Source organism: Eurosta solidaginis, chromosome 5 (assembly GCF_040869045.1).
Source record: "Eurosta solidaginis isolate ZX-2024a chromosome 5, ASM4086904v1, whole genome shotgun sequence".
Lineage (NCBI taxonomy): Eukaryota > Metazoa > Arthropoda > Insecta > Diptera > Tephritidae > Eurosta > Eurosta solidaginis.
Window position 1 is genome coordinate 162,611,701 of NC_090323.1, and position 576,716 is coordinate 163,188,416.

Genomic DNA, 576,716 nt, shown 5'->3' on the forward strand with positions numbered 1-576,716 from the left:
CCACATCGTACAAACACATTACAGAGTCACCCATGGTCCACCTTTATGGCGATATCCCGCAACCTATAGAACTGTGGCCCACTCCCTTTTTAAATACTCTTTAATACCTTTCATTTGATACCCATGTCAAACAAACACATTCCAGGGTTACCCTAGGTTCATTTTCCTACATTTTCCCTTATTTTGTCTCCAAAGCTCTCAGCTGAGTATATAATGTTCGGTTACACCCGAACTTAGCCTTCCTTACTTATTTCTTAGTAATTTCGAAACTATTTCTTAACCAATTTGGAAATATTTCTGGATCATTTCGGTATTACTTTAAAATCATGTCAAAACTATTTTGAAAGAATTTAAGGATTGCTGTAGGATCACAGCGTGATTATTTTCGGCATCATTTCGCGAATCAATTTCAGGATCATTTCAGAATTATTTCAGATCTCATTGCAGGATAATTTAAGAATCATTTCTAGACTGTACCAACTCATTTCGGGACAGTTACAGGATCATTTCAGGATAACTCCTTTACTAATCTCTGAAATTTTTCGAGACAATTTCTGAACCAATTCGGAATAAATTTAGGAACACTCCCGGATCATTTAAGGTATCGTTTTTCGACAACTTCTGAATCATTTCGAGATTATTTCCAAAATATTTAGGACTATTACAGAATCAATTCGCAATTATTTTAGGTATCCTATCGGGGTAACTCATAAATCACATCAATACCACTTCTAAACAATTTAAGGACTATAACAGGATCACTTTAGGACTATTTAAGGTATCAATTTAATGAAATTTCCCAAAAATTGCATCGCTTGTATGAAGTAGTGATCCTATCAATTCAGACAAAATTTTATGAGGATATCTCAAAAGTTGACAGACTGGTTTGCATAACAGCAGACAGAAAATGTTTACGGCCATTTCTGAACGGACTGGGGTAAATGTTTTGAAAAGACTTAAATTTAAACTAAACTTTCTTAACATTTGGAGGTGATGGGTAATCATTATTGGGTCAGAATAGCACCAGCTGCGGTTGAGGTAATTTGTGATTAAAGGACAGGGAGCTAGGTTGTAAAACAACCGGAATCCCACGATTCCTGTAAGACACTGGATAGATAACTTTTATGAGTCGTTTTTATTCAATACCCAAATACCGAAGTATTCTCAATAGTTGAGTGCCGCGAATATCGCAATGACAAGACCCAGCAATCATATGAAGGAGTACGAGGTTAAGTCCATATCATAATTCAGGTACATATACCTTATAGTTATATTTGGTGAGCGAAAACATTATATAAATCGGATGAATATTAACTCGTCACGTCTCTACCCATGCCAAACAGTAAGGCTGAATTGGCGGAAGTATTCCCAATAGTTGATTGCCGCGAATATCGCAATGGCATGGCCCAGCAATCATACTGAAGGAGTACGAGGTTAAGTCCATATCAAATTCAGGTACATATACCTTAGAGTTATATTTGGTGAGCGAAAACATTATATAAATCGGATGAATATTAACTGGTCACGTCTTTACCCATGTCAGACAGTAAGGCTGAATTCGCATTTTATGGTAAAGATGCTCAAACACACTTACGGCCCCTAGATAAGTCAGGGCTTTCACAATCGCTAAGGAATCACACCAGATTCTGTTTAATATGCACATAAGCCTCAAAGCATAGAAAAAGGTTCTGGAGTAATAACCTTACCTCACAAAGGTAACTTCTGCAAGTCCACATCGGCATACCTACTTCTTCCCCGAAGTTTATATTATAAGTTTCCAGATCAACCCAGTACAGTATTGTTTTCAGGATAATCTCTGGACCATTTCGAAATAAATATAAACTGAAATCTTTTCATCATATTTTTTCAAATTCCGTAAGGAGACAAAGGTAACTCATCTCATTGTATCGAAAAAATTCTACAAGTATAGCCTAGCTTGTATATACCATTCTTTTATAAGGAAGGCCGTGAGATCGCCTTCTACGTGCAAATCAGCTGGAGGGTACAGGAAGAATCACCTATCCTATAGTTGGTATTGAATTAAGAAAGAGGTAAAAATTGATGCCATATATTTTTTTTCTATCAGTCAGGTAGTAAGTTTATTCAATTATGATAAATTAACAAAAATTATTATATATACGTTGATTACATAAGCCAACAAAATTCGGAAAACTTTCGGCCCCAGAAATCAGCTAGTACTTTTCAGAAGGTCTTCAGTTCCCCGAATTTGAATTCCGAATCAGATTTTTCATTTTGGATATTTTTTTGAGTTGTTAGCTATGTTTTTTTAAACGGTTTTATTTAGCTTGACTTGGCTGGCTGGCACGAGTTTGAAATTTAAGTAACTTCCCAATAAGCTCCAAGCTTGAAAATTGGAATATAGTTCAGAACCCATGACAATGCAAAAAACTCAGAGAGGTGGCGCAAGGATCGAGATATTCAGAAAAATTGTATTTGTGGTCCGATTTGATCCATATTTGGAACACATAATACATACATGAATAGAAAGCGACTTATGATGTCCGATTTGGCCCATATTTGGAACAAATATTACATATAGTCCGGTAGAAGTGGCATCAAAATATTTTGGAGTTAGAGGAGGGACAAGCGTACGGGGCGTGGTCGAGTAAAGTCTTTGGAAGGATTATGTATTGAGGCCTTATATTGTAACAAATTGTCAGGAAAGAGTTCGTGTAATAATGAGTCACTAAATGAACTAAATAGAATGAGAAATAATAGGCAATTAAATAAAGACTAAAGACTTCAAAAAAAAAAAAAAATTTTATTAAATAAGTTAAACGGTTTAATTGAAAACAATACTTACATGAAGTAATAATAATACTGAAAGCTAGAAAATAATTAGGTAGGTCCTAGGTACTAGTCATCATACTCCTCATCAACCTAGGGCGTATTATTATTATTACTTCAAGTAAGTATTGCTTTCAATAAAACCGTTTAACTTAAATTTCTTTTTTTTAATTATTTTTATTACGTGTATTAACATCTGCACCTAAACACTGTATGGACTGCTAAGTGCACAACTTTATCTACACTCATGCAATAGATGTTTTTAAAATCAGCAAACTTTAGTTTCATTATTTGGTTCTTATTAACTTTGTTAATGTTTCACCATCTCTAATTTAACAAGTAAGGAAGGCTAAGTTCGGGTGTAACCGAACATTACATACTCAGTTGAGAGCTGTGGAGACAAAGTAAGGGAAAATCACCATCTTGTAAAAAGAACCTAGGGTAACCCTGGAATATGTTTGTATGACATGCGTATCAAATGAAAGGCATTAAAGAGTATTTTATGAGGGAGTGGGCCATAGTTCTATAGGTGGACGCCATTTAGGGATATAGCCATAAAGGTGGATCAGGGTTGACTCTAGAATGCGTTTGTATGATATGGGTATCAAATGAAAGGTGTTAATGAGTATTTTAAAAGGGAGTAATCCCTAGTTCCATAGGTGGACGCCGTTTCGAGATATCGCCATAAAGGTGGACCAGAGGTGACCCTAGAATTTGTTTGTACAATATGGGTATCAAAAGAAAGGTGTTAATGAGTGTTTTAAAAGTGAGTAATCCTTAGTTCCATAGGTGGACGCCGTTTCGAGATATCGCCATAAAGATGGACCAGGGTGACCCTAGAATTTGTTTGTACAATATGGGCATCAAACGAAAGGTGTTAATGAGAATTTTAAAAGGGAGTGGGCCTTAGTTCTATAGGTGGACGGCGTTTTGAAATATCGCCACAAAGGTGGACCAGGGGTGACTCTAGAATGTGTTTGTGCGATATGGGTATCAAATTAAAGGTACTAATGAGGGTTTTAAAAGGGAGTGGTTGTTGTCGTATAGGTGGTCGCCTTTTCGAAATATCGCCATAAAGGTGGACCAGGGGTGACTCTAGAATGCGTTTGTACGATATGGGTATCAAATGAAAGGTGTTAATGAGTATTTTAAAAGGGAGTAATCCTTAGTTCCATAGGTGGACGCCGTTTCGAGATATCGCCATAAAGGTGGACCAGGGGTGACCTTAGAATTTGTTTGTACAATATGGGCATCAAAAGAATGGTGTTAATGAGTATTTTAAAAGGGAGTTGGCCTTAGTTCTATAGGTGGATGCCGTTTCAAAATATCGCCATAAAAGTGGACCAGGGGTGACTCTAGAATGTGTTTGTACGATATGGGTATCAAATTAAAGGTATTAATGAGGGTTTTAAAAGGGAGTGGTGGTTGTTGTATAGGTGGTCGCATTTTCGAGATATCGCCATAAAGGTGGACCAGGGGTGACCCTAGAATTTGTTTGTACAATATGGGTATCAAAAGAAAGGTGTTAATGAGTATTTTAAAAGGGAGTAATCCTTAGTTCCATAGGTGGACGCCGTTTCGAGATATCGCCATAAAGGTGGAGCAGGGGTGACCCTAGAATTTGTTTGTACAATATGGGTATCAAAAGAAAGGTGTTAATGAGTATTTTAAAAGGGCGTGGGGCTCTATAGGTGGACGCCTTTTCGAGATATCGCCATAAACGTGGACCAGGGGTGATTCTAGAATGAGTTTGTACGATATGGGTATCAAATTAAAGGTATTAATGAGAGTTTTAAAAGGGAGTGGTGGTAGTTGTATATGTGAAGGCGTTTTCCAGATATCGACCAAAATGTGGACCAGGGTGACCCAGAACATTATCTGTTGGATTCCGCTAATTTATTTATATATGTAATACCTGCCAAGATTTTAAGGGTTTTTTATTTCGCCCTGCAGAACTTTTTCATTTTCTTCTACTTAATATGGTAGGTGTAACAACCATTTTATAAAGTTTTTTCTAAAGTTATATTTCGCGTCAATAAAACAATCCAATTACCTTACCATGTTTCATCCATTTTTTCGTATTTGGTATAGAATTATGGTATATTTTTCATTTTTCGTAATTTTCGATATCGAAAAAGTGGGCGTGGTCATAGTCGGATTTCGTTCATTTTTTATACCAAGATAAAGTGAGTTCAAGTAAGCACGCGAACTAAGTTCTTTAAAGATATGTCGCTTTTTGCTCAAGTTATCGTGTTAACGGCCATGCGGAAGGACAGACGGACGACTGTGTATAAAAACTGGGCGTGGCATCAACCGATTCCACCAATTTTCACAGAAAACAATTAACGTCATAAAATCTATGCCCCTACCAAATTTCAAAAGGATTGGTTAATTTTTGTTCGACTTATGGCGTTAAAAGTATCCTAGACAAACTAAATGAAAAAGGGCGGAGCCACGCCCGTTTTGAAATTTTCTTTTATTTTTGTATTTTGTTGCACCACATCATTACTGGAGTTGAATGTTGACATAATTTACTTATATACTGTAAAGATATTAAATTTTTTGTTAAAATTTTACTTAAACATTTTTTTTTTTTTAAAAGTGGGCGTGGTCCTTCTCCGATTTTGCTAATTTTTATTAAGCGTACATATGGTAATACGAGTAATGTTCCTGCCAAATTCCATCATGATATCTTCAACGACTGCCAAATTAAAGCTGCAAATTTTTAAATTACCTTTTTTTAAAAGTGGGCGGTGCCACGCCCATTGTCCAAATTTTTACTAATTTTCTATTCTGCGTCATAAGTTCAACACATCTACCAAGTTTCGTCGCTTTATCTGTCTTTTGTAATGAATTATCGCACTTTTTCGGTTTTTCGAAATTTTCGATATCGAAAAAGTGGGTGTGGTTATAGTCCGATATCGTTCATTTTAAATAGCGATATGAGATGAGTGCTTAGGAACCTACATACAAAATTTCATCAAGATACCTCAAAATTTACTCAAGTAATCGTGTTAACGGACGGACGGACGGACGGACATGGCTCAATCAAATTTTTTTTCGAGCCTGATTATTTTGATATATGGAAGTCTATATCTATCTCGATTCCTTTATATATGTACAACCAACCGTTATCCAATCAAACTTAATATACTTTGTGAGCTCTGCTCAACTGAGTATAAAAACGAAATGTCAACAGAGGAAATGATAGTATGTAGTTCTATTGTTTTGACATTTGCGGGGCAGTGTTGCCAATGTTTTATTGGGCTATGCGCAATTGTCGATGAGTGTTTTTTTTTTGTCGCAAATGTAGATGTGTATACATGTAAAAAAGCATGGCTATTATAACATAAATGAACGAAGGTTAAGTTTTTCGGCTGGATTCGGTACGCAATTTTGTCACTAAAACTAATTTTGGTTAAAATCTACATATACCGTTTGAAAACACAATCATTCAACTTTTTTTAAATCTCCGTACTTGATCACTGAGAACTAAAGCAATATGGGTAGCACACTTTCCAGCTGTCTTTCTTATATTTGGTTTAGATCCGTGTAGCAGATGGTATAGTCGACATAACTCCTTTACACATAAAATTATTGTTTTATTTTTGCAATATTTTTATATTTAGAATATTCACGGCTTACTGTAGCCGCCTTCATGTAGTTACAAAACGAGTAACCTGCCTGAAACCAGACTTCAAATTTGGGAGGAAATTATTGTAAACCTAATACAGTTTGAAGAACAATATCTCAAGTTGCAAGTGAAGCCTTCCAAACACTAAAACTAATTATTCAAGAAAAACAGTTGCCCTCTCAAATTTAATATGTAGTTTTTTAACAAAAGGAAGTTTTTTGAAGAAAACCTGTAGTAAATATGGCATAAAACGTTTTTTCAGCACTTTCAGGTACAAATATATAGAAAACGAGGACCAATTTAAAAATTCTGATACCGTATTCATATTAAATATAATCGAAAGCCTTTACAAATTATAGGCTCATTTCTGGGTCTAAAATTTGTTGGCCCGTACTCTTTGCTAAATATTTACATTTCACATTTTATGCACAACACATGAAAAATTATTGTTTACTGTTAACCCAAGCATAACCGTTCCAATAAGTCGTGCCAATATTAGAGCTATACAGATTATAGGGATTGTAAGCGAAACCAGAGCTATAACCGCTATAACCGCTATATGTATTATATGGATTATAAATACTGCTGCTTTGAGGATTATTGTTGTAAGTTGTGCTCCATTGGGGATTGCTTCCATATTGTTGTGAGTTAGTTCCCCATTGTGAGTTCGAGGGGTAATTTTGATATCCAAATTGACCAATGATCCACGGCCAAATACGTACACCTTGTCCGCTGTTCGTAGAGCTTAGTTGCGAAAATTGTGGTAAAGTCGTAGCATAAGGATCCACATATTGAGGCGCCGTTAACTGCTGGGAGAAAGCAAAAATTTTAAAAATCGAACACATTGATTGAAAAGCGAGCGTAAATGAAATAAAGAACGAATTGTAATTTCAGCGCCTGTATAAATTTATAAAAAAACATGAAAGGTATAAAAGGTATATTAACCGTAAGCGTGATACCACTTAAGCACAATAAATACAAATTTAATAATCTCATTTTGTGTTTATTTATTTCGCTTTTTCGTAAAATTCTAAAAGCAATATATCAATTACTGTAGTTGATGACACTTCCTCTATGAAATAAAATCGGTTTTATGCCACACGATATTCATTGCTTATATATAAACGCAAAATTTTCCGCCGTACCAATTTGAAGTAAAAAAGGTGTTTTCATGTTTTTGTTCTCTTTTTGACAAATTTTGTACATACACACATAAATATGAATTTACAGTAAACAAATGTGAAATTTTTTCGAATTTAATTTAATGAGTTATAATTCGTCATTGAACTTGACTTGGCGCTTCACCGCTATGCATCCCCACAATAAATAAATGCTAGCGTGCCCGTGATTTTGCGGGTAGTTTTGTTATGTTGTTGATTTATAAATTTTAGGTTTTTGTGACAATTGACCTTACTACCTTTAACATATTTGTACGTCACCAGTCAATAACACTGTACAACTTTGGGCTGGGTATAGGACCAAACAAATTTTTTTGAAGATGTTGATCCCTAAAAATAATTTCCTTAGCCTTCGAATTTCGATATTTGTTTATCACATTATATTTATATGTATATTGTGTTTGAAAATTTGTTTTTATTTTCTTATTTAGGCCCGGTTTTTCATTAGTTGGTTAAGCTAACTACTGAGCAGTTTTTTAGTAAGGGTTTAAGGCTGCCTTTGGTGTAGGCTTTTTTGTACGGCAACATTGGTTTTTTATTATCTAGATAATTTGTAGATATGGCAACACCTGGATTTGGTTTACCCAACAAACTTGGAAAGCGGTAAAGATGGATTTGATGGTGAATGAGGACAAAATGAAGTACCTGCTGTCATCGAACAAAGAGTCAGCGCATATGCGCCTGGGCAACCACGCTACTGTTGGCAGCCATAACTTCGAAATAGTAAAAGACTTCGTTTATATGGGAACCAGCATCAAAACTAGCAACAACATCAGCACTGAAATCCAGCGAAGAATGAATCTTGCCAATAAATGCTACTTTGGACTAGGTAGGCAATTGAAAAGTAAAGTCCTCTCTCGGCGAACGAAAATCATACTCTTAAAGTCACTTATCGTACCCGTCCTGCTATATGGGGCAGAAGCATGGACCTTGACGAGTACCGAAGAAGATTTAATGATGAGCTGTACGAGCTATACGCAGACATCAACATAGTCCAGCGAATTAAAACGCAGCGGCTGCGCTGGCTAGGTCATGTTATGCGAATGAAAGATGATGCTCCGGCCAAGAAAGTGTTTCTATCGGAACCTGCCTATGGAAGCAGAGGTAGAGGGCGGCCCCCACTCCGTTGGAAGGACCAGGTTGAAAAAGATTTAAACTCCCTTGGTGTGACCAATTGGCGCCGGTTGGCGGAGCGAAGGAGCGACTGGCGTACCTTGTTGGACGGCCATAACCGTTTAGACGGTTAAGCGCCAATTAAGTAAGTAAGTAAGTAACAAACTTGGAAAAAATATTTATCCAAGGAAATATACATTAATTATTAATTTTTCTTAAACCAGATAATTCTCGAGTTAATATCCAACTTCGTTCAACAATCACTATCCAACCTTTTTGTAAAATTTAGAGTTCTCGAGTTGGTCTCCAACGTTATTATCGTTATCAAATTATTATCCAACCTTTGAGATATTTTGGAAAATGTACAGTTTTCAAATGGATATCCAACACCTTTATCTATCGGATATCGGGTTGAAAAAAATTTTTTTAGTACCACCAAAACCAGCAGCTGTTTGTTGTGAGAAATAAATACCTGGTTGAGAGCAGTAATGAACCTTAATAAATCAAAAATAAATTGCATATATTTTATTTATTTTCGGGAAAATAGAGTGGTATGGAATCTTACATTTGAGTCCAGTAAGAACACCACGAGTTGGGAATACAATTTTTTCAACTTAAGTAATAGAATTTTTGGATTTATAAAAAATTCCTCTTTTGCTGAGTGCGCTATGATTCTCGAGTTGAGCCACTGTTTCGAAAAAACTCTTGAGATTTTAGAAGTATGCCTAGTTATCAACGTGAGCTGCAGTAGTAATCAAGCCCAACTACTTGTTGGGTATATTCGACGCCATTTCGAACGAACGCAAATAACTGATAGGTCAACTAGAGTTTAACCCTGTCAGATCGGATACTTAAGCTCAGCTTAAACTTCAGTTAAAGTTGACTGAAAAACTGAGCTTAAGCGTAGTTTAACTGACAAACTGAGTTGAACTTATACTGAAAACCCGGGCCCCAAACATAAATCACCGGTTCTAGATGGGATGTTCCCTACTATGCTCCAAATGGCAGGTAGAACGGTTGTAAAATGGCGTACACAAATCTTTGAGGGGTGCATTAAACTAAACCAATGTCCCGTAATTCTGGATAAAGGCTCTAACAGTATCCATAACGAAAGGGGGGGAATCAGACATCTGCATCCGAAAGACTAATAGAGACCTATTTGTTTGACATCTTTTTCTCAAAACTATAGAGCGATCAAAAGATATATATAAATACTTAAAATCGAATATAAATAAGCATTATTCTCTTGAGCACAACATGCTTACACCAAAGGCAAGTCAGTTGATATTGCATTGGAATATGCTCTACGTGTTTTTCTGGACATTGCCGGAGCTTTCAAAAATATCTCGAGACAACCAATCACCGATGGCCTCACCTCAATTGAAATACATCCGGCCTTAAAAAATTGGATCAACTCTACGTTAAGCTGCAGAATGATCAGGTCGCAATGGCGTCCATGCGAGACACGAAATCTGTAAAAAAATCCACCAATGGTTTGGATGCTGGTTATCAAACAATTTCTAAGGCGGTTCGACACAAAGGACCGGTCAAACTCACGGCGTATGCCGATGACGCTTCAGTCATCATAAGCAGCAGATGTCTACCAATAATTAGCATGATGGAACAGATGCTTCGGGATGTATATGGAAAAAACCGATCTATGTAGTATTAGGAAATATAAGGGCCTTATTGAACTAAGCCCAATCTTGGAATTCTACAAAAGTACACCACAAAATATAGGGTGATTATACTAGATATTAAGTCCGTAGCACTGTATGTATGCAAAAGGCTGCTTGGTTTCACGTGCGGTCTATCGCCCAAAAGTACGTTTACCAAAAAACTTGTGGGGATAGTCAGTTTATCAATGTTTAGCATAGAAGGAGCCCCGAAAACCACTCCGAGAGGAGAATTGCATTCCATGCAGCACATCCCACTTGCAGGAAGAACAAATGACCAAAAATATAGCGCTTTCAAATGCAATAACGCTTACCTCCTCGGGGAAGCTAGAGTGCAGGCCGTACGGCCACAGCAGTATAGGACCATTATATACATAGCAGACGTACTTGAGCTTCGAAAGAGATATAGGGGACATAATGGTGATCAATGAGGTTGAGAAAGCTTTTGTTGCTAAGCTGTACGTTACTCCACCATATCTTCAGAAACATGAGCAAGGCAACTAATGAACAGTCTAATAAGCACACGATTATTCCTATGAGCAGATATCAGCTATTTTATAATAACAATAATAACATTCATAATTCAAAAGAAAATATAGTCTAGCTAGCTGTCTGTTTGAACGAAAACTTACTTACTTACTTAATTGGCGCTTAACCGTCTAAACGGTTATGGCCGTCCAACAAGGCGCGCCAGTCGCTCCTTCGCTCCGCCAACCGGCGCCAATTGGTCACACCAAGGGAGTTTAAATCGTTTTCCACCTGTTCCTTCCAACGGAGTGGGGGCCGCCCTCTACCTCTGCTTCCATAGGCGGGTTCCGATAGAAACACTTTCTTGGCCGGAGCATCATCTTTCATTCGCATAACATGGCCTAGCCAGCGCAGCCGCTGCATTTTAATTCGCTGGACTATGTTGATGTCTGCGTATAGCTTGTACAGCTCATCATTAAATCTTCTTCGGTACTCGCCATCGCCAACGCGTAGAGGTCCATAAATCTTTCGAAGAACTTTTCTCTCGAACACTCCCAAAGCCGCTTCATCTGCTGTTGTCATGGTCCATGCTTCTGCCCCATATAGCAGGACGGGTACGATAAGTGACTTGTAGAGTATGATTTTCGTTCGCCGAGAGAGGACTTTACTTTTCAATTGCCTACCTAGTCCAAAGTAGTGGATTTCAGTGCTGATGTTGTTGCTAATGTTGATGCAACGAAAACTAGTCCCTTAATTTTGTTGATTGAACGAAAACTAGTCCCTCAATTTTTGAGATATCTTGATAAAATTTGGTGAGAGGGTAAATTTAGGTATCCGAATAGACAATTGTCGGAACCAGCCAGTTCGGACCACTATATCATATATCTCTCTCTAATAGACATCCCCTACAACCGATTGATCAGATAAGCAGTTTTTTATATTTTCTACCCCATTTTAACAGCTAAGAGCTTCAAGTTTCTCCAAATGATGTCGTATATAGCATATGTCGTTGTATGAAAAAATCATGGAAATATTCGGTATATATCCTACGTAAATCGATTGTTCAGATAAATAGCATTTCGTCATTTCTAACCCATTTCTATTGCTAGAAGCTTCAAATTTCATAAAATACGTAAACGTCATATTAGTTCAAATAAGTGATTCATATAAATTCATATTCATGATTCATATAAATAAGTGATTCACAAAAAAAGGTGAAACTTAATGTGAGGATTACCGATCAAATTTTTAATTTATATTTATCGAAAATGTCGCTTGTGAACATCTGTTCTCTATGTATTACAGATCTTATATAGCCGAATATTCGGATATTACGAATGGGATATGATTATTTCCCAGCTTCATTCAATTCGCCACTTCTGGTTTACTGTAAAAAATCGTATATTAGGCTTTTTGGGAAGCCATGTAAGGCTGCCATACCAACCACTATAATCGTGGAATTGAAAAACATCAATTCGAAAAATATGCGCATGAATGTTTAGTCTCACATGCCCAGATCTGAGTTTTTTATATTTGGAATAAAATCCATCTGTAGTTGGCTTTTATTTGGATGTTATGTGTCGCCATCGGGATTATGCCTTTATTATAACAGTAACAAAATTGTCTACTGCAAATATTAATAGGTTTAATTACTGTGAAGCTCAAATTAGTTGGCTTTGGTTATTGGAAACTTGCTTATAGTTAGCTTAATCTCCTGTTGGGTATCTACAAGGTACCAAAAATTATTAAAACAAAATCTTTTTCGCCGACTAGTTATGGAGGGTGGGGCCGTGTGTAGAAGTCCCCGAAAGTGGGGAAAGCTTCTGACCGCCATTCACGTGGGAATGGCCAGAGCGATTCTTTTGCATGCGGCTCAAGCAGCTTACTACTGCAGGTCGCTTGCGGCCAAGTATCCTGTGGGTAGCCACTAAACATCTGTTTAGCGGTGAGCTAATGTGAGAAGGCGACAACCTGGCTATGCCACTCTGACATAATCGGTTTAAGGGCTAGCCGGGGGAGATCTCATCGGCAGCGTCTGTACACCTCTTGGTACGGCTGCAAGCGGGCGTCTGTCTTGGAGCAAGCGGCTCGCTATATAAACGTGCAAGTAATCATCCTTATCGCGAAGTTCACGCGGAAAAATGTTCGCCTTCACTTCTTTTGCTCGGGTGAACTTTTTCCGCCTATCGGCAATTTCGGGCGAACAAAAGTTCACTTCGAAACAGCTGATGCTCTATTGCGAATTGGCAGTGAACAAATAATTTAATTACAATTGTGTAAATTTTGTAACCAAGCATATATTTCCTTAAAATACAACAAAAATAGAAATAAAAAATGTATAAAATAATGTTTAGTATTGCACTTAGGTTGGTATTGATTGAGCGTGAGGAGAATATACATAAATGTGAAAGCGGTTCGGAGGCAATTAAGTGAAAGTTCTAACCCTTTGGAGCTAAATGATTCACTGTAAGCTAAAAATTACTATTTTCAGCACTTTTGAATAACAAGTTAATTTTCTTCAATTAGTTTTCGCCAATATTACAGGCTAAACAAGTCGGCATTCTAATATTTGTTTGTTATTCTTACCACTCCTTGCCACCATTGAAGCAAAAATTTGGAGTTCTACTAATTGTAAAATTGTGTACATGTCTTCGTTTTTTCGCATAGGGAAAAGGCGTCGGAAAGGTCCATGAAGTGGGTCTTAGCCAATCTTGTTTCAGTGAGGTGCTCAACAGTTTGGAACCGTTGCTTTGTCCACAATGGATAACTTGGCCAACTGATATGTTGTCATATAAAAATAGAATTTACAGCAATACAGGAATTTCACTTCTTCCACTCAGCTTCCGACTGTGCATTATTTATTGATTTATTTCTAATAATAAAAGAACATATAATTATAAGAGTATCAAATTTCAAACAAAAAATTACTTAAATTTTGTTTTCCTCTCGTTCGCCTGTAAAATATAAGTGATCAAATTTGGGTGTTCATTTCGCCCGAACAAAGAGTTGCCGATAAGGTGAAATCTTTTTCGAACACGAAAAATTTTTCGCCACCTCTGCGATAGGGTGAACAAAAACTGTGAATATTTTCGGGTGAAAATAAAACTCGCGATAAGGGTGAATATTTTCACCCCCTGCTGAGCGGGTTGTGCGCTGGGCTTGGAACCCACCACGTAAAACTATACTCCAATGAAATATAACAACAAGCCTCGGATAAATACACTCTCTATTGATGACGACCATGGCAAATGTTTGAAGGACAATGAATTGAGGGCATGCATCTGGAACGTCCGCTCCCTGATTGGTGAAGATGCCCGGCTGATTGATGTCCTCGTCATAGCAAACTCTGACATTAACCCCGCCAAGAAATGCGTTGGACGAAGCAAGGAAGAAAGAAGATCAAAGATTGTGACATCTATTGGAGTGGCCATATGAATAAGCGCAGTTTCGGCGTCGGATTCGTGGTGGGAGAGAGACTTTGTCGCCAAGTGCTGGCGTTCACGCCTGTGGACGAGTGTCTCGCCGCTATCCGAATAAAAGCAAAATTTTTTAATATATCATTCATCTGCACCCATGCGCCGACAGAGGAGAAAGACATTGAGGTGAAAGACACTTTTTATGAACAATTAGAACGCATATACGGGCGCTGCTCCCGTCAAGATATAAAAGTCGTGCTTGGCGACTTTAACGCCAGGGTGGGCAAAGAAGGTGTTTTTGGCCCTACGGTCGGAAAGTTCAGCCAACAATGAAACTTCTCCTAACGGACTAAGGCTGATTGACTTTGGCAGTGCTCGAAACATGGTCATACCAAGCACGAGGTTCATGCATAAAAAGATACATCAAGCTACATGGCTGTCTCCTGATCGAAATACTCGCAATCAGTTCGATCAGGTTGTGATAGACGGACGGCATGCCTCCAGTGTTTTAGATGTGCGCACGATCCGAGGACCTAACATCGACTCGGACCATTATCTCGTTGCAGCCAAAATACGCACCCGCCTCAACGCGGCTAAAACCAAGGAACAAAAAACACAAGGAAAGCTAGACGTCGAAAAGCTTCATTCACAACAGACTGCCAATGATTTCGCAACTCGACTCTCACACCTGCTCTCTGAGAGCACAACTCATCTTGAAGGAATACAGGAGCAGTGGAAGCATATCTCCAAAGCACTTCGTACTGCCGCCGAGGAAAAAATTGGTAACCGGCGTCCACGAAAAAACAACTGGTACGATGAAGAATACCGCGGTTCAACCGAAAGAAAAGACGCTGCCTACAGGGCTACGTTAAAAGCAACCGCGACAAGAGGAGTGTGTGAACGCTATCGTGAGTTGAAAAGGGAACCGAGACGCCTTTTCAGGAAGAAAAAAGCAGAAGCAGAAAGGCGTGAGTGCGAGGAGCTTGAGCTGCTAGCCACCAGGAATAACGCCCGAAAATTCTACCAAAAAATACGGCGACAGACGGAAGGTTTTAAGACCGGGGCAAACTCCTGTAGGAATGCAAACGGCGACCTTGTAACTGATGTCCAGAGAGTGCTTAGATTATGGAGGGAACATTTATCTGCTCTCCTTAATTGAGGCAGCAATTCACCGCGCAGAGATGAAGAACCCGTTCCCGCAATCGATGATGATGGAATATATGTCCCCAGCCCGATTATGACGAAGTTACAACAGCAATAACCAGATTGAAAAACAACAAGGCCGTGGGCGCTAATGGATTGCCTGCGGAGCTATTTAAGTACGGTGGCGAGGAGTTGGTAAGGCGCATGCAGCAGCTTGTTAGCAAAATATGGGCTGACGAGTGCATGCCCGACGGTTGGAATCTAAGTGTTCTTTGCCCAGTCTACAAGAAGGGCGATACTGCAAAATGCACCAACTATCGTGGAATCAGCCTTCTTAATATCGCATATAAGGTTCTTTCAAGTGTTTTGTACGAAAGATTGAAGCCCACCGTGAACCGGCTGATTGGACCTTGTCAGTGCGGCTTCAGACCTGGTAAATCTACCATCGACCAGATTTTTACAATGCGCCAAATCTTGGAAAAAACCCGTGAAAAGAGAATCGACACACATCACTTCTTCGTCCACTTTAAAGCCGCCTTCGACAGCACGAAAAGGAGCTGCCTATATGCCGCTATGTCTGAATTTGGTTTCCCCGCAAAACTTATACGGCTGTGCAAAATTATGTTGAGCAACACTATCAGCTCAGTCAGAATTGGGACCTTCCCAGCCGTTCCTCTCCGAGCCGTTCGAAACTAAACAAGGTTTCAGACAGGGTGACGCCTATCGTGCGATTTCTTTAATTTGATGCTGGAGAAAATTATACTAGCTGCAGAACTTAACCGCACTGGAACAATATACTATAAAAGCGTGCAATTACTGGCATATGTTGGTGACATTGATATCATTGGCCTAAACACCCACGCTGTTAGTTCTGCTTACTCCAAACTGGAAAAGGAAGCGGTAAAGATGGGTTTGATGGTGAGTGAGGACAAAACGAAGTACCTGCTGTCATCCAGCAAAGAGTCAGCGCATACGCGCCTTGGCAACCACGCTACTGTTGGCAGCCATAATTTCGAAATAGTAAAATACTTCGTTTATTTGGGAACCAGCATAAACACTAGCAACAACATCAGCACTGAAATCCAGCGGAGAATCAATCTTGCCAATAAATGCTACTTTGGACTAGGTAGGCAATTGAAAAATAAAGTCCTCTCTCGACGAACCAAAATCATACTCTACAAGTCACTTATCGTATCCGTCCTGCTATATGGGGCAGAAGCATGGACCATGACAACAGCAAATGAAGCGGCTTTGGGAGTGTTCGAGAGAAAAGTTCTTCGAAAGATTTATGGACCTCTACGCGTTGGCGATGGCGAGTACCGAAGAAGATTTAATGATGAGCTGTACGAGCTATACGCAGACATTAACATAGTCCAGCGAATTAAAACGCAGCGGCTGCGCTGGCTAGGCCATGTTATGCGAATGAAAGATGATGCTCCGGCCAAGAAAGTGATTCTATCGGAACCCGCCTATGGAAGCAGAGGTAGAGGGCGGCCCCCACTCCGTTGGAAGGACCAGGTGGAAAACGATTTAAACTCCCTTGGTGTGACCAATTAGCGCCGGTTGGCGGAGCGAAGGAGCGACTGGCGCGCCTTGTTGGACGGCCATAACCGTTTAGACGGTAAAGCGCTAATTAAGTAAGTAAGTAAGTTATGGAATTGCCCGTAGATCACATATTAGGCGCCCATGATTGGAACACATGTTGGCTTGATCGGCTGACAAAATTTTTGACAATTGCAGCCAACTTGCTCCCAAATCGAATTGACATCCATTACCTGTATTGTTTCTTCGCATATGTAAAAAAAATGTAAGTAGTAGAAATAGGAGGCAAACAATTTACAATTTCCCGATACGGGCTGAACATAATAATTCCTTTGTATTACTTTTTTCGATTCTATGGTAAATTAATTAAATAAGTATAACTGTATCTATTTGTGGAGATAAACAAAGAAAATTTGTACGAAAACTAAATCTACGAAAATATTAAACCTAAATCGGAATTCAAATTGATGGTCTAACGTCAAAAACTGGGCAAGAAAATGGATTCATTTGAAAATAGCTTTAGAAATATTAGAAATCCATATCCAAATGTTTTACTCATTGATTGTATTAACTTATTCATTCCGTATGCTCGGTGCATTCGACCTTATTTATTTATTTTTGAAATCGTTTTTATACTCAGCGTGCTTTGCACACAGAGTATATTAAATTTGATTGGATAACGGTTGGTTGTACAGGTATAAAGGAATCGAGATAGATATAGACTTCCATATATCAAAATTATCAGAATTGAAAAAAAAATTTGATTGAGCCATGTCCGTCCGTCCGTCTGTCCGTTAGAAGAAGGTAATTTAAAAGTTTTGCAAGCTGTAATTTGGCAGTCGTTGAAGATGTCATGATAAAATTTGGCAGGAACGTTACTACTATTAATATATGTACGCTTAATAAAAATTAGCAAAATCGGAGAAGGACCACGCCCACTTTTAAAAAAAAATTTTTTTTAAAGTAAAATTTTAGCAAATAAATTGAATATCTTTACAGTATATAAGTAAATTATGTCAACATTCAACTCTAGTAATGATATTGTAAAGAATTCACTGCAAATCCTCTTATTTGCCCTTTTGCTAAGTTCGTATCGCTAAACTGTTGAATAAATAACTCCAATAGTGAATAATGGAAAAATGACCTTTATTAAAGTACTTCACAATAACACTTATAATTTGCAACTAGCTGGCTAGATATCTGCATGTGCTTGTGCGTTGCTCTCAGCAAACATAATGATTGATTCGTTTATGTAGGTACATAATGATTGATCTATGGATGTGCATGCAAGGCGCTGCTTAGCTTCGGCTTATAGATGGCAGCACCCCTTAGTTTTGCTAATATTCTTAACAATATGGTGCAACAAAATACAAAATTAAAAGAAAATTTCAAAATGGGCGTGGCTCCGCCCTCGTTCACTTAATTTGTCTAGAATACTTTTAATGCCATAAGTCGAACAAAAATTTACCAATCCTTGCGAATTTTGTAGGGGCATAGACCCCATGACGATAATTGTTTTCTCTGAAAATTGGCGAGATCGGTTAAAGCCACGCCCAGATTTTATATAGTCGACCGTCTGTCCTTCCGCTCAGCCTTTTAACACGATAACTTGAGCAAAAATAGATATATCTTTAGTAAACTTAGTTCACGTACTTATCTGAACTCACATTATCTTGGTATAAAAAATGGACGAAATCCGAATATGACCACGCCCACTTTTTCGATATCGAAAATTACGAAAAATGAAAAAAAAAAAAATGCCATAATTCTATACCAAATACGAAAAAAGGGATGAAACATAGTAATTGGATTGGTTTATTGATGCAAAATATAACTTTACAAAAAAATTTGTAAAAACCATATTAAGTAGAAACAAGTAAGGGAGGTTATGTTCGGGTGTAACCGAACATTACATACTCAGTTGAGAGCTATGGTGACAACATAAGGGAAAATAACCATGTAGGAAAATGAACCGAGGGAAACCTTGTAATGTGTTAGTATGACATGTGTATCAAATTAAAGGCATTAAAGAGTATTTTAAGAGGGAGTGGGCCATAGTTCTATAGGTGGACGCCATTTAGGGATGTAGCCATAAAGGTGGATCAGGGTTGACTCTAGAATGCGTTTGTACGATATGGGTATCAAATGAAAGGTGTTAATGAGTATTTTAAAAGGGAGTGGGCCTTAGTTCCATAGGTGGACGCCGTTTCGAGATATCGCCATAAAGGTGGGCCAGGGGTGACTCTAGAATTCCTTTGTGCAATATGGGTATCAAACGAAAGGAGTTAATGAGTATTTTAAAAGGGAGTGGGCCTTAGTTCTATAGGTGGACGCCTTTTCGAGATATCGCCATAAAGGTGGACCAGGGGTGATTCTAGAATGCGTTTGTACAATATGGGTATCAAATGAAAGGTGTTAATGAGTATTTTAAAAGGGAGTGGGCCTTAGTTCCATAGGTGGACGCCGTTTCGAGATATCGCCATAAAGGTGGGCCAGGAGTGACTCTAGAATTCCTTTGTGCAATATGGGTATCAAACCAAAGGAGTTAATGAGTATTTTAAAAGGGAGTGGGCCTTAGTTTTTTGGTGGACGCCTTTTCGAGGTATCGCAATAAGGGTGGACCAGGGGTGACTCTAGACTTAGTTTGTACGATATGGGTTTCAAATGAAAGGTGTTAATGAGTATTTTAAAAAGGGAGTGGGCCTTAGTTCCATAGGTGGACGCCTTTTCGAGATATCGCCATAAAGGTGGACCAGGGGTGACTCTAGAATGAGTTTGTACGATATGGGTATCAAATTAAAGGTGTTAATGAGTATTTTAAAAGGGAGTGGGCCTTAGTTCCATAGGTGGACGCCTTTTCGAGATATCGCCATAAAGGTGGACCAGGGGTGACTCTAGAATGAGTTTGTACGATATGGGTATCAAATTAAAGGCATTAATGAGAGTTTTAAAAGGGAGTGGTGGTAGTTGTATATGTGAAGGCGTATTCCAGCTATCGACCAAAATGTGGACCAGGGTTACGCAGAACATTATCTGTTGGATACCGCTAATTTATTTATATATGTAATACCTGCCAAGATTTTAAGGGTTTTTTATTTCGCCCTGCAGAACTTTTTCATTTTTTCTACTTAATATGGTAGGTATCACAACCATTTTATAGAGTTTTTTCTAAAGTTATATTTCGCGTCAATAAAACAATCCAATTACCGTACCATGTTTCATCCCTTTTTCGTATTTGGTATAGAATTATGGCATTTTTTTCATTTTTCGTAATTTTCGATATCGAAAAATTGGGCGTGGTCATTGTCGGATTTCGTTCATTTTTCATACCAAGATAAAGTGAGTTCAAGTAAGGACGTGAACTAAGTTCATTAACGATATGTCGATTTTTGCTCAAGTTATCGTGTTAACGGCCATGCGGAAGGACAGACGGACGAATGTGTATAAAAACTGGGCGTGGCATCAACCGATTTCGCCCATTTTCACAGAAAACAGTTAACGTCATAAAATCTATGCCCCTACCAAACTTCAAAAGGATTGGTTAATTTTTGTTCGACTTATGGCGTTAAAAATATCCTAGACAAATTAAATGAAAAAGGGCGGAGCCACGCCCATTTTGAAATTTTCTTTTGTTTTGTATTTTGTTGCACCATATCATTACTGGAGTTGAATGTTGACATAATTTACTTATATACTGTAAAGATATTAAATTTTTTGTTAAAATTTTACTTTAAAAAAATTTTTTTTAAGAGTGGGCGTGGTCCATCTCCGATTTTGCTAATTTTTATTAGGCGTACATATAGTAATAGGAGTAACGTCCCTGCCAAATTTCATCATGATATCTTCAACGACTGCCAAATTACAGCTTGCAAAATTTTAAATTACCTTCTTTTAAAAGTGGGCGGTGCCACGCCCATTGTCCAAAATTTTACTAATTTTCTATTCTGCGTCATAAGTTCAACCCACCTACCAAGTTTCGTCGCTTTATATGTCTTTTGTAATGAATTATCGCACTTTTTCGGTTTTTCGAAATTTTCCATATCGAAAAAGTGGGCGTGGTTATAGTCCGATATAGTTCATTTTAAATAGCGATCTGAGATGAGTGCTCAGGAACCTACATACCAAATTTCATCAAGATAACTCAAAATTTACTCAAGTTATCGTGTTAACGGACGGACGGACGGACATGACTCAATCAAATTTTTTTTCGATCCTAATTATTTTGATATATGGAAGTCTATATCTATCTCGATTCCTTTATATATGTACAACCAACCGTTATCCAATCAAACTTAATATACTCTGTGAGCTCTGCTCAACTGAGTATAAAAAATGAAAAAGTTCTGCAGGTCGACATCAAAAGCCTTTGGAATCTTGGCAGGAATACTGTTCGTGGTATTATATATAAATAAATTAGCGTTACCCGACAGATGATGTTCTGGGACACCCTGGTCCACATTTTGGTCGATATCACGAAAACGCCTTTACATATATAACTAGGGGCCGTTCCATTTTAAAACCCTCATTAATTTGAAACTTTAATTTGAAACCCATATCTTACAAACACATTCTAGAGTCACTCCTGGTCCACATTTGTGGCGATATCTTGAAAAGGCGTCCACCCATAGAACTAAGGCCCACTCCCTTTTAAAATACTCACTAAGACATTTCATTTGATACCCATATCGTACGAACACAGTCAAGAGTCACCCCTGGTCCACCTTTATGGCGATATCTCGAAAAGGCGTTCACCTACAGATCTAAGGCCCACTCCCTTTTAAAATACTCACTAACACCTTTCATTTGAAATCCATATCGTACGAACACAGTCAAGAGTCACCCCTGGTCCACCTTTATGGCGATATCTCGAAAAGGCGTCCACCTACAGATCTAAGGCCCACTCCCTTTTAAAATACTCACTAACACCTTTCATTTGATATCCATATCGTACAAACACATTCTAGAGTCACTCCTGTTCCACATTTGTGGCGATATCTTGAAAAGGCGTCCACCCATAGAACTAAGGCCCACTCCCTTTTAAAATACTTACTAAGACATTTCATTTGATACCCATATCGTACGAACACAGTCAAGAGTCACCCCTGGTCCACCTTTATGGCGATATCTCGAAAAGGCGTCCACCTACAGATCTAAGGCCCACTCCCTTTTAAAATACTCACTAACACCTTTCATTTGAAATCCATATCGTACAAAAACATTTTAGAGTCACCCCTGGTCCACCTTTATGGCGGTATTTCGAAAAGGCGTCCACCCACTCCCTTTTAAAATGTTCATTACTACCTTTCGTTTGATATCCATATCGTACAAACACATTCTAGAGTCACCCCTGGTCCACCTTTATCGTGATATCTCGAAAAAGCGTCCACCTATAGAACTAAGGCCCACTCCCTTTTAAAATTCTCATTACCACCTTTTAATTGATATCCATATCATATAAACACATTCTAGAGTCACCTCTGGTCCACCTTTATCGTGATATATCGAAAAGGCGTCCACCTATAGAACTAAGGCCCACTCTCTTTTAAAATGTTCATTACCACCTTTCATTTGATATCCATATCGTACAAACACATTTTAGAGTCACCCCTGGTCCACCTTTATGGCGGTATCTCGAAAAGGCGTCCACCCACTCCCTTTTAAAATGCTCATTACCACCTTTCATTTGATATCCATATCGTACAAACACATTCTAGATACACCCCTGGTCCACCTTTATGGCGATTTCTCGAAAAATACTCTTTAATAGCTTCCATTTGATACCCATGTCATAGAAACACATTCCAGGGTTGCCCTAGGGTCATTTTCCTACATAGTGATTTTCCCTTATTTTGTCGCCAAAGTTCTCAGCTGAATATGTAATGTTCGGTTACACCCGAACTTAGCCTTCCTTTCTTGTTATATTTGAAATATTTTTTATATACTTATTTGGAACATTCGGACCTGGTGACGTAGTATCAAACGAACGTGTTCTAAATATTCCAAATTAACGGTTCATCATGAACGATCACAAGAATGGAAAAGAGCTTTTCGAAATTATAAATAGGTAAATAATTCCTGTGTAGCCAGACATCATTACGACTGCTGAGTGAATAAAGGCAACATATGAGGCTACCCATCTCAAATTATTATTCACCAATTTCCCATTTCAGGATATGTCTCAAAAGAAACAGAGTTAGATTGAAGAACGCCTTATCGCAGAACGTTCGTAAACGCCCTATCTTAGTCAAAATGTATTGAATTCGTGCTCAGATAGGAAGTTTTTGAAACAAATATTGGGAAAGTATATTTTTGAATAAAATTATGAAGTTCGGCGTAATTCAAACAAATTCTGAAAGAATGGTCGAAGCAATATTCTTTTAACATTTTTCAAAATATTTAATAAAATGATAATGAATAATTTTTCGAAAACCTGTTGGGATTTGAACTGCCACTACTAATATACTACTAGAAATAGTTTTGTACTACAATTTTCGCTGAAGGGGATTGAATTATTCGGCCTTTCTCGTATTTCGTAAAAGCAAAACGTCATGATTTTTAAATTTTGGAGTGCCAAAGCTCTGTCATTAGAAGAAACCTTTTGTAACTGAATCATGCTAGATACCTATCTATATGCGATAATGTCAAAATAATTTGGTTCCACAGCTATGCATATTTCACATTTTGACGTATACTCGGAAAGCTACTCATTCAAAACGGAAACTCTCTCACCGTACAAATTATTCAAATATGAATCTGTGTGCCATAGTTTGGCTTCATCTAATTAATGAGTACAAGAACCGGTAGCAGAGAGTGTGTTACATATTAGCCAAATAGCTCCAGCTTAAAAAGCATAACGCTTAAACTGGTATGCAATGTCGAGCGCTCCGCAGACGCGACAATCACACAATTCATTTTTTTAATGTTTACCTAGTAAAACTCCAAAAGAGGGAATCACTCTACTTACATTAAGTTAGTCACCAGTATCATTATGACAAATTTGCAAAATTTCGCTTTGTTCTCTTGTCATTAGTAAATAAGCCATTTTAAATTTTCATGCAAACTAATTGGATTTAATAGATATTAATTACCGCTATAGATAACACATTTAAATAGATGATGTACTTATAAATTTTTGTTTATATTTACAAATTTTGTGTACTAAATATTTAGCACATATATGTATATACACCTAAATCAACGTGCAATTAGTTTTAGATGGATAGTCTCGAATCATTTAAAAATGTTTATAGATAATGCTTTTATTATTGATATTAGAGAAAAATTATATTGTTTACAATCGGCGATGGTTACTAGGATATATTTCTTAATTTCACTTCTTCATCAACTAGCTCCTCGGGAGCTGAGTATTGAACTCGAAATCTCCAATATGCATACGTTATTCTAGTGTACCACTTAGATACATACTTATTCTATATGCTTTTTAATCCTAATGGTGTGGAATAATTATAGGCGCGCTCCAAGAGCTTAGCAATATTGAGTTTATGGCATTGCTTTTAGCGAGCAGCGGGGCATATGGCTGAGTGGATAAAGGCATCTGCCTTGACACTAGTATAAATTATGAATGTTGGAAGTTTCGAGTATAATACTCAGCTCCCGAGAAGCTAGCTGATGAAGAAGTGAAATTCAGAATGTCATAGTAACCATCGCCGTTGGTAAACATTCTAATTTTTGTGGAGATTAAGTTTCCTTTAACCTTCATCTGCTCTTAAAAAAAACTTACGTTTCTGACGTTCCTGTGTCGTTTTCGACGCATATGTAGTTATTCATATTTTTTAACATATAAAATGAATTTAAGTACGCAATAACTTTTGCAAAATTGTGATTTTTTTTATTTATTTTACAAAAAGTAGTCATTTTTATTTTAAAGAATTATTAGGCAAGCTTATTTTCGATACATTTAATGCATATGTTCCTATTATGAATGGTCTTGCATGCCCCTTTTTACAGAAGCAGCAAATGGTATTGTGCATATTATTTTTGGAAGCTTCATTTTTTTCCCAGCACATCAAGCACCTTTGTCTGCCTTTTATTTGTTGTGGAACACTTTTTGCTTCAGTAGCTTGTTTAGATGTAACATGTTTAGATGAGGAAGCAATTTCAACTAAATTTGCTGCTGAACTGGTTCTCGGCTTTACAGTTCTATTTTCCATATATGGTGTGGCTAGCGATAATCCTAGTTCCTTTAGAAAATTCCTTCGAATAGTTGTTTTCTGGGTACGCTGCCAATCAGGGAATTGGAGGGATCGATGTCTTATTTTTTCTTATAGTTCCCACCATTGTAATACCTCTTGCTAATAATTCCTGGCCTAGGCCATATGATGAAAAAATTATCCATTGTCACGTTGTGGCCTTTCAACCCAGAAACCATATCCAAAACAACTCGTTGACCCTGATTTTTTTCGCATGTGCTCACACTGGCTGGTTTACCCAAATATGGCTGTATTTTTCTTACGTAGCAACTTCGAGAGCAGACACACAACCAAAACTTGATTCCATATTTTTCTGGTTTGGAAGGCATATACTGCCGAAACTTGCATCGGCCTCTGAAACCTAGTAGCTGCTCATCAACAGTTACACATTCGGGTGGGTTGTAATAGTCTGCTAATAGATCTGACCATTTTTCAAATACCTCTCTGATGGGAGCAAACTTATCTGCAGACGTTTGCTGTCTGCGACTCATAGCATCATCAAAACGAAGTACTTGCGTTACATATTGAAATGTATTTTTTGACATTATAGCTCTAAAAATCGGCCGACCATACTGTGCATCGAATAAATCTACCAATGTTTCATTTTTAGATCTACAAATTGATTTGTAAATTTTGTTTATAACATTATTCAATAAAAAATTGTTAATACCTATACACGCCAGCTAAAATCAAAATGCCAATATACGCTTGAAGTAAAGAAGAATCAATTTCCATGCAGTTTTCCCCATGGTTAGCTCTAGCAAATGTATTCGTATGCTTTAGAATAATATTTTCCAGATGTGGTGGTAAAAAAAGGAGAAACGAATCTTTTATATTGCTAACACGAGCTTTAGCATATCGAGTAACTCCAGGTAACAGATTGATAATATTCTCACTTCTGAGTCTACCATTGTGCTGCTGAAAAGGTTCTGCCTGCCATATTGTTCCATCTTTCGAAAGGTACAATGGATCACCGTTTGAAGCAGTACCAATACCATCACTTCTGGTAGATCGAGTATTATTATCCTCTTCGCATTCACTACCATCCAAAAAAGTTTCATTTTCACTACCTCCTGACACATCAAGCATACAATCATCACTTATATCGGAGAGGCTGCAGCTATCTACATCACTTTGATTGATAAGAGCTCCTATTTCCTCACTCGACAAATATTTCGGTTGACACATATTATTTATTTCGTGAGTTTCTTTTATTTTATATAAAATTTCACAAAATAATCACAAACACCTTCTTCACTTGCAAAAATGACATTTGAAACTAACTTTCCCGCCAAAAAACATATGTTTTCCCATATGCGTCGAAAACGACGCATGAGGGTTACCAACGTAACTTTTTGAATAAATCCCAAGAAAAACTAATTTTTGTATCCAAAACCAATTTGAAATGTGTAAAGAACTGTTATTTACAAAGTCAAGAAAAATAAATAATTTTGAGCCAATTTTTTTCACAAAAATGCAAAAAATATATTGCTTTTGCGTCGATTTCGACGCAAAGAGCAGATGAAGGTTAAGCTATTCTGATCTTTTTCGTTGTAGTTCGAATAAAAACAATGTTTATTCCACCTTACGGGCCAACGTTTCGCCAAATATCCTTGGCATCATCAGGGGCGTAATATTCTATTTATTATTGTATAAAATAAAAACAACAAGAAATGCAAAAAGTTACAATACTAAAATTTTTAATTGCTTATGAATATACATATATCCACAGGCAAAACTCAACGAAACAGATGAACAAATACAACATACTTCTGAAAATCAACTTACTTTAGATGTGGCGGTAGGCAAAATTACAAAATAGAATAAATAATATTTACAAAAATTACACCATTAATTACATATAAAATCGGTACCATCGAGTTGTGGTACACTTTGTCACTTTAAACACTATAAACATAATAAATAAGCTGCGGCAATATTGACAGTATCTTCCTTCCTGTTGATTGTTTTTTCTCTATTTTGCAGTATTCGTAGGCTCTCTAAAGTGTATCGTTTTCTTTCTCTCATTTCTTTATCTAAAACTTTCGCTCCTGCAAAATCAGCTCTGTGATTATTTGTTATTGCATGCTGCGCTAATGCTGTGCTTTGTTTTTGTTTTCGTATATCGGCTTTATGTTCAGATAGTCGCGTACCTAAAGCTCGTTTGGTCGTCCCGATGTACACTTTGTTGCATTTTTCTTCGTCGTTTTCTTTGCATTGTATTTGATACACTACGTTGCTTTGTTGTTGGAGATCTACAGGGATTTTTGTTTTTGTAAAGCAAGTCGCCAAAAAGCAATTTGATTTAAAAGCCAATGTCTTGTTTGATGTTTTTATAAGATCTTGCGCGAAGTTTTCTGTGAGCCTAGGAATACATGTGACACTGAAGTATTGCTTTGTTTGGTTGTTGTTGCCTGTGTGTGTTGTTTGAAGTCTAGTATTTTTGATGTCCATTTGTTTTTGCATGATTAGGCTTGATATCAAGTAGTCGGGGTAATTATTCTTTCTAAGTGTCATTTTGGTTTTTCTTATATTAGCGTCGTGAAATGTTTGATGGCTGATTGTCAATATTTTGCTTATGAGGTTCTTGGCAGTATTTATTTTATATTTTAAAGGTTGCGATGAAAAATAATTTATTATTTATAGGCGCCCAGAAGCAGTTGGTTTGGAATACCAATCTAATATTAAAACGTTGTTATTTCTATATATTCGGGTGCCTAAGAAAGGGATACTGCCGTTTTCTTATTTTTCTATGGTAAATTTCAATTTGTTGTGGTATTTGTTCAATGTGTTTAAAATTATATTTTCGTCTTTTCTTTTGATTATGGGCGAATATGTCATCAACGTATTTTATAAGGAACTTTATTTGTATGTTGTGTTGGTTTTGGAGTTCTGTGAGAGTGTAGTTAAGTAAATCGTCCATGATTATATCTGCGATGGTTGGAGAGAGGGGGTTGCCCATCGGAATTCCATGTGTTTGTATGTATATTTTGTCGTTGTAGGTGAAATAGTTGTTGTCTTTGAGACAGAAGTCCATAGCATTCTTGAACTTGCTTCTGGCTATGCTCGTATTCTTTTCTACATCTTCCCATTTTTGCATTATTATTTTGGATGCTAAATTTGTAGGTATATTAGTAAACAAAGAGATGACATCAAAAGACACTAACATATCTTCGTCACATGCATTCACGCTGTTCAATCTTTCTTTAAAGTCCAGTGAATTTTTAACATTGTATTCAGCCGAAATTAGTGGTTGTAGAATTCTTCCGATGAGTGTGGGCAAATGGTAACATGGAACATTGGTGGACGAGACAATTGGACGTAATGGACATTCAGGTTTATGGATTTTTGGTAATCCATATAACCGGGGGGAAGTTGCTGCTGAGCTGGTCAATTGTTGTTTTTCCTTTATTCTTATGTGTTTGCCTTTCCAAAGCTTCTGTACTATGTTATTGTTTTTTCCCTGTAGGGTATTTGTCGGGTCACTTCTTATTGCTTTGTAAGTATTCTTGTCTCCTAATAATTTGTCCATTTTCATATTGTAGTCATTTTTGTAGAGAACGACTGTTTTGTTACCCTTGTCCGCGTCTGTTACGACTATGTCCTATTTGTGTGTTTTTAGAAAAACCTTTGTTTTGTTGTATGTTTCTAGTATACATTTTTCTATCCGATTATGTTTGATGTTTCGTTTAAATTCTGTGATTCTGTAGCTTAATTTATTTCTTGCTAATTCTTTTTCATTTTCGTTTTCTAGGGTTTCATATACTTGTTCCATTTCGGCTATTGTGTGCACGGGTGAAAAGTTATTTTTTCGGGAAAAACTATGTTTGTGTGGTTGACAAACCATTCGTTATTGAGATTTATTCCTAATTTTAGTATTTGCTCGTGCTTGAGCTTCTTTAGTTTGATGGATAGTGTCGTTTCTTTCTGCTTACCGATCTTGTTGCTTAGACAGTTTTGTTTTACGATTGCAGATTTAAATTCTTCTTCGTTGAGAGTACTGCGTATTTGTTGTTGCGCGTGATATATTGCATTTTTGGTACATTTGATGTTTATATTTGTTTGTGTTATTTCAATGTTAAGTATTTTTAAAAAGAAGTTGTGTTTTGTTTTTTCTATTTATTGTCTTATTTTACCCGATCTTATGTTTATTATAGAGCTTTTCAATGTGTTAGAAATATAGTTTGGAATGAGTCCATACCTTTTACATTCTGATAAGAATTTGAGTTGTTGCGTTTGTTTTTTACGTTTGATTTTCTGTTTGCTGAAGTGTTTAAGATACATGCGCGTATGTTCACCATGCTTGTACTTTATGTGGTTGTAGTAGTTCTTCATTTTAAGGGATTTTTCTTGATTTGTTGTTTTTGTTGTTGTACTGATTATATTTTGAGAAGTATGTTGTATTTGTTCATCTGTTTCGTTGAGTTTTGTCTGTGGATATATGTATATTCATAAGCATTTAAAAATTTTAGTATTGTAACTTTTTGCATTTCTTGTTGTTTTTATTTAATACAATAATAAATAGAATATTATGCCCCTGATGATGGCAAGGAAATTTGGCGAAACGTTGGGCCGTAAGGTGGAATAAACCTTGTTTTTATTCGCACTACAACGAAATAGATCAGAATAACTTAAAGGAAACTTAATCCCCACATATGTCATACTGATCGGAAGAAAATTATTCAACTCAAGATTTGATTAAGCTGGTCAACACTTTTTGAATATGTATGTAATAGAAATAGGCTGCAATGACCAAAATTTGCTTTAGTGCAAGTTAAAGGACTCCACTATTCAAGCCCTACGTTTCGCTAATCTTCTTAGCTTCTTCAGGGGCAGACTGCATTTATTAAATAATAGTATAATACACCACAACCAACAACGTTGAACATGAAACATGAAAATAGAAAATTATAGAACTTAAAATTGAAGAACTTTTTGTGTAAATATTACATTAAGATAAAAAACTTACAATTTATGTGTATAAATATGTAATTATAATTTACATAATGCACAGTTGTAATTAATAAATAAATTAAATTCAAGTCAAAATTTAAAATGTTTAGATACCCTTCTGTTTAGGTATACTTGTCAAATTGGACTTTGATCCATAAGTAGAAAAACCCAACAATTATAAACATAATAAATAAGCGGATGAAATGTCATAAGTGTCCTCTTTCCTGTTTACAGTTCGGCTTCTGTTTTGCATTATTCGCAAGTTTTCCAGTGTCAATCTGACTTTTCCTCTTTTTTCTTTGTCTAAGATTTTCGCATTGCTTATGTCAGCTATGTGGCCAATGGCTGTTGTATGTTGCGATAGTGCTGTGCTGTTTTTGTTGTTTTTAATGTCTGCAGCATGTTCTTTTAATCTTACGCCTAGTGTACGTTTTGTTGTTCCTATGTATGTTTTATTGCATGTTTGGTTTTCTGTTCCCTTACATTCGATTTCGTAAACTACATTGTTTTGTTGTGACGTTGGAATCGGGGTTTTTGTTTTGGTGTAGATACTTGACAGGGTTATGTTAGATTTATATGCCAAACATACGTTGTTGTTGCTTTTGATTAAGCTTTTGTTAAAATTGTCTGTTAGCCTAGGTATGTATGTTACACTGTAAAATTGTTTAGGTCTGCCATCGGTATTTTCTGTAGTGTTGTTGATTTTTGTGTGTTTAATCTGTTCCATTTCCTGTTTTATTAGATTTTGTATGAGTGTGTGAGGGTAATTATTTTGTATTAATATATTAGTGATTTTTTTTAAATTTTTATCCCAGAATTTTCGGTGGCAAATTTTCAGCACTTTATATATGAGGTTTTTTGCGGTATTCACTTTATATTTAGAGGGCTGGGCTGAAAGACAATTAATTAAACGCCCAGATGAAGTGGGTTTGGTATACCAATCTAGCACAAGTTTATTGTCCATTCTGAAGATACGTGTGTCTAGAAAGGGGATGCTGCCATTATTTTCAACTTCCACCGTGAAATTGAGTTTGTTGTGGTACTTGTTGAGGGTATGTAGGATTTGATCTAAGTCCCTTCTCTTCACGATAGCAAATATATCATCCACGTATTTGCATAAGAATTTTATATTTATATTTGACCTTTCTTTAAGTTCTGCCATAGCGTAATTTAATAGGTCATCCATCACCAAGTCGGCTATAGTAGGAGAATGTGGGTTTCCCATCGGCATTCCATAGGTTTGAGCGTAAAGCTTATCGCCCCACAGAAAATAATTATTATCTTTTAAACAAAAGTTCAGTAATCCCAGAAATTGTTTTTTTGTGATGGAGTTTCTTCTGGAGATCTCATCCCATTTTTTCATTATTATCTTGATCGCGAGCATCGTAGGTATATTAGTGAACAATGATACTACATCAAACGACACCAGTATGTCGTCGTCGGAAAGATTTATATTGTTGATTTTTTCTTTGAGTTCAAAGGCATTTTTTATATTAAGTTCATCAGATATTAAATCTTTGAGGATATCTCCAACATATCTAGATAATCTGTAACATGGTACATTTATGGACGATACTATTGGACGGAATGGATGACCAGGTTTGTATATTTTAGGCAAGCCATACATTCTGGGGGCATTAGCAGTTGAGCACATAAGCTGTTGTTTTTCTTTTAAGGTAATGGCTTTGTTTTTGTATAAGTCTTCTACTAATCTATTGTTTTTCCTTTGGAGTTCATTAGTAGGATCATTCCTAAGTGTTTTATATGTGTTTTTGTCGTCTATTATTTTACTAATTTTTTCGGTATATTCTTCTTTGTATAGTACCACGGTTTTGTTTCCTTTGTCGGCGTCAGTTATAATAATATTTTTGTGTGCATTCAAAAATAATTTGGTTTTTTTTAAATGTTTCCAAAATAAACTTTTCTTTGGAGTTATGCTTATTACCTCGTTTGAATTGTAGTATTCTATTACTTAGCTTGTTTCTAATTACGTCTTTCGTTTTATCATCGGCAAAGGTCTGTATTATTTGTTCCATTTCCGCTATGACATGTATTGGTGTAAAATTTCTTTTAGTCGTTGGGATAGTGAACTTCCTACCCAGAGAGAGTAGCCACTTGACTTCCTCTGGAAAAACAATGTCCGTTTTGTTTACGAACCAAACGTTGTTCATATGGATTCCCATGTTGGAAATTTGTTCATGATTAAGTTTTTTTAATTTTTTATTGTGTGTTTCTTTTATCTCCTTAGTTATTCTCCCGAAACATAGAAAATTGCTTAGTCATAAAAGGGTCGGTGTCACGCCCATTCTTTTAAATTTGAAGTTTTTCCTATTTATTGTTATAAATCCATTTGGGAAATGAAATACCATCGATATAAAGAACGTTTTTGCAAAGATAAGCTTATTTTATTAGTCCACGACCCTTTTAGAAATCTTGTATATAAAAGTGGGCGTTGTCCTTAACCGATTTCGTCAATTTTTCTTCAAAGCATTCCTTATAGTAAAGGCAACCTCTCTGCTGAATTTTGTTCCGGATAGGTTTACTGATTTTTGATTTATGGCTAATAATATTTGTAAAATTGATTTTATCTCAAGTGGGCGGTACCACGCCCATTTAAATTTTTTTTTTTTAATTTGTATCAAGAGTCCCAATATCAGTCCACACGTAAAATTTCAACATTCTAGGTTTATCATTTACTAAATAATCAGTTTTTTTATGTTTACCAAAATATAAAAAGTGGGCGTGGTTATAACCCGATTTTTCCATACCAATATATTCTGGCTCCAAATAAGCTCGTGTACCAAATTTGTAGAAGATATCTCAATACTTACTCAAGTTATCGTTTTAAGGAACAGACGGACGGACGGACGAACGAACATGGCTCTATCAAAATCTTTTTCGATATTGATGATTTTGATATATGGAAATCTATATCTATCTCGATTCCTTTCTACGTTTACAGCCAACCGTTATCCAATCAAAGTTATAATACCCTGAGTACAAGTACAGCTGGGTTTAAAAATTTTGAAAAATCTTTCGATTTTTATGCATGCCTTCAAACCTTAAATTTGCAACCTATCGAAACTGTATTAGTATTACACATTGATATTGGTGGTTTAATTTTCAGGGGAGAGGGGGGGGGGGGATTAATGTACTCTGGCGTACATTTTCAGTGAAGAGCACCAAAGATTGGTGATATTGTTTTTTCTCATCACGAACTACTATAATCAAAGATTTTCTTATGCAATTTTAAACTAATAATTGACTGCTACTTTTTTAAATGAAATATAACTTTTACCATCTAAAAGGGTGTCACAAGTTTAAATAAGTTAAATTTTTTTTGAAAGTTGACAATTGGTTGAATAGTACCACGTTGTATTCCATCTGCTAGGACGTGGTTTACAACTAGTTAATTTACCTACGGGGATTTTTCGCCACATGAGTTTTTGTATGGAAGTGAGCGACATAGAGAACGTACATAGCTTGTGTGTGTGTGAAAAGTAATTTAATAGCTTTTAACCAAAGCTTTTCTTAATCATTGAACGCCTGAAAATATACAACACAGGTAAGTGATAATCCTATTTCTATATTCCTCTTTCAAATAGATCTTCCATATGTGTGACGAAGAGGCATCCACATACCACATTTATGCGCCAGTGAAACTTTTTCAATCAGGAATATCTCATCTGTGATTGGGATTATAATTTTAATTGTACAGAATCACCGGTAAATTGAAATATCACCGCTACATATCTCATTAACACGTGTATTTATTTATATTTTATTTTTTATTTGACAGAAATGGTTTTATCTGAATGAGCTGACATATACCACAGAACCGCCTGGTGAAGATGAAGACTATTGAGCCACAGCCAAAATTCATCCTAATCGTGCGCATCACTCAGCTGTGCGGCTTTACAAAGTAGTAATTAGTTAAGCGAAATTGTATTTATGTTATTGTAAAGTTTGTATTTGTAGTTGTTTGTAATTTGTTATGCTTAAATAATCCTAAAACATTTGTTAATTGATGAGATTCTGAAACAACGAATTTTTTAGTGACTAAAATTTAGCAAATTATTCATGTAATTAAATGGAATATTTTCGCTGATCCACTTCCTTGTTTGTTTGTAGTTTTAATTGTAAAGAAAATTTGTGTAAGCTTGCATACTTTGTACATATATAATACATTTACTGTATATATTTAACTGTTTATTTAGTATATGTATATTCCGATAAGAAATAGTAGTAATTGTATTGTAATTTATGTAGATGATTTTGTAATAATTTTGTTATTAATACGTTCTTTTTTTTATAATTAATTTTTACAATGTCATTTGAATAAGTTTTTTACAACAAGGAAAATAGGGAAAACAAGTTTCAATGTCAAAAATTTTACAAAAAACTCACCATATATAAAAATAATAAAGTTTTATAAGTATTAGGATTTGTAACGGAATTAATACCTCATTATGCATATCAAATAAGTGTGTGCTAAATACGAAACGGATTGACGTACTTCTATCGAAACTTGAAGGTGATGGAATTGTATCGTATATTCTTGGATAATTTTGCAGTTTATTCACGATTGTTTCGTGAAAATTTCGATATGACTTCAGGAACACTACAGGATTTTTTCGGGATAATTTCAAAACAAATTTGAAGAAATTTGGGGCCAATTTAATGATCACTTTTGAGTTTTTTATACTCAGTTGAGCAAAGCTCATAGAATATATTAACTTTGATTGGATAACGGTTGGTTGTACAGGTATAAAGGAATCAAGATAGATATAGACTTCCATATATCAAAATCATCAGTATCGAAAAAAAATTTGATTGAGCCATATCCGTCCGTCCGTCCGTCCGTCTGTCCGCTAACACGATAACTTGAGTAAATTTTGAGGTATATTTATGAAATTTGGAATGTAGGTTCCTAGGCACTCATCTCAGATCGCTGTTTAAAATGAAAGATATCGGACTATAACCACGCCCACTTTTTCGATATCGAAAGTTACGAAAAATGAAAAAAAAACAACCATAATTCTATACCAAATACGAAAAAGGGATGAAACATGGTAATTGAATTGGTTTATTAACGCATAATATAACTTAGGAAAAAAACTTTGCAAAATGGGTGTGACACCTACCATATTAGGTAGAAGAAAATGAAAAAGTTCTGAAGGCGAAAACAAAAGCCCTTGGAATATTGGCAGGAATACTGTTCGTGGTATCACATATATAAATAAATTGGCGGTACCCGACAGATGATGTTCTGGGTCACCCTAGTCCACATTTTGGTCAATATCTCGAAAACGATTTCACATATACAACTAAGGGCCACTCCCTTTTCAAACCCTCATTAATACCTTTAATTTGATACCCACATCGTACAAACACATTACAGAGTCACCCCTGGTCCACCTTTATGGCGATATCCCGCAACCTATAGAACTGTGGCCCACTCCCTTTTTAAATACTCTTTAATACCTTTCATTTGATACCCATGTCAAACAAACACATTCCAGGGTTACCCTAGGTTCATTTTCCTACATTTTCCCTTATTTTGTCTCCAAAGCTCTCAGCTGAGTATATAATGTTCGGTTACACCCGAACTTAGCCTTCCTTACTTATTTCTTAGTAATTTCGAAACTATTTCTTAACCAATTTGGAAATATTTCTGGATCATTTCGGTATTACTTTAAAATCATGTCAAAACTATTTTGAAAGAATTTAAGGATTGCTGTAGGATCACAGCGTGATTATTTTCGGCATCATTTCGCGAATCAATTTCAGGATCATTTCATAATTATTTCAGATCTCATTGCAGGATAATTTAAGAATCATTTCTAGACTGTACCAACTCATTTCGGGACAGTTACAGGATCATTTCAGGATAACTCCTTTACTAATCTCTGAAATTTTTCGAGACAATTTCTGAATTAATTCGGAATAAATTTAGGAACACTCCCGGATCATTTAAGGTATCGTTTTTCGACAACTTCTGAATCATTTCGAGATTATTTCCAAAATATTTAGGACTATTACAGAATCAATTCGCAATTATTTTAGGTATCCTATCGGGGTAACTCATAAATCACATCAATACCACTTCTAAACAATTTAAGGACTATAACAGGATCACTTTAGGACTATTTAAGGTATCAATTTAATGAAATTTCCCAAAAATTGCATCGCTTGTATGAAGTAGTGATCCTATCAATTCAGACAAAATTTTATGAGGATATCTCAAAAGTTGACAGACTGGTTTGCATAACAGCAGACAGAAAATGTTTACGGCCATTTCTGAACGGACTGGGGTAAATGTTTTTAAAAGACTTAAATTTAAACTAAACTTTCTTAACATTTGGAGGTGATGGGTAATCATTATTGGGTCAGAATAGCACCAGCTGCGGTTGAGGTAATTTGTGATTAAAGGACAGGGAGCTAGGTTGTAAAACAACCGGAATCCCACGATTCCTGTAAGACACTGGATAGATAACTTTTATGAGTCGTTTTTATTCAATACCCAAATACCGAAGTATTCTCAATAGTTGAATGCCGCGAATATCGCAATGACAAGACCCAGCAATCATATGAAGGAGTACGAGGTTAAGTCCATATCATAATTCAGGTACATATACCTTATAGTTATATTTGGTGAGCGAAAACATTACATAAATCGGATGAATATTAACTGGTCACGTCTCTACCCATGCCAAACAGTAAGGCTGAATTGGCGGAAGTATTCTCAATAGTTGATTGCCGCGAATATCGCAATGGCATGGCCCAGCAATCATATTGAAGGAGTACGAGGTTAAGTCCATATCAAATTCAGGTACATATACCTTAGAGTTATATTTGGTGAGCGAAAACATTATATAAATCGGATGAATATTAACTGGTCACGTCTTTACCCATGTCAGACAGTAAGGCTGAATTCGCATTTTATGGTAAAGATGCTCAAACACACTTACGGCCCCTAGATAAGTCAGGGCTTTCACAATCGCTAAGGAATCACACCAGATTCTGTTTAATATGCACATAAGCCTCAAAGCATAGAAAAAGTTTCTGGAGTAATAACCTTACCTCACAAAGGTAACTTCTGCATGTCCACATCGGCATACCTACTTCTTCCCCGAAGTTTATATTATAAGTTTCCAGATCAACCCAGTACAGTATTGTTTTCAGGATAATCTCTGGACCATTTCGAAATAAATATAAACTGAAATCTTTTCATCATATTTTTTCAAATTCCGTAAGGAGACAAAGGTAACTCATCTCATTGTATCGAAAAAATTCTACAAGTATAGCCTGGCTTGTATATACCATTCTTTTATAAGGAAGGCCGTGAGATCGCCTTCTACGTGCAAATCAGCTGGAGGGTACAGGAAGAATCACCTATCCTATAGTTGGTATTGAATTAAGAAAGAGGTAAAAATTGATGCCATATATTTTTTTTCTATCAGTCAGGTAGTAAGTTTATTCAATTATGATAAATTAACAAAAATTATTATATATACGTTGATTACATAAGCCAACAAAATTCGGAAAACTTTCGGCCCCAGAAATCAGCTAGTACTTTTCAGAAGGTCTTCAGTTCCCCGAATTTGAATTCCGAATCAGATTTTTCATTTTGGATATTTTTTTGAGTTGTTAGCTATGTTTTTTTAAATGGTTTTATTTAGCTTGACTTGGCTGGCTGGCACGAGTTTGAAATTTAAGTAACTTCCCAATAAGCTCCAAGCTTGAAAATTGGAATATAGTTCAGAACCCATGACAATGCAAAAAACTCAGAGAGGTGGCGCAAGGATCGAGATATTCAGAAAAATTGTATTTGTGGTCCGATTTGATCCATATTTGGAACACATAATACATACATGAATAGAAAGCGACTTATGATGTCCGATTTGGCCCATATTTGGAACAAATATTACATATAGTCCGGTAGAAGTGGCATCAAAATATTTTGGAGTTAGAGGAGGGACAAGCGTACGGGGCGGGGTCGAGTAAAGTCTTTGGAAGGATTATGTATTGAGGCCTTATATTGTAACAAATTGTCAGGAAAGAGTTCGTGTAATAATGAGTCACTAAATGAACTAAATAGAATGAGAAATAATAGGCAATTAAATAAAGACTAAAGACTTCAAAAAAAAAAAAAAATTTTATTAAATAAGTTAAACGGTTTAATTGAAAACAATACTTACATGAAGTAATAATAATACTGAAAGCTAGAAAATAATTAGGTAGGTCCTAGGTACTAGTCATCATACTCCTCATCAACCTAGGGCGTATTATTATTATTACTTCAAGTAAGTATTGCTTTCAATAAAACCGTTTAACTTAAATTTCTTTTTTTTAATTATTTTTATTACGTGTATTAACATCTGCACCTAAACACTGTATGGACTGCTAAGTGCACAACTTTATCTACACTCATGCAATAGATGTTTTTAAAATCAGCAAACTTTAGTTTCATTATTTGGTTCTTATTAACTTTGTTAATGTTTCACCATCTTTAATTTAACAAGTAAGGAAGGCTAAGTTCGGGTGTAACCGAACATTACATACTCAGTTGAGAGCTGTGGAGACAAAGTAAGGGAAAATCACCATCTTGTAAAAAGAACCTAGGGTAACCCTGGAATATGTTTGTATGACATGCGTATCAAATGAAAGGCATTAAAGAGTATTTTATGACGGAGTGGGCCATAGTTCTATAGGTGGACGCCATTTAGGGATATAGCCATAAAGGTGGATCAGGGTTGACTCTAGAATGCGTTTGTATGATATGGGTATCAAATGAAAGGTGTTAATGAGTATTTTAAAAGGGAGTAATCCTTAGTTCCATAGGTGGACGCCGTTTCGAGATATCGCCATAAAGGTGGACCAGAGGTGACCCTAGAATTTGTTTGTACAATATGGGTATCAAAAGAAAGGTGTTAATGAGTATTTTAAAAGTGAGTAATCCTTAGTTCCATAGGTGGACGCCGTTTCGAGATATCGCCATAAAGGTGGACCAGGGTGACCCTAGAATTTGTTTGTACAATATGGGCATCAAACGAAAGGTGTTAATGAGTATTTTAAAAGGGAGTGGGCCTTAGTTCTATAGGTGGACGGCGTTTTGAAATATCGCCACAAAGGTGGACTAGGGGTGACTCTAGAATGTGTTTGTGCGATATGGGTATCAAATTAAAGGTACTAATGAGGGTTTTAAAAGGGAGTGGTTGTTGTTGTATAGGTGGTCGCCTTTTCGAAATATCGCCATAAAGGTGGACCAGGGGTGACTCTAGAATGCGTTTGTACGATATGGGTATCAAATGAAAGGTGTTAATGAGTATTTTAAAAGGGAGTAATCCTTAGTTCCATAGGTGGACGCCGTTCGAGATATCGCCATAAAGGTGGACCAGGGGTGACCTTAGAATTTGTTTGTACAATATGGGCATCAAACGAATGGTGTTAATGAGTATTTTAAAAGGGAGTTGGCCTTAGTTCTATAGGTGGATGCCGTTTCAAAATATCGCCATAAAAGTGGACCAGGGGTGACTCTAGAATGTGTTTGTACGATATGGGTATAAAATTAAAGTATTATTGATGGTTTTAAAAGGGAGTGGTGGTTGTTGTATAGGTGGTCGCATTTTCGAGATATCGCCATAAAGGTGGACCAGGGGTGACCCTAGAATTTGTTTGTACAATATGGGTATCAAAAGAAAGATGTTAATGAGTATTCTAAAAGGGAGTAATCCTTAGTTCCATAGGTGGACGCCGTTTCGAGATATCACCATAAAGGTGGAGCAGGGGTGACCCTAGAATTTGTTTGTACAATATGGGTATCAAAAGAAAGGTGTTAATGAGTATTTTAAAAGGGCGTGGGGCTCTGTAGGTGGACGCCTTTTCGAGATATCGCCATAAACGTGGACCAGGGGTGATTCTAGAATGAGTTTGTACGATATGGGTATCAAATTAAAGGTATTAATGAGAGTTTTAAAAGGGAGTGGTGGTAGTTGTATATGTGAAGGCGTTTTCCAGATATCGACCAAAATGTGGACCAGGGTGACCCAGAACATTATCTGTTGGATTCCGCTAATTTATTTATATATGTAATACCTGCCAAGATTTTAAGGGTTTTTTATTTCGCCCTGCAGAACTTTTTCATTTTCTTCTACTTAATATGGTAGGTGTAACAACCATTTTATAAAGTTTTTTCTAAAGTTATATTTCGCGTCAATAAAACAATCCAATTACCTTACCATGTTTCATCCCTTTTTTCGTATTTGGTATAGAATTATGGTATATTTTTCATTTTTCGTAATTTTCGATATCGAAAAAGTGGGCGTGGTCATAGTCGGATTTCGTTCATTTTTTATACCAAGATAAAGTGAGTTCAAGTAAGCACGTGAACTAAGTTCTTTAAAGATATGTCGCTTTTTGCTCAAGTTATCGTGTTAACGGCCATGCGGAAGGACAGACGGACGACTGTGTATAAAAACTGGGCGTGGCATCAACCGATTCCACCAATTTTCACAGAAAACAGTTAACGTCATAAAATCTATGCCCCTACCAAATTTCAAAAGGATTGGTTAATTTTTGTTCGACTTATGGCGTTAAAAGTATCCTAGACAAACTAAATGAAAAAGGGCGGAGCCACGCCCGTTTTGAAATTTTCTTTTATTTTTGTATTTTGTTGCACCACATCATTACTGGAGTTGAATGTTGACATAATTTACTTATATACTGTAAAGATATTAAATTTTTTGTTAAAATTTTACTTAAAAATTTTTTTTTTTTTAAAAGTGGGCGTGGTCCTTCTCCGATTTTGCTAATTTTTATTAAGCGTACATATGGTAATACGAGTAATGTTCCTGCCAAATTCCATCATGATATCTTCAACGACTGCCAAATTACAGCTTGCAAATTTTTAAATTACCTTTTTTTAAAAGTGGGCGGTGCCACGCCCATTGTCCAAATTTTTACTAATTTTCTATTCTGCGTCATAAGTTCAACACATCTACCAAGTTTCGTCGCTTTATCTGTCTTTTGTAATGAATTATCGCACTTTTTCGGTTTTTCGAAATTTTCGATATCGAAAAAGTGGGTGTGGTTATAGTCCGATATCGTTCATTTTAAATAGCGATCTGAGATGAGTGCTCAGGAACCTACATACAAAATTTCATCAAGATACCTCAAAATTTACTCAAGTAATCGTGTTAACGGACGGACGGACGGACGGACATGGCTCAATCAAATTTTTTTTCGAGCCTGATTATTTTGATATATGGAAGTCTATATCTATCTCGATTCCTTTATATATGTACAACCAACCGTTATCCAATCAAACTTAATATACTCTGTGAGCTCTGCTCAACTGAGTATAAAAACGAAATGTCAACAGAGGAAATGATAGTATGTAGTTCTATTGTTTTGACATTTGCGGGGCAGTGTTGCCAATGTTTTATTGGGCTATGCGCAATTGTCGATGAGTGTTTTTTTTTTGTCGCAAATGTAGATGTGTATACATGTAAAAAAGCATGGCTATTATAACATAAATGAACGAAGGTTAAGTTTTTCGGCTGGATTCGGTACGCAATTTTGTCACTAAAACTAATTTTGGTTAAAATCTACATATACCGTTTGAAAACACAATCATTCAACTTTTTTTAAATCTCCGTACTTGATCACTGAGAACTAAAGCAATATGGGTAGCACACTTTCCAGCTGTCTTTCTTATATTTGGTTTAGATCCGTGTAGCAGATGGTATAGTCGACATAACTCCTTTACACATAAAATTATTGTTTTATTTTTGCAATATTTTTATATTTAGAATATTCACGGCTTACTGTAGCCGCCTTCATGTAGTTACAAAACGACTAACCTGCCTGAAACCAGACTTCAAATTTGGGAGGAAATTATTGTAAACCTAATACAGTTTGAAGAACAATATCTCAAGTTGCAAATGAAGCCTTCCAAACACTAAAACTAATTATTCAAGAAAAACAGTTGCCCTCTCAAATTTAATATGTAGTTTTTTAACAAAAGGAAGTTTTTTGAAGAAAACCTGTAGTAAATATGGCATAAAACGTTTTTTCAGCACTTTCAGGTACAAATATATAGAAAACCAGGACCAATTTAAAAATTCTGATACCGTATTCATATTAAATATAATCGAAAGCCTTTACAAATTATAGGCTCATTTCTGGGTCTAAAATTTGTTGGCCCGTACTCTTTGCTAAATATTTACATTTCACATTTTATGCACAACACATGAAAAATTATTGTTTACTGTTAACCCAAGCATAACCGTTCCAATAAGTCGTGCCAATATTAGAGCTATACAGATTATAGGGATTGTAAGCGAAACCAGAGCTATAACCGCTATAACCGCTATATGTATTATATGGATTATAAATACTGCTGCTTTGAGGATTATTGTTGTAAGTTGTGCTCCATTGGGGATTGCTTCCATATTGTTGTGAGTTAGTTCCCCATTGTGAGTTCGAGGGGTAATTTTGATATCCAAATTGACCAATGATCCACGGCCAAATACGTACACCTTGTCCGCTGTTCGTAGAGCTTAGTTGCGAAAATTGTGGTAAAGTCGTAGCATAAGGATCCACATATTGAGGCGCCGTTAACTGCTGGGAGAAAGCAAAAATTCTAAAAATCGAACACATTGATTGAAAAGCGAGCGTAAATGAAATAAAGAACGAATTGTAATTTCAGCGCCTGTATAAATTTATAAAAAAACATGAAAGGTATAAAAGGTATATTAACCGTAAGCGTGATGCCACTTAAGCACAATAAATACAAATTTAATAATCTCATTTTGTGTTTATTTATTTCGCTTTTTCGTAAAATTCTAAAAGCAATATATCAATTACTGTAGTTGATGACACTTCCTCTATGAAATAAAATCTGTTTTATGCCACACGATTTTCATTGCTTATATATAAACGAAAAATTTTCCGCCGTACCAATTTGAAGTAAAAAAGGTGTTTTCATGTTTTTGTTCTCTTTTTGACAAATTTTGTACATACACACATAAATATGAATTTACAGTAAACAAATGTGAAATTTTTTCGAATTTAATTTAATGAGTTATAATTCGTCATTGAACTTGACTTGGCGCTTCACCGCTATGCATCCCCACAATAAATAAATGCTAGCGTGCCCGTGATTTTGCGGGTAGTTTTGTTATGTTGTTGATTTATAAATTTTAGGTTTTTGTGACAATTGACCTTACTACCTTTAACATATTTGTACGTCACCAGTCAATAACACTGTACAACTTTGGGCTGGGTATAGGACCAAACAAATTTTTTTGAAGATGTTGATCCCTAAAAATAATTTCCTTAGCCTTCGAATTTCGATATTTGTTTATCACATTATATTTATATGTATATTGTGTTTGAAAATTTGTTTTTATTTTCTTATTTAGGCCCGGTTTTTCATTAGTTGGTTAAGCTAACTACTGAGCAGTTTTTTAGTAAGGGTTTAAGGCTGCCTTTGGTGTAGGCTTTTTTGTACGGCAACATTGGTTTTTTATTATCTAGATAATTTGTAGATATGGCAACACCTGGATTTGGTTTACCCAACAAACTTGGAAAGCGGTAAAGATGGATTTGATGGTGAATGAGGACAAAATGAAGTACCTGCTGTCATCGAACAAAGAGTCAGCGCATATGCGCCTGGGCAACCACGCTACTGTTGGCAGCCATAACTTCGAAATAGTAAAAGACTTCGTTTATATGGGAACCAGCATCAAAACTAGCAACAACATCAGCACTGAAATCCAGCGAAGAATGAATCTTGCCAATAAATGCTACTTTGGACTAGGTAGGCAATTGAAAAGTAAAGTCCTCTCTCGGCGAACGAAAATCATACTCTTAAAGTCACTTATCGTACCCGTCCTGCTATATGGGGCAGAAGCATGGACCATGACGAGTACCGAAGAAGATTTAATGATGAGCTGTACGAGCTATACGCAGACATCAACATAGTCCAGCGAATTAAAACGCAGCGGCTGCGCTGGCTAGGTCATGTTATGCGAATGAAAGATGATGCTCCGGCCAAGAAAGTGTTTCTATCGGAACCTGCCTATGGAAGCAGAGGTAGAGGGCGGCCCCCACTCCGTTGGAAGGACCAGGTTGAAGAAGATTTAAACTCCCTTGGTGTGACCAATTGGCGCCGGTTGGCGGAGCGAAGGAGCGACTGGCGTACCTTGTTGGACGGCCATAACCGTTTAGACGGTTAAGCGCCAATTAAGTAAGTAAGTAAGTAACAAACTTGGAAAAAATATTTATCCAAGGAAATATACATTATTTATTAATTTTTCTTAAACCAGATAATTCTCGATTTAATATCCAACTTCGTTCAACAATCACTATCCAACCTTTTTGTAAAATTTAGAGTTCTCGAGTTGGTCTCCAACGTTATTATCGTTATCAAATTATTATCCAACCTTTGAGATATTTTGGAAAATGTACAGTTTTCAAATGGATATCCAACACCTTTATCTATCGCATATCGGGTTGAAAAAAATTTTTTTAGTACCACCAAAACCAGCAGCTGTTTGTTGTGAGAAATAAATACCTGGTTGAGAGCAGTAATGAACCGTAATAAATCAAAAATAAATTGTATATATTTTATTTATTTTCGGGAAAATAGAGTGGTATGGAATCTTACATTTGAGTCCAGTAAGAACACCACGAGTTGGGAATACAATTTTTTCAACTTAAGTAATAGAATTTTTGGATTTATAAAAAATTCCTCTTTTGCTGAGTGCGCTATGATTCTCGAGTTGAGCCACTGTTTCGAAAAAACTCTTGAGATTTTAGAAGTATGCCTAGTTATCAACGTGAGCTGCAGTGGTAATCAAGCCCAACTACTTGTTGGGTATATTCGACGCCATTTCGAACGAACGCAAATAACTGATAGGTCAACTAGAGTTTAACCCTGTCAGATCGGATACTTAAGCTCAGCTTAAACTTCAGTTAAAGTTGACTGAAAAACTGAGCTTAAGCGTAGTTTAACTGACAAACTGAGTTGAACTTATACTGAAAAACCGGGCCCCAAACATAAATCACCGGTTCTAGATGGGATGTTCCCTACTATGCTCCAAATGGCAGGTAGAACGGTTGTAAAATGGCGTACACAAATCTTTGAGGGGTGCATTAAACTAAACCAATGTCCCGTAATTCTGGATAAAGGCTCTAACAGTATCCATAACGAAAGGGGGGGAATCAGACATCTGCATCCGAAAGACTAATAGAGACCTATTTGTTTGACATCTTTTTCTCAAAACTATAGAGCGATCAAAAGATATATATAAATACTTAAAATCGAATATAAATAAGCTTTATTCTCTTGAGCACAACATGCTTACACCAAAGGCAAGTCAGTTGATATTGCATTGGAATATGCTCTACGTCTTTTTCTGGACATTGCCGGAGCTTTCAAAAATATCTCGAGACAACCAATCACCGATGGCCTCACCTCAATTGAAATACATCCGGCCTTAAAAAATTGGATCAACTCTACGTTAAGCTGCAGAATGATCAGGTCGCAATGGCGTCCATGCGAGACACGAAATCTGTAAAAAAATCCACCAATGGTTGGGATGCTGGTTATCAAACAATTTCTAAGGCGGTTCGACACAAAGGACCGGTCAAACTCACGGCGTATGCCGATGACGCTTCAGTCATCATAAGCAGCAGATGTCTACCAATAATTAGCATGATGGAACAGATGCTTCGGGATGTATATGGAAAAAACCGATCTATGTAGTATTAGGAAATATAAGGGCCTTATTGAACTAAGCCCAATCTTGGAATTCTACAAAAGTACACCACAAAATATAGGGTGATTATACTAGATATTAAGTCCGTAGCACTGTATGTATGCAAAAGGCTGCTTGGTTTCACGTGCGGTCTATCGCCCAAAAGTACGTTTACCAAAAAACTTGTGGGGATAGTCAGTTTATCAATGTTTAGCATAGAAGGAGCCCCGAAAACCACTCCGAGAGGAGAATTGCATTCCATGCAGCACATCCCACTTGCAGGAAGAACAAATGACCAAAAATATAGCGCTTTCAAATGCAATAACGCTTACCTCCTCGGGGAAGCTAGAGTGCAGGCCGTACGGCCACAGCAGTATAGGACCATTATATACATAGCAGACGTACTTGAGCTTCGAAAGAGATATAGGGGACATAATGGTGATCAATGAGGTTGAGAAAGCTTTTGTTGCTAAGCTGTACGTTACTCCACCATATCTTCAGAAACATGAGCAAGGCAACTAATGAACAGTCTAATAAGCACACGATTATTCCTATGAGCAGATATCAACTATTTTATAATAACAATAATAACATTCATAATTCAAAAGAAAATATAGTCTAGCTAGCTGTCTGTTTGAACGAAAACTTACTTACTTACTTAATTGGCGCTTAACCGTCTAAACGGTTATGGCCGTCCAACAGGGCGCGCCAGTCGCTCCTTCGCTCCGCCAACCGGCGCCAATTGGTCACACCAAGGGAGTTTAAATCGTTTTCCACCTGTTCCTTCCAACGGAGTGGGGGCCGCCCTCTACCTCTGCTTCCATAGGCGGGTTCCGATAGAAACACTTTCTTGGCCGGAGCATCATCTTTCATTCGCAGAACATGGCCTAGCCAGCGCAGCCGCTGCGTTTTAATTTGCTGGACTATGTTGATGTCTGCGTATAGCTCGTACAGCTCATCATTAAATCTTCTTCGGTACTCGCCATCGCCAACGCGTAGAGGTCCATAAATCTTTCGAAGAACTTTTCTCTCGAACACTCCCAAACCCGCTTCATCTGCTGTTGTCATGGTCCATGCTTCTGCCCCATATAGCAGGACGGGTACGATAAGTGACTTGTAGAGTATGATTTTCGTTCGCCGAGAGAGGACTTTACTTTTCAATTGCCTACCTAGTCCAAAGTAGCATTTATTGGCAAGATTGATTCTTCGCTGGATTTCAGTGCTGATGTTGTTGCTAATGTTGATGCAACGAAAACTAGTCCCTTAATTTTGTTGATTGAACGAAAACTAGTCCCTCAATTTTTGAGATATCTTGATAAAATTTGGTGAGAGGGTAAATTTAGGTATCCGAATAGACAATTGTCGGAACCAGCCAGTTCGGACCACTATATCATATATCTCTCTCTAATAGACATCCCCTACAACCGATTGATCAGATAAGCAGTTTTTTATATTTTCTACCCCATTTTAACAGCTAAGAGCTTCAAGTTTCTCCAAATGATGTCGTATATAGCATATGTCGTTGTATGAAAAAATCATGGAAATATTCGGTATATATCCTACGTAAATCGATTGTTCAGATAAATAGCATTTCGTCATTTCTAACCCATTTCTATTGCTAGAAGCTTCAAATTTCATAAAATACGTAAACGTCATATTAGTTCAAATAAGTGATTCATATAAATTCATATTCATGATTCATATAAATAAGTGATTCACAAAAAAAGGTGAAACTTAATGTGAGGATTACCGATCAAATTTTTAATTTATATTTATCGAAAATGTCGCTTGTGAACATCTGTTCTCTATGTATTACAGATCTTATATAGCCGAATATTCGGATATTACGAATGGGATATGATTATTTCCCAGCTTCATTCAATTCGCCACTTCTGGTTTACTGTAAAAAATCGTATATTAGGCTTTTTGGGAAGCCATGTAAGGCTGCCATACCAACCACTATAATCGTGGAATTGAAAAACATCAATTCGAAAAATATGCGCATGAATGTTTAGTCTCCCATGCCCAGATCTGAGTTTTTTATATTTGGAATAAAATCCATCTATAGTTGGCTTTTATTTGGATGTTATGTGTCGCCATCGGGATTATGCCTTTATTATAACAGTAACAAAATTGTCTACTGCAAATATTAATAGGTTTAATTACTGTGAAGCTCAAATTAGTTGGCTTTGGTTATTGGAAACTTGCTTATAGTTAGCCTAATCTCCTGTTGGGTATCTACAAGGTACCAAAAATTATTAAAACAAAATCTTTTTCGCCGACTAGTTATGGAGGGTGGGGCCGTGTGTAGAAGTCCCCGAAAGTGGGGAAAGCTTCTGACCGCCATTCACGTGGGAATGGCCAGAGCGATTCTTTTGCATGCGGCTCAAGCAGCTTACTACTGCAGGTCGCTTGCGGCCAAGTATCCTCTGGGTAGCCGCTAAACATCTGTTTAGCGGTGAGCTAATGTGAGAAGGCGACAACCTGGCTATGCCACTCTGACATAATCGGTTTAAGGGCTAGCCGGGGGAGATCTCATCGGCAGCGTCTGTACACCTCTTGGTACGGCTGCAAGCGGGCGTCTGTCTTGGAGCAAGCGGCTCGCTATATAAACGTGCAAGTAATCATCCTTATCGCGAAGTTCACGCGGAAAAATGTTCGCCTTCACTTCTTTTGCTCGGGTGAACTTTTTCCGCCTATCGGCAATTTCGGGCGAACAAAAGTTCACTTCGAAACAGCTGATGCTCTATTGCGAATTGGCAGTGAACAAATAATTTAATTACAATTGTGTAAATTTTGTAACCAAGCATATATTTCCTTAAAATACAACAAAAATAGAAATAAAAAATGTATAAAATAATGTTTAGTATTGCACTTAGGTTGGTATTGATTGAGCGTGAGGAGAATATACATAAATGTGAAAGCGGTTCGGAGGCAATTAAGTGAAAGTTCTAACCCTTTGGAGCTAAATGATTCACTGTAAGCTAAAAATTACTATTTTCAGCACTTTTGAATAACAAGTTAATTTTCTTCAATTAGTTTTCGCCAATATTACAGGCTAAACAAGTCGGCATTCTAATATTTGTTTGTTATTCTTACCACTCCTTGCCACCATTGAAGCAAAAATTTGGAGTTCTACTAATTGTAAAATTGTGTACATGTCTTCGTTTTTTCGCATAGGGAAAAGGCGTCGGAAAGGTCCATGAAGTGGGTCTTAGCCAATCTTGTTTCAGTGAGGTGCTCAACAGTTTGGAACCGTTGCTTTGTCCACAATGGATAACTTGGCCAACTGATATGTTGTCATATAAAAATAGAATTTACAGCAATACAGGAATTTCACTTCTTCCACTCAGCTTCCGACTGTGCATTATTTATTGATTTATTTCTAATAATAAAAGAACATATAATTATAAGAGTATCAAATTTCAAACAAAAAATTACTTAAATTTTGTTTTCCTCTCGTTCGCCTGTAAAATATAAGTGATCAAATTTGGGTGTTCATTTCGCCCGAACAAAGAGTTGCCGATAAGGTGAAATCTTTTTCGAACACGAAAAATTTTTCGCCACCTCTGCGATAGGGTGAACAAAAACTGTGAATATTTTCGGGTGAAAATAAAACTCGCGATAAGGGTGAATATTTTCACCCCCTGCTGAGCGGGTTGTGCGCTGGGCTTGGAACCCACCACGTAAAATTATACTCCAATGAAATATAACAACAAGCCTCGGATAAATACACTCTCTATTGATGACGACCATGGCAAATGTTTGAAGGACAATGAATTGAGGGCATGCATCTGGAACGTCCGCTCCCTGATTGGTGAAGATGCCCGGCTGATTGATGTCCTCGTCATAGCAAACTCTGACATTAACCCCGCCAAGAAATGCGTTGGACGAAGCAAGGAAGAAAGAAGATCAAAGATTGTGACATCTATTGGAGTGGCCATATGAATAAGCGCAGTTTCGGCGTCGGATTCGTGGTGGGAGAGAGACTTTGTCGCCAAGTGCTGGCGTTCACGCCTGTGGACGAGTGTCTCGCCGCTATCCGAATAAAAGCAAAATTTTTTAATATATCATTCATCTGCACCCATGCGCCGACAGAGGAGAAAGACATTGAGGTGAAAGACACTTTTTATGAACAATTAGAACGCATATACGGGCGCTGCTCCCGTCAAGATATAAAAGTCGTGCTTGGCGACTTTAACGCCAGGGTGGGCAAAGAAGGTGTTTTTGGCCCTACGGTCGGAAAGTTCAGCCAACAATGAAACTTCTCCTAACGGACTGAGGCTGATTGACTTTGGCAGTGCTCGAAACATGGTCATACCAAGCACGAGGTTCATGCATAAAAAGATACATCAAGCTACATGGCTGTCTCCTGATCGAAATACTCGCAATCAGTTCGATCAGGTTGTGATAGACGGACGGCATGCCTCCAGTGTTTTAGATATGCGCACGATCCGAGGACCTAACATCGACTCGGACCATTATCTCGTTGCAGCCAAAATACGCACCCGCCTCAACGCGGCTAAAACCAAGGAACAAAAAACACAAGGAAAGCTAGACGTCGAAAAGCTTCATTCACAACAGACTGCCAATGATTTCGCAACTCGACTCTCACACCTGCTCTCTGAGAGCACAACTCATCTTGAAGGAATACAGGAGCAGTGGAAGCATATCTCCAAAGCACTTCGTACTGCCGCCGAGGAAAAAATTGGTAACCGGCGTCCACGAAAAAACAACTGGTACGATGAAGAATACCGCGGTTCAAACGAAAGAAAAGACGCTGCCTACAGGGCTACGTTAAAAGCAACCGCGACAAGAGGAGTGTGTGAACGCTATCGTGAGTTGAAAAGGGAAGCGAGACGCCTTTTCAGGAAGAAAAAAGCAGAAGCAGAAAGGCGTGAGTGCGAGGAGCTTGAGCTGCTAGCCACCAGGAATAACGCCCGAAAATTCTACCAAAAAATACGGCGACAGACGGAAGGTTTTAAGACCGGGGCAAACTCCTGTAGGAATGCAAACGGCGACCTTGTAACTGATGTCCAGAGAGTGCTTAGATTATGGAGGGAACATTTATCTGCTCTCCTTAATTGAGGCAGCAATTCACCGCGCAGAGATGAAGAACCCGTTCCCGCAATCGATGATGATGGAATATATGTCCCCAGCACGATTATGACGAAGTTACAACAGCAATAACCAGATTGAAAAACAACAAGGCCGTGGGCGCTAATGGATTGCCTGCGGAGCTATTTAAGTACGGTGGCGAGGAGTTGGTAAGGCGCATGCAGCAGCTTGTTAGCAAAATATGGGCTGACGAGTGCATGCCCGACGGTTGGAATCTAAGTGTTCTTTGCCCAGTCTACAAGAAGGGCGATACTGCAAAATGCACCAACTATCGTGGAATCAGCCTTCTTAATATCGCATATAAGGTTCTTTCAAGTGTTTTGTACGAAAGATTGAAGCCCACCGTGAACCGGCTGATTGGACCTTGTCAGTGCGGCTTCAGACCTGGTAAATCTACCATCGACCAGATTTTTACAATGCGCCAAATCTTGGAAAAAACCCGTGAAAAGAGAATCGACACACATCACTTCTTCGTCCACTTTAAAGCCGCCTTCGACAGCACGAAAAGGAGCTGCCTATATGCCGCTATGTCTGAATTTGGTTTCCCCGCAAAACTTATACGGCTGTGCAAAATGATGTTGAGCAACACTATCAGCTCAGTCAGAATTGGGACCTTCCCAGCCGTTCCTCTCCGAGCCGTTCGAAACTAAACAAGGTTTCAGACAGGGTGACGCCTATCGTGCGATTTCTTTAATTTGATGCTGGAGAAAATTATACTAGCTGCAGAACTTAACCGCACTGGAACAATATACTATAAAAGCGTGCAATTACTGGCATATGTTGGTGACATTGATATCATTGGCCTAAACACCCACGCTGTTAGTTCTGCTTACTCCAAACTGGAAAAGGAAGCGGTAAAGATGGGTTTGATGGTGAGTGAGGACAAAACGAAGTACCTGCTGTCATCCAGCAAAGAGTCAGCGCATACGCGCCTTGGCAACCACGCTACTGTTGGCAGCCATAATTTCGAAATAGTAAAATACTTCGTTTATTTGGGAACCAGCATAAACACTAGCAACAACATCAGCACTGAAATCCAGCGGAGAATCAATCTTGCCAATAAATGCTACTTTGGACTAGGTAGGCAATTGAAAAATAAAGTCCTCTCTCGACGAACCAAAATCATACTCTACAAGTCACTTATCGTATCCGTCCTGCTATATGGGGCAGAAGCATGGACCATGACAACAGCAGATGAAGCGGCTTTGGGAGTGTTCGAGAGAAAAGTTCTTCGAAAGATTTATGGACCTCTACGCGTTGGCGATGGCGAGTACCGAAGAAGATTTAATGATGAGCTGTACGAGCTATACGCAGACATCAACATAGTCCAGCGAATTAAAACGCAGCGGCTGCGCTGGCTAGGCCATGTTATGCGAATGAAAGATGATGCTCCGGCCAAGAAAGTGTTTCTATCGGAACCCGCCTATGGAAGCAGAGGTAGAGGGCGGCCCCCACTCCGTTGGAAGGACCAGGTGGAAAACGATTTAAACTCCCTTGGTGTGACCAATTAGCGCCGGTTGTCGGAGCGAAGGAGCGACTGGCGCGCCTTGTTGGACGGCCATAACCGTTTAGACGGTTAAGCGCTAATTAAGTAAGTAAGTAAGTTATGGAATTGCCCGTAGATCACATATTAGGCGCCCATGATTGGAACACATGTTGGCTTGATCGGCTGACAAAATTTTTGACAATTGCAGCCAACTTGCTCCCAAATCGAATTGACATCCATTACCTGTATTGTTTCTTCGCATATGTAAAAAAAATGTAAGTAGTAGAAATAGGAGGCAAACAATTTACAATTTCCCGATACGGGCTGAACATAATAATTCCTTTGTATTACTTTTTTCGATTCTATGGTAAATTAATTAAATAAGTATAACTGTATCTATTTGTGGGGATAAACAAAGAAAATTTGTACGAAAACTAAATCTACGAAAATATTAAACCTAAATCGGAATTCAAATTGATGGTCTAACGTCAAAAACTGGGCAAGAAAATGGATTCATTTGAAAATAGCTTTAGAAATATTAGAAATCCATATCGAAATGTTTTACTCATTGATTGTATTAACTTATTCATTCCGTATGCTCGGTGCATTCGACCTTATTTATTTATTTTTGAAATCGTTTTTATACTCAGCGTGCTTTGCACACAGAGTATATTAAATTTGATTGGATAACGGTTGGTTGTACAGGTATAAAGGAATCGAGATAGATATAGACTTCCATATATCAAAATTATCAGAATTGAAAAAAAAATTTGATTGAGCCATGTCCGTCCGTCCGTCTGTCCGTTAGAAGAAGGTAATTTAAAAGTTTTGCAAGCTGTAATTTGGCAGTCGTTGAAGATGTCATGATAAAATTTGGCAGGAACGTTACTACTATTAATATATGTACGCTTAATAAAAATTAGCAAAATCGGAGAAGGACCACGCCCACTTTTAAAAAAAATTTTTTTTTAAAGTAAAATTTTAGCAAATAAATTGAATATCTTTACAGTATATAAGTAAATTATGTCAACATTCAACTCTAGTAATGATATTGTAAAGAATTCACTGCAAATCCTCTTATTTGCCCTTTTGCTAAGTTCGTATCGCTAAACTGTTGAATAAATAACTCCAATAGTGAATAATGGAAAAATGACCTTTATTAAAGTACTCCACAATAACACTTATAATTTGCAACTAGCTGGCTAGATATCTGCATGTGCTTGTGCGTTGCTCTCAGCAAACATAATGATTGATTCGTTTATGTAGGTACATAATGATTGATCTATGGATGTGCATGCAAGGCGCTGCTTAGCTTCGGCTTATAGATGGCAGCACCCCTTAGTTTTGCTAATATTCTTAACAATATGGTGCAACAAAATACAAAATTAAAAGAAAATTTCAAAATGGGCGTGGCTCCGCCCTCGTTCACTTAATTTGTCTAGAATACTTTTAATGCCATAAGTCGAACAAAAATTTACCAATCCTTGCGAATTTTGTAGGGGCATAGACCCCATGACGATAATTGTTTTCTCTGAAAATTGGCGAGATCGGTTGAAGCCACGCCCAGATTTTATATAGTCGACCGTCTGTCCTTCCGCTCAGCCTTTTAACACGATAACTTGAGCAAAAATAGATATATCTTTAGTAAACTTAGTTCACGTACTTATCTGAACTCACATTATCTTGGTATAAAAAATGGACGAAATCCGAATATGACCACGCCCACTTTTTCGATATCGAAAATTACGAAAAATGAAAAAAAAAAAATGCCATAATTCTATACAAAATACGAAAAAAGGGATGAAACATAGTAATTGGATTGGTTTATTGATGCAAAATATAACTTTACAAAAAAATTTGTAAAAACCATATTAAGTAGAAACAAGTAAGGGAGGTTATGTTCGGGTGTAACCGAACATTACATACTCAGTTGAGAGCTATGGTGACAACATAAGGGAAAATAACCATGTAGGAAAATGAACCGAGGGAAACCCTGTAATGTGTTAGTATGACATGTGTATCAAATTAAAGGCATTAAAGAGTATTTTAAGAGGGAGTGGGCCATAGTTCTATAGGTGGACGCCATTTAGGGATGTAGCCATAAAGGTGGATCAGGGTTGACTCTAGAATGCGTTTGTACGATATGGGTATCAAATGAAAGGTGTTAATGAGTATTTTAAAAGGGAGTGGGCCTTAGTTCCATAGGTGGACGCCGTTTCGAGATATCGCCATAAAGGTGGGCCAGGGGTGACTCTAGAATTCCTTTGTGCAATATGGGTATCAAACGAAAGGAGTTAATGAGTATTTTAAAAGGGAGTGGGCCTTAGTTCTATAGGTGGACGCCTTTTCGAGATATCGCCATAAAGGTGGACCAGGGGTGATTCTAGAATGCGTTTGTACAATATGGGTATCAAATGAAAGGTGTTAATGAGTATTTTAAAAGGGAGTGGGCCTTAGTTCCATAGGTGGACGCCGTTTCGAGATATCGCCATAAAGGTGGGCCAGGAGTGACTCTAGAATTCCTTTGTGCAATATGGGTATCAAACCAAAGGAGTTAATGAGTATTTTAAAAGGGAGTGGGCCTTAGTTTTTTGGTGGACGCCTTTTCGAGGTATCGCAATAAGGGTGGACCAGGGGTGACTCTAGACTTAGTTTGTACGATATGGGTTTCAAATGAAAGGTGTTAATGAGTATTTTAAAAAGGGAGTGGGCCTTAGTTCCATAGGTGGACGCCTTTTCGAGATATCGCCATAAAGGTGGACCAGGGGTGACTCTAGAATGAGTTTATACGATATGGGTATCAAATTAAAGGTGTTAATGAGTATTTTAAAAGGGAGTGGGCCTTAGTTCCATAGGTGGACGCCTTTTCGAGATATCGCCATAAAGGTGGACCAGGGGTGACTCTAGAATGAGTTTGTACGATATGGGTATCAAATTAAAGGTATTAATGAGAGTTTTAAAAAGTAGTGGTGGTAGTTGTTTATGTGAAGGCGTTTTCCAGATATCGACCAAAATATGGACCAGGGTGACCCAGAGCATCATCTGTTGGATACCGCTAATTTATTTATATATGTAATACCTGCCAAGATTTTAAGGGTTTTTTATTTCGCCCTGCAGAACTTTTTCATTTTTTCTACTTAATATGGTAGGTGTCACAACCATTTTATAAAGTTTTTTCTAAAGTTATATTTCGCGTCAATAAAACAATCCAATTACCGTACCATGTTTCATCCCTTTTTCGTATTTGGTATAGAATTATGGCATTTTTTTCATTTTTCGTAATTTTCGATATCGAAAAATTGGGCGTGGTCATAGTCGGATTTCGTTCATTTTTCATACCAAGATAAAGTGAGTTCAAGTAAGCACGTGAACTAAGTTCATTAAAGATATGTCGATTTTTGCTCAAGTTATCGTGTTAAAGGCCATGCGGAAGGACAGACGGACGACTGTGTATAAAAACTGGGCGTGGCGTCAACCGATTTCGCCCATTTTCACAGAAAACAGTTAACGTCATAAAATCTATGCCCCTACCAAACTTCAAAAGGATAGGTTAATTTTTGTTCGACTTATGGCGTTAAAAATATCCTAGACAAATTAAATGAAAAAGGGCGGAGCCACGCCCATTTTGAAATTTTCTTTTGTTTTGTATTTTGTTGCACCATATCATTACTGGAGTTGAATGTTGACATAATTTACTTATATACTGTAAAGATATTAAATTTTTTGTTAAAATTTTACTTTAAAAAAATTTTTTTTTAAAAGTGGGCGTGGTCCATCTCCGATTTTGCTAATTTTTATTAGGCGTACATATAGTAATAGGAGTAACGTCCCTGCCAAATTTCATCATGATATCTTCAACGACTGCCAAATTACAGCTTGCAAAATTTTAAATTACCTTCTTTTAAAAGTGGGCGGTGCCACGCCCATTGTCCAAAATTTTACTAATTTTCTATTCTGCGTCATAAGTTCAACCCACCTACCAAGTTTCGTCGCTTTATATGTCTTTTGTAATGAATTATCGCACTTTTTCGGTTTTTCGAAATTTTCCATATCGAAAAAGTGGGCGTGGTTATAGTCCGATATAGTTCATTTTAAATAGCGATCTGAGATGAGTGCTCAGGAACCTACATACCAAATTTCATCAAGATAACTCAAAATTTACTCAAGTTATCGTGTTAACGGACGGACCGACGGACATGACTCAATCAAATTTTTTTTCGATCCTAATTATTTTGATATATGGAAGTCTATATCTATCTCGATTCCTTTATATATGTACAACCAACCGTTATCCAATCAAACTTAATATACTCTGTGAGCTCTGCTCAACTGAGTATAAAAAATTAAAAAGTTCTGCAGGTCGACATCAAAAGCCTTTGGAATCTTGGCAGGAATACTGTTCGTGGTATTATATATAAATAAATTAGCGTTACCCGACAGATGATGTTCTGGGACACCCTGGTCCACAGTTTGGTCGATATCACGAAAACGCCTTTACATATATAACTAGGGGCCGTTCCATTTTAAAACCCTCATTAATTTGAAACTTTAATTTGAAACCCATATCTTACAAACACATTCTAGAGTCACTCTTGGTCCACATTTGTGGCGATATCTTGAAAAGGCGTCCACCCATAGAACTAAGGCCCACTCCCTTTTAAAATACTCACTAAGACATTTCATTTGATACCCATATCGTACGAACACAGTCAAGAGTCACCCCTGGTCCACCTTTATGGCGATATCTCGAAAAGGCGTCCACCTACAGATCTAAGGCCCACTCCCTTTTAAAATACTCACTAACACCTTTCATTTGAAATCCATATCGTACGAACACAGTCAAGAGTCACCCCTGGTCCACCTTTATGGCGATATCTCGAAAAGGCGTCCACCTACAGATCTAAGGCCCACTCCCTTTTAAAATACTCACTAACACCTTTCATTTGATATCCATATCGTACAAACACATTCTAGAGTCACTCCTGTTCCACATTTGTGGCGATATCTTGAAAAGGCGTCCACCCATAGAACTAAGGCCCACTCCCTTTTAAAATACTCACTAAGACATTTCATTTGATACCCATATCGTACGAACACAGTCAAGAGTCACCCCTGGTCCACCTTTATGGCGATATCTCGAAAAGGCGTCCACCTACAGATCTAAGGCCCACTCCCTTTTAAAATACTCACTAACACCTTTCATTTGATATCCATATCGTACAAACACATTCTAGAGTCACTCCTGTTCCACATTTGTGGCGATATCTTGAAAAGGCGTCCACCCATAGAACTAAGGCCCACTCCCTTTTAAAATACTCACTAAGACATTTCATTTGATACCCATATCGTACGAACACAGTCAAGAGTCACCCCTGGTCCACCTTTATGGCGATATCTCGAAAAGGCGTCCACCTACAGATCTAAGGCCCACTCCCTTTTAAAATACTCACTAACACCTTTCATTTGAAATCCATATCGTACAAACACATTTTAGAGTCACCCCTGGTCCACCTTTATGGCGGTATTTCGAAAAGGCGTCCACCCACTCCCTTTTAAAATGTTCATTACTACCTTTCGTTTGATATCCATATCGTACAAACACATTCTAGAGTCACCCCTGGTCCACCTTTATGGCGATATCTCGAAAGGCGCCCACCTATAGAACTAAGGCCCACTCCCTTTTAAAATTCGCATTACCACCTTTCATTTGATATCCATATCGTACAAACACATTCTAGAGTCACCCCTGGTCCACCTTTATCGTGATATCTCGAAAAAGCGTCCACCTATAGAACTAAGGCCCACTCCCTTTTAAAATTCTCATTACCACCTTTTAATTGATATCCATATCATATAAACACATTCTAGAGTCACCTCTGGTCCACCTTTATCGTGATATATCGAAAAGGCGTCCACCTATAGAACTAAGGCCCACTCTCTTTTAAAATGTTCATTACCACCTTTCATTTGATATCCATATCGTACAAACACATTTTAGAGTCACCCCTGGTCCACCTTTATGGCGGTATCTCGAAAAGGCGTCCACCCACTCCCTTTTAAAATGCTCATTACCACCTTTCATTTGATATCCATATCGTACAAACACATTCTAGATACACCCCTGGTCCACCTTTATGGCGATTTCTCGAAAAATACTCTTTAATAGCTTCCATTGGATACCCATGTCATAGAAACACATTCCAGGGTTGCCCTAGGTTCATTTTCCTACATAGTGATTTTCCCTTATTTTGTCGCCAAAGTTCTCAGCTGAATATGTAATGTTCGGTTACACCCGAACTTAGCCTTCCTTTCTTGTTATATTTGAAATATTATTTATATACTTATTTGGAACATTCGGACCTGGTGACGTAGTATCAAACGAACGTGTTCTAAATATTCCAAATTAACGGTTCATCATGAACGATCACAAGAATGGAAAAGAGCTTTTCGAAATTATAAATAGGTAAATAATTCCTGTGTAGCCAGACATCATTACGACTGCTGAGTGAATAAAGGCAACATATGAGGCTACCCATCTCAAATTATTATTCACCAATTTCCCATTTCAGGATATGTCTCAAAAGAAACAGAGTTAGATTGAAGAACGCCTTATCGCAGAACGTTCGTAAACGCCCTATCTTAGTCAAAATGTATTGAATTCATGCTCAGATAGGAAGTTTTTGAAACAAATATTGGGAAAGTATATTTTTGAATAAAATTATGAAGTTCGGCGTACTTCAAACAAATTCTGAAAGAATGGTCGAAGCAATATTCTTTTAACATTTTTCAAAATATTTAATAAAATGATAATGAATAATTTTTCGAAAACCTGTTGGGATTTGAACTGCCACTACTAATATACTACTAGAAATAGTTTTGTACTACAATTTTCGCGGAAGGGGATTGAGTTATTCGGCCTTTCTCGTATTTCGTAAAAGCAAAACGTCATGATTTTTAAATTTTGGAGTGCCAAAGCTCTGTCATTAGAAGAAACCTTTTGTAACTGAATCATGCTAGATACCTATCTATATGCGATAATGTCAAAATAATTTGGTTCCACAGCTATGCATATTTCACATTTTGACGTATACTCGGAAAGCTACTCATTCAAAACGGAAACTCTCTCACCGTACAAATTATTCAAATATGAATCTGTGTGCCATAGTTTGGCTTCATCTAATTAATGAGTACAAGAACCGGTAGCAGAGAGTGTGTTACATATTAGGCAAATAGCTCCAGCTTAAAAAGCATAACGCTTAAACTGGTATGCAATGTCGAGCGCTCCGCAGACGCGACAATCACACAATTCATTTTTTTAATGTTTACCTAGTAAAACTCCAAAAGAGGGAATCACTCTACTTACATTAAGTTAGTCACCAGTATCATTATGACAAATTTGCAAAATTTCGCTTTGTTCTCTTGTCATTAGTAAATAAGCCATTTTAAATTTTCATGCCAACTAATTGGATTTAATAGATATTAATTACCGCTATAGATAACACATTTAAATAGATGATGTACTTATAAATTTTTGTTTATATTTACAAATTTTGTGTACTAAATATTTAGCACATATATGTATATACACCTAAATCAACGTGCAATTAGTTTTAGATGGATAGTCTCGAATCATTTAAAAATGTTTATAGATAATGCTTTTATTATTGATATTAGAGAAAAATTATATAGTTTACAATCGGCGATGGTTACTAGGATATATTTCTTAATTTCACTTCTTCATCAACTAGCTCCTCGGGAGCTGAGTATTGAACTCGAAATCTCCAATATGCATACGTTATTCTAGTGTACCACTTAGATACATACTTATTCTATATGCTTTTTAATCCTAATGGTGTGGAATAATTATAGGCGCGCTCCAAGAGCTTAGCAATATTGAGTTTATGGCATTGCTTTTAGCGAGCAGCGGGGCATATGGCTGAGTGGATAAAGGCATCTGCCTTGACACTAGTATAAATTATGAATGTTGGAAGTTTCGAGTATAATACTCAGCTCCCGAGAAGCTAGCTGATGAAGAAGTGAAATTCAGAATGTCATAGTAACCATCGCCGTTGGTAAACATTCTAATTTTTGTGGAGATTAAGTTTCCTTTAAGCTATTCTGATCTTTTTCGTTGTAGTTCGAATAAAAACAATGTTTATTCCACCTTACGGCCCAACGTTTCGCCAAATATCCTTGGCATCATCAGGGGCGTAATATTCTATTTATTATTGTATAAAATAAAAACAACAAGAAATGCAAAAAGTTACAATACTAAAATTTTTAATTGCTTATGAATATACATATATCCACAGGCAAAACTCAACGAAACAGATGAACAAATACAACATACTTCTGAAAATCAACTTACTTTAGATGTGGCGGTAGACAAAATTACAAAATAGAATAAATAATATTTACAAAAATTACACCATTAATTACATATAAAATCGGTACCATCGAGTTGTGGTACACTTTGTCACTTTAAACACTATAAACATAATAAATAAGCTGCGGCAATATTGACAGTATCTTCCTTCCTGTTGATTGTTTTTTCTCTATTTTGCAGTATTCGTAGGCTCTCTAAAGTGTATCGTTTTCTTTCTCTCATTTCTTTATCTAAAACTTTCGCTCCTGCAAAATCAGCTCTGTGATTATTTGTTATTGCATGCTGCGCTAATGCTGTGCTTTGTTTTTGTTTTCGTATATCGGCTTTATGTTCAGATAGTCGCGTACCTAAAGCTCGTTTGGTCGTCCCGATGTACACTTTGTTGCATTTTTCTTCGTCGTTTTCTTTGCATTGTATTTGATACACTACGTTGCTTTGTTGTTGGAGATCTACAGGGATTTTTGTTTTTGTAAAGCAAGTCGCCAAAAAGCAATTTGATTTAAAAGCCAATGTCTTGTTTGATGTTTTTATAAGATCTTGCGCGAAGTTTTCTGTGAGCCTAGGAATACATGTGACACTGAAGTATTGCTTTGTTTGGTTGTTGTTGCCTGTGTGTGTTGTTTGAAGTCTAGTATTTTTGATGTCCATTTGTTTTTGCATGATTAGGCTTGATATCAAGTAGTCGGGGTAATTATTCTTTCTAAGTGTCATTTTGGTTTTTCTTATATTAGCGTCGTGAAATGTTTGATGGCTGATTGTCAATATTTTGCTTATGAGGTTCTTGGCAGTATTTATTTTATATTTTAAAGGTTGCGATGAAAAATAATTTATTATTTATAGGCGCCCAGAAGCAGTTGGTTTGGAATACCAATCTAATATTAAAACGTTGTTATTTCTATATATTCGGGTGCCTAAGAAAGGGATACTGCCGTTTTCTTATTTTTCTATGGTAAATTTCAATTTGTTGTGGTATTTGTTCAATGTATTTAAAATTATATTTGCGTCTTTTCTTTTGATTATGGGCGAATATGTCATCAACGTATTTTATAAGGAACTTTATTTGTATGTTGTGTTGGTTTTGGAGTTCTGTGAGAGTGTAGTTAAGTAAATCGTCCATGATTATATCTGCGATGGTTGGAGAGAGGGGGTTGCCCATCGGAATTCCATGTGTTTGTATGTATATTTTGTCGTTGTAGGTGAAATAGTTGTTGTCTTTGATACAGAAGTCCATAGCATTCTTGAACTTGCTTCTGGCTATGCTCGTATTCTTTTCTACATCTTCCCATTTTTGCATTATTATTTTGGATGCTAAATTTGTAGGTATATTAGTAAACAAAGAGATGACATCAAAAGACACTAACATATCTTCGTCACATGCATTCACGCTGTTCAATCTTTCTTTAAAGTCCAGTGAATTTTTAACATTGTATTCAGCCGAAATTAGTGGTTGTAGAATTCTTCCGATGAGTGTGGGCAAATGGTAACATGGAACATTGGTGGACGAGACAATTGGACGTAACGGACATTCAGGTTTATGGATTTTTGGTAATCCATATAACCGGGGGGAAGTTGCTGCTGAGCTGGTCAATTGTTGTTTTTCCTTTATTCTTATGTGTTTGCCTTTCCAAAGCTTCTGTACTATGTTATTGTTTTTTCCCTGTAGGGTATTTGTCGGGTCACTTCTTATTGCTTTGTAAGTATTCTTGTCTCCTAGTAATTTGTCCATTTTCATATTGTAGTCATTTTTGTAGAGAACGACTGTTTTGTTACCCTTGTCCGCGTCTGTTACGACTATGTCCTATTTGTGTGTTTTTAGAAAAACCTTTGTTTTGTTGTATGTTTCTAGTATACATTTTTCTATCCGATTATGTTTGATGTTTCGTTTAAATTCTGTGATTCTGTAGCTTAATTTATTTCTTGCTAATTCTTTTTCATTTTCGTTTTCTAGGGTTTCATATACTTGTTCCATTTCGGCTATTGTGTGCACGGGTGAAAAGTTATTTTTTCGAGAACAACTATGTTTGTGTGGTTGACAAACCATTCGTTATTGAGATTTATTCCTAATTTTAGTATTTGCTCGTGCTTGAGCTTCTTTAGTTTGATGGATAGTGTCGTTTCTTTCTGCTTACCGATCTTGTTGCTTAGACAGTTTTGTTTTACGATTGCAGATTTAAATTCTTCTTCGTTGAGAGTACTGCGTATTTGTTGTTGCGCGTGATATATTGCATTTTTGGTACATTTGATGTTTATATTTGTTTGTGTTATTTCAATGTTAAGTATTTTTAAAAAGAAGTTGTGTTTTGTTTTTTCTATTTATTGTCTTATTTTACCCGATCTTATGTTAATTATAGAGCTTTTCAATGTGTTAGAAATATAGTTTGGAATGAGTCCATACCTTTTACATTCTGAAAAGAATTTGAGTTGTTGCGTTTGTTTTTTACGTTTGATTTTCTGTTTGCTGAAGTGTTTAAGATACATGCGCGTATGTTCACCATGCTTGTACTTTATGTGGTTGTAGTAGTTCTTCATTTTAAGGGATTTTTCTTGATTTGTTGTTTTTGTTGTTGTACTGATTATATTTTGAGAAGTATGTTGTATTTGTTCATCTGTTTCGTTGAGTTTTGTCTGTGGATATATGTATATTCATAAGCATTTAAAAATTTTAGTATTGTAACTTTTTGCATTTCTTGTTGTTTTTATTTAATACAATAATAAATAGAATATTATGCCCCTGATGATGGCAAGGAAATTTGGCGAAACGTTGGGCCGTAAGGTGGAATAAACCTTGTTTTTATTCGCACTACAACGAAATAGATCAGAATAACTTAAAGGAAACTTAATCCCCACATATGTCATACTGATCGGAAGAAAATTATTCAACTCAAGATTTGATTAAGCTGGTCAACACTTTTTGAATATGTATGTAATAGAAATAGGCTGCAATGACCAAAATTTGCTTTAGTGCAAGTTAAAGGACTCCACTATTCAAGCCCTACGTTTCGCTAATCTTCTTAGCTTCTTCAGGGGCAGACTGCATTTATTAAATAATAGTATAATACACCACAACCAACAACGTTGAACATGAAACATGAAAATAGAAAATTATAGAACTTAAAATTGAAGAACTTTTTGTGTAAATATTACATTAAGATAAAAAACTTACAATTTATGTGTATAAATATGTAATTATAATTTACATAATGCACAGTTGTAATTAATAAATAAATTAAATTCAAGTCAAAATTTAAAATGTTTAGATACCCTTCTGTTTAGGTATACTTGTCAAATTGGACTTTGATCCATAAGTAGAAAAACCCAACAATTATAAACATAATAAATAAGCGGATGAAATGTCATAAGTGTCCTCTTTCCTGTTTACAGTTCGGCTTCTGTTTTGCATTATTCGCAAGTTTTCCAGTGTCAATCTGACTTTTCCTCTTTTTTCTTTGTCTAAGATTTTCGCATTGCTTATGTCAGCTATGTGGCCAATGGCTGTTGTATGTTGCGATAGTGCTGTGCTGTTTTTGTTGTTTTTAATGTCTGCAGCATGTTCTTTTAATCTTACGCCTAGTGTACGTTTTGTTGTTCCTATGTATGTTTTATTGCATGTTTGGTTTTCTGTTCCCTTACATTCGATTTCGTAAACTACATTGTTTTGTTGTGACGTTGGAATCGGGGTTTTTGTTTTGGTGTAGATACTTGACAGGGTTATGTTAGATTTATATGCCAAACATACGTTGTTGTTGCTTTTGATTAAGCTTTTGTTAAAATTGTCTGTTAGCCTAGGTATGTATGTTACACTGTAAAATTGTTTAGGTCTGCCATCGGTATTTTCTGTAGTGTTGTTGATTTTTGTGTGTTTAATCTGTTCCATTTCCTGTTTTATTAGATTTTGTATGAGTGTGTGAGGGTAATTATTTTGTATTAATATATTAGTGATTTTTTTTAAATTTTTATCCCAGAATTTTCGGTGGCAAATTTTCAGCACTTTATATATGAGGTTTTTTGCGGTATTCACTTTATATTTAGAGGGCTGGGCTGAAAGATAATTAATTAAACGCCCAGATGAAGTGGGTTTGGTATACCAATCTAGCACAAGTTTATTGTCCATTCTGAAGATACGTGTGTCTAGAAAGGGGATGCTGCCATTATTTTCAACTTCCACCGTGAAATTGAGTTTGTTGTGGTACTTGTTGAGGGTATGTTGGATTTGATCTAAGTCCCTTCTCTTCACGATAGCAAATATATCATCCACGTATTTGCATAAGAATTTTATATTTATATTTGACCTTTCTTTAAGTTCTGCCATAGCGTAATTTAATAGGTCATCCATCACCAAGTCGGCTATAGTAGGAGAGGGTGGGTTTCCCATCGGCATTCCATAGGTTTGGGCGTAAAGCTTATCGCCCCACAGAAAATAATTATTATCTTTTAAACAAAAGTTCAGTAATCCCAGAAATTGTTTTTTTGTGATGGAGTTTCTTCTGGAGATCTCATCCCATTTTTTCATTATTATCTTGATCGCGAGCATCGTAGGTATATTAGTGAACAATGATACTACATCAAACGACACCAGTATGTCGTCGTCGGAAAGATTTATATTGTTGATTTTTTCTTTGAGTTCAAAGGCATTTTTTATATTAAGTTCATCAGATATTAAATCTTTGAGGATATCTCCAACATATCTAGATAATCTGTAACCAGGTACATTTATGGACGATACTATTGGACGGAATGGATGACCAGGTTTGTATATTTTAGGCAAGCCATACATTCTGGGGGCATTAGCACTTGAGCACATAAGCTGTTGTTTTTCTTTTAAGGTAATGGCTTTGTTTTTGTATAAGTCTTCTACTAATCTATTGTTTTTCCTTTGGAGTTCATTAGTAGGATCATTCCTAAGTGTTTTATATGTGTTTTTGTCGTCTATTATTTTACTAATTTTTTCGGTATATTCTTCTTTGTATAGTACCACGGTTTTGTTTCCTTTGTCGGCGTCAGTTATAATAATATTTTTGTGTGCATTCAAAAATAATTTGGTTTTTTTTAAATGTTTCCAAAATAAACTTTTCTTTGGAGTTATGCTTATTACCTCGTTTGAATTGTAGTATTCTATTACTTAGCTTGTTTCTAATTACGTCTTTCGTTTTATCATCGGCAAAGGTCTGTATTATTTGTTCCATTTCCGCTATGACATGTATTGGTGTAAAATTTCTTTTAGTCGTTGGGATAGTGAACTTCCTACCCAGAGAGAGTAGCCACTTGACTTCCTCTGGAAAAACAATGTCCGTTTTGTTTACGAACCAAACGTTGTTCATATGGATTCCCATGTTGGAAATTTGTTCATGATTAAGTTTTTTTAATTTTTTATTGTGTGTTTCTTTTATCTCCTTAGTTATTCTCCCGAAACATAGAAAATTGCTTAGTCATAAAAGGGTCGGTGTCACGCCCATTCTTTTAAATTTGAAGGTTTTCCTATTTATTGTTATAAATCCATTTGGGAAATGAAATACCATCGATATAAAGAACGTTTTTGCAAAGATAAGCTTATTTTATTAGTCCACGACCCTTTTAGAAATCTTGTATATAAAAGTGGGCGTTGTCCTTAACCGATTTCGTCAATTTTTCTTCAAAGCATTCCTTATAGTAAAGGCAACCTCTCTGCTGAATTTTGTTCCGGATAGGTTTACTGATTTTTGATTTATGGCTAATAATATTTGTAAAATTGATTTTATCTCAAGTGGGCGGTACCACGCCCATTTAAATTTTTTTTTTTTTAATTTGTATCAAGAGTCCCAATATCAGTCCACACGTAAAATTTCAACATTCTAGGTTTATCATTTACTAAATAATCAGTTGTTTTATGTTTACCAAAATATAAAAAGTGGGCGTGGTTATAACCCGATTTTTCCATACCAATATATTCTGGCTCCAAATAAGCTCGTGTACCAAATTTGTAGAAGATATCTCAATACTTACTCAAGTTATCGTTTTAAGGAACAGACGGACGGACGGACGAACGAACATGGCTCTATCAAAATCTTTTTCGATATTGATGATTTTGATATATGGAAATCTATATCTATCTCGATTCCTTTCTACGTTTACAGCCAACCGTTATCCAATCAAAGTTATAATACCCTGAGTACAAGTACAGCTGGGTTTAAAAATTTTGAAAAATCTTTCGATTTTTATGCATGCCTTCAAACCTTAAATTTGCAACCTATCGAAACTGTATTAGTATTACACATTGATATTGGTGGTTTAATTTTCAGGGGAGAGGGGGGGGGGGGGGATTAATGTACTCTGGCGTACATTTTCAGTGAAGAGCACCAAAGATTGGTGATATTGTTTTTTCTCATCACGAACTACTATAATCAAAGATTTTCTTATGCAATTTTAAACTAATAATTGACTGCTACTTTTTTAAATGAAATATAACTTTTACCATCTAAAAGGGTGTCACAAGTTTAAATAAGTTAAATTTTTTTTGAAAGTTGACAATTGGTTGAATAGTACCACGTTGTATTCCATCTGCTAGGACGTGGTTTACAACTAGTTAATTTACCTACGGGGATTTTTCGCCACATGAGTTTTTGTATGGAAGTGAGCGACATAGAGAACGTACATAGCTTGTGTGTGTGTGAAAAGTAATTTAATAGCTTTTAACCAAAGCTTTTCTTAATCATTGAACGCCTGAAAATATACAACACAGGTAAGTGATAATCCTATTTCTACATTCCTCTTTCAAATAGATCTTCCATATGTGTGACGAAGAGGCATCCACATACCACATTTATGCGCCAGTGAAACTTTTTCAATCAGGAATATCGCATCTGTGATTGGGATTATAATTTTAATTGTACAGAATCACCGGTAAATTGAAATATCACCGCTACATATCTCATTAACACGTGTATTTATTTATATTTTATTTTTTATTTGACAGAAATGGTTTTATCTGAATGAGCTGACATATACCACAGAACCGCCTGGTGAAGATGAAGACTATTGAGCCACAGCCAAAATTCATCCTAATCGTGCGCATCACTCAGCTGTGCGGCTTTACAAAGTAGTAATTAGTTAAGCGAAATTGTATTTATGTTATTGTAAAGTTTGTATTTGTAGTTGTTTGTAATTTGTTATGCTTAAATAATCCTAAAGCATTTGTTAATTGATGAGATTCTGAAACAACGAATTTTTAAGTGACTAAAATTTAGGAAATTATTCATGTAATTAAATGGAATATTTTCGCTGATCCACTTCCTTGTTTGTTTGTAGTTTTAATTGTAAATAAAATTTGTGTAAGCTTGCATACTTTGTACATATATAATACATTTACTGTATATATTTAACTGTTTATTTAGTATATGTATATTCCGATAAGAAATAGTAGTAATTGTATTGTAATTTATGTAGATGATTTTGTAATAATTTTGTTATTAATACGTTCTTTCTTTTTATAATTAATTTTTACAATGTCATTTGAATAAGTTTTTTACAACAAGGAAAATAGGAAAACAAGTTTCAATGTCAAAAATTTTACAAAAAACTCACCATACATAAAAATAATAAAGTTTTATAAGTACTAGGATTTTTAACGGAATTAATAACTCATTAGCATATTTACATTAGGGCGATCCTGCTGCTGCTAGAACAACAACAACAGGGTGATCCTTATTAATTAAATTAACAGAGGGGAACACATTTTCGGGTGTTGCACACGGTTCAACGCTAAGATTTCTCGTTGGAGATTCAAAAAAAACTAAATACATTTTTTTATTTCTAATATCCAAAAATACCACATTAATATTGTCTCAACAAGAAAAGGTTAAGGTATGTCACACAGTGATTAAATTTCAGACTTTTCATAGGGTGATCTGGGCTTGGACGCGCCTTAGCTGTTTCCAACCGGATGACTGTCAGTCAACCAAAGATCTTAGGGGTAACGTTCGATAACCAACTTCGAGGCGCATGCATGCCTCCAGCATTGTATCTAAAGTGTGGGGGGGGGGGGGGGGGGAGATCTTACGGGTAACATTAGATAACTATCTTCAAGGCGATTGCCTGCCTCCAGAATTGTATCTGAAGTGTGGGGGGTTCGTGCATATCAAATAATTGTGTGCTAAGTACGAAACGGATTGATGTACTCCTATAGAAATTTGAGGGTGATGGAATTGTATCGTATACTCTTGAATCATTTTAGAGCTTATTCAGGACTCTTTCGTGAAAATTTCCGTATGACTTCAGGAACGCTACGATATTTTTTTCGGGATAATTTCAAAACAAATTTGATTAAATTTTGGGGCTATTTAAGGATCACTTATGGGTTTTTTCTTAGTAATTTCGAGACAATTTCCGGACCAATTTGGAACTATTTTAGGATCATTTCGGTATTACTATAAGATTATGACGAAACTATTTTGAAAGAATTTAAGGACTGTTATAGGATCACAACGAAATTATTTTTAGAATTATTTCTCGATTCAATTTCAGGATCACTTCAGAATTATTTCAGATCTCATTGCAGGATAGCTTTAGAATCATTTCGAGACTGCTTCGAACTCATTCCGGAACATTTACAGGATCATTTCAGGATAATTTCTTTATTAATCTCTGAATTATTTGGAGAAAATTTCGGAACCAATTTGGAACAAATTTAGGACCACTTGAAGGTATAATTTTGTGACGACTTTTGAATCATAAGGATTGTTACAAGATCATTTTGTGACAACTAAATGCATCCTGTTATAAGTCCATATCATGATTCATATATTTGGTGAGCGAAAACAATATAAATCGGAAATATTAACTGGTCGCGTCTTTCCCCATGTCAGACAGAAAGGCTGAACTGGGCTCTTATGATAAAGGATGCTCAAACACACTTATAATAGCAAGGATTAACACCAGATGCTGTTAAATAGACACTTAAGCCTCAAAGCATAGGAAAAGTTTCTGAAGTAACACAAAGGTAGCATCTGCAAGACCAAATCGGCATACTTCTTCCCCGAAGTTTATAGAGTTCCGAAGTGAATAGGTACATCAATCAAGAGGTATTGCAAAAGGGAAACTACATGTTTCTGTCCTTCATCTGTCAGTGATTAACCAAAAATCGTTTCCGGTGATTTTTCAATAGTGATTGGGAAATCATCATTCTTCACAGTGTTTAAAATTGAGGAGCAGTTCAAAGAGATGTAAGATTGTTTGGAAAATATAACAGAACCGTTTCAGGATTATTTTCCCCGTTTCGTTATACTAACCGTTTCGGGATATTAAGCGTTTTGGGACATACCTACGATATATCTGGGAGCGTAGTATTAATTTCTGCATTGGTTTTGGTATAATTTCTGAGACAGCTTCGGGTTTGTTTTCCGTATGAGTTTTAAATACTTTAGGTTTTACTTCGGGGTTTTTTTCTAGATGGATTCGAATGATTTCATTATAAGTATCCGGACCAACCTAGTACTGTATTGAGATAGTAGCAATATTGTCTTCAGGATCATCTCAGGACTATTTCGAAATAAATGAAAACTGAAAACTGGAGGGTAGAGAAAGAATCGCCTATCCTATAGTAGGTATTGAATTAAGAAAGAAGTGAAAATGTCATATATATTTTAAGTTTATTCGATTAAGTTAAATTAAGAAATATTATTTTATATACGTTGATTACATAGGCCAACAAAATTCGAAAAACTTTCGAACCCAAAAATGAGCTAATACTTTAAAAGATCTGTTCGCTGAATTTGACTTCCGAATCAGATTTTTCATTTTGGGTCTTTTTTTTTTGAGTTGTTAGCTGCGTTTTTTATTACGTTGTCTATACTTAGGAAATAGGTGTTTTTAAAATCAGCACTCCTTACTGTCATTATTTAGTTCGTACTAACTTTTTTTAATGTTTCACCATGTGTAGCACACTTTCAGGTTGACTTTCTTATGTTGGTTTTGGAGCGGTGCAGCAGATGGTATAGTCGACATGACTCCTTTGAACTTAAGGGTTTTGTTTTATTTTTGTATCATATATATATTTCGAATATTCAGGGCTTACTGAAGCCGCCTACATGCAGTTACAAAGCAAATAACCTGCCTGAAACTAGACTTCAAATTTATTAGAAAATTATTGTAAACCTAATACAGTTTGATATTATTTTTTTAAATTATGACATTTGCAATTGAAGCCTTCCAAACACTAAAACTAAGTTTTCAAGAAAAATAGTTGCACTCTCAAATCTAATACATATATGGTTTGTAACAAAAGGAAGTTTTCGTGAAGAAAATATGTAGTAAATATGGCATAAAAAGCGTGTTTTCAGCACTTTCAGGTAAAAATATCTCGAAAACCAGTACCAATTTAAAAATTCTGACACCGGATTCAGATTTAACGTAAAGAGAGCCTTATGAAAATAATAGGCTCATTTCTGGGTATAATATTTGTCGGCCCGTGCTACTTGCTAAATATTTATATTTCATATTTTATGCACAGCACAAGAATAATTATTTTTTACTGTTAACCCAAGCATTACCGTTCCAATATGTCGTGCCAATATTAGAGCTATAAAGATTATAGGGATTGTAAGCGAAACCGCTGCTTGTAGGATTATTGTTGTAAGTAGCACTCCATTGGGGAATGTTTCCATACTGTTGTGTGTTAGTTCCCCATTGTGAGTTCGAGGGGTAATTTTGATTTCCATATTGACCAATGATCCACGGCCAAATACGTACACCTTGTTCGCTGTTCGTAGAGCTTAGTTGCGAAAATTGTGGTAAAGTCGTAGCATAAGGATCCACATATTGAGGCGCCGTTAACTGCGGGGAGAAAGCAAAAATTTAAAAAATCGAACACATTGATTGAAAAGCGAACGTAAATGAAATAAAGAATTGTAATTTCAGCGCCTGTATAAATTTATAAAAAAGAAGTATATTAACCGTAAGCGTGATGCCACTTAAACACAATAAATAAAAATTTATTAATCTCATTGTGTGTTTATTTATTTCGCTTTTTCACAAAATTCTAAAAGCAATAAATTAATTACTGTACTTGCTGGCACTTCCTCTATGAAATAAAATCTGTTTAATGCCACACGATTTTCATTGCTTATATATAAACGCAAAATTTTCCGCCGTACCAATTTGAAATAAAAAAGTGTTTTCATGTTTTTGTTCTCTTTTTTACAAATTTTGTACATACCCACATAAATATGAATTTACAGTAAACAAATGTGAAATTTTTTCGAATTTAATTTAATGAGTTATAATTCGCCATTGAACTTGACTTGGCGCTTCACCGCTATGCATCCCTACAATAAATAAATGCTCGCTTGCCCGAGATTTTGCGTAGAGTTTTATTGTGTTGCTGATTTATTAAGTTTAAGTTTTTGTGATAATTGACCTTACTACATTTAACATAATTGTACGTCACCAATCAATTGTAACGTAACGTTACAATAACGTAACTCCCTGTATTTCCTTATTCACCTAAACCTGAACCTCCCTGTACTTATTTTGCTATAGCATAGCCAACAACCACTTCTTTTATAGCATATTCAACAACCAACTAAATTGCGAACCAATGAAAATCACAATAATGGTGCGTTGAATTCTCAACCAGTTTGCGTCACCACCCATATAAACACTGAATTTGCATTTTCGCAATTCTGTCCTCGCAGGTGAGCCAGCGGGAGTGGATGTCTTTTTAAAGACATATTTTTCCCTCCTGCTAGCTAGCTGAGTGGAAGGGGCGCCGTCATGGCGCGAGTCACCCTTCACTTAGGTAAGGACGACGGGGAGGATGCCTTGTGCTACTTTGCCCCCCGCGCCCTCCTAGGTGTTGAGTGGCCCGACGCCCTCATGGCCATTTAACCCCTCCCCCTCAGTTCTAGCTTAGGCTGGCTGAGTGGAAGGGGCGCTGTCATGGCGCGGGTCACCCTTCACTTAGGTAAGGACGACGGGGAGGATGCCTTGTGCTACTTTGCCCCCCGCGCCCTCCTAGGTGTTGAGCGGCCCGATGCCTTCATGACATTTCACCCCTTCCCCTCAGCTCTGGTTTCGGCCGTGAGCCGATGCGTGCGCACAGGGGCTACCGCTGTGCCGTTAAGGTGCACTTCCCCTCCGCCCACGGGTCGACCCACGGTGTATCGGCTGGTACAACCCCGCCCCCTTACGCACCTTCTACTAGTGTGCAAGTAGGGAGGCGGGGGTGTCCAGCGGTGAAACCAGCACTAACGAGTCCTCGCAGTCTCTTCCGCAGGTGACTGGCCCCGCGACTACCACAGCTGCCGAAGAAGAGCGACTAGAGATCCCGTTGCAGCCGACCGACCAATACCAGCCCGTTGGTATGCCTATCCGACCCCGCCCGGAACACGCAGCCGCTGTCCAGGTAAACCCCGTCGCCGGCCTATTTTCTCTCTCTCTCTCTGCCCTGGTACGCGCTCCGTAGCCCACCGCCGCTGCCGTCGCACCGTCCCCCCTCTGGTGCCACCGCTGCTACGACGACCGTTGGCTGTTCGCCATCCTACCGCCGTTGAGCCGCTGTATCCGCCCCGCCGCTGCTACGACGACCGTTGGCCGTTCGCCATCCTACCGCCGTTAAGCCGCTGCATCCGTCACGCCGCTGCTACGACGACCGTTGGCTGTTCGCCATCCTACCGCCGTTGAGCCGCTGTATCCGTCCCGCCGCTGCTACGACGACCGTTGGCCGTTCGCCATCCTACCGCCGTTGAGCCGCTGCACCCGTCACGCCGCTGCTACGACGACCGTTGGCCGCACGCCATCCTACCGCCGTTAAGCCGCTGCACCCGTCACGCCGCTGCTACAACGACCGTTGGCCGCTCGCCATCCTACCGCCGTTAAGCCGCTGCATCACCGTCCATCCAGTTCGCTGGTGCCGTCACTTCGTCTATACCGCTACACCCATCCGTCCGCTAATACTGTCCGCCGTCCAGCCACTGCGCTCATACTACTGTACCAATCCGTCCGCTAATACTGTCCGCGGTCCGGCCGCCGCGCTGATCCCGCCGCTGCTCCCGGACAACCGTACCATCCCGCCCGCTACTGCACCGCCGCTAAACCACCGTACCGACCCCTCCGCTACTACTACGCCTATTAGCCACCGCCTCCATCTTTGCACGGAAAGCTGCTGTCCGCCTAACATCCCCAGCCGTGTGTGCGTGCGTTCGTAACACGTAAATATCGTGTATTTATTCAGTAGGGGTTTGTGGTACCTTTACTCGACTCTGGATTGACTGAGTGTTACCCCAGCCTTAGACAAAACCCACCTCATAAATGGCGCCCGAGCAGGGACCCTCCTCCGCAGATGACCGTGGAAAAACAACTACAACCACCACCAACACTGCCGGGGCGGGTTCGACGAACGCACCGCTAGAAACAACACACACACACGCTCCGGAAAGCACGCTGCTGAACACCGACTCGCTCAATTGGATCTACCTACTTAGGTAGGAGAAGCTGATCGAGGAGTGTAAGGAACACCGAATCGACGTGGAAGGCCAAACCGTAGCCGAGCTGCGCCGCGCACTGAGTACTTACGTGCGAGCGAAACGCGCCAGGAAATCCAGTGAAGACCTGTTGAAAGAGCTGGAACGAGAAGTGAACGAGGAAGAGGGGAAGTTCGCTACGCTACCCCAGCCAACAACAAAGCCGATCCCTTCAATCCAGATCCACAGCCCACAGCCGCACGGAGGAAAGGGAGAGAACGCATTACCAAAACGAGACGAAATGAGCGACGGTGAACTTATGAATACCGTTCGCCGCTGGGACTTGCACTTTTCGGGGGAGGAGTCACTGCACGAATTTCTTGAGAAGATAGAGGAGCTTGCCGAATGCTACCGCATCCCCGTCGACCGACTCCTCCCAACACTGCCGGAGCTTCTACGTGGGAAAGCACTGCAATGGTACCGCGTCCGTAAGCAACACATACACCGCTGGAGCGATCTGCGGAGGGAGGTGCAAAATTTTTTTCTACCTAAGCGACACATACGACATTTGGAAGAGGCCATCCGACAACGCAAACAGCAAGGCCGAGAGAAGGCCAAGGACTACATCCTCGCACTGGAAACGCTGATCCGCCAACACACGACGATGTGCGAAGAGAATCACCTCGAACGGATCTATGATGGTCTACGCGTGGAATACCGCCTTTTTGTCAAACGCAGCGAGTTTAGGACGATCGAGGAGCTCCTGGAGCTAACGGAAGAGTATGAGCTGTTAAGAGGCGAGGAAGCGAAACAGGGAAAAATGGTGGCCCACAGCCTATACCACCTGCCCATGGAATACGACAGCAAAGAGTGCTGTTGGCGCTGCAAGGAACGCGGACACCACCGCTTCCAATGTAAGGGCCCCTGGAGGAAGTTCTGCTCCCGGTGTGGCCAAGACAACATCCTCTCCAGGGACTGCCCATGCCCTCCGACTAGCCCAACTACCGAGAACGCACCCCGAACGCCGTCCAACGCTATTAAAGGAAGCCGCCAAGCACCGTACGTCCGATCAGAGAAGCCGAAGGAACCACCCGCCAGCAAATCGACCGCAAAAACACAAGTAGATGGCCGATTCTATATACCAGTGCTCATCGAGGACATGAGCGTGCGCGCACTAGTGGACACCGGCGCCACCCTATCCTATGTAGATGACACCGTACGGAAACACCTAGAAAAGAACAACATCAAGGCGCGCCCCAACAAGCGAAGCATCCAGCTGGCAGACCAAACGTGTGTCTTTACCTCGAACTCCTACCCGGCAAGGATTGTGTATCAAGGACGAACCACAGACGCGATGCTATCCGTTATCCCAAACTTGGCCGAACAGGTAATCCTCGGAATAGACTTCCTAAGACAGAGGGGAATCATCCTCACGCTGGATGGTCAGCCGCTAGAGGCCACCGTGACCAAGAGAGCACCCGAACTGGATACGCTATGTGCATTGACGAGCCGAGAACACCTGAGCGACGAACAAAACACGGAACTGGGAAACTTCCTGGCGCATCACCAAAAGCGGTTTGGAGAAATCATCGGACCAAGCACTGCAGCCGAGCATACGATTCGTCTCAAACACAACCGACCGCTGAAGCAACGATACTACCCCCGCAACCCGGCCATGCAACAAGTCATCAACGAAGAGGTAGACGAGCTATTAGCAGGAGGAAGGATAGAACCATCGCGAAGCGCGTACAGCTCGCCAATCGTGCTAGTCCGCAAAAAACAGGGCACGTGGAGGATGTGCATCGATTACCGTCAACTCAACGCCGCCAGCGAACCAGACGCTTACCCGTTGCCGCAAATTGGAGCCATTCTCGACCAGCTGAAAGAGGCGAAATTCATCTCGACCATTGACTTGAAGAACGGCTACTGGCAAATCCCGCTCGCCAGAGCATCCCGACCATACACCGCATTTACAGTTCCTGGCAGAGGGTTGTTCCAGTGGAAAGTCATGCCATTTGGCCTACACTCTGCTCCGGCTACCTTTCAACGCGCTCTGGATTCGATACTTGGACCCGTACTCCAACCAAAGGTTTTCGCCTACCTGGACGATATCATCGTATTGGGAGATACCTTCGCAGAACACTTGGCGATCTTGAGGGAAGTGTTCTGCGAAGTGCCCAGCGGTGAAACCAGCACTAACGAGTCCTCGCAGTCTCTTCCGCAGGTGACTGACCCCGCGACTACCACAGCTGCCGAAGAAGAGCGACTAGAGATCCCGTTGCAGCCGACCGACCAATACCAGCCCGTTGGTACGCCTATCCGACCCCGCCCGGAACACGCAGCCGCTGTCCAGGTAAACCCCGTCGCCGGCCTATTTTCTCTCTCTCTCTCTGCCCTGGTACGCGTTCCGTAGCCCACCGCCGCTGCCGTCGCACCGTCCCCCCTCTGGTGCCACCGCTGCTACGACGACCGTTGGCTGTTCGCCATCCTACCGCCGTTGAGCCGCTGTATCCGCCCCGCCGCTGCTACGACGACCGTTGGCCGTTCGCCATCCTACCGCCGTTAAGCCGCTGCATCCGTCACGCCGCTGCTACGACGACCGTTGGCTGTTCGCCATCCTACCGCCGTTGAGCCGCTGTATCCGTCCCGCCGCTGCTACGACGACCGTTGGCCGTTCGCCATCCTACCGCCGTTGAGCCGCTGCACCCGTCACGCCGCTGCTACGACGACCGTTGGCCGCACGCCATCCTACCGCCGTTAAGCCGCTGCACCCGTCACGCCGCTGCTACAACGACCGTTGGCCGCTCGCCATCCTACCGCCGTTAAGCCGCTGCATCACCATCCATCCAGTTCGCTGGTGCCGTCACTTCGTCTATACCGCTACACCCATCCGTCCGCTAATACTGTCCGCCGTCCAGCCACTGCGCTCATACTACTGTACCAATCCGTCCGCTAATACTGTCCGCCGTCCGGCCGCCGCGCTGATCCCGCCGCTGCTCCCGGACAACCGTACCATCCCGCCCGCTACTGCACCGCCGCTAACCCACCGTACCGACCCCTCCGCTACTACTACGCCTATTAGCCACCGCCTCCATCTTTGCACGGAAAGCTGCTGTCCGCCTAACATCCCCAGCCGTGTGTGCGTGCGTTCGTAACACATAAATATCGTGTATTTATTCAGTAGGGGTTTGTGGGACCTTTACTCGACTCTGGATTGACTGAGTGTTACCCCAGCCTTAGACAAAACCCACCTCATACAATAATACTGCACAACATTGGGCTGGGTATAGGACCAAACCAATTTTTTGGAAGATGTTTATCCCTAAGAAGAAGAGAAGCTCGGCCTTAGACCTCTTGGGAGGTAATCGCACCTTACATTTATTAATTTTTTTATTTTTAGTAATAAACTCCCAACTCAAAAACATTGAAGCGAGCCACACTGTGTACATAAACACATCAATCATCATCCGGGGTGGGCGTGAGCTTAACACCTGCTAAGCGATCATAAATGTATACGATAAGCGAGAGCACAATGGCTACTTCGTCAAAATCAACGACAGCTCTTTTAGTTTGATCACATATGACATGATGTGAAACTTCTCGCTCTCTGAAAGCGCGTGAAAATGTGCATTTTTTATAATATTGGCCATAGATACCATCATGCTCAAAATCAAATTTGGGCATTTCAGAATAACTTTGGGGTACTTTACATGGTAAAGGTTTAATTTATAATTTTCACTGAAAACTTACTCAAGATTGTCAAATGGGATATCAAAAAACTCGAATTTTTGTCAGGATTACAAATCCGAAGAAAAAATAACTATTTTTCACCCGTGGAAAATTTATCAGTGACAACACCTTTCATCGAAGGGCTGCACACAAAACGGGTTTTGATAGCAGCTTTCGATTGGAGAAAAAGTCAGCTTCTTAGTCTTCGCATTGATGTAAATGGATGCATAAAGGCCAGGTTTTTGTGGAGCGTTGCAACATTCCACTTTTGACAGCTGAGATAAATTGTAGGTATACGTATAGGTTAACGCAACATGTATAGTTAACAGCCTTTTGCGGACCACAACGCAGATACTTCACCAAATGATCTAATTTCGTAATTTCTTATACATTTTTTGCGTTTTTTATTGTATGTGGATATACATATGTATGTAAATGAACATTTTGGTCGCATCAAAGTGAAAAAGGGGCTAGCCGTTCATTGTTATCATATGGCGGTGCCAGCGCAACAAAGCAAAGCAACGCAATCGAAATATATTATTTCATATTTTTTCACTTATCTACCACAAAATATTTCTACAAAACTTTGCCTTTTTTATAAATTTTAATAAGTTTTTATCACCTTACTTGCTGATTTTTTGAAAATAATGAAACCGAACGGATTTCTTGGATTTTTTTTTTGCGTAGTTTAGGCAACTCTATAGCCATATGATGTTCAAGACCCATTCTTGGAAACGAACGAACTTTTGTTTACAATCGAATGAACTTCAAGACCCATTCCTGGAAACGAATTGAGAGAGAATAAAAGTTTCGTATCATGTCATCAGTGGTTTGATTTCGATAGTCGTACAGTGAGGAAGTGTCGCACGCGCGCTTAATACAGAGTACCAAAGAGTGCGTGTAGCACGTGTTCGCCGTTCAAGTATTGAAATCAAACTAAATAAATAATTGATTTTACTTTTGTGCTTGCTACGCGTTCGTGTTTACTAACACATTCTCAATTTGGTAACCGTGTAAATGTAGTGGTGCCCACCGCTGATCATCATTTACACCGATACATTTGTAGCACATATTTGTAGCCGAAAGTTGCTACACATACACACGCATATGATTATGAGAAACGCATCAACTACAAACAGTGCACGGACTTTAGTACTTTATTGGTAGATCTACCAACTTTTTAGCCCATTTTCAGTTTCTACAAATTCTACCACCAAAGCCCAAATATCTACCAACATTTCAATATACATATTCGCATTGAAACCAAATACTGCGACCATTAGGTATATAATAATTTTGCCATTGCTATTTCAAGCGAAGATTACATTTATTTCGGTTTTTATTTTGTAAAGTTTGTGTACGAATTCCAACAAGAAATAAATTTGTTTATGAAATAAATGTGGTAAATGAGCACGCAAATATTTCCCAGCGCTATTTTCATCAGTTTTTTGTGAATAATTTTAAACGAAAATAAAAAAAAGGTTTAAGTAAATGCCAAAGTCGGTTACGTTGTGGCAGTATTCTTAGTACAATGGAAAAATGTTGTTGTAATTAGAGGTTTCGGTAAATTTTCGTTAGTATTTCAAGCTCGAAATACAGCAAGCAAGTATCATATAGGCATAAACTAATAAATTTATATGTATTTTTTTGCTTTGTTTACAACTTCTACAACTATTTTAATTTTTCGTCTATCAACATTCTCTTTTTAAAAGTCCGTACACTGACTACAAATATGCATGTATAAAGCTAAGTAGGAGATATGTTCAGCAGTTCTAGCAGGCAAAACGTCTAGACCAGGCAACGGCATTTAGTGGCACAATTGTGCACATTCAATTCACACGTATTCTTATTCTCTTTAGTTTAGTAGTCACTGAGCATTTGGTGCAGCAACATCGATTGTGTGTGTTTTGCACACAGAATATATTAACTTTAATTGGATAACGGTAGGTTGTATAGGTATAAAGAAATCGATATAGATATAGACTTCCATATATCAAAATCATCAGTATCGAAAAAAAATTTGATTGAGCCATGTCCGTCCGTCCGTCCGTCCATTAACACGATAACTTGAGTAAATATTGAGATATCTTCACCAAGTTTGCTATTCGAGCTTATCTGGACCCAGAATAGATTAAAATTGAAATGAGCGAAAAATGATTGAAAATGAGCGAAATCGGATGATAACCACGCACACTTTTTATATATATAACATTTTAGAAAACACTAAAACCTGTTTATTTAGTAAATAATACACCTAGAATGTTGAAATTTGACGTGTGGGCTGATACTGAGATTCTTGATAAAAATTTGAAAGCAATTTTTAAAATGGGCGTGGCACCGCCCACTTGTGATAAAATCAATTTTACAAATATTATAAGTTTTCAATCAAAAATCGTTAAACCAATCGCAACAAAATTGGTCAGAGATGTTGCCTTTACTATAAGGTATGCTTTGAAGAAAAATTAACGAAATCGGATAAGGACCCACTTTTATATAAAAAATTTTTAGAAGGGTCGAGGAGGAATAAAATAAGCTATATTTTAGCAAAAGAGGGCTTTGTATCAATAGAATTTTACTTTCTAAATTGAATTATATCAAATCAAATTTGAAAACACTAAAATTGTTAAAAATGGGTGTGGCACCGTCCCTTTTATGACTAAGGCAATTTTCTATATTTCGGGAGCCATAACTCGAAGAAAAATTAACGGATCGTAATAAAATTGGGTTCACAAATTTTTCCTATATTAGAAAATATTTCTATTAAATATGGACGGGTTCGGTTAAAGACCGCGGCAACTTAGATATAAAACAAGTTTAAAGATGTCGTAGACTAGAATAATAAGCTATAATTTAGCAAAAAATAGTTTTGAATCAATGATATTTCATTTATTAAGTCTTATTGTAAGAGGAAATGGCGAGACATTTTTTTAAACGGGCGGTGCCACGTGTTATGTACAAAAGTAATTTATCTGAAATGAAACGTACAATTGAAGCTCACGCTGAGTATATAATTTTCAATTAGACCTGAACTTAGACACCTTTACTTGTTATATTTGGACTATTATTTATATATTTATTTGGAACATTCGGACCTCGTGACATAGTATCAAACGAATGTGTTCTGGGTATTCCAAAAGGTTCATCTGGAACGATTACAAAAATACTGAAATTGAAAAGAGCTTTTCGAAGTTTCAGAATAATACCTAATTCCTGTGTAGCAATTAATTTTCTGTCAGGGCCGGAATATAAAGTTCTAAGAAAATCAGCCATTTTTATTATTTTTTTATACTCAGTTGAGCAGAGCTCACAGAGTATATTAACTTTGATTGGATAACGGTTGATTGTACAGGTATAAAGGAATCGAGATAGATATAGAATTCCATATATCAAAATCATCAGTATCGAAAAAAAATTTGATTAAGCCATGTCCGTCCGTCCGTCCGTCCGTCCGTCTGTCTGTCCGTTAACATGATAACTTGAGAAAATGTTGAGGTATCTTAATGACATTTGGTATGTAGGTTCTTGGGCACACATCTCATATCGCCATTTAAAATGAACGAAATTGGACTACAACCACGCCCACTCTTTCGATATCGAAAATTTCGAAAAACAGAAAAAGTGCGATACTTCAAAGACGAATAAAGCGATAAAACTCGGTTGGTGGGTTCACCTTTTGACGAAAAATAGAAAATTAGTAAAATTTTGAACAATGGGCGTGGCACCGCCACTTTTAAAAGAAGGTAATTTAAAAGTTTTGCAAGCTGAAATTTAGCAGTCGTTGAAGATGTCATGATGAAATTTGGTAGGAACGTTACTCATATTACTATAAGTGAGCAAAATAAAAAATCGGACGACGAATATGCCCACTTTTACGAAATAAAGTTTCATAACAAATAGTGTTTTACGCAATACTGGCAAAAAGAAAAAAAAAGCTCGGTATACTTTATCGCGATTTCGGCCATATATATATACAATGTATCTTAAACACCTAAGCAGGGCCGTAGAGAGAAAATCCGGGCTCGGGACTAAACAATTTACGGGCCCCTATAAAAAGTCCGTTAATACATTTGATTAATTTGAATTAATTCATGAATCATTATTGATGGATTATCTCTAAAAAAATTTTGGCACATTAACTAAATGATTTTTAGCTAAAGAGCTGAAAATTAAATTAGCACAGAATATTTATTATTTATACTTTTTTATTGTAACGTAGAAATAAAATTTTCTTTTAACAGCCACATATTGTTTCAAATAATCTTTTCTAGTTATTTGGTAACATTTTAGTACATTTCTGATAAATATAATGATGACCATATTTTAATTATTCAATATAGAAAGTGGAGTGTGCTTTCCGCAAGGTCATTAAATCCGCCTCGGCTAGTTTCATTCCCGCCGGTAGAATTCCCGAAATTCGGCCCCACTTCCCGGCAGAGGCCGCAAGTTTAGCGAGAGAACGTGACCTTATAAGACAGCTCGATCCCTGCGACCCCCAAATAAGGGATATAAACCAACGCATCAGATTGTTTGTGGATGAACACAAGCGGGCGAAATGGGAGGAGCACCTAAGCGGTTGTAACCTCTCTGCCGGTGTAGGTAAACTTTGGTCCACCGTAAAGTCCCTATCGAATCCGTCCAGGCACAATGACAAAGTTTCCATCGCCTTTGGCGATAAAGTGCTATCGGTTGCGAAAAAATGCGCGAGCGATTTCTGCCGACAATATATAATGCATTATACGGTCGACAAAGATAGACGGAGGGCCAACAGACACCCACATAAACAAAAGTTCAGCGCATCACCAATCACCATCACCGCCAAAGAGGTTGAGAATGCCATCGGTAATGCTAAACCATCCAAAGCAGTGGGCCCAGCCGGCTTAGCCATGCCGATGCTTAAAATCCTAGGGAGAGAGGGTTTCAAATATTTAGCATATGTCTTCAATCTGTCTCTTTCCACCTTTGTCATACACGACAAATGGAAAATGACCAAGGTGGCCCGCTACTAAAGCCTGGGAAACCAGCTAACATGGGAGAGTCATATCGCCCGATATCTCTCCTATCGCCAAAAGCCAAGACACTTGAAGCCATTTTGTTCCCCTACTTCAAAGCAAATTTGCAGCTATCCTGCCATCAGCATGGCTTTAGAGAACTCCATAGCACCACCACCGCGCTAAATGCCATCAGCACCCAGATAAATTGCGGTTTAAATCAAAACCCCCACCATAGAACAGTACTCGTAGCGCTAGACCTATCAAAAGCTTTTGATACGGCCAACCATGGCACGTTACTGCAAGACCTGGAAGGGTCTACCCTTCCCCCATGTCTTAAAAGGTGGACCGCAAATTATCTGGGTGGTCGGCAGGCATCGGCGCAATTTAGAAATGAAACATCAAAACCAAGAAGAATTAAATAGGGGGTGCCACAGGGTGGTGTCCTATCCCCACTTTTGTTTAATTTCTACATATCTAAGCTACCTTCGCCACCAGAAGGAGTCACTATCGTTTCCTACGCCGATAGCTGCACAATAATGGCTACAGGCTCGGGCCCACACATCGATGAGCTATGCAATAAAATCAACGGCTACCTCCCTGATCTCTCCAGTTTTTTCGCCACACGAAACCTGGCATTACCACCGAATAAATCTTCCGCGACCCTATTTACAACATGGACGTCCCAAATGTCGACCATTCTGAGCATCCACGTCGATGGCACTACGCTACCGACTCTTCTACACCCCAAAATCTTGGGTGTGACGTTTGATCAGGATCTACATTTTGGTGAGCACGCAGCCGCAATTGTTCCGAGAATTCAGAGCCGTAACAAAATCCTCAAATCCCTCGCTGGCAGTACCTGGGGAAAATATAAAGAAACGCTCAGGACTACATACAAAGCAATTAGCCAGCCGATTACGTGCTACGCGTCACCCATATGGTCGCCGAGCCTAAAAATTACCCACTAGAAGAAACTACAGGTCTGCTAAAATACTGCTTGCCACGGGCTGTCTTCTTATGTCCCCAGAACACCATCTGCATAATGAGGCGAGAATACTCCCCATCAGGGAGAGAAATGAGATGCTGACCAAACAGTTCCTGTTGAATACCCAGAAACCTGAGCATCCCAACAGACATCTGATTGATGAACCAGTACCGCCTAGGGGCTTAAGAAGTCATCTCCGTAAGCATTTTGAGGAAATACGGCACCTGAGAACCCAGCCGTATGAAGCGAAAAAACACAAGCAGGTCCTTGGTGAACTCCATAAACAGGCGTCGGACCTTTATGCCGGGAAGAGGAACGCATACTCCCCAGCGAAACGCGTGTTACCTTGCTCAACTTCGTTCTGTAACAGGTTAAACTCTTACCTATCCAGAATCAACCCCGACATACAAAATGTATGCCCCGCTTGCAACGTGTCCTCACATGACACCAAACATCTCTTTAATTGTAATGTGGAACCAACGCCTCTAACACCCCTTTCCTTATGGTCCAACCCTGTTGAAACAGCAAGTTTCCTTGGACTCCCATTAGAGGATATTGATGACAATTTTTGATCGGTCGCAGCTATTAGGTGGGGCGAAACGTTGCTACAACAACAACAACAACATCAAAATTTGCTTCGTAAATGTGTTTCAAGTGAATTATTTCGCATTATAAGCTTTGCGACTTGTATTTTTCGGCAAATTTTGCTGCGCTCGCCCGAACCGTAATTTCATCCATGTCTTCAAATTGCAGCAAAATAGAAAACGTCTCGTTCAAATTTCTCATAGCTGCAAATCGATCAGTTATGCCAGTGATTACCGAATCAACGATCAAAAAGAATGTATTGTTTTTAAAATCAGACTCTGGATCATCCGTAATCATCTCATTTCCATTATCTTCAAAACGTCTTTTTGGTTTTCTCTTTCGAATGTTCGGAAACCTTGGCGAGATGTTCAATTGAACAGCAACTGTTTATCATTCGTTTAAAACTCTTTCCCATTGGTTCCTGATCAACTTCAAATCAGCTAATAAGGCATCTAGATATCGAATCTCAACATCTATGGTGGCGTCTCTAGCTTGAAGTGCGACGTTTCTTTCATTAATGGTAGTCAGTATTTTCAACCAAATTGAGGCCAGCAAGATACATTCGAACTTGTTGAGGTATGTATTTGAGAATGTCGTTAACATCTCCGTATGCTTGTGCAGTCAAATTTAGCTTAAGTAATGCGTTTAGTGCTTGTGTTAATCCTGGAACATGGTTTGCGAATGGTCTGATTGCCTCCATTCTAGCCGACCACCTAGTGTCTGAAAGACTGTGAAGAGAGCTCGGTACATTTTTTTTTGGGGATGCCCCATCGTTGTGGACTGCTGCTGAAAATAGTAAAACATTTTTGTACAACTCCGAAGAAATTAATTGCAGCCGTACAACATTCTGCAGCATCAACACCACATAAATTGAGACTGTGGGTTGCACATGGCGAGTAATCAGCATTCGAGTTTTTGTCGAATGTGGCGTTGTGCTCCGTTGTAAGCTCCTTTCATATTGGCGCCGTTCTCGTACCCTTGTGCACAACAATCTTTTAATGGGATTTCATGTTTACCTAGAGTATGTCAAAATAAATCAGTGATTTCCTGACCAGTTGTTGGTTACAATTAGAGCTTATTATTTCTCGAACTTGTTTGAAAAGAGATTTTTCGCTAGTGTCGTCTTCTCGAGAGATTCTCGAATCTCCAACTACCCGTAAGGCTCGCGAGTTTCTCGACATTTGATTAAATCGATTTATTAGGGCTGATTACATTCACGATGCCGGTGTAGCCGCCACATCTGTCATATTATTTTTATACTCAGCTGAGCAGAGCTCACAGAGTATATTAACTTTGTTCGCATAACTGTAATCGGTAACGTCATAAATTAATCGAGATAGATATAGACTTCTATATATCAAAATGATCTGGGTGAAAAAAGGAATTCATTTATCCATGTCCGTCCGTTCCTCCGTCTGTCCGTCCGTCTGTAAACACGATAACTTGAGTAAGTTTTGAGGTATCTTGATGAAATTTGGTATGTAGGTTCCTGGGCGCTCATCTCAGACCGCTATTTAAAATGAACGAAATCGGACTACAACCACGCCCACTTTTTCGATATCGAAAATTTCGAAAAACCGAAAAAGTGCGATAATTCATTACCAAAGACGGATAAAGCGATGAAACTTGGTAGGTGCATTGACCTTATGACTTAAAATCGAAAATTAGAAAAATGTTGGAAAACGGGCGTTGCACCGCCCACTTTTAAAAGAAGATACTTTAAAAGTTTTTTAAGCTGTAATTTGACAGTCGTTGAAGATATCATGATGAAATTTGGTAGACACGTTACACCTATTACTATATGTGTGCTAAATAAAAATTAGCGAAATCGGATAACGAACATGCCCACTTTAAAATTTTTTTTTTTAAGTCAAATTTTAACAAAAAATTTAATATCTTTACAGTATAAAGGTAAGTTATGTCAACATTCGACTCCAGTAATGATATGGTGCAAAAAAATACAAAGATAACAGTAAATTTCAAAATGGGCGTAGCTCCGCCCTTTTTCATTTAATTCGTCTAGAATACTTTTAATGCCATAAGTCGAACAAAAATTTACCAATCCTTGTGAAATTATGTAGGAACATAGATTCTATGACGATAACTGTTTTCTGTGAAAATGGGCGAAATCGGTTGAAGCCACGCCCAATTTTTATACACACTCGACCGTCTGTCCTATCGCTCGGCCCTTAATACGATAACTTGCGCAAAAAACGATATATCTTAACTAAACTTAGTTCACGTACTTACCTGAAGTCACTTTATCTTGGTGTAAAATATGGCCGAAATCTGACTACGACCACACCCACTTTTCCGATATCGAAAATTACGAAAAATGACAAAAAAAAATGCCATAATTCTGTACCAAATACGAAAAAAGGGATGAAACATGGTAATTGGATTGGTTTATTGACGCAAAATATAACTTTGGAAAAAAACTTTGTAAAATGGGTGTAACACCTACCATATTAAGTAGAAGAAAATGAAAAAGTTCTGCAGGGCGAAATCAAAAGCCCTTGGAATCTTGGCAGGAATACTTTTCGTGGTATGACATATATAAATAAATTAGCGGTACCCGACAGAAGATGTTCTGGGTCACCCTGGTCCACATTGTGGTCGATATCTTGAAAACGCCTTCACATATACAACTAAGGGCTACTCCCTTTTAAAACCCTCATTAATACTTTTAATTTGATCCCCATATCATACAAACACATTCCAGGGTTACCCTAGGTTCATTTTGCTAAATGGTGATTTTCCCTTATTTTGTCTCCAAAGCTCTCAGCTGAGTATGTAATGTTCGGTTACACCCGAACTTAGCCTTTCTTACTTGTTCCACATGTTCTTGTGAGTGTCGTTATTTTCGGCGCGACAGAGCAGCACGACAATCAATCACGAAAGCCGTTGTAGCCAGATTAAACCTAATTCTATTTTTGGGGAAGCGACAGTGAGTGGCGTCCTTTTTATTTTGTCAATAAAAACTAAAATAGAAGTAAATAACATACAATAAAAGCTAAAATCATTCTTTTGGGCGTTTTTTAAACATGATTAATATTTTTTTTTTTTAATTTTTCGCTACTGTGTACTGTATTTTATATTGGTAGCTGCCGCTTTCAAAGTAATTAAGAAGCCGATGCTTGGCTACGATTGTCGTCAAGCTTTGCTTTATTGTGGTTGTGGTTTGTAGACGCCGCGCTGAATGTAATCAGCCCTATTGGCTGTTTTATATAGGAGCTTACGATTTCTTCTAGAGCACAAGCGAAAATGTCCACAAAACCTCAAGTAAAAAACACCGAAATGTATAGAACCTGCCAATGCAGCGACTGAATTGAAAGTTGAGAAGCTCGCGTGTATTTCGAGAATCTCGCGAAAAGCCGTGTTCCCGATGTCTCGTTAAAAAAATAAAATATTGTGAACAAAATTATATGTATAATAAATACATATGTTTTGAGTTAATTGTCATTGGAAAGCAATAAAAGCAAGTAAGAAGTAACAAGTAAACAAAACCAAGTGTATAAATACTGTCCATATAGCGATTGAGTATATGTCGAGAAACTCGCGAGATTTACGAGTACTTCGAGACAGAAGAATCTCGCGAGAAGTCGAGTTCCCGATTTCTCGGGTCTCGAAAATTTCGCTTGTATTCGAGAAGAAATCGTAAGCTCTAGTTACAATCCAAGAAAGCCAAAAACCTTCCTTGAATTGTAAAATTTGTTGCTTTCAAATTGAAATGGAGGCGCAAAATGAACGTAGTCTGTTCAAGTGACTAGCATCAGGCGTAGCATCAACGATAATAGCAAAATACTTGGTTTTCTTGCGTTGATCTAATATAGTTTCCGCTCATTCCGAAATATTTATTCTTAAATTTTAAGGAAAAGGACTTTTCAAAATGTTTTTCACACTTCACTATAATATTAAAACGAAATGCATATATTCGTTGCTTTTAAAATTCGGCTTAAAAATTTCACATGGAAGAACTAAAGACTCTCCTGAATTAAAAAAAAATGTCTTAGTACCTCTAAATCGCAGGCCCTCTCAGAAACCCCGGCCGGGGGGGATCCCCCCCATTCCCCCTCCCCTCTCGTCGGGCATGCACCTAAGCCTGCGTGCAATTAGTTTTAAATGTATAGTCTTGAATCATTTGACAACAAACATTAAGTGTGTGCTAAAAGGTTACAAAAATTGATATTAGAGAAAAATTAGAAAGTTTACAAACGGCGATGGTTACTAGGATATGTTTCTGAATTTCACTTCTTCATCAGCTAACTTCTCGGGAGCTGACTATTGAACCCGAAATATCCAATATTCATACTTTATACTAGTGTAAAGGCAGATGCCTTTACCCACTCAGTCTTATGAATACGTCGCTGCTCGCTTTGCAATTGGTAACTGCGTTTTTGTTGCTATTTCTTTATTCAATTTTAGGTACATACTTATTCTATATGCTTGTTAATCTAGTGTGGAATAATTAAAGGCGCGATCCAAGAACTTAGTAACATTGGGTTTACAGCATTGCTTTTAGCGAGCAACGTGGCGTTCATATGGCTGAGTGGATAAAGGTAGGCTCTTTGCACTAGTATAAGGTATGAGTGTTGGAGATTTCATGTTCAATACTCAGCTCCGAGAAACTAGCTGATGAAGAAATGACATCAATAACAAAAACAATTGTATAAAGCAATATGAGCATGTCCCGCTAATTAAGTACACATGATAATTCTTTTAATTAAGTTAAATATTTCAAAATTTTTTTTGTTATTGAATCTTAACCATTATAAATTTAAGTTTTTTGTTTGTACTGCATAATTGGTTAATTGAAATAATAATCTAGTTTTACATTTATAATGTTTTCAAGTGGTATTGCCACAGCTAGAATGGGTTTGAATATTCCGATGCCTACTGGCAGTACTGCAGAATTAACATCTAACGTGTTCGAAATTTTATATGATTGAAATTTTTCAACCACGCAAAAGTTTTAGAATTTTCGGTACAGAATGTGGGCAAAAGGTAAGTCTTAGCGAGATGGTAGTGTTTGAAAACGCTACAAAGAACGGAGGATACAGAATGTAAGCGAAAGTATAGTCTCTGCTCTGTAGCGTAGTGTGGTTGCAATGTATGTGGTAGATTTCATATGATCGTAATCAGACAGAAAATTGTTTCATGGAAATTAACCAAGACAGAAAAACAAATCAATATTATACTTAGGCACGGTTTTGCAGTAGTTGGTTAAGCAAAATTTTAACTAAGTTTACTCAAGGCTTCATTCTGTATTGCGAACGATAGCTTAGACGAACGATTCGCCTTCAAACGATTTCGTCTAGCAATGATATTCTCTATCATTTTCGTTCGGCCATTACGTTTATGTCAATCAGGAAGGCGAAAGCAATTGTCAAGTGATAGGTTGCCATCGTTTAACATTGTGCAAATACACTAGCTATTCGTCTCTGAGGCAAAACGGACGTTCGTTTCCTAATAGAGAATGAGGCGCTTAAAATCTAGTCAAATTTAAACTCCAGTTAAACAACAAAGCAATTTTTAGTAACAGTTTAAGGCCGCTTTTGTGGTAAGTTTTTTGTGGGGCAACATTGGTTTTTTATTGTCTAACAGATGGATTTTGCTTACCCAACATGGAAAAAATATTTCTGCAGCCCTTGATAAATATATTGTATCTAGTTGTGAGCTTGATATTTTGTAAAACTTATGGTTCTCAAGTTGATCTCTAACGTTACTCTTAAATTATTCTCCAACCTTTCAGAGAATTTGAGAAATGTTTCATTCTCTTATCAATATCCAGCACATTTCTGCAGTTGATATCCTACATTAGATATTGGGTTGAGGTGGAGTTGAAAAAAAAATTTCTTCGAACTAATACCACCAGAGCCAACAGGATTATACATTTTTCTATTAAGGGCCGAGTTATTTGTAACGCAGCAAGTCATTTTTACCCGTATGAACCAAAATTCTTATCAGGTAAGAGTAATCGTTCATTTCAGTGAGTGACAGTAAACCTGAATGCCTTTAATTAAACACAAAAAATTTGAAAGATTTTTTGTATAAAACACTACCTTCAATACAAATCTAAATCAGCCACAAAACACTTACTTAAAAAACACTTACAGAAAACCTCTTAAAGATGTACTAGCCTCTCCTTCATTAAATATATTAAAGTTATTTTATTTAAAGAAACATTACTGATGTTTGACCACTAAATTTTTTAAATCAACAAAAAATTACCATAACCTAAAAGTTATTGTGACAAAACAGCTGATTTTGAAAACTACACAAAAATGTAGGGTTGCCGTCTTTATTAAATAGCTCTGGTTTTCAGGGGCTTTAGTGTATGTGTTATTCGGAACCCGTTGCCTTGTAAAAAATTGTGATAATCAAAATTTTGTGTAGGCCACAAATTTTCTTAAATGTTGTGTTTAAACTAAGTTAACTAATTTGTTATAAATAAAAAAGCTTTCTAAAAAAGCCACTGCGCTTTAAAGCTCACTGAGCACATGTTCTGAATCCCATTAAACGCATTTTCCAGCAGGGCGTTTACAAATTTTTTTAAATATTACAACAGCTTTTATATTGTGAAGGTGTAACTGCCTAAGGTCGGTGAATGAACTAAAGCGTTGACACTCAGTCATTGCTACAACAACAACAACAACACGCTGTGTCATGGTCAATGTGAATGTGTGACAGTTTTTTGTCAAATCGGTTTGTTGCAGACTCTAACGGTTGATGTATGTAAATTACGTTTGTTGACTGAGGAGCTCACATTATACATATGAAAAAGCATTTGTTTTTTTGAAAATAATTTATACATAACTGTTTTCAGGTAAAATGCTCGTAAATAAATATATTCGAGAACAAAGGTGTTGTTAGATGATGCAGATATGTGGGTTTGTTAAGCACGCATTAAAGTTGACTATATTCTAATTATTACGAATAAAAATATATCGTGAACTCTTTTATTATGTTCCAAATAACGGCAAAGTTATTAGTCTTATTATAATTCATACTCAAACGCGCAGACTACTTTTAAGTTAAATACTTACATATATTCTTGTTATTGTTCTTTGATAGACACATTTTTTAATGTAGCCTCAAGGAAAATATTGTTTTAAGCTCTATTTCTGACTGAAATATTTAGTAAAATAATTTATGATTTTCGTTAGATTTTTTTATTTATTATTATGCTGTTCTTTTTCTTAATAGTACTTCATTATGGTTCATATACAATTTTTTCTAGACGAATTGCCACTTCTGTTCTTTTAAAAACAGCTTATGGAACTCAATATTAAATTTTGTGATCTCCTTTGGCCACCCAAGTACCCTTAATTTCAAATTCGTCGAAGGTTTTGGAGGGTTATTGATATTGGTGATACTTTGCCGAATATAGATCCGGTACTTTCCGGCAACAAGCACCATTAACGTAATAGCCCGAACATCTTGGGAACGATTAATATGATCACATTAATCCTATTGGGCTATCCCGCCCCACCCCCTATTTCCATGGGGAACTTGTGGCTTTCAGAGCCTCGCCTGCTAAATATGTGTATGTCATATTTCTAAGAGAATTCCTTTCGCGTAGGTGAGGTTGACAATTAGGTTGCGGAAGCTTTGAAGCTATAAAGCTTTGTATTGTATTTCTTTTTTATTACAAAATTTTGCAAAAACCGGCCATACTTCCGACGACATATTTTTAAAGTTTTTTTAATGTATGTGATAGAAAAAAGGTGCAAATGACGTCACATTAGAAATACAAACACATACTTACATAGATACGCTGATTTTTGTACAATTTCCATTCACACGTAATCAAAACAAAGTTAAACTGCGAGCGGGCATACATACATACATATCAAGTGCTTGGAAATACCCAATAGGAAAATGTTACCAGCTTTGCGGATTTGGCGAGTAATAAATTATTTTTTAATATTTGTTAAAATATACAAAGTTGCCACGTTTGCGACCATCGCCTATTTGGTTCCGCTACAGGGATGTGGAACACATGCAAAACTTTGGAATGTGGCTGAGGTATTGACTATGGGTTCAGCGAGCTAATTTTGTTGTTGAAACTATTTTTTTAAGATAATAAACCTGAGCTTTGTCTTTGGAAATTTGCGTAAGACGATTGCGAATAATAAGATAAGGAAAAGGAAGACAAATTCCCATCGATAGCGTAATTTAAAGAATTAAAAGCAAGTTATTTGTTTATACAATCTTAATTTAACAATAATTAAAACTAATAAAAGAGCCCTAGTTCCGGCGGAACCGAACAAAATTTACACATATATATATTTAAAAAAACCAAAATACTTAGCGGGATTTACTTCCGAAGATATTATGGTCGAGCTTATTTCCAACTTGCGTTGTGCTCCTGTTAATTCCTCTTACAAATTGGCTGGAGATGATTATGTCGACTCCGAACAACACCTGTTAGTCAAATAAGTTTTTACTGACAAGTTTTTCATAGCAGAAATACACTCGGAGTGTTTACCCAACCACTGCCGAGGCACGACCCTGCTTGTGGGAACTTTTTTCTTATTGTAAAAGCATTATCTAAAATGTCGATGTTGCTTTGCACGTGAATTGAACCCCAGATCTTCGATGTGGTAGGGAGGACACGCTATCACCACACTACAACGGCTGCCAGATGCATTTTAAAACAAATGTCGCAATTAATGATATGAACGCTGGCATGTACTACTTATATAGTATATGAAAATAGCGTCTTCCGTAAGAGCTATAAACCAATTAATGCACTAAAATTATGTTGTTACCAAGTTTCGTTAGAAGTGAACGATTTTCGATCGATATGGCAACTTAACCCTCCGATTAACGATGAATAAATTCAACACATCTTAGCGTTGTCGTCTGGCCAGACGAAGTGTGATACTTTGAACTTTATGCAAATATTTAAACTTTGAAGAAATCTCGTCGCACACTGTGATTACCCAGAAATAAGTTTGAATTTTTATTGATAAATTTTGAAATGAATACGAAATATGAGGTCTTATAGGCTTAAAAATATGTTCGTCTAGCCAGACGACAGCGCTCAAATATGACATAATCAACTTTGGTACAAAACAAAAAAAAAAAAACAAGATAAAATAAAACGAAAAAAATATCCATTTTCGAATTATTATAAAGGCCGCCTCTAAGCTTAAAATGTCACTAAAGCTTTTCATGATCAGGTGGGTAGGAGAAAAGTTATTAACGAAAATATAGCCTCCTCGTCTGGCCAGACGCCACAATCTATCGGAGGGTTAAAAAAAAGGGCATGTTCGTTCATTAGTTTAGCATAGATTTGGATGCAGTACCAAAAACATTACTTCCGTCAATTGCGAATTGATATCCACGGCTTTCGAAACTTTAAATTTTGTTTCTACTTAATGTGGGCTGCGCCATGCCCGTTCTCCAAAATTTTAATAAACATAATATTACATCATAAAGTTAATCCACTCACCAAGTTTCATCACTTTATCAGATAATGTTAAAGTATTGCCCCCTTTTTCCATATTATGAAATTTTGGATATCGAAAAAGTTGGCGTAGTTATAATCTGAATGCGGCCATTCTCGGCAGAAGTTATCAAAATTTTTTCTGTAGTAACGTGGTAATAGACGGCGAAAGGACATACAGAATGCGTGGTTTCCAAATTGGTTTTTACAATTAACAATTATTGTTGTTAAGTTACAAAATTTCGATAGGATTAGATTATTATTGACCGATTTATGCCAGTTATGGCATTATAACGAGCTTAACTAAAAAAGGTTTTGAGCCAGGCCCATGTTCAAATAATTTTTTATTCTCATACATTGCCCCACCATAACACATATGGGGTTAAAAATTGACATAATTTAGTTATATACCGTGAAAATGATGATTTTTTTGTTAATGTTAGACTTAGTAGCAACGACAACTTATGTACAAAGCTCCACATGATATCTTTAAGAGATTTCGATTTACGACTCACAAAATTAAAATTATACATTTTATTTTTCAAATCTGGGCGATTCCATGCTCAATTTCCAAAATATAACCAAATTTCTATTTCAACCCTTTCATCAAATTTTATAATCTATCTATAATTTTTATAATAACCTATAATAACCTACCGCACTTTTCCATTTTTCAAAACTTTCGATATCGATAAAACAGGCAAAAGGAGTTATCGGTCGAATTTGGCTGTTTCCAGTAAACCATACTTCGTTAAGAAATCTCAATATTTGGTTAAGTTATAGTTTAACGGATCGTCGGACATGTTTCAATCCAAACCTTTTTCGATGTTGATAATTTTTATACAAGGAAGTCTATATCTATCACGATTCTTTTATGTCACTACCCAGCACAAAATAAGATACTATCAGCTAAGTATAAGTTTTTTACAACAATGCCAGTTGAAATATTATCTTTTTATTTTTTTATAAAAAAACTAACAAGTTTTGCATTGCAATGGCCATAAAAAGTTAGAGATAGTTCTTTCTCATATAACTGTCAACTAATTTCTAATAAAAAAGTTTTTGTCGAAATATATGCATTTGTTATACTTAAAATTTTCCGATCTACAATGTATCACGTTCAACGAAAAGATGTCTATTGCCTGGATTTTATTCCGGATGCATGAAATCAGATTTGGAGGGTATTAAGAATCTTTTACTTTCATATTTTTGTTTCGTAATTTTTAAGAAGATTCGAAAGTCTAAAATATAGCATACAATTTGGCAAAATAATATAATTAACATTGTTTTTTTTTTTTTTGACTAAAAATTTTCCGGCTTAAAACTATTTTGGTTTGATCTTAAGTTTATCCGTTGCTGTGATTGACATGGCAAAGTTGCCTTACTATACAATGACTTAAGTATAATTGAGTTACTTTCCAAAATCCCGTAAAACAGTCAGCTATTAGTTCGATCTTTAGGAATTTACAATTTTTTGCAGAGTATGTACAATCGAAGTTATAAAAGAATTGTTTGCCAGCACACGCCAGGCGTAAAAAACCAATTCAGCTGTTTTTACAAGGAGAAAAAAGGACAAGGTTTTGTGTGAACGGTTCTTAATAAAAAAAATATTTAAACGCGCATTTTTAAAATGTGTTATATTAATGAAATACTCAAAATCATAGTACTTTATTTTAGGCAAAGCTTTCAGTCTTGTAATTTAGTAATGTGCTGAAATCCTACCACAAGCTAAATCTTTTGAATAATTTAATTTTGCCTATGTAGTTATAATAGTCAAATTTAACTATCTTATCTTATAACTTTAAACGAGCAAATCTTGTATATTAGTATGTTTGTATAGCCGAACGATCTCGGGAACGGCTCAACCGATTTAAATAACACTTGGCACAGAGAATGAATCACCTTCTAAGAGTTTCTAACTAGGTGTTGCCTCTCAGAATGTTTCACAAGGTTGCCACATATTCCAAATTAAAAAACAAATTGCATGAGATATGTGTATCAAACGAAGGGTATTTCACTCCGCATTACAATAGGGATATTTTTGAGTAGGGTTGCCATTTGTATATTTGTATATTTGTATGTTTGTATGGCCGAACGATCTCGTGAACGGCTCAACCGATTTAAATGAAATTTAGCACATAGATAATGTATCACCTTCTAAGAGTTTCTACCTAGGTGTTGCCACTCATAATGTTTCACAAGGTTGCCACCTATTCGAAATTAAAAAAATTGTATGAGATATGCCGATATGGGTATCAAACGAAAGGTAATTCACTCCGCATTACAATAGGGACAGTTTTGTGCAGGGTTGCCATTTATATATTTATATATTCGTATATTTGTATATTTGTGTGTTTATATATCAATGCGAAATGCAAAATAAAAGTAGTATTTGATTTATCTTGTTTCTTTTTTCTTAATTTCGGAGCGATTTTTTGTGACGGCTCAATTTTGGGGCGCTAAGCACACCTGCTCAAAACGATTTACCAATCCTGACCTGGGAGCTGTTATGTCCGTTCTTGGAATTTGGGTATCCAACCTACTCCTCATGGGTTAAAAGTTAACGTCTGAATCAATATTTTTTATTCATTCCGTAAAAGTTAACGTCTGAATCAATATTTTTTATTCATTCTTTAATATGTGGGCATCAATTCCATAAGCTACTATTTAAATCTGAAGTGAGTGTATAATTTGCGCCTTGTTAACCATGCCACTGTTGAAAAATAAAATCCTCTCTCGGCAAACTAAATTCATGCTCTACAAGTAACTTATTGTACCCGTCCTGCTATACGGTGCAGAAGTATAGACCATGACAACATCGGATGAAGCGGATCTTGCAGTGTTCAAGAGAATAGTTCTTCGAAAGACCTACGGCTTTGGCGACGGCGAGTATCGAAAAAGATTAAATGATGAACTGTGCGAGTTCTCAGCAGACGTCAACATATTCCAAAGAATTAAAACGCAACGGCTACATTGGCTAGGCCATGTTATGCGAATGAAAGATGATGTTGCGGCTAAGAAAGTATTTCTATCGGAACACGCCTGTGGAAGCAGAGGAAGAGGGTGCACCACCACTCCGCTGGAAGGACAAGGTGGAAAACGATTTATATTCCCTTGGAGTGACCAATTGGTACTAGTTAGCCCAAAAAGAAACTACTGGTGAATTCATAGCAGGCTAGTGTTGTTTAAGTCACCTTAAGTTTTGGTTAAAAAAATGTTGATTTAATGGGCTAAATTTTGCAGGATATAGCCTGAAACTGTTACCTTTCATATTATGGATATCAAACGAAAACTGCTGATGATTGATTTAACAAATTTTTTACATTTTTAGAAATCTCGACGCGTTTCCGATTTATAGGGCAAACTGTGGTTCAAGGTTACTATTATAAATAAAATTATAAATGAGGTCGCTATATTAGTACCTTGGAAGAAGTTTCGATATTACTTGGCTTTCGTATCCGCCAACAAAATCTTTATGTCCTTACGTTCTACATTTCAAGAACGAACTGGAATGTGTTTTGATCATAAAAACATAAGAGAATATATAAAAGATCACAGCCGTATGGCACTTTTGGATTATTTTAATATAGCTCAAGAAGATTCTCGAAGTTTTCAATACAATGACGTATCGAAATATATGTAGATACCATAAGCAGGGCACAATTTCTAGGCTTACAAAATATGTTAGAATTTTAAGAAGTTCTGCTTAAAATCCGCCAGTATTTAGACCCCAAGTATAACTGGGTGGTAGCTCTACCAGATAATCAATGTAAGATTATTCTTTCAATGCACCAACTAATTTCTTCCTTTTATGGTAAGCGCAACAGCATTTCTTGGTTGTGTCAGCGAGCTATACCTAGAGCCAAAAATTAACAAGCAGCTTGCCTAATTTATAGTACTTCGGAAAAAGTTTATATAGGAGAGGTAGTTTATGCAATGACAAACGTCTTAAATGAACTTAGCTTCGCAATTTTGTCATATAAGCAAAAGTTTGTATAAGTAGTGGAGCCTTTATGCCAGCCATTACCACACTCCTAAGCTTAGATCCTATTCAAAGCACATGTGAGGAGTTATTCTTTACCGTATGGCCGGACAACTGTTTGTTATTTGCCTATCGATTACTATTATCGAAAATATATAAATGCTCTTTATTTAAAAGTCCCACACTGACAAGGTAGCGAATGAGAGCTAGTACAAAATAAAGGGCTTTGTAGTGTTGAACAAAATATTGATCTTCACCTACACTTAAGCGGGAGTCATTGGTGCCGTATCTCGTATCGCTGTAGCCGTATCCCTAACGCAATCAGCTGTTTATCGTTACGATTTATTTACAAACTCGTTGCAACAAATTTTCCCTACAGGGTCACTTGATATATTCCGAATGTAAGAGACTGGTTAAGAAAAAAAAGTATCAGCGGGAAGAAAGTGGTAAACAAAAACCGCTGTTGACACTGGTTTTGTACTATAGAATTGTTGTTGGCTAATTAAACAAGCTTGCGTGCCGCTCTTGTTGTGCCACAAAGAAGTTCAAGTAAATCAAACAAATAAAAGCCGCACTAAACGTAATACCAGCTTTGAGACAGTTTAAGCTCAACTTTGGTGCTGTTTTGGGCAAATAAAAGATAAACGAATACAAGTAACTAAAACCGTTTATTCGTATTTATTCAATACACAAGCGCTTACACGCAAATGCACCTGTGTATGTAAGTAAAAAAATTGAAGGAAAAAGTGCGAAAGAAAATCAAAAAGAAATATATTCATATTGTGTCGGTTTTGGAGAGATTGAGCTGGAGATAGTCAAAAGCTATGAGGCACACAGCATAAACAACTTAGCTTGGTCGATCGATGCTGATGTGTGAACCAGTCTTTGAATGCGACTCGAATGAAACGGAACGTTATTTGATGTGATGTGCTGACGTTGGGGATGAAGAATAACTGTTGTAGTACGATCGTGATTTTCAAAAGAAGGAACTTATGAAGCGTGCGAGAAAGTTTAGTGGAAGTTTCCTGTAACTTCAATAAAAAAAATTTGAATAAACAAAAAAAATTTGTTTAATTCAGCAAAATTAAACCCATAACTGTGAGCCGTTCGTATAATCTTTTGTTTTTACTAAGCTTCAACTATTCAAACTGTGTGCCAATTACCTTAGGAAGAATTGTAAAAAATGGTAAGTTTGAAAAAAAGTTCGTTAAGTACTACACCGACTGTTTGGCGGCATCAACTACACTTAAAATAATAAATGTGCAACTATTATTTGTTAAATTAGCGTGCATTGCACGTTTGTGGCACATTTACCCAGTTTTAAATTTACTGCAAGCATGCAACATTTTTTGTTGAAGCGAGAGTAAGTGTAATAAATGCTCATTATACAAATATTGGTACAGTTATGTATGTGTAGATATTAAAAAAGGTTTTGAAACATATTTTATCTTGCAAGGTGTCTGGAAGGTTGGTGGACTTGGACAAAATAAAATATGCGAAAAATTTTGTACGTAAACTAAAGGAAAATCAAACAAGGTGGTAGGTAGGTAGGTGAAATGGCTGGCACCCTGGTCGCCCAAGTAGCTATTTAAAGCCGTTTTGATGCCATGTAACTCGTCTAAAAACCTACGGAATATTATGGTCAGTGTATTACAACCAGCCAACCAAATTAAGAATATTTGGGATTTCTATCACAGATAACCCTCTGAGGTCTTCTAGAAACGGGGTTCCAAGGAACCTTAGCCGTGCTTTAGCTAGAGCCGGACATTTACACATAAAGTATTCTACTGTCTCCCTGGCATTTGGATCTTTGCAGCTTCTGCAGTAGTCGTTATACGGAATGCCCATCTCTTCCGCATGCGTAACTGCTGCCCAATGACCGGTGCAGACTGCTATCAGTTTGCGTGTATTAGCCCTGGATTTGTTCAGAAGACTTCTCGTCCTCTTTCCATCATAGTTTGGCCAACGGATTTTGATATTGCACAGGTGGTGATGTTATTCCACTTTGTTTGTGCTTTCTTCAAGTAGAAGCTTTGGATATTCCCCTTGGGTATTGCTAAGGGTATGCCTCCTTTACACTGGTTATTTCCTCGTTCATCTCCGATGAGCCCCTGTGTGCTAGCTCGTCGGCCTTCTCATTACCGCCTATTCCCCTATGACCCGGGACCCAGATAACGCGTAGTTCTAGATTGGTGGATAATTGGGATATGAGTCGCTTACAAGCCCACACTAATTTTGAGTTAATGTGTGGCGAGGAAAGCGCTTTTATCGCTGCTTGGCTAACCAACAGGATACAAACTTTATCAGCTACATTAGAGCCCTCCAGTCATTGCAGGCTTGCCAAATCGCGAGGATTGCTGCTTGAAACACGCTGTAGTGCGATGGGAGTCTGAATGATGCAGACAAATCTAGGGACTCCGAGAAGACTTCGGCCCCACACCAGATTCCATCTTGGAGCCGTCAGTGTAGATTTGGATGTCGTCAACCCTTATGCCCGGGTTTCTCTTCCACCCGTTTCTCCTTGGAATGGCGGTATTGCGACCGTACTCCAACTTCAGTTTGCGAGTATAGTAATCTCTCTCGGTACTACATGTACCATTAAGAAGTTTTTTTAGGATACTACTATACCCTTGCTGAGTATCCTTCCAACACCCAGACTCTCTGAGTCTCAGTGCGGTTTGTGACGATGTACAAAGTATATGCAAGTCGATCGGAAGCAGGTGCAAAATGGTGTCTAAAGCAGATGAGCGGGAAGTGTGTCCGGCCCCTATGCCACCAACGCACGCAATGCGCTGGACTTTTTGCAGGCTGGTGAGATTGTAGCCCTTACATAGAGCTTCCACCAGACTATGGAACCATAGGTAAGCACCGGTCGCACCACCGCCTCATACATCCAAAGTGCCATGCTTGGCTTGAGTCCCCATTTCTTACCAAACATTGATTTGCAGACATAGAAGGCGATGCAGGCCTTCTGTACCCGCTCTTCGATGCATACTTTCCAATTCAACTTGCTGTCAATTGTTTGTCTCAGATACTTGGTACTCGGTGACATGGTTAGTTGCTGGCCGTTTAAGAATGGTAGTGAAGAGAAGCAAGTCCGCCTTGTCGGGATTTAACTTATGGCGACATCCCTGTGCCCACCTGTTGTGTTTAGCCAAGGCCATTTCCATGATTTCGCTCATTACGGAGGGGAAAGGACCAGAGACCAAGATCGCCACGTCGTCGGCATACGTCACGATCTTAACCCCCCCTGCGTTAAGTTTTCCTGGGATTTCATTTATGGTGATCAACCAAAGCAGAGGTGAAACCAACAGGTACTTCCTGATATGCCATCTCTTTATCGCGTACTCCCTCCCCCGTTCCATCCGGGAAGTGAGCATCTACAAGGATGTTTAGACTCTTAGCCGCCGATCCTGCCAATGTTCCATCAGCGCGCTTGACAAATGTCTTGTTTCAATGAATCTTGGCAAGAATCTTTCCCAGCCTGGCTGAGTCCTTCGTGCACTCAATCGACTCGCAGTGTTCTCGCCAGGAGCTTGATTTTCTGTCCATATGGCTTTCTTATACTCCCTTAGAACCGTCCTGTACTCCTGGAAATCGTTCCTGAAGTGACAGTCGTTGAAGACCCTCCTCAGCTTTGACCTCAGGTCGCTGAGATTTTTGTCCCACTACGGTGGGAAGGTCTTTTTGCTCCTCGAAATTGGACAGGCGACTTTAAAGGCCACCTGAAAACTTTTCTCCAGAGACCGGACTCGGTCGTCAAGACTGTCAGTAGATTGAACAGGCGTCCTACTTCTATGGAGCCTATCACTGACTATCTTGTCAAATAGGCTCCAGGACGTCCGTTTAGGGTTTCTGTGCGGCTGACTCATTTCTTCCAAGTTTCTAACCGTAAGCTCCCGGGAGTCAGATGTTAGTGTTATATCAACGACTTCCTCCCACCCCGGGTAGTTCGCCGTACTCGGAAAACTAAAGGTTGGAGAGCTGCCCTTGTTACATACGTAAAGGTTGTTAGCTAATATAAATTCAAACAGAGACTCACCCCGTTCGTTTATCTCGCTGCTCCCCCAAACCGCGTGCTTTGTGTTGGCGTCGCAACCCATTACGACCGTCTTCTTCTTGGCTGATTGTGTTACCATTTGCGCTACCTCCTCTGGAGGAGCGGACCTATCGTGGGCCATATAAGCCGAGGCGACCGCCATGCTTCGGCCCCTTCTTGACTCGACCTTGACCACAGCAACGTCGTAACTACTGAAATTAGGTAAAAAGAAAGCATTAATAGTATTCCTAACGAGGATACAAGCCCTCGGTTTACCTTCTCTATGTGTGTAAAAAAGGTTATAGTTTCGGGTCTTTAGGCCCATCACCTGTGACCGCAAGACCCATGGTTACTGCACTAGGCAGACATCAATGTGCTCCTCCCTGAGGAGGACCAGCAGGTTATCCGAGGCGACTTTTGAGAGCTGCAGGGTGATTTGAACCACCCTGATCATTGGGTTGAGACTCGCCTGTTCGCCTTGACGACTCATCCTCACCCAGCTCCGCCAGGTTGAGCTCCCCCAGGAGTTTGTTAGCGTCGCCAGAAGATCGTCTTCAGAGAGCGTTCCCAGAATGCTTCCTTTCTCCCCCTCCTTTTATTATTTTTATTTACTTTGGGCATACAGTTCCCACGAGTTTGCATGGAATGGTTAGTCAGCCCCCGGCAGAGCCAGCATACCGGGGGTAAGGCACTTATACAACCGACCTTTCCCGGGCATCGGAGGGGACCATTAGCGATCAGCCTTTCAGTATACACCCGCTGACCACACAGCCATCGGCACGGGTACCTCAACACCTGGGTTTGGGTGTTGTTGGTGCGGCAATCCTCACATCTCCTGCAGCGACAAGTGATGTGTTTTTCTGAACAAGCCATCGACGCTGTTGGACATATGGGGCTTTCCTCTTAGTTCGTCTCGTGTTGCGACCCCTCCGCAGAGGAGATGACAACATGATATTTAAGCCCCTTCTCCACGAAAAGGCGACCAGAATTGAAGGGGCAAACAAGGTGGAATTGACAATAAAAGATTTTATTTTTGTAGGAGCTCTTATTTCAACAAAAATTTAAACAAGTACATTTACACTTTGTGGGCTGACGAAATATTTTGGGTCATACAAAAACAATTTGTTGAAGTCGAAAAAGTTTTAATATAGTTTGCCTGGACTTCTCCTGGTTGAGAACAAGATTTATCGGCGAGAATAATTTCACCAAGAATTGTAGCGTAGAGCCACTCTTGACAACTGCTGTAACTTTGGACTTATTAGAAATTAAGTTAAATCCTTGTTCGAGGGAGATTTTTCGAAAAGTTCATGGAGAGAAAATTAATCAAAATTTAGGTTTAAAGGTTAAAAAATAAGATAGGCGGCTTGCTGGTCCCCAGAATGCTGGTCAAAAAAGGCGACTAAAATTCGCGCGTGGAAAGGTCTCGGAAGCCAAAAAAAGTTACTCCCGCTGCTATCGGGATAGTATTAGAGGGACCTTGTACCGGAGCGCACCTGATTCATTAACATCACAATACTGGTCATATCCATGAAACTCCGTTATATCCTCCAGGCGTGTATTTGCAGTTACAGCAGCTCGAAATTGTTTTCCCTAATTGTTAATCTTACCACCAGAACAGTGGACACCCGGAAATCAGCAGTGTGCAACATTAATAGAAGTATGATCCAGTCGCCGATACTAAAGACCTAAAAGGTGCAAGTCCGGCGACTTGCCAAAGGTTCTCTACCGTACTACTTTTGTGAGCCCGATGCATGCGCTAATTTATTCCGCATAACTAGAATGGACTTATATACGATATTTGTTTTTGTTGCATTTAAATTGATTGAGATTTTTAAAAAATGTTCAATTCAACGGGTTAAATTTTTTGTTCCATTTGATGCGAGAGTTCCTACAGTGTAAAAAGGACTTTCAAGTATATTATTAGTTTATTTGATATATTTTGGGTTAACCAATTATAAAGACACCTACAAGGTATAACCGTTTATGACATAATTCATGTTTTTCCGCAGTGAAAGAAATTTGAAATTTCTCACGCGCACACATATGTATATATTAATGTGTGACCGGTAACTGACGTACAGAGTGTGCTCAAGTTGTGGTGGGAAAAGGTAAGCCCGATGACGGAAAACACGTGTATAACACAATATCGAGCTCAAAAATCATAAATCGCCAGGTAATGACGGAATACCTGCCGAGCTGTTCAAACACGGAGGCGAAGAGTTGTTAAAGTGCATGCATCAGCTCCTAAGCAAAATATTTTCGGATGAGCGCTTGCCTCCAGATAGAAACTTAAGAGAGGACAGGTGCACGCAAATCCACAAGAGAAGCGATCCTCAAACTGCACCAGTTACGGCGGAAACAGCCTGCTTAAATTCGCGTTTAAGGTTCTATCTAGCATACTGTGCGAAAGACTGAAGTCAACGAACTGATTGGATCTTATCAGTTCGGTTTCAGACTGATAAACCTACTATCGACCAGATCTTTACGATGCGCTAGCTCCTGGTGAAGACTCATGATAAGAGAATGGATACTCACCATCTTTACGTCGATTTCACAGCAGCATTTGACAGCGAGAAAAGAAGCTACTTGTATGCTGCTATGTCTGATTTTAAGTTACCTGCAAAGTTAATAAGGCTTCGTTTAATGACGTTGAGCTACACCACCAGCTTCATAAGGATTGCAGAGAAAGTCTCCGAGCAATTCAAAACCAAACGAGGCTTTAGAAAACGCGACTCCCCTTTGTGCGATTTCTTTGACAAAAGGAGAAGATAATTGTGGCAGCAGAACTAAACCGTTATGGTAAAGTTTTCGGGATTGTATAAAGAAGCTCAGAAAGTGGGTTTTGCGGTAAATGAGAAAAACACGAAGTAGTTGCTGTCATCCAAGAAAGAATGGGCGTATTCCAGATTTGGAAACACAGTCACTGTTAACGCATATAAATACGAGACTGTTGAGGATTTCGTCTATTTGGGAACCAGCAATAAAAACAAAAATAATTTCGACTTAAGAATAAAACGTAGAATAACTCTTGCCAACAAGTGCTACTTTGGACTGACCAGGCAATTGAAAAATAAAATCCTCTCTAGATGGACGAAAATCTTAATACCTGTGTATGGCTCGGAATAATGGACGGTTTCGAGAGAAGCTGATGATGGCTTTTGGAGTGTGTGAGAGAAAAGTTCTCTGAAAGATTTATGCTACTTTCCGTGTTGACAAGGGCAAGTATCGAAGAAGTGATACAAATGAATTATACGGGTTTTACGCAGATATGGCGATAGTTCAGCAATTAAAACTCGAAAGCTTCGCTCGCTATGTCATGTTATGTGAATGCACGAAGACAATCCGGCCAAGAAAATATTATCGCACAATCCGGGCCAATATGGGTGATTTTATTTTCCAACCATCGCCGAATTCAAGTGTCGATAGGAACTGTTTTTATTCAAATTCTTTTTGGCTTGTTGGTTTTCCCACAGGGTGAATAGCTGGTGTATACTAGAACGATTTTTTGTCATCCCTTTTCAAATTTGGTTTAGAGATAACCCGGTTCTGGCTTTGTACAATCTTCACTGTCTTACTTCTGACTGGGGTAAAAAAAAAGTTGCAGGCGTCTGCCCCGCAACTTGAAGTTTATGTTGAAAGGGTCTGTTTAATTTTTTTTTTATTTTCTTTAATACTGTTGTAATTTAGTAATTTGGTATTCGATTTTTAAATCTTACGTGTAGGTATTTTAGCATTGAGGAGCCCCATTTTCGCAACACCAGCTTCAAATTTAGGAGCGGACTTTTGGGCGGGTTTCCAGGCATTCTTCGGACCACTGCGTGGCAACGCTAAAGCTAAGAATAAGGCACACATCGAGATTCGGATACATTTAGTCGGAAATATTTACATCTCGTACAGCAAATAATTCACAGCTAATCATTAAGTGACTGGCTGATTCCACCTCTTCGTCCTCTAGAATGTTAACATAGCTGAGGTTGTCCAGTGTATTTAGTCACTCTTAAAATTCTACCCACTATGGCCATTTGTAAACCCGAGTGCCAGAAAGAGCCCGATATACAGCAAGAGTAGCTGGATCGATGCTCACATGTCCAGAAGCAGAGGCCAAGTGGTCAGCGGAGTCCCAAAGTGTCCACTAACACGTTCAGCTCGTCAGAGCTTACTCAGCCTTTGGAAGTTACCACTGTATGTTTTTTTTTATCAAAAAGCAGTTAGATGCTACCGCAAGTGAGGTCAACCATTCCTTCACCGACCTATCGTCGGTAGAAATAAAGGGAACAGGAGTGTTAAAGTTTATGGGAGAGAGGGAGTTGAAAGGTATAGGTGAGGGGAGTACGAGGGCGTACGGGAATGAGACGGCTAGTTAGAGATAAAAGCCTTCTGAAAGTTGTTCGGCTAATCAACAGTTTTGGTAGGACAGCCTTTACTGGGACTGATAGCTTCAAAAAGTAGTAACAAAATTTGTATTAGTTATTAATTTCACGATGTTTTGTTTCTAATTTGGTCTAATTCACAGTTTCAATACAAATATAATTTTTGCTTTCTTCTTAAACGTATATCTTTAACCTATTAAGATTGATGCGTTTTTTCATAAGCAAAAGCTGCGAAATTAATTTATCTTATAACAAAAAAAAAAAAACAGTTTTTTGGTTTTAGTTCATACACAAATTATTATTGTTATGGATTAGTTATTAATTGCTCATTTTTTAGTCTTCACTATACGCACGTCTCGCCGGTTCAGTACCTACAACAACATTTTCGTCCAGTGGAGTTTATGCTACTTAGTTATGTGTATGCGACCATTAAGTAACTATTACTTTCTATGAGCGCACAATGACAGTGTAATTATTTATCTGTGCATATTACTTGGCTAAAGAAAATGTAAAACGTTTTTTTGGGCCTGCCTTTTGTCATATTCACCTCATATTTCACTGCGAAACATCACTTTTTTTTAAATTTATTTACGTCTACTTTGTTTGCATAATACAATTAATACGTATGTATGTGCATGTGTACATATACATAGGTCTCATTTTAACCTTTGACTGACATCAGTTATTGTTTCATTTCTTTAAACGTTTGATCATTTTGCACTCGTTTGTCTACGGTGACATGTAAGCGTAATTTCCAAATAATTATACTCAGCTGAGAAGAACTCACAGGGTATATTAATTTTGTTCGCATAACGGTAATCCGTAACGGCATAAACAAACCGAGATAGATATAGACTTCTATATAAAAATGATCAGGGCGAAAAAAGAAATTAATTTAGCCATGTCCGTCCGTCCGTCCGTCTGCCCGTTAACACGCTAACTTGAGTAAGTTTTGAGGTGTCTTGATGAAATTTGGTACGTAGGTCCCTGGGTACTCATCTCAGATCGCTATTTAAAATGAACGAAATCGGACTACAACCAGGCCAACTTTTTCGATTTCGACAATTTCGAAAAACCAAAAAAGTGCGATAATTCATTACCAAAGATGGATAAAGCGTTGAAACTTTGTAGGCGGATTGACCTTATGACGCGAAATAGAAAATTAGTAAAATTTTGGACAATGGGCGCGGCACCGCCCACTTTTAAAAGAAGGTAATTTAAAAGTTTTGCAAGCTTTAATTTGGCAGTCGTTGAAGATATCATGACGAAATTTGGCAGGAACGTTACTACTATTACTGTATATACGCTAAATAAAAATTAGCAAAATCGGAGGACGAACACGCCCTCTTAAAAAAAAAAGATTTTAAAGCCAAATTTTAACAAAAAATTGAATATCTTTCCAGTATATACGTAAATTTTATCAACATTCAACTCAAGTAATGATATGGTGCAACAAAATACAAAAATAAAAGGGCGTGGCTCCGCCCTTTTTCATTTAATTTGTCTACGATACTTTTAATGAAATAAGTCGAACAAAAATTTACTAATCTTTGTGAAATTTGGTAGGGCTTAGGTTCTAGGACGATAACTGTTTTCTGTGAAAAAGGGCGAAATCTGTTGAAGCCACGCCTACTTTTTATACACAGTCAACGGTCTGTCCTTCCGCTCGGCCGTTAACACGATAACTTGAGGAAAAATCTATATATCTTTACTAAACTCAGTTCACGCACTTATCTGAACTCACTTTATCTTGGTATAAAAAATGGCCGAAATCCGATTATGACCACGACCACTTTTTCGATATCGAAAAATGAAATAAATGCCACAATTCTATACCAAATACGAAAGAAGAGATGATTCATGGTGATTGGATTGGTTTTTTGACACAAAATATGACTTTAGAAAAAACTTTTTAAAATGGGTATGTCACCTAACATATTAAGTAGAATAAAATGAAAAAGTTTTGTAGAGCGAAATCGAAAGCCCTTGGAATCATGGCAGGAATGCTCTTCGTGGTATTCACATATAAATAAATTAGCGGTATCCGACAGATGATGTTGTGGGTCACCCAATTCCACATTTTCGTCGATATCTCGAAAACGCATTCACATATACAACTAAGCGCCACTCCCTTTTGAATAATCATTAACACCTTTCATTTGATACCCATATTGTACAAACACATTCTAGAGTCACCCCTGGTCAGCCTGTATGGCGATATCCCGAAATGGCGTCCACCTGAAGAACTATGGCCCACTCCCTTTTAAAATACTTTTTAATACCTTCCATTTGATACTCATGTCATACAAACACATTCCAGGGTTACCCTAGGTTCATTTTCCTACATGGTGATTTTCCCTTATTTTGTCTCCAAAGCTCTCAGCTGTTCCGTTACACCCGAATTTAACCTTCCTTACTTTTTTTTATTTACTTTGAGGTGACAGTTCCGTGACATTTAATATTAGTACATGTAAGCGTAATTTCCAAATAATTTTTATTTAATTTGTGATCACAGTTCCGTGGCATTTAATATTAAATTAAATTTAAAATTTTTAAAATTTTGTATAATTTTTTTTATTGGAATCATTTCGTACATTTACATTTACAAAATAACTGCTTCATTCTTAGAGAAAATGTACCCTGTAGAGAAAATATCGAATTCATAACTTATCTTTCTTTCGGAGCCCCAGCCAGTTTTCCCTCAATCTCTTTTACATGCTTTCATCTGGCGGATTTAACATGGCGATGTCCTAAGCGGCGGGAATCGTCCCCGCTGCATTTTCTTTTCGGTAGCTCTTAACTATATAAAAATGTCCACTTGTTTTTATACTCAGCTGAGCGGAGCTCACAGAGTATATTAATTTTGTTCGCATAACGGTTCCCCGTATCGGCATAAACTAATCGAGAAAGATATAGACTTCTATATATCAAAATGATCTTGGCGAAAAAATAAATTAATTTAGCCATGTCCGTCCGTCTGTCTGTCCGTAAACACGATAACTTGAGTTAAATTTGAGATATCTTGATGAAATTTTGTATGTACGTTCCTTGACATTCATCTCAGATCGCTATTTAATATGAAAGAAATCGGACTATAACCATGCCCACTTTTTCGATATCGGAAATTTCCGAAAAAACCGAAAAAGTGCGATAATTCATTACCAAAGACGGATAAAGTAATGAAAGTTCGTAGGGGCGTTGATCTTATGACGCAGAATAGAAAATTAGTAAAATGTTGGATAATGGGCGTGGCACCGCCCACTTTTATAAGAAGGTAAATTAAAAGTTTTGCAAGCTGCAATTTGGCAGCTGAGTATGTAATGTTCGGTTACACCCGAACTTAGCCTTCGTTACTTGTTTTCTATAGTTCCCAACTGTTATAAAAATTTACATATTAGATCTATACCTTTTGTTCTAACTTTTTGGTTTGATCGAAACCAGAGCGAAAGTCTACATTTTTTGTTAGTTCTAGGCCAGGCGAAAATTTGCAATATTTTAGCTGGCACATTTCTGCATAGGCAGCGTCAGCTGCTTTTTAAAATAATGTGCCTGGATAGTTCTAACAACAGCCATGCGAGAAAAAGTATTAAATAAATAATAATAAAACGCTAGGCAGATGAAGGAATTGCATACAAAGCAACAACACAAGGTAAGCAGTTGAGTTTGTTTGAGATGAAATCGCTTAATGAAAAGCCGACCAAAAAAAAAGGAAACTTTAGTGAACGAGCAAATAAAATGTACATATGAATGTGCAGATAAATAACAGCGTGGCGGCTGGGTGACATACATGCAAGCAAACACACGCATTCCATGCATTTCGTTTTTGTAATTCTCTGGATTAGTGTCAAAAACGTACTGCGCCAGAAGTAGAAATGTCAAAGCAGCTAAAAAAAATACCAATTAAGTGATTTCCTTCCACCATCTGTATATTTACCCGAAGATGAAACTGTTTAGCCAGTTGAAACGTTTTGTTCAAGCTCGCTTCCCAAAAAAATAACTAATATTAAGAATGTCTTAAATAAACATTGATCTCTGGATCATATTAGTTAAAGCATTAGGCTTAACAGAAACTGAATGCGAAATTGCTTTAATTGGGTTAGAATATCATCACTTTTACTACTGTTGGACTGTTGCATATTCATAATCAAATGCCTTACTTACATTCACCATTTAATAAATTACAAAAACAAAGGACTAAATACATAGCTAAACAATAAAAGAAGGAATCTAAATACCTATCGTAAATTTATACCACTCACTTTTTTCAGCACTTTCTCCTTTAAGAATGGTATTTATGAGCCATAAAGCACACAAATTTGACTGCTAATAACTAAGAACAATCAGTATTCTATGATAGCGCTATTCAAATCGCTCAGCGCCTCATAGTTTATGTGTCAAAGAAATTTGCAAAGCCGTTGTTGTGCAAAAGGTATTTCTTTTCATTATAAAACAAAAATTCTAGCGCTTTCGTATATGTAAATGGTAAACAGAGAAAATTGTAAATCAGAGTTAAGAGTGCTAAATTTCTACATACATTTTCATTTGCGGGTAAAAAAGAGCTTATAATAACATAGATAATGTTTACAAGACCCTTCTAGCGGCAATTATTGCAAAACGGGTTGTGCAATACTAATTTTCTGCGCAACAATTTCATAAGTGCAGATAAGTTTATGCACTTGGCAGTCCATATAAAGTTTAAGTGCATATGTGTATAAATGTATAAAATGCATTAAAAGAAAAAGTCGTGGGAGCCAAGTACACGTGAAGTTCCATGTATGAGTGGCCAGAAAACTAATACTTTTAAGTTAACTCTTTTTAAAAGAAACCAATAATTTGTCGGCTTCTTATTGACATTAATCGATACCACAAGCCTTATTATAGGCTTAATATAAATAGCGGATTATTGTCAACGAGTTATTATCTTCTTATTGATTTCTTACGATTTGTTATCTCCAGATTACAGACTTGTTATCGATTTTATATAAAAGTTTTATTGGTATCTGCTTCTAAGAAAGAGTTAAGTTATCGAAAACAAATCCTTAAATCGCCGACAAGAAATTGGTAACCCCACAGTAAGAGTTATGTAATTTTGCCATTAAAAATCGACAATTTTTCCATAAATTTTCTATAACTTTTTAATAACATATCCATAAATTTTCGATAGTATATCTATAAAATTGTGAAAATAAATAAATAATTTTTGATAACATACAGATAACTTTCGATTATTAAAATAAATAATTATTTCCCGAGGAGATTTTTGGTGAGCGTCTCTTCCAATTTTCTTCGTGCTGCTTTTAATTATCTTTACCAAATGGGCTTAGTCCCGTCTACATATTTTACACCGCCTCAAAAAGGCAGTTGCAATGCAGATACATTGTCACTGTGAAGCTTTTTATGGAAGAAATATATTTGGAGTGTTTGCAAATCACTATCGATGGGCGACTCGCTTGGAAAAACTTTTTACCCGAGATACATTTCCGATAACTAATTGCTTACCGATAAACGATAAAATCGTTCGATAACAAATCGAAGCCCACCGTTTGGTTGCACTGCGACATCCTTCATCGTACAGGATTTTTGTGATAATTATAAACCTTTTCCCTCCAGTGCTCCAGACCATACTCTAGTCGCTCCTGCATTCCATCGAATTGACTTGTACTCTCGGAGAGCAGATGCCAAATCATTTTCGGTCAGTGCGATTGTAGCCTTTTGATATCTAACATTTCTTGAATGTTTTCTTGCACCCCCTTCCAATTGTGGTCTTTTAAATATTTGCATAAGTGTGAAAGGATTTTTGTAATGAACTGTGATTTTATGCGGCGGGTCTCAGCGTACAACATTTTATGTCGAGAATGTTTCACGCCCGAATGTAGGTTAAAGGGTAATTTTCATTTGGTTGATAGATTCATATAAACATAATGCAACGATAAGCTAAATATAATTTTTGAAAGTTCTGTGGTGAAACGATCCGATGGACGCATAAATTTCAATTCACTATAACCTTATTCTTGTAAGTTCTAAATCATGATATTTCTGTGGGAGAAGAGGTGTTGACTTAAATATGGATATAAGAAAAGGAATGCGAATGAAAGCAAAGATACCGGAAAAGATAGAGAGAAAGAAAATGGGGATATAATTATTATTAAAGTAGGCTAGAAATTAGTCGACAAGAACTATGTTTTTTGGCTCAACAAGTAAGAGTTGGTCGGTCTTTGATATGGGTACTTTCTACTATTATCTTACTACTTATTATATGTAAAAGCTGAAAATCCAGTAGACTGAATGTAGTATTGTTATATTCATATGACCAACTTGGCAAATGGCCAAAACGGCATGTAAACGGTAAGCAATGAAAAAAGATTTTTCATGGATGGGAGAAACTAATTGGATTTGAAATTAATTTTTCTTTTGAATACAAAAACAGTAGAAAGCATAAACAAAATAAATGAACATGAGGAATGTCATTTGTTTATTTTATTGACCTATATAGCAAAAATATAATAGCCGGCTAGATTCAGAGCATGGAAAGTATTTCACTGCCAATAATTAACGCAAATATTAAATAAATTACAAAGTGGCCTCACTAAATTCTGTTAGATAGTGAGTTTGCAAAACAATTCATTAAGTGTATTTAGCTAAAGGCAACTTTAGTATAAACTTAAAAACATAAATCACTTATTTAAAAAAAGTGGAGAACTTAATTAAAATTAGCTCCCAATTTTGTTAACAAAATTTTGCAAAGCATATCTGTGTGTATAAACAACTTGTTATATTTAAATAAAGATAATACAAAATCATCATTGTCTTTGTTTTGTGTTGCCATTTCTGATGATGACTAAGTCATAACGAATTCACAACAACACCAACAGACAAATAGTTTGCATTATTACATAAATTGGTGCGTAGCACGAGTTCCAATTTTGTTTAGCGGCATTTCACTTTTTTAATAGATATAAATAACATACATAGATATCTTCATTATAGTGTTTCATTTAAAAATAAAAATATAAATGTAAAGCGCGATAACCTCCGAAGAGATTTTAGGCCGAGATTCTCTTCCAAGTGATGAGTTTTCACTGAGAGCTTTTCATGGAAGAAATGCAATCGGAGTGCTTGCCAAACAATGCCGAGGGGCGACCCCGCTTAGAAAAATTGTCTTCTAATTGAAAAACTTGTTTCTAAAGGTGTGTTATCAGCGATGTATACACGAGTTATCGATTTGTTATCCAAGTGTTATACGTCTGACGATTCATCGTTTGTTATCTAAAATTTATCTATTTACTGTCGAAAATTTATCAAAATGCTATGTTATAAATAAGTTATCGATTTTTTATTTAAAATTAATCTGCTTTTCATCAAAAAGTTATTGGCTTGTTGTAGAAAACTCACTAAAATGTAATCGAAAAAATTACGATTACTGTTCGAAAAATTGTCGTTTATTTGTCGCAATGTTATCAATGTTTTCAAAAAGAAATCGATTTTTATCGAAAATTAGTCGGATTTTATCAAAAAGTTATTGGTTTGTTTAACAAAGTTATCGAAATGCAATCGATAAAATATTTTATCGAAAACTCATCGTTTATTTCACAAATGTTTTTAGTTTTAATATCGAAAAGTTATCAATTTCTTAACAGATTTTTAGAAATTTGTTATCGATGACTACTCGGTTACCGACAGAACTTCAAAACCTGAAAACACATCTATAACCAGTGCGCTAAGAAACCGATAAGAAACCAATAAGAAGCTGAAGACTTGGCGAAAAGAAATCGATAAGCAACCTATAACTCCACGATAATAAACCGATTATAAGACGAAATTTTGTTGGTATTGATTGTTACCGTTAAGAAGCTGAAGACATTCTTCCCAAAAAATTCAAAAATATTTCGTTCTGATAAAGTCCTCTAAGCAAGCTCTATCAACCTTCTATATATATTCAGATTTTTAGGTATCCAAAAAATTTCACTTGAAATCGAGACACTCTTATATGCGTACTTACCTACAGACATATAAATACGTAAATTGTTACTTTCAGTTTCGTTTCTGCAAGTTTTATGGGAGGAGTAGTTTTGGTCAGATAACATATTTAATTTGGAACTGTCACAAATTTTGCGCACCCGGAGAAATTTCGTTAACATAATTTCATAATCACAGCTTATAAAAATTAGTAAGCACCTCCAAAATTGCGCAAAAATATATATCTGCTTATCCGCAAAATAGATAAATTTTATAAATTTGCCTTAATATTTGTTGTTTTTGAGCTGATTACTGTCATCTTTCATAGCTCTCATTTGTGGCCTATTGCTTATTATGGTATCAAAATATCATAATAGCCGCCTTTTGGTAAGCAAAAAATTCATCGCGATTTATTGGGTTAAGTTATTTAACTAAATACACTTTTTAAGCAAATATTTGTAAAAAGCAATTTTTGATTTCTTTTGCTCTACTTTCACTTGTGAGTTGCTAACAATATGAAGTATACTATAGGAGTGCGTTCTCTGAAATATTTCATAGTTGAATAAAATTATGCAATGAATATGGGTAAGCAAGTAGCGTTGATAAACAGTGGATTTAGGAGATATCTACATATATTCTGAATCTGCATTAAACGATGCTAGTATGGAAGTCTACGCTCTGGCGAAACCAAACTTATATACCCAGCTGTGTATATATATCACGGTTAGTAACGGTTACAGCTTTTAAAATTAAAGTGACATTTTCAAAGTTATTTTATCACAAAAGTCAACATTTAACAATTATTTTTGAGTTTTATTCAGTCAGAAATAAAAGTTAAATGTTAATTTTATTATAAAAGTAAAAAATAACTAAGTTTACTTTTATTATAAAAGGCAGAATTAACATTCAAGAAAACAGTCAAAATTAATGGTTAAGATTTTACTTTTACTACAAAAGTAAAAACTGGCTTTTGTATTTCGATGTTAAGTATTTGAAAGCCCTGTGAGGGGTCAGAGCTGGCGCTAGTACTGGCTTTAAATGCAATAGTTCTGCGCTAACTCGGAGCAAGTGCAATTCGCTGCACTGTTTCCTTAAAACAGACATTCCCCAGCTTGATGTGGATGAAGACTATTAAAGAAACCGAGTTAAAAAAGAAGAAGAAGAAAAATTGCTAACTGCAAGCCTGCAATTAGATTATATTGTTTTACATTTTTTCCATATCTTTCTAAGACGGGTTAAATAACTAAGCAGTTCTGGCTACGTATCTGTAGTATGGGGGAATTACAAACATACTTTTATATCATTGTAACGTCCCTGCTCACGCTTCGTAACTTGTGCACAAAAATTTAGCCAAAGTAAAGATAAGAATATCTCCAATATTCTGTTCTTTTCCAAAAGTTAAATATATTCGCTCTCAACTCGTTGAAGCCTTCCGGTTGTTGTTGTTGCTGGAGCGATAAGAAGCCTTGAGATCATTTTCGTAAGTCAACTTTAATGTTTATCAGTCCAACAAAAATACTTTTAGTGAATCAAATTTTATGAATCCTTAATGCTTTAATTGTATGAACACATTTATTTGAAGCAATTTTTAATTTATTTAATAATTTGGGGAAAACTTAGACAACGTGACATCAGGACGTACAAGGCGAAAGCTGTTTCAGTATATCTTGTAAATCTATTCAAATCCTTTTCTCCCGGGAGTGGGATTTGAACCCGCACTCCTACGATGGTTGAAGTGTTACAAACGCATTCAGCGATTTCTTGCCTAAGTTATTGTAAACCTTATCCCAATTGTTTTCTTTGCATATTTTCTTTATTCATAGTCCATAATTCGTAGGGCATAATATGGTAAAGCTATGCGTTGGTAAGGCGGTTTTAAAACAAACTTGGTGTTGTCCGTCCTGATGTCACGTTGTTTAAGTTTTTCCCAAATTATTAAATAAATCAAATTTTAGTTTTTTATATAAGAGCCATTTGGCCGGTGGTGTTTAAGTGAATAACTAAGTTTTCCTTTATCCTCGTACTCGTTTCGGTACATTTTTTACCTTCCTCAGGGAGAGATCTGTTTTTATTAATAACATAAAACAATTATTTGCAAAATAAATATTTTACACAACATTGAGGATTTCAATAAAGAAAAACTTAGTTTTTCACTTAAACACAACCGGCCGAATAGCTCTTATATAAAATAACCCAAACATAATAAACATTGGCCCATCAAACAATTGAATCAAATTTTAGTTGACAAGGCAGATTGTCTACTAAGTTCAAATGAGAAAACGGCCTTTAGATTCACCATTTTGTTTGTTATATCTCAAGATAACACAATACAACAAGACCACACGAATAGCCAATAACAGATCACATTGGCTAAAAATTCTTATATTGCAGCACCTCGATAAATTTTTCATTTGCACTCAAACTGGGTGACGATTTGTAAAAAATATGGAAGAGTTACAACTTCGATATCTTTAAATATGTTGCTCCCTGTAAAACGCCTCAGGCTTATTACTCACAATTCAGCTCTCCACGGTAGGTATTTCCATACATTTAGTACCCCACAACTGAAAATGCTGAATAAATGTTTAGCAACATTTCGCAGAAAAACGTAGCAGCTTCTTTGTGACTTCAGAAAAAATGTTAAAAAGTGATAGACGAAGAAAAGTTAGAATTTTAGCGCTTAGATATTAAGGGGCATATTGTGAATAACGCAACGACTCGTATTTTCTCATGTAAGTCAGAATTTGTATGACATAAAAGCATTCGTTTAATTCAGTGAGTGGCAGAAAACCTGACCGCCTTTTTAAAATTTTTGGTATTATATAGTGGTGAATGTGAATGCCAGTGACTGTAATGCAAATTGTCACGGCGTCATACATTATCAGGCCCTGAATGGTGCTTATTTAATATGCAGCCTTGGGAATAATACTATTTTTTCTATTTCCTTTTTATAGACAAATACACATTTTACGAGGAATATCACTGTAGCGTTACTGCTAATCACATTTGCAGGTTGTTTTCGTTCTGAAGTAGAGGGTGCAAAAATAATAAATCCGGCAATAAATGCTACTGTAATTTATACAAATGCGAGCATAGCAACTAATGATTCACCGGTAGCAGTAAAAGTTATTATAATACCCACAACAAAACCAAATACAACATCCATTGGTGCCATCGCTGAAACAAAAGAAAATATAAAAGATGATAGGATTGAAAATATAAACAAAAATGCAGCTGCTGTAAATGAAGATGACGGTGACGAGGATGATGATGATGACGATGACTATGATAATTATGAGAATAAAACGAAAAGTGAAACAGCCTTGGAAGCAGCTGATAAAGATGATGACACATCTTCAGCATTTAGCGTTTGGGGTGTAGTACGTAGTATGTGGAATTGGCTAAGAGATGATATAAGTGAAAGTATCTTTGGAGGTGATGATGACATCAGTGCAGCAGGTGGTGTGACAAGAGCACTCGCGCGGCAAATGCGTAGCATAGCGAATGTGGCAAAATCGGCTGTGGGTGCGTATGTGGATAATTTAACAATTAAAAGCCTCTCATCCCTATTTAATTACTTAAAGAGCTTAGAAACGGCATACAATTTTAATAAATTGCTTGTAATTTAAATTAATTCAGCACCACCTTAACTATAAATTAGCTGCACACTTACACGTATTTCTGTTTAACGTTAATATGTGTGATGATCAGCTACCATAAATGATGTGTGAAAATAGACCTATGGGTGATTACTCAACAACAAAAACCAACAGTAGCTAGTGTAACAGCAATTAGTTATCACTCATCTTTTACCCTTTTCCATGATTATTTGGTACAACATTCAGGCGGACAGAAAGAGGTGCCTTAGAAATATCTGTTGTCTATATGTTGGGTGTTACATACATACATAATTAAAGTTACATGCAGTATTGAATGAGCTCATCTGCTTGTTGAGTGCTTGTTATTGTTGCCATTCATCAAGTGTGTATTTCAAGGTGCATGGAAGCTTTTCAATTAATTCGTTTTGGTTATTGACTGCTCGAAGGGTTTTGTTGGAGTTCAAGCTTAAGAAAGTTAATTTGAAAAATTGTTTACCAATTGAGTTATTATTTATAGATGCGGATATTCACTTTTGTGCTACTTTTGAGACTTAGGTTTTTCTATTCATTTAAACTTAACTCTAATGAAGGCTTTGAAATGAAACGATACTTTTTTAACAAATGAGTGGTTTTTAACCACAGGATGACAAGGGACCTTTGTCAAATTTTGAAAAATCTTGAAGTGTTACAGTTTTGGTACCTTAAAAAATAAAAAAAAAATTGGGCTCTGTACAAACATTAAAATTTTTGGCCACAGAAGTGAAAACGGAGAATAAATGTTTAGAAACATATTGCATCTATATGGTGCATCATCCTGATGCCTTCGAAAAAATGTTAAAAAGTTTTAAAGGTTGAAACAATATACATAGTTTTATTGTGTGAAATGATACTCATTTTATATAAGGATTTAATTTTGTAGGAATCGAATTCCGGAGAACAAATTGTGACCGGCTTAACCCTTAAAAGTAAACTAGATAATCTGGACTATGTGCTTGCTTAGTGAATTTTATCTGTAAGATGTCATTTTTCAGAAAAATACTTAACCATAGCTGTCTCCTTAGGAAGGTCTGCCGCTGGTTGGCTATCATTAACACTAACTGCACTCAACAGGGCTACATACCGAAGTATTGGAAAAAGATCAAGTTTACGCTCACCGTTTTTCCTAAACACGTTGATATAGATATGTAATGGATCAAGATTCCTTTGGGAGAAAATAGCTCAGGACTCGATTATAACGCAAATAGAGGGGTGCTCAGATCGCAAAGAATTTGACCTTGGTGAACCGTTGTCAGAGGTAAATTCCGTGATAGCCTGCACTAAATTTTATTATTCTACTGGAAATCAGTTACTAGATGGGCTGAGTAATGTGGACTGGCAATCAACTCAGGAAATATGGAGCTGGTTCTTTTAAAGACGAGATACAAGCATGGGGGAATGGATTGGTTAACTGGTTCACGAATGGGTCGAAGTTAGGTGAGAAGGCTTTAATAGGGGTTTTCTGTCAAGAGCTCGATTTAAGCCACAAGTTGAAGTTGCCCGTTCACTGCGGAGGTTGTCAAAATCGATCACTTTTTTTGAGAAATGTTTACAGTTTTTGAATTCGTAAATTTTTGGAACTGGTAACTATTTGGGAACCGTTCACTTTTGGGAACCGTTCTTTTTTTTGACCCCAGTTACTTTTATGGAATCCGTTATTTTTCTAAAAGGGTTACTTTCTTCGGAACCTGTGGACAATTCGATGAACAAATTTGTGAAGCATAAGGGGAGTAATGCTATCAATTCCAATTTGTTTAGAAGGAAAGGAACTGTGACAGCCAGTGAAATGTGTATTAATGACGTTGTCAAGTGGTTGCATCCCTGCCGCCTCCGCTTTTCCGAATAAGTAGTAGGTTAGGGTTTAATATGTATGATGTGTCCCAGTCTTCAGAACTCACCTGTGGTTGAGTAACAGTTGGACGGAAATATTCTTTTATGGTTTCTTGAGAGAAAACTTGTATGGTTCTGAATCTATGGTTATGCAACTCTCAGTAATATTGATATTTTTAAATATATTCTTCAACTTCCTGGGCTACTCGGTCCATATAGGAATTTTTTATTTAAGAACACAAACCAGTGCCAATTTGTTATTGAACACAGTAAGAGTTTGATCCGTTTTGCGAATGCCGACGATGAAGTACTTTTTGTTTTTGGTAGATTGAATTGTAAGTAACAAGTAAGTAAGGTTCATGTGAAGAAAAGACCAGCAGTGATCTGGTAGAAAGGTTATATCAGAAACTTTGTAGTTTTCTAGTTTTAACTCGCTTCCCATTCACAAGCTGTAGTATCGAGCTCCGTAAAGCTCTTAAACTTCACAAACCTTTTTAATTTTAATCTTCCATCAAAGTATCTGTTAGTTTTACAAAATGTAAGCAAAACAGCAAGTCAAAAAGCTTTCGTTACTAAAGGGCGACCTAACGGCGGCAGGCGTGTTGTGATGGTAGCGTGCTCCGCCTACCCAACCGAAGATCGTGGGTTCACGCCCCGAGCAAAGCAACATCAAAATTTTAGAAACAAAGTTTTTAAATTAGAAGAAAATAATTCAAAGTGGGTTCGCCCCCCGGAAGTGTTTGGCAAGCACTCCGTGTGTATTTCTGCCATCAGAGCTCTCAGTGAAAAATCATCTGCCTTGCAGGTGCCGTTCGGAATCGGCATAAAACAGGTAGGTCCCGTCCCGCCAATTTGTATGAAAAATTAAAAGGAGCAACACGCAATTTGAAAGAGAAGCTCGGCCTAAAATCTCTTCGCAGGTTATCGCGCCTTTCATTTATTTTTTTTTTTATTTTTTTAATTCCAACTCTGCATATAACTAAAGAAATCAAAAGAAACAAGTAAGGAAGGCTAAGTTCGGGTGTAACCGAACATTACATACTCAGCTGAGAGCTTTGGAGACAAAGTAAGGGAAAATAACCATTTAGCAAAATGAACCTAGGGTAACCCTGGAATGTGTTTGTATGACATGTGTATCAAATGAAATGTGTTAATGATTATTTAAAACGTAGTGGGCCTTAGTTCTATAGGTGGACGCCTTTTCGAGATATCGCCATAAAGGTGGACCAGGGGTGACTCTAGAATATGTTTGTACGATATGGGTGTCAAACTAAAAGTATTAATGAGGGTTTTAAAAGGGAGTATCCCTTAGTTGTATATGTGAAGGCGTTTTCGAGATATCGACCAAAATGTGGACCAGAGTGACCCAGAACATCTTCTGTCGGGTACCGCTAATTTATTTATATATTATATACCACGAAAAGTATTCCCTCCAAGATTGCTAGGGCTTTTGATTTCGCCCTGCAGAACTTTTTCATTTTCTTCTGCTTAATATGGTAGGTGTCGCACCCATTTTCCAAAGTTTTTTCTAAAGTTATATTTTGCGTCAATAAATCAATCCAATTACCATGTTTCATCTCTTTTTCATATTTGGTACAGAATTATGGCATTTTTTCATTTTTCGAAATTTTCGATATCGGAAAAGTGGGCATGGTCATAGTTGGATTTCGTCCATATTTAATACCAAGATAAAGTGACTTAAAATAAGTACGTGAACCAAGTTGAGTAAAGATATGTCGATTTTTTTTCAAGTTTTCGTTTTAACGGCCGAGCGGAAGGACAGACGGTCGACTGTGTATAAAAACTGGGCGTGGCTTCAACCGATTTCGCCCATTTTCACAGTTATCGTCATAGAATCTATGTCTCTACCAAATTTCACTAGGATTGGTAAATTTTTGTTCGACTTATGGCATTAAAAGTATTCTAGACGAATTAAATGAGAAAGGGCGGAGTTACGTCCATTTTGAAATTTTCTTTTATCTTTGTATTTTGTTGCACCTTATCATTACAGGAGTCGAATGTTGACATAATTTACTTTTATTCTGTAAAGATATTAAATTTTTTGTTAAAATTTGACTTAAAAAAAAATTTTTTTTTAAAAGTGGGCGCGTTCGTCATCCGATTTCGCTAATTTTTATTTAGCACACATATAGTAATAGGAGTCATGTGCCTACCAAATTTCGTCATGATATCTTCAACGAATTACAGCTTGCAAAACTTTAAATTACCTTCTTTTAAAAGTGGGCGATGCCACGCCCATTGTATTTAATTTTTCTAATTTTCTATTTTGCGTCATAAGGTCAACACACCTACCAAGTTTCATCGCTTTATCCGTCTTTGGTAATGTATTATCGCACTTTTTAGGTTTTTCGAAATTTTCGATACCGAAAAAGTGGGCGTGGTTGTAGTCCGATTTCGTTCATTTTAAATAGCGATCTGTGATGAGCACCCAGGAACCTACATATCAAATTTTATCAAGATACCTCAAAATTTACTCAAGTTATCGTGTTTACAGACGCACGGACACACGGACGGACGGACATGGCTAAATGAATTTCTTTTTTCACCCAGATCATTTTGATATATAGAAGTCTATATCTATCTCGATTAGTTTATGCCGTTACGGATTACCGTTATGCGAACAAAGGTAATATACTCTGTGAGCTCTGCTCAGCTGAGTATAAAATATTGCATGTAAATTTGCGAGGTCGCACAGTTTGCGCGTCATTTCGAATTCGAATGAACTACCTGAAGGACTGCAAATTTTGATAAAAAAATTTTTATATATATATTTTAGAAGCATTCCACTCCGCTAACGTCATGTATTGGAAACCAGCATATGTGTGATTTTTTTTCTAAACACAATATTGCGTCCTAATTTTTCGTGTGATGTGAACGTGACTCTTTACAAATTCCTTTCATTTTCATCACGGGGCTTAAGCCTATGAAAAAGGCTACATTGCAAATAACAACCATTTTACTTAAATTGTAAGCCACTTTCAATAACTAAAACACATTTTTTGAAAGTTATTTATGCAAGGCAAACAGCGAATTCGCGCATGCGTGCGCAAAAAAAAATTTATCATTTTGAATGATATAGCGATTTCTTTCATTAAAAGGCGTTCATTTTTTTCAAAACATAGGGCAAGGTTTCGTTTTTTAACACATTAAATCTCTTGACTTTGAGACCAGTATTTATTGAAATTTACGTACTTTAAGTCTGTTTACTTTGTGCAAACCCAAACGCGTTTGTATGTAAGAAGACAAATTTGCAAAATCATTAAAGAGTACCCATGACGATAATTGCTGCGTCAGCGTCAGTTACTTATAATAAGAAGGGTGAGTTGAGCTTCCCTTTCATTATTTTGTTTAAACAAAAGTGTAACAGCGGTGAGCAGTGAAGCTTTTCAATGGGTGTTTTTGTTATATTGTAAAAATATACTGAGTTACGTACTTTCTTTCTATTTGGCTGTTTTAAACATAATCGGATGATACTTAACAAAGTAATGCCTTAGTGCCACGTGCTGACAATTTGCTAAAACTATTCATGTATGAATAGATATCTAAATTCAGTGAAATTTATAGTTATGGGAATCATGTTGATTACACTTGTGTTTTGGCGAAGTTACTGAAAATCAGGTTATCATCAATTATCACTTTCCGTTTCATTAACACAGCATCACTAATAATTATATCATTTTTTATAAGTATTATAAGAGTATGAGCAAGTATAAATGAGTATGCTTGAACGCATAAATGTTTCAGAAATCTTTCCTTTGCTAAAACCGAAACTTTTACACTGAAGCTTAAATCAATTTGGTACAGGTACGTATTTACATAAATATTTGTATCAAGTATTCAACACTACTTTTTCATTTTGTAAAATGTTTACCAATGGAAACTAAATTGTTTCCATGACTTTTTTTTTGCAACTATTTTCAGCACTGATTCAATTCATGTGTACATCATCAATATTCGCTCGCTGTTGCATGAGAAAATTTTCAATTAAATTTCATTTGTTGCTTCTGTTAAGGGGATATGAAAAATATTGTTAATACTAAAATAAAAGTCGTACAGCTAGGAAATTATTCGGTTAGATTTCACCACAAACTATAAACACTTTTCCAGCATAATTTATCAATAATTGGTTTGTTACCCAAACGCATCACGTCATGCAATTGTAATTGTATCATGTGATCTTGCAGAAATGATAGTAACATCACTTGATTTTACATCAATAATAATTGCATCACGTGATATTTCGATGTTGATATAATTTTAATTATTATCTACAAAAAAAGGAAGCTGTCAGAATATGAAATGCAAAAAAAAAAAAAACTTTGTTGTTGCAGGTGGTTACATCTTAATACGCACTCAAATTCTAAAGCATGCAATAATTTGTTATATCATATTATACCCATAGCGAAGAGAAGTTAAAGAATGTCTTTTAATATAACTGCATTTGAACAATTTGATTTAAAATAACTAAGGTTGTATGCTAGGTTTTTCAGCTACTACAAATCTTGATCAGTAACCGTTCTGTGTGTTACATATTAACTATTCTGTTAGCCGTGGCCTTATAGTTAGAGAACGAAACGCATTTACCTAGTCCATAGAAAATGGTTTGGATCAAAATTTCATTTGTATAATTGATTGTTTAATGATTTATCTAGACCTATTGCGTATCATTTAAAATACTTGCGAAAACAAATAATTGCATTTGTTCTAGCATACAGTGTTTCTTTCGTTCCCTAACAATAGTTATTAAAGAACGAGTCGTTATGTAACACGCAGAACATAGAACAATTAACTGAGATTTGTGATATTAAAAAATTGCTTTAAAATAAATTAATTTGTGTATGCCATTAGATCAAATAAGGTAGCATCATTTTACATTCTTTGGCTTCTTTTCTTCATTTATATTGTAACGAATTTACTGCAATTCCTCTTATTTGCAACCTTTTACTAACGTTCGAATCACTAAACTGTTGAATAAATAACTCCAATATTCTATAATGCAAAATGGTCTTTATTAGACTACTTTCAAAATAAACCTTATATTGCTCGACAGATAGCGTGCTTAAATCAAACTGATTGTCGTGCCAGTAGAGACTGGTGCTGATTTGTGTACTCTTCGATTTCTTCGTTCCATACTTCTAGGCGTTTCCAGAATTTACTTAGTTACTGCTATAAAATTATAACTACAGATGCACGTGTATAGCTTCTCATATGCGCGTGTATATGTGAGTAACACTTCCACAGATAATTGCCTACATTTGGGAGCATCTCAGATAAGATATATGAATGGGTTTGTGCGGCTCTTCTCCGCTACGTGTACGTACATATGTGTAGACATAATGATTGATTCGTTTATGCAGATACAAGTGACTGCCTGCTTTATTGTTGTTGTGGCTTCATTTACTTAGCATCAGACTAGTGATGTGAGTATCACTTATTGTCACTAAAATTCGTCACACTGCCCTCCACCTGAGTCTGATCGACCCGATCAGACAAATCTCTCGATATGACCGCTGCTAGGCTCTCCAAATGAACCACCCTTTTATTTCGTGGTTTCCCAATTGTTTGTATGCGGTAGATGACATCACTGATCCTCTTAACAACTCTGTACGGACCTTCCCAACTGCACCAAAATTTGGATGGAACACCATTCCCCCGGTGAGGGTTGTATAGCAGTACGAAATCTCCCTCAAAGAAACCTTCCGAATTATTGTCCTTTTTGTACCTGTGTTTCATCCTACTACTCACTACCCTGGGCCTTTCCTTCAAACTCTGTTCTTTGGCCAATGAACTACTTCGCAGTGCTTGCGCTTGACGGATTGGCATCGCATAATCAGTATCGTTCCCACGTTTCACAACAGTAGTGCGCATTCTTTCTGGGAAATTCGTCCCTTCGTTTTTGTGCGCCCATTTGGTTTTGTCAATGCTAGTGTTTCTCTCGCATGTACTTTTGATGTCGCTTTATTTGGCCCATTCGATCCATCAACCTTTGCCTTTAACTTTCGTGGTCTTTGTCGAGTCTTCTCCACCAGTACTCGATTACTACTGAACCCTTTCTCAAAACTGAAGTTAAGTGGTGTATCCTGGTTCTTATAACGCATAATCCTTCTCTGCATGTCGATCCTGATGTCATGATGAACTAAGAAATCCACTCCCAATATGACTGCATGAACGATTTCTGCCACAACGAACTTGTGTAGAACCATGACCCCCAATTAAGACTTCACATACCACTTCTCCCTGGACTTGGTTATACATGCCAGTAATCGTACGAAATCTTGCTGCAGGCAATGGCTCTACTCTCCTGTTGACCAAATCAGATCAGATCAAGGAATGAGATGCGCCCGTATCGACAGTTAGTACACGTTCTTTGCCATCCACATTTCCTCTGACGGTAAGACTACCCGATTTCCTTCCAATTTGCGATACAGATATCACAGGACATTAAACAGCTGAAGCTAGCTCTCGATTTATACATCTGGCACGCTCTTGCTCATCTCCTCCCGCTTTGCGTTTATGGCCACCCAAGTTGGTAATACCAGGACCCGTGCTGCAATGACGTGCAATGTGACCTGGGTTGCTGCACTTAAAACATTTCATAACTCCAGCATTTTTCTGTTGTGACCCCTTCAGTGCTTCCAAAATTGTGCCTCCCAAGTCTGGCCTTTCCACTTCCGCGCGATGAGTATGCCATTTATGAAGCCCTGAATTTTTACCCATTCAGTGTATTCCACGGATGCGTCCGCATTTGCAAGATGAGCCAACCTTTCAATATCTAAAGCAAACTCCTGCTAAGTCTCGTAAGATATTTGGTAGCGATTTTGCAATTCTATTTGGTAGATTTGTTTCCTGTGTTCGCTTACGTAACGTGTGTCGACAGCGGCCATTAGTGCTTCATAACTGTTCGGTTCGTACTCTGGTATAGTCTGTAAGATTTAAGCTGCAGGCTCTTTCAATGCCACGAACAATGCAGCAACATCATCTTCCGCATTCCAGTCGTTCACTGCTCACGTCTTCTCAAATTGTAGCTTAAAGACCTGGAAAGGAACAAAACCGTCAAAGGAAGGTTCCTTTACTCGCTGAAATTGCAGGGCGATTTATTTGCAACTCCTGTATACGACTTCTCAAAGCTTCTATCTATGCATCAAATTTGTCCTCGACCTGTAAAATTTTTGTATCCTGTGCTTCCAGCTTTGATGTTACCCTTGCTTCCTGTGCTTCTAACTGCGAAGACATTTGTACCACTTGCAATTATAAGCGCTCCTCTTGTGCTTCCATCTTGGATGTAATTTGTGCGACATTTCTGAAATTCGCGCTTCTTGTGATTCCATCTTGGATTTTATGCGTGTCTTTTGCGATTCCAGTTGGGATACCATATATGTTTTCTGTTCTTCCAGTTGAGTTTCCATCTTGGATGTTACTATCGAAGTATGTGCAGATATTGCAGCCAATATCACGATCAAGTCTGTGCTGGTAACAGCCTGCGATGTTTCGATTTTTCTTCAATTTTTGTCTCGTCCCCATCAGGATGAAAGACATCATCCTCCACATTAATTCCTTCCGACTCTATAGCGTATCGTAGCCGTGCTTGAAGTTCGATCTTATTGCCGGTTGTATTCAATCCACGGGCTTCCAGCTCCTTTTTCAGTCGCTGGATCCTTAATTCACTTAACTTACCCCGTCTGCTAGCTCTGGTACTAGTACTAAACAAGCGTTACCAGCTAGTTATGCTGATGCTGCCAAGACAAAGTCAAATAATGTGCAGATTGATTGTAATGATGGGAATGGCGCTAACCTAAGCAGAGTCCCCGGGTCTAAACCGAAAGTAAAGAGTTCTCGGATAAATCTACATAAGCCATTAGCTTTTGCTGTGAGTAATAATATAGAACTAGGTGTTGCCGCTAAGCTTAAATGGTTGCATGTCTCATCTTTCCAGCCGAGTGTAACTGAAGAAGATATTGTGAGCTACGTTTCGAAGTATGCTGGCATAAACAAGATTTATTTGAAATGCGATAAACTTGTAAGAAAAGGTACTGAGTTGTCTGACCTTAGGAAAATTACTTTCAAACTGGGCGTAACTGAATCATTTTATTATAAAGTAGTTGATGTGAGTATCTGGCCTATCAATGTAATTATACGACCATTCCAGTTTTTTCAAAGGAGTGGTTCAGCGCAACAGGTTCCGTAAAACCACAAGCCTATGACAGGCCTCTTAGTATTTATTATGAAAATTCATCGGGGCTTAGAACTAAATCTAAGAAACTTTATGAATTCACTTCAGATCTAAACTATGATGCTCTAGTTTTTGTGGAAACCGGGCTTAATAGTGAATTTTATGACTCCGAATTTTTTGATCCTAACCTCTACAATGTCTATCGCAAAGACCGAGACTCGATAAAAACTGGCGCTACTCGGGGTGGTGGTATTTTAATCGCCGTTCAAAGGAAATATGGTTCGTCACTTATATCGCTGCAGAATGAAGACTCACTGTTGGATCAACTATGTGTTTGCATATATGGCTCTTTGCCTCTCTTTGTATGTACCTCATACATTCCGCCAGGAAGTGAAGATCATGTGTTCATGGCGCATGTAGATAATATTGTAGATTTAGTATCTAAGAGACATGAGAATAATATTTGTATTTTAGGTGATTTCAACTTAGGGAATGTAGGCTGAGCAGCCGTGGATGATAGTTTAGTCTTGTATCCGAAAAACGATAATAGTTTTTCTGAAACATATGTCGTTGATAACTTATTGAACGCGAATCTTGCCCAGGTAAACATCTTTATTAATAACTTGTCTAGGACGTTGGATTTAATTTTTATTAGTGATAACATGACCTTTTCACTCTCCGAATGTCTTGATCCTCTCTCTTGCCCTGGCTTACATCATGTTCCACTAGTTTTGGAATTAGAATTTTATGAGTTTAAAAAAATTCGATTAGATATGAACTCAGGAAACTATAATTTTAGAAACTGTGATTTTGATGCTATCAACGCCAAATTAAGCATAATTGATTGGGATAATATATTCTCTGGTGTTGGTGTCAGTGAGTGCTTTGATATTTTCAAAGGTAAAATCAACCAAATTTATAGTAGTTTGATCCCTCGAATGCGGAAAAATTGCCATAAAATTCCTTGGTATACGAAGGAGTTAAAAAACTTAAGAATTTACGAAACAAATTCTTTAAAAAGTACAAATTGTCTAACTCGCCTGCTTTTAAGGAAAAATATGTATATTATTCAAAGCAATTTAAATCCCTAATAAATCGGCCTATTAAGAAATATGTTGAGAAATTTGAATGTGACATTAAGTCGAATCCGAAATCTTTCTGGCGCTACGTTAGAGCTAAAAAGTCATGCTCTAGCATCCCATCTCATGTTTTTTATAATGAAACCTCTGCATACTCTCTTACTGATGCCGTCAATGTTTTTGCAAATTTCTTTAGCTCAAATTTTGTTTCTGATACTGTTTTGCCTGATGTGGTTGAGCATACTGGTGGTAATACTCAAATAAAGTTTGGTGAACTTCCCATATCACTTGATGATGTTATTCGGGGAATTTCGGTGTTAAAGTCCTCAAAACAATCTGATGCGGATGGACTGTGTTCACTTTTGCTAAAAAAATACTGTTTCAATTGCTTATCCGATTTTATTAATTTTGAATAAATCTCTAAAGCGCGGAGATTTTATTAATGCCTGGAAAGTAACTTCCATTACTCCTATTTTCAAGAGTGGCAATAAGAACAATATTGTCAACTACCGCCCAATATCAAAACTTTCTACAATATCGAAACTTTTCGAGATTATAATTAATTATATATAGATATAATAGATATAATTTGCGGTAAAAAGTATTATTTCACCCAACCAGCATGGTTTTATATCCGGTAGGTCGACCGTGACTAATCTTGCTGTTTTTACTGAATATTGTCTCTCTGTTTTTAATAATAGAGCACAAGGAGATACCATCTACACTGATTTTTCTAAGGATTTCGATAAAGTTAGCCATAAGCTACTACTTTTAAAACATGCTGATCTGGGATTTCACTCTAATATTCTATTATGGGTGAAGTCTTACCTGGCGGATCGGAGTTGTACTGTTGTGGTCGATGGTGTCAGTTATCGTTCTTTTATCGCGACCTCTGGTGTTCCTCAAGGAATTGTCCTAGGACCTCTCCTATTCGTAATTTTTATTAATGACATACGTCATTGTTTCATTTACTCGAATTTTTTGTTGTACGCAGATGATTTGAAAATGTTTACATCAGATACAAATCAGGCAGATTCCCTACGGCTGCAGTCAGATTTTGACAGAGTAATAGATTGGTGTAATAGGAGGAATTGCTTACATTTAAATATTAATAAGTGCTTTCACATCTCATTTTCAAAATCCCGTAATGGTATTAACACCTCGTATCACATCGGTGTTTCTGTTTTGAAAACTGTTGATGAAATATCAGATCTTGGAGTTGTCTTTGATGTTAAATTTCTATTTCAGATTCAACTTAACTGTGTTATTGCTCAGTCATATTCAATGCTTGCGTTCATTCGCCGCATTAGCTCGGACTTCCATGATCCATATACGTTAAAGCTACTATATACATCGCTTGTACGGTCTAAGCTGGAATATGCTTTCTTCGTTTGGAGGCCATACCACGCTTGTCATATACAGCGACTTGAAATGATCCAGAAAAAATTTTAGCGTTTTGGGCTCCGATCATTACGTTTTCAGGAGCCTTTACCATCTTACTACTCTAGATGTCTACTTATAAGACTGAAGCCCCTGGATAGTAGAAGATCTATTCTAGCGCTGATATTTATTTATGATTTGATAGGGGGCACGATTGACTCACCGTTTCTTTTGGAGCGTATTCGCTTCAATATACCATTTAGAACACTTCGAAATCATGATATATTTTTACTGGATAGAGCCAGAACGACATATGTCGCTAATTCGCCTTTTGCTAGCACATTGAAGGAATTCAATCTTTTTACTAATGCCAGGGAAATTGATATTTCAGTAAATAAATCAAAGTTTAAATTTATACTAAATGATTTGATATGGTAGATAATATCTAAGCTAATAATTTGTAAATAGTCTGTAAGGATATTTCAATTTGTCCTAGATTTGCTTTGAAATAAATAAATAAATAAACTTCGCCATGTCCTTGTTGTGCTCTGCAATTCTGGAATTTATTCCAAAAATTCTTCTTCGGACACCAATTGTAACGAATTTACTGCAAATCCTTTTATTTGCAAACTTTTACTAACGTTCGAATCACCAAACTGTTGATAAATAACTCCAATATTCGATAATGCAAAATGGTCTTTATTAGACTACTTTCAAAATAACACTTCTATTGCTCGACAGACAGCGTGCTTAAATCAAACTGATTGTCGTGCCTCTACTGTTGCTGCTTTTTATACTCTTCGATATCCTCGTTCCATACTTCTAGGTGTTTTCAGAATTTACTTAGTTACTGCTATAAAATTATAACTACAGATGCACGTGGATAGCTTCTCATATGCGCGTGTATATGTGAGTGACCGATAATTGACTTTTGAGAGCATCTCAGATAAGATATATGAATGTGTTTGTGCGTATCTTCTCCGCTGCGTGTACGTACATATGCGTAGACATAATGATTGATTCGTTTATGTAGATACAAGTGACTGCCTGCTTTATTGTTGTTGTGGCTTCATTTACTTAGCATCAGACTAGTGATGTGAGTATCACTTAGTGTCACTAATATTCGTCACAATATTATGTGATATTATTGCGTGTTGAAATATTTGAATGCATACGACGCTCTCATCACCAGAAAAAGTGTAAAAAGATTAACCCTCGCTGGGAAAGCGAGTTGGATTCCCACTCTCAGGCAAAAATGCTTTGAAGGCATTTACAAGGTATAATTGAAAAATTTGTGGCCCCCTCCGTTTTGATGTTGCGTTGTTCCAATCTTCCCAAATTATTTAATAAAATTGAGATATAAATTTTGTTTGCAATAGAAATATATAGTCCAATTTTCTGGCTTTTGTATAAGCTATTTTCCCTTTCTTGTTGAGAATTTTGTGAAATCATATCGATATCGAAACACAGGTGATGCAACTATCATTACTGCAATATCACATGATGTAATTATCCTTACTGTGAGATCACAGGATTCAATTATCGCTGCATAGCGTGATGTGCTTCGACAACAAACTTTGACGCCCTAAATAGCTTTACAGTGTTTATATACTGTGAGTCTGAGTCAAGAGTTTGCTTCGATGAGTTGGTGAAAATATTTAAGTACCGACACCGACATGACTATGGCATGACTTTTGAAAATTAAAATTAGTTTGATATTGCGTGGAGTAAACAATTACATAGATGACTCACGCATCTTCTCTGTGGCGTCATATCAAATCTCTTAATTAGAAAAGTTACTAAACAAAAAGTGATGATAAGCTTCAAGATTTATGAGGTTACCATCACATCATATGATTCAGTCTCTTAGGATATGCATTGATATCATTTGGAGACATTAATGGAAAATATTTCAGTTATTCATTAATATTTCAAAACCATCGTGTTTTAAAGCGTTATTAATGCATGCCTTTATGCCTAACGATGCAGATTGCACCAGTACTCGGAAAAGGAAATGCCAATCTGCAGTTTTTTTTATACTCAACTGAGCAGAGCTCACAGAGTATATTAATTTTGTTCTCATAACGGTACCCCGTAACGGCATAAACTAATCGAGATAGATATATATAACCACACCCACTTTTTCGATATCGAAAATTTCCAAAAACCGAAAAAGTGCGATAATTCATTACCAAAGCCGGATCAAGCGATGAAACTCGGTAGGTGGGTTGACCTTATGACGAAGAATGGAAAATTAGTAAAGTTTTGGACAATGGGCGTGGCACCGCCCACTTTTAAAAGAAGGTAATTTAAAAGTTTTGCAAGCTGTAATTTGGCAGCTGAGTATGTAATGTTCGGTTACACCCGAACTTAGCCTTCCTTACTTGTTTTACTTTATCATAGTTTCTCCAATATTTCTCATTCACCTGCTTGGCAACGATAGTTTTTAGCTGCTTTATATGCCATATAATGAATTTGCGCCCTGTAAATTAGCATTGAGAATTTAAGTGGGTTTTCCGCTTTTATAAGAAATACGGCATATTTTTGTTGGCTGCTCTATATTGGCCTACGGAATGAGCTAGGTCCTCTTGGCGAGGCTCATTTACGGGCTATACGAGATCGTAGTCAATTCAATAATCCTTTTTTCATTATCTTCATATATGATATGCGCCCTCTAACTTCTGGAATTCAGCATTTTTATCAACTTCGATTTATCACACCCAAGAAAGACTATTGTTTGCCGACAATTAATCGTTGTGCAAGTTTAAACACCTTCATTCAGTCGATAAATGAGTGAAATGATAGACCCACTGGGGCAGTGATTCCTAAGATAATTTGATATTCAAGCCGAAATAAAAGTCTCTAGTGCGACTATGCGATCCAGTGTAGCCTGACATGGCTTGGCCTAGTTTGCGCTTGCACGAAATTATATCAATGTTATCTATACTCCAAGACGTAGCAATAGCTCAGCACTTTATCGTAAATACCTTGGCATGAACGGCTATAGTTGAAGCGAACGTAGTGAGTTATAGGGACTTCGGAGTTTTCATAGTCCCCTATTGTTTTGTTTTGAACACATGGGCGTCGATTCAGCAAACACGGGAAAGTCAAATCCCATTCTAGAGAAACGTAATATACTGAACGGTGTAGTAAAAGGCAATTTATATAACCATTCAATGCAACTTTAGTCATCCATTTAATGCTTGGAGTGGAGTGAAAGGATTTCGCCCTCGGTTTTCCGTAGGCCTTATATAAAGCTGGCATTAGTCGAATTCGAAAATGCGTCGTCGCAACCAAGTGATTCTATTAGTCAGTGGAGTATCAAAAGGAACCTTCATGTAGTTTAACTTATCCTAATGTACATTTTTCATATCTCAGTTAATATCCAGTAAAGTTTTAGAGACAATGAAATACGAAATGTATAAAAATTACCACTTCAAAAAAAAAAAAAAAAAACTGTAAATGAAATACATACACTTCTACAACTTTTGTCCTTTCATTTCAGAAAGTCGTACGTTTGGAAAAATTCGTCGCCTGCAAATGGCTTTAGTTCCGCTCATCTTTAAATTTGGTGTATTAACTGCTATGGTAGCTTTCCTCATAATGTTAGGCATGAAGACATTATTTCTCGTCAAATTACTTGTACTAATGAATGCTGCTGCCATATTAGCAAAATTTATTACATTAAAATCTGGTTTTATTGGACATGAGGAACATCATGCACCCGCTTGGAATTATCAATCGTGGGCACCACCTGCGGGAGGTGGCTGGGTCGCCACAGCACCGGCAGCACCAATACAGATACCATCCAAGGAAATACATTTACATATACATGGTGGAAAAGTGCAGGATTATGGTGCGGATGGACATGGAGTTGTAAGTACCGGTCACGGTTGGGTGAGTCGCAGTGATCCATATGCTGCTTATGCATCAGCACAAGAAAATGATGTAAATAATGAGCTAAATGATCTGGGTCCAATTGGTATGTTGCCAACGAGATATCCGCCTAATCATAGTTAAATACGAATTGTGAGCATACATTGAAATAGTCACTGCATCAGGGTTTTCCTTCGTATTTTTAAGTGTTAAAATAAAGTTTAGTTTAATTTGATGTACGTTTTTGAGTGCACTGATAATGGTTTTGTAAATATTTTTCATTATTATATATGGTATCATAATTAGCCTATGTTGTACATAATTCAGTTAGAAGAACATATTCAAATAAAGTACAAATTTGAGTCCTTTGTATTATTTTTTAAGTTTTTTTATTCTTATAGAGACAAATACAAGTATACTAAATATTTAAGACACGAACTTGGATATTGAATGTACCGGTTTTGTATAGACTCCTTCTTCGAATATGCCATATGGGTTCCGCTGGAAAATCACCAAAGGTGGGTGTGATTGCGCTGAAAGCAAAAAGTCAACGCACTTGCGTATTAACAACCAAATCTTCTTCGTAATCTGAACTTTGAAGTTGTAAAACACTTTATTTACCTCAGAACCAGTATTAACTACTTTGTGGTAAAAGGCAATCTAGCAGAACAGTCCTCTAGAGGTATGCAGAAAACAAGTTCCACAAGCCACGTATTTAAGTCGTCCTACTATATAACGCAGAGGAACGGGAATATCACATGAGGCGGTTTTGCGATTGTTGGAATAAAAAGTTGGTGTCGAAGATGACCGAATAATATTTACGATGAGCTGTGTGTAGATTGTAACATATGTATTTTAATAAATTAAGACCCAGCTCCGCGTTGGCTAAGGCATGTGGTGCGAATTAACGTAGTTACTTCTTATAAGAGAAAAGCTCCTCCTCCGTTTGAAGTGCCAATTGCAGAGCAGTAAATGTTGTGGACATATAGACGGAATGTTTCCATTGTGTTACCAAAAGTTGTATGAGGACGAAATGGGAAAACCTTAATTAAGTAGGAGGACAGTCCATTGTGTTACCAAAATTTGTATGAGGACCAAATGGGAAAACCTTAATTAAGTAGGAGGACTTACTTACTTTACTGACGCTTAACCGTTTAAGCAGTTACGGATGTCTAACAACGCATGCCAGTCGCTTCTTTTCTTCGCCAGCTGGCGCCAATTGGTCACAGTACGAGGACTTGTATTGTAAAATAACCCCGTCCCCTTGGTAAATGCCAGAAGTTGTCTAGGACCTAGCTTCAGTTATGCATCGAGGTCTGGTAAATCTATAGTCCTTTGTAGCTAGGGGCTTTCTTTCTTCAGCCCGAACTTCTATACTGATGTTACTAACAGGGCCAAATTTATAAGCATTCGACCACGGAAGGAAGTATTCAGTTCGTGCGCCTATCATAAGCGTTAAGTATTTTCTCTTTAGAGATATGTGAATCTTTAGATTTCTAATATCGCAAGAGGTGCACATGATATTAGAAATTTAGCAGCCACGTGTTTTTTCCGCGCCTTTACTGCTTGATTGATCACATGCACCGCTTATATCTTTTTGATTTCTTCCAAATGAATTAGTGTTTCTCGCTTGGATTAATCGGAAAGTGAGCTATATAAGATCTCTGGAAATCTTCCATTGATGGTACCGATTTGTGTGACCACCAAACTAGTTTAATTGGTTGATTGCCAAATAAATATTTAAATTTTTGTTATTGATATTAGAGAAAAATTTGAAGTTTACAAACGGCGATGGTTACTAGGACATGTTTCTGAATTTCACTTCTTCATCAGCTAGCTTTTCGGGAGCTGAGCGTTGAACTCGAATCTGCAACATTCATATCAGTGCAAAGGCAGATGCCTTTAGCTGTTAATCCATATGAATGTCCCGTTTTTCACTGTACAATTATTCTCTAAGAGTTGTCTTTTTGTTTCTATTCCTTTTGATCACCATGTGAGCTCGCTAATTAAATACATATGATCATACTGATAGTAACAGCGGAAGTATTAAAAACAAATACTGTAAAAATCCGAACAAATGTCACTAAGCTTTCAAAAGCGCGCCTAAAAATCATATCTACACTATGAGGTATAAACTACATACAGAGTGTATGTGCCTATATTGTGATCAAAAGGAATAGAAACAAAAAGGCAACTCTTAGAGACCAATTGTACAGCGAACAACGGGACATTCATATGGCTTAGCAGCTAAAGGAATCTGCCTATGCACTTATATGAATGTTGGAGATTCGAGTTCAACGCTCAGCTCCCGAAAAGCTAGCTGATGAAGAAGTGAAATTCAGAAACATGTCCTAGTAACCATCGCCGTTTGTAAACTTCAAATTTTTCACTAATATCAATAACAAAAATTAAACATTCTGTCGATGTGAAGCCTATATTGACTGGCGAGTTTGTGTCTTGTGCATGGGAATAAAACTTTCCATTGCCGAACCAATCTATTGTTTTTGTACGGAAGCAATATACCGATATATTACAAGGAGCAAAGCCCTTTGGTGGAATGCTCATTTAAAGGCTTCGTAATTACAGCAACCTGGATTTTTCCCTTTGATGCTTTCCAAAATGATGCGTAGGTCGAACCGCAATAACAAAATTAAGAAAATTTTCCGGCTTGTCAAGTGCATTGAGAAATTCACTGCTGATGGCCTTATTGATCCTCCCTTGGGATTAGTTCCGACAAGCAAGGTACACGAAGGTAATGAATGGCCAGACCACTCTTTCAAATACGGTTTCAAATCAACATTTTATGAAAGGAGCTACAAACCACCATTGTATACTTAAACGGATACAGTAGTTAAGACCACTAGTCAAACTGGACGATAAAAGTTCAAGCGAAATAGATTTTCCTTGTACTATACAACATTCAATGCTCAAGAGCTCAAATGTTTACTAAATTTTTTTAGCTTTTTCCCCAGCAGGTAGTTTGCAGACAGCGCCACTGGGAGTAGCATCTAATGAACGTTATAATCCTAGAGTTGTCAGTATTCTACCATTAACAGAGCTTAACATTTTGTTCAATAAGCAGCTTCGGCGCCTTTTATGTACATCAGTAGAGACAAGCAGGGGAAAATATGCAGTGAATATTAATAATAACTAACGATTTTATCCTCTAAAGATACTCTTTAAATAAAGCTTTTCATATCTGCACAACTTAACACGATCCCCATATTCGCTATATATATTCTGAAAGCAGGGTGTTTTTATAACCAAATGAGTCTAAAATAATTGTTTTTATTTGATAAACATCAGATAAAGTAAAGTCCAAATACAAACGCATATTGTTTAATATCCAGTTTCAGTTAGAATACATATACCCACATTAGTTATTAGAGCTTCAGATGTAGTGTATATACTGATTTATTCAATCACAATTTATCTATTTTAGTAGCTTGGAAGGACAGTTATGTTGCCAAAGCCTCTTCTAACTAACTATCTTGCATTGGATCTCTTATTCATAATCTTCAATTTTAAAATACTCATGTAAATATGAATACGATTTATATGCGGATAACTATTACATTTTAACGATTTTAAATGAGACACTAGTTTCAGCAGCGCCTAAATGCGCTCTTAGTTCTGTGTATTTCATAAAGCAAAACGCAAAACTTAAGTTTAAGGTACCGCCAAAAAGTAGGCAACTTGGTAATACAGTTTGATCTCATACGTACTTTTATGTATCCACATTTGTTATAACCAGTGTTGCCAGAATTTTTCAGAAAAAAGGCTAGATTGACAAAAATAAAAAGCTAAAAAAAGTCTAAATAAAAATGTTGAAGGCCAAGAAAAAAAAAACTAAAAATTCTATGCGTTTTATTAATTATCATAATAGACATAGCAGAATAAAAAATTTAATAAATTTTTACTCCAAATTCATACAAAATAAAAACAAGTAGGGAAGGCTAAGTTCGGGTGCAACCGAACATTACATACTCAGTTGAGAGCTATGGAGACAAAATAAGGAAAATCAGCATGTAGGAAAATGAACCTAGGGAACCCTGGAATGTGGTTGTATGACATGTGTATCAAATGGAAGGTATTAAAGAGTATTTTAAGAGAGAGTAGGCCATAGTTCTATGGATGGACGCCATTTAGGGATATCGCCATAAAGGTGGACCAGGGCTGATTCTAGAATTTGTTTGTACGATATGGGTATCAAATTAAAGGTGGTAATAAGTATTTTAAAAGGGAGTAATCCTTAGTTCCATAGGTGGACGCCTTTTCGAGATATCGCCATAAAGGTGGACCAAGGGTGACTCTAGAATGTTTGTACAATATGGGTATCAAACGAAAGGTGTTACTGAGCATTTTAAGAGGGAGTTGGCATTAGGTCTATAAGTGGACGCCTTTTCGAGATATCGTCATTAGGGTGGGCCAGGGGTGACTCTAGAATGTGTTGTACGATATGGGTATCAAACGAAAGGTGTTACTGAGCATTTTAAGAGGGAGTGGGCATTAGGTCTATTGGTGGACGTCTTTTCGAGATATCGCCATTAGTGTGGGCCAGGGGTGACTCTATAATGTTTGTACGATATGGGTATCAAACGAAAGGTGTTACTGAGCATTTTAAGAGTGAGTGGGCATTAGGTCTATAGGTGGACGCCTTTTCGAGATATCGCCATTAGGGTGGGCCAGGTGTGACTCTAGAATGTGTTTGTACGATATGGGTATCAAATGAAAGGTGGTCATGAGTATTTTAAAAGGGAGTAATCCTTAGTTCTATATCTGGACGCCTTTTCGAGATATCGCCATAAAGGTGGACCAAGGGCGACTCTAGAATGTTTGTACGATATGGGTATCAAACGAAAGGTGTTACTGAGCATTTTAAGAGGGAGTGGGCATTAGGTCTATAGGTGGACGCCTTTTAGAGATATCGCCATTAGGGTGGGCCAGGGTGACTCTAGAATGTGTTTGTACGATATGGGTATTAAATGAAAGGTGGTAATGAGTATTTTAAAAGGGAGTAATCCTTAGTTCTATAGGTGGACGCCTTTTCGAGATATCGCCATAAAGGTGAACCAAGGGTGACTCTAGAATGTTTGTACGATATGGGTATCAAACGAAAGGTGTTACTGAGCATTTTAAGAGGGAGTGGGCATTAGGTCTATAGGTGGACGCCTTTTCGAGATATCGCCATTAGGGTGGGCCAGGGGTGACTCTAGAATGTTTGTACGATATGGGTATCAAACGAAATGTGTTACTGAGCATTTTAAGAGGGAGTGGGCATTAGGTCTATAGGTGGAGGCCTTTTCGAGACATCGCCAATAGGGTGGGCCAGGGGTGACTCTAGAATGTTTGTACGATATGGGTATCAAACGAAAGGTGTTACTGAGCATTTTGAGAGGGAGTGGACATTAGGTCTATAGGTGGACGCCTTTTCGAGATATCGCCATTAGGGTGGGCCAGAGGTGACTCTAGAATGTTTGTACGATATGGGTATCAAACGAAAGGTGTTACTGAGCATTTAAGGAGGGAGTGGGCATTAGGTCTATAGGTGGACGCCTTTTCGAGATATCGCCATTAGGGTGGGCCAGGGGTGACTCTGGAATGTGTTTGTACGATATGGATATCAAATTAAAGGTATTAATGAGGGTTTTAAAAGCGAGTGGCCCTTAGATGTATATGTGAAGGTGTTCTCGCGATATCGACCAAAATGTGAACCAGGTGATCCAGTCAATAAACCAATCCAGTTACCATGTTTCATCCCTTTTTTCGTATTTGGTATAGAATTATGGCATTTTTTTCATTTTTCGTAATTTTCGATATCGATAAAGTGGGCGTGGTTATGGTCGGATTTCGGCCATTTTTTATACCAAGTTAAAGTGAGTTCAGATAAGTAGGTGGGCTAAGTTTAGTAAAGATATATAGTTGTTAGCTCAAGTTATTGTGTTAACGGCCGAGCGGAAGGACAGACGGTGGACTGTGTATAAAAACTTGGCGTGGCTTCCACCGATTTCGCCCATTTTCACAGAGAACAGTTACCATCATAGAGTCTATGTTCCTACCAAATTTGAGAAGGATTGGTAAATTTTTGTTCGACTTATGGCATTAAAAGTATTCTAGACAAACTAAATGAAACTGGGCGGAGCCACGCCCATTTTGAAATTTTCTTTTATTTTTGTATTTTGTTGCATCATATCATTACAGGAGTTGAATTTTGACTTAATTTACTTATATACAGTAAAGATATTAAATTTTTTGTTAAAATTTGAATTTAAAAAAAAATTTTTTTAAAAAGTGGGCGTGTTCTTCATCCAATTTTGCTAATTTTTATTTAGCACATATATAGTAATAGTAGTAGCGTTCCTGCCAAATTTCATCATGATATCTTCAACGACTGCCAAATTACAGCTTGCAAAACTTTTAAATTACCTTCTAGTAAAAGTGGGCGGTGCCACGCCCATTGTCCAAAATCTTACTAATTTTCTATTCTGTGTCATAACGTCAACTCATCTGCCAAGTTTCATCGCTTTAACCGCCTTTGGCAATGAATTATCGCATTTTTTCGGTTTTTCGAAATTTTCCATATCGAAAAAGTGGGCGTGGTTATAGTCCGATATCGTTCATTTTAAATAGCGATCTGAGATGAGTGCCCAGGAATCTACATACCAAATTTCATCAAGATACCTCAAAATTTACTCAAGTTTTCGTGTTAACGGACGGACGGACGGACGGACGGACATGGCTCAATCAAATTTTTTTTCGATCCTGATTATTTTGATATATGGAAGTCTATATCTATCTCGATTCCTTTATATATGTACAACCAACCGTTATCCAATCAAACTTAATATACTCTGTGAGCTCTGCTCAACTGAGTATAAAAAAGTAGTTAGCAGATGATATCTGTGTTTTTATTTAAAAGGGATACATGATTAATGAGTCTCCAATATAGTCTATAAGTTTTCGCAATATGATTGAGGTACATGGTTTTTTATTTGCAAAATACGAACGCCGATAAAAGTATTTCCAATAAGGAAATCAACTTTTTGTCCTTTTAAAGAACCCATGAAAAATGTAAACTCTATATTCCACACTGTCTCAGAACCTCTTTTTCAAGTTTTTGGTATGTGTTTTACACCGACTCCAAACGATATCTGACAAATGAATCTTTACAGGGAACATTTTCATAAAACTTCCTAGGCTGATAAAACCACTGCCGATGAGTGACCCCCGGTTAAATAAAGTTTTGAAATAGGTCGTTATGAATATGAATAAAGGAATTTGAAGTCAGATGGTGTCTTATTATAAGTCTAAGCAATTTTATATATGCAAAAAAACTTATATTAAAGTTATACTTTGGTACACCAACCCTTATCCAACCTCGTTATTATAACAGCTTATGGAAGTCTGATTTTGGGTGGCCCTATACATAAAGGTCCAAAAACAGCAAGTACTTCATTTTGATAAGGCCTTGTGTAAGTAAGCCTTATTTTTGTTGTTCCATAGGCTTATAATAAAGTTGTTATATTCTACCTTATGGCTTATAATAATTCCTTACGTAAGTTTTACTTTATATGAGCTATAAGCCTTACACTGGTATCTTTCAAATAAATGTTGATATAAGTACAGACAAACAAGGAGTTTTCCCAGTTAAGCGGATACGATTTGCAATGGGTCTCATCCGTCAGATCACGCAATATTTATGTATCATTGTATAGCTGTTTTATCTATACGTTCACTTAGAAACTCAGTTGAATGTTCCTGAAATCAAAAATTCAATATCGCTCGGAAGCGGTTCCCAAGCAGAAGAAATAGTAATAAAATCTAGTGGCAAATACAGGGAACGATTAGGTTGATGTTGACTTAATGAAGTTACTACGCCTCGATTTCTGCTTACAATAATGCCTTCATTTATCTGTTCCTTAGCCCCTTAAATTATTTAAATCTAGCCCAAATTCATTCGATGTTCGTAAAATTGAATTTACATAAAACTTTTTATCTAGATTTTCTAAAATTATGAAAAAAGCTAAAAAGAGCTAAAAATTTCTAAAAAAAAAAGCTGAAACAAATTTCAAAGCCAATTTGGAAGATTTCAAGCCAAACGGAGAAATAAAGAGCTAAATCTAGCTTGAACAAAGCTAAAATGGCAACACTGGTTAACGAGCACTCTTATGAACAAAAAAAAAAAAAAAAACAAATAGGTGCAAGTTTGTTAAAGGTTTTCATATAAATTGGAATATAAACATGAGGAGAGAGAAAGCAAATGAATAAATAGTTATTGTTTAAGCGGGAGGAGCCCTTTTACTTTATGTAAGAAAAAATCTGTCAAGCGATTTTTGATTTTTTGAGTATTTTGAGAAAAATTCATAGAACCCGATATCAGGACGGAATTGGCAACAACGGTTTCGATTATATCATGTAAGTCTATGAGTTACATCGATATCAAAATTAAAAATTTTCTTCCATTTCAAAAAGGGGAAGACTTGTTCCATGTTTGCGGGGCTATGGTTGCCTGTACTGAGATGGCATATTTATCAGTTTCAAGAAGGGCTTATGCTAACCCTTAGAAAGCATGTATTATTTAAACAGGGAGAGATTTTTTCAGAATTTTTGTTTGGTATTTGAACAAATTCTGGGACAAAATCTTAATAAAATAAAGGAACAAATCTTCACTTCCAATAAAATATACACTATCTATATAATTATAAACAAGTGCTATTCATGTTAAAACGGATCTTGTACTCCATGTATGTTGGTATTATACAAATATATTTTTTATGCTCCAAATATAACTTCTTACATAATACAAAATATTGACGAACCGTCTGTGCCTTTTACACGTCAAATATTTAAGTCAACTGTTATAACTTTCGTTTTCACTTTTTCGCAATTCCTTACTAATAACTGCGCTAATTGCCTACTATGCGATGAGCATAAATAACGTGCGCTCAAATATGCAGTGTCAAAAATGTTTTCTTTTAAATGAAATCAATATTTAACTTTATCTACACTTTTTTAGTTGCGCTTTTATAAAAGTACTATGCACTTCAATTTGCTATACAGCTTTAAGCATTATGCAATAACACAATTATTACACCTTCAAGTAGGCGCTAGCCCAAGCGAAGCAATGCATTTGCTAACTAAAGACTTAATAAGCGAACCCGACTTTAAATGAACATATAAAAGGTAACCAGTGATTGATGTATTCAATAAAGCAACTTTCTCTGGGATGGGACGATAGAATTTTTTCTATAATATATTTTTAAAGTAATAATGGTAAAGTGTTCTGGCGGTCCCAAGTTCCTAACGAAAGAAGGAGGCTGGATGATCTAAAAGTTTTAATTTGGTAATATCCAATCGATTCCCAAATGTCCGGGATAGTATCTTAACCATGTTATCTTCCGGAGCGTACCGGATAAATATCCAGCATAGATTCATCAACATCGGTAAAGCTCCACAGAACATAAGAGAAGTTATTTATCTATAAAAGAAGATGAATAAGATCAGCACGATGGTCGCTTCAGAGATCGCTGTGCTCGGCCACTCAGACAATTTTAATCGAAAAGGAGCTCGAGGCGCCCGTAGGTGAGTTCAGGTAATCACCGATCACTCTGTGTTGGAGTGTGGCTTTTAAATAGTAGCATTCTAGATTACTCTGGGATTCTGGTATAGATTAGTTCCCCGTAACCCTCCTATCTAGCATATATTCAACCGTAAACTGGTTCAAAAGACCCCTTCATATTACACACCCCACTCCTGCGTTTCAGATATATGTGTGCTCAAGATGACATCTGCGATAGTACTAGCAAGCAGAAGTTGAAGCCAAGCCAGTACAAGTGCTTTCGCGTCAATTGTTATTAAGTCTGTCTTCAGCGTCTCCGCCAGCTTGCTATAAATGTGTTGTACAGAACAGCCTGTTGATCCCCATAAGGCGTTGGACAGTTTATGGCTTTTCGATATTTGAAGCAGAGCCAGGACAGAATCATAGAGAAAAATTCATAGAGCTTGCCAAAAGCTCCACGAAAGCAATAGCATGCGCTCGAGGCTTCTCGGCTCTGAATTGTGTTATATAAAGCTTTCTGTTAAATTTAATGCCAAGATAGAGCAGTATCTGAAGGTACTAGCGACAACTCGTCAAAAGAGGGTGATCTGAATACAGGGTCCTTGTATCTTTTCATGAATAGAAACAGCTTAGTTGTATTGGAGCTTAAAAATAGTTATCTCAAAAACTAGGCCAGCCCTGAACTCGAGGTCTTGAAAAAGTTCATTTATGACCACACCCCAGATAAGGGGAGACATGTGATTTTATTTAAACACGGTTTATTAAGGAGAGCTTAGTATACTTATGATAGGAGGGGAAATTCCACAAAAGAATATTCCAATACGATATCGAAGAAAAAGGTCTACCGAGATAAGCGTGAGAAAAGGAAGTCATCTATTCGAGCTGACCCATACGATATGATGCGAATCATCGACGGCGCGGTGATTATTCCTACTCCTATCTTCTTCGATAAGCAAGTAACTACTTATAAGTCTCTGCTGAAGCTGGCTCTTAACTTAACAAAATCCTTCAAGGTATCTTAACTTATTCGCAAAGGCATATCTCATATTGTGCGGTGTGAATTGATCAATCAGGACAAATTTAGTCTTCTGTAAATGCGCTTCTGCAACTGAGGAAATTGTAGAAATTGTAGTTTAATTGGTTGACGTCACTGTCCTTGGGTCGTCTCCAACCCCCCTTAACTCACGAAAAAGTTCGATACATTGGCTTTTTGTAGACAAAACGGCTTGTATGCAATTTATCGCGCCCGTATAATGAAAAAGAAAAGGACAGACCGCTTTAAACTTTGACCAATTGCCACTGAATAAAAGTGATAGTTTTCCGCCGTATTATCGGTTTGCTTTCGATTTACAAACGAAAAGTTAAGCACGGTTGCCTAATCTGACGCATGATTTCATTTATATTTGCGAAGTGTCAACAGAACGGGTTCTTTCTCTGCCACGTTCATGAATCTGTGATAAAAGTAATTTGTTTGCATGCCCATATGAGCACCATGGCACTCATAAGACTGTCACATGTTAGAAGATCCCCTAATGGGCTAATAGAAATGCATTCTGGCAAGGTTTCTTCTGTTATGTTTTCACTTCAACCTTTGGGCCAGTTCTGGTTAGTTTAAAAACATTCGTTTTTGAGACTTATACTTGTATGCTTACACATCGAACTTCATAAGTACTTGGTACACACGCTATTTTTGCTATCTATGCCCGTTTCTGGAGACATTGCTTGCATCTTTATGAATATGTTTGCTCAGAGATGCTAAATGCTTTTAAATATTATTCAGCAACATTCAAGAACAGAACAACAATGAAAGATGAAAACTGGAGCATTCAGTAAAATAATGGCAAACTTTCCTTATGGAAAATTGAAATGGTGAATATTGAACGTCTATTAGGGCAACTCTTAGTTGCGTAGAGAATGGTACTTCACACCTTCTCCTTCACCAGAGGGAAGTCTAGTAGTCCGTATTCAGCATTTTAGCTTCCCTTTTGGGATACTTGCCACCATTTGCCTTAATAATAATATTTAAGAGAGGTGTGGCGTTCATCGAAAATTAAACCGATTAAAAAATACAATTAACAGTTACCACCTGTACACATTTTGTTTTAAAACGATCAAATTAAATTTTGAAAATTACTTTTATAGGCATTTTTCCAATAATTGGCACCATTTAAAATTGGCAAAACATTTAAATGAAGAACCGTGCAAATTTCTGACGAAAAGCTGGTCGAATAATATAAAAAACTTTTAAGTCACAAAGCGTATTTTCAGATTTATGATAACGAATGTAACAAAAAAGGTTTAATAACGCATAACGTCCGTCCGCTTGGTGCCATTTATCAAGCAGCAGGCCAATTAATTTGCAGCTAACAGGTGTTTAATAGTCTGTGAATGTGGTTGATGCGGTTTGTGAAATGTGAAAATAGTTTTCCCTTTTTAAAGCGCATTTGTAAACAAAAAAAAAAAAAACAAAACAAAACAAAGCAATAAATAAAAACTAAAAAACCAATAAACTACCAATAAATCTTACTAAAAATAAATCCCTTAGGTGTTTGCAAATATAATAGAACCAAGTTAGGGCGTCTAAGTTCGGGTGTAACTGGAAATTATATACTCAGCATGAGCTTAAATTGTACAGTTCATTTCGGGTATATTACTTTCCTACATAACACGTGGCAACGCTCCTTAAAAAATATTGTTTCCCAACTTCCTCTTACAATAAAATATGATAAGTTAAGTATCATTGATACAATACTATTTTTCACTAAGATATATGAAAGTGGCCGTGGACTTTAACAGATCCCGTCCATTGTTACTAGAAATATCTCCTGCTATAAAGAAAATAAGTGCATCCACTTTTATTACTACATTTAAATTTTTCTTCGAATTAAAGCTCCCGAAACACAGAAAATTGCTTAGCCATAAAGGGGCAGTGCCACGCTCATTTTCAAATTTTTTTATTTTTTCCTGTTTATTTCTATAAATCAAGTTGGGAAAAGAAATGTAATTGATATAAAGCTTTTTTGCAAAGATACAGCTCATTCTATTCGTCCACGACCCCTTTAAAAACCTTTAATATAGAAGTGGGTGTAGTCCATAACCGATTTTGTTAATTTTTCTTCGAAGTATTCCCTATAGTAAAGGCAAGCTCTCTGCTGAATTTTGTTATGATAGGTTTAACGGTTTTTGATTTATGATTAGTAATATTTGTTAAATTGATTTTATCACAAGTGGGCGGAGCAACACCCATATTCAAATTTTTTTAGAACTTATATTTGGTTATGGTCCGAATTCGTTCATTTTGAATACCGATTTATTCTGGTTTCAATTCTGCCCGCATACCGAATTTAGTGAAGATATCTCAATATTTGATCAAGTTATCTTGTTAGCGGACGTACGGATATGGTTTAATCAATTTTTTTTTCGATGCTGATGATATTGATATATGGAAGTCTATATCTATCTCGATTCCTATACATCTGTACAATCACCCATTATTTTACTAAAGTTAATATACTTTGTATACAAAGCACGCTGAGTATAAAAATAGCAAATACAAATAAAATTAATATAAAACATTGACTGGAGGCTAGCAAATAATTTCTCTTTTTGTTTGTTGACAAAGCAAGCAGAGTGGTCATGCTATAATAATCTGCCCACAATACTTGAATTTTGTTGGCGACGGCGCTGTCAAATGAATTCTGTCAACACTAAATATTTTTGCCAGTACTGAATACTTAGCTGGCCTTTTTGATTGTAACATTGTTGAAGCGCAGCATCTGCAAAAATACCGGTAGCAATGGCTTGCCCACCATATCGAAGCGACGCACAGTGTTCCATGTAGAACAAGCTAGCTGGACAAAAACAAAGTTTTTTTCCAATTATATTGTAATGGAAATGAAAGAAAACAACAAAATAATGGAATTTTTGCACACATTTGTTTTTTTCTCTTATTATGTCTTGAGTAATTGAAGTAAGTAAGCAGGAGTGGCCGTAATTTGCGATTATTAATTTACAAAAATAGTGTTGAATATTACTTTTCATAATGATTTTAATTAAACACTTTTACATAATTTTTGTGATGGATTCTAAGCTCGAAGGTAAGTTCAATTTTTTAACAACTAGAATATTTTTCATAGTAGTAGTATATATTTATTTTAACAAATCAGAATACAGCTTATGAATACAGCTACTATGAAAATCGAACAAACATGTAAATAAAATAAATAAAAAAAAGTACAAAATCGCGACAATAACAGAATTTCTTGCGTGTCTCATTGCATGTTAAATAAAGTGCTTACAAGCTATGAGAATTCGTTTAATATTAAGTTCCTGAATTTAATGCTGTCTGCAAGAAACTTGGCAAGACAGTCGAAATTATATCCATTTAAAATAGCAATGACCTTTGCCATATCTAAAGTTCTTTCCCCAAAATAGAGCAATCGGATATTGTTATATATAGGATATGAACCAATAAAGTGATAAGCGTCTTCTGCCATCAGCAAGTTACAACTGTGCAAAATGGAGACGATATGTTTTTGTAATCTCATGCGCTTAGGTTCAGCAAACCTCCCCTTGCACGTAGAATTAAGCTAACGGTATAAGCGGTGAAATCATCCGTGAAATATGAACTCTCTAATGGCACTAACATAGGGTACAGATTGTGGGTAGTAGACTTTTGAGCCATTTCTAGGAACATACTCGTATTACTCTCAGCAAAGCGATCTAAAAGCGAAGGCGTGAAAACCTGAATATTCGCTATTGAAAATTCCGTAATGAAAGGTAAATTAACTCTGTAAGCGAGTTCTTTCCAAACGTTTGCCCAACCGATCCCCAACTTTGCTGTCTCCACTGTCAGGATGCGAAGTAGTCTGTCATCAGTAAGTCTGAGACAACGAGCAATATAAAGCATGTGTAGACGGAGCGTGTGTAAATATAGGGGTTTACTAGATGCAGCATGTATTTGACGTGTTAGAGGGAAGGAAAATCAGCTTTTTTTATAAAAAATCTAAAGAGTTTCTCGACTTGGTCGAAATGGGCAATTCCCCATACTTGCGCGCCATAAAACATAATAGACCTGGAAGCAGCCTCAAAGATTTTTATTTTCTGGCTTAGCATCCACCAACTTTGAATCTAAGGGCTTAGCAAAAGATAACTGACAAGTGAGGAGAACACCTAAGTATTTGTATTCGTTAACTATTTCAATGTCTTCGCTGCCATAAGACCATTTAGAGGATCCAGGCATCCTACCACCTTTCCTAAATATAATGATTTTCGACTTGCTCAGTTTGACAGTTAGTGCCCATTGGCTACAGTAGTCGCAAAGGGAGTTTATCATTTCCTGAAGCTGTTTAGGAGATTCAGCAAGTAGAACCAAATCATCCGCATGCATAAGTACCTTTACCTTACTGTTACCAACCATGACGCCATGAATATTTTTAATATATTTAAGATTCCGTTATTAGGAAGAAAAGTTACTTTTTACCAATATTTTTAATTTTAGAAAGGGAAAAGTTACATGTACCCGCGTGTACCCGAGCCAAATGTTACATATGTTATAGTCCCAAGTATTTTCTAATAGCCGAAAGAAAAAACCATTGCGAATTCTTTGCACATCTATTTGTAAGTTTTTTTTGTTGTAGATTTAGTATTAACCATACCAAGGATAGAGTTTTTTGAAATTTGGTTGAAATATTCGAAAAAATCGAGAAATAAGGAGCTATTGAGTTGTATTTTACTTAAGGCTGATTTAAGAGAAGTAGCTGAGTATTCGTTAAGAAATTTAAATCAACAAATTTCGAAATATTCGTCCAACATCGGTGAGAAATGGAACAGCTCTGGAAGACATCGGGAGCGATTTTGTAATAAAAACTCGGAGTGACTTTTGGGAACAGATTTCAAGTTTACAATTACGATGGATTCAAGGTTGCCTTCAGAGCAATCAGCCTTGTCTTCAGGTAACCCAGGACTCGGAAGACCACAGAAGAACTTTTTGCTTTCCAGTCGAAAGACCAAAGGTCGTCGAGTGAACGACCTACTGCAATCCAGAAGTGATGATGAGTTAATTTATGCGGCAGAATTATCAACGCGGATGTCCGGCAACAGGAATATTGATAATACTAGCCTTTACCCGCGGCCCCGTCCGCAAGGAGAAAATGAAATATATGGGCTATTCGCGTTAGCCTGCTAATCAAGTTATCTGCTTAAAATTTTTTTTCTGTCTAATGCATTTTATTTTTGTAATTGAGTAAAAAAAAGAACTAAATGCGCTGATAACCTTATATGTTCTCCAAGTGATCCCGAAATTATTCAGAAAAAGCCACGAAATGATCCCGACGCTATCGCGGACAGATCCGCGAAGTTCCCTTAATAGTCCCAAAAAAACCCGAAATGACAACGACACGATTCCAGACTTATCCAGAGAACCACACAGAAATGATCCCTGAAGGGTACCAAAGTGATCCCGATATAGTATCGAAAAAGTTCCGAAATTACCCTGACGGGCTCCCGGACGGATCTCAAAAACCATCCACGAAAGGTTCCTAAATTATCCAGAAAAAGTTCCGAAATGAACCCGACGGATCCACCACGGATCGCGAAAGCCATTGAGAAATTATTCCGGAAGGGTCCCAAAATGATCCCGAAATAGTCCGAAAATGGCCCCGATGGGATCCCACACGGATCCAGCTGTAATCCCGGAAGGATTCCATAACTATCCCGAAAAAGTAACAAAAAAAATCTCAAAATGACTCCTACGGCATCCTGTACGGATCCAGAAATGACCTCGGAAGGGTCCCCAAATGATCCCAGCATGGTCCCGAAATGACCCTGATGGATCCGGCAAACGATCAAGAATTGATGCCAGAAGGGTCCCCAAATGATCCCGAAATAATTGAGAAAAAGTAATGGAATGATCCCTAAAGGGTCCCCAAATTGTCCCGAAATACTACCGAAAAAGTTCCGAAATTACCCTGATGGGTTCCCGTACAGATCCCAAAATCCATCCAGAAGTGATGCCGGAAGGGTCCCAAATGAATCCGTATTAGCCCGAAAAAGTCCCGAAATTACCCCGACGGTATTCCGGACGAATCCAGAAAACCATCTAGAAAGGATGCAGGAAACAATCCCGAATTAGGTCCAAAATAACCCCAACAGAATCTCGGACGGATCCCGAAAACCATCCATAAATGATTCCAAAAGGGACCCCATATGATCCCGAAAAAGTCCCGAAATGACCCCGACGGGATCCCGGACGGATAACGAAAACCATCCAGAAATGATAGCGGAAGGGACCCCAAATGATCCCGAAAAAGTCCCGAATTGACCCCGACGGGATCCCGGACGGATACCGAAAACCATCCAGAAATGATGCCGCTAGGTGCCCCAAATGATCCCGAAATGACCCGTCGCGATTTCGGACGGATTCCGAAAACTATCCAGAAATGGTGCCGGAAAGGTCCTCAAATGATCCCCTAATAGTCCCAACATGACCCTGACGGGATCCCGGACGGACCCCGAGAACCAACCAGAAATGATGCCAAAAGTGTCCCCAAATGATCCCGTGTTAGTCGAGAAAAAGTCCCGAAATAACCCCGAGGGGATCCCGGACGGATCCCGATAACCATCCAGAAATGATCCCGAAATAGTCCCTAAGAAGTCCCGAAATTTTCCTAACGGGATCTCAAACGGATCCCTAACTGACCCCGACGGGATCCCGGACAGATCCCGAAATCCATCCAGGAATGACCTTGGCCCAAAATGATCCCGAAATAGTTTCGGAAAAGTCCACAAATTACCCTGACGGGATCCCGGACGAATCCCGAAAACCATGCTTAAATGATCCCGAAATGACCCCGACGGGATCTCGGACGGATCCCCAAAACCATCTAGAAATGATGAAGGAAGGTACCCAAATTGATTCCGAAAAAGTTCTGAAATGACCATGACGGGATTCCGGACAGATTCCCAAAAACCATCCAGAAATTATGCCGAAAGGGTCCCAAAATGATTTCGTATCAGCTGAGAAAAAGTCCGGAAATGACCCCAACGGGATTCCGGACGGATCCCGGAAACCATCTAGAAATGATGCCGGAAGGTACACCAAATGATCCCGATATGAAATAGTCCCGAAATGACACCGACGGGATCCCTTACGGATCCCGAAAACAATGCAGAAATGATGCCGGAAAGGACCCAAATAATCCCGAATGAGTTCTGAAATGACCCTGATAGGATCCCTTACGGATCCCGAAAATCATCGAGAAATGATGCCAGAAGAGACCCCAAATGATCCCGAAAAAGTTCGGAAATGACCCCGGACTGATCCGGAAAACTATACAGAAATGATGCCGGAAGGGTCCTCAAATTATCCCTTAATAGTAAAATAAATAAATAAATAAATAGTGCCGAAATGATCCTGACGGGATCCAGGACGGATCTCGAAAACTATCCAGAAATGATGGCGAAACAGTCCCCAAAAATCCCGTATTAGTGGCAAAAAAGTCTCGAAATGACCACGACGGGATCCCGGACGGAACCAAAAACCATCTAGAAATGATGCCGGAAGGTACCCCAAATGATCCCGAAAAAGTCCTGAAATGACCCCGACGGGATCCCAGACGAATCCCAAAAACCATCCAGAAACGATGCCGGAAGAGAACCCAAATGATCCCGAAAAAGTCCCGAAATGACCCCGACGGGATCCCTAACGGATACCGAAAACCATCCAGAAATGATGCCGGAAAGGTCCTCAAATGATCACCTAATAGTCCCGAAATAACCCTGACGGGATCCCGGACGGACCCCGAGAACCATCCAGAAATGATGCCGAAAGGGTCCCCCATTGATCCCGTATTAGTCGAGAAAAAGTCCCGAAATGACCCCGACGGGATCCCGGACGAATCCCGAAAACCATCCAGAAACGATGCCGGAAGGTACCCCAAATGATCCCGAAAATGTCCCTAAATGACCCCGACGGGATCCCTAACGGATACCGAAAACCATCCAGAAGTGATGCTGAATGGGTCCCCAAACGATCCCGTATTAGTCGAGAAAAAGTCCCGAAATAACCCCGACGGGATTCCGGACGGATCCCGAAAACCATCTACAAATGATGCAGGAAGGTACCCCAAATGATCCCGAATTAGTTCCGAAATGACCACGATGGGATCCCGGACGGATCCCGACAACCATTCAGAAATGATGCCAAAAGGGACCCCATATGATCCCGAAAAAGTCCCGAAATGACTCGGACGGATCACGAAAACCATCCAGAAATGATGGCGGAAGGGACCCCATATGATCCCGAAAATGTCCCTAAATGACCCCAACGGGATCCCTAACGGATCCCGAAAACCATCTACAAATGATGCAAGAAGGTACCCCAAATGATCCCGAAAATGTCCCAAAATAACCCCGACGGGATCCCGGACGGATCCCGAAAACTATACAGAAATGATCCCGGAAGGGTCCCAAAATGATCCCGAAATAGTCCTGAAAAAGTTCCGAAATTACCCCGGCGTAATCCCGGACCGATCCCGAAAACCATCCAGAAATGATCCCGGAAGGGTCTCGATATGACCCTTACGGGATTACAAATAAGATGAAGCTAATTATAAAACCATGTTAATAAGGCAGCAGGCGCATTGGAGCGAATAAAAAGTTACATAGAAACATACAGGTAAAGCTAATAAAAGCGTGCTAATAAAAACAATTGATGGAGGGCGGATGGCGGGAGTAGAGGAGAGGACCACTGATCGTTCCTCCAAAATTGTCTAGATCTCGTTCTGTATGTACCAGATACCAAAAACTATTGATTTAGGAGAAAATTTATATTGAGTTATAACAATTTATAGATTTTACACCAGAGGGGGAGATAAAGGGGGGCGGTCGGAGGGTGTCACTGCTTACTTTGTAAGCCCTCGACTTATTTGACCCCTTGAGTCTGTTATATTGGTGAAGGCCAGTATACGTAAAGTTATAATGTGTAAAAATTATGAAAAATAATTTCTCGAAGGGTCGTGGGACCCCCACCCCTCTTTCAATGTTCGAAAAAAATTTCGCTAGTAGACTACTGTCTGTGTCCCAAATTTCATCAAAATCCGTGTAGCCATTCTGGCGTGATTCAGTCGCAAAGACGAAAAAATATAATAATTAAATTATAACTGTTCCTAGGGGGCGGAGACCACGCCCCTTTTGAAAAATATATAGCTAGTAGATCCTTCTAGAATATTGGCTATATGTGTGCAAAATTTCATCCAAATCGGTCCAGCCGTTCTTGCGGTATTGAGTCACAAAGACAAACGTCTGGACAAACATCCAAACATCCAAACATCCAAACATCTAAACATCCAAACATCCAAACATCTTAACATCCAAACTTTCCCATTTATAATATATATTAGATACTAGCCTTTACCCGCGGCCCCGTCCGCAAGGAGAAAATTAAATATATGGGATATTCACGTTAGCCTGCTTATCAAGTTATCTGTTTAAAAAGATGTTTCCTTCTAATACATTTTATTTTTCTAATTGAGTAAAAAAAGGACTAAATGAGCTGATAACCTGACAGGATCCCCAAATGATCCCGAAATTATCCAGAAAAATCCACGAAATGACCCCGACCCTATCGCGGACAGATCCCGAAAACCATTTAGAAATGCCACGGAAGGGTCTCCAAAAGTTCCCGGAATAGTCCCAAAAAACCCGAAATGACAACGACACGATTCTAGACTTATCCAGAGAACCACAAAGAAATGATGCCTGAACCATCCAGAAAATATCCAGGAAGGGTCCTTAGGGGATCCACGACGGATCGCGAAAACCATACAGAAATGATTCCGGAAGGGTCCCAAAATGATCCCGTATTAGTCCCGAAAAAGTCCTATAAATGACCCCGACGGGATCCCAGACGGATTCCGAAAACTATCCAGAAATGATGCCGGAAAGGTCCTCAAATGATCCCCTAATAGTCCCGAAATGACCCTGACGGGATCTCGAACGGACTCCTAAATGACCCTGACGGGATCACGGACAGATCTCGAAATCCATCCAGAAATGATCTTGGAAACCCAAAATAATCCCGAAACAATATCTGAAAAGTCCAGAAATTACCCCGACGGGATCCCTCACGGATCCCAAAAACTATCCAGAAATGATGCCGGAATATCCTCAAATGATCCCCTAATAGTTCCGAAATGACCGAAAACCATCCAGAAATTATGCCGGAAGGGAACCCAAATGATCCCGAATACCATACAGAAATGATGCCGGAAAATACCCCAAACGATCCCCAAATAGTCCCAAAAAAGTTCCGAAATGACTCGGAAGGGATCCCGGACGGATCCCGAAAACCATCCAGAAATTATGCCGAAAGGGTCCCCTAATGATCCCATACCAGTCGATAAAAAGTCCCGAAATAACCCCGACGGGATCCCGGACGGATCCTCAAAATCATATAGAAATGATGCCGGAAGGTACCCCAAAGGATCCCGAAATAGTTCCGTAATGAACCTGACGGGATCCCGGACGGATCCCGAAAACCATCTAGAAATGATGCCGGAAGGTACCCCAAATGATCCCGAAATAGTCCCGAAATGACCCCGACGGGATCCCGGACGGATCCCGAAAACCATCCAGAAATGATGCCGAAAGCGTCCCCAAATGATCCCGTATTAGTCGAGAAAAAGTCCCGAAATGACCCTGGCAGGATCCCGTACGGATCCCGAAAACCATCCAGAAATGATGCCGAAAGGCTCCCCTAATTAGCCCGTAATTAGTCCCGAAAAAGTCCCGAAATGACCCCGACGGGATTCCTGACGGATCCCGAAAAGCATCCAGAAATAATGCCGAAAGGGTCCGCAAATCATCCCGTATTAGTCAAGAAAAAGTTCTGAATTGACCCCGTCGGGATCCCGGATGGATCCCGAATACCATCCAGAAATGATGCCGAAAGGCTCCCCTAATTAGCCCGTATTAGTCCTGAAAAAGTCCCGAAATGACCCCGACGGGATTCCTGACGGATCCCGAAAAGCATCCAGAAATAATGCCGAAAGGGTCCGCAAATCATCCCGTATTAGTCAAGAAAAAGTTCTGAATTGACCCCGTCGGGATCCCGGATGGATCCCGAAAACCATCCAGAAATGATGCCGAAAGGCTCCCCTAATTAGCCCGTATTAGTCCCGAAAAAGTCCCGAAATGACCCCGACGGGATTCCTGACGGATCCCGAAAAGCATCCAGAAATAATGCCGAAAGGGTCCGCAAATCATCCCGTATTAGTCAAGAAAAAGTTCTGAATTGACCCCGTCGGGATTCCGGATGGATCCCGAAAACCATCCAGAAATGATGCCGAAAGCGTCCCCAAATGATCCCGTATTAGTCGAGAAAAAGTCCCGAAATGACCCCGACTGGTTCCCGGACAGATCCCGAAAAGCATCCAGATATGATGCCGAAAGGGTCGCCAAATGATCCCGTATTAGTCGGGAAAAGTCCCGAAATAACCCCGACGGGATCCCGAACGGATCCTCAAAATCATATAGAAATGATGCCGGAAGGTACCCCAAATGATCCCAAAATAGTCCCGAAATGACCCTGATTGGATCCTGGACGGATCCCGAAAACCATCTAGCAATGATGCCGGAAGGTACCTCAAATGAACCCGTATTAGTCGAGAAAAAGTCCCAAAATTACCCTGAAGGGATCCCGAACGGATCCCGAAAACCATACAGAAATGATGCCGAAAAGGTCCCCAAATGATCCCGTATAAGTCGAGAAAAAGTCCCGAAATGACCAAGACGGGATCCCGGACGGATCCCGAAAACCATCCAGAAATGATGCCGAAAGCGTCCCCAAATGATCCCGTATTAGTCGAGAAAAAGTCCCGAAATGACCCCGACGGGATCCCGGACGGATCCCGAAAACCATCTAGAAATGATGCCGGAAGGTACCCCAAATGATCCCGAAATAGTCCCGATATGACCCCGACGGGATCCCGGATGGATCCCGAAAACCATCCAGAAATGATGCCGAAAGCGTCCCCAAATGATCCCGTATTAGTCGAGAAAAAGTCCCGAAATTACCCCGACGGGTTCCGGACGGATCCCGAAAACCATCGAGAAATGATGCCGAAAGGGTCCCCAAATGATCCCGTATAAGTCGAGAAAAAGTCCCGAAATGACCAAGACGGGATCCCGGACGGATCCCTAAAACCATCTAGCAATGATGCCGGAAGCTACCCAAAATGATCCCGTATTAGTCGAGAAAAAGTTCAGAAATGACCCCGACGGGATCCCTGATGGATCCCGAAAACCATCTAGAAATGATGCCGGAAGGTACCTCAAAGGAACCCGTATTAGTCGAGAAAAAGTCCCAAAATGACCCTGAAGGGATCCCGAACGGATCCCGAAAACCACACAGAAATGATGCCGAAAAGGTCCCCAAATGATCCCGTATTAGTCGAGAAAAAGTCCCGAAATGACCCCGACGGGATCCCGGACGGATCCCGAAAAACATCGAGAAATGATGCCGAAAGGGTCCCCAAATGATCCCGTATTAGTCGAGAAAGGACCCCGAAATGACCCTGACGGGATCCGGACGGAACCCGAAAACCATCCAGAAATGATGCCGAAAGGGTCCTCAAATGATCCCGTATCAGTCGAGAAAAAGTCCAGAAATGACCCCGACGGGACCCGGACGGATCCCGAAAACCATCCAGAAATGATGCCGAAAGGCTCCCAAAATGATCCCGTCTTAGTCGAGAAAAAGTTCCGAAATGACCCCGACGGGATCCCGAAAACCGTCCAGAAATGATGCCGGAAGGGTCACCAAATGATCGCGAAATAGTCCCGAAATAGTCCCGAAAATGTCCCAATATAATCCCGACGGAATCCCGGACGGATCCCGAAAACTATACACAAATGATCCCGGAAGGGTCCCAAAATAATCCCGGAATAGTCCCGAAAAAGTCCAGAAATGACCCCGGCGGGATCGCGGACGGATCCCGAAAACCATGCAGAAATGATCCCTGAAGGGTCTCGATATGACCCAAACGGGATTACAAATAGGGTGAAGATAATTATAAAACCATGTTAATAAGGCAACAGGCGCGTTGGAGCGAATGAAGAGTTACAAAGAAACATACAGGTAAAGCTAAGAAAAGCGTGCTAATAAAAACAATTGAAGGAGGGCGGATGGCGGAAGGAGGAGAGTACCACTGATCGTTTTTCCAAAATTGTTTAGATCTCGATCTGTATGAGCCAGATACCAAAAATTATTGATTTTAGGACAAAATTTACATTGAGTTATAACAATTTATAGATTTTGCACGAGAGAGGAAAGGAGGGGGGGGGGGGGTGTGTATCACTGCTCACTTTGTAAGCCCTCGAATTATTTCTCCCATTGAGTTTGTAATATTGGTGAAGGTCAGTATACGTAAAGTTATAATGTGTAAAAATTGTTAAAAAGTAATTATTCGAAGGGGTCGTGGGACCCCCCTTCCATGTTCGAAAAAAATTTCGCCAGTAGCCTATTATCTCTGTCCCAAATTTCATCAAAATCCGTGAAGCCGTTCTGGCGTGATTCAGTCGCAAAGACAAAAAAATATAATAATTAAATTATAACTGTTCCTAGGTGGCGGAGACCACGCCCCTTTTGAAAAATATATAGCTAGTAGATCCTTCTAGACTATTGGCTATATGCATGCCAAATTTCATATAAATCCGTCCAGCCGTTCTTGCGTGATTGAGTCACAAAGACAAACGTCTGGACAAACATCCAAACATCCAAACATCCAAACAGCCAAACATCTAAACATCCAAACATCCAAACTTTGCCATTTATAATATATACTAGCCTTTACCCGCGGCCCCGTCCGCAAGGAGAAAATAAAATATATGTGCTATTCACGTTAGCCTGCTTATCAAGTTGTCTGTTTAAAAATTTTTTCTGTCAATGTATTTTATTTTTTAATACAGTAAAAAAAAGAACTAACTGAGCTGATGGGCACGCTTACATGAATAGTACAATACACTTTTTTCGAATTAAAAAAAATACATTTTGTTTCTAAGTTAAATTAATTGATATGACAGGGGTGAAAGAATTACTACTCATAGAACAAAGGAATGAAACTACAATTAGCTAAAACCAAAAAGAAGTTTTTAAATGAAAGCAGTGTTGCTTTTTCGGGTATTTAGTTGGTTAAAATATTACAAAAATTTTAATTATAGTTGTAATAGTTCGTTACAGGATTCATTTAAAAATAGAACGAAAAAGCTGTGATATATTAAAGATAAAACATACCGAATTTTAATTACGAATAATTTGCCGTAAATCCACGGCCATGTGTGCTGAATTACCGGTTTCGAAGAGACCTAAAATGATCCCGGAAGTGTCCCTAAATGACACCAAATAGTCACGAAATGATGCCGACGGGATCCTGGACAAATCTCGAAAACTATCCAGAAATGATGCCGGAAGGGTCCCAAAATAATCCCGAAGTAGTCACGAAAAGTCCCGAAATGACCCTGACGGGATCCCGGACGGATCCCGAAAACCATCCAGATTTGATTCCTGAACGGTCCGCAAATGATCCCGATATAGTCCGAAAAAACTCTGACGGGATCCCGGACAAATCCAGAAAATCGCCCAGAAATTATCCCGGAGGAGTCCCAAAATGATTCCGAAATAGTAGTCACGAAAAAGGCCCGAAATGACCCTGACGGGATCCCGAAAACCATCCAGAAATGACTCTGGAGGGATCCCCAAATGATCCCGGAAAAGTCCACAAACCAACCAGAATTGATCTCTGAAGGTTCCGCAAATGATCCCGAAATAGTCCCGAAAGTCACGAAAAACTCAGACCCATCCCGAAAATCATGAAGAAATTATCCTGGAAGGGTCCCAAAATTACCCCGAAATAACTCCGACGGGATCCCGGACAGTTCCCGAAAATCATCCAGAACTGAGCTCTGAAACGTCCGCAAATAATCCAGAAATAGTCCGGAAAAAGTCCCGAAAAAACTCCGTCGGGATCCCGGACAGATCCCGAAAACCACCCAGAAATGATCTTTAAGGGCAACTGACCCCGAAATAGTCGTGAAAAAATCCCGAAATTACCCCGACGGGATCCCGAAAACCATCCAGAAATTATCCCTGAAGGATCCCCAAATGATCCAAGAACAGTCTCGAAATTCCCTGACGTTTTCCCGAAAAAGTAAAAAAATAAACCCGACGGGATCTCGGACGGATCCCGAAAACGATCCAGAAATAATGCCGGACGGAACCCCAAATGATCCCGAAAAATTCCGAAATTCCCCCGATGGGATCCCGGACGGATCCCGGACCATACAGAAATGATGCCGGTTGGTACCCCAAAATGATCCCGAAATAGGCCAGAAATGACCTCGTCGGGATCCCGGACGGATCCCCAAAAGTATACAGAAATGATGCTGGAAGGTGAAATGATCCCCTTAAAGAAAGATGAAAAATGAAATGATCCCCTTATAGTTCCGAAATGATCCTGACGGGATTCCCGACGGATCCCGGAAACTATCCAGAAATGATGCCGGAAAGGTTCCCAAGTTATCCCCAAATAGTCCCGAAATTACCCTGACGGTATCCCGGACGGATCACGAAAACCATTCGGAAATGATGGCGAAAGGGTCCCCAAATGATACCGCATTAGTCGCGGGTTCCGAAATGACCCTGACGGGATCCCCGAAGGATTCCGGAAATTATCCAGAAATGATGCCGGAAAGGTTCCCAAGTTATCCCCAAATAGTCCCGAAATTACCCTGACGGTGTCCCGGACGGATACCGAAAACCATCTAGAAAAGTGGCTGGAAGATACACCAAATGACCCCGAAAAAGTCCTGAAATGATCCAGACGGGATCCCGGAAGAATCCCGAAAACTATCCATCTAGGTACCCCAAATGATCCCGAAATAGTCCCGAAATGACCCCGCCGGGATCACGGGCGGATCCCGAAAAAGTCCTGAAATGACCCCGACGGGATACCGTACGGATCCCGAAAATCATCCAGAAATGATGAAGGTAGGTACCCAAATGATCCCGAATTAGTCCCGAAATGATCCCGACGGGATCCCGGACGGATCCCGAAAACCAACCAGAAATGATGCCGGTAGGTATCCCAAATGGTCCCGATATGACCCCGTCGGGATCCCGCACGGATCCCTAAAACTATCCAGAAATGATGCCAGAAAGGTCCCCAAATAACCCCCTAATAGTCCCGAAATTACGCCGACGGAATCCCGGACGGATCCGGAAACCATCCAGAAATGATGCCGGAGGAGACCCAAAATGATCCCGCTAAAGTCCCAAAATGACCCCGACAGGGTCCCGGACGGATCCCGTAAACCATCCAGAAATGATGCCGGTAGGTACCCCAAATGGTCCCGATATGACCCCGTCGGGATCCCGAACGGATCCCTAAAACTATCCAGAAATGATGCCGAAAGGGTCACCAAATGATCCTGTATTAGTCGAGAAAAAGTTCCGAAATGACTCCGACGGGATCCCGGATGGATCCCGAAAACCATCTAGAAATGATGCCGGAAGAGACCCCAAATGATCCCGCAGAGGTCCCAAAATGACCCCGACAGGATCCCGGACGGATCCCGAAAACCATCCAGAAATGATGCCGGAGGAGACCCCAAATGATCCCGCTAAAGTCCCAAAATGACCCCGACAGGGTCCCGGACGGATCCCGTAAACCATCCAGAAATGATGCCGGAAGAGACCCCAAATGATCTCGCAAAAGTCCCAAAATGACCTCGACAGGATCCCGGACGGATCTCGTAAACCATCCAGAAATGATGCCGGAAGAGACCCCAAATGATCCCGTAAAAGTCCCAAAATGACCCCGACAGGATCCCGGACGGATCCCGAAAACCATCCAGAAATGATGCCGGGAGAGACCCCAAATGATCTCGCAAAAGTCCCAAAATTACCCCGACAGGATCCCGGATGGATCCCGTAAACCATCCAGAAATGATGCCGGAAGAGAACCCAAATGATCCCGCAATAGGCCCAAAATGACCCGACAGGATCCCGGACTGATCCCGTAAACCATCCAGAAATGATGCCGGAAGAGACCCCAAATGATCCCGCAAAAGTCCCAAAATGACCCCGACAGGATCCCGGACGGATCCCGAAAACCATACAGAAATGATGCCGGAAGAGACCCCAAATGATCCCGCAAAAGTCTCACAATGACCCCGACAGGATCCCGGACGGATCCTGTAAACCATCCAGAAATGATGCCGGAAGAGACCCCAAATTATCCCGCAAAAGTCCCAAAATGAAAAAAAAAAAAAAAAAATGACCCCGACAGGATCCCGGACGGATCCCGAAAACCATCCAGAAATGATGCCGGAGGAGACCCCAAATGATCCCGCTAAAGTACCAAAATGACCCCGACAGGGTCCCGGACGGATCCCGTAAACCATCCAGAAATGATGCCGGAAGAGACCCCAAATGATCTCGCAAAAGTCCCAAAATGACCCCGACAGGATCCCGGACGGATCTCGTAAACCATCCAGAAATGATGCCGGAAGAGACCCCAAATGATCCCGCAAAAGTCCCAAAATGACCCCGACAGGATCCCGGACGGATCCCGAAAACCATCCAGAAATGATGCCGGAATGGACCCCAAATGGTCCCGAAATGACACCGACGGGATCCCGGACGGATACCGAAAACCATCCAGAAATGATGCCGGCAGGTACCCCAAATTATCCCGAAATAGTCCCGAAATGACCCTGACGGGATCGCGGACGGATTCCGAAAACCATCCAGAAATGATGCCGATAAGGTCCCCAAATGGTCCTGTATTAGTCGAGAAAAAATTCAAAAATGACTCCGACGGGATCCCGGACGGAACCCGAAAACCATCCAGAAATGATGCCGGAGGAGACCCCAAATGATCCCGCTAAAGACCCAAAATGACCCCGACAGGGTCCCGGACGGATCCCGTAAACCATCCAGAAATGATGCGGGAAGAGACCCCAAATGATCCCGCAAAAGTCCCAAAATGACCCCGACAGGATCCCGGACGGATCCCGTAAACCATCCAGAAATGATGCCGGAAGAGACCCCAAATGATCCCGCTAAAGTCCCAAAATGACCCCGATAGGGTCCCGGACGGATCCCGTAAACCATCCAGAAATGATGCCGGAAGAGACCCCAAATGATCCCGCAAAAGTCCCAAAATGACCCCGACAGGATCCCGGACGGATCCCGTAAACGATCCAGAAATGATGCCGGAGGAGACCCCAAATGATCCCGCTAAAGTCCCAAAATGACCCCGACAGGGTCCCGGACGGATCCCGTAAACCATCCAGAAATGATGCCGGAAGAGACCCCAAATGATCCCGCAAAAGTCCCAAAATGACCCCGACAGGATCCCGGACGGATCCCGTAAACCATCCAGAAATGATGCCGGAAGAGACCCCAAATAATCCCGCAAAAGTCCCAAAATGACCCCGACAGGATCCCGGACGGATCCCGTAAACCATCCAGAAATGATGCCGGAAGAGACCCCAAATGATCCCGCAAAAGTCCCAAAATGACGCCGACGGGATCCCGGAGGGATCCCGTAAACCATCCAGAAATGATGCCGGAAGAGACCCCAAATGATCCCGCAAAAGTCCCAAAATGACGCCGACGGGATCCCGGATGGATCCCTAAAACCATCCAGCAATGATTACGGAAAGGACCCAAACTGACCCCGAAAAAGTCCAGTAATGATCCCGGAAACCATCAAGAATTTATCTCTCGAAGGTACGCAAATGATCCCGAAAGTACCCCGACGCGATCCCGGACGGATCCCGAAAACCATCCAGAAATGATGCCGGAAGGGTCCCCAAATGATCGCGAAATAGTCCCGAAATGATTCCGGAATTGTCCCGAAAATGTCCCAAAATAACCCCGACGGGATCCCGGACGGATCCCGAAAACTATACAGAAATGATCCCCGAAGGGTCCCAAAATGATCCCGAAATAGTCCCGAAAAAGTCCCGAAATTACCCCGGCGTAATCCCGGACCGATCCCGAAAGCCATCCAGAAATGATCCCGGAGGGTCTCGATATGACCCTTACGGGATTACAAATAAGGTGAAGCTAATTATAAAACCATGTTAATAAGGCAGCAGGCGCATTGGAGCGAATAAAAAGTTACATAGAAACATACAGGTAAAGCTAATAAAAGCGTGCTAATAAAAACAATTGATGGAGGGCGGATGGCGGGAGTAGAGGAGAGGACCACTGATCGTTCCTCCAAAATTGTCTAGATCTCGTTCTGTATGTACCAGATACCAAAAACTATTGATTTAGGAGAAAATTTATATTGAGTTATAACAATTTATAGATTTTACACCAGAGGGGGAGATAAAGGGGGGTGGGCGGGCGGAGGGTGTCACTGCTTACTTTGTAAGCCCTCGACTTATTTGACCCCTTGAGTCTGTGATATTGGTGAAGGCCAGTATACGTAAAGTTATAATGTGTAAAAATTATTGAAAAATAACTTCTCGAAGGGGTTGTGGGACCCCCACCCCTCTTTCCATGTTCGAAAAAAATTTCGCTAGTAGACTACTGTCTGTGTCCCAAATTTCATCAAAATCCGTGTAGCCATTCTGGCGTGATTCAGTCGCAAAGACGGAAAAATATAATAATTAAAATATAACTGCTCCTAGGGGGCGGGGACCACGCCCCTTTTCAAAAATATATAGTTAGTAGATCCTTCTAGACTATTGGCTATATGTGTACAAAATTTCATCCAAATCGGTCCAGCCGTTCTTACGTGATTGAGTCACAAAGACAAACGTCTGGACAAACATCCAAACATCCAAACATCCAAACATCCAAACATCTTCACATCCAAACTTTGCCATTTATAATATAATATTAGATTAGATTAGATTAGATATTAGATTATACAAATTCACAAAAATCCATACAAAAAACGACGAACAAGGTAACATGTGAGCAAGGTGCAAGATGCTTGAGCAGTGTAGAAGCATTGAAATACTATGTAGACAGCAAGTCGACGACTCATGGGTACAAAACGATTCGGAAGTGGAGTATCAAGGCAGGCCATACGGTTTATCCATCATTTTATAGTTTAAGAAAAGCTAAGGCAGATTGCTACCCAAATGAGATTGGTGTGGGTGAAACAAGTGCTGAAATTAAAGTTCAAGCCGTATTGGATAAAACTGTTGAACGTTTAATTTTAGCAAATCAAGAAATTCTTGTTGGTTTGTTACCTACATCTGTGTTATTTACTTTAATCAGCAAGTGGGGTTGCTATGGAAGTTCTGGTCATAGTACATATAAGCAAAAATTCACATGCAGTGCTGACACTGATGAGTTTTTGTTTATATTTTCTTTCGTCCCTCTTCAGTTACAGTACGAAAAGGGTAACATTGTTTGGCAGAATCCTCGACCTTCTTCTACGATGTATTGTCGTCCAATTAAATTTATTTTCTCTAAGGAAACAAAAGATTTTATTGCTTCAGAAACGAACAAAGTTTTAGAGGAGGTACATGCTTTGTTGCCAACAAAGTACTTTCTCGAAGAATGCGAGGTTTCTGTAAATCACAACATGCTCCTAACAATGATTGACGGAAAAGTTTGCAATGCTTTGACTGAAACTTCTTCTGCACAAAAGTGTTATATTTGTGGTGCCACATGAATGATGAGAAACAGGATTTTATGCCTAACCGAGATAATCTTGGTTTTGGCTTATCTACTCTCCATGCCTGTATAAGATTTTTTGAATGCTTGCTTCACATAAGTTATCGCCTCGACGTAAAAAACTGGCAACTTAGGAATGAGGCAGATAAAGAGAGTGTTAAGCAACCTTTCGACGAAATCCAGAATAAATTTATAAGTGAACTTGGATTAATAGTAGATCAACCAAAACAAGGATTCGGCAATACCAATGATGGTAATACTGCTCGAAGGTTTTTCGAAAATTTTGAGGCTAGTGCTGAGATTCGAAAAGATTCGACACTCTCCTTCGCGCATTAGCATCTGGGTATAATATCAATATCCAAAGATTTGAGATATTTGCGAGTGAGACTAGAAAACTATACATAGATCTCTATCCGTGGTTTTATATGCCTGCTACAGTTCACAAAATCTTAGTGCATAGTACTGGTATTATAAAATCAGCAATTTTGCCTATTGGTCAACTTTCTGAAGAAGGACAAGAAGCCCGTAACATATATTTGAGGCAATTCAGGGATGATAACACACATAAGCAGTCGCGTGTAGCCACGAATAGAGATCTTATGGATATGTTACTTATAACATCGGATCCCTTAGTTAACAGCGTAAGGGAGATACCCAAGAAAAAATTTAAAAGCCTGACTTTAGAAGTCTTACATTTACTGCCCTCCGATAATGTTGGGGAGTCAATAAATACCCCAGTTGTTTCAAGCTTTCACAATAATGATGCTCATGACTATTCCACAAGTGGCTCATCGAATGACAGTGACGATAATGAATGGTAACATAATTATAAAAGACAAGTAAGGAAGGCTAAGTTCGGGTGTAACCGAACATTACATACTCAGTTGAGAGCTGTGGAGACAAAGTAAGGGAAAATCACCATGTTGTAAAAAGTACCTAGGGTAACCTTGGAATGTGTTTGTATGACATGTGTATCAAATGAAAGGCATTAAAGAGTATTTTAAGAGGGAGTGGACCATAGTTCTATAGATGGACGCCATTTAGGGATATCGCCATAAAGGTGGACCAGGCCTGACTCTAGAATTTGTTTGTACTATGTGGGTATCAAATGAAAGGGAGTGGGCCTTAGTTCTATAGGTGGACGCCTTTTCGGAATATCGTTATAAAAGTGGACCAGGGGTGACTCTAGAATGCGTTTATACAATATGGGTGTCAAATGAAAGGTGTTAATGTGTATTTTAAAAGGGCGTGAGCCTTAGTTCTATAGGTGGACGCCTTTTCGAGATATCGCCATAAAGGTGGACCAGGGGTGACTCTAGAATTTGTTTGTACGATATGGGTATCAAATGAAAGGTGTTAGTGAGTATTTTAAAAGGGCGTGCACCTTAGTTCTATAGGTGGACGCCTTTTCGAAATATCACCATAAAGGTGGACCAGGGGTGACTCTAGAATTTGTTTGTACGATATGGGTATCAAATGAAAGGTGTTAGTGAGTATTTTAAAAGGGCGTGCACCTTAGTTCTATAGGTGGACGCCTTTTCGAAATATCACCATAAAGGTGGACCAGGGGAGACTCTAGAATTTGTTTGTACGATATGGGTATCAAATGAAAGGTGTTAATGAGTATTTTAAAAGGGCGTGGGCCTTAGTTCTATAGGGGGACGCCTTTTCGAAATATCGCCATAAAGGTGGACCAGGGGTGACTCTAGAATTTGTTTGTACGATATGGGTATCAAATGAAAGGTGTTAATGAGTATTTTAAAAGGGCGTGGTCCTTAGTTCTATAGGTGGACGCCTTTTCGAAATATCGCCATAAAGGTGGACCAGGGGTGACTCTAGAATGCGTTTGTATAATATGGGTATCAAATGAAAGGTGTTAATGAGTATTTTAAAAGGGCGTGCGCCTTAGTTCTATAGGTGGGCGCCTTTTCGAGATATCGCCATAAACGTGGACCAGGGGTGACTCTAGAATTTGTTTGTACGATATGGGTATCAAATGAAAGGTGCTAATGAGTATTTTAAAAAGGAGTGGGCCTTAGTTCTATATGTGGACGCCTTTTCGGGAAATCGCCATAAACGTGGACCAGGGGTGACTCTAGAATTTGTTTGTACTATATGGGTATCAAATGAAAGGTGTTAATGAGTATTTTAAAAGGGCGTGGGCCTTAGTTCTATAGGGGGACGCCTTTTCGAAATATCGCCATAAAGGTGGACCAGGGGTGACTCTAGAATTTGTTTGTACGATATGGGTATCAAATGAAAGGTGTTAATGAGTATTTTAAAAGGGCGTGGTCCTTAGTTCTATAGGTGGACGCCTTTTCGAAATATCGCCATAAAGGTGGACCAGGGGTGACTCTAGAATGCGTTTGTATAATATGGGTATCAAATGAAAGGTGTTAATGAGTATTTTAAAAGGGCGTGCGCCTTAGTTCTATAGGTGGACGCCTTTTCGAAATATCGCCATAAAGGTGGAACAGGGGTGACTCTAGAATTTGTTTGTACGATATGGGTATCAAATGAAAGGCGTTAATGAGTATTTTAAAAAGGAGTGGGCCTTAGTTCTATATGTGGACGCCTTTTCGAGATATCGCCATAAACGTGGACCAGGGGTGACTCTAGAATGCGTTTGTATAATATGGGTATCAAATGAAAGGTGTTAATGAGTATTTTAAAAGGGCGTGCGCCTTAGTTCTATAGGTGGACGCCTTTTCGAAATATCGCCATAAAGGTGGACCAGGGGTGACTCTAGAATTTGTTTGTACGATATGGGTATCAAATGAAAGGCGTTAATGAGTATTTTAAAAAGGAGTGGGCCTTAGTTCTATATGTGGACGCCTTTTCGAGATATCGCCATAAACGTGGACCAGGGGTGACTCTAGAATTTGTTTGTACTATATGGGTATCAAATGAAAGGTGTTAATGAGTATTTTAAAAAGGAGTGGGCCTTAGTTCTATATGTGGACGCCTTTTCGAAATATCGCCATAAAGGTGGACCAGGGGTGACTCTAGAATGCGTTTGTATAATATGGGTATCAAATGAAAGGTGTTAATGAGTATTTTAAAAGGGCGTGCGCCTTAGTTCTATAGGTGGGCGCCTTTTCGAGATATCGCCATAAACGTGGACCAGGGGTGACTCTAGAATTTGTTTGTACGATATGGGTATCAAATGAAAGGTGTTAATGAGTATTTTAAAAAGGAGTGGGCCTTAGTTCTATATATGGACGCCTTTTCGGGAAATCGCCATAAACGTGGACCAGGGGTGACTCTAGAATTTGTTTGTACGATATGGGTATCAAATGAAAGGTGTTAATGAGTATTTTAAAATGGCGTGCGCTTTAGTTCTATATCTGGACGCCTTTTCGAGATATCGCCATAAACGTGGACCAGGGGTGACTCTAGAATTTGTTTGTACGATATGGGTATCAAATGAAAGTTGTTAATGAGTATTTTAAAAGGGCGTGGGCCTTAGTTTTTAAGGTGGACGCCTTTTCGAAATATCGCCATAAAGGTGGACCAGGGGCGACTCTAGAATTTGTTTGTACGATATGGGTATCAAATGAAAGGTGTTAATGAGTATTTTAAAAAGGAGTGGGACTTAGTTCTATATGTGGACGCCTTTTCGAGATATCACTATAAACGTGGACCAGGGGTGACTCTAGAATGTGTTTGTACGATATTGGTATCAAATTAAAGGTATTAATGAGGGTTTTAAAAGGGAGTGGCCCTTAGTTGTATATGTGAAGGCGTTTTCGAGATATCGACCAAAATGTGGACCAGGGTGATCCAGAACATCATCTGTCGGGTACCGCTAATTTATTTATATATGTAATACCACGAACAGTATTCCTTCCAAGATTCCAAGGGCTTTTGATTTCGCCCTGCAAAACTTTTTCATTTTCTTCTACTTAATATGGTAGGTGTCACACCCATTTTACCAAGTTTTTTTTCTAAAGTTATATTTTGCGTCAATAGACCAATACAATTATCATGTTTCATCCCTTTTTTCGTATTTGGTATTATGGCATTTGATATTATGGTATTTTTTTCATTTTTCGTAATTTTAGATATCGAAAAAGTGGGCGTGGTCATAGTCAGATTTCGGCCATTTTTTACACCAATACAAAGTGAGTTCAGATAAATACGTCAACTGAGTTTAGTAAAGATATATCGATTTTTGCTCAAGTTATCGTGTTAAAGGCCGAGCGGAAGGACAGATGGTCGACTATGTATAAAAACTGGGCGTGGCTTCAACCGATTTCGCCCTTTTTCACAGAAAACCGTTATCGTCCTGGAGTCTAAGCCTCTACCAATTTCACAAGGATTGGTAAATTTTTGTTCGACTTATGGCATTAAAAGTATCCTAGACAAATTAAATGAAAAAGGTCGGAGCCACGCCCATTTTGAAATTTTCTTTTATTTTTGTATTTGGTTGCACCATATCATTACTGGAGTTGAATGTTGACATAATTTACTTATATACTGTAAAGATATTAACTTTTCTTTTAAAATTTGAATTTAAAAAAAAAAAAATTTTTAAAAGTGGGCGTGGTCGTTCTCCGATTTTGCTAATTTTTATTAAACAGGCATATAGTAATAAGTGTAACGTTCCTGTCAAATTTCATCATGATATCTTCAACGACTGCCAAATTACAGCTTGTAAAATTTTAAATTACCTTCTTTTAAAAGTGGGCGGTGCCACGCCCATTGTCCAAAATTTTACTAGTTTTTCTATTCTGCGTCATAAGTTCAACTCACCTACCAAGTTTAATCGCTTTATCCGTATTTGGTAAGGAATTATCGCACTTTTTCGATTTTTCGAAATTTTCGATATGGAAAAAGTGGGCGTGGTTATTGTCCGATATCGTTCATTTTAAATGGCGATCTGAGATGATCGCCCAGGAACCTACATACCAAATTTCATCAAGATACCTCAAAATTTACTCAAGTTATCGTGTTAAGGGCAGACGGACGGACGGACGGACGGACATGGCTCAATCGAATTTTTTTTCGATACTGATGATATATGGAAGCCTATATCTATCTCGATTCCTTTATACCTGTACAACCAACCGTTATCCAATCAAAGTTAATATACTCTGTGAGCTCTGCTCAACTGAGTATAAAAATTGCCTTTCTATAGAAGCCCAATAAGCAAAATAAACGTAATGTACGTTTTTAATAAGTTTTCTCGAAAAACATAAAGCTTAGAAAACGGTTGGGGCCCCACATTCTCTGTTAAAAACATCAAAAAGTCTACAGTAAGGGCTTGCTTTTCTCGGAAAGCCGTGCCGCGTTATTACAACGGCTAAAGAACGCCCGGTATACTCACCGTTTTCGGCGGCACCGCTTTGTTGGAAACTATGAACACTTACAGCAGACGATCCACAAAATTTTATTTTACTTTTTTCCTTTTTTTTAGTTTTTCCTCTTACTTTTTTGGCTGCACCTGCAAAAATAAAACATGTTCAAAAAATTAAAATTCAAAAATATTGTTTATTTTATAAATATTTGGCAAAATGTTCACCGCTTTGACAATAGCGGTGGCAAAAAACGGTGACGAACGAGTTTCTACCGTCATGACGGCCGTTATATTTTACGCCCTGCCGCTATATTACGTTATGGTGAACTTTGCCGTCTTCTTAGTTTACATATAATTTCTTTCACACTGCAACATTTTAGACAACATACTCTACCGCTATGTAACGGCCGCTAAATAGCGGAACCACTTTCGAGGAAACGAAGCCTTAACAAGGTTGTCTTATTTGAAGCGACGTAAACTCGTTTTCAAAATTCCTACAGAAGCCGTCTAAAACACATTAATTGTACAAACATAACAGATATGCTTAAATCCATTACAAATTAAGGTCTCATTAACACTTTGAACAAGATTTTGGATATTCCATACCGCTTAAGTTCGAGCAGTGTTGTTTCACAAAATTTATTGCACTACTCCCAACTCTGGTCATGTGACAGTATACGATGGAATATATTAGCAGTTTGCAAACAAACGAAACTAATTAAGTGTACGCTTTGTTCTTTTCATAAAACTATAAAGCTAATATAAGAAGAAATTTCTATAGAAATCTCATTTCAAACAGCTGTATAAATATTTTGTATGTTTCATCATTAACGGCATTAAAATTTTAATTAGGCACTTTTAACCAAAACTTTACTCAAGGTTAAATGGGTTGAGTTAAACAAAAAAAAGTAAAAAATTCTCTTTCTATCAATAGCTTTAATTAAAATGAGGAAGTGTTTTTATTGTTCAAATTCCTGGAATCTAGATGGACACGTTTTTGCTTATTTTTTATTCACACGCCCCATTAAGTATAAATACCGTCCACAAAATTGATCTTGGTGTATTTATACTTAAAAAGCGGGGGAAATTGTCTAAAATGTGTATACGCAATCATTTAACGCTCGTGTTTGTTACGAGTATGGTTGGCTGCATTTCGACTTGCATGAATTCGCAATATGTGAGATATGTACGTGACAAAGATGGAAATATAGAGGGAACTCCATATGTGGTATTAATACGTTATAGCGACGTAAATCATTGCGTTGGCTCATTAGTCACTTTGCTGAAGGTGGTTACAGCAGCAGACTGTGTTATAAATTTACATAAGAACTTATTCAGTGTTGCAGCTGGTGTAACGAATTTACATGATAAATGGGAAAATGGAGAGATTCGCAAAGTGGAGAGTATAGTTTATCCACCTGGGTATAATTTCGATATGAAACATTTGAATATTGCTGTAATGAAATTGGATAGATTGATTGACGAGAGTCCAACAGTACAAACAATAGACTTATGGACAGATGCCTGGCGCTCAAGAATACAAGTTAGACCGTTCGGTTGGGAAGATGCAGAAGATGGGGAGATTTCGATACCAATCCAATTTACTGACTGGATTTTATTGGGACGTACTGATTGTGAGGAGCGTTATAACTGCCCAAGAATTCCTTTAACACTAGCAATGGTTTGTGCTTGTCCTACTAGAGCTGGTGGGCCCCTTTTAGATCGAGGAACACCGGGCCTTATAAAAGGAAAACTTTATGCAGTGGCATCACATTATCTTTATCGTGCGGACCCTCCGAATTCACCGAATGTTTTTACAGATGTAACTAATGTTGAAGTTGTAAAGTTTTTAAATAAAGCACTGTGCTCTTAATTGCAGGATGTTGTTATAAATCGACTACTGAGTGGAAAATCATCCTAACTCAGCTGAACGCCCCATTTTATAACTTTTTTTCATACACTTTGCAGCTCACGCGAAAGCATATAGAACTTATTCTAAGATAGAGTTTTTTCGAAACGGCATCTGAGATATGGTGATATTCCAATCAGCAGTCGAAATGGCAATATTTTTTGTGTTATCTTCAAATAAATATTTATAATTGAGTTTAAAAAAAATATTTTTGATTGCATTCAATGAAGGTGTGAGAAATGTAAATACCTTACGTTGTGTTATGAAGCTTTATTCTTAGCTTTAAAGTCCCCTTTTTAATGAATAGAACATGAGATAAAAAGAAAATTGGGGTATAAGTACTTTATGGCCCTGGCAGACTCCGTATGAAACGTTGATCCAATCAACCTTATAGAAATCAATGTATTATTCAAAAAATGCTTTTCGATTGGATGCAGAACAGGATAGGGATCCTGTTGTAATTCAAAGAATCCATACAAGTTTTCGAAAAAGATATCGGTCTTGGTTAGAAGGAATAAATTTACTACTATTTACGAAACTTCACTACCTCACTATAGCAGGCATCTTGTCGATGGTGTGAGGGCTTAGCCGAACTCCATAGCACCTAGCGGAATGTCGGTGACCAAGAACTGCCCACCTTCTAATCCAGGGTGTTTCGCGGATCGTGCCTATTGGATGATTTGAAGCCAGAGGGTATTTCCGGCTGAGTTTAAACGGGAATTGTTCGGGAAGTAATGACGACGATCCCACAGCAAGGGCGCTGTTGAGGCGGACGATTTTTATCTCCATTTTTAACATTCGGACGCTGGGCCTGTTATGTAAAAAAGACACAATATCTTTATATATATGCAAATTAAAATAAGTTTTATAGTTGTCACGGATAGGATAAAAAATAGGCGCAATCCATTAGTGAAGCTATATATTAGAAAATCTCTGCGAATATATGAAAGTAGCTTTTTTTGTTTAAATAGCTTTAGATAAACGAGCATTTGAGAAACAAAATTTTGTAAAAGCAATTAGTTTTTCTTAATACGATTCTTTGCTAAAACCCAAATTATAAGTGTCACGGGGAGTGCATTTGTCACGGGTGGGACATGTTCAAATTAAAAGCATTAAAAGAACATGTTAATAGAAAATAATCTATTCCAAAGGTTTAAAATATGGTTCAAGTTATAGAATAAGTTCATGGACTAAATAAATTTGAGTTACTAAAAATTCGAAAAATTTTTTCTTCACTAATGTTTTGACTCAGATTCAAGGGTGTAACGACAGCCTGTCTCCATACAACATTATGCGCATGGGCGTTTGTTTTCAAAATATCTGTTTGGAAACACGTAAATGAAAATTCGCTCCTCTGATGTTGCTACTCTGCTTGTTCAGCAAATACTAAACGAAAGTGTGAGAAGTGAGCAAAAATAATTATTTCGCTAGCTGACTACCTCTGGTATAGATGAAAAATACCGAAAAGCCGAAAAGAAAGTTTTGCATGTATGGGTAAAAACTTTTCGTTTCTGGGTAACGTTCTTTACCATGGCGGTGTGTTAGGTTAGGTTGAACTGGCCATGAGGACCTCACATAGACTAAATGAGTCCGTAGTGTTACCAGAAGTTTGTTTTAACGCCGAAACTGAAAAAACCTGGAATATTATAAAGGAACTCTCTCCGAGGTAGATACCGGCGCCACCCTCTCATACGTCGACGAGTCAATACGAGACCATCTGGAGAGGAACAACATCAAACCACATCTTCACAGGCGGAGCGTCCACCAGACGTGTGTCTATAGCTCGAATTCGTACCCAGCAAAAATTACGTACCAAAGACGAACGACTAAAACATTGATGTCCGTCATCCCGAACCTGGCAGAACGGATGATCTTAGGAATGGACTTTCTACGGGAAAGGGGAATCACCCTCACGCTAGATGGCAAGCCGTTAGAAGTCACCTTGACCAGGAGATCAGCCGAGCTAGACACACTATGTGCAATGACCAGCCGGGATCACGTGAACAATGGTCAAAAATCGGAACACCAACAGAAGCGATTGAGTAAAACCGTTAGCTCAATTACCGCAGCCGAACATTCGACCATCCGTATACATAACCGACCGCTGAAGCAACGCTTCTACCCCCGTTACCCGGATATATAAACATACAACGTCAATGAAGATTACCGAAAAAGAGCGCCGAACGCAATATGCAATGCGCTCTCCCGCCGCCCGTTACAAAACACCGAACCAGACATATTTTTCACAATAAAAGGAGATAGAGGAGAGCCCGGTGAGATTATTGGCAACCATACAATATCCGCAGCCATGGGAAATAGTAACCGCCGACTTCGTGCCACCACTACCACGTTCCAAACAAAGAAGCACTTACCTGCTCGCCACGATCTACAAATTCTACAAGTGGGTTGAGCTAATCCCGGCGCGCCAAGCAAAAACGGAAAGCGTGCTCAAAGCGCTACCAGAAAAGGTCTTATACCGACTTGGTTGTCCGAAAACCTTCCCCACCGACAATTGGAAGCAGTTCGGCGGAAAAGCGTTATCAACGTTCCTGAGCGACCACCGTACATGGGATTAGGAGACTCCATAAATGGCATTTGCAGTAAATGTAGTCAGAAAAAAGGGTACAAAAGCATCTTCAGCAGACATAAACTTCGGCGAAATAAAGCGACGTTAGAGCGGGTGCACACGGTGCCAGTCGACCTCGTCCAAATTCAAAGGGTACCAGAGTTTTTTCGGCCCATATATTACCGAATACCTAATGGTCATAATGCAATCACAACACGAAGTAGATGAGAACAACGCCAATGTGGCAAGAATGGAAGAAGAAGAAGAAGGATGGCAACTTATTTATAATATTCATGAATTTTGCATTATTTTAAAATTAAATATTCTGTTAGTTTTAAGAACAGTGAAATTGTAATTAAACCTGATATGTAAACATTTCTTTGGAATTGACTTTGTTAGATATAAGTTGAATGGCTCTGTATATTTTATGGAAAAAAATGTTAATAAAACGATGCACGCATGCACACCGGCAAAGCCGGCATAACGGCACACATACAACCGCTAGGCCAGACCCGGCGTGATACTCCTTTTCCCCACAGCAGCTTTCCGTAAACCGAAGTGGGAGGGGGACTGTAACGTAGCGTTTCAATAGTACGACCCCATTTCTCACTCGCATCATAGCAGAAGCAGTATAAAAGAGAATGAATTTGCTGTTGGCATTTCATTCCTCGCAGGTTAGTCAGAGGAAGTGGTTGCTTTATTAAGCAACTCAGTCACTCCTCCTGACTAGCTGAGTTGAAGGGGTGCTGCCTTGGCACTTGTCACCCTTTGCTTTCGGGGACAACGGGTTGTCGCCTTTATGGTTTTCTCGCCCGTGTCCCAACTAAGCAAGGGGGGGCTCGCCGCCTCTTCCTCTCAGGTAAGGCTCCAGCCGACCCGGTTCTACCGCTGCGTAGCGTGGTGCCTTCGGGCCCAGTTTCTCCTCGCAGCCTACGAACCGACAAGGACAGAGCTGGTGCACCGCTCCTCGGCACCTTACTCTAGTGTGCGATAACGGGATGGGCGATGTCCAGGAAACGAGCCAATCCCACTCCCAGAGGGAAAGGGGGTGCCGCCACGGCACTGGTCACCCTTTGCTTGCGGGGACAACGGGTTGTCGCCTTCATGGTTTTCTCGCCCGTTTCCCAGCTAAGTAAGAGGGTGGGGGGGGGGGGGACTCGCCGCCGTTCGGCCAACAGACCCCTTCCCCTCAGTCCTGGCTCATGCAGTAGAGCGACTCGTCGGCTAAAGGGGCTACCTCTGTGCCGTCAAGGCGCACTTCCCCTCAGCCCACGGATCGACCAACAAAGTTCCGGCTGGTACAAATCCGCGTCCATCCCTGCCATCGTGCAAGCATGGTGGCGGTGGTGTCCAGATAGCGAGCCAGCACTAAAAGCAAGTGAGCCAACCACACCACGGAGTAGAAAGGGGCACTGTCAGGGAACGTGTCACCCTTTGCTTGCGGGGACAACGGGTTGTCGCCTTTATGGTTTTCTCGCACGTGTCCCAGCTAAGTGGGGGGGGGGGGGGGGCGGCTCGCCGCCTTATGGCCTTCCGGCCCTTTTCCCCTCCGCTCCGGCTCCGGCCGGCTCAGCCCACGGATCGACCTACGGAATCCCGGCTGGTACAACTCCGCGTCCAGCCCTGCATTTGCGCGGGCATGGAGGCGGTGGTGTTCAGCTAGCGGGACGGCACTAACCATAACTCATTTCATTCCTCGCAGGTCCCTCCGCCGCCGCAACTGGGACAGTGTCATTGTAGGAAGCCGCCACCCGCAACAGCCGCTACTGGTAACCCCCCGAAAAGGTAATCAAGTAGAACGTTCGTACCGACACCTCGCCTTGGCCACGCCACTGGTACGCGTTCCGTCGCCCTGTTGTTGCCGTCGCTATCCTACCGCCGTTTCGCCGCTGCTCCGACGACCGTTGGCCGCCCGCTATCCTAACGCCGTTGCGCCGCTGCTACAACGACCGTTAGCCGCTGCTACCTAACAACCGTCCAACCAGCTCGCTGGTACCGTCACTGCGTCCATACCACTACATCCATCCGTCCGCTAATACTGTCCGCCGTCCAGCCGCCGTGCTAATCCCGCCACTGCCTACCGCTGCACCAAGCCATCCGCTAATACTGTCCGCCGTCCAGCCGCCGTGCAAATGACGCCACTACATACCGCTGTACCAATCTGTCCGCTAATACTGTCCGCCGTCCTGCAGCCGTGCTGATCCCGCGGTTCAACCGCCGTACCGACCCCTCTGCTATTACAACGACCGTTAGCCGAAAGCTGCTGCCCTCACTACCCGTCAAGCCGTGTGTTTGTGTGTGTATTCGTCATCAACACATAACAACTGTGTTCTTATTAAATGGGGGTTTGTGGGACCTCTACTTGTACCCTGGATTGACTGAGTGCTTCCTCAGCCTTGGACAAAACCCACCTCATAATATGATAGCTTTATCACTCCTAATAGCTATAGTCTTAGACTGGCAAACACAGTGCAAGAGCACAAGACGTGCTCGATCGTTTTCTCCTCCAAGCCGCACTTCCTACATCTGCTATCACTGACCACACTAATTTAAAAGCATGTGATGTCAGAAGGCAGTATCCAGCCAGAATTTCTGTCATGAGTCTAAGGTTGTAAGACCTACCTCTCGCCTTCTCTTAATCTCACCCCATCTATTTTGGACGTCTGCGGAGCGAGCTTCAAGGGATCAGCCCGTTTTAGCTAGTTATTCTGCTTTTTCAATCTCATTTATTCCCATATACCCTGGGACTCAATATATATTTATGCTTCTCCCTGTCCCGATTCTTTTCAGAGCCCGCTTACACTCTAACACAATTTTAGATGCTGTGTTATGTGAGATTATTTCTTTAATTGCTGCCTGGCTGTCAATATAAAACTTAACACGGTTGCAGTTTAAGGTATTTTCTTCCCACTGCTATGGCTAATACTTCCGTTTGCAAAACACTACAGTGATCTGGCAGATTGTGGAATCTGTTTATTTCCGAATCAGCACAGTTACCGCAGACCCTACTCCTTCTACTACTTTGAAACCATATATGTACACATGTATAGCCTCTTCCGTCATTTGAGCACCGTTGCGCCAACCATCCATCTCTTTTGTGGCTTTAAGATCTCCCTCGAAGCGCAGATAGGGAATCAGGTAGCCTGCTCGTCTTGTGATTGATGACGCTATACTACTATGGCCGTATGGTCGGCGCTCAAGCTGCACCGAAGCACTGAGCCTGTTTGCAGTTGTTTAACGCTTTGTTCTTTGCTACCAGGTAATTTCTAAGGTAAGTTGTTTTTTGTGTAAAATCCCAATGAGAAAGAGAGGGTGATAACCCCACGTACACCAGCATTCTTTTATATGCATAAAGTTCCGTTCAGGCCTTTTTCACCCTCTTCTCTACGTTGAGCTTCCATGACTGCTCACTGTCTACGATGATTCCTAAATATTTTGTGCAAGGTTTCTCCTGTATGGGGGTCCTAACTTAGGCCTGGTCCAATTTTGGACCTTGTACCTCTTTGTAAACAAGACCAAATCCGTCTTTTCCGCGTTGGCTGTCAACGCGACATTAGACGACCAGGTATGAATATTGCGAAGCTTCGGATCCATCAAAGAGCCAATCGTTTCCACTTATGACAATTGCAACTTCATCTGCGTAAGCCGTAAGTTTTAGGGGTCCCTCATCGAATCACCTGAGCAGTTGGTTCATTACTAACGTCCACAGCAGAATTGATATAACCCCTCCCTGCGGCGCGCCCCTGTCCATAGATTTCGTGACTGTAGCATGGCCGGAAATATACCATCTAGCATCGGTAATTTAAACTTAGAAAACGTCTTCACCGCCCATTCGATCTTGGTATCGGTTAGAGCTTCTGGATCAGCGTCACGGCAAACGAAACATCCTCCAGGGTTAGTAGGAGTTCGCTCGACGCCACTTTACTGTGTTGGAGGTTTATCTGTAAGGCAGCACCATTGGGCTGTTTGTCCCCCTCGTGATCGCATCCTCTAAAGCAATTAGCTAGTAAGCTCCTTTCTATACATCTCCACCTTGCAGTAGCCATCTGATCAACATTCAGTGACTATTTTACCATATCACTCAACTTCTCGGGAAAAGCCGGATTCTTAGTGTTATCTCCCTTTAGCACCTCCGAGAAAGACGGAGTCTTACCGTTATCTCCCTTTGGCTGATCTCCTACTTCCGCAGTTCCTTTAACTTGCAGCTTTCGAGGTAGTGGCTACCTCGCTATTGGGGCCCATCTGTCCTACAGATTTAAGCCTATTTGTCCAGCCTCGCGGCTCTGGGACTGGGTCCTTTCTGCCTCCTGATAACAGGCTTGTCGTCTTCAGCGAATTTTGGCTCTTCATTCTGCCATTCGACGCTTCTTCCTCCTCGTTCCGGTATCGGTACCGAGGCTTTCTCGCAGCAAACATTTTGAACTGCCTTTGACCTACTTCTACCGCCTCAGGAGCCCATTGCAAGCACTCGATCACCACTTCTGTTGGGCCGACCTCTGCTCCAGGCGTTGGACAATCCTTATTGCTGAACGGTACTGCGACAGAGCTCTCTTATTTACTCTGCTCCGTACCCTTCTCCGTTTTCGTTTGTATGCTTTTCCAGCACGAAGTTCATAGACTGAACGCTATTCGCCCCGAGTCCCGCATCGCTTAATGCATTTTTGTCGTCCTTGGCCTCAGTCCTCCCCTTGTCATCGTCCTTATTACAATTAGATAATGAGTTGTTGGCATTTCTTGGTCACCGACATCCCGCCGTTCTGCGCGTCGAAAGTGTTCGCGATACGTTTAGTGCAAGCGGTTTTTAGCAAAAGATACTTTACCTGAAGTAAGATTATATCTGTTTTTGTTTTTCTCTATCTTTCTCCGGGCATGCTTGACGGCAGCTGGGTCTCCAACTGTGCCTATCTCCCAAGCACGCCAAAAGAAAGCCTGCATCAACATATACACCCTACATACAAATATATGTATGTAGATGAATATCTGACCATGCAGAAATGGAATCTATCGGCAACTTTTGTATAAATAATAAGACACACTTTTACTTTTGAATTTTTTACAGCACACTTCACGCTTTATTTTTCCTTGGGAACAGCAACAACAACGATTGCAATACAAGAATTTGGCAATCTCAACCGTAGCATTTTTCACCGGCGGCGCTGGGACGCAACAACAACAACTACAACATCAGTCTTGGATGACCGGTGAAAAACGCCAATAACAACAACAACCACGAAGATCATTTATTCGGCGGCAAAACCGCCCCAACAACAACACCTGCGATACACAGTGGCAGCAGAAATAACAGCTAAACCATTTTTTTTCATTGGCGGGGTATAACGCCCCACCAACAACAACTACATTCGTCTTCATTACTGGCAAACCGACACAACATAAACTACTACAACACAAAAGCCTCGGCGGCGCAATACCAACAACAACTGCGATGCATGATTTTGGCAATACTCAGTTCCAACAGTAACAACAACTACAACAAGCACGCCCATGACCACTGATCATATCATTCTTTATGCTATCAAACGCCACATCAATAAATCCAACAGCAATTTTTTTTTGCGACAGCATCAACATCAACTTCTTGAATTTTCTTCTGCTAGTAATTGTACATATTGTGGCGAATATTAACATCGCTATGCTGTTAGTAAATAATCACTACCAGTGTTGCCAATTTACCTTTTTTCAATCTAGATTTATCTTTTTTCTCCGTTTAAATTGAAAAATTGCGATTTAGCTGTAAGCTTCTTTTTAGCTTTTTCCAGAATTTTTTTTAGCTCGTTTTAGCTTTTTTTCAAAGTTTTATAAAAATTTACGTAAGCAGTTTGGTATACCTAATCTCCACATAATAGAAAAATGCCGAGCTTCCATATATGTACGATGTTAAGTGCCCATAAACAATCGATTATTGCGATAGTTTCAATAGTAAATCACTTGTTAACACATTTTTTTAAACTATCAGCTATCGATGATTTAATGGCAAGGGGGTTGACTGATTCAATTTTAAGAACATTGAATGAATTTGGGTTGGGTGTTAAACATTTGAGGGGCTTAGGAACAGATAAGGCTACCGTTATTATAGACAGAAATCGAGGCGTAGTAACTTTATTAAAGCAACATTAATCCAATATCATTTTAGTGTGTCTGCTATTCGATTCAATTGGCTGTCTCATCTGCTTCGAAGCTACTTACGAGTGAAATTTAATTTTTGATTACAGGAGCATGTAACTGGTTTCTAAGTCCACAAATAGACATAGGAGCTAAGCAATGTTATAAGTATTTAAAAAAAAGTTTGCTTTAAAACTGCAGATAATTTATATCTTGAGGATATCGTTGATCGTAGATTTGCAGCTTTACCATTCTGTAAAAAAAATTTAGTTAAAGTTCGTATAGGTCTGGCCAGATCTATGCATACGCATAAGGGTTAAGGAAAAGTTATTAAAGTGTTTTCTCCTCTTTGTAGGAAGAACAACCAAAGTGGAACTCGTTTACATAAATTTTTAAAAATTGTTATTTGCTCCACATACTATAATAATAATTTTCATTTTGAATGTCAGATAGCAAGTTAAAGTACAAATTATTCACTTACATTGGAAGTGAACATTTTCGATTCATTTCCAATATCTATTTTCTAGTACCCTGCAAAAATCGTTGGATCATGTGGTCCACTTGTGCCATACTGGAGTACTCCATGGATTACTCCGATGTAACTGGAGTATATGGTCCAATCCTAGGATATCGCAATATTAATTCGGCCACATTTTTTGTATGAATTGTGGTTAATTTTGAAGCACTCGCTTGGTCCATTGCGAATACTCCACACATGCATACATACAGTACTCGCGAATTTTGCAGGGTAAGGCTTGGACCAACAAAATCATCTCCTGAAAATCTCCTAATAGTAACTATGATTTTTATAGCTCATTGCTAATGAAATAGCTACAGTATAACAAGTAAGGAAGGCTAAGTTCGGGTGTAACCGAACATTACATACTCAGTTTTGAGCTGTGGAGACAAAGTAAGGGAAAATCACCATGTTGTAAAAAGAACCTAGGGTAACCCTGGAATGTGTTTGTATGGCATGTGTATCAAATGAAAGGTGTTAATGAGTATTTTAAAAGAGCGTAGGCCTTAGTTCTATAGGTGGATGCCTTTTCGAGATATCGCCATAAACGTGTACCAGGGGCGACTCTAGAATTTGTTTGTACGATATGGGTATCAAATGAAAGGTGTTAATGAGTATCTTAAAAGGACGTCGGCCTTAGTTCTATAGGTGGACGCCTTATCGAAATATCGCCATAAAGGTGGACCAGGGGCGGCTCTAGAATTTGTTTGTACGATATGGGTATCAAATGAAAGGTGTTAATGAGTATTTTAAAAAGGAGTGGGCCTTAGTTCTATAGGTGGAGGCCTTTTCGAGATATCGCCATAAAGGTGGACCAAGGGTGATTCCAGAATTTATTTTGTACGATATGGGTATCAAATGAAAGGTGGTAATGACTATTTTAAAAGGGAATGGGCCTTAGTTCTATAGATGGACGCCGTTTCGAGATATCGCCATAAAGATGGACCAGGGGTGACTCTAGAATTTGTTTGTACGATATGGGTATCAAACGAAAGGTGTTAATAAGTGTTTTAAAAGGGAGTGGGCCTTAGTTCTATAGGTGGACGCCTTTTCGGAATATCGTTATAAAAGTGGACCAGGGGTGACTCTAGAATGCGTTTGTACGATATGGGTATCAAATGAAAGGTGTTAATGAGTATTTTAAAAGAGCGTGGGTGTTAGTTCTATAGGTGGATGCCTTTTCGAGATATCGCCATAAACGTGGACCAGGGGCGACTCCAGAATTTGTTTGTACGATATGGGTATCAAATGAAATGTGTTAATGAGTATCTTAAAAGGACGTGGGCCTTAGTTCTATAGGTGGATGCATTTTCGAGATATCGCCATAAACGTGGACCAGAATTTGTTTGTACGATATGGGTATCAAATGAAAGGTGTTAATGAGTATTTTAAAAGAGCGTAGGCCTTAGTTCTATAGTTTTCGAGATATCGCCATAAACGTGGACCAGGGGCGACTCTAGAATTTGTTTATACTATATGGGTATCAAATGAAAGGTGTTAATGAGTATCTTAAAAGGACGTGGGCCTTAGTTCTATAGGTGGATGCATTTTCGAGATATCGCCATAAACGTGGACCAGAATTTGTTTGTACGATATGGGTATCAAATGAAAGGTGTTAATGAGTATTTTAAAAGAGCGTAGGCCTTAGTTCTATAGTTTTCGAGATATCGCCATAAACGTGGACCAGGGGCGACTCTGGAATTTGTTTGTACTATATGGGTATCAAATGAAAGGTGTTAATGAGTATCTTAAAAGGACGTGGGCCTTAGTTCTATAGGTGGATGCCTTTTCGAGATATCGCCATAAACGTGGACCAGGGGCGACTCTAGAATTTGTTTGTACGATATGGATTTCTCTGTTTGTTTAGTGTGACTTGCACAAGTGTGGTAAAAATTTATTTTACGTAGCTCTTCCTTCTTACTTATTTCCCTCGTTGTTGAAGGCTTGACGTCAGAAACTTATATATTTTTAAAAGTTTTATGAAACACCAATTCAGAAATAATACCAATACCAAAAAACTTATAGGGAGTTCGAGATTAACAGAACTTCCTGTACCAGCCCTAAGTTGATATCAAGAATTTCAGTATCCCACATAGTACCCAGTGGGAGTTTGTTGGTCCTCTCTGCTTAGATTAATGAGTTTGACCAATGCTCTCCTTGCTAGGAGTATAAACAGTTTGGACTGTCTTTGCCCTGGGCATCAAACTAGTGCTGTTTAAACTCCTTTGTTTTCCAGCTAGTTATGGTTCCTCTAGTGTGTACCTTTGTGAGTCCACTGAAGAGCCGAGGACTATAGAATGCTGTTATAGCGCCCTGATGCCCGCGAACCCATTCTAAAAAAACCTTGTTTTTGGCTCCCATATCATTTGCGACTCCAATTCATTCATCTACTAGCTTAGAAAACTAGTTGTGTAAGGCTGAAGGACTGCCCTGCTGTCCCACATAATGGGTCTACTACGGGATGATATACTTCTTCGTACACATTTTCTCGAATCTATTTCATATATTTCTGTGTGAAAAATCGTTGGGTAGGATCCCATTGATATTGAAGTTCGGCCCATAAATATCAGCTCCGATTTTCCCGTCACTTAGTTTTGACCCATCTGTTACACAGACCTCTAAGTCAGAGTCATTAGATGGATCCCCTGCGTAGAACCTATTACGCCAAAGTAGTAGTTTTCTTAGTTTTGTTATTTCTTTTCTTTGCGTGGCCTGCAGCCACCAAACTAAGGAAGCATAGGTGACTATTGGTCTCATAGCAGTACTAAATGTCCAGTATAACATCTTTGGAGATATCCCATATATTTTTCCATGTATTTGATGCTGTTCCCTTTAAAAAAGGGATTTTGGTGCCACCCTAGTGATTGTTCGGGAATGGATAGTTTTTTTTCTGTGGGTAAAAGGTACTAGGACAGTTTTGTTAGAACAGTCCCTTATTATCGGACTACCCTTCTCCGATGCGCAAGGCTTGTTGAATGCCATTTCATATTGTTTCCTCTTGCATTCCTGTGATGTAAACTACCAAGTCATCTACATACCTTTGTGTGTCAAATCCGTTGGATTTCCGCATCTGCAGGAGGTTATCTATAACCAGGATTCACAAGTGAGGAGAGAGTATACTGTAGTGTTTTTCAGGCGGAAGTTCAGCCGAAATCACAGTAGTTGAAACACAGGAAGAAAATAGCTTAAACTGCAGCCGCATAAACTTTTAAATTGACAGCCAAGCAGCAATTCAGGCGATAATCTTGCATGGCACAACATCTGAAAGTATGTTAAAGTAGAAGTATTCCCTGAAAAGAATCGGGATATGGGAAGCCAATATCTATATTGGCTTCCAGGGCATATAAGAATATTTGGGATGGAAAACCGGATGACCTAGTTAAAAATGGCGCACACCTCAAAGCTTGCTCCCTAGACATCCCAATAACTTTGGGCGAGATTATAGGAGGGCAAAATTTCACACATTTGACCAAGCTGGAAAGGCATGGACCCAAACGCGGGCGGTAAAATGTCAAATATCATGCGTAGGATTACATCCTTATATCGGCAAAGTTTCTCTTCTCATTAAAAAAGAAAGCACTGGATGATCATGACCGGTTTTCTGACTGAAAACTGCCTTATAGTGTTACATGCCAGAACTATTGCCAAGCTTTCAGTTTGTTCTAAGCTTTTCGAAATAATTATTAAGGAAAAACTTTTCTTTGTTGTTAAGAGCATTATAGATCCGCGCCAACGTGGGTTTGTTTCTGGTCGCTCTACAGCCACTAATTTGGCTTCTTTTTCGAACTTTTGTATATCAGCCTTTAAAGTCGGTTCGTAGGTGGATACCATATATACAGACTTTTCCAAGGCATTTGACAAGGTGTTTCAACAGCTTCTACTGACGAAATTGGAGTTCATTGGTTTTCACTCGGTATTCTTGAGTTGGTTGAAGTCTTATCTGTCTAATAGATCCCTTTGTGTTAATATTGAGAATTGTAAGTCGCACACTTTTGTGGCAACCTCGGGAGTTCCTCAGGGTAGTATCCTTAGGCCGCTCTTGTTCGTTATCTTTATCAATGACATTGGTGCTTGCTTTCAGTTTTCCAATTTTCTACTTTATGCTGATGGCCTGAAGATCTTTCGTAGGATTGATAGTCCTTCAAATGTTTTCCTTTTGCAGCGTGACCTGAATAATCTAGTTGATTGGTGTAATACTAACATGCTCTACCTAAACGTTAAAAAATGTTTTCACATGTTTTTCTCGAAGTCCAGTAATAATATGGTTTCACATTTCTATTTAGAAAGTAGTCTCTTAAATTCAGTCAATGAATTTGTTGATCTTGGTGTTGTATTTGATACTAATTTTTCTTTTATTAATCATATTTGTTATGTTCTTCCGAAAGCTTATAGAAACCTTGTTTCCTGCGTCGTTATGCTAAGGACTTTAAGGATCCCTATACCAGGAAGACTTTATATATTTCCTTGATTCGCTCAAAGCTCGAGTATGCTTCTATTATTTGGAACCCTATTTACAGCTGTCATGCGGCTAGAATTGAAAGGGTTCAAAGGAAATTTGTTCGGTTTGGGCTTGGATCTCTTCATTTCGAAGATCCCCTGCCTTCTTATGTATCTCGGTGTACGTTGATTAACCTACAATCCCTGTAGTCTAGAAGAACCCTGCACGGGATTATGTTCGTGTTTGATCTCGTGGCAGGTTTGGTAAACTACCCTGGCCTGCTCAGGAAAATTACGTTCAATGTGCCCAGTAGATTACTTCGTTTTCCCCTACCTTTTTATGTGGCCTCTTTCAGAATGAACTATGTCCTTTTCGATCCTATTCTTCCATCTATAGCAGAATTCAGTAAACTTCCGAGATGGCTAAATATTGATTTCTCTCCGTCGAGGGAGGTTTTCAAGTCCCAAATACTTTTGCATTTACATTTAGATATTTAGATACATTTTTTTTTATAATTATGCATATACTTTCTTTAGCTATTTTCAATGCATATTTTAATTTTTTACTTTTTTTTATAATTTCTATATCTAGTCTGTAAGATGTAAATCATAGACTGAATAAACTGAATATGAATAACACTATGGACTCACTCGGTATATGTGAAGTCCTCTTGGACCGGGCAGTTTTTCTTAACGTAACACCCGCTTCAGGACATCCCTTAGTGGCCGCAATTTACTTATTTCTCCTTGCAGTTCAATACTGATTTATCATCTTTTTAACATTGGTAGGACTTTGCGAGTTATCATTGAGCTTATATCCTTGCTCGTCAAAGCTTGCTCGATAGATTGATGTGTTATTTAATACAGAGCAACTCAGATGTCAGTAAAAGCATATAAGGCTATACTATACAAAATAATTAAAAAAAAGATGTTATGTTAAACGGTTTTATTGAAAACAATATTTACGTGAAGTAATAATAATACTAAAAGCTGGAAAATAATTAGGTAGGTCCTAGTTACTAGTCATTACACTTCTCATAAATCTAGGGCGTTGATCAGACAATTAAATAAAAGCGTTCAACGCGTGAAATTTCTAAAAATGATTGATGAGGAATGTAATGACTAGTACCTAGGACCTACCTAATTATTTTCTAGCTTTTAGTATTATTATTATTTCATGTAAGTATTGTTTTCAATAAAACCGTTTAACATAACATTTTTTATTTAACTCATTTAATTTAATTATTCAATTCTGCAAATTACAAAGCCAACAAACAGAATTGAGAATCAGCAAAATGCGAGACTCGAAATGTGAGCGCTCTGCACAAGAGCATATTTCAACAATACAAATATTAGCTACGATAATAATTTCATGCTCTCGGTTATGCTCAACTATTCTACACCAATCGCACTTTGTTTAGTGGGTTTGTGATAACCCAACATTTTCACTCCCAACTATGCAATTTAAACAATTCTCTCTCTCTCTTTTACTTCTTTAAGTAAAGCTATAAATTTCATGTTCATTGTACACAATGACTTTGGTATAAAACTTCTTAGGTATGCTTGTCAAGGCTCAATCTTACCTTGAACTTGGTCGCGTTTACAACGAATCATTTTTAAAGCCGGGCGAACAGGAGGCAATCACATCACAGCAACATCTCATGATGCGCTGGAGTTTAGTTTGATATCACAAAAAAAAAAAAAATTAAGATGAAAATTTAAAAGCTCGACACAGACAAAACAAATAAAGAAATCATAGTGTACGCCGGTGAAATTGAAGTTGTTATACGATTTTTATTTTTCATTACATTCATTGAAGCAAAGCAATAGTTTTGTGCATAATTCATAGATGGATAGAAGACTTACACGCACGTAGGTAAATATATACGCGCCAACGCTTCTTGGCTAATGTTTATTAATAAACAAGCATATATATGAGTATTTGTGTGTTCGTATGTGTTTTTGATGTGCGCATGCGCGACCGCAGTAAGCCACAAAAACGTGCTGGTCAAGACAAAACTAGGCTGTCCAGTTTTACCGCTAAAGTAACCTAAATATTATTTTATTTTGAAAAGAATTTGCATAAAAAACTAAGCCAGTGATAATTGAATGCTTTAATATCCAGATTTTCTATTGAATCTCTGCATAAATTATGAAAAAACATATAGAGACATTTTTCCAAACAATAAAAACTAGAAATTTTACTTTTACAAAAAAAAAGGAAAAAAATAAAAAAATAACGGTATTAGAACAACAAAAAACTAAATTTTTTTGTACTAAATAATTGTCTTGTCGATTATACGCCAACCTTAACAATTTTATATAGCCGTAGAAAATTATAAGCTTGACAATGGATTGGCCACGAAGGAGTCATCATGCATTTTTGTTGCTAACATTATTACCTCTCACACATTGTTGGAGTACAACAAATTTCGTTGGTGCTAATGGAAACGCAGGTGTTGTTGTTGCTGATGTTGCAGGTGCCGGCGCAATTGACAGTGAAAATGTTGGTGTCATGCCGACAGCTAGAGCGCAAAGTATTAATGGTAAGTTTGTGTAAAAGTGTAAAATTGAAATAAATAGCGTCATAAATAAGTTCGAACTAAATATAGGTAGAGCAAAAAGTGAAAATTATATAGACATTTGTCACTTTGTTGGTAAATTTTTATATCCCTATGCATACACGAGTTTATACCCTTGTAGGAGTGAACTGTGTATTTATTAGCTGTCAAACGTAAATAATTATAGTTTAAGAAAATTTCATGTTTTCACTAAATTTTTTTTGCAACATAGCTGTGTATGACACTTAAAAAGGCAACCTAAGACGAATCTCATGATTTAATTTTTAGCAGAGATGTACATATGAGTTTAAAGGAGCTACACGGCCTTTAGGTGTGGAGCATATGGGAGGCGCCGAGAACCTGATGTCAAATATTTTGTGAGGAGCTCAATTAAAAGAAGCGGACCAAGTCAAAGAAAAGAAGGGAATCCGATCTAAATATAATACCAAGGACCACAATTCTGCAAAATTGCAAAGTTACACCAACGGCTTCCGATTTATGGTTTACCAGAGCATATTTCCGAAATTTTGTGAAACTATCTTTGAAAAAATCCTTACAACAAAAAATCTTTGGTAGATTTTAATTCGATAAGATGGCGTTAATAATATTATATAGTAATGAACTTAAAGGGGCGGCTCCATGCCAATTTTCAACATGTTTTTAATTTCACACTTTGCTATACGATATCCATGGTTCAACTATATGGTTGGCTCATCTCTACAATAACAAAATATGTCTGTTCAAATTTTCAAAATCTGTGCATTGGTGTTGGTGCAAACGGTATGGAATGGAAACATAAAACTTAGCAGTTTTTGTATGTGTAAGAAAATGTTTCCAATGTGTTGGTTTCATTTTGAGTTTGCCATCTTCTTTTGACAATCCCAAAGACCATGCAATGAAATAAATAAAATCAGCTGATGAAATGAGCCAACCATATAATTGAACCATGACGATATTATTATTAATGTGAAATATCAGTATAATTAAGTTAGATTTAATTTATTTATTAAGTTTTACATTTTTTGTTACCATTAGAAAACATTTTTTAAAGCGGGCGTCGTCGAAAACCGATTTTTTTAATTCTCGTTAAACTTATTTATACTACCAAGGACAACCTTCAGCCAAATTTCAACGCGATATCTAAATTGGCTTTAGATTTGCAGCCTGCCAGCTTTTTATATTTCCTTTTTTATATACGGACGATGGCATGCCCATTTTCCAAAATTTTAACAAATTTCTACATTAAGTCACGAAGTCAACTAACGTAGCAAGTTTCATGGTTTTATTGGTATTTCGTTACAAAAAAAAAATGTGTATTTGGCATTGAAACTTTTAAACGGCGCGCCAGTTGCTTCTGCGCGGGTATGTTCTTGCGCGGGTATATTCTAAGCCATCCCCAGCGGGCTACCAGTTGCTTCTTCGCTCTGCTATCTGATGCCGGTTACTCACACAGAGAGAAATTAAATCGTTTTCCGCCAGGTCCTGCAAGCGGAGTGAGGGTCGCCCTCTCCCTCTGCTTCCAAAGGTGGGCTCCGATAAAAATACTTTCTCAGTTGGAGCGTCATCTTTCATTTGCATAACATGACTTAGCCAGCGTAGACGCTGTGTTTCATTCGCTGGACAATGTGATGTCTGCGTAAACTGGTAAAGCTCATCATTAAATCTTTTTCCATAGGTGCATAAATCTTTCGAAGAATTTTCTTTGGACACTCACAAGGCCGCTTCATCTGATCTTGTCATAGTCCATGTTTAGCAGGAAAGGTATGATAAGTGACTTTTAGAGCACGAGTTTCGCTTGCCCAGAGAATACTTTACTTTTCAATTGCCTACCTAGTCCGAAGAGGCATTTTTTGGCCATAATTATTCTTAGCTGGACTACAGAGCTGATGTTGTTGTTTGTGTTAATGCTGGTTCCTAAAAAAAAGAAGTCTTTTACTATTTCGAAATTATGGCTGCCAATAGTAGCGTGGTTGCTAAGGTGTAAATGCGCGGACTCTTGTTCGATTACAGCAGGTACCTCGTTTTGTTCTCGTTCATCAATAAACCCACCTTTTCCGCTTCTTTTTTCAGTTTGCAGTAAGCAGAACTTACGGTATGTGAACTCATACCCAATTCAGACATAGCGGCACATAGTAGCTTCTTTTTGTGCTGTAGAAGGCGGTTTTGAAATCGAAGAAGGGGTGATATATCTCAATTCTTTTTTCGTCGTATTTTTTCTAAGATTTGAAAACATACATTTGTCAAAAAATATGTGAAAAATTCGACTTTATTACAGAAAGTATCGTACTCATGTAAAATGTTAAGATTTGAAGTGTTTGCATAGTTTCCAAAATGAAATTTGATTAAAGCATAACACATACCGTGAACAAAAGACCTGATGAATTGCCCACAAGTTTTTTAGTAGAAGTTTTTTAGTAAAGATGTCTTGAATATTAAACAAAAGCTATTTAGAAAAAGCAAATTTATAAAAATTAAAAAATAACAATAATTATCATTAGAAAAAAATTATTGTTATGGCCTTGAGCTCGAATCGAACTTTGAAAGTTATTTTTATTAACTCTTTTTAAATTTTTGAAACAGGCATCATGCCTTAAAAGATATTTTTCATTAAAAAAAATGTTTAAATCAACCAATTGATGTGGAATAGCCCCATGATTTTTATTTTCACCCTAAAGTTCGCTGTTGGTGCTTATATACCTTTTTTCATTTTTTGTTTTAACAAATGTATGTATTCTGCACTTAAACCGAGAATAAGCTCGTCCTATCCAAGTTTTCTCAAATGTATATCACTAAAAATTGTTATCATTGTTAGTCGTTATAACTTTTTTTTTTTGTTAAAAGATACAGTTTTCATAAAAACCCCAACATTTGTTTTACATATTCCACAAACTTAATAAATATGTACATTCCACATACGTCACAATTTTCTTATGAGACAAACCTTGTCATTTCCCTTTTGAACGAATAATTAATCAGTGCTTGAATTGTCAATAACTTAACACTGGCACGATAATTTCTTTTGTATTTATATACGAAATTTCACATATAAACAAAAATAAAAGTATTGCATTTAATATGTTGCACGGATGTACTAAAAACTAAATATGGAATAACGAAAAGTCACCTTAATGTTTAATTACAATTAAGAATGTCAAAGACAATGTAGGCTAAGAAAACTGTTGTTGTCAATTGCCAAGTGCTTTCAACAAATGCAACCAACTTTCAGCAAATACTAAACAGTAGCTACTTATTAAATAGAGTCAGTGAAGCGGACAAACAAAATCACAATCTAGCACAGAAGCGCAATGGTTTAACGGTCATAAAAAGTTGCATGCACATCTTGGTTTCATTGAAAAAAAAAACCTGCATAAAATGCGATTAGTCTAGGATGAGTACGGGATGATTCGCAAAGAAGTATGTGACTAATGCCAGTTTTGATGTCTTTGTGTGCGTTGAACTGTTCTCTTTTGTTTGAAGAGACTTATTGAACCCATTTATACCCGAACGGGAACGATAGGACCAATCCCCTTTGTACCCAAAAGTGTTAGCTTTCCTTTGGGACGAACTTATGTAAAATGTACATTGTACAATTTAAACGCAATATTTAAACTTTCAAAATATTGAAAGAAATATCTATGTAAAGAAATAATTAAGTCGCCAACTCATTCCAAGAGATATGGGTTGACGATAATGGAACATATGGTCCAAGTCGTTTAGTTTCGGTACAGGAATCCGCATTTTTCTTAAATAATTCGAATCAATCACCTATAATCTTTTTTATTTAACTCACGTCGTTGCCGTTTTTTTTACGTCTCTTAAAATGGGCTACATATATTTCAATTTGACTAATCCCAACTGTACCCAAAAGCGACTAGTGGGGATCAATTATGCCCAAATGTAGGCAAAAGAGATCAATCGGAGACCGCTCTTTTTAGGGAATAGTCGCACTATTTTTTGCATTTCTGTCTTATTATTTGTCGTGTTGGAAATACATGTGCGCTTTAATTTTTGTTAACGGTAATTAATTACAGTGTCAAGTTGTTATATGTGATCGGCTATAAAAACAAACAACATTTTTAGGGTCACGTTTTTGCCTGCCTTTTGTTTTAGTGATTTTTGCCACTTGCACTTAAGTTTTAAATGCTACTGAATATTTGTTTTGCTTGTGTTATTCGGTACATGTGTAGAAAAAGAACAAAAGAAAATGTAACATTATGTAGTCTGATGCTTTATTAGCATATTTTGGATACAAAGTCAGTGGCTATCGTTTAATAATGTCAGGCCCAGTAAGCTAATCTGTATATTTAAAATACAGTTGGGGTATCGTTTAAAATACGTACTGCTCGTATGCGATCTTATCAATGGCAGAGTTAGGGGGGGGGGCATCTTGCTACTCACAGGGGTGCGCCAAATGGTCCGAAAAGCAGAACTTCCTGGATAACTTGTATTTTTATTATAACTGATTTCTGGAAAAAATATTGTGTACTAAAAATGCTTGGATATATCCGGAACACTTGCGACAGGTTGTGGAATAATTGAAATCACATATCAATGTCAAACGTTAATCTGACACACGATGGAGTGCCAGAATACAAGCGGTTAGCGTTTTCGTCGATGGGCTAGTGAATGTAGTAGAACACTTAGAAAAATTAGCAGAGGACACGAACACCACAAGTAACACCAGAAGTGAAGGAAGCAAAATATACTATGTTTTAGCTTCATAAAATTAGTTCTTTCTGGTATGAAATCTTAAGGAGGATTGATCGTGTGCAGTTCGGATTACAAAATCCGGGGATGAATTTTAGAGAAGCGTATCATGATCTTATATCAATAGGGACTGAACTATCCGAAATTCGAGACACTCTCTTTGAAGAAGCAATAGAAAAAGTGAAGTCTCTTTGTGAAAAATGGGATATTGATATAGTAAAACATGTAAGAAGGCGCCGCAAATTGCCCGGAGAATCGGTTGGAGATGTTGGTCCTTCCGCAGAATGTGAAATTTCTCGCGTGTGTTGCGAAAAATGTCTCCAACAAGAAATACGTACAAGATTTACACGACCAAATGACAGTAATTTTAGATTTGGATTTCTCTTAGACGTTGGAAATTTGTCAAATAAGGATAATAATGACTTAAAAAGAAATTGCAAGAACTTGGGTGAATTTTATAATACAGATCTCGAAGGAACAGAACTCTTTATAATATGTGACTGCAAAATATTACTTCACACTAAAAAAGAAATTGAACCTAAAACTCAGCTAAAATTATTTACTTTTATAATCTCGTATGGGGAAGATGTTTTTCCAAACCTGCGAGTTACACTTCAAATATTCTTGACTATCTCAGTATAAATTTCTAGCTGCGAACGTTCATTCAGCAAATTAAAACTGATTTTGACATATTTACCTTCAACGAAGAGGCAAGGTCGTCTATGTGACCTAACATTATTAAGTATCGAAAAAGAAAAATTTGAAATGATAAATTTTGATGATTTCATTGATATTTACCAAATTCTACTGCGATAGCGTGCTCCGCATACCACAACGAAGAACCTGGGTTCACGAACCCATGCAAAGCAACACCAAAATTTGAAAAACAAGTGCTGAGTGATTGGCTAGCACTCCGGGTGTATTTCTGCGATGAAAAGCTTCTCAGTGAAAAATCATCTGCCTTGCAGATGCCGATCTGAGTCGGCATAAAACACGTAGGTCCTGTTTCGCAAATTTGTAAGAAAAATGAAAAATTAAGGGAGCACGACACAAATTGGAAGAGAAGCTTGGTCTAATACCTCTTCGGAGGTGATCGTGCTATGCATTTATTTATTTATCTTAACTTGCAAGTTCTTTGCTTTTTTACCAAACTAGCCGAACCCGTGCGATTCTTGCGCAACAAATATAAAAGTCTCAAATCAAATATTAACATAAATCAGCTGTTCTATCGATCAATCATCTATCAAAAAAAAAAAACTTACCTGCGCTTGCGCTGCCACTGCCGGTAATGCAGTGTTAGTTCTAATCAAATATTCACAATAGTGTCATAGTACAAATTGATTTGTTTGTGTGCTCATAATCGTTTATTTTTAACAAATTATTTTAATAAAATATAGCTAAACAAAAGCACTACGATCAATAATGCCCAAAGCTTGCAAATAGCGCGAATCTCCATCTTTACAACCAAAACTTTATTTATAGATTTGGATTCCAAATAAGAGCGAAAAAGGGACCGGCACATAAAAAAAGAAGTAGAAATAATATGTAAAATTATTTCTTATGAAATCTTCGCGCGTAAAGCAACATCTATTGATTTCGCTCACATCAACTTTACCACGTACTACGTTCCCACATTACGCTACAGTGTAGAGGCTACACTTACGCTTACATTAATTCCCTGCTACTCCATACAGCATACCAACAGTTCACACTACGCTTGCACTTACATTCTACCTAAGTTACATTTTACACTTCAACTTTACAAGTATTCCACCATATCCTGAGAAAAGATGTTTACCCACCAAAGGTAAATTAATTAAAGCAAATTTATATACCATTGTGGTTTATTGGGTTATATGGACTTGCTTTTTACGTGAACTAATGAGAAAAAGACCGTCACTGAAACTTGCTTAAGTTAGCCCTAACAATATTTAGGTTATTAACACGATTAAAATGGCACCAACAATATAAAAGCAAGTGCATATATTAGTACCAGAAATAGTTAGAGTTAGTACACAAGAGAACTAAGTAAACAAAGTTAAAGTTCTTACTTACAATGAACAAAAATGTAAGCAAAATTCATGGACAAGTAAGTACAATCATAATGTGTATGTGTGTGTCTACGCACATAAGTAGACGAATGTGATGAAATTTTATATATTTCAATAAACACTTTAATAGAGAAAGGTAAGAAAACTTACAATAAAGTAGTGAAATTTTTCGGCGTAAGCGAAGAAGTAAAAAAAAAACAAATAAGAGAGTCTAAGTTCGGCTGAAACCGAACATTACATACCCAGCTATACACCTGAAACGCTGTTGTTGTTTGCTTTATGTGGTTACTCGTGTTATAAGGCTGCGCAGTAATACATAAACGGCTCTATGCTGAACTCATTTTCGTTCAAAAAAAAAAAAAAAAAACAAAAAGGATACAGAGGCTACCACTAATGAGCTTGAGCGCGTAGAAATTCAGTTTAACAGTTGTAGCTATGAAAACATGTTTATGCCAAATTTCGTTCGGTTTGGGAGAAAAGTATTTTGGAATGAGTAACAAAAAAGGGCGGGTCACGCCCATTTTCAAAATTTGTTTTAGTTTTGTTCTTAGCTCAACCATACCACTACTGAGGTGGAATATCAGTCAAGTGTAGTTAAATACCAAAGAGTTATTGCAAACTTTGTTAAGGTTGGACTTTTCTGAAAATTAGGCGTGGTCTATACTCGACTTTTACTATCTTCACTCAGTCTTTATAATTTGGCAAGGATAGTGTCTCTGCCAAATTTCAATGTAATATCTTCAAAGACTTTGGATTTACAGCTTGTTAAACTTCCAAATTTTCTTCTTCTAAATGTGGGTGGTGCCACGCCCATCTAGCACAATTTCTTGAAATTTGTACTTTGCGTCATAAAACCAACCCACTAACCAAATTTCGTTTTCTTAGCGGTATTAGATTTTGAATTATCTAATTTTTTCCATTTTTATAAATTTTCGATATCGAAAAAGTGGCCGTGGTTGTCTTCTGATTTCGCTCATTTTTACTATCAATCTATTCTGGGTCCAGATAAGCTCGTGTGCCGAATTTGGTGAAGATATCGCAATATTTGCTTAAGTTATCGTGTTAACGGACGGACGGACAGGCTGTATCAAATTTTTTTCGATACTGATTACTTTTATATGTGGAAGTCTATATCTATCTCAATTCCTTTATACTTGTACAACCAACCGTTATCCAATCAATGTTATAATACCCTGTTAACAAGTACAGCTGGGTATAAAAAAAAAACCAAAAAAAAAAATCTGAACAAAATAAAACTATAAAACAGCTGAGGAGAAATGCATTCGAGTATGGTAAGACGAGTATGTAAAGATGCGCGGAAAAGTTGTTTAAACCCATAAAGACATTATACTAAAATCACTTTTGCTTATTTTCAGCGAGTGTAAAATCAATCTCATAGAAAATGGTACAATTTGGCCACTTTGGTCGCAATCTATCGAGTTTGGTGGCATACCAAAAACTGTAACAACTATTTGTTGTTGACGCATAATATTGAAATCGGCGTAGCTATAGCAAGTGTGTGCGTAATCAGATTTCCTATTGATTTCCAACTGCATTTTGCTACTTACAATAATAACAACTTTTATTTAGTTTGTTAGCCTTTTTTGGATTTTCGATGTGAATTTCTTTTCTTTGTTTGAAAAAATCACTTAACTTTTAAACAAACAAATGCATGATGGGTTGTAATATATTTTGACCACTTAACATATCTTTGTGAAGGCTTATTTTTACAGAAAATTATGTGTTGATATGTTTTTTTATTTTTTTTTATTTTTTATATATATAATCGTTTATTTTTTTTTAACTGCATGCGCATCAGCACCCCTTGGTTTAATAATTGTATACCTATTCGACTTAAGTGAAAGTTAATGTGTACATGTTTTTGTCTTTTGTCGCGAATTTAATGCGATCTATATCATTGGAATTGCTGACTTTTTGAACCTCACCACGTCAATTGACTTGGAATTGGTTTACAATTACAAGCGATCGCTGCTGCTGTTATAACTTAACTTAGCGATAAAAAGACATAAGCTTTCAAAAACATACGAGTAATTGTCATCTGCTTGAAGTTTTCTCACGCTTTGGTATTTGGTTGTTTATGTTCGCATGCGCACACACGTCTTGTTTCGAATCATGTTTACATTCAAAAAGCTTTTAGGTAATTATATTGAAGAAGCCAACATGCTATGTATGCGTATATATAATTTTTGGGTAGATGAACGTTAGATAGAGCTGACTGGCTGCATTAATAGCCAAATATAGAAGAATTGAACCAACTTGCTATCAGAAAGGCTAAGTTCGGGTGTAACCGAACATTACATACTCAGCTGAGAGCTTTGAAGACAAAATAAGGGAAAATCACCATTTAGCAAAATGAACCTAGGGTAACCCTGGAATGTGTTGTATGACATGGGTTTCAAATGGAAGGTATTAAAGAGTATTTTAAAAGGGAGTGGGCCATAGTTCTATAGGTGGACGCCACTTCGGGATATCGCCATAAAGGTGGACCAGAGGTCACTCTAGAATGTGTTTGTACGATATGGGAATCAAATGAAAGATGTTAGTGAGGGTTTTAAAAGGGAGTGTCCCTTAGTTGTATATGTGAAGGCGTTTTCGAGATATAGATGAAAATGTGGACCAGGGTAACCCAGAACATCATCTGTCGGGTACCGCTAATTTATTTATATACGTAATACCACGAACAGTATTCCGGCCAAGATTCCAAGGGCTTTTGATTTCGCCCTGCAGAACGCTTTCATTTTCTTCTACTTAATATGGTAGGTGTCACAACCATTTTAAAAGGTTTTTCTAAAGTTATATCTTGCGTCAATAAAACAATCCAATTACCATGTTTCATCTCTTTTTTTCATATTTGGTATAGAATTATGGAATTTTTTCATTTTTCGTAATTTTCGATATCGGAAAGGTGGGCAATTGTCAGGAAAGAGTCTTTGTAATAATGAGTCACTAAATGAACTAAATAGAATGAGAAATAATAGGCAGTTAAATAAAGGTTAAAAACTTGTAAATAAAATTATTAAAAAAAAATTTTGAAGTTAAACGGTTTTATTGAAAACAATACTTACATGAAGTAATAATAATACTAAAAGCTATAAAATAATTAGGTAGGTCCTAGGTACTAGTCATCACACTGCTCATCAATCTAGGGCGTTGATCAAACAATTAAATGGAAGCGTTGGACGCGTCAAATTTCTATTGATAGTCATATATAAGACCAACTGAACCTTAATCAGGTTATGCTACGCCTTACATTTTTAGAAATTTCACGCGCCCAACGCTTTTATAGTATTGTTTTCAATAAAACCGTTTAATTAAAATAATTATTTATACTCAGTTGAGTAGAGCTCACAGATTGGATAACGGTTGGTTGGACAGGTATAAAGGAATCGAGATAGATATAGACTTCCATGTATCAAAATCATCAGCATCGAAAAAAATTTTGATTGAGCCATGTCCGTCCGTCCGTCCGTCCGTCCGTCCGTCTGTCCGTTAATACGGTAACTTGAGTAAATTTTGAGGTACCTTGATGAAATTTGGTATATAGGTTCATTGGTTCTGATCTCTGATCGCTATTTTAAATGAACGATATCGGACTATAACCACGCCCAATTTTTCGATATCGAAAATTTCGAAAAACCGAAAAAGTGCGATAATTCATTACTGAGGGCGGAAAAAGCGATGAAGCTTGGTAGGTGAGTTGTACTTATGACGCAAAATAGAAAATTACTCAAATTTTGAACAATGGGCGTGGCACCGCCCACTTTTAAAAGAAGGTAATTTAAAAGTTTTGCAAGCTGTAATTTGGCAGTCGTTGAAGTTATCATTATGAAATTTGGCAGGAAAGTTACTCCTAATACTATATGTATGCTTAATAAAAATTAGCAAAATCGGAGAACGACCACGTCCAATTTTAAAAAATATTTTTTTTAAGTCAAATTTTAACAAAAAATTCAATATCTTTAAAAAATTAAAAATTTAATATCAGTTTTTATACACAGTCAACCGCTGTCCTTCCGCTCGGCCCTTAACACGATAACTTGAGCAAAATCGATATATCTTTACTAAACTTAGTTCACGTACTTATCTCAACTTACTTTGTATTGGTATAAAAAATGGCCGAAATCCGACTATGACCACGTCTACTTTTTCGATATCGAATATTACGAAAAATTCAAAAATGGCATAATTCTATGCCAAATACGAAAAAAGGGATGAAACATGGTAATTGTATTGGTTTATTGACGCAAAATATAACTTTAGAAAAAAACTTTGTAAAATGTGTGTGACAACTACCATATTAAGTAGAAGAAAATGAAAATAAGGCCCACTCCTTTTAAAATACTCATTAACACCTTTCATTTGATAGCCATATCGTACAAACACATTCTGGAGTCACCCCTGGTCCACATTTAAGGCGAAAGGGCGTCCACCTATAGAAGTATGGCCCACTACCTTCTAAAATACTCTTTAATACCTTCCATTTGATACCCATGTCATAAAAACACATTCCAGGGTTAACCTAGTTTCATTTTCCTACATGGTTATTTTCCCTTAGTTTGTCTCCAAAGCTCTCAGCTGAGTATGTAATGTTCGGTTACACCCGAACTTAGCCTTGCTTACTTGTTTTATTTTACTTTTATTACAAAAATGCCATATTCAATCTCTAGGGTTTAGTGCTGTTAATTTTGTAAACCCACCCATTCCGTTCCTTCTCTTTCGAACAGTATTTTTAAACTGCTGTAACTCTTCCTGTGTTTGTCATATACCAAAAATATTTGGTATCTGAACTGTAAAGATAAATTTCTAAGCAACCTTCCACACCGCTCCTCTTTTAATCATTCTTCTAAACTAGGAAAACCCAACCCTAGGCCAAGAATATTTTGTATATGGGGTATAAGATGGATTTCGAAGCGGTTTTTGAAAAGTAGGCAGTAGCTCTCCCCCAATACTTCCCCACAAAACACTCTTGCACCTGTATATAAATTGCTGTAACTATGCATGTATTTACCTCAGACAAATAATGTTTGGTATTTGGGTCACATTCACTGTTGTCTATCATTTCTTGGCACGTAGGTTACTTCCTTGGGCCTAGGCATTTGTAGAAAGTGAGCAGTGTCACATCCGGCATGACTTAAGGATAATTTAAGGTTTATTTCGGGATCATTACGCGACTGTTTCGAGATAATTTTCGAATAATTTCTGAATCATCTTAGAGATAAACTTGAAACCATGTTATTTCTGAAATATTTTTGGTATCTATAATTTCGGGTCTGTTTTTGGGGCCCTTTCGGGATCAACTCCAAATTGTTGCCAAATTTTTTGGGGATTTTTGCAGGACTTCTTGAGTAAAAACTCTTGTGATCATTTGTGATTGTCTTCTGGATTTGTTCAGCACAATTTCAATATGATTTTGTTTCATATCCAGTTAAATGTGGCATTGTTTTTGGGATAGTTCAAGCAGGGGCGGATACAGGTCTCCAGATGAGGGGGGGCGATCATGGCCGAAAACTCAAAATCCATTTTTGCCATGGAAGTCAGTAATATAAATTAATGATTAACTTCAGAACACCATTTTGACATAATTACAAATAAACGTGTCGAATTTATCTTTAAGCACTCAAATTAGCTCAACTAATTGAAAGAATTCGAACAAAAAACAATCAAGAAATGATTTTATACAGCTCAAAGGTAGAAGCTAGTTCTTTCTGATAAGAGAGTTTCACTTGTGGCTTTAACTAAGTGGAGTTATTTTGAATCTATATCTATTGCAGCAATCAAAAAAGGAAAAAAAGAGATGAATAATTTGATTTCAGACCCTATTCTTGGAAACGAATGAACTTTTGTTTACAATTGAATGAAGAGACAGCTGATTTCGAGCCCCATTCCTGGAAACGAATTGAGAGGGAATAAAAGTTTCGTATCAGGTCATCAGTGGCTCTGATATTGCATAAATGAAACGACATATTAGGTGTGTTCCGGAACTTTTATAAAAAAAAAAATGAAGTTGGTTGGTGATATGAAGAATTTTTTATGTTTTGCAAGGTCACCATGTTTCAACTATTTTATTCACAAACCATGGCATATCTGCGGCAATAAGCGGAAAAAGCAAAACTCACTTATTTATTATTTACCTTTTTTCGCTAGACAAGCAGACAAAAGAAGATAAGAAATATTTCATTCAATCTCAATTTTACGGAAATCTAAAAAATTCATTTCAATTTCTGGCAAATTAAGCACGCCCAATATTTATTCAGGTAGGTCGGGGGGAGGGGGGGGGCGATCGCCCCATGCCCCCCCCCCCCTGTATCCGCCATTGAGTTCAAGGCTATTTTGAGATAGATCCAAATTTCATTCATATTTGTGAACAATAATCTTACTTAATTCCTTAATTGGCGCTAAATTGTTGAAATGGTTATGGCCGTCCAAAAAGGTGCGCCAATTGAACACACCAAGGGAATTTAAATTTCCACCTGATCATTTCAGCATAGTAGGGGCCACCCTCTTCCTCTGCTTCTATAGACGGGTTTAAAAAAAAAAAAAAAAAAATACTTTCTTATTTAAAGGTAGTCAGTTTCAGGGTCATTTAAGGGATAATTGGCAATAATTCCATGATCATTTCTGTATTATTTTAAAGCTGTTTGGAGATGATTTCACTGCTTTCTCGGGGTCGTGTTGGGAATTTCTAGATTACTTAGAACTATTTAGAGAACATTTGGGGATTATCATAGGGAACTTAAAGATATTTAGGACCATTTCGAGATTATTTGGGGATTGTGATCCACATATCTTTGGGCTTGTTTCGTATAAGTTTGTTGATTGCCTTCGTAGTAACAGGCTAGACCATTTCAAGTCTACTTCGTGACAATCTCTGTAAAGCTTTGAGATTTTTTCAAAATTATTTCAGAACAATATGATATCGTTTCGGGAAAATTTTTAGAGCCATTTAGAAGAGTCTTGAGAATTATACCGAATGGTAAATTTTTTAACTATCGCCGGATCATTTCTAATTTATTTTCGGAACTAATTTAGTACCATTTAGAGATAATATCGCCAGAGAGTGTTTGAAGAAAGTATTGGCACTACCTTTTTTAAAAAAATATCCAGTATATGCTTCTTTCTATGGTTCATTACGCGTTTATCTCTGGATTATTCCGCGATTGTGTGCGCTGAAAGGCAGGCACGTTGTGGTGGTAGATTTATCCGCCTACCAAAATGAAAACCTGTCATGTCATAGGGGCATCCCTGGCAGCTGTCACGTGAATTTTTCAGCCCTCTTACTTGCAGTTCCCTAGCCAGTGGTGGATGCCAATATACATCATACCGCTGCTAGCGACTTGTGGTCTGCTTCTGATGGGGTGAGCCTCAGTTAAGTTAAACAAGCGTTGAGCTGACACGCGTATCGATACCCTTTGGCCAGGTGTTGATGGCGACAATCAATACCCTATTAAAAGAGAAGTAATATCAATGGCATTAAATTCGAATGCGAAAGAGGAATAATATCAGCATCATGTTAAAATCAACATCATTGACTTAAGTTCTCTCTGTGAAATCGAATTATTGTCAGAAAAACTTTTTTTCGCCATTGACATTAATTCTCTTTGCTGACATTGGAGAAATTCTTATGGACACCACCATCGAACTTCGGAACAAAATTCGCAAAAATTTTGATTCCAAATATTAGTAGTCTATTACAATGAGATTTAAAACGTTTTAATAAGATTAATCATTAAGATAAAAAAGCGCCGCATAATATGAAACGAAAATTTTGTTCTCTTAAGGATTTGGAATTTATGTCAATTGGCGTTAGTTCCGTTGAGGCTATAACACGTCACCTGTTGATAAAAAGCGCTCATTGGGGCAACTAGACTCTTTTAAGGCCTATCTCTAAGGCTTCAAGTGAGCTATTTCCCCTATTTGAGCCATCCAATACAATCTAACTATGAGCAAATGTGTATGTACATACCTATGTACAAGTATCAAAAACAATTCCAAACTGCACAAACGAACTTCTGTTTGACATTTTTCTGAATTTTTGAACTTTTTGCTGGTCCTTTTTTGTCTTTTGCATGTTTCCGTACAATTCAGTTACCTCTGCAAAACAAAGTCCATTCCCGCCCCTCGCTGTAAGGCAAAATGTAAGATATTTAAGTTTTAAATTTTTTGGCCAAATTAATTATTGTCCGGTTCTGATTTTAGACCAAAAAGCAAGTGCAACAACCTGCACAAAAATATTTCTATTCCTCTCTTTCTGGTGGGTGGCCTATCTTAGTGCGCCGGCATGTAAATACATTTTTATTACGCATTCAATCATGAACATTTGCATAATTGCACTTAGTTAAATTAGCACAATTTTGATTAAACTTTCACAATAGAAATACAGCGAAAGTCGACGCAAATTGCATACAAAAATCATTCCCCTCTATCAAATGCTGAGCATGGTTCACTGTCGCTGTCTTTCGCTGTTCCTTGCTGCCCACTAATCGACATATTTCCTTTTTTACTGTTAGTCACTTCTTTTCATTTGTATGCTACATGCGCAATTTTTTTATTAAGTGGCATTAAATTTTTCCGATTATTTATTGAATAGCGTAACAATAAATATAAATGAGTAATGCGGTCAAGTAGTAGGAAAGTTGTAGGTTGAATGCCTATTTACCTTTCCTTTGTGCTATGTTATTCTGTTTTCCGCCTTACTTTCTGGCTAGTACGCGCTGCACTCTTACTTGACTTGAGGCGCTGGAACCAAAGCAGGTGCATTGGCGCTTCAAGTAAAGTTCATTTGTTGTTGTTGCATGAAAAATGTCTTAGCGTTTTAGGTGAGTGGGTGGTGGCGCTCTGTCCACAACTGGGCTATCAAATGACACGTAAAACAATTTTGAGCCAATACTAAAAAAAAAAATAAAATAAATAGCTGAATCACACTCACTTTTCGGACCAATGCAACGTGGCGTGTGCTGACAGATGGGAGTAATTTTCTGTAATAAATATTAACTATCTATAATCTATGTATATTGGGAAATAATTATATGGTTGATATTAGGGTAACTTTGTACATATCCGGAAGAAACCTAAACTCTCGTCCGAGAAATTAGATTTTGAGAGCAAAAAAAAATATTACGGCTTCATGACTAAACATCTTTGCTCACGGTTTGGAAAAAAGAAAAAAAAGGGAATTAAAAACTTTTGCTAAGTTTAAATCGTTAGGTCCACATGGGATATTTCCTGCTATGCTGCAGATGGTAGGTGGAATGATTGTAGAATGACTTAGACTATCTTCGAGGGTTGCATAAAATGGAAACACATTCAGCAATTTTGGCTACAGGCCCATTAGTTTGAAATCTTTTCTGCTCAAAACGCTAGAGAGATTAAAAGATGTGTTTACAAAACAAAAAAATTATGGGGAATTAAAGGCAAGCTCTATGATGAATCAGGCATTTCAGGATGTACATGCCTGGGCATATGGAGTTGAGTTAGCCGCCAAAGCGGGAAAAATTGATCAGGTATTATTTACTAGGAAATGTAAGGTCCCTATTAGGATCTTATCTAAGGTTAGGGGGTCACCCTACAAAAAAATATAGCACAAAATATCTAGGAGTCATACAAGATAGCAAGTTGTCGTGGAAGAGATAACGAAGGATGCCTCCGTGGATGCGCGTGGGCCTTATCACCCAAACTCTCTCATTGGGTATTTTCAAATCCATACTTTACTATGGGTCCCTGTTTAGTAAACAGCCACACAAAAAAGTACGTATACCAAAAAACTAGAGGAGGTATGCAGATTATCAACGATTACATAAAGGGAGTTTTAAGAAATCCGGACAGCAGCAGTGCATGTCATTATTCACATCTCGCCTGCTGACGTTATGGCCAAAATATCTCGTTAGCTACTGCCACAAGATTTAAGGTCACGGGGCAAACTGAGGTCAGGCCGAGGCAGACATTTTTGAGAAAGCGTACTTAAGCTGTAGTCACGTCAATATATATATTGACAGTGAGGCGGCGTTTAAAGTCATAATTTCATACAGAGCTTCATCAATAATTGTCTTCGAATGCAAAGAAGCATTGCGAAAACTTCGCTTAGGGCAGACCATCCATCCGGACATAAAGGGATGAGTTGGCAAAGGAGGATACAGCACTCGCTTAATCGACGGTAAACGTCCCAATCCGTTTGGGAGAAATCAAAAGGAAACAGGAGTTGCATATGATCCATCAAGCAGGTAAGGCGTGGACAAAGGCGCGGGGCTGCAAAATTTATAAGATCATGTGCAACGCCTGCGATGTTACACTCACAAATTGGCGTGACATGTTTATAAGTTTGGCCTCGTCAGTAGCAGTAAGTTTAGAAAGTGTGAGCTGCATGATGAAATGGTTGAGCACATTCTGTGCTCGCCAGGTCAAGGATCCAGCTATTGGGGTCGACAGAGTAGCCAGATCTCGAGGCAGCAATTAAGCTAGGTCCAAGAAAACTTCTTGTGTTTTCCAAGAAGATGGAGATATTTTATAACATAAGTCCTGGCACTTGACTGGGGTTTTTACGTTATGTCGTCAAACAAATTCTGGTAGAGCTCTATGTGAATTCTGAATTGACCATCCAGTTATACCTAACCTTATATCTCGCACAAGTTAAGAGCTGCTTTTCCATAGTCGCAAAAGGCCACATCAGGCCCAAATAATTAAGTTACATTATGCTGCTTTAATAAATTTCAAAAAATCTTTTGCAAGCAATCCTTGATTTGGATTTCAGTGTTTACTGTGCCTGTAATTACAAAAGTTTTACTCTTCTTGCCGGAACTGTATGTTACATGCCAAACCATACATTTTTGGGGAACTAACGTACTGATTTGAGTTAGTTGTGGATTTTTTTTGAGTGACCTTTATACCATTTTGTAACGAGTTGTGGACCGTTTCGTAATGACGTTCAAGTATATACGTGATGATCTTGGGGCTACCACTGGACATTTTCGTGACTATTTCGGAAGAATATCAAAAGTATTTCGGAGATACTTTCACTGTGTTAATATCGGTCTTCTGCGGCCTTTATTTCGATACCATCTGGATTATTATACTCAGCCGAGCAAAGCGAATGGAGTATCTTGACTTTGTTGGCATAACGGTATATTATAACGTCCCTCTGTGAACACGACAACTTGATTAAGTTTAAAAATATCTCGATAAAATTTGATATGTGCGTTCCTTCTAACTTAACTCACATTGGTATTTAATATAAGCTAAATCGGACGACAACCCACTTTTTATATATATGCATACAATTTTGTTAAACAGTATATCATTTTTGACAGTGTACGCGTTCTACCAAGACTTACACTAATAAAATATTGTTAAAAAGTTTGGTAACATAACTTTTTGGGTACAATATTATTGAGTGGTTATGCATTTTGTAAGATTTGGAGGTACAAGTAGCTAAGCGCCGATGTCAGCTCGGGTCACTTTAGCTTTTCAAATTTGGGCGAAATTCCCGAAGATTAAGCTAGGTTAGGTTGAACTGACCGATCCATGAGGACCTCACATAGACTGAATGTGTCTGTAGTGTTACCAGAAATTTTATTTAACGACCAAACTTAAAAGCCCTATCAAAAACCAGGACCTATGTTATAAAATAACTACATTCTCTTGGCAAATACTGGAAGCATTTTAGGACTTGTGCCACTTGCTGCTTCTCGATCTGACAGCTGTAAAACTCCTAATAGCTGGAGTTTTATCCTGGCAAGCGCGGGGCACGAGAATAAAACGTGCTCGATCGTTTTCTCCTCCAGAACGTACATCCTTCATCTGCTATCACGGGCCAAGTCGAATTTAAAGGCATGTGACGCCAGAAGGCAGTGCCCAGTCAGAATACCCGTCCTGAGTCTACAGTCCTCTCTTTTTAATGAGAGAACGAAATTTTTTAGTATAAGGTTGTTCGACACTTTACAGCCCCGCTTTTGGACCCACGCCTTTCTCGCTTGGTCGATCATGTGCACCTGTTCCCTTCTCTTAATCTCGCCCAATAAATTGGGGACGTTTACAGTTTACGGAGCAAGCTTCAAGAGATGCACGCTTTTATCTAGCTCATCTCCTTTTTCACTCCCCTATATTCCCATATGCCATGGGACCCACTATAGATGTATGGTTCTCCCTGTCCCGTTTCTTTTTACACTCTAACAATACCCGACGAGTTATTTAAATTTGAAAACTATTCATCTATATGACACAGATCAACTAGAAGGTTCAGATTTTAATGAAACAATCTAAATACCAAAACAAAATGCGACGCAACCTTTGCCCAAACCTTGTTAAAATTAATTTCACACAAAACCTTTATTTAACTTTGTACCATAAAAACGAGCCATAAAAATTTTAACTAATCACAAGTGGTGCAGACTTCATAAATTTATAAAGTATTCATCTTCATCGCATTGTCGTCAATAAAAACAAGTAAGGAAGGCTAAGTTCGGGTGTAACCGAACATTACATACTCAGTTGAGAGCTGTGGAGACAAAATAAGGGAAAATCACCATGTAGTAAAAAGAACCTAGGGTAATCCTGGAAGCGTTTGTATGACATGTGTATCAAATGGAAGGTATTAAAGAGTATTTTAAGAGGGAGTGGGCCATAGTTCTATAGATGGACGCCATTTAGGGATATCGCCATAAAGATGGACCACGCCTGACTCTAGAATTTGTTTGTACGATATGGGTATCAAATGAAAGGTGTTAATGAGTATTTTAAAAGGGCGTGGGCCTTAGTTCTATAGGTGGACCAGGGGTGACTCTATAATTTGTTTGTACAATATGGGTATCAAATGAAAGGTGTTAGTGAGTATTTTAAAAGGGCGTGGGCCTTAGTTCTATAGGTGGATGCCTTTTCGGAATATCGTTATAAACGTGGACCAGGGGTACTCTAGAATGCGTTTGTACAATATGGGTATCCAACGAAAGGTGTTAATAAGTATTTTAAAAGGGCGTGGGCATTAGTTCTATAGGTGGACGCCTTTTCGAGATATCGCCATAAAGGTGGACCAGGGGTGACTCTAGAATGCGTTTGTACGGTACGGGTATCAAATGAAAGATATTAATGAGTAATTTAAAAGGGCGTGGGCCTTAGTTCTATAGGTGGACGCCTTTTCGAGATATCGCCATAAAAGTGGACCAGGGGTGACTCTAGAATGCGTTTGTACGGTACGGGTATCAAATGAAAGATATTAATGAGTAATTTAAAAGGGCGTGGGCCTTAGTTCTATAGGTGGACGCCATTTAGGGATATCGTCATAAAGGTGGACCACGCCTGACTCTAGAATTTGTTTGTACGATATGGGTATCAAATGAAAGGTGTTAATGAGTATTTTAAAAGGGCGTGGGCCTTAGTTCTATAGGTGGACCAGGGGTGACTCTATAATTTGTTTGTACAATATGGGTATCAAATGAAAGGTGTTAGTGAGTATTTTAAAAGGGCGTGGGCCTTAGTTCTATAGGTGGATGCCTTTTCGGAATATCGTTATAAACGTGGACCAGGGGTACTCTAGAATGCGTTTGTACAATATGGGTATCCAACGAAAGGTGTTAATAAGTATTTTAAAAGGGCGTGGGCATTAGTTCTATAGGTGGACGCCTTTTTGAGATATCGCCATAAAGGTGGACCAGGGTGACTATAGAATTTGTTTGTACGATATGAGTATCAAATGAAAGGTGTTAATGAGTATTTTAAAAGGGCGTGGGCCTTAGTTCTATGGGTGGACGCTTTTTCGAGATATCGCCATAAAGGTGGACCAGGGGTGACTCTAGAATTTTTTTGTACGATATGGGTATCAAATGAAAGGTGTTAATGAGTATTTTAAAAGGGAGTGGGCCTTAGTTCTATATGTGGACGCCTTTGCGCGATATCGCCATAAAGGTGGACCAGGGGTGACTCTAGAATTTGTTTGTACGACATGGGTATCAAATGAAAGGTGTTGATGAGTATTTTAAGAGGGAGTGGGCCTTAGTTCTATATGTGGACGCCGTTTCGAGATATCGCCATAAAGGTGGACCAGGGGTGATTCTAGAATTTTTTTGTACGATATGGGTATCAAATGAAAGGTGTTAATGAGTATTTTAAAAGAAAGTGGGCCTTAGTTCTATAGGTGGACGCCCTTTCGAGATATCGCCATAAAGGTGGGCCAGGGGTGACTCTAGAATTTGTTTGAACGATATGGGTATCAAATGAAAGGTGTTAATGAGTATTTTAAAAGGGCGTAGGCCTTAGTTCTATGGTTGGACGCCTTTTCGGGATATCGCCATAAACGTGGACCAGGGGTACTTTAGAATGCGTTTGTACAATATGGGTATCAAACGAAAGGTGTTAATGAGTATTTTAAAAGGGCGTGGGCCTTAGTTCTATGGGTGGACGCCTTTTCGAGATATCGCCATAAAGGTGGACCAGGGGAGACGCTAGAATTTTTTTGTACGATATGGGTATCAAATGAATGGAGTTAATGAGTATTTTAAAAGGGAGTGGGCCTTAGTTCTATAGGTGGACGCCTTTTCGAGATATCGCCATAAAGGTGGACCAGGGTGACTATAGAATTTGTTTGTACGATATGAGTATCCAACGAAAGGTGTTAATAAGTATTTTAAAAGGGCGTGTGCCTTAGCTCTATAGGTGGACGCCTTTTCGGAATATCGTTATAAAGGTGGACCATGGTTGACTCTAGAATGCGTTTGTACAACATGGGTATCAAACGAAAGGTGCTAATAAGTATTTTAAAAGGGAGTGGGCCTTAATTCTATGGGTGGGCGCCTTTTCGGGATATCGCCATAAACGTGGACCAGGGGTACTCTAGAATGCGTTTGTACAATATGGGTATCCAACGAAAGGTGTTAATAAGTATTTTAAAAGGGCGTGGGCATTAGTTCTATGGGTGGACGCCTTTTCGAGATATCGCCATAAAGGTGGACCAGGGGTGACTCTAGAATTTGTTTGTACGATATGAGTATCAAATGAAAGGTGTTAATGAGTATTTTAAAAGGGCGTAGGCCTTAGTTCTATGGTTGGACGCCTTTTCGGGATATCGCCATAAACGTGGACCAGGGGTACTTTAGAATGCGTTTGTACAATATGGGTATCAAACGAAAGGTGTTAATGAGTATTTTAAAAGGGCGTGGGCCTTAGTTCTATGGGTGGACGCCTTTTCGAGATATCGCCATAAAGGTGGACCAGGGGAGACGCTAGAATTTTTTTGTACGATATGGGTATCAAATGAATGGAGTTAATGAGTATTTTAAAAGGGAGTGGGCCTTAGTTCTATAGGTGGACGCCTTTTCGAGATATCGCCATAAAGGTGGACCAGGGTGACTATAGAATTTGTTTGTACGATATGAGTATCCAACGAAAGGTGTTAATAAGTATTTTAAAAGGGCGTGTGCCTTAGCTCTATAGGTGGACGCCTTTTCGGAATATCGTTATAAAGGTGGACCATGGTTGACTCTAGAATGCGTTTGTACAACATGGGTATCAAACGAAAGGTGCTAATAAGTATTTTAAAAGGGAGTGGGCCTTAATTCTATGGGTGGGCGCCTTTTCGGGATATCGCCATAAACGTGGACCAGGGGTACTCTAGAATGCGTTTGTACAATATGGGTATCCAACGAAAGGTGTTAATAAGTATTTTAAAAGGGCGTGGGCATTAGTTCTATGGGTGGACGCCTTTTCGAGATATCGCCATAAAGGTGGACCAGGGTGACTATAGAATTTGTTTGTACGATATGAGTATCAAATGAAAGGTGTTAATCAGTATTTTAAAAGGGCGTGGGCCTTAGTTCTATGGTTGGACGCCTTTTCGGGATATCGCCATAAACGTGGACCAGGGGTACTTTAGAATGCGTTTGTACAATATGGGTATCAACCGAAAGGTGTTAATGAGTATTTTAAAAGGGCGTGGGCCTTAGTTCTATGGTTGGACGCCTTTTCGAGATATCGCCATAAAGGTGGACCAGGGGTGACGCTAGAATTTTTTTGTACGATATGGGTATCAACTGAAAGGTGTTAATGAGTATTTTAAAAGGGAGTGGGCCTTAGTTCTATATGTGGACGCCTTTGCGCGATATCGCCATAAAGGTGGACCAGGGGTGACTCTAGAATTTGTTTGTACGACATGGGTATCAAATGAAAGGTGTTGATGAGTATTTTAAAAGGGAGTGGGCCTTAGTTCTATATGTGGACGCCGTTTCGAGATATCGCCATAAAGGTGGACCAGGGGTGACTCTAGAATTTGTTTGTACGACATGGGTATCAAATGAAAGGTGTTAATGAGTATTTTAAAAGGGAGTGGGCCTTAGTTCTATATGTGCACGCCGTTTCGAGATATCGCCATAAAGGTGGACCAGGGGTGACTCTAGAATTTGTTTGTACGATATGGGTATCAAATGAAAGGTGTTAATGAGTATTTTAAAAGAGAGTGGGCCTTAGTTCTATAGGTGGACGCCTTTTCGAGATATCGCCATAAAGGTGGACCAGGGGTGACTCTAGAATTTGTTTGTACGATATGGGTATCAAATGAAAGGTGTTAATGAGTATTTTAAAAGAGAGTGGGCTTTATAGTTCTATATGTGGACGCCTTTTCGAGATATCGCCATAAAGGTGGACCAGGAGTGACTCTAGAATTTGTTTGTACGATATGGGCATCCAATGAAAGGTGCTAATGAGTATTTTAAAAGGGGGTGGGCCTTAGTTCTATATGTGGACGCCTTTTCGAGATATCGCCATAAAAGTGGACCAGGGGTGACTCTAGAATTTGTTTGTACGATATGGGTATCAAATGAAAGGTGTTAATGAGTATTTTAAAAGGGAGTGGGCTTTAGTTCTATATGTGGACGCCTTTTCGAGATATCGCCATAAAGGTGGGCCAGGGGTGACTCTAGAATTTGTTTGTATGATATGGGTATCAAATGAAAGGTGTTAATGAGTATTTTAAAAGTGAGTGGACCTTAGTATATGTGGACGCCTTTTCGAGATATCGCCATAAAGGTGGACCAGGGGTGACTCTAGAATTTGTTTGTACGATATGGGTATCAAATGAAAGGTGTTAATGAGTATTTTAAAAGAGAGTGGGCCTTAGTTCTATATGTGGACGCCGTTTCGAGATATCGCCATAAAGGTGGACCAGGGGTGACTCTAGAATTTGTTTGTACGACATGGGTATCAAATGAAAGGTGTTAATGAGTATTTTAAAAGGGAGTGGGCCTTAGTTCTATATGTGCACGCCGTTTCGAGATATCGCCATAAAGGTGGACCAGGGGTGACTCTAGAATTTGTTTGTACGATATGGGTATCAAATGAAAGGTGTTAATGAGTATTTTAAAAGGGAGTGGGCTTTAGTTCTATATGTGGACGCCTTTTCGAGATATCGCCATAAAGGTGGACCAGGAGTGACTCTAGAATTTGTTTGTACGATATGGGTATCCAATGAAAGGTGTTGATGAGTATTTTAAAAGGGAGTAGGCCTTAGTTCTATATGTGGACGCCTTTTCGAGATATCGCCAAAAAGTGGACCAGGGGTGACTCTAGAATTTGTTTGTACGATATGGGTATCAAATGAAAGGTGTTAATGAGTATTTTAAAAGGGAGTGGGCTTTAGTTCTATATGTGGACGCCTTTTCGAGATATCGCCATAAAGGTGGGCCAGGGGTGACTCTAGAATTTGTTTGTACGATATGGGTATCAAATGAAAGGTGTTAATGAGTATTTTAAAAGGGAGTGGGCCTTAGTTCTATAGGTGGACGCCTTTTCGAGATATCGTCATAAAGGTGGGCTAGGGGTGACTCTAGAATTTTTTGTACGATATGGGTACCAAATGAAAGGTGTTAATGAGTATTTTAAAAGGGAGTGGGCCTTACTTCTATATGTGGACACCTTTTCGAGATATCACCATAAACGTGGACAAGGGGTGACACTAGAATATGTTTGTACGATATGGGTATTAAATTAAAGGTATTGAGGAGGGTTTTAAAAGGCAGTGGTGGTAGTTGTATATGTGAAGGCGCTTTCCAGATATCGACCAAAATGTGGACCAGGGTGACCCAGAACATCATCTGTCGGGTACCGCTAATTTATTTATATATGTAATACCCCGAGCAGTATTCCTTCCAAATTTCCAAGGGCTTTTCATTTCGCCCTGCAAAACTTTTTCATTTTCTTCTACTTAATATGGTAGGTGTCTCACCCATTTTACCAAGTTTTTTTCTAAAGTTATATCCCTTTTTCGTATTTGGTATATAATAATGGCATTTTTTTCATTTTTCGTAATATTCGATATCGGAAAAGTGGGCGTGGTCATAGTCGGATTGCGGCCGTTTTTTACACCAATTCAAAGTGAGTTCAGATAAGTACGTGAACTGAGTTTAATAAAGATATATCGATTTTTGCTCAAGTTATCGTGTTAACGGCCGAGCGGAAGGACAGACGGTCGACTGTGTATAAAAACTGGGCGTGGCTTCATTTCACAAGGATTGGTAAATTTTTGTTCGACTTGTGGAATTAAAATTATCCTAAACAAGTTAAATTAAAAAGGGCAGAGCCACGCCCATTTTGAAATTTTCTTTTATTTTTATATTTTGTTGCACCATGTCATTACTGGAGTTGAATGTTGATATAATTTACTTATATACTGTAAAGATATTAACTTTTCTTTTAAAATTTGACTTTAAACAAATTTTTTTTTAAAAAGTGGGCGTGGTCGTTCTCCGATTTCGCTAATTTTTATTAAGCATACATATAGTAATAAGAGTAACATTCTTGCCAAATTTCATCATGATATCTTCAACGACTGCCAAATTACAGCTTGCAAAACTTCTAAATTACCTTCTTTTAAAAGTGGGCGGTGCCACGCCCGTTGTCCAAAATTTTACTAGTTTTGTATTCTGTGTCATAAGTTCAACTTACCTACCAAGTTTCATCGCTTCATCCGTATTTGCTAATGAATTATCGCACTTTTTCGGTTTTTCGAAATTTTCGATATCGAAAAATTGGGCGTCGTTATAGTCCGATACCGTTCATTTTAAATAGCGATCTGAGATGAGTACCCAGGAACCTACATACCAAATTTCATCAAATACCTCAAAATTTACTCAAGTTATCGTGTTAACGGACAGACAGACGGACGGACGGACATGGCTCAATCGAATTTTTTTTCGATACTGATTATTTTGATATATGGAAATCTATATCTATCTCGATTCCTTTATACCTGTACAACCAACCGTTATCCAATCAAAGTTAATATACTCTGTGAGCTCTGCTCAACTGAGTATAAAAAAAAAATGCAAGTGAATTGTGAAGTATCGATACCTTAAAGTGAAGGGCAATTATTACATTGTACATTATTGTACAATTATTGCAGAACACTACCAATTTAGTGCTGGACAGGCGGACTTCCATAGCATCGATAGAAGTGCAGCGAAACTATACTCTATATTGCTATGTAGCGCCAAGACTTCCAAGCTCTTGTACGCATACAAAAAAGGTTGCCGAAGCACATGCTGAAGCGCATCACTCGATTAACTCAGTACATCGCCGTGCAGATGTTGCCTTCGCGCTTTACTAACATGCGTAAAATGCCTACATACTACACAAGCACAACGCTTTGTTCGCATGATCTGGAAGTCTCCCATCCATAGTACTCCAAGGTAGGACATAGATGTAACTATTCTAGATTGCATAGTCCAGAAGACAATTATAAACATGTAAAATAGATTTAAGTTAGGCTTAGGAAAGCCGTAATAAATAAATACATTACATTACATTAAATTTTTTAGATCATCTCAACTTTTAGCGGCAATAAATTCATTAATTTTCCGTGAAAGCCCAAAAACTTGATTCGTGTATATGACTGTCACTAAGCCATCATTCTATTTGATTTATATTTTACTCTTAAATTTTATTATACTCTACAGCTGCGTAGTCGCTATTTGCCAAAGTAGCATTGATAGAGACATTGATTGTGTGAGTGATTGCATGACAAAAAGTAATCAATTTGTGAAAAGTGGTACCCTAAGGGGATAATATTTATTTATTACATTAGCTAAGCACTATATTTTACGTTGTGAATTCTTCAAGTTAATGTCCGAATAAGAAAATTTTTGGTTGCTATATGGAAAATAAGAGGCTAAAGAATATTCATAAATAAATTGGGGTATTTATTTTAGGCAATATAAGCACGCGTTTATATTTTTTCAATCAATGATTGGGCCTTTGCGGCCCTTACAGATATGATTGAGTTAAGCGGTGGGCGTCATAAGATCAACGGAAAAAAAGTTATTTGACGTTATGACCATTCCAAATGTACATAAAATCAGATGGCCTTTTGGTCACCTCTAATGGTCATAGAGTCAATTGACTTTATGACGTTTCTACATTTGACTTTATGGCAATTTAAAAAATTTCCGGTTAAACTCGTGACCATTTCGAAAAAAAGACAATAACCGTATATAGCTACTTAAGACCAGCACAACAACAACAACAAAAACCAGCACAAATCCCGCAGCTTTTATTCGAAATTTTCACTTATATATAAATAAGCTCAATAAGTTTCTCCTATCTCAGAGAGAACTTCATTGGGCCAGTTTTTACCCGACTTTTTCACTAGAATTCAATTTCAATTTCTTTCGACTGAACAAAAACATAGCGGAAACAATAAAACGTAGCTGTAATTCAACAGTTGTTAACATACGTGAAGGTCCCGAACGAAATAATTGACCTTATGGCTGATTGGGAAAAAGAGTTATCCATATCACCCTTTAGGAAATCAGGATGCTCATACTGTCAATATCGTTGACTTTGAGGTCATTTTAAGTAGTCTTTCGGTCAATTGACGTTATGGCCGTTGACCTTATGTCCCCGTCCGAGTTGGGTACAACGTAGAAGTTGAGATTTTTAAGCGATAGAAGAAGAAGGTGTGTCAATTATATTATCGTGGATATTTGCTAGGATTCACCGTATCGTGGAAATCTGGTCAATATGTGCACTGATAACATCCAATCATTTCATAATCCCAGGTCACTTATGTATATTCCTATACGCCATCATGCGCTCATCCAACCATATTTTGCATAACAGTTAATGCATGCCCAGATCGATAAATTAGTGATCTGTACTTGTGTTTTTGAACAGCGCAGCATGTAGTTTGTCATCTATCAGCGCTGTATTATTTTTGTCATCGTTTAAAGTATCAGGTTCATCTTGGTTACCAGGTCGTTATTTTCATTCCCGCAGGAGTTTGTATCAGTCTTGAATTCTTCCCTAACTCGACCGACTTTTTGGTATATTTGGCATAGTTTCCATCAGCCAGATTTTGAGGATCTTCAAAGTCACACCATTCTGCCTATCTTTGTGGCTTTGTTAGCAACATCACATATTAGGTTGAAAGTATGCTCTTAATTTCCGGTTACGTGAGGAAATTGACGGTTGCTTGCAGTGATAAAGTGTCTGTGCTAATGGATAATAGCTGCCTCATCTATGAGCAGCTTCACAACAGTAAACTTCAATTGAATCCCTCTCTCACTTTCTTCACTGCAAATATGCTTGAATTTTGGCTGCACACATACACTATACAGGTGTGATACTAGTTTTCGTATATTTTTCTGCTGAAACCTGGTGCTACAGACGACTATATTGCGAGACGCGGTGCAGTCACTCAAAGTAAGGAAATACCTCTTCCTTGTTAAATTTTATTGTTGATGAAAGGCTCCAGACATGCAGGCGTCTGCCCTCAAGTCATAAAAGTTCAAAACCATCTCTCATTGGTAGGTTACTTCTTTAGGGAGTCGCGTCCCTTTTGACTGCAATTTGCGCTTAAGTGCCGTTTTGATATACTAACTTTTGAATTATTCAAAGTTATTAAATAAAACTGAAGTATGTATGTTCAAAAGCCCGGCCTACCATATCCATCGCTGTGAACTTGCATATTTGTGAAACTCGCCGAGGTAAACAAAATAATTAGGTTCGAAGAGGCTCCCGAAAATAGTTTTTGTTGATTCTACAGAGCACTGGGGAGTTGCGTACATGTTGCTCCACCGTTTCCTCTACGCATGAAGAATTACATCTTCGACATGAGGTATTGTGTTCAAATCCCGTGGCGTCCACAAAAGTCCAATTCTCCATTGCTCTCCGAGCTTTTAAGTTAATGTGAATATTTTCATTATATTCTACTTAAGAATGACTGCAGATCATGCATGATATCAGCATGCTCTTACTTAGAAACTCTAAAGAACTGTAAATGCACTAATTCGTTCTCACCCACAGCAGCGACTATTGTTTAGACTCAAGGGTGTAAAGTTTTTCTTGGCTGCGGCGAATTCAAGAGCCGAATTATGCCATGATAACTATTTCGCCATCTCGCATGCCAGTATATTCCGAAGGAAAGATATATTGACTTGCAGATCTATGGCAAATTTCCAAATTGTTGTTAACGTTGCTACAATCGCACCCTATGGGGAACAGATGCGGCTTACCTTGACAAGGCCTAGATTCTTGAGTCCACGAATGGGAAGGAGTCCACGAATGAGCATAGCTGCCCAACTGCGACCGCTTGCCTAGCTGTTAAACCACAACCTATAAGTGAATTCGCCGTAAGTTCAGATAAAGGTCTTTAAAATAAAACTGGTTACTATGCCTTAGCTAAACGCCGCCTTTTTTAGTCAGGCAGTGATAGTTTTTCCGCAAATATAAGCCTCTATATATCCCCCGTATCTTCAATCGTCTAGTTATCACGAACTCAACTGTACGAGTATAACACTAGTTGTTGCCATTGCTGTTGCCACTTTTGCTTTCAATACCATTGTTGTTGTAGCTGCAGCAGTTACTCTATAAAATGATTTCTTTAAACTATTTGAGAAACTGTCATTTTCGTGGGAAATATTTATTTTCGACACATTTTATATTCCATCAACTTTCTTTTGCCATGCAGAGAATAAGACCACAATTTACTAAGCAGCAAAGGCATTTAACGTTTTTTGTTGAAAGTGGTTAAAACACCTTTGCACAATCATTGACAAGAAGGATTAAAAATCAATTTTATTAAATTTCGCTTTCTATGCAAACAGGAAAGGAGAAGATGCCTAATAAAAAGCATAGAAAAAATAAGAAATAAATATAATATGTATGTGCAAGTAAAAGTTTTATTTTGCGTACAATGTCTCCAGCCGTCTGCCTCTATAAGTCGTGTTAGCATGTCAATATACTGCCAGGTAATATCAGTGAGCAATGCCATTGGCATGATGGGTTACACCAGCGTCGCCATGGGGGCAAAGCATTTACGACTTTTAACCCATTTGAGAAGATGCAATAATAATATGATACCCACTCTCTACGTAGTTCGCATATTGCCTTGTCCATACTGTACATTCGTAATTCATACGAAATTTATATTGCTACTTCTTCAAATATTTTCCTTTGCTAACATTAATATCATCAAATTGTTACTTTCTTACACAAATTCAATTGCGGCTAAAAATTTTAATTTTTCTTTCATTGTAGTATTCATTTCCCTGTGCGCTTGTTTGTCTTCGACTTGTTATCATTTTTCGATAAAAATAAAGAAATAATCGATTTTATCTTGGTTTGTTTGGAATAGTTAAGAATGAATTAGCTCCTAATGAAATGGTTCACTGTTGTTGTTGTTTTTGCAGCGAAAAGGACGAAGGTTTCGTGGAGTGTAATCAAAGTAGATAGTCATTTGCCGAATATAGATCCGGTACGTTGCGTTAAGAAGGACCATTAAGGTTCTAGCCCGATCATCTCGGGAACGATTTATTATGACCACATTGAACATTCTAGACTATGCGGTAGGTTAGTTAGTACGTACTTGGGCTAGGAAGAGAGGTATCGTGTGGACATTGCAAAAACTATTTCGCACAATGTAAGTGTGCAGTATTCGTTGAGCTGTACACTTACGGAAGTGCAAATATCATCATGCTAGTTACACTGGCATGGACATTTATTTTACACATTAAATAAATTTGTTACTACTGAGTTAACAATGCTTTTCTAGTTGACAGTTTTGGCGGAAAGACTTGAGCATGCAAAAACGAAATTAAAATATATAAAGAGGAGATGATCATTTTTCTGCTGAAATGTCCTGATACTCATCTTGTGCTATTCCTAATTTCTTTCTTTAAAATGGAGGATTTCCTTCCCTGTGTATTCTAGCGGCATAAGAAAACAATCCGCTTTAGTGGTGAGGTCGCGCGGGTCTGTTTCTGGGCGTTTATGAAGTCAGTTGATCATATTTGTCGCCAGGAATTAGAGATCAATTTCCTCGTATGTTGCTACCAACATTCCATTTTCCTTTCCTTAAGTACCTTCAGCAAAATGCTTGAGGATATTGCTACGAATTTGCACTTAGAAGGCAAGTGCACTGAAGAAGAGCGTACTTAAATGTCATTTCGAGAATTTTGTGGCGGCGCAGATTTGGCAAGTTGCATCAACGTGGATGACCAGTCTACTTGTTGTTGTTGTTGTAGCGATAAGAACACTCCCCGAAGGCCTTGTGGAGTGGTATCGATGTATTTGATGCAGATCCGGTACGTTCCGGTACCAAGCCCGACCATCTTGGGAAAGATTTTTTCCCCCTAGATCCATGTGGATTTCGAGGTCACCAGAGCCTCGGCTAGTAATGAAGCAGGATTCGCTATGGATAGGTGAGGTTGGCAATTGGTTTGGAGAAGCTATATATTGCTCTGGCAACCCCTTTAAAGGGTTGAGCTACGTAATCCCTTGAATCTATTTGGTATTTTAGTCGCCTCTTACGACAGGCATACCTACCGCTGGTATATTCTAACCCCCTCACCCGCTGGGGGCTACATATTCTTCTTTTAGCGTTGCTTCGCACCATCCAATAAGTGCGATTACTCACTAACTGCAATAGATATCCTCTCAGGAATTCAAGAAAACTTGCAGTTTCACTGGCTAGGACCAAAGAGTTATGGGTGTTAGAGGCATTGGTTCCAAATTACAATTAAAAAGATGTTTGGTTTCGTATGAAGACACGTTTCATGCAGGATGTACGTTGCGTATATCGAGATTGATTCTGGACAAGGAAAAGTTTAAACTATTGAGATATGCATATCGAAAATCGTGCCAGAGTGACGCACGTTTTCTGGAGATTCTCCTCTCTTCAACTTCGAGTTTCGCGCATTGGCCGCTGATAATTGTGTCCGCCGGAATTTATGCTCCAAGTGCTCGCAGAGATGATTCCTTAAGCCCTGGAAGGCAGGATTCTGAATATTTAACGTAAACTTTTCAGCATTTGATTTCTCTCCCTTATTTGGAATATTCCTCATCGCCTCATCTTGTGAATGATATTCTGAATAAACAATCGATGGTTTAACGGGCCTGCAGCTTCATCCAGTATGTTTCTTTTAAGCTGCTTTTAAACTAACTCTGAGCATTTCTTTTCCTTTTCACCAAGTGCTGCCAGCGAAGGACTTTAGAATTTTGTTACGACTTTGAACTTTAGTTACAAATACGGCTGCATGCACGCCATAATGTAGGTCCTTTACGAACGTCACACCCCATAATTTTTGGGTGTCGGATTATCCCATGGACTTGGGTGTTCAATATTTTAGAATTTTGCCGTAAACATTGTGAATAGGGTCACCGAGGATTTGGTCGGTAATGGTGACAAATTAGGCGAGTGGAAAATACTGGAAAGGCCCGTGCAGGCATCGGAGTAGATAACAGTGGTACCTCTTTCACTTGGGGAACAGACATTTAAAATTTAAACAAAAGAACACCACCCTACGATACGCCTTGTGTAATTCTTTATGGTTTTGATGTTATGCTTCTGAACTGGATGCCTGCTGACCTTATATATAATTTTTGATCCAACATTTGAGTCAAGGTGGAAGGTAGACCTTTACAAGTCTGACAGTAACGTGCTCTGAATGACCTTGCATGAATGTTCTCCCTGACGGACACCAGTCGGGATGGGAGTTCTGAAAAAGATTGTCAGTGTATGCTGTATAGCAGACCCACTTAAATTTTCTGAAGTTAACGAAGATGCGTTGCTCAAATGGGCGCCTTCCCGAAGCAAGTTAGTATGTAGCAGTCCTTCTGCAAGGATATACTCCTTGGACGAAATTTTGTGCGAGGGAAGCAAAAAACTCAAAGGGGGTTACATTTAAATGCCATTCCCTAGAGCCGGCTGCCGTCAGAAGCGCATGAACATTCGCTGGTTTTACTTCTTTATTATCTGGAATCAGAGCAGTGAAGTTATATAAAGTAAATATTGATATACTTCACCGGTATTGTTTTAACACAGCCTAAGGCCAGTAGATACCAATGGCTTTCACTAATTGCACTTTTCATTTATTTATTTATTGTTGATATAAACAAAAACTTACGTATATATGTATTCATTTGCTTTCTATGTAAAAACTCCGTTTCGTGAAAGCAAAATGCAGTGGTTTGGTACTCCGTTTTCTGCATTTTTATTTGTTGTTTACATTACCTACCGCAAGTCTTGTGTAGGCAATGTTGAGCATGTGCAGGCTATAAACGTTAGTGAATCAAGCGCATGCGCAGCATATCGCGAGTGATTGATTAATTTATACTACTAATTTTAGTACATATAGGGGAAAATATAAGTACATCACTATAAGCGTTTATAATAAATCGAATAAAAGTACCAAATTTGGTTAAATACAAGCTAAACGGCAGATCAGCTAATTCAGAAAATAGTCTTGTTTAAGGCCGTCAGTAAATATGTTGGCTGAAAGTGGCTAGGAAAGTAAAAGTTATTTTATTGAAATGACAAACAAAATTTTTTGTAATTTAAAATTTTCTCGTGCAGTTGATTAAAATTAATTTGCTTTATTATATCATTTCAGAAGTGTCGCCATATATAGATTTAGTGCTATGTCCAATGAGAGAAGAACCATGGGGTTGTGCGCGACAGCAATCTGGACGTATTCTAGACTTGTGGGATGGCGAATTACATATGCAGTGGCAGAAACTAAAAGGTATTGTGTTATGAGCAAAAAAGAGTATTATTTATTTTGATTTTTATTTAATCAGCTATAGTATCTATGAAATACATGAAATCTTACAGACTGCGTAACGAATTAAATACAATAATTTTATTATTATTGTTGCTTTAGCTAAAGTTAAAGCTTAACTAAATTGTAATTTGAATTAAGACTTGTTAAATACAAAATCTATATGCAAAGCATTCGATAAATTAAACTTACGTAACGTTCTGATAAGAGCGGGGTGATGTGCATAGTTAACCCCCACACGCGCGAAAAAAGTATGCCATTACTTCTAAGGTTCCTGTGAGGAACCACGAATTTAATCCATTCTAATAAAGTGGTAACATCTACTAAGCACGGACTGATGTCAAACACAAATCCAAGATTATTCTCCTGTGAACCGTCTTTAAGTTAATAAGAAGCCATCTTGAACTATATGTTTTACAATTTTAAAAAAGTGTTTTGCACCCGTTCTAGTCTCTTAATAATCGTTAACTGGCCTTCATATGAAAACTGCGTATTCCAGCTTGGAACGCCTTAAAAAATATAAATAAGTTTTATGGGTCAGTAGAACCTGCACTGCAATAGCGAATGAAAGCAAGTATTGAATTCGTTTTGGCAATTGTATGATTTACATGATTTCGAAACATAATCTCAGTACTTAAGTCCAATTTTCATTAAACTGCTCAACAAATGTCAGTTGACCTAATTCCATTTACATTATATCTTATCTCCGAGTTTGTATTTAGTTCACATTTAGTTAGGTTAGGTTAGGTTGAACTGGCCGTACCATGAGGACCTCACATAGACTGAATGAGTCCGTGGTGTTACCAGAAATTTGTTTTTAGTAACTTATATAAATATACATTCAGAGCTCTGGTCATCACTCATAATGTTCTTCTCCAGGTGACCTGTGCGCAATACGTTTTCGGAATTCATTCGCCATTCATTTGGCAGCAGCAAATTAAAAAATGCTTTTTAAAGGCCGGGCCGTTCTCACCAACGCTAGCTAATTTGAAATAAGCTGGAGCGGCCTAGGAACTGCAATATTATGGCTTACCATACGACGCCTACTTCTAAAATTTCGTTTGTTTCCAAAACTTTATTTTACTTTATTTTGTCTTGCTTTATAAATTTGTAAATCCAAACGTTAAAGGTCGTTTTCACCATCTTCAATTAGACACTTAACTAAAAGTTATCGAAATTTTCGTTTTCTCCATCGACTGTTTATTAAATATCTACAAAACACAACGGTTTTTCTGGTTTTGTTGCATTCACAATAGATATTTGCGATTTGTTTTATAAAATATTTACAAATATGAGATAAACTTGGGTTACTCATCCTATGTTCGTAGGTAGGTAGGTAGCAATTAATTTGGATTTAATCAACATAGATACCAAAGACATTCCCAAACTTCTCTCCAAATTAAAATGCACCATGGATGACATAATTTCGAGTTCTAAAAAAGTTTTGTTAATATACGAAAACACCGAAATTGGGATTCAGCTAGCCTCAAGGCCGGTTTATGTCATATGGGTATTAAAGGAAAGGCGTTTATGGGCTATGTAGCGGTGTATTTTAGTTAAATATCTTATTTGATTCTCGAGATATTGCCCAAAATGTGGATCCAATGAGGCCATTAATATATTTGTACATTTTGAGAATTGAAAAAACGACTCTTATATCGATCAAAGTAGGCAAAACATGCAAGACCATTTGCATCATATTTATAATATAATGTCCACACTGCACTTCTCATTTTGAGAGCTATGAGGTGGGTTTGGTCAAAGGCTGAGGTATGCTCAAGTCAATCCAGAGTCGGATGGAGGTCCCACTTCCCCCACCTAAATAAATACACAGTGAATTAGTGTTTTGATTTCGAACACACACACACGCGGCTCTCGGGATAAAATATCCACAACCTTGAATCCAGAAGAGAGAGAGAGAGAGAGAGAGAGATGTTCACTACGTAGTATCGCTGATATTATAATCCAAGGACGACGGCTCTCCGCAGGGAGAGATATATTGCTAGCTAGCGGTGGCCGAGATGGTGGAGACGACGGTGGCTCTCGCTAAGGGGTGCTAACGGCGGTAGTAGTGACGGCGGTAGTTAGGATCACGCCCGAAGAGAGAGTACTGGATGACGGTGGCTCTCTCCAAATAGCTATGACAACGGGTGGCTAGGCTTCGGGATGGGATGTCCGTGGATCTGGATCGTGATGATGATGGTACCTACGGCGAAGTGTGTATTAGTATGAGGCTAACTAACTACAATATATTGGCTCGGTTATTCGGCTAGGGTAGCAGGGGTGTTTGTCCCGCCGCAGGCGTTGGGAAGTGTTCCCCTCTTACCTGAGCCGTGTATCCGTGCATTACCCTTCCTCTGAGTAATAGGGGGGGGGGGGGTGAGTCCCGTCTTACTCAGAGGATATGATGATAACAAAATATTAGGCCGCGGGGGGAAGTACCATCGGCAGAACCGACCTTGTAACTTTACCCCCCCTCGACACAAAGGGAGTCCCTGGAATATGGGTAAGGCTGCCCAATAGGTCTGGGGGGAAGTACCATCGGCATAACCGACCTTGTAACTTTACCCCCCGTCGACCGAAAGGGAGCCCCTACAATGTATTTATATTGGCTCGGGCAGTGTGCCAGGGTAGTGGGGAAATCCGCCCCGCCACTGGCGTTGGGACGGGTTTCCTTCCTACCCGAGAAGGCTGCTCGTGCATTACCTTTCCGATGAGTAATAAGGGGTGTAAATCCCGTCTTACTCACCGGAAATGTGGGTAAACCTGCTGGGTGTCCGATAAGCAGGGGGGGCGTACCATCGGTGGAACCGACCTTGTAACGCACCCTCCTAACCCAAAGGGCACCCCTTGTCGACCGCCAGTGGCGGCCGACACGCACTTCACTTACCTACGGCGAAGTGTGCTTGGTGTATTCCGGCCAATCATTTTATTCATAGGTAACTATGAACACGTTGGGAATTATGCTCGCATTGTCGCGCACAGCGCGCCACGAATGAAAATTCCCAAGCATTGTGCGTTCACCATCGCTGGCTTGCTTTGTGCTTGCGCAATGGTTGTTGGGCCGGTATGTATGCATATATGTATGTCGGTACATATACTACTAGGGGTGGGCAGTAAATGGAAAATATGATGTTAGGGGTGGGCGCTAAATAGGAAATAGATATTGTGGCGTAGCATTTGCTACGTTACAGTCCCCCTCCTACTTCGGCGGACGAAAAGTTGTGGTATTCTAGGGTTTATGCGTGGAGGCCTGAACTACCATGGGCAGAGCCCAGGTATGTTTTATCATCGGTTGAATCCGATGGCTCGACCGACATGTGTGTATATGTGTTCGTTGATGTTTTTATACTCAGTTGAGCAGAGCTCACAGAGTATATTAAGTTTGATTGGATAACGGTTGGTTGTACATATATAAAGGAATCGAGATAGATATAGACTTCCATATATAAAAATAATCAGGATCGAAAAAAAATTTGACTGAGCCATGTCCGTCCGTCCGTCCGTCCGTCCGTCCGTCCGTCCGCCCGTTAACACGATAACTTGAGTAAATTTTGAGGTATCTTGATGAAATTTGGTACTTAGGTTCCTGAGCACTCATCTCAGATCGCTATTTAAAATGAACGATATCGGACTATAACCACGCCCACTTTTTCGATATCGAAAATTTCGAAAAACCGAAAAAGTGCGATAATTCATTACAAAAGGCCGATAAAGCGACGAAACTTGGTAGATGAGTTGAACTTATGACGCAAAATAGAAAATTAGTAAAATTTTGGACAATGGGCGTGGCACCGCCCACTTTTAAAAGAAGGTAATTTAAAATTTTGCAAGCTGTAATTTGGCAGTCGTTGAAGATATCATGAAGAAATTTGGCAGGAACGTTACTCTTATTACTATATGTACGCTTAATAAAAATTAGCAAAATCGGAGAAGGACCACGCCCACTTTAAAAAAAAAATTTTTTTTAAAGTAAAATTTTAACAAAAAAATTTAATATCTTTACAGTATATAAGTAAATTATGTCAAGATTCAACTCCAGTAATGATATGGTGCAACAAAATACAAAAATAAAAGAAAATTTAAAAATGGGCGTGGCTCCGCCCTTTTTCATTTAATTTGTCTAGGATACTTTTAACGCCATAAGTCGAACAAAAATTAACCAATCCTTTTGAAATTTGGTAGGGGCATAGATTTTCTGTGAAAATGGGCGAAATCGGTTGATGTCACGCCCAGTTTTTATACACAGTCGTCCGTCTGTCCTTCCGCATGGCCGTTAACACGATAACTTGAGCAAAAATCGATATATCTTTACTAATTTAAGTTCACGTATTTATCTGAGCTCACTTTATCTTGGTTTGAAAAATGAACGAAATCCGATTATGACCACGCCCACTTTTTCGATATCGAAAATTACGAAAAATGAAAAAAATGCCATAATTCTATACCAAATACGAAAAAAGGGATGAAATATGGTAAGATAATTGGATTGTTTTATTGACGCGAAATATAACTTTAGAAAAAACTTTATAAAATGGTTGTGACACCTACCATATTAAGTAGAAGAAAATGAAAAAGTTCTGCAGGGCGACATAAAAAACCCTTAAAATCTTGGCAGGTATTACATATATAAATAAATTAGCGGTATCCAACAGATGATGTTCTGGGTCACCCTGGTCCACATTTTGGCCGATATCTGGAAAACGCCTTCACATATACAACTACCACCACTCCCTTTTAAAACTCTCATTAATACCTTTAATTTGATACCCGTATCGTTCAAACTCATTCTAGAGTCACCCCTGGTCCACCTTTATGGCGATATTTCGAAAAGGCGAACACCTATAGAACGAAGACCCACTCCCTTTTAAAAATACTCATTAACACCTTTCATTTGATACCCATATCGTACAAACAAAGTCTAGAGTCACCCCTGGTCCAGAAAAGCCCACTCCCTCTTAAAATACCCATATCGTACAAACACATTCTAGAGTCACCCCTGGTCCACCTTTATGGCGATATTTCGAAAAGGCGAACACCTATAGAACGAAGACCCACTCCCTTTTAAAAGTACTCATTAACTCCTTTCGTTTGATACCTATATTGCACAAACGAATTCTAGAGTCACCCCTGGCCCACCTTTATGGCGATATCTCGAAACGGCGTCCACCTATGGAACTAAGGATTACTTCCTTTTAAAATAATCATTAACACCTTTCATTTGATACCCATATCGTACAAACGCATTCTAGAGTCACACCTGGTCCATCTTTATGGCGATATCTCGAAAAGGCGTCCACCTATAGAACTAAGGCCCACTCCCTCTTAAAATACTCTTTAACTCCTTTCGTTTGATACCCATATTGCACAAATGAATTCTATAGTCACCCCTGGTCCACCTTTATGGCGATATCTCGAAAAGGGGTCCACATATAGAACTAAGCCCCACGCCCTTTTAAAATAATCATTGACGCCTTTCATTTGATACCCATATCATACAAACAAATTCTAAAGTCACCCCTGGTCCACCTTTATGGCGATATCTCGAAAAGGCAAACACCTATAAAACGAAGGCCCACTCCCTTTTAAAAATACTCATTAACACCTTTCATTTGATACCCATATCGTACAAACAAAGTCTAGAGTCACCCCTGGTTCACCTTTATTGCGATACCTCGAAAATGCGTCCACCTATAGAACTAAGGCCCACTCCCTCTTAAAATACTCATTAACTCCTTTGTTTTGATACCCATATTGCACAAACGAATTCTAGAGTCACCCCTGGCCCACCTTTATGGCGATATCTCGAAACGGCGTCCACCTATAGAACTAAGGCCAACTCCCTTTTAAAATACTCATTAACACCTTTCGTTCGATGCCCATATTGTGCAAACAAATTCTAGGGTCACCCCTGGTCCACCTTTATGGCGATATCTCGGAACGGCGTCCACCTATGGAACAAAGGATTACTCCCTTTTAAAATGCTCATTAACACCTTTCATTTGACCCATATCGTACAAACGCATTCTAGAGTTAACCCTGATCCACCTTTATGGCTATATCCCTAAATGGCGTCCACCTATAGAACTATGGCCCACTCCCTCATAAAATACTCTTTAATACCTTCCATTTGATACACATGTCATACAACCACATTCCAGGGTTTCTCTCGGTTCATTTTCCTACATGGTTATTTTCCCTTATGTTGTCACCATAGCTCTCAACTGAGTATGTAATGTTCGGTTACACCCGAACTTAACCTTCCTTACTTGTTATTATTATGATTGATTGATTTTTTTTTTCTTCTTTTTTTTTCAACAATAATGTGTACATTTCATTTGTGTTTAAATTTACATTGCAAGTAGAAATTCATTTTAAATTTACATTTCAAGATTAAGGTATATACATATGTACATTTTTATATTACATTTTAAATTTACATTTCAAAATTAAGGTATTTACATTTCATGTATAGAAAACTTATCAAACTAAGTCGGATCTTGCTTCTCCTCAGCCAGCGAATCGTACCATCTTGTAGTGTTCTTTCAGCTTGATTATGGCGTGATCTTCGTCCACCCTACGCGCCGTGTTACACCCTTTTGCGATTTAGCCATAGTCCGGGCAAAGAACTCTGGGCGTGGTTTCCATTAATAGTATCGTGTGGCTCTCGGTTTGGTGCATAGGGTATAGTGTCACCAGCGGTTGGTTTGTCGCATACGATGGCGTTTAGATGGCAGGCTATTAATGGCGGGTTCCAGAATATCTTAGCGTCCAGTATTCGTGGCTTATTTGCGGGCCACGGTACTGCGTCGAATGGAGGCGGTTCTTCGGGCATGGCATATTTTGTTCGTGCTTCTCTCGGCCCAACGAAGTTGCGGTTAAAATTTATTTCGGCGGTTGATTTGTGTTGGGTCGTATTTATGGCGAACGCTTTTTCTGGTAATTCCCGTTGCCAGTTCCGATGGTCTTGTTTCGTATGTTGTGCCACCCTTGTTTTGATAACGCGATTAACGCGTTCGGTAGGATTTTTGTGGGGGGCACACGGTTTGGTAAATCGGTGGGTGATGTTATGATCCTTCAGGATCGTTGCCGGAGCGTTAGTGACGAGTTGCTCACCATTGTTGCTGAGGAGGATGGCCGGGTAATAACTTTGTTTTAGTGTTGTATTGTGTCTGTGTTCTGCGGCAGTGTTAGGCCCTTTTAGGTGTGTGGGTGCTTTTTGATGTGTTTCTATGAGCTCTAGGTGTTCTATCTTTCGCTCTTCGTTGAGGTGTTCCGCTTCTCTTAGGTAATGCAGGGTTACGGGTGCGTTTGCTTTGGTTGCACCGGCTGTGGTAAGGGGCTATCCATCCAGTGAGACGGTAACGTTGCGCTTTGCCAAAAAGTCCATACCCAGGATAACACTCTCGGCCAAATTAGGGATAACAGATACCAACGTACTGCCTGTATTTGACCTTGACCGGGTAGGAGTGGGTGCTCGCAATGTACCATTGGTCGGCGAATTGCACGTTGCGACGATTGGATAACGGTGGAATCTTTCGTCGTTCCAGATGCATTCTTACGGCTTCATTGATGTATGTCACGGTGGCCCCCGTGTCGATCAGGGCGCGGCACATCAATCCTTCGATGGACACCCGTATGTAAAAACGTCCGTCGTTCCCCATCCCTTTGGCTACGGATGATAATAGTGCGGGTGTTATCGGATTATTTCGGTTCATTCCGTAGCATGCACAATCCCTGGAGAGCGTTCCGTCTCTGCCGCATCTAGAACAAAAAAGTCGTCTTTTGTTGTTGCAAAGGGAGCGGCGGGGGCCGCGTTTCTTGCATCGCCAGCAGGTGTTTCTTGCATCGGAACGGTCAGTGAGTGTGGACAGGGAGTTTGTTATTTGATCACTCTGCTCCTCCAGCTCCTCGATTATTACTGTGCTTAAGCTATGTGCTAACAGTCGGCTCTGTTTGGCTTCTTCGCCCCGCAGTAATTCGTACTCGTCGGTGAGCTCCATAAGCTGCTCTGTCGTTTGGAACTCGCCCCGCTTCACAAAAAGTCGATACTCCACCCGTAGTCCGTCGTATATGCGTTCTAGATGATCTTCTTTGCACAAAGTCGGGTGGCGGCGAATAATCGTCTGGAGGGCGAGGATATAGTCCTTGGCCTTTTCTCTGCTCGTCTGTTTTCTTTGGCGGATAGCGTCCTCTAGCTGGCTAATGTGTCGCTTCGGCAAAAAGAATTTTCCGGCTTCGGAGCGGAAGTCAGCCCATGTGTGTAGTTGTTGTTTTCGCAGGCGGAACCATTGAAGGGCTTTGCCACGCAGTATCTCTGGAAGGGTTGGGAGGAGTTGATCTGGCTTAACCAGATAGCATTCTGCCAGTTCCTCAATGCTTTCCAGGAAGTCGTATAATGTGTCGCCTCCAGCGTAATGTATATCCCAGCGGCGGACTGTATTCATAACCTCCATGTTACTTATGCCGCTCTGCTCACGCTGGGGGGATATTGCTTTAATTGTAACGGCCGGTGTGTTGTTTTGCGTAGATGTGACTGGCCGGGCCTCTTCGGCGGCGATCTCCATCTCTAACTCTCTCAAGAGATTTTCTGTTGACTTACGCTTTCGTTGGTCTCGGACGTATGCGCTGAGTGTGCGGCGTAATTCGGCGACGGTATGTCCTTCGGTGTAGATTCTGTAGCGTTTGCATTCTTCGATTAGCCTCTCCTTCTTCAGCAGGTAAATCCAGCCTAGAGAGTCGACGTTGAGCGTGGTGGTGGTGGTTTCGCTTATTTTTGTGTCAATTGTTGGTTGTGTGTTCGGTGAACCCGTTCCTACAGTGTTGGTGCTCTCGTTGGTTTTGGCACAGTCGCCTGAGGAGATGGGTCCCTGCTCGGACGCCATTTATGAGGTGGGTTTGGTCAAAGGCTGTGGTATGCTCAAGTCAATCCAGAGTCGGATGGAGGTCTCACTTCCCCCACCTAAATAAATACACAGTGAATTAGTATTTGATTTCGAACACACACACACGCGGCTATCGGACTAAAATATCCACAACCTTGAATCCAGAAGAGAGAGAGAGAGAGAGATGTTCACTACGTAGTATCGCTGATATTATAATCCAAGGACGACGGCTCTCCGCAGGGAGAGATAGAGTGCTAGCTAGCGGTGGCCGAGATGGTGGAGACGACGGTGAATCTCGCTAAGGGGTGCTAACGGTGGTAGTAGTGACGGCGGTAGTTAGGATCACGCCCGAAGAGAGAGTACTGGATGACGGTGGCTCTCACCAAATAGCTATGACAACGGGTGGCTGTGCTTCGGGATGGGATGTCCGTGGATCGGGATCGTGATGATGATGGTACCTACGGCGAAGTGTTTATTAGTATGAGGCTAACTAACTACAATCTATTGGCTCGGGTATTCGGCTAGGGTAGTAGGGGAGTTTGTCCCGCCGCAGGCATTGGGAAGTGTTCCCCTCTTACCTGAGCCGTGTATCCGTGCATTACCCTTCCTCTGAGTAAAAGGGGGGGGGGGGTGGTGAGTCCCGTCTTACTCAGAGGAGATGATAACAAAATATTAGGGTTGCCCAATAGGCCGCGGGGGGGAAGTACCATCGGCAGAACCGACCTTGTAACTTTACCCCCCCTCGACACAAAGGGAGTCCCTGGAATATGGGTAAGGCTGCCCAATAGGCCTGGGGGGAAGTACCATCGGTAGAACCGACCTTGTAACTTTACCCCCCGTCGACCCAAAGGGAGCCCCTACAATGTATTTATATTGGCTCGGGCAGTCTGCCAGGGTAGTGGGGAAATCCGCCCCGCCACTGGCGTTGGGACGGGTTCCCTTCCTACCCGAGAAGGCTGCTCGTGCATTACCTTTACGATGAGTAATAAGGGGTATAAATCCCGTCTTACGCACCGGAAATGTGGGTAAACCTGCGGGGTATCCGATAAGCAGGGGGGGGGCGTACCATCGGTGGAACCGACCTTGTAACGCATCCTCCTAACCCAAAGGGCACCCCTTGTCGGCGCCATTGGCCTACGGCGAAGTGTGCCTGGTGTATTCCGGCCAATCATTTTATTCATAGGTAACTATGAACACGTTGGGAATTATGCTCGCATTGTCGCGCACAGCGCGCCACGAATGAAAATTCCCAAGCATTGTGCGTTCACCATCGCTGGCTTGCTTTGTGCTTGCGCGATGGTTGTTGGGCCGGTATGTATGTATATATGTATGTCGGTATATACACTACTAGGGGTGGGCAGTAAATGGAAAATATGATGTTAGGGGTGGGCGCTAAATAGGAAATATATATTGTGGCGTAGCATTTGCTACGTTACAGAGCGAATCATCTCATTCGGTGGTAACTCAATCTGAACGATGTTTGAAACTACGCCAAACTTTGATTCCTTTTCTACTTTTTAACAGAATTGTAACAAATATTAGAAAAGTGTAATCAAATGAGGTAATTGACTGTTTTAACAAATTGCAATAAAATCAGCAATATTTATTTAACTCAAAAGCAAGCGTTAACTGATTTTCTGCTGCCTGCATGGACAGGGCAATTCGTGTACAACATATCGAGCATCAATCCGGTACAGTGTGGACAGCTAGACCAGTTCTTCACCTGTATTTAATTTTTAGGTGATGTTTTTGCCATTTTTTTGTTCAAGTGAAATGTCTGATTTCTTAGAGCAACTGCTTTTTTAAAACCCGGTAGTTTTTGGATTCGGGTACTTTTTCAGAACCTGGTACTTGTTTAGAACCGGATAATTTTTCAGACCCGGATTCTTTTTCAGAATCACGTACTCTGCGTATTTAAAAAAACAGGTACTTCTTCGAAACCGGGTCCTTTTCAAATACCGGGTCTATTTCGGATTCTGGTACTTTTTTGAAGCAAGGAATTTTCGAATCTAGGTACTTCTTCAAAACCGGTTTCAAATTCAGATCCGGGTACTTTTTCAGAACCAGATTTTTTTCATAAGTGTAGGTATTTAAAAAAATAATTTTTTCGGATCCGGGTACTTTTTAAGAACCGGGTACTTTTTCGGATCAGGGTCCTTGTTTAAAATCCTGCAATTTTTTGTGCTGTTAGCCATTCTAAGCTACTAAAAGCGCTTTAAAGAATTCTCGAGCTAAAGACAGATGCAAAAGACAACGTCTACCGGGCTGCTTGTATATGTATCAACTATATAATATACATATATACTATATATATATACATATATTTGATTCAAAGGCAAGATGAAGGGATGCATCTATTAATAAGTTTACTGAAATAATAAAACACTCATTAAAACTAAATTAGCCTCTACATTGATTTGAAACTTGTTTTAACTTTTGGCAGAAGACGTTAAGTATATATATATATATTTTTTTAAATTTATGATTGCAGTGGAAGCCGATCGGCAACTCAATGCTACAATTGAGAAGCGTGGATACAGCGCATCTGAAATACTCACCAAAGAGAAGCCATCCACTATACTTAAGAAAATAGAAATAGGTACCGAATATATGAAGAAATATCTTGGTGAAGCTATGGATGGGTGAGTTGCGTGCAATTACATTTTTCTTCACAACTAAATCAATCATATAAATAATTTTATCAAACTAGTTTTCTTGGTCGCCAATATGATTACGTGCGAACAGATGCAAAGCAAAGCATCAACGCAAACATAGTAGCTGATGAAGATGAAGATGATGATGAGGAAGAAGAACAAGAAAGTAATACCAATAATGAAAATGAGGATGATGATGAAGACACCGAAGATAACGAAGAAGAGACCGACAATTATACAGAAACAACTAATGATATAGAAGATTACACAGACGGCGACGAGATAGCTAACCAACATTCAGTTCTCTCTCATAGGCACCCGCTTAATGTGCACAATCAACTAAAACACGATTCAATTGCTCCACTAATTGGAACAGCACCCATTGCAGGTAGTCATGATACATCCCCAGAGTTCATTGAAATCGACGACAATCGCAATGAGCCGACGAATCAGTTAAAAAAAGGTGGTGGTGGTAAAAAGAAACGAAAAAATAAGAAAAAGAAGCAACCAGAAGCATTGTTAGTAGTGCAGCCAGCACAGTTGGAGTTACAGGGTCATGGGCATGGTGGACATGGTGGTCATCATAATGATCACGAAGTTGAATGGGTACCTGTATCGCATAGTAAACCGTCGAGAAAACAAAAACGCAAAAAGAGGAGGAAACATCAACATGGCGGAGGTGATGAGGAAATAGTTGTTGTCGAAGAAGAGCCTTCGCATCATTTGGGACTATTGGAAGAGCTGGTCGATGCAGTTGATGTGGTGGATTTGGATGAGGGACATAAGCGCAAACATAAGCGACCGCATAAATATGGTAGAAGCGTTGGAGGTGTGTGTTTGCGTGTGATTTAATAACGCACCCTTTTTCCACCACCAATCATTACTTTTGTCTTTCCCTTTCCTGGAATCTGGAGTTTTTATAATTTTGTATATTGGTAGCATTTTATAGGCTTAATGTGACAAGGGAAGTGGTGAGGGTTATTAATGCGCTCTTTGTTTATAAAGTGCTATAGCTTTTTCATATTTCCTTTCATCTGTCCTCTCTTATTCTGGTAATGGTAATTTTAATCAAACATAGTCCATTAATTCCTTCCCCATACACCAGTTACCCAAAATATAATCAAGAATTTCAGGCCTTAGGTGGTTTAAAATAGTGGTCTACTGTTCAACGGATATTTTCAACATCACTTTTTTTATTATAGACATTACAGGCAGACGTTTTTCTTAATCAATTCAAAGGAAAAGAAAGGGGGTACGTCGCAAACGGGGGGTGTTCCATTTGCTTTCCTCTGGGTCGTGGTCATCTTGTAATGTATTGCTGCCAATAAGTCGCCCTTACTGGTGATCCTCATCAGGGAGAAATTTCCAAAAACCTTACTGTATCTTTTACTGGGATATATAGGTACGGAAAAGTGATCTGTATACTGCAACATAGGTCGGAAATTCTAAAAAAGCTGGGCTTGTTCTATTTACAAGGAGGTAAAAATCCTCTTCCTGTAAACGAAATAAATAAATGTAAGGCGCGATAGCCTCCAAAGAGATTTTAGGCCGATATTCTCTTTCAATTTGCGCCGTGCTCCTTTTAATTTTTCGTACAAATTGGAGGGACGAAATCTATTTATTTTTCTTTTTAAGCCGACCCCAAACGGCATTTGCAAGGCAGATGGCTTTCACAGAGAAGCTTTTCATGGCAGAAATGCACTCGGAGTGCTTGCCAAATACTGCCACGCTTAACTAAATTATCTGCTTATTGAAAAAACTTGTTTCCAAAAATTGTCCGGAGCGGGAAACCTGGATTTTCGGTGTAGTAAGGGGAGCATGCTGCCAACATACCATGGCGGCCGTGGAGGTTAGATTAGGTTAGGTTGAACTGGCCAGTCCTTAGACTCACATAGACTGAATGACCCCCTAGTATTACCAGAAGTTTTTTTAACGACTTAACTGAAAACCCTGGGATCTCCTTTCTTTGACGATCTTTGTGATCTGGTTAACTTGAAACCTAAGAAATTCCTGACGTTTGCTAAATTGACCTGTTGGTTTGAGTAGTGGAGAGATCCACGTGGTATCACAAAGGGACACTTATGAGCCTAAGTGCACTGGTGCTCGCACCGGTGGCCACTCTAACCTAAACTAACCTAAACTCAAAACCCTAATGAAAAACGCGCACCTACATATGTTACAAAAAAATGTTGTCCTATTGGCAAATACTTAAAGCTTTCTAGGACCTATGCCACTTGCTGCTTCTAGATATGACAGCTTTATCACTCCTAATAGCTGGAGTCTTAGCTTGGCAAGCGCAGGACACGAGCGCAAAACGTGTTCGATCATTTTCTCCTCCAACCCGCACTTCCTATGATCTTCGAAACTTTGCAGCGCCGCGCTTTGGTCCACGCTTTTCCCACTTGGTGGACTATGTATACGACTTGCCTTTTCTTAGTCTCGCTCAATATAATTGGAACGTATACGGTGCAAGCTTCGAAGTATGCGCCATATTTAGCTAGTTCATCCACTTTTTCATTTTCTTCTATTCCCATATGCACTGGGACCCAATATAGATGTTTGCTTCTCCTTATATCGGTTCTTTCCAGGGATTGCTTACACCACAACACATTTTAGATGCTGTGTTATCCGATATTATTGCCTAAGTTACTGCCTGGCTCTCAATATAGAAGTTTGCGCGACGCTATTTTCTTCCAGTATTTCAACTGCTTTGGTAACGGCTACTAATTCCGCCTGAAGAACCCTAAAGTGATCTGACAATTTGTAAAATCTATTTATTTCCGGATCAGCACAGTATACTGGATACCCTTGTCCTTCCACCACTTTGGACATGTATCGTCTCGTACGCTGTTTGGGCACTCTTGTGCCAACCACTCAACTATATTGTAGCTCTAAGAGGCCCCCAAGCGCATATACGGAATCCGGTAGACTGGTTACGCTGTGTCTGCTGACGCTATACTACTATGGCCATATAGTCTGCGCTCAAGCTTCCCCGGGATACTGAGCCTCGTTCGTTCTTTTCCCTATCAATGCGTCACTTTCTCCTTTCATCGTCCCCCTAATTCACTGAATCTCTGTCTTGCTTTCTTCATACGTCTTCTCATATTTTCCCCCTGCATCTGCCTTTGCCTTTCTTATCTATAATTCTCTACCTGAACCCCTTCTTCTCCCTATGCCCATCCCGTTCCTTTTCCCTTAACCACCCCTTATCGCTGCGTTCATTCTGATCTGCCGTATATATATACACGATTTTTTTGGAATTAATGGGTCAAACAAAAAAAAAAAATTAGTCTAAACATTAACCTAGACAAAAGCTGCTAAAAACCAAATTTTAAGCAAGCTACATCTCACAAAGAGTTTCGCGAGTAAATCTGTTCCTGTTTAACTTTCCGCAAATAAATTTATCCCCAACATTAAGCTAGTCGGAAAAGTACATATGCACAAAATATCAACCGAAACACACCTTAAATAATGGCGTTTTTTCTAAAAATAATGCTGCCCTTCTGAATCTTCTCCTCTCTCTAGGATATTTATGCGTTTCTTTCACAAAATATTTTTCACTGGAATAAGAAAAAGAGGCTCATTTCCTACAAATGTGACCTAGTTTAAAAGTTAGAATTAAAGAGTGTTATATGAAGGTAACATTTTTTCCAGAAAAAAATGCCATAAGATAACTAAGAATAGGTTGGTCCCTAGTCCGGTTCCCGGTTATTACATGAAGAAATCAAGGGTTTGTCAACTTTCAAGGTTATTTTCGGATTGGTAAAGAAACGCTCCGAAACTAAACAAGTGGATTGTATGGGAAGTGCAGAGATTTTGATGGTATGGGAGGTGCCATGCCTCGTATTTTAAAATAATATTCATTCCCATCACCACGATGTAAAGCAAAAAATAAATTAGAGTAGTTTTATTGCAGTCCTGCTAATCGTTTGGCAGATTTTTATATATGTACCAACAGACATTCCATTTTATACTCAATTGCACCTGCACACAGGGTGTAATAACTTTAATTCTTCCAAACTGAGTTAACTGAAAGGAAGATACAGATGAAAACTTTTTCGAACGTAGTTCTTACCTAATTTAAATTAGGCTAAGAATACTTAATTAAAAATTGCAAAGTTTACAAACGGCGCACGGTGGGGTATTTGAACAACCTAGCTGGCCAAAATTAAAACAGCAGTTATTTCTGTTAAAAAAGTGGTTGTCTCACTTCACTGTTATGAAACGAAATATTTGACAGTAAATTCACGGTGTTCCACGCAGAATTACTATGGATATGCGCGGGTATGCGCAGCCCTTTTTGTTATTAAACTTTGAAACAAACACAAGCTTATGTATTGCCAAAAAATTACTAACATGATATGCCATGAAAAAAAGATATATCTTTTAGTTAAAACATGCGGTATAAAAAATCCGTTGACGTTGCGTTTTGGGGTATATATACTATTCAGTGGACATATAGGAACGCCAGGAAGTATATTTAAAAAAAAATTGGAATATTTTGAAAAATTGACTTTGGGCCAGCTAGATTGATCAAATACCACACCGTACGGCGATGGTTACTAAGACATGTTTTTGAATTTCACATTTTCATCAGCTAGCTTCTCGGGAGCTGAGTATTGGTCTCGAAATCTCCAATATTCATACTTTATACTAGTGTGAAGCCAGAGCCATTTTCCACTCAGTTATACGAACGCCCCACTGCCCGTTTTGCAATTGGTCTCTAAGTGTTGCCTTTTTGTTGCTATTCCTTTATTCACCATTTAGGTACATACTAATTCTATATGTTTTTTATCGTAATTGTGTGGAATAATTATAAGCGCGCTATCACGAGCTTAGTAACATTGGATTTATGGCAAAGCTTTCATAAGCAGTACTTCCGCTGTTCACTATTATATCAATATTATTATCTGTATTTAATTAACGAGACATGCTTTATAACATTTTTTTATTATTGATATTAGAGAAATGAATGTTTGAGACTCCCAGTTCATTACTCAGCTCCCGAGAAGCTAGCTGATGAAGAAGTGAAATTCAGAAACATGTCCTAGTAACCATCGGCATTTGTAAACCTTGTTGTTTTTCTATAATATCGCTAACAAAAACAATTTTATAGAGCAGTATTAGCATCTCTCGCTAATTAAATACAGGTACAATTTCATATGCTATACAAGTATAATTATTTTACGTTTTTGCGTTGTGTATGCATAAGTTAAATATTTTAACAGAATGAGAATCTGCGGATGGGTATATAATATTCAGTTGCATCCGAACTTAGACTTCATTATTTGAGGTATATGGGTGTAGGGTATTTCTAAAGTTTCTAACTGCTCAGTTTTATTTGGTGTAAAAAGCTGCGACCACAATATCGCAAAAGCTTTGGTTGTCGCATACACAAACCAAAGCTCAGCGAACGCGAACGAAAAATGTAACTCAAGATGTGGTAGGTAATGCAGGCCATTTGAGCATGAAGTGGTTTACTAACCCATGTGTACAAATGTTTGTAGTATAAAATGTTAAAACGTTAGACTTAAGAAAAGAACTTGCTTAATAACAGGTAGGGGTAGGTTTTGTTTTGAATAATGGTTTACTTTAAAACATATATTGTGGTGAGTTAAAAAAAAAGCTTTTAACTATTGCTAATATAAAAATAATATAAAGATAATATAATATAATAATATATATAAATAATATAAATAAAATATTATTTAAAATAAAATTATTGTTTGCTTAAAAATAACTTGAAATTGATGTGAATATATTCACTTGCTTATGCTTCTCTAACTATTTAATGCACCAAACGCACTTCATACTAACAAACACTCACCCTCCCAACCGTTTTTTTGAATTTATTTGCGTATTTCTAAATGTTTTTTTAGCTTTAAGTCCACCATGTCTTTATTATTCAAATCTTACTAATTTGTGACTTTATGTGTCGCCTATGCGTTTCCTTTTTCAACTTTCTAAATTATAGTGATGCGCGGTAAAAAGAAGAAGAAGAAGAAGGCAATTGCTAAACTGGTGCTGCTTGGATCATTCCTTAAGGCAAAAATCGAATTATTGTTGAAAATTTTAGGTGCACATTTACAAATTAAATTTTTCGCCATTGCCCTTATTGGTTTGCTAATAAATATTGCAAGATTTTGGATTGACGTTAAACGTGGTGCGCCACCACAAAAGGTTGGTATTTTTAGTATGTATTTTTTTTTTATAGAGAAAAAAGCGTAGATTTTGATGACGAAATGTTTAAGTATTTCTGATCGACAACACGTTTTTTTCATGCGCGCATGTTTTGTTTTATTTGTTAGTATGTGTGAGTGTATATATTTGCATGTATTTTACACTGCACAAATGTGATATATTTCGATAAGGTTTTTAAATAATTTTATTTTTTATATTTTGATTTTATTATAGAAGTTCATCCGAAAATAGTAAAATATTCTCTCAAAGTGTATATTTTGCATGATATTTTGTCCAACTAATTTTTGTAAATACTTATTTTCTCTATTCTTTAATATTAGGCCCCTGAAAAGCATGCATTTCTTTTACTTTTTTGTATTTTAGGCATGCTAATCTCATCTTTAACCCTCTGTTCTTAACATTTTCAATTGCAGGAGTCTAACCCGTACATGCTAATGCTTTATAGGCCGATGTGAAAAAATGTTTGTTTTTATGTTTTGTTCTTTTAAATTTTTAATATCCACGTTTGAACTCAAATTATGCCGTGAATGCCATGCAAATCAAGAATCGTCACACGAACTTTATAACAAACACCTTTTCCCTTTTATTTTTACAATTTTGAAGCATGCCTTTACCCAGGCTCTCTTTATCTTTTTTTTCATCCTCATAACGAATACCCCAATTATCAAGAATATATTTTTATTAAAAAATTCACAACCTTCAGTGACATGCATTATTTTCAAAGTGAATATTTTGGTTTTACAATTGCCCAAATATTTTCGTATTCTCATTAGAAATAATACTTTCTAGTTAAATTTTAAGTTGATCCCTGGGTAAGATATAAATGGAACAGCGGTACATTTCTTCATCCCCACCTACTCTTGGTCCATATGTTAAAATTGGCAATCATAAATCAAATTTTATTTTCTCGAACGAATTTTTATCAAGGCAATCAAACTTACATAGGTAGCGGGTACCCGGTTAATTGGGTCGTAAAATTGCTACGCCCATTTTTTAATTTTACTCGGTAGATCTAATCAACTCTAAACAAGTAACCAATATGCCGTATTTGAAGGAAACAAATTTATTTACTATTGAAATGTCAAAGAATTAAATTTGTAAGAAATAGATACACAAAAAGGGGTGTGGTCAAATGCTAAATATGCCGGTTTCAGCGGGAACATTACTCGTACTTAGAATAAGTAGTATGCCAAATTGGATTATGATACTTTTGTTTGTTTTGTAAAAGTTATTGCAAAGAATGCGTGTCAGAATTACACTTAGAAAAATTAGGCTGATTGATAGCAGATGGGAAAAAAAATGCTCCCCTATTTTTTTCCGATTGAGTCTGCCGATTTATTTCCTCGCTGGGATATATCGGAACCGGGCATATATTTGTATAAGACTTTGCCGCCTCTTCGTGGGTTGGGCTAATAGCATGTTAATGCATTCTTGGAGTGCCGTCTTTTTTCATAGTGCTTACAGCGACGACCATTTCTATCCCTGCGAGGCGGTGCCTCAACAATCCATTGTGCGTTTGGATGTCCAAATTTGTGAGTATTTAACAGAAAATTAGTGTTCAACATTTCGTTGCTATCCTTTATTGGGAAGCATTCCAAGCCCCCTGCGTAGATAATATTCAGTTGGTATAAGAAGATATACCGTTGTTTTTGTTGTGCTTTGCTCCAGTAACCGTTTTTTGTCGTTGTCCCAAGTGCTGCCGGGGAGAAACTTGCGGATTTTTTAACAGCTATGAAATTAAGGCATAGTTGTAGTTACATGGTTACGAAAATGCAAGTCACTATTGAATTATAACTTCTATATGTTTGGGTGCAGAACAGTGCAATTTAAGTGAATTGGCTTTGCAAAAGCTTTTAATAACGTCGCTGAGGACGCACACGGTGAATAATGAGTGAGTCGTGGTTCTTCGGCTGCATTTCACTCTTGACAAAACATGGCGGTTATCTTACAAAATACTATATCGTACATTTATTACTGTTGTGAAAGCAATTCACAGAAGGAAGAGCAACAACAAAATTAATTAAACTACATTGATTAGTATGTTTTGGCATCACGGATGCGGTTAGGTTGTCCCCTGCTGATGCACTTAATGCTTTGTAGGAGTTCCTCCCTTCCCTATTCTAATAGAGAAGTGCTGCCACTCGCTGCACTAAATAAATAAAATATTCCGGAGCTAAAGATCGAAAGCATGACAGGGCTAATAAAATTTGTAAGAAAATTCATGGTACAATGGCCCCTACGCTCAGAATCTTACGGAATTTCGAAGTGCCTATTTTGGAAAGAGCTCCTTGGGAAACAGGAAATTCCAGTAATCTATACCGACATGATGCTACTACACTATTTCTCAGGCAGAAATCAAACCAATAGAACCTTTCGGTAGAACATGTGTACGCAGGGGGGGGGGGGGGGGATTGTCCTAGAGGTCTGTCATCATTTGCCATTAAGCAAAAAACAAAGTTTTGTAAATATGAATATCCGGGAATGAGGGACATGAAGGCAATAATCAGGCAGAGTACACAGCAGCGCGCTATAGCAGCATTTTGTGGTTCAGCGCCCTACTGTGGCCTCAAAAAGTCTGACACTAGAGAAATCGTAAATAACTGCGCACCAAAGCTGTTGCGACAACATTGCGTTGACTATACAGCGCAGAGACAGGCAAAATTGCTTATACAAAGAGCAACGAGAGTACTAGCCACCCCCCGCGGGTTAGGGGGATAGAATATACCCGTGGTAGGTATGTTTGTCATAAGAGGCGGCTAAAATGTCAAATAGGTTCCAGGGTTGTGTAGCGCAATCCTTTCAAGGGGTTGCCAGCGTAATATCTAGCTTCTCCAACCCAATTATCAACCTCACGTATCCGTGGCGAATCTTCTTTCATTAACAGCCGAGGCTCTGGCGACCCTGAACTCCTTATGCATCTAAGAGGTTGGAGGGCGGTATGTCCTATAAAGTCAAATGTGGTCATAAGAAATTGTTCCCGAGATGGTCGGGCTTGGTACCGGAACTTAACGGATTTATATCCGGCAAAGAACCGTCAACATCTATAACACTCCCCAAGGCTTCGAGTAAGTTAGGTGTACCCGACTTATAAGTTTGTCGATTTTGTGAGCTGTCAGATAAGGTTCCAGTTAATATTCTCTGCGAATGTGTCGCTCTGGTAAGGCAAAGACTCTCCCATGTAGACGGAGTGGGTCTTAATCCCCTAATCATATACAGTAAAAAGTATTAAAGGGTATTTAAGTACATTGAATGACTTCACGTATGGTAATAAGCAGTGTAGTAAGTAGCAGTTCACCGGAGCTTGGTAATAATATAAATCGTTGTTATTGCAAAATATGCCCTGAATATAAATACATATGTCACTATACCACTTATAATAACTATTTTTTTTTGTGGCGGTTCCGAACTAGCGCAGAACTGTATCATTAAGAAAATTATTATTTCCAATTCTGTCTCCACGTAGAGCTTTTAACTGACACTTTAAATATGTATTTTGATGTCTACGAAATAGCAATTTTCCCTCTTTGCAGTCCTTTTGAACGCGTTCTTGAATGGTTAAGTCGTAGGTAGCGATGAAATAATCGCCGCCTTTGAGTAAATAATTAAAATTCACATCGCTCTGCCACCAATTAAAACCATTCCGGAGGTAGTCATGAAAGATCTAGTTTGAAACTGGTGCCTGGCGTGACTGTCTCCCATTTTCGTTGCAGGATTATTACGGTAATCGTTTTCATAATAAAATTTTGTTTTGATATTACTTATTTTAACCGCATTTTATTTCTCTTTAACTAATTATATATTTGTTAAATAACTTCCTCAATTCCACGCTGAATACAGAACTGAGGTTTTTATTGAAAATTTATATTTGTTATCAACAATATTAACAATCGAGAGTAAATAAGAAAGTTAAATATAATAATGTAAGGATATGAAAAAACGTATCAACAGAAGAAAAGCGATGGTAGGTGACTAGTTCGGAGTGTGTTAGAAGGATTAAGGATATCCAAAATCTCCTGCATACACAAACACCACAAAAAGATATCAAATAAAACCAAATTTATAAGCACACAATCACATGCGCACTTATACACACACACATAAAAAAACGCGTGCACACACACAAAACCACAGACAATCCTTTGGGTATCTATGGTATTTCCTATGGTTTATCTCACTTCAAAGCAAAACAAATTTCTCTAACACCAGGTTGTCTATGTTGAACATGCACATCATCAGCATCATTATGACGAACATGGCGATGATTGGGCTGGTGGCAGCGAAACGGGCGGCGGTTACTGGAAGCGTTCATTACAAACAGATCCGTCATTGGAAGACTCTTCAACAAGTAGTTATAAACGTGTGCTACATAATCGAGATCCACAATTTATGGCCTATCATGGACAATGGCAGTAAATGCGGGCGCGCAAAAGGAGCATTACAATTTAAATACATTTTTACTCACTTTTTATAGCGTATAATTAATTTTATTTGTAATGTTGTTTTTTAACATTTTGTAAAATAATTATGTATTTTCGTATAGTAATTTATTGATAAATAATGTTTGATACTGAAACATTTTAAGATGCCAATTAGCTTTAAAACAAAGAGTCAAAATTTAAATAATTCGTATATATACTTGTAGGTGCAAAATTATATTTAGTGCAAAAATTATGACATTCTAAATTATTGGTTATCTGTGCTTAAGTTTATAGCTATATGTTCACCATAGTATTAAAGTTCATATTTTTTTTATTTCAAGGGTTCTTACATACATACAAAGAGGACATCTAACACAAGTAAATTTTAATGTTTATCTGGCCGTTAAAAACATTTTTTTGTAAACCAAATTTGTGTTTATAGGGGAGTTTTGTACAAAATTTTATAATTTAAGGAAAGCTATTAAACAAACTGGACAAAAGAGCACTTTTTAATGTTGCATAGAGTTTTCATTTTGTTTCTCACTAATTTGGTGTGGCTGATTTCAAATCTGCCCTCAAATTTCTCATAGCAGATCGAGTTTTTGAAATACGGGTATCATACAAAAAAATTGTTCTCTTTTGGCATACTACCATAGCAGGTGTAGTAACTGCTGTAATCCACTGCGTTATTTGATATGAGTTCATGGACTAGAATGTCTGTAAGCAATCCAAACAGTGTTTTATTTGTGGTGCGTATATGTTCAAGAAATATCCTTTGAATCCATCAGACCTAGCGAAATTTGCTTAAATGGACTAAATCGGTTCCCGAAATGAAACTAATAACAAACCCTTAATTCCAAGTTTCGTATGTAAAAGTTGCGCTGAGACATTACGCTTATGGGCAAATAAAAAAATACCTCATTTCAAGTGCAAAACTTCTGTGATGTGTGAGCCGTCGGACCATTAGAGCGACAGTTTTTTCTGTGGGGTTAACATAGAAGAAATGAACCGGAGAAATCACTCTAAATGGATATATGCCAACCGACTGACTGATACCATATAATATTACCTACTCTGCATATCAAATTGGATCTAATGAAACAAAGTGTAAAGGCCATAGACAAAAGTAATGAATGTTTCAAACACCTTTCTAAATCTTTTCTAAAACTGAGTTCTACAAAAGAGCAAGTTGAGATTTTCGATGGCCTAAAGGTTAGAAAACTAATTTGTGATCCAGGGCTCACTAGCCACATGAAAATATCTGAAAAATCTAATTGGACGAATTCGCTTTGGGTTGTAAAACACTTTTTAGAAGACACACATTAGCTACACTTTCAATTTCTGGGTGTAAATATAAGTATCAAGATGTACTTTATCTATAGCATCTGGAGCGTTTTTCAGAAAATTTAGGCGTCCTCAGTGAAGAGCAGGACCTCCGCACTATAGGAGAGCGGTATGAAGGACACTGGTCCGGGTATATTAACTAACGCTGTTTACTGCTGGAGCATTCAGAGTAGTGCTCCTGAATCAAATTATAAAAGAAAATTTAACTCATCATAATTGGTAGTAATCAAGTTTATTTATTAAAAAAAGAGAATATTTTTACAAAAACATGCTTATTAAATATTCTGGAAACTAGAGCTTCTAGGAAAAAACGGAGTCTACATTTGAAATGAGGGTAAAAATTGCTTTAACAATCCAGCATAAATCTCATCAAAGAGAACCTGCGTCGACCAGTGTAATCCCAGTGACGTGAATAGCAGAAAGAACTGACCCTTTCAGTTATAATTTATTTACTAACTTATTATAAAATATATTTATGTATATATTTATTAATTAAATTAATTCTTTCTAAGTAAACAATTTTTTTTTTTATTTTTTTTTCTATACGACAACAAATATTGGATATATAGAAAATGGCTAGGATGTTCGAAGGTTTGTGGCTAAAATAAGTTTGTATTTTTCTCCTTAATAATTAAATGATGATCTTTAAAAAACCAGGGTGATTTTTCGATTTCTTAGTGACAGTAAAATGGGTAAGTTAATTTTCTATTTTTTTTTTATTTTTTATATCTTTATATATATTTTTTATTTACTAAATTGGCGCTTAATTGTTTAAGCGATTGTTATCGACAAATACGTCGCGCCAGTCGCTTCTTCGTTGGCCTATCATACTATTAAAATATGGCCCAGAAAGCAAAGCCGCTGTGTTTTATTTCGCTTAGCTGGGAGAATATCTGCTTAAAGCTAATACAACCGTCATACATACCGTCAACCACGTGCTACTTATTCAAAAGCTTGATTTAGTGGGCTTTCCGTTTCACCTATTAATGTGACTGAAAAGCCATCTCTCTAACCGCACCTAAAAAGTCGTGTTCAAGTGCAATTGTTCGGAGTTTCCTCCGGTGTATCTCATGAAAGTCATCTAGGCCATTTGTTTTTTACCCTATTTATAAATGCTCTAAATGTAAGCATATGACATTTCACCAAGTGAAGCCAGTGTTGAAACTTTATGTAATAGATGGAACCCCTTTGGAGAGTATATCTTTTACAAATGATCTAGGTGTCTGTTTGATCCAAAACTGAGTTTTAACATGCATCATATTTCAGCGGTTTGCCAACCAATCGTTGGGTTTACTTGGATTTGTCCAAAGATGGGCTAAAGGTTCGATGATCCCTACCTCACTAAGATTCTTTACTCGAGTATTGTTCATGCATTTGGTGCCCTGTTTCTCAAAACCATATAAAGCGTCTTGAGTCAGTTCAAAAGCAATTTTTGATATTCACATTACGTGGCCTTAATTGGGACTCAAGTCTCCACCTTCTATTATACAGAAGTAGACTTCTTCTTATTAGGTTACACACTGTGGAAAACCGGAGAGTATTACTGTGGGATTGTTCATCCATAAGCTCATTATTGGAGAATTTGATTCTGCTGACCTTCTCACCTGATTGTATTTTGGGGTTCCTCTTAGAGTATCCATACACAACGTTCCTTTATATTTACCCCTTTGCAATACTCGCCTATCTAACCTAAGTGAAACAAGCTGAATTATTTTTTAATATGACGGCATCATTTCTTCCATAAAAAAAAACAGGCACGATATCGTATAAGGATGGATTGAATACAGTGGGTTCTGCAACCTGAATCACTAATAAAGTAATTAAAAGGAAATGTTTAAGTTGAACGGTTTTATTGAAGATAATACTTGCATTAAGTAATAATACTAAAAGCTAGAAAGTAATTAGGTAGGTCCTGGGTAGGTAGGCATGTGATGACTAGACTCCTCATTAATCTAGGGCGGTGATCAAACAATTAAATAAAAGCGTTGGGCGCGTTAAATTTCTAAAAATGTGAGGCGTAGCATAACCTGCTTAAGGTTCAGTTGGTCTTACTTATGACTATCAATAGAAAATTGATGCGTCCAACGCTTTTATTTAATTGTCTGACATACGCCCTAGATTAATGAGGAATGTGATGACTAGTATATAGGACCTACCTAAATATTTTCTAGCTTTTAGTATTATTATTACTTAATGTAAGTATTGTTTTCAATAAAACCGTTTAACTTAAATTTTTTTTTTAATTATTTTATTTCAAGTTTTTAGTCCTTATTTAATACCCTATTATTTCTCATTCTATTTAGTTCATTTAGTGACTCATTATTACAAGGAATCTTTCCTGACAATTTTTTACAATCTAGGTCCTGCATACATAATCCTTCCAAAGACTTTACTCGACTCAGCGCCACGTATGCTTGTCCCTCCTCGAACTCCAAAGTATTTTGATGTCACATCTACCGGACTGTATGTAATATTTGTTCCGAATATGAGCCGAATCGGACCACAAATAAAATTTTTTTGAATATCTCGATCCTTGCACCACCTAACGGCGATTTTTTTCTTAGGTTGCTTTCTATTCATCTATGTATTATGTGTTCCAAATGTGAGCCAAATCGGACCACAAATACGATTTTTTTTGAATATCTCGTCCTTGCGCCACCTAGCGGCGATTTTTTTCATAGGTTGCTTTCTATTCATTTATGTATTATGTGTTCCAAATGTGAGCCAAATCGGACCACAAATACGATTTTTTTTTAATATCTCGATCCTTGCGCCACCTAGCGGCGATTTTTTTCATAGGTTGCTTTCTATTCATGTATGTATTATGTGTTCCAAATGTGAGCCAAATCGGACCACAAATAAGATTTTTTTTGAATATCTCGATCCTTGCGCCACCTAGCGGCGATTTTTTTCATAGGTCGCTTTCTATTCATGTATGTATTACGTGTTTCAAATGTGAGCCAAATCGGACCACAAATACGACTTTTTTGAATATCTCGATCCTTGCGCCACCTAGCGGCGATTTTTCATAGGTTGCTTTCTATTCATGTATGTATTATGTGTTCCAAATGTGAGCCAAATCGGACCACAAATACGATTTTTTTTAATATCTCGATCCATGCGCCACCTATCGGAGTTTTTTTCTTATAATTGCATTGTCTTCGGGTTCTTAATTATTTTCCAAGTTTAAAGCTTGTAGCTTATCGAGAAGTTGCTTAAATTTTAATTACAAAATTCGTAAACAACGGCCTGCCGGCCGATCGGCTGGCCGCTCGCTACACAGAGTCAAGCTAAATAAAACCGTTTAAAAAGAAACAAGACAGAACTATGTTAATTGGAATCTCGTGCATTGCAACTACGTTGAAAAAATGCTTTCTCACGAGATACTGACCGGAATCGCTTGGATTCCGGCAGTATAAATTTCTGAGTCAGGCATCGAGTTGATTGGAATCCGGTGCATTCCAACAACGCAATTCATGTTAATTTTTTGTGCATTGCGAAGGCATACCACATTACTCTACTCGGAGTTCTACGGTATTTCCGGCATGCGCTGATTGGAATCTTGTTGCATTCCAACAGCAAGTAGATTGGAATCCAGTGCACTCGGATATCATGCTGAGTGGAATCTGATGAATTCTGCCAGTGTACGATCCTATTGTCGCTCTTAATTCTATGTTATATAATATATTTCTATGTTTCTAATATAACACTGTTGAAATCTCGATATATTTAAATTTTTACTTTTGAGTTATATATATATATTTTTATATCATGTAGTCGACCATATTACGTTTGTTGTCGCCTTTAAATAAATAAATAAAAACTCATCATTCAATCATCTTCGGTATTCGCCACCATCAACACGTAGAAGCCCATAAATCTTTTGGAGCAGTTTTCTATCGAACACTTCTAGAGCCGTGTGTTAAGACGGGTGCGATAGGTATCTTGAACAGCATGATTTTTGTAGTGCAAGGTAGCATTTATTGACAAGAATGATTGTTCGCTGCAGTTTAAGGCTGAGGTTGTTGTTTGTGTTAATGCTACTTCCAAATTAACGAAATCTTTTACTAAAGTAATTGCAAAGATGCATGTGCACCGACGCTTTACTGGATGAAAAGGAGTGCTTCGTTTTGCCCACATTAACCATCCAACCCATTCTTTCCGCTTCTTTTTACCGGTTGGAGTAAGTAGAACTTACGACGCAGGTATTCAGATCAATTATGTCAACGTTGTCAGCGTACGCCTCTTATTGCACGCTCTTATAAGATATTGTCCCAGAGCGGTTAAGTTCTGCAGCTAGTATAATTTTCTATATCACGGGGTGCATGAACTATATTTTAATTCGCAATCAGACCACCTTAGATTATTTTGTCGAATTCCTGTTTTGTGAGCTAAAATAAGCTCAGCAGTAAAATTATACGAAAATATCCCCAACGCTTTTTGGAAAAAATATCAGTTGCATTGTTTGATAGAGAAAATATATGCACTCTTGCCGATATATACCACAATTTGTAGGTCTAGCTGAGCACATAGTCCCCACGTACTTAGAATTTCCAATATATTCTCAAACTCTGGAGTAAGTGGCCAAACACCCCCTCTTCATAGGTTGATTCATATATTGGCTTATCACTTTATTTCTGTTGGGGCTACGAACAAAACTTTCGGGCCTCAATCTTTCGCACATTTAGGTGAACTTTATATGCGATATTAAGAAGGCTGATTCCGCGATAGTTGGCGCGGATTGCAGGAGACCCTTTCTTGTGGACTAGGCAAAGAACACTTAGATTCCAATCTTCAGGCATGCGCTCGTTCGACCACGTTTTGTAAAAAAGTTGATGCATGCGCTTAACCAACGCCTCGCCGCCGTACTTGATTAGCCCCGCATGTTTTCTTACCTCGGCAAAATCGGGTGGTTAATATTAATTCCATCATCATCTTTGCGGTATCGGGTTTGGTTGATCGCTGTATTAATTTAGGAGAGCAAAGAAATGCTGCCTACAATATCTTAGTACTCACTCGACATCGATACAAGGTCGCCGTTTTCGTTTTTACAGGAGTTTGCCCCGGACTTAAAACGTTCAGTCTATCGCCGAATAGTTTAAGAATTCATGAGCTTAACACTTATAGTAATTGAATATTCAATTATTATGTTTTCTAAGAGAAACTGAAAGGAAGAAGAAGCATTTACTAGCATATTGCGATGGTACCATTTCGAAAACCACCACGTAATAATCATCAGACAAACTCGTAATGTTATCAAAGATTTCACCGAGATTCACACCGACAATTACACGGCGAAACTCCAGTTGCCTTAACCACTAGGCTATCCTGCATGTATTTTTTTCCTTGCCTTAATTCAGTTTATCTCATTTCTACATTAACAACATTCTTTCTCTATATTAATTTGAGTGTTTTGTAGATTTGTTTTTGCAAATTTCCTTTTCGTTACGAATGAGGAGCTTTGTAAACTCGGGCTCAATTTTACATATTTATGTTTGTTTGTTTAATGCTGTGTTCAATTTATACTTATTATTTAAGAATTCATGAGCTTAACACCGGCTTATAATAATTGAATATTCAATTAGTATGTTTTTCTAAGAGAAACGGAAAAGAAAGAAAGAAACATTTACTGCCATATTGTTTTGGTAAAAATTGCAGGCGTTATACCTGGTGGCTAGCATCTCAAGCTATTCGCACTCACGTCTTTCTGGCTCTGCCTTTTTCTTCCTGAAAAGGCACATCGCTTCCCTTTTCAAATCGAGGAGGTGTTCACACACTCTTATTTTTGCGCTGGCTTTTAGCGGGTCTGTGCAATTTTTGTTTTTCCGTCGTCTCCAGAAATGAGTTATTTCCTCGGCGGCAGCGTAAATTATTTTAGACATATGCTCACACTGCTTCTGCTAGAGAGAAGAAGTAGGAGGAAACGATAAAGAGGCTGAGATACAGATAGAGTTAGACGAAGATAGAGAAATATGGATATATGGGCGGGGGAGGGAGAAGGATAGGGAGCAAGAGAGAAAAGAAGGGATGGGAAACATGAAGAGGGAGAAAGAGACGTAGACAGAGGAGTGAATAAAAATATAAAGAAAAGTGAATGAGAGGTAAAAAATGTTTAAAAGTTATGGAGCTGAAAAGTTAGTCTGCTAGTATTTATTATAATAATTACTTAAGTCTCTGCTCAGCTATGATAAACTATACAAATTTCCGACGAATATGATGTGTACAGAGTCTGTTTTCTGAAAACTATCTTAACATCTACCTCAGTTTTCATAACGTTATATAATTACTTTATAGGAGAAATGTACCGTTAAAGTTTTTTCAGTTTACATATTGATTGATTTATTATTATTTTGATTTATTTGATTTAAAAAATGTAGGTCAATATGACTTTCCTTCTTGCATTGCTCTTTTAAAATTGCAAACTAGTGCAGAATATTTGTATGACTCTCGCATATTGGTACACATAGAATAAATGAAGTGACTATAAAAATTGAAATAAGGTTAGAAGCTAATACATACACACATACAGAAATATATTTGCATGACAACATAGACACCAACTGACGTTTTGACCGTGTTTCTAAAATTAATGGCTTTTATGATAGCTTTCCCTAAAATCCTTAACAATTAAATTCATACATATGTACATATGCAGACTTGAGAATCTAATCTAATATCTAATATATATTATAAATGGGAAAGTTTGGATGTTAAGATGTTTGGATGTTTGGATGTTTAGATGTTTGGATGTTTGGATGTTTGGATGTTTGGATGTTTGGATGTTTGGATGTTTGGATGTTTGGATGTTTGTCCAGACGTTTGTCTTTGTGACTCAATAACGCAAGAACGGCTGGACCGATTTGGATGAAATTTTGCACACATATAGCCAATAGTCTAGAAGGATCTACTAGCTATATATTTTTCAAAAGGGGCGTGGTCCCCGCCCCCTAGGAACAGTTATAATTTAATTATTATATTTTTTCGTCTTTGCGACTGAATCACGCCAGAATGGCTACACGGATTTTGATGAAATTTGGGACACAGACAGTAGTCTACTAGCGAAATTTTTTTCGAACATGGAAAGAGGGGTAGCGGTCCCACGACCCTTCGAGAAATTATTTTTCATAATTTTTACACATTATAACTTTACGTATATTGGCCTTCACCAATATCACAGACTCAAGGGGTCAAATAAGTCGAGGGCTTACAAAGTAAGCAGTGACACCCTCCGCCCGCCCCCCTTTATCTCCCCCTCTGGTGTAAAATCCATAAATTGTTATAACTCAATCTAAATTTTCTCCTAAATCAATAGTTTTTGGTATCTGGTACATACAGAACGAGATCTAGACAATTTTGGAGGAACGATCAGTGGTCCTCTCCTCTACTCCCGCCATCCGCCCTCCATCAATTGTTTTTATTAGCACGCTTCTATTAGCTTTACCTGTATGTTTCTATCAAACTTTTTATTCGCTCCAATGCGCCTGCTGCCTTATTAACATGGTTTTATAATTAGCTTCACCTTATTTGTGATCCCGTAAGGGTCATATCGAGACCATTCCGGGATCATTTCTGGATGGTTTTCGGGATCGGTCCGGGATTACGCCGGGGTAATTTCGGGAATTTTTCGGGACTATTTCGGGATCATTTTGGGACCCTTCCGGGATCATTTCTGTATAGTTTACGGGATCCGTCCGGGATCCCGTCGGGGTTATTTTGGAACATTTTCGGGACTATTCCGGAATCATTTCGGGACTATTTCGCGATCATTTGGGGACCCTTCCGGCATCATTTCTGGATGGTTTTCGGGATCCGTGCGGGATCTCGTCGGGGTCATATGGGGACTTTTTCGGGATCATTTGTGGGCTCTTCCGGCATCATTTCTGGATGGTTTTCGGGATCCGTCCGGGATATCGTCGGGGTCATTTGGGGACTTTTTCGGGATCATTTGGGGGTTCTTCCGGCATCATTTCTGGATGGTTTTCGGGATCCGTCCGGGATCTCGTCGGGGTCATTTGGGGACTTTTTCCGGATCATTTTGGGGCTCATCCGGCATCATTTCTGGATGGTTTTCGGGATCCGTCCGGGATCCCGTCGGGGTCATTTCGGGACTTTTTCGCGACTAATACGGGATCATTTGGGAACCCTTTCGGCATCATTTCTGGATGGTTTTCGGGATCCGTCCGGGATCCCGTCGGGGTCATTTCGGGACTTTTTCGCGACTAATACGGGATCATTTGGGAACCCTTTCGGCATCATTTCTGGATAGTTGTCGGGATCCCGTCACGGTCATTTCGGGACTATTAGGGGATCATTTGAGGACCTTTCCGGCATCATTTCTGTATTGTTTTCGGAATCCTTTCGGGATCCCGTCAGTGTCATTTTGGGACTTTTTTGGGGCTAATACGGGATCATTTGGGGATCCTCTAGGGGTCGTTTCGTGACTTTTTCTGTTTTATTTCGGGATCATTTGGGGACCCTTCCGGCATAATTTCTTGATGGTTTGCCGGATCCATCAGGGCCATTTCGGGACCATTTTGGGATCATTTGGGGACCCTTCCGAGATCATTTCTGGATCCGTCCGGGATGCCGTAGGAGCCATTTCGGGATTTTTTGTTACTTTTCCGGGATAGTTTTTGGACCCTTCCGGGATCATTTCTGGATCTGTGCGAGATCCCATCTGGGTCATTTCCGGACTATTTCGGGATCATTTTGGGATCCTTTCGGAACCTTTTCTGGAGTATGTCGGGGTCATTTGGGGACTTTTTCGGGATCATTTGGGGCTCTTCCGGCATCATTTCTGGATGGTTTTCGGGATCCGTGCGGGATCTCGTCGGGGTCATTTGGGGACTTTTTCGGGATAATTTGGGGGCTCTTCCGGCATCATTTCTGGATGGTTTTCGGGATCCGTCCGGGATATCGTCGGGGTCATTTGGGGACTTTTTCGGGATCATTTGGGGGCTCTTCCGGCATCATTTCTGGATGGTTTTCGGGATCCGTCCGGGATCCCATCAGGGTAATTTCGGGACTATTAGGGGATCATTTGTGGACCTTTCCGGCATCATTTCTGGATAATTTTCGGTATCCGTTCGGGATGCCGACGAGGTCATTTCGGGATTATTTCGGGATCATTTGGGATACCTACCGGCATCATTTCTGGATGGTTTTTGGGATTCGTCCGGGATCCCGTCGGGGTAATTTCGGGACTTTTTCTCGACTAATACGGGATCATTTGCGGACCCTTTCGGCATAATTTCTGGATAGTTGTCGGGATCCGTTCGGGACCCCGTCACGGTCATTTCGGAACTATTAGGGGATCATTTGAGGACCTTTCCGGCATCATTTCTGGATAGTTTTTGGAATGCTTTCGGGATCCCGTCAGGGTCATTTCGGGGCTTTTTCTCGACTTATAAGGGATCATTTGGGGACCTTTTCGGCATCATTTCTGTATGGTTTTCGGGATCCGTTCGGGATCCCTTCAGGGTAATTTTGGGACTTTTTCTCGACTAATACGGGTTCATTTGAGGTACCTTCCGGCATCATTGCTAGATGGTTTTCGGGATCCGTCCAGGATCCAATCAGGGTCATTTCGGGACTATTTTGGGATCATTTGGGTTACCTTCCGGCACCATTTCTATATGATTTTGAGGATCCGTCCGGGATCCCGTCGGGGTTATTTCGGGACTTTTTCTCGACTAATACGGGATCATTTGGCGACCCTTTCGGCATCATATCTGGATGCTTTTCGGGATCCGTCCGGGAACCCGTTGGGGTCATTTCGGGACTTTTTCTCGACTAATACGGGATCATTTGGGGACGCTTTCGGCATCATTTCTGGATGGTTTTCGGGATCCGTCCGGGATCCCGTCTTGGTCATTTCGGGACTTTTTCTCGACTTATACGGGATCATTTGGGGACCCTTTCGGCATCATATCTGGATGCTTTTCGGGATCCGTCCGGGAACCAGTCGGGTTCATTTCGGGACTTTTTCTCGACTAATACGGGATCATTTGGGGACGCTTTCGGCATCATTTCTGTATGGTGTTCGGGATCCGTCCGGGATCCCGTCGGGGTCATTTCGAGACTACTTCGGGATCATTTGGGGTACCTTCCGGCATCATTTCTAGATGGTTTTCGGGATCCGTCCGGGATCCCGTCAGGTTCATTACGGAACTATTTCGGGATCCTTTGGGGTACCTTCCGGCATCATTTCTATATGGTTTTGAGGTTCCGTCCGGGATTCCGTCGGGGTCATTTCGGGAATTTTTCTCGACGAATACGGGATCATTTGGGACGCTTTCGGCATCATTTCTGGATGGTTTTCGGTATCCGTCCGGTATCCCGTCGGGGTCATTTCGGGACTATTTCGGGATCATTTGGGGTACCTTCCGGCATCATTTCTAGATGGTTTTCGGGATCCGTCCGGGATCCCGTCGGGTTTATTTCGGTACTATTTCGGGATCATTTGAGGTACCTTCCGGCACCATTTCTAGATGGTTTTAGGGATCCGTCCGGGATCCCGTCAGGGTCATTTCGGGACTATTTCGGGATACCTTCCGGCATCATTTCTGGATAGTTTTCGGGATCCATCCGGGATCCCGACGGGGTCAATTCAGGACTTTTTCTTGACTAATACGGGATGATTTGGGGACCTTTTCGGCATTATTTCTGGATGCTTTTCGGGATCCGTCAGGAATCCCGTCGGGGTCATTTCGGGACTTTTTCGGGACTAATACGGGATAATTAGGGGAGCCTTTCGGCATCATTTCTGGATGGTTTTCGGGATCCGTACGGGATCCTGCCAGGGTCATTTCGGGACTATTGCGGGATCATTTGGGGTACCTTCCGGCATCATTTCTATATGATTTTGAGGATCCGTCCGGCATCCCGTCGGGGTTATTTCGGGACTTTTTATCGACTGGTATCGGATCATTAGGGGACCCTTTCGGCATAATTTCTGGATGGTTTTCGGGATCCGTCCGGGATCCCTTCCGGGTTATTTCGGAACTTTTTTGGGACTATTTGGGGATCATTTGAGGTATTTTCCGGCATCATTTCTGTATGGTATTCGGGATCATTTGGGGTCCCTTCCGGCATAATTTCTGGATGGTTTTCGGTCATTTCGGTACTATTAGGGGATCTTTTGAGGACATTCCGGCATCATTTCTGGATAGTTTTTGGGATCCGTGAGGGATCCCGTCGGGGTAATTTCTGGACTTTTCAGATATTGTTTCGGGATTATTTTGGGTTTCCAAGATCATTTCTGGATGAATTTCGAGATCTGTCCGGGATCCCGTCAGGGTCATTTAGGAGTCCGTTCGAGATCCCGTCAGGGTCATTTCGGGACTATTAGGGGATCATTTGAGGACCTTTCCGGCATCATTTCTGGATAGTTTTCGGAATCCGTCTGGGATCCCGTCGGTGTCATTTCAGGACTTTTTCGGGACTAATACGGGATCATTTTGGGACCCTTCCGGAATCATTTCTGTATGGTTTTCGCGATCCGTCGTGGATCCCCTAAGGACCCTTCCTGGATATTTTCTGGATGGTTTTTGAGAACCGTCCGGGAGCCCGTCAGGGTCATTTCGGAACTTTTTCGGGACTATTTCGGGATCATTTTGGTACCCTTCAGGCATCATTTCTTTGTGGTTCTCTGGATAAGTCTAGAATCGTGTCGTTGTCATTTCGGGTTTTTTGGGACTATTCCGGGAACTTTTGGAGACCCTTCCGTGGCATTTCTAAATGGTTTTCGGGATCTGTCCGCGATAGCGTCGGGGTCATTTCGTGGATTTTTCTGGATAATTTCGGGATCATTTGGGGATCCTGTCAGGTTATCAGCTCATTTAGTTCTTTTTTTACTCAATTAGAAAAATAAAATGTATTGGACAGAAACATCTTTTTAAACAGATAACTTGATAAGCAGGCTAACGTGAATATCCCATATATTTAATTTTCTCCTTGCGGACGGGGCCGCGGGTAAAGGCTAGTCTAATATATATTATAAATGGGAAAGTTTGGATGTTAAGATGTTTGGATGTTTGGATGTTTGGATGTTTGTCCAGACGTTTGTCTTTGTGACTCAATAACGCAAGAACGGCTGAACCGATTTGGATGAAATTTTGCACACATATAGCAAATAGTCTAGAAGGATCTACTAGCTATATATTTTTCAAAAGGGGCGTGGTCCCCGCCCCCTAGGAACAGTTATAATTTAATTATTATATTTTTTCGTTTTTGCGACTGAATCACGCCAGAATGGCTACACGGATTTTGATGAAATTTGGGACACAGACAGTAGTCTACTAGCGAAATTTTTTTCGAACATGGAAAGAGGGGTGGGGGTCCCACGACCCCTTCGAGAAATTATTTTTCATAATTTTTACACATTATAACTTTACGTATACTGGCCTTCACCAATATCACAGACTCAAGGGGTCAAATAAGTCGAGGGCTTACAAAGTAAGCAGTGACACCCTCCGCCCGCCCCCCTTTATCTCCCCCTCTGGTGTAAAATCCATAAATTGTTATAACTCAATCTAAATTTTCTCCTAAATCAATAGTTTTTGGTATCTGGTACATACAGAACGAAATCTAGACAATTTTGGAGGAACGATCAGTGGTCCTCTCCTCTACTCCCGCCATCCGCCCTCCATCAATTGTTTTTATTAGCACGCTTTTATTAGCTTTACCTGTATGTTTCTATCTAACTTTTTATTCGCTCCAATGCGCCTGCTGCGTTATTAACATGGTTTTATAATTAGCTTCACCTTATTTGTAATCCCGTAAGGGTCATATCGAGACCCTTCCGGGATCATTTCTGGATGGTTTTCGGGATCGGTCCGGGATTACGCCGGGGTAATTTCGGGACTTTTTCGGGACTATTTTGGGATCATTTTGGGACCTTTCCGGGATCATTTCTGTATAGTTTACGGGATCCGTCCGGGATCCCGTCGGGGTTATTTTGGAACATTTTCGGGACTATTCCGGAATCATTTCGGGACTATTTCACGACCCTTCCGGCATCATTTCTGGATGGTTTTCGGGATCCGTGCGGGATGTCGTCGGGGTCATATGGGGACTTTTTCGGGATCATTTGGGGGCTCTTCCGGCATCATTTCTAGATGGTTTTCGGGATCCGTCCGGGATATCGTCGGGTCATTTGGGGACTTTTTCGGGATCATTTGGGGGCTCTTCCGGCATCATTTCTGGATGGTTTTCGGGATCCGTCCGGGATCTCGTCGGGGTCATTTCGGGACTATTTCGGGATAATTTGGGATACCTACCGGCATCATTTCTGGATGGTTTTTGGGATTCGTCCGGGATCCCGTCGTGGTCCTTTCGGGACTTTTTTTCGACTAATACGGGATCATTTGCGGACCCTTTCGGCATCATTTCTGGATAGTTGTCGGGATCTCGTCACGGTCATTTCGGGACTATTAAGGGATCATTTGAGGACCTTTCCGGCATCATTTCTGTATTGTTTTCGGAATCCTTTCGGGATCCCGTCAGGGTCATTGTGGGACTTTTTCGGGGCTAATACGGGATCATTTGGGGATCCTCTAGGGGTCGTTTCGAGACTTTTTCTGTTTTATTTCGGGATCATTTGGGGACCCTTCCGGCATAATCTCTTGATGGTTTGCCGGATCCATCAGGGTCATTTCGGGACCATTTTGGGATCATTTGGGGACCCTTCCGAGATCATTTCTGGATCCGTCCGGGATGCCGTAGGAGCCATTTCGGGATTTTTTGTTACTTTTCTGGGATAGTTTTTGGACCCTTCCGGGATCATTTCTGGATCTGTGCGGGATCCCATCTGGGTAATTTCCGGACTATTTCGGGATCATTTTGGGATCCTTCCGGAATCATTTCTGTATGGTTTTCGCGATCCGTCGTTGATTCCCTCGTAGCCATTTCGGAACCTTTTCTGGAGTATGTCGGGGTCATTTGGGGACTTTTTCGTGATCATTTGGGGCTCTTCCGGCATCATTTCTGGATGGTTTTCGGGATCCGTGCGGGATCTCGTCGGGGTCATTTGGGGACTTTTTCGGGATCATTTGGGGGCTCTTCCGGCATCATTTCTGGATGGTTTTCGGGATCCGTCCGGGATATCGTCGGGGTCATTTGGGGACTTTTTCGGGATCATTTGGGGGCTCTTCCGGCATCATTTCTGGATGGTTTTCGGGATCCGTCCAGGATCCCATCAGGGTAATTTCGGGACTATTAGGGGATCATTTGTGGACCTTTCCGGCATCATTTCTGGATAATTTTCGGTATCCGTCCGGGATGCCGACGAAGTCATTTCGGGATTATTTCGGGATCATTTGGGGGCTCTTCCGGCATCATTTCTGGATGGTTTTTGGGATTCGTCGGGGTCATTTCGGGACTTTTTCTCGACTAATACGGGATCATTTGCGGACCCTTTCGGCATAATTTCTGGATAGTTGTCGGGATCCGTTCGGGATCCCGTCACGGTCATTTCGGAACTATTAGGGGATCATTTGAGGACCTTTCCGGCATCATTTCTGGATAGTTTTTGGAATCCTTTCGGGATCCCTTCAGGGTCATTTCGGGGCTTTTTCGGGATCATTTAAGGATGGCTTTCAGGATTCGTCCGGGAACCCGTCAGGGTAATTTCTGGACTTTTCCGAGACTATTTCGGGATCATTTTGGGACCTTCCCAAGATCATTTATGGATGGATTTCGGGATTTGTCCGGGATGCCCTCAGGGTCATTTTGGGACTATTAGGTGAGCATTTGAGGACCGTTCCGGCATCACTTCTGGATGGTTTTCGGTATCCGTTCAGATTCCCGTCGGAATAATTGCGGGACTTTTTCGGGATCATTGGGGTCCCTTCCGACATCATTTCTGGATGGTTTTTGGGATTCGTCCGGCATCCCGTCGGGGTCATTTCGGGACTTTTTCTCGACTAATACGGGATCATTTGAGGGCCCTTTCGGTATCATTTCTGGATAGTTGTCGGGATCCGTTCGGGATCCCGTCAGGGTCTTTTCGGAACTATTGCGAGATCATTTGAGGACCTTTCCGGCATCATTTTTGGTTAGTTTTCGGGATCCTTTCCGGGTCCCATCAGGGTCATTTCGGGACTTTTTCGGCATCATTTAAGATTGGTTTTCAGGATTCGTCCGGGATCCGTCAGGGTAATTTCTGGACTTTTCCCAGACTATTTCGGGATAATTTTGGGACCCTCCCAAGATCATTTCTGGATGGATTTCGGGATCTGTCCGGGATGCCGTCAGGGTCATTTTGGGACTATTAGGTGATCATTTGAGGACCTTTTCGGCATCACTTCTGGATGGTTTTCGGTATCCGCTCAGGATCCCGTCGTAATTATTGCGGGACTTTTTCGGGATCATTTGGTGTCCCTTCCGGCATCATTTCTGGATGGTTTTTGGGATTCGTCCGGCATCCCGTCGGGTTCATTTCGGGACTTTTTCTCGACTAATACGGGATCATTTGCGGGCCCTTTCGGCATCATTTCTAGATAGTTGTCGGGATCCGTTCGGGATCCCGTCAGGGTCTTTTCGGAACTATTAGGTGATCATTTGAGGACATTTCCGGCATCATTTCTGGATAGTTTTCGGGATCCTTTCGGGGTCCAGTCAGGGTCATTTCGGGACTTTTTCGGGATCATTTAGAGATGGCTTTCAGGATTCGTCCGGGAACCCGTCAGGGTAATTTCTGAACTTTTCCGAGACTATTTCGGGATAATTTTGGGACCTTCCCAAGATCATTTCTGGATGGATTTTGGGATCAGTCCGGGATGCCGTCAGGGTCATTTTGGTATTAGGTGATCATTTGAGACTCCTTTCCGGCATCGCTTCTGGATGGTTTTCGGTATCCGATCAGGATCCCCTCAGAATCATTGCGGGACTTTTTCGGGATCATTTGGGGTCCCTCCCAAGATCATTTCTGGATGGATTTCGGGATCTGTCCGGGATCCCGTCAGGGTCATTTAGGGGTGCGTTCGAGATCCCGTCAGGGTCATTTCGGGACTATATCGGGATCATTTCTGGATGGTTTATGGGATCCGTCCATGACACCTTAAGGGTCATTTCGGGACTATTAGGTGATCATTTGAGGACCTTTCCGGCATCACTTCTGGATGATTTTCGTTATCCGTTCGGGATCCCGTCGGAATCAATGCGGGACTTTTACGGAATCATTTGGGATTCCTTCCGGCATCATTTCTGGATGGTTTTCGGGATTTGTCCGGGATCCTGTCGGGGTTATTTCGGGACCTTTTCGGGGCTAATACGGGATCATTTGGGGATCCTCTAGGGGTCGTTTCGTGACTTTTTCTGTATTATTTCGGGATCATTTTGGGGCCCTTTCGGCATAATTTCTTGATGGTTTGCCGGATCCATCAGGGTAATTTCGGGACCATTTTGGGATCATTTGGGGACCCTTCCGAGATCATATCTGGATCCGTCCGGGATGCCGTAGGAGCCATTTCGGGATTTTTTGTTACTTTTCCGGGATAGTTTTTGCACCTTTCAGGGATCATTTCTGGATCTGTGCGGGATCCCATCTGGGTCAATTCCGGACTATTTCGGGATCATTTTGGAATCCTTCCGGAATCATTTCTGTATGGTTTTCGCGATCCATCGTGGATCCCCTCGGAGCCATTTCGGAACTTTTTCTGGAGTTAGTCGGGATAATTTTGGGACCCTTCCTGGATATTTTCTGGATGGTTTTTGAGATCCGCCCGGGAGCCCGTCAGGGTCATTTCGGAACCTTTTCGGGATCATTTTGGAACACCTTCAGGGATCATTTCTGTGTGGTTCTCTGGATACGTCTAGAATCGTGTCGCTCTCATTTCGGGTTTTTTTGGGACTATTCGGGGAACTTTTGGAGACCCTTTCGGGGCATTTCTGGATGGTTTTCGGGATCCGTCCGCGATAGCGTTGGGGTCATTTCGTAGCTTTTTATGGATAATTTCGGGATCATTTGGGATCCTATCAGGTTATCAGCTCATTTAGTTCTTTTTTTTACTCAATTACAAAAATAAAATGCATTAGACAGAAAACAAAATTTTAAACAGATAATAAGCAGGCTAACGCGAATAGCCCATATATTTAAAATTTTCCTTGCGGACGGGGCCGCGGGTAAAGGCTAGTATATACATAAATCTCACACCTTAACAAAAAAATACGTATGTACTTATATAAACACATACATGGTTAGTGTTAACAACAAAATTGATTGCAAATACACGCGAATAACGTGCAAATTTCCTCACATTCTTAGAATACAAATTTTTTAAAGCAACAAAATCAGTAACAAGAAGAATTGCGGGAGACAGTTGAAGGTGCGCCGAAAATATTTGTATATGCATATGTATGTATTTGCATAAGTACAAAAAATTTTCAAATTATATGTAAGTACTGATAGAAGTACTCAAACAGAGTCCATATGTGCTTATTTATATCATTAAGTATTTTACAAGTCAGCTTCCGCTCGGGTTGGTTATAAAAAAAAAAAATAGTTTTTTTTTATATGTCAGTGGGATTTTTATACTCAGCTGAGCAGAGCTCACAGAGTATATTAACTTTGTTCGCATAACGGTAATCCGTAACGGCATAAACTAATCGAGATAGATATAGACTTCTATATATCAAAATGATCTGGGCGAAAAAAGAAATTCATTTAGCCATGTACGTCCGTCCGTCCGTCCGTCCCGACGGCCGTCTGTAAACACGATAACTTGAGTAAATTTTGAGGTATCTTGATGAAGTTTGGTACGTAGGTTCCTTGGCGCTCATCTCAGATCGATATTTAAAATGAACGAAATCGGACTACAATAAAGTGCGATAATTCATTACAAAAATAGAAAATTAGTAAAATTTTGGACAATTGGCGTGGCACCGCCCACTTTTAAAATAAGTTAATTTAAAAATTTTGCAAGCTGTAATTTGGCAGTCCTCAGAGATATCATGAGGAAATTTGGCAGGCATGTTCCTCCTATTACTATATACTATGTGCTGAATAAAAATTTGGATGACGAACACGCCCACATTTAAAAAAAAAATTTTTTTAAAGTCAAATTTTAACAAAAAATTTAATATCTTTACAGTATATAAGTAAATTATATCAGCATTCAACTCCAGTAATGATATGGTGCAATAAAATATAAAAATAAGAGAAAATTTCAAAATGGGCGTGGCTCCGCCCTTTTTCATTTAATTCATCTAGAATACATTTAAGGCCAAAAGTCGAACAAAAATTTATCTATCCTTGTGAAATTCGATAGGTGCATAGATTCTATGACGATAAATGTTTTCTGTGAAAATCGGCGAAATCGGTTGTAGCCACGCCCAGGTTTTATACACAGTCGACCGTCTGTCCTTCCGCTCGGCCGTTAATACGATAACTTGCGCAAAAAACGATATATCTTAACTAAACTTAGTTCACGTACTTATCTGAACTAACTTTATCTTGGTATAAAAAATGGCCGAAATCCGACTTTGACCACGCCCACTTTTTCGATATCGAAAATCACGAAAAATTAAAAAAATGCCATAATTCTGTACCAAATATGAAAAAAGACATGAAACATGGTAATTGGATTGTTTTATTGACGCAAAATATAACTTTAGAAAAAACTTTGTAAAATGGGTGTGACACCTACATTATTAAGTAGAAGAAAATGAAAAATTTCTGTAGGGCGAAATCAAAAACCCTTGCAATCTTGGCAGGAATACTGTTCGTGGTATGACACAAATAAATAAATTAGCGGTACCCGACAAATGATGTTCTGGGTCACCCTGTTTCACATTTTGGTCAATATCTCGAAAACGCCTTCACATATACAACTAAAGGCCACTCCCTTTTAAACCCCTCATTAATACCTTTAATTTGATACCCGTATCGTAAAAACACATTCTAGAGTCACCCCTGGTCCACCTTTATGGCGGTGTCTCGAAAAGGCGTCCACCTATAGAACTAAGGCCCACTCCCTTTTAAAAATACTCATTAACACCTTTCATTTGATACCCATATCGTACAAACACATTCTAGAGTCACCCCTGGTCCATCTTTATGGCGATATCCTGAAATAGCGTCCACTTATAGAACTATATCGTACTTCCTTTTAAAATACTATTTAATACCTTCCTTTTGATACACATGTCACACAAACACATTCCAGGTTTACCCTAGGTGCATTTTCCTACATTGTGATTTTCCCTTACTTTCTCTCCAAAGCTCTCAGCTGAGTATGTAATGTTCGGTTACACCCGAACTTAGCCTTCCTTACTTGTTATAACTGAGCTCTGTTGGAAATTAGGTTAGATAAATATCGAAAAGTATCGAATAATGAGATAAAGTAGCATAGATACAAAAATCACCCCAACTTCCGATAGTAACCAAAAAACAAATGTTCGAGGATTCATCTCATAATTATCATTAAATTTCCTTAGCAGTCTAGACGTTTTTGGCAGCTGCTTTAAAAGTCACATCATTACCACAGTCCTACAAAATTTGAAAAGACACGAAAATTTCTTTGGCTCGCTTAATCTGAATACAGAATATCAGATCTTTCATTATGGTTCTTGTTTTCAGATATTTAAAAAAAAAAATGTACGAAAATCATGTTCCTCGGCTGCACTGATTAGGTGATTTTGTCACGAAAGCTTGTTTTCATTATAAATCTACATATAAAGAACAAAAAGTAACCAACCGCCGCACGGTGGGGTATTTGATCAATCTAGTTGGCCAAAATTAAAACAGCAGTTACTTCTGCTAAAAAAGTGGTTGTCTCACTTCAATATTATGAAAGTAAATATTTGACAGTGAATTCACGGTGTTCCGCGCAAAATTACTATGGATCGAGCCTCGGTTTCCGAGGGACCCGGGGTCATTTTTTGGCTTTACATGAGATATGTATGTCAATATGGGTATCAAACGAAAGATATTTTACTCCAAATTTCTACTGACATTTTTAAGTAGGGTTGCCACTTAGGGTTGCCACCTCACCTTCTGTTTTATATTTCTTTGTATATCCACTATCATCCCGGAAACGGCTTAAACGATTTGAATGAAATTTGGTACATCGATAAATTATTAAAGCTTCGGGATGTTTTCACAAGGTTGCCACCTTTTTTAAGTTAAAAAAAATTACATGAGATATGCCAATAAGGGTATCAGTCTCTTGCAAAATTGATCACCACTCAAAAAATCGCGGGTATACGCAGCCGTTTTTGTTATTAAACTTTGAAACAACAGAAGCTTATGTATCGCCAAAAAATTACTGACATGATATGCCATGAAAAAAATATATATCTTTTTGTTTGCAAGGTTCTTAAAAAAATTAATATTGACAAGTGGTAGTATTACAAATAGAATAACTCCGTTAAAACATGCGGTATAAATAATATAACTAATGAATTAATTTAGGTGTGCTAAAAGAGAATGTAATTAGATTTAATTAACGCTACACAATTGTACAAGTATTTAGGTTAGAAGGCTATATTGATTTTTAATCGAAAGTACAATGAACTGCACACAATTTTTATAGACATTTAGACGTGCGTGGTTAACTCCGTTGACTTTGCAGACGGCTTTTAGGGTATGAATACTACTCAGTGGACATATAGGAATGCCAGGGAGTATATTTAAAACAAATTGGAATATTTTGAAAAATCGACTTTTGGCCAGCTAGATTGGTAAAATAGCACACCGTGCGCCGCTTGCTGGACAATCGATCAACTGAATTGCATCATTGCGCATCGCAAAATCACCAATCCTACCCACCGACATCCAGCAATCCAATGATTCATAATCTACGATTCTCCATTCACACCTGTCCCAGAATTGCAACCCCTCTACTGATCGATAAGACACTAGTCTGCTAAACACCCCGTCACAATTCACCGAAACCCAACCATCGTTCATCGATAATACCAGCAACCATGAGATGTCCTTCAACGGATACACCGTTCTCCGATTCCGCCGGCAGCCGGACACTGTCCATTAATCCTACGCCTGTAACTTCCTTTAATATTACAACCAGATACATTCTCCGACACAGTGCATGTATTTGTAGTCTGAACCCAAAACCATCAACAAAGCAACGTCTACTCACTTAAAAAGGAAATAGGTGCCTTCTCGACTCTGGGTTGACTAAGTGCCCAGCTTTTTTCCTAACGATTTGTTTGTAGCCTTTCTCGGACCATGCTTTACCCGGCATCTTCGGCGGTGATATGGTAACTTCGTATGTTCCAGGCAACGGGTCTTACGGCTGAATTATGGTTCATCTGTGTCCCGTTACCGTCATCCAGTTTTCATTGCTTTGGAGGTATTGTAGTAAGTTTAACTGGTTACCATACACATTAATATGCAACTGGTTGACGTAGATTAAAAATTTTGGTATTCGACCGTTTCATTGGCTGAGGCTATGCTCCGTGAGTATCTCGAAAATTCGCGTCTCACCACAGATGTGGAATAAATTGTTTGTCGGCTATATGAATTATCAACATACTTTGCACTGTATTAAATTTTCTTTCTAAGCACTCTAATGTGAATGCGAAAATATGCTCACATATGTGCAATTAAAAATTCATTATTTTATTTATATTTTCGTACACAGTATTTGTATAAAACAATGGGCAGGAAGCTTTATTACAATCTCGCCCAACAATTTAATAAGCTCTTTAGCAGCAATTAAGTATTTGTACATCCATGCAGTCCATCACTCCTTGGCAACAGTCGTCGTCACCTCTAGAACAAGTGAAAAACGCAATTCGACGGACAAATCTGCAGTGTTATCATGAAGTCTATGCAAAACAGGTAAGAGATAGATAAACGTATGGGAAAGAATTTCTTCTGTTTTATAAAGAATTTATGTTGGAACGTGCTGATGAGTTTTTGTGTTACTCTGGCTTTGCTACATGACTTGAATATGCTTAACTCTGGTTAACCGGTAAATGTTGGAGTGAGTGAAATAAATGGGTACACAATGAGGACTTCATTTTGTGTGCTAAAGTAAACTCGTTATTATATACATATGTTTGACAATACAAAGCAATACAAAAGGCAAACCGATTTAATGTGGCTGACAAAAGCTAGCGTTTGTTACTTTTTACTATTTTGGAATAGGGATAGAAAGCCATTTGATCCATTAAGGACAACCTCGAAGAAAAAGGTAGCTTTTCGTTCTGCAAGTGAGCCTATGGAAAGAAATTTTCTTCATTAAGTGATTTTGCTTAACCCTGTAATCATGGGGTACATATTAACGTTTCCGAGTATTTCTCAAATTTAGTTGGTGAGGTTTATATTCACAAGTTGCTTATCAAAAATATGAGTACAGTGGTAAACAAATTAATAAAACCATGTTATACATTTTAAGCTATTGCATAGATTTTATCGCGGGCTTGGCGACTAAATCAAAAAAAACCGTAGCGGATATTTGTCAAAAAAGGTTCGAAAAAGGTTCGGTTTTGGCAACAGGCCAAATACATAAAATTGGATCTCTATCATAAAGTTAAAGTTAAAGTTAAATTTAAAGTTAAAGTTTTTTTTTTTTTTTTTTGTTTTTTTTTTTTGTGTTTCGTGGAAGGAGGAAATGCTTTATGCACTGACCGGGATATTTAAGCCTCACTGCGAGACTCTCCGAGTGTAGGACTCCCTTCTTCCATGAAGGCCTACCCACTAAAACCTAACCTCCCACGGCCCGCGCAAATCCCCGTACCTGGGACCGCGTTTAGCATTACTTCGGGTACGGGTGCGCGCTACGTGAACTCTATGGCTACTCTCACGCTAATGGGCTAGGCATCCGTCTTCTCGTTTACTGGTAAGTATATGCCTCACATATGTGCTGACCGTATCCCATCTGTCTCTTCGACAGGTCATGTTATTAATGACACTGCCCGGGGATAGGTCGCCAAGTACCTCTTCTACCCTCCTTCGCTGATGGGAGAAGTGCCTGCATTCGAAGAAGGTGTGGCGTACATCGTCTATTTCCCCACAGTACAGGCAGCTCGGGCTATCAACTTTACCCATTCTGTGTAGGTATTTGCGGAAGTAACCATGTCCCGTTAGAAACTGGGTCAGGTAAAAGTCTACCTCTCCGTGCGGTCGCTTCAACCATGGATTCAGTTCAGGGATTAGTTCCCTAGTCCACTTTCCTACGATGCTGTTGCTCCACTGATCTTGCCAACATCGGATCGATTCTTCACGCGCCTGCATGGCAACAGCAGCTCTACTTGCTTGCGATCCGTTGTCATATATTGTTTTTCTTTCCTCAACGAGAAGATATATCGGTATGGTTCCCGCAACGACCAGGACAGCTTCAGCTGATACCGTGCGGTAAGCCGAAGATATTCGCAGCGCCCCTCTGCGTTGGACCGAGGTGAGGGCGACTCGGTTCTTCCGGTATTTCATTGCGTACGCCCAGATTTCTGCACCATATAAGAGTATAGAATCCGAGGCTGATGCAAGCAACTTCCTTGTGCATGGCTTTGGGCCACCTGTGTTTGCCATTAATCTACTCAACTGCGCTATTATGCGCGCAGCTCTTTCGCAGGCCCCTCGTATGTGATCCGAGAAGTTGAGTTTGCTGTCTAACCTCACTCCCAGATATTTCGTTGAAGCGAGTGTTTCTATTGGCTGGTCCCCAACCATCATGTTCCTGGTAGTGGGAATACGTCTCTTTGTGAGGATGACGATCTCCGTTTTGGCTGTTGCTAACTGGAGACCGTGCTCAGCCATCCACCTATTTACATTACGCATGACCTGGTTTAATTTTAGCTGTGCCAGCTCGCAGCTTGGTGCTGTTATCACAGCTGCCACGTCGTCTGCAAATGCAACGAGGAAGGTGCTTTCTGGCATGTCTAATCGAAGAAGACTGTCGTAAGTTATATTCCAGAGATCGGGACCTAGTACCGAACCCTGGGCTGCTCCACCTGTTATTTTTACCTTTTTTTGACCGTGAGTACTTTCATATATTAAATACCTCTCTCTTAGGTAGTCCCTTAAAATTTCTAACAAATATTGCGGTACTTTGAAAGTGCTTTCTAGTGCCTCAAGCATGTCCTCCCACCTAGCTGAGTTAAAAGCGTTTTTGACGTCCAGAGTGACCAGCAACACTATAGGTCTTGCTCTGTGGCACGCTGTCTCGGCTTTCTTGACTGCGTCTATAACTTCTGCTATGGCATCGATTGTGGAGTGCCCCCTCCGAAAACCATGCTGTCTGGGCGACAGTCCTCCGGCGTCCTGTAACGCTCTGGTGAGGCGTTGCTTCAGGAGACTCTCCATCAATTTCCCTGCTGTGTCCAACATACATAGGGGACGGTAGGATGATGGAGAGTTGGGATCTCCTTTCCCTTTTGGAATGAGAACCAGTCGTGCTGTCTTCCATATGGTGGGGAAAATTCTTTCTTCGAGACATTTGTTGTACATGTGCAACATAAGTTCTGGGCAGTCGTTTGCAGCTAGTCTAATTGCCTCCGCGGGTATTCCGTCGGGCACAGATGCTTTCCTAGGTTTCATAGTTCGCACGGCAGTTTTAAGCTCTTCTTCTTGGAATGGTTCCACGTTGCGATCTTCATGGGTAACGTACCCACCCTCCCTAGGCAGTTGGGTGGGAAACAGGCCATCCACAATGTTCCTTATTTGGTTCTCGTCCATCAGCTGGTTTGGCGGACGGAACTTCTTCATTACTATCTTATATCCCTGCCCCCATGGGTCTCGATCCACTTCCTCGCAAAGCGCTTTCCAGCACTTAAGCTTGCTTTGCTTAATGGCAGCACTAAGAGCTTTCTTCGCTCCTTTGTACGCTTCCGACTTTTCTAGAGCCTCAGGCCTGCCGCGCGCGCGAGTTGCTAGCCTTCGCATCCTGTGGCATATTTTCCGCAGCTCCGCGATTTCGCTATTCCACCAGTATACCTGCTTTTTACCCCTCCACACTCCCCTCCGTGGCATAGAGAGGTTGCAAGCGTGGCGAAGACAGCTCATTGTCTTTTCAACCGTCTCTTCCGTCGGACTGGAGTTGTTGATTATCCGTCGGGCATCCCCCAGTACTGATGCGGAGAACGTGGCAGAGTCGACCTTGGATGCGTCCCATGCTTTTGTTCTGCGTGGCCCGTTCGGAATCTGCCTGTGACCGGGATCGTTTAGGTGGAAAGTGATGTAGTTGTGATCGCTGCCAGTCAGATCCTCTATGACTCTCCATCCATCAGCGGTCAGCAGCAGGCTTTCTGACACTAGTGTTACATCGGGGATCGAGTATCCAAAGCCTGGCCGTCGGTATGTAGGGGTCGTACCAGTGTTAAGCACGTAAAGTTAAAGTTAAAGTTAAAGTTAAAGTTTTTTTTTTTTTTTTTTTTTTTTTTTTGTGTTTCGTGGAAGGAGGAAATGCTTTATGCACTGACCGGGATATTTAAGCCTCACTGCGAGACTCTCCGAGTGTAGGACTCCCTTCTTCCATGAAGGCCTACCCACTAAAACCTAACCTCCCACGGCCCGCGCAAATCCCCGTACCTGGGACCGCGTTTAGCATTACTTCGGGTACGGGTGCGCGCTACGTGAGCTCTATGGCTACCCTCACGCTAATGGGCTAGGCATCCGTCTTCTCGTTTACTGGTAAGTATATGCCTCACATATGTGCTGACCGTATCCCATCTGTCTCTTCGACAGGTCATGTTATTAATGACACTGCCCGGGTATAGGTCGCCAAGTACCTCTTCTACCCTCCTTCGCTGATGGGAGAAGTGCCTGCATTCGAAGAAGGTGTGGCGTACATCGTCTATTTCCCCAAAGTACAGACAGCTCGGGCTATCAACCTTACCCATTCTGTGTAGGTATTTGCGGAAGTAACCATGTCCCGTTAGAAACTGGGTCAGGTAAAAGTCTACCTCTCCGTGCGGTCGCTTCAACCATGGATCAAGTTCAGGGATTAGTTCCCTAGTCCACTTTCCTACGATGCTGTTGCTCCACTGGTCTTGCCAACGTCGGATCGATTCTTCTCGCGCCTGCATGGCAACAGCAGCTCTACTTGCTTACGATCCGTTGTCATATATTGTTTTTCTTTCCTCAACGAGAAGATATATCGGTATGGTTCCCGCAACGACCAGGATAGCTTCAGCTGATACCGTGCGGTAAGCCGAAGATATTCGCAGCGCCCCTCTGCGTTGGACCGAGGTGAGGGCGACTCGGTTCTTCCGGTATTTCATTGCGTCCGCCCAGATTTCTGCACCATATAAGAGTATAGAATCCGAGGCTGATGCAAGCAACTTCCTTGTGCATGGCTTTGGGCCACCTGTGTTTGCCATTAATCTACTCAACTGCGCTATTATGCGCGCAGCTCTCTCGCAGGTCCCTCGTATGTGATCCGAGAAGTTGAGTTTGCTGTCTAACCTCACTCCCAGATATTTCGTTGAAGCGAGTGTTTCTATTGGCTGGTCCCCAACCATCATGTTCCTGGTAGTGGGAATACGTCTCTTTGTGAGGATGACGATCTCCGTTTTGGCTGTTGCTAACTGGAGACCGTGCTCAGCCATCCACCTATTTACATTACGCATGACCTGGTTTAATTTTAGCTGTGCCAGCTCGCAGCTTGGTGCTGTTATCACAGCTGCCACGTCGTCTGCAAATGCAACGAGGAAGGTGCTTTCTGGCATGTCTAATCGAAGAAGACTGTCGTAAGTTATATTCCAGAGATCGGGACCTAGTACCGAACCCTGGGCTGCTCCACCTGTTATTTTTACCCTTTTTTGACCGTGAGTACTTTCATATATTAGATACCTCTCTCTTAGGTAGTCCCTTAAAATTTCTAACAAATATTGCGGTACTTTGAAAGTGCTTTTTGTGCCTCAAGCATGTCCTCCCACCTAGCTGAGTTAAAAGCGTTTTTGACGTCCAGCGTGACCAGCAACACTGTAGGTCTTGCTCTGTGGCACGCTGTCTCGGCTTTCTTGACTGCGTCTATAACTTCTGCTATGGCATCTATTGTAGAGTGCCCCCTCCGAAAACCATGCTGTCTGGGCGACAGTCCTCCGGCGTCCTGTAACGCTCTGGTGAGGCGTTGCTTCAGGAGACTCTCCATCAATTTCCCTGCTGTGTCCAACATACATAGGGGACGGTAGGATGATGGAGAGTTGGGATCTCCTTTCCCTTTTGGAATGAGAACCAGTCGTGCTGTCTTCCATATGGTGGGGAAAATTCTTTCTTCGAGACATTTGTTGTACATGTGCAACATAAGTTCTGGGCAGTCGTTTGCAGCTAGTCTAATTGCCTCCGCGGGTATTCCGTCGGGCCCAGATGCTTTCCTAGGTTTCATAGTTCGCACGGCAGTTTTAAGCTCTTCTTCTTGGAATGGTTCCACGTTGCGATCTTCATGGGTAACGTACCCGCCCTCCCTAGGCAGTTGGGTGGGAAACAGGCCATCCACAATGTTCCTTATTTGGTTCTCGTCCATCAGCTGGTTTGGCGGACGGAACTTCTTCATTACTATCTTATATCCCTGCCCCCATGGGTCTCGATCCACTTCCTCGCAAAGCGCTTTCCAGCACTTAAGCTTGCTTTGCTTAATGGCAGCACTAAGAGCTTTCTTCGCTCCTTTGTACGCTTCCGACTTTTCTAGAGCCTCAGGCCTGCCGCGCGCGCGAGTTGCTAGCCTTCGCATCCTGTGGCATATTTTCCGCAGCTCCGCGATTTCGCTATTCCACCAGTATACCTGCTTTTTACCCCTCCACACTCCCCTCCGTGGCATAGAGAGGTTGCAAGCGTGGCAAAGACAGCTCATTGTCTTTTCAACCGTCTCTTCCGTCGGACTGGAGTTGTTGATTATCCGTCGGGCATCCCCCAGTACTAATGCGGAGAACGTGGCAGAGTCGACCTTGGATGCGTCCCATGCTTTTGTTCTGCGTGGCCCGTTCGGAATCTGCCTCTGACCGGGATCGTTTAGGTGGAAAGTGATGTAGTTGTGATCGCTGCCAGTCAGATCCTCTATGACTCTCCATCCAGCAGCGGTCAGGAGCAGGCTTTCTGACACTAGTGTTACATCGGGGATCGAGTATCCAAAGCCTGGCCGTCGGTATGTAGGGGTCGTACCAGTGTTAAACACGTTCAAACCGAGCCTGGCTGCCATCTCAAGGACTAACCTTCCACGGATGTTAGTCTGCGGCATTCCCCATTCGACGGCTCTTGCGTTAAAGTCTCCCGCCACAACCAGGTTACTAGTTAAGTCCCTCAGGTCGTCTTCAATAAGTTCAAGCTTCTCCCTGAACGTTTGAATGGGATCATTCGGGGACAAGTAGCAGCTTACTATTGTGGTATTATTCGTAGTTAGGCGGACGTAGCCTTGTCCGGCAACACGGTTCACAATATTGGCGTTTGCATCTGTCATCCAGATTGCGGCGGTGCCGGTGTTGTCTATATGCCAATCATTTCGGGCTCTATAGGGTTCGCTGATGATAACGCTGTTAGCTTTATGGTCTAAGACCAACTGTTGTAGTAGCTGTGTATTACACAGGTAACATTTTGGAGCTGCGGTACAGGCCGAAGCTTTGTGGCCGCTTTGCCCACACTTCCAGCAGGCGTTACTCCTGTCTGGACCCTTGCATTCTGCCTTCCGGTGTCCGTAGCCGAGACACCTAAAGCAGCGTTGTACTTCTGCTCGCTGTCTGATTCGGCACTGTATCCATCCGATAGGAATTTTACCTTTCTTGAGTAGGGCGTTGCCAATATTCTCGTCCACTTCGACGACCGCCATTTTCTGTTCTCTTTGGTTTGCTGCGAACACAGAGACACGGAGAGGTCTAGTGATTTCTTCTTTTCCGACCTCCCTCCTTATTGCGTCTTGGATTTCTGTTTCAGTTGTGAGACAGTCCATGCCAAGTACTTCCAACTTCATCCGCTTGGAGAGCTGTTGTGCTTCACCGACCTCTCCTACTGCACTACCTATAGCTGCTATGAAGGCCGTCCGGTCACTGCAGCGCGCCGTTTCAATCAGTACGTTACCAGATTTGGTTTTTCGTACTGACCGTACCACCGTACCTGTGTCATTAGGGCGGAGCTGGCCGCGTATGGCCCCTAGTACCTGGGCATAGCTTTTGCCTTCCACAGGTTTTACCACAAAAGTTGCTGCTTGTCTCCTCTTTCTCGCCCGTTTTTGAGCTTTAGGAGCTTGGACGGGGGTTGCCTGCTTGGCTGGCTGGGCCCGCTGTTTCAGCCTCCGGCGCGCTACATTGGACCAAGACTCACCTTGTGAAAGCGTATTTGTTCTTTCATCTCGTTTCTTTTTGGCTTCCAAGTCCTCCGAGTGGGAATCTGAGCTCGTTCGTGCCCTCTTGCTTTTTCGGCCCGATTCTCTGCTCTCATCTACCTTTTGGGCCCTTAACGATCCCATGCAGCTTAACGCTTCCTCGAGAAGAGCCATACCGGTTTTTATGTAAAGTTAAAGTTAAAGTTAAAGTTAAGGTTAAAGTTAAAGTTAAAGTTAAAGTTAAAGTTAAATTTAAAGTTAAAGTTAAAGTTAAAGTTAAAGTTGAAGTTAAAGTTAAAGTTAAAGTTAAAGTTAAAGTTAAAGTTAAAGTTAAATTTAAAGTTAAAGTTAAAGTTAAAGTTAAGGTTAAAGTTAAAGTTAAAGTTAAAGTTAAAGTTAAAGTTAAAGTTAAAGTTAAAGTTAAAGTTAAAGTTAAAGTTAAAGTTAAAGTTAAAGTTAAAGTTAAAGTTAAAGTTAAAGTTAAAGTTAAAGTTAAAGTTAAAGTTAAAGTTAAAGTTAAAGTTAAGGTTAAAGTTAAAGTTAAAGTTAAAGTTAAAGTTAAAGTTAAAGTTAAAGTTAAAGTTAAAGTTAAAGTTAAAGTTAAAGTTAAAGTTGAAGTTAAAGTTAAAGGTAAAGTTAAAGTTAAAGTTAAAGTTAAAGTTAAAGTTAAAGTTAAAGTTAAAGTTAAAGTTAAAGTTAAAGTTAAAGTTAAAGTTAAAGTTAAATCTAAAGTTAAAGTTATAGTTAAAGTTAAATTTAAGGTTAAAGTTAAGGTTAAAGTTAAAGTTAAAGTTAAGGTTAACGTTAAAGTTAAGGTTAAAGTCAAAGTTAAAGTTAAAGTTAAAATTAAAGTTAAATTAAAGTTAAAGTTAAAGTTAAATTTAACGTTAAAGTTAAAGTCAAAGTGAAAGTTAAAGTTAAAGTTAAAGTCAATATTAACTTCTCATTTATTCAATAAAATTAAAAAATTGGTTTTCTTATCGGTCACCACGCTTAAAAAGTGTAACTTGAATTAATATCAAAGAAAACAAAATGTTGCATAAATATTATAATTGCATAAGTTGATAATATGCAATAGCTTTATCGCGGCAGTCCCCGAGTGCTACATGTCCTTTTTTTAATTCCATTTTTCAAGTTACCGCGTGTAAGGTTCTATCTAACATACCGTGCGAAAGACTGAAGTCTAAAATCAACGAACTTATTAGAACTCACCAGTACGGCTACATAACTGGTAAGTATAACATCGGTAAGATCTTACGATGTGGCAGTTGCTGGAGAAGACTGACGATAAACACTTACTTCCTATTTCACGGCTTCATCAGCCATTGAGAGTGCGAGAAGAAGTAGTTTGTTTGCTGTTATATCTGAATTTAAGTTCCCCGCAAAGTTAATAAGGCTCTGCCAAATGACATTGAAGAAAAAGCTGGTGTGCTTCATAAGGTTTGCGAAGGACACTTCCGAGCCGTTCAAAACTAAATGAGATCTAGACAAAGGGATTACCTTTCATGCGATTTATTTAACCTTATGCTGGAAAAGATGATTCGAGCAGCAGAACTAAATCGCAATGGCACAATATATTATAAGAGTTAAAGTTAAAGTTAAAATTAAAGTTAAAGTTATAGTTAAAGTTAAATTTAAGGTTAAAGTTAAGGCTAAAGTTAAAGTTAAAGTTAAGGTTAACGTTAAAGTTAAAGTTAAAGTTAAAATTAAAGTTAAAGTTAAAGTTAAATTTAAAGTTAAATTTAAAGTTAAAGATAAAGTTAAAGTTGAAGTTAAAGATAAAGTTAAAGTTAAAGTTAAGGTTAAAGTCAAAGTTAAAGTTAAAATTAAAGTTAAATTAAAGTTAAAGTTAAAGTTAACGTTAAAGTTAAAGTCAAAGTGAAAGTTAAAGTTAAAGTTAAAGTCAATATTAACTTCTCATTTATTCAATAAAGGTTCGGTGTTGGCAACAGGCCAAATACATAAAATTGGATCTCTATCATAAAGTTAAAGTTAAAGTTAAATTTAAAGTTAAAGTTAAAGTTAAAGTTAAAGTTAAAGTTAAAGTTAAAGTTAAAGTTAAAGTTAAGGTTAAAGTTAAAGTTAAAGTTAAAGTTAAAGTTAAAGTTAAAGTTGAAGTTAAAGTTAAAGGTAAAGTTAAAGTTAAAGTTAAAGTTAAAGTTAAAGTTAAAGTTAAAGTTAAAGTTAAAGTTAAAGTTAAAGTTAAAGTTAAAATTAAAGTTAAAGTTAAAGTTATAGTTAAAGTTAAATTTAAGGTTAAAGTTAAGGTTAAAGTTAAAGTTAAGGTTAACGTTAAAGTTAAAGTTAAAGTTAAGGTTAAAGTCAAAGTTAAAGTTAAAATTAAAGTTAAATTAAAGTTAAAGTTAAAGTTAAAGTTAAAGTTAACGTTAAAGTTAAAGTCAAAGTGAAAGTTAAAGTTAAAGTTAAAGTCAATATTAACTTCTCATTTATTCAATAAAATTAAAAAATTGGTTTTCTTATCGGTCACCACGCTTAAAAAGTGTAACTTGAATTAATATCAAAGAAAACAAAATGTTGCATAAATATTATAATTGCATAAGTTGATAATATGCAATAGCTTTATCGCGGCAGTCCCCGAGTGCTACATGTCCTTTTTTTAATTCCATTTTTTAAGTTCTTTGCTACTAATTTACAAAATAAAAAAAAAAAACCTTACGGCGAAGAGCATACAGCAACTCCTATGCTAAATCTTGTCGGTCTTGCGCATGCACCTAAATAAGAATTTATGTATGATCTGCCCAATCCACAAGAAAGGGAATCACGCTTATTACCGCGTGTAAGGTTCTATCTAACGTACTGTGCGAAAGACTGAAGTCTAAAATCAACGAACTTATTAGAACTCACCAGTACGGCTACATAACTGGTAAGTATAACATCGGTAAGATCTTACGATGTGGCAGTTGCTGGAGAAGACTGACGATAAACACTTACTTCCTCTTTCACGGCTTCAAATCAGCCATTGAGAGTGCGAGAAGAAGTAGTTTGTTTGCTGTTATATCTGAATTTAAGTTCCCCGCAAAGTTAATAAGGCTCTGCCAAATGACATTGAAGAAAAAGCTGGTGTGCTTCATAAGGTTTGCGAAGGACACTTCCGAGCCGTTCAAAACTAAATGAGATCTAGACAAAGGGATTACCTTTCATGCGATTTATTTAACCTTATGCTGGAAAAGATGATTCGAGCAGCAGAACTAAATCGCAATGGCACAATATATTATAAGAGCAGACAATTACTGGCGTATGCTGGTGATATTGATGTTGGTGGCCTTAACAAAGTCGCGGGATTAAATTAGGACAATACGAAGTGCTTGCTATCATTTAAGAAAGAAGCAGCGTATTCGCACCCTGGCAGCCACGTCTCTGTTGATGGATATATATTCGAGACTGTGATTGACTTCGTATATCTGGAAATCAGCATTAACAGCGAACACAATGTTAAAATGCCAACAAGGGCTACTTTGGATAAAGTAGGCATGTAGAAAGTAAAGTCCCCTTTCGACGAACAAAAATCATGCTCTAAAAGTCCTGTATCATAACTGTCCTGATGCAGACTCGGAATCATGAACGGTATCGGTAGAAGATGAAATGGCTCTAGGAGTGTTCGAGAGAAAAGCTTTACGCGGATATGAATATTAGGGAATGAAAGCTAAAAGGCTTGGGTGGCTAGGTCATGTTATGCGAATTGACGAAGACGCTCTGGCCAAGAAAGTGTTTCAACTCCACTGAGTTGGGAGATGCATGGCGGTTAAGCGCCAATTAGTAATGTTGATGATGAGATTAGCAGTGTATAGTATATATAGCTTTCGCCTTGTCCGTCCTGATGTCGCGTTGTTACAATTTGTCTCACAATATTTAAAGATTTAATTTGTTTGTAAGAGAAATGCATACATATCAAATTCTGACTCTTTTGTATAGCCAGTTTCATTTTCTTGTTGAGAGCTGCTTAAAATCATATCGATATCAAAACATCAAGTGATGTAATTATCATTGATGTTAGATCACATGCTGCAATTATCACTGTATAGCGCGATGTGCTTGGAAAACCTTTTAACATCAATAACATCGAATTTTTCTCCAAATATTTAAAAATAAAACTTGTGTGTAATAGAAATACGTATGTTCATATGATATTCTGACTCTTTTGTATAGCCAGTTTTTTTTTTTTTTTCTTTTTGAGAACTGCTTAAAATCTTATCGACATCGAAGCATCACGTGGTGCTATTATTATAATAATAATTATTGATGTAAGATCACATTGTGCAAGATCACATGCTGCAATTATCATTGTTTGGCACGATATGATTGGAAAACATTTTAATATCCAAAATCTCGAAACATCACGTGATGTAATTATCATTGATGTAAGATCACATGCTACAGTTATCATTGTATGGCGCGATGTGCTTGGAGAACATTTTCACACCCACAACAGCTTTACAGGGTTCATAATCATATTGGCTATGCTGGTAAAAAATTTTAAGTACTTACGGGATTAGTTACACCGACATGACTACATAGATGACTCACGAGCCAGACGCATCGTGTATATGTCTTCAAGTGTCTATATAGGAAAGATTACTGAGGATAAGACTGTAATAACTAAATGTACTAATTTTCAGATCGTATGATTTAACCTCGTACGAGATATCACATGATGATATTTCGTTTATATTGATAGAAAATGTTGAAGGTATTCACATATTATGTTATTTTCGCTGCGCTTCTGTATCGTTTTTCATTTTCTCAGGTTTCCTGGCCGAGTTTTAAGGCTTCGTCTCTGCTTTCTTCACTAAGGAGCACATAGGAACCCTTGATCGCTCAAGTGCTTAAGCGCAAGCCAACGATGATGATCTGTAGCTTTAGCAAAATACATACAGAAGTAATTTGCCCCAACAGTGGTATTATTTATTTTTCCTCAACCGTAAATACATATGTTTGAAAAACTGTCAAAAATGTTGGTCATTTTGCATATTCATAACAGAACAGGCGAAAGAAATTTTAAGGGAGCCAAACAATCAGTTTTGTATTTGGAAGTGGTGGTAGGGACAGAATGTATCTTCGAAATGCAATTTAGAGGCACCAACAGCTTAAACATACGATTCGGGACACTTTTGTGTGTATTATAAACTTTTTCTAAAAGTCACCAATTTTCTTTAATTGAATATTAAAATTTAGGAAAATGTTAATAAATTACTTAATTTCCGACCGGTGTACAAATATGTAAAGAAAAATACTTATACAATATAAAAACACCACCTCCTTCTAATGCAATCCAAATTGTTTACAATTAAAATGCAATTGAATGCCACTAACGAGCAGTTGTTAAAACTTTCTACATAAAAATAACACTTAAAATTATATCGAGCAGAAAAATCACGCGCCGCACATGCGCACGACAACAGCCAGTAAACCTTCACTTTTGTTGGCTTAATTTGTATTTGAACACTTTTGACAATTTAATAAACTGTAATAAAAACCTTTCGTATTTAACAAATTTATTTCGTTTGATGGAAATATTTGTTTTCGAAACATCAATTGACTTGAAATATTTAGTGAGCAGCTATGGTGGTGGACGGAGTCCATAAATTTTATTCTCCTTTTGAACGAATTACGTGCTTGAAATACATTCCATATAATTTGTAATAATAAAAATGTTTCTAATCAGCACGAACTACTGGCAAATGACCATTTTGGGATCATTTGGGGACCCTTCCGAGATCATTTCTGGATCCGTCCGGGATGCCGTAGGAGCCATTTCGGGATTTTTTGTTACTTTTCTGGGATAGTTTTTGGACCCTTCCGGGATCATTTCTGGATCTGTGCGGGATCCCATCTGGGTCATTTCCGGACTATTTCGGGATCATTTTGGGATCCTTCCGGAATCATTTCTGTATGGTTTTCGCGATCCGTCGTTGATTTCCTCGTAGCCATTTCGGAACCTTTTCTGGAGTTTGTCGGGGTCATTTGGGGACTTTTTCGGGATCATTTGGGGCTCTTCCGGCATCATTTCTGGATGGTTTTCGGGATCCGTGCGGGATCTCGTCGGGGTCATTTGGGGACTTTTTCGGGATCATTTGGGGGCTCTTCCGCCATCATTTCTGGATGGTTTTCGGGATCCGTCCGGGATATCGTCGGGGTCATTTGGGGACTTTTTCGGGATCATTTGGGGGCTCTTCCGGCATCATTTCTGGATGGTTTTCGGGATCCGTCCAGGATCCCATCAGGGTAATTTCGGGACTATTAGGGGATCATTTGTGGACCTTTCCGGCATCATTTCTGGATAATTTTCGGTATCCGTCCGGGATGCCGACGAAGTCATTTCGGGATTATTTCGGGATCATTTGGGGGCTCTTCCGGCATCATTTCTGGATGGTTTTTGGGATTCGTCGGGGTCATTTCGGGACTTTTTCTCGACTAATACGGGATCATTTGCGGACCCTTTCGGCATAATTTCTGGATAGTTGTCGGGATCCGTTCGGGATCCCGTCACGGTCATTTCGGAACTATTAGGGGATCATTTGAGGACCTTTCCGGCATCATTTCTGGATAGTTTTTGGAATCCTTTCGGGATCCCTTCAGGGTCATTTCGGGGCTTTTTCGGGATCATTTAAGGATGGCTTTCAGGATTCGTCCGGGAACCCGTCAGGGTAATTTCTGGACTTTTCCGAGACTATTTCGGGATCATTTTGGGACCTTCCCAAGATCATTTATGGATGGATTTCGGGATTTGTCCGGGATGCCCTCAGGGTCATTTTGGGACTATTAGGTGAGCATTTGAGGACCGTTCCGGCATCACTTCTGGATGGTTTTCGGTATCCGTTCAGATTCCCGTCGGAATAATTGCGGGACTTTTTCGGGATCATTGGGGTCCCTTCCGACATCATTTCTGGATGGTTTTTGGGATTCGTCCGGCATCCCGTCGGGGTCATTTCGGGACTTTTTCTCGACTAATACGGGATCATTTGAGGGCCCTTTCGGTATCATTTCTGGATAGTTGTCGGGATCCGTTCGGGATCCCGTCAGGGTCTTTTCGGAACTATTGCGAGATCATTTGAGGACCTTTCCGGCATCATTTTTGGTTAGTTTTCGGGATCCTTTCCGGGTCCCATCAGGGTCATTTCGGGACTTTTTCGGCATCATTTAAGATTGGTTTTCAGGATTCGTCCGGGATCCGTCAGGGTAATTTCTGGACTTTTCCCAGACTATTTCGGGATAATTTTGGGACCCTCCCAAGATCATTTCTGGATGGATTTCGGGATCTGTCCGGGATGCCGTCAGGGTCATTTTGGGACTATTAGGTGATCATTTGAGGACCTTTTCGGCATCACTTCTGGATGGTTTTCGGTATCCGCTCAGGATCCCGTCGTAATTATTGCGGGACTTTTTCGGGATCATTTGGTGTCCCTTCCGGCATCATTTCTGGATGGTTTTTGGGATTCGTCCGGCATCCCGTCGGGTTCATTTCGGGACTTTTTCTCGACTAATACGGGATCATTTGCGGGCCCTTTCGGCATCATTTCTAGATAGTTGTCGGGATCCGTTCGGGATCCCGTCAGGATCTTTTCGGAACTATTAGGTGATCATTTGAGGACATTTCCGGCATCATTTCTGGATAGTTTTCGGGATCCTTTCGGGGTCCAGTCAGGGTCATTTCGGGACTTTTTCGGGATCATTTAGAGATGGCTTTCAGGATTCGTCCGGGAACCCGTCAGGGTAATTTCTGAACTTTTCCGAGACTATTTCGGGATAATTTTGGGACCTTCCCAAGATCATTTCTGGATGGATTTTGGGATCAGTCCGGGATGCCGTCAGGGTCATTTTGGTATTAGGTGATCATTTGAGACTCCTTTCCGGCATCGCTTCTGGATGGTTTTCGGTATCCGATCAGGATCCCCTCAGAATCATTGCGGGACTTTTTCGGGATCATTTGGGGTCCCTCCCAAGATCATTTCTGGATGGATTTCGGGATCTGTCCGGGATCCCGTCAGGGTCATTTAGGGGTGCGTTCGAGATCCCGTCAGGGTCATTTCGGGACTATATCGGGATCATTTCTGGATGGTTTATGGGATCCGTCCATGACACCTTAAGGGTCATTTCGGGACTATTAGGTGATCATTTGAGGACCTTTCCGGCATCACTTCTGTATGATTTTCGTTATCCGTTCGGGATCCCGTCGGAATCAATGCGGGACTTTTACGGAATCATTTGGGATTCCTTCCGGCATCATTTCTGGATGGTTTTCGGGATTTGTCCGGGATCCTGTCGGGGTTATTTCGGGACCTTTTCGGGGCTAATACGGGATCATTTGGGGATCCTCTAGGGGTCGTTTCGTGACTTTTTCCGTATTATTTCGGGATCATTTTGGGACCCTTTCGGCATAATTTCTTGATGGTTTGCCGGATCCATCAGGGTAATTTCGGGACCATTTTGGGATCATTTGGGGACCCTTCCGAGATCATATCTGGATCCGTCCGGGATGCCGTAGGAGCCATTTCGGGATTTTTTGTTACTTTTCCGGGATAGTTTTTGCACCTTTCAGGGATCATTTCTGAATCTGTGCGGGATCCCATCTGGGTCAATTCCGGACTATTTCGGGATCATTTTGGAATCCTTCCGGAATCATTTCTGTATGGTTTTCGCGATCCATCGTGGATCCCCTCGGAGCCATTTCGGAACTTTTTCTGGAGTTAGTCGGGATAATTTTGGGACCCTTCCTGGATATTTTCTGGATGGTTTTTGAGATCCGCCCGGGAGCCCGTCAGGGTCATTTCGGAACCTTTTCGGGATCATTTTGGAACACCTTCAGGGATCATTTCTGTGTGGTTCTCTGGATACGTCTAGAATCGTGTCGCTCTCATTTCGGGTTTTTTTGGGACTATTCGGGGAACTTTTGGAGACCCTTTCGGGGCATTTCTGGATGGTTTTCGGGATCCGTCCGCGATAGCATTGGGGTCATTTCGTAGCTTTTTATGGATAATTTCGGGATCATTTGGGATCCTATCAGGTTATCAGCTCATTTAGTTCTTTTTTTTACTCAATTACAAAAATAAAATGCATTAGACAGAAAACAAAATTTTAAACAGATAATAAGCAGGCTAACGCGAATAGCCCATATATTTAAAATTTTCCTTGCGGACGGGGCCGCGGGTAAAGGCTAGTATATACATAAATCTCACACCTTAACAAAAAAATACGTATGTACTTATATAAACACATACATGGTTAGTGTTAACAACAAAATTGATTGCAAATACACGCGAATAACGTGCAAATTTCCTCACATTCTTAGAATACAAATTTTTTAAAGCAACAAAATCAGTAACAAGAAGAATTGCGGGAGACAGTTGAAGGTGCGCCGAAAATATTTGTATATGCATATGTATGTATTTGCATAAGTACAAAAAATTTTCAAATTATATGTAAGTACTGATAGAAGTACTCAAACAGAGTCCATATGTGCTTATTTATATCATTAAGTATTTTACAAGTCAGCTTCCGCTCGGGTTGGTTATAAAAAAAAAAATAGTTTTTTTTTATATGTCAGTGGGATTTTTATACTCAGCTGAGCAGAGCTCACAGAGTATATTAACTTTGTTCGCATAACGGTAATCCGTAACGGCATAAACTAATCGAGATAGATATAGACTTCTATATATCAAAATGATCTGGGCGAAAAAAGAAATTCATTTAGCCATGTACGTCCGTCCGTCCGTCCGTCCCGACGGCCGTCTGTAAACACGATAACTTGAGTAAATTTTGAGGTATCTTGATGAAGTTTGGTACGTAGGTTCCTTGGCGCTCATCTCAGATCGATATTTAAAATGAACGAAATCGGACTACAATAAAGTGCGATAATTCATTACAAAAATAGAAAATTAGTAAAATTTTGGACAATGGGCGTGGCACCGCCCACTTTTAAAATAAGTTAATTTAAAAATTTTGCAAGCTGTAATTTGGCAGTCCTCAGAGATATCATGAGGAAATTTGGCAGGCATGTTCCTCCTATTACTATATACTATGTGCTGAATAAAAATTTGGATGACGAACACGCCCACATTTAAAAAAAAAATTTTTTTAAAGTCAAATTTTAACAAAAAATTTAATATCTTTACAGTATATAAGTAAATTATATCAGCATTCAACTCCAGTAATGATATGGTGCAATAAAATATAAAAATAAGAGAAAATTTCAAAATGGGCGTGGCTCCGCCCTTTTTCATTTAATTCATCTAGAATACATTTAAGGCCAAAAGTCGAACAAAAATTTATCTATCCTTGTGAAATTCGATAGGTGCATAGATTCTATGACGATAAATGTTTTCTGTGAAAATCGGCGAAATCGGTTGTAGCCACGCCCAGGTTTTATACACAGTCGACCGTCTGTCCTTCCGCTCGGCCGTTAATACGATAACTTGCGCAAAAAACGATATATCTTAACTAAACTTAGTTCACGTACTTATCTGAACTAACTTTATCTTGGTATAAAAAATGGCCGAAATCCGACTTTGACCACGCCCACTTTTTCGATATCGAAAATCACGAAAAATTAAAAAAATGCCATAATTCTGTACCAAATATGAAAAAAGACATGAAACATGGTAATTGGATTGTTTTATTGACGCAAAATATAACTTTAGAAAAAACTTTGTAAAATGGGTGTGACACCTACATTATTAAGTAGAAGAAAATGAAAAATTTCTGTAGGGCGAAATCAAAAACCCTTGCAATCTTGGCAGGAATACTGTTCGTGGTATGACACAAATAAATAAATTAGCGGTACCCGACAAACGATGTTCTGGGTCACCCTGTTTCACATTTTGGTCAATATCTCGAAAACGCCTTCACATATACAACTAAAGGCCACTCCCTTTTAAACCCCTCATTAATACCTTTAATTTGATACCCGTATCGTAAAAACACATTCTAGAGTCACCCCTGGTCCACCTTTATGGCGGTATCTCGAAAAGGCGTCCACCTATAGAACTAAGGCCCACTCCCTTTTAAAAATACTCATTAACACTTTTCATTTGATACCCATATCGTACAAACACATTCTAGAGTCACCCCTGGTCCATCTTTATGGCGATATCCTGAAATAGCGTCCACTTATAGAACTATATCGTACTTCCTTTTAAAATACTATTTAATACCTTCCTTTTGATACACATGTCACACAAACACATTCTAGGTTTACCCTAGGTTCATTTTCCTACATTGTGATTTTCCCTTACTTTCTCTCCAAAGCTCTCAGCTGAGTATGTAATGTTCGGTTACACCCGAACTTAGCCTTCCTTACTTGTTATAACTGAGCTCTGTTGGAAATTAGGTTAGATAAATATCGAAAAGTATCGAATAATGAGATAAAGTAGCATAGATACAAAAATCACCCCAACTTCCGATAGTAACCAAAAAACAAATGTTCGAGGATTCATCTCATAATTATCATTAAATTTCCTTAGCAGTCTAGACGTTTTTGGCAGCTGCTTTAAAAGTCACATCATTACCACAGTCCTACAAAATTTGAAAAGACACGAAAATTTCTTTGGCTCGCTTAATCTGAATACAGAATATCAGATCTTTCATTATGGTTCTTGTTTTCAGATATTTAAAAAAAAAATGTACGAAAATCATGTTCCTCGGCTGCACTGATTAGGTGATTTTGTCACGAAAGCTTGTTTTCATTATAAATCTACATATAAAGAACAAAAAGTAACCAACCGCCGCACGGTGGGGTATTTGATCAATCTAGTTGGCCAAAATTAAAACAGCAGTTACTTCTGCTAAAAAAGTGGTTGTCTCACTTCAATATTATGAAAGTAAATATTTGACAGTGAATTCACGGTGTTCCGCGCAAAATTACTATGGATCGAGCCTCGGTTTCCGAGGGACCCGGGGTCATTTTTTGGCTTTACATGAGATATGTATGTCAATATGGGTATCAAACGAAAGATATTTTACTCCAAATTTCTACTGACATTTTTAAGTAGGGTTGCCACTTAGGGTTGCCACCTCACCTTCTGTTTTATATTTCTTTGTATATCCACTATCATCCCGGAAACGGCTTAAACGATTTGAATGAAATTTGGTACATCGGTAAATTATTAAAGCTTCGGGATGTTTTCACAAGGTTGCCACCTTTTTTAAGTTAAAAAAAATTACATGAGATATGCCAATAAGGGTATCAGTCTCTTGCAAAATTGATCACCACTCAAAAAATCGCGGGTATACGCAGCCGTTTTTGTTATTAAACTTTGAAACAACAGAAGCTTATGTATCGCCAAAAAATTACTGACATGATATGCCATGAAAAAAATATATATCTTTTTGTTTGCAAGGTTCTTAAAAAAATTAATATTGACAAGTGGTAGTATTACAAATAGAATAACTCCGTTAAAACATGCGGTATAAATAATATAACTAATGAATTAATTTAGGTGTGCTAAAAGAGAATGTAATTAGATTTAATTAACGCTACACAATTGTACAAGTATTTAGGTTAGAAGGCTATATTGATTTTTAATCGAAAGTACAATGAACTGCACACAATTTTTATAGACATTTAGACGTGCGTGGTTAACTCCGTTGACTTTGCAGACGGCTTTTAGGGTATGAATACTATTCAGTGGACATATAGGAATGCCAGGGAGTATATTTAAAACAAATTGGAATATTTTGAAAAATCGACTTTTGGCCAGCTAGATTGGTAAAATAGCACACCGTGCGCCGCTTGCTGGACAATCGATCAACTGAATTGCATCATTGCGCATCGCAAAATCACCAATCCTACCCACCGACATCCAGCAATCCAATGATTCATAATCTACGATTCTCCATTCACACCTGTCCCAGAATTGCAACCCCTCTACTGATCGATAAGACACTAGTCTGCTAAACACCCCGTCACAATTCACCGAAACCCAACCATCGTTCATCGATAATACCAGCAACCATGAGATGTCCTTCAACGGATACACCGTTCTCCGATTCCGCCGGCAGCCGGACACTGTCCATTAATCCTACGCCTGTAACTCCCTTTAATATTACAACCAGATACATTCTCCGACACAGTGCATGTATTTGTAGTCTGAACCCAAAACCATCAACAAAGCAACGTCTACTCACTTAAAAAGGAAATAGGTGCCTTCTCGACTCTGGGTTGACTAAGTGCCCAGCTTTTTTCCTAACGATTTGTTTGTAGCCTTTCTCGGACCATGCTTTACCCGGCATCTTCGGCGGTGATATGGTAACTTCTTATGTTCCAGGCAACGGGTCTTACGGCTGAATTATGGTTCATCTGTGTCCCGTTACCGTCATCCAGTTTTCATTGCTTTGGAGGTATTGTAGTAAGTTTAACTGGTTACCATACACATTAATATGCAACTGGTTGACGTAGATTAAAAATTTTGGTATTCGACCGTTTCATTGGCTGAGGCTATGCTCCGTGAGTATCTCGAAAATTCGCGTCTCACCACAGATGTGGAATAAATTGTTTGTCGGCTATATGAATTATCAACATACTTTGCACTGTATTAAATTTTCTTTCTAAGCACTCTAATGTGAATGCGAAAATATGCTCACATATGTGCAATTAAAAATTCATTATTTTATTTATATTTTCGTACACAGTATTTGTATAAAACAATGGGCAGGAAGCTTTATTACAAACTCGCCCAACAATTTAATAAGCTCTTTAGCAGCAATTAAGTATTTGTACATCCATGCAGTCCATCACTCCTTGGCAACAGTCGTCGTCACCTCTAGAACAAGTGAAAAACGCAATTCGACGGACAAATCTGCAGTGTTAACATGAAGTCTATGCAAAACAGGTAAGAGATAGATAAACGTATGGGAAAGAATTTCTTCTGTTTTATAAAGAATTTATGTTGGAACGTGCTGATGAGTTTTTGTGTTACTCTGGCTTTGCTACATGACTTGAATATGCTTAACTCTGGTTAACCGGTAAATGTTGGAGTGAGTGAAATAAATGGGTACACAATGAGGACTTCATTTTGTGTGCTAAAGTAAACTCGTTATTATATACATATGTTTGACAATACAAAGCAATACAAAAGGCAAACCGATTTAATGTGGCTGACAAAAGCTAGCGTTTGTTACTTTTTACTATTTTGGAATAGGGATAGAAAGCCATTTGATCCATTAAGGACAACCTCGAAGAAAAAGGTAGCTTTTCGTTCTGCAAGTGAGCCTATGGAAAGAAATTTTCTTCATTAAGTGATTTTGCTTAACCCTGTAATCATGGGGTACATATTAACGTTTCCGAGTATTTCTCAAATTTAGTTGGTGAGGTTTATATTCACAAGTTGCTTATCAAAAATATGAGTACAGTGGTAAACAAATTAATAAAACCATGTTATACATTTTAAGCTATTGCATAGATTTTATCGCGGGCTTGGCGACTAAATCAAAAAAAAACGTAGCGGATATTTGTCAAAAAAGGTTCGAAAAAGGTTCGGTGTTGGCAACAGGCCAAATACATAAAATTGGATCTCTATCATAAAGTTAAAGTTAAAGTTAAATTTAAAGTTAAAGTTTTTTTTTTTTTTTTTTTGTTTTTTTTTTTTGTGTTTCGTGGAAGGAGGAAATGCTTTATGCACTGACCGGGATATTTAAGCCTCACTGCGAGACTCTCCGAGTGTAGGACTCCCTTCTTCCATGAAGGCCTACCCACTAAAACCTAACCTCCCACGGCCCGCGCAAATCCCCGTACCTGGGACCGCGTTTAGCATTACTTCGGGTACGGGTGCGCGCTACGTGAACTCTATGGCTACTCTCACGCTAATGAGCTAGGCATCCGTCTTCTCGTTTACTGGTAAGTATACGCCTCACATATGTGCTGACCGTATCCCATCTGTCTCTTCGACAGGTCATGTTATTAATGACACTGCCCGGGGATAGGTCGCCAAGTACCTCTTCTACCCTCCTTCGCTGATGGGAGAAGTGCCTGCATTCGAAGAAGGTGTGGCGTACATCGTCTATTTCCCCACAGTACAGGCAGCTCGGGCTATCAACTTTACCCATTCTGTGTAGGTATTTGCGGAAGTAACCATGTCCCGTTAGAAACTGGGTCAGGTAAAAGTCTACCTCTCCGTGCGGTCGCTTCAACCATGGATTCAGTTCAGGGATTAGTTCCCTAGTCCACTTTCCTACGATGCTGTTGCTCCACTGATCTTGCCAACATCGGATCGATTCTTCACGCGCCTGCATGGCAACAGCAGCTCTACTTGCTTGCGATCCGTTGTCATATATTGTTTTTCTTTCCTCAACGAGAAGATATATCGGTATGGTTCCCGCAACGACCAGGACAGCTTCAGCTGATACCGTGCGGTAAGCCGAATATATTCGCAGCGCCCCTCTGCGTTGGACCGAGGTGAGGGCGACTCGGTTCTTCCGGTATTTCATTGCGTACGCCCAGATTTCTGCACCATATAAGAGTATAGAATCCGAGGCTGATGCAAGCAACTTCCTTGTGCATGGCTTTGGGCCACCTGTGTTTGCCATTAATCTACTCAACTGCGCTATTATGCGCGCAGCTCTTTCGCAGGCCCCTCGTATGTGATCCGAGAAGTTGAGTTTGCTGTCTAACCTCACTCCCAGATATTTCGTTGAAGCGAGTGTTTCTATTGGCTGGTCCCCAACCATCATGTTCCTGGTAGTGGGAATACGTCTCTTTGGGAGGATGACGATCTCCGTTTTGGCTGTTGCTAACTGGAGACCGTGCTCAGCCATCCACCTATTTACATTACGCATGACCTGGTTTAATTTTAGCTGTGCCAGCTCGCAGCTTGGTGCTGTTATCACAGCTGCCACGTCGTCTGCAAATGCAACGAGGAAGGTGCTTTCTGGCATGTCTAATCGAAGAAGACTGTCGTAAGTTATATTCCAGAGATCGGGACCTAGTACCGAACCCTGGGCTGCTCCACCTGTTATTTTTACCTTTTTTTGACCGTGAGTACTTTCATATATTAAATACCTCTCTCTTAGGTAGTCCCTTAAAATTTCTAACAAATATTGCGGTACTTTGAAAGTGCTTTCTAGTGCCTCAAGCATGTCCTCCCACCTAGCTGAGTTAAAAGCGTTTTTGACGTCCAGAGTGACCAGCAACACTATAGGTCTTGCTCTGTGGCACGCTGTCTCGGCTTTCTTGACTGCGTCTATAACTTCTGCTATGGCATCGATTGTGGAGTGCCCCCTCCGAAAACCATGCTGTCTGGGCGACAGTCCTCCGGCGTCCTGTAACGCTCTGGTGAGGCGTTGCTTCAGGAGACTCTCCATCAATTTCCCTGCTGTGTCCAACATACATAGGGGACGGTAGGATGATGGAGAGTTGGGATCTCCTTTCCCTTTTGGAATGAGAACCAGTCGTGCTGTCTTCCATATGGTGGGGAAAATTCTTTCTTTGAGACATTTGTTGTACATGTGCAACATAAGTTCTGGGCAGTCGTTTGCAGCTAGTCTAATTGCCTCCGCGGGTATTCCGTCGGGCACAGATGCTTTCCTAGGTTTCATAGTTCGCACGGCAGTTTTAAGCTCTTCTTCTTGGAATGGTTCCACGTTGCGATCTTCATGGGTAACGTACCCACCCTCCCTAGGCAGTTGGGTGGGAAACAGGCCATCCACAATGTTCCTTATTTGGTTCTCGTCCATCAGCTGGTTTGGCGGACGGAACTTCTTCATTACTATCTTATATCTCTGCCCCCATGGGTCTCGATCCACTTCCTCGCAAAGCGCTTTCCAGCACTTAAGCTTGCTTTGCTTAATGGCAGCACTAAGAGCTTTCTTCGCTCCTTTGTACGCTTCCGACTTTTCTAGAGCCTCAGGCCTGCCGCGCGCGCGAGTTGCTAGCCTTCGCATCCTGTGGCATATTTTCCGCAGCTCCGCGATTTCGCTATTCCACCAGTATACCTGCTTTTTACCCCTCCACACTCCCCTCCGTGGCATAGAGAGGTTGCAAGCGTGGCGAAGACAGCTCATTGTCTTTTCAACCGTCTCTTCCGTCGGACTGGAGTTGTTGATTATCCGTCGGGCATCCCCCAGTACTGATGCGGAGAACGTGGCAGAGTCGACCTTGGATGCGTCCCATGCTTTTGTTCTGCGTGGCCCGTTCGGAATCTGCCTGTGACCGGGATCGTTTAGGTGGAAAGTGATATAGTTGTGATCGCTGCCAGTCAGATCCTCTATGACTCTCCATCCATCAGCGGTCAGCAGCAGGCTTTCTGACACTAGTGTTACATCGGGGATCGAGTATCCAAAGCCTGGCCGTCGGTATGTAGGGGTCGTACCAGTGTTAAGCACGTAAAGTTAAAGTTAAAGTTAAAGTTAAAGTTAAGGTTAAAGTTAAAGTTAAAGTTAAAGTTAAATTTAAAGTTAAAGTTAAAGTTAAAGTTAAAGTTGAAGTTAAAGTTAAAGTTAAAGTTAAAGTTAAAGTTAAAGTTAAAGTTAAAGTTAAAGTTAAATTTAAAGTTAAAGTTAAAGTTAAAGTTAAGGTTAAAGTTAAAGTTAAAGTTAAAGTTAAAGTTAAAGTTAAAGTTAAAGTTAAAGTTAAAGTTAAAGTTAAAGTTAAAGTTAAAGTTAAAGTTAAAGTTAAAGTTAAAGTTAAAGTTAAAGTTAAGGTTAAAGTTAAAGTTAAAGTTAAAGTTAAAGTTAAAGTTAAAGTTAAATTTAAAGTTAAAGTTAAAGTTGAAGTTAAAGTTAAAGGTAAAGTTAAAGTTAAAGTTAAAGTTAAAGTTAAAGTTAAAGTTAAAGTTAAAGTTAAAATTAAAGTTAAAGTTATAGTTAAAGTTAAATTTAAGGTTAAAGTTAAGGTTAAAGTTAAAGTTAAAGTTAAGGTTAACGTTAAAGTTAAAGTTAAGGTTAAAGTCAAAGTTAAAGTTAAAATTAAAGTTAAATTAAAGTTAAAGTTAAAGTTAAATTTAACGTTAAAGTTAAAGTCAAAGTGAAAGTTAAAGTTAAAGTTAAAGTCAATATTAACTTCTCATTTATTCAATAAAATTAAAAAATTGGTTTTCTTATCGGTCACCACGCTTAAAAAGTGTAACTTGAATTAATATCAAAGAAAACAAAATGTTGCATAAATATTATAATTGCATAAGTTGATAATATGCAATAGCTTTATCGCGGCAGTCCCCGAGTGCTACATGTCCTTTTTTTAATTCCATTTTTCAAGTTACCGCGTGTAAGGTTATATCTAACATACCGTGCGAAAGACTGAAGTCTAAAATCAACGAACTTATTAGAACTCACCAGTACGGCTACATAACTGGTAAGTATAACATCGGTAAGATCTTACGATGTGGCAGTTGCTGGAGAAGACTGACGATAAACACTTACTTCCTCTTTCACGGCTTCAAATCAGCCATTGAGAGTGCGAGAAGAAGTAGTTTGTTTGCTGTTATATCTGAATTTAAGTTCCCCGCAAAGTTAATAAGGCTCTGCCAAATGACATTGAAGAAAAAGCTGGTGTGCTTCATAAGGTTTGCGAAGGACACTTCCGAGCCGTTCAAAACTAAATGAGATCTAGACAAAGGGATTACCTTTCATGCGATTTATTTAACCTTATGCTGGAAAAGATGATTCGAGCAGCAGAACTAAATCGCAATGGCACAATATATTATAAGAGTTAAAGTTAAAGTTAAAATTAAAGTTAAAGTTATAGTTAAAGTTAAATTTAAGGTTAAAGTTAAGGTTAAAGTTAAAGTTAAAGTTAAGGTTAACGTTAAAGTTAAAGTTAAAGTTAAAATTAAAGTTAAAGTTAAAGTTAAATTTAAAGTTAAATTTAAAGTTAAAGATAAAGTTAAAGTTGAAGTTAAAGTTAAAGGTAAAGTTAAAGTTAAGGTTAAAGTCAAAGTTAAAGTTAAAATTAAAGTTAAATTAAAGTTAAAGTTAAAGTTAACGTTAAAGTTAAAGTCAAAGTGAAAGTTAAAGTTAAAGTTAAAGTCAATATTAACTTCTCATTTATTCAATAAAGGTTCGGTGTTGGCAACAGGCCAAATACATAAAATTGGATCTCTATCATAAAGTTAAAGTTAAAGTTAAATTTAAAGTTAAAGTTAAAGTTAAAGTTAAAGTTAAAGTTAAAGTTAAAGTTAAGGTTAAAGTTAAAGTTAAAGTTAAAGTTAAAGTTAAAGTTAAAGTTAAAGTTGAAGTTAAAGTTAAAGGTAAAGTTAAAGTTAAAGTTAAAGTTAAAGTTAAAGTTAAAGTTAAAGTTAAAGTTAAAGTTAAAGTTAAAGTTAAAGTTAAAGTTAAAGTTAAAATTAAAGTTAAAGTTAAAGCTATAGTTAAAGTTAAATTTAAGGTTAAAGTTAAGGTTAAAGTTAAAGTTAAGGTTAACGTTAAAGTTAAAGTTAAAGTTAAGGTTAAAGTCAAAGTTAAAGTTAAAATTAAAGTTAAATTAAAGTTAAAGTTAAAGTTAAAGTTAACGTTAAAGTTAAAGTCAAAGTGAAAGTTAAAGTTAAAGTTAAAGTCAATATTAACTTCTCATTTATTCAATAAAATTAAAAAATTGGTTTTCTTATCGGTCACCACGCTTAAAAAGTGTAGCTTGAATTAATATCAAAGAAAAAACTTGAATTAATATCAAAGAAAACAAAATGTTGCATAAATATTATAATTGCATAAGTTGATAATATGCAATAGCTTTATCGCGGCAGTCCCCGAGTGCTACATGTCCTTTTTTTAATTCCATTTTTAAGTTCTTTGCTACTAATTTACAAAATAAAAAAAAAAAACCTTACGGCGAAGAGCATACAGCAACTCCTATGCTAAATCTTGTCGGTCTTGCGCATGCACCTAAATAAGAATTTATGTATGATCTGCCCAATCCACAAGAAAGGGAATCACGCTTATTACCGCGTGTAAGGTTCTATCTAACGTACTGTGCGAAAGACTGAAGTCTAAAATCAACGAACTTATTAGAACTCACCAGTACGGCTACATAACTGGTAAGTATAACATCGGTAAGATCTTACGATGTGGCAGTTGCTGGAGAAGACTGACGATAAACACTTACTTCCTCTTTCACGGCTTCAAATCAGCCATTGAGAGTGCGAGAAGAAGTAGTTTGTTTGCTGTTATATCTGAATTTAAGTTCCCCGCAAAGTTAATAAGGCTCTGCCAAATGACATTGAAGAAAAAGCTGGTGTGCTTCATAAGGTTTGCGAAGGACACTTCCGAGCCGTTCAAAACTAAATGAGATCTAGACAAAGGGATTACCTTTCATGCGATTTATTTAACCTTATGCTGGAAAAGATGATTCGAGCAGCAGAACTAAATCGCAATGGCACAATATATTATAAGAGCAGACAATTACTGGCGTATGCTGGTGATATTGATGTTGGTGGCCTTAACAAAGTCGCGGGATTAAATTAGGACAATACGAAGTGCTTGCTATCATTTAAGAAAGAAGCAGCGTATTCGCACCCTGGCAGCCACGTCTCTGTTGATGGATATATATTCGAGACTGTGATTGACTTCGTATATCTGGAAATCAGCATTAACAGCGAACACAATGTTAAAATGCCAACAAGGGCTACTTTGGATAAAGTAGGCATGTAGAAAGTAAAGTCCCCTTTCGACGAACAAAAATCATGCTCTAAAAGTCCTGTATCATAACTGTCCTGATGCAGACTCGGAATCATGAACGGTATCGGTAGAAGATGAAATGGCTCTAGGAGTGTTCGAGAGAAAAGCTTTACGCGGATATGAATATTAGGGAATGAAAGCTAAAAGGCTTGGGTGGCTAGGTCATGTTATGCGAATTGACGAAGACGCTCTGGCCAAGAAAGTGTTTCAACTCCACTGAGTTGGGAGATGCATGGCGGTTAAGCGCCAATTAGTAATGTTGATGATGAGATTAGCAGTGTATAGTATATATAGCTTTCGCCTTGTCCGTCCTGATGTCGCGTTGTTACAATTTGTCTCACAATATTTAAAGATTTAATTTGTTTGTAAGAGAAATGCATACATATCAAATTCTGACTCTTTTGTATAGCCAGTTTCATTTTCTTGTTGAGAGCTGCTTAAAATCATATCGATATCAAAACATCAAGTGATGTAATTATCATTGATGTTAGATCACATGCTGCAATTATCACTGTATAGCGCGATGTGCTTGGAAAACCTTTTAACATCAATAACATCGAATTTTTCTCCAAATATTTAAAAATAAAACTTGTGTGTAATAGAAATACGTATGTTCATATGATATTCTGACTCTTTTGTATAGCCAGTTTTTTTTTTTTTTTCTTTTTGAGAACTGCTTAAAATCTTATCGACATCGAAGCATCACGTGGTGCTATTATTATAATAATAATTATTGATGTAAGATCACATTGTGCAAGATCACATGCTGCAATTATCATTGTTTGGCACGATATGATTGGAAAACATTTTAATATCCAAAATCTCGAAACATCACGTGATGTAATTATCATTGATGTAAGATCACATGCTACAGTTATCATTGTATGGCGCGATGTGCTTGGAGAACATTTTCACACCCACAACAGCTTTACAGGGTTCATAATCATATTGGCTATGCTGGTAAAAAATTTTAAGTACTTACGGGATTAGTTACACCGACATGACTACATAGATGACTCACGAGCCAGACGCATCGTGTATATGTCTTCAAGTGTCTATATAGGAAAGATTACTGAGGATAAGACTGTAATAACTAAATGTACTAATTTTCAGATCGTATGATTTAACCTCGTACGAGATATCACATGATGATATTTCGTTTATATTGATAGAAAATGTTGAAGGTATTCACATATTATGTTATTTTCGCTGCGCTTCTGTATCGTTTTTCATTTTCTCAGGTTTCCTGGCCGAGTTTTAAGGCTTCGTCTCTGCTTTCTTCACTAAGGAGCACATAGGAACCCTTGATCGCTCAAGTGCTTAAGCGCAAGCCAACGATGATGATCTGTAGCTTTAGCAAAATACATACAGAAGTAATTTGCCCCAACAGTGGTATTATTTATTTTTCCTCAACCGTAAATACATATGTTTGAAAAACTGTCAAAAATGTTGGTCATTTTGCATATTCATAACAGAACAGGCGAAAGAAATTTTAAGGGAGCCAAACAATCAGTTTTGTATTTGGAAGTGGTGGTAGGGACAGAATGTATCTTCGAAATGCAATTTAGAGGCACCAACAGCTTAAACATACGATTCGGGACACTTTTGTGTGTATTATAAACTTTTTCTAAAAGTCACCAATTTTCCTTAATTGAATATTAAAATTTAGGAAAATGTTAATAAATTACTTAATTTCCGACCGGTGTACAAATATGTAAAGAAAAATACTTATACAATATAAAAACACCACCTCCTTCTAATGCAATCCAAATTGTTTACAATTAAAATGCAATTGAATGCCACTAACGAGCAGTTGTTAAAACTTTCTACATAAAAATAACACTTAAAATTATATCGAGCAGAAAAATCACGCGCCGCACATGCGCACGACAACAGCCAGTAAACCTTCACTTTTGTTGGCTTAATTTGTATTTGAACACTTTTGGCAATTTAATAAACTGTAATAAAAACCTTTCGTATTTAACAAATTTATTTCGTTTGATGGAAATATTTGTTTTCGAAACATCAATTGACTTGAAATATTTAGTGAGCAGCTATGGTGGTGGACGGAGTCCATAAATTTTATTCTCCTTTTGAACGAATTACGTGCTTGAAATATATTCCATATAATTTGTAATAATAAAAATGTTTCTAATCAGCACGAACTACTGGCAAATGAGCAAAATTGTTCGATTGCTATGCCATTGTTTCAAGTGATGCAAAGATAAAGGCAAAATAGTAAGAAAAGTAGGAAAGTAGCTAGTGTGAAGAATAAAAAGTGCTTTGAATACAATCTAACGTTTTTTTTAATATAATTTATTTGTATGCTAACTTTTTGCCAATTGTGTCAATTTATTTCGTTTAGATATCTCACCAAAAATAGCACAATTGTTGTTGTTTATCGGGAGTGAATTTTTTTGCTTAATGTATGAACAAATGTTTAAACATATTTTAATCACTTAAATATTATGGGATATCTTAACAAATACGACATCAGAATGGGAAGACTAAAAATGTTTTACCATACCTTGTAAATATTTTCAAAGCATTTTTTTTTTGTTATTTAAGCCGCACCCTCAGATGATCTGATGACAAACAGACTCGACAAAATTGGGTCTTGTTTTTGTACAACTTTTTCCAAATTGCATTTGGCTGTAGTTATTTGTGTTTTCGTACAGAACACAAATTGCATAATTGCATATATCAAAAGTATGCACTTTTGTTGGCAAAATTCCTTACAAACAGGTTTTTGCCTTATGCTGTTTTTCAGAAGCACAATAATTAACCATGAATGTAAGTTGTTGTTGCTAAACGGATAGTGACCTCTACTGATTAATGTATGAAAACATTTATAATTAAAATTTATGAAATATTTTGGGAAAGATTTTTACAGTAGGAACAGGGCGTCAGCTGTTTAATTGGATTTTATCATATCTACGAAAAAATGGGAGCCGTCACGGAACGCCTGGCAGATTGTGATTGTGATTGAATTATGACATAGTGATAAAAGAAAATGTTACGATATTTTTTCGAAGTTATCCCCAAATGACTCCCGGGTGGATTCCGAGGGAGTCCCCAAAATCATCCCAAAATGAGCCCCGATGTGACCTCTCAACCGCTTGGAAAGTGATCTAGAAATAACCCCGTGAATATCCAGAGAGAGTCCCCAAATTTATCTTAGAATGACCCCCAAATGATCCTGAAGCAAACTCGAAATGGCCCAAAGTCATGAGACCCAAATGACACTGGGAGAACCCATTGGGGTATATTATATATATAAGTGTGAGTTTCAGAATTACACTCTTTTATTTTTATTTATTTCATTTATTTTATTAAAAATGTACATTTCAAAACTCACACTTACTGAATACAGTCCCTTGGAAGTTCCGAAAATCATCACCAAATTACTCCAAATGACCCTGTAGTGATGCCCAAATGTCACTGAAATGACCCCGGCAGAATCGAGTGGGAAGGGAATCGCACAGTCGATTGCGCATAGCGACCCGTCATCACACATACACACTACTGCATATAGACTATATATACATACATATTTTTGCTCTGGCTGCACGCTCTATTGATATTTTGTCAGTCGGCTTGGCGTCGTTCACTTACTTACATTCAGAAAAAAATTTATACTTTAAGCATGGACAATATCTTCTATGCAAATTTTCTTAAAATTTAACTCCGTTAAAAAAGCCGATTACATTTTGACAGCAAATGGATAACTTTTCGATAAAAACTGAACTGATAGCTCATCTATACCTCGTCGATAACACACCTATAAATAATTCTTCCTTTATTTGCCTTTTAGGTTTTCGATTCAGTTGCAGTTCCCTTTCACTGTTGGACCCGCCTTCAATTTTCGTTTTGGCCTCGTTGTGGGTCTCGTCCCGCCAATTTGTAGAAAAAATTAAAAGCAGCACCACGCAAATTGGTAGAGGAGCTCTATAAATTTGCAATTTATCTATTCATGGTTCGAGTTTAAATTCCGTTATGAATTTGGTTCTTGTTCCGGATTCGGTTTGGTTTCGGTACCGGCTTTGGTTTCGATACTTAAATGTCGTTTATGTCAACCATGCCAATCACATTTTTTTCTTTTGCACTGAAAAGAAGCTTTTTTTTTCGAACGACATTACACGATTGCAATTTCCAATCACTTGAAAACTTTCCATATTCAATTGTTCCCTCACCAGGTACAACCCAACATAGCCACCTTCATTTAGCATTGCAACAAAATCGATGAGCCCTAATTGATAAACTAATACACAAAGGCGTGAATGAAAATTTAATTAGACTCTGTGTTGGAACATAGCTTAGTATTAAAATGATCCCACAGTTATGCTGATTGCGTGCGATGACTGTGGATATTTCATCGAAGTCTGGTGGCTCTTTTGCACTCTTTAAGCTACGAATTGATTGTGATTTATTTTAACTCGCTTTTCATTTCTTTTGTTTTTAATGCCCAGATCATGTTCGAGACCAAGACGAGGCTAGAAAGACTTGACCATATGCAAAATATATTTAATTTTCTCAATTTATTTTATTACTTCTCATTTAAACAAGGTCAATATCAGCGCGTTGAACGTGTAACAATTTGTATTTAATTTTATTGTACAACAACAACTTCATTAGTTATGATAGTTTTTGTTTTAGAATGCAAATATATAAATTATGCACTTACTTATTTTAAACATGAAATAAAGAAAGTCTTTCTAGTTAACAATGCAAAACTTGCAAATACTTTTGGACTAATGAAATAAAGTCTTTGCTTTTCACAGCGCCAATTGAACTGATGGTAGGGCGTGTCGAATGCTTTTGGCAAAAATGTCATTTTTTTGACATACGAGTGAGTGACACGTGTCGTCACGATGCCAAACTCATTGTCGCTTTTGCAATGATCATGGTGCATCAAGCTTGCCTGCCACAGCTGGCCAATGTTGTGTTTTCATTTAAAATATATATATGTAGAAAAATAATGCAGTCTAAGAATAAACTAAAGCTGACGTTCCAGGGATATAAAAATTCATGAGATTTATTTTTCGATTGGTAGATTAATTCCTGAAAAATCCAGTCGAAATACCTCTTTTATCCCGAAATGAACAAAATAAAAATCCTATAAAGTTCTTCAACTATCTGATAGATAGGTCCTATAGTATCCTGAAGTAAATTTGAAATTATTGCGAAAATGCTTCCAAGATAATTTTTTAACTATTCCGAAACTGCAACGCAACGATCTCGAAAATAGTTCTGAACTTACTTCAAGCAAGCTTGAAAATAATCCAGAGATCATGCACTGTTAGTTCAGAATCAGGTCAGGAATGAGTCCGAGCCGAGGGCAAGCAATCCCGAAATACATAGTTAGAAAAGCAAAGCTTCAAAATAGTCCTGAAATATCCCGAAATTATTTAGAAATAGTTCAAAAGTGATCAGTAAGTTATCCAAAACCATAACTGAAATATAAATATTTATTTATCGAATTGATAACCAAAGCAAGGGTATGACTTCGTAATGGCCATAAAATGATCCCGCATGAAGTTCGGAACATACCGAATGAGTTCCGAAAATATCCGCGGAAATATTAACGCCAACAATAGCAACCAACCTGCAAATAATAATTCCCGGAATGATATATAGGTGGTCGGGATTTGGAATTTCCCAAACTAACACTACATAGTCCCGAATCAATCACGAACACAATTCCAAAATCTTCCCTGAATTTTTGCAAAATGGTCCTAAAGATATCCAATAGTAGCATAATTACGATACCGTAAACAACTCGGAGTTATCGAAAACTCGAAAGAATCCGGAAAGTATTGCATTACACCCGAAAATTTCTAAAAATATCCTGAAGTAATCCCAAAAGAGTTCCGTAATAAACTCGAAACAGTCACGAAAGGTCGCGGAAAAAGTTTCTGTGCTACCGTGTTGTGGTGGTAGCATGCCCGCCTGAAGCTTGAAAACAAGATAGGACATTTGAAATTAATAAAAAAATGAATAGGAAATCTCACATTACAACTGCGTTACGTAATTTCCCCTAAGCTCAGAATCTCACGGAACTTTGAAATGTCCATTATCGATATAACCCACTGGAAGATAGGGAATCCTCACACTGACCCTGACTCAAAAGTTTGGTTCACGGATGTATCGAAATTCGAAAACGGGACCTTGTATCTATGGGCCGAACTTCAAGAAATCGATACCAATGGGATGCTACCCCACCATATTTCAGGCAGAAATCCATGCAAGAGAAGTTTGCGCTAGAGAATGTCTACAGATAGGCTCATTATCGAAAAGCATCTACATTATGTGGGGCAGCCAGGTGCCCCTGCGTGTCTTGCAATCCTACACAGGTACATCTAAGCTAGTGGATGACTGTATTGAAACCCTTAATAACCTGGGGACCAAAAACAAGGTTTTATTAGAATGGGTGCCTGGACATCAGCGATATTAAGGTTATGAACCTGCAGATTACCTAGCAAAACAGGGTGCTACAGCAGCATTCTATGGTCTAGAGCCCTTTTGTGGACTCACAAAAGCAAACACCAGGGAAACCATAAGTAACTGGGAAACAAAACAATTCAGACGTCACTGGATTGACTACCCAGGGCAAAGAGAGGTCAAACCGGCAACGAAAGTATCAGCCAAACTCAATTATCTAAGCAGGGAGGACCTATGAACTCTCACTGGGTAATATACGGGACACTGTGGTCTAAGATATTACCTAAATAAATAATTTAAATCTATCAGATAATCAATGTCGTTTCTGTGAGCTGGAGGATGAACGCCGGTTCACGTTCTCTGCGAATGCGTCGCTCTGGCAATGCAGAAACTCTCCCATCTTGGTGGTGTGACTCTTAATCCCTATGTGATATGGATTAAAAAGCCTGAAGACGTACTTAGATACATTAAAAGCCCCCACTTACAAAATTAGCCTGAAAGGTCATGCACAATATATCTACACAAAGTGCTTACAGGGCTAATAATAATAATAATAATAATAATAATAATAATAATAATGCTCGCCTACCACACCGAAGGCTGGGAAAAGCAACATCAAAATAACTAATAATAAACATATTTTCTAACCGTGGTCGTCACTCGGTCGTGGTTTGGCAAATAGCCCGAACCAAACCATACACACTTCAACTATTTTGCTGGCTGACGCCGCAAAATGGGAACAAATTAAACAGTTTGTTTGCAAAATTCGAAGAAATGGGAACATTTTTAGCAAATCGATTCTTCTGCTCAAACAAAAATTTAAGAATCGGGCTTAACAGTTTCCTTCTAAATTTTTAAATATTGCGACCTACAAAAATTTATTAAACACATATTTAAATTCTCACCAGTGTGCCGCTGTCTGTGTGCTACAGTTAAGCTCCAAATATATTAACTTTCTTCTACCCCGCAAAGTGATTTTCGCCAAACTGTAAATCACCCACATTCTTTATATAAATAAATCTTTGCTATAGACGAGAACAGTCAAGCAATTTGCTTGCAAAATATTTACGTGCTATCCACCTTCTTGTCAACCGTTTGTTATGCGCGGTTTGCACTTCAATTAATTTTGATATTTTTTGCATTACTAAAATGAATATGAGGCCCACTTAAGGGGAGCAAAATATGATCTTTTTTATATAAATAAAAACTGTTATAATTATTTTTATAATTTATTCTCGCAAATATTTTTTCTTTGGTACTTATATGTTAAAAACTATAAATCATTATACAATTAAAAATATTTTCTTCTTTTCTGGCAAAGTCACTTCTCAAATCATCAAAATCAAACCATCGATCAACTTCAATTCTTAATATCATCAATGCAGACAACCGTTCATCTAACATAGTTGATCGATACATATTTTTTATTCTTTTTATTGCAATTTTGGTTCACATATTCTGTATACTAAACTAAATTAATATATAACATCCAATGTACTCCGGTAAACAAACTTAAACATTCCTTTTTTATATCCAAGAATACAAATTGCACATTCGCTTGTTAAAAATCGCTATAGCTATCGCTATAGCTATAAAAATTAGCTGCGATTCAAAAATCGCCATATCTATTATCACCGATATTTCAAAATCGCTATATCGTCCATCACTAGTACGAACTACGTCATTTCGTCTTTCGTTGTTTTTCCGCGAAAATAAACATTAAACAAGTATCGAGTCATGGCGGAACGATACAAGGTGGCCGCATGGTGACATACCTACAAACATAAATATAAATTCCATGTACTTTGTTTTTGTTAATTCGATGGACAAATGTCAAAATCGTACTGCGTCGGAAATTGATGTATCAAATCAAATAAAAAAATCGTATAATCAATTGTCCCATACTGCCACATTGTATCGTTCCGCCATGTATCGAGTGGTGCCCGCTCGCCGAACGGCGGCGCCTTCTGAAGCGTCGCAACTATGACGTTTTTCGCGAACTAAACGGTAAACCTCTAAGCAAGTGGGTTCAGATTACAATCAGTATATGTCATGATATACTTACTATAGTCCAAACTCTGAACATCCTTTCTTATATTATCTTATTCTTAACGACTGCATGTATTATTTTCCATATTACTATTGTATATAAATTTTGAGGTGCAAAATTAAATTATGTGTACGCAAATATGTAATATGATATTATTTATTCGAGCTCGCGGGGCCCTCCCGGTGCTGGGGCCCGGGGCTATAGCCCCTGCTACCCCCTCCTTTAATCCGCCCCATGTAGTAGTCCATGGTTTCTATGCATCAAATCGTACGAGTTTTATTGTCTTAAGTCAAGACCAAGCGTGCGCTTGTAAGGGAAAGCACTAATAAAGCCTGATTATTATCTAGTTTTTTGAATTAGATGAAAAAAAACTTCATGATAATAATAATAATAAAACCCAACGAATTAGTATCTCCAAAGCGCACCCAACCGACGCGACGAGCGCATCCGTTTCTGTAGAGTTGTTGATAAGCGGAGGTTTTTTAAGTGGCGAGATCTAAAACTGCTCAGATACAAAAGAAAACTCATCAGCTGAGCATCATATGTACATTCCAGTTAGAATTATATATACCTATACTACATTGTTAAATAACTTTTAATAAGTGATCATTTCTAGTACATAGAAATTTTTATACTCAGTTGAGCAGAGCTCACAGAGTATATTAAGTTTGATTGGATAACGGTTGGTTGTACATATATAAAGGAATCGAGATAGATATAGACTTCCATATATCAAAATCATCAGTATCGAAAAAAAATTTGATTGAGCCATGTCCGTCCGCCCGTTAACACGATAACTTGAGTAAGTTTTGAGGTATCTTGGTGAAATTTGGTATGTGGTTCCTGAGCACTCATCTCAGATCGCTATTTAAAATGAACAATATCGGACTATAACCACGCCCACTTTTTCGATATCGAAGATTTCGAAAAACCGAAAAAGTGCGATAATTCATTACCAAATACAGATAAAGCGACCAAACTTGGTAAATGAGTTGAATTTATGACGCAAAATAGAAAATTAGTAAAATTTTTGACAATGGGCGTGGCACCGCCCACTTTTAAAAGAAGGTAATTTAAAAATTTTGCAAGCTGTAATTTGTCAGTCGTTGTAGATATCATGATGAAATTTGGCAGGGACGTTACTCCTATTACTATATGTACGCCTAATAAAAATTAGCAAAATCGGAGATGGACCACGCCCACTTTAAAAAAAAATTTTTTTTAAGTAAAATTTTAACACAAAATTTAATATCTTTACAGTATATAAGTAAATTATGTCAACATTCAACTCCAGTAATGATATGGTGCAACAAAATACAAAAATAAAAGAAAATTTCAAAATGGGCGTGGCTCCGCCCTTTTTCATTTAATTTGTCTAGAATACTTTTAACGCCATAAGTCGAACAAAAATTAACCAATCCTTTTGAAATTTGATAGGGGCATAGATTTTATGATGTTAACTGTTTTCTGTGAAAACGGGCGAAATCGGTTGATGCCACGCCCAGTTTTTATACACAGTCGTTCGTCTGTCCTTCCGCATGGCCGTTAACACGATAACTTGAGCAAAAATCGACATATCTTTAATGAACTTAGTTCACGTACTTACTTGAACTCACTTTATCTTGGTATGAAAAATGAACGAAATCCGACCATGACCACGCCCACTTTTTCGATATCGAAAATTACGAAAAATGAATAAAATGCCATAATTCTATACCAAATACGAAAAAATGAATGAAACATGGTGAGGTAATTGGATTGGTTTATTGACGCGAAATATAACCTTAGAAAAAACCTTATAAAATGGTTGTGACACCTACCATATTAAGTAGAAGAAAATGAAAAAGTTCTGCAGGGCGAAATAAAAAACCCTTAAAATATTGACAGGTATTACATATATAAATAAATTAGCGGTATCCAACAGATGATGTTCTGGGTCACCCTGGTCCACATTTTGGTCAATATCTGGAAAACGCCTTCACATATACAACTACCACCACTCCCTTTTAAAACTCTCATTAATACCTTTAATTTGATACCCATATCGTACAAATAAATTCTAGTGTCACCCCAGGTCCACTTTTATGGCGATATCTCGAAAAGGCGTCCCCCTATAGAACTAAGCCCCACACCCTTTTAAAATACTCATTAACACCTTTCATTTGATACCCATATTGCACAAACGAATTCTAGAGTCACCCCTGGTCCACCTTTATGGCGGTATCTCGAAACGGCGTCCACCTATGGAACTAAGGATTACTCCCTTTTAAAATACTTATTAACACCTTTCTTTTGATACCCATAATGTACGAACAAATTCTAGGGTCACCCCTGGTCCACTTTTATGGCGATATCTCGAAAATGCGACCACCTATACAATAACCACCACTCCCTTTTAAAACCCTAATTAATACCTTTAATTTGATACCCATATCATACAAACACATTCTACAGTCACCCCTGTTCCACCTTTATGCCGATATTTCGAAACGGCGTCCACCTATAGAACTAAGGCCCACTCCCTTTTAAAATACTCATTAACACCATTCGTTTGATGCCCATAGTGTACAGACAAATTCTAGGGTCACCCCTGGTCCACCTTTATGGCGATATCTCGAAACGGCGTCCACCTATGGAACTAAAGATTACTCCATTTTAAAATACTCATTAACACCTTTCATTTGATACCCATATCGTACAAACGCATTCTAGAGTCAACCCTGATCCACCTTTATGGCTATATCCCTAAATGGCGTCCACCTATAGAACTATGGCCCACTCCCTCATAAAATACTCTTTAATGACTTTCATTTGATACACATGTCATACAAACACATTTCAGGGTTTCCCTCGGTTCATTTTCCTACATGGTTATTTTCCCTTATGTTGTCACCATAGCTCTCAACTGAGTATGTAATGTTCGGTTACACCCGAACTTAACCTTCCTTACTTGTTTTTTTTTTTATTTGTTACGAGCTAAAATATGATAGGAAAGTTTTTTTTTAGGTTAAAAAAGAATTCGTCCTATCAAATTAATTCGAAGAAAAGTTAAATCATGACGTATTCATTTACTTGGAAATTAGGTCTGCAGTGCCTCAATACAAGAGGTCTATAATGTCTTGACGCATTGAAGTTTAGTTCGTCGGGACATTGAAGTTTACTTCGTTCAACGGAAAAGAGCTAGAAATCAGTCCGTTCAGCAGTTAAGCCATGAATATTAGGCCTAGCTTTTTTCTACGAATTGCAAGGGTTGGAAAATTGACAAGCTTCAACCGACCAGTATAAAGTGGAAGATAATGCAATGAAAATTCCTTATAGAGAAAAGCAAAAATTGCTTTTCTTTGGATCTACTCTATCTGCATGAACTTGATACCGCGAACTCCAGACTATTTATCCGTATTCTAGTAACGGTTTAACTAATGTGGTTAAAAGGGCTTTAGTTATACAAGGGTCATTAAATTATCTCCGAGAGGGGCATATTAGTTTACATTTACGCATAAGACATAAACGGTTTTACATAATAACCATACATTAAGATTTTTGAATGGAACAACATTGGACCGAGATGACTGCCGCTGACGCGAACATCAATGACATTTGAAAGGCTATTTTTCCAATTTAGTTTTTGCGTTCGACCGCAGAGATACGACGAGATCCATTTGGTGAGATGAGGTTGGAAGCAGGGTTGCGTGATCCTAAATTCTTGCTGATTTAAAATCTTACTTCAAATCAAAGGTACTTTTTATTTTTTATTTGATTCCGCATCCAAATAAAAATTATTTTTTACTTGTTATTTGATTCCTCAGCCAAATCAAAGATAATTTTTACTTTTTATTTGACTCTTCCGCCAAATAAAAGATAATTTTTATTTGTGATTTGGTTTCTCAGCCAAACCAAAGATGCTTTTTATACCATTCGTACAAATGGACTGATACATTAAGTTTGGTCCGAATTTCAACACGCCCAAAATTCCCTAAAGGGGAAGAGATAGACCCACCGATAAAGATTCGGAAATGATCATGATGATGATCTGAATTGATTTAGCCATGAACGGGTATATGTATATTGGTTTCTGTTTAGAACTATGTTGGAACCGACCGGATAGGACCCCTATGGCATATATTCCCTGGTGAACCCTATGGCCTCTAATCCCCCTATCCAAAAGAAGCTTTAGACGCTTAAGAGCCGATTATGGTCCCCAGCATGGCTAGGCTGATAAGGCCTAGGTAAAAATTCTATTGGGCCTGAGATTTTGCGAGATTATCGATTTTCAAAATAAAAGAATACGCCATTTTAGTACTACGCAAAAAATCTCCTGTTTTTATATGGAACTGCGAAAACGGGCTACACCCCATTAAATGTGTCCTGACACCCTAACTTATATTGTTTTTCAATCAGACAAATATCTCAGGAGATATTCGTTCGATGATTTGGGAAATAGAGCTTAATTAAGATTAGGTCTCAAATTGAGTATGACATATTTAAAAGAAATCAAGTCTGAAGTTGCTCACTTTTCAAAAATTTACAGATTTTATATCTGCTATAGCTTGAGGTTGAGTTTTAAACTCTTGGTTCTATACCTCAATTTTATTTTTGGACGCTAGTCAAATGACAGCGCCAAGTAAAAGAAGAGAAAAAACATGTAACCCTTTCAACTGGTTTGTCAACGTCGCTCCTCATAGGCTTGGTCTGTGATAAAGTCAAATTAAGCGATGCCAAAACCTGGAAAGACGGTTGTATGGAAAATAACCGAGATGAAGTAATCAGCTGTTAGGACAACAACACCTAGTACTGAATTCGTAGTAGCATATTTCCTAAAATTTGAAAAGAAATATACGTTTTATTCTTCTACATGGCGAATCCCAGCCAGCATTTTTTGAAAATTTTGATCAAAAAATATTCAAATATCATACCCCCAGATGATTAAAAATGTTCAAATTTAAAAGCATTTTCTGTTCGAAAATTAACGTATCGTCGGGAGAAAAATGTACCATAAATGTGATTATTCTTGAATAATCATTTATGATTCATATTTCGAAACGCTTTTTGTTCATATCTGATATCATTGTAAAATTGGGCTTTAATTGTTTTAAAGTAATATTTGAATGCTTTTCACGGTCATTTTCTGATCATATTCGTGAACATATTTCAATCATTTTGGTTGAGATTTTTGAATCATTTTTGAATGCGATTATCATGCATTTATTCTTCATATCTCATACAAAATAAGATACTACATGCTAATCTTATTTCATCAGGGGGAAGAAAGCATGCGGAAGTGAGCTATTTGAACCAAAGGTAATGTGCAAACAAACTAGAACAATATACACCTGCGACTACAACATCCAGCATCAGCTATGATTGTCAACATCTTAAAATACGATATGGTACGGGATGTTGAAGCCATATCCAGGTACATATGTCAAGAGAGTTTCACTTACCTGGGGTTCAAATAGTTCACAACAATTTTTTATTGTCCAACTATTTATGTATATTCTGGGAAGCCGAAGGTAGAGAAATGGTTGGGGAAATCTTCGGGCAAGAGCAGCATTTGCATTACGTTGTCTTGATAATAAAAATTTTATATACATCTTTTTTCTGAGCTTCATGAATCATGATTGAAAACATGTGTGTATGTGAAAAAAATAAGATTTTCAATGAGAAGTAAAATTTTAACAAGTGTAAAATTCATTATTCAGTCAACAAATATGTATATTCATAAAAGATTCAGAAAGCTGAATGAAAAATGATTACAAATTTTGATCACCTAAAGTAAACACATTTGATTCAAATATGATTCCAAAATGTGATTGAAAAACTATATTCAGTTTTTGATCATCAAAAGTATTCATAATTGATTATTCCTTTTGTTCAGTTGTATGATAACTCATTATTTAGTCAGAAAGAGTAATCAAATTGTATTGAAATGTAGGGAAATTCAAAATTTAATCACCTGAATGCTGAGTGGGATTGGTTGAATTTGCTTTGCCATCACTTTGTACAAATTCGCCTTGCGATTTATTTGAAAATTTTGTCTATAAGTAAATTAACTTACACAATTAACCAAGGTTGACTTTTGTTCTTCGTAAATTTACTACATGATAAAAACACCTACAAAGTTTAACCGTGTCTCACATTATTGACGTTTTCCAGCAATGGAAAAAATTTCAAATTTCTTTTTACTCAAATAAAAATAAATTTGATTATATTCCTTGTTTATTTTTTCCTTTTGTCCTGAGATTGATTTATAAATTTTGTAATGCGCAAAAACTTCAAAGAAAATCTTCGCCGACCAGAAGAGAGAACGGTTATAACTGGTGTTTTCGCACGAAATTCTGTTTTTAAATTTTGATTCCTACATCGCATATGTAGAAAAGTTTATGTTGTGGAGTCCCTTAATTTTTTTTTTTTAATTATACTCAGTTGAGCAGAGCTCACAGAGTATATTAAGTTTGATTGGATAACGGTTGGTTGTACAGGTATAAAGGAATCGAGATAGATATAGACTTCCATATATCAAAATCATCAGGATCGAAAAAAAATTTGATTGAGCCATGTCCGCCCGTCCGTCCGTCCGTCCGTCCGTCCGTTAACACGATAACTTGAGTAAACTTTGAGGTATCTTGATGAAATTTAGTATGTAGATTCCTGAGCACTCCTCTCAGATCGCTATTTAAAATGAACGATATCGGACAATAACCACGCCCACTTTTTCGATATCGAAAATTTCGAAAAACCGAATAAGTGCGATAATTCATTACCAAAGACGGATAAAGCGATGAAACTTGGTAGGTGAGTTGAACTGATGACGCTGAATAGAAAATTAGCAAAATTTTGGACAATGGGCGTGGCACCGCCCACTTTTAAAAGAAGGTAATTTAAAATTTTTGCAAGCTGTAATTTGTCAGCCGTTGAAGATATCAAGATAAAATTTAGCAGCAACGTTACTCCTATTACTATATGTATGCTTAATAAACATTAGCAAAAGCGGAGAACGACCACGTCCACTTTTAAAACAAAATTTTTTTTTAAGTCAAATTTTAACAAAAAATGTAATATCTTTACAGTATATAAGTAAATTATGTCAACATTCAACTCCATTAATGATATAGTGCAACAAAATGCAAAAATAAAAGAAAATTTCAAAATGGGCGTGGCTCCGCCCTTTTTCATTTAATTTGTCTAGGATACTTTTAATGCCATAAGTCGAACAAAAATTTACCAATCCTTGTGAAATTTGGTAAGGGCTTATATTCTGGGACAATAACTTATTTCTGTGAAAAAGGGCGAAATTGGCTGAAGCCACGCCAAGTTTTTATACACAGTCGACCGTCTGTCCTTCCCCTCGGTCGTTAACACGATAACTGGAGCAAAAATCGATATATCTTTACTAAACTCAGTTCACGTACTTATCTGAACTCACTTTATGTTGGTATAAAAAATTCCCGAAATCCAACTATGACCACGCCCAATTTTGTGATATCGAAAATTACCAAAAATGAAAAAAATGCCATAATTCTATACCAAATACGAAAAAAGGGATTTAGAATTTGGATTGGTTTATTGACGCAAAATATAACTTTAGAAAAAAACTTTGTAAAATGGGTGTGACACCTACCATATTAAGTAGAATGAAATGAAAAAGTTCCAAAGGGCGAAATAAAAAACCCTTGAAATCTTGGCAGGAATAATGTTCGTGGTATTATATATATAAATAAATTAGCGGTATCCAATAGATGATGTTCTGGGTCACCCTGGTCCACATTTTGGTCGATATCTGGAAAACGCCTTCACATGTACAACTACCACCACTCCCTTTTAAAAGTCTCATTAATACTGTAACGAATTTGCTTGCAAATCTTCTTATTTGCCTTTTCTTCTAACGTTTGAATCACTAAACTGTTGAATAAATAACTCCAATATTGAATAATTGAAAAATAGCCTTTATTAAAGTACTTCACAATAACACTTATACTTTGCAACTAGCTGGCTTAATAACCAAACTGACTTAAATGAAACTGACTTTCAAAATAATACTGCTATTGCTCGCTAGATATCGTCTTAATCGAAACTCCTTTTAGCGCCTCTACCGCTGGTGGTTTTGTACTCTGTGATTTTCTCGTGCCATCTTCTAGGTTCTTCCAGAATTTACTTAGTTGCCGTCATATAATTATAACTGCAGATGCCCGTATATAGATTCTCATATGCGTGTATTTGTGAGCGACACTTCAACAATTACAATTGCATACTTCTGTGAGCATCTCTTCTCTGCTGCGTGTACGTACATATGTGTAGACATAATGTTTTATTCGTTTATGTAGATACATAATGATTGATCTACGGATGTGCATGCAAGGCGCTCCTTAGTATCGGCTTAGGGATGGCAGCACCCCTTAGTTTTGCTAATATACGTAACATTGCCCTCCACCTAAGTCTGATCGTCCCGATTAGACAAATCCGCCGATCTAAACGTTGCCAGCCCTTCCAAATGGACCACCTTCATTTTGGTTCGTGGATTACCGATGGTTTGTATGCGGTACACTACATCGTTGATCCGTTTTACAACTTGGTATGGGCCTTCCCAATTACACTGCAATTTCGGGGACAAACCTTTTTTGCGTTGGGGGTTGTATAACAGCACCAAATCTCCTTCCTGAAAACCTTCCGAATTAATTGCTTTATCGTATCTGGCTTTCATCTTGTCACTCATAATCTTTGTTCGTTTCCTTATGAGATCATGTATTTCTCTTAGCTCTTCTTCCAAATCACTAGTGGATTTCTTGACATTTCTCTCTGCATTGGCATCTATCCCAAACTTCAAATCAGCTGGCAGCCTAAGGCCATTGCCAAAAATTACTTTTGCTGGGGTTTGGCCCGTTATCTCATGCACTGCTGATCGGTAAGCCATCAAGAATAATGGTATGCGGGTATCCCACTCTTTATGGTACTTGTCTACTACTTTCCTTAAGTGCTCCTCCAATGTTCTATTGAATCGTTCTACGATACCATCGGATTGAGGATGCAATGTAGTTGTCCGTGGTTTTCGAATGCCCAATGATTTATACATTTCCTGGAACACAGCTGATTCGAAATTCCTGCCTTGGTCATAACGTAACTCCATTGGTACACCATATCTTGCAACCAAATTGTTTATAAACACTTCTGCTACCGTTTCCGCTTCTTGATTTGGGATTGGGTATACCTCTGGCCATTTGCTGAAATAATCCATAACTACCAGTACATATTTTTTTCCGCAGCTTCTAATAGGAAATGGACCGGCGACATCCATAGCGATCCTTTCAAATGGCGCACCTGAGTTATATTGCTTCATCTGGCCATGACTTCGGGTTCTGGGCCCTTTCGCTCTGCTGCAAACCTTGCAGTTCGCAATCCGCTCAGTGACCGACTGACGGCAACCAACCCAATAGAATCTCTGTTTAATCTTCTCGAGCGTCTTCGTGATTCCAAGATGACCTCCGCTTGGACCATTATGCAGCTCGCTGAGCACATCAGGAATCCTCTTTCTGGGAACAACTATCAACAATTCTAAACTGTTCCACTGTGCCCAATATGACTTTGCATTGGGACTCTCTGCTGACATCTCTTCTCTGTTTGGTCTTTCGTTTCGTTCGAGCCCTTGCATAACACGTGACAAATCTGTATCTTCTAGCTGACATTTTCTTGGCTGTTCCGTGTCCCATTCATCTGTACATGTTATAGTCATTAGCCGGACATCTATAATGTCTTCTTTAGTCTCGGCTTTTGAACAGTGCTTGCATTCCAAACTACATGGTTTTCGTGACATTGCATCGGTATATCCATGGGTGCTACCTTTTCGATGCTCAATGGAAAAGTCATAACTTTGTAGTCGCTCGATCCACCGTACCAATTGTCCTTCCAGATTACGGAACTGCAGAAGCCATTTTAAAGCTGCGTGATCTGTCCTGATACGGAATCGCTGGCCGTAGAGGTATTTGTGAAAATGTTTAATGCACTCTACCAATGCCAACAGCTCTCTCCGCGTAACGCAGTAGTTCCTCTATGGTTTTCCAATCGAACGGCTGTAATATGCAACTACCTTCTCCTGTCCATCGACCAGTTGTGATAAAACGCCTCCTATAGCATATCCGCTCGCATCTGTATCTACAATAAATGTTTCTCCTGGAATCGGATATGCCAACATTGGGGCAGTGCACAAACGCTCTTTCAATGTTTGGAAAGCTACTTCTTGCTCCTTCTTCTATTCAAAAGCTTTATTTTTCCTTGTTAGCTCGTGGAGACTATGGGCTACGCTGGCAAAATTTGGTACAAATTGGCGGTAATATATGCACAGCCCAAGGACACTTCTCAATTCATGCAGATTCTGTGGTCTTAGTCAATCCTTTACTGCCTCTATATTTTCATTCGCTGTACGAATACCTTCTGTCGTTACCTTGTGACCCAAATAATTTACTTCCTTTTTAAACAGCGCACACTTTTTGGGACTTAACTTCAGACCAGTGCCAACTATTCTCTGGAAAACTTCATCTAAGTTTTTAAGATGTTCATCAAAGTTCTTGCCCAATACGATGATGTCGTCCAGGTACACCAAGCATATTTTCCAATGTAGTCCTTTCAATACCTGATCCATGAGTCTCTCGAAAGTAGCTGGTGCATTACATAGTCCAAAGCGCTTTACTGTAAATTGCCAAAGACCATCTCCCACGCTGAAGGCTGTTTTCTCTTTGCCTTCCCCCTTCACCTCCACTTGCGAGTAGCCGCTTTTCATGTCCAGTGTGGAAAACCATTTCGTACTAGAGAGCGAGTCCAGAGTATCGTCAATTCTTGGCAATGAGTAGCTATCTTTTTTCGTAATGTCATTCAACTTCCGGTAGTCCACGCAAAACTTAATTTTTCCATCCTTCTTCTTTACAAGTACTACCGGTGAGCTCCATGGACTAGCTGATGGTTCGATGACGCCGCTGTCGCTCATTTCTTGTATGATTTGACTCACAACTTCCAGCTTCGCCAGTGGAACACTACGTGGTGCTTGACGGATCGGCCTCGCATCTCCAGTGTCAATTTGATGTTTCACAACATTGGTGCGGCCCGGTTTGGAACCATCCTGGTCAAATATGTTAGCGTACTTTAGGAGCAGTTGTTTTGCCTTACTCTGATAGGCTTCCTCTAGCCCCTGCGTCCATGCCGTGATGTCATTTGAAAGATCAGTATTACTAGATGAAACATGTTCCTGGAGCTGTTCACAGTTAATAACTACTTCGGCCTCTTGGCATCTTCCCAAAATAGCTCCTTTGGTCAAATTGAATGGTGACTTGAACTCATTGAGTACTCTTACCGGAATACGTCCATCTTGTTTTGTCATAGCCACGGTTTTTCCTAGAAGTATGTTCAGTGCTGATTTATTTGCTGCTTCGACAACCCACAATTTGTTTGTCCCACAATCTCCATCAACCTTTGCCCAGATGACTGCTTCTGATTTTGGTGGTAATTGCTAACTCTCTTCCACCAGTACTTGTTTACTGCTGTAGCCCCTCTTGTAGCCGAAATTAAGTGGTACATCCACGTTCTTATATCGCATCGTCTTGCTTTGCATGTCGATCTTGATGCCTTGGTTGATTAAGAAGTCCACTCCAATTATGATTTCATCAACAATACCTGCCACTATAAAATTGTGTAATACCGTGACGTTACCAATTGCTACTTCACATTCTACTTCTCCAATTATCTGGGTGTCCTCTCCCGTGGCTGTACGCAATCTTGCTCCAAGCAATGGTCTTATCTTTTTGTTGACTAAATCTGATCGAATGATGGAATGGGATGCAGCCGTATCTACAGTCAGTAACCGTTCTTTTCCATCCACATGTCCTCCGACAGTAAGATTGCTTGACCTTCTTCCACTTGCGAGATAGATATGCGGCATTCAATTGAGGGAGCCAGCTGTCGCCCCTTGCGGCTGACTCGCTTTAGTTTAACGATTGAGTGGTCTTGGATATTTGTTCATCTCCTTCTTCTCTCCATTTACGACCACCCACATTGTTGGAACTGTTAGGATTGGTACTGCAATAACGTGCAATGTTCCCTGGCTTCCCACATTTAAAGCATTTGACGGCACCATCGTTTTTCTGCTGCGTTCCTTTTAATGCTTCCAAAATTGTGTCTACCCAGTCTGGCCTTTCCACTTCCACGCGATGAGCTTTGTATGTGACCTTACTCAAAAGTGACGCTGTTTCTTGAGTCAGTGCGTATGATACCGTTTCAGCAAATGTTAGTTTTGGATTCGCATATGTAGCCTGCTTCCTTTCCATATCTCGTATGCCATTTATGAAGCTCTGCATTTTTACCCTTTCAGTGTATTCCACGGGTGCGTCCGCATTTGCAAGATGAGCCAATCTTTCAATATCTGAAGCAAACTCCTGCAATGTCTTATTTGCTTTTTGGTAGCGGTTTTGCAATTCAATTTGGAATATCTGTTTCCTATGCTCGCTTCCATAACGTCGTTCTACAGCAGCCATCAATGCTTCATAACTGTTCCGTTCGTACTCTGGAATCGTCTGTAAGATTTCCGCTGCAGGCCCTTTCAATGACACAAACAGTGCAGCAACTTTATCTTCCGCATTCCAGTTAATCACTGCTGCGGTCTTCGCAAACTGTAGCTTGAAGACCTGGAAAGGAACAGAACCGTCAAATGATGGTGTTTTTACCTTTGGGTTGCTTGCTGAAACAGCTGGGCGGTTTAGTTGTAACTGCTCGATACGGTCCTTCAAATCATCAACTTCTGCCTGAAATTGAGCGATTTATGCATCCTGCGCTTCTAGCTTTGATGTTACCCTTGCTTCCTGTGCTTCTAACTGTGAAGACATTTGTGCCACCTGCAGCGATAAGCGCTCCTCCTGTGCTTCCATCTTGGATGTTAGCTGTGTCGACATTTCTGACATACGCGTTTCTTGTGCTTCAATCTTCGATGTTATTTCTGACGACATTTCTTTTACTGTCGATGTTTGTGCAGATATTGCAGCCAAAATCATGTTCAAGTCAGTGCTCGTAACTGTCTGTGATGTTTCGTTTTTCTCTTCAATTTTTGTTGTTGTCTCGTCCCCATCAGGATAAAAGACATACTCCTCTACATCAATTCCTTGTGCTTCCATTGCCTCTCGTAGCCATGCATGAAGTTCGAGTTTAACGCCGCTTGTATTCAATCCACGGCTCTCCAACTCCTTCTTCAGTTACTGGATCTTCAATTCACTGAACTTTGCCATGTCCTTGTTGTCCTCTGTAATTTATTCAACAATTCCTCTTCTGATACCAATTGTAACGAATTTGCTTGCATATCCTCTTATTTGCCTTTTCTTCTAACGTTCGAATCACTAAACTGTTGAATAAATAACTCCAATATTGAATAATTGAAAAATAGCCTTTATTAAAGTACTTCACAATAACACTTATACTTTGCAACTAGCTGGCTTAATAACCAAACTGACTTAGATGAAACTGACTTTCAAAATAATACTGCTATTGCTCGCTAGATATCGTCTTAATCGAAACTCCTTTTAGCGCCTCTACCGCTGGTGGTTTTGTACTCTGTGATTTTCTCGTGCCATCTTCTAGGCGCTTCCAGAATTTACTTAGTTGCCGTCATATAATTATAACTACAGATGCACGTATATAGCTTCTCATATGCGTGTATTTGTGAGCGACACTTCAACAATTACAATTGATCTATGGATGTGCATGCAAGGCGCTCCTTAGCATCGGCTTAGAGATGGCAGCACCCCTTAGTTTTGCTAATATTAATAACAATACCTTTAATTTGATACCCATATCGTACAAACCCATTTTAGAGTCACCCCTGGTCCACCTTTATGGCGATATCTCGAAACGGCGTCCACCTATGGAACTAAGGATCGCTCCCTTTTAAAATACTCATTAACACCTTTCATTTGATACCCAAATCGTACAAACAAATTCTAGAGTGAACCCTGATCCACCTTTATGGCGATATCCCTAAATGGCGTCCACCTATAGAACTATGGCCCACTCCCTCATAAAATACTCTTTAATGCCTTTCGTTTGATACACATGTCAAAAAACACATTCCAGGGTTTCCCTCGGTTCATTTTTCTACACGGTTATTTTCCCTTATGTTGTCACCATAGCTCTCAACTGAGTATGTAATGTTCGGTTACACCCGAACTTAACCTTCCTTACTTGTTTTTGTACATGGTTCTAGGTGAAAAAACGTATCTCAATTTTTTTACCAGTTAGCGATATTCGATTGTTGTAAAGTTGGAAAATTTCGTCTTTCTTATCATGACGTACAAAAAGTTGTATGTTATTAATGACATTTATACCCAAAGTTATTGTCAATGCATAATAGGGGGGTTCTCATGGCCAGTGCTATTTAAATTTAATTATTGACCAAAGTAGAAAAGAGTTATGTATCAAATTTAGTGCACATTTAGAACATAGGTTTTTTATAACATGAGCTAATTTTTTTCTGGAACAATCTGTTACTTTTTTGTCACTGCCATAGAGTGTTAAAAAGGAAAAGTTTTTTATACTAAATTGCAAGTAGATGTACTGAATTACTAAATTTAATATTTTATCTGCTTTAAAGGAGCAATCTTTTCAGTAACCAATGAAGTAATCACCTTTTTCACAATAATATAAATATATATATATGGTGGCTAGAGCAATGCATGTTTCACGCAAACGCTAAACTTTACGAAACTTTTATACTCGTAATGAACGCAACATTTGAAATATTATAAATACAGCATGGGACCACAAAAAAGATTGACAATTGGAAGTCACACTCATTCGACATTTTGAAATAATTATGGATAGGAATAAGACTGGTATTCGTACTTGGAATCAGAGAATTTTATCAAGCCTGGCTGTTCATCCGTCCGACTGTGCATCGTAGAGTTCATATGATCGAAATCAGACAGCAAAATAAGACAAATCAAGGTGTATTATCAATTCGGTTTCAAAGTGTTAACGGTTTGTTATCGATAAGTTCTCAGTTTGTTATCGACGGGTTATGGGCCTATCTATTATCCATTTCTTTACGACGAGCTGTAGGGTTGCTCATCTGCTTGATTCGTTGATTTTATAGAAGTGTTATAAATTTGCTTTCGATAGCAAATGTTCAAATTATGTACTGATTTCTTAACTCCGAGTTATTGATTTTTTATCAAAACGTTATGAATTTGTTATCGAAACTTTATCGACTAGCTTTTGAAAATCTATCGATATACTTTCAATGAGTTATCGATTATCTGTCAAATAGCTATCGATATGTCATCGAAAAGTTGTCGGTTTAATATCGAAAAGTTATCGATTATTAATAGAAGAATTATTGGTATGTTATAACACAGTTGTCGAAACGTTTTTGATTTGCTATCCAACAGTTATTGAAAAGTTATCGACTTATATTCATTAAGTCATCGATTTGAGTGCTACCAATTTATGATCGCCGTGTTATAAATTTGTTATCGAAGACTCATCGGCTTGCTATGAATCAGATACCGCTAAACACTCAATATAAAATAGATGACATATCTGTAACCCGTCGGTAACTAACAAGCCGATAAGAAACCAATAAGAATTCGATGACTGGTTGGTAAAAAGCCGATTGTAAGCTGACACCTGGACAATAATAGTTAGATATCGAAAATAAGCTGATAATATAACAAAAACTTGTTTGAATCGATTGTTATCAATAAGAAGCCGATAACGGTCTTCTCAAAAACTCAAAATAAATAATTTGTTTCTAATAAAGCTTATCTATTGTGGTTTAACTTCAACTCCAGACGTATTGAATTTCACGAGCTCTTGGCAGCTTCGCCTTTTCTTTTTGAAAACATCCATGCATTATTTTAAGGGCTTTCACGTCTTCTGAGTAATAGTTCTTGAATTTGATTTGAAAATTATATTAACAGCTTTGATTATGTGCGTTACCAATAAGAATGTTTATATGTACTACATACATATAATTTTTACTATACCCATCTTGCACCAACTCACTCCAATGGGAATAACGAAAGCTGAGATCCATTGCATAAGAGATATTGTACAATATTCATGATTAATATTCAAAAGCAATTATCACGAAAATAAAAATTCTTTGATTTTCCGAAAAAGATATTCACAACGGCGCTGACTACTTTGATTTACCGCATATAACCCTATAATAAAACAAAACATCAAAAAAGAATCACAACAAGGAACGAAAAAGTGACAAGTAAAGAAAATAGGTAGGACCATACCAGCACGTACGGAGTCAGTGAATACATCAAAGATCATCATAAAAGCAAGCCTTTCTGTTAACTGAGATTTATTTTTACAAATGAAAATATGTAAATTGTTTAGCAACACGTACAAACTTATATAGTTGAACATTCATATGAAGGGAAAAAGTAATAAGTTATATAAAGCTGCATAATTATTTCGAAACTTATTACAACATTTTAAGCAAAAGTGAGTAATAACGTTTACCCAAAAATCAAATTCAATACAAATGCATTGCTTAGCTGTGTAGTGGGTAGTGGAATTCAATTGGCGCCATAAGTAAATTTAATTGAGACCTTTTTAAAATTATTTTGCCTAAATTTATATAAATGGCTGTGTAGTAATATTTATCCATACAAAATTTCCGATGCCAATGACATTTAAACTTTCGTTTTTGTGTACTAGGTGATCGTTATTTTTATAGTAGAAATTTGTAGAAAAAACTGTTAAATAGAAATGCACAATCGTTTTAAATAATTTTCTGACAAAGTGGGAGCAATTAACGATATGACGAACTTTAAACAATAGCAAATATCATACGCCTAAGTGCGCATAAAATCACAGTTGCCCATTGTAAATATATGCTTACGAATGTACAATACTTAAATTTGTTTACACACGAAAACGATTGTTTAGGTTGATGAGAATCAAAATTTTGAATTGGGTGAATGAAAGTCTTGGTCTATCTGTACTCACAGCAAAGTACATATTTCAATGGCAATAGCAAAGATTGAACCAATGCACTTCTTTAAAAATTCTATATTTGCCGATGATGCCTATTATTTTGTACGCAGTCGTCAAGTGCCTAATTTAAGGAAAATACAAGCAGTGGCGGTAGTAGTCTGAACACTTTCTTCTACTTACATAGCCGGGATGCGGTTGTCTGATTAGAATACCAGTAGCAAATTCTGCGCATGCGCAACAACGAATTATTACAATCTACAGAAAAATACGCGACGCAAGCAAAACAATTTCATGAATGAAGTCTTCATTGCAAGTGTAGTTGTTATCACACTTGACTGTGGTGACAATTGTAATAGTGTTAACTACACCCTGCCCTCACTGTCAATGCCATTGCCAAAGAGTTGGTATGTTGGAAACTTTACCTGTACCTATAACAGCTGGGCGGCCAGCTCATAAACTCAAGTTGTGAACGTTGGCTGATGGTGTCTGGGCAAAAATGTATGAATTTCTTTGGCTGTTACGCTTGTGTTAGTGGTGACTCTCTATTGAATTCTTAATAAATCAAAGTGAAGAATATAAATGGCGAGTAGCGCACCCAAAACGGTTGCATTTAGTAATTTTCAGCCAACGGAGCCTCACAGTGGAAGCGAGTGCGAGCTTTGGTTCGAAGTGTCATCAAAAAAGAAATAAAATAATTCATTTGCAGATAAATGACAAACTAAATTAAGATTCATAGCCTAGTCAACAACAACAAAAAATTATAGCGTAAATTGTGATAAAAAAACGAATTACCATATAAGGATTAAGTTGTATTTACAGATAAATTCACAAAGCTTTTTGGACTATATAAACTAAACCTGAAAAAAAAAACAATAAAAAAATACAAAACTTAAGGTGTAAAAAATATTGCTTTTAAATTTTTTGATTCACTTAAAATTCTGTGCTACATATTTCGAGAAAAGAACTTTGTGCGCATGCGCGTGAAAATAATGTGGAAACGCGCGTTATTACTGATGTGTTTTAGTGGCTGCTGCTTAGCGGGACCTCTGCATGGGATCAAGGTGCGTTTGAGATTTTTTGGCGTACCCACATATACTTTAAATTGGCAACATAATTAAGATTTATTTAACTTATTAAAATGTTATGCTAATTGCAATTAAATTTGTATTTAAACCAGCAAGAAAAAATGGATACGTGGTTAACTGTTCCCTATGTCTTAACTTCCGTGCTGTGCTGTGCCATTTCTTCGACGGTAAACGGAAGTAACACCACAAAAATACAAGGACTTAAATAAGAAGAGCTAGCCAAAGACCGTAGAGAACCGGTTAATGGGAAAGCAAGTGCAACCTTTTTTTCAACCAACTAAAAAAGAATGATATAGGTTTGAAATAGTTGAGCTCATTGAAATTCCAGACGCTTCTTCATTCCGTATGAAAGAGTCAGTGCCAATAGCACTAGCAGACATGCCATTGATTCTGATTTTACTTTAAGTCATTGGGATACTTGACTAAGCACTAACGGAAAACGTTTAATACATTCATAAGCAGCAACCAATGCATATCTTACGGAAATATAGAAATTGTCTGCTGCCTTGCAAATTAGCTGTGCAATCATCAACTTTTGGGTTGTGTTTATGTAGTCTTATACTAATATTTTTTTTTTTGCATACAGTTATGGTTTAAATATGGGTGCTTACCCTAAATTAGACTGGGAAGTATAGTTTGCAACAAAATAAGAAAAATTATTAGCTGACGAAAATGTGTCATTACGTTTATATTGAAGAATTGTTGGATAAATACGTCTCACAGATTAAGTTGCTTGTAGTTACACAACAAGGTGACTATGAGTTGGATAAAATTAACGGAAAAAAAAACAAAAAGAAATGCAGGGGTAGAGGAAAAGACTGAGAGAGAGAAGATAAACATCTACATAAGATTGTCAACCTCATCTAGCCGTGGCAAATCCTGTATATTCAGCAGGCGTGGCTCTAACATGAAGAGGTTGCATGATCGAGAAAGTTGAACATGGTAATATCAAAACGATCTATGATGGTCAGGCTAGTACCTTAATGACTCGCAAGAGACTATCAACATCGATTAAACTCCATGAAACCTTCGGAGTATGCTTATTGCTACAATAAGAAGAAAGATGAAGAGAAACAGTGAGAAAAAGGGGAATAAAGTATGCGAAGAGAAACAGGAACGGGTGAAGATTAAAAAGACAACCAAGGGAGGAGCACGACGCTGGGTAAAGAAGGAAAGACATCGAGAAGTGGAAGGGGGACAAGGAAATAGATTGCAGTGGCGTTAGGCAGTCGGAAACAAGGAGAAGAGGTAGGAATATGCCTAAGAAAAAACGAAAAAGGAAACGGAGGGGCATCGGAGGCGTTAAAATAGAGGGAGAGAGGGGAGAGCATAAAGAAGTGGAAGGGAAGAAAAAATGGAAGGGAGTGGCGACAGGCAGCCGGAAAGTAGGAGGAAAAGAAAGGGCAATGTCTAAGTAAAAACAGGAACGGAGAATGAGGACAGTAAAAGCGAAGGACAAGTAAGAGGAACAGAAAATAGAGGGAAATTAAGGTGCAAATTAAAGAAATTCAAAAAAGTAGAAGAAAAGAAAAGTACGAAAAGAAAAATGTATAACACAGGCCTGCAAAAATAGGTTTTTTTTTTTGTTTTGGATCAGGAAGTCATTTCCGACGTATTTCTGCATGCTGAGTCCCAACCCGTCCTCAGATTTTGCCCAGCACTTCAGGATTTTGAGATATCCTAACCTAAAAGTGCGAAAAACGCTGTTTTTAGCTTTTTTGAGTTTATATTTTAATAATAGGAAATTTTTTTGTGCAAATCTGCTTACAGTATCTTTGAGAACAACTCTTTCTCCACAAAATCCATTTTCGAACGCATCGATCCGATATGATTTTTTTTAGTAGCACTTATATCAATTATAAATACGTGACCCAAAGTGTTAGCAGCCACCTCATTATATGTGACTTCGACAACAGACCCCAACTTGAATTGACCATATCTCGGGGAAAAAAAACGAGGCGTTCTAAAATGGATTTTGTGGAGAAAGATTTGTTCTCAAAGATACTGTAAGCACATTTGCACAAAAAAATTTTCATCATTAAAATATAAACTCAAAAAATGCTAAAAACAGCGTTTTTCGCACTTTTAGGTTAGGCCATCTCAAAATCCTGACATGCTGGGCCAAATCCGAGTTCGGACTCAGCATGCAGAAATACGTCAGAAATGACTTCCTGATCCAAAACAAAAAAAAAAACCTTGCAGGCCTGTGTAATTTAAGTTGACAATCAGAGAAGGAATAGGGGCAGTGGGCTAGAACAGGGGATGCTCAGATGAAAATTTGACATTAATGTCTATATCTTAAACATTTCAGATCTTTTTATTTTTTTAATAAGCTTTAACTGTACTGAACCCAAATTTCGATACTTGTTTGCCAAAAAAAAAAAAATAAATTAACAAAATGTTGCTAATATTTCGGATTAGTCAGAAATGCGAAACGCTATTTGGATGCTTATTACTTTTAATAATTTGAGAGGCTCAATTAGATGTGGAGTTTCTATTGTAAAATTTACACCTAAATCAACTTTCAAAACGTTGCTAAAAAGATTTCAAAAGATTACTAAATTTATAAAACAAAGAGTGGAAATCAAAGCCAGAACGTTAAGCGGTATTTGAGATTTCTACCTCGTTAAAAACAGAATTGATACAGAATTCTTTTTTTTTTTTTTTTTACATTAGTTAACAATATAATGTCTGCTCACAATTAGTTCTTTGATAGATAGGGCGCTCTAGGATATACGTACCTGAGTATTAAATATCGGGTTGCCCGCCAACGAGGAGAAGACGGATATGGTCTTGTTTACCATGAGGTACAGGTGCCCAGATTGGACCAGGACTAAGCTCGAAGGGTGACCCTGCAGGAGAAATCTTGCAAAAAATATTTTTTAACAGTTCTATATAGTAAGTTGTCGTAGAAACTCAACGTGCAGGAGAGAGTGAAGAAGGCCTCGACGGCACTTTATGCATGTAAAAGAATGTTGGCTTATCGCCCTCTCTTTCCCAATGGGTATTTACAGCGATTGTGAGGCCAGTCTTATACTATTGTGTCCTTGTTTCATGCACAGCCGCAGAAAAAAACCTTCTTCAAAAAATTATAGGAGGTATGCAGGCTATCAATAAAAGGAGCCCTGAAAACGACCCCAACGGCTGCACTGTATGTCATTCTGCACATCTGCAACGGGGCTCAGGGCTCCGGGCAGCGTGAGCCCAGACCACGCGGTCATAGCAGAGGCGGAGGAGACGATATATGCGTAACCCGGTTGTTTCGGAGTAGTGGATGGAGAAGGGTCTGTGGTATACCGTGCTGATACGAAAATAAAAAAATCCTACATGTTGCCAGAGTGTAGCGTTTTTCAGGCTGAAGTAATAGCCATAACCAAAGCAGAAGAAACTATGAAAGAAATTAACTTAAACTGAAGTCGCGTCAGCTTTTATATTTACATCAAAGCTGCAAATAAGGCAGTAATCTTGCATTGGTTATCATCTAAAAGTGTGTTGGAGTGCAAGCAATACCTGGAAAGAATCAGTATAGGGGGAAGCAAACATATATTGGGTCTCAGTGCCTATAGGAATAGACGAAAATGAAACGTGGATCAAATAGCTAAATGTTGCAGAGAAGGCACATGATCAACCAAGCGGGGAAGGCGTGGACCCTAGCGAATGGCCATAAAGTGTGACCATGTGTGATCTTGCAACCTTAGATGAACAAAATTATTTCTATCATTAAAAAGAGAGGACTGGAGACTCATTAAGGGTATTATCTTTCTGGCGTCTGTGATGGAGAAGGAAACGACCACGCACGTTTTGTGATCGTGCCCTGCGCTTACTGGGCTTTGACTCGAGCTACTAGGAGTGATATAACTGTCAGATCTAGAAGCAGCAAGTGACAACTCCTAGAAAGCTTCTTGTATTTGCCAAGAGAACGGAGTTATTTTATAACACAGGTACTGGTTTTTGACAGGATTTTATAGGCTGCACTCAGAGAAAAAATCGTTCTAAAACGAACGAAACAAGTTCAAAATTAAGTGCATTCGTTGACAAAAGTCTGTTAAGTACGTTTTTTCTTAACTCGTGACCGATGGGCTTGTTTTAAGTACGGGTTTTCCAAGCACACCGTTCGTATCTTATGACCAGTTTGGTATTGATGTGTGAACCTTCTGTACTCATTTGAAGCACTACTTGGGCTTGATTTAAGATTTTTCGTTCTCACGCTTCGATAACGTTTTGTGGTCGATTTAACAGTTTTCGGTCTCAATTCAAGAACGGTTTGTGCTTGATCATTAGTGGGAGGAAGGTGATTTTTAAATTATTTCCCATTTATTTATTTCTTTATTATTAAAAAATAATTTTTTTGTTATTGATAAAAACTATTAATAACAAAAAAAAGTTTTATTAAAACCAAACGGTTTGAAAAAACGCATAATATGCTTTTTTTTTTATATATTTCTCTTAACGAGAAATTTTTCTTATTTGATGCTGCAATCTGAATATATATTTAAAACATTTCATAACAAGTTTGAGAATTACCTGTGCATATGCGAATAGAACTGAACGAAAAATAAGAGCTAAAAAAATAGAATATAAAAAAATGTTTTCAAACACTTTAGAGTTTGACGGTGATCGAACTCGCGCCACACGATCGCAACCGCTACATCATAGCCGCTGGGCCACTACAACTGCTTGATAGCTTGTGTTAAATGTTGTATTTAACATTGTAGTGTAAACTAATTATACCGTTTCTTTTTTATTGAACTTAATTTAAGAACATTGTTTTTAATTTAACAACATTTTTCTCATTAATAGAACATTCGTTCATATTTTATGACCAGCGGTTCTCTTTTCAAGAACATGGTTGTCCGTTCAAGAACAAAGTTATTGTTTTGAGAACAGGTCGTTCATTTTTTAAGAGCAAAAAAGTAAGAACATGAAAAGCTTGAATTGAGTCCGGTGGTGCTCGATTTTAGAACGGCGTTTTTCTCTGAGTGTGGTCTTTTAACAAACTTCCGGTAACACTACTGATATATTCAGTATATGTTAGGTCCTCACGGACTCGCCAGTTCACCTTAACCTAAGCTAATAAAATAATCGAGCAAAAGCTCTCTTTCGATATGTTTTTATTGTTTCAACAAAATTTCCAAACGTGATTTTATTTTTCGTTCACCTAGATGTCTTTTTGCAATAACGTCCAATTATAGAATAGACAAAAATTAAGTTCTTGTGTACTCAACTTGTCCTAAAACAAAATTTTTTCGGTAAGCTTTTTTTCGTTTTTGACTTTCACACAGTGTAATTTAAGGTTACTTTGTTCACACTCCCAAAACTTCCGTTGAGTGGAAATTACATATAACGAGAGGAGAAGCAGCGTCATAGCTTGCATCAAGCGACTATCCTCTATATTGCATTTTTAATAATCCAGAGTTTATTAGTCATAAGCGATGCGATTAAACCTTGCAAATACATCGATTAACTTGAAATATTGCATAATATTGCCAGAAGTTTACATAGCTATTGACATGCAACTAAATAAATAATGCGACGATAGTCCGTCTTAGTAGATTATTAAAAAGAAAAACAATAATTATTAAAAATTCTTGCTAAATCTATCAAAGCATTACTGAAGAGTCTTCCTTTGTGAATGTAATATCAAAGTATTTACACCTGACAATAAATCATTCATAAATCGTCATACCCATACTAAAGCGCATTTCAATCATTATAAGAAAGCTATAAAAAAATTGATTAAAATGCAACAAATCACCAAGACTTTTATGCAAATCAGAAAGAAATTAAAAGCCACATAAAAAAAATATTAATAAAACAGGCAACGATAAAGTTAAAACGTACTTAATGTAATAAAAAATAAAAAAAAAAAACAACAATGTCGCAAGAAATTGCACGGCAATGACAAACGAAAGCTGAAACGCGAAGCACAGGTGCAATTGTCACTTGGATATGGAGAAAACTTACCCTGCGTGTTTACGCATGCGCAATCTCTACCCAAAAATGTGCACCCTAATGGGCTATGAAAAAGAAACAAAATATCAAATCATACAGCTATCGCACGGTAATGCATTCGAAACGCACAAAATACGTAGAAAAGGGTGTATTTGTGCTTACACATATATAATTTCACTTTGCACACGGCGCATAAAAAATAGAACAGCAGGTGAAATTTCGCTAAGCAAGTGATTTAGTTTTGCTCATTTCTTTGTTTTTTTTTTTTGCCTATTGAACTAAAGCGTTTAAGCTGCTATTGCGCCATTTTACAACCAAAAATTGAGGATTTTTGTGTGAAGCGTTGATTGATTTCCAAAAGACTATACACCCATTTGAGTCAACAACGCGAGCGCGACTGGCGCCCAAAGTCACGTGCGCTTATGTGACTCTGTGACTCGATCAAATCATTTGCTTGCTATGAAGTAGGTAGTAGATAGATAGAAACCTTAGCTACTTGTAATGCATAGCAGGAATTACATAAAATTCGCATATGCATAATAGCACTGTAATGAGGAGAAACTGATACATAAATCTGGTCTAAACTTTACAAGTGCTTTTGTGTGCATATATGCAGTTAGCACTGTACTTACTGGGTCTGCTAAGGTCCACGTCAACTCTTTTACTTCTTAATTACAATACAAAGAAAATATTTAATATTTATTTTATTTTGCAGCGAAATGTCCCTGCAGTGATGCGTGAACAAGAAACCGCTGAGACAGAGGAAAGTCCCGCGCCTGAACCATTAGCGCCCGAATTTCCAGCGATGCCCTCAAAACTGACCTTGCCCAGCAATGCAACTTCCATACGTACAGAAATTACAGATAACTTTTCGTGTGACGATAAAGTCTATGGTTATTATGCGGACATAGAGAATGAATGCCAAATATTCCATGTTTGTTTGCCGGTTACATATGCAGATGGTAAAGAGAATACCTTCCGTTGGAGTTTCATTTGTCCCGAAGAAACGATATTCAGTCAGGTGAGTTTATAACACAGTTATAATTAAAAGAACAGTGCATATTCAAAATGTTTAGAAATTATTCATTGATTTTTTTTTTTTTTCAAATATTTCATAATGTATTAACCCACGTGCCATGCTGCCTATCTTAGTCAAAGCTATTTCCTTTTTCGCAAAAAGACTGACAAACTTTGTACAGAATGTTTTTTCTTTAATAAAATGTTTAGTAAACGCACTTAGTTCTTTGGCCCACGCGACGTGAGTTCTGCCTTCTCTCGATTAGATGAAGAAGAAAAAAAAAAACCAGTGTGTCTTGATGTAAATGAAGACAAGATGAAGTACTTGCTGTCATACAAGAAGGAATAAGCGCATTCGCGTCATGGCAGCCACTTCACTGTTGACGGAACCATCATTTACAACAAAGACAATTTCAGCTTAAAAATCAAACGGATAATATCTCTTGCCAACAAGTGCTACTTTGGACTTAGTTGGCAATTTAATAGGAAAGTCCTCTCTCTCAACTAACAAAAATCATGCTCTACAACTTGCTCATAATACCTATCCTGATATATGGCTTGGAATCATTAACGGTGTCGAGAGAAGATGAGATGGCTCTTGGAGTGTTCGAAAGAAAAGCTCTCCGAAAGACGGTCGTGTTCGTCATGCTGACGGCCAGTATCGAAGGAGGTGTAACGATGAACTGTATGAGCTTTTCGCAGATATGACGATAGTACTTGCGAATAAAAACCGAAAGGCTCTGCTGGCTAGGCCATGTTAAGCGAATGGACGAAGACGCTCCGGCCAGGAAAGTATTTTAGTCAATGCCACAATTTTTAAGCAGTGGAAGATGGAGACTTCTACCTAGTTGTGATAGGTAGGTGGAGGCACAATTTACCCCCTTGGTGCTCCCAGCTGGTGTCAGTTATCGCGAAACAGGGATAGCTGTCCTGACTTGTTAAGAAACGGCCAAAATCGCGTAGGCGGTAAGCGGTAAGGCTCTAACAGGATTGGAAGTCAAATCATCTATCATATTATTTATGAACAGTCTTTTGGGCTGCAGGATTGACACAGCATAGTAGGGAGATTAAATTTCCTAGAGATAAGTGAGAAAAACTAAAATGGTGCGACCCCGATTGGAAGAAATCTCAGCCCAAAGTCCCTTCGGAGGTTATCGCGCCTTACATGTTTTTATATAGTAAGAGCTGTTGCTGTGGAAAGATGGGTAAATGCGAGGGTATCTCTCCAATCGATATTAAAAGTGGCTCTATGATAGCGTGATGAAGCCGATCCCCTTCTTTGGAGTGTCGTTCCGGTGTAATGCTGAATGGTAAGGTTGAAGGAGACGTATTTTGTCAACAGTTCGCACGTTTTAGCGTCTTCCAAGCGACTATCGCTGCTATAAAGTATCCAATGGATGTGATGTTTTCCTGTGCGTCATTTGGTAGGGAGCTTCTGTCTCGTTATAGTGAAAATTGCATAATTTAGCAAGAGAGAATGTGGCATTGACTACCCTATGATCTATTAAATCTCCAATTCTATTAGAAAACTTGACCACCTTTTGTGAATTAGTGCTGTAGAGGTACGAGAATACCAAAGACTTTTAGGAAAGGAGTTGATACTGCAAGAAGTGCTGTCTCGTCATTAACTCAATATGCAGCTCAATTATTTACACTAGATATCAAAGATGGTGTCGAGGTATTGTACTGCATCTCTCCTATTTATTTAACTAACGACACCATATTTGTCTGCCTATCGACCTTTTATAAATTCAAGATTCGAATGCGAGTTTTAACAACCGCCCTAAAACCAGTATAACTAAAGCTTCATTGAACGCTTCTAAGTGTCACAAAACAAAGCCCGTCCCAAGCTCTTTGTACTCAATGAACTTCTCTATTATCATTCCAATCATGACGGAATCATACCGGTGACGGTGATTGTTACTTTTTTAATATGTCTTGACACTTCAACTTCCAGAATGTGTGACTTATTTATGTCTCTCCTCTAATCTCTCAATATTATAAACGCACCAATCACTGATGCAGCTCACACCAACTGTGAGCAATATTTCAAATGTGTGTATTGGTTAGAACGAGAGCTTAAGCACCTCTGTAGGAAATTTAAAATAAAATAAAATTCAACCAGAAATGGTAAAACCCGCAGTGGCAAGCATGTTAAGGGGTGAGTAATTATGGAGAAGCCCTTTTACCAGATACAACCTTTCCGGGTCATAATATTTCACACAGGACATCTTAAATCTATGCAACAGCTGCACGTGATGTTTATTCGTTTCCGTCTCGGAAACAACTATACGATGTGCACGAAAATGCACTTGAGGGAAGTTTCACACATATTTTTGTTCAATTGCTCAATTGGGATATTGCGAGCCCATGTGTGACTTAAACTCTTGGTCTGATCCTGGACTAATTTTCTTTTCTCGTCGTAGCTCATAAAGATCATAAACGTAACGTGGCACGTTATTAAACGAAGTAGCGATGTAGTGATGCAATGTTATCCAATTTGCTATAAATTAATTCTTCATAGGTTTTGTGAATTCGTTTAGTAAAGCTTTAGTGAAGCCATATTTTTATTAGCTTTTCCTATGTAGTAATTTCTGAATTAAACTAAAAATGTAAAAAAACATTCAGTTCCTATCATTTAATATACTGTCTTCAGTATTCTCTCAATAATTCAACCCAAACCCATTTTAATTTTTTAAATACTTTCTAACACTTCTAATTTTTCTTCTTGCAAGGATTCCTTCACATGCATGCGTCGCGAAGATATGTCCATCGAATGCGCAGATTCGGTTCTCTACTATGAACTTAATCGTAATTTTGGCATGGCAGAGGAACAGACGATAAACTCAAATGGCGCTCAGTCAATGGCAGAATCAGCAGAGGAGCAACCAACTCCAGAGGAGTCATTGCAACCAGATATGCAGCAACCAGTTATGTCCGAACAACAGTCAGAGATCACTGCTCCGCCTAAGCCTGCGATAGCGCAGCCTAAGCCAATGAAATACAAGCCAGTAAAATTACCAAAACCCAATCGCAGAAAGCCACAACAAAAACCAAAACCACAACAAGATCTGTTAATGAGTCCTGCAAATAAGCAACCAGCAATAATGCCTTTACGTAAGACAAATCTTGGTTCTAAAGACACGATCTCCAAACCCGTTGAAGAACAAACAAAGCCGGTTATTGCATCAGAATCGAAACCAGTGCCACCACGATATAAGAAACGACCCGCTGTGATAAAAAATAGTGCAAAAGAGAAAGCAGAGCTGCCACCTTTCAAAGTAGAAATGATCTCCAAAGCCAGTCTGCCTGACTCCTTTAAACGTAAGCGTCCCACATTTTCGCACAAAACTAGTTTGGCAGACAATAATTTGATCGAGAAAATTCCAGTTGTGAAGACTGTGCCTGAATCAGTGGCGGTAGAGCCTGTAGAGTCCGCACCCTCCAAAGAAGAAACTGTGTGGACAAGCGAACCAGAAGTGGTTGCTGTTGAGCAAGCACCAACCGAGCCAATTCAACTAATCGAAGATGCAGAGCCACAGGCATCCGAAACAAGTGTAATTTTTGTGGAACCAGAAAATGCTTTAACCACTGCGTTCGAAACAATAGCAACACAATTGAAAGATGCGGAGCCAGTTTCTGTAGTAGTTAACAAGAGCGCAGAAAACCTAGCGGCGGAAGAAAGCACAAAAAATGAGGAACTACTCGCGCAAGAAACAACCAAAACCGAGGAAGCTGCGCCTGTAGAGACTATTCAAGCTGCTGATGAAGGTGTCACTCCAATAGAGGTCAACGAAAAGATGCCAGCTGTAAATTCAGAGACTTCTGCCAATGCACCTGATTCAGAACCTCTTCAAAACTCATCAAATCTTGAAGGCAATGCAGAAAAGTTCGAGGTGCTATCACTGCCCGCTGTTTTAGATGATCAACTATCTGGTGCTTCAGAGCATGCGGCGCTTGGTTTCGCTCCAAATGAAATCACGGCAGAAGCATTGCCAGATTTACCCACCCTTGAAGAATTAGAAGAACTGAAACCGAGCGATGCTGTCGAATCGGTGCCAGCTACACCAGAAATGGAAGAGCAGAATCCAATTGTACAGCAAGCGTTCGCCGAAACAGATAATCACATGCAAAGTGTAGGAGGTTTCAAGCCCGTGGATCCTGAGTTAGCAGCAGAAGCTGAAGCACTTTTATCGGACTTTGTAAGCGCGCTGAAAAGTGAGAATCCGAATACGAAACCTAAGCTCACGTTGCCGATTGGAGAAGAATCGTCTGCGGCGTCCGTAGAAAAGGAAGATGCTAAAGTGGGAGTGGAAGACAAAACCTTGGGGCTGATCAAAGCTGACTCGAACTTGCTTGGGCCTACCACGGGAGCGCAGCCAGTGCCGTCTAAACAAGACGAAAATAAAAATGCGTCTGAAAAAGAAACAGCTGTGGCGGAGGAATCAAAATTAGAAGACTCACCAATGCTTAAGTTTCCAATTTCAAACAGTTTCCCAGTTGGTATGTATCAGATACCAGTAACAGTTATTCAAACACCATATGAAGAGGAATCGGTAATGCAGGTAGCTCAAAAGATTGCGGAAGAAAAACAAAAACCCGAGGAATCTCAAACTGTAGTAGATACCCAATCGGAAAAAGAGGAACAAAAAGATACAAAAACCATACAACAAAAGCTCGCATCACTTCTAGCAGAGGTGACAGGAAAAGATAAGGTAGAAGATGTCCCTGCTGCAGAAGAACTACACGAAACTGCTGATTTGGTTGCAAGTGAACCCAATGCGCAATCCGACCCACATATTTTGCAATCTGAAACACCCGCTTCTAATGAAATTCAACGCGAAATTGAGCAACCCGCGGCTCCTGTAGCCTACAGACCCATCAGTATTGATGACATAGTTGAGCTGGTCAAAGAACGCTTAGATCAAACGCCAGCCGACGAGAAAGGTACACCAATGGAGTTGGTAATGGAACCAGGTAATACTGATAAGCCAGTCGAGCTGAAATTTAGTACTACACAAAAAGGGACAGCGGCGCAAGAAGAATCAGCAGAACAGACACCTGCCGAAAATATCATTTTTCCCATTTATCATCGATTGTCAGCGCCAGAAGTCAACGCCGTGGACGACCCCAGTGCTGCAGTGAAGCGCATAGCCGCAAAAACTGATGATGAAGCAGTAGAATTAAGTGTAGATAAGACGCCGACAACAGCAACAAATACAAAGTCTGAAGCAATGTCGCTGCCGGCGAAAGAAGCGATAAGTTCCGCTACTGCTGAATTAGCTGATGCTCCGAAGGAGAAGAACACCGCCGAGCTTGATGTTATTGTCAAAGCGAATCGTGCATTTAGATCGCGGAGTTTGGCGAACGCTAAATTAGATCCACGTAAACGTCGTTTCCTATTTAAAGCAGATGCCAGTTAGAGCTGACAAAAGCATTCACATTTGCATCCTCAGCATGGCCGTTATGCGATAGGTTGCGCATGCGCCTTCGTGGGCTGTTCGCCCTGAAAAATTCCTGCAGTCTAGGTTTTTGAATTTTTTCTGTTTTTTTTCTCTAGAAGTTTGTAGCTTTGGACTGAACTATGTACGTGAGTTTGATGTTATCGTTTTTGGACCGAAAAAAATCAACTCAAATTTTCGTTTCTTATTTAAGTTGTTTAAATTAATTAAGAAATTTAGATCTAATTTTTATATGAAAATTTATATAAAAAAATTTTATTTGCAAAATTTTTGAAAAGTGCGTGAAATTCACACAGTTTCGTTTGCCGAAACCAGATATATAAAAATAATATTAAAAAATATAACTGTAATATTATTTATTGTTGTACTCTATAGTTTCAAAATAAATGGCGAAGTATGATTTTTATGTGTTTTCAATGTTTATTATTTCTAGATATGTTGAAAATGTTTGAAGTTAGCGTGCTTGAACCACGCAAATACTTATATAAACTAAAAAAAAAAAAAAATTGGAAATAAAGGGAATTTTCTTTAGGGCAGTGATTCCAAGAAATTTTTAAGGGTGCGCAATAAGATGGGTATAATTTTTATACTCAGTTGAGCAGAGCTCACAGAGTATATTAAGTTTGATTGGATAACGGTTGGTTGTACATATATAAAGGAATCGAGATAGATATAGACTTCCATATATCAAAATAATCAGGATCGAAAAAAAATTTGATTGAGCCATGTCCGTCCGTCCGTCCGTCCGTTAACACGATAACTTGAGTAAATTTTGAGGTATCTTGATGAAATTTGGTATGTAGGTTCCAGAGCACTCATCTCAGATCGCTATTTAAAATGAACGATATCGGACTATAACCACGCCCACTTTTTCGATATCGAAAATTTCGAAAAACCGAAAAAATGCGATAATTCATTGCCAAAGGTGGCTAAAGCGATGAAACTTGGTAGATGGGTTGACGTTATGACGCAGAATAGAAAATTAGTAAGATATTGGACAATGGGCGTGGCACCGCCCACTTTTACAAGAAGGTAATTTAAAAGTTTTGCAAGCTGTAATTTGGCAGTCGTTGAAGATATCATGATGAAATTTGGCAGGAACGTTACTACTATTACTATATATGTGCTAAATAAAAATTAGGAAAATTGGATGAAGAACACGCCCACTTTTTAAAAAAAAATTTTTTTTAATTCAAATTTTAACAAAAAATTTAATATCTTTACTGTATATAAGTAAATTAAGTCAAAATTCAACTCCAGTATTGATATGATGCAACAAAATACAAAAATAAAAGAAAATTTCAAAATGGGCGTGGCTCCGCCCATTTTCATTTAGTTTGTCTAGAATACTTTTAATGCTATAAGTCGAACAAAAATTTACCAATCCTTCTCAAATTTGACAGAATCATAGATTCTGTGACGGTAACTGTTCTCTGTGAAAATGGGCGAAATCGGTGGAAGCCACGCCCAGTTTTTATACACAGTCCACCGTCTGTCCTTCCGCTCGGCCGTTAACACAATAACTTGAGCAAAAACCGATATATCTTTACTAAACTTAGCCCACATTCTTATCTGAACTCACTTTATCTTGGCATAAAAAATGGCCGAAATCCGACCATAACCACGCCCACTTTATCGATATCGAAAATTACGAAAAATGAAAAAAATGCCATAATTCTATACCAACTACGAAAAAAGGGATGAAACATGGCAACTGGATTGGTTTATTGACGCAAAATATAACTTTGGAAAAAACTTTGTAAAATGGGTGTGACACCTACCATATTAAGTAGAACAAAATGAAAAAGTTCTACAAGGCGAAATCAACAGCCCTTGGAATCTTGGCAGGAATACTGTTAGTGGTATTGCATATATAAATAAATTAGCAGTACCCGACAGATGATTTTCTGGATCACCTGGTCCACATTTTGGTCGATATCGCGAGACCGCCTTCACATATACATCTAAGAGCCAGTCGCTTTTAAAACCTTCACTAATACTTTTTTTTTTTTTTTTTTTTTTTTAATACTTTTAATTTGATATCCATATCGTACAAATGCATTCTAGAGTCACCCTGGCCCACCCTAATGGCGATATCTCGAAAAGGCGTCCACCTATAGACCTAATGCCCACTCCCTCTTAAAATGCTCAGTAACATCTTTTGTTTGATACCCATATCGTACAAACATTCTAGAGTCACCCCTGGCCCACCCTAATGGCGATATCTCGAAAAGGTGTCCAACTATAGACCTAATGTCCACTCCCTCTTAAAATGCTCAGTAACACCTTTCGTTTGATACCCATATCGTACAAACATTCTAGAGTCACCCCTGGCCCACCCTAATGGCGATATCTCGAAAAGGCGTCCACCTATAGACCTAATGCCCACTCCCTCTTAAAATGCTCAGTAACACCTTTCGTTTGATACCCATATCGTACAAACATTCTAGAGTCACCCCTGGCCCACCCTAATGGCGATATCTCGAAAAGGCGTCCACCTATAGACCTAATGCCCACTCCCTCTTAAAATGCTCAGTAACACCTTTCGTTTGATACCCATATCGTACAACCATTCTAGAGTCACCCTTGGTCCACCTTTATGGCGATATCTCGAAAAGTCGTCCACCTATAGAACTAAGGATTACTCCCTTTTAAAATACTCATTACCACCTTTCATTTGATACCCATATCGTACAAACACATTCTAGAGTCACCCTGGCCCACCCTAATGGCGATATCTCGAAAAGGCGTCCACCTATAGACCTAATGCCCACTCCCTCTTAAAATGCTCAGTAACACCTTTCGTTTGATACCCATATCGTACAAACATTCTATAGTCACCCCTGGCCCACCCTAATTACGATATCTCGAAAAGGCGTCCACCTGTAGACCTAATGTCCACTCCCTCTTAAAATGCTCAGTAACACCTTTCGTTTGATACCCATATCGTACAAACATTCTAGAGTCACCCCTGGCCCACCCTAATGGCGATATCTCGAAAAGGCGTTCACCTATAGACCTAATGCCCACTCCCTCTTAAAATGCTCAGTAACACCTTTCGTTTGATACCCATATCGTACAATCATTCTAGAGTCACCCCTGGCCCACCCTAAAGGCGATATCTCGAAAAGGCGTTCACCTATAGACCTAATGCAGACTCCCTCTTAAAATGCTCAGTAACACCTTTCGTTTGATACCCATATCGTACAAACATTCTAGAGTCACCCCTGGCCCACCCTAATGGCGATATCTCGAAAAGGCGTCCACCTATAGACCTAATGCCCACTCCCTCTTAAAATGCTCAGTAACACCTTTCGTTTGATACCCATATCGTACAAACATTCTAGAGTCACCCTTGGTCCACCTTTATGGCGATATCTCGAAAAGGCGTCCACCTATAGAACTAAGGATTACTCCCTTTTAAAATACTCATTACCATCTTTCATTTGATACCCATATCGTACAAAAACATTCTAGAGTCACCCCTGGTCCACCCTAATGGCGATATCTCGAAAAGGCGTCCACCTATAGACCTAATGCCCACTCCCTCTTAAAATGCTCAGTAACACCTTTCGTTTGATACCCATATCGTACAAACATTCTAGAGTCACCCTTGGTCCACCTTTATGGCGATATCTCGAAAAGGCGTCCACCTATAGAACTAAGGATTACTCCCTTTTAAAATACTCATTACCATCTTTCATTTGATACCCATATCATACAAACACATTCTAGAGTCACCCCTGGCCCACCCTAATGGCGACATTTCGAAAAGGCGTCCACCTATAGACCTAATGCCCACTCCCTTTTAAAATGCTCAGTAACACCTTTCATTTGATTCCCATATCGTACAACTAGAGACACCCCTGTTCCACCTTTATGGCGATATCTCGAAACGGCGTCCACCTATGGAACTAAGTTTCACTCCTTTTCAAAATACTCATTAACAGCTTTCATTTGATACCCATATCGTACAAACATATTCTAGAGTCACCCCTGGTCCACCTTTATGGCGATTTCTCGAAAAGGCGTGCACCTATAGAACTAAGGATTACTCCCTTTTAAAATACCCATTACCATCTTTCATTTGATACCCATATCATACAAACACATTCTAGAGTCACCCCTGGCCCACCCTAATGGCGACATTTCGAAAAGGCGTCCACCTATAGACCTAATGCCCACTCCCTCTTAAAATGCTCAGTAACACCTTTCGTTTGATACCCATATCGTACAAACATTCTAGAGTCACCCTTGGTCCACCTTTATGGCGATATCTCGAAAAGGCGTCCACCTATAGAACTAAGGATTACTCCCTTTTAAAATACTCATTACCATCTTTCATTTGATACCCATATCATACAAACACATTCTAGAGTCACCCCTGGCCCACCCTAATGGCGACATTTCGAAAAGGCGTCCACCTATAGACCTAATGCCCACTCCCTCTTAAAATGCTCAGTAACACCTTTCGTTTGATACCCATATCGTACAAACATTCTAGAGTCACCCTTGGTCCACCTTTATGGCGATATCTCGAAAAGGCGTCCACCTATAGAAATAAGGATTACTCCCTTTTAAAATACTCATTACCATCTTTGATTTGATACCCATATCGTACAAAAACATTCTAGAGTCACCCCTGGCCCACCCTAATGACGATATCTCGAAAAGGCGTCCACCTATAGACCTCATGCCGACTCCCTCTTAAAATGCTCAGTAACACCTTTCGTTTGATACCCATATCGTACAAACATTCTAGAGTCACCCTTGGTCCACCTTTATGGCGATATCTCGAAAAGGCGTCCACCTATAGAACTAAGGATTACTCCCTTTTAAAATACTCATTACCATCTTTCATTTGATACCCATATCATACAAACACATTCTAGAGTCACCCCTGGCCCACCCTAATGGCGACATTTCGAAAAAGCGTCCACCTATAGACCTAATGCCCACTCCCTCTTAAAATGCTCAGTAACACCTTTCATTTGATTCCCATATCGTACAACTAGAGACACCCCTGTTCCACCTTTATGGCGATATCTCGAAACGGCGTCCACCTATGGAACTAAGGATCACTCCTTTTCAAAATACTCATTAACAGCTTTCATTTGATACCCATATCGTACAAACATATTCTAGAGTCATCCCTGGTCCACCTTTATAACGATTTCTCGAAAAGGCGTGCACCTATAAAACTAAAGCCCATTCCCTTTTAAAATACTCATTATCACCTTTCATTTGATACCCATATCGTAACACATTCTAGAGTCAGCCCTGGTCCACCTTTATGGCGATATCCCTAAATGGCGTCCATCCATAGAACTATGGCCTACTCTCTCTTAAAATACTCTTTAATACCTTCCATTTGATACACATGTCATACAACCACATTCCAGGGTTACCCTAGGTTCATTTTCCTACATGGTGATTTTCCTTATTTTGTCTCCATAGCTCTCAACTGAGTATGTAATGTTCGGTTACACCCGAACTTAGCCTTCCTTACTTGTTTGTCTTATACTGTGGTATATTTGCCATTGTTTTTATATAACACATTAAGGATTTTCAGGATTTTGTGCAAATCGGTTGTCATCATTGCATTGCAAATTTGTGCAGCATATTTTTTACAATACACTAACAAAATACACGGCTATGCATTTGCTACGTCATGGCAAATAAGCAACATCAATAACCGTAGTTTATTTTTATACCTTTGATGAACATGAAATAGTATATTAACTTTGGTCCGATGTTTGTAAAGTTGCGAAATATAGGAGATAGACTCACCATTAAGTATACCGGATTGATCAGGGCGACGAACTGAGTTGATATAGCCATGTCCGTCTGTCCGTCCCTCCGTCCGTCTGTCTGTTTGAACGCAAACTTGTCCCCCAAATTTTGAGATATCTCAATGAAATTTGGCACAAGGATGTATTTTTGTATTATATTAGACATTTGTCGGATCCGGTAGGATCGGACCACTCTAACATATATCTCCCATACAACCGATCGTTCAGATAAGACGATTTTGGTCATTCCTACCGCAAATTCTAAAGTATAAGCGCAAAACTCGGTTATATATATTCTAATATATCATAGAAGATGTCCTGAAAAAATCACTTTGATCGGAGCTATATGTATATAGCATATACCTATCCCATACAAACGATCGGTCAGATAGAAAGATTTTTGGCCATTTCTCCATTAGTTTTCAATATAAAAACGTGAAACTTGGTGATATATATTCTAATATATCTTAGAAGATTTTCTGTAAAAATCATTTCGATCGGAGCTATATATAATATATATCCCATACAACCGATGTTTCAGATAAGGGGGTTTTTTGCCATTTTTTATTTTATATTTATCTTAAAAATCGTTTAGGTATGTACATCTGTGCACTATATATTTCTTATCTTATACATCCGATTATTTGGAGATTACGAACGGGATAATATTAATGTTCAGCCCCATTCATGAAAGGTATGAAGTCTTCGGCACAGCCGAAGACAGTCCCGTCCTTACTTGTTTCAATTTTAAATAGCAAATCAACAACTGCCAAAACAAAATTGTCAAAGAAAAAATTTAAAATTAAAAAATTGTTGCTTTCATTTGCTTAAGCAACTTTTCCAACATCAAATGCACAAAATTCTGAACTCTCTTTTGTGTAAGCTAAGGAGAACAATTACTATGCCTAGGTCATTGCTGCGGAGCTTTTAAAAATTAAAAAAACTTAATTACTATGAACCTTTAACATCACAGATCTAATACACCTAATATAATCTGCTTGTTGACAACAGTCGTGCATAGGAATGGTTGCTTTCAATATCGTAATATGCATTCATCCTAGGAACGATCGCTGTTGATAAATAGAATCTGCTTTGTTTACCTTTTTTGAACCGGTGAAAGGACTGTTTAGTAAGATGATGTCCAATTATCTAGCGCATGTCTTCAACCTGTCCCTGACCACCTTCGTCATCCCCGAAAAATTTAAATTGGCCAGGCTGGTTCAGCTATTACAGCCTGGGAAACCAGCTAACATAAGAGATTCTTATCTTCCGATATCTCTCCTACCGCCAGTAGCCAAGACACTTGAAGAAATTCTGCTTTCCTATTTCACAGCAAATTTGCGTCCTGCCAGTGATCAGCATGGTTTTCGAAAATTACATAGCACTACCCCTGCGCTAAACGCCATTAAAATACAGATAAATTGTGGATTAAATCAAAAACGCCACAATAGGACAGTACTCGTGGCGTTAGACCTATAAAATCTTTTGACACGGTCATGCACAGCACATTACTACAAGACCTGCAAGAGTTCTCCTTTCCCCCAAGTTGCGATCTGTCTGGTCGTCAAGCATCGGTGAGATTTAGGAACATAACATCCAAACCAAGAAGAATTAAACAAGGGGTACCACAGGGTGGTGTCCTATCCCTACTTCTGTTTAACTTCTACATATCGAAGCTACCTTCACCACAAGAAGGAGTCACTATCGTTTCCTACGCCGATAGATGCACAATAATGGCTACAGGCTCAGGCCCACACCTCGATGAGTTTTGTAATAAAATGGGTTAGATTGACAGTATTGATCGTATGCGGGTACTTTTGAAAGATACTGTGCTATTTCGGACCCGGGTACTGCTCCAAAACAGGGCACTTCTTCGGGTGCGGGTATTTAAAAAAAAACCGGGTGCTTTTTCAGACCCGCTTACTTTTCTAAAACCGGGTCCTTGTAGCTTTTTAAACAGGATGCTTTTAACGACACAGATATTTTTTACCGGTTCCTCTTTAAAGGTCGAGTGTTTTTCAGAATATGCTACTTTTTTATCCGGGAAATTTTTTGAACTGGGTACTTTTTAAGAACCAGCTACTGTTTTTATAACTAGGTACTTTTTTGAACTGTATCCTTTTTAAGAGCCGGGTAAGATTCTCGGCCAACGAACGCACTTAAAGTGTTGGGATATCTCAACAGAAACAAGCTTGAGTTTCAAAATAATTTAGTAAATGTTTCCCAAAATGGTTAAGCAAGCCATAGGATTCTACTTATATCATGAAAACCTTCGCAGTAAAACTGATCTGCCTTAGCAGTTTAAAAGAAAGAGTAGTCGTCAGTTAAGGGTTGTCTTCTCACCGCTCTGACCATTCCCTAATGAATGGCGCTGAGAAGCTTTCCCCACTTACATGTACAAAAAATTCATCTAGTAAAATCTTCCATCTAATAATACGAGAAGTTGGATCCTTTAATGAAAATAGCCAAATCAAAGATTGATGATCCGTTTGTACCAGAAATTTCCTACAATTAAGATAACAACGATAATATTTTATTGCCCAAACTATAGCTAACAGTTCTTTTTCTAAAGTCGAGTAATTCTACTCATGTCCATTTAATATTCTACTTGCGTAACTAACTGGTTTGCCTTCTTGGCTTAAAACAGCCCCGATTGCCAAATTACTCGCATCGGTAGTCAAAACAAATTTTTTATTAAAATTGGGGTAACACAGTAAGGGCGGATTATTTAATATTTTCTTTAATTTTTCAAAAGCGCCACACACGGCTCCACCCTCCGGCATCGAATACAAACGTCCTTAAATTCTTTACTCTCCCTCTTAAAATGGGGTTGGGCCTTCAAGACAGGTACCCACGTAACTTTTACACTCTCCCTTTTAAAAATCTGAAATTCGCTTACTTTCGTCGCAAAATTGTAATTCAGGCTTAGAGCCTAAATCGGGTCGAGGCTGTAAAAATTGATTAATATATATAGTTGACCGTATGTGGAAAAAGCGGCAGTGAGCAAATTTTCAAAACTTAAAGTTCCAATAAATTATAGACCTTCATTTTCTTAGGAAACTAAATTAATTTATTAAAATCGTTCTTCTATTGAATTAAAAATTTATATACAAAGCATATTTTAAGATTTGGTTTAGGTTTCAAATGCGTAAATTTAAACAATTTTATTACATCGCACGTTCAAATGTAAACAGATGTTATCCAAAATTTTAGTTTTTTCAGATTTTATGATACCCAATACAACCGACTAGTGAGATTATGTTCATATACATAGAATACTCTTAGGGGCGAAAATTGCAGCTTCTGTGGTCTTTGAGTTTAATTTGATCTTAATCTCAGATTAATCTCTTAATCTGTATGAAAAAATAAAACCTTGTTTACGTTTTTCCAACAAAATGAAACCTTGAATCACAACTGTTTACAATAAAACGGGCGATACTTTTTGAACATTTGTACATTGCATATCGAGGACTGAGTGGAATATTACTCTGTCTCGGCTGACAGCTCAAAAATGCTCTTTCCTGGATTAGTTTACAATAAGGCCCTGTTTTGAAAAAGCCCTATCCTGTTATTTGGTTGCAGAATGTCTTATCTGAGAATTTTGTTCACAAACGCGCTAACGAAAAAAATGTTTTTCATGGTCAGAAAGGTCGTTTTTGAAAAACCAAGAAAAGGCGTTTTGAATAAAATTCCAATTTAGGGCTTTCCACAAACAAAGTCTGAAAAAGGGAGCTTTACAAAAGTTTTCTGGAATGAGGTGCTTTTGAAAGGACAGCGGATATGGTGTGGTATTCCACTCAGCAGTCGATATGTGGTTTAAATTTAATTTAAAAAATTAGGCTTTGGATAACTAGCTGTATAAAGAGCACAAGAATTGAAACACGTTTACAAACTTTCTCTAATTTTAAAGTTAACAAAAAAATAATTTACATAAACTTATACTATGACATAATTAACTCTAGCTACTTTACAAATTTAATTTTTCTAAGTTAACGACTTTCACAATCGATATTTAAAGGAAAATTTTATATATTTAACCGGTTTTTGTATGTTATTTGTCAGTTGAACAAAAGCCGTTCTTCATGCCAACTTTCAATTGTCTTATGCTTCGTTTTCACTATATCAAATTTTACCACAAATTTTATCATACCAGTGAAAACAACCTGTCATACAACGTCATATGCGCTTGTATAAATCAGTGGCGTAGTGAGTTTTTCTTGCGCCCGGGGAACAATATACGTCTAAGAGAAATCCAAATCTAAAACAAAGGTTATTTAGTCGTGTAAATCTTGAACGTAATTCTTGTTGGAGACGATCGAGAACACTTTTCATAACTCGAAATTTCACATTCTGGGGAAAGACCAACACGTTTTACTATATCAATATCTATATTTTCACCAAGAGACTTTGTTTTTTCTATTGTTTCTTCACAGAGAGTGTATCGAATTTCGGATAATTCAGTCGCTAACGATTTAAGATCATGATACGCTTCTCTAAAATTCATCCCCGGATCTTGAATGTGACAAGAAAAGATATACGCTTCCAATTATTCCACAACCTGTCGCAAGTGTTTTTAGTATAGAAAATTTTGTCCAGAAATCAATATTTGCTAAAAGTCAGTTATAATAAAAATTCAAATTATACTGGAAGTTCTGCTTTGCGGACCATTATGCGCCCACTGTGATTAGCGTCAGGGGAAAATGCACCCTATTGGCGCCCCCTCACTACGCCACTAGCATAAATACAAAGTGACAATTAATTTGATTAATAAGTGAAAACGGCAATTGTCAACGATATGGCAAATTTGACCAGCCAAATTTCCTTTGTTGACATGTTGACTATTTTTATTTGCCAACTGGTGTCCCATAGAAAAATAATGCCACAGTGTGTGTAACAACGGTAAACAAATGAATAAAAAATCTAAGCGTGGGTTTTAACCACTCATTGCTCTATCGTCTTGGAGTCAGTAATGTGACACAATGGAAACTTATTTGACCCAACTGAGCAGTGGATAAGCTTGGGCAGTTTATCGTCGGCTTATGTTCAATGCCCTCTATCAGCAATTTAAACGAAAATGAGTTTTATATGGCGAAATGATCTCTAATAGGGTCTAAACACAATGAATCACAGTCATGAGTCTCTTTTGATGTGCTAGTGAAATAATTTAAGAAAAAGACACACAGACATGACTCTGGCTGACTCTTGAAAATCAAAATGACTTCGACTTTGACAGCGAGTTAATACCTTACTCACGAGTCAGACGCAACGTGTGTATACGCTATGACTAGCCCTTCATATATGCTTTTAAGCTTAGTTTAAGTGGTAATAATTGTCATTTTGAAAATTTCTCTATCCGAAAAAGTTTTTGTTAAAAGCAAAATCCTCTTTTAGCATATATTTTCATACCCAGCTATACTTAAGCTGACAGCAGAGTGCTCGATATAAGCTATGCTAGGCGAGAGCCAATTTTTATTTTCATATATTTTACAAGCCGAAACGTTTCAAAATTATAGCTTTAATCGAATAACGTTGAAGTGAAATGGTATAATAGAGCCGATATAGACCTAAACTTCATTCTATCAATGTTACCAGTGTCGACAAATATTTTAGTTGCTCCAAGTCCGTCGGTTCGTTCGTCCAGGGTGTAACGTTTTTGGCCATACCTGTCTTGAGAACCAACATCAGGGCCTTCGATATGAAATTATAGAATGTTACCTAATAGTTCAAGGCATCATTCTCAAAACATGGCTCAAATTTTTTTATAAGAAATAGAACCAATTCGATAAGAAAAACCTCTACCTGGCTTTAAAACTAAATTAAGCTGGGTTTAGAATAAAAAAAAAAGATTTGAATACACAACGCGATCTTTTATCATCATTTGGTGTACTTAAAACGTACCCGCTATCTTGTATAGATACCAAAGGGGTGAGGGGGAGAAAAGAGTCACAAGAGAGAGAAAAAGAAGTGCTTAAAGCAATACGTCGGACTAGGAGAACAAAGTTATAAAAATTCAACGAGCTCCGCGATGTATTGATAAGTGAATATAGTTAGAGAAAAAGATTGGAGAATGGTACGGATTAGAGGTAGTGATAATGAAGGTTAACAGTCTATCTATTGGAGTTTTCTAAAATAGTGGGTGGGATATGACTCGTATTTGATCCAAATTTTAACTAAATGCTTTTAAACAAGTAGTTTTAATTTAATTTATTTAATTTTTGCCAACTCTTTTATGCAAAATATATGTCTACTGAAATTAAATTTTTTATTTATTGATTCTGAATTTAAAACGTGTCCTTCTCCACCCTTATTAATATTCTTTTACATGTTTTAGCAGTCGGATGTAATAGGCAAACATAGAATTCGGGTTTGGTGGAAACGTAGTACTAAATATATATAGTACATAGAAGATTACAATTTTCTGGAAGTGATATGTGGGACTTCAGAATCACCCGCCTAAGTAAGTGGATGACTACACTTCTCAATTTCAGACAGTCTATGATCTCAGGTTACATTTGTATATACATTAACTTAACTTGTATACTTTACAAAGAAAAAGTTCAAACCTATTTTAGGTTGTGACGGGTGGGATGAATTATTTTGGTAGCACCTAATATGTGAATAAATTTTAGCTGGCTGCTTCCATGTTAATATTTATTATGATCATGATGCAATAAACCAGACAGGTGAAGTCAATATAACGAAATTTGGAATCGCATTTGACAATACTCGCCTTCATAAGCTTAAGTGTTACTTCTTGACTTATCTCTGACTAAACGTTTAGACACAATTGAAACACTCCAACCGTATGACCAAATGCGGCAGACATTGTTCTGACTTTATCTATCTGCCTCTACTCTGTCTAACCCACTTCCTCTCTTATTTCCTTTGCCCACTACATTTCCTAACTTTAACCTTAATAGGCTAATTAAAAATTGTTATGCCTTTCATTCTACCGCAAACCTTACCACTTTTCCTCTTACTCCTCCCGCTCTTGCTCTTACGCAAGTCTAACTCTGACAATTACTACTGACTTACATTTTCTTAATTTTCCTCTTAACCTTTTCACTACTTTGTCTCAAACAATTACCCTTTTCTTACTTTTACTCTCACTCTCCACCTTCCTCTTCTTCTTATTTTTCCGACTTCCCTCCAACTTCGTCAACTTTTTCTTCACATTTCCTCTGGTTTCTCTTTTCTTTCATGTCCCCGTTATCAACGTCGAGATATATCGAGTTTGGCTTTCTTTTCCGCACACTGCTTTACTGAGGTAGTAAAAAAGTAGCAAAATAGTGGCAACAATTTTCCCTACCTAGTATTCTAAAATTGATTTGTTGTGTCGTGTTGATTTTCTGATTTTATGTTTATCAGGACGAATTTCCGTCAACACTTGTCAAATTTGGGTTGCAAATAAATAAAATTTTTGTTGTTGTACTGCTGACTTCACCTGTCTGGTTTCATGCGTCATGGTCTCTGATTGATAAAAGAAAAATAAAATGGGATTCCTAGCGGCTTAGTATATCTGTCTCACTTTTTCCAAAATCAAAGTTTCTTATCCTAGGTTTATTTTTCGCTTGATTAGCACTCGAGTTATAAATGCGAGATTTTTTATATCCAGCGGATCAAACAATTACATTCGGATCATTCCTGAATATAAGAACATCTTGACAAATACAGCAAGATTTAATTAAATGCGTTTAATACAAACTAGTTACAAACTAGTTATCCTAGAATCTCCTATTATTTATGAAATAAATATACTTAAATAAATATAAATAAGCTAAAATAGATAAAACTTATGCGCTTCTTAACTTATTAAGTTTTAAATACGTATATTAAAATAAGATAATTATGTGACTTTCATAGGTTCCATCCATGAATCATATTAAGTTGCGCTTAGAAATCCAATCATTGACTAAATTAGAAAAAACATAGTTTAGCCAAATATAAGTAAAATCAAAAATAGCCAAATCACAATTTACTCACCAGAAATAATTTTTTGAGTAATCTAAGCTTCCGTCTCCTCATTGGCTCCCTCCTGCAGTTCTTCGGGTGTGCGCAAATCTATAGCGAACTTTTGTCGTTGCGGTGTAATATTATCTGTCTTCGATTGTTCACCACTTTCCTTGATGCGCCTTGAATAATCCTGAAAAGCTGCTGCTAGAGCAAATGTAAGTTTTCTTGTCACCGCACGACTATCACACACGAAGGCGTGCACTTCGAAAGGATGCGGATGTTGTTCATCTTTTACAACAATCATGGCAAATACTCGTGTATAGACTAAATCTTGCACGCCATATGAAATTGTATCGATGGGATGTTTCCAACTTCTTGCCTTCGATTCCGGTGTTAGAATATCAATGCTAACACCTTCTGTAGATACTTTGAGGTTACATTGCGGTAAGGCTTCATCGACTGGTAGGCTTTTGGCTACTTTAACCAAAATTTCCACCGGTCGGCGTGTGTATTTGATGCCCCATAGACCAGTAGCCACTTCAGAGCCAATGTATTTGACCTAAAATTATGAAAATAAATTAGCGATTTATTTGTGAAGAAATCTTTAGGATGAAATTATGTTGTTTATTTCAATGTGTGGCATAAGCCAAAGATTCAAAAAATTAACAAAAAATTTCATTACACCCGTAATTCATATTGCATTTGATCCCAAAATTGAATCAATCGAGAATGCGATACAACAAAACGTTTTGAAGGGTTCAGCACTTCAATCTGAAACTTTTAATCGACTACTATCTTACTTAATTATTTCATTTAACAAAATTGCGATTCGATTAAGTTTATGTGTGAAATTGGTATTACTGATAAATTATTTCAAAATTTTTGATTACCCTAGCGCTATGACGTCTCTGCCGAAAAAGGCTGGCAAAACCACAAATTTCATGAAAGCGTTCGATAAACCTTATGCATATATCTAATAGATAAATTCAAATTTAATGATTTTAAATAAATAACTCTTGTTAAAGAGAAAACTATAGTTCTGGAGGTAGAGCCACTTAAAGCAGACACATTTTCAACACTGGCAAAATTGTGTAGGTTTTGTTCTTTTTCGGTCTATTTAAAATAGCTTTGTCTGTGAATAAAGGGTCCGTTTTATGCTTTCTTGTATTGTGATGTAAGATAATTTATTTTTATTTTATCGGCCTGCTGATAAGGGATTCCAGGTTCGATTTGAGTTCAAGGCCCGAACAATAATAATGATAATTATTGTTTTTTTTCAATATTTCTATAAGCTCTGCCTTAGATCTCTTCGGAGGTTATCGTGCCTTACATTTTTTTCTTTTTTTTATAATTGAAAATTATTTTTTATTTTTGAATAGAAAAATTTTCAAACACCTGCCATATCTGCGCAGATAGATCCATTTCGAAGGTTGCTAAGCTTTCATCATCAGTAAGCTTCAGGCGCGCTGCGCTAAGCATTGAGCTCGAATCGAACCTGGAAAGATAATTAAATTTTAGGTGTAAAAAGAAATAAAGATCTATTTTGCTTTGTTGATTTTCTGACAGGGTGGATAAATGATTTATATTGGAACGATTTTCAGCCATCCCTTGTCAAAATTGGTTTCGAGACAAACCGGTTTCGGCATTGGAAAATCGTTACAATGTACATGAAATAAAGATCCTTTATAAAACTTGGATGAAAAATATAAAAAAGTCCAAAAAACACCTCCGTGAAATTTACTCTGGTTACACTGGATCACAAATTCCAATTTTTTGTCTGCACCAGAGACGCCAATATGAAATTCCTATGTAAAATATCCCCCAGATTTCGAACATCAAGGTTATTTTTAATTCTATCGTAACGTTTTTGAGATATTTACGAATAACGTTTAAAAAAAAAAAATTGGGTCCACTTAATCATATATATCTCACGAATATATTGAGCAATTCTAAAATGGTTTGAAGCGTTTAAAAGGTAATTTGCTATAAACTCTGCATATAACACTTTTTGCTAGGCCCTGCAGATTCAAAGATAACGAACTATCATTACGGATTTTTTCCATTTTTTTGTAAAAATTTAAAAAAATTTGTAATTTGCGAGGAATGATCTCGAAAACTACTGTTACATATGTGTTAATATTCGCTAACTAATTGATATAAGAATACTAACGCATATGTACCAGTAGGGTACTTAAGTATTAAATGGATATATTTACTTGAATGCTTATAACTTTTGTATTAGTCTATCGATTTTGATGAATGAAAGCTTATTTTTTTTGTAATAAAACAGAGCTTAGAGAGAAAGAAACAAATCTGCAAAAAAAAAAAAAAAATCTTAAGATATATATGATTTGGTAGACCCAATTTTTTTTTTTTTTTTTTTTGGAAAAAACCGTTATTCGTAAATATCTCAAAAACGTTGCAATAGAATTAAAAATAACGTTGATTTTTGAAATCAGGGGGTGATTTTACATAGGAATTTCATAATGGCATCTCTGGTGCATTTTGGTTGTAAACCAGTGTTATTCGGTAAATATATAGTTATTTAAATTCATGAAGTCTATCCAGCTGCGATTTCAGTTTTCACATAAAATGAAGTGAAGCAACCTTGGGTGTAAATGCGTGCTTGAGGAGGTATGGATAAGAAGAAAGCAAATTTTGCAGGGTTATAAGGTCGCCTGTTATTATACAGAAATTTTTTGTTTACGAGTTGTATAATATACCTTAAATTCGTTTCCATAATTTGAGCATATAAATTGACGTATAAAGCAATGCATAAAATCAGTCCGTTTTTTTAGTTTTATGAATAGTCTATTTTTTATTTAAATAAAGTGAACAGTATTCTTAAATATAGCTCAAAAAATTTTGTTTACTTATACTCGACGGCAAATTGTAATATGCCTCTAGAAAATTCGAACCTTATACATATGGTTTACATAAAAGATCCCACGAAATGACTGACGATTTGCGCAAATTTCATCCACGTTGGCCAAGCGATACACATCACTGCCCATCGAAATTTCGTTGATTGCGATAAAAAGTCAATGTTGCCTCCATTATTTATACCACACATCGATTATAAATTTTTATTATACATTACAAACATTGCAATGAACTATGCGTAATTATAGTCGTTGGTATAAATATTTCGATAAGATGATTGACTCAGACACTGATCGAAATATGAGCCCTTCAATGCGCAAAACGATTAACTCCATAAAACAGAAAGTAGAGAAATGCGATGAAATAATGTGCATTGTTTTTTAAAATTCACTTTGTAATATAAATTCAAATAAATTTTGTATAATGCATAAATAAAGATGTGTCTTTCATATAAAATTATTTAAAATTAATAAGAAAAACTAGCCAAAAAACTGTGGTCAGAAATCTTTAAATTTGTGACTGGTGGAGTTAATCGAAATTGACAAGTAAAAAAGTTATAAATTTAAATTCAGTGTTTAAATTTTTAAGTTTTTTCTCACAGAAAAGGTTAAATATTATATATTTTTATTACAAATTTTCCCTGAAAATTCATATTAACAGTTCTGTTATAATATATTAAGTATTATTTGTGATTAATTCGTCAGCAGTATAAATGATGTCTTCTTCATCAGGTGTATGTAGGGACTCCTCATTTCGATTTGTTCGCAAGTTTTTAAAGTAATCATGTTTAACAGGAGGAATGAATTTCAGCAGATCCATCATGTCTCTCCTTTTTTCCCTTGTTACAGGTCTAACTTTAGGATCTACATTTGGGCGGGTCGATTTAAAAATCGCTCATTGCTCTATGAAAATCGTATTCTAGGGATCAAAATAAGAAACTTTGCCGAAGGAACCATACCTCTAAAACGAATTCTGATGTCCCCCAATTTGGGTCGAACTTTTGGGTAGGGGCACTTTGACCCATTTACAGTGCTCCAATCGATTCCAAATATATGACCGACCCCCACCAACTTTGGAGGCCCGACACACTGATGCCAGTGGCACACCCCCTGGAACCCCCCTGGGGGTTCACCATACAAACATTTCAAAAAATCGCCGGTTTTGCACTTTACATGAAAAAAATCAGCGAAATGCTTATGTTTTTTCTTTTTGGAGTTTATTTTTCTCTTTAGAAATTTATTTAGTCAGAACATATGTAAATAAAAAAATGAATTTAACTTAGTAATAGAAGAGAAATTAAAAAAAATTATTAGAAATTAGCGTTTTTACAACCCTTTTAAAACCAAGGCATCACTGTGATGCATTTGCATGTCGTAAACATAGTTGTGTGGGTTTTTTATTCAACCGTTTTAAAAAATGAATGACACAATTGCAGATCGTAAGATTGCTTGTGTTGTTTTCTTTAAACCACCACAAGACACAGCTGGTAGAATTGAAATTACCATTTCATTCTTATTACCTCGTCTCGTAGACCATATATAACGCAACCGTTTTTGTGAATGCATTAAGTCGTTGTGAAGAACTCAAAGTGTGAAGTGCTAATTTCAGATAAAAAAATATTTCAAAAAAAATAATAAGTGAAGTGACCATTCCAAATCAAAAAGTTTACAATGAATCCACCATCCTCTACGCCGAAAGATGAAGCAACTACATCAACAACTATCGAAAAACCAATGAGTCATATACCCAAGCATGATGTTACTGTTTTTGGTGTGTCTACTGATTTAACTGATCTTATTTTACCAACCCATCTGGATAACTTGAGAAATTATTTTTACTTAAGCGAACGTGCTAAAACAGAACAAAAAAAGTTTTCCCATAAATCATTCACTATTCAAGTACAAGATAAGTTGATTGGAATTTGGGAAAAACTTGGTATGGAAATAATGCTGAAAAAAAGTGTATTTAATAAATTGAATAAATTGGTTGACAAGTATCAAGAGCAAATCAAGAGAAGAAACAACACCCAACAAGCATGCGGCTGGGTTCCCGAACGCCTCAAAGAGTTCATGCACGATCAACATAATCAGAGAAGACTAACAATGGATGCATTTATGATGGAAACTTAAGAGCAAGGAGCAACGTCTATGTCATCAATTCCAACATACCAAGATCCCGATGATTCAACATACGCACCGCCACCGGTTCAAGAAGATATGGATAAAAGCAGAAGTTCACAATACTTAGAGAGATACGATTGTTTTAACTTTGCCTTGGTATGTGACAGATTTGGTGTGCCTGACAGAGTAGCATCAGCATTGGGAACCGCTCTTTTGCAAGATTTTAAAATTAAAGATAAGCATGGGAAACCTCTCATCATGGATAAATCGAAACTTCGCAGAGAAAAAGAGAAATACAGACAAGAAGTGCTTCGCAAACGATTAGATGATACCAATTTGTTAGCGTTTTCATTCGATGGCAGAAAAGATGATACTTTAACGATGGATAAAATTGATGAGAAGTATCATACTAGGATGGTAAAAGAACCTCATCTTGCTATTTTGAGAGAACCCAATTCTGAATTGATTGGTTACGTAAGACTGGAACATGAAACCGCTGAATACAAAACAACCAAATTAAACGGATTTTTCAACGATAAAAATATATCACTGGATGCATTAATTGGAATATGCACTGACGGTGAGCCAACAAACACTGGCCCACACGGTGGAATTATACGACGATTCGAATTGCTGTTAAAAAGACCATTGCATTGGTTCGTTTGCCTTCTACACTTCAACGAACTTACGTTTCGGCATTTGTTTGAAGCTTTGGATAAATCAGCCAGCACTGGACCAAGATCGGCAACCGGAAAGCTGAGCCGTCAAATCGAAACTTGTGAAACTCTTCCGGTAAGTTATTGCTATCACTCATTTATTATAATTGTCAACCATTTTTAATTATTTTATTATACTCAGTTGAGCAGAGCTCACAGAGTATATTAAGTTTGATTGGATAACGGTTGGTTGTACATATATAAAGGAATCGAGATAGATATAGACTTCCATATATCAAAATAATCAGGATCGAAAAAAAATTTGATTGAGCCATGTCCGTCCGTCCGTCCGTCCGTCCGTCCGTTAACACGATAACTTGAGTAAATTTTGAGGTATCTTGATGAAATTTGGTATGTAGGTTCCTGAATACTCATCTCAGATCGCTATTTAAAATGAACGATATCGGACTATAACCACGCCCACTTTTTCGATATCGAAAATTTCGAAAAACCGAAAAAGCGCGATAATTCACTACCAAATACAGATAAAGCGACAAAACTTGGTAAATGAGTTGAATTTATGACGCAGAATAGAAAATTAGTAAAATTTTGGACAATGGGAGTGGCACCGCCCACTTTTAAAAGAAGGTAATTTAAAATTTTGCAAGCTGTAATTTGTCAGACGTTGAAGATATCATGATGAAATTTGGCAGGGACGTTACTCCTATTACTATATGTACGCCTCATAAAAATTAGCAAAATCGGAGAAGGACCACGCCCACTTAAAAAAAAAAAATTTTTAAGTAAAAAAATTTAATATCTTTACAGTATATAAGTAAATTATGTCAACATTCAACTCCAGTAATGATATGGTGCAACAAAATACAAAAATAAAAGAAAATTTCAAAATGGGGGTGGTTCCGCCCTTTTTCATTTAATTTGTCTAGGATACTTTTAACGCCATAAGTCGAACAAAAATTAACCAATCCTTTTGAAATTTGGTAGGGGCATAGATTTTATGATGTTAACTGTTTTCTGTGAAAACGGGCGAAATTGGTTGATGCCACGCCCAGTTTTTATACACAGTCGTTCATCTGTCCTTCCGCATGGCCGTTAACATGATAACTTGAGCAACAATCGACATATCTTTAATGAACTTAGTTCACGTACTTACTTGAACTCACTTTATCTTGGTATGAAAAATGAACGAAATCCGACAATGACCACGCCACTTTTTCGATATCGAAAATTACGAAAAATGAAAAAATGCCATAATTCTATACCAAATACGAAAAAAGGGATGAAACATGGTGAGGTAATTGGATTGGTTTATTGACGCGAAATATAACTTTAGAAAAAACTTTATAAAATGGTTGTGACACCTACCATATTAAGTAGAAGAAAATGAAAAAGTTCTGCAAGGCGAAATAAAAAATCCCTAAAATCTTGACAGGTATTACATATATAAATAAATTAGCGGTATCCAACAGATGATGTTCTGGGTCACCCTGGTCCACATTTTAGTCGATATCTCGAAAACGCCTTCACATATACAACTACCACCACTCCCTTTTAAAGCTCTCATTAATACCTTTAATTTGATACGCATATCGTACAAACATATTCTAAAGTCACCCCTGGTCCACCTTTATGGCGATATTTCGAAACGGGGTCCACCTATAGAACTAAGGCCCACTCCCTTTTAAAATACTCATTAACACCTTTCGTTTGATGCCCATATTGTACAAACAAATTCTAGGGTCACCCCTGGTCCAACTTTATGGCGATGTCTCGAAACGGCGTCCACCTATGGAACTAAGGATTACTCCCTTTTAAAATACTCATTAACACCTTTCTTTTGATACCCATATTGTACAAACAAATTCTAGGATCACCCCTGGTCCACCTTTATGCCGAAATCTCGAAACGGCGTCCACCTATGGAACTAAGGATTACTCGCTTTTAAAATACTCATTAACACCTTTCATTTGATACCCATATCGTACAAACTCATTCTAGAGTCACCCCTGGTCCACCTTTATGGCGATATCTCGAAAAGGCGACCACCTATGGAACTAAGGATTACTCCTTTTTAAAATACTCATTAACACCTTTCTTTTGATACCCATATTGTACAAACAAATTCTAGGATCACCATTGGTCCACCTTTATGCCGAAATCTCGAAACGGCGTCCACCTATGGAACTAAGGATTACTCCCTTTTAAAATGCTCATTAACACCTCTCATTTGATACCCATATCGTACAAACGCATTCTAGAGTCACCCCTGGTCCATCTTTACGGCTATATCTCGAAAAGGCGTCCATCTATAGAACTTAGGCCCACGCCCTTTTAAAATACTCATTAATACCTTTCATTTGATACCCATATCGTACAAACGCAATCTAGAGTCAACCCTGATCCACCTTTATGGCTATATCCCTAAATGGCGTCCACCTATAGAACTATGGCCCACTCCCTCATAAAATACTCTTTAATGACTTTCATTTGATACACATGTCATACAAACACATTCCAGGGTTTCCCTCGGTTCATTTTCCTACATGGTTATTTTCCCTTATGTTGTCACCATAGCTCTCAACTGAGAATGTAATGTTCGGTTACACCCAAACTTAACCTTCCTTACTTGTTATTTTATATTTTCAGGTGGTGGACGGCTTCCAGAAAATTGAGTTGCAAAATATGCCCCCTGCTCCAGAAAAAATTGAATTTTCCACCGATTCGAAGTACTTATACGACATGGCCCATGCAATTTCTAGCGGCGTGGTTCCGGTGGATCTGGCTAACATCAAACCAGGGAAAGTTGTACATTCTCGGTGGCTCACCAAGGCCGCTAGATTATTGCGATTATATGTGACAACGCAAAATCCAGATGCAAATTTAAGAATTCTGGTTGAATTTATAATTAAATGTTATATGCCAGTGTACTTCTCTATCAAGTATTACAGCTGTGTCGTGTACGGCAGTGCATTATTTTTCAAGTTCATTGGTTGGTCACGATTTCTAGAACCTCGTTTACGCAAAATTGTCTATCAAGTAATTAAGGATAATTCATATTATGCGCATTCGGAAAATATCTTGTTATCAATGTTGTTTGATGATAGCAAAGAAAAGCGCGATTGTGCCATCAAGAAAATTCTACGCTATCGAACCGATGTTGACGAGCCAATGGAACTTAGAGTTTATAAAAAACCAGACATAAACTTTAATTGCACAAGTTATACGGAAATGATCAATTTGAATGATAAAAATATCGTATTTGAACCACCATTCACGCGAAGCATTCCATACGATACATTGAAAGAATATTTAAATCAAGATGATCCACCGTTTAATGATCCAAAAATTCCATCACACATACAAGGAACGAAACGACATGTTCAATTACTAGCTAGCGTTTCCAAACGGGTTATACCGGAAAATGTAGAGGCTGTTATTGCGACGACATTAGAGAGCCGTGCGAAATTGCCCAGACTTGAAAGTAAAAAAGACTTCAACAATAATTTGTTTAGTTTCTTTTCTATAACTCACTTAAATTAATTTGTATACTCAGTTGAGCAGAGCTCACAGAGTATATTAAGTTTGATTGGATAACGGTTGGTTGTACAGGTATAAAGGAATCGAGATAGATATATAGTTCCATATATCAAAATCATCAGGATCGAAACAAAATTTGATTGAGCCATGTCCGTCCGTCCGTCTGTCCGTTAACACGATAACTTGAGTAAATTTTGAGGTATATTGATGAAATTTAGTATGTATGTTCCTGGGTACTCATCTCAGATCGCTGTTTAAAATGAACGATATCGGACAATAACCACGCCTACTTTTTCGATATCGAAAATTTCGAAAAATCGAAAAAGTGCGATAATTCATTACCAAATACGGATTAAGCGATGAAACTTGGTGAGTTGAACTTATGACGCAGAACTGAAAACTAGGAAAATTTTGGACAATGGGCGTGGGACCGCCCACTTTTAAAAGAAGGTAATTTAGAAGTTATGCAAGCTGTAATTTGGCAGTCGTTGAAGATATCATGATGAAATTTGGCAGGAACGTTACTTGTATTACTATATGTCAGCTTAATAAAAATTTGCAAAATCGGAGAACGACCACGCCCACTTAAAAAAAAATTATTTTTAATTCAAATTTTAAAAGAAAAGTTAATAACTTTACAGTATATAAGTAAATTATGTCAACATTCAACTCCACTAATGATATGGTGCAACAAAATACAAAAATAAAAGGCAATTTAAAAATGGGCGTGGCTCCGCCCTTTTTCATTTAATTTGTCTAGGCAACTATTAATGCGATAAGTAGAACAAAAATTTACCAATCCTTGTGAAATTTGGCAGAGGCTTAGATTCTAGGACGATAACTGTTTCTGTGAAAAAGGGCAAAATCGGTTGAAGCCACGCCCAGTTTTTATACACAGTCGACCGTCTGTCCTTCCGCTCGGCCGTTAACACGATAACTTGAGCAAAAATCGATATATCTTTACTTAGCTCAGTTCACGTACTTATCTGAACTCACTTTGTATTGGTGTAAAAAATGGCCGGAATCCGACTAAGACCACGCCCACTTTTTCGATATCGAAAATTACGAAAAATAAAAAAAAAATCCCATAATTATATACCAAATACGAAAAAAGGGATGAAACATGGTAATTGTATTGGTCTATTGACGCAAAATAAAACTTTAGAAAAAAAACTTGGTAAAATGGGTGTGACACCTACCATATTAAGTAGAAGAAAATGAAAAAGTTTTGCAGGACGAAATCAAAAGCCCTTGGAATCTTGGAAGGAATACTGTTCGTGATATTACATATATAAATAAATTAGCGGTACCCGACAGATTATGTTCTGGATCACCCTGGTCCCCATTTTGGTCGATATCTCGAAAACGCCTTCACATATACAACTATGGGCCACTCCCTTTTAAAACCCTCATTAATTCCTTTAATTTGATACCCATATCGTAAAAACACATTCTAGAGTTACCCCCGGTCCACGTTTATGGCGATATCTCGAAAAGGCGTCCACATATAGAACTAAGGCCCACTCCTTTTTAAAATACTCACTAACACCTTTCATTTGATACCCATATCGTAGAAAAATTCTAGAGTCACCCCTGGCCCACCTTTATGGCGATATATCTCGAAAAGGCATCCACCTATATAACTAAGGCCAACTCCCTTTTAAAATACCCATTAGCACCTTTCATTTGATACCCATATTGTACAAACGCATTCTAGAGTCTCCCCTGGTCCACCTTTATGGCGATATCTCGAAAAGGCGTCCACCTATAGAAGTAAGGCCAACGCCCTTTTAAAATACTCATTAGCACCTTTCATTTGATACCCATATTGTACAAACGCATTCTAGAGTCACCCCTGGTCCACGTGTATGGCGATATCCCGAGAAGGCGTCCACCTATAGAACTAAGGCCCACTCCCTTTTAAAACACTTATTAACACCTTTCGTTTGATACCCATATTGTACAAACGCATTCTAGAGTCACCCCTGGTCCTTTCTTTTGATACCCATATCGTACAAACAAATTCTAGAGTCACCCCTGGTCCATCTTTATGGCGATATCTCGAAAAGGCGTCCACCTATAGAACTAAGGCCCACACCCTTTTAAAATACTCATTAACACCTTTCATTGGATACCCATATTGTACAAACGCATTCTAGAGTCACCCCTGGTCCAAGTTTATGGCGATATCTCGAAAAGGCATCCACCTATAGAACTAAGGCCCACTCCCTTTTAAAATACTCATTAACACCTTTCATTTGATACCCATATAGTACAAACAAATTCTAGAGTCACCCCTGGTCCACCTTTATGGCGATATCTCGAAAAGGCGTCCACCTATAGAAGTAAGGCCAACGCCCTTTTAAAATACTCATTAGCACCTTTCATTTGATACCCATATTGTACAAACGCATTCTAGAGTCACCCCTGGTCCACGTGTATGGCGATATCCCGAGAAGGCGTCCACCCATAGAACTAAGGCCCACTCCCTTTTAAAACACATATTAACACCTTTCGTATGATACCAATATCGTACAAACACATTCCAGATTCACCGCTGGTCCACGTTTATGGCGATATCTCGAAAAGGCGTCCACATATAGAACTAAGGCCCACTCCTTTTTAAAAGACTCATTAACACCTTTCATTTGATACCCATATCGTACAAACACATTCTAGATTCACCCCTGGTCCACGTTTATGGCGATATCTCGAAAAGGCGTCCACATATAGAACTTAGGCCCACTCCTTTTTAAAATACCCATTAGCACCTTTCATTTGATACCCATACCATACAAACAAATTCTAGAGTCACCCCTGGTCCACCTTTATGGCGATATCTCGAAAAGGCGTCCATCCATAGAACTAAGGCCCACTCCCTTTTAAAACACTCATTAACACCTTTCATTTGATACCCATATCGTACAAACAAATTCTAGAGTCACCCCTGGTCCACCTTTATGGCGATATCTCGAAAAGGCTTCCACCTATAGAACTAAGGCCCACGCCCTTTTAAAATACTCATTGACACCTTTCATTTGATACCCATATTGTACAAACGCATTCTAGAGTCACCCCTGGTCCACGTTTATGGTGATATCCCGAAAAGGCGTCCATCCATAGAACTAAGGCCCACTCCCTTTTAAAACACTCATTAACACCTTTCATTTGATACCCATATCGTACAAACAAATTCTAGAGTCACCCCTGGTCCACCTTTATGGCGATATCTCGAAAAGGCGTCCACCTATAGAACTAAGGCCCACGCCCTTTTAAAATACTCATTAGCACCTTTCATTTGATACCGATATCGTACAAACAAATTCTAGAGTCACCCCTGGTCCATCTTTATGGCGACATCTCGAAAAGGCGTCCACATATAGAACTAAGGCCAACGCCCTCTTAAAATACTCATTAACACCTTTCATTTTATACTCATATCGTACAAAATAAATTCTAGAGTCACCCCTGGTCCACCTTTATGACGATATCTCGAAAAGGCGTCCACCTATAGAACTTAGGCCCACTCCCTTTTAAAATTATCATTAACACATTTCATTTGATACCCATATCGTACAAACAAATTCTAGAGTCAGGCCTGGTCCACCTTTATAGCGATATCCCTAAATGGCGTCCATCTATAGAACTATGGCCCACTTCCTCTTAAAATACTCTTTAATACCTTCCCTTTGATACACATGTCATACAAACACATTCCAGGGTTACCCTAGGTTCTTTTTACAACATGCTGATTTTCCCTTACTTTGCCTCCACAGCTCTCAACTGAGTATGTAATGTTCGGTTACACCCGAACTTAGCCTTCCTTCCTTGTTTCATTTACATATGTTCTGACTAAATAAATTTCTTAAGAGAAAAAATAGATATTATTATAAATAAATAATAAATATTATTATTATTATAAATAAATAAAAATAAAGAAAAAACATAGCCGTTTAGCTGATTTTTTCATGTAAAGTGCAAAACCGGCGATTTTTTGAAATGTTTGTATGGTGAACCCCCAGGGGTTCCAGGGGGTGTGCCACTGGCATCGGTGGGTCGGGCCTCCAAAGTTAGTGGGGGTCGGTCATACATTTGGGCTCGATTGGAGCACTCTAAATGGGCCAAAGTGGGATTTTTCAAAATTTGACCCTACCCAAAATTTCGACCCAAATTGTGGGACATCAGAATTCGTTTTAGAGGTATGGTTCTTTCGGCAAAGTTTCTTATTATGATCCCTAGAGTATGATTTTCACAGAGCAATGGGCGATTTTTTGCCTCTCCAAAAATCGACCCGGCCTAATCTGCATATTTCAAACTTTGTGGTCTCCTGTCACATATTTACTTATTTTGATGGCATAAAATCTGAATTTTCATTATAGTCATATTTGAATTGTATAAGGTGTGGTTTGGATCTTTCTTACTTTATCCAGTGAATTTTAAGCCAATTTATTGGGAACCCATTAACGGTTGCTCTTCTGTTAATGACTGAATTTTCTAATGGTTTTGTTAAAAACAAAGAAATCTTGGTGAGTCATTTCGGTTAAATTAAATGGCGCTTGCGTTTTACATGTTTTGATTATATTGTTGCAATCATATGTTGAACAAATATTTTGAATATTTTTCGCAGGTGAGTTAATAATAGCAAAATCTGAATCATTAGGCAAATAGCTATGTCCACTTACCAAAAATTTCATTTCAATTGATTGAGCTCTTATCTCCGTCTCAATAAACTTAAGACAGTTTTGATATTTCTGTTTTGTCCGGTACACCAATCTGAATATGCTATTATTTTTTCATACGATTTCTATTACAGTACGGAGTTAATCAAAATGGCCCCTGAGATAAATTATTTATTATTCATGGGCCAAAAAATGTTTGGCGTTTTCTGGAGCTAATCTTTATTGAATGGGAAAGTTTTTATAAATATGTAAATAATAATAATAATATATAAATGTACATTTGTTTATTTTTCATACTTTCGCTTTTTGTACCTTCAACACAGATTTTTGGCCATTGCTAATTTAGTCGATCGAACATATTTATATGAGTAAGTCGCTTATTATATGTATATACGTAAACATTATGTAGAATACGTTCTAATGGTTTGTTTTTTTATACCCCTAGTCCCGAAGATGGCTTTAGAATAAAGCCGAAATATCGACAAGAATAAATTATACAACTATAATACAAAAAGTTGTGTTTTTATTTAAATTGGCCTTCAGCTCAAAAATTTAAAAATATAAAAATATATTATGAAAAGTTATGTTTATACCAAGTGCTTTTACACTTAAATTTAAGATTTTTAAAAAGGTGAAGTTAGTCGATTTGTGCAGTGAAAGGCTGATCATCGGTAGTACCAAGTTAAAAGACAAAAATATATACCAAGATAACTGGTCGCATTCTGATCGAGAACACGGATCCAAATCGATAACGTCATGAATAAAAATTGTTCAGCTACCTTTAAGCGAGCCGCCCAGTTGAAAGGAAGCATGAGCCAAAATGGCGGGAGTGCTGGCCGATAGGAATAGAAATGTCCGAAAATTCAATTAAAAACTCCGGCGGATGACGGAAGGTTTCAAGATCGGAGCAGATTCCTGCAGAAATGATAATTGACGTACAGAGTATAGAATGTGCTTAAGTTATGGTGAGAATAATACTTCTCATTGCTACATACGGAACGAATCTGAATAAGAGGCAAAAAGTTGGTAGTGCTTTATACTCTTTTCACACACACGGCTTATTGAATAATTAAGGCAGTTTTCTACATTAAGACGCTTATTGAGATCAATCTTCCATACAAGATTCGAATCTAAAATTATTTCATTAGTGACTAATCGAATGCTTAATGAAATCAAAAGCCCAATGCAACTCTGTTGGGAGCGTTCGGTTTCTTAGTGTTTGATGTGTTCAGTGCTTAAAAATGTCATTTGTCAAAGTAAATGTCATTGTCTGTCATATAGCATTGTCATTTTATTCGCTTGACATTTCATCCTTCATACTAATCGAGCAGCTACTTCTGTGTGAAGGGAAAAAATTTACGATTTCCTTAGAAGGTGAAATGAGATCATTAAGTTTATCGTCATTTTATTCGCTTGACATTTCATCCTTCATACTAATCGAGCAGCTACTTCTGTGTGAAGGGAAAAAATTTACGATTTCCTTAGAAGGTGAAATGAGATCATTAAGTTTATCGTCATTTTATTCGCTTGACATTTCATCCTTCATACTAATCGAGCAGCTACTTCTGTGTGAAGGGAAAAAATTTACGATTTCCTTAGAAGGTGAAATGAGATCATTAAGTTTATCGTCATTTTATTCGCTTGACATTTCATCCTTCATACTAATCGAGCAGCTACGTATGTGTGAAAGCAAAAATTTTGCGATTTTATTAGAAGGTGAAATGAGATCATTAAGTGTCTGTGTGAAAACAGTATTAAACAAGAACAAACCAAAGTATTTCCTGTAATCAGCAAAAATTTGCGATTTCATGACTTGTCACGTCACTGTTTACAGATATAAACTCGTAACTGTGAAAGACTTCATCCGCGTATGTTGTTTATTTTTTTAAATTTCCACAGACTGGAGTTTCGCCCGATGTCGGCTCGCAGTACACCCCATCTCAGAGAGCTTTTGATAAATGCCATATTTCAGAATTTGTTTCAAAAACGCCCCCCCCCCCCCCCCTTCTGAGCTTAGATTCAATAATTTTGTAAAAACAGGGGCATTTATGAAAGACAATTCTGAAATAGGGCGTTCTTCAGGCGAATTATGATAGAACGTGATATTAAACTCAACCGTCGATATGTTAAAATAAATATTACATTTATTACTTCTGTTTCGTCCTATATAGTCCAAGTTCGAATACGACCTCATGGCCTATAAAAATAATTTTTATGATACTTTTTGCTTGTTCTATTTTCAATTCCCAATTCAAAAATTATTTTTCAATTATAGAAAAATTAAAAAAAAAAAAACATAGTTACATAAAAATTATTGTTATAGGCCTTCAGTTCGAATTCGAACCAGGAATTACTTTTATTGGTTTAAATGCCACTCCCGAAGTTAAATAACGCTAGCGTATGTTGGCTTTTTTCACCATTCGATCAACCTCAACGTGTACATATGTGACGCAGAATTTGATGTGCTGGAAGCCCCACTTAAATCAAGTATGCTCGTACAGTTCACAGGGAAAAACCCCACGAGCTGCAATTTCAACTTTTTAATTTATCCTAAAATTTCACTCTCATAATTTTTTCATAACGCCCCTAAGGAAGTATAACTACAAAAAATGTAGGCAGTAAATGATCGTGACTTTTCGATCGAAATTCGGCAGTGATTTCGTTGAAAGAATTTCGCGAGGAAAAGAAGGCATTTTTAAATCCATAAAACTCATATTTGGGGTATTGTCCTGATGAGAATACAAAATCTAGGTCATACTTATTAAACTGTTGAAAATGTGGGACAAATTATACATGTAGCTTAGGGTGGTTTATATAGATCAAACCACCGAAATTGTCCAGTGTCACTCCTTCAAACGATAATACCAAGTGCAAATATATTTTAACTATATTTTGGTCCCGATTGGAAACGAGAGGGTCAAAGTTAAGAATTGTCTATGGAAACTCAAAACATAAAAAATTGCATTCAATAAGCTATTCGAAAATCACCAATATTATAGTAGGCGATATCGCGTTTATATTTTGGAACTGACCAGAAACGGTGAAGGGATGTTGAACAGTGGTTGAAGTTCATATTTGAATGTAGCGTTATCTGAGTTGTAGCCCCTAAGCAACATACCTTAACTTTTTTCAGTCGGGACCAAAGCTTTTATGTGATATCGGCAACTATAGTATTATCAATTTGGATATTAGAAAACAAAAACTTTTATTTAAATTTTTTCGAAGTCCCTCTTTGACCATTGTGCTATACCCCTTAGCCGTTTGCAATCCGGATCAAAATTTGTATGTGATTATTTTGACCTTGGTTTAACCGTCTAAAAAAATAGTATTTTCGGTAAAAATTAAGACCACGCCAATGTACTTATTTAAATACGAGAGAGTATACAAACAGCAGAAGTCAATTATGGAAACTGTATTATTTCATAATGGATAATTGAGCAGTTGGAACGTTGGACATTGTCATTACCGTATTTCCGGTATAATTCTGTAGATGAATAGAAAGCTATACAAATTTTTACACTATATGAGTTAAGTTAATATTAGAAAAATACTTTTGTTTTAAACGTTCACGCATACGTCAGATATATATATTGTGACGAATATGAGTGACACGTAAATAAAGTCACAACAACAATAAAGCAGACAGTCAATCAAATGTCTACACATATGTACGTATACGCAGCTGAGAAGCAACGCACAAACCCATGCAAATATCTTATCCGAGATGCTCCTAAAGGTATGCAATTATAATTGTGGAAGTTTCACTCACTCATACAAGCGCATGGGGTATGAGAGAAGCTATAAAAATTATACACCTGTAGTTGTAGCTGAGAAATTTATAACTAATTAGTAAGTTCTGGAATTAGAAAAGCCTAGAAATATGCAACGAGGAAATCAGACAGCATAAAAAGGTGACAACAGTAGAGGCGAGAAATCAGTTTCATTTAAGCTACCAGTCAGTTTGGTTATTAAGCAAGCTAGTTGCAAATTATAAGTGTTATTGTGAAATACTTTAACAAAGTCCATTTTTTCATTATTCAATATTGGAGTTATTTATTCAACAGTTTAGTGATCCGAACTTAGCAGAAGGTTACAAAAAAGAGGATTTGCAAGTAAATTCGTTACAATAGGTGTCAGAAGAGGAGTTGTTGAATAAATTTCGAAGACTTCGAATACAACTTGGACATGCCAAAGTTAAGTGAATTGAAGATCCAGCAACTGAAGAAGGAGTTGGAGAGCCGTAGATTCAATACAACCGGAAATAAACTAGAACTTCAGGAACGACTTCGACAGACAATGGAATTAGAAGGAATTGACGTGGAAGATTATGACTTTCATCTTGATGGCGAGGAAACAACAAAAATGAAAGAAACTCCGCAGACAGTTACGAGCACAGACTTGAACATGATATTGGCTGCAATATCTGCACAAACATCGACAGTAACATCAATGTCGTCGCAAATGTCATCTCAACTGGAAGAACAGAAGACATATATGGCATCTTAACTGGATGAACAGAAGACATATATGGCATCCCAACTGGAATCGCAAGAGACACGCATAACATCTAAGATTGAAGCACAGGAGACGCGTATTTCCGAAATGTCGGCACAAATTTCAGCACTGATATCATCTCAGATCTCCACACAACTAGAAGAGCAGGCAGTTCGTATATCATCTAAACTGGAAACGCATATGGAAGAAAAACTAACCCAGATTCATGAAGGCTTTAGTGGTCGACAAGATAAAATAGAGGCAGAAATGGATGCTTTGAAAGATCGTATACAGGAGTTGGAACTAAATGGCCCAACAGTTCCAACGAGTAATCCAAAGGTAAAAACACCATCGTTTGGCGGTTCTGTTCCTTTCCAGGTCTTTAAGCTACAATTTGAGAAGACCGCAACAGGGAACAACTGGAATGCTGAAGATAAAGTTGCTGCACTCTTCGTGGCATTGAAAAGGCCTGCAGCGGAAATCTTACAGACGATTCCAAAGTACGAACGGAACAGTTATGACGCATTGATGGCTGCTGTAGAACGACGTTACGGAAGCGAGCATAGAAAACAGATATTCCAAATTGAGTTGCAAAACCGTCACCAAAGAGCGAATGAGACTTTGCAGGAGTTTGCGTCGGATGTTGAAAGGCTGGCACATTTAGCGAATGCGGACCCATCCGTGCAATACACTGAAAGGGTAAAGATTCAGAGCTTTATAAATGGCATACGGGACGTCGAAACGAAGCGAGCCACATCCGCAAACCCAAAGCCAACATTCGCAGAAACGGTGTCTCATGCTCTGATACAGGAAACAGCGTTGCTTCTGTGTAAGCCAGTTTTCAAAGCACGCCGTGTGGAAGTAGAAAGGCCAGAGTGGGTAGACGCAATATTGGAGAAACTGAAAGGATCGCAAAAGCGGTGTGAAAAAGTTATCAAATGCTTCAAATGCCGGAAGCACGGCCACATTGCCCGTCATTGCGATCATGATCCTAGTTTCAACATCATGCGTGGTCTTAATAACAAAGCTGGAGGGTATGAAGAGCGAGTAAGATGTATATATCGAGAGCTAGCTCCAGCTATTGAATGTCCTGTGATATCTGTGTCGCAAATTGGTAGAAAATCGAGCAGTCTTACCGTCAGATGGAATGTGGATGGCAAAGAACGTGTACTGACTGTAGATACGGGTGCATCTCATTCCTTAATTCGATCTGACTTGGTCAACAGGAGAATAAAAACGTTACCTGGAGCAAGGTTGCGTACGGTCACTGGCGATTATAACCAAGTCCAGGGAGAAGTGGTATGTGAAGTCTTGATTGGAAAGGTCACAGTTCTACACAAATTCGTTGTGGCGGAGATCGTTGATGAAGTCATATTGGGAGTGGACTTCTTGGTTGACCATGACATCAAGATCGATATGCAGAGAAGGATGTTGCATTATAAGAACCAGGATTTACCACTTAACTTCAGGTTGCAAAAAGGGTTCAGCAGTAATCGAGTACTGGTGGAAAAGACTCGACAAAGACCACGAAATTCACAGGCAAAGGTTGATAGATCGAATGCGCCAAATAAAGCTAAATCAAAATTACCTGCGAGCGAAACACTGGCATTGACAAAACCTAATGGACGCACAAAACCGAAGCAACGAATTTCCCAGAAATAATGCGAGGGTAGTTTCAAGCCAGAGCGCACTACTCTTGTGAAACGTGGGAACGATACTGATTATGCGAAGCCAATTCGTCAAGCGCAAGCTCTACGAAGTAGTTCATTGGCCCAGCAACAGAGTGCGAGGGAACGAGCTACGATAATGAGTAGTAATGTGAGTACCCCCAAATCCGAAGGCTTTGAAGTTCCCCACAATACCGTAAACATATATATTGAATTAAAAATTAAAATGTAAATACTTTGTACATACAATGAAATTACTGAATTATTTACCTATGTACACACAAATTTACATATACATATTTATATATTCTTATAAATTATTTTAATGCGAAATTTATATTATTTTACATAAACATTTGAAATATCTGATTTTTCTGCCAAAGGCATATTTACATACAAGTAAAACTTAAATCGAACAATAGATGTTAGGCGCGAAGCTTAGAATTTACAAATGTACAAACACAAAAGAAAGCACAACAGGCATGCCCAGTTAATCTAATATAAGCATACAGGCGTGTGTACATATATATGTTAAGTGAAGTTATTTGAAGATTTAAGACAAAAGAAGAATGTATCACAATAGAAGTGTTAAATTGATATAATTTTAGTGGTTAAGCATTATTATTTTAATATCACCGGTTGCCTGTGCGCAAATTAGTATAAAAGGGCGACAAATCCTTAAATAAATTGAGTAGTTAGCTAGCACTAGCTAGGTATAGTAGTTGGCTGGTTAAACTGGTCAGCGAATAGTACACCTGGGGGTTTTCACCTCACGAGTACTTAGTAAGTATACTTGTTGGGCGATTCTCACCCCCATCAACCGGAAGGATAAGTGGGTGGTTTTCACCTCCGCTACCCTTTAATAAGCCAGGCTTAGAAATAAGAGAAGATAATAATTTGGGAAAAAATAAATATATACATTTTATACATAATTACAGGGTTTATTTTACTAGGTACCTAACTCTACTCTAGGGAACCCTGGACGGACCGAGCTCTACCCGGCATAAGGAAAGGTCCGTCACAAATGGCGCCCGAGCAGGGACTCTAATCAAAACCGAGAGAATCTCCAGCACAAGAACCACACAGAGGATTTCGAGACACAAACCACAGAGGGTTGCAAGATAAAAAATCTCCAGAGGAAAAGGCACAGCGATAAAGCAAAATAACCAGCAGGCATGGTGAAGGTAACTTGGTTGTATTACCTCAATCATGAGGAACTTCTCAAATACGCATCCGAGTTCGGGCTGGAAGACAACGGAACGGTGGAAGAGCTACGTCAGCGCCTAGCAGGCTTCATCCAGACGAAAGGTACCAACACAAGACTCCAGGAACGATTCACAGAATTAGCCCTACAGCACGCCCGACCAACAATCACGGTAAGCCCACCAACTCCGAAAGAAAACACCGAGCAAACATCGCTAGGCAGCAACGCACAGGAAAACGGCAACGAAACAACCAGGCATGAAGAGGGGTTACCAACACCGCCATAAGCCATGTACCAACCAACGTCACATGCTAATATTATGGATCGCGTACGGAAATGGGGCTTGCGATACGATGGAGTTAAGGACCCGCTGGGGTTTATTAAACGGGTCGAGGAGCTGGCAGACAGCTACGAAATTAGCCGCAACTCTATTCCACGAGCGTTACCAGAGTTAGTCAGGGATAAGACACTGGTATGGTTCCGCAACAACAACCGACACTGGCAGGAATGGGAATCCTTCAAAAGAGATTTTCTGAAATTTTTCTTGAGTTCACGATATTTCGATTGTTTAGACGATGAAATCAGGCAGCGTGTCCAAAGACCAGGTGAGTTTTAAAGATTATATGTTATCATTACAGGGCCTGATGCCACACTCCGACTACACCAGTACCCAGAAGCTAACAAGGATATATAGAAATGCCCGCAGAGAGTACCAGTTCTATGTCAAACGAAAGGAGTTCGACAGTCTAGAGGAGTTGGTGAGTCTGGTCGAGGACTATGACAACATTACCCCAGACAAGGAACCATTGAGGCCAGCAGCAAGACCTTTCATCCCACGACGACAGGAGAAAGGTGCCAATATTTGCACGCCGAGGATGCTCACCAAAGGCAAGAAAATCCACAAAAAACATACGAGGCAAACCATTCGCACACACAGCAACAAGGACACATCGATCCACGGACCGCATGCAGGCGATGCGGCGAGAGCGGACACTTCGCTTATGGGTGCCGCAAAGCTGGTCGCGAATTCTGTTGGCTATGCGGCCGACAAGGCGTACCTACGCGCGACTGCTGTCGTGGGTAGCAGGGAAACGACGAGAGGCCGCATTGGCATCGAGGGGTGGGGTCTCCAGCAGTACAACCTCGTATGCAGTAAATCCATTTAGGCAGACCCAGGGGCGAATCCTAGCTGCAGTAACGCTAGGTGGAGAAGAGGTAATAGCACCGATCGACACTGGAGCTACAAGGAGTTTTGTGAACGAAGCAATGGCGGCGAAACTAAATGCGTAGACACACGGGTGGTGATGGGCGATGGCAGAGCAAAGAGGATAGTGGAAGCAGTAGATACAGAGGTGAAATTGGGTGACCAAGTGCATCGGAGCCAATTACTGGTGTTGCCAGGATTGGTAGACAGTGTCGTGATCGGTACCGATTACCTAGCAAAGGCTAACCTGGAGCTAAAATGTGGCAAGCAAGCATTGCAACTACAAGCAGATGACGAGCTGAGGGAAATAGTAACATGTACAACTATGATAGAAAGCACACAGAGATGTCGAAGAGAATATTAAACAGGAACCATGCACCCTACTGGCGGAAAGTGCGGAGGCAGCGGTGAGTAAATTTTTAAAACGTGAATTGCAGATGTTTGAAGGGATGTCGGGAGTATCGAACGTTGCCGAGCACAAGATTGTTATGCGAGATGACCGTCCGATTAAACAGAGATATTTCCCAAAAAATCCAAGGATGGAAGAAATTATAAACAAAGAGATCGACGAGCTCATCGAGAAGGGTTGCATTGAGCCATCGCACAGCCCACATAGAGCCCCTATAGTATTGGCAAAGAAAAAAGAATGGTAAGTGGAGGCTCTGCGTTGACTACCGGCAGCTCAATGCTCGCTCAGTGTCGGATGCCTACCCATTGCCACGAATACAGCATATCCTGGACAGACTAAGAAATGCACACTTTATTAGCAGCTTGGACCTAAAGAATGGTTATTGGCAAATCCCCATGGAGAAGAATAGTAAGGAGTACACCGCATTTACAGCGCCTGGGCGCGGGTTATACCAGTGGAAAGAAATGCCCTTTGGCTTACATTCTGCCCCGGCCACCTTTCAGAGAGCACTCGATCGTGTCATTAGCACAGAGTTGGATACCACACGCGTTCGCTTACCTGGACGATATTATCATCACTAGTACTACATTGGAGGAGCATGTAGGGCATATCAAAGAAGTTTTAGAGCGGCTGAGACGAGCGAACCTTAAGATCAATCCGGAGAAGTGCGAGTTCTTTAAGAGAAGTTTGAAGTATTTAGGCCATGTGGTAAGCGAAGAGGGGATCCACACAGATCCGGACAAAATTGCGGCCATAAAAGAACTTACAACACCGCGTAATATACGAGAGTTACGAGGTTTTCTGGGAGTGGTTTCATGGTACCGAGGGTTTGTTCCCGATTTTTCGCGAGTCTCGCACCCACTGACGGCGATGTTAAAGAAGGACTGCAGATGGAAGTGGTCCGATGAACAACAGTTAGCATTTGAAGAACGCAATTATACAAGCGCCGGTATTACCTTGTCCTGGCTGTACTAAGCGATTTAGATTACAGACAGATGCTAGTGATTTTGGTCTCGGTGCAGTCCTCACACAGGGATTAGACGACGAGGAGCGGGTAATAGCGTATGCAAGCCGACTTGAATAAGGCCGAGACAAACTACTCGCCCACGGAGAAGGAATGCCTAGCAATAGTTTGGGCGATCAGAAGGATGAGACCATACCTAGAAAGATACAATTTTACGGTGATCACAGACCATCTGGCGTTGAAATGGCTGAACGCAATCGAGAGTCCATCGGGACGAATTGCTAGGTGGGCACTCGAACTACAACAATATTCATTCGATGTACAATACAGGAAGGGAAAAATGAACATTGTAGCAGATGCGCTTTCGCGACAACCGTTGGAGGAACAGTTGGGCACCATGACGATAGAACAAGATGATATTCACTGTAAATGGCTCACGGCAAAGATGATCGAAGTGACGAAAACCCCAGAGAAGTTTCCGGATTACGTGATCGAAGCAGGAAGACTGTATAGGCGAATGTCAAATCAAGCAGACGGCGAAGACGCAGTTCCTTGGAAGTTATGTGTACCGACATCGCAGCGGCGGAGAGTACTCCACGAAATTCATGACACTCCAAGTGCAGGACATATGGGTATACGGAAATCGACAGCGCGTACAATGACTCGTTACTACTGGCGCGGGATGTTTAGAGACGTGAGGAAGTATGTGCAGCAGTGTCACGAGTGTCAGGTGTACAAACCCAGCCAACAACGAGCGGCAGGTAAGATGCTCACACAAATATCTGAAGAACCCTTTGCGACAGTTTGCGCGGACTGTGTGGGACCGCTTCCGTGCTCAAAACACGGAAACACGATGGCGTTAGTATTTGTAGATCGATTTTCAAAATGGGTTGAAGTCATAGCGATACGGAAAGCAACAACTGATAATCTAATTCGAGGACTGAGAGAACGTGTTTTGGCTAGATTTGGCGCACCAAAAGTTTTTATCACAGATAATGGAGCACAATTTGTAAGTAGAAACTTTAAGAAGTTTTTGCAGGAGATCGGAGTAAAACATCAACTTACGGCACCATAGGTATACACCGCAAGAGAACCCTACGGAGAGAGCTAATCGGAATATCAAGAGGATGATAACCCAATTATCGGGTAAGGAGCAGCGCAATTGGGATGAGTTGCTACCAGAAATAACAATAGCACTAAACACAAGTGTATGCGAGTCAACAGGCTACAGTCCAGCATGCGTGGTACAAGGACGGGAACTGAGAATCCCGAACGCCCTATACGATCAGCACACTTTCGGCACAGGCCAAGAAGGAATGATCCTGAGCGAGAAATCTGCGAAAATGAGGAAAGTGTATAACATGGTACGTCAGAAACAACAACGAGCATCTACGGAGCAGGCCCGATACTACAACAATCTGCGCAGAAGGCAATTGCAACCGGCTGTAGGCGACCTAGTATTGGTGAAAGAGCACCAGTTGTCCAAAGCAGCGGACAATTTCGCGGCCAAGTTAGCTCCCAGATATAGCGGTCCGCATCGAGTAATGAACTTCGTATCCCCGGTTATCGTAGAATTGGACAAGGTACACAAAGGCAAAAGAAGAACGGCACACGTGAGTGAACTAAAGGCATACCATTATGGCGAAGTGGAGAACAATGGTCGACGGGAGCCAAGTACAACGCAGGAAAGACAAAAGGAGACAGAGCTACCCGAATTTCGCCGCCGAAACGAGGTGAAGGCGCAGCGTGATAAATCGCAGAGTATACACATTTCAGAGATCCCAGACGCAGACTAGTCCCAACCATCGAATCCATCGAGAGAAACACCAAGTACGTCAACAGCACAGTTTGTAACCCAGGTCCCGAGTACGCAACAACAGGCAGATCGTAACGCTGTAAATATATGGGGTTCACTGTCACTAGCTAACTCAGCAGAAAACCGGCCAAAGATCGAACATACATCCGAGAATAGAGAAATGGTCGCCAGAAACCAGAACGGAGTGAGGTTAGCAGTAGGACACGGCCACCCGTCAACTATGGAAAACGAGATGCGGATAGCAATGGAACACGTCAATAACGTGGCCAGCCAACATAATTATGATTATTTCGTAACGTTTCATTTCAGGCCAAGAACGCAGTACCCTACAACAGAAATCGGTAACACGATGCGCGAAGCAATATCGTCCCAGCCAAATAGATTCGCCATCCAACAGGGGAATATAAGGCTCGCGCAATGACGGAAGAACCATACCACGGCAGGTGAGGGGAAAGTGGGATGACCCCAAATCCACAGGCTTTACAGCCCCCCACTATAACTTACTAGTTTATACCACACAAATACTTCACATATCGTGAGTTACATACATCATATAATATCTCGCATACACCGATTTACATATACACGTGCATATATCATACCATATCCATTGCCTAACATACGGCCATTTACTTAATACATTTTTTTCGCAAACAAATATTTTTCCATGTCATATAAATTTTTCGGTAGATACGAAAACATACCACTGTGCAGCCCCATGCAATGCAAGCCTCTGCTAGCGCCACTGACCGCCTAACAAAACATTTACCACTAAGCAATACAGCAAAGGAGGAATGAGGAAGAATGCAAAAAAATTATAACAAAAACACTCGTAACAAGTGCAACTTTCCTACAAAGCACTACCAACAATGCAAAATATGTTTCAGGATAAAACGACGCCTGGAAAATTACAGTTTAATACGCAAGAAGGATTTGTATAAATACGGGCCGCAACCTGAAGGACAACCAACAAGTGAGTCAACATGGAGAAATCAAGTTCGTACATAAATAATTACGCGGTAGTAAGAGCCACAGACGACTCCCTTAAGATCACAATAAGGCGAGTGTTACATACGACGGGCCCAGTGCCAACAGATACGACGGGCCCAGTGCCAACAGATACGACGGACCCAGTGCCAACCCATACTACGGGCCCAATGCCAACAGAGGAGGAATATACCGGTGAAGAAGTCAGCGAAACCAGCTCGGTTCTTAGGCCGGTCTACAATATTGAGGAAGAGGTCAGCGAAATAGACAGCGTATGTACGGAACAGTTCGGGCAGATCATAACCGAAGACGAAGGCCCGATATACAGCCCGGCTTACGAAACGGTATCTGAGCATAGTTTGGGATACGAAGAAGGCGACGAAGCAATGGTAAGGGCGCCGACACCTATCTCAATTTCATCGGAAAGCGAGGCCAGCAACGAAGAGGCCCCACGAAGACAAGGAGAGCTCTCCATACGCCAAGAGGACACGGCAGAGCATGGCCGAGGGTTCGTTGACTATAATAGGCGCATAAATTGGAGGATGCGAGTCTACTATGGCGACCTTACTGGGGAAGAGTCGGCCCAACCACCGGCAAAGCTACAAATTTGCGACGGTGCCGAAGAAGACTGCGCCCCTGTCGACCGAAATGACGTGCTGAGTCTCACAGCTAGCGACGACGTGGCGCTCGTAGAATCGGCCAGCGGTAACAACATTGGAGAAGTCAGCAACTCGCAAGACTTGATCAGCGAGATCGAACGGTGGCTCCAGGAATCCACAATACCCGACACGTGGGAGAATAACGGGCGTTGACCCTCTCCCAGAAGCTCTCGTCAGAGAAATTGAGGCACACCTTCAGCAGACCCAGCAGAAGAGAGGGAAACGAACGTTCCGGCAAGACATCGACGGCAACAGCTACAGAGTGCGGATCACGAGGACCGACCTCGTAAGGATAGGCCTGATTCTAGCAGGTGAGGGGAGGGTGTGAGGACCCCCAAATCCGAAGGCTTTGAAGTTCCCCACAACACCGTAAACATATATATTGAATTAAAAATTAAAATGTAAATACTTTGTACATACAATGAAATTACTGAATTATTTACCTATGTACACACAAATTTACATATACATATTTATATATTCTTATAAATTATTTTAATGCCAAATTTATATTATTTTACATAAACATTTGAAATATCTGATTTTTCTGCCAAAGGCATATTTACATACAAGTAAAACTTAAATCGAACAATAGATGTTAGGCGCGAAGCTTAGAATTTACAAATGTACAAACACAAAATAAAGCACAACAGGCATGCCCAGTTAATCTAATATAAGCATACAGGCGTGTGTACATATGTATGTTAAGTGAAGTTATTTGAAGATTTAAGACAAAAGAAGAATGTATCACAATAGAAGTGTTAAATAGATATAATTTTAGTGGTTAAGCATTATTATTGTAATATCACCGTTTGCCTGTGAGCAAATTAGTATAAAAGGACGACAAATCCTTAAATAAATTGAGTAGTTAGCTAGCACTAGCTAGATATAGTAGTTGGCTGGTTAAACTGGTCAGCGAGTAGTACGCCTGGGGGCTTTCACCTCACGAGTACTTAGTCAGTATACTTGTTGGGCGGTTCTCACCCCCATCAACCGGAAGGATTAGTGGGTGGTTTTCACATCCGGTAATCTTTAATAAGCCAGGCTTAGAAATAAGAGAAGATAATAATTTGGGAAAAAATAAATATATACATTTTATACACAATTACAGGGTTTCTTTTACTAGGTACCTAACTCTACTCTAGGGAACCCTGGACGGACCGAGCTCTACCCCGGCATACGGAAAGGTCCGTCACAGTAAGATGAAATACAGGTACGACAAGGAAAATAAATCGGAAGGTTTCCGAGAGGGAGATTTGGTACTGCTATACAACCTTCACCGGCGGAAAGGTGTTCCATCCAAGATTCGGTGCAGTTGGGAAGGCCCGTACAAAGTTGTGAAGAAGATCAGTGATACCATCTACCGCATACAAACCACTGGAAAACCACGGAGTAGAAGAGTGGTGCATTTGGAGATGCAAGCGGCGTTTAGATCGGGAGATTTGTCTGATCGGGACGATCAGACTTAGGTGGAGGGCAGTGTGACGAATGTGAGTGACACTAAGTGATACTCACATCCCTAGTCTGATGCTAAGTAAATAAAGTCACAACAACAATAAAGCAGACAGTCACTTGTATCTACATAAACGAATCAATCATTATGTCTACACATATGTACGTATACGCAGCTGAGAAGCAACGCACAAACCCATGCAGATATCTTATCTGAGATGCTTCTAAAGGTATGACATTATAATTGTGGAAGTGTCGCTCACTCATACAAACGCATGGGGTATGAGAGAAGGTATACAAATTACACATCTGTAGTTGTAGCTGAGAAATTTATAACTAACTAGTAAGTTCTGGAATTAGAAAAGCCTAGAAATATGCAACGAGGAAATCAGACAGTATAAAAAGGCGATAACAGTAGAGGCGAGAAATAAGTTTCATTTAAGCTATCAGTCAGTTTGGTTATTAAGCAAGCTAGTTGCAAAGTATAAATGTTATTGTGAAGTACTTTAATAAAGGCCATTTTTCCATTATTCAATATTGGAGTTATTTATTCAACAGTTTAGTGATTCGAACTTAGCAGAAGGTTACAAATAAGAGGATTTGCCAGTAAATTCGTTACAATATATTTGTTGCTGTGCATGTGTTGGGCAATATTTTGACTGAACATTGACAGTATTGTTAATCATCTAAAATCAAAACGTATGTCAAAGTTGTTTGAAACATAAACTTTTCAGCTCGATAATGACTTGAGAAATAATTAAGAAGGACTTTTTGGTACGAACTTCCCTCATCCCTTATCAAATTTGGTTGGCGATGAAATTGTTTCGGCCTTGCGCCATCATCAGTGTTGTTTTTCGTTCTGATCTCTTTTTGTCGTTTGTCTTATATTTATAGTTCGTAGGTGCGTGAGCAGGTATTGTCAAATTGAATGTTTGTGTATGTATATATGTGTGTAAATTGTGTTTATTCACAAATCAGGGTAGTTTTCGCTGATCAAATTGTGTGGTTAACTGATGAATATAGAAGTCAGTTATTTTAGTCGTTTGACAGAAAAACTGTGTGTTTGTTTATTGGGTTGGTTTTATTTGTTGGTGCGGCTTTGTCCTTTATCTTTTGTTAACAAGTTTTAGAGGTGCAAATATTGTGTCAGAAATAGTGTTTGTCCGTTTATTATTCTACCATCGAATGTTTTTTGTTTGTATTTATTTCCAACCATGTGATTAGCAAAGTTGGACTCTGGTATGATGGTTGGATTCCGTGTTTTCTTGTTGTAATCTCTAAAGTGTCTCTGCATCTCCTTTTGAACTTGTCTTCCTGTTTGTCGTGTGTAACTGCGTCGACATTCGCAGGTAAGCTTGTATACGCCGTGGTTGCTAAATGGATCTTCTGAGTTAGTATTATTCTCAGTTTTTGTCCTAAAATTTTCGATGTCTTGAACGATGCGCTAATGTTGTATTTAAGTTTGCCAATTTATAAATTTCTCTTCCACTAAACCTCAGCTTCGTCCAAGCGCGTGTAATTTCGTTTTCATTATTTATTATTTGTTCTCTGTGATTCCTTCTGAGATTATCTACGGTTTATAATATCCGTTTATTGCTGCAATGTTATATATTACTCCATCTCTCTCTTACATGTTCTTTCAAGATTATGCACCAAGTGTCTTAATGCTGTTGTGAGTTGTTGTTGTCGTCGTTGTATCGTAAAGATGGGTGATTCGGTGTGCTGTGTATTATTGCGTCGGTGTACGTTGGTTTTCTATATTCCCTATATTCCCATGCAAGACAAACTAGCACGATTCGTGTTCGCGGGGAAAACTAGCACAATTCGTAGCTCGCGTGGCAGTTTAGCACAGTTTGTTGTTCGCGAGGAAGACTAGCACGTTTCACTTCTTCGCGTGGAGTACTCAATTTTCAGTTGTTTGCATGGAAGACTAGTACGTTTCACCTCTTCGCGTAGCAGACTAACACTTTGAAGTTGTTCGTGTGGAAGACTAACATATACACAGTTAATCTTCCATGTGACCAGGTTTATCAGTACTGATCCTGAGGTCTAAATAATTGATTCCTTCGTCTTTTTCGGTTTCCATTGTAAATATCACTTCAGTATTATCTCATTATTATTAATAGTTAAAATGATACCTCTAATTTGGATTTCAATGGCTGTATGTAACACTACGGACTCATTCTGTGTATGTGAGGTCCTCATGGACCGGCCAGTTCAACCTGTATGTACTTTTTTTCATATTTGCATGAAGGCTTTCATGAGAATGGCTGATGACGGGCTTCCTATTTCAAGATCATGTTTGACGTGAAGTGCTTCTTAGCGTATTCGTGATTTGCATACTTTTACCTTTGTCTTTTGTGTTGTGGAGTATTGTTGAGTTAATTATGTCTCCGATAATGGTATTGATGGGTAAATATATTTTGTCAAACGATACCAATTTCCTCTTCTTTGTTAGCTTAACGGTCGTAAGTTTCTCATTAGTTTTGTTGTGTTAGTTATTGCATGAAAAATTATGTAATTAAATTTTCGAGTTCTAAAACTATTAAGTCTCATATTAAAAATGCATTTCTTTATTTTGGGATATTTAATAAGTATAACAAGTGATTCCATATTATTTTAGAAATTGTATTCTGCTGTAGCTCTCTATCAAAGCTCAATGTATAAATAATGTAAAACAATGCTACCCACCATTGTAATTTTACCCTTACGTCAAATCAATCAGTCTGTATATTAAAACGTGACAATGCAGCTAAAACTTACCTTAAATGTTAAAGGCAAATCGCCCACCTTGATTTGTGAATCGAGATCTGTTGTCGGTTTGGATGCCATTTTGCCTTTTAATTGATAGAACATCCAGAATTGCAATATAAGTTCAATATTGTGTATGAGGGTGGTGCAGCAGCACCTGTTGTTGACTAAACACAATGTTATAAACTAACTGAAAGTAGAAAGATAACGTGAAACAAAACTTTACAAGATTTCATGTCTAAATAAGATACAGAATATGATCAAGCAGCTCACTCAAACTCGCAAATACCTCGATACCATGGAAGCTTTGAAAATTAAACTATTTTTCACAAAAGTTTGCGTGGTTGACACGGTTTATTAGATTTGCGACGGACTTGCGAGCTTTTATGATTTGCAGATTGTACCTAATACTGCCAATTTTTCCCATATACTTTTCCCCATATAATGTATATAATATAGCTTGGGGATGACATAAAAAATACAAAGAGAACTGACCTAATTTGTTATAGCTTCTTTTTGCTTGCTCAAAAGTTACGATTGCATCTATCCTTCTTAATCTAAAGCTCAACTGGTTTCGATTTTTTTTTATTCGGATTAATTTAGCTCCACCATGGAACATGTGCTAACAGAAGACCTCATCGCAGCGCGGAACATAGATATAGTAAAAGCCCTAAAGCGAAAATGGGAGACAGTCGTGCAACGCACCAGTTTCAGACTACATGTTTAATGCATACCTTTAAACTGGGGTTAGTCGGATGCAGGGTCGAAAAGTTGTTAGCCAGTTTTGCACCAACAGCGCTTAAGTTTGAGCTATATGACTACTTTTGGCTTAGAAGATTAAATGTGGTCACATAAAATCGTTCCCTAGATGATCGGATGTGTAGTTTAATGGTGCTTGTTACCGAAACGTACTGGATATATATCCAGCAAAGGACCATCAACATTGATGACACTTCTCAGATCTTTGGGGAGTATCTTTACCGCTACAACAACAACAAAAACGTCCATGCAAGATAGACAGCTCGCGCAACAGACAACTGGATTTTTAAGCTAGCGGAAAGAGCATAAGTCTTAATTATACTGTGACGCCCCTAAAGGATATAGTTAAGTTCCGAGGAAGAAAAATATTGCGCAGCTTCGAAAAGGAAGCGCCTTTTCCACAGGAACAAATAATCCCAACTGAAAATATGAGAAACTAATCCGGCCATCTGCTTTCAGCCAAAAGGATCATCGACTTCCAGCAAGAGATCGTGCACGTTCAGCTTTTTTAAGCCGGATATATTACCATCTCTTCGTGGGAAAATCAAAGATGGCCAGCGGAGCTAAGGATTCCTCACAGTCTTATACGTCAGGATTAGTGACACTAATGTTAAACTCAGGTTTAAATCTTACCTACCCAGAAAAAACCCTGGCATCCATATGTCTTGTTAGCTAAGTGCTCAATTGCAATGTGGGACAAACGCCTCTAACACCCTTTTTGTTTCTGGTCCACCCCTGTTGAAACTGCAAGTTGGCTCTGACTCCCATTAGAGGATATGGATGACAATTTGTGAGTAGTCGCTCCTGTTGGATGGGGCGAAGCATTTTTTCGGAACGCTTTAGTAGTTTAAAAATTTGAAGTCCCTTCAAGTTATGCCGAAAAAAGTGAATTTTTTTTTTTTTTTTTAATTCAGGAAAATCTGAGAATTGATAAAAAAACTATTTTTTAAAAAATTTGACGTGATTCAGTTATTTCCACGAAAATTCAGCTCGATTCGATCACGGAAAAAGGGCTAAAAATCGATCCAAAGTCTTTCACACAGGCGGACAGACGGACACTACACAGCTTTATACTTTCTACATAACAAAAAAAAAAATTGTACATGAAAATCGCCGATACATGTGTATTTTTATTTTTTCTCCCCTTTTCGAAAAAGTATATTTGTTTCATAGGACAGAATGTGTGTAACGCGGTGTAATAGTTCGAAGTAAACACAAGCTAGATCAAGCACCCCTATATCAACCTCGATCAGTTGAACTAGAGTCTTCAATAGCCGTTTATCCTGAGCTGTTAGATTCTCTAATTGGATGGTTGCTGAGTTTGCGGTTGGCGTACTCCTTCTTTCAGTTATCGCAGACTTTCGAGCACATAACTGGTGAATCAAAGGCAATAAGCGCGGTTTGGCTGTCTGAGTATATGCCACTCCTCCTTTGATTGGATGATACTGGCTGAAGTCGCGAATGCGTCGATTCTTTCTTTGATGACAGTAACTGCCTCGTCTTATCCTCATTCACCACAAAACCCACTTTTTATCTAATGCAAAAACTCACTGTGCGCCACATCATCATTCTGTGTCTATTTCACAAACAATCTTTGAGTCATGGGTTTTCTTACGATTTCGTGTTCTATGTATTTTCGAAGTCTTAAATGAATCACCCTTTAAAAAAATTAATGAATGTAAGTCACGATAGCCTCCGAAGAGATTTAAGGCCGAGCTTCTCTTTCAATTTGCATCGTGCCCTTTTTTGAATTTTCCTGCAAATCGGCCTACATGTTTTTTGCGGACTCCGAGCGGCATCTGCAAGTCAGATGTGTTTTCACTGAGAAGCTTTTCATATCAGAAACACTCGGAGTGCTTGCCAAATCACTTCCGAGGTGCGACCGCGCTCAGAAAAACTTTCCTCTAATTGAAAAAAGTTATTTCTAAACTTTTGATGTAGCCTTGACCGGACTTGAACCCAGGATCTTCGGTGTGGTAGGCAGAGCACGCAACCACCACATCACGGTGACTGCCTTTACTTGCAGTTTAATTGACATTGTCATATTGCGCATTTTCTTGAATATTATCATTTGTTTGCACAATGATCTAATGAAACGCATTTAGCCCACTTATTAAAAAGTTAAGTAAATAAACATACAAATATATTGCAATACATATTGGTAAGAATATGCGCATTAGGGTGGTCCTAGTAAATAAAACTACCTATTTTTTCCAATGTCACCGCTTCAAAGAGTAATACAAAGGACAAAAATGTCACACATAAATGTTGGCCCGGATTGGAGACAATTAAGGGGTGTCTCACTGTGGTTGAGATTCCTCTATGACTCGAAATTTAAAATAAAATTGTTTGTTTTCTTATACCAAAACTTAATATTTTTTATGTATTGATTTTTAATATTGTAATTTGAATCGTAACCCCTGTGCAAAACGCCTTTACCATTTCCAATTGGGTTCAAAATATATATGTAATATTTTTAACCTTTGTATTGTCATTTGAAGAAATGCGATTGCAAAAAATCGGAAATTTGATTTATAAGCGCCACCATAATGCTCATATTTTTCCTATATCTAGCAAATTTTTTTTAACTAAGAAGTTAATAGAAAAAACATCTTCAAATGAAAACACTTGTTATTTGATATGTAGTTAAGTGTTAGTTGAGTTATTGCATGTACATTAGACTGGACATATTTTGTATGAAAAAAATAAAAGTTTATAAAACGCTGTACCGCCCCTCAAATTACTCCTTTGTGTGTAGGTATTTAAATTCCAAAGTCTTGGGCAGATAACTTCAGGCTAAGGTGTGGATCATTGCTCGAGTCATGCCCGACAAAACCTTATAAAAAGTTGTTAATATGCTATTTCTCCTCTAAAGCGTATTTATAACAATTAAATGAATCTCAAAATATCTATAAAACTCCTTCGTTATTTCCATACTCCTTTCTTCCATTTATTCAAATAATAAACTTTAAATCACTCCATGGCGCGTTTTGCGTCATTCATGGCCGAGCCACAATCAAATTTTTGATAAGATGCTTTCAACGCAATCTTTAGCATGTCAGTAAAATCGCCACAATAACGCAAGATGTTGCGTTTGTAAATATAAAGGCACTTCAGTCTTAGCAATTGAAGTTTATTTCGCCTTGCCCATTCACATACAAAATTTCACAAAGCATTGTTATAAACATTCTCACAATATAAGAAAAATACATATTTGCTAACATATTTCGTGCCTTGCATTTATATATTTTATAACTGTGAAAATTTTTAAAACCAACGAGTGGGAAAAATAATTTCACTTGCTGAGTATGAAAGCACACTTATCCAAAGCAAATGTCGAATTCTTCTTCTTATGCTTTGCTTGTAATAAAAGTTGGAACTTGGCTAATTGTTCATGTCAGATGCGCCAGTGTCGCTTGATCTGCCGTTCTCCATAAAAATACGTGCAATCTACTCATAATGCATAATACTAGGTTCAAACACACACCAAATTGCCAATTTATACTGTTTGGGCAATTTATTACGCAATTTGTCATATAATAAATTGTAATAATAAATTGCCAATTTAAAAAAAATTGTGTAATAAATTGTTTCAAACTGCAAATGCAACATTGTAAAGTGTGTTTATTGAGTATATATAAACGTCAGTTACGCATGGCTGAACTATATGGTTCGCTCATTTCATCAGGTGATTTTATGTCTTTCATTTCACTGGAGTAGGGATTGTCAAAAGAAGATGGCAAAATCAAAATGAAACCAAAACATTGAACACATTTTCTTACAAAACACAAAAATTTCAAAGTTTTATGTTTTCATTCCATTAAATTCACCCAATACCAACACGCATATTTTGACAGTCTCAACAAATATATGTTGTTACTGTAGAGATGAGCCAACCAGCTATCAAATTACTATTAAATAAATAAATGTAAGGCGCGATAACCTCCGAAGAGATCTAAGGCCGAGCTTCTCTTCCAATTTGCGTCGTGCTCCTCTTGATTTTTCCCTACAAATTGGCCGGACGGGACCTACATGTTTTATGCCGACTCCGAACGGCATCTGCAAAGCAGATGAGTTTTCACTGAGAGCTTTTCATGGCAGAAATACACCCTGAGTGCTTGCCAAACACTGCCGAGGGGCGACCCCGCTTAGAAAAATTTTCTTCTAATTGAAAAATCTTATTTCTAAAATTTTGATGTTGCTTTGCCCGGGAGTTGAACCCAGGGCATACGGTGTGATAGGCGGAGCACGCTACCCATCACACCACGGTGGCCGCCATCAAATTACTATTGTGTAAGCTAAATAGAGTTGTATGAACACCACTCAATTTAAATCGAAATAGCCTCAATTTATTTTTCTGTTTGAACATAGTATAAGATTTCGTTAAACGCAACGCTCTAACTCATTGTTTTTTTATCAACAACTAAACCACTATCACTACGATGATTTTAGTCTTCTAACAAAGCCACAGTTTTAATTTTAATGACCACTGGTCTAAAGTCAATTTTTATAATAAATAATAAATGGTTTTTATTTAGCCAATAAATATAAGGACGTTGTTGGAAATAGTTACGCGCGAAATGGGCTTTCTTGCCTTGTTCAGCAACGCTTAACGAGGATTTTGATACCACTTAAAATTTTTTTTTTAATTTAAAAAATAGCTTGAGTGCAAGATATGTTTCTAGAAAGCACCGAAGACTCCGTGAACCCAAAAAAGGACTTTCGTTTTTCGAAAATATTTTACTCCCACTGATTCTTTTAAAGTTGATCCATCCAAATGGCATAATGAGTCTAGATTTAAAAAGGAATTCATGTTATTAAGAATTTAACTGTTGTAAATGATGATTAAATAAAATTAAATGATTTTGGTAAATTTTACTAGAAATATTCATACTTATAAAAAATAAGAATAAGTCTTTCTTTACAATATTTCAATTCTTCTTCCAGTAATGCCTATGGAAACACAGAAAAATGAATTGTCGAAAAAGGTGGGATGAACCACAAATCTCAGGTCATTTAGTTTCTTCAATTTTTTGTTATAATGGTATTTTGAAAGTAAGTTGGTCTTTGATCCTTAAAAAAAATGTTTATAAAATGGGCGTGGTCCTTAACCAATGTGGGGGAAATATGTGACTTGATACGTCAATTGGCTCTGAAACATTGGAAAATGCTTGATTGCTTTAGTTTTAATTTTTTTCTTATAAAGGCGGCCACAGTGGTGTGATGGTAGCATGCTCCGCGTACCACACCGTATGCCCTGGGTTCACACCCCGGGCAAAGCAACATCAAAATTTTAGAAATAAGGTTTTTCAATTAGAAGAAAATTTTTCTAAGCGGGCTCGCCCCTCGGCAGTGTCTGGAAAGCGCTCCGGGTGTATTTCTGGCATGAAAAGCTCTCAGTGAAAACTCATCTGTCTTGCAGATGACGTTCGGAGTCGGCATAAAACATGTAGGTCCCGTCCGGCCAATTTGTATGGAAAATCAGGAGTAGCACGACGCAAATTTAAAGAGAAGCTCGGCCTTAAATCTCTTCGAAGGTTATCGCGCCTTACATTTATTATTTTTTTTTTAAAGTAAAACAGCTAGTAGTATAGCTAAGTATAACTTTTTATAAGATTTTGTCGGGCATGATTTTCAAAAATTAAAAAAACAGAGTTACGACATTTTGAATGGCAATGTCCCACCCCTTAAGCTGGTGTAATCTGCCTAAGATTTGCGATATTGACTACTTACATGGAAAGGAATAATTTGAGGGGGCGGTACAACCTTTTTGCGGAAATCAAATTTTTAAGACCACTCTAATGTACATATACGATTAATATTTCGAAGGTAAGCTATTTGTTCTTGACTCACAAGTATTTACTAAATCCACAAGTAAATCATTTGTTAGAGTTAGACATTGAAAATATTATTAAAGAAATATTTTTTTTGATTTTAATTATATAAGCCTTGATTCAAAATTTAATATTTTAATATCACTAGCAAAAAGCTTTGAGATCATCACTATATGTTGTATATATAGAAAACACTAACAACTCAATACTAACAAAATATTTTTTTTTTATATTTTATTCTTTAAAATTTATCACTTTTTTTACACATTCACTTTATATGTATGTAAACATTATTTATAAACTAATAGTAACTATTGTTATGACTTTTAATATTATTTCGCACACTTTTATTGCTTATGAAATTCAAAACCACCATTGTTTGAGCGTAGAAAGACCGATTCATACGAAAAGTGCCAAACTTCACAACCGCACCATACAACATGAACATTTAAATTGTTTTTCCGTTGTTGCTTCCGTTTTTTCGATACTTTTTGGTTGACGTGTGCGTTTATACTCGATGAGGTCACAGTTAACTTGGCACAACCAACTGGCAGCGTTTTTTGAAGCGCATACCCAGGTGGGAAATTGACATTAACAGCAATCATCGTTGGCAGTGCCCGGTAAAAGCGCACCACGTTTAGTTGTAAGTAGCAGAGAGCGATTGCGCGCACGTTTCTCATGTGGAGTGTCGTTTCTCATAACTATGTTTGTTGTTGTTTTTATAAATACTACAACTACAGTTAGTAGCGTTGTTTTGACTTCGTTGGTAATGCCACTTCTATTCTGCTTTAAATATTGTTTTTCCGCTGTTTGATGATTGCTGCACAACTCAGCACAGTGTATCAATAGCGGTTAAAATCACACACATAAATAAACGGTATACTCACACTTCACAGTAGTTTGGATGCTGTAATTTGTAATGTTAGCTGTGTTTTTTTTATTACGTGCAAATACATCGGCGATGATGATTAAATAAAATTAAATAATTTTGGTAAATTTTACTAGAAATATTCATATCTACTTATAAAAAATAAGAATAAGTGCTTTCTTTACAATATTTCAATTCTTCTTCAAGTAAAGCCTATCGAAACACAGAATAATGAATTGTCGAAAAAGGTGGGGTGAACCATAAATTTCAGGTCGTCTAGTCTCTTAAATTTTTTGTTATAACGGTATTTTGGTCTTTGATCCTTAAAAAAAATGTTTATAAAATGGGCGTGGTCCTTAACCAATGTGGGAGAAATATGTAACCTGATACATCAATTGGCTCTGAAACATTGGAAAATGCTTGATTGCTTTAGTTTTAATTTTTTTCTTATAAAGGCGGCCACCGTGGTGTGATGGTAGCGTGCTCCGCCTACCACACCGTATGCCCTGGGTTCACACCACGGGCAAAGCAACATCAAAATTTTAGAAATAAGGTTTTTCAATTAGAAGAAAATTTTTCTAAGCGGGGTCGCCCCTCGGCAGTGTTTGGCAAGCGCTCCGGATGTTTTTCTGCCATGAAAATCTCTCAGTGAAAACTCATCTGCCTTGCAGATGCCGTTCGGAGTCGGCATAAAACATGTAGGTCCCGTCCGGCCGATTTGTAGGGAAAATCAATAGGAGCACGACGCAAATTGGAAGAGAAGCTCGGCCTTAGATCTCTTCGGAGGTTATCGCGCCTTACATTTATTTTTATTTAAATACATCGGCGCTTAGACTTTGTATGGACTGCTAAGTACACACCTTTATTAACACTTATAAAATACGTATTTACGAAATCAGTACTCCTGAATTTTTATCGATAAGTTATCGATTACCGTTATTATCCTAGTATTTACGGTTTTTTATCGAAAGGTTATTGATTTGTAATCGGCGTGCCATCATATTGCTATCGATTTGTTATATCGATTTTTTTATAAAAATTGTATTGATTTGTTATCGGCAAGTTTTTGGTTTTTGATCAAAAAGTTATCGACTTTTTTGTTTAATTTTCTATCTCTTCCGAGTATTACCGATTTGTTAACTCCAAATCATCGTTCTGTTATGAAACAGATATTGATATAACGTCAATATCAAATCGTTGAAACTTCTGTAAACCGTCAATAGCAACCCGATAAAACCAATAAGAAGCCGATGATTCTGCAATAATAATTTGCTACCAATAATAGGCCAATCATAAAGCAATAAGTATAAGGTATGTTAGATTCAACTCCTGCGCGAGCTATAGTTTTGCAGCTCAAGTAATACAATGGTTCAACTATATGGTTGGCTTATCTCTCCATCAACATCATACCTTTGTTCAGATTGTCAAAATCTGCATGTTGGTGTTAAGGGAATGGAATGAAGAGGATACATAAAACTTTGCTATTCTTGTGTGTTGTGGGAAAATAATGCACTATATTCGATGCGTTTACTAAAAAAATAAATTAAAGTTATGTAAAAATAGTTTTTTATCAAAAATTTACCACCACAGCTATAAATTATCGTCAATGTTTTGGTTTCATTTTACGTTTCCCATCTCCTTTTGACAATCCCTATACCAGGGAAATGAAACAAATAAAATCAGCTGATGAGGTGAGCCTTATAATTGAGCCATGAGTAACACTATATCAGAATTTGTCCAATGCCTAGCAGCAAATATGTGACAGCAAGTAAAAAAAAATTGTTTAATAAAATCACGGCATGGTAACAAATAGGCAGGATAACTACCCAGTTTGTTCACTTTAGAGAAATCACAAAACTTTTTGAGCGAAGTTCAAATATAGACTTTTAGTTTTCTGCTTCTTCGTTTCATTACACCATAATTTTGCTCTTACTCTTAATGTTTCTGTTTTTCTTCTTTCCATCTTCTTCTTCCTTCTCTCTTTTTTCGCTCTTTGCCCTTCTAGTCATCTCTTCCCTTTACCAATTTTAATTTCCTCCCATTATTTCTCATTGCCCTTTTTCTAAATGATTAACTTTCCCCTTAATAATGCACTTCTTTTCTGCTATCCTCCCTTTTTCTCTTTCTTTCCTGTATTTTTTCTCTTCGTTTTGTTGTGAGCTTTTTCCCACTCCTCCTTTTCATCTTCCGGCTTACTTCTTTCTTTTACAATTTTTATGCTTTTTTCACTCCCTTTCCCTTCACTATCAATTTTATTACTACTTTTTTCACTTTTTTGTGACCGCGCCTTCTCTTCTCACATGTTTCCTTTTCCCAAAATCTTTATATTGTCAATTTTCCATCCCCTTCATATATGTGTTCTCCCTTTATGTAGTTCCTTCTGATCTCATCCTTCTTTCCGTCTTCTCTTCCCTTACCCTACCTTGTACTCTCTGTCTCTCTCTCCTTGTCTTCCTTTTCTTCTTGCTCCCCGTCTTTCCTTTATCATTTCTTTTCTCTCCATAAAACTGGCATTTTATCCGTTGTTCTATTTTCATTTTCTGAAAGGACCGTAAAACTACCAGCTTTCCCAATATTGCTTTCCCCAAATCCCTTACATACATATACCCAATAATGTCCAAATAATAACCTTCTTTTTTGAAACTTTAGTCGTTAACTGAGAAAAGTATCCACCTGGTTAAGTTGGGCCAAATTGCAGGTGCAAGTTTCTTCAAAATTGGTTCAGTATATTCGGAGAACAACACCACAAACTGCCGAAAAATAAAGGCTAATGATATTCCAAACTTGGGGATAATTGAGACAAACGGGCCGCAGATTCAAACTCAACGTAATCTATAGATGGGTCAGATACATAGATATACAGACACATGTTTTCTAGTTTCAGATTCATTACGTCGAAATACGCGCATCAATATCTAAACCGATCTATGTCAAAAATCAGAAATTTTGAAGATATAAATACCAGCGAGTTTCTCAATTCAATACTTACAGAGCTCTATATTCCACTACATAATACTTTCACTTGTCATCGAGAAAATCTTTGCAGAGGCTAAAATTTAATGGGTTAATTAATATTATATACCACTTTTGTATGCCGATGGTATCAAAGCTCCTTTTAGTAACCATGATTTATGCGAAATATTTGCGCATAATTTATGTCAAAACGTTACACTGTGCGCCGCTGTCAGCTACTCACATTATGGTGCGCGCTTTGATATGGAATCGTAGCTTACACTCGAAAAATCGGAAACAAAAAGCCATGCACTGTATAGTATGTAATTATGTATAATGAATGAGTAATAAAGTATAATATGTGGAAGAAATACAATGGCACTAGCGATGGTACAAATGAATGAAACAGTAGATCAACAGATGAAATATGCACAAAATAGTGATACCGATAGTCACGCAAACCTAAATCTATATATCTACGTACTTGCATATGTATGCGTGTATGTACATACGAAAATTTGTTCATATACGAGTATGATAATGGATGTGCATAAAATTGAAAAACTTTTGGAAAAAAGTGAAACAAAAAATTTTCGAATACAACAAAAGTGTTAAAAATTATATGATAATAAAGTGTATATATGTATGCAATATATCTATTTATGTAGATGTATATACATATATGTAGTGTTTACATATTTGGCATGTGCCACATACATAAGTTAATGACCCAGGGCTAGTGACAATAGCTACAATGAATATATTCACCGGAAATATATTATTCAAATGTGCTACTCAAAAACAGCGTGACGTCATGAATGTCTATCGAACGCCCATGATACAGTCAGAAATAAAATAGTTAATTTTAAAGAAATATGAGGAGTATAATGTATGGCATATTCGAGTCTTAAGCAAAATGTTGAACTTATTAATACCATTTCATGTAGTTTATTTAATACAGCACCAAAAACTAGCTAATTTCCAATTTCCTCTGGAAGACCAACAAAATTAGTTATATGTTTGGAAAATGAGCACAGTTTATTTTATACGTGGAAAACTAATGCAATCGAATTTGTTTTCGTGCAAGAATAATATGTTGGTTTCACTTGTTTAAATTTTCGACGCAAACAAAAGAAATTTGTTAGTCTTCGACTCATATGACAAACTCTGCTACTCACAAATAATGACGTGTCAGCTTTCAATAGGACCCACGTTCTAGCGCCTATAAACAAAGTACTTTCTATACAGATGTGTGGTATTCCAGTTCGTACAACGATACACGTCAGCTGATACCAGAGCAAGAAGTCAACAAAATACACGGTTAGAAATAACAGTATAAATTTAAAACCTTTCATCAGACTTCACAAACTTTTTATCTTTTTTGAGACAAATTTTAAACCATTTAAAAGATTACAGATATTTTGAAAGAACCTTGGTTTACATTTCTAACTGAATTGCAGAAGAACATCAAAATATGTATTTAAGTGGAAACAGGGGGTAATTCTTGTTCTGTATAACGGTGAAATAAAAAAAATATTTCAAGCAATCAAATGTATGGACTTTTCTCACTGGCGGGGAACGCCAGGTTTATATGCAAGTCCAAAAAGTTTAAAGATGATTTTAACAATATAAATTTGCATAGAAATCTCTCTTTTTTTGGTTTACTGTCAAAACGAAAAAAAATTTTGGAGTACAAAGTTTTGGAAAAAGAAAATTTCAATTCGTTCAATAGTTTTTTCATTTCAACATTTCTATTCATTCGTGCGGGAGATAAAAATCTTATGGGACAATAGCTGGAACTGCGAAATATTTCTTGCTCTAAGTGTTAAAAATGTGTAATGAAAAAGCTAAGACCGCTCTACGCAGTGCAACATAGAACTCCCAAATATAAAATCCCAAAATAATAGATTCAATCGCATTGTGTAAAAGCAGTTCAGCGCTTCGCTCTATTCAGCGTACTTTGCACACAGAGTATATTAACTTTGGTACAGTTATAATGGAATCGAGATAGATATAGACTTCCATATATCAAAAACATCAGTATGGAAAAAAATTTGATTAAGCCATTTCCATCTGTCCGCCCGTTACCACGATAACCAGAGCAAATATTCAGATATCTTCATTAAATTCGGTATACGGGCTTATCTGGACCCATAATAGATTGGAACCGATAATGCGTGAAATCGGAGGATAGCCACGCCCACTTCTTCAACCTAACTCAAAAACGAATACCGTTAAGCTAATGAAATTTGGTAAATGAGTTGCTTTTACGACGCAAAAGATACATTCTAAAAATATTTTAAAATGGGCGTGCACCGCGCACTTGTGATAAAATCAATTTTACAAATGTTATTAATTATAAATCAAAAACCGTTACACCTAACTTTATTCTTCCGAGAGCTTGCGTTTACTATAAGGAATGCTTCGAAGAAAAATTAACGAAATCGGTTAAGGATCACGCCCACTTTTGTATCAAGGATTTTGGTACTTTTCCTTTTTTTCTTTTCTTTTCACGGTTATAAAACACTTTTCGTGATAGATTTTTTTCAAATGCACGTGAGCCTCTAAGAAATTTGGCAGGGCTTGACACTGATGGAGCCATTACGATAACCTGTGGAGTTAAATGAATTAAAAACTAAGTAAAATAATGAAACCAATTTGTTTTATGTTTGGTGTACTTGCCACTCACTTAATTTATGTTCAAGCATATCGAGAGATGTTGAGATTTTGTAAAGGAATATATCAACGTGCGTAACAAAAAGTAACACTTTCAGAACATTTTACATTGAAATTCTATGTAAAAATTGCACGTCGATATTTAAAACGTTCTCACACAGCTCAAAGTAACTCAATGAGTTCAAGGAGTTCAGCAGTATTGTGATGTTAAAGCACGGAATATATTTGAAAACTAAGTAGCTTGGCATAAGAAATATTTTAACTGGAACTAAGGCAGAAATACTTCTGGAAAGTGATAACTTTATAAATGAAAAACGAGTCGCTATTAAAAATATTACTTTTTTATTCAGATTTCAAACTTCAATAACAGCACTGCTTACTAATTTCTAGTACCTAATTAAATGTAATCAGGTTCCGTTATTGCACAGTTTAAACTTTTAAAACGCTTGATTTTCAATCTGAGGCCTGGGAATAGATTCAGTAATTGTGGGTATTTCAAAAATTCATAATTTCAAAAAAAAAAAAGTCAAATATTTTTATCATCCATCACCCGTTAAATTGGCCAAGTTTCATCTGTGCATCGTCAAAATAATTTTTCGAATTAGTATAATTGGGCGTGGTTATATTTCCAATTTTCCCTTTTTTACATCAATTTTATTTAGGTATAAACGAACCCGTGTACTAAGTTTGGTAGATAAATCTCTTATTATGCTCAAGATTTCGTGGTAATGAACAGACGGGTCGACATGGCTTTATCGATAACTTCGGTATTTGAAATCTTTATCTTTCAATCCACCTCATGCTATTAAAGTTACCTGTGCACAATTACAGTAGGGTATAACAAAGTAATCAATCGAATGCAGAAATTATGCCCTAAAAATGCATAGTTTTATGACAACATTTATGAATATAGAGTAACTTAATTACTAAAGTGTAATTTACAAGTTTTTGTCTACACAAAGCAACTAATTACTCAACATATGTTTGAACGTTAAACATCTGTACCAACTGTGAGTGAGTTGGGTGTTCAGGCATTATAAAGTAGTTTTTTGTTTCAACCTCTCTCTCAGTTAGAGTCACACTATTAATACCTACAGCAGCGAACAAAAAAAAAAAGCAATGGCAAATAAATTCTTCTTATTTTATTTCAGATAATTTTAGTAAAAACTTCCATAAATTTTATAATTAAGTTTACGAAAATTTCGAACTTTTTATTTGGAATTCTCTGAATTTTTTTGAGTATGCCGTTTTGTATCCCAAAGAATTTTACTATAACAAGTACAAGTTATGGGATGCCCAAAACTTGCATTTAGCTTTGACAATTATTTTCAGATGTCTCTCTATACGAAGTGTTAATATTTGGTTTATGTGAAAGAAAATCTGAAAACCTCTCGGAAAAAGAATTTAAAAATAAATGCGAGTTTTGAGTGTTCTATTAGATACTTATTTTTTGTTAGACTGATACAGTTACAAAACGTATTGGGGTTCAATCTTAAAATATCAAAAATAAAAATAAAGAATTAAATTGATCAGGGCTGCTCAATCCCTATACACTTGTAGCACATTTGTTTTTGTTTTGCCCTGAATCATAGGCACAGATACAAATTCACACTTCAAATATAAAAAAATATTTATCGCACTACCATATGTCCACCTATATAATTTCAAATCATATGAAAATGCTCGAATTTCTTATGAAAGTTCCAAGAAAAGGTACTCCCGTATGACGCTCAGACACATTGTGAATTCATACAAGTGGCGAATGTTTGAAAAAAAAAAACGTTCACAATAGTAAATAGCCTGGATCACCTACTAAAGCGCTGTTCGATTACTTTAATCATTTGCTCAATAGTGTTTTTCAAAAATTTTTGAATACGACTAGTAAATTGCGTTATTTACATATTTTAAAATATTTGCTTAACTGGGTGCTCATATTTTATCTGTTAATAATATTTTAAAAACAAGTAAGGAAGGTTAAGTTCGGGTGTAACCGAACATTACATACTCAGTTGAGAGCAATGGTGACAACATAAGGGAAAATAACCATGTAGGAAAATGAACCGAGGGAAACCCTGGAATGTGTTTGTATGACATGCGTATCAAATGAAAGGCATTAAAGAGTATTTTATGAGGGAGTGGGCCGTAGTTATATAGGTGGACGCCATTTAGCGATATAGCCATAAAGGTGGATCAGGGTTGACTCTAGAATGCGTTTGTACGATATGGGTATCAAATTAAAGGTGTTAATAAGTATTTTAAAAGGGAGTATTCCTTAGTTCCATAGGTGGACGCCGTTTCGAGATATCGCCATGAAGGTGGACCAGGGGTGACCCTAGAATTTGTTTGTACAATATGGGTATCAAAAGAAAGGTGTTAATGAGTATTTTAAAAGGGAGTAATCCTTAGTTCCATAGGTGGACGCCGTTTCGATATATCGTCATAAAGGTGGAGCAGGGGTGACCCTAGAATTTGTTTTTACAATATGGGTATCAAAAGAAAGGTGTTAATGAGTTTTTTAAAAGGGAGTAATCCTTAGTTCCATAGGTGGACGCCGTTTCGAGATATCGCCATAAAGGTGGACCAGGGGTGACTCTAGAATTTGTTTGTACAATATGGGTATCAAAAGAAAGGTGTTAATGAGTTTTTTAAAAGGGAGTAATCCTTAGTTCTATAGGTGGACGCCGTTTCGAGATATCGCCATAAAGGTGGGCCAGGGGTGACTCTAGAATTTATTTGTGCAATATGGGTATCAAACGAAAGGAGTTAATGAGTATTTTAAAAGGGAGTGGGCCTTAGTTCTATAGGTGGACGCCTTTTAGAGGTATCGCAATAAAGGTGGACCAGGGGTGACTCTAGAATGTGTTTGTACGATATGGGTATCAAATTAAAGGTATTAATGAGGGTTTTAAAAGGGAGTGGTGGTTGTTGTATAGGTGGTCGCATTTTCGAGATATCGCCATAAAGGTGGACCAGGGGTGACCCTAGAATTTGTTTGTACAATATGGGTATCAAACGAAAGGAGTTAATGAGTATTTTAAAAGGGAGTGGGCCTTAGTTCTATAGGTGGACGCCTTTTCGAGGTATCGCAATAAAGGTGGAGCAGGGGTGACTCTAGACTTTGTTTATACGATATGGGTATCAAATGAAAGGTGTTAATGAGTATTTTTAAAACGGAGTGGGCCTTCGTTCTACAGGTGTTCGCCTTTTCGAGATATCGCCATAAAGGTGGACCAGGGGTGACTTTAGAATATGTTTGAACGATATGGGTATCAAATGAAAGGTGTTAATGAGTATTTTAAAAGGGCGCGTGGCTTAGTTCTATAGGTGGACGCCTTTTCGAGATATCGCCATAAAGGTGGACCAGGGGTAACTCTAGAATGAGTTTGTACGATATGGGTATCAAATTAAAGGTATTAATGAGAGTTTTAAAAGCGAGTGGTTGTAGTTTTATATGTGAAGGCGTTTTCCAGATATCGACCAAAATGTGGACCAGGGTGACCCAGAACATCATCTGTTGGATACCACTAATTTATTTATATATTTAATACCTGCCAAGATTTTAAGGGTTTTTTATTTCGCCCTGCAGAACTTTTTCATTTTCTTCTACTTAATATGGTAGGTGTCACAACCATTTTATAAAGTTTTTTCTAAAGTTATATTTCGCGTCAATAAAACAATCCAATTACCTTACCATGTTTCATCCCTTTTTTCGTATTTGGTATAGAATTATGGCATTTTTTTCATTTTTCGTAATTTTCGATATCGAAAAAGTGGGCGTGGTCATAGTCGGATTTCGTTCATTTTTCATACCAAGATAAAGTGAGTTCAAGTAAGCACGTGAACTAAGTTCATTAAAGATATGTCGATTTTTGCTCAAGTTATCGTGTTAACGGCCATGCGGAAGGACAGACGGACGACTGTGTATAAAAACTGGGCGTGGCATCAACCGATTCCGCCCATTACAGAAAACAGTTAACGTCATAAAATCTATGCCCCTACCAAATTTCAAAAGGATTGGTTAATTTTTGTTCGACTTATGGCGTTAAAAGTATCCTAGACAAATTAAATGAAAAAGGGCGGAGCCACGCCCATTTTGAAATTTTCTTTTATTTTTGTATTTTGTTGCACCACATCATTACTGGAGTTGAATGTTGACGTAATTTACTTATATACTGTAAAGATATTAAATTTTTTGTTAAAATTTTACTTTAAAAAAATTTTTTTTTTTTAAGTGGGCGTGGCCCTTCTCGGATTTTGCTAATTTTTATTAAGCGTAGATATAGTAATAGGAGTAACGTTCCTGCCAAATTTCATCATGATATCTTCAACGACTGCCAAATTACAGCTTGCAAAATTTTAAATTACCTTCTTTTAAAAGTGGGCGGTGCCACGCCCATTGTCCAAAATTTTACTAATTTTCTATTCTGTGGCATGAGTTCAACTCATCTGCCAAGTATCGTCGCTTTATCTGTCTTTTGTAATGAATTATCGCACTTTTTCGGTTTTTCGAAATTTTCGATATCGAAAAAGTGGGCGCGGTTATAGTCCGATATCGTTCATTTTAAATAGCGATCTGAGATGAGTGCTCAGGAACCTACATACCAAGTTTCATCAAGATACCTCAAAATTTACTCAAGTTATCGTATTAACGGACGGACGGACGGACGGACATGGCTCAATCAATTTTTTTTTCGATCCTGATTATTTTGATATATGGAAGTCTATATCTATCTCGATTCTTTATATATGTACCACCAACCGTTATCCGATCAAACTTAATATACTCTGTGAGCTCTGCTCAACTGAGTATAATTAATATTGATTTGTAGCCTCATTTTCTGTGGACACATTTCAAAAAAAAAAAAAGAGCAATTCATGGCACTTCAATTTCTTAACCGCGAGTAGAAAACAAACCTTTCTTCCATTTTCTGGCCATTCGCCACAGCCCCTCTCCCTGTCAGCAATTATTTGACACGTAGAGTATGGCAATGGAGGAATAGAAAGATATTTCACCTGTGTGAATTCATAATGCTTAGGCACAGCACTGAAAAAAAATTTTAAATCAAAATTGATTCACAAATAAATGAAATAAATAAATAAATAATTAAAAATGTATAAAATAGATAACTGACCGCAGATCTGAAATATATGGGGCATATGTATGACCAAAGTATTAGTAAAACTGTACCAACAAAAGATATTGTTATCATATGATAATAGTAAATTATCCTCAAGGGAAGTCAGTAACTAGTGATACAAATTTCTGGTTCGGAACTAGACTAGGCAGTTATAAAATCGACAGTTTGGATTTTTATATTTCATATTTAACATATATTTAAAAATAGGCCACCAAAAAAAAACGGACCAACAAAATATTACCAAGAAAGAACTAGATATCAGCTGCAAAATTTTACACTAGCTCTTAACTGTCCAAAAAGTACCAATAAAGAACTAGCTCTAAAGTGGAAATTTGTATATAGTTGCGGGGACAAATTCCACCGCTTAGGGCATAGCAATGTTAAATTCGCCAGTTGAAAGTATCTAAAAGAGATGGATGGCGAACTATTAGTGGTCAGAATGCAGTAGAAGTGCACTAGTTTTCAACTAGATATTCTCTTATGGGGTAGTTTCTTTGATTTTGTATTTTATTTCGGTATACTATTTTCCGTGGTTATGAGACATTTTTTGACCGAAAGAGAGGGAAACCATTACTTGTTAAACATTTTATTAAATTCAGGTGGTATTTCATCACCTCAAACCAATTTAAAACAAACCGCACGGAGCCTTCTAATTAAGCTTTTCGGAAGTTATTAAACTCAATTTACATTGGAAAATTTGCGGAAATCTCCAAATTTACTTTTAGTATGACTATTGAAAACCAAACTCCGACGATATACATATATAAAACTTGTTCCTACAAAAACTGAGGCTATAGGTAAATATAATTTTTCGTAATTTTCAGATATAAAGCTATTTTCAGATAAAGAATCGCAAAAGCTTTAAAACACACTTAATAATTATTCTCACAAGACTCATAAATTATGGTAAATATGACTTGAAAAAGACTAATTACTGATTAGAAATATAGGTTAAAAGAGGCTCACCAAGTGTAGTCTCGCGTAGCGTGCCCACCCAGCATTTTTTGAAATTATTAATCATATTAGAGTCTTTTTCGAGTCTCCAGCATGATCAAAATAAGCATATATACGATAATTTTCTGATCAGAAAAGACTCCCTCGTCGGGAGAAAATAGTACCCTACGCGCGACTACACTTGGTGAGCCTCTTTTAACCTATATTTCTAATCAGTATTTAGTCTTTTTCGAGTCATATTTACCATCATTTATGAGTCTTGTGGGAATAATTTTTAAGTGTGTTTTAAAGCTTTTGCGATTCTTTCTCGAGACATTTAAGAGTCTATTTGGAATCTTATTTTAATATTTTTTCTTTGTGATCGCTTTACATTTTGTTGATGCTTTTTCAATAAATCATATTTCACTTATAAGAGGGAGTCGATTTCGAGCCTTCTTTTGATCACAGAATTGATTAAACTGTAGTAAAGTAAAGGAGTCGAAAATGTCTCATTATGGTGATTTATACTTTAATCAATCTTACATATGCTATGTGGGTGGGTACATACAATGTTGTACATGTATTGTGATTTTTATTTATATATATAAAATTTTTTGAAAAGCACTGCAATTGATTAACATTGCCATTGCTAGTTTTCTGTTCGTTGCTGTATATGCACAGGTATGTAGGCAACATTCCCTGTATGAAAATTAAATTACAATTAGTAAAAACTCTTGGAAATACATTTATATTGTTTATCAATTTTAATATCCAAAATCATAAATGAATTGGAAGTTATTTCGGATGTAAGCCCGAAAATCGTGTTAAGTTAGTCATTTTATGTTTAAAAAATACAATCGACCTAATCAAGGTTCCATTACAAATAAATTTTACTTCAACACAGGGTAGATTGCCATATATACATAAGTTGGAATTAGCAAGTGAACTCTTTGTTAAGCTTGGGTGGAGTATAAATTGATGGGTTTAGAAATACATACATATCTATGGTTATCACCGCCCAAGCGCTAATATCAGTCAGCCGCGCTATGCAAATACGAATGTAAAGCGCGGCTTCTGAGGCGTACTTATGTATTTGACACCAGATAAATTCACATTTGCTTGAGACTGGTTGCAATTAAATGCACATGTTACTGCAATTTATTTACTTATTTCGTTTTTATACTCAGTTTAGCAGAGCTCACAGAGTATATTAAGTTTGATTGGATAACGTTTGGTTGTACAGGTTAAAGGAATCGAGATAGATATAGACTTATATATACCAAAATCATCAGTCCGTCCGTCGTTAACACGATAACTTGAGTAAATTTGGAGGTATTTTGATGCAATTTGGTGCATAGGTTCCTGAGCACTCATCTCAGATCGCTATTTAAAACGAACGATATCGGACCATAACCACGCCCACTTTTTCGATATCGAAAATTTCGAAAAACGGAAAAAGTGCAATAATTCATTACCAAAGACAGATAAAGCGATAAAATTTAGTAGGTGAGTTGAACTTATGACGCAGAATAGAAAATTAGTAAAATTTTGGACAATGGGCGTGGCACCGCCCACTTTTAAAAGAAGGTAATTTAAAATTTTTGCAAGCTGTAATTTGGCAGTCGTTGAAGATATCATGATGAAATTTGGCACGAACGTTACTCCTATTACTATATGTACACTTAATACAAATTAGCAAAATCGGAGAAGGACCACGCCCACTTTAAAAAAAAAAATTTTTAAGTAAAATTTTAACAAAAAATTTAATATCTTTAGAGTGCCTATATAAGTAAATTATGTCAACATCCAACTCCCGTAATGATATGGTGTAACAAAATACAAAAATAAAATAAAATTTCAAAATGGGCGTGGCTCCGCCCTTTTTCATTTAATTTGTATAGGATACTTTTAACGCCATAAGTCGAACAAAAATTTACGAATCCTTTTGAAATATTTTAAGGGCATAGATTTTATGACGTTAACTGTTTTCTGTGAAAATGGGCGAAATCGGTTGAAGCCACGCCCAGTTTTTATACACAGTCGTCCGTCTGTCCTTCCGCATGGCCGTTAACACGATAACTAGAGCAAAAATCGACACATCTTTACTGAACTTATCTCACGTACTTATCTGAACGCACTTTATTTTGGTATAAAAATGAACGAAATCCGACTATGACCACGCCCACTTTTTCGATATCGCAAATTACGAAAAATAAAAAAATGCCATAATTCTATACCAAATACGAAAAAGGGGATGAAACATGATAATTGGATTGGTTTATTGACGCGAAATATAACTTTAGAAAAAACTTTGTAAAATGTTTGTGACACCTACCATATTAAGTAGAAGAAAATGAAAAAGTTCTGCAGGGCGAAATAAAAAACCCTTGAAATCTTGGTAGGTATTACATATATAAATAAATTAGCGGTATCCAACAGATGATGTTCTGGGTCACCCTGGTCCACATTTTGGTCGATATCTGGAAAACGCCTTCACATACACAACTACCACCACTCCCTTTTAAAACTCTCATTAATACCTTTAATTTGATACCAATATCGTACAAACACATTCTAGAGTCACCCCTGGTCCACCCATATGGCGATATCTCGAAAAGGAAACCACCAATACAACTGCCACCACTCTCTTTTAAAACCCTCACTAGTACCTTTAATTTGGTACCCATATCGTACAAACACATTCTAGAGTCACCCCTGGTCCACCTTTATGGCGATATTTCGAAACGGCGTCCACCTATAGAACTTTTAAAATACTCATTAACACCTTTCGTTTGATAGCCATATTGTACAAACGCATTCTAGAGTCACCCCTGGTCCACCTTTATGGCGATATCTCGAAAACGCGACCACCTATACAACTACCACCACTCCCTTTTAAAACCCTTATTAATACCTTTAATTTGATACCCATATCGTACAAAAAATTCTAGGGTCACTACTTGTCCACCTTTGTGGCGATATATCGAAACGGCGTCCACCTATGGAACTAAGGATCCCTCCCTTTTAAAATACTCATTAACACCTTTCATTTGATACCCATATCGTACAAACAAATTCTAGAGTCAACCCTGATCCACCTTTATGGCGATATCCCTAAATGGCGTCCACCTAGAGAACTATAGCCCACTCTCTCATAAAATACTCTTTAATGCCTTTCATTTGATACACATGTCAAACAAAGACATTCCAGGGTTTCCCTCGGTTCCTTTTCCTACATGGTTATTTTCCCTTATGTTGTCACGATAGCTCTCAACTGAGTATGTAATGTTCGGTTACACCCGAACTTAACCTTCCTTACTTGTTTTTTCTTGTTTTCTCACACTTGCTCTTCGTATTAGCCCACACGTTGGCAGTGAAGTTTTTCATATGGATGTTGGTAAGTACGTATGTATGTATGTGATGTTCGCAGTAATGAGTTTTCGCTTTTGTTTCACAAAGGTTTTTCCATTGTACGCACAACTTCATTTAAATTTTTAAAGGCGAGGTAACAACTAACTATGGTAAGGTTTACTTTTTTAATGTTATTTATACTTAATATCAGAATATCAGAATGCAGTGAGTGCATAAGGTGGAAGTATACAGGGGACCGAAAATTTTGTCACACTATAATCATTGAAGTGGTTATAAGTTCTATAGACCATACGACCGATGTCCTTATATTACTCCAACAGCGATCGTCCGACCATATTTTACATAAGACTTTCCCTTTATGTGTCGGAATAGCTTGGCGGCTAGTCTATAAATACGTTTTTTGACGTACTCTATCGCTGCCGCTACAAAACTTGCACATAAATGAACGGTCAGCGGTAAAAAGGAGGTTTGTATTAAGAGTGAATGAAGAGAAACTTTTAATGACATTTAGAGACTTTGGAAACATTTTAGAATCACTTCGGGAAATTTTCAGAATCCAGTCGAGAAATTTTCGAACAGTTTCATGACCACTTAGGTAATGTTTTTGTGATCATTTCTGATTGATTTCTGACTGGTTTTTGGGCGCTCCTTACCCTGAACTACTATTTCTTCCACGAAAGATATTTGCTCCCTTTTGCTGAAAAAACTTCCATTTCACCATGTCAGACATTATTTCAAAATATTCTCGATATGATTCCAAAATTAAGAAATTGCCGCAAATTATTCCGGAAATAGTCTCGAAATGATTCCAGAAATAGTCCTGAAGTGATCCTGTAACAGTCCCAAGATTGTTTCGGTGTATGGGAAAAAAAGCACATTCCATTAAAAAAAGCAAGGCCCATTTCAAACTTTATTAGAAAATAGTATCGAATCGATTATGAAGTTTTCCAGAAATTATGCCTAAATAAATTCTGAAATTGGTCCTGAAATAATTATTCCCGAAATAGTTCTGTAACAGTCCTTAAATCGATTCGGATGCTTATGAAAACAAAACCACAGGCCTCCTTAGGTTCATATCAAATGTTTTTTCACAGTACTAAAATAGTTTCGAAACAGTCCAGAATCATTAGAAAATGAACAAGAAGTGATACTTTAACTCTCCGGAAGTTGTCGCTGTGTGATATCTAAAATAGTCCCAAATTGATCCTGAAATTGCCTCAACATTGCACCGATATAATTTTGAAACGACCTTTTAAATAATCCTGAAGTCATATCGACATGTTAGCGACATTCCCTTCATATCTGATCGAAGTCAATTTGTTACGCATGGATGAAGGTGGCTTACATACATAGCTCAATATTACGGCCGACGCTTATATAATAGTCAATACAAAATTTTTCGATGGACATTTTTTTTTACTTATAGTCAGTTGATAAGTAATACAGACTATCTACGACAGTACAAAAGCAGTAAGTTTTTTTCAAAGAAAATAGATTATACAAATTTTACTTCTTTTCTGTAGTTTTGAATTGTTGTATCTTAGTACAGGTCATTATTTACCTTTGCACTTTTTTGTTAAAAAGTAACACGACAATGGCCTAATCGGACGGACCTGTCTGTCATCTCGTACGTTGGCTATGTTTGCATGAATGTATGCCTAAAAAGTTTTTTTTAATTCCACCAATTAATTCACGCTTGAATTTGTTTAAGATACATATATATATGTATATTTTACTTAGTTTTTCGTTTAATTCTCGTTTGTTCGAGTTTTGTAATTAAAATTTTTTGTATTTCTTTACTTTTATCTTATCACATAGTGGCACATTGATAAAGAAAGCATTGTTTTTGTTTTCGTGCACGGTTGTGGCTTTAAGAACTCACTTGCGGCTATTTAGGTAATAATTTAAAAAAACTTATTTTTACTTTTATGTTATAACTTTTTTGTTGCTAAAATTTTTTATATATATTTCATTCATTAGTTCGTACAGCACTTATTTTTTTACTTAAATGCCTGCACAAAATTTAATTTATTTCGTTCGATTATTAAACACTTTTACCCAAGACAATAAGTGTCAATGAAAATTGTATTGTTTTGCCTGTAACCCTCGCACACCAACTGATCGTGGCTGGGCTGTGAATTTATTACGTTTGCTCGCTGGCGCTTAGTTTCATTCTCGTTGAGAGTAAACTTATGCAGGGGTTCACAAACATTTTGGTTTATCTATGTTTGCGCTTACTGATTTTCATATATCCAGCTAAGCGCAGTATCAGTATCATAAGAAAATATTTATTGCGAAACTACCGGTCAGGCAAATTTTGTTCTGCCTGCACATTGGCCTTCATGTATATTATAATTTTCTGCACTCCTCTGCGAGCTCACTCCTCTCATTCCTAAACTCAGTTGAGCAGAGCTCACAGGGTATATTAACTTTCATTGGATAACGGCTGGTGGTACAGGTATAAAGGAATCGAGATAGATATAGGCTTCCATATATCAAAATCATCAGTATCGAAAAAAAATTTTATTGAGCCATGTCCGTCCGTTAACACGATAACTTGAGTAAGTTTTGAGGTATCTTGATGAAATTTGGTATGTAGGTTCCTGGACACTCATCTCAGATCGCTATTTAAAATGAAAGATATCGGACAATAACCACGCCCACTTTTTCGATATCGAAAATATCGAAAACCGAAAAAGTGCGATAATTCATTACCAAAGACGGATAAAGCGATGAAACTTGGTAGGTGAGTTGAACTTATGACGTAGAATAGAAAATTAGTAAAATTTTGGACAACGGGCGTGGCACCACCCACTAGAAGGTAATTTAAAAGTTTTGCAAGCTATAATTTGGCAGGAACGTTACTCCTATTACTATATGTATGCTTAATAAAAATTAGCAAAATCGGAGAACGACCACGCCCACTTTAAAAAAAAAATTTAAGTCAAATTTAACAAGTAAGGAAGGTTAAGTTCGGGTGTAACCGAACTTTACATACTCAGTTGAGAGCTATGGTGACAACATAAGGGAAAATAACCATGTAGGAAAATGAACCGAGGGAAGCCCTGGAATGTGTTTGTATGACATGTGTATCAAATGAAAGGCATTAAAGAGTATTTTATGAGGGAGTGGGCCATAGTTCTATAGGTGAACGCCATTTAGGTGGATCAGGGTTGACTCTAGAATGCGTTTGTACGATATGGGTATCAAATTAAAGGTGTTAATGAGTATTTTAAAATGGAGTAATCCTTAGTTCCATAGGTGGACGCCGTTTCGAGATATCGCCACAAAGGTGGAACAGGGGTGACCCTAGAATTTGTTTGTACAATATGGGCATCAAACGAATGGTGTTAATGAGTATTTTAAAAGGGAGTGGGCATTAGTTCTATAGGTGGATGCCGTTTCGAAATATCGCCATAAATGTGGATCAGGGTTGACTCTAGAATTTGTTTGTACGATATGAGTATCAAATGAAAGGTATTAATGAGAGTTTTAAACGGGAGTGGTGGTTGTTGTGGTCAAATTAAAGGTGTTAATGAGTATTTTAAAATGGAGTAATCCTTAGTTCCATAGGTGGACGCCGTTTCGAGATATCGCCACAAAGGTGGAACAGGGGTGACCCTAGAATTTGTTTGTACAATATGAGCATCAAAAGAAAGGTGTTAATAAGTATTTTAAAAGGGAGTAATCCTTAGTCCCATAGGTGGACGCCGTTTCGAGATATCGCCATAAAGGTGAACCAGGGGTGACCCTAGAATTTGTTTGTTCAATATGGGCATCAAACGAAAGGTGTTAATAAGTATTTTAAAAGGGAGTGGGCCTTAGTTCTATAGGTGGACGCCATTTAGGGATATAGCCATAAAGGTGGAACAGGGTTGACTCTAGAATGCGTTTGTACGATATGGGTATCAAATGAAAGGTGTTAATGAGTATTTTAAAAGGGAGTAATCCTTAGTTCCATAGGTGGACGCCGTTTCGAGATATCGCCATTTAGGTGGACCAGGGGTGACCCTAGAATTTGTTTGTACAATATGGGTATCAAAAGAAAGGTGTTAATAAGTATTTTAAAAGGGAGTAATCCTTAGTCCCATAGGTGGACGCCGTTTAGAGATATCGCCATAAAGGTGAACCAGGGGTGACCCTAGAATTTGTTTGTTCAATATGGGCATCAAACGAAAGGTGTTAATAAGTATTTTAAAAGGGAGTGGGCCTTAGTTCTATAGGTGGACGCCGTTTCGAAATATCGCCATAAAGGTGGACCAGGGGTGGCTCTAGAATGTGTTTGTACAATATGGGCATCAAAAGAAAGGTGTTAATGAGTATTTTTAAAAGGGAGTGAGCCTTAGTTCTATAGGTGGACGCCGTTTCGAAATATCGCCATAAAGGTGGACCAGGGGTGACTCTAGAATGTGTTTGTACGATATGGGTATCAAATTAAAGGTATTAATGAGGGTTTTAAAAGGGAGTGGTGGTTGTTGTATAGGTGGTCGCATTTTCGAAATATCGCCATAAAGGTGGACCAGGGGTGACTCTAGAATTTGTTTGTACAATATGGGCATCAAAAGAAAGGTGTTAATGAGTATTTTAAAAGGGAGTAACCCTTAGTTCCATAGGTGGACGCCGTTTAGAGATATCGCCATAAAGGTGGGCCTGGGGTGACTCTAGAATTCGTTTGTGCAATATGGGTATCAAACGAAAGGAGTTAATGAGTATTTTAAAAGGGAGTGGGCCTTAGTTCTATAGGTGGACGCCTTTTCGAGATATCGCCATAAAGGTGGACCAGGGGTGAATCTAGAATAAGTTTGTACGATATGGGTATCAAATTAAAGGTATTAATGAGAGCTTTAAAATGGAGTGGTGGTAGTTGTATATGTGAAGGCGTTTTCCAGATATCGACCAAAATGTGGACCAGGGTGACCCAGAACATTATCTGTTGGATACCGCTAATTTATTTATATATGTAATACCTGCCAAAATTTTAAGGGTTTTTTATTTCGCCCTGCAGAACTTTTTCATTTTCTTCTACTTAATATGGTAGGTGTCACAACCATTTTATAAAGTTTTTTCTAAAGTTATATTTCGCTTCAATAAAACAATCCAATTACCTTACCATGTTTCATCCCTTTTTTCGTATTTGGTATAGAATATTGGCATTTTTTTCATTTTTCGTAATTTTCGATATCGAAAAAGTGGGCGTGGTCATAGTCGGATTTCGTTCATTTTTCATACCAAAATAAAGTGAGTTCAAGTAAGTACGTGAACTAAGTTAATTAAAGATATGTCGATTTTTGCTCAAGTTATCGTGTTAACGGCCATGCGGAAGGACAGACGGACGACTGTGTATAAAAACTGGGCGTGGCATCAACCGATTCCGCCCATTTTCACAGAAAACAGTTATCGTCATAAAATCTATCCCCCTACCAAATTTCAAAAGTATTGGTTAATTTTTATTCGACTTATGGCGTTAAAAGTATCCTAGACAAATTAAATGAAAAAGGGCGGAGCCACGCCCATTTTGAAATTTTCTTTTAGTTTTGTATTTTGTTGCACCATGTCATTACTGGAGTTGAATGTTGACATAATTTACTTATATACTGTAAAGATATTAAATTTTTTGTTAAAATTTTACTTTAAAAAAAAATTTTTTTAAAAGTGGGCGTGGTCCTTCTACGATTTTGCAAATTTTTATTAGGCGTACATATAGTAATAGGAGTAACGTCCCTGCCAAATTTCATCATGATATCTTCAACGACTGACAAATTACAGCTTGCAAAACTTATAAATTACCTTCTTTTAAAAGTGGGCGGTGCCACGCCCATTGTCCAAAATTTTACTAATTTTCTATTCTGCGCCATAAGTTCAACTCATCTACCAAGTTTCGTCGCTTTATCTGTCTTTGGTAATGAATTATCGCACTTTTTCGGTTTTACGAAATTTTCGATATCGAAAAAGTGGGCGTGGTTATAGTCCGATATCGTTCATTTTAAATAGCGATCTGAGATGAGTGCTCAGGAACCTACGTACCAAATTTCATCAAGTTACCTCAAAATTTACTCAAGTTATCGTGTTAACGGACGGACGGACGGACGGACGGACGGACATGGCTCAATCAAATTTTTTTTCGATCCTGATTATTTTGATATATGGAAGTCTATATCTATCTCGATTCCTTTATATATGTACAACCAACCGTTATCCAATCAAATTTAATATACTCTGTGAGCTCTGCTCAACTGAGTATAAAAAAGTTGATTTTCTCTGAGATAAGACCTTGAAAAGTCAACGGTACATATATGCAACGTTGGTCACTACTATAGCAATTGCCTTTATCTGCTTCGTTTGTCTTTATTTAAGTGCTTTTTGCGCACAGAAGAGATCCTTGAGCTGCTAGAGGGCCAAGGCGATGAAGAACGTGACATCGAGAAGGTATTTTTAGAAGCACCGGATGAAGAAAATTTTTCAGAAGAGGAATCCTCAAATGAAGATGAAGGAGGAACATTGAGAAATTTATCTAGGAGGCAGAAAATGACTAATTGTGAAGTTATATATGCAGGAGCGATTGACGATGACGAGGAAGATAACCCTATAAATGAAGAAGAGTTGGCAAAATACATCAGGGATGTGGTGGATCACTCATTGTCAAATGTGGAAACATATCTTCTTGAAACTCCTCCTCGTTTGCAGAAAGGATTGCCTACAACATCTTTTTATAAGAACAACACATAGACGCCTCAATCTTCTCAATGCACTGCATCACATCCTATTCCAGGGTCAACAAACCCTCATAAAGCTACACTTTCTTCTGTAGAAATGGCGACAAGTTCACAAAAAGTGACATCTCCTGTTGATACTGTGACAAAATCACCTGAATTAACTCCACTAAAACTACCTGAGTCATATGTGCGGCTAACTCCACCGAAGCTGTCTCTTCGTTCTCCACCGATAGTCACAGAATCTCCAACAAAACGGCAAAAGAGAATTCACCCAGCTCCTGTCGCTTCAAAGAAGCAAACAAGGTCACGAGCGATTATGAACAATGAGTTTAATTGGGTTGCACAAGAAGAACATGCCAGGCCGCTGAACACATTCCCCGATTTGGTATATCCAGCGGCATATGATATTGCACCTTACAAATTTTTTGAAAAATTCTTCGGTGATGAAGTTATAAATATGTTGTGTGATCAAACTAATAAATATGCTGTGTTCAAAGATCAAAACAAGGCCAGACCAGCAATTACATCCCAAGAAATGCGGGTATTGCTGGGGATTCTCATTTTAACTGGATATCGCCCTGCTCCTGCCAAAAGGGTTTACTGGTCTGTGGAAGATGACATAGGTAGTGTTATGGTTCAAAATGCCATGAGACGCAATCGTTTCGAAACTATATACATCAACCTTCATTTTGCGGACATATCTCAGTATGAGAAAGACAAAATATGGAAGCTTCGTCCACTCAGCGACAAGCTGAAAACACGATTCCGAGAGAACTTTGTACCAGAGCAACATCTTTCCTATGAAGAAAGCATGGTGGAATATTTCGGCCACCATAGTTGCAAGCAGTTCATAAAAGGAAAGCCTGTGTGATTCGGTTATAAAATGTGGTCGCTAAATACACCTAAAGGTTACTTGATAAATTTTGAGATGTACCAAGATTCAAATCCAAAGATCAACCCAGAATATATCGAAAAGTGTCCGAAACCAACGGCACCACTCTTTTGTATGCTGGACGAGTTTGGTGAAGAGGTCAAACAGTATCCTTTCTCGATCCATTTCGACAATTTGTTCACAAATGTAAACGTTCTCTTAGGATTGAAACAAAGAGGCTACGAAGGTACAGGAACTATTCGTGTTAACTATATTCCGAAATTTTGCATTCTTCCATTCAAAAAGGAACTTATCAAGATGAAAGTTGCACATGGGTGGACAGACGGAGTGAAATTGGAGAAGGCGAATATTTACTTCACTAAATGGAATGACAATTCTATTGTAACAATTGCGTCTACAATATATGGCATTTATCCTATATCGGCAGTCCCAAGATACTCCCGTGAAGTCCATAAAAAAATAGATGTTTCACGGCCTTTGGCAATTAGTCGTTACAATAGCTTCATCGGTGGGACAGATCGAATGGACCAAAACGTATCTACTTATCGCATATCAGCCAGGGTAAGAAAGTGGTGGTCATCAATTTTTACTTGGCTTGTTGACGTCTCTATGCAGAATGCTTGGATTCTTTGTCGAAAAGATAGTGGAAATATGTCTCAACTTCAATTTCGCCAATCCACTGCCAGATATTATTGCAGAACTCAAGGTGTTGAAAAACCACCTGGCGATTACCGTCGACCTAAATTGATACCGAATATACAAATTCACGATGTGACTGCCAGGTGCATTTCATAGCAAAAATTTCACTAGGAAAGAGACGAAGATATCAAGGCTTGTGCGTTGATTGCTTTCCAAAGTATCACTTTATACCCGTAAACTAAACATTACAGACCATTTTTTGTTTACTTGTAAGCCAAGTACTTGTTATTTAACCGTTTATCTTTTTATGTAACTTTACTCAAATAAAAATCAGCAGTCATATGTTTTATATATAAAATGCTCCTTAAAATGTTATAAGAATAAAAGTGCTACTTATTTTCAAAATAAGAAAAGTATATATAATTTTTGCAATTCGTATGGAAGTGACCAACGTTACATATGTGTAACAGCCCACACTGTCTCAGTCCCACCCAAAAAAAAAAAATTTTTTTTTCTATCACTTTAAGTGGCTAAATATAAGCAATACACAAAATTTCAACAAAATCCATCTATGTTAAGGTTTCTGTCAGTAATGGGTTAACACGGATTTTGCCTCATACTTAAGATAAAGATATATGTACGTATGAGAAGGGTTTGAAACATCACTTAGCCTTATACTCAAACATCTGTTGTTTATTAGCGAAACTTTAAAAAAGCGCCGGCATTGCTAATTTTGATTTTCACCCTTCATCATTTAATACACGAGTCTCTTGGTTCGACACCTCTTAAAGCGGCCATATCCCCAACTAGCCCAGTGGAGTGAATAACATTGATTATAGGCTACCAACCAAGTTTAAATATAACCTACACGTTACGGCTCCTGTTACATACGTCAATACGTATGCACATATATTCACCAGGTGACCGGGTTTGCTACTACCCTAACGTAAAGGACAGTAGAACTAGTTTGAAAACTGAAGCTACGTGGTTATTTAAAATGAATTCTTGTATTAAAAGGCACGAACACAAAATTTGGACTGAGTTTAACATTAACATCTTTCAACTTAGAATCGGTCGACTTTCATTCTTAAATATCGTTTTGGTCTACATTTAAAAACAAATTTATACAGGGTCTTTTAAAATTTTAAATTATGTAGGATTATACTATTGTAATGAATTTACTGCAATTCCCCTTATTTGAAATTTTCTGCTAACATTCGAATCACTAAACTGTTGAATAAATAACTCCAATATTTAATAATGCAAAATGGCCTTAATTAGACTACTTGAAAATAGCACTTATATATGGCAACTGATAGCTAGCTTAAACGAAACTGAATTTCAAAATAATACTGCTATTGCTCGCTAGATAGCATCTTAAATCCAACTGATTGTAGCGCCTCTACGGTTGCTGCGTTTTATACTCTTTTATTTCCCCGTTGCATCTTCTAGGCGCTTCCAGAATTCACTTAGTTACTGCTATAAAATTATAACTACAGATGTACGTGTATAGCTTCTCATATGCGCGTGTATTTGTGAGCGACACTTCCACAATTATAATTGCACCCTTTTCGGAGCATCTCAGATAAGATATCTGCATGTGTTTGTGCATTGCTTCTCCGCTGCGTGTACGTACATATGTGTAGACATAATGATTTAATTATTGATGTGCATACAGTCACTGCTTAGTATCGGCTTAGAGATGGCAGTACCCCTTAGTGTTGCTAATAATCGTAACACTGCCCTCCATCTAAGTCTGATCGTCCCGATCAGACAAACCTCTCGATCTAAACGCTGCTAGCATCTCAAAAAGAACCACCCTTCTATTTCGTGATTTCCCAATGGTTTGTATGCGGTAGATGGAATTACTGATCTTCTTCACAACTTTGTACGGGCCTTCCCAACTGCACCGATATTTGGATGGAACACCTTTCCGCCGGTGAGACTTGTATAGCAGTACCAAATCTCCCTCCGGGAAACCTTCCGAATTATTTTCCTTGTCGTACCTGTGTTTCATCTTACTACTCATTACCCTGGACCGTTCCTTCACGCTCTGTTGTTTGGCCAATGAACTACTTTGTAGTGCTTGCGCTTGACGGATTGGCTTCGCATAGTCAGTATCGTTCCCACGTTTCACAACATTAGTGCGCCCCGGCTTGAAACTACCCTCACATTCTTTCTGGAAAGTTCTTTCCTTCGTTTTAGTGGGTCGGTTCGGGTTTGCCAATGCCAGTGTTTCTCTCGCAGGTATCTTTGATTTTGCTTTTTGGTCCATTCCAACAACTTTTACTTTTTATCTTCGTGGTCTTTGTCGACTCTTCTCTTCCAGTACTCGATTACTACTGAACCCCTTTTCCAAACTGAAGCTAAGTGGCACATCCTGGTTCTTCTAGTGCATAATTTTCTCCGCATATCGATCCTGATGTCATGGTCGACTAAGAAGTCCACTCCCAATATGACTTCATCAATAATCTCTGCCACAATGAATTTGTGTTGAACCATGACCTTTCCAATTAATACCTCACATACCACTTCTCCTTGGACTGGGTTATACTCGCCAGTGACCGTACGCAACCTTGCTCCAGGTAACGGTTTTACTCTCCTGTTTACCAAGTCAGATCGAATTAAGGAATGAGATGCGCCCGTATCTACAGTCAGTACACGTTCTTTGCCATCCACATTCCCTCTGACGGTAAGACTGATTGATTTCCTCCCAATTTGCGACACAGATATCACAGGACATTCAATAGCTGGAGACAGCTCTCGATCTCTACATCTTACTCGCTCTTGCTCATCCCCTCCAGCTTTGTTATTAAAACCACTCATGCTGTTACAACCTCTAGGATCAGGATCGCAAAGACGTGCAATGTGACCCGGCTTCCCGCATTTGAAGCATTTGATAACTCTTTCACTTCGCTTTTGCGATCCTTTCAGCGCCTCCAATATTGCGTCTACCCACTCTGGCCTTTCTACTTCCACACGGCGTGCTTTGAAAACTGGCTTTCACAGAAGCGACGCTGTTTCCTGAATCAGAGCATGTGATACCATTTCTGCGAATGTTGGCTTTGAGTTTGCGTATTTAGCTCGCTCTGTTTCGACGTTCCGTATGCCATTTATAAAGCTCTGAATCTTTACCCTTTCAGTGTATTCCACGCGTCTGCATTCGCTAAATGTGCCAGCCTTTCAACATCCGACGCAAACTCTTGCAATGTCTCACCAGGCTTCTGGAAGCGTTTCAGTAAATCCATTTGGTATATCTGTCTCCTATGCTCAGTTCCGTATCGTCTCTCTAGAGCACCCATCAATGCTTCGTAACAGTTCGGTTCGCCCTCTGGAATGTTTTGTAAAATCTCAGCTGCAGGCCCTTTCAATGCCATGAGTAGTGCAGCAACTTTATCTTCAGCATTCCAGTTGTTCACTGTTGCGGTCTTCTCAAATTGTAGCTTAAAGACCTGGAAAGGAACAGAGCCGCCAAAAGATGTAGTTTTTACCTTGGGTTTGCAAATGATCTTCGTGGTTGTTGCTGTTATTGGCGTTTTTCACCGGTCATCCAAGACTGATGTTATAGTTGTTGTTGTTGCGTCCCAGCGCCGCCGGGGAAAAATGCTACGGTTGAGATTGCCAAATTCTTGTATTCAATCGTTGTTTTTGCTGTTCCCAAGGAAAAATAAAGAGTGAAGTGTGCTGTAAAAAATTCAAAAGTAAAAGTGTGTGTTATTATTTATACAAAAGTTGCCGATAGATTCCATTTCTGCATTGTCAGATACTCATCTACATACATGTAGGGTGTATATTTTGATGCAGGTTTTCTTTAGGCGTGCTTGGGAGGTAGGCAAAGTTGGAGACCCAGCTGCCGTCAAGTATGCCCGGAGAAAGATAGAGAAAAACAAAAATAGATATAATCTTACTTCAGGTAAAGTATCTTTTGCTGAAAACCGTTTGCACTAAACGTATCGCGAACACTTTCGACGCGCAGAATGGCGGGATTTCGGTGACCAAGAAATGCCAACAACTCATTATCTAGTTGTAATAAGGACGATGACAAGTGGAGGACTGGGGCCAAGGACGCCAAAATGCATTAAGCGATGCGGGACTCGGGGAGAATAGCGTTCATTCTATGAACTTCGTGCTGGAAAAGCATACAAACGAAAACGGAGAAGGGTACGGAGCAGAGTAAATTAGAGGGCTCTGTCGCAGTACCGTGCAGCAATAAGGATTGTCCAACGCCTGCAAGCAGAGGTCGACCCAACAGAAGTGGTGATCGAGTGCTTGCAATGGGCTCCTGAGGCGGTAGAAGTAGGTCAAAGGCAGTTCAAAATGTTTGCTGCGAGAAAGCCTCGGTACTGATACCGGAACGAGGAGGAAGAAGCGTCGAATGGCAGAATGAAGAGGCAACATTCGCTGAAGACGACAAGCCTGTTATCAGGAGACAGAAAGGACCCAGTCCCAGAGCCGCGAGGCTGGACAAATAGGCTTAAATCTGTAGGACAGATGGGCCCCAATAGCGAGGTAGCCACTACCTCGAAAGCTGCAAGTTAAAGGAATTTCGGAAGTAGGAGATCAGCCAAAGGGAGATAACGCTAAGACTCCCTCTTTCTCGGAGGTGCTAAAGGGAGATAACACTAAGACTCCGGCCTTTCCCGAGAAGTTGAGTGATATGGTAAAATAATCACTGAATGTTGATCATGTTGATCCTAGCAGTTCTTTCGGACAGATGGCTACTGCAAGGTGGAGAAATATAGAAAGAGCTTACTAGCTAATTGCTTTAGAGGATGCGATCACGAGGGGGACAAACAGCCCAATGGTGCTGCCTGACAGATAAACCTCCAACACAGTAAAGTGGCGTCGAGCGAACTCCTACTAACTCTGGATGATGTTTCGCTTGCCGTGACGCTGATCCAGGAGCTTTAACCGATACCAAGATCGAATGGGCGGTGAAGACGTTTTCTAAGTTTAAATTGCCGGTGCTAGATGGTATATTTCCGGCCATGCTACAGTCACGAAATCTATGGACAGGGGCACGCCGCAGGGAGGGGTGATATCAATTCTGCTGTGGACGCTAGTAATGAACCAAATGCTCAGGTGATTCGATGAGGGACCCCTAAAACTTACGGCTTACGCAGATGACGTTGCAATTGTCATAAGTGGAAAGTGCCTTCCAACGATTGGCTCTTTGATGGATCCGAAGCTTCGGGATATTCATACCTGGTCACCTAATGTCGCGTTGACAGCCAACGCGGAGAAGACGGATTTGGTCTTGTTTACAAAGAGGTACAAGGTCCCAAATTGGACCAGGCCTAAGTTAGGAGGGGTGCCCATACAGGAGAAACCTTGCACAAAATATTTAGGAATCATCGTAGACAGTAAGCAGTCATGGAAGCTCAACGTAGAGAAGAGGGTGAAAAAGGCCTCAACGGAACTTTATGCATATAAAAGAATGCTGGTGTACGTGGGGTTATTACCTAATATTTCTCATTGGGCTTTTACACAAAAAACAACCTACCTCAAAAATTACCTGGTAGCAAAGAACATAGCGTTAAACAACTGCAAACAGGCTCAGTGCTTCGGTGCAGCTTGAGCGGCGACCATACGGCCGCAGTAGTTTAGCGTCATCAATTATAGGACGAAGAGACTAACTGAATCACTATCTGCGCTTCGAGGGAGTTCTTAAAGCCACAAAAGAGGTGGATGGTTGGCGCAACGGTGCTCAAATGACGGAAGAGGCAATACATGTGTACATAGATGGTTTCAAAGTATTAGAAGGATGGCAGGGCTGGACGCGGAGTTGTACCAGCCGGAACTTTGTAGGTCGATCCGTGGGCCCCCCCCCCCCTTACGTAGCTGGGACACGGGCGAGAAAACCATGAGGGCGACAACCCGTTGTCCCCGCAAGCAAAGGGTGACCAGTGCCGTGGCGGCACCCCCTTTCCCTCTGGGAGTGGGATTGGCTCGTTTCCTGGACATCACCCCCCCCCCCCCCCCCCCCCCCTTACTTAGTTGGGACACGGGCGAGAAAACCATAAAGGCGACAACCCGTTGTCCCCGCAAGCAAAGGGTAACAAGTGCCAAGGCAGCACCCCTTCAACTCAGCTAGTCAGGAGGAGTGACTGAGTTGCTTAATAAAGCAACCACTTTCTCTGACTAACCTGCGAGGAATGAAATGCCAACAGCAAATTCATTCTCTTTTATACTGCTTCTGCTATGATGCGAGTGAGAAATGGGGTCGTACTATTGTAACGCTACGTTACAGTCCCCCTCCCACTTCGGTTGACGGAAAGCTGCTGTGGGGAAAAGGAGTATCACGCCAGGCCTGGCCTAGCGGTTGTATGTGTGCCGTTATGCCGGCTTTGCCGGTGTGCATGCGTGCATCGTTTTATTAACATTTTTTTTTCCATAAAATATACAGAGCCATTCAACTTATATCTAATAAAGTCAATTCCAAAAAAATGTTTACATATCAGGTTTAATTACAATTTCACTGTTCTTAAAACTAACAGAATATTTAATTTTAAAATAATGCAAAATTCATGAATATTATAAATAAGTTGCCATCCTTCTTCTTTTTCTTCCATCCTTGACACATTGGCGTTGTTCTCATCTACCTCGTGTTGTGATTGCATTATGACCATTAGGTATTCGGTAATATACGGGCCGAAAAAGCTTTGGTACCCTTTGAATTTGGACGCGGTCGACTGGCCACTGGTACTGCCCCTCCGTGTGCACCCGCTCTAACGTCGCTTTATTTCGCCGAAGTTTATGTCTGCTGAAGATGCTTTTATACCCTTTTTGCTGACTACATTTACTGCAAATGCCATTTGTGGAGTCTCCTAATGTGCGCTGGTCGCTCAGGAACGGTGACAACGCTTTTCCGCCGAACTGCTTCCCATTGTCGGTGGGAAAGGTTTTCGGACAACCAAGTCGGTATAAGACCTTTTCTTGTAGCGCTTTGAGCACGCTTGCCGTTTTTGTTTGGCGCGCCGGGATTAGCTCGACCCAATTGTAGAATTTGTAGATCGTGGCGAGCAGGTAAGTGCTTCTTTGTTTTGAACGTGGTAGTGGTAGCACGAAGTCGGCGGTTAATATTTCCCATGGCTGCGGATATTGTATGGTTGCCAATAATCTCACCGGGCTCTTCTCTATCGCCTTTTATTGTGAAAAATATGTCTGGTTCGGTGTTTTGTAACGGGCGGCGGGAGAGCGCATTGCATATCGCGTTCGGCGCTCCTTTTCGGTAATCTTCATTGATGTTGTGTGTTTATATAGCCGGGTAACGGGGGTAGAAGCGTTGCTTCAGCGGTCGGTTATGTTTACGGATGGTCGAATGTTCGGCTGCGGTAATTGGGCTAACGGTTTTACTCAATCGCTTCTGGTGGAGTTCCGGTTTTTGACCATTGTTCACGTTATCCCGGCTGGTCATTGCACATAGTGTGTATAGCTCGGCTGATCTCCTGGTCAAGGTGACTTCTAACGGCTTGCCATCTATCGTGAGGGTGATTCCCCTTTCCCGTAGAAAGTCCATTCCTACGATCATCCGTTCTGCCAGGTTCGGGATGACGGACATCAATGTTTTAGTCGTTCGTCTTTGGTACGTAATTTTTGCTGGGTACGAATTCGAGCTATAAACACACGTCTGGTGGACGCTCCGCCTGTGAAGATGTGGTTTGGTGTTGTTCCTCTCCAGGTGGTCTCGTATTGACTCGTCGACGTATGAGAGGGTGGCGCCGGTGTCTACCTCGGACAGAGTTCCTTTATAACAATATTCCAGATTTTTTCAGTTTCGGCGTTAAAACAAACTTCTGGTAACACTACGGACTCATTCAGTATATGTGAGGTTCTCATGACCAGTTCAACCTAACCTAACACACCGCCATGGTAAAGAACGTTACCCAGAAACGAAAAGTTTTTACCCATACATGCAAAACTTTCTTTTCGGCTTTCCGGTATTTTTCATCTATACCAGTGGTAGTCAGCTAGCGAAATAATTATTTTTGCTCACTTCTCACACTTTCGTTTAGTATTTGCTGAACAAGCAGAGTAGCAACATCAGAGGAGCGAATTTTCATTTACGTGTTTCCAAACAGATATTTTGAAAACAAACGCCCATGCGCATAATGTTTTTATAATTAAATATGGTTATAAACACGAACCTGGATACATCACACATAGCCACAGATACACGCTGCCAATCATTCAAGCCAGTATGGAGACAGGCTGTCGTTACACCCTTGAATCTGAGTCAAAACATTAGTGAAGTAAAAATTTTTCGAATTTTTAGTAACTCAAATTTACTTAGTCCATGAACTTATTCTATAACTTTAACCATATTTTGAACATTTGGAATAGATTATTTTCTATTAACATGTTCTTTTAATGCTTCTAATTTGAACATGTCCCACCCGTGACAAATGCAGTCCCCGTGACACTTATAATTTGGATTTTAGCAAATAATCTTATTAAGAAAAACTAATTGCTTTTACAAAATTTGGTTTCTCAAATGTTCGTTTATCTAAAGCTATTTAAACAAAAAAAGCTACTTTCATATATTCGCAGAGATTTTCTAATATATAGCTTCACTAATGGATTGCGCCTATTTTTTATCCTATCCGTGACAACTATAAAACTTATTTTAATTTGCATATATATAAAGATATTGTGTCTTTTTTACATAACAGGCTCAGCGTCCGAATGTTAAAAATGGAGATAAAAATCGTCCGCCTCAACAGCGCCCTTGCTGTGGGATCGTCGTCATTACTTCCCGAACAATTCCCGTTTAAACTCAGCCGGAAATACCCTCTGGCTTCAAATCATCCAATAGGCACGGTCCGCGAAACACCCTGGATTAGAAGGTGGGCAGTTCTTGGTCACCGACATTCCGCTAGGTGCTATGGAGTTCGGCTAAGCCCTCACACCATCGACAAGATGCCTGCTATAGTGAGGTAGTGAAGTTTCGTAAATAGTAGTCAATTTATTCCTTCTAACCAAGACCGATATCTTTTTCGAAAACTTGTATGGATTCTTTGAATTACAACAGGATCCCTATCCTGTTCTGCATCCAATCGAAAAGCATTTTTTGAATAATACATTGATTTCTATAAGGTTGATTGGATCAACGTTTCATACGGAGTCTGCCAGGGCCATAAAGTACTTATACCCCAATTTTCTTTTTATCTCATGTTCTATTCATTAAAAAGGGGATTTTAAAGCTAAGAATAAAGTTTCATAACACAACGTAAGGTATTTACATTTCTCACACCTTCATTGAATGCAATCAAAAATATTTTTTTTAAACTCAATTATAAATATTTATTTGAAGATAACACAAAAAATATTGCCATTTCGACTGCTGATTGGAATATCACCATATCTCAGATGCCGTCTCGAAAAAACTCTATCTTAGAATAAGTTCTATATGCTTTCGCGTGAGCTGCAAAGTGTATGAAAAAAAGTTATAAAATGGGGCGTTCAGCTGATTTAGGATGATTTTCAACTCAGTAGTCGATTTATAACAACATCCTGCAATTAAGAGCACAGTACTTTATTTAAAAACTTTACAACTTCAACATTAGTTACATCTGTAAAAACATTCGGTGAATTCGGAGGGTCCGCACGATAAAGATAATGTGATGCCACTGCATAAAGTTTTCCTTTTATAAGGCCCGGTGTTCCTCGATCTAAAAAGGGCCCACCAGCTCTAGTAGGACAAGCACAGACCATTGCTAGTGTTAAAGGAATTCTTGGGCAGGTATAACGCTCCTCACAATCAGTACGTCCCAATAAAATCCATTCAGTAAATTGGATTGGTATCGAAATCTCCCCATTTTCTGCATATTCCCAACCGAATGGCCTAACTTGTATTATTGAGCGCGGAACATCTGTCCATAAGTCTATTGTTTGTATTGTTGGACTCTCGTCAATCAATCTATCCAATTCCATTACAGCAATATTCAGATGTTTCATATCGAAATTATACCCAGGTGGATAAACTATACTCTCCACTTTGCGAATCTCTCCATTTTCCCATTTATCATGTAAATTCGTTACACCAGCTGCAACACTGAATAAGTTCTTATGTAAATTTATAACACAGTCTGCTGCTGTAACCACCTTCAGCAAAGTGACTAATGAGCCAACGCAATGATTTACGTCGCTATAACGTATTAATACCACATATGGAGTTCCTTCTATATTTCCATCTTTGTCACGTACATATCTCACATATTGCGAATTCATGCAAGTCGAAATGCAGCCAACCATACTCGTAACAAACAAGAGCGGTAAATAATTGCGTATACACATTTTAGACAATTTCCCCCGCTTTTTAAGTATAAATACACCAAGATCAATTTTGTGGACGGTATTTATACTTAATGGGGCGTGTGAAAAAAAAATAAGCAAAAACGTGTCCATCTAGATTCCAGGAATTTGAACAATAAAAACACTTCCTCATTTTAATTAAAGCTATTGATAGAAAGAGAATTTTTTACTTTTTTTTTTCACTCAACCCATTTAACCTTGAGTAAAGTTTTGGTTAGAAGTGCCTAATTAAAATTTTAATGCCGTTAATGATGAAACATACAAAATATTTATACAGCTGTTTGAAATGAGATTTCTATAGAAATTTCTTCTTATATTAGCTTTATAGTTTTATGAAAAGAATAAAGCGTACACTTAATTAGTTTCGTTTGTTTGCAAACTGCTAATATGTTCCATCGTATACTGTCACATGACCAGAGTTGGGAGTAGTGCAATAAATTTTGAGAAACAACACTGCTCGAACTTAAGCGGTATGGAATATCCAAAATCTTGTTCAAAGTGTTAATGAGACCTTAATTTGTAACGGATTTAAGCATATCTGTTATGTTTGTACAATTAATGTGTTTTAGATGGCTTCTGTAGGAATTTTGAAAATGAGTTTACGTCGCTTCAAATAAGACAACCTTGTTAAGGCTTCTTTTCCTCGAAAGTGGTGCCGCTATTTAGCGGCCGTTACATAGCGGTAGAGTATGTTGTCTAAAATGTTGCAGTTTGAAAGAAATTATATGTAAACTAAGAAGACGGTAAAGTTCACCATAACGTAATATAGCGGCAGGGCATAAAATATAACGGCCGTCATGACGGTAGAAACTCGTTCATCACCGTTTTTTGCCACCGCTATTGTCAAAGCGGGAACATTTTGTCAGATATTTATAAAATAAACAATATCTTTGAATTTTAATTTTTTGAACATGTTTTATCTTTGCAGGTGCAGCCAAAAAAGTAAGAAAAAAAACTAAAAAAAAGGAAAAAAGTAAAATAAAATTTTGTGGATCGTCTGCCGTAAGTGTTCATAGTTTCCAACAAAGCGGTGCCGCCAAAAACGGTGAGTATACCGGACGTTCTTTAGCCGTTGTAATAACATGGCACGGCTTTCCGAGAAAATCAAGCCTTTACTGTAGACTTTTTGATGTTTTTACAAGAGAATGTGGGGCCCCAACCGTTTTCTAAGCTTTATGTTTTTCGAGAAAACTTATTAAAAACGTACATTACGTTTATTTTGCTTATTGGGCTTCTATAGAAAGGCAATTTTTATACTCAGTTGAGCAGAGCTCACAGAGTATATTAACTTTGATTGGATAACGGTTGGTTGAACATGTATAAAGGAATCGAGATAGATATAGGCTTCCATATATCAAAATCATCAGTATCGAAAAAAAATTCGATTGAGCCATGTCCGTCCGTCCGTCCGTCTGTCCCTTAGCACGATAACTTGAGTAAATTTTGAGGTATCTTGATGAAATTTGGTATGTAGGTTCCTGAGCACTCATCTCAGATCGCTATTTTAATCGGACAATAACCACGCCCACTTTTTCGATATCGAAAATTTCGAAAAATTGAAAAAGTGCGATAATTCCTTACCAAATACGAATAAAGCGATGGAACTTGGTAGGTGAGTTGAACTTATGACGAAGAATAGAAAACTAGTAAAATTTTGGACAATGGGCGTGGCACCGCCTACTTTTAAAAGAAGGTAATTTAAAATTTTGCAAGCTGTAATTTGGCAGTCGTTGAAGATATCATGATGAAATTTGGCAAGAACGTTACAAATATTACTATATGCCTGTTTAAAAAAATTAGCAAAATCGGAGAACGACCACGCCCACTTTTAAAAATTTTTTTTTTTAAATTCAAATTTTAAAAGAAAAGTTAATATCTTTACAGTATATAAGTAAATTATGTCAACATTCAACTCCAGTAATGATATGGTGCAACCAAATACAAAAATAAAAGAAAATTTCAAAATGGGCATGGCTCCGCCCTTTTTCATTTAATTTGTCTAGGACACTTTTAATGCCATAAGTCGACCAAAAATTTACCAATCCTTGTGAAATTTGGTAGAGGCTTAGACTCTAGGACGATAACGGTTTTCTGTGAAAAAGAGCGAAATCGGTTGAAGCCACACCCAGTTTTTATACACAGTCGACCGTCTGTCCTTCCGCTCGGCCGTTAACACGATAACTTGAGCAAAAATCGATATATCTTTACTAACCTCAGTTGACGTACTTATCTGAAATCACTTTGTATTCGTGTAAAAAATGGCCGAAATCTGACTATGACCACGCCCACTTTTTCGATATCTAAAATTACGAAAAATGAAAAAAATACCATAATATCAAATGCCATAATACCAAATACGAAAAAAGGGATGAAACATGGTAATTGTATTGGTCTATTGACGCAAAGTATAACTTTAGAAAAAAACTTGGTAAAATGGGTGTGACACCTACCATATTAAGTAGAAGGAAATGAAAAAGTTTTGCAGGGCGAAATCAAAAGCCCTTGGAATCTTGGAAGGAATACTGTTCGTGGTATTACATATATAAATAAATTAGCGGTACCCGACAGATGATGTTCTGGATCACCCCTGGTCCACATTTTGATCGATATCTCGAAAACGCCTTCACATATACAACTAAGGGCCACTCCCTTTTAAAACCCTCATTAATACCTTTAATTTGATACCTATATCGTACAAACACATTCTAGAGTCACCCCTGGTCCACGTTTATGGCGATATCTCGAAAAGGCGTCCACATATAGAACTAAGGCCCACTCCTTTTTAAAATACTCATTAACACCTTTCATTTAATACCCATATCGTACAAACAAATTCTAGAGTCACCCCTGGTCCACGTTTATGGCGATATCTCGAAAAGGCATCCACCTATAGAACTAAAGCCCACGCCCTTTTAAAATACTCATTAACACCTTTCATTTGATACCCATATAGTACAAACAAATTCTAGAGTCACCCCTGGTCCACGTTTATGGCGATATATGGAAAAGGCGTCCACATATAGAACTAAGGCCCACTCCTTTTTAAAATACTCATTAACACCTTTCATTCTAGAGTCACCCGTGGTCCACCTTTATGGCGATATTTCGAAAAGGCGTCCACCTATAGAACTAAGGCGGCCGCCATTTTAAAATACTCATTAACACCTTTCATTTGATACCCATATAGTACAAACAAATTCTAGAGTCACCCCTGGTCCACGTTTATGGCGATATCTCGAAAAGGCGTCCACATATAGAACTAAGGCCCACTCCTTTTTAAAATACTCATTAGCACCTTTCATTTGATACCCATATCGTACAAACAAATTCTAGAGTCACCCCTGGTCCACCTTTATGGCGATATTTCGAAAAGGCGTCCACCTATAGAACTAAGGCGCACGCCATTTTAAAATACTCATTAACACCTTTCATTTGATACCCATATCGTACAAACAAATTCTAGAGTCACCCCTGGTCCACGTTTATAGCGATATCTCGAAAAGGCGTCCACATATAGAACTAAGACCCACTCCTTTTTAAAATACTCATTAACACCTTTCATTTGATACCCATATCGTACAAACAAATTCTAGAGTCACCCCTGGTCCACGTTTATAGCGATATCTCGAAAAGGCGTCCACATATAGAACTAAGACCCACTCCTTTTTAAAATACTCATTAACACCTTTCATTTGATACCCATATCGTACAAACAAATTCTAGAGTCACCCCTGGTCCACGTTTATAGCGATATCTCGAAAAGGCGTCCACATATAGAACTAAGACCCACTCCTTTTTAAAATACTCATTAACACCTTTCATTTGATACCCATATCGTACAAACAAATTCTAGAGTCACCCCTGGTCCACGTTTATAGCGATATCTCGAAAAGGCGTCCACATATAGAACTAAGGCCCACTCCTTTTTAAAATACTCATTAACACCTTTCATTTGATACCCATATCGTACAAACAAATTCTAGAGTCACCCCTGGTCCACGTTTATAGCGATATCTCGAAAAGGCGTCCACATATAGAACTAAGACCCACTCCTTTTTAAAATACTCATTAACACCTTTCATTTGATACCCATATCGTACAAACAAATTCTAGAGTCACCCCTGGTCCACGTTTATAGCGATATCTCGAAAAGGCGTCCACATATAGAACTAAGACCCACTCCTTTTTAAAATACTCATTAACACCTTTCATTTGATACCCATATAGTACAAACAAATTCTAGAGTCACCCCTGGTCCACGTTTATGGCGATATCTCGAAAAGGCGTCCACATATAGAACTAAGACCCACTCCTTTTTAAAATACTCATTAACACCTTTCATTTGATACCCATGTCGTACAAACAAATTCTAGAGTCACCCCTGGTCCACGTTTATAGCGATATCTCGAAAAGGCGTCCACATATAGAACTAAGACCCACTCCTTTTTAAAACACTCATTAACACCTTTCATTTGATACCCATATCGTACAAACAAATTCTAGAGTCACCCCTGGTCCACGTTTATAGCGATATCTCGAAAAGGCGTCCACATATAGAACTAAGACCCACTCCTTTTTAAAATACTCATTAACACCTTTCATTTGATACCCATATAGTACAAACAAATTCTAGAGTCACCCCTGGTCCACGTTTATAGCGATATCTCGAAAAGGCGTCCACATATAGAACTAAGACCCACTCCTTTTTAAAATACTCATTAACACCTTTCATTTGATACCCATATCGTACAAACAAATTCTAGAGTCACCCCTGGTCCACGTTTATAGCGATATCTCGAAAAGGCGTCCACATATAGAACTAAGGCCCACTCCTTTTTAAAATACTCATTAACACCTTTCATTTGATACCCATATCGTACAAACAAATTCTAGAGTCACCCCTGGTCCACGTTTATAGCGATATCTCGAAAAGGCGTCCACATATAGAAGTAAGACCCACTCCTTTTTAAAATACTCATTAACACCTTTCATTTGATACCCATATAGTACAAACAAATTCTAGAGTCACCCCTGGTCCACGTTTATGGCGATATCTCGAAAAGGCGTCCACATATAGAACTAAGACCCACTCCTTTTTAAAATACTCATTAACACCTTTCATTTGATACCCATATCGTACAAACAAATTCTAGAGTCCCCCTGGTCCACGTTTATGGCGATATCTCGAAAAGGCGTCCTCATATAGAACTAAGGCCCACTCCTTTTTAAAATACTCATTAACACCTTTCATTTGATACCCATATCGTACAAACAAATTCTAGAGTCACCTATGGTCCACGTTTATAGCGATATCTCGAAAAGGCGTCCACATATAGAACTAAGACCCACTCCTTTTTAAAATACTCATTAACACCTTTCATTTGATACCCATATCGTACAAACAAATTCTAGAGTCCCCCTGGTCCACGTTTATAGCGATATCTCGAAAAGGCGTCCACATATAGAACTAAGGCCCACTCCTTTTTAAAATACTCATTACCACCTTTCATTTGATACCCATATCGTACAAACGCATTCTAGAGTCACCCTTGGTCCACGTTTATGGCGATATCCCGAAAAGGCGTCCACCCATAGAACTAAGGCCCACTCCCTTTTAAAACACTTATTAACACCTTTCGTTTAATACCCATATTGTACAAGCAAATTCTAGAGTCACCCCTGGTCCACCTTTACGGCCATTTTCCAAAAGGCGTCCACATATAGAACTAAGGCCCACTCCTTTTTATAATACTCATTAACACCTTTCATTTGATACCCATATCGTACAAACGCATTCAAGAGTCACCCCTGGTCCACGTTTATGGCTATATCTCGAAAAGACGTCCACATATAGAACTAAGGCCCACTCCTTTTTAAAATACTAATTAACACCTTTCATTTGATACCCATATCGTACAAACGCATTCTAGAGTCACCCCTGGTCCACGTTTATGGCTATATCTCGAAAAGACGTCCACCTATAGAACTTAGGCCCACTCCTTTTTAAAATACTCATTAACACCTTTCATTTGATACCCATATCGTACAAACGCATTCTAGAGTCACCCCTGGTCCACGTTTATGGCTATATCTCGAAAAGACGTCCACCTATAGAACTTAGGCCCACTCCCTTTTAAAATACTAATTAACACCTTTCATTTGATACCCATATCGTGCAAACAAATTCTAGAGTCACCCCTGGTCCACCTTTACGGCGATTTTCCAAAAGGCGTCCACATATAGAACTAAGGCCCACTCCTTTTTATAATACTCATTAACACCTTTCATTTGATACCCATATCGTACAAACAAATTCTAGAGTCACCCCTGGTCCACGTTTATGGCGATATCTCTAAAAGACGTCCACATATAGAACTAAGGCCCACTCCTTTTTAAAATACTCATTAACACCTTTCATTTGATACCCATATCGTACAAACAAATTCTAGAGTCACCCCTGGTCCACGTTTATGGCGATATCTCGAAAAGGCGTCCACATATAGAACTAAGGCCCACTTCTTTTTAAAATACTCATTAACACCTTTCATTTGATACCCATATCGTACAAACAAATTCTAGAGTCACCCCTGGTCCACGTTTATGGCGATATCTCGAAAAGGCATCCACCTATAGAAATAAGGCCCACGCCCTTTTAAAATACTCATTAACACCTTTCATTTGATACCCATATCGTACAAACAAATTCTAGAGTCACCCCTGGTCCACGTTTATGGCGATATCTCGAACAGGCGTCCACATAGAGAACTAAGACCCACTCCTTTTTAAAATACTCATTAACACCTTTCATTTGATACCCATATCGTACAAACAAATTCTAGAGTCACCCCTGGTCCACGTTTATAGCGATATCTCGAAAAGGCGTCCACATATAGAACTAAGACCCACTCCTTTTTAAAATACTCATTAACACCTTTCATTTGATACCCATATCGTACAAACAAATTCTAGAGTCACCCCTGGTCCACGTTTATAGCGATATCTCGAAAAGGCGTCCACATATAGAACTAAGGCCCACTCCTTTTTAAAATACTCATTAACACCTTTCATTTGATACCCATATCGTACAAACAAATTCTAGAGTCACCCCTGGTCCACCTTTACGGCGATTTTCCAAAAGGCGTCCACATATAGAACTAAGGCCCACTCCTTTTTATAATACTCATTAACACCTTCCATTTGATACCCATATCGTACAAACAAATTCTAGAGTCACCCCTGGTCCACGTTTATGGCGATATCTCGAAAAGGCGTCCACATATAGAACTAAGGCCCACTCCTTTTTAAAATACTCATTAACACCTTCCATTTGATACCCATATCGTACAAACAAATTCTAGAGTCACCCCTGGTCCACGTTTATAGCGATATCTCGAGAAGGCGTCCACCTATAGAACTAAGGCGCACGCCCTTTTAAAATACTCATTAAAACCTTTCATTTGATACCCATATCGTACAAACGCATTCTAGAGTCACCCCTGGTCCACGTTTATGGCTATATCTCGAAAAGACGTCCACCTATAGAACTTAGGCCCACTCCCTTTTAAAATACTAATTAACACCTTTCATTTGATACCCATATCGTACAAACAAATTCTAGAGTCACCCCTGGTCCACCTTTACGGCGATTTTCCAAAAGGCGTCCACATATAGAACTAAGGCCCACTCCTTTTTATAATACTCATTAACACCTTCCATTTGATACCCATATCGTACAAACAAATTCTAGAGTCACCCCTGGTCCACGTTTATGGCGATATCTCGAAAAGGCGTCCACATATAGAACTAAGGCCCACTCCTTTTTAAAATACTCATTAACACCTTTCATTTGATACCCATATCGTACAAACAAATTCTAGAGTCACCCCTGGTCCACGTTTATGGCGATATCTCGAAGAGGCGTCCACATATAGAACTAAGGCCCACTCCTTTTTAAAAGAATCATTAACACCTTTCATTTGATACCCATATCGTACAAACAAATTCTAGAGTCACCCCTGGTCCACCTTTATGGCGATTTTCCAAAAGGCGTCCACATATAGAACTAAGACCCACTCCTTTTTAAAATACTCATTAACACCTTTCATTTGATACCCATATCGTACAAACAAATTCTAGAGTCACCCCTGGTCCACCTTTACGGCGATTTTCCAAAAGGCGTCCACATATAGAACTAAGACCCACTCCTTTTTAAAATACTCATTAACACCTTTCATTTGATACCCATATCGTACAAACAAATTCTAGAGTCACCCCTGGTCCACGTTTATAGCGATATCTCGAAAAGGCGTCCACATATAGAACTAAGACCCACTCCTTTTTAAAATACTCATTAACACCTTTCATTTGATACCCATATCGTACAAACAAATTCTAGAGTCACCCCTGGTCCACGTTTATAGCGATATCTCGAAAAGGCGTCCACATATAGAACTAAGACCCACTCCTTTTTAAAATACTCATTAACACCTTTCATTTGATACCCATATCGTACAAACAAATTCTAGAGTCACCCCTGGTCCACCTTTACGGCGATTTTCCAAAAGGCGTCCACATATAGAACTAAGACCCACTCCTTTTTAAAATACTCATTAACACCTTTCATTTGATACCCATATCGTACAAACAAATTCTAGAGTCACCCCTGGTCCACCTTTACGGCGATTTTCCAAAAGGCGTCCACATATAGAACTAAGACCCACTCCTTTTTAAAATACTCATTAACACCTTTCATTTGATACCCATATCGTACAAACAAATTCTAGAGTCACCCCTGGTCCACGTTTATAGCGATATCTCGAAAAGGCGTCCACATATAGAACTAAGACCCACTCCTTTTTAAAATACTCATTAACACCTTTCATTTGATACCCATATCGTACAAACAAATTCTAGAGTCACCCCTGGTCCACGTTTATAGCGATATCTCGAAAAGGCGTCCACATATAGAACTAAGACCCACTCCTTTTTAAAATACTCATTAACACCTTTCATTTGATACCCATATCGTACAAACAAATTCTAGAGTCACCCCTGGTCCACCTTTACGGCGATTTTCCAAAAGGCGTCCACATATAGAACTAAGACCCACTCCTTTTTAAAATACTCATTAACACCTTTCATTTGATACCCATATCGTACAAACAAATTCTAGAGTCACCCCTGGTCCACGTTTATAGCGATATCTCGAAAAGGCGTCCACATAGAGAACTAAGACCCACTCCTTTTTAAAATACTCATTAACACCTTTCATTTGATACCCATATCGTACAAACAAATTCTAGAGTCACCCCTGGTCCACGTTTATAGCGATATCTCGAAAAGGCGTCCACATATAGAACTAAGACCCACTCCTTTTTAAAATACTCATTAACACCTTTCATTTGATACCCATATCGTACAAACAAATTCTAGAGTCACCCCTGGTCCACGTTTATAGCGATATCTCGAAAAGGCGTCCACATATAGAACTAAGACCCACTCCTTTTTAAAATACTCATTAACACCTTTCATTTGATACCCATATCGTACAAACAAATTCTAGAGTCACCCCTGGTCCACCTTTACGGCGATTTTCCAAAAGGCGTCCACATATAGAACTAAGGCCCACTCCTTTTTATAATACTCATTAACACCTTCCATTTGATACCCATATCGTACAAACAAATTCTAGAGTCACCCCTGGTCCACGTTTATGGCGATATCTCGAAAAGGCGTCCACATATAGAACTAAGGCCCACTCCTTTTTAAAATACTCATTAACACCTTCCATTTGATACCCATATCGTACAAACAAATTCTAGAGTCACCCCTGGTCCACGTTTATAGCGATATCTCGAGAAGGCGTCCACCTATAGAACTAAGGCGCACGCCCTTTTAAAATACTCATTAACACCTTTCATTTGATACCCATATCGTACAAACGCATTCTAGAGTCACCCCTGGTCCACGTTTATGGCTATATCTCGAAAAGACGTCCACCTATAGAACTTAGGCCCACTCCCTTTTAAAATACTAATTAACATCTTTCATTTGATACCCATATCGTACAAACAAATTCTAGAGTCACCCCTGGTCCACCTTTACGGCGATTTTCCAAAAGGCGTCCACATATAGAACTAAGGCCCACTCCTTTTTATAATACTCATTAACACCTTCCATTTGATACCCATATCGTACAAACAAATTCTAGAGTCACCCCTGGTCCACGTTTATGGCGATATCTCGAAAAGGCGTCCACATATAGAACTAAGGCCCACTCCTTTTTAAAATACTCATTAACACCTTTCATTTGATACCCATATCGTACAAACAAATTCTAGAGTCACCCCTGGTCCACGTTTATGGCGATATCTCGAAGAGGCGTCCACATATAGAACTAAGGCCCACTCCTTTTTAAAAGAATCATTAACACCTTTCATTTGATACCCATATCGTACAAACAAATTCTAGAGTCACCCCTGGTCCACCTTTATGGCGATATCTCGAAAAGGCGTCCACATATAGAACTAAACCCACTCCTTTTTAAAATACTCATTAACACCTTTCATTTGATACCCATATTATACAAACGCATTCTAGAGTCACCCCTGGTCCACTTTTATGGCTATATTTCGAAAAGGCGCCCACCTATAGAACTAAGGACCACGCCCTTTTAAAATACTCATTAACACCTTTCATTTGATACCCATATCGTACAAACAAATTCTAGAGTCACCCCTGGTCCACGTTTATAGCGATATCTCGAGAAGGCGTCCACCTATAGAACTAAGGCGCACGCCCTTTTAAAATACTCATTAACACCTTTCATTTGATACCCATATTATACAAACGCATTCTAGAGTCACCCCTGGTCCACCTTTATGGCGATATTTCGAAAAGGCGTCCACCTATAGAACTAAGGACCACGCCCTTTTAAAATACTCATTAACACCTTTCATTTGATACCCATATCGTACAAAAAAATTCTAGGGTCACCCCTGGTCCACCTTTATGGCGATATTTCGAAAAGGCGTCCACCTATAGAACTAAGGCGCACGCCCTTTTAATATACTCATTAACACCTTTCATTTGATACCCATATTATACAAACGCATTCTAGAGTCACCCCTGGTCCACCCTTATGGCGATATTTCGAAAAGGCGTCCACCTATAGAACTAAGGACCACGCCCTTTCAAAATACTCATTAACACCTTTCATTTGATACCCATATCGTACAAACAAATTCTAGAGTCACCCCTGGTCCACCTTTATGGCGATATTTCGAAAAGGCGTCCACCTATAGAACTAAGTACCACGCCCTTTTAAAATACTCATTAACACCTTTCATTTGATACCCATATCGTACAAACAAATTCTAGAGTCACCCCTGGTCCACGTTTATGGCGATATCTCGAAAAGGCGTCCACATATAGAACTAAGGCCCACTCCTTTTTAAAATACTCATTAACACCTTTCATTTGATACCCATATCGTACAAACAAATTCTAGAGTCACCCCTGGTCCACCTTTATGGCGACATTTCGAAAAGGCGTCCACCTATAGAACTAAGGCGCACGCCCTTTTAAAATACTCATTAACACCCTTCATTTGATACCCATATCGTACAAACAAATTCTAGAGTCACCCCTGGTCCACCTTTATGGCGATATCTCGAAAAGGCGTCCACCTATAGAACTAAGGCCCACGCCCTTTTAAAATACTCATTAACACCTTTCATTTGATACCCACATTATACAAACGCATTCTAGAGTCACCCCTGGTCCACTTTTTTAACGATATTCCGAAAAGGCGTCCACCTATAGAACTAAGGCCCACTCCCTTTTAAAACACTTATTGACACCTTTCGTTTGATACCCATATTGTACAAACGCATTCTAGAGTCAACCCTGGTCCACTTTTATAACGATATTCCGAAAAGGAACTAAGGCCCACTCCCTTTCAAAATACTCATTAACACCTTTCATTTGATACCCATATAGTACAAACAAATTCTAGAGTCACCCCTGGTCCACCTTTATGGCGATATTTCAAAAAGGCGTCCACCTATAGAACTAAGGACCACGCCCTTTTAAAATACTCATTAACACCTTTCATTTGATACCCATATCGTACAAACAAATTATAGAGTCACCCCTGGTCCACCTTTATGGCGATATCTCGAAAAGGCGTCCACCTATAGAACTAAGGCTCACGCCCTTTTAAAATACACATTAACACTTTTCATTTGATATCCACATCGTACAAACAAATTCTAGAGTCACCCCTGGTCCACCTTTATGGCGATATCTCGAAAAGGCGTCCACCTATAGAACTAAGGACCACGCCCTTTTAAAATACACATTAACACTTTTCATTTGATACCCATATAGTACAAACAAATTCTAGAGTCACCCCTGGTCCACCTTTATGGCGATATCTCGAAAAGGCGTCCACCTATAGAACTAAGGACCACGCCCTTTTAAAATACAAACGCATTCTAGAGTCACCCCTGGTCCACTTTTTTAACGATATTCCGAAAAGGCGTCCACCTATAGAACTAAGGCCCACTCCCTTTTAAAACACTTATTGACACCTTTCGTTTGATACCCATATTGTACAAACGCATTCTAGAGTCAACCCTGGTCCACTTTTATAACGATATTCCGAAAAGGAACTAAGGCCCACTCCCTTTCAAAATACTCATTAACACCTTTCATTTGATACCCATATAGTACAAACAAATTCTAGAGTCACCCCTGGTCCACCTTTATGGCGATATTTCAAAAAGGCGTCCACCTATAGAACTAAGGACCACGCCCTTTTAAAATACTCATTAACACCTTTCATTTGATACCCATATCGTACAAACAAATTATAGAGTCACCCCTGGTCCACCTTTATGGCGATATCTCGAAAAGGCGTCCACCTATAGAACTAAGGCTCACGCCCTTTTAAAATACACATTAACACTTTTCATTTGATATCCACATCGTACAAACAAATTCTAGAGTCACCCCTGGTCCACCTTTATGGCGATATCTCGAAAAGGCGTCCACCTATAGAACTAAGGACCACGCCCTTTTAAAATACACATTAACACTTTTCATTTGATACCCACATTATACAAACGCATTCTAGAATCACCCCTGGTCCACTTTTTTAACGATATTCCGAAAAGGCGTCCACCTATAGAACTAAGGACCACGCCCTTTTAAAATACTCATTAACACCTTTCATTTTTTTTTTTTTTTTTTTTTTTTTTAATGGACGTTGTGGCAGCGCGCTGCCCTCAAGTGGCCCAATGAAACCAGGCTAATCCTGTTCACGCGATCGATTTATATATATATATAATAACTTTTTTTTTTTTTTTTTTTTGCCGAGTCTTTGATGGGCAGCGGTTTGTCAAGCGTCACGATCTGAGACTGCTCAGCTACAGAAGAAATTTCATCAGCCAAGCGTAATACTTAAAGAGAACAGAAGCAAACGTATTATACATTAATTTAGAGAGGTGAGAACAATCTTTTTTATAGAAAAAAGGGAGTCCGAGCTATCAAATGTGTTTGAGTGAGAGTTATAATCTTGGCATAAACGCCGAAAAGGTTCATTTTGTTCGAAATTCGTTCTACATTGTTTCAGCAGAAGAGGTTTGAAGTGTCTCGATGTCCGAGAGGGAACGCAAAAGTTCACTTCATTCAGAAGGAATGGGCTCGAAATTGATCCATTTAAAAGTTTTGTCATAAATATCACACCAAGCATTTCACTTCGACTAGCAAGAGTTGGAAGATTGATAAGCTTTAATCGATTAGTATAAGGTGGAAGATTAGTTAAAGAGTCCCATTGGAAATTTCTTAAGGCAAATAGTAAAAATTGTTTTTGTATTGATTCGAGACTGTCTGCATGGACTTGATAACGCGGATTCCAAATTATCGAGCCGTATTCTAATATTGGCCTAACTAATGTTGTAAAAAGTGCTTTAGTTATGTAAGGGTCGTTAAATTCTTTTGACCACCGTTTAACAAATGCAAAAACACCTTTGCCTTTATTCACTGTAGCATTAATATGAAGATTGAAACTAAGTTTGGAATCCATCATGACTCCCAAGTCAATAAAATTATTTACAGTTTCTAGACTATAGTTGTTAATTGTATATGAAGCTGGTGGCGAAGCTCTCCGAGAAAAACACATGAATTTACATTTTTTGAGATTAAGCGGCATATAATTTACATTGCACCAGGTAACCAAGTGATTTAAATCCATTTGAAGCAAGGAATGTTCCTCAACCGAGGCACATGATTTGAAAAGTTTTACATCGTCTGCGTACATCAAGATATTTGAGTATTTAATTGTACCAGATATATCGTTTATGAACAACAAGAACAGAATCGGACCAAGATGGCTGCCCTGAGGAACACCAGAAGAAACATTGATGACCCCAGAAAGTGTATTTTTAAAGATTACTTTTTGCGTACGATAACCAAGATACGAAGAAATCCAACATATAAGACGGGGTTGAAAACCGAGTTGACTGAGCTTATGAATAAGTAATGGGTGTGATACTTTGTCGAAAGCTTTACTGAAATCGGTGTAAATTACATCAGTGTGAAGGCCTTTTCTAAATCCATTAGAAACGTGGGTGGTAAATTCTAGTAAATTGGTGATAGGTGATTTGCCCTTACAGAACCCATGCTGCGAGCTTGCAATTATGGGGGAAATAGAGAATGTTAGGTGGTGGGTAACAATAGCCTCAAATAATTTTGGGATAGCGGATAACTTTGCTATGCCCCGGTAGTTTTCTATTGAAGACCTGCTTCCATTTTTATGAAGCGGAATAAGAAAAGATTCCTTCCATATTGTTGGGAAAACGCCATAAATTAAAGATAAATTAAATAAATCTGTTAGCGGCTGATAGATGTTTGCGGCACATTTTTTAAGAAAGTGTGTCGGGATCCTGTCGGGGCCGTATGAATATGATACTTTTAAAGTTTTTAAATAAGATAATACATCTTCTGAAGATATAAATGGAGCTCTGATTGAATAACATGAATCAATATGGTATGGGTATTCATTAGGTGAAACGTTGGTATCAATAGAGTAATTTGATTTGAAAAATTCCGCAAAGAAGTCGGCGATCTCTTGATCATCGCTGGAAATATTATCTTGGAATTTCATGGATGATGGAAACCCTTTCACCCTGCGTTTAGAGTTTACGAATCCATAAAATGCCTTCGGGTTGCAAGTTATATTTCTTTTCATTTTACAAAGATAAGCTTTGTAACACTTTTTGTTCAATTGAAAATACTTGCAGCGTAGAATCGAGTACTGTAAGTAATGGTTATGTAAACCCGTCTTTTTGAACAACTTGAAAGATCGAGACTTTTTATTCTTTAAAATTTTCAGCTCTTTAGTGAACCATACTTGGCTTGTATCGGAATGTACACAAATCCGCTTAGGTACGTATTTTTCAAAAAGACAGTAAATGGTATTGTAAAAGTGTGAAACGCTTTGCTCCACATCAGCATTAAATATTGGCCATACTATTCGAGATAGATCACGATTTAATTTTTTAAAATTGGCCTTCGCAAAGTCGAAGCGATAACTGGAGTCGTATCGTTTATTTCCGCTGTTACAAGCATAATTTACAACTTCGTAAACTATTTTGAGGGAAGGGTGGTAAGCATCTTCAGGTTCAATAATGGGTTCGCATCGACTAATGGAATATTTAGATTCATCATCCACAAAGGCTAAATCTAACACTCTTCCGAATTTATTCGATTGGATGTTGATTTGTTGAAGGCACAGCTCAGACATTCCGTCTAGAAATTCATTGATGGAAGACTTTGACGAAACTGGTACGATATTAAAGTCAGAGATGCACCATGATATGTGTGGCATATTGAAGTCACCCAAGACAATAATGGAATCGGAAGGCTTTAGCATCGAATTAACAGTTCTTAGCAAGGAAATGTGATTCATATAAACGGACAGTTCAGAAGATGGCGGGATATAACAGATGGCCAAATAAATGTGGATATTTGCTAGTTGTGTGCGTATGCACAAGAACTCAGTTGTATCGGTGGCGGTTACGCAAATCTCTTCAGATGGTATTGAAGAGTGTACAGCAAGCAGAACCCCACCTCCAACCCTGTTCAGGCGGTCATTTCGATATATCTGGTAGTCATTACAGAGGATCTCTGAGTTAAAAACATGAGGTTTCAGCCAGGTTTCGGTTAAAGCAATTATATCGTGGCTTGAGTTAAATGATTTTAAAAACAGTTCTGTTAACTTGGTGTTTAAGCCTCTAACATTTTGGTAAAGTATATCTAAAGCAGATTTTTCGTTCAGTTTTTTGACTCAGTGTTATTAACAGGGATCTTTGCCAAGTTTGGAACACTCTTATTCCGCCTATATTCAAATTCCCGCACAAGTGCCCCAGAGGGCCAAAAATCGTTACTCAAGATAGTGTCAAAATGGTCAATAGGTACATCTAATCTAAAGGAAGATACGTTTCTTTCATAACTAAAATTAAATTTCCGAATTGTTACGTCATGGGTTTTCCTTTTTGAGAAGATATACGATTTCAGATCCTCCTCAGTAGTATCCCTCTCGAATCTTGACACGAATATCGATTTTTTAGGAGGGACTACAACCAACTTCCTAGTTCCAGGCTCAGTCGCCTGAGAACGGTTTGCAGGTTCAATATTTTTTCTAGCTGCTAGTTTTGTTGGAGGTGCCTTTGATGTTGAAGGCTCTACTGTAAGAGGACTTGGAGATGCTAAGTTTATTAATTCTATCGTGCTAGGTGTAGGAACGATTGGGTTCTGGATGTTTTGAACGGGGTCTAGGGTCAATACGCCAGCCGAGACATCAGTTCGTTTTCGTTTGCTGTCACGACTGTAGCTGTTAGCATTAGCAGCTGAATCGGTAATACATTTGAAAGTTTTAAACAAGTTTTCATAATACTTGAATTTATCCCCTAATGTAGAAAGTTCCTTACCGATTTCGGAGAATGCGTTTCGGGTATGTTTGAAAAGCTTAAAAAGATCCACTTCGGTGGATCTGCATTTCAAGCACGACCAACGCACACCCTTGTTATCGTTGATCGCATCACACACCCTTGCTGTCAAACTAGCGCACTTCATATGAGCAAGCTCATCACAAAGCCAGCACGACACGATACCCATATCGTACAAACAAATTCTAGAGTCACCCCTGGTCCACCTTTTTGGCGATATCTCGAAAAGGCGCGTCCACCTATGGAACTAAGGACCACGACCTTTTAAAATACACATTAACACTTTTCATTTGATACCCATATAGTACAAACAAATTCTAGAGTCACCCCTGGTCCACCTTTATGGCGATATCTCGAAAAGGCGTCCACCTATAGAACTAAGGACCACGCCCTTTTTAAAATACACATTAACACTTTTCATTTGATACCCACATTATACAAACGCATTCTAGAGTCACCCCTGGTCCACTTTTTTAACGATATTCCGAAAAGGCGTCCACCTATAGAACTAAGGCCCACTGCCTTTTTAAAACACTTATTGACACCTTTCGTTTGATACCCATATTGTATAAACGCATTCTAGGGTCACCCCTGGTCCACTTTTATAACGATATTCCGAAAAGGAACTAAGGCCCACTCCTTTTTAAAATACTCATTAACACCTTTCATTTGACACCCATATCGTACAAACAAATTCTACAGTCAGGCCTGGTCCACCTTTATGGCGATATCCCTAAATGGCGTCCATCTATAGAACTATGGTCCACTTCCTCTTAAAATACTCTTTAATACCTTCCATTTGATACACATGTTATACAAACACATTCCAAGGTTACCCTAGGTTCTTTTTACAACATGGTGATTTTCCCTTACTTTGTCTCCACAGCTCTCAACTGAGTATGTAATGTTCGGTTACACCCGAACTTAGCCTTCCTTACTTGTTTATTCTATTTTTCACTCAACCCATTTAACCTTGAGTAAATTATTGGTTAGAAGTGCCTAATTAAAACTTCAATGCCGTTAATGATGAAATATACTACACAACAAAAAGATCACTTGAAACAAGGGTAAACGAACATAAATCAGATGCCAAAAACGCGAATATGCATCGAAAGGCGAAGAAGAGAAAATAAACGATTGTTTTATTTCAAAAAATCGGCCGAAAAGCTCCATAATTTAATAATTATACTAAATATTCTTATTATATTAGCTTTATAGTTTTATGAAAAGAAGAAAGCGTGCACTTAATTAGATTAATTTGTTTCCAAACTGCTAACATGTTCCATCGTATACTGTCACATGACCAGAGTTGGGAGCAGTGCAATAAATTTTGAGTAACAACACTGCTCGTACTTTAGCGGTATGGCATAATCAATATCTTTGTTCAAAGTGTTAATGAGACTTTAATTTGAAATTGATTTAAGCATATCTGTTATGTTTGTACAATTAATGTGTTTTAGACTGCTTCTGTAGGAATTTTGAAAATGAGTTTACGTCGCTTCAAATAAAACAACCTTGTTACTGTAGAATTTTTGATGTCTTTACAAGAGAATGTTGGGTTCCAACCATGTTTTCTAAGCTTAACGTTTTTTTGAAAAAAAACTTATTAAAAACGTACATTACGTTTATTTTGCTTATTGGGGTTTTATAGGAAGGAAATTTTTTATTTCATTTTTCACTTAATGAAAGATGTATCAAGAAGAATTTCCGAGCTCTAGGCCACACATATATATGAGTAATAAAAATGCAATAATTATACCACATATGTTGTATTCATTTATTTTGTCGATATTTCCATTTCAATTAGAAATCATCTTCAGGGCTGTAAAAAGCACATTTTTCAATAAAAACCATATATGCACAAACATAGTCTAACACTTACACTTGTGAATGCACCTTGTCGACTAATTTAGAATTTCAGTAAAAAACAGAGAATATCATAAACAGAAAACAAAGATATACACAAATAAGATAATTAAAAAAAAAAATTTTAAGTTAAACGGTTTTATTGAAAACAATACTTACATGAAGTAATATTTCTAAAAGATAGAAAATAATAAGGTAGGTCCTAGGTACTAGTCATCATACTCCTCATCAATCTAGGGCGTTGATCAGTAAATTAAATAAAAGCGTTGGACGCATCAATGCGGCGATGTTTTTCATAGGTCGCTTTCTATTCTTGTATGTATTAGAGGTTTACGCCGATCACTTTATCGGCGGCGGCGTGCGGACGCACCGGCATACGCCGGTGTTCTGAATTTAAAAAGCTTGATTTTTCAATTTAAAAAAATAATATTTAGGAAAGGTTTTGGGTAAAAGTCTAGTTGAGGGGTCGACTGCTAATACGCTACCAGAAATACCGATAGGGGTGTCAAAAGACGCGTATTGACCTCGACAACAATAATCTGAAGGCGGAAAAGAAAATTGTATATCTATCCGGAGATACTTGCAGTTGAAGTTGGCGATTTTCATGTGGTTGTTGTAATGTTGGGGTACCGACAAAAAAAATTATGAACAGAAGTGTTTTGCGCGGATATTGTTTTGGACTCCAAACCGGTGTTGGACCCATCCAGGGTAATTTTTTATAAGCGCGGCCGAAGGCCGAAGGTGTTCTGCACAAAACTACTATGGATCCCACCCCAGTTTCGGAGGGAACCGCGGCTCATTTTTCGGTTTTTCGTTTGACACCTCTCTCGATATTTTTTGTAGCGTATTAGCAGTCGACTAAGGGATCTCTTACCAGGTTTTGTTTGTATATATTTAAGGAAATCAACGTTTGGGCCATTTCGGAAAGATCCGCGCTTTTTGCCTCAAAATCTCACAGATCGGTTAAAAATTTTCAGGAGTAGCTCCTTGCGGAGGGATTGCGCCTCGTTCGCTTACTTCAGAGAGGCTTGGAACCTAACCCCGGCCTTTGGAATTGGCACTGCTGCGTTTGCTGGAAAGAAATTGAGATAAATAAAATGGTCACACTTTTGTCTGTATAGCTCGTGCAAAGCGTAGTTTCACATGGGGTTAACGCCTAACAATCGCTGCGAACGCAATTTCTTTAAACCATGTGCGAACAGTAGCAATCCAAACCACCAGTCGCTACCACGCCTCCTGACCCTCATAACATATGCCAGCACAGAAGCTATAGGACTGCGACTTCGAACTCATACCTTCGTCGACGTCACTTTCCTAGAAGCTCTAGGTGTAGCTCCGAAGACTTTCTAACGGATATTTTTGTCGCGCTATGCTTCCGAGCTACACTAGAGAAACACCTTGAAACGTTAGGTAGTGACTATTCGGCCAAGGATGCCGTCCTCGAAATCATAAGCAGTCTTAGTGGATGTCATTGCGTAACTCATGGGTGAAAATCGTATAATCCTCGGCGCTTCAACATAACTAAAATTTTACAAGGGCCTGGATAAAATTTTTAAAATGTAGACCAAATTTTGCAGAAGTTTGTGTTCACAACATTGACTCCAATAGTCTTCGTTAAATTAAAACGATAATTTAGAATGAAAGCCGACCGATTTCAAGTTGAAACAAGTAAACAAGGCTAAGTTCGGGTGTAACCGAATATTACATACTCAGCTGCCAAATTGCAGCTTTCAAAACTTTTAAATTACCTTCCTTTAAATGTGGGCGGTGCCACGACCATTGTCCAAAATTTTACTAATTTTCTTTTCTGCGTCATAAGGTCAACCCACCTACCAAGTTTCATCGCTTTATCCATCTTTGGTAATGAATTATTGCCCTTTTTCGGTTTTTCGAAATTTTCGATATCGGGATTATGATTTCGTTCATTTTAAATAGCGATCTGGGATGAGTGCCCAGGAACTTCCATACAAAATTTCATTAATATACCTCAAAATTGACTCAAGTTATCGTGTTTACGGCCAGACGGACGGTCGGACATGGCTAAATGAATTTCTTTTTTCACACAGATCATTTTGATATATAGAAGACTATATCTATCTCGATTAAAGGATTTTGCATCATTGAGTTTGCTTATTCTTTCAGCCAATCGCAATGTAAATTTTTTTTAAAAATCGGCATATTTTTTGGGTAATTAGCTTTTTTTTAACAACTTGAGGACAATTTGAAAACATGTTCGCCTTGGGTCATTTTATGTGAATTTATGTTCATTATTCATTTTTTGAAAAAAAAAAAAAAATATATATATATATATATATATGCAAAGTGAGCATATAAATTTATTATATAACTTTTCTTTTAATGTTTTGTTTTAATAACATGGTGAATTGGGTGATGCAAAGTCCGTGGTAAGCTGACATCGAAAGCGCTTGAATAACTTTGAACAGCTAGAAAGAGTTAAATTTCGCAATTAGTTTCTTATAACTGGCAGTGATGCGCATCCGTGGGGTGTGGCACAGTCGGCAGCGTAGTGCCATCGACGGGGATGTTTAAAATGGTCGACATTTGGGACGTTCATATTGTAAATAAGGTCGCGGAGGATTTAGTCGGTAATAAAGCCAGGTTTCGCGAAGCGAAAAAACTAGAGAGATCAGGGAGGTAGCCGTTTATTCTGTTACAAAGCTCATCGATCTGTGCCTGTGTCCATTATTGTGCAGTCATCGGCGAAGGAAACGATAGAAACTCCTTCTGGTGGCGAAGGTAGCTTTGATATGTAGACGTTAAGCAAAACATGCCAGGAATTTTCCGGTGAATCCAGTATTCAAAGAACAGTACCCAAAACTTGCGGAAGAGGAAGGCACACTCCCCAGGGAAACGCGAGTCACTCTAGCTCAACTTCGCTCTGGATACTGTAACAGGTTAAACTCTTACCTATCCAGAATCAACTCCGACATACAAAATGTATGCCCTGCTTGGAATGTGTCCCCCCATGACTCCAACCATCTCTTTAATTATAATGTGGAACCAACGCCTCCAACACCCCTCACATTATGGTCCACCCCTGTTGAAACTCCAAGTTTCCTTGGACTGCCGTTGGAGGATATTGATAACAATTTGTGATCGGTTGCATCCGTGGATTTCACTTTCGACCACATCCGATCAATTTTCCACATGAACAATAAATGGCCTAAACAGTCTTAAACGAGTAGGAAATATAGTAACGCGCCGGACGCCTACGCCACCGCGCCGATATTTTTGACATTCGGCGGCGGCGTGCCAAATACGACCAAAATCGGCGGCGTATATCTTTAGTATAAGGTGGCAGTTTATTTAAAGTGTCCAATTGAAAATTTAATAGGGCAAATATTGAAAATTTAATTATTTTTGTATTGATTCGAGCCTGTCTGCATAAACTTGACAGCGTGCCAGATTTTAACTATCCCCTTGTATGTATATTTTCTAATATCTAAAAAAATTGGGCAATTAGGGTTGCCACCCAATCTATGTAAACAAAAATTACATCGTTGAATTGTATCTCGTGAGGCTGTGGAATTTTTGCGAAAAGCTCATCTAGTTCAACCAGGTTCTAAGAATAAAATTCAACAAATTAAAAAAGACTTAAAGCTTTGTTTCTGCTTAATCAAGTAAGGAAGTCTAAGTTCTGGTGAAATCGAACATTACATACCCAGCTGTACACTTGAAATGCTGTTGTTGTTTGTTTTGTGTGCTTACATAGAAAATTGCTTAGTCATAAAAGGTGCGGTGCCATGCCCATTTTTTTAAATTTGAATTTTTGCTATTTATTTTTATAAATCCACTTGGGAAAAGAAATGATATTGATATAAAGCTCTTTTTGCAAAGATATAGCTTATTTTATTCGTCCACGACCCTTTTAAAAATCTTTTATATAAAAGTGGGCGTGGTCTTTAACCGATTTCGTTAATTTTTCTTCAAAGCATTCCTTATAGTAAAGGCAACCTCTTTATTACGATAGCTTTAACGATTTTTGATTTACGATTAATAATATTTGTAAAATTGATTTTATCACAAGTGGGCGGTGCCACCCCATTTAAAAAAATTGTTTTTAAATTTGTATCAAGAATCTCAATATCAGTCCACACGTCAAATTTCAACATTCTAGGTGCATTATTTACTACTTGGCGGCCACCGTGGTGTGATGGTAGCGTGCTCCGCCTATCACACCGTATGCCCTGGGTTCAACTCCCGGGCAGAGCAACATCAAAATTTTAGAAATAAGGTTTTTCAATTAGAAGAAAATTTTTCTAAGCGGGGTCGCCCCTCGGCAGTGTTTGGCAAGCACTCCGGGTGTATTTCTGCCATGAAAAGCTCTCAGTGAAAACTCATCTGCTTTGCAGATGCCGTTCGGAGTCGGCATAAAACATGTAGGCCCCGTCCGGCCAATTTGTAGGGAAAATCAAGAGGAGCACGACGCAAATTGGAAGAGAAGCTCGGCCTTAGATCTCTTCGGAGGTTATCGCGCCTTACATTTATTTTTTTATTTATTTACTAAATAATCAGGTTTTTTGTGTTTTCCAAAATGTTATATATATAAAAAGTGGGAGTGGCTATTACCCGATTTCGCTAATTTTCAATACCAATCTATTCTGGGTCCAGATAAGCCCGTATACCAAATTTGGTGAATATATCTCAATATTTACTCAAGTTATCGTGTTAACGGACAGACGGACCGACATGGTTCAATCAAATTTTGTTCGATACTGATGATTTTGATATATGGAAGTCTATATCTATCCCGATTCCTTTATACCTGTACAACCAACCGTTATCCAATCAAAGTTATAATAATTGTTTATGCGCATTACTCTAAACTTTTGTTTACTTTACAGCTATTGACCGACTGTATAGCAACTTTCGGCGGGGAAACTCAACGATAGTGGCTGTATAGTGGGCTCATAGCTTTTCTCTGCCAAGTGGGCGGCTCTCTTTTAATCCAGCCGTCTAAGTGAAAGCATCCTGCTAACATATGTCATGTAAGTATATTTAGGCCACAGTTATCTCACGTCAAGTAAGTGCTAATATTTTTCAAATACTTTTCTATATTTTCAAAGGTACATATATTTTCACAACATTTGTTAAATCTTCCTTAACATTTGCTGTATTTCAATACACCCTGCGTACAACTACATCTGGGTATAAAAACGAAATCTGGCATCCGTATCATAGAAGTACAATAGAGTGCTTTTAAAAAATTAATTTCGGATTTTTGTAGGTGCTCAGGTCTAAAAATGTGACATTAAGTGTAAAAATACAATTGCAAAAGTTTGAGCTCAATCGGACTTTCCTTTACTGAGCCGAAATAGCTTTAAAATATGATAAAACAGCAATTGAAATTTTTGTGCGATATCTTGCAATTGAATATATTCTAGGTAATAAATATTAACCAGTTAAGGAAAATTTTAGGCGCCTTAAATTCTGTTATAACATATTTTCTTCAAAAATGTACGGTTTGGAAAATATTAAAAATTTAATGGGTGAAGTGTATTTTTTGAGAGACTCATCGATTATTACGAATTGCATAATAGTGTAACGAATTTAGTGAAATTCCCCTTATTCCAAACCTTCTGCTAACGTCCGAATCGCTAAAATGTTGAATAAGTAACTCCAATATTCAATAATGCAAAACGGTCTTATTAGACTACTTTGGGTGTACTTCACAATAACTCTTACTTCACAATTAATTGCGTGTTTAAATTAAACTGCTTACTGACTACACAGCTTGCTCTGCTTTTATACCCTCTGTTGTCTTGTCCGCACGTTTCTCCAAATGTCTAGACTTTTCTCCTTCTAGAAACGTCTACCTGCTTACCATTTATATGCGTGTGTATTTGTAGTTTATAGTCTCTCGCATAGGCATATGCGTGTGTATATTTGAGTACTACTTCGGCTGATGATTACATGTGTTTATGGGTATCTCTCCGTTGCCTTTTATGTATGTGTGTAGATAATGATTGATTTGTTTACGTATATACTGCTTACTATCGGCTTAGTGATGATAGTATCGGTTACTGATATTAATATTCGTTGCACTGCCCTCCACCTAAGTCGCATCGTCCCGAACAGACAAATTTCCTGATCTAAATGCTGCCAGCCTTTCCAAACAAACCACTTTCATTTTCGTTTGCCAATGGTTTGTATGCGGTAAACTACATCATTGATCCATTTTACAACTTTGTATGGGCCTTCCCAATTACACAGCAATTTCGGGGACAAACATTTTTTCCGTTGTGGGTTGTATAACAGCACCAAATCTCCTTCCTGTAAACCTTCCTAATTAATGGCTTTATCGTATCTGTCTTCCATCTTGTCACCCATAATCTTCGTTCGTTGCCTTACAAGATCGAGTATTTTGCTAATCTCTTCTTCCAAGACACCGGTGGATTTCTTGGTATTATGTGTATATCCCACTCTTTATGGAACTTGTCGACTACTTTGCTTAAATGCTCCTCAGGTTCTGTTACAACGTTCCACCATAATATCGGACTGAGGATGCAATGCAGTTGTCCGTGTTTTGCAAATGCCCAACTTCTTAAACATTTCTTGGAAGAGAGCTGATTCAAAATTCCTGCCTTGGTTAGAATGTAATTCCATTGGTACATAATACCTTGTAACCCAATCGTTTGTAACCACTTCTGCTACTGGTTCCGCTTCTTGGTTTGGGATTTGTTATACCTCTGGCCATTTACTGTATATGTTTCCGCGGTTGCTAGTAGGAAATGGACTAGCGATATCCATGGCGATCCTTTCAAATGGTGCACCTGAAATAAACTGCTTCATCTGGCCATGACTTCGTGTTTTGGGCCCTTTGGCTCTGCTGCAAACCTCGCAGTAGGCAACCAACTCGGTGACCGATTGACGGTAACCAACTCAATAGAATCTCTGCTTAATTTTCTCGAGCGTCTTCGTGATTCCAAGATGACCCCCGCTTCGACCATTAAGCATCTCGCTGAACACGTCAGGAATCCTTTTTATGGGAACATCTATCAGTTTCTTCTTGCATTGACCATCCTCACTCTCGCATACTCGATTCAAGCAACCGGATATCAATTCTAAACTGCTCCACTGTACGCAATATGACTTCGCAATGGGACTCTCTGCTGACATCTCTCTATTTGGTCTTTCGTTTCGTTCGAGCCCTTGAATAACATGTGACAGATCTGTATCTTCTAGCTGACATTTCCTTAGTTGTTCCTTGTCCCATTCATCCGTACACGTTATAGTCATTAGCCGAACATCTATAATGTCTTCTTTAGCCTCAGTTTTTGAACAGTGTTTGTATTCCAAACTACATGGTCTTAGTGACATTGCTTCAACATTTCCATGGGTACTAACTTTTCGATGTTCAATGGAAAAGTCATAGCTTTGCAGTTGCTCGATCCACCGTGCCAATTGACCTTCCGTATTACGGAACTGCAGGAGTCATTTCAATGCTGCATGATCTGTCCTGACGCGGAATCTCTGCCCGTAGAGGTACTTGTGAAAATGTTTAATGCACTCTACCAATACCAACAGCTCTCTCCGTGTAACGCAATAGTTTCCTATTTGGTTTTCCAATTGAGCGGATGTAATATTCAACTACCTTCTCCTGTCCATCGACCAGTTTTGACAAAACGCCTCCTATAGCATATCCGCTCGCATCTGTATCTAGAATAAATGTTGCTCATGGATTCGGATATGCCAACATTGGGGCAGTGCACAAACACTCTTTCTATGTTTGGAAAAGCACTTCCTGCTCCTTCTTCCATTCAAAAGCTTTATTTGTTCTTATTAGCTCGTGTAAGCTATCGGCTATGTTGGCAAAATTTGGTACAAATCGACGCTTATATGTGCACAGCCCAAGGAAACTTTTCAATTCATGTAGGTTCTGTGGTCTTGACCAATTCTTTACAGCCTCTATCTTTTCTTTCGCAGTGCAGATGCCCTCTGTCGTTACCTTGTGACTCAAACAAAACAACTTGTTCCCTTTTTAAACAGCGAACACTTCTTGGGACTTAGTTTCAGACCAGCGCCAGCTATTCTCTGGAAAACCTCCTCTAAGTATTTAAGATGTTCATCAAAGTTCTTGCCCAATACGGTGATGTCGTCCAGGTACACCAAGCATGTTTTCCAATGTAGTCCTTTCAAAAGTAGCTGGTGCCATAGCCCAAGACCACCTCCGACACTGAAGCCTGTTTTCCGGTAGTCCACGAAAAATCTCATTTTTCCATCCTTCTTCTTCACAAGTACCACCGGTAAGCACCATGGACTAGCTGATGGTTCGACTACGCCGCTGTCGCTCATTTCTTGTATAGTTTGACTCAGCACTTCCCGCTTCGCCAGTGGAACACTACGAGGAGCTCGACGGATCGGCCTTGCATCTCCAGTGTCAATTTGATGCTTCAACCTTGGTGCGGTCTTGTTTGGAGCAATCCTGGTCAAATATGCCCTCTAGCTCCTCCGTCCATGTCGTGGTGTCATTTGAAATATTAGTCTTGCTAGTTGAAACGTTGTCCTGGAGCTGTTCACAGTTAATAACTATTTCAGCCTCTTGGCATCTTCCCAATATAGGTCCTTTGGTCAGTTTTAGTGGTGACTTGAACTCATTGAGTACTCTTACCGGAATACGTCCATCTTGTTTTGTCATACCCAATGTTTTTCCTACAAGTACATTCGGTGTTCATTTGTTTGTTGCTTTGGCAACCCACACTTTTTCCCACACTCTCCATCAACCTTTGCCCAGATGACTGCTTCGAATTTTGGTGGTATTTGTTGACTCTCTTCCACCAGCACTCGTTAATAGCCTCTCTCGTAGCCGAAATTAAGTGGCACATCCCTGTTCTTATATCGCATCGTCTTGCTTTGCATAACGAGCTTGATGCCTTGGTCGATTAAGAAGTCCACTCCAATTATGATTTCATCAACAATCTCTGCCACTATAAACTGGTGTAGTACCATGACGTTAGCAACTGCTACTTCACATGCTACTTCTCCAATTACCTGGATGTCCTCTCCCGTGGCTGTACGTAATCTTGCTCCAAGCAATGGTTTTATCTTCTTGTAGACTAAATCCGATCGACATGTCCTTCAACAGTAAGATTGCTCAACGTTCTTCCAATCTGCGAGATAGAGATTTTCGGGCATACAATTGCGGGAGTCAGCTGTCGCTCCTTGCGGCTGACTCGCTTTAGTTTAACGATTGATTTGCTCATCTCCTTCAACTCTGCTTTTAAGACCACCCATATTATTGGAAATATTAGGGTTGGTGTTGCAATAATGCGCAATGTGCCCTGGCTTTCCACACTTAAAGCATTTGTCTGCATCATTATTCTTCTGCTGCGTACTCTTCAATGCTTCCAACAGTGTGTCTACCCAGTCTGGCCTTTCCACTTCCACGCGATGAGCTTTGTATGCGGGCTTACTCAAATGTCACGCTGTTTCCTAAGTCAGTGCGTGGTATACCGTTTCAGCAAATATCAACGTTGGGTTTGTGTATGTTACTCGCTAAGTTTCCACGTCCCGTATGCCATTTATAAAACTCTGGATTTTTACCCTATCGGTGTATTCCACGGGTGCGTCCGCATTTTCTAAATGAGCCAATCTTTAAACATCCGAGGCAAACCCCTGCAAAGCCTCTTTAGCTTTTTGGTAGCAGTTTTGCAACTATATTTAGTAAATCTATCTACTGTGTTCGCTTCCATACCGTAGTTATACAGCAGCCATCAATGCTTCATAAATGTTCCGTTCGTACTCTGGGATTGTCTGTAAGATCTCAGCAGCTGGTCCTTTTAAAGCCACGAATAAGGCAGCAACTTTATCTTCAGCATTCCAGTTGTTCACTGTTGCGGTCTTCTCAAACTGTAGCTTAAAGACCTGGACAGGAACAGAACAGTCAAAGGATGGTGTTTTTACCTTTGGATCACTCGTTGAAAATGCTGGGCGATTTAGTTGCAACTGCTCGGTACGTGCTCTCAAAGCATCCAACTCGGCCTCGATTTTTTCTTCAAACTGAAAAATTTGTTTATACTGGGCCTCCAGCTTCGATGAGACCCTTATCTCCTGTGCATCCAGCTGCGAGGATATGCGGGCCTCCTGTGCTTTCAACTGCTCAGCCAACTGAGATGTCATATATGTCTTTTGTTCTTCCAGTTGAGATGTTATATTTGTATTTTGTTCTTCCAGTTGAGAGGACACTGTCGATGTTTGAGAAGATATTGCAGCTAAAATCACGTGCAAGACAGTGCTCGTAACTGTCTGCGATGTTTCGTCTTTATCTTCAATTTTTGTTGTTGTCTCGTCCCCATCAGGATGAAAGACATGATCGTCCACATTAATTCTTTCCGAATCCATTGCCTCTCGTAGCCGTGCTTGAAATTTGATTTTATTTCCGGTTGTATTCAATCCACGGTTCTTCAACTCCTTTTTCAGTTGCTGGATCCTTAATTCACTTAACTTTCCCATGTCCAAGTTGTATTCGAAATCTTCGGAATTTATTCAAAAATTCCTCTCTTGTCACCAATTGTAACGAATTTAGTGAAATTCCCCTTATTCCAAAACTTCTGCTAATGTTCGAATCGCTAAACTGTTGAATAAATAACTCCAATATTCAATAATGCAAAATGGTCTTTATTAGACTACTTTGAGTGTACTTCACAATATCTCTTACTGTGCAAGTAATTGAGTGTTTAAATCAAACTGATTACTGAGGACTCAGTTTGATCTGCGTTTATACTCTCTGTTACCTTGTCTGCATATTTCTCCAAAAGTCTAGACGTTTCTCCTTCTAGAAACTGGTTACCAGCTATATGCGGGTGTATTTGAAGTTTATAGCCTCTCGCATAGGCATATGCGTTTGTATTTGTAGTTTATAGTCTCTCACATAGGCATATGGGTGTGTATATGTGAGTACTAGTTCGGCTCATGATTACATGTGTTTATGAGTATCTCTCCGTTGCCTTGTATGTATGTGTGTAGATGGTGATCATTACTAAATAGTTAGTTTAGAACGGTAAACGACTCACACACACGACAATATAAAATTGATACACCTTAAAGTCGTTTAAACAATATATTTATTGTTTTTGTCTTTATTAAATTAAAACAAGTAAGGAAGGTTAAGTTCGGGTGTAACCGAATATTACATACTCAGTTGAGAGCTATGGTGACAACATAAGGGAAAATAACCATGTAGGAAAATGAACCGAGGGAAACCCTGGAATATGTTTGTATGACATGTGTATCAAATGAAAGGCATTAATGAGTATTTTAAAAGGGAGTAATCCTTAGTTCCATAGGTGGACGCCGTTTCGACATATCGCCACAAAGGTGGACCAGGGGTGACTCTAGAATGCGTTTGTACGATATGGGTATCAAATGAAAGGTGTTAATGAGTATTTTAAAAGGGAGTAATCCTTAGTTCCATAGGTGGGCGCCGTTTCGTGATATCGCTATAAAGGTGGACCAGGGGTGACCCTAGAATTTGTTTGTTCAATATGGGCATCAACCGAATGGTGTTAATGAGTATTTTAAAAGGGAGTGGGCTTTAGTTCTATAGGTGGATGCCGTTTCGAAATATCGCCATAAAGGTGGACCAGGGGTGACTCTAGAATGTGTTTGTACGATATGGGTATCAAATTAAAGGTATTAATGAGGGTTTTAAAAGGGAGTGATGGTTGTTGTACAGGTGGTCGCCTTTTCGAGATATCGCCATAAAGGTGGACCAGGGGTGACTCTAGAATGCGTTTGTACGATATGGGTATCAAATAAAAGGTGTTAATGAGTATTTTAAAAGGGAGTAATCCTTAGTTCCATAGGTGGACGCCGTTTCGAGATATCGCCATAAAGGTGGACCAGGGGTGACCCGAGAATTTGTTTGTACAATATGGGTATCAAAAGAAAGGTGTTAATGAGTATTTTAAAAGGGAGTAATCCTTAGTTCCATAGGTGGACGCCGTTTTGAGATATCGCCGTAAAGGTGGACCAGAGGTGACCCTAGAATTTGTTTGTACAATATGGGTATCAAAAGAAAGGTGTTAATGAGTATTTTAAAAGGGAGTGGGCCTTAGTTCTATAGGTGTACGCCTTTTCGAGGTATCGCAATAAAGGTGGACCAGGGGTGACTCTAGACTTTTTTTGTACGATATGGGTATCAAATGAAAGGTGTTAATGAGTATTTTTAAAAGGGAGTGGGCCTTTGTTCTATAGGTGTTCGCCTTTTCGAGATATCGCCATAAAGGAGGACCAGGGGTGACTTTAGAATATGTTTGTACGATATGAGTATCAAATGAAAGGTGTTAATGAGTATTTTAAAATGGCGTGGGACTTAGTTCTATAGGTGGACGCCTTTTCGAGATATCGCCATAAAGGTGGACCAGGGGTGACTCTAGAATAAGTTTGTACGATATGGGTATCAAATTAAAGGTATTAATGAGAGTTTTAAAAGGGAGTGGTGATAGTTGTATATGTGAAAGCATTTTCCACATATCGACCAAAATGTGGACCAGGGTGACCCAGAACATCATCTGTTGGATACCGCTAATTTATTTATATATGTAGTACCTGCCAAGATTTTAAGGGTTTTTTATTTCGCCCTGCAGAACTTTTTTCATTTTCTTCTACTTAATATGGTAGGTGTCACAACCATTTTATAAAGTTTTTTCTAAAGTTATATTTCGCGTCAATAAAACAATCCAATTACCTTACCATGTTTCATCCCTTTTTTCGTATTTGGTATAGAATTATGGCATTTTTTCATTTTTCGTAATTTTCGATATCGAAAAAGTGGGCGTGGTCATAGTCGGATTTCGTTCATTTTTCATACCAAGATAAAGTGAGTTCAAGTAAGCACGTGAACTAACTTCGTTAAAGATATGCCGATTTTTGCTCAAGTTATCGTGTTAATGGCCATGCGGAAGGACAGACGGACGACTGTGTATAAAAACTGGGCGTGGCGTCAACGGATTTCGCCCATTTTCACAGAAAACAATTAACGTCATAAAATCTATTCCCCTACCAAATTTCAAAAGGATTGGTTAATTTTTGTTCGAATTATGGCGTTAAAAGTATCCTAGACAAATTAAATGAAAAAGGGCGGAGCCACGCCCATTTTGAAATTTTCTTTTATTTTTGTATTTTGTTGCACCATATCATTACTGGAGTTGAATGTTGACATAATTTACTTATATACTGTAAAGATATTAAATTTGTTGTTAAAATTTTACTTTAAAAAAAATTTTTTTTTAAAGTAGGCGTGGTCCTTCTCCGATTTTGCTAATTTTTATTAAGCGTACACATAGTAATAGGAGTAACGTTCCTGCCAAATTACAGCTTGCAAAACGTCTAAATTACCTTCTTTTAAAAGTGGGCGGTGCCACGCCCATTGTCCAAAATTTTACTAATTTTATATTTTGCGTCATAAGTTCAACTCATCTACCAAGTTTCGTCGCTTTATCTGTCTTTTGTAATGAATTATCCCACATTTTCGGTTTTTCGTAATTTTCGATATCGAAAAAGTGGGCGTGGTTATAGTCCGATATCGTTCATTTTAAATAGCGATCTGAGATGAGTGCTCAGGAATCTACATACCAAATTTCATCAAGATACCTCAAAATTTACTCAAGTTATCGTGTTAACGGGCGGACGGACGGACGGACATGGCTCAATCAAATTTTTTTTCGATCCTGATTATTTTGATATATGGAAGTCTATATCTATCTCGATTCCTTTATATATGTACAACCAACCGTTATCCAATCAAACTTAATATACTCTGTGAGCTCTGCTCAACTGAGTATAAATACAAGAGCAAAACAATTGTTTCGACACATACGTAATGTCTTCATCAGTTGCTACGATCAACTAACCAAAACAAAATAAAATAAACAAAGTAAGCTTAACTAAATCAAACAAACGAATTTATAAAAAGCTAATACAATGTAACAAGTTAAAGAGAGTTACAAGAACAAAAAACAAAGTAATTATATATGTCTGTATGTATAACAATAAACGGAACCATCAAACATTGCTGAAGAGCTGCGAATAGACTCGAATACAGTGGGCCTGTATCACGATTTACCGAGTCACTTTTGTTTACATATATATGTAAAGATTCTAGAATATTTAATCTGCTATTATTTGTTTCTGCTTTTATTAATTGACAATCGTCTTCGCTTATTCGGTGCCTATTCGATAAAGCATGATCAGCGATTCCACTTCTCGGGTCAATATTCTTTATATATTTTAAATGCTCATTTAACCGAATTCGTACTGTTCGGGACGACTGACCAATGTACTTAGCGCCGCATATATTACCATCGTCGTTTTTCTGCGAGCACGTTATTGAATACACGCCCGGCTTGTCCAAATTTTCACATCTGTCCTTCGTTGTTTTCAATAGGAATTTTAACTTTGTTGTTGTTTTTGGGGCCAACATTACATTTAGTTATCAATAAATCTAATATGACCTTAAATGAAAATGAAATCAGCCTACTGAACAAAGGGCTAAACTTCGCGTTACCGCAGAAACTTAAACCTATTCAGGACATAATAGTGGATTCTGAATTAGCCCTCCGGAAAGTAGATACGGAAGCAGCAGAAAGTGTGCGTTATTGTGTAAAAAAAGCTCTTATGTCGAAATCCAAATCCATACCCAACAACTCATCCCTTTTTCACAAAGCGGTCAAATCGGTAAACGATAAAAATATTTATGTAACAAAAGCCGATAAAGGCAATTGTGTAGTTGTGCTAAACGAAGCTGATTACAACAAAGGTATGATCGAGCTTATTGAGGAAGGAAATTATGTCAAGGTGAAAAATCCTCTCCCGAAGATGAAAAAGCAGGTGATCGAGTGTAGAAAAAAGTATGCGGAAATATTCGGTCGTCGTTGGGACAAAAATATGCACAAGTCATACGTCCGTGTGCCTTGCTTATATGGTTTATATAAAGTTCATAAGCCTGGAAACAAATTTCGACCCATCATCGCCGGGTATACCTCACCTATAGCAAATATAGCATCATGGTTGAGTAGTTACTTTAAAGAACTCAAGAGTTTCGATAACTTTTCTATAAAAAACTCTCTTGAACTAATCGAAAAGGTCAAAAATATGCAGATAAATCCGAACGAATGCTTTACTTCCTTTGACATAACTTCGTATTTTTCTAAGGTACCGAAAAATGGTGCTTTGGATGCCTTGAAAGTTTGGCTGGATAAACAAAATATCAACCCGTTCATCGCCAACGCTTTATTTCATTTGACCTCTGCGTGTATAAACCTATCATTTTTCCAGTTTAGAGGAGTTTTCTACGAACAAACAGAGGGCCTACCAATGGGTTTAAGCATAAGTCCGTTTCTATGCAATTTGTTCATGAACAGTTTAGAAGAACCACTTGTTCAAAGCTCTCTATTCCCACGCTTCTACGTTGACGATTGCTTTATTATTATGGAGAGTGAAAAAATCGAAGAAACCCTGACTCTATTCAATTCAAAAAATAATGCAATACAGTTCACATGTGAATATGAATCCAATAATGAGCTACCGTTTTTGGACCTAAAAATAAAACGAGATATCGATGGAAATATCGAATTCGATATATATCGGAAGCCCACCTCGACTGATCGATTTATTCCGATTGAGTCCAATCACCACCTTTCCCAAAAATTAGCCGCTTTCAATTCTATGGCTCACCGGCTAGTAAATGTGCCGCTCAGTGATTCGGCATACAAAAAAGAAAAGGAAAAAATCGTGAGCATCGCGAAAACAAATGGTTATAGCTCCAGCATTATATTGCAAATAATTAAAAAGCACCACAACAAAAAGGAACGAAGGGAGGGTAGTTCATTTTTTGACACAGTGGGCGTGGATGATAAGAAGACTTGGTGTAGCATGACTTATGATCCAAACAGCTTTAATGACTTACAAAAACTTTATAGGCAAGTAAATGTAATGTTGGCCCCAAAAACAACAACAAAGTTAAAATCCCTATTGAAAACAACGAAGGACAGATGTGAAAATTTGGACAAGCCGGGCGTGTATTCAATAACGTGCTCGCAGAATAACGACGATGGGAATATATGCGGCGCTAAGTACATTGGTCAGTCGTCCCGCACTGTACGAATTCGGTTAAATGAGCATTTAAAATATATAAAGAATATTGACCCGAGAAGTGGAATCGCTGAACATGCTTTATCGAATAGGCACCGAATAAGCGAAGACGATTGTCAATTAATAAAAGCAGAAACAAATAATAGCAGATTAAATATTCTAGAATCTTTACATATATATGTAAACAAAAGTGACTCGGTAAATCGTGATACAGGCCCACTGTATTCGAGTCTATTCGCAGCTCTTCAGTAATGTTTGATGGTTCCATTTATTGTTATACATACAGACATATATAATTACTTTGTTTTTATACTCAGTTGAGCAGAGCTCACAGAGTATATTAAGTTTGATTGGATAACGGTTGGTTGTACATATATAAAGGAATCGAGATAGATATAGACTTCCATATATCAAAATAATCAGGATCGAAAAAAAATTTGATTGAGCCATGTCCGTCCGTCCGTCCGTCCGTTAACACGATAACTTGAGTAAATTTTGAGGTATCTTGATGAAATTTAGTATGTAGGTTCCTGAGCACTCATCTCAGATCGCTATTTAAAATGAACGATATCGGACTATAACCACGCCCACTTTTTCGATATCGAAAATTTCGAAAAACCGAAAAAGTGCGATAATTCATTACAAAAGACCGATAAAGCGACGAAACTTGGTAGATGTGTTGAACTTATGACGCAAAATAGAAAATTAGTAAAATTTTGGACAATGGGCGTGGCACCGCCCACTTTTAAAAGAAGGTAATTTAAAACTTTTGCAAGCTGTAATTTGGCAGTCGTTGAAGATATCATGATGAAATTTGGCAGGAACGTTACTCTTATTACTATGTGTACGCTTAATAAAAATTAGCAAAATCGGAGAAAGACCACGCCCACTTTTAAAAAAAATTTTTTTAAAAGTAAAATTTTAACAAAAAATTTAATATCTTTACAGTATATAAGTAAATTATGTCAAGATTCAACTCCAGTAATGATATGGTGCAACAAAATACAAAAATAAAAGAAAATTTAAAAATGGGCGTGGCTCCGCCCTTTTTCATTTAATTTGTCTAGGATACTTTTAACGCCATAAGTCGAACAAAAATTAACCAATCCTTTTGAAATTTGGTAGGGGCATAGATTTTATGGCGTTAACTCTTTTCTGTGAAAATCGGCGAAATCGGTTGATGCCACGCCCAGTTTTTATACACAGTCGTCCGTCTGTCCTTCCGCGTGGCCGTTAACACGATAACTTGAGCAAAAATCGATATATCTTTACTAAACTCAGTTCACGTACTTATCTGAACTCACTTTATCTTGGTATGAAAAATGAACGAAATCCGACTATGACCACGCCCACTTTTTCCATATCGAAAAATACGAAAAATGAAAAAAATGCCATAATTCTATACCAAATACGAAAAAAGGGATGAAATATGGTAAGGTAATTGGACTGTTTTATTGACGCGAAATATAACTTTAGAAAAAACTTTATAAAATGATTGTGACACCTACCATATTAAGTAGAAGAAAATGAGAAAGTTCTGCAGGGCGAAATAAAAAACCCTTAAAATCTTGGCAGGTATTACATATATGATTAAATTAGCGGTATCCAACAGATGATGTTCTGTGTCACCCTGGTCTACATTTTGGTCGATATCTGGAAAACGCCTTCACATATACAACTACCACCACTCCCTTTTAAAACTCGCATTAATACCTTTAATTTGATACCCATATCGTACAAATTCATTCTAGAGTCACCCCTGGTCCACATTTATGGCGATATTTCGAAAAGGCGAACACCTATAGAACGAAGGCCTACTCCCTTTTAAAAATACTCATTAACACCTTTCATTTGATACCCATATCGTACCAACAAAGTCTAGAGTCACCCCTGGTCCAGAAAGGCCTACTCCCTCTTAAAATACTCATTAACTCTTTTCGTTTGATACCCATATTGCACAAAAGAATTCTAGGGTCACCCCTGGTCCACCTTTATGGCGAAATCTCGAAACGGCGTCCACCTATGGAACTAAGGATTACTCCCTTTTAAAATACTCATTAGCACCTTTCATTTGATACCCATATCGTACAAACGCATTCTAGAGTCACACCTGGTCCATCTTTATGGCGATATCTCGAAAAGGCGTCCACCTATAGAACTAAGGTCCACTCCCTCTTAAAATACTCATTAACTCCTTTCGTTTGATACCCATATTGCACAAACGAATTCTAGAGTCACCCCTGGTCCACCTTTATGGCGATATCTCGAAAAGGGGTCCACCTATAGAACTAAGCCCCACGCCCTTTTAAAATAATCATTAACACCTTTCATTTGATACCCATATCATACAAACAAATTCTAAAGTCACCCCTGGTCCACCTTCATGGCGATATCTCGAAAAGGCGAACACCTATAAAACGAAGGCCCACTCCCTTTTAAAATACTCATTAACACCTTTCGTTTGATGCCCATATTGTGCAAACAAATTCTAGGGTCACCCCTGGTCCACCTTTATGGCGATATCTCGAAACGGCGTCCACCTATGGAACTAAGGATTACTCCCTTTTACAATGCTCATTAACACCTTTCATTTGATACCCATATCGTACAAACGCATTCTAGAGTCACCCCTGGTCCATCTTTACGGCGATATCTCGAAAAGGCGTCCATCTATAGTACTTAGGTCCACGCCCTTTTAAAATACTCATTAATAACTTTCATTTGATACCCATATCGTACAGACGCATTCCAGAGTCAACCCTGATCCACCTTTATGGCTATATCCCTAAATGGCGTCCACCTATAGAACTATGGCCCACTCCCTCATAAAATACTCTTTAATGCCTTTCATTTGATACACATGTCATACAAACACATTCCAGGGTTTCCCTCGGTTCATTTTCCTACCTGGTTATTTTCCCTTATGTTGTCACCATAGCTCTCAACTGAGTATGTAATGTTCGGTTACACCCGAACTTAACCTTCCTTACTTGTTTGTTCTTGTAACTCTCTTTAACTTGTTACATTGTATTAGCTTTTTCTAAATTCGTTTGTTTGATTTAGTTAAGCTTACTTTGTTTATTTTTATTTTGTTTTGGTTAGTTGATCGTAGCAACTGATGAAGACATTACGTATGTGTCGAAACAATTGTTTTGCTCTTGTATTTTTAATTTAATAAAGACAAAAACAATAAATATATTGTTTAAACGACTTTAAGGTGTATCAATTTTATATTGTCGTATGGTGATCATTGATTTGTTCATTGTTTAGTATATAATTTGGCAGCTTAAATTGAGGTTATGTTGCGAATAGAAATTATAATTATTTTTTGTCACGTAAATAAATTCCACTGTTGAAGACGGTTCGCAAAATATTGTGGAAAATTCTATGGACGAAATTGAAAAAAATCTGAAAAATCTGATGACAGTATTCTTAGTGTAATTGGAACTTGATTCAATTTTTTCTGGATCTGTCCTCGATGGTTTGGAATAGGATTTTCCACATTTTTTTTTTTAGTTTTTTTCACTCAACCCATTTAACCTTAAGTAAATTTTTGGTTAGAAGTACCTAACTAAAATTTCAATGCCCTTAATGATGAAAAATACAAAATATTTATGCAGCTGTTTAAAATGAGATTTCTATAGAAATTTCTTCTTATATTAGCTTTATAATTTTATGAAAAGAACAAAGCGTACACTTAATTAGTTCATTTGTTTGCAAACTGCTAATATGTTCCATCGTATACTGTCACATGGCCAGAGTTGGGAGTAGTGCAATATATTTTGAGTAACAACACTGCTCGCACTTAAGCGGTATGGAATATCCAAGATCTTGTTCAAAGTGTTAATGAGACCTTAATTTGTAATGGATTTAAGCATCTCTGTTATGTTTGCACAATTAATGTGTTTTAGACTGCTTCTGTAGGAATTTTTAAAATGAGTTTACGTCGCTTTAAATAAAACATCCTTGTTACTGTAGATATTTTGAGGTTTTTACAATAGAATGTGGGGTTCCAACCATATTTTCTAAGCTTAATGTTTTTTTGAGAAAACTTATTAAAAACGTACATTACCTTTATTTTGCTTATTGGGTTTTTATAGAAAGGAAATTTTTTATTTTTTATTTCACTCAATGAAAAATGTATCAAGAAGAATTTCCGAACTCTAGGCCACACATATGTATGAGTAATAAAAATGCAACGAATTACACCATATATTGTATTTATTTATTTTATCGATATTTCGATTTCAATTGGAAATCATCTTCAGGGCTGTATAGTGAACAAATACCCTGTCGTTGAGCGTCGCTCGTCTTCGTCACCGGCCCAATCAGAGTCACAATATCCCTGAATTTCTGCTGACGGCCTTTTGTATGCAATACCCTTTTGCATAGTGCCTTCTAAATAACGCAAGACACGTTTAGCGGCACTCCAAAGCGTTTTGCCGGGGTTTTCATTGTAGCGACTTAAAACATTTACCGCAAAACAAATATCTGGTCGCGATACTTGAACACAAAACTGTAATGCGCCAACTAGCTGTCGATAAGGCACATTTTACATTTCATCTACCTCTTTATCGTTTTTCGGGCACATTGCTTTGGACAGTTTTTGGTTTGCATCAATGGGAGTTGTCACTGAGTTGCATTCACTCATTTTGAAACGAGATAAAATGTCTTTGATATATTTTATTTGATCTGTAGTTATGGTTCCCGCTTTTCTATCGCGCGTTACACGAACTCCAGTACTCATGATACCTCGCCCATATCCTTCATCAGCTTATTTTCCATATCTTCGTTATTAGAAAAAATCGGAATGTCATGGACATAAATGGTTACTATAAATATATAACGACCGTCACCTATGTAGTAAACACATTGATCGGTCAATGGCCGTTTCAGTCCGAAACTTAAAATCGCTTTGTTTAATGTCGAACTGTAAACTCAGCCCGATTGTTTTAGTCCGTATATTGATTTTAGTAGCTTGCAGCAATGATCAATGCCATCACAGAAACCTTCCGACTGCGTCATAAATATTTCTTCCTCAAGTTCACCATGCACAAATCCTTTAACGACATCAAGCTGTCGAATCTTTAAATCAAATTTTGCTGCGATGGCCATCAAGTAACGTATAGTGGTGAACCTAACTACAGGCGAAAATGTGTCACGATAGTCAATGCATTCGATTTGGGTATATCCTTTTAAGACTAACCTTGCCTTTCTATGGGTAAAATTTCCTTCAATGCCCCTCTTCGTTTAATATACCCACTTGCATTTTACGAGTGACTTACCTTTGGGCAATTCAACTAATTCCCACGTCTTACTTTTATTCAGGGAGTCGAACTCAACTTTCATGGCACGCTTCCATAAATCGGCGTCATCACTCATCATTGCTTGCTTCAATGATGTAGGGTCACATACACTAAATGCGTATGCGAAAACATTATAATTCGACTTCAATTTTAAATGTTTCGTGATGATTTTTGACGCGGCTCCAGATCAGTCAATTTATCTTCGCCAATTTCTCGGGATGGTTCCGAATCGGTTTCATCACACGTCGTTTCGACTTTTGAGACTGTGTCCATTTCGTTCGGTGAAGATGCTACAATTTGTGAATCTCTTGGAGGCGGCATATTTTTCACTGTTATATCAGTTAACGATTCTTCCGCTGATTCAAAATTGTCATCTTCTTAGTATTGCAAATGAAACCCTTTATTACTATCAATATCAACAGAACTTACCTTGCCAGCGTTGTCCGTTTCGACTGATTTGTCATCTAATTTCGTTCGCATATGTTTTGGTACTTGGACGAATGCACGGCAGCCGAAAACTTTGAGAAAAGACAAATTAAGTTTTAAGCTTGACCAAACTTCTTCTGGAGATTTTTCTCCTGTACCCTTGCACGGAATGCAATTAATAATGTACGCAGCTGTCGTCACTGCCTCCGCCCAAAATATTTTAGGCAATCCCGAATTAATAAGTTTGGTTTGCTTTTATTTTCTATCGCCGATATGTCTTTTGTCATATGGGCTGTGCATCCACTGTCAATAAACCAATCCGAATGTAAATCATGCAATTGAGTGAGCAGCGAAGAGAAAAGAATTGTCTCCCTTTTGTCGTTTTTTCGTTGATCTCTTTTTCTCTTTTTCGCCACTTTACAATCTTTAACAATGTGACCTGTTGAGCCACAACCAAAGCAATGTCATGTTCTTGAATTTATTCTTGCTTTTAGAAACAAGGGCTGCTTCACTCGATTCACCTGTTTCATTTGCTAGTTCCAATCCTTGCAATAGCATATTTTTGACATAGTCACTGATGACACTGATTTCAACGCCTGAATTTTCAACTGCCAATATCATTGGCTTATATTCCGCTGGTAAGCCCACTGACATTAAGAAACCGGCCACTTCTTCATCGATTTTGAAATGCGTTTTGACTTTCGACCGTAATGCACTCATTTTGCTTACGTAATCTTCCACTAAGTTTTACGACACATACTGCTGTAAAGAATACCAATTTGCGGCCAGCTCCGGTTTCATGAAATGCTCTCGCAATGCTATTCCATGCTTCATATGCCGTATTTGCGGATTCAACATGAGCGTAAGTACATGGCTCCAGCAATAGTGTTAATTCGCTAACTGCTTTAAGGTCAGCTTTTTTATCTTTCTCGCTCGCCGTTTCTGAAATTTCGTGCAATTTTTCCACAGGCCTTTAATAATCATATGTGCTTTAGCACCGACCTTCCACTCTGCATAGTTTTCACGACCTTTAACCCTAGGACTTATACCCAACTTTTACTACGACTTCTTATACCCGGGTACAGGTGTGGCCAGTAGCCTGTTTTACCCGTTTTTTCTCATTTTTTCTGAGAAACAAGTTATTTTTTTTAATGTAATGTTGTAGCTGACTGACATTTTAAGTAGTTATAAACATATATTTGTAGCCTGCTTCTAAGAATTGCGCGCATTCTAAGTTATTTCTAAGAAGTCAATAATTTCTATTGTTGTTAGAATTTTTAGAATACAACCTTTTTCGCATACTCTTAATTATTTAGAAGAAGACATTATATTTTACCCTTGCTAGAATTTGCTGACAAACAACATTTGATATAATCCAACTACCTGGCAGGTAAGAAATGCTTCCAGAAACTTAAGGGTTGCAGCTATATAAACGGCAGTTTGGGTTTATATTCATTGTAAAGCGTTCTTTTGAAGTGTGAAGTTGATTTATATTTGAGAAAATAACAAGTCAGAAAAAATTTAAAATATTACAACATGGATAGCTGAAGGAACATGGAATATTTGTCTTCGAATCAATATATGAGGTAGATACAAATAACTCAAATATAATTTCATAAATGGAATAAAAATTAATTATTTTTATAAAGATTATCTGACGCTGAAAAAGAGCAGTACATACAAAACCTGTTTGACGAAATCTCAGATGATGAATTATTTTCCGACCCTGAAGGGGATGAAAGCGAACAAGTAGCAGTAGCAGATGGCGTGGTTGAATCGGATGTAGAAGACCCTGATTACACAATTGACAATGCCCAGGTAGATGAGGCTGATTACGAAGAATCTGACAATGAATTCGATGCTGCAGATGATTCTGAGGAGATTAATTTGCGTGCAGCTGAATTCGTAGCACGTGATAGTACCATATGGAGCTCACAGCCGCGACTTGCACGCCAAACTAGGCAACAAAATATTTTGCGACAGCGAAGTGGGCCCGCAAGATCAACTACTATGATGTCAATAGTCAATACATATAAATGTCTTATGACTCCGGAAATGGTGGATATTATAGTACGCTACACCAACAGAAAAGCAGAAGCTACATATGCGGAATTAAACGCAAAACATCCAGAGGCGGAACCAAAACATGGAAGAAGGTTACTTTGAGCGAAATGTATGCGTTCATTGGAGTACTTATAATGACTGGCGCTAACCGCAGCAATGCCGAATGTGCGCCGGACTTGTGGTCGGTGGAAAATTGTCCATTATATCGTGCGTCAATGGGCATTAACCGCTTTCAGGCCATACTGCAGTTTATAAGGTTTGACGATGGCAACACACGGGCACAACGTTTGGTAACTGACAAAGCTGCACCAATATCCGAGCTGTGGACCATAATGAACTACAACTTTGAACAGTCATATAAGCCAAGTGAGTATCTAACGGTAGACGAGCAGCTCTTTGCATATCGTGGCCGCACCCGTTTCACGCAATACATCCCATCGAAACCGGCAAAATATGGCATCAAAGTGTGGTGGGTATGTGATGCCAAAAACGCATATCCACTGCATGGACAAATATATACTGGTCAAGCACCTACGGGACGGGAAACTAACCAGGGTGAACGCGTGGTCAAGGATTTATTAAGCCGCTTTCATGGAACTGGCCGAAATATAACGATGGACAATTTTTTTACATCCCTAAATCTATTGGAAAGCTTGTCATCCATGAATTTGACGGCAGTTGAAACTCTGCGGAAAAATAAGCCCTATATACCAAAGAAGATGTTGGCACACAAAGATCGTGCAGAGAGGTCAAGTACATTCGGTTTTAGGCCCAACATATCCATTTGCTCCTATGTGCCGAAAAAAAACAAGGCGTTTTATTACTATCATCAATGCGTGACGATGATCACATTGGCGAAAGCGACAAACCAGAAATGATCGAGTTTTATAACAAGACAAAAGGAGGAGTGGACGTGATGGACCAATTGCTTGGAGAATATACTTGCCAAAGGATTACAAAGCGTTGGTCGTTGTCACTATTCTTCAATATGTTTGATTTGACGGCACTGGCAGCGTACATCATATATTATGAGAATAATCCCACTTTCAGATGCACCAATGTGAAGCGTAAGAGATTTCTTCGCCAGCTCGCCAAGGAACTGTCTATGCCCATAATTGAAGAGCGGTCGGTGAATCAGCAAGTAATGCGGAACTTCAACACAAAAATTGCAGTAGCGAGTTTCGTAAGTACGGCCTTGCAAGGAAGTGCTGACAATAGGCCATCAACGTCGGCAGCTGCTGGTGCAAAACCAAAGAAAAAGCAGGTTAGAAGCTGTTTTCTCTGCTACATCCATGACCGACACAGAAGACGAATGCGTAACATGTGCAGAATATGTCAGCGCCTAATATGCATACAGCATTCTTCAAATACATTTACATGTCATATTTGTGAAAATAATGAAGACAATTGAATAATTTAAATTTGTTTGCATATTTAGTTATAAGAAATAATCAACAAAATAATATTTTATAAAGAAAATAATAAATAAAAATTTTTTTCCTTCAATAAATGAGAAAAAACGAGAAAAACAGCTACCGGCCACACCTGTACCCGGGTATAAGAAGTCGTAGGTGTCAACTTTGAAAACTTATATCTTATCAATGCATGAACCTAGCATGACAAATAAGACACCAATCCACGTAGGTTTACTTCGTTTTCCTAGATCAAATCAATATCTTTAGCGGTTTAGGAGCTACATCACTCCAAAGTAGCTTTTGGCTACACCTGTACTTGGGTATAAGAAGTCGTAGGTGTCAATTTTGAAAGATTTTATCTCATCAATGCATGAACCTAGCATGACAAATAAGACACCAATCAACGTAGGTTTACTTCGTTTTCCTAGATCAAATCAATATCTTTAGCGATTTAGGAGCTACATCACTCCAAAGTAGCTACTGGCCACACCTGTACTTGGGTATAAGAAGTCGTAGGTGTCAACTTTGAAAGATTATATCTCATCAATGCATGAACCTAGCATTACAAATAAGACACCAATCGACGTAGGTTTACTTCGTTTTCCTAGATCAAATCAATATCTTTAGCGATTTAGGAGCTACATCACTCCAAAGTAGCTACTGGCCACACCTGTACTTGGGTATAAGTCCCAGGGTTAAGACGATTCAATGATATTTGATGTAATGCCATCTTAATAGAAGATATTTATGTGTGTGAAAACGTGACCGCGAGTGCCGGCAATCAAATGATTGGAAAAAATATATTTTGCGAATACGTGGAATTCATTTCGATTTAATTAATTTTAAACTAGATTAGGCTGCGGATAGCTCATAACCTGAAAGATATTTACCGCTTGCGCAGGGAATTTACCTAATTCCAGTAGAAAAATTTAAATGCGACCGCACGATTTGGGAGGCAAAGTAAGAGAGCGATTTTATTACCGGAAATAATCAGAGTCCTTTTGACAGTTTCATATCACATGATTTCATTTTGACATTAATGACATTTCAATTTTACTTAACGTTCCAATACTCAACCCATATAACCTTGAGTAAATTTTTGGTTAGAAGTGCCTAATTAAAACTTCAATGCCGTTAACGATGAAAAATATTTATACAGCTGTTCAAAATGAGATTTCTATAGAAATTTCTTATAATATTAGCTTTGGAGCTTTATGAAAAGAAAAAAGCGTACAATTAATGAGTTTCATTTTTGGAGTGTGGAGCCGTGTGTAGAAGTCCACGAAATTGGGGAAAGCTTCTGACCGCGAATGGTTAGACCGATTCTTTTACATGCACTTCAAGCAACTCACTACTGCTGGCCGCTTGCGGCCAATTATCCTCTGGGTAGCCGCCAAACGTCCGTTTAGCGGTCAGCTAATGTGAGAAGGCGACAACCTGGCTAGGCCACTCTGACATGATCGGTTTAAGGGCTAACCGGGGAGATCTTATCGGCAACGTCTGTACACCTCTAGGTGCGGCTGCAAGTGGGCATCTGTCTTGGAGCAAGCCGCTCGCTATATAAACGTGCAAATAATATTTTCACCCCCGCTGAGCGGGTTGTTCGCTGGGCTTGGGACCCGCCACGTAAAACAATACTCCAATGAAATATACCAAGAAGCTTCGGATAAATACACTCTCTATTGATGGCGACCATGGCAAACGTTTGAAGGACAATGAATTGAGGGCATGCACCTGGAACGTCCGCTCCCGGAATGGGATTGGTCCAGATACCCGGCTGGTTGATGTCCTCGTCGAAGCAAAATATGACATCACCGCCATCCAAAAAATGCGTTGGACGAAGCAAAGAAGAAAGATACAAAATTTTGACATCTGTTGGAGTGGCCATACGAATAAGCGCAGCTTCGGCGTCGAATTCGTGGTGGGAGAGAGGCTTTGTCACCAAGCTCTGGTTTTCATGCCTGTGGACGAGCGTCTCACCGCTACCCGGATAAAAGCAAAATTTGTTTAATATATCATTAATCTGCGCCCATGCACCGACAGAGGAGAAAGACGATGTGGTGAAAGACACTTTTTATGAACAAATAGAACGCACATACGAGCGCTGCCCCCGTCATGATATAAAAGTCGTGCTTGGCGACGTTAACGCCAGGGTGGGCAAAGAAGGTGTTTTTGGCCCTACAGTCGGAAAGTGCAGTCTACACAATGAAACTTCTCCTAACGGACTGAGGCTGATTGACTTTTCCAGTGCTCGAAACATGGTCATATCCAGCACGAGGTTCATGCACAAAAATATACTTCAAACTACATGACTGTCTCCTGATCGAAACATTCGCAATCAGATCGATCACGTTGTGATAGACGGACGCAATCGATGATGATTGAATATATGTCCCCCCGTCCGATTATGACGAAGTTAGAATAGCAATAACCTGATTGAAAAACAACAACGCCTTGGGCGCTGATGGATGGCCTGCGGAGCTATTCAAGTACGGCGGCGAGGAGTTGGTAAGGTTGGTAAGGCGCATGCAGCAACTTCTTAGCAAAATATGGGCGGACTAGTGCATGCCCGACGATTGGAATTTAAGTGTTCTTTGCCCAGTCCACAAGAAGGGGGATAATGCAAAATGCACCAACTATCGTGGAATCAGCTTTCTTAATATCTCATATAAGGTCCTTTCAAGTGTATTGTGCGAAAGATTGAAGCCCACCGTGAACCGGCTGATTGGACCTTACTAGTGCGGCTTCAGACCTGGTACATCTACCATCGACCAGATTTTCACAATGCGTCAAATATAGGAAAAAACCCGTGAAAAGAGAACCGACACACATCACCCCTTCGTCGACTTTAAAGCCGCCTTCGATAGCACGAAAAGGAGCTGCCTATATACCGCTATGTCTGAATTTGGTTTCCCCGCAAAACTTATACGGCTGTGCAAAATGACGTTGAGCAATACCATCAGCTCAGTCAGAATTGGGAAGGACCTCTCCGAGCCGTTCGAAACTAAACGAGGTTTCAGACAGGGGCCGCCTATCATGCGATTTCTTTAATTTGAAACTGGAGGAAATTATACTAGCTGCAGAACTTAACCGCACTGGAACAATATTCTATAAAAGCGTGCAATTACTGGCATATGTTGGTGACATTGATATCATCGGCCTAAACACCCGCGCTGTTAGTTCTGCTTACTCCAAACTGGAAAAAGAAGCGGTAAAGATGGGTCTGATGGTGAATGAGGACAAAACCAAGTACCTGCTGTCATCCAGAAAAGAGTCAGCGCATACGCGCCTTGCAACCACGCTACTGTTGGCAGCCATAATTTCGAAACAGTAAAAGATTTCGTTTATTTGGGAACGAGCATCAACACTAGCAACAACATCAGCACTTAAATCCAGCCAACAATCAATCTTCCCAATAAATGCTCCTTTGGACTAGGTAGGCAATTGAAAAGTAAAGTTCTCACTCGGCGAACGAAAATCATACTCTACAAGTCACTTATCGTACCCGTCCTGCTATATGGGGCAGCAGCATGGACCATGACAACAGCAGATGTGGCGGCTTTGGGAGTGTTCGAGAGGAAAGTTCTTCGAAAGATTTATGGACCCATACGCGTTGGCGATGGCAAGTTCCGAAGAAGATTTATTGATGAGCTGTACGCAGACATCGACATAGTCCAGCGAATTAAAACGCAGCGGCTGCGCTGACTGGGCCATGTTATGCGAATGAAAGATGATGCTCCGGCCAAGAAAGTGTTTCTATCGGAACCCGTCGATGGAAATAGAGGTAGAGGGCGGCCCCCACTCCGTTGGAAGGACCAGGTGGAAAATGAATTAAACTCCTTTGGTGTGACCAATTAGCGACGGTTGGCGGAGCGAAGGAGCGACTGGCGCGCCTTGTTGGACGGCCATAACCGTTTAGACGGTTAAGCGCCAATGAAGTAAGTAAGTAAGTAAGTACATTTTTGATTAGAAGTGCTTAATTAAAACTTCAATGCCGTTAATGATGAAAAATACAAAATATTTATACAGCTGTTTAAAATGATATTTCTATAGAAATGTCTTATTATATTAGCTTTATAGTTTTATGAAAAGAACAAAGCGTACACTTAATTAGTTTCATTTGTTTCCAAACTGCTAATATGTTCCATCGTATACTGTCACATGACCAGAGTTGGGAGTAGTGCAATAAATTTTGAGAAACAACACTGCTCGAACTTAAGCGGTATGAAATATCCAAAATCTTGTTCAAAGTGTTAATGAGACCTTAATTTGTAATGGATTTAAAAATCTTTGTTATTTTTGTACAATTAATGTGTTTTAGACGGCTTCTGTAGGAATTTTGAGAATCAGTTTTCGTCGCTTCAAATAAAACAACCTTGTTACTGTAGATATTTTGATGTTTTTACAAGAGAATGTGGGGTCCCAACCATGTTTTCTAAGCTTAATGTTTTTTTGAGGAAACTTATTAAAAACGTACAGTACGTTTATTTTGCTTATTGTGTTTTTATAGAAAGGCCTTGGATAAATTTTTGGTTAGAAGTGCCTAATTAAAACTTCAATGCTGTTAATGATGAAAAATACAAAATATTTATAGGGAGATCGTGGTAGCTCCGTCGTTGGGGTACATTCGGCAACGACGTTTTTGGCATGAAAGAGAAATCTGTCATCATCAAATATTGACGCAATCTAACTCACCAGTAATAATAATGACCATTGCAATGTTGCATATCCCTATCTGTATAACTGATACAAATAAATGTACATACCTTTGTGTTTTCGCAAGTGCCGATATATTATTTCAAGTATTTTGTGCAAGTGATTTTCAATATATATATGTCTCATTAAAAAAATAATGTATTGCAAGTGAAAGGTGAGAATGTGATGTTTGTGGTAAAGTGTAGTTAAATTTTATTAAATAATTCATAACCCATAAAAAAATAGAAAAATTAAAAATTCAGGGTCCTTGGTAGATCTCGGCGGTCGAATGTGCGCCACTAAGACGCTGTATCTACCCCGGACATTAAATTCTTATTTAAAGTAAAACTTTCTTTCTGTTTCTAAGCGTTATATATGCAGATAAATAGATAAATGTAAGGCGCGATAACCTCCGAAGAGGTTTTTGGCCGAGCTTATCTTCCGTTTTTCGTCGTACTTCTTTTGATTTTTTCCTACAAATTGGCGGGACGGCAGAAATACACTCGGAGTGCTTGTCAAACACTGCCGAGGGTGGACCCCGCTTAGAAAAATTTTCATCTAATTGAAAAAACTTGTTTCTAAAAATTTGATGTTGCTTTGCCCGGGCGGCGAACCCAGGATCTTCCGTGTGGATGACGGAGCACGCTACCGTCACACCACGGCGTCCGCTAATTCATATCAAAAATACTTAAAAAAATTTTTTTTATATCAGTTCGGAGCTTTACTACATGACCGATGAAGGTGCCCCATCAATGCCGCCAGCTACCCCGCCATGGAACATATTCAGCGAAATCGACTATTTTCATAAAATGTAAAAAACTTTAGCCTTCATTAACATTTCAAGAAATGGTTTTTTTAAGGATTTTATTCTAGATATATTGTGGGACCGAACGAACTTATATCTGTTTCAATCCGTAAAATATTTGTTGAGATATAGGGCTCCAAAAAAAAAAAAAGAGACGAAGTTATCCCGGTCTCCCCTACAGCTGTTTAAAATGAGATTTCTATAAAAATTTCTTATTATATTAGCTTTATAGTTTTATGAAAAGAACAAAGCGTACATTTAATTAGTTCATTTGTTCCCAAACTGCTAATATGTTCCACTGTCACATGACCAGAGTTGGGAACAGTGCAATAAATTTTGAGTAAAAACACTGCTCGAACGGAAGCGGTATGAAATATCCAAAATTTTGTTCAAAGTGTTATTGAGACCTTAATTTGTAACGGATTTAAGCATCTCTGTTATATTTGTACAATTAATGTGTTTTAGACGGCTTCTGTAGGAATTCTGAAAATGAGTTTACGTCGTTTTAAATTAAACAACCTTGTTACTTTAGACTTTTTGATGTTTTTACAAGAGAATGTGGGGTCACAACCACGTTTTATTAAAAACGTACATTTCGTTTATTTTGTTTATTGGGTTTTTATTGAAAGGCAATTTTTTAGAAGTGCCTAATTAAAACTTCAATGCCGTTAATGATGAAAAATACAAAATATTTATACAGCTATTTAAAATGAGATTTCTATAGAAATATCTTATTATTTTAACGAATTTTGTGAAACTCCTCTTATTTGCAACCTTCTGCTAACATTCGTATCGCTAAACTGTTGAATAAAATAACTCCAATATTCAATAACGCAAAATGGTCTTTATTAGACTTCTTTGAAAATACTTCACAATAACACTTATACTTGGCAGCCAATAGCGTGCTCAGCTCCAACTGATTGCTCTTGCCTCAGCTTGTGCTGCTTTTATACTCTTTAGTTTCCTCTTCCGCATATTTCTATGCGCTTCTCCTTCTAGAATTTACTAGTTCGCTGAAGATTGCATACTTTTGTTAGTATCTCAGAAATATGCATGTGAATTTGTAGTTTATAGTCTCTCGCATAGCCATATGCGCGTGTATATGTGAGTGATACTTCCCTGATGATTGCATACTTTTGTGAGTATACCTCCGCTGCTTGTATGTACATATGTGTATACATAATGATTGATTTGTGTATGTACATACGACTGACTGCTTAGTATCGCTTAGAAATGACAGTATACCTTATTGTTGCTAATGATCGTCACACTGCCCTCCACCTAAGTCTGACGTCCCGATCAGACAAATTTTCTGATATAAACGCCGCTAACATCTCCAAATGAACCACCCTTCTAATTCGCGGTTTCCCAATGGTTTGTATGTGGTACATGGTATCACTGATCTTCTTCGCAACTTTGCACGGGCCTTCCCAACTGCACCAAAAATTGGATGCAACACCTTTCCACCGGTGAGCGTTGAATAGCAGTACCAAATCTTCCTCCAGGAAACCTTCCGAATTATTGCTCTTGTCGCACCTGTTTTTCATCCTAGTACTCATTACCCTGATTCGCTCCCTCACACTCTGTTGTATGGCCAATGAACTACTTCATAGAGCTTTCGCTTGACGGATTGGCTTCGCATAATCAGTATCGTTCCCACGTTTCACAACAGTAGTGTGCCCTGGCTTGAAACTAGACTCGCATTCTTTCCTTCGTTTTTGTGCGTCCATTTGGTTTTGTCAGTGCAAGTGTTTCTTTCGCAGACACTTTTGATTACGCCCTATTTGGCCCATTCGATCCATCAACCTTTGCCCGATCTACTGCCATTGACTTTGGTGGTCTTTGTCCAATCGCCTCCACCAGCACTCGCTTACTGCTAAACCCTTTCTCAAAACTGAATTTGAGTGGTACATCCTGGTTCTTATAACGCATAATCCTTCTCTGCATATCGATCCTGATGTCATGGTCAACTAAGAAGTCCACTCCCAATATTACTTCATCAACAATCTTTGCCACAACGAATTTGTGTAGAACCATGACCTTCCCAATTAAAACTTCACAGATCACTTCTCCCTGGACTTGGGTATAATCGCCAGTGACCGTAGGCAACGTTGCTCCAGGTAATGGCTTTACTTTCCTGTTGACCAAATCAGATCGGTCAAGGAATGAGATGCGCCCGTATCTACAGTCAGTACACGTTCTTTTCCAATGGGCGTGGCACCGCCCACTTTTAAAAGAAGGTAATTTAAAAGTTTTGCAAGCTGTAATTTGGCAGTCGTTGAAGATATCAGGATGAAATTTGGCAGGAACGTTACTGCTATTACTGTATGTATGCTTACTAAAAATTAGCAAAATCGGAGAACGACCGCGCCCACTTTTAAAAAAAAAATTTTTTTAAGTCAAATTTTAACAAAAAATTTAATATCTTATAAGTAAATTATGTCAACATTCAACTGCAGTAATGTTATGGCGCAACAAAATACAAAAATAAAAGAAAGTTTCAAAATGGGCGTGGCTCCGCTCTTTTTCATTTAATTTGTCTAGGATACTTTTAATGCCATAAGTCGAACAAAAAATTACCAATCCTTTTGAAATTTGGTAGGGGCACAGATTCTATGACGGTAACTTTTTCTGTTGAAATGGGCGAAATTGCTTGAAGCCACACCCAGTTTTTATACACAGTCCTCCGTCTGTCCTTCCGCTCGGCCGTTAACACGATAAATTGAGCAAAAATCCATATATCTTTAATACACTTAGTTCACTTACTTATATGAACTCACTTTATCTTGGTTTAAAAAATGGATGAAATCCGACTATGACAACGCCCACTTTTTCTATATACAAAATTACGAAAAAAAAAAATTCCATAATTCTATACCAAATACGACAAAAAGGGATGAAACACGGTAATTGGATTGGTATACTGACGCAAAATATAACTTTAGAAAAAACTTTGTAAAATGGGTGTGACACCTACCATATTAAGTAGAAGAAAATGAAAAAGTTCTGCAGGGCGAAATCAAAAGCCCTTGGAATTTTGGCAGGAATACTGTTCGTGGTATTACATATATAAATAAATTAGCGGTACTCGACAGATGATGTTCTGGGTCACCCTGGTCCACATTTTGGTCGATATCTCGAAAACGCCTTCATATATACAACTAAGGGCCAGTCCCTTTTAAAACCCTTATTAATACCTTTAATTTGATACCCATATCGTACAGACAAATTCTAGAGTCACCCCTGGTCCACCTTTATGGCCAAATCCCGAAAAAGGCGTTCATCTATAGTACTAAGGCCTACTCCCTTTTAAATAACCATTAATACCTTTCATTTGATACCCATATCGTACAAACGCATTCTAGAGTCCCCCCTTGTCCACCCTTATGGCGATATCTCGAAAAGGCGTTCACCTATAGAACTACGGCCTACTCCCTTTTAAAATACTCATTAACACATTGCATTTGATACACATCTCGTACAAACGCATTCTAGTGTCACCCCTGGTCCACCTTTATGGCGATATCTGGAAAAAGCGTCCACCAATAGAACTAAGGCCCACTCCCTTTTAAAATACTCATTAACACCTTTCATTTCATACCCATATCGTACAAACACATTCTAGAGTCACCCCTGGTCCGGGTGTCATTGATGGGGTGTTGCGTTTTGCACACACCAGCGCCACCACAAAGCGTCGACTCGTAGGTGCTTAGCATCCTCCCGCCGGGGTAGGGGGGAGCCTCCTCGTGGTGACACCTGGTAACGCTTCGGCGGAGAATTCGATCGGCGACCTATTTCCCACACCCCAGAACCTATTTCCAGCCTTTTTCCCATTCCGGCCCATACTCTATTCCACCACCCTAAGCCAAGGTATTGAGGTACCCGTGCCGAGGGCTGAAGGGCCAGCGGGTGGATATTGAGTAGCTAGTCTCGAACGGTCCCCTCCTATGCCCGGGTAAGGTCGGAGGTATAAGTGCCTTCACTACGCATGCCGGCTCTGCGGACGAGTGACCAACCCTTTCCGTGCATACTCGTGGGACCAAAATTATGACCTTTAAAATAAAAATGATGACAATACTAAAAAAGGCACGAAGACACGGACGAAAATATAACTAAGACGGGAACGACAACGACGTCACTGACTTTAACAAGGACGGACTCTAGAACGGATGTAGGGGACGGAAAACCTGACGGACCTAGACTCAGAGAGAGGTACTCCTCGGATGTGGAGTTCTTATCTTCAAGTCTAGAGACTGACGCAACACGTGGCGGGAACAGTACTGTGGGCAACGGTACTCCGCCACGCAATCAACAATTTTCGACCGCTGCTAGGAAGCAGCGGGAAACAGCCAGCAAGGCATAGCCGAAGGCATTACTTGGGAGAAGGCGGTATCAGCTAGCTCTGTCTGTCCTGGATATGATACAGCGGAACAGGGCAAACGGTACCGTCCACCCAAGGATGCGGAGGACCATGTTACTTTCCAAGCGGTGGTGGACTATTACAGGGCGTACTTGGAAGCCGAAAACAGAACCACCCCCGGTAAGAGGAACAGGTCTCTGGAGGAGGCCCCTAGCACCTCAAAGAGGAACCGGTCCATGGAAGAGGCCCCTAGTACCTCCAAGAGGAGCAAAATTATCGGTGGTAACGCCTCGGTATCAGCCGGAGCGCTGATACGGGCCAAAACTTTTTCAGAAATGGTTCGCAGTAACCTTCAAGTTGCTCTAGTGGATGCCACTACCATCAGCGGCAAGCCCGTCTTGGAGCAGTAGGTGGAGCTAGAGGCAAGGCTGTCTCAGATAGTCATTGACTTTGTTATGGCCAACCCGGAGGGTAATCTCCCCTCCTTCGACTCGGTTGTTCGCGGGTACCGGGTGGTAAAATGCGAGGACCAGCAGTCTAAGGACTTCTAGGAGAAGTACGTGCCGGCGATATGGATATACCAAAAAGACCCCAAGCTCGGCTATGGTTCCCGAGAATGAAAATAGACAGCGGCACGCGGTCTCGGGAACCATAGCCGAGCTTGGGGTCTTTTTGGTATATCCATATCGCCGATATACCGCTGGCGGGATGAGCTTAATCCTTAAGCCCTCCCAGACCTCCCCGGGTGGTCAAATGCGAGGACCAGCAGTGTAAGGACTTCTTGGAGAAGTACGTGTTAGCCCTAGGGGAGGTCTGGGAGGGCTTAAGGATTAAGCTCATCCCGGCCGCGGTATATCGGCGATATGGATATACCAAAAAGACCTCAAGCTCGGCTATGGTTCCCGAGAATGAAAATAGACAGCGGGACGCTGTTGAAGTATTTGCGGGCTCACAACCGCGATGTGTCTGTGGAGGACTGGGTAGTCCTCATATCAGAGGATAGCATTACTCCGCAGCGGACTTCACCCTCCGTTTCGGCGTGCGCCGCGCCAAGGTGAAAATCCTCATGTCCCCTCAGGAGGAGGAGGAAGAACCGGATGAGGTCAACGATGTTAACAAGCTCCTGGAGGGCTTGCAGCTCGCCAACCAAAAACCTGGATCCTAATAATTTCAACGGGTCTAAAGGTTGTCCAAATTAACCTCCAGCACTCTAGGCTGGCCTCGGACAACCTTGCCGTCTTCCTATTGGAGAAAGACGTTGATATAGCCCTTGTTCAGGAGCCGTGGGTGTGGAGCACCCAGGTGAAAGGGCTCTCGATAAAGGGATACTCTACGTTTTACAAGCGCGAGGACGGTAAGCCTAGGACATGCGTTTTGGTAAAATCTAACTACAATGTTTTTCTTTTTTCTTCTCACAACTCTTCGGATCTGACAACGATTTCGCTAGAGACAGCTGACGGAGTCAGCATACTAATTGCTTCTTGCTACATGCCGCATGACAAGGACGCTCCACCGGAGAAGGTCCGAGCCCTGATGCAGGACTGGAGATCTGCAAACATTGTGCTGGGATGTGATGCCAATTCCAGGCACTCCCTATGGGGAAGTAAGGAAATCAACACTCGGGGTGAGTCACTTTTCGATTTTATCATTAATACTGACCTAGTAGTATACAATCGGGGAAACACACCCACCTTTGTATATCCAACCACGGACACATTCAACGGGTGGGAGGAGGTGTTATATGTCACGCTACTAAGCGGAAACATCAATATTCGAGTAGACAGCTGGAGGGTATCAGATAGTCAGTCGTTTTCTGGCCACAGGAGGATACTATTCAATAACTGCCTTAATGTAGAAATTCCTATTCCCTATCGTAATCCAAAGAGGACCAATTGGCGAAAGTTCTTCAAAGTGGTAGGAAATAAGCTAGGCAGGCATTCGGCACAGGAAATTTCATCAGTGGAGGACCTTGATGCTAACAGTATGAAGCCCTCCGGAAAGTCTGCCCTCCGGAAAGCTTGTCGAACTAGTTTTAGTAAAAAGGAATACACACCCCCCCCCTGGTGGAATTCCAATCTTTTTACGCTTAGGAAAGAGAATCGCAAACTATTCAACCAGGGCCAGTTAAATGGAAACTGGGAACCATATAAAGATAGTCTCAGGTGCTACAACAAAGCTGTACAGAAGGCAAAGACGGAATGCTGGAAAGTATTTTGCTCTTCTATCGAGTAACTAGAGAATCTTCGAGAATTAGTAAGATTCTCTCGAAGGAAAAATCCTGCCCATCTTTCTTGAGGAAAGAAGATGGATCATGGACAAGGAGCTCCACTGAAACAGTGGAGCTGCAGGTAAAAACGCACTTTCCAGGCTGTAGTTCAAACCAAATGGAACCGAGGGAGTATACAGGGGTAAAACCCTCCCTCCGGTTAATAAATGAACTTATATCGGAAAAAAATATAGAATGGGCTATCAACAGTTTTTCGCCATACAAATCCCCAGGACGGGATGGCATTTTCCCAGCGATGCTACAAAAAACTAGCTGTCTGGTGATTCCCTGGATGGAACGCATCTTTAAAGCCTGCATTCGACTTAATCATGTGCCCCTGAATTGGAGAAGGACCAGGGTGGTCTTCATCCCAAAGGTCAATAAGAGGGGATATGAAAAGCCTAAGGACTTCAGACCCATCAGTCTTTCGTCGTTTGTTCTAAAATTGTTTGAAAGGCTACTGGACGTCCATATTCGCGGTAGGTTGGATAGCTCGGGGCTGTCAACAGCCCAACACGCCTATCTCAGGGGCCGCTCCTCAGACACCGCTCTACATGAATTGGTCCACAAGGTAGAGTCGTCCTTCGAAAACAAACAATTTACCCTGGCTGCATTCTTGGACATAGAGGGAGCTTTCAATAATGTCCGGCTGGAAGCAATAGAAGGAGCCCTTCATGTACTCGGAATAGAGGTCCCTATCGTAAACTGGATAGGGACGGTTCTGCGGTCCAGAATGAAAAGCGCTAAACTGGGGGCTAGTGAGGTCACGGCATATCCGTGGAAAGGGACCCCCCAGGGTGGGGTTTTGTCACCACTGTTCTGGCTTTGCGTTACAGACAACATACTTCGTCAACTCAACAAGGATGGGGTTAAAGTGGTGGCCTACGTGGATGACATAGTAATACTGATATCTGGTCTGTGTCCCAATGTGATTAGTGGGATCATGCAGGGATCACTGAGGAAGCTAAGCAGTTGGACGGAGAACACCGGACTAAGCGTTAACCCCTCAAAGAAGGAACTAATGCTCTTCACCACTAGGACGAAAATCCCAAGTTTTAACCTTCCCACTCTTGATGGCCAGGAGTTAAGCCTTCCTGAGAGGGCCAAATATCTAGGAGTCTTTTTAACACCAAAGCTGAACTGAAGGCTTAACACAGAGCACAGAGTCAAACGAGCTTACGGGGCTATGTATGCCTGCAAAGGAATGCTAGGTACAAAATGGCGTCTGAGACCAGACCTCATGGCCTGTATGTATAAGGCAGTTATTCAACCAATTCTGACATATGGGGCACTCGTATGGTGGAAGGCGGTAGAGTTGAAACACATAACTAACATGCTAGGGAAAGTTCAACGATCTGCCTGCGGAGCGATCACGGGGGAAATTAGGACCTGTCCCTCGGAAGCTTTAAACATGATTTGCAACATTCCACCGTTAGATCTATTTATCAAGGAAACGGCATCACAAGGGGCCCTAAGGCATCGGGAGTTGGGCCTTTGGAGGGAACGTACATACGGGCACGGCCGTATCCTGCTCAATATTAACGACTCCCGAATCTTGGCAAAAACGGACTACATATGTCCAAAGAAAATCTTCGACACAAACTACACCATTCTCTTCCCCACAAGGGAAGATTTGAAAGATGGGGGATCACTCAGAGATTCGACGTCTCGGTTTTCACGGAAGGATCCAAAATGGCTTGCGGAGTGGGAGTGGGAGTATTTGCGACCGTCCCGCCCACGTCCTTCCAGCGGCTTTCAGAGCTTCTCAAATTCATAAGCTCCACGGGATGGACATAGGGGGACGGGGTTTTCCCTGAAGCACGTGAAAATGTTCATTAGTATTCTTACAACACCCTTCCATTGGTTAACTCACGAGTTTGTGGAATCAAAACGGGGCATAAGCGCTAATTGGAGTCTATTGGGACCCGCCACTCCAACCAACCAAACAACCAACCTTGGTCCACATTTATGGCGATATCTCCAAAAGACGTCCACCTATAAAACTAAGGTCCACTCCCTTTTAAAATACTTATTAACTAACACCTTTCATTTGATATCCATATCGTACAAACAAATTCTAGAGTCACCCCTGGTCCGCCGTTATGGCGATATCTCGAAAAGGGGTCCACCTATATAACTAAGGCACACTCCTTTTTAAAATACTCATTAACACCATTCATTTCATACCCATATCGTACAAACGCATTCTAGAGTCACCTCTGGTCCACCTTTATGGCGATATCTGGAAAAAGCTTCCACCTATAGAACCAAGGCCCACTCTCTTTTAAAATACTCATTAACACCATTCATTTCATACCCATATCGCACAAACACATTCTAGAGTCGCCCCTGGTCCACCTTTATGGCGATATCTCGAAAAAGTGTCCACCTATAGAACTAAGGCCCACTCCCTTTTAAAATACCCATTAACACCTTTCGTTTGATTCCCATATCGTACAAACAAATTCTAGAATCACCCCTGGTCCGCCATTATGGCGATATCTCGAAAAGGCGTCCACCAATAGAACTAAGGCACACTCCTTTTTAAAATACTGGTTAACACAATTAATTTCATACCCATATCGTACAAACACATTCTAGAGTCACCCCTGGTCCACCTTTATGGCGATATCTCGAAAAACCGTCCACCTATAGACCCAAGGCCCACTCCCTTTTAAAATACTTATTAACACCATTCATTTCATACCCATATCGTACAAACACATTCTAGAGTCACCCCTGGTCTACCTTTATGGCGATATCTCGAAAAAGCGTCCACCTATAGACCCAAGGCCCACTCCCTTTTAAAATACTCATTAACACCATTCATTTCATACCCATATCGTACAAACGCATTCTAGACTCACCCCTGGTCCACCTTTATGGCGATATCTCGAAAAAGCGTCCTCCTATAGACCCAAGGCCCACTCCCTTTTATAATACTCATTAACACCATTCATTTCATACCCATATCGTACAAACAAATTCTAGAATCACCCCTGGTCCGCCATTATTGCGATATCTCGAAAAGGCGTCCACCAATAGAACTAGGGCACACTCCTTTTTAAAATACTCATTAACATAATTCATTTCATACCCATATCGTACAAACACATTCTAAAGTCACCCCTGGTCCACCTTTATGGCGATATCTCGAAAAAGCGTCCACGTATTGACCCAAGGCCCACTCCCTTTTAAAATACTCATTAACACCATTCATCTCATACCCATATCGTACAAACACATTCCAGAGTCACCCCTGGTCCACCTTTATGACGATATCTCGAAAAAGCGTCCACCAATAGAACTAAGGCCCCTCCCTTTTAAAATACCCATTAACTCCTTTCATTTGATTCCCATATCGTACAAATAAATTCTAGAGTCACCCCTTGTCCACCTTTATGGCGATATCTCGAAAAGGCGTCCACATATAGAACTAAGGCCCACGCTTTTTTAAAATACTCATTAACACCTTTCATTTGATACACATGTCGTACAAACACATTCTATAGCCGCCCTTGTCCACCTTTATGGCGATATCTCGAAAAGTCGTCCTCCTATAGAACTGAGGCCCACTCCCTTTTAAAATACTCATTAACACCATTCATTTCATACCCATATCGTACAAACACATTCTAGAGTCGCCCCTGGTCCACCTTTATGGCGATATCTCGAAAAAGTGTCCACCTATAGAACTAAGGCCCACTCCCTTTTAAAATACCCAATAACACCTTTCGTTTGATTCCCATATCGTACAAACAAATTCTAGAATCACCCCTGGTCCGCCATTATGGCGATATCTCGAAAAGGCGTCCACCAATAGAACTAAGGCACACTCCTTTTTAAAATACTCATTAACACAATTCATTTCATACCCATATCGTACAAACACATTCTAAAGTCACCCCTGGTCCACCTTTATGGCGATATCTCGAAAAAGCGTCCACCTGTAGACCCAAGGCCCACTCCCTTTTAAAATACTCATTAACACCATTCATTTCATACCCATATCGTACAAACACATTCTAGAGTCACCCCTGATCCACCTTTATGGCGATATCTGGAAAAAGAGTCCACCTATAGAACCAAGGCCCACTCCCTTTTAAAATACTCATTAACACCATTCATTTCATACCCATATCGTAAAAACACATTCTAGAGTCACCCCTGGTCCACCTTTATGGCGATATCACGAAAAAGCGTCCACCTATAGAACCAAGGCCAACTCCCTTTTAAAATACGCATTAACAGCTTTCATTTCATACCCATATCGTACAAACACATTCTAGAGTCACTCCTGGTCCACCTTTAGGGCGATATCTCGAAAAGGCGTTCACCTATAGAACTAGGGCACACTCCCTTTTAAAATACTCATTACCACCTTTCATTTGATACCCATATCGTACAAACAAATTCTAGAGTCACCCCTGGACCCCATTATGGCGATATCTCGAAAAAGCGTCCTCTTATAGAAGCAAGGCCCACTCCCTTTTAAAATACTCATTAACACCATTCATTTCATACCCATACCGTACAAACACATTCTAAAGTCACCCCTGATCCACTCCACCTCGGTTTTCACGGAAGGATCCAAAATGGCTTGCGGAGTGTGAGTGGGAGTATTTGCGACCGTCCCGCCCACGTCCTTCCAGCGGCTTTCAGAGCTTCTCAAATTCATAAGCTCCACGGGATGGACATAGGGGGACGGGGTTTTCCCTGAAGCACGTGAAAATGTTCATTAGTATTCTTACAACACCCTTCCATTGGTTAACTCACGAGTTTGTGGAATCAAAACGGGGCATAAGCGCTAATTGGAGTCTATTGGGACGCGCCACTCCAACCAACCAAACAACCAACCTTGGTCCACATTTATGGCGATATCTCCAAAAGACGTCCACCTATAAAACTAAGGTCCACTCCCTTTTAAAATACTTATTAACTAACACCTTTCGTTTGATATCCATATCGTACAAACAAATTCTAGAGTCACCCCTGGTCCGCCGTTATGGCGATATCTCGAAAAGGGGTCCACCTATAGAACTAAGGCACACTCCTTTTTAAAATACTCATTAACACCATTCATTTCATACCCATATCGTACAAACGCATTCTAGAGTCACCTCTGGTCCACCTTTATGGCGATATCTGGAAAAAGCTTCCACCTATAGAACCAAGGCCCACTCTCTTTTAAAATACTCATTAACACCATTCATTTCATACCCATATCGCACAAACACATTCTAGAGTCGCCCCTGGTCCACCTTTATGGCGATATCTCGAAAAAGTGTCCACCTATAGAACTAAGGCCCACTCCCTTTTAAAATACCCATTAACACCTTTCGTTTGATTCCCATATCGTACAAACAAATTCTAGAATCACCCCTGGTCCGCCATTATGGCGATATCTCGAAAAGGCGTCCACCAATAGAACTAAGGCACACTCCTTTTTAAAATACTCATTAACACCATTCATTTCATACCCATATCGTACAAACGCATTCTAGAGTCACCTCTGGTCCACCTTTATGGCGATATCTGGAAAAAGCTTCCACCTATAGAACCAAGGCCCACTCTCTTTTAAAATACTCATTAACACCATTCATTTCATACCCATATCGCACAAACACATTCTAGAGTCGCCCCTGGTCCACCTTTATGGCGATATCTCGAAAAAGTGTCCACCTATAGAACTAAGGCCCACTCCCTTTTAAAATACCCATTAACACCTTTCGTTTGATTCCCATAACGTACAAACAAATTCTAGAATCACCCCTGGTCCGCCATTATGGCGATATCTCGAAAAGGCGTCCACCAATAGAACTAAGGCACACTCGTTTTTAAAATACTGGTTAACACAATTCATTTCATACCCATATCGTACAAACACATTCTAGAGTCACCCCTGGTCCACCTTTATGGCGATATCTCGAAAAACCGTCCACCTATAGACCCAAGGCCCACTCCCTTTTAAAATACTTATTAACACCATTCATTTCATACCCATATCGTACAAACACATTCTAGAGTCACCCCTGGTCTACCTTTATGGCGATATCTCGAAAAAGCGTCCACCTATAGACCCAAGGCCCACTCCCTTTTAAAATACTCATTAACACCATTCATTTCATACCCATATCGTACAAACGCATTCTAGACTCACCCCTGGTCCACCTTTATGGCGATATCTCGAAAAAGCGTCCTCCTATAGACCCAAGGCCCACTCCCTTTTATAATACTCATTAACACCATTCATTTCATACCCATATCGTACAAACAAATTCTAGAATCACCCCTGGTCCGCCATTATTGCGATATCTCGAAAAGGCGTCCACCAATAGAACTAGGGCACACTCCTTTTTAAAATACTCATTAACATAATTCATTTCATACCCATATCGTACAAACACATTCTAAAGTCACCCCTGGTCCACCTTTATGGCGATATCTCGAAAAAGCGTCCACGTATTGACCCAAGGCCCACTCCCTTTTAAAATACTCATTAACACCATTCATTTCATACCCATATCGTACAAACACATTCTAGAGTCACCCCTGGTCCACCTTTATGACGATATCTCGAAAAAGCGTCCACCAATAGAACTAAGGCCCCTCCCTTTTAAAATACCCATTAACTCCTTTCATTTCATTCCCATATCGTACAAATAAATTCTAGAGTCACCCCTTGTCCCCCTTTATGGCGATATCTCGAAAAGGCGTCCACATATAGAACTAAGGCCCACGCTTTTTTAAAATACTCATTAACACCTTTCATTTGATACACATGTCGTACAAACACATTCTATAGCCGCCCTTGTCCACCTTTATGGCGATATCTCGAAAAGTCGTCCTCCTATAGAACTGAGGCCCACTCCCTTTTAAAATACTCATTAACACCATTCATTTCATACCCATATCGTACAAACACATTCTAGAGTCGCCCCTGGTCCACCTTTATGGCGATATCTCGAAAAAGTGTCCACCTATAGAACTAAGGCCCACTCCCTTTTAAAATACCCATTAACACCTTTCGTTTGATTCCCATATCGTACAAACAAATTCTAGAATCACCCCTGGTCCGCCATTATGGCGATATCTCGAAAAGGCGTCCACCAATAGAACTAAGGCACACTCCTTTTTAAAATACTCATTAACACAATTCATTTCATACCCATATCGTACAAACACATTCTAAAGTCACCCCTGGTCCACCTTTATGGCGATATCTCGAAAAAGCGTCCACCTGTAGACCCAAGGCCCACTCCCTTTTAAAATACTCATTAACACCATTCATTTCATACCCATATCGTACAAACACATTCTAGAGTCACCCCTGATCCACCTTTATGGCGATATCTGGAAAAAGAGTCCACCTATAGAACCAAGGCCCACTCCCTTTTAAAATACTCATTAACACCATTCATTTCATACCCATATCGTAAAAACACATTCTAGAGTCACCCCTGGTCCACCTTTATGGCGATATCTCGAAAAAGCGTCCACCTATAGAACCAAGGCCAACTCCCTTTTAAAATACGCATTAACACCTTTCATTTCATACCCATATCGTACAAACACATTCTAGAGTCACTCCTGGTCCACCTTTAGGGCGATATCTCGAAAAGGCGTTCACCTATAGAACTAGGGCACACTCCCTTTTAAAATACTCATTACCACCTTTCATTTGATACCCATATCGTACAAACAAATTCTAGAGTCACCCCTGGACCCCATTATGGCGATATCTCGAAAAAGCGTCCTCTTATAGAAGCAAGGCCCACTCCCTTTTAAAATACTCATTAACACCATTCATTTCATACCCATACCTTACAAACACATTCTAAAGTCACCCCTGATCCACCTTTATGGCGATATCTCGAAAAAGCGTCCACCTATAGAACCAAGGCCCACTCCCATTTAAAGTACTCATTAACACCATTCATTTCATACCCATATCGTACAAACACATTCTAGAGTCACCCCTGGTCCACCTTTAAGCCGATATCTCGAAAAAGCGTCCACCTGTAGACCCAAGGCCCACTCCCTTTTAAAATACTCATTAACGCCTTTCATTTTATACCCATATCGTACAAACAAATTCTAGAGTCACCCCTGTTCCACCATTATGGCGATATCTCGAAAAAGCGTCCACCTATAGAACCAAGGCCCACTCCCATTTAAAATACTCATTAACACAATTCATTTCATACCCATACCGTACAAACACATTCTAACGTCACCCCTGGTCCACCTTTATGGCGATATCTCGAAAAAGCGTCCACCTATAGAACCAAGGCCCACTCCCATTTAAAATACTCATTAACACAATTCATTTAATACCCATATCGTACAAACACATTCTAAAGTCACCCCTGGTCCACCTTTATGGCGATATCTCGAAAAAGCGTCCACCTGTAGACCCAAGGCCCACTCCCTTTTAAAATATTCATTAACGCCTTTCATTTTATACCCATATCGTACAAACAAATTCTAGAGTCACCCCTGTTCCACCATTATGGCGATATCTCGAAAAAGCGTCCACCTATAGAACCAAGGCCCACTCCCTTTTAAAATACTCATTAACACCATTCATTGCATACCCATATCGTACAAACACATTCTAGAGTCACCCCTGGTCCACCTTTAGGGCGATATCTCGAAAAGGCGTTCACCTATAGAACTAAGGCCCACTCCCTTTTAAAATACTCATTAACACCTTTCATTTGATACACATGTCGTACAAACACATTCTAGAGTCCCCCTTGTCCACCTTTATGGCGATATATCGAAAAGTCGTCCACCTATAGAACCAAAGCCCACTCCCTTTTAAAATACTCATTAACACCATTCATTTCATACCCATATCGTACAAACACATTCTAGAGTCACCCCTGGTCCACCTTTAGGGCGATATCTCGAAAAGGCGTCCACCTATAGAACCAAGGCCCACTCCCTTTTAAAATACTCATTAACACCATTCATTTCATACCCATATCGTACAAACACATTCTAGAGTCACCCCTGGTCCACCTTTAGGGCGATATCTCGAAAAGGCGTCCACCTATAGAACCAAGGCCCACTCTCTTTTAAAATACTCATTAACACCATTCATTGCATACCCATATCGTACAAACACATTCTTGAGTCACCCCTGGTCCACCTTTAGGGCGATATCTCGAAAAGGCGTTCACCTATAGAACTAAGGTCCATTCCTTTTTAAAATACTCTTTAACACCTTCCACTTGATACCCATGTCATACAAACACATTCCAGGGTTACCCTAGGTTCATTTTCCTACATGGTGATTTTCCCTTATTTTGTCTCCAAAATTCTCAGCTGAGTATGTAATGTTCGGTTACAACCGAACTTAGCCTTCCTTACTTGTTTATTTTATTTTTCACGGGTTATGGGTTAACCTTAAGAAAATTTTTGGTTAGAAGTGCCTAATTAAAATTTTAATGCCCTTGATAATGAAAAATGCAAAATATTTATACAGCTTTTTAAAATGAGATTTCTAGTTTTCCGAAAAGAACAAAGAGTACAATAAATTAGCTCATTTGTTTCCAAACTGCTAATATGTTCCATCGTATACTGTCACATGACCAGAGTTGGGAATAGTGCAATAAATTTTGAGTAACAACACTGCTCGAATTTAAGCGGTATAAACCCTCACTAGGGTAGGCACCTTGTCGTTGGTGTGAGGGCTTAGCCGAACTCCATAGCGCTCGACTATGAGGCGGAGCTGTTTAGGACTGACATCTACGCCGTTTCTCCTCATTGGGGGGCGGCGGGATTTCGGTTACCAAGATCTGCCAACCTCCTAAACCAGGGTGTTATTCGGACCGTGCCTATTGGACGATTTACAGCCAGGGGATAAATTCGGCTTTATTCGCACGGAGCCTTTCCGATATTGATGGACTTACCACAGTAGAGGGCGCCGCTGTGGCGGGCGGTTCTTTCCCCCTATATAACACTGGACCGCTTAGTCCGCCTTTTCGGGCAGATGGTCGTACGGCCAAGATGAACGACTCAATACCTGATTGTAATAAGGACGATGATAAGATGAGGACTGAGTCGCAAGCCAATGACGACAAATACCCATTAAGTGATGCGTCGGACTCGGGGAGCGAGAGAAGTGCTGATTCAATGAACTCCGTGTTGGAGAAGCACACAAATGAAAACGAAGTAGAAGAGTGGAGAAGGGTACGGACCAGAGGAAGTAAGAGAGCTTTCTCGCAGTATCGTGCAGCACTAAGAATTGTACAATGCTTGGGAGCAGTTGGCGACCCAACAGAAGTGGAGATCGAGCGCTTGGAAAGGGTCCATGAGGCGGTAGAAGTAGGTCGACGGCGGTTCAAAGGTTTGCTGCGAGAAACCCTCGGTTCTGCAACCGGTACGAGGAGGAAGAAGCTTCGAATGGCAGAATGAAGAGGCAACACTCGGCGGAAGGCGACAAGCTTGCTTTCGGGAGGTAGAAAGGACCCAGTCCTAGAGCCCCGAGGCAGGGCAGTCGAATAGAAAGACAAGTAGGCCCAAAGCTTTAAGACAAATGGGCCCCAAAAGCGAGGTAGCAACTACCTCGAAAACTGCGAGTCAGAGGGAAGTTCCAACTAAGGAAGAAGGAGATAAGCCAAAGGGAGATAACGGTAAGATTCCGGCTTTCTCGGAGGTACTAAAGGGAGTTAACGCTAAGACTCCGGCTTTCTCGGAGTTACCAAAGGGAGATAACACTAAGACTCCTGCTTTTCCCGAGAAGATGAGTGATGTGGCGACGCAGTCACTGACTGTGGCGCTAGTTAATTGTAGCAGTCCCTTCGGACAAATGACTACTGAAAGGTGGAGATCTGTGGCAAGGGATCTTATTAGCTTAATGCTTAACATGATGCGGGAACAACCAAGTAAGCCTCTTCCAACCTTTTATTCGGGGGGATGGTATAATGGAGTAAAGTCCCCTCTCGGCGAACGAAAATTATACTCTACAAGTCACTTATCGTACCATTCCTGCTATATGGGGCAGAAGCATGGCCATGACAACAGCAGATGAAGCGGCTTTGGGAGTGTTCGAGAGAAAATTTCTGCGAAAGATTTATGGACCCATACCCGTTGGCGATGGAAAGTTCCGAAGAAGATTTAATGATGAGCTGTACGAGCTATACGCAGACATCAACATAGTCCAGCGAATTAAAACGCAGCGGCTGCTCTGGCTAGGCCATGTTATGTGAACGAATGATGATGCTCCGGCCAATAAATTGTTTCTATCGGAACCCGCCTATGGAAGCAGAGGTAGAGGGCGGCCCCCACTCCGTTGGAAGGACCAGGTGGAAAACGATTTAAACTCACTTGGTGTGACCAATTGGCGCCGGTTGGCGGAGCGAAGTAGCGACTGGCGCGCCTTGTTGGACGGCCATAACCGTTTAGACGGTTAAGCACCAATTAAGTAAGTAAGTAAGTAAGGTATAATGGTGTGAAGATTATAGCGTGCGACAACATTGCGAGCTTGCGGTGGCTGGAGGAAGTAGTTCAGAACCTCCAAAGGCAAGGCACGAACGCGCGGTTTGAGATGATGGATAAAGCGCAAATCCTCACGGTACCAAAAGTTAAAATGTGGATACCATGCGTGACGAAGTCGGAGGATACACTGCGACTTCTGCAGAATCAGAATCCGAACACACCGACACAGGATTGGAAGGTACTTGCTGTATCTCGGCCTACCGAGGATGGTCAGTTCTACATCTTCCAAATAAACAAGCAGGCGGAGGATATTTTGTACACGCAGCTTGGCAAAATGTCCTTTGACACCGCCAAAATTTACATGCGACGGAGGAAAAGAAGTCACCAAGATAAAAACACTTACACACTAGTGGTGGGCGAAGTCGAAAAGGACCTCAAAAGCCTAAGGGAAAAAATACAGTTGGAGGTCCCCGACGTCACCACGAACGTGCTAGAAGAGGACCAACCACCAAATGGTGCTGTGATTCGCACAGAGGAACATCCGGCACAACAGTCACGAGAGGCTGAAGGGGGCCTCGAAAACTCTAAACCAAAAGGGCAAGGGGAGGAAGATGACGTCAAGACGAAGGTGCTGGAGGGGGACAAACAGCCCAATGGTGCTGCGAGTCCTACAGATAAACCTCCAACACAGTAAAGTGGCGTCGAGCGAACACCTCCTAACCCTTGAGGAGGGTTCGTTTGACGTGGCGCTGATCCAGGAGCCGTGGCTCTCATCGGGAGGAAAGGTTTCTGGACTTAGCGCGCGCGGGTTTGGCGTTTACTACGCGCAAACGGAAGGACGGGTGCGAGCTGTAGTAATGTTAAGGAAACAGCTGCATTCATATATGCTGCCTAATTACACCACTGAGGATCTCGTAGCGGTGGCCGTTGAGCAAAAGAATAAGCAGGCATTTATCCTGGCATCCTGCTGCATGGCCCATGCTGCGGAGGTTCCACAGATGGAGTGCAAAAGGCTAGTACAGGAGTAAGGGCGGAAAGGGCGGTTGTCATATGCGCAGATGCAAATGCGCACCACAATGCGTGGGGAGGAGCAGATACGAACGAGAGAGGCGAATCTCTATGCTGTTACATCCTGCAAACCAATTTGCAGATAGCCAACAGGGGAAATGTCCCTATATACATTGGTCTAACATCCATCAATTTTCTGGATATTACATTGAGCTCCGAGCGTGATATATCAAGGTATGACTGGATGGTTACTGATAGACCATCCTTCTCCGACCATGCGTATATCAGCTTCAGCATCCCCCTAAAGAGGGTAGAGAAGGGAGGAACCTTTGTAAACCCTAGGTCAACGAACTGGACTAAATTCCAGAAACATGTAGAAACAAAACTGGGACAACACAAAGATGTTGCTAATGTAGACGAACTGGAGGAGTCGAATGAATTCCCTACAAGGACCCTTATGACTGCGTATAACAAAGCTTGCCCTCTAAGAAGATTCAGAGGAAAAGCAAATCCGCCATGGTGGAGCAATGAGCTGAGTTTTCTAAGAAGACAGGTAAAAGAAATGTTTAAGCTCGCAAAGACTGCGGAAAGCGAAGCGTGTCGGGACGAGTACAGGGATCTACAAGCGTGAAATTATCAGGGCGAAGAGAAACTCATGGAAAATCTCTGTACGGATATAGAGTTCTCCAGCGAAACAGCATGGTTTAAAAAAGTCCTAACAAAAGGAAACATAGTCCAGGGTTAAGGTGCTTCTCGATACACATTTCCCATCGGGAGACGGTTTAGAAGAGCCAGCAGACATCACTCACACTTCGATCACTGAGCTAGTAGTGCCGGGCTTGGTGACCGATACCAAGATCGAGTGGGCAGTGAAGACGTTTTCTAAATTTAAATCGCCGGGCTCAGATGGTATATTCCCGGCCATGCTACAAGTCTCAAGTAGGGCCGTCGTGGAATTGCTTAAAATAATATTCGATGGGTGCATCCGACTGAATCATGTACCTCACTCTTGGAGAACTGCTCGTGTATATTTCCTACCAAAGGTGGGGAAGATCGATCACGTATATCCCAAAGCTAGAGACCCATTAGCTTAACACCATTTCTGCTCAAAACCTTTGAGAGGCTGATAGATGTGTACATAAAGTCCAACGTGGATGAAAAGCTGCTCTCCACAACACAGCATGCGTACACCACAGGCAAGTCGGTAGACACCGCATTGCATAGGGTGGTAATAAGCATAGAGAAATCCCTGAAATATAAGGAGTCTTCTTGGACATTGCCAGGGCTTTCAATAATGTTGCAAAATGGGCGATTGTGGATGGTCTTAATTACACTAAAGTATATTCTGCCTTAATCAGATGGATCGGCTGCATGTTAAATTGCAGAAAGATTACATCACAATGGGGATTGTACGAGGGCACAAATCAGTGGACAGGGGCACGCGGCAGGGAGGGGTGCTATCACCTCTGCTGTGGACGCTGGTCATCAACCAACTGCTCAGGCAATTCGATGAGGGACCCGTAAAACTTACGGCTTACGCAGATGACGTTGCAATTGTCATAAGTGGAAAGTGCTTTCCAACGACTAGTTCTCTGATGGATCGGGCGCTTCGGGATATTCATACCTGGGCATCTAATGTCGGGTTGAAAGCCAATGCGGAGAAGACGGATATGGTCTTGTTTACAAAGAGGTACAAGGTCCCAAATTGGACCAGGCCTAAGTTAGGAGGGGTGACCTTACAGGAGAAACCTTGCACAAAATATCTAGGAATCATCCTAGACAGTAAGCTGTCATGGAAGCTCAACGTGGAGGAGAGGGTCAAGAAGGCCTCAACGGCACTCTATATATGTAAAAGAATGCTGGGTTGTACGTGGGGCCTATCGCCCTCTCTTTCTCATTGGGTTTTTACAGAGATTTTAAGCCCTATTCTATACTATGGAGTTCTTGTTTGGTGGAAAGCCACACAAAAAACAACATAACTCAAAAATTATAGGGGATATGCAGACTATCGATGCTTAGCATTACGGGAGCCCTGAAAACAACCCCGACGGCTGCACTGTATGCCATTCTGCACATCCCACCTGTAGACCTGGTAGCAAAGAACAAAGCGTTAACGACCGCAACCAGGCTCGGTGCTTCGGGGCAGCTTGAGCGACGACCATATGGCCATAGTAGTATAGCGTCATCAATCACAAGACGAACAAACTACATGATACCCTATTTGCGCTTCGAGGGAGATTTTAAGGCCACAATAGAGGTTGACGGTTGGCGCAAGGGTGCGCAAATGGCGGACGAGGCGATACATTTGTACACCGATGGTTCCAAAGTAGTGGAAGGAGTAGGGTCTGCAGTATACTGCTCTGATCCGGAAATAAGCAGATCCTACAGACTGCCGGATTACTGTAGCGTTTTCCAAGCGGAAATATTAGCCGTAACCAAACCAGTAGAAACCCTGGAAGAGAATAGCTTAAGCTGCAACCGTGTTAACTTTTATATTGACAGTCAAGCAGCAATTAAGGCAATAATCTCGCATAGCACAGCATCTAAATGCGTGTTAGAGTGTAAGCAGTCTCTGGAGAGAATCGGGACAAGGAAAAGCATACATCTATATTGGGTCCCAGGGCATATGGGAATAGATGGGAATGAAAAAGCGGACGAACTAGCTAAAAAGTGCGCATCGCTTGAAGCTTGCTCCGTAGACGTCCCAATTAGATTGGGCAAGATTAAGCGAAGGCGAGAGGTGCACATGATCGACCAAGCGGGAAAGGCGTGGATTCAAGCGCGTGGCTGTAAAGTCTCGAAGATTATGTGTAGGTCTTACAACCTTAGACTAACACAGTTGCTTCTATTATTAAAAAGAGAGGACTGCCGACTCATGACGGGTATTCTGACTGGACACTGCCTTCTGGTGTCACATGCCTTTAAAATAGGCTTGGTCAGTGATAGCAGATGTAGGAAGTGCGGGTTGGAGGAGGAAACGAGGAAACGTTCTGTGCTCGTGCCCTGCACTTGCCAGGCTAAGACTCCAGCTATTAGGAGTGATACAGCTGTCAGATCTAGAAGCAGCAAGTGACTTAAGTCCTAGGAAGCTTCTAGTATTTGCCAAGAGGACGGAGTTATTTTATAACATAGGGTTTTTCAGTTTGGTCGTTAAAACAAACTTCTGGTAACACTACTCACTACTCAGTCTATGTGAGGCCATCATGAACCGGCCAGTTCAACCTAACCTAACAGTAGAACCGCAAAAAAGTTAACTCTCGAGTAAGCTAAACGCTCGTCTAAGTTGACCGAGCTTCAGCGTCCACGTCGCGCTCTAAAAAGTTAACTATTCTGAGCTCATCAATATTTTTTCACATCCAACCGTTTGTTTGGCACCAAAAAAACAAATGCAGGTATTGCCCTATTTCTGTGTATTCCCCGAATTTCTGTGTGAAAAGTTATTGTCGGTGTCGCTAGGCGCAAAAGTAGTTAGTCATGACCATTTAAACTTTTGAGTTGTGTAAAACTTGTGTTAAAAATGGGGGGAAAACAGAAAAAATTATCGCGATTCAGATTATGTTAGCATCAAACAAGTAAGGAAGGCTAAGTTCGGGTGTAACCGAACATTACATACTCAGCTGAGAGATATGCAGACAAAATAAGGGAAAATCACCATGTAGGAAAATAAACCTAGGGTTACCCTGGAATGTGTTTGTATGACGTGGGTATCAAATGGATTTTAAAAGGGAGTGGGCCATAGTTCTAAAGGTGGACCAGGGGTGACTCTAGAATGTGTTTGTACGATATGGGTATTAAATGAAAGGTGGTAATGAGTATTTTAAAAGTGAGTGATCCTTAGTTCCACAGGTTGACGTCTTTTCGAGATATCGCCATAAAGGTGGACCAGGGGTGAATCTAGAATTTGTTTGTACGATACGGATATCAAATGAAAGGTGGTAATGAGTATTTTAAAAGGGAGTGGGCTTTAGTTCTTTAGGTTGATGTCTTTTCGAGATATCGCCATAAAGGTGGACCAGGGGTGACTCTAGAATTTGTTTGTACGATATGGGTAACAAATGAAAGGTGTTAATGAGTATTTTAAAAGGGAGTGGTGGTAGTTGTATATGTGAAGGCGTTTTCGAGATATTGACCAAAATGTGGACCAGGGTGACCCAGAACATAATCTGTCGGGTACCTCTAATTTATATATATATGTAATACCAAGAACAGTATTCCTGCCAAGATTCCAAGGGCTCTTGATTTTGCCGTGCAAAACTTTTTCATTTTCTTCTACTTAATATGGTAGGTGTCACACCCATTTTGCAAAGTTTTTTTCTAAAGTTATATTTTGCGTCAATAAACCAATCCAATTACCACGTTTCCTCCCCTTTTTCGTATTTGGTATAGAATTATGGCATTTTTAAGCTATTGCATAGATTCTATTGCGGGCTTGGCGACTAAATCAAAAAAAACCGTAACGGAAATTAGTCAAAAAAGGTTCGTAAAGGTTCGAAAAAGGTTCGGTGTTAGCAACAGGCCAAATACATAAAATTGGATCTCTATCATAAAGTTAAAGTTAAAGTGAAAGTGAAAGTTAAAGTTAAAGTGAAAGTTAAAGTTAAATTTAAAGTTAAAATTAAAGTTAAAGTTAAAGTTAAAGTTAAAGTTAAAGTGAAAGTTAAATTTTTTTTTTTTTTTTTTTTTTTTTTTTGTGTTTCGTGGAAGGAGGAAATGCTTTATGCACTGACCGGGATATTTAAGCCTCGCTGCGAGACTGTAGGACTCCCTTCTTCCATGAAGGCCTACCCACTAAAACCTAACCTCCCACGGCCCGCGCTAATCCCCGTACCTGGGACAGCGTTTAGCATTACTTCGGGTACGGGTGCGCGCTACGTGAGCTCTATGGCTACTCTCACGCTAATGGGCTAGGCATCCGTCTTCTCGTTTACTGGTAAGTATATGCCTCACATATGTGCTGACCGTATCCCATTTGTCTCTTCGACAGGTCATGTTATTAATGACACTGCCCGGGGATAGGTCGCCAAGTACCTCTTCTACCCTCCTTCGCTGATGGGAGAAGTGCCTGCATTCGAAGAAGGTGTGGTATACATCGTCTATTTCCCCACAGTACAGGCAGCTCGGGCTATCAACTTTACCCATTCTGTGTAGGTATTTGCGGAAGTAACCATGTCCCGTTAGAAACTGGGTCAGGTAAAAGTCTCCGTGCGGTCGCTTCAACCATGGATTCAGTTCAGGGATTAGTTCCCTAGTCCACTTTCCTACGATGCTGTTGCTCCACTGATCTTGCCAACATCGGATCGATTCTTCACGCGCCTGCATGGCAACAGCAGCTCTACTTGCTTGCGATCCGTTGTCATATATTGTTTTTCTTTCCTCAACGAGAAGATATATCGGTATGGTTCCCGCAACGACCAGGACAGCTTCAGCTGATACCGTGCGGTAAGCCGAAGATATTCGCAGCGCCCCTCTGCGTTGGACCGAGGTGAGGGCGACTCGGTTCTTCCGGTATTTCATTGCGTCCGCCCAGATTTCTGCACCATATAAGAGTATAGAATCCGAGGCTGATGCAAGCAACTTCCTTGTGCATGGCTTTGGGCCACCTGTGTTTGCCATTAATCTACTCAACTGCGCTATTATGCGCGCAGCTCTTTCGCAGGCCCCTCGTATGTGATCCGAGAAGTTGAGTTTGCTGTCTAACCTCACTCCCAGATATTTCGTTGAAGCGAGTGTTTCTATTGGCTGGTCCCCAACCATCATGTTCCTGGTAGTGGGAATACGTCTCTTTGTGAGGATGACGATCTCCGTTTTGGCTGTTGCTAACTGGAGACCGTGCTCAGCCATCCACCTATTTACATTACGCATGACCTGGTTTAATTTTAGCTGTGCCAGCTCGCAGCTTGGTGCTGTTATCACAGCGCCACGTCGTCTGCAAATGCAACGAGGAAGGTGCTTTCTGGCATGTCTAATCGAAGAAGACTGTCGTAAGTTATATTCCAGAGATCGGGACCTAGTACCGAACCCTGGGCTGCTCCACCTGTTATTTTTACCTTTTTTTGACCGTGAGTACTTTCATATATTAAGTACCTCTCTCTTAGGTAGTCCCTTAAAATTTCTAACAAATATTGCGGTACTTTGAAAATGCTTTCTAGTGCCTCAAGCATGTCCTCCCACCTAGCTGAGTTAAAAGCATTTTTGACGTCCAGCGTGACCAGCAACACTATTGGTCTTGCTCTGTGGCACGCTGTCTCGGCTTTCTTGACTGCGTCTATAACTTCTGCTATAGCATCGATTGTGGAGTGCTCCCTCCGAAAACCATGCTGTCTGGGCGACAGTCCTCCGGCGTCCTGTAACGCTCTGGTGAGGCGTTGCTTCAGGAGACTCTCCATCAATTTCCCTGCTGTGTCCAACATACATAGGGGACGGTAGGATGATGGAGAGTTGGGATCTCCTTTCCCTTTTGGAATGAGAACCAGTCGTGCTGTCTTCCATATGGTGGGGAAAATTCCTTCTTCGAGACATTTGTTGTACATGTGCAACATAAGTTCTGGGCAGTCGTTTGCAGCTAGTCTAATTGCCTCCGCGGGTATTCCGTCGGGCCCAGATGCTTTCCTAGGTTTCATAGTTCGCACGGCAGTTTTAAGCTCTTCTTCTTGGAATGGTTCCACGTTGCGATCTTCATGGGTAACGTACCCGCCCTCCCTAGGCAGTTGGGTGGGAAACAGGCCATCCACAATGTTCCTTATTTGGTTCTCGTCCATCAGCTGGTTTGGCGGACGGAACTTCTTCATTACTATCTTATATCCCTGCCCCCATGGGTCTCGATCCACTTCCTCGCAAAGCGCTTTCCAGCACTTAAGCTTGCTTTGCTTAATGGCAGCACTAAGAGCTTTCTTCGCTCCTTTGTACGCTTCCGACTTTTCTAGAGCCTCAGGCCTGCCGCGCGCGCGAGTTGCTAGCCTTCGCATCCTGAGGCAAATTTTCCGCAGCTCCGCGATTTCGCTATTCCACCAGTATACCTGCTTTTTACCCCTCCACACTCCCCTCCGTGGCATAGAGAGGTTGCAAGCGTGGCGAAGACAGCTCATTGTCTTTTCAACCGTCTCTTCCGTCGGACTGGAGTTGTTGATTATCCGTCGGGCATCCCCCAGTACTGATGCGGAGAACGTGGCAGAGTCGACCTTGGATGCGTCCCATGCTTTTGTTCTGCGTGGCCCGTTCGGAATCTGCCTCTGACCGGGATCGTTTAGGTGGAAAGTGATGTAGTTGTGATCGCTGCCAGTCAGATCCTCTATGACTCTCCATCCAGCAGCGGTCAGCAGCAGGCTTTCTGACACTAGTGTTACATCGGGGATCGAGTATCCAAAGCCTGGCCGTCGGTATGTAGGGGTCGTACCAGTGTTAAGCATGTTCAAACCGAGCCTGGCTGCCATCTCAAGGACTAACCTTCCACGGGTGTTAGTCTGCGGCATTCCCCATTCGACGGCTCTTGCGTTAAAGTCTCCCGCCACAACCAGGTTACTAGTTAAGTCCCTCAGGTCGTCTTCAATAAGTTCAAGCTTCTCCCTGAACGTTTGAATGGGATCATTCGGGGACAAGTAGCAGCTTACTATTGTGGTATTATTCGTAGTTAGGCGGACGTAGCCTTGTCCGGCAACACGGTTCACAATATTGGCGTTTGCATCTGTCATCCAGATTGCGGCGGTGCCGGTGTTGTCTATATGCCAATCATTTCGGGCTCTATAGGGTTCGCTGATGATAACGCTGTTAGCTTTATGGTCTAAGAACAACTGTTGTAGTAGCTCATCAGCAAGTCTGCTCCGGTTTAGGTTGCCTTGGATAAAACTAATCACTATTGAATTGAGACTTTGGCCTTTGCAACAGCGAGTGCCGCTCTGAAAATGATGCATGCTCCAGATCCAGGGACATGATCGAGCTTCTGTGTATTACACAGGTAACATTTTGGAGCTGCGGTACAGGCCGAAGCTTTGTGGCCGCTTTGCCCACACTTCCAGCAGGCGTTACTCCTGTCTGGACCCTTGCATTCTGCCTTCCGGTGTCCGTAGCCGAGACACCTAAAGCAGCGTTGTACTTCTGCTCGCTGTCTGATTCGGCACTGTATCCATCCGATCGGAATTTTACCTTTTTTGAGTAGGGCGTTGCCAATATTCTCGTCCACTTCGACGACCGCCATTTTCTGTTCTCTTTGGTTTGCTGCGAACACAGAGACACGGAGAGGTCTAGTGATTTCTTCTTTTCCGACCTCCCTCCTTATTGCGTCTTGGATTTCTGTTTCAGTTGTGAGACAGTCCATGCCAAGTACTTCCAACTTCATCCGCTTGGAGAGCTGTTGTGCTTCACCGACCTCTCCTACTGCACTACCTATAGCTGCTCTGAAGGCCGTCTGGTCACTGCAGCGCGCCGTTTCAATCAGTACGTTACCAGATTTGGTTTTTCGTACTGACCGTACCACCGTACCTGTGTCATTAGGGCGGAGCTGGCCGCGTATGGCCCCTAGTACCTGGGCATAGCTTTTGCCTTCCACAGGTTTTACCACAAAAGTTGCTGCTTGTCTCCTCTTTCTCGCCCGTTTTTGAGCTTTAGGAGCTTGGACGGGGGTTGCCTGCTTGGCTGGCTGGGCCCGCTGTTTCAGCCTCCGGCGCGCTACATTGGACCAAGACTCACCTTGTGAAAGCGTATTTGTTCTTTCATCTCGTTTCTTTTTGGCTTCCAAGCCCTCCGAGTGGGAATCTGAGCTCGTTCGTGCCCTCTTGCTTTTTCGGCCCGATTCTCTGCTCTCATCTACCTTTTGGGCCCTTAACGATCCCATGCAGCTTAACGCTTCCTCGAGAAGAGCCATACCGGTTTTTATGTCCTTGGACACGGTCTTCTGCTTGAGAGCGGTTTCCTGCATCTCACGCAGCACTGATACCGCGTACTCCAGCAGTTCCTCTTGGCTCTTCCCTTCGAGGCTTGTGTATGAGAGTGAGCCTCTTGGCGGAGTCGCACGTTTCTCCTTCCCAACAGCGCGCTGTGCAACGACATTGGGTGAGCTGACCGACGCTTTTTCCCTTGCAGTAGCAGGTGTTGACTGGCTGGGGTTGTTGCGCAGCTGTGCTTTCGCTGCCTTTGTCTTTTCCGCCGATTCGGTGCCTTGTGTGGGCATTACCGACAAGGTCGCTTTAGCGGGGGTTGTTAAAACCGGCGATCTCAGCACTTTAGTGCTCTTCTTGAACACCGCTTTATCGCCCCTTTCTTTCTCGCTTTCTCTACTTTTATCTTCCTTTGTTGTTTTTAAAGTTAAAGTTAAAGTTAAAGTTAAAATTAAAGTTAAAGTTAAAGTTAAAATTAAAATTAAAGTTAAAGTTAAAGTTAAAATTAAAGTTAAAGTTAAAGTTAAAGTTAAAGTTAAAGTTAAAGTTAAAGTTAAAGTTGAAGTTGAAGTTGAAGTTAAAGTTAAAATTAAAGTTAAAGTTAAAGTAAAATTTAAAGTTAAAGTTAAAGGTAAAGTTAAAGTTAAAGTTAAAGTTAAAGTTAAAGTTAAAGTTAAAGTTAAAGTTAAAGTTAAAGTTAAAGTTAAAGTTAAAGTTAAAGTTAAAGTTAAAGCTAAAGTTAAAGTTAAAGTTAAACTTAAAATTAAAGATAAAGTTAAAGTTAAAGTTAAAGCTAAAGTTAAAATTAAAGTTAAAGTTGAAGTTAAAGTTAAAGTTAAAGTTAAAGTTAAAGTTAAAGTTAAAGTTAAAGTTAAAGTTAAAGTTAAAGTTAAAGTTAAAGTTAAAGTTAAAGTTAAAGTTAAAGTTAAAGTTAAAGTTAAAGTTAAAGTTAAAGTTAAAGTTAAAGTTAAAGTTAAAGTTAAAGTTAAAGTTAAAGTTAAAGTTAAAATTAAAGGTAAAGTTAAAGTGAAAGTGAAAGATAATATGCAATAGCTTTACCGCGGCAGTCCCCGAGTGCCACACGTCCTTTTTTTATTTTTCGTAACTTTCGATAACGAAAAAGTGGGCGTGGTCATAGTCGGAATTCAGCCATTCTTTACACCAATACAAAGGGAGTTCAGATAAGTACGTGAACTGAGTTTAGTAAAGATATATCGATTTTTGCTCAAGTTATCGTGTTAACGGCCGAGCGGGAGGACAGACGTTCGACTGTGTATAAAAAGTGGGCGTGGCTTTAACCGATTTCGCTCTTTTTCACAGAGAAAAGTTATCGTCCTAGAATCTAAGCCCCTAGCAAATATCACAAGGATTGGTAAATTTTTGTTCGACATATTGCATTAAAAGTACCCTAGACAAATTAAATGAAAAAGGGCGGAGCCACGCCCATTTTGAAATTTTCTTTTATTTTTGTATTTTATTGCGCCGTATCATTACTGGAGTTTACTCATATACTGTAGGTAGGTAGGTTGAACTGGCCGGTCCATGAGGACCTCACATAGACTGATTGAGTCCGTAGTGTTACCAGAAGTTTGTTTTAACGACCAAACTGAAAAACCCTATCAAAAACCAGGACCTATGTTGTAAAATAACTCCGTCCTCTTGGCGAATACTAGAAGCTTCCTAGGACTTAAGCCACTTGCTGCTTCTAGATCTGACAGCTGTATCACTACTAATAGCTGGAGTCTTAGCCTGGCAAGTGCAGGGCACGAGCACAGAACGTGCTCGATCGTTTCTTCCTCCAACTCGCATTTCCTACATCTGCTATCACTAACCAAGCCTATTTTAAAGGCATGTGACGCCGGAAGGCAGTGTCCAGTCAGAATACCCGTCATGAGTCTACAGTCCTCTCTTTTTAATGATAGAAGCAACTGGGTTAGTCTAAGGTTGTAAGACCTACACATAATCTTCGACACTTTACAGCCCCGCGCTTGATCCAACGCCTTTCCCGTTTGGTCGATCATGTGCATCTCTCGCATTCGCTTAATCTCGCCCAATCTAATTGGGACATCTACGTAGCAAGCTTCAATGGATGCGCCCTTTTTAGCTAGTTCGTCCGCTTTTTCATTCCCATCTATTCCCATATGCCCTGGGATCCAATATAGATGTATGCTTCTCCCTGTTCCGATTCTCTCCAGAGACTGCTTACACTCTAACACGCATTTAGATGCTGTGCTATGCGAGATTATTGTTTTAATTGCTGCTTGACTATCAATATAAAAGTTAACACGGTTGCAGCTTAAGCTATTTTCTTCCAGGGTTTCTACTGCTTTGGTTACGGATAATATTTCCGCTTGGAAAACTCTACAGTAATCCGGCAGCCTGTATGATCTGCTTATTTCCGGATCAGAGCAGTATACCGCAGACTCTACTCCTTCCACTACTTTGGAACCATCGGTGTACACATGTATCGCCTCGTCCGCCATTTGCGCACCCTTGCGCCAACCGTCCACCTCTATTGTGGCCTTAAGATCTCCCTCCAAGCGCAGATAGGGAATCATGTAGTCTGTTCGTCTTGTGATTGATGACGCTATACTAATATGGCCATATGGTCAGCGATCAAGCTGCCCCGAAGCACCGAGCCTGGTTGCGGTCGTTAACGCTTTGTTCTTTGCTACCAGGTCTACAGGTGGGATGTGCAAAATGACATACAGTGCAGCCGTCGGGGTTTTTTCAGGGCTCTCGTAATGCTAAGCATCGATAGTCTGCATACCCCCTCTAATTTTTTGAGGTATGTTGTTTTTTGTGTGGCTTTCCACCAAACAAGAACTCCATAGTATATAATAGGGCTTACAATCGCCGTAAAAACCGAATGAGAAAGAGAGGGCGATAGGCCCCGCGTACATGCCAGCATTCTTTTACATGCATAGAGTGCCGTTGAGGCCTTCTTGACCCTCTCCTCCACGTTGAGCTTCCATGACAGCTTACTGTCTAGGATGATTCCTAGATATTTTGTGCAAGGTTTCTCCTATAAAGTCACCCCTCCTAAATTAGGCCTGGTCCAATTTGGGACCTTGTACCTCTTTGTAAACAAGACCATATCCGTCTTCTCCACATTGACTTTCAACCCGACATTAGATGCCCAGGTATGAATATCCTGAAGCGCCCGATCCATCAAAGAACTAATCGTTGGAAGGCACTTTCCACTTATGACAATTGCAACGTCATCTGCGTAAGCCGTAAGTTTTACGGGTCCCTCATCGAATTGCATGAGCAGTTGGTTGATGACCAGCGTCCTCAGCAGAGGTCATAGCACCCCTCCCTGCGGCGTGCCCCTGTCCATTGATTTCGTGGCCTCGTACAATCCCCATTGTGATGTAATCTTCCTGCAATTTAACATGCAGCCGATCGATCGGGTTAAGGATGGATGTACTGTAATGTAATTAAGACCATCCATAATCGCCCATTATTGAAAGCCCCGGCAATGTCCAAGAAGAGCATACTCCTTATATTTCAGGGATTTCTCTATGCTTATTACCACCCTATGCAATGCGGTGTCACCCGCTTTCCTGTGGTGTACGCATGCTGTGTTGTGGAGAGCAGCTTTTCATCCGCGTTGGATTTTATGTACACATCTATCAGCATCTCAAAGGTTTTGAGCAGAAATGATGTTAAGCTAATGGGTCTATAGTCTTTGGGATACATGTGACCGATCTTCCCCGCCTTTGGTAGAGAAGCTACACGAGCAGTTCTCCAAGAGTGCGGTACATGATTCAGTCGTATGCACCCATCAAATATTATTTTAAGCCATTCCACGACCGCCCCACTTGAGACTTGTAGCATGGCCGGGAATATACCATCTGGGCCCGGCGATTTAAACTTAGAAAACGTCTTCACTGCCCACTCGATCTTGGTATCGGTCACCAAGCCCGGCACTACTAGCTGTGTGTTCGAAGTGTGAGTGATGTCTGCTGGCTCCTCTAAACCGTCTCCCGATGGGAAATGTGTATCGAGAAGCACCTCAAAGGATTCGTCACTATTACGTGACCATTCCCCGTTCTCTTTCTTTATTAGTCCCTGAACTATGTTTCCCTTTGCTAGGACTTTTTCAACCGTGCTGTTTCGCTGGAGCACTCTATGTCCGTACAGAAACCTTTCCATGAGTTTCTCTTCGCCCTGGTAATTTCACGCTTGTAGATCCCTGTACTCGTCCCGACACGCTTCGCGTTCCGCCGTCTTTGCGAGCATAAACATTTCTTTTACCTGTCTCCTTAGAAGACTCAGCTCATTGCTCCACCATGGCGGCTTTGCTTTTCCTCTGAATCTTCTTAGAGGGCACGCTTTGTTATACGTAGTCATAATCGTCCTTGTTAGGAATTCATTCGACTCCTCCAGTTCCTCTACATTAGCAACCTCTTTGGGTTGTCCCAGTTTTGTTTCTACATGTTTCTGGAATTTTGTCCAGTTCGTTGAACTAGGGTTTCTAAAGGTTCCTCCCTTCTCTACCGTCTTTAGGGGGATGTTGAAGCTGATATACGCATGGTCGGAGAAGGATGGTCTTTTTTTTTTGGAGAAGGATTGTCTAACAAGAACCAGCCAATCATACCTTGATATATCACGCTCGGAGCTCAACGTAATATCCAGAACATTGCTGGATGTTGGACCAATATATGTAGGGATATTTCCCCTGTTGGCTATCTGCCAATTGGTTTGCAGGATGTAACAAAACAGAGATTCGCCTCTCTCGTTCGTATCTGCCCCTCCCCACGCATTGTGGTGCGCATTTGCATCTGCGCCTATGACCAACCGCCCTTTGCGCCCTTCCTCCTGTACTAGCCTTTTGTACTCCATCGGTGAAACCTCCGTAGCAAGGGCCATGTAGCCGTGATGACGCCAGGATAAATGCCTGCTTATTCTTTTGCTCAACGGCCACCGCTACGAGATCCTCAGTGGTGTAATTAGACAGCATATATGAATGCAGCTGTTTCCTTACCATTACTACAGCTCGCACCAGGCCTTTCGTTTGCATGTAGTAAACGCCAAATCCGCGCGCGCTAAGTCCAGAAACCTTTCCTCCCGATGAGAGCCACGGCTCCTGGATCAGCGTCACGTCAAACGAACCCTCCTTAAGGGTTAACAGGAGTTCGCTCGACGCCACTTTAATGTAGTGGAGGTTTATCTGTAGGACTCGCAGCACAATTGGGCTGTTTGTGCCCCTCCAGCACCTTCGTCTTGATGTCGTCGTCCTCCCCTTGCCCTTTTTTTTAGAGTATTCGAGGCCCCCTTCAGCCTCTCGTGACTGTTGTGCCGGGTATTCTTCTGTGCGAGTCACAGCACAATTTAGCGGTTGGTCCTCTTCTAGCATGTTCGTGGTGACGTCGGGGACCTCCACCTGTATTTTTTCCCTTAGGCTTTTGAGGTCCTTTTCGACTTCACCCACCTCTAGCGTGTTAGGGATTTTATCCTCGGGACTTATTTTCCTGAGTCGCATGTAAATTTTTCCAGTGCCAAAGGACATTTTGCCAAGCTGCGTGTACAAAATATCCTCCGCCTGCTTGTTTATTTGGAAGATGTAGAACTGACCATCATAGGTAGGCCGAGATACAGTAGTACTTTCCAATCCTGTGTCGGTATGTTCGGATTCTGATTCTGCAGAAGTCGCAGTGTATCCTCAGACTTCAAAACGCATGGTATCCATACCTTAACTTTTGGTACCGTGGGGATTTGCGCTTTATCCACCACCTCAAACTACTCGTTCGTTCCTTGCCTTTGGAGGTTTGGAACCACTTCCTCCAGCCACCGCAACCTCGCGATGTTGTCGCACGCTATCATCTTCACACCATTATACCATCCCCCCCGAATCAAAGGTTGGAAGGAGCTTACTTGGTTGTTCCCGCATCATCTTAAGCATTGAGCTAATAAGCTCCCTTTCCACAGATCTCCACCTTTCAGTAGTCATTTGTCCGAAAGAACTGCTACGATCAACCAGCGGCACAGTCAGTGACTGCTTTGCCACATCACTCATCTTCTCGGGAAAAGCAGGAGTCTTAGTGTTATCTCCTTTTGGCACCTCCGAGAAAGCCGGAATTTTAGCGTTAACTCCCTTTAGCGCCTCCGAGAAAGACGGAGTCTTAGCTTTATCTCCCTTTGGCTTATCTACTACTTCCGTAATTGGAACTTCTCTCTGACTCAGAGCTTTCGAGGTAGTTGCTACTTCGCTATTGGAGCCCATCTGTCTTACAGCTTTGGGCCTACTTGTCTTGTCTATGCGACTGCCCTGCCTCGCGGCTCTAGGACTGGGTCCTTTCTGCCTCTTGAAAGCAGGCTTGTGGCCTTCCGCCGAATATTGCCTCTTCATTCTGCCATTCGACGATTCTTCCTCCTCGTACCGGTTGCAGAACCGAGGGTTTCTCTCAGCAAACCTTTTGAACTGCCTTCGACCTACTTCTACCGCTTCATGGGCCCATTCCAAGCGCTCGATCTCCACTTCAGTTGGGTCGACCACTGCTCCCAAGCGTTGTACAATTAATTCTTAGTGCTGCACGTTTCTGCGATAGAGCTCTTTTACTTCCTCTGCTCCGTACCCTTCTCCGCTCTTCTACTCCATTTTCATTTGTGTGCTTCTCCAACACGGAGTTCATTGAATCAGCACTACTCTCGCTCCCCGAGTCCGACGCATCGCTTTATTCGTATTTGTTGTCCTCGGATTGCGACTCAGTCCTCCTCTTTACATCGTCCTTATGACAATCAGGTAATGAGTCGTTCATCTTGGTCGTACGACCACCTGCCCAACAAGGTGAGCTCAGCGGTCCAGTACTATATACGGGGAAAAACCGTCCGCACAGCAGCGGCCCTTACTGTGGTAAGGCCATTAATACTTCCCGAGGTGGTCCGGTATCGGGAAGGCTCCGTTCGAATACAGCCGAATTTATCCCCTGGCTGCAAATAGGCACGGTCCGCATAACACCCTGGATTAGGGGGTTGGCAGTTCTTGGTCACCGACATCCCGCCGCCCTCCTATGAGGTGAAACGGCGTAGATGTCAGTCCTAAACAACTCCGCCTCATAGTCGGGCGCTATGGAGTTCGGCTAAGCCCTCACACCAACGACAAGGTGCCTACCCTAGTGAGGGCATATACTGTAAAGGTATTAAATTTTTTTGTTAAAATTTGACTTTAAAAAAAATTTTTTTAGGGTGGGCGTGGTCGTTCTCCGATTTTGCAAATTTTTATCGAGCATACATAATAGGAGTAACGTTCCTGCCAAATTGCATCATGATATCTTCAACGACTGCCAAATTACAGCTTGCAAAACTTTTAGATTACCTTCTTTTAAAAGTGGGCGGTGCCACGCCCATTGTCCAAAATGTTACTAATTTTCTATTTTTCGTCATAATTTTAATTCACCTACAAAGCTTCATCGCTTTAGCCGTCTTTGGTAATGAATTATCGCACTTTTTCGGTTTTTCGAAATTTTCGATATCGAAAAAGTGGGCGTGGTTATAGTCCGATATCGTTTATTTTAAATAGCGATCTGAGATGAGTGCCCAGGAACCAAATTTCATCAAGATACCTCAAAATTTACTCAAGTTATCGTGTTAACGGGCGGACGGAAGGACGGACGGCCATGGCTCAATAAAATTTTTTTTCGATACTGATGATTTTTATATATGGGAGTTTATATCTATCTCGATTCCTTTATGCCTGTACAACCAACCGTTATCCAATCAAAGTTAATATACTCTGTGAGCTCTGCTCAACTGAGTATAAAAAAGCCAGCACCTGCTTTCCGCTTTTTCTTGTTGTAAAACAAAATCTGCATAAATTTTTAAAGGAAAAGTTAACCCTTCGTCTTACACATGAGTCCAGTCAGACCTTTTCCATTTTTATTCTCCAAAAAAGACCACTTTGGGTTAAGCTAGATGTTTGAAATTTTAGGTAGCTTCCTAAAATTTAATCATACGTCGAATTGTAAAAAAAAATCATCTTGATATCTGATATGTATATCTAGTTATACAGATATATTGATTAATACATCACATTCGTAACACATAGGTCTGGCTGGACCCACACACATTTCTATATAATATTTTGTATGCAACCGCGCATAATGCATTTTTTCAAATTTTTGAATGTCAAGGCAACCTTTGCTTTTTGTCATGGCAAGAGTTGATATTCTTTTTAGTTCATATTTTTGAATTTGGTCGGTCGAAAGAGAGTTGATTTTTTTTTAGCTCGTATTTTTGAATTTTTTTTGGTGGCAGTTGATAAATAAAAGTTGAATGTTCAGGAAATGAGTGCTAAAATATAATTTTTTTCTACGCGTTATTTTTTGGTGTGCTATTTTGATAAAAAAAAATATGAGTGACGAAATTGATTTTATTTATAACAATCGACCGCATAGAAGAAACTTTGACAGTGAATTTTATGAACGTATAGCAGATGCTATAGCTAACGATTTGGAACGTGAAAGGGCTGCTGAAGAACTTGAAGATAACCTTCAAACGATAAACCTACCTGATGATTACAATGACATCGAGGATTTGGATTGTATTCTTGGCAATGAAGCTTCAGACATCGAGAACGACCCAATAATCCAATCAAATGAATTATCGTTTGATGATGATGATGACGCTGATGATGATGGTGATGATGAGTTCGAAGAAACAATGGAAGGACATAATTCCAATGACTTTTTGTATGGTAAAGATGGCACAAGATGGCACAAAATGCACCAAGCGCAGTTCGTTTTCGAGCACACAATATCATGCGATTTCGTGCAGGACCAAAAGAAAATAATTCCATTGCGATCGAGCTATTAAAAAAATTGTTTACTCAAAACATTTCTTTTATTATTATAAAAGAAACAAATCGTTACGCCAAAGACACATCTGAGAAGTGGAATAAGACCAACCCTGACAAGCAACAAAAAACTTGGAAAGATATGACTGAAGCTGAATTGGATGCCTTCTCGGTCATTCTTTTTACAGCTGGTGTTACACACAATAATGTGCAAAGAGCAGATGTTTTGTGGCGTACGGATAACCTACCAATCTTTAGAGCTGCCATGTCTTACCATAGCTTCGTTGCCCTGGCTCGTCATATTCGGTTTGACGACAGTCGTACTCGTGAGCATCGTCAAAAGTTGGACAAAGCGGCACCAATTCGTGATATTTGGAATTTTATAAACCAAAATCTGGCAACTAACTACGAATCTCATGAGACAATTGTAGTTGATGAGCAGTTATTTCCATATCGAGGAAAAACCAAATTCACCCAACACATACCTTCAAAGCCAGCGAAATATGGAATCAAAGTTTGGTGGGCATGTAAATCCAAAACTAAATACCCATTACAAGGAAAATTGTATACAGGACGAAATCAAGTCGAGGAAAGAGAAGTAAATCAAGGTGAAAATGTACTGTTACAGCTCGCTAAGCCGTATACTAACACCGGGCGCACAGTTGTTGCAGATAATTTCTTTACAACCTTGCAAGGTGCAAAGCGTCTCGCCAAAATTGTTATGGTTTTCGTTGGCACTATTCGGGCCAATAAGAGATGTATTCCCAGCGAATTCAAAAAAAGTCCTGCTCGTCCCATTCTTTCATCTTATTTCGGATTTCACGACAATTTGGTATCAATTTGCAGTTATGTGCCGAAAGAGAACAAGGTAGTCAATTTGATTTCCACCGTACATTACACAAAAGAGTGTTTTGGTGAAGCAAAAAAAACTGAAGCAAAATTGTTTTATAATAAAAATAAAGTTGGTGTCGATTGTATGGACCAGATGGGTCCATTACTACAAAACGTTCAACAAAACGGTGGACATTTGACTTTTTTTGTAATATGCTGGATGTTATGCGACTGGCATCTTACTGCATTTTCAAAGAAGTTGAAAATACCCAAAAAAATTACGCTCGACGCAACTTCCAATGGACACTTGCTAGTTCGTTGGTTCTACCAAACGTTGAAGAAAGAATGACCAACGTTCATATCTCCAAACAATTTAGCACGCGGACAGCTATAGAGACATTCTTAGGAAAACAAATAAACGTGAATATTTCTAAATTTGTAAAACTTCTTATAAATTTTACTGCAATTTCTTTGGTTTCTAATTTTTTCTTCCTTTTTTAGAAACCCCTCGTATATCCTACACAAGGCGGCTCAGATACATTAGCTACAAAGAAATATTGTCGACTGTGTGCAGAATCAGATGAAAAGATCCGGAGAAAGACCCGATTCTTTTGCTCGAAATGTGCAGAGCCGGTTTGTCAGCAACATTCGAAAATCGACTACGTTTGCTTCTTTTGTATTCCGCAAGAATAATAAAGTGTTTTGGTCATTATTTGTCAATATTCCCAATGTACTTAAAGAATGGAATATAATTTAATTTTTCTGTACTTATTTTTCTAAATAAAAATAAGTAATTTAATAAATATTTAAATAACATACTGTTACGAATATTAGCAAAACTAAGGAGTGCTGCCATCTCTAAACCGATGCTAAGCAGTGAGGTGAATTCACATCCATAGATCACTCATTATGTATCTACATAAAAGAAACAATAATTGCGTCTACACATATGTACCATGTACGTATACGAGCAGCGGAGGATTAATGCACAAACCCATGCATATATCTGAGATACTCCTGAAAGTATGCAATGAGAGAAGCTATAAATCGTGCAATTGTAGTTACAGCTGAGAAGTTTGAGAGCTGATGGACTAGTAGATTCTGGAAGCGCCTAGAAGATGCGAACGTTGAAATCAGAGAGTATAAAAGGCAACAAATGTAGAGGCGCTGAAATTCAGTTTGGTTTGAGCTATGAAGCAGTTTCGATTAAGATGCTATCTAGCGAGCAAGAGCAGTATTATTTTGAAAGTCAGTTTCATTTAAGCTCTCAGTTTGATTATTAATCCAGCTAGTTGCAAAGTATAAGTGTTATTGTGAAGTACTTTAATAAAGGCCATTTTTTCATTATTCAATATTGGAGTTATTTATTCAACAGTTTAGTGATACGAACTTAGCAATAGGGCAAATAAGAGGATTTGCAGTAAATTCGTTACAATTGGTTCCAGAAATGGGATTATTGAATAAATTCCAGAGGACAACAAGGACATGGCAAAACTCAGTGAATTGAAGATCCAGCAACTAAAGAAGGAGTTGGAGAGCCGTGGATTGAATACAAGCGGTGTTAAACTCGAACTTCAGGCACGGCTACGAGAGGCAATGGAAGCAGAAGGAATTGATGTGGAAGAGTATGTCTTTCAGCTTGATGGCGAGGAGACAACAAAAATTGCAGAAAAAAACGAAACATCGCAGACAATTACCAGCACTAACTTGAACATGATATTGGCTGCAATAACTGCTCAACCATCGACAGTAACATCCAAGATGGAAGCGCAAAAGGCACGTATAACAGAAATGTCATCACAAATATCCACCAACATGTCATCTCAGCTGGAATCGCAGGAGACACGTCTAACATCCAAGATGGAAGCACAAGAAACGCGTATATCCGAAATGTCGTCGCAAATGTCATCTCAGCTGGAATCGCAGGAGAACCGTATAACAGCGAAGATTGGAGCACAAGAGGCACGGATATCCGAAATGTCGGCGCAAATTTCAGCACAGATATCATCGCAGATCTCTGCTCAACTGGAAGAGCAAGAAGGACGTATTTCCTCGAAGTTGGAGGCGCAAGATACCAAAATTTTACAGTTTGAAGAAAAAATCGAGGCCGAGGTGGATGCTTTGAGAGGACGTATCGAGCAGTTGCAACTAAACCGCCCAGCAGTTTTAACGAGTAATCCAAAGGAAAAAACACCATCCTTTGACGGTTCTGTTCCTTTCCAGGTCTTTAAGCTACAATTTGAGAAGACCGCAACAGTGAACAACTGGAATGCTGAAGATAAAGTTGCAGCTCTATTCGTAGCATTGAAGGGGCCAGCAGCCGAAATTCTACAGACGATTCCTGAAGAGGGCGAACGGATCTGTTGTGAAGCATTGATGGGCGCTCTAGAGAAACGATACGGAAATGAGCATAGGAGACAGATATACCAAATGGTGTTGCTGAACCGCTTCCAGAGGCCTGGTGAAACATTGCAAGAGTTTGCGTCAGATATTGAAAGGCTAGCACATTTAGCGAATGCGGACGCACCCGTGGAATACACTGAAAGGGTAAAGATTCAGAGCTTTATAAATGGCATACGGGACGTCGAAACAAAGCGAGCTGCATAACGGTCCAAGTGGAGATCATCTTGGAATCACGAAGACGCTCGAGAAAATTAAGCAGAGTTTCTAATGGGTTGGTTGCCGTCAGTCGGTCACCGAGTGAATTGCCAGCTGCGAGGTATGCAACTGAGCGAAAGGGCCCAAAACACGAAGTCATGGCCAGATGAAGCAGTATATTTCAGGTGCACCATTTGAAAGGATCGCCATGGATGTCGCAGGTCCATTTCCTACTAGCAACCACGGAAACAAATACGTACTGGTGGTTATGGATTATTTCAGTAAATGGCCAGAGGTATACCCAATCCCAAACCAAGAAGCAGAAACCGTAGCAGAAGTGGTTACAAACGAATGAGTTGCAAGATATGGTGTACCAATGGAGATACATTCTGACCAAGGCAGGAATTTTGAATCAGCTGTGTTCCAAGAAATGTGCAAGAAGTTGGGCATTCGAAAAACACGGACAACTGCATTGCATCCTCAGTCCGATGGTATGGTGGAACGATTCAATAGAACATTGGAGGAGCACTTAAGGAAAGTAGTAGACAAATACCATAAAGAGTGGGATACCCGCATACCATTATTCTTGATGGCTTACCGATCAGCAGTGCATGAAACAACGGGCCAAACCCCTGCAAAAGTAATTTTTGGCAATGACCTTAGACTGCCAGCTGGTTTGAAGTTTGGGATAGATGCCAATGCGGAGAGAAATCTCAAGAAATCCACTAGTGATTTGGAAGAAGAGCTAAGAGAAATACATGATCTGATAAGGCAACGAACAAAGATTATGAGTGACAAGATGAAAGCCAGATACGATAAAGCAATTAATTCAGAAGGAGATTTGGTGCTGTTATCCAACCCACAACGAAAAAAAGGTTTGAGCCCGAAATTGCAGTGTAATTGGGAAGGCCCATACAAAGTTGTAAAACGGATCAACGATGTAGTGTACCGCATACAAACCATCGGTAAACCACGAACCAAAATGAAAGTGGTCCATTTAGAAAGGCTGGCAACGTTTAGATCGGGAGATTTGTCTAATCGGGACGATCAGACTTAGGTGGAGGGCAGTGTTACGAATATTAGCAAAACTAAGGAGTGCTGCCATCTCTAAGCCGATGCTAAGCAGTGACGTGAATTCACATCCATAAATCAGTCATTATTTATCTACATAAACGAAACAATAATTGCGTCTACACATATGTACCATGTACGTATACGAGCAGCGGAGAATCAATGCACAAACCCATGCATATATCTGAGATACTCCTGAAAGTATGCAATGAGAGAAGCTATAAATCGTGCAATTGTAGTTACAGCTGAGAAGTTTGAGAGCTGATGGACTAGTAGATTCTGGAAGCGCCTAGAAGATGCGAACGTTGAAATCAGAGAATATGAAATGCAACAAATGTAGAGGTGCTGGAATTCAGTTCGGTTTGAGCTATCAAGCAGTTTCGATTAAGATGCTATCTAGCGAGCAAGAGCAGTATTATTTTGAAAGTCAGTTTCATTTAAGCTCTCAGTTTGATTATTAAGCCAGCTAGTTGCAAAGTATAAGTGTTATTGTGAAGTACTTTAATAAAGGCCATTTTTCCATTATTCAGTATTGGAGTTATTTATTCAACAGTTTAGTGATACGAACTTAGCAATAGGGCAATACAATTAAAAGGTTCAAAAAAAAAAATGTTGCATATAACTCCTATATTTCAACGTAAATGCATACAATTTGTATGTGGGCCCAGCCAGACTAATGTGTACCGAATATGACTATCGAAACATGTGTCTGACGAAGAGTTAATCATGTATTTTCTCCTCTTTGTAGGAAGAACAACCAAAGTGGAATTCATTTACATAAATTTTTAAAATTTGTTATTTGCTCTATAAACTATAATATTAATTTTCATTCTGAATGTCAAATAGCAAGTTAAAGTACAATTTATTCACTTACATTCGAAGTGAACAGGGTCAATTCATTTCTAATATCTGTTTTTTAGTAATCATCTACTGAAAGCTCTAAAAAGTAGCTTTGGTTGTTATAGCTCTTTGCTAATGAAATGCCTAAACCAATTCGAAAACTTTGCCATCTAGCGGAAAATAGCAAACCTTTACTCGTACTACAGAAGTTTGCACGCAGATGGCGCTCTTTAAAGTTTGTGTTGCTATTGAGCGGCTGGGAATAGTGCCAACCACGGCAAACTGAAATAAGCACAAAATCGTAAGCTTAAAATGAAAAATATATATTAATACTTCTGGGATAAGTGCAAAACAGGCGATTGGGCAATGTGTTAGTAAGTTTTTCTTTCTTTTCAGTTTATCTAACAAAAAAAATTAGTAGTGAATTACATATATTATTAACCGGTGCTAGCCTGGGCAGTACAAACGTTCTGAACACTAAAACAGCTTCATCTATATATAAGTGAAATACATGAGATTTAAGAAATTGAAAACTCTGCATAGATCTCTTACAGAGTCAATATGAAACTGGGTTTCTATGTGATTAAAACTCGAAATAATAAGGAGCATTGGATATGGTGTTTCTCTGATAATTTCGTTTTTTTTTCTTTGAAACTTTCCTAACTTACTAACCCACTAAAGAGGGTAGAGAAGGTAGGAACCTTTAGGAACCCTAGGTCAACGAACTGGACTAAATTCTAGAAACAGGTAGAAACAAAACTGGGACAACCCAGAGAGGTTGCCAATGTGGAGGAACTGGAAGAGTCTAACAAGGACGCCTATGCCTGCGTATAACAAAGCTTGCCCTCTAAGAAGATTTAGAGGAAAATCAAAGCCGCCATGGTGGAGCAATGAGCTGTTTTTTCTAAGAAGACAGGTAAAAGAAATATTTAAGCTAGCAAAGACCGCGGAAAGCCAAGCGTGTCGGGACGAGTACAGGGATCTACTTAAGATCCACCAGCGGGAATTTTTCAGGGTGAAGAGAATCTCATGGTAAAGTTTCCGTACGGACATAGAGTGCTCCAGCGAAACAGCAAGGTTGAAAAAAATCCTAGCAAGGGGAACCATAGTCTAGGGAGTAATAAAGAAAGAGAACGGGAAATGGCCACGTAATAGTGAGAAATACCCTGAGGTTCTTCTCGATACACATTTCACATCGGGAGACGGTTTAGCAGACACCACTCACACTTCGATCACGGAGCGGAAAATACCGGGCTTGGTGACCGATACCAAGATCGTATGGGCAGTGAAGACGTTTTCTAAGTTTAAATCGCCGGCCATGCTACAAGTTTCAAGTAGAGCGGTTGTGCAATAGCTTAGATAATATTCGATGGGTGCATAAGACTGAATAATGTACCGCACTCTTGGAGAATTGCTCTTGTAGCTTTCCTACCAAAGGCGTTAAAGATCGGTCACATGAATCTAAAAGACTAGAGACTCATTAGCTTAACATCATTTCTGCTCTAAACCTTTGAGAGGCTGATAGATGTGTACATAAAGTCCAACGTGGATGAAAAGCTGCTCTCCACAACACAGCATGCGTACACCAAAGGCAAGCCGGTAGACACCGTATTCCACAGGGTGGTAATAAGCATAGAGAAAGCCCTGGAATATAAGAAGTATACTCTAGGAGTCTTCTTAGACGTTGCCGGGGATTTAAATAATGTTTCTAAATGGGTGATTATGGATGGTCTTAATTACATTACAGTACATCCAGCCTTAACCCGATCGATCGGCTGCATGTTAAATTGCAGGAAGATTACATCACAATGGGGATTGTACGAGGCCACGAAATCAGTGGACAGGGGCACGCCGCAGGGAGGGGTGCTATCACCTCTGCTGTGGATGCTGGTAATCAACCAACGGCTCAGGCGATTTGATGAGGGACCCGTAAAACTTACGGCTTACGTGGATGACGTTGCAATTGTCATAAGTGGAAATGAGCATAAAATGTCGGGTTGAAAGTCAACGCGGATACGACGGATATGGTCTTGTTTACAAAGAGGTACAAGGTCCCAAATTGGACCAGGCCTAAGTTGGGAGGGGTGGCCTACAGGAGAATCCTTGCACAAATTATCTAGTAATCATCCTAGACAGTAAGCTGTCATGGAAGCTCAACGTGGAGGAGAGGGTGAAGAAGGCCTCAACGGCACTCTATGCATGTTAAAGAATGCTGGGGTGTACGTGGGGTTTATCGCCCTCTCTTTCTCATTGGGTTTTTACAGCGATTGTAAGCCCTATGCTATACTATGGAGTTCTTGTTTGGTGGAAAGCCACACAAAAAACAACCTATCTAAAAAAATTAGCGGGGGTATGCAAACTATCAATGCTTAGCATTACGGGAGCCCTGAAAACAATCCCGACAGTTGCACTGTATGCAATTCTGCACATTCCACCTATAGACCTGGTAGCAAAGAGCATAGCGTTAACAACTGCAATCAGGCTCGGTGCCTCGAGGCAGCTTGAGCACCGACCATACGGCCATAGTAGTATAGCGTCATCAATCACAAGACGAGCAGGCTACCTGATTCCCTATCTGCGCTTCGACGGAGATCTTAAGGCCACAATAGAGGTGGACGGTTGGCGCAAAGGTGCTCAAATGGCGGACGAAGCGATACATGTGTACATAGATGGTTCCAAAGTAGTGGAAGGAGTAGGGTCTGCGGTATACTGTGCTGATTCGGAAATTAACAGATCCTACAGGCTTCCGGATTACTGTAGCGTTTTCCAAGCGGAAATATTAGCCGTAACCAAAGCAGTAGAGATCATGGAAAATAATAGCTTAAGCTGTAACCCTGTTAACTTCTATGTTGACAATCAAGCAGCAATTAAGGCAATAATCTCGCATAGCACATCATCTAAATGCGTGTTAGGGTATAAGCATAAGCAGTTTCTAGAGAGAATCGGGACAGGGAGTAGCATACATCTATATTGGGCCCCAGGGCATATGGGAATATATGGGAATGAAAAAGCGGATGGACTAGCTAAAAAGGCACTTCTAGTATTCGCCAAGAAGACGGAGTTATTTTATAACATAGGTTCTCGTTTTTTATAGGGGTTTTCAGTTTGGTCTTTAAAACAAACTTCTGGTAACACTACGGACTCATTCAGTCTATGTGAGGTCCTCATGGACCGGCCAGTTCAACCTAACCTAACCTTCGTTTTGTTATTATAATTAAAACTTTCAATAAAAGTCGGTTCAAGTTGGTATGATTCGAAAACCGCGATTACCGCATTAGAGCAATGCAAATTTAAGGGCTAAATGTAACTACTTGTCCCCATTTGTTTTGGAAAATATCGGTGTATGCGTTCAGTATCTAATTACTTAACTAAAAAACTATTAAAATATTGCTAGCCTACTTGTTAGGCAAGAAAATATTTTTGGAACACCGGTACCCCTTATCCCTTTCGATCGGACTTTTGCAGAATGTATATGGAAACATAATTTTTGAATATTTAAAGTTGAAATAGTTCAGTAAATATGTGGTAGCATGATGATCACCGTATTTTTTGTCCACAATGATATTTAAGGGCGGGACTTATGTGTCCCATTAGGGTTTTATAATGGGCCATATATGTCCAAGACGTATTTATTACGCACGTATGCATAACATATATTTAAACAATAAAAGTATTATTTATGCAGTTTTTTATTGAATTTAGTATAAAAAGGTAAAATATTTCATTTTGTTCATAAGTTCATACATAGCATTTCAAAATTACATATATACAAAGAGCACAAAATAATTTATGAATGAGCAGAAGCGAAACGGTTTTTACAAAAAGCCAAATTACAAGTTTAGCAAATAGTGTTTGTTCTTTTCTCAAATTTCCTCTGGGCACATCAACGTCTCGTATTTCCTTAGAACGCCAAATGTTGGCCAACGTTTTTCATATTCCTCAAGCTGTTTGATCGCCTTCCATGCCGACGAGATCTTTTGTAGGTGGTGGTCTCCCTACCTTTTGCAACAAAGGACTCAGAAAGTTGTACTATAAAGACTAGAAAAGAAATTCTTTTTCGATTCACCTCCGAGTGAATAACCTGCGCTTTCTCAGCACCCATTATTACAATGCGATAAAAAACTATCTTCCACCATTTGGTTGACCTACGATCAATACAAATGCCATTTCAAAAACGCATCCAATCGTTATGTCAACTTCACCAGCATCTGTAAAAGCTATTCTTTGCCGCTTTGTCTTTGATTTGCGCATTATATCTATCCTTTCGTTTGTACAATGTGCAATATATTGTGACAAACTTTTTGGAAAGATTTTACGAAATATATCATATGGTGTTGCAAGGCATGACATGCTCTCTGCGATTTTGCAATAACGACTATTGGTGACCACTTTTCTTGGTAGGAAAGAGTCACTAGGAGAGCTCCAAATAATAACTACGGGACTAGTGACATTAGGTACAACTGCTGTCTCAGGTTGATCATTCCGGTTAACATCCTCATCCGAGTAGCCTTTTTCTGAGTCACTTGAGTAAACTTCAGTGTCACTTTTACCTTCTGAGGATCGTAACGGCTATCGCTTCCACTACTAAATCAGTACCTGAAAGATCCTCGTTCTGTTCGTCTTCCAGGATATCTGCGATTTCATTTTCACTTAGTTTTGTTGCCATTTACAGTTCCTACAAGAAATTAGCATTAAACATATATAGGGTCGAAAACTATCTACTGGGACATTAATGTCCTATCAAAAAATACTGCGGGGACATAAGCGTCCCAAAGTAAATAAATATCCAAAATCTTTGAAAATAAACAACATAAATATATATTTTGTAACTTACCGTAATTAAATGCAGGTTCCGATTTAAAAACAGTAACGAATTAACGATTTTGAACAATTATTTTTGCACAAGAACACAATTAGCACGAGTTTCTTTGAGAACTGTCGCCAAATTAATGAGAAAAATTAAAAAAGCGCCTAATAATGTGCATTTTTATAAGGATAAAATATAAATTACCCCACAAACTAATATTTGGGACTTTTTTGCGCCACTTTAAATAACTTATAAGATATTTAGGAACTCATAGACTTTTCGTGGAGCAATACATGGTGATTTCAGTTATATTTAACTATTTATTTTATTTTACTATATATACAGTAGTCCAAAAAAGTCTACGGACATTCTAGTATAATAATTCATTCTGGTATAATAATGTACAACTTACAAGCAGATCGCACGTTTCGCTGATTTTTGGCATTTATTTGTATATGCCTGGCATCGAGAATTCTAACACAATTTATTAAGTAATTATCAAAAAAATTTAAGCCTGCGGCAAAATAGTGAATTTCTATATATGGCTTACGTGTGCGGTATTACCTATTTGTCTAAACTGTTTAATTTTTCGTTAATACTTTCCGCATATGATTCTTTCATGTGATTGAATAATTCGTTGCGGGTGATTACTCAACCCGAGAAACCTTAATTTAAAAAAATCGTAATACAACTATATACAGAACATACAAAAAACTTTTAGACATCGATTGCAGTTTTTGGGATACATTGGTCAATAGATCTAGGATTCGGTATCAGCACATTGATTCACCAAAAAAGATCAAATTCTACAATTGCGTTTCTAAACGTGAGATTAACGTCCAAACTGTGTTTCATAAAAATCAGATATCTTTTAATATAACCGCCCACAAGAGTAGGGGGCAGGTAGACGGTAACAATCATCACCATATTGCATATATATTCTTTTTATGCTACTACAAGATAACGCGCCGAATTTCAACAAAATTGGAGTACTTTTACTATTTTTTATTGCTCACCCTATGGAGATGGCACCACTGTGCAACGCACAAAATTACCAATTTTTTCAAAAATCGGGAATAAGCGGGACCAATCTTTCCACTATTTAAATTAGCAAAACACAGGCTTTATAAAAAAATTGGAATCAATGCGGGACAAAGCGGGGCACTAAAACTAAAACCTTTTGAAAAAAAAAAAATTGGGAAAAAATTTTTCCGCAATACATCACTTTTTAAAAATTGTATTACGAAGGCGTTAAGGGCTATATAAATATTAAAATACATAAATATTATACACAGTTACCTATTTAATAAGAATCCATGGCTTCTTTTGTATAAACTCTACTGACACCCGTAAAAATATCAGTTGAAAATGTATATATTCTAAGAACTTGAAAACTGCCGCAAGATACGCACGAATGGTGCAACTTTGAGTGGATGTCCACACTAGGCATTTGAATTCTGAAAATAAATAATTATTGATTCTAATTCGCTAGAGCATTGGCCTACTAAAATAATTTTCTTTATTTGCTGCGTTTTGAAAAATTGATTTTTTGCCGCCAAGATTGCTCAAATACCTCTATGTGTAGCGTTAAAGTTTGCGTGCAAAAACTGGATATTAATGCATGTTTTGGTTTAATTGAAATGTTTGAAAAGTTTAAACTGAAAAATAGTTAGACGTAGTTACTAAATATTTACGCCGATCACCGTACGCCGGTGTTCTTATTTTAAAAAGCATATTTTTTCTATTTAAAAAAATAATATTAAGGTCCTTTTGGAGCCATTGTGAGCAAGCGACCTAAAAAGAAACAAATTTAGAAAACTTAATATTAAAAACAAATCGGTTTTCGCGACGCGCTATCAACAAAAAATCGTGCAAAATTAAATTAAAACAAAAAAAAAAGTGCAGTGCAAAACATTTACAATACACCACAAAAAGTGGCAGTACCCAAAAAATATGATTTTTTTGAAATAAATCACTTGTTATAAAAAAGTATATAAAATATAAGAAATTTGGTGAAAAACGAAAATAAGAGCTAAAAAGAAAAAGAAACACCTAAGAGTTTATATAAAATTGTGCAAGAATACAAAAAACCTGAAAAATGAAAGAAGAAAAGTTAGAAAAGACGTGACCCACAACCCTGAAAACAAAAGTTAATTAAAAAGAGTTGAAAATATAAAAAGGATTTGGTGCTTGAAAAGTAAAAACCTGAAAACTAAACTTTATAAAAATATAAAAAGCGAACAAAAATAAACAGTTTAGTGAAAGAAATAAATATCTTAAGTGCAAAAAGAAGTGTGCATACAAACATATTCGTATACATAAAAAGTGTACAGTAGGGAGAACCAAAAAAAAAAAAATATCATATCAAAATTTCTCATCGAAAAAACAAAAACCGAAAAGAAAAGTTGAATTAAGCTAAAAAATACTGTGGGAATATAACAGATAATAATGTGTCATTAAGGAAAAAAAAAGTATTTGTGAAGAAAATTACTTACCGGAAAAAGTTCACTTACCTCAAAAAGAAAATCACTTACCTCAAAAAAGTGTCACTTACCTGAAAAAGAAAATAATATTTACGCCCTGGAAAACCCATTTTCAAAAAAAAAAAAAAAAAAATCCAAAAAAATTATAAAAAGGGATAAGTGCTGGTTTTAAGTGTTAAGTGTTCCTTAAATCCATAAATATTTATTTCATAGCACGAGCAGTAGACCTGCAACAGTGGTACAGATTCCAACGAAGCCAACAACAGCAACGTGAGTCCCAGCAACAGAAGCAACAGAAAAGTAACGGGTTCATCGGCTAAAAGGATATCACGGTACAGTACATTCAAAACATATTAGAATTGAAACCAGCGGTAAGTGCGCATATATTACGTATGTAAGTCTCATAGCGGCTCCAATTTACGGTAAATTCGAAACACATAATCTCTAAATATAAATCTCGAGAAACTTGGAAATTAGTCCGCACAATATTCTCAAATCCCATCACGTATATACCCCACGGCGTATTAACTCTTCATACCCACTGGCACATTCCCGTTATCAATTGCTGTCTCACGAGTATAAGAGCACTGTATTGAGTCTCTCGTTCTCAATCCCAACAAATGAACAAAATATAACCGCAAAATTCCCAAATTCGAGTCTCCCACTTGTGCCAGTTTATATATTATACATATATATATACAAAAAATCTAACCCAATCATTTAACTGCACTTAGACGCGCTAAGGCTGTACAGAAACAAGTAAAACAAAACACCTTCACTAGACTGTATTAACAAAACCCCAACAACGCGTATAATTGCGCAGACTTTAACTAAATAATTAATTTTTCCACAAAAAAACAACAACGACCCACCCTAATATAAACACAGTACTGGCACACACTTAAATACATATAAATATGATCCAGATATTTGCTCATTTTCTCATCCCGCTGTAAATTCCCGTTCCTGTGTACAAGCATTAGAGTGTGTCACAAAATTTATAAGCCGGAAAATAATTAAGACCAAAATTATATTTCCAACATGGTAGAATTAAAGTGTCCTATTAATTAATATACTACCACCCTACTCAGCACTGCTTTAAATTTAACTAAGCAATACATTTGGAACCCTTCTCATTTGGTATCCCATATTATAAAATTTTAATTAACACCTGTTTACCCTGAACAAAACCAATATGAGCGAAAAAGCAAATGACACTCTTGACGTAGGTCAACCCGACGCAAGTCTCGATACTTTCATTTTCGAAAGCAATAGACTAGAGGCGTTTTACTCAAAGTGGTCAGCAACCCTGATAGCTGACCAAACTGAGTCACTTCTTAAGGTAAAAACACAACAGCTCGAAAGATTGTGGGAATCACTCCTAGATTCCTACAGAAATGTATCTCTTTCTCCATCCCATCAGGAGTCCACCGATTCTATAGAGCAAAAATACCAAAAGTGCTCTGACAGTTATGAAACTTGCATGTCACAAATTATGGACGCCATACAACTACTGCGACCCTCGCCTCAAATATCTCAGCCCTTAAATCCCCCAAATACTTCTAACTCATCACAAGTATACCTCAAAGTACCACCCTGCGATACTGAAATATTCCACGGCAGATACGAAGACTGGCCGGCATTCAGGGATATGTTTACGGCAGTCTACGGCAATCGTCCCAAACTCACTCAAGCTCAAAAACTATATCACCTACGGTAGAAAACGAGGGGCCAAGCAGGTCAGTTAGTGAAACAATACCCTCTCACAGACAACAGTTTTCAGTTAGCATTGGACGCCCTCAAAGCTCGGTATGAAAACCGAAGAATATTGGTTGATAATCAGCTGAAGACCCTCTTTAGTCTTCAGCAAAAATACTCAGAAAATGGTGAGCAGATTCATAAGACGCAAACTACAATAAATAATTGTTTATGTACTCTGGCAGCACAAGGTATCCCAACCTCTAATTGGGACCCAATCCTTGTGTATATATGCTCGTCGAAACTTCCCACTGAAACTCTCTCTCTATGGGAACAATCTCTAAGCTCCTGAAAAGAATTGCCGCTGTGGGAATACATGGACAAATTTCTAACCCCAAGATATGAAGTAGTGGAGGGATTGTACACTTACCGGCCGGGAAAGCCGAAACCCCCTACTCCAAATTTCGTTCCCAGGTCTACAAACCAAAACTCTACGCAAAACTCAACATTCGCAAACAGAAACAAAACACAAAACTTCCACACAGAACCACAGCAAGTCTCCTGTAAGCTGTGTAATTCGAACCATGCAATGAAGTTTTGCGTAAAATTTAAAGCACTCATGGTATCAGACCGCCTCACGTTTGTAAGAGACAACAATTATTGCGAGAATTGTTTGTCATACTCCCACCTAAAGAGCGATTGTCAGAGCAAGTTTTTATGCGTTTATTTCCAGAAAAGACATCACTCCCTCCTACATTTTCAACACCAACCAAACGCACCTCGGCCGACCGGCTCAAGACCCCAAAGAACCGTAGCCCAAATTTTAGTCAAGGAAGTAGATCAAGACTTCCAAAGAATACCCTTTAGAAAAGCCCCTCAAAAGCCGATTGAAGATTTTAAATTAAAAACCGTAACTTTCGGTATTCAACTTGCTCAGGATTGCGCAGACAAATACCCACTCGCCAAAAGCATCATACTACAAGAAACCTGTGTAGATGATGTCCTCTCTGGCGGGCATGACATACAGTCCACACTTAGCTCTATGAATCAAACTATCGAAGCTCTAAAATCGGCTGGCTTTCCACTCAAAAAAATAACTGCAAACAGAGCAGAAATTCTCAATTCGATTCCAGCCTCTGATGTTTTAGATGCGGAATTTCTTAAATTCCATGACGCAAGCTCCACTAAAACTCTGGGCATAAGATGGAATGCTCTAACTGACTCTTTTTCGTACTCTTACGACCCAATACCGGACTCTACGTCACACGCAAAACGGCAAATACTCTCGGCCGTAGCTAAGCTGTTCGATCCCGCAGGATGGCTTTCGCCAATAATGATCCAAGCTAAAATTCTCCTCCAACAGCTGTGGTTAGAAGGTACCGCCTGGGATGAACAGGTCAAACCCGCATCTGTTCATAAGTGGAACACTTTCCGGGAAAGTCTCCCAGCCATAAGCAATATACGAATTCCACGATGGGTGCAATTCGCCCCAAATAAATGCATCCAAATACACGTTTTCTCAGATGCCTCAGGAAAAGCATATGCAAAATGATGAAAAGTCCTTCTCAACTCAGCTTTTCATGGCTAAAACCAAAGTCGCTCCTCTACAGACGATTAGCTTGCCACGATTGGAACTGCGTGGCGCAGTACTGTTATCAGAATTAGTAGCAAACACTCAATCACAATTAAATCTGCCACCACACGAACTGACACTCTGGTCAGACTCCGCCATCGTGTTGGCTTGGCTAGAAAAACCCCCACATACATGAAAAACCTACGTGGCAAATAGAATCACCGTGATTCTACAGAACGTTAGTAACGCATCTTGGCGCCACGTACCCAGTGCTGACAACCCCGCCGATTTAGGAACACGAGGATGCAAGCCGCAAGACTTAGCTGACTCCTCGCTATGGTGGAATGGACCCCAATAGCTCTCTAAACCGAGCTCGTTCTGGCCAAAATATGTCCCTTCTACCTCAACCCTTCCGGAGAAGAAACTCGTCGAAGCCTGGCATGCTGTCGATCACGCCGATGTACTGGAACGATTATCATCATATCCGCGCGCGTTAAGAGTTGTGGCCTTTATGTACCGGTTTATCCGCCAAACCCAGAAACAACCAATTTCCAGTTCCCTAGTTCTCATGCAAGAAGAACTATATTTCGCAAAAATTAAACTTATAATGGTCACGCAACGCCATTATTTTCCGGCCGAAATTACTCAATTAGAAGCAGCAAAGCCCATCAGCAAGAAAAGTTCATTGTTGACCCTCAATCCCGTGCTAGATGAAGCTGGCCTCCTGCGAGTTAAGGGTCGTTTAGCTAATGCCGACATCAGCGAGAATGAACGGTACCCGATAATTATCCCAGATAACTCCAAGTTCTGCTCACTGCTATTAGACTTTCTCCACAAAGTATTGCTTCATGCTGAGGTGCAACTGATGATTCGCATGATACAATCGGAATACTATATTCCCCGCATCAAGCAGAAAGTAAAGAAATGCGCATTCCAATGCAAGACGTGCACGATATAAAAACAACAAATGCGTTCTACCCCCCTAACGTGCCACTTACTCGGTGCCATTTCACGTAACAGGAGTTGACTTCGCTGGCCCATTTATGGTGAAAACGTCCCTCTTACGACGAGCTTCTCACACGAAAGCGTACGTTTGCGTATTCGTCTGCTTCTCCACTAAAGCAGTCCACCTCGAATCATGCACAAATTTGACAACTTAAGCCTTCAGAGCCGCCTTCACTCGCTTCGTAGGGCGACGCAGATTACCCCACAAAATAATGTCAGACAACGGAAAGACGTTTTTTGGCGCACAACGAGCGATCCAGAGGGAGGTAGCCCTATTCCTCAAAAAAGCAGCTGTGGATATTGCACAAAGGTATGCGGTACAGGGCCTCTCTTGGCAATTCATACCGCGGTATGCCCCACACATGGGCGGCCTATGGGAAGCCGCAGTAAAAAGCTTCAAAACCCATTTCACAAAAGTAGCTGGAAATCAAAGGTTTACATTTGAGGAATTCACCACTCTCCTCATTCGAATCGAAGCAGTGCTTAATTCTCGCCCTCTCTCTCCCATGTCACAGGATCCAAGCGACTTATTAGCCCAAACTCCATGCAGGCGCCGATCAACGGGTTGTGGTAGATGTCCGCACCCAAGCAGGTATAGTCACGCGAAACATTACTAAACTCTGCCTCCTCCCATCTCAGGAACTACCGCCATAGCAACTCTCTACATCAGCGAAGACTCTTCAACAAAACCGACGTAACCTCAGAGTATCTCGAAGAGCGTCTACATCCCTCAGCTCCGCAGGCCGGCCGCCATGTTGAAGACATGAGTCGAATATACATATACATACACATACAATATAAATATGTATAATACTTATATCTTAATACTTACCTTAAATTTGTAATATATACCTACCCTTTTTAATTATGTATAGACATTTCAGAAATACTTACCCTTACTTGAAATACCATTCAGAAATATTTACATTGTATAAAATCACATACTCATACTCATACTCATATTTCACATTCACCCTGTATCGATTTAGTAAGCTACCGTTTGCCTAAAATATGCAGATTTAAGAAATGCATACATATTTTCCTATTTACCTATTTATATACTTACCGTTTTTCCCTCTCCTTAAGTTAAAAAGTAAGCGGTCCAACTGAATGCATTGGACCGCTTTTAAGTTAGTTAATCGTTATACGCCTAACTATTCGCGCCGGTAATATAATTGATTGAACGTGTCAATCCTTAAACCAAATAATTAAAAGTAATAAAGTTTATATTTTTATATTAAAACGAAAGTTGTCGCGTTCTTGATTTATTTTCCAGTGAAGTGCGTTCCCCCTAAATCCCTCAGTGCACCTATCCTTATTAGTGCAAATTTATACATTTTTGTTTATATGTATTTAAGGAAATCAACGATTTGGCTATTTCGGAAAGATCTGGGGTTTTGCCTCAAAGTATGGCGGTTCGTTCAAAAAGTTTCAGGAGCAGCTCCTTGCGGAGGGACTTCATTCACTTACTACAGGGAGGCTTCGAACCTAACCCCGGTCTAAGGGACTGGTTCTGTTGCAAATGCCGAAAAAAATTTAAGTACTTAAAATTGTCACACTTTTATCTGTATGTCTCGTAAAAAGCGTAGTTTCACCGAAGGAGATGTTCTTGTCTAACTCCAAATACTCGTTGTAGATACGATATCTTAAAATTATTTTTGGTCCCTTGCTGGGCACGCACAAAGGCGACTTACGGTTGCTATTAATGGTCTTTTGATACATATGGCTCTCGTGGCATAGTTTTAACGATTAGCACCAACGCTGGGCTATTGTTGATCACGGTAAAGGGCGCCTTTAGTTTTTATACTGCTGAGCAGAGCTCACAGAGTATATTAATTTTGCTCGGATAACGGTACCCCATAACGGCATAAACTAATCGAGATAGATATAGACTTCTATATATCAAAATTATCTGGGCGAATAAAGAAATTCATTTAGCCATGTCCCTCCGTCCGCCCGTAAACACGATAACTTGAGTAAATTTTGAGGTATCTTAATGAAATTTGGTATGTAAGTTCCTAGGCACTCAGATCGCTATTTAAAATGACACATCTCAGATCGCTATTTAAAATGAATGAAATCGGATTATAAACACGCCCACTTTTTCGATATCGAAAATGTCGAAAAACCGAAAATGTGCGATAATTCATTACCACGGTTAAAGCGATGAAATTTGCTAGGTGGGTTGATCTTATGACGCATAATAGAAAATTAGTAAAATTTTTGGCAATGGGCATGGCACCGCCCATTTTTAAAAGAAGGTAATTTAAAAGTTTTGCAAGCTGTAATTTAGCTGTCATTGAAGATATTATGATGGAATTTGGCAGGAACGTTACTCCTATTAATATATGTACTCGGTCTATGAAAAGGTGGCTTATGACTCAAAAAAGAAATTGCGAGAAACAGCTGTTAAAGACAAACAATGTATTTCTTCAGGACGTTTGTGCTCTTATTTTTTTTTTTTTTTTGAGTCATAAGCCACCTTTTCATAGACCGGGTCACATATGTGTTCTGAATAAAAATTAGAAAATTGGATGACGAACACGCCCACTTTAAAAAAAATTTTAAGTAAAAATTTAACAAAAAATTTGATATCTTTACAGTATATAAGTATATTAAGTCAACATTCAACTGCAGTAATAATATGGTGCAAGAAAATACAAAAATAAAAGAAAATTTCAAAATGGGCGTGGATCTGCCATCTTTCATTTAATTTGTCTAGAATACTTTTAATGCCATAAGTCGAAAAAAAATTTAGCAATGCTTGTGAAATTTGGTAAGGACATAGATTCCATGTGACGATAACTGTTTTCTGTGAAAAGGGGCAAAATCGGTTGAAGCCACGCCCAGTTTTTATAACCAGTCGGCTGTCTGTCCTTCCGCTCGGCTGTTAACCTGATAACTTGAGCAAAAATCGATATATCTCTATTAAACTTAGTTCACGCGCTTGTCTGAGCTCAGTTTATCTTGGTATAAAAAATGGCCGAAATCCGACTATGACCACGCCCACTTTTTCAATATCAAAAATTACGAAAAATGAAAAATCGCCATAATTCTATACGAAATATGAAAACAGGGATGAAACATGGTGATTGGATTGGTTTATTGACGTAAAATATAACTTCAGAAAAATCTTTGTAAAATGGGTGTGACATCTATCATTTTAAGTAGAAGAAATTAAAAAAAGTTCTGCAGGGCGAAATGAAAAGCCTTCGGAATCATGGCATGAATACTATTCGTGGTATTACATATACATATAAATAAATTAGCGGTACCCGACAGATGATGTTCCTTTTAAACCCCTCATTAATACCTTTAATTTGATACCCATGTCATACAAACACATTGCAGGGTTACCCTAGGTTCATTTTCCTACATGGTGATTTTCCCTTATTTGACAAAGGATAAAAAAAATCGTTCCAAAAAACGTCACCCTTGGTCTAAAATTTGGTCGATATTTCCCAAACGTATGTGATATGATATTAAAAGCCACTTATAACCTATGTAAACATTAGGAAGTAAATATTCGGCCAAGGATGCCGCCCTCGAAATCATAAGCAGTCGAAGTGGATATTATTGCGTAACTTTTAGGTGAAAATAGTATAATTCTACATAATTTAAATTTTACAAAGGCCCTGGATAAATTTTTTTTAATGTGGACCAAAATTTGCAGACGTTTGTGTTGGAAACATAGATTTTAATGGTCTCCGTTAAACCAAAACGATAATGAAGAATGAAAGTCGACCGATTTTAAGTTGAAAGATGTTAATGTTAGGCTCAGTCCAAACTGTTGTCTTCCTGCTTTGATACAAGAATTCATTATAAATAACCACGTAGCTTCAGTGTTCAGACTAGTTTGACTGTTCACTATGTTAGGGTAGTAGTACACCTGGTCATTTGTTCCACTGTCTTGGGAAAGTTTCTGCTTCACCACTTTGAGTGTTCTTGCGAAGGACAAAGCCTTCCCTGGCAACTGTATGTGCATACGTATTGACATATGTAACAGGAGCCGTAACGTGTTGGTTTTATTTAAACTTGGTTAGAAGGTAAGGTAGGTAATCAATGTGAAATCTCATTTAAAAAAGCCGTATAAATATTTTGTATTTTTCATCATTAAGGGCATTGAAATTTTAATTAGGCACTTCTACCAAAAATTTACTCAAGGTTAATTGGGTTGAGTGAAAAATAAAAAAAAATTGCCTTTCTATAAAAACCCAATAAGCAAAATAAACGTAATGTAAGTTTTTAATAAGTTTTCTCAATAAAACATTAAGCTTAGAAAACGTAGTTGGGACCCCACATTCTCTTGTAAAAACATAAAAAAAGTCTACAGCAACAAGGTTGTTTTATTTGAAGCGACGTAAACTCTTTTTCAAAATTCCTACAGAAGCCGTCTAAAACACAGTAATTGTACAAACATAACAGAGATACTTAAATCCATCACAAATTAAGATCTCATTAAAAATTTGAACAAGATCTTGGTTATGTCATACCGCTTAATTTCGAGCAGTGATGTTACTCAAAATGTATTACACTGCTCCCAATTCTGGTCATGTGACAGTATACGATGGAACATATTAGCAGTTTGGAAAGAAATGAACTAATTAAGTGTACGCTTTGTTATTTTCATAACACTATAAAACTAATATAAAGCTAATATATAGAAATCTCATTTTAAACAGCTGTATAAATATTTTGTATTTTTCATCATTAAGGGCATTGAAATTTTGATTAGCACTTATAACCAAAAATTTACTTAAGGTTAATTGGGTTGAGTGAAAAATAAAATAAACAAGTAAAGAAGGCTAAATGTGGGTGTAACCGAACATTACATACTCAGCTGAGAGCTATGGAGACAAAATAAGGGAAAATCACCATGTAGGAAAATGAACCTAGGGTAACCCTGGAATGTGTTTGTATGACATGTGTATCAAATGAAAGACATTAAAGAGTGTTTTAAAAGGGAGTGGGCCATAGTTCTATAAGTGGACGCCATTTAGGGATATCGCCATAAAGGTGGATCAGAGTTGACTCTAGAACTTGTTTGTACGATATGGGTATCAAATGAAAGGTGTTAATGAGTATTTTAAAAGGAAATGATCCTTAGTTCCATAGGTGGCCGTCGTTTCGAGATATCGCCATAAAGGTGGACCAGGGGTGACCCTAGAAATTGTTTGTACGATATAGGTATCAAATTAAAGGTATTAATTAGGGTTTTAAAAGGAAGTGGTGGTAGTTGTATAGGTGGTCGCCTTTTCGAAATATCGCCATAAAGGTGGACCAGGGGTGACTCTAGAATGCGTTTTGTACAATATGGGTATCAAACGAAAGGTATTAATTAGTATTTTAAAAGGGAGTGGGCCTTAGTTCTATAGGTGGACGCCGTTTCAAAATATCGCCATAAAAGTGGACCAGGGGTGACTCTAGAATACGTTTGTACAATATGGGTATCAAACGAAAGGTGTTAATGAGTATTTTAAAAGGGAGTGGGCTTTAGTTCTATAGGTGGACGCCTTTTCGAGGTATCGTAATAAAGGTGGACCAGGGGTGACTCTAGACTTTGTTTGTACGATATGGGTATCAAATGAAAGGTGTTAATGAGTATTTTTAAAAGGGAGTCGGTCTTCGTTCTACAGGTCCACGCCGTTTCGAGATATCGCCATAAAGGTGGACCAGGGGTGACCCTAGAATTTGTTTGTACGATATGGGTATCAAATGAAAGGTGTTAATGAGTGTTTTTAAAAGGGAGTCGGACTTCGTTCTATAGGTGGACGCCGTTTCGAGATATCGCCATAAAGGTGGACCAGCGGTGACTCTAGAATTTGTCTGTACGATATTGGTATCAAATTAAAGGTATTAATGAGGGTTTTAAAAGGAAGTGGTGGTAGTTGTATAGGTGGTCGCCTTTTCGAGATATCGCCATAAAGGTGGACCAGGGGTGACTCCAGACTTTGTTTGTACGATATGGGTATCAAATGAAAGGTGTTAATGAGTATTTTAAAAGGGAGTGATCCTTAGTTCCATAGGTGGCCGTCGTTTCGAGATATCGTCATAAAGGTGGACCAGGGGTGACTGTAGAATGTGTCTGTACGATATGGGTATCAAATTAAAGGTATTAATGAGGGTTTTAAAAGGAAGTGGTGGTAGTTGTATAGGTGGTCGCCTTTTCGAGATATCGCCATAAAGGTGGACCAGGGGTGACTCTAAAATGCGTTTTGTACAATATGGGTATCAAACGAAAGGTGTTAATGAGTATTTTAAAAAGGAGTGGGCCTTAGTTCTATAGGTGGACGCCGTTTCAAAATATCGCCATAAAGTGGACCAGGGGTGACTCTAGAATACGTTTGTACAATATGGGTATCAGACGAAAGGTGTTAATGAGTATTTTAAAAGGGAGTGGGCTTTAGTTCTATAGGTGGACGCCTTTTCGAGGTATCGTAATAAAGGTGGACCAGGGGTGACTCTAGACTTTGTTTGTACGATATGGGAATCAAATGAAAGGTGTTAATGAGTATTTTTAAAAGGGAGTCGGTCTTCGTTCTACAGGTCCACGCCGTTTCGAGATATCGCCATAAGGGTGGGCCAGGGGTGACCCTAGAATGTGTCTGTACGATATGGGTATCAAATTAAAGGTATTAATGAGGGTTTTAAAAGGAAGTGGTGGTAGTTCCATAGGTGGACGCCGTTTCGAGATATCGCCATAAAGGTGGACCAGCGGTGACTCTAGAATGTGTCTGTACGATATTGGTATCAAATTAAAGGTATTAATTAGGGGTTTCAAAGGGAGTGTCCCTTAGTTGTATATGTGAAGGCGTTTTCGAGATATAGGTGAAAATGTGAACCAGGGTAACCCAGAACATCATCTGTAGGGTACCGCTAATTTATTTATATATGTAATACCACGAACAGTATTCCGTCCAAGATTCCAAGGGCTTTTGATTTCGCCCTGCAGAACTTTTTCATTTTCTTTTACTTAATATGGTAGGTGTCACAACCATTTTACAAAGTTTTTTCTAAAGTTATATTTCGCGTAAATAAACCAATCCATTTACCATGTTCCATCCCTTTTTTCGTACTTGGTATAGAATTATGGCATTTTTTTCATTTTTCGTAATTTTCAATATCGAAAAAGTGGGCGCGGTCATAGTCGGATTTCGTTCACTTTTTATACCAAGATAAAGTGAGTTCAGGTAAGTACGTGAACTAAGTTCAGTAAAGATATGTCGTTTTTTGCTCAAGTTATCGTGTTAACGGTCATGACGACTGTGTATAAAAACTGGGCGTGGCTTCAACCGATTTCGCCCATTTCACAGAAAACAGTTAACGTCATAAAGTCTATGCCCCTACCAAATTTCAAAAGGAATGGTAAATTTTTGGTCGACTTATGGCATTAAAATTATCCTATACAAATTAAATGAAAAAGGGCGGAGCCAAGCCCATTTTGAAACTTTCTTTTATCTTTGTATTTTGTTGCACCATATCATTACTGGAGTTGAATGTTGACATAATTTACTTATATACTGTAAAGATATTAAATTTTTTGTTAAAATTTTGCTTAAAAAAATTTTTTTTTTAAAGTGGGCGTGGTCCTTCTCCGCTTTTGATAATTTTTATTAAGCGCACATATAGTAATAGGAGTAACGTTCCTGCCAAATTTCATCATTATATCTTCAACGGCTGCCAAATTACAGCTTGCAAAACTTTTAAATTAACTTCTTTTAAAAGTGGGCGGTGCCACGCCCCTTGTCCAAAATTTTACTAATTTTCTATTCTGCGTCATAAGTTCAACTCACCTACCAAGTTTCATCGCTTTATCCGTCTTTGGCAATGAATTATCGAATTTTTTCGGTTTTTCGAAATTATCGATATCGAACAGGTGGGCGTGGTTATAGTCCGATATCGTTCATTTTAAATAGCGATCTGAGATGAGTGCTCAGGATCCTACACACCAAATTTCATCAAGATACCTCAAAAGTTACTCAAGTTATCGTGTTAACGGGCGGACGGACGGCCGGACGGACATGGCTCAATCAAATTTTTTTTCGATCCTGATGATTTTGATATATGGAAGTCTATATCTATCTCGATTCCTTTATACCTGTACAACCAACCGTTATCCAATCAAACTTAATATACTCTGTGAGTTCTGCTTAACTGAGTATAATAAATTCAAAGTGTTATATCCCAAAAACTTTGTTTTTTGCTGTATATTTTCAAACTTGAGAACCGCTTGGAAAAGTTAATATTTCGGAAAAGTTAAATACACTTGGGACATTTTAGCTAACTTTTTCGCGATTCTAGTGTATTTGTCTTAAAAAAAAATAAATAAAAAATATTACGAATATATATATAGAAACTATTCACATTTAACACTTCAGCCTGTATCCATTCGCAGGCCTTATTACCATTCAAATCATAAACTTGCATGCAGAGCTTCCAATAATTTTCATATTTACTAGAAAACAAGTTAAGGTGTTTAAGTTCGGGTGAACCCGAACATTATATACTCAGCGAGAGCTTCAATTGTGCATTTCATTTCAGATAAATTACTCTTCTACATAACACGAGCCACCGCCTGTTTAAACAAAAATGTCTCCTCATTTCCTCCTACAATAAAAATTAATAAGTGAAATATATTTGATTCGAAACTACTTTTTGCTAAGTTATAGCTTATCATTCTAGTCTACGAACCTTTTAAACTTGTTTTATATCTAAGTAGCCGTGGTCTTTAACCGATCCCGTCCATTTTTACTAGAAATATTTTCTACTATAGGGAAAATTTATGTACCCAACTTCATTACGATATGTAAATTTTTCTTCGATTTATGGCTCCCGAAACATGGAAAATTGCTTAGTCATAAAAGGGGCGGCGCCACGCCCATTTTTTAAAATTTGAAGTTTTTCCTATTTATTGTTATACATCTACTTGGGAAATGAAATACCATTGATATAAAGCTCTTTTTTGGAAAGATACAGCTTATTTTTTTCGTCCACGACCCTTTTAAAATTCGTTTATATAAAAGTGGGCGTGGGCCTTAACCGATTTCGTTAATTTCTTCAAAGCATTCCTTATAGTCATGGCAACCTCTCTGCTAAATTTTGTTACGATAAGTTTAACAATTTTTGATTCATGATTAATAATATTTGTAAAATTGTATTTATCACAAGTGGGCGGTGCCGCGCCCATTTTAAAATATTTTTTCAAATTTTTATCAAGAGTCTCAGTATCAGTCCACACGTCAAATTTCAACATTCAAGGTGTATTATTTAATAAATAATCAGGTTTTCTGTGTTTTCCAAAATTTTATATATATAAAAAGTGGGCGTGTTTATCATCCGATTTCACTCATTTTCAATACCAATCTATTCTGTGTCCTATAAGATTGTGTTCAAAATTTGGTGAAGATATTTCAATATATACTTAAGTTATCGTGTTAATGGACAGACGGATGGATTTGATATATGGAAGTTTATATCTATCTCTATTCCTTTATACCTGTACAACCAAACTTTATCCAATCAAGCTTAATATACTCTGTGTGCAAAGCACGCTGAGTAAAAAAAAAACAAATTTTGTTTTTATGCTTAATTACACTCAAATTTAATTATTGTTATGTTAAGATATGAATATGATAAAAAATTTTCCCGAAGGGTAGTTAACGCCTTTACCTTTACCTTTACCTTTACCTTTACCTTTACCTTTACCTTTACCTTTACCTTTACCTTTACCATTACCTTTACCTTTACCTTTACCTTTACCTTTACCTTTACCTTTACCTTTACCTTTACCTTTACCTTTACCTTTACCTTTACCTTTACCTTTACCTTTACCTTTACCTTTACCTTAATCTTTACCTTTACCTTTACCTTTACCTTTACATTTACCTTTACCTTTGCCTTTACCTTGTTGCGGTCACCCTGTGCGACGGATCGGGACATAAGTCTGGCAACCTCATGTCCGTGTCATGTCAGCAAATGACAAACGTCAGTTGCACGCTTATCGGCGCAATTTCCGCGGCCAGCTTCCCTTTTAATCGACAGCAGCGGAGGCGAACACACACGCTCAATACAAGAACGAACAAAACCAGGAAAATTTCTTCCCACCAAAGTTTATCGGGTCACCACTTACGGCTTGGAAGCGACCTAGTGATCGCAAAATAAGTATCACATCGCCCGACTGGCCACTGAGTTTGGCAATTGCTTGGGGGCAGAATCCACCGTCTTCAGCACGGCCTATACGTGTCGGCACTGCAATTTTTTTTTGTGCCATCCTGCATAAACACTTACATTTTTGTAGAGTGTGCGACATTCGTCAGCGGCGTTGGAAAGAGGTAAGGTAGTGTAACTAATACGGGGGTAGTGAATTAATATCTTGTCCCCATAGCTGCAGTCTGTCCCAGCCGCGCGAAACAGCCGCCGTGTCGCCAGGACGATCGGCCACGCGGTTGGTGAATCAACCACGGCACCTACGAGTACATTGTTGGGCGAAAAGGCGGGAGGCAAAGGGTCGCCTATTCGGACCGAAATAAGAGCGTAACACCACCGGGCATCTAGGGCCATACACAAAAGCGGCACAACCACTTAAGGAAGCCTCAGTAGCATTCGTCTGAGCACAATATAGATGCAGGACTACATCCAATTAATGAAGCAGTACTCTGGTCGGACGGGCTACAGGTTTTCCCAGTTTAAGCATATATTTAGTAACGGGTAGAAACACATATACGTTGGTACATAGCCATATATTTGGTGGTGAATTTCGGGGAGTGTTTGGTAGCACCGCAAATAACGTAGGTTTGTCCTCGAAATACCCATTCATAATTCAAGTCTGAGTGAATAACCATTATAGGAAGGGGTCCGAGAGAGAGTAATAATTCGCCACCGCGGGGTTATCCAATTACCCTGAGAGTATTCCCTGATACAAGACGTCTTGTAGGACTGGGTGGGAATTTGATCTATTCGTCGGATGTTCTCCTAGAGGAACCTAACTCGTTCCGGTTTCTTTTGCGTTGTGTTTTTTTTTCTTCGGGAGGGCGAACCGACGTTCGCATGTATTCCTGACAATGTGTAGATATCGCAGTGACTACACTCAGCAGAAGATCCCGATAACGCCAAATGTTGGTATCACATATATACGTTTGTAAGTTTGTGGATAACCCATATAACCAGAAATGAAAATTGAATTGAATCAAATATAAACAATCGAGAATAAGTACAGGAGCTAGGAATCAATCGTTTATATACTCTTAGGTCAGAGTAGTTGATATGTTAAGCATTTATGTACACCTAAGCTAAACCCGGTTGAACCGGTCGAAGATTTATATAAGCCGAGTAGCTCATAGAATATAATAACATACTGAACTGAATTAGACCTCAGATTAAATTTATATTGTAGAACGTAAGATTCCGACGAAATAGAGGTGGTGCCTGATGGTAAGGCACCCAAGTGCATGACGTATGTATAAGGTGGAGGGCGTGGGGAATAGGTGTCGGTTGCGCCAGTTAAGGTGCGTATCAAGACTCGTATAAAGAGCGGCTAGTATTGTCATAGATCCCACACCATACATACCCCAAGTATATATATACATGCACGCATGCATGGTCATGGGCAAGGGATGGGATATTTAGGTACATAATTTTTAAGGTTAATTAGTTGTGAATTTTTGTCTCGCAATCATGGCTACATATGATTGCATACGTATTTATATAACATGTTAATATAATAAACATGAATTGTTAATTTTGCAGATTTGGTGACGATATTCTTTTAGATGTGGGGGAGACGGACGGACATGTGGACGGTAAGGGGGGGGTGAATTTTAAGGGGGCAGATACGGGCATTCATATTAGGGTCGGCAGCAATATCATTAGCCATTGCCGACCATGGAAGGGTGGGTTGTGAATGGCTGGCCAACCGCCATCTCTGGCCAAGAGGGGTTTTCCCGGGCAGCGTGGTATCCCTAGAGTGAACATGGAGAGTATCAGGTATGTATTTTTTTTCTTGTATGGTGCGGTTGGTATGGCTCAGAGTCGCAAGAACCACCCCGTAGTCCGGCGAGCTAGCTCGAGCTTAAAGCAAGCATACCTGCGCGACGACTGGGGCATGCAACATGATGGTGAGGCAATCGGGAGAGCATGCGTCCGCCTGGCAAAAATACCGCACGTAACAGAAAATGGCGCCCAACGTGGGGCCCACAGCCTTGTGGGCTTTAAATAGAGTTTTTTTTGTCGGACACACTCTGGGAGTATACAGGTTTGCCCAAGGGATTTGAATGGGTTTCGCCCCAGGATTTCAGGTATATTTTGGGGGAATTAATAACTACAATTGGTTCAATTTAGATTTTTTTTTATAATGCGATGCATTGGGATCTTGATCAGGCTTGGCTATAGCCGGTTAATAGTGCCAATGTCGGGGGGTATGATGAATGGTGTTCTGTTATCGGGCAGCTTGTCTTGGGCGTCGCAGGTACTGGGCAATAGTGTCAGAAGACAAATACCACTCACCAGGAGTCCCATTCCGGGCAGCTCGTTTTGCCAATCGAGAAGTAGTAGACGAAAGTGTTCGGGGCGGGATTTTAATTGGTTTGGGGTGAGCTGATTAGGTATCTCAGTTGGTCATTTAGAAGCCATCTGATTGTGCTAGCAGCCGAGAAAGGGGTTGACAGAGTCACTTTAGGGGGGGACAGACATCAACGGACGACATTAGGGTGGACAGACCCCACATCTACTAGATGAGTCACGATGTTTATTATTATTTTTTTTATCTAATCAGTTGCGTTTGATTCATCTAATCGTATGTAGGTGTTACATTTAACCACTTCTATAAACCACGTCTATTTCAATTTTTTTCATATTTTCGACAAGGCCTAACGTCTCGGAAGCAGGAAATTATTTTGAGATTCTGGATTTTTTTTGGTTTTTTGATTATCCGATTTGATGCCGCGCTAGGCTGAACGCCATTGGGTATACATTTTTTTTTTCTCACTCTCGGAAGTGAAGCTTGGCAAATCGTAAACGAATAACGAATTTTTTTGTTACCTTTTTATAAGACATATTTTGACTTACCCGACAGCGAGTCGGTTTGATTAGCATTGGAGTACGCATCGTCAGTATTATCCCTCGACTATCCGAGGATAAGACAGCTAGGAACATAACACCAGTTCACACATTTCATCTAGTGCTTACGCAGCTTACGGGGTGTAGTGATACCTTGGAACGCGCTAGAACCGCGGGTTAATAGAAGCGGGTGCGGACGTTCGGAGATTTGAGGGTCAAGGATCTTCGAGCGTCAAAGGTTGGGTTGCAGTTGGATCAACTACGGTCTTCGGTGACACGTTAAGAAGCAATTTCTAACACAGCGCTCGATAGCTAGACGCGCGCGCATCTTCGATAATCAGTTGTAGCAAAACTTGATTTATTCCGGAATCTGTGTAACGCGGTAGATGTCTGAACCACCAAAAAGGCACGGACTTAGAAGCGGAAAGAAGACCGCGGACGGCGAAGACAACGATTCCAATATGTCACCAGGAGAAGGCCACGTTGGCCAGCAGAACGCGGCGCAACAAGCCGACGACAATGACGACAGACACAGTCGCGATGGTGAACGCAACGAAGAGGGAAACGCGAACCTGCACGAACCGCGTAACCATGACCGCGGGAACCATGGCGACGAGAACGACGATAGCGATTACAAAGAGGCGGACGCGCCCCAATCAGGATCGCAGTCACCAGAGGCCGGAACAATTAACGCGCACGTTCCCAAAGTAGCGGCAACCAGCGGTCTAAGCGACGATTTCATGGAAAAGTTCGAATTGATGTTTGTGCAACATCAATTAGAGGTAATCCGCTCTACCACGGAGGCGGTCAAAGGTTTGGTGCGTACGCTGAAAAAGGAAATGAGCAGCCTGGCGATAAGACTCTCGGTGTTGGAAGACACAGACGCGCACGCGCGCTCAGGGATGCAGCGCGGGGACTGGTTGCTGGACGCGACGCCTGGCGAGAGGAGGCGGAATACGAGCGCAAACGAAATGGATCAGACAAGGAGCGAGCGCAGAGGAAGCGCGAATCACAAATTAGTGTTCGGAGCAGCAGAGCGACGGGGGGAATCGGGCGGCGCGCGGTATGAAAGGGGCGCGACAAAAGCGATACGCGACTGGCATATAAAGTTCGACGGTGGGTCCAAGGCGATTCCAATCGAGCGATTCTTATTCCGTGTGGACACCCTGCGGAGAAAGCACTGTATATCGTCGCAAGATTTGTATGCCAATTTCCACTTACTGCTCGAGGGTCAAGCGCAGGAGTGGTATTGGTTGTATACCGAGGAGCACCCAGCCGACTGCGTGGTCGATTTTCAAGCGTTTCGAGTAGCGATGGTAGAGCACTTCCGCCGGGCGGACTGCGACGAAGAGATCCGCCAAGCTATGAACGAACGTAAGCAAGGATATAATGAAAAGTTCGAGGAGTACTACGCTGAAGTCCGAGGTCTAGAGCTTACCATGAGGACGCGGCTTCCGGAGTTGAGTTTAGTGAACCTCATGCGCAGGAATTTAAGACCCCGAATCAAAAATCTAATATTTGGCTGCCAAATTACGTCACTGGAAGAGCTACGAAAAGAGTGTCGCAGAGCGGAAAAACATCTAGCCGAATTCGAAGTCAAGCCTCAGCGCAGGAAGGCGGTGGATGAACTGGAGGGCGATCAAAGTGAAGATCCGCAGGAAACATTAGAGGCTTTCCACCGACCAGCGAGGGATAAGCCGGCGCGAAGGGAATCCATGGGAGACGGGGGCACGAAGCGGGAAGGCCCGACGGTAAGGAAGGGCGACGCGGTTAGCTGTGATGGGCGATTACACAGCATGATATGCTATAAATGTAATCAACCCAGTAGGCAGTTATGTGCAGAATGCCAACCGAAAAACTTAGAGGGTGGCGGGAAAACCGGGGAGCCCTGCCAACGTCAACAGACCCCGGAGAACTAACCAATTTTGACATACCGGATCTAACCAACCAAGACGAACGACATTCTGGCAATCAGTCAAACCAATTTTTGACAAATAGACAAACGAAGCCAGTGCGCGGACCGATACCACACCTAACGCTGCAGGAGCGGCAAGCTCGATATGACGCGGCGCGGAAAAGAATTTTTGGAGACTCAAAGGACATGGAAGCCAAGAATAGGGAGCTAAGCGCGGCGAAGGCGAGTACGGAACGAGGGCCTTGTAGGAAGTGGCGGAAGATTGCGGAGTTACGCCGGCGTGCACGGAAGCGGCGAAGTGAAACGCGATCAATAGAGGAATCGGTTATTCGCGACTCGGTTGATAATCGGCCATACACTCAAGTGGACATCGAGGGAATCCGAATGCAAGGGTTGCTTGATAGCGGCGCGTCGATAAGCTGTCTGGGGTCAGTGGCGCGCGTTTGGGAGGAAAAAATGGGGAATAAGATGCACAAGTTGAATGAGCGATTGAAAACAGCGGATGGGAAAACACAAGCAGTCGTGGGCAAGATTGACGTGACCGTAACGTGGAGAGGCAAAACTAAGGCAATTACGCTCTATTTGGTCCCGAGTCTGAAACAAGAACTGTATCTGGGTATCGACTTCTGGGACGCCTTCGGAGTGGCACCGATGGTGATCTCAGAACTGGATACCCAGGGACAACTTGAGTTGTCAGTCGACCAATGCCGAGAACTGGAGCGCATCAAAAAGCTTTTCCCATCATTCGCTGAATTAGGACTTGGGAGAACGCACCTCATTGAGCACACGATCGAAGTATCAGATGAAACAATACCGATTAAACAACGCCACTACCCCATGTCGCCAGTTAAACAAAAGTACGCATACGAAGAAATCGACCGTATGCTGGAACTAGATGTAATCGAAGAGAGCGACAGTGCTTGGAGTTCGCCGATTGTTTTAGTGGAAAAGCCCGGGAAAAAGCGCCTGTGCGTGGATATGAGGAAGCTTAATGAACGCACCAAGAAAGACGCATACCCAACTCCACATGTGGAAGGGATCCTAGCACGGCTGCGAGAAACACATTTTATATCGGGGATTGATCTCAAAGACGCCTTCTGGCAGATTCCGCTAGAGCAATCCTCTAGAGAAAAGACCGCGTTCACAGTTCCAGGACGGCCGCTTTACCAATTTAAGGTAATGCCATTCGGCTTGTGCAATGCACCGCAGCGACTATGCAGACTGATGGACAAAGTTATACCGGCGCGCCTAAGGGAAAATGTTTTCGTGTATATCGACGACCTGTTGGTTTGCTCTCCGGATTTTCAGTCTCACATAGTTCACCTGGCGGAAGTGGCAGAGTGTCTCGCTAACGCTGGCTTAACCATAAATCTAAAGAAGTCAAAGTTTTGCCAGAAAGAATTAAAATATCTAGGGTTTGTTGTTGGACAAGGTGAGCTGAAGACCGACCCCGAAAAAGTTCGGTCCATAGTCGAATTCCCAGTACCAGTAACCATAAAACAGCTTCGGAGATTTCTGGGCATGTGCGGGTGATATAGGCGTTTTATACCAAACTTTTCTACAATTGCGGCACCCATGACTGAGTGCCTACGTAAATCGAAGACGTTCGTCATGTCTGAAGAAGCAACTGCAGCGTTCGACAAGCTGAAAGAAGCCCTCACATCCACCGACGTGCTAGTGAACCCAGATTTTTCTAAGCACTTTTATATACAGTGTGATGCGTCGACTTAGGGTATCGGGAGCGTCCTATTCCAGCGGGACAACGAAGGAAATGAGCGACCCATTGCATTCATTTCGCAAAAATTAAATTGGGCTCAGCGAAACTATACTATAACGGAATTGGAATGCCTTGCCGCAGTGGTGAGTGTGAAAAAGTTTCGCGCGTATGTAGAAGGGTTACCATTTACCATCATCACAGATCACATGAGTCTAAAGTGGCTCATGGGTCAGAAAGACCTTTCTGGACGTTTGGCCAGATGGAGTTTGAAACTTCAAGCATTCAATTTTGAGGTGGAGCATAGGAAGGGGGCGCAGAATGTCGTCCCCGATACCTTGAGCCGAATGCACATGGCGCAGATTGACGAGCCGGACCGCACAATGGAGGTCAATGTCGCGTCACCAGAGTTTTCAAGCGAAACGTATGAAGCGCTGAAACGACACGTGGAGCAGAATGCTGAACGACTACCTGATTTACGGATGGTGGACGGCGTGGTGTATAAGAGAATCCGCCCGAGGTGCGCAGAAGAGATAGAGGAGTCTGCATGGAGGATATGGATACCGGAGGGACTTACGTTAGGACTCATCGAAAAGGCACACGACGATCGGTTGGCCGGTCACGGCGGTATAGCAAAAACGTTGCATAGGCTGCGCTCCAAATATTTCTGGCCTGGCATGGTGGGGGCAGTCCGTAACTTTGTAGCGCGCTGTGAGGTCTGCAAATGCTCGAAAGCCCCGAATCTATCTCAAAGAACACCTATGGTAAATCGATTTCAGTCCGAAAGACCCTTTCAACGGCTTTACGTGGACTTTTGTGGACCTTATCCACGATCTCAGACTGGAAACACGGTGGTGTTCGTAGTACTCAATCATTTAACTAAGTTTATATTTATTAAGCCAATGCGACAGGCCACGGCGTCGGAGGTGATCAAATATTTAGAAGAAGAGGTTTTTCATGTGTTCGGAGTGCCTGAGACCCTGCATTCCGATAATATGAGGCAATTTGTCGCCGATTCGTTCGCAGGGTTCCTCAAAACCTACGGTGTAAACCATGTCAAGACGGCCGCATATGCCCCACAGTCGAACGCGTCCGACAGAGTTAACCGGTCGTTACTGGCCATGATAAGATCATACATCGCGGGAGGCAGTCAGTCCAGATGTGACCAGCACGTTTCCTATGCAGCCTTCGCATTACGAAGCGCCGTACACGAGGCCATCGGTATCGAGCCATACAAGGCGGTTTTTGGCCAGACAATCGTCCAACATGGCTGCACCTACGAAATTCTTCGGCGATTGGGGGCCTTGAGAGAGAGCGATATGGAGATCCTACACAGAGATGATCGTTCATGGCTCATGCGGGAGAGACTGATCCGTAATTTGGAGGAGGCATACAGAAAAGGACAACAGACGTACAACACACGAGCTAGGCCAGTTAAATATCGGGAAGGGGACATTGTGTATAGGAGGAACTTCAAGCTCAGCAACGCGGCGGATGGATTTAATGCTAAGCTGGCTCCAAAGTATCTTCGATCCACGGTGCTAGCAGTCAGGGGGAACGCATTATATGAGCTGGGCGACGTAGCAGGTCATTCCGTAGGGGTTTACCATGCCAAAGACATACGGCGATAAGAGAACGGAGATAAGGCGACCAGCCCTTCGAACGCTTAGCAAGAACGAACAAAACCAGGAAAATTTCTTCCCACCAAAGTTTATCGGGTCACCACTTACGGCTTGGAAGCGACCTAGTGATCGCAAAATAAGTATCACATCGCCCGACTGGCCACTGAGTTTGGCAATTGCTTGGGGGCAGAATCCACCGTCTTCAGCACGGCCTATACGTGTCGGCACTGCAATTTTTTTTTGTGCCATCCTGCATAAACACTTACATTTTTGTAGAGTGTGCGACATTCGTCAGCGGCGTTGGAAAGAGGTAAGGTAGTGTAACTAATACGGGGGTAGTGAATTAATATCTTGTCCCCATAGCTGCAGTCTGTCCCAGCCGCGCGAAACAGCCGCCGTGTCGCCAGGACGATCGGACCACGCGGTTGGTGAATCAACCACGGCACCTACGAGTACATTGTTGGGCGAAAAGGCGGGAGGCAAAGGGTCGCCTATTCGGACCGAAATAAGAGCGTAACACCACCGGGCATCTAGGGCCATACACAAAAGCGGCACAACCACTTAAGGAAGCCTCAGTAGCATTCGTCTGAGCACAATATAGATGCAGGACTACATCCAATTAATGAAGCAGTACTCTGGTCGGATGGGCTACAGGTTTTCCTAGTTTAAGCATATATTTAGTAACGGGTAGAAACACATATACGTTGGTACATAGCCATATATTTGGTGGTGAATTTCGGGGAGTGTTTGGTAGCACCGCAAATAACGTAGGTTTGTCCTCGAAATACCCATTCATAATTCAAGTCTGAGTGAATAACCATTATAGGAAGGGGTCCGAGAGAGAGTAATAATTCGCCACCGCGGGGTTATCCAATTACCCTGAGAGTATTCCCTGATACAAGACGTCTTGTAAGACCGGGTGGGAATTTGATCTATTCGTCGGATGTTCTCCTAGAGGAACCTAACTCGTTCCGGTTTCTTTTGCGTTGTGTTTTTTTTTCTTGGGGAGGGCGAACCGACGTTCGCATGTATTCCTGACAATGTGTGGATATCGCAGTGACTACACTCAGCAGAAGATCCCGATAACGCCAAATGTTGGTATCACATATATACGTTTGTAAGTTTGTGGATAACCCATATAACCAGAAATGAAAATTGAATTGAATCAAATATAAACAATCGAGAATAAGTACAGGAGCTAGGAATCAATCGTTTATATACTCTTAGGTCAGAGTAGTTGATATGTTAAGCATTTATGTACACCTAAGCTAAACCCGGTTGAACCGGTCGAAGATTTATATAAGCCGAGTAGCTCATAGAATATAATAACATACTGAACTGAATTAGACCTCAGATTAAATTTATATTGTAGAACGTAAGATTCCGACGAAATAGAGGTGGTGCCTGATGGTAAGGCACCCAAGTGCATGACCTATGTATAAGGTGGAGGGCGTGGGGAATAGGTGTCGGTTGCGCCAGTTAAGGTGCGTATCAAGACTCGTATAAAGAGCGGCTAGTATTGCCATAGATCCCACACCATACATACCCCAAGTATATATATACATGCACGCATGCATGGTCATGGGCAAGGGATGGGATATTTAGGTACACAATTTTTAAGGTTAATTAGTTGTGAATTTTTGTCTCGCAATCATGGCTACATATGATTGCATACGTATTTATATAACATGTTAATATAATAAACATGAATTTTTAATTTTGCAGATTTGGTGACGATATTCTTTTAGATGTGGGGGAGACGGACGGACATGTGGACGGTAAGGGGGGGTGAATTTTAAGGGGGCAGATACGGGCATTCATATTGGGGTCGGCAGCAATATCATTAGCCATTGCCGACCATGGAAGGGTGGGTTGTGAATGGCTGGCCAACCGCCATCTCTGGCCAAGAGGGGTTTTCCCGGGCAGCGTGGTATCCCTAGAGTGAACATGGAGAGTATCAGGTATGTATTTTTTTTCTTGTATGGTGCGGTTGGTATGGCTCAGAGTCGCAAGAACCACCCCGTAGTCCGGCGAGCTAGCTCGAGCTTAAAGCAAGCATACCTGCGCGACGACTGGGGCATGCAACATGATGGTGAGGCAATCGGGAGAGCATGCGTCCGCCTGGCAAAAATACCGCACGTAACAACCTTTACCTTTACCTTTACCTTTAAATTTACCTCTACGTTTACCTTTACCTTTACCTTTACCCTTACCTTTACATTTACCTTTGCCTTTACCTTTACCTTTACCTTTAAATTTACCTTTACCTTTACCTTTACCTTTACCTTTACCTTTACCTTTACCTTTACCTTTACCTTTACCTTTACCTTTACCTTTACCTTTACTTTTACCTTTACCTTTAGCTTTACCTTTACCTTTACCTTTACCTTTACCTTTACCTTTACCTTTACCTTTACCTTTACCTTTACCTTTACCTTTACCTTTACCTTTACCTTTACTTTTACCTTTACCTTTAGCTTTACCTTTACCTTTACCTTTACCTTTACCTTTACCTTTACCTTTACCTTAACTTTTACCTTTACCTTTAACTAAATTAGTTTATCAAAATGGCGATAAAAGAGAAACTCAATTCAAGATATAGATATCACTGCGCCAAACAAGCCGTTAAAAATCAGTTTGCATCATTTTTACCCAAAAGAGTATGATAATGTGTTTCAAAATTGTCTAACACCCCCAAATTTTACAGTTATTGTCTAAAAAAAAATTGTCGCCAACTGTGCGCACTCTAACAATCATAACGCCATGTTTTAACCGACGCTTTAACCGATTTTCGATTGCTTTACGGTTTTATAAAGAAGATGATCCAAGCTTTAAGCTGATATATATTTTTGTATAATTTATACAAAAAAATTGGGACATTTTCCAAAAGTTTTCTAAGATTTACCATTTTTTCCCTGTTTTTCAAAGTTTGACGTCTTTTAAAAAACAAATAAAGGTGTCTTAGTTCGGGTGTAACCGAACATTATATACTCAGCGTGATCTTCAATTGTACATTTCATTTCAGATAAATTACTTTTCTACATAACACGTTGCACCGCCCGTTTAAAAAAAATGTCTCCACATTTCCTCTTACAATAAAACTTGATAAGTGAAATATCATTGATTCAAAACTACTTTTTGCTAAGTTATAGCTTATTATTTTCGTCTACGACTCTTTTAAAAATCTTTTATATAAAAGAGGGTGTGGTCCTTAACCGATTTCGTTAATTTTCTTCAAAGCATTTCTTATAGTAAGGCAACCTCGCTGCCGAATTTTGTTACAATAGGTTTAACGGTTTTTGATTTATGATTAATTATATTTATAAAATTGATTTTATCACAAGTGGGCGGTGCCACGCCCATTTAAAAAAAATTTTCCAAATTTTTATCAAGAATCTCAATATCAGTTCACTTGTCAAATTTCAACATTCTAGGTGTATTATTTAATATCAGGTTTTTTGTGTTTTCCAAAATTACATATATATAAAAAGTGGGCGTGGTTATCAACCAAACTTGGTGAAGATATCTCAATATTTACTCAAGTTATCGTGCTAACGGGCTGACTGACGGACATGGCACAATCAAATTTTTTTTCGATACTGATAATTTTGATATATGGAAGTCTATATCTATCTCGATTCCTTTATACCTGTACAACCAACCGTTATCCATTCAAAGTTAATATACGCCGTGTGCAAAACACGCTGAGTTCAAAAATTATTTTTTTACATTCATTCTCAAAGAACTATTTATCCGGAGAAAGATAAGTCATGGTTTATCAAAATCGGTTGATAAATGTTTAAGTTACGACGCTTATTGTAAACAAGAAATTTTAATAAAAAATTCTATCAATGGTCGGTACTCTGTTAGTTGCTGTGAATCACATTTATAAATTGAAAGTATTTTCATACCTTCCTTGATCTATGCGTCACTTTGTTTTGGAAACACGGCTTTCAAGTGCAAAAAAGCCTCGTTGTTTTTGTCAAGTCGTTTGACAAACTGCTTCATGTAAACCAACTTGAGGTGTAGCGGTGGCAAAATAACTTTATCGTTCTGAACGAGTGGAATGTTAACGACGTTTTTTTTTTTCTTCCTATTTCGAGTGTTTTCCTATACGGCCATTCACTGATTTTGAAATTATCTTTTCCTCGACTGTTCTATTCGCACAGATAACAAGGATATTTTTTGAATCCTCTATGCATTCCGAAAAGAATTGTCAGAACTTTCAAATCACAAACAATTTCATTGCTATTTCTGTCAAACAAACACTGTTGGACATCACTATAAAATCCGTGATCGCATAAAATATACTGATATAGTAACTGTATCTCGCCCAATAAAGGAAGACAAAACGAATACTCTTGTTGCAACTCGAATCGAAAAATGCGTTGGAATTTGAAGAAGAAAATTTTGACGGGGGTTCTAACAAAGGAACGTCATCTAGTCGCAAATGACGATTGTGCGTGATTTAGGATTGTCTTGGAGACACACAGAAATTTTGGCCTCTAGGCTGAAGCAGTGGAATATTGGGGAAAGGAATTTTAAGGCTACATTTCTGAGGGATGACAAAAAATATTCCGAGCTGACGACGTCAACAATGAACTTGTTTATTGTTCAGATATAGATGAGCTCTTTGTTTGCCTTGATCACGAACACCAACCAAGAGTGGCGTTTAGTTTTGGACGGTCCGTGCAATAATTTCAAAATCAGTGAATGACCGTGTAGGAAAACACTTGAAATAGGAAGAAAAAAACAACGTCGTTAATATTCCACTCGTTCAGAACGGTAAAGTTATTTTGCAACCGCTACAACTTAAGTTGGGCTACATGAAGCAGTTTGTCAAACGACTTTTTTGCACTTTAAAGCCGTGTTTCCAAAACTAAGCGAGACATAAATAAAGGAAGGTATGAAAGTATTAACCAATTTATACATGTGATTCACAGCAACTAACAGAGTACAAACCGTTGATAACATTTTTTTATTAATTTCCTTGTTTACAATAAGCGTCGTAACTTAAACACTTATCAACCGATTTTGATAGGCCATGACTTTCTCCGGATAAATAGTTCTTTGAGAATAAATTTAAAACATGATTTTTTTTGTATGATACTTTACATAAAAAAGACGTCAAACTTTGAAAAAACGGGGGAAAAAAGGTAAATCTTAGATAACTTTTGGAAAATGTCCCAATTTTTTTGTATGAATTATAAACAAGTATACATAAAGCTTGAATTATCTTCTTTCCAAAACCGTAAAGCAATCGAAAATCGGTTAAAACATGACGACGTTATGGATTGTTAGAGTGCGCGCAGTAAGCGAAATACGGTTTTTAGACAATAACTTGACAATTTGGGGGTGTTAGACAATTTTGAAACACATCATCATGATGTACTCGTCAAGGCCTACAACGTACGCTGGTTCACTTGAAAAGTGCAAAATCAATGTAGCACTGTGTTATTAATCAAAACAAACTAATTATAAACGAATATTTTGTTCAACATCAAACAAACTATGGCAAACATACGCAAATATACTATTCCCAACTAACCATTATAAACAGTTACACATTATATACGACTCACTTCAAATATTTAAGAAGCTCAACAGGCTTACTATCTGTGAGTTCCGGAAAAATCTTGAATAAGGCTTATAGCATGTGTGCGGGTTCCCTTGTTTTTTTCCCCTTTGATATCTGCAGTTCTGACATGAAATTTCTTACTCCAATTCCATCTGCAGCCATTCTAAAATACCATTGCTCATGCTGAGGTATCCGATTCCTGATGAATACCATGCTTCCGGCTATTTAACTCCTGTGATGTCAAGAAAATTATCATGCTGTATTAACTCCTCGCACATTTCGTTTCCTATCCTTAGCTATTTCGAACTGCCACATTGAGGAATAACTGTCGAGCTATGATATCTTAATTTATACGTAAGATATTTATACAGCGGTATAGAAAATAAAAAAGGCATGAATGCCAGTGAAGTTCGATGAAAACTTATTTTAATAAATTGTCTAGATATTGCCTAGGCCTTTATATAAATGTCATTTTACCAGTTATTATCGTCAAGCAATCGGATTGTTATCGGCATGTTTTCGCGAGTCATCACTGGTTTCTCATTGGATAGTTATCGACGGGTTACAGATTTGTCTTCCAATTAATATTGAAGTCAAATCGGTATCGTTTCGTAAAAACCTATGAGTGGCCGTTTACAAATCGATAGCAGACCGATAACAAATTACTGCCAAAAAAGAATCGATAACTTCCAATATCAACACTCCGATAACAAATTGATAACTGTACGATAACAAATTGATGATTTTTTGATAGCAAATCAAAGACTTCGATAACTGCACCAACATATTTTGATATAATATTGATTACTTTTCGATAAATAATTGAAATTTTGTAGATAATAATCGATAATTTGTATATTAAGTCGCGGCCACAGTGATGTGGTGGTAGCGTACTCTGCCTACCATACCGAAGTCCTGGGCTCAATTTCCGGGCAAAGCAACATCAAAAATTTAGAAAAAAGTTATTTTAATTAGAAAACAGTTTTCTAAACAGGGTCGCCCAACGGAAGTGATTTGACAAACACTCCGAAAGTATTTTTGTCAGGCAAAGCATCTCGGTGAAAACTCATTTGCCTTGCAGTTGCTTTTCGGAGTCGGCGTAAAACATATCGGCAAATTTTCGATAAAAAACCGATTATTCGTCGATTATAAATCGGTAACTCATTGATAACCCTTGTTATCGGAATTATATTGTTATCGAATTTTTAATGCTGCTGATAACTCGTCTATTCCTTGTCGGTAATACACCTACAACAAACCGTTAAGAAACGGATAACTCTCCCATAAACCTTTGACAACAAACCGATAACTCATCGATAAAAAACCGTTAACACTTCCATAACAAATCGATACCATGCTGTCCTGTTAATATTAAAAAAAAATATTTCGACATACATTAAATTCAATTGAACTAAAAGTACACTTAAGAAAATATATGCATGAGTGATTCGATAACGACAAAATCTCGTGTAAGGCCAACCAGACATGCCAAACCAATCCCTACTCTTTTCCTTATTAAGTTGTTTGCAATTAGCCCCAAAACAAAATAAGAAAAGTAACGGTAAGCTATTGGCAAACGCAAACCCTTAAGAGGGTTCGATACTTAAGTTTTCTCTGTTAAGTTCATGTTTTGAAAATGCTATTACTAAAATTACATACAAACAAACAACCAAACGCACATACAATACATTTGAGCATTGAATTGCCATCAAGGGAATCATAATTTCTGTAAAACTTCGAAGGATGTTTTTTGTTCATAGAGAAGCAACAGGCGAAAGATTGAAGTGCATTCGTGCAGGGAAACCGCAAAATGATAGAAACTTGAACTTACACAGGACTCTACACAGTTGCAGCATCATCATGCAAAGGTACCTCCTAGGAAGCCCTTTTATGCGGGGGGTGTGTTTGTGTTTGCACTCAAAAGGAGAAAAAAAGCAATACAGGGAAATTTATTTACGTTGTCATGACTGTAACTAATACAAGAATGTGGTCCAGCTATTTCAAGTTTTTTTTTGTTTATTTGGCTTAGTTTAGCTAAATAATTATTTCAGCATTAACTTGTGGCTGATTAATGATATCTGTAATTATGCGAGGAGGAACTTTAAGCATTTATAAAGTCGATTAATTGTTGCAGCAAGAAAATTTGAATTAATCATGAAATTGAAATCATTGAGCAATGCGACAGAAAAGTTCGATTAGGTACAGGGGACAAAATAGTTTATAAACAATTTTCCTCAGGGGGATCGTCACTGGGCAAAGGTGGTCCCTAAGAGCGTTTTCTGCCCTGAAAAGCTTTCCATCTGCTACGCAAATGCCATTCAGCGCCGGCATAAAAACATGCTGGTTTCACCAATTTGAATGGAAAAATTTAAAAATTATCACACGTAAATTGGATGAGAAGCTCTCTCTAAATATCATCGGAGGTATATTTCGCCAAGTTCTAATTTTATTTTTATCGGGACCGCAATTACTGGTAGAAACGGGCTGTTATGTAAACAGCGGGGCACTAACCAATGGCAGCAGATGGGAGTCGATACCATAACAGCTGGCCAATGTCATGGTAGCAATGGGAGATATTTGGATGGCAACTGTTGTTAAGCGGGGTCTTAGGAATGGCAGCAGCTAAATAGCTGAACAGCCAAAATTGACAATAAGACAACGGCGTACTAGCAGCTGAATAGCGAACCGACCAACAGCAGCGGTGAGACGAAAAGCGCAAAGCACTAACGGAGACGGAAGAAAAATGGTGCTTGAGGTAACATAGTAGTTGAGGAAGTTAACTTTCGGAGATGGATACTTTTTTGTGGCAATAGATACGGCTCTCCGGAGGTATTCGCTAATATTGTGATTGGGAATCGGATTCTCTTGGGACTGGACGCCTTGACGCTCACTCAATACTTGGTAGATATGCGAATAGAGATTGGAGAAGCAAAGCACCTAAGTATATTTCGGTGTTCGATGGAAGAACTAGCCTTCGCTGGTCGTGATGTTCCAAATTTCGCTTTGTAGGACGATTTTGACCCTAAGATATACCCAGGGCAGTGTCGAGGGAAGAGAATCTGTTATCCCTAAACGTCGTTGAGGCAGTGGAAAAGCTATGCCCAAATGCATCCTATCCTGTAGAATGGGCAATTAAAACTTGAGGGCGAGCTAGGCAAGGATCTGATAAACGTGAGCATCGATTTCCACCTGGCTAGTCAGCAGAGTAGCTCAATATGACGGCTTCATCTCCTACTAACTCACCTAAGGGGATTGATTTTACATTTAGCAAATTCGTATACTTAAATAGTGAAGCTTGTAACACAGTGGAGAATCGTATCATCATATTTCACTTGCATGTAATGCAGTTGGCTATTGATAATCAGCTCACTTGTTGCTCGTTACTTATTGCTCAGCTAATCTATGTAAGCTGTGCTGTCATATTGTAGTATAGTTTTAGGTGCAAACAAAGTAACAGTGGTGGTATAGTTGATGTCTGTTCTTCCTAGGCGAAGGACCGCCTTGAGAATATATTTTCGATAAGAAATTGGTTCTAAAACGCATTTGATTTGATATTGTATTTTGTGCAAGGTTAAAAAATGCTAAATATGTGCGCTACTTTTTTTAGCCCAATTTTTGTTAGAACTTAAGTGCAATCTGCTATTAATAACAAAATTGTTTTTCAAACTTGAAAATCGCATAATTTTGCATCTCTCATTTGCTGCAGAGAGATAGTTGTGGTTTTCACGCGAAACATTTTTCTTGCATACCTTATTAGAAATTCTGTTATCAATTTATTTTATTTATATATATACAATGCCGTTCAGCAGAATTGTCTCAACATTTGAATAACTTAGTTAGTTTAACCCATTACGTATTTAGGAAAAGTATGCTAAACTCTGTAATTTACGCAGACTCTTAATTCAAGCAATATTATTTGGACTAGTATTAAAATTTAAGTCCGGGGCAAACTCCTGTAAGAACGAAAACGGCGACCTTGTAACCGATGTTCTGAGAGTACGTATATTATGGAGCGAACACTTCTCTGCTCTCGTAAATAGATAAAATGGAGACAACGATGTACCGCCCAGGGATGATGAACCCAATTACGCAATGGGTGATGATGGAGTAAATGATCGCTCACCCGATCATGAGGAAGTCAGAATAGCAATAAGCAGATTAAACTAGTGATGATGGATTGCCAGCGGAGTTATTCAAATACGGCACCGAGGAGTTGGTAAGAATTGGGAAAGACCTCTCCGGATCGTTCGAAGCCTATTATATAAAAGCGTGCAATTCCTGTCGTACGCCGACGTCAAAATCGGCATAAAGGATACGAAAATCATACTCTACAAGTCATTTCTCGTACCTGTAATGCTATATGGACCATGAAAATATCATATGAGGCGGCTCTGGGATTGTTCAACAGTTTTTCAAGTAAAGTTTTTAGAAAGATTTACCAACCTTTATGCATTGGCGACGGCGAGTACCGAAACAGATTTAATGCATATGTAAACGTCGTTTTAGTTTCGCTCCACAAAAATTCTCTTACCTGAACATGAAATCAGAGAAGTAAATGTGTTTTGGGAACACTAAATGTTGCACCTCTCCAGTTATTCGGCAGTGTATCTACGCTATCATAACATAATTTACTAAGCAAAATACATAACTAATTTAGAAAGAATTTCCATGCAGAGAATTATAAAAATTTCGCGTTCATGAAAGGAAAATTTGTTCAAATCAGTTTAACTAAACATATTATGTAAACTTGTATATAATGGTTAAGTCAGATACGACTAAAGAGGGATTCAATATTAGGCCCAGAAAACTTTAAGGGCGAATGGTATCATCATCATAATTAATTAGCGCTTAATTACCTGCGTGACCTTTCTTGAGAAAAGTGACGCCAATTGAGTAAACCAAGAGATAATGAATCTTCTTCAAGCAATTTTTTTGAACTCAATGAACCTCGTTATTCTGCCTGTAAATACGGCTACAGGTTCAAGCCATAGAAACCTTTGCACTTACGAGTACATAACTTCTTTTGAGTTATTCTTTCCGCGTCCTTAAAAATTGCTGTTTATATAGTTAATAGGTCTGCTCGAAGACTTAAAGATCGTAATGCTTGTTTTTACAGCTTGTCCGGTAGCCCATCGTTCTACCGGGAAGTTGTCATTCTCACATTATCATATTTGGTTGGCGCATTACATTACATTACATTATTTGTCTTCATCGATTTGGCTAAGTCATCTCCGTGGCTATCTAGAAATGGGGAAATTTTCTCGCCAAAGCTCGGTAATCTAGCTAATTTTATCATTTTACAGTCATTTCTCCGGCCATGTTCCTATCAGAGATTTTCTGAAGCTTCGTGCACCTACATGAGTATTCATTAACTGTCTATTTCGTGATCATATTCTTGATACCAAAATGTCCTTGTCGCGAGCCGTAGGGTTGGCACAACCTTGCGGAAACGGCAGAACGTACTACACTCTAAACTTTTTTGGATGTTTTACAGCGATTATAGTAGGCAATAGGTTACCAACTCTTTATGTCTAAATTTAAACATGCTAACTTAAGCAGATTTTTGTTGAATGGCTAAGCAACCAACTGCGTAACTTAATACACACAAAACTATTTAAATTTGCAGTGCTTTTTTCTCTCTTTCTGCCTCTCTTTTCTTATTTGTGCTACAAAAAATGTTTAATTCAAATTGCTGTGCTGTAAGTAGCGGAAAATAATTAATTTATTGTTTTCATAAACCAAAAACAATTCAACACTTTTAATATGTACATGCGACAGTTTAAATCATATACATATAAATATCAATTAATGTAAACTAGTAATACAGTGGTCACAATATACATATGTACGGAATTTTTTAAATTATCACGTTTTTACTGAGAAGCATATTGAAATCCATGGAGTTAAGATACTGTTGCTTTAGCAAAACGATTTCAATTTAGCTTCAAATGCCCTAAAGTGAAACTTAAATATTGATACGCCCAGTTCCATTAATTTTACAAAATGTGGCAGTAGACATTTTTTTGTAAACACGACTTTTCTCGGTAAAATTTATTTCAGAACTAAGGAGATAATGTGTTGCATGCTGAGAGCAGAGCGCTCGCTGAGAGCATTTACACATATATGATTGCAAGTATAAACATAACTCTACGTTAATTGTGCATTTGTGGTCACATTTAAAAATTTTCAGCATTTTATGTTTAATTACTAAACATTCTCAGTAGCAAAATATAGGTTTGTTACACTTTGTGTTTGAAATTATACCTTTTGTCACTTTTCGCGGAAACTAAGCAGAAATTAATATGATTTTTAGCAGCAGCAAGAGATTCAACATAAAATTACCGTGATAATTGTCGTTAAATCAGTCAAAAAGTTTAGAGTGTATACACGTGTATAGCGATGGTTCCAAATTAGCAAAAGGGGTCTGGTCTGCTATTTACTGTGTCGAGAAAGAATTAAGAAGATCGCACAGGCAGTCAGATAACTGCAAAGTCTTTCAGGTGGAAATTGTAGCCGTGAAGTAAGCAGCAGTCCCTGAATATATATATTGATAGTCAAACCATGATAGAGGCAAAAATCTCAAACAGTACTTCATCAAGAAGTGTCCTGTAATGCGAAAAAGCATTGGAGAGACTTCGCTCAGACCGGTCAATACATTTATACCGAGTTTCCTGTCATAAATGGAAAAAAGGTAACGAAAAGGCAAATCATACGACGTTTGGCTCCCAAATTACTAATATCTCTAAAGAGATAAGACTTAAGGCTCACGATGGGTATATTTACTGGACACTGTTTTCAAGCGTCACCTAGTTATTAGTTAGGCTGCACGAAGAAACGGTTGAGCACGTTCTGTGTTTGCTGCGCTCGCACGATCAAGGCCCCAGTTGCAAGGGGCCGCAAATTTGCCAGACCTCGAGGTAGCAATTAACCCAGGCCCTTGAAAACATCTCGTATTTGCCAAGAGTACGAGTTTATTGTATAACATAAGTCCTGGTACCTAATTGGAGTTTTCGCTTTGGTCGTCAGTCAAATTCTGGTAACACTATGTGCCCTGATATGTGTGTGGATACCTCAAGGTAATGGCCTGAGTGATTATATGGATATCGTGGAAAACGTACAGCTAGTACAATGGTGCTATGCTTACTGTCGATCATACCGTGAACACTATTATGTGTAATTTTACCACGAGAGAGCCAAGTAAATTTGTAGATGTTTGTATGTTGAAAACTGGGTATGAAATTTCAAGCCCCGGAAAAGTCGATCAATCTCAACCCTTTGGAAGACATTACATTATTGAGGCTGCATTTTTCGATCCTAGATCCAAAGATGTCTGCCCACCTTAAAAACCTTAGCGCTAAATTTGGCACGTCGGGCAGCGACGGCATGTATGTTCTTGTTTTTCATAAAGTGAGTCCTCATCCGCGTCGTAAGGCATATAGACATACATAAATGCATTACCAAAAAACCTCCCTCAAGGACTTTTACAGTAAGGTTCACGTTAACAAGCGTAAGCTACAGTACTCGGTGTCGAAGTTGCGTCCCCAACAAAAAATAAACAAGCGCAAGAACTACGCATTTCGCTTTCTGTAGTAGTCCTATTTAAAACAATTGCGTAATTTGCGTTTCCTGTTTAGCGATAATGTTTGCTTTTGCTTTCAAGAGGACATCAGCTAGATGGCAATCGCAACATTTCTTTATTCCGGGCCTTTTTTCGATCAACGGCGGCCCTGTATTGTGTGGGAAAATTAGAAATGCTACATTGATTTAAATACATACATATATGGATGGCAACAAATTTCGATACATATTTTGAAAATTATAAATGGTATCTCAAAGGAACACATACATAAGTAAAGTACACCGCGCCGTTGTCAGCGTAAATGAAAGCAAAATCGGATAGTTTACTATGGAATGGAATGGTGTGTGGAATGTGTGGCTATTTAGCGTTTATGAAAAATATATTCATATATGTATGTATAATTGCTGAACGGATGTTTCTGTACAAAAACAAAATATATATGTATGTATATTTTTGTAACAAAAATTGTTTTTTACAATTCCACTAGTGTTGCATGCAACCAAGTTGGTTTTTCAGTACAGAACTGCCGCGATGAAATTTGATGCAATGCAAAGGAAGCGCTGAAGAAGGCTGCAGACCACAACTCAAATCAACGCGCATATGATGAGGGCGATGAAAAATATTGTTGTGGTCAGCACTATGAGCAATTTTTGCTGCCTGTTATCGTCGATGTACGGTGTTGCAAACGCCCATAGCATAATTGCGCGTTGCACCAATGGAATGATGTGTACGCAAACAAATGCCGCGCGCGTGGTCTTTGTTAGTGGTGTCGAAGGAAAATGTATGAAAGAAAGCAAAACAGAAGTGATTCGCCTTTAGTAGCCTAAGAATGAGAACACTTAGAAAAGGATGGAAGGGAAACTTTTGCACTAAGTATTGTTTTGGCTGCTGAAGTGTAGTTGGTTGCTGTTGGCGAAAAGGGAAGAGGTGCAATTAGTTAAATTCCATTTAGTACGTGTGGGATTTCGAAACACTTTAGTGGCTTTCACCGAAGCATAACTGAAAAGACTGTAGATAAGAAACAAGCGAGAGGAGGGGCAAAGCAAAACTATGTTCAAATGAACCAAAGGGTAGTGGACTCTATCTAATGGAATTGAAAGTCGAAAAACTTAAGGTTTATTTTGCGTTAAATGGTAAACTGTTGAATAGACTTTAAGAATATTTTTAAATAAATATATTTGATTCGATTTGACTCCGTAGAATATGATACTATTTTCTTGTAAGATTTACATAGGTACTTGCGTTATTGGCGAAAAAAGTTAAATCGAATGAATAGAATGAAGAATACGATACCACCATAAAAATGCTCAATAGCTGTGTGGCGTTAGTTCAGAATATAGAGGCCTCAACGCAGTGTAGATAGTGGTCGTATCTATCTATAATTTAATCAGAATATAGCATATTTGCTGCAAATGAAACTTTAAATGTGTGCTGGAGAGCCCCCAACTTAAGGAGGAGTTTCTACGTCTAAAATGAAACTATTTTTTAAATTACTGAAGAATGCAGCTACGCAAGAGGAAGACCGACTCAGCATTGTTTTTTGGAAGCGCTACCGATGGCCGTCAATTGTCAAAGGGCTTCCGCGAAGAAATATTGACCCTCGCGTAGGCGGTAAAGGATCAGTTCGGGGTTATTTGTTGGAAGGGCTAAGTATTATGATATTTTTATACAAACAAATGTGAAATTAGAGATTGGGAAATTTGATTTTGGAAATTTCGTTCTAGTGATATTGTTTTGTGGAGACTTAAATTCCAACCCTTCAAAAGGGTTCTATCAGCAGATCGTAAACGTTATCATTTTTCAAAAAATAAACCGATTTTAAAAAGTAGTCGAATTGAAAAAGAATTCGCTTTCAACAAAAAATTTTTGAATTCAAAAAATAACACGGTTTTAAAAAGTAAATGATTTAAAAAAACGCTTTCCAAAAAATTTGCGATTTTAAAAAACCAACCCGTTTTTAATAAGTCACCGGTAAAAAAGGAACCGGTTGCAAAAAAATTTTCAAATTAAAAAATAAAACTGTTTTAAAAAACAAACCGCTAAAATTTAAAAAATGAATCGGTTTGATAAAGGTAAGCGGTCGGTTTGAAAAAGGCACTCGGTTTGAAATAAGTAAGCGGTTTGTAGAAAGTAACCAGTTTTAAAAAACAAACCGTTTTAAAAAACAAATCGTTTTTTAAATGTAACCGGTTCAAAAAAATTTTCGATTGAAAAAATAACCAATTTAAAAAATTTATCGGTTTGAAATAAGTAACCGGTTTGAAAAAAGTAACCGGTTTGAAAAAGGTAAGCGGTTTTAAAAAATTAACCCGTTTGAAAAAATTAACCGTTAAAAAAACGGATTAAAAAGTAGCCGGTTTTAAAAAACAAACCGTTTTTTAAAAGTAACAGGTTGCATACGAGTAGCCGGTGTTAAAACCCGTTTTTTTAAAAGCAACGGGTTGAAAAAAAATTTCGAATGGAAAAATAACCGATTTAAAAACAAAATCGGCTTGAAAAAAGGTCAAGTCATCTCTTGTCAAATTTGGTTTCGGGATAAACCGGTTTCGGCGTTGTGCCATCATCAGTGTCGATTTTCGTTCCAATATATATCAACACCATCAGCTTTGAAATCCAGCGAAGAATCATTCTTGTTAATAAATGTTACATTTAGGCAATTTAAAATTAAAGTCTTCTCTCGGAAACCAAAATCATGCTCTACAAGTCACTTATCGTTCCCGTCCTGCTATATGGTGCAGAAGCATGGACCATGACAACATCAGATGAGGTGGCCCTGGGAGTGATCGAGAGAAAAGTTCTTGGAAAGAAAGTACTTTAATTGGAATCCGCCTACGAAAGCAGAGGAGTTTAAATTCCTTTGTTGTTACCAATTGGTGCCAGTAAGCAGAGCGAAGAAGCAAATCGTGCGCTTTGTTGGATGGTCATAACCGTTTAAAGGGTTAAGCGACAATTATGTAAGTAAGTAAGCATATTCACTACTGTCATATATAAAATATATGAAGTGTAGAAGTACTTTTGTTAATACGTAAGCCAGTTAATGCATGCTTAAATTGAAAAGTGACAAGTTAACCAACACTGAAAATCAAATAAAATTAAATATGCAAACTTAGTTTAGGTGTTAGAACCCACACATCTGTGGTGGCCTGAAATGTACTTACCGACACTCTGACTCTACAAAGTACACAAAATGACAAATTCAGAGAAATCAAATCAATGCGTTACACAGATACCTAATACCGTTATTTAATTAACACCGGTTTTTTGTTTAGAACATTTCTATGTTACTCAAAATGTGTATACAAATACATTAGACTGGATTAAAACAAAAAATCTACGAAAGATAAATTTATATAAAAATAGTGTTAAAAATTTCTAGTTATTAATCATGTTATGACTATCAAGTCTGTAGCCCATAACGAGCTTACATTATACCTTTTAAACTTTAAAACAACTTTTGAAAAAGTTGTTACTCACATTTTTCCTAAACCTGAATTTTAATCTTGTGAATTTAAAATAAAATTTTTTAAACTTGTAAAGCTGGTGAACTCATATTATGCCCCGTTCCCTACCTGCGCTTCGGTGGGTCTCTTAGAGCGACGACAGAGATGTAAGGTTGACGCAAGGGCGCTCAAATGGCAGATAACGCGATGTACGTATACACCGATAGTTCCAAATTAATAGAAGGAGTAGGGTTGCAGATCCGAAAATGAACAAATCTTACAAGCTGCCCGATCGCTATAGTGTTTTTCAAGCGAAAGTAGTAGCCATGACTAAATCAGTGGAAACACTGTAGAAAAATAGCTGAAACTGCAGCCGCGTCAATATCGAAATTGACATCCAAGCAGCAATTGAAACTTAAATCTCTTTAGCACAAAATTGTAGATTTTGTTAGACTCAATCAATCCTTAAAACCTTCAACCTAACTTAACCTAAGCTGTATTCCAAATTTCCAAATTTAAAGTAAAATTTTAAGAACTTGAATTTTAATTTTCTAAAATTGATATGCAATTTTTGAGCTTGAATTGTAATTTTATGAAATTTAATTTTAACTCTCTGAATTCAAGTTGGAACTTTTTAAACTTCTGTTGTAATTTTCGAATTTAAAATTTAAATTTTGGAGTTTAACTTGTAATTTTCTGAACTTGAATTCTAACTTTCTGAGCTTAAATTGCAATTTTCAGTATTCGAACAGGAAAATTTGAACTTTAGTTGTAATTTTCTGCATTTGTGTAGCAATTTCTTAAATATACATTAAAATTTTCTGAATTTGAATTGTTGTTTTCTGAATTTAAAGTGGAAATTCTGAACTTAAATTGTAATTTTCCGTATTTAAATTGAAGTTTTTTGATTTTGAAATGAAAGTTTTGAAATTGAGTTAAAATTTTTTGCAGTTTTCTGAATTGAAGCTGAAAATTTGGAAAGCACTTTGTAATTTTTTGAGCACGGTCTTTAATTCTCCAACCTTAAACTTGAACAGGTGTAGTATGAGTCCGACGCAGTATAACATGCATTGGACTCTCGCAGGCCTTTCCCATTCGAAATAATTTAAGCTGACACGACTTATAGGCTATAAGTTATAACGAAGTATTGCATTTTTGGCTTTCGGGATAGCAACATTTTTGTCTCAGCCATCTAAAGTTGGAATACTACCGTCAATTAATTTGATTACATTGTATGTATGTATGAGCAGTGGGTTGGGTCGATTTGTATGGACGAAAGTTAACCCATATCGTGTCATCGATTTTTCGATAGGTTTTGGGCTCAGGAAAAAAAGTTCCACTAATCATACCCAACAAAATAATTTTCGAGCCTGCAAAATTTGAGTTTTTTGACTTTTTTTTAATTTAAGGTTTTTTCATGACCTACTTAAAAAATTTTCATTTGATTTTAAAATGTTCGTGTATACCCTGTCCGACTCAAAATTGTCCGCTAAAATATTGGCGATAACAGTTTTATGAAAAAAAAAATATATATATTTTTAGGGTTTTGAGGAGTGTTTTGGTGAAAAAATTTATTTTTTCGCCATTTTTTAAGGGTTTATTCAGAAACGTGCAAAAGTGTTGCCGATGAAAACGAATTTGTCTCATAGTTCCTATCCCACTTAAAATTGTGCGATAAAAACGTTGGCATTGACAGTTTAAAAAAAAAAATTTTTTTTGGGCTTTGGGACTTGTTTTGGTCGAAATCGATTTTTTTCATTTTCAAGGGTCCAAATCATTTTTTATGTATATGTTTCCATTAGACCCACCAATAAGTATACCAAAATGATTAGGGGACAAGCTGAGTTGATTTAGCCATGTCCGTCTGTCCGTTCGTCCGTCCGTGTGTCCGTTGGTTTGAACGCAAACTAGTCCCTTAATTTTTGAGATATCTTGATGAATTTGGTAAGCAGGCATATTGTGAAGGTGGATTTGATATTTGTCGGAATCGAACAGATCGGACCACTATAGCATATACCTCCCATACAATCGATTGTTCAATAAGAGGGTTTTCGCCATTTCTGCCCCATTTCTGCCTCATTTTAACAGCTAGCAACATAAAATTTTACAAGCTTATGTATTGGGCATAGATCGTTGTCTGAAAAAATCGTCAAGATCGGACATAAAAAAACCAAAGTTTTTAGCGGACAATTTTGAGTCGGATATCCTACATGAACATTTTAAAATCAAATGAAAATTTTTAAGTAGGTCATGAAGAAAACCTTCAAAATCAAAGAAAAAAAGTCAAAAAACTCAAATCCTGCAGGCTCGAAAATTATTATTTTTTGGGTATCCTTAGTGGAACTTTTTTTCCTGATCCTAAAACCTATCGAAAAATCGATGGCGCGATATGGGTTAACTTTCGTCCATGCAAATCAACCCAGCTTAATACATACCCAAAAAAATTATTTTCGAGCCTGCGAAAAAAATTCGTTTTTTGGACCAAAATTCTTACAAATCTCCATAAAAGAAAATTTAAAAAAAAAAAAAAACTGCATTTGCCAACTGTCAAGAAAAAAATACATAAAAATTATTTTTTTGGGGATGCGCAGTGGAACTTTTTTCATGAGCCCAAATCCTATCGAAAAATTGATGGTGCGATATCGGTTAATAAATCGACCCAGTCTAATGTACAGCCATTTGTTTATTTGTAGTATATATGTATATCAGCGCTTGTTTATTAGAACCCGTATTTGTTTGTTTGTTTACTTAACGGTGCGAGTTGTCTTTTGTGCATTTGAATTGTCAACGCAATGTTTATGTTTGCAACTTTGCATTTTTTTACACCGTTTTCATATGTATTAGTTACACACGTACATATGTATGTATGAAACACATATACAAGCAAACATATACTAAATGTAGGTAACCAAGTTGACTGCAATGGATTTCTGTGGCATGTAGGTATTTACCATTTTAAATATAGGGTATATCCAAAATCTAAGCCGAACAGCCAATTCGTTAAATAAACCAAATAAAAACTGCTTTCAGTACCGAGATCTATTGCCAATGTTCATTGTTGTTTTTGGTATTACGGATTTCGGGTCGCTAGTGTGGCGCTTTTGTGGTAGAAATTGGGGATTTTGAATACGTTTGGTTTTATGTTTTTTTTTTTTAGTTTTTCTTGTCGATTTAAAGTAAGCAAAAGCTTATGCAATGAACATTCAATAAAGCGATATAAATACATACATACAAATGTAGTTTTTACAAACACAGATAGAGAATGTTTACACTTTTTCAGCTACTTTGTAGCTGTTTGACAAGTGCTCGTCGTAGTACAGAATCAGCTTTAGTGAGCTCAGCTGAGCTCTTGTCGACAGCATATGAGCAACACTAAAGGGCCCATTACACTGAAAGAAAAGACTGGTAAAATCAACCGAAATACAGGTCAATTCAACCGAAATTTCTGTCAATTTCTATCCATCGAAACAAGATGTTGAATCAACTGCGCACAAATCGTTGATTCGTAATTGACCGTTTTAGTAGTCAAATGACCGTTTTAGTATGAAAGTACCTATGTTGCCATATAAATAAATAAATATAAGGCGCGATAACCTCCGAAGAGATTTTAGGCCGAACTTCTCTTCCAATTTGCGTCGTGCTCCTTTTTAATTTTTCTTACAAATTGGCGGGACGGGATCTACTTGTTTTATGCCGACTCCGAACGGCATTTGCAAGGCATATGAGTTTTCACTGAAATACACTCGGAGTGCTTGCCGAACACGGCCGAGAGGCGACCCCGCTTAGAAAATTTGTCTTCTAATTGAAAAAGCGTGTTTCTAAAATTTTGATGCTGCTTTGCCCGGGGTGTGAGAACCCAGGGTCTTCGGTGTGGTAGGCGAAGCATGCTACCATCACACCACGGCGGCCACCATATAAATACGTAAATATGTGAATACATTACTGTCTTAGATGGTTTATCAAGTTTGGTGGCTTCTTCAACCTCTTTGGCGGTATTGGGCTGCAGTCTAGATTTGTTGATCTGGAAATGCACTGCTTAATGCTGGCAGAAAGGGCTCGCGCTTCCGATAGCACTTAATTGCCGAAGGCGATGGATATTATTTTATTGTGTTTAGGCGGGTTTGAAAGGGACCTTACGGATGACCAAAATATACTTATACCGGCAGAAGCTTACAGACCTTAATGTATTCCTCCCATTTCACCCGATTTTGTTAAACTACGAGATGTCTGATGAACAGGTTTATGTATGTACCTGACTTGATTGTCGCCAGAGTCTGTTTGCCCTATAAGTTCACGTTCTCTTGCTGAAGTTGCGGCCTCCGTTGGAAAGTGTTGCCAGATTTCGGGACATCTTCCATTGGGAATGAACAGCACGGATTCAATTACCTTGCGCAAAGCATGTTCTCCTGGACGGATGTCGGTTGGGAGTAGGAGGGCAGCAACAGTTTCATATATGTATGCTTTATATTTTTCTACTTTATTTTTATGCAATTATTGTTTAAGGTATTTAAAGAAAAGGGCAGCGCCAAGTTGAAGAATGTATATTTCTCAGATGTTTTCAATTCGGTCTGCCTCCTGACGCAGCTTACAAGTCTTGCGCTTGCCATGGATATATCTGGCGTGCAATGACAATTTCCTACAATTCGTGTGGCGACTTCCTCGTTTGTTGTGCAGAACACCGTGCTCTCTATTAGATGCGCTATAATATCACCTCTACCGTCTTCTTTATAAATCAGAATGCCACAGATCGTGGTGGGCCTTCCAATCGTCAAGAATAATGCATGTTTCACCAGTGAGAAGGCCACTAATATCAGCACATTATCCACTGTTGCAGCAGGTGACAGGAGGGATGTAGATGTTGATGATTTCTACACTCGTATCGTTTGACCGAAGAAATATTTCTTGACGTTCCAGGACACTGTCCCTGGGGCCGATGTCGGGATTAAATAGATTATATTACACAGAGGGATTATTGATGCGAGTCCCCTAAATTTCCTCCTGGACGATGCTTTCTATGAACATTATAGTCAGAGCAGGTCTGCAAAGGGGATCGCAGCATTGCGGATATTGTGCGCCTTCACGAAGTCGATTCCATAATCTTCCCAGTCAACCCATTGCATTGAATTTCGGCATCTGTTTGTGTACACACTCACTCAGGAAACCGAATTTTAAGCAACGCTTTAGCTCATTTAGAGAACTTATATTTTGTTCAACATTCGACAATCTTGGTTCCGTTGTTCATTGGGTGAATTTATATGTGTGTAGTAATAAATGTATTCATTTTGAATGAGAAAAGAATTGCTGGATTTGAGTCAATTTGTGAGACTGAATTCAATGCCCATATTAGCACCCAAGAGTGAAATGGAAGGGTCGTCACTAGCCGTTACTACTCAGAAACTAGCAAATAAAGAGGCAACTGATACTAATCTGTTAGTAAAAGAAGCTACCCTAAGAAGGATTAGTTGAAAGGAATTTTCGGATATCTAAACTTATCAGTTTAGTGGGAGCGAGAAATATTAAAGCCACTTGTCTGTTGATCCTGGATACAGAGGGTAGTTTCAATACAGGACACTGTATAGGTTCATGTCAACCAGGGCGGTGAAGTGCAAAATCGTTTGCAAACGTCTGGCAGGAAAATCGTAGGGCTACAGCTCACATCTTTGGAGACGGATGTATACCATACTAGCAAAGCATATTATAATCCATGACTCGGTAGTCTGGGTATCGAGAACAACTCGACTAACAAAGAGACAATCGATGATACAATTTCAATGACTGGCATGGGTAAACATCACGGGTTCCATGCAAATATTCCCCAAAATAGCGTTGGAGGCTATCCTCGACTGAACGCAGCAATAAAACAGTCGGCCAAACGAACTGTCCTGAATATTGCAGGGGAGAGCTCGTGCGAGGGAATCCCGCAATTTGGAGGAAATGAGGGAGATAATATAGAAAGGTCTCAATGCCCGAGTGATGATATCATCATGTAGGGAGTCTTTCAGAAAAAACATTAAGTAGAATTGGGATACAAAATAATATGGAATGCAGTAGGAGTAGAAAGCATCCACCCCTTACGCAAGATAGTAAATGGTACGCGAATGGCTCGACTTTGAAAAAATACCCGAACAACTTTGAAGCGAAAATATACGCTATAGGTAAGTGCGCCGAGCTGAATCTGCAACGTATGTAGATACTCCCAAAAAATACATATCTGTACTTAGCGACAGTCAAGCCACACTAAGGGCAGTTTTGTCATACGAAATAAAATCAGAATTAGTCATGGAGTGTGTGGAAAAGCTAAACCTACAAGGAACTAACAACGGAGCTATACCACAGGGGAATGGAGGGTAATTAGCGAGTGGACAGGCTGGCGGGAGAAGCAACGACTACACCAGCTACTGCCGCTTCTGTCAGTTGGCTCTCAGGATATAGGGTATATATTGATATTAGGTATATATTGCTGGAAGAGGAGGAGAAGTGGAAAGAATACTGCCGTAATGCTTAAGACAATCGAATTCATAGTAAGGGGGGGTCTAAGCACAAATCGCTACAGGGCAATTTCATGCCTTCCACAAAATAAACTGAGAATTGTAAGAGGAATTCAAAAGCCACATGTATAAATTGAGAATAAAATCGAGTGATACTTGTTGGTTCTCTGAATGAGCAACGGAGATGGCAGACATATCCTGTTTGAATGCGACGCAGTCTCAAGTCGTGTGCTTCGTTTTTGGGATGGCCATTGCCAAAGCATTCACACATACAAAGCCGCAAGCCAAGGTAATAACTAGACTTCACAAGAGAAGTCGGCTTGAATAAGATGTTGTAAAGAAAATGAGGGCCCAAAAGACCAATGGTGCAGTGTAGTCCTCAACACAAACTATCTATCTAATATTGCCGAGAATGTTATCAAGTTTCACACATCTATATGTGATTTCAAAACTCAGGCCGCTAGTAACGAACGCTGCTACAACAACAATATCGTATAAACATATAGCGAAAAGTTAACAAGAGAAATTTTGAAAAATGTGATTTAAGAATAATTCAGACGCTTGTAGAAAACTAAGAGGTGAGGGACAATCGCTCTGTTGACATATAAGCAGTGACGTTTACAGAAAAGTGCGGACAAGCGCAGTAAAGTCTGGACTTGTACTATCTATGTTAGTGGTGAATCTATCTTCTATCTATCTATCTATAAATCTTATAAAATAAAGTCGCTAAATGCCATGTATGCACATAACTTCACACAGAATGCTCCAATTTTAAAACGGTTTTTTGCATTTGAAAGCTTAGCTACGTGAGATGGTACAGTTAATATAATTTGAAGGTATATATTATAGGGGCGTGGCAAATTGCCAAAATGTAGTAAAAAATCATAAAATTTTTGTTTACACAGCTATAACTTAAAAAATTCTACTTTTCAGTAAAACTTTGAAATATTTACCTTCGATCTGCATCAAAAAAATACTTGATTCCTTTCTTATATCAGCCAAATTGTTTAAACAAAAGTAACATTTTTATCGAAAAATGCGTATGTGTGTTTGTTCGCTGTGAACTGTCCGCGCTAATTGCTTTTGAGTGAGGATTGATGCGACACATACATACGTACATACACAGCATTCGCTGTGTTATTTAACTTCGCGCGTAGGTTTATAGGTATGTATGGATGTACATCACTACATAGTATAAAACAAAGTCGCTTTTTCTGCCCCTGTGTCCCTTTGAATGCTTAAACCTTTAAAAATACGCAACGGGTTTTGATGCGCTTTTTTTTAATAGATAAGGAGCGATTGAAGAGGAAGTAACGGATGAACATATTTGGCTGAAAATTGGTGGAGGGTTAGCTTAGAACCAGGAGACAGACATAGGCTAATTTTTATCCCGTTCTGGATAGGGTCTTGAGATCAAAACGTGGACCTGGGTAATCCTGGGATATGTTTGTACAATATGGGTATCGAATGTAAGCTGTTCATGAGTACTTTGATACGGGGTATTTTTCGTATAAGCGAAAACGTGGACGCGGGTACCCCTAGAATGTGTTTATAGAATATGGATAACGAATGAAAGCTGTTGATGAGTGCTTTAGTACAGGGTAATTTTCATACCTATTGGTGACTAGGGTCTTGAGATATAGGCAAAACGTGGATCAGGGTAACACTAGGATGTGTTTTTACATTATGGGTATCAAATTGAAGCTGTTGATGAGTGCTTTAGTGTAGGGTAGTTTTCATACCTATTGGTGACTACGGTCTCGAGATATAGGCCAAAACGTGGACCAGGGTAACACTAGGATGTGTTTTTACATAATGGGTATCAAATTGAAGCTGTTGATGTGTGCTTTAGTACAAAGTAATTTATACCGCTGTGTGACTAGGGTCTCGAGATATAGGCCAAAACGTGGAGCCGGATACCCCTAGAATGTGTGTATAATATGGATATCAAACGAAAGCTATTGCTCAGAGCTTTAAAGTAATTTTCATTGTGATATTCGATTTATCCGCATCAACCTATTTACATACGTCCTATTCGATTTGCCTGAAATTTGGTATACAAATTTTGCTACATTAGTATTTACGATCCTTTTTTGGGGAAGTAGACCAGAGACGGGCTGGGAATGAGATTAGGACTGGGATAGGGACTGAGACTCGGAGTGGGACTGGAACTCGTAATAGGACTGGAACAAAATACATACCACCCTCTGGGACTGGCAATAAGGGATGAAGAAGAATGGGAAAAACTTGAGAGAAGAGAAAAGGTGGAAGGATAAGGAGACTGAGAAAGAGATTTAGTGAAACGAAAATAGAGATAGATGAAGCGAAACAGACGGAGGGAGGAGTGAATAAAATGATTAAGAAGAAGTGAAGAGGAGAGGGCAGAGTTAGAGAGAAAAAGCTTATTAAAATGTATGAAGGTAGACCAAATTAAGGGCAGAACAATGTCCGACGGCTCTGCTAGTAAAACTATATAGAGCAGCGAACACGAAAAAAGCAGTGGAAATTTTCAACGGCAACATAATTATTTTTTTCCCGTAATTCAAGAAAAAACTTTTAAACATTTTTTAATCAAACTATTAAAAGTCATTCTCAAAAATTTTTAGAAACTTAAGAAAAATTTCGAACTTTTTATTTACAGCTTTCTAATTTTTTTTAAGTATGTAGTTTTGTAGCCCAATCAATTTAGTCCATCAAAGTTCAGGTTATAGGTCTCTCAAAATTAGCGTTAATTTTTGACAATTTTTTTTTTCCGAAGGGCGTTTCAGATTTCCACCCAGATGAAAAACGTAAAATTATGCGCACTTTATTTCGAAGAAAATCTGAAACATCCTTCCAAAAAAAAGATTGTCAATGCAAAGTTTGAGGGAGCTATAATGTTTGAACTAAAATTAATGGGGCTATAAATTTGCATACTCAAAAAATTGAGACAGCATTTAGTAAATATTAGACCTGTAAAGTACTGAGTTCATACGTGTACTAGTACTAAATAAGTACAAGTACTCAATTACTTCAAATCTAAGTACAAAATATAAGTACTACAGTACTTGTACTTCGATTCCAAAAGTACAAGTAGATATACTTACGAAATATTTTCAAGTACACGAAAGTACTTTTTATAGTAAAATATGTTAGCTTGATTCATAAATGGAAAATCAAAGTATGAGTAAAATTCATATTAGAAAGCAACAATAAGTAAAACATAATATTAAATAAGTATAAATTGTACAACAGGTAACAATATTAAAGTAGTTTTAAGTTTGCCATCATTAGGAATAGCTTTTCAAACGAAAAGTCCGTCATTGATTGCCTTCTAGGACTATAAGGAACACAAACGCTCTACTGGGTCGGAGGAAGCTAAGGGCGTATTCATTTTGAGTGATAGCTCCTTTATAAGAGTATAACTCTGAAGCATATTGAAAACTGTTGATGTATCATTAAAATACCTGTACAACTCTTCTTCAACCACTTTGTCAAAGTTAGGTGATCGTAAGTGTGCTGATTGATCCGTTTCAAAATCGTTCAATACTTATCGAAGTACTTCGAAAGTACTTACAAGTACTTTACTTGTACTTCAACAATTCAAGTACAAGTACTTCGATACTTATACTTGTACTAATTTTTCAAAGTACTGAGATAATGATACATATACTTGATCGAAATGATTTTTTCATGAATTCTTCTATGATATATTAGAATAAATATCACCAAGTTTAACGTTTTTATATTGGAAATTAAGGGAGAAATTGCCAAAAACCTTTCTCCCTGAACGATCGGTTGTATGGGATATATACTACATATAGCTCCGATCAAAGTGATTTTTCAAAAAATTTCTATGATGTATTAAAATATATATCACCGAGTTTCACGTTTATACTTTCTAAACTAACGGAGAAATGGCCAAACATCTTTCTATCTGAACAATCGGTTGTATGGGATATAACTATATATAGCTCCGATCAAAGTGATTTTTTCAGGATATCTTCTATGATATATTAGAATAAATATCAGCAAGTCTAACGTTTTTATACTCAGTTGAGCAGAGTTCACAGAGTATATTAAGTTTGATTGGATAACGGTTGGTTGTACATATATAAAGGAATCGAGATAGATATAGACTTCCATATATCAAAATAATCAGGATCGAAAAAAAATTTGATTGAGCCATGTCCGTCCGTCCGTCCGTCCGTTAACACGATAACTTGAGTAAATTTTGAGGTATCTTGATGAAATTTGGTATGTAGGTTCCTGAGCACTCATCTCAGATCGCTATTTAAAATGAACGATATCGGACTATAACCACGCCCACTTTTTCGATATCGAAAATTTCGAAAAACCGAAAAAGTGCGATAATTCATTACAAAAGACAGATAAAGTGACGAAACATGGTAGATGAGTTGAACTTATGACGCAGAATAGAAAATTAGTAAAATTTTGGACAATGGGCGTGGCACCGCCCACTTTTAAAAGAAGGTAATTTAAAATTTTTGCAAGCTGTAATTTGGCAGTCGTCGAAGATATCATGATGAAATTTGCAGGAACGTTACTCCTATTACTATATGTACGCATAATAAAAATTAGCAAAATCGGAGAAGGACCACGCCCACTTTTAAAAAAAAAATTTTTTTAAAGTAAAATTTTAACAAAAAATTTAATATCTTTACAGTATATAAGTAAATTATGTCAACATTCAACTCCAGTAATGATGTGGTGCAACAAAATACAAAAATAAAAGAAAATTTCAAAATGGGCGTGGCTCCGCCCTTTTTCATTTAATTTGTCTAGGATACTTTTAACGCCATAAGTCGAACAAAAATTAACCAATCCTTTTGAAATTTGGTAGTGGCATAGATTTTATGACGTTAACTGTTTTCTGTGAAAATGGACGAATTCGGTTGATGCCGCGCCCAGTTTTTATACACAGTCGTCCGTCTGTCCTTCCGCATGGCCGTTAACACGATAACTTGAGCAAAAATCGGCATATCTTTAATGAACTTAGTTCACGTGCTTACTTGAACTCACTTTATCTTGGTATGAAAAATGAACGAAATCCGAATATGACCACGCCCACTTTTTCGATATCGAAAATTACGAAAAATGAAAAAAATGCCATAATTCTATACCAAATACGAAAAAAAGGATGAAACATGGTAAGATAATTGGATTGTTTTATTGACGCGAAATATAACTTTAGAAAAAACTTTATAAAATGGTTGTGACACCTACCATATTAAGTAGAAGAAAATGAAAAAGTTCTGCAGGGCGAAATAAAAAACCTTTAAAATCTTGGCAGGTATTACATATATAAATAAATTAGCGGTATCCAACAGATAATGTTCTATGTCACCCTGGTCCACATTTTGGTCGATATCTGGAAAACGTCTTCACATATACCAGTACCACCACTCCCTTTTAAAACTCTCATTAATACCTTTAATTTGATACCCATATCGTACAAACTCATTCTAGAGTCACCCCTGGTCCACCTTTATGGCGATATCTCGAAAAGGCGTCCACTTATAGAACTAAGGATTACTCCCTTTTAAAATACTCATTAACACCTTTCATTTGATACCCATATCTTACAAACATATTCTAAAGTCACCCCTGGTCCACCTTTATGACGATATCTCGAAAAGGCGAACACCTATAGAACGAAGGCCCACTCTCTTTTAAAAATACTCATTAACACCTTTCATTTGATTCCCATATCGCACAAACAAAGTCTAGAGTCACCCCTGGTCCACTTTTATTGCGATACCTCGAAAAGGCGTCCACCTATAGAACTAAGGCCCACTCCCTTTTAAAATACTCATTAACTCCTTTCGTTTGATGCCCATATTGTACAAACAAATTCTAGGGTCACCCCTGGTCCACCTTTATGGCGATATCTCGAAAAGGCGACCACCTATACAACAACCACCACTCCCTTTTAAAACTCTCATTAATACCTTTAATTTGATACCCATATCGTACAAACGCATTCTAGAGTCACCGCTGGTCCACCTTTATGGCGATATCTCGAAAAGGCGACCACCTATACAACAACCACCACTCCCTTTTAAAACTCTCATTAATACCTTTAATTTGATACCCATATCGTACAAACGCATTCTAGAGTCAACCTTGACCCACCTTTATGGCTATATCCCTAAATGGCGTCCACCTGTAGAACTATGGCCCACTCCCTCATAAAATACTCTTTAATGCCTTTCATTTGATACGCATGTCATACAAACACATTCCAGGGTTTCCCTCGGTTCATTTTCCTATATGGTTATTTTCCCTTATGTTGTCACCATAGCACTCAACTGAGTATGTAATGTTCGGTTACACCCGAACTTGACCTTCCTTACTTGTTATATTTGAAATTATGGGAGAAATGGCTAAAAATCTTTCTATCTGAACGATCGTTTGTATGGGATATATATTATATATAGCTCCGATCGAAAAGAGTTTTTCATGAAGTCTTCTATGATATATTAGAATAAATATCACCAAGTTTAACGTTTTTATATTGAAAATTAAAGGAGAAATGGCTAAAAATCTTTCTATCTGAACGATCGGTTGTATGGGATATATATTATATATAGCTCCGATCAAAAAGATTTTTTCATGAAATCTTCTATGATGTATTAAAATATATATCACCGAGTTTCACGTTTATACTTTCTAAACTAAGGGAGAAATGGCCAAAAATCTTTCTATCTGAACGATCGATTGTATGGGATATAACAATATATAGCTCTGATCAAGGTGGTTTTTTCAGGATATCTTCTATGATATATTAGAATATATATCACAGAGCTTCACGTTTATACTTTCTAAATTGCGGCAGCAATGACCAAAATCGTCTTATCTGAACGATCGGTTGTATGGGAGATATATGTTTTAGTGGTCCGATCCTACCGGATCCGACAAATGTCTAATATAGTACAAAAATACATCCTTGTGCCAAATTTCATTGAGATATCTCAAAATTTGAGGGACTAGTTTGCGCTCAAACAGACAGACGGACGGACAGGCGGACATGGCTATATCAACTCAGTTCGTCGCTCTGATCAATTCGGTATACTTAATGGTGAGTCTATCTTCTATATTTCTCAACTCTACAAACATCGGACCAAAGTTAATATACCATTTCATGTTCCTGAGAGGTATAAAAAGAGCTTAGATGAGCTTAATTGTCGGCAGCATTTGCATTCACTAGACTCCCTGAAGAAGGTGCAAAATAGCATCGAAATGCATAGGAGAAAAAGGAAAACTCAGTGTTTTGCCTTATAATTTGAAACCGGCCGTAAAGCTAATAAATATGATATATATTATGACAATTTAAAATATTGGCCCAGCAAGAAAAAATCAACAAAAGCATTTGCAATTGTTTATTTGACAAATCAGTGACACGAACCGATAAGAAGTCGATAAATCATTAAAATCGCCATAATAAGAAAACAAGATGTCTGCAAAACTAGATAATTGTTAGATTTGTATCCAAACTCTAGTATCGAGCTGATTGAAACCAGTTTGACTGTAAATTCACATAAATGAATGTAAATATATACATTCATGTTTGTTGATGTTCATTTCTAAGCGATGGTATAAACGCAAGCTAAACAAAAATTTATGTAAACAAATTTCTAAGTGACAAATACAAATAAAATGCAAAGAAATAAAAAAATAAAAAAATGCAGGCAAAATAGAAATGCTAAATGATAAAGCATAGGTGAAAATAAATGAAAATTCAATTGCCTTTGCTGTAAAAGCTTGGCCGTTTTTTTTATTTTCTTAGTTCATTACAATGATTAAGAGATTTAGAACTGCAGGTAAACTCATTTGAACTGATTGATGTTTTAGAGACAAGTCTTTAAGTATTTGCAGTGCTAGCAGAATTAGTGAAGTGTTGTTTAAGTATATGAACGAGTTGGACGGGGATACGAAATATATATTAACATAATTTACAAATTGTGCATACAAGAAAATTAATGAGCTTAACGAGCTCTACGCAGACATCAACATAGTCTACCGAATTAAAACGCAGCGGCTGCGCTGGCTAGCCATGTTAAGCGAATGAAAGATGACGCTTCGGCCAAGAAAGTTTTTCTATCGGAACCGCCTATGGAAGCAGAGGTAGTTGGCGGTACCCACTCCACTGGAAGGACCAGGAGGAAAACGATTTAAACTCCCTTGATGTGACCAATTGGCGCCGGTTGGCAGAGAAAAGAAGCGACTGGCACGCCTTGTTGGACGACCATAACCGTTTAAACGGTTAAACGCTAAGTAAGTAAGTTATAAAAGTTCTTAATTTTAATAGGCTATTTTGTGTCTCACTTTTTTGTGCAGAGGAACTTTTCATGATAGAAAATAATTACGGTGGGTGCCCTCACATAAAGACAGTCAACAATGTGGTGGCAGCAGCGTTCGAGAACTAGTTGGCGCTTAACCGTTTAAACTATTATTGTCTTTTGCATCGATTTAAATCATCCATAACTTTTTACCTATCAGACATTGTGTGTTTGATTTAAAATTTATTTTCAAAGCATGCTGTGACATATTCTCCGAAAATCAATTTTGGTTATTTTTGGGAGTCAAACAGATCCAAAGTGAATGAATCTCGATCGATGACGGTAGTTTAGATGTGTGGCATTAAACATTTTAATTTCGTTTGAATTTGCAAGCATCCTGTGATTATTTCCGGATTTTCTTTATGGTAATCGATGCTGTTTTTGTTTTGTTCAGAGAGTTGCTTTCCTGGCTGTGCTTATAATGCTCAATGTTATTTTACACATCTAAAACAGTTTCGGGAGGAAACCAAATGATAACCTTGTTTCGAATTTTTTCAACAATACGTTCTGTACTTAACATGACATGGGCTTTGCTATATCAACTCAGTTCGTCGCCCTGATCAATTCGGTATACTTAATGGTGAGTCTATCTTCTATATTTCTCAACGTTACAAACATCGGACCAAAGTTAATATACCATTTCGTGTTCGTGAAAGGTATAAAAAAACAAAAATCCCTTTAACTTTTGTACAGCTAAAAGAAAACGAATATAATCAGGAGGCATTTTCCTCATTATTAAAAACGAACCCAGTTTCATTTCTAAAATTTGCGTAAAATTTGCAAAACGATGATGAGCACCTACTCTCGGTGCAATCAGTAGCTATGTAATGCGAGAACGCGCATCAATGCTCCATAATACAGTGTTCTAAAAGTAGAAATACTACGTTCACATAACGTTGCCGTTGAGCATATCTTCTTTTTACTGAGAGCCATTCGGATTTAACCTAAATAAATTTGGATAATTAACTACTTTCCTCTCCGCGCACTAGCACCGAACTAGTACAGAGCTATGACTTGTTTTAACTTTGTTTCCAGGTACTGCTTTCAATTGACACATTAAACATTGCGATATCCTAGGAAATGTCAATTGTCCCCCATTGCAGACAGTAGTAGGTGGTTCTGAAATATTCGCTGGCTTTGATAAATTGATTAACTTATATTCAGCCAACTCTTCAGCGCTGTTGGTACAAGTGTGGTTGCCAACTTCCCCGCTCCGCATCTAATATGCACAGCGGCGGATTTAAGTTTAGTGGGGCCCATGGGCAACAATGATGTGGAGGCCCCCTTGTAAGGGATTTAAAAGAGAAATAAATAAAAAAGACGTGTAGGTAGTTAGGTTTATTATATTATTTATTACCTGTAATCAGAGAAAGCGTTTTCGTGCTTTTTTTTCAGCGAAACATTTTATTATGTCGTCAATATTAATATCACGTACAATGTCACGCTCCATGCTTATAATAGTTAAATTATTCAATCTTTTTTGAGTCATAGATACTCTTATAAAAGTTAATTACAATTGTATTCTTCGCGTAAAATTAGCCTACGGCTCTTCGCTGCTGCTTTGACTTAAATGGTTGTGAAGTTTATATTAAAAAAGCATTTAAAATTTATCCTTTTCATTAAACAACATTTCATAAAATAGGTGAATTGATAGATTCAAATTAAATAAGATCTCATAATATTTAAAAGTATAAGAGAATTAATGAAATTAATTATTGAAATTGAATAATTAAGATTTTGAAATATTTAATTAAGTATGACATATTTAATTTAATTACGATTCATAGGATGGAAAAAAGGACATTGATTTATGATTTTATACTGGCAGTGGCAGATTATTAGGGGTCTACATGATGGTGCTATAGGTTCGAGACCCACCGTCTGCCGGGGGACTCCTGTGAGCTGGCACTCTCTAAATTATACTTTGTGAAATCACGAACAGGCGGCGGAGAAATACTATACAATTATAAAAAAAAAATACTTTGTTAAACCACGAAAGAGTGAGAGAGAAATATTATGTTTTATTTTTTAAAATTTTAAAATATTTCTCCATCTTTTATTTGTTGAAGTATTGTTTTTTTATTAT

The 576,716-nt window shown here is 38.7% G+C and overlaps 5 protein-coding genes across 11 annotated transcripts; 3 read left to right on the plus strand and 2 right to left on the minus strand.

Annotated features, from left to right (window-relative positions):
* Positions 1 to 70,583: 70,583 nt before the first annotated feature.
* LOC137233568 (uncharacterized) lies at positions 70,584 to 329,075 on the minus strand. 2 transcript variants are annotated; one of them, XM_067756663.1, is made up of 4 exons: positions 328,888 to 329,075; positions 328,738 to 328,790; positions 171,002 to 171,118; positions 70,584 to 71,701 (listed from the first exon to the last, which is right to left on the minus strand). In XM_067756663.1, the coding sequence occupies exons 1-4, from the start codon at positions 328,917 to 328,919 to the stop codon at positions 71,544 to 71,546; spliced, it is 360 nt and encodes a 119-aa protein (XP_067612764.1). In that variant the 5' UTR covers positions 328,920 to 329,075; the 3' UTR covers positions 70,584 to 71,543. The 2 variants fall into 2 exon arrangements, 1 of the variants encoding a protein (XP_067612764.1); XR_010947510.1 differs by lacking the exons at positions 171,002 to 171,118; positions 328,738 to 328,790; positions 328,888 to 329,075 and adding an exon at positions 71,822 to 71,943.
* Positions 99,129 to 134,774, plus strand: LOC137233566 (uncharacterized; the record flags this gene model as incomplete). The annotated part of the gene is made up of 3 exons (XM_067756662.1): positions 99,129 to 99,240; positions 117,432 to 117,944; positions 134,040 to 134,774. Coding segments are annotated over 3 exons (1,140 nt in total), but the record flags the coding sequence as incomplete, so codon positions are not given.
* Positions 188,120 to 247,003, plus strand: LOC137253300 (uncharacterized). 2 transcript variants are annotated; one of them, XM_067789981.1, is made up of 7 exons: positions 188,120 to 188,396; positions 188,847 to 189,066; positions 222,719 to 222,850; positions 234,263 to 234,413; positions 234,482 to 235,254; positions 240,400 to 240,605; positions 244,863 to 247,003. In XM_067789981.1, the coding sequence occupies exons 2-7, from the start codon at positions 188,871 to 188,873 to the stop codon at positions 245,037 to 245,039; spliced, it is 1,635 nt and encodes a 544-aa protein (XP_067646082.1). In that variant the 5' UTR covers positions 188,120 to 188,396; positions 188,847 to 188,870; the 3' UTR covers positions 245,040 to 247,003. The 2 variants fall into 2 exon arrangements, with proteins under 2 accessions (XP_067646082.1, XP_067646081.1); XM_067789980.1 differs by having other exon boundaries at positions 244,833 to 247,002.
* Positions 322,292 to 335,610, plus strand: LOC137233565 (fibrous sheath CABYR-binding protein). The gene is made up of 3 exons (XM_067756661.1): positions 322,292 to 322,749; positions 329,441 to 329,746; positions 332,478 to 335,610. The coding sequence occupies exons 1-3, from the start codon at positions 322,663 to 322,665 to the stop codon at positions 335,163 to 335,165; spliced, it is 3,081 nt and encodes a 1,026-aa protein (XP_067612762.1). The 5' UTR covers positions 322,292 to 322,662; the 3' UTR covers positions 335,166 to 335,610.
* Positions 335,611 to 344,043: 8,433 nt separating this feature from the next.
* Positions 344,044 to 405,088, minus strand: LOC137233572 (uncharacterized). 5 transcript variants are annotated; one of them, XM_067756674.1, is made up of 5 exons: positions 387,065 to 387,778; positions 380,465 to 380,642; positions 350,345 to 350,444; positions 348,980 to 349,508; positions 344,044 to 348,908 (listed from the first exon to the last, which is right to left on the minus strand). In XM_067756674.1, the coding sequence occupies exons 3-4, from the start codon at positions 350,426 to 350,428 to the stop codon at positions 349,002 to 349,004; spliced, it is 591 nt and encodes a 196-aa protein (XP_067612775.1). In that variant the 5' UTR covers positions 350,429 to 350,444; positions 380,465 to 380,642; positions 387,065 to 387,778; the 3' UTR covers positions 344,044 to 348,908; positions 348,980 to 349,001. The 5 variants fall into 5 exon arrangements, with proteins under 5 accessions (XP_067612775.1, XP_067612772.1, XP_067612771.1 ...); XM_067756671.1 differs by lacking the exon at positions 350,345 to 350,444 and having other exon boundaries at positions 387,065 to 387,159; positions 387,370 to 387,774; XM_067756670.1 differs by lacking the exons at positions 350,345 to 350,444; positions 387,065 to 387,778 and adding an exon at positions 404,546 to 405,088.
* Between the last annotated feature and the right edge of the window lie 171,628 nt (positions 405,089 to 576,716).

Coding starts and splice junctions, on each gene's coding strand:
- LOC137253300 (XM_067789980.1), top strand. CDS start 188,871: ATGGATTGGCCACGAAGGAGTCATCATGCATTTTTGTTGCTAACATTA. Junction 189,067..222,718: donor TAGAGCGCAAAGTATTAATG/GTAAGTTTGTGT, acceptor ATATCATTTCAG/AAGTGTCGCCATATATAGAT. Junction 234,414..234,481: donor CTTGGTGAAGCTATGGATGG/GTGAGTTGCGTG, acceptor TTATCAAACTAG/TTTTCTTGGTCGCCAATATG.
- LOC137233565 (XM_067756661.1), top strand. CDS start 322,663: ATGCGCGTGAAAATAATGTGGAAACGCGCGTTATTACTGATGTGTTTT. Junction 322,750..329,440: donor GACCTCTGCATGGGATCAAG/GTGCGTTTGAGA, acceptor TTTATTTTGCAG/CGAAATGTCCCTGCAGTGAT. Junction 329,747..332,477: donor AAGAAACGATATTCAGTCAG/GTGAGTTTATAA, acceptor TCTTCTTGCAAG/GATTCCTTCACATGCATGCG.
- LOC137233568 (XM_067756663.1), bottom strand. CDS start 328,919: ATGCGCCGTGTGCAAAGTGAAATTATATATGT. Junction 328,791..328,887: donor CAAAGTGAAATTATATATGT/GTAAGCACAAAT, acceptor TCTTTTTCATAG/CCCATTAGGGTGCACATTTT. Junction 71,702..171,001: donor AAGCGGTGCCGCCGAAAACG/GTGAGTATACCG, acceptor TTCTCCCCGCAG/TTAACGGCGCCTCAATATGT.
- LOC137233572 (XM_067756670.1), bottom strand. CDS start 380,557: ATGTTCTATCAATTAAAAGGCAAAATGGCATCCAAACCGACAACAGAT. Junction 349,509..380,464: donor ATTTGCCTTTAACATTTAAG/GTAAGTTTTAGC, acceptor TCATAATTTTAG/GTCAAATACATTGGCTCTGA.